General features: G+C 42.9%; 3 protein-coding genes, 2 long non-coding RNA genes and 1 pseudogene across 23 annotated transcripts; 2 read left to right on the top strand and 4 right to left on the bottom strand.

The window, feature by feature from the left end:
- Positions 1 to 57,050: 57,050 nt before the first annotated feature.
- Positions 57,051 to 65,976, bottom strand: LOC118967069 (uncharacterized). Its single transcript, XR_005053842.2, has 3 exons — positions 65,544 to 65,976; positions 61,959 to 62,107; positions 57,051 to 60,246 (listed from the first exon to the last, which is right to left on the bottom strand). It is a non-coding gene; the product is annotated as an uncharacterized lncRNA (long non-coding RNA).
- A 29,380-nt stretch (positions 65,977 to 95,356) lies between these two features.
- PTCH1 (patched 1) lies at positions 95,357 to 161,453 on the top strand. Of its 8 annotated transcripts, XM_036991166.2 has the most exons (25): positions 99,561 to 100,876; positions 102,616 to 103,631; positions 105,243 to 105,435; positions 122,839 to 123,028; positions 125,811 to 125,880; positions 125,984 to 126,075; positions 127,446 to 127,644; positions 127,942 to 128,063; positions 128,829 to 128,976; positions 129,762 to 129,893; positions 130,290 to 130,445; positions 131,073 to 131,171; positions 131,626 to 131,751; positions 137,174 to 137,292; positions 137,906 to 138,308; positions 138,711 to 139,020; positions 143,519 to 143,661; positions 145,586 to 145,769; positions 147,196 to 147,476; positions 149,148 to 149,285; positions 151,996 to 152,138; positions 155,369 to 155,468; positions 155,960 to 156,214; positions 157,685 to 158,195; positions 158,670 to 161,453. In XM_036991166.2, the coding sequence occupies exons 2-24, from the start codon at positions 103,434 to 103,436 to the stop codon at positions 158,192 to 158,194; spliced, it is 4,311 nt and encodes a 1,436-aa protein (XP_036847061.2). In that variant the 5' UTR covers positions 99,561 to 100,876; positions 102,616 to 103,433; the 3' UTR covers position 158,195; positions 158,670 to 161,453. The 8 variants fall into 8 exon arrangements, with proteins under 8 accessions (XP_036847062.2, XP_036847061.2, XP_073084880.1 ...); XM_036991167.2 differs by lacking the exons at positions 99,561 to 100,876; positions 102,616 to 103,631 and adding an exon at positions 95,357 to 95,455; XM_036991168.2 differs by lacking the exon at positions 99,561 to 100,876 and having other exon boundaries at positions 103,489 to 104,662.
- A 49,060-nt stretch (positions 161,454 to 210,513) lies between these two features.
- Positions 210,514 to 258,605, bottom strand: LOC108383416 (uncharacterized). Its single transcript, XM_073219977.1, has 7 exons — positions 258,500 to 258,605; positions 252,131 to 252,259; positions 251,613 to 251,903; positions 250,937 to 251,436; positions 217,640 to 217,997; positions 212,506 to 212,568; positions 210,514 to 212,403 (listed from the first exon to the last, which is right to left on the bottom strand). Exons 1-6 carry the CDS (start codon positions 258,603 to 258,605, stop codon positions 212,507 to 212,509), a joined length of 1,446 nt encoding a protein of 481 aa, XP_073076078.1. The 3' UTR covers positions 210,514 to 212,403; position 212,506.
- FANCC (FA complementation group C) lies at positions 251,233 to 570,682 on the top strand. 12 transcript variants are annotated; one of them, XM_073228776.1, is made up of 20 exons: positions 251,255 to 251,391; positions 367,767 to 367,816; positions 369,602 to 369,708; positions 377,544 to 377,610; positions 378,438 to 378,620; positions 394,144 to 394,337; positions 400,726 to 400,965; positions 402,987 to 403,071; positions 407,915 to 408,009; positions 503,221 to 503,334; positions 504,228 to 504,292; positions 515,310 to 515,474; positions 533,631 to 533,787; positions 542,871 to 542,923; positions 544,058 to 544,157; positions 558,828 to 558,903; positions 561,064 to 561,145; positions 563,247 to 563,421; positions 566,881 to 567,087; positions 570,175 to 570,682. In XM_073228776.1, exons 7-20 carry the CDS (start codon positions 400,801 to 400,803, stop codon positions 570,364 to 570,366), a joined length of 1,731 nt encoding a protein of 576 aa, XP_073084877.1. In that variant the 5' UTR covers positions 251,255 to 251,391; positions 367,767 to 367,816; positions 369,602 to 369,708; positions 377,544 to 377,610; positions 378,438 to 378,620; positions 394,144 to 394,337; positions 400,726 to 400,800; the 3' UTR covers positions 570,367 to 570,682. The 12 variants fall into 12 exon arrangements, with proteins under 12 accessions (XP_036847159.2, XP_073084877.1, XP_073084873.1 ...); XM_073228772.1 differs by having other exon boundaries at positions 394,144 to 394,346; XM_073228773.1 differs by lacking the exon at positions 369,602 to 369,708 and having other exon boundaries at positions 394,144 to 394,346.
- Positions 331,331 to 332,331, bottom strand: LOC108403419 (large ribosomal subunit protein eL21-like; annotated as a pseudogene).
- Positions 558,916 to 561,306, bottom strand: LOC140847723 (uncharacterized). Its single transcript, XR_012127792.1, has 3 exons — positions 561,144 to 561,306; positions 560,408 to 560,515; positions 558,916 to 560,299 (listed from the first exon to the last, which is right to left on the bottom strand). It is a non-coding gene; the product is annotated as an uncharacterized lncRNA (long non-coding RNA).
- Positions 570,683 to 576,716: the final 6,034 nt, after the last annotated feature.

Genomic DNA, 576,716 nt, shown 5'->3' with positions numbered 1-576,716 from the left:
CTGTCGGGTGTGGGGCCTGGCACCTGGCGTGTGTTCATGCCGACTTAACCTCTGCGCACACACTATGGCCCTACACGCAGCCATATTGGGGCTGTTGCACTCGTCCAGAGAGGAAATGAGAATTGAACCCATGCCCTGTCCCAGACTTGACTTAAAGCAGCAAGTAAAACTCGTCTTTCCGTCCTGAAAGTCACCCGGGACCAGTGCTGCAAAGGCCTTCTGCAGAGGAGGCAAGTCCCTCTTGCTGGTAAGGCAGGTCCACTGAGAAATGAACAAAGGGACATTCAGGGCAGAAGCTCATTGCCATCCCCAGGGCTTCCCCCAGAACAACTGGGAGACCAGAGGAAAGGGGCCTGTAGCTCTTTGGCAAGAGCCAGTCAGGCAAGAAGGCATGGCAGTCAACACACGTCCTGGGGGAGGCCACGCAGCGCTTACAGAGCCTGGCAGCCGGTGCCAGAGCTAACAACCACCCCCACCCCACACAGCCCATCTGGGCGAGCTTGAAAAAGTAAACTCGTTTCCTCTGGGTCCGGATGGCTGTGGCCCAAACATTCCGCACAGCCATACTGCTTCCCTCCTCTCAGATCCCTTCCAGAAAACCCACAGGTCTGTACGCACACTTCAGAGTAAATATGCGTAAATGCAGAATCCAAGCGGAGGTGGGGAGTGGGAAGGCCTCCGAGGTTCTCTGCGGGGACCCTGCCCACAGCTGTGCACCTCGCCCAGGACAGCCTCCCTGGACAGGCTCTGGTGGCAGCAGTTTCGAGAAGTGTGAGAGCTCATCACAATACCATACCTGCTTTGTGGCTCTCCGTTCAAAACGAGCACAGTTTTGAAGTCTGTAACTCAAGTTGTTTTTCCCCAAAGACATCTACAAACATCTGAACCCGGCTCAGAGGGTAAAAAAAGCCAGAGTTTCTTTTCAACTAAATTGGAAACCCTCCAACCCAAGACCTGACCCCACCCCTCAACTTTACCAAAGATTTTCCTTCCCACTAAGACAGCAAAAGCCCTAGACAGCTTCTGCTCTTGGCAAGCATATTCTTGCCCATTTTCCAAATCTGGCCATGTGTTGACCCCATGGATCACAGAGATGGAAAATGCCAGTCGGAACTCCGGAAGGTTGAGGAAGAGTGGACTGTTCTCTAGGACCACAGTTGGGAGCAGGGGAAAGGGAGTGGGGTTGGAGGACAAGGTAATTCACTGTGGCTGAACATGACACAGGTGGTGCCACTTGGCCAACAGGAAGAGAAAGCAGAGAGCAATACCTCTGCCAGGGACTTGGCAAAGGCTGAGTCTGAATCACCAAGCCATCACTTATTTTCTTCTCTCTACAAAATGGCCAAGGTATTAACTGCCATGTCATAAGGCTCAAGGTTATGGTAATGAATGCATGACTGAGGATGCCAGGACCTGGCACTGTACCCCTGAAGCATCACCCTCCCCAGGCTGGCAGCTGCTGAGGGCCCTCCTCCGCCTGGCAGGCTCCTTCCTCCATCTGTCCAGGCCCAGCTCACCCATCACCTCCTCCATGAAGAACCACACCCACCCAAGCACACCCCATCACCCCTTCTCTAGCCCCCAAGAGCAAAGGTCCCCAAAGCTTTCGGTTTCTATGCTCCCTAAAAGCAGTTTGAAAATTCATAACCATCTCAAACAATTTTAAGATGACATAAAAAAACCTTTTACTGTAAGTTGAAATAACTGCAGAGGATGTCATTTCCTGAGAATAGTAACTGTGAGCATTTTAAAACAAAACTATTGCATCACTCTTCTAAACATTGCCAATAGAAACTAAGTATTGGGGCAACACTGTACTCACCATTATCAATTTTTAAAACATATGAAAAGTCTTCCTTGTCGACTATGGTTCCATTTTCTCCTTGAACTCGTACTTCCATCCTATTTACTCCTTTTACATCTTAGCAATTGCCATATACTTTTACATTTGAAAGTTTTTCATATATGATCTTTGTATCATGCTTTCCTGCAACAAAAATGTAAACACGTTTTAATTTTAATGTCATCATCACTGTAAGTCTGTAAGCATAAAGCAGCTTTTTCCAGGCCAAGCTATCGTTTCAATAATCCCCATCAGAATACAATGAATCAAGACAATGTAAATACATTATAAGTTTTCACAAGTAATCACCTACCCCAAGGGTAAATTTTATGAAAAATTCACTTCTTTTTTAAAGAATTAAAATGCCACTTGTTTTTCAACTAATTGATGTGTTCAGGAATGAAAATTAACTATTGCTATAATGAGATGGGGTTCAGAATCACTTCGATTATTATTTTACATTTGTAAAACTTTGAGAAACCTTGTTCTCCCCAATACAAGATATGAATGAAAGGGGTTTTATGATGCCAAAAATTACACAACAACCTTTTAATAAAAGTTAATGGTGACCTATCATAGCGACCAAGTCAGTCTGGTCCTCCAATTTTGTCAAAAGAAAAGAATTAGAGGCTGTGAGACCTGAAAATGTATTTGTTACCCCGTTATTAATCATTCACTTTCCTAATTCTGGGAAATCTACCAAAAAAACTGTACCAAAACTTCTCAGATGACTGCTAATTAAACCTGCTACTCATTTACTTAGAGACCTCTTGTTTAAACTGAAAAGGTTGGGAAAATTTAAATACTTGTTATTTTAATACAACTTTGCTGATACAATATTTTTTTGCTTTTTAAATCGAAATATAATTCACTTACCATAAAATGCACCTTTTCCCTGTAGCATTTAGTGATGTTTAGTACGCAGCCATCCCTACTAATTCTAGAATGTTCTTATCACTCCAATTAAGAACATCCGTGCCCATTACTACTCACCACTCATTCCCACTCCTCCAGACAATATAATTTTTAATAAAATTCTTTTACTTCACCGTATACCTCAGATATGTGTTCAGCAAAAGCTTGGGTTTTCAGGTTTAGCTCTTTTGGTTTGTGGAAATATCTGCCATATAACCGTCTGGCAAAGCAGGTCCACATTGTCAGAGGAAGCAGCCAGACTGGATTTAATTTCAGTTAGAAAAAACCTGACTTCAGTTACAAATAGATGTGTCGATATGCACCCGTAGCCAACCAGCTTACATGCAATTTCTCATTCTCAGGCAAGACATCAATGTATAGGCAAATACTTGGTGGGCCCACGCTCCATCTCAGAAATCGGGGAGGCGCAGCACCCACCTGAATTAACTGCTCCAGGAGCGACACCTGCGCTGTTGCTCTTTGGTGCCCTTTACTTCGTGTTTGGGGATCTTTCTTTAGGAGGCATTATTTGACATTATTTAGAAGGCGGAAGAGAAGTTGTTGAACCAAAATCCTCAGCACTCTCACGGCCTCACTTGCCGAAACATCTGAAGGCAGAACACCCCAACGCGGGCCAGAACGCTTCTGTTCTGAGCACTGCATTTCACGCACAGCAGAACTGCGCACAGCACAGGGATAGACACAGAGCCGCACCGTGAGGATCCCCTCCCAGAAATCCCTGGCTGCCCATCTCGGGGAGTGAGGCCTGCAATGGCCTCCACTATCAGCCCGGCTTGAGGGAGCACAGCTACTCTGCCTTCCGGCTCAGCAAGGACCGCTCTGGGGGGGCAGTACTTGCCCCAGAGCTCTCCCAGGGTTGGCCAAGCCTTTGTCAGGCCTGTATCTCAGTCTCACTTCTGCTCAATCCTGCTTCCTCCACTTGCCTTTGGCAGGAGCCAATCTCTACTGAATAACTGGCACCTCAAACTCTTACTTCTGCTTCTGGAGAACTCAGCCCCTAACAGAAAGACACTAGGTTCTCTGTAGGTCAGTGGTGTCTGGTTACAGAAAGTTTGCCAACACCAATATGTTGCATCATAACTTCATTGCCCTGAAGACTTTTACACCCCTGTGCAAGGCCCCATGGTCAAACCCCGAATGAGTGAGGGATCCACACCTTCCTTTGGCCAAGTGAATGGGGAGCTGGGGAAGGTGATAGGTCTACCCATCACTGCCATTTTTCAATCAATGGGAAACTCAGGCATCTGATGTTGGTTCCCTTAAAACCAGCTGGGTCCACATACCCCCTGGAAAGTCTTGGATTCATGCTCCAATTCAAAACTCCTGCCTAGAGCAAGTCATCCATCCTATTAATCACACACTATTTTAATTGATCCATGTGAACGCCTGCCCTCTCCATCCCACGGGAGCTTCTTAAGGGAACAGACTGAAAGGAAGATGCCTGTTTTTATTACTTTGACTCTTTTGAAAGCTCAATGTTTCTTTAGATAGATAGCAGTTATCAGCTGGTTATCAAGTACAATTTTATTTAAGTGCAGTCAATAATGGAGAAATATTGGAGCACCTAATATTTCCCACATTAATTTGGGTATTTTCAAGTGAATTTTTAGTAAATAGATTACTTATATGAATATACAAAAGCTTTAGTCTTTAAGAGTTAATAAAATATGAATAAATTGCAATTTCAATTTATCTCAAACTCCTGGTAATTAATGGCATTTGTCTCTTTTTGTCAATTTTTAGCCCAAACTCAAGGTACTCTTAAAGTAAGATAATATTAAATAACAACAATAGCTACTGGTTATTGAGAGCTTACCATGCTCAGACACTCTGCTAAGTGCTTCTAACCTTTGTTGTTATTTACTCCTTGAAAGAATCCTATGACTCATATACTATGATTGTGCCTGCTGTACAGATGAGGGACCCAACCTCGGGGCACTCAAGACACTGCCTCAGGGCACGCCACCAGCAGAGGGTGGGATGCCCCAGGCTGTGGGCCTGCCTGCTGGGCCCAGCCCACAGGGGCTCTGCTCAGGCCCCGGATGCCCAGAGCCCTTCTCAGGCTCGCGGAACCCCAAAGGTGCATGCTGCTCCCACAGGCTGGAGAGGAACCTCGTCTTCAGCAGGTGACAAGAAGTAGTTTTCAGGAGCCACTGAAGCTGAGGCTCTCTCTAGGCACACCCATTTCTAGAAAGCAGAAAATTGTCTCCGAGCCCCCTGTCCTCTGTGACCTCTCAATGCTGGAGGCCAGGGCCCTTCTCTCCATGCCATCCATCTCAGAGGGCTCGCACTGCGGCATCTCCAGCCTGAACCTCCCCGTGAACTCCAGTCATATGCATCTACCAGCCCCTTGCTACATTTCTACCTGGGTGTTTAAAAGACTTCTCACACATAATATGTCCAAAAGGGGGCTCTGAGGGTCTACCCCACAAAAGTCCTGTCCCCTGGCAGCCTTAGTTCACAGTAATTTCATCTTCCTGTTCTCCTGGAAGAAAATTTGGATCATCTTGACTCCTATTTTCTTTTATACCTTACACAAAATCCACCAAGCCTGTCAGAATGCAAGCACAGCTCTGTCCAGGCCCAAGCCACCATCGCCTCTCCCTCAGTTACTGCAACGGCTTCTGTACACCTCCCTGTTTCTGTCCCCACCTCTCTTCTGTCTGTTCTCAACACCAGGCAATGACTGAATTAAGTCATCTTAAAGGCAAGTCACCCTCACCTTCAGGATGGGCCCCTGGAAACTATAATGGCTATGTGAGATGAGACCCCAATTTCCTGGCAAAGCTGTTTCACAGGCTCATAATCTATAAAGGAGGTGAGAGTAGTATTCTGCCAAAGGGCAGGCAGACCCTGGGCTACAGACCCAAGCACCTCTGCACCTCAGTCTCCCCATCCATGGGGTGAAAACAAACACAGAAAATGCCTACCTTGTGCTCTGGGAATCAATGGAACTAAGTCTATGAAAACACTGTGACTGTAACCTCCCCTGTTGTAGGGACACAGGTGCCCTGTCCCCTGTGCCTGCAAGGGGTGCTTCCTCCAACTGGAGTCCAGGGTACAGTTATCCCAGAAGCTCACCTAGGACCTCAGTGAGTGGCCTGACTTCACCACCCTAGTGTGTCCCCAGGGGTAAGGGCAGGAAAACCCATACAGCATGTTCCCCAGCTGAAAGGGAGCCATAAATCTCATGCACACACAGAAAGCTTCATCCAGACACCTTGGTCTCTTGTTTACTCTCCTGACAATCAATCCTGACAACACCCAGAGGCACTTCCTAGAGGTTCAAAGGGACTGTCTCCCACGGAAGGTACCGCCCAGCTCTCTGCTCCACTCACAGGTGGCCACTGATGAAGCAGCTCAGAGCCCAGGGTCTGCAGTGACTTCCCCCAACACAGCTCCCCACCCAGCCCAGCCCACTCACCCCCACCAAGCCCTACCAACAGGAGCAATATAGAACAGCCCAGCAGGGTGGTGTGCTTCAGTCCCCCAGTGGGCTACAGCTCTCCAATCACTCATGTCCCCTTTCCTGCCCAGTCTGCCCAGCCAGGCTGTGGGTGCAGGTGATGTCTTCTTCCTGCTGTAATCCACTCCCCTGGTGCCTTAGTGTGGCTACAGCTTTCAGGGCCTGCACCCACTGAGCCATCGCTTTCACTTGTCTGTCTTTCCAACATACCCAGATACCAGGAGTTCTCCAATCCTTCTCATTTAGGCTGGTGGCTTTCACAAGTAGAAGGTTTGGGGTTTCTATATAAAAGGTATTTAGGTTGGTAGCAACACAAATGGCATGCCAACAATTTCAGTTCTAAAACCAGTTCTCCTCTTTTGGGGGGCAACAGGGCCTATGAATTCAGACACTGCATGAGATGCCAGGCAGCCACCATGGCTCCCTTCCCATTAACTCTAGATGGGGAGCAATAAACACCTCCCCTTTTCCATGGGCATCTCCCCCTCAGTAAACAATGACAGGCCATGCAGAGAGGGGACCACCGCTCAGAGCCAAGGCCTGGCCAATAAAGAGGGAAGAGAGGAGATGTGTCAATGACCAAGGTCAGGACATGATCCTGGGAGGAGACTGTGGGGTCCCTGACTCCCCTACAAACCTGGTGGGGATTTCTTTTTCTCCTCTTCTGAAACTCATTCTTGGTAGCATCCAAGAGATGTGGACCAAACTCAGGGGCTTTGAAAGAGGAAACTGAGCAGAAAGCATCCCTGTTCTAATAATGAGTTTGCTTCCAGAATGGGGTCTCTTTTCAGAGATGGACAGATGGCCACCAAGAAAACAATGGTAACTGGACCAAAGCCAGTAGTGGGCAACCACGCCATGGTGGAAATTAAAACCCAGCAGCCAAGAACCCTGGCTCCAAGCTTAGACCTTCAGAGCAGCCTGCTTTCAGTCAAATTATACCGTAGAACAGGACCCAAATGAAATTCAAAAGAAAACGTTTTTAAAATCTTTTAAAGACTTTCCAGAGCATAAATTAATGGTCCATGATAAGAATGTATGGGGTGAAGGCAGCAACCTAATTAACTGTTGAAAACTCCTGCCTGCATGATTCTGAGAGATCATCTCTGGTGGAACCTGGCTGGATTTGTGCTCCCATCAGCTTGGAGAAGGGTGGAGTCCAGCCTTTTCCACCTTTGCTAATGCATTATAATCCATTTATACACAACGTTAAGGTGTTAGCAGCGGGAAACTTATGAAACTCGCTATGTCTTTGACCCATCTCCCTCTGCAAGCTGCAGTCACCACTTACAGCTTAAGAAAGGGCTGAGGCACATGGAGGCCCCTCTTGGTGGGGAAGTGGGGGTGGGTGGGTAGAGCGATGCATTCATAACAAAGCAGATCCCCCCTGAACCACAGTCCTAAAGACAAAGCAAGCAGGCAGAGAGAGTCTGTCTACTGGTCATGAGACTCTTCTCAGATCATAGAAAATGCCGGTGCAGCCATTTTGTGAACTCGAAAACACTCTTCAAAGCCCCGTTATTTTTGTTTTGGGGCTGTTAAAGGAGCTCTTCTGGAGCCTGAACCCTTGCAGTGTAAACACCTGACATTAAGTTTGATTACAAGGCATCCATTTCAGACATGCATCGCCAGTGAACACACGGCCAGCCCCACTGCACCACAACTGGCTACCCAGCCAGATAAGGAGCCGGGCCCCCACCCACAAAAGCCCGGGGTGACCTCAATAACTGACCACCGGAGTGACCCCACTTTTCCCTTTCTAAACTCTAATTCTTGCTCTTAGGTCTTAAATTCACCAATAAGGAGTGAACCTCTGAAACCCTAGAACCTTGGCCCTCATACAGGCAGAGCGCCAAGTCCCTGCTCTCTCTACACCCACAACCTCACTGCTTGCCCCTTGGGTGTGCCATATACCCCCCAGGGCTTGTGAGTAATAAACCCTGGTTTGCTCAAAGTTCCCCTGCACTCAGAGTACAAACCACAAGGGCTGGTCCAACCACAACATTGGCTCCGGCTGGGGACATGTCTATGGGGCTCACCACCGGTAGCACAGGCCCAGGTGGGAGCCGCAGACATTCCTGGCCCCTGGCATCCCTACTGATAGGCTGGGGCCCACAGGAAACAGCCCTTCGAGATAGGTTTGTTCTGCCAAGAAGAGCTCCCTCAGTATGACCACACCCTTCCAAGTCCATCTCAATTTGCTTTCCTTCAGGAAGTGTTTTAAGTTCCCCAAAGCTTCATTACCCTTTTCTGAATCCCCCACAGCCCTTTACATTTTCAATAGCATTTTCACTTTGTGTTGTGTGCCAGTCATTTGTGCGCGTGTTGAGCCCCATGAGGGTCTGTGTCTCTCCTCGATGTCATCAGGAATGCTGCTCAGTCATCAAACTGGACAATCACACCTAATATTCTCTGACAGCAAGAGAACCTTCTAGTATTTTTGGAGCTTGTTTTCCCAAAGGTGCCCATTTAGTACAAAAGGAATAGTGTATGTCCTGGGACAATATGTCTAAAGCATTTGGGAGGCCAGGGTATGTGCTAAGTTCCCTCCACACCAATGGCAAGACTGGAAAGCACTTTCTAGAGGTCCACTCCAATTACTTGAAAAGCCCCAGCATGATTTCTCCCTGGGAAATTTTTTTTTATATCGTTAATGTACAATTACAATTACTTGAACAACATTATGGTTACTAGACTCCCCCTATTATTAAGTCCCCCCCACATACCCAATTACAGTCACTGTCCATCAGCATAGTAAGATGCTACAGAATCATTACTTCTCTGTATATACTGCCTTTCCCATATCCATCCCTCCGCTACATTTTGTGTGCTAATTGTAATGTCCCGTTTTCTCCCTTATCCCTCCCTTCCCACCCATCTTCCCCAGTCCCTTTTCCCTTTGGTAACTGTTACTCAATTCTTGGGTTCTGTAAGTCTGCTGCTATTTTGTTCCTTCAGTTTTTCCTTTGTTCTTATACTCCACAAATGAGTGAAATCATTTGGTACTTGTCTCTCCCAGGGAAATTAAATAAAGAGGGCAATTTCAAATTGTGTTCATAGATATCTGTTAAGAAGGACTTGTTAATTAAATCACACATTTGCATTTCTGAAAGACTATGAGTCTATAATTTTTCCACTGCCTACATTTACATTGGAAAGGGGTCCTGTACCAGGAAGAAAGCTGCTAGTGGAGATATTTTTAACCTAAGAAATTAAAGGTAACCATCTGTTGAGCAGTCATCTTCCAGGTTGTCCACCTGGCAATGACAGAATGCCCTGGCCACAGACACATTATCTGGCTGGCAATGACAGCGTGCCCTTGTGGTGAGGGGTCTTTTACTATGCCCACCCAGCCTCTTGTTATCTCTTCTCACAGTGGCACCCATCCCAGTTTCCTTAGAATTATCCCCTGAGGAGAAGCAGGGTTTGCCACCCCAAAATATGTCTCTCTGGCCAAAGAGTATTTTGAACTAAAGGCAATCAAACCCCAGCAGATTCAGGAAAAGCCCATTATTTCCCCTTCCACTACCTACATTTACATTGGAAAGGGTCCTGTGCCAGGAAGAGAGATGTTAGTGGAGATATTTTTTTACCTCAGAGGCTTATCTGCATAACAGGGTGACCCTCGTTTTTTGAAACACCCCCTTGCCTTCCTGTGAATGGCCTTCCTCCCCTTTGCTCCCCTCCCTCCTCCCCCCTCCCTTAGCTCAGGATATTATACAGCTTCAATAATCTGGCTGCCTTTTGGTCTTATATGTTTATGGGGCTCCTATATGTACAAAATCAAATTTGTTATTCTCCTGTTAATCTATTTTATATCAATCTAATTATTAAACCAGCCAAAAAACCTAGAAGGGACAAAGGAAACAATTCTCCACCCCTCCATCCCCCAGTCCTCCCTCTGGCTCATGTGGGGTTTACCCCGGCCCCTGGCTGCAAGATCAGACTCATGACCGTAGCATGACCAGCATATTCCAAGCTTCCAGACACAGTGATTGGCGTGAGGGAGGCAAGATAGTCTACCTAAACCATCCGAGTTATAATAATCTGGGAATTAGCTTAAACAATTGGAAAACATGTCCTCTTGGGGTTGTTCAACTGGTAGAACTAAATCTAAATCTACTGGGTCCATCTTGGCCATCCCTGGAAAGAAGTCCATTTAGAGGAAATAGCATAAGAGATGGAGAAAGGTAGAGCTTCCTCAGGAATCAGTTTGAGCACCTGGATTGAATCACACCTGAAGTTCTGGGCTTTCCAGTTAGATAAGCCAGTAAAGGCCCTTTGCCATCCCTGGAAAGAAGTCCATTTAGAGGGAAATAGCATAAGAGATGGAGAAAAGTGGAGCTTCCTCAGGAATCAGTTTGAGTACCTGGATTGAATCACACCTGAAATTCTGGGCTTTCCAGTTAGATAAGCCAGTAAAGGCCCTTTTTGCTTACCTCTGACTGTGATTAAATTTATGTCACTTGCACCTCTGAGTCCCAACTAATGCAGTATCGATGATAACGTACAAGCAGCTGCCACTTATGGAGCACCTTCTATGCTCCAGGCAGGTTAAATACATATTATCTCTGAGCTTCCCAACCCTGGAAGATGGTCATTAGAAGACATATTTTTCTGGTGAGGAAACCGAGGCTCAGGTGAGTGGTGTGTCAAAGATCACACTATTAGTAAGTGACAAAGTGGGACTCACTGCCTCAAGAATCCATATTCTTGTCTCCACACCAGGCTGCCTCATCAAGGAAGGGACATCAGCTGCCTACTGGCAGTGGGGACAAAGATTCTTCCCAGGCATGACAGCTTCTCACCAATTAACCAGCGCTTTGACCATCCAACCCTCCTTGAACTTGCCAGTCACATCCGTTGGTCGCCATATCCTTTGCTATGTCATGTGACACCAATACCCAACAGGACAGTCTGGCCACTCCAGGGGGAAGGAAGGGAGCAAAGGTACGTGAGATCCAGGCTCCAACAGCCTGTCTGGCTGTGTGGTTTGGACTCTCAGCATATGAGGACTGAACCTCTAGTACATGGTCAAGGGAGAGGTGAGAATTTTACTCTGACCCCAGGCCCACTTGTCAGCTTGGGTCCTGTCCAGACACAGGAGTTGGACTCAGATATACTTTGTGCTTCAGTAGGCACCCAGCTGCCCAAGCTATGGGGACATATGAGTCAACCCTTGAGGACTTTGTCCTCTTCAGCAGGGAGATTATTTGGGTTTAGCAGAGATTAAGGAGAAGGGGGCCACAGTATCTGTTTCCTCCCATGGCTAATAAGTTGAGAAGGAATTCCCTTCAAGAAAGAATCTGCCCATTTTACAGACCACAGGTCTCCTGTTTCCCTGTGGCTCGGGCAGAGCCAGACCCATCTCCAAGCAATGGAAGCCCCTGCAGAATAGAAACCTGGCGGCCAGCGTCCCAGCCCGTGCTCACCCTTCCCTGCACAATGGCACCTCTTTCCTCCCTCATACAATTCAGATATGCTTAAAAAGATGCCTTAAGTCTTCACTGTTTACCATTCCCATATCAAAACTGATGGATCAAAGACACTCTAAATGGATGTAATGAAATAAGTAAAAAATCCCATGAGAAAAGGGGGCTGCCAACCCTGGGGAAAGGACTTCCCCACTTTACTGAGGCTGCACCTGACCGAAACCCACAGGGCAATGGGGACTTGGCGGCCCCTCCACCCGTTTTGCTTCGTACTCGAAGACTGAATTACCCAACCCAACAAGAAGCCTCCAGGCCTCAGTCATTCAGGGGACGGGCCACCCAAAGTTGTCAAAATGGCACCTCCCCCAGTGGTGGTCATGGCAGTTGGCTGCTTTTCTCTTCTGGTTATCATTTTTAATTGAGAGCTTAATGGCAAAAACAATGCACAGATCCACTCTGCTTTTAAAAATTCAAGCATTTGGATAAGGTTGACCGCCACCCCAACCCCCTCTAGCCAAAGATGGGGTAAGTCCCCATGTGCACATGGGTGTGCACATATGCACCCTCAAACTCTCCCAGGTCTCCTTGTCTCACGACGTGTCCCTATGTGAAAGGTATACTATCCATCTATTATTTGTTTCCCTCGCTCAGAAAAACGTGCTGGTGGCCCTGTGGTGTTGAGAGCCATTTCCACCTGCCGCCTGGCTTTCTGAGGCAGAGCCAGGCACAGCAAGACTGAGCTGCCTGAGCTCATCAACTCACTTTGTTCCTGCCCTTCTTTCTCTCCCTGGCTGGGTCTCTCCATCGGTGCTGCTTGAGCCTCAAGCAAGGGCCATGAGGAGTCCCGTGATAAAGGGACAGGCTGCTGTGGCCCGTGAGGGTTGTCCGGCAGCTGCAGTCATGTGAAAACCAGCCAGCCTCTCTGCCAGGTGGCCTGGGGTGAAGGAGGGTGCAGGGAGAGCACAGCCACGCCTCCAAATCCTTGTCCCTAGGGCTCACCCCTCCTGGAGAAGGTCCCTGAGGGTGGGGCCTCGCTGTGAAAGGCAGCCCAGAACAGGGAGGGGCAGTGGAGCTGAGAGCTGGCAGACAGGTGTGGGTGCTCTGGGCTCCACTGAGCCTCTTTCAGCCTCAGTTTCCATGTCTGGAAAATGTGGTTAATTCTAGCTACTGTGCAGGGCGCCTACTTATGCCCGGAGCTGAAGAGACTAGCCGCTCTCATGCTGCTGCCATGGACGGTGCATCTGCAGGGAGACTGAAGCGACTCCATTTGGGGGCCACCTCGTGAAACATCCAGGCCCTGAAAGAATTCGCAGTCAGTGCAGCGGGCGCCCAGAGTCACGGAAAGCTGGGGAGACCACCTGGTCGGCACCGAGACAGCGCAGTCCACCAGGCCACCACCAGGGAAGCCGCAGTCCGCGGCTGTGCAGTGCCCGCCGCCCCCACCCCGGGCTGCTGACCCGCCACGACGGGGCAACCACATAGGCCTTGGGCGCCGGCGTTTGCGCTGCTCTGAATCGTCGGAGCTCAGGTTCTCTGCCTGCGTGTCGTGCCACTGGGTTCCGGTTGCAGGGCGGGGAGTGGGAGGTGGTGGGGAACCTTGAGAGGACATGAACCGTGCGCCTAGGCTTGCCAGTTTAGAAGATAGCCCGAGCTTGGGTGAGGAGGCAGAGAGGCTCTCTTCCAGATATTTTTTAAATTAGTAGTAGGTTTTGGTTTGGGGCAGAGGGGCGTGGCGACACATCGCAGCGGTTCCGAAGCTGGCTTTGGAGATGGGAGCCGCAAGAGCTCGAACACAAACTTGCCCAGGTTTTCCTCCGAACCTCAGTGTCCTCGAATCTTACACCTCCTCATGCCGTGGCTGTGTCTGGCACATAGTTATTGGTTGATAAACAGACTGTATTTTTTTTTAATACAATGATCCCTGATTATTCAGGTAACATGCTTACACACAAGTTGGAAGAACAACAGATTTCTTTTTTTTAATTGAACTCTAGCGACGTATACATTGGTTTCAAGGTGTACATAACAGTGACTTGACATTTATATACATTACTAAATGTTCACCATGACAAGTATAGTTACCATCTGTCATCATGCCAAGTTATTATAATATTCTTGACTATATTCCCTATGCGATACTTTTCATCCCGGAGACTAATTTATCTTATAACTGGAAGTCTGTACCTCTTCCTCCCCTTCACCTTTTTGCCCAGCCCCATAGCCCCCTTCCTTATAGTAACCTCCAGTTTCGAACAACCAATTTCTTAAACCCCCTTTCCAGAGCTTTAATTTGAGTCAAATGAAGAAACAGAATGACCTAGCACTGTAGGTTTTCATGTTCCAAGACAAGAAGCACTGCCACAGAGCCAAGGATGCATTCCATCCAAACTGACATTATGCAAACTGTAAAGCATTTCAGGGTTAAACGAAAATCGCAAGGATGTGCCTTTGGTATGAAACATCTAGAATTGACGTGAGCAGTCACCTCACTGCCCTGCTACAGTCTCTGCTTGCGCATGGGAACGTGAGCAGTAGCTCACTCGAGGACCAGCCCACTGCACACATCTCGCTGTCTGCCCGAACCTACAAGAAATCGCTCTTGTCTCCATTTAAGAGAGGCAGCCTCGGGTGCTGACTCCTTGGCTGCAGCCCAAGCTCTCAGCCTCTATTTCAGGGTTCCTTACTGCACCTCGGTTCCATCGCTGTCTTCCCCAGTGTGTATTATCCTGCTTCACAGCACTGACACAGTCTTTCCTGCCAGGATGCGGAGGTGGTGAACAGACTCAGTGTCCAAAGGCCTGGCTCAGAGTCTGTAACTACACTTTGAGCACCAGTGAGTCATCATCTCAGCCTCCACATCTCAGTTTATAAAATGGGCAAAACCACACCCCACTGGGCAAATAACAGATTGCATACAAATTATAAACCGCTCCACAATGTAACCATGTATGTAAATTGTAAAAAGCCAACAAACAGAAGATTTGCCAAGTCCTTGGCAAGAAAAGAGATGAAAATTGGGCATCACGAAATGTCTTATCACACGTTTACTGGACCCACATAAAGTCTTGTACTAAAAAGTGTGATGCTTACAGATGTCAGTGGGGACCAGGCTGGAACACTGAGAGTGGCCCTGCTCACCAGGGGGCCCGGGGGGCCGGCAGTGCCACCTGTGTGCTTGTTAGAGATATCAGTTCCTGGGCCTCATTCCAGATCTAGTCAGTCAGACTCTCTGAGAGTGAGGTTCAGGAATTGCCATTAGCAAGACCTTAGAGTTTAAGAAGTGCTGGTTCATAGATGGCACTGCCTGCGATTGTTAGTCACAATCAAGATTATTAGCACGTTTAATATGGATGCAAAGAAGTGTGTAGGTTTAAACTTGGCTCAAGGTGAGGATGGCCTGTGACCACAGCAGCTGGGGGGCAGTCACTTGGGAAGCTGAGCTCTGAGTTTAGCTTGAGAGCAACTAGGGAGAAATTAGTGGTGGGACTAATGGGGGAGCAGGCTGGTCCAGGAGGCGTCTATGGCTAGGGCAGCTGCAGCTGGTCCCCCAGCCGATCACGCGTGGCTCAGTGTGACTGCAAGAATTAGGGGAGGTACTATCGGAAAAGCACCTGGCTAGTGCTCAGCTGGCCGTGTCATCTTCATCTCGGGCCTTACCACGCCTCCACACCTCCAGCACGGCCAGTGTCTGCGCACGGCGGTACTAGCCGATTTCTTCTCCCCTTCATGCGTATCCATGTTGGGAAAGAGGTCAGGAAAGGGCATTGGCATGTTTTAAAACAGGCCCTTTGATCATTCGCAGAAACGCCCATAGTCAATAGGAACCTCAGAGGGAAATTGGGGTCCTGTTTTGTGCCCTCTGGGCCTCTGCTAACATCGACCCAGTCATCAAAGGGATCACAGTGAAGCAACTGCAACCCAGACGAAACTGGTTTCTAGGATGAGAAGTGGTTCAGAGTGTATAGCAGCTCATTAAAAAAAAAAAGGCGTTTGCTAATGAGTACGGAAAATGCCAGTAAATGAGAGAGACTTACTCCATTATGATGGTCCCAGAGCTGCTCAAACCTAATTTTGCAACAGCAAGGAGAGAATAAAAGCATGGAAAACCGGTTGTCCTCGGCTCAGAGACAGGATAATCTTGGAGAAACATTTTACGGTGTATCGCTTGAAGAAAAGTGCATTAGTCTATCCTGAAAAAAACATTTGGTTGACCTTGAAAATAAAAGCATTCATGAGAAGTATGAGCAGAAGTTTTCATTATTCCTTAAGCCCTCGCTTCAGAGAGACAAAATATTCCACCCTCCATTGCAGCCCCACAATGCCAAGTTGCCAAGCAACTGATCTTTTATGGTGGATCGCCACAGAGACTGATGTAAACAAAATCATAAATCCCATTACCCTGCTAAATACTGGGTCTGGGCTAGAAAGGGAGAAAAAGAGCTGCTTTTTAGGTTAAAAGAGATCCTATGAAACAGTGAGTGGCAAGATTTTAGTCAGAGTAAATTGTCATGGGTGAGACTGTAATTAATGTAGCTCTTTCGCTCTTTCTCTCTTTCACTGGGCTACGGCCCCTGATGTTCCTGTATCAAGGAAAGCAGCCATAGTCGGAAGAGTCATTTCCACCTGCAAAATTAACCCCACTACGCCCAGGACCCAGGCTCAGCCCGCAAGACTGGTCGGTGTGTTTCCTCCCAGCCGGCCTCCAAGCAGCCCTTCCCCAACACCCGCTCATTTGGCGGCCAGGGGTCACAGGTGAGCAGCTCCTCACTGGAGGCTCTGGAAACACCAGTGTGTGCCCATCTCCCTCTCAGACACATTTGTGGAGTGTGACACTGGCAGAGGACCAGTGCGACTCTCCTGAGAGGTGGGCCGTGCTGGTGCCACGGGACTGGCTGGGGACAGGACCCAAAGGGCCAAGACATTTTATCCGAGTTACATAGTCAATGAGCAGAAAAAGGGAGTTGCAACTGTAAAGTGGAATTGAAGGCTCAGTGCGACCCCCACCCTTTTGTGCCCAAGGCCCTCTGCATGTGGAGACTTCTGCCACAAAGTGGGCGACAGATTCCCACCATGAGGTTCTTAGTCCCTGCTGAGGACACAGCTTGTGCTGTGGCTCCCATCACGACGACATGGAGCTCTTCAGCGGTGTGCTGTGGAGCCGGCTCCTGCGGGGTGGGATAAACTGGTCGCCATGCTGTAAATGCTCCCCTGAAGTCAGTTTCATCAAAAGGTATACACGGTGGGCCCTCGAGCTGTGCAAGCCACTCTGGGAGACACCAGTGCTCTTAACAGCGTCAGCACTCCAGGCCAGTCTCGGAGGATGGGCCTGAGATCTTGGTACTTTTATCAAGGCCAGGATTTGAGAACCACTGGGCTAGAAGCTTCAGACTCAGGGCCCTGCTGGCCTTTCAGTTTTGTCCTCTTAAGATAGTGCTGGGCCCCTGAAATAAGTCTGGTAAGCCAGTCACCTCGGAGCAAACGCAGGGCTTGGGGACAGCGCTGTCCACACCCCATGGCCACCCCCCAACACACACAGGGTAGGTTAGCGTGGGACCATATGCCCTGCCCTAGGGCCTCAGCCATCCCACTGCAGGGCCTGCGGCCCAAATGCCTACAGGATTGCATCATGCCAAGGAAATAAATGAAGCCGGATGGTAGTGCCATAGAATGAGTCATAAGAAATACATATTAGGTCATTCAGATGACCAAATATGTATTTCCCAGGTATTTCTGGTCTTCATCCAAAGTTCCTGAAAACACTGCAGAGTCTTAAAGATGAAATGGGTGTTTTGTCATATTGATGAGAGACTTTTGGGCCCCCGCCCAAGGGCAGAGGCCGGAGGCTGAACCCTTACCTTGAGGCCCGGACACCAGAGCAAGCTATGTCCCCTTGGTCCTGCCGCTCTAGGATAGCTGGATGGGAGTGAGGCCGTGGGGCAGAGGTGGGAGAGAGGTCCCTGTGTCCCCACGGAGAACACCGAAGGCGGTGTAGTACACCCTCAAAGTTATTCCAACCAAGAGACAAGAAGCCAATAATTCAGTCGGTTGTGACTATGCAGCGAAGCCCTCACAAAACCCATGAGAAGAGCTTAACGCCTGTCTAGAATCCTGCTTCTCAGTCAGAAAAAGTTTCTATGCCTGGGGAACCAGAATGCCTCCATGGGCCCCTGAGCCAGGCCCCAAACTCCTGGAGGACAGAAGCTCCTTTACTTGGGACCTTGCCCTGTGTCTCTCTTCATCTCTCTGTTAACTTATATCCTTTACAATATCCTTTATTAAAAGGATTTTCCTAAGTTCTGTGAGCTGCTCTGGCAAATTAATCAAACCTAAAGGGGGAGGTCGTGGGAACCTCCAACCTGCAGCCAGTAGGTCAGAAGCACAGGGAACTGCCTGGGGCTTGTGACTGGTGTCTGGAGTCAGGGTTGGAGGACAATCTAGGGGAGTCCTTCACCTGGGAAATCTGGTGCCACCAGCTCTAGGCAGCTAGCATCAGGACTGAGTTGAGTTCTCAGACACCCTGCTGGTTTTTGAGAATTGCTTGGGGTCTTAGGTGGGAAGAACCCCCCCCACCACATACTTACACACACTGGAATCGGGTCCAGGAACCCTAATGGAGTTACACTACTGTTACTGCTGGGTGTAATCTTGTTATTATTATATATGTATGTAGGGAAAGAGCGCACCTTGCAGGTAGACTCGGCTGGAGACCCGGGACACACAAGCCACACTGGAAGGAGTGGCAGCTGCTCGGTGAGGCCAGCTCGGCGGCGTGAGGAAGGGTGATGGCGAGTGCTGTCAGCTTCACCTCCAGACTCCTCAGATGGGACGCAGATGAGGATTTTTTTTTTAACTTTTTTGTTTTTTAATTACACTTACCAATGCTTATCACAAGATTATTACAAAACATAGAAATGGATAAAGGAAAAATAAAGGTCGTTCAAGATGCTACTAGTCAGATAATAAAATTCTTTTTTTTTTTTTTGAGAGGGCATCTCTCATATTTATTGATCAAATGGTTGTTAACAACAATAAAATTCTGTATAGGGGGTTCAATGCTCAATGCACAGTCATTAATCCATCTCAAGCCTAGTTTTCTTCAGTCTCCAATCTTCTGAAGCATAACGAACAAGTTCTTACATGGTGAACGAATTCTTACATAGTGAATAAATTCTTACATGGTGAACAGTAAAAGGGCATTCATCACAGAAACTTTCGGTTTTGATCACACATTATGAACTATAAACAGGTCAAATATGAATATTTGTTGATTTTTATACTTGATTTATATGTGGATCCCACATTTCTCCCTTTATTATTATTTTTATTTTTAATAAACTGCTGAAGTGGTAGGTAGATGCAAGATAAAGGTAGAAAACATAGTTTAGTGTTGTAAGAGAGCAATTGTAGATGATCAGGTGTGTGCCTGTAGACTATGTGCTAATCCGAGCTAGACAAGGGCAATAAAACATCCATGGATGCAGAAGCTTTCTCTCAACACAGGGGGGGGTGAGGTTCTAAGCTTCACCACTGTTGTTCCCCAATTTCTCACCTGCTGGCCCCCCTGCGACTGTGCCTGTCTTAGGTTGTTCCTCCCTTGAGGAATCTTACCCGTCTCTGGCTAACCAGTCATCTTCCGGGGCCATACAAGGAAATGTAAAATTGGTAAGTGAGAGAGAAGCCATATTGTTTGAAAAGCTTAGCTTTTTACTTCTTTGCAGATTTATGCCCTGTGGCTTCTATGCCTAGCACTTGTCTCGAGGTATCTTTACCACCTGGAGGAATTATGATACTTGGTCAATTCGATATGAGGCACGAATTCTATTTAAGGGTTGTAATTAGGAAGGAAGAAGAAAAGCTATAGAGGTAGCATATGGAAGAAAACATGGGAGGATTGATTATTTCTTTGATATATCTTCTTGTAGAGTACCTTAAGTATGTATAGGTTTTAAACTACTAACTTGCGCACACATATTAACATAATAGGAATACGGTGACATAAACAAAGCAAATCTATAATTACCAGCCATCTCCAGTGAAGCCAAGAAAACCATTTAGGCAACCTAGGCATTTGTGAAAATTAGTCTATGATATGATGGATATTGTCCAACTGTACTTGAACAGTCTGAGAGAAATCAGACAAATTAAAGCAACCCATTTCTGGGATCTGTTCACATCCCATATGTTCTTTTAACCATAGATAGTCTATAGTCATAAGATTTTGGAGCGCTACAACTTGCACCCCTCCCAACTCCTGGTTGAGTTCCAACAGTACAGATCCACTCAAATTCGTTGTCTCACTGTATGCACATGCCAGCCTAGACATCTCCCTCCTCATTCCTATGGCAAGTCCAGGAAACGTGGGGTGGACACAGCCACAACCGCAGCATCGCCCGGATCCCTGTGGAGGCTTTTTGATGCTCATCCCCCGGCACAAGTCCTCTAGAGAGTGCTGATGCCGGAAGCTCCTCCTCATATCGTATCTTAGTTCATTTTCTGGGTAGCCAAGCTAGGCCTTGATCTTCTGTATAGAAACAAACAGACCCTTTGCCTACACTTTGACATGCCCTCTATACCACTGTGTAGAACTCATTGGAGGTCAGCACACAGGAACTGATTTTTTTTAAATCTTTAATCTACACTTACATGAAGAATACTATGTTTACTATGCTCTCCCCTATATCAGGTCCCCCCTAAAAACCACCTTACGGTCACTGTCCATCAGCATAGCAAAATGTAGAATCGCTACTTGTCCTCTCTGTGTTGCACAGCCCTCCCTCCCCTTTCTCCCTCCCCCCTATGCATGCTAATCTTAATACCCCCCTTCTTCTTACCCCCCTTATCCCCCCCTGCCCACCCATCCTCCCCAGTTCCTTTCCCATTGGTACCTGTTAGTCCATTTTTGGGTTCTGTAATTCCACTGCTGCTTTGTTCCCTCAGTTTTTCCTTTGTTCTAATACTCCTCAGATGAGTGAAATCATTTGGTATTTCTCTTTCTCCACTTGGCTTATTTCACTGAGCATAATACTCTCCAGCTCCATCCATGTTGCTGCAAATGGTAGGATTTTTCCTCTTCTTATGGCTGAGTAGTATTCCCTTGTGTATATGTACCACATCTTCTTTATCCATTCATCTACCGATGGACATTTAGGTTGCTTCCAATTCTTGGCTATTGTAAATAGCGCTGCGATAAACATAGGGGTGCATCTGTCTTTCTCAAATTTGATTGCTGCGTTCTTAGGGTAAATTCCTAGGAGTGGAATTCCTGGGTCAAATGGTAGGTCTGTTTTGAGCATTTTGATGAACCTCCATACTGCTTTCCACAATGGTTGAACTAATTTACATTCCCACCAGCAATGTAGGAGGGTTCCCCTTACTCCACAGCCTCGCCAACATTTGTTGTTGTTTGTCTTTTGGATGGTAGCCATCCTTAGTGGTGTGAGGTGATACCTCATTGTAGTTTTAATTGCATTTTTCTGATAATTAGCAATGTGGAGGATCTTTTCATGTGTCTGTTGGCCACCTGTATTTCTTTTTTAGAGAACTGTCTGTTCAGTTCCTCTGCCCATTTTTTAATTGGGTCATTTGTTTTTTGTTTGTTGAGGCGTGTGAGCTCTTTATATATTCTGGACATCAAGCCTTTATCAGATCTGTCATTTTCAAGTATATTCTCCCATACTGTAGGGTTCCTTTTTGTTCTATTGATGGTGTCTTTTGCTGTACAGAAACTTTTCAGCTTAATGTAATCCCACTTGCTCATTTTTGCTGTTGTTTTCCTTGCCCGAGGAGATATGTTCAAGAGGTCACTCATGTTTATGTCTAAGAGGTTTTTGCCTATGTTTTTTCCAAGAGTTTAATGGTTTCATGACTTACATTCAGGTCTTTGATCCATTTTGAGTTTACCTTTGTATATGGGGTTAGACAAAGGTCCAGTTTCATTCTCCTACATGTAGCTGTCCAGTTTTGCCAGCACCATCTGTTGAAGAGACTGTCATTTTGCCATTGTATGTCCATGGCTCCTTTATCAAATATTAATTGACCATATATGTTTGGGTTAATTTCTGGGGTCTCTAATCTGTTCCACTGGTCTGTCGCCCTGTTCTTGTGCCAGTACCAAATTGTCTTGATTACTATGGCTTTGTAGTAGAGCTTGAAGTTGGGGAGTGAGATCCCCCCTACTTTATTCTTCTTTCTCAGGATTGCTTTGGCTATTCGGGGTCTTTGGTGTTTCCATATGAATTTTTGAATTCTTTGTTCCAATTCATTGAAGAATGTTGCTGCTAATTTGATAGGGATTGCATAAAATCTGTATATTGCTTTGGGCAGGATGGCCATTTTGATGATATTAATTCTTCCTAGCTATGAGCAGAGGATGAGTTTCCATTTGTTAGTGTCCCCTTTAATTTCTCTTAAGAGTGACTTGTAGTTTTCAGAGTAGAAGTCTTTCATTTCTTTGGTTAGGTTTATTCCTAGGTGTTTTATTCTTTTTGATGCAATGGTGAATGGAATTGTTTTCCTGATTTCTCTTTCTATTGGTTCATTGTTAGTGTATAGGAAAGCTACAGATTTCTGTGTGTTAATTTTGTATCCTGCAACTTTGCTGTATTCCGATATCAGTTCTAGTAGTTTTGGAGTGGAGTCTTTAGGGTTTTTTATATACAGTATCATATCATTTGCAAATAGTGACAGTTTAACTTCTTCTTTACCAATCTGGATTCCTTCTATTTCTTTGTTTTGTCTGATTGCCATGGCTAGGACCTCCAGTACTATGTTAAATAACAGTGGGAATAGTGGGCATCCCTGTCTGGTTCCCGATCTCAGAGGAAATGCTTTCAGCTTCTCGCTGTTCAGTATAATGCTGGCTGTGGGTTTATCATATATGGCCTTTATTATGTTGAGGTACTTGCCCTCTATTCCCGTTTTGCTGAGAGTTTTTATCATGAATGGATGTTGAATTTTGTCAAATGCTTTTTCAGCATCTATGGAGATGATCATGTGGTTTTTGTCTTTCTTTTTGTTGATGTGGTGGATGATGTTGATGGATTTTCGAATGTTGTACCATCCTTGCATCCCTGGCATGAATTCCACTTGGTCATGGTGTATGATCCTTTTGATATACTGTTGAATTGTGTTTGCTAATATTTTATTGAGTATTTTTGCATCTACATTCATCAGGGATATTGGTCTGTAATTTTCTTTTTTGGTGGGGTCTTTGCCTGGTTTTGGTATTAGGGTGATGTTGGCTTCATAGAATGAGTTTGAGAGTATTCCCTCCTCTTCTATTTTTTGGAACACATTAAAGAGAATGGGTATTATGTCTTCTCTGTGTGTCTGATAAAATTCCGAGGTAAATCCGTCCGGCCCCGGGGTTTTATTCTTGGGTAGGTTTTTGATTACCGTTTCAATTTCTTTGCTCGTAATTGGTTTGTTTAACTTTTGTGTTTCTTCCTTGGTCAGTCTTGGGAGGTTGTATTTTTCTAGGAAGTTGTCCATTTCTTCTAGGTTTTCCAGCTTGTTGGCATATAGGTTTTCATAGTAGTCTTTAATAATTCTTTGTATTTCTGTGGGGTCTGTCGTGATTTTTCCATTCTCATTTCTGATTATGTTGACTTGTGTTGATTCTCTTTTTCTCTTAATAAGTTTGGCTAGAGGCTTATCTATTTTGTTTATTTTCTCAAAGAACCAGCTCTTGGTTTCTTTGATTTTTGCTATTGTTTTATTCTTCTCAATTTTGTTTATTTCTTCTCTGATCTTTATTATGTCCCTCCTTCTGCTGACTTTAGGCCTCATTTGTTCTTCTTTTTCCAGTTTCGATAGTTGTGGTGTTAGACTATTCATTTGGGATTGTTCTTCCTTCTTCAGGTGTGCCTGGATCACTATATACTTTCCTCTTAAGACTGCTTTTGCTGCATCCCACAGAAGTTGGGGCTTTGTGTTTTTGTTGTCATTTGTTTCTATATATTCCTTGATCTCTATTTTGATTTGTTCATTGATCCATTGATTATTTAGAAGCATTTTGTTAAGCCTCCATGTGTTTGTGAGCCTTTTTGTTTTCTTTGGAGAATTTATTTGTACTTTCATACCTTTGTGGTCTGAAAAATTGGTTGGTAGAATTTCAATATTTTGGAATTTACTGAGGCTCTTTTTGTGAGCTAGTATGTGGTCTATTCTGGAGAATGTTCCATGTGCACTTGAGAAGAATGTATATCCTGTTGCTTTTGGATGTAGAGTTCTATAGATGTCTGTTAGGTCCATCTGTTCTAGTGTGTTGTTCAATGCCTGTGTGTCCTTACTTATTTTCTGCCCGGTGGATCTATCCTTTGGGGTGAGTGGTGTGTTGAAGTCTCCTAAGATGAATGCATTGCAGTCTATTTCCCTCTTTAGTTCTGTTAGTATTTGTTTCACAAATGCTGGTGCTCCTGTGTTGGGTGCATATATATTTAGAATGGTTATGTCCTCTTGTTGGACTGAGCCCTTTATCATTATGTAGTGTCCTTCTTTATCTCTTGTTACTTTCTTTGTTTTGAAGTCTAGTTTGTCTGATATTAGTACTGCAACCCCTGCTTTCTTCTCACTGTTGTTTGTCTGAAATATGTTTTTCCATCCTTTGACTTTTAGTCTGTGCTTGTCCTTGGGTTTGAGGTGAGTTTCTTGTAAGCAGCATATAGTTGGGTCTTGCTTTTTTATCCATTCTATTACTCTGTGTCTTTTGATTGGTGCATTAAGTCCATTTACATTTAGGGTGACCTTTGAGAGATATGTACTTATTGCCATTGCAGGCTTTAGATTCATGGTTACCAAAGGTTCAAGGTTAGCTTCTTTAGTATCTTACTGCCTAACTTAGCTCGCTTATTGAGCTGTTATATACACTGTCTGGAGATTCTTTTCTTCTCTCCCTTCTTATTCCTCCTCCTCCAGTCTTCATATGTTGTATGTTTTGTTCTGTGCTCTTTTTAGGAGTGCTCCCATCTAGAGCAGTCCCTGTAAGATGCCCTGTAGAGGTGGTTTGTGGGAAGCAAATTCCCTCAGCTTTTGCATGTCTGGGAATTGTTTAATCCCACCATCATATTTAAATGATAGTAGTGCTGGATACAGTATCCTTGGTTCAAGGCCCTTCTGTTTCATTGCATTAAATATATCATGCCATTCTCTTCTGGCCTGTAGGGTTTCTGTCGAGAAGTCTGATGTTAGCCTGATGGGTTTTCCTTCATAGGTGACCTTTTTCTCTCTAGCTGCCTTTAAAACTCTTTCCTTGTCCTTGATCCTTGCCATTTTAATTATTATGTGTCTTGGTGTTGTCCTCCTTGGGTCCTTTCTGTTGGGGATTCTGTGTATTTCCATGGTCTGTTCGATTATTTCCTCCCCCAGTTTGGGGAAGTTTTCAGCAATTATTTCTTCAAAGAGACTTTCTATCCCTTTTCCTCTTTCTTCTTCTTCTGCTACCCCTATAATACGAATATTTTTCCTTTTGGATTGGTCACATAGTTCTCTTAGTGTTGTTTCATTTCTGGAGATCCTTTTATCTCTCTGTATGTCAGCTTCTATACGTTCCTGTTCTCTGGTTTCTATTCCTTCAATGGCCTCTTGCATCTTATCCATTCTGCTTATAAATCCTTCCAGGGATTGTTTCACTTCTGTGATCTCCTTCCTGACATCTGTGATCTCCCTCCGGACTTCATCCCATTGCTCTTGCATTTTTCTCTGCATCTCATCCCATTGCTCTTGCATTTTTCTCTGCATCTCTGTCAACATGTTCATGATTTTTATTTTGAATTCTTTTTCAGGAGGACTGGTTAGGTCTGTCCCCTTCTCAGGTGTTGTCTCTGTGATCTTTGTCTGCCTGTAGTTTTGCCTTTTCATGGTGATAGAGATAGTTTGCAGAGCTGGTACGAGTGACAGCTGGAAGTGCTTTCCTTCTTGTTGGTTTGTGGCCTTCCTCTCCTGGGAGAATAGCAACCTCTAGTGGCTTATGCTTGGCAGCTGTGCGCAGACAGGGCTTCTGCTACCTGCCCGGTTGCAATGGGGTTTATATCCACTGTTGCTGTGGGTGTGGCCTGGCTGGGGCTGCTCCTCCAAAGTGGTGGAGCCCCGTTGGAGGGGGAGTGGCCGGGAGGCTATTTATCTCTGTAATGGGCCTCTGTGCTCCCTGTTGCCCAGGGGGTTAGAGTGCCCAGAGATCCCCAGATTCCCTGCCTCTGGGCTAAGTGTCCTGTCCTGCCCCTTTAAGCCTTCCAAAAAGCACTCCAAACCAAAACAACAACAGCAACAACGAAAGAGGGGGAAAAAAAAAAGGAAAAAAACGTGTGATTTTCTTTGTCCTCAGGCGCCGGTCTCAGGCACCTGCTCACCGGTCTTGCTGCCCTGTTCCCTAGTATTGGGGTCCCTGTCCCTTTAAGGCTTCCAAAAAGCACTCGCCAAAAAAAAAGAAAAAAACCCGCTCCGGTTTCTTTCCATCCACCGGGAGCCGGGGGGAGGGACGCTCCGGTCCCGCCGGGCCGGGGCTTGTATCTTACCCCCTTCATGAGGCACTGGGTTCTTGCAGGTGTGGATGTGGTCTAGATGTTGTCCTGCATCCTCTGATCTCTATTTTAGGAAGTTGTCTTTGATATATTTTCATAATTCTATGTGGTTTTGGGAGGAGAGTTCCTCTGCTCTACTTATGCCACCATCTTGGCTCCGCCCCCCCAGATGAGGATTTTTATGTGAACTTTTCTGGTTTCGGCAACCAATTCAAGTTTGAAAACTTGTGGGCCAAACAAAATTGTCCCATGGGCCAAATCCAGTCTAAGGGTCCTCTGCAGCCCCTTCATCTGGACCCCTAGGCCAAGCCTTCTGCCCCTTTGGGCTCTGAAGGAATAGCGCACCTCTTCGCTGTTCTCCGTGGGGACACAGGTGTTCTCCCTCTCTCCCACCCCTGCCCCATGGCCTCACTCCCATCCAGCTAACCTAGAGAGGCAGGACCAAGGGGACATAGCTTGCTCTGGTGTCTGGGCCTCAAGGTAAGGATTCCAGGCCTAGTGCTTATTGGGGAGGCAATTCCAAGAGTGGCTTGGGAGTGGGAAGACAGGAGGGAAGACAAAAGGATGCCTTTCCAGCCAGTTACCCCAGAGGGCAGTCCTGTGGGGAGCCCTGGAGGCGGTGTAGTGCACCCTCAAAGTTATCCCAACCAAGAGGCAAGAAGCTAGGCACTTATCAACTGTGCTGTCATCTGTCCTTAGCCAGGGCTGCTTCCAGAACATTGACTTGACACATTGGTGCTGGCCCTGAGCTCAAGCCAGGCATCTCCCACAGCCAGAAAGGGCTCTCCCAGGCATCTGCAGTGAGCAGCCTTGTGTGCATGGACAGGAGTGCCGAGGCCGTGTGGGTGGGAACACAATGACAAGGACATCTACTCTTAGTGCATGAGACAGAGACCAGGGAGCCAGGGTTCAGCAGAAGAGGTAAGATCAGCAGGGTCAGGGCCAACGCACAGCACAGCCCCCCTGGTCAGACTGACATATGGAGCACAACCTCTATTTCCTGTCCCTGTCCTCTGGCTGTGAGAGGGCCCCCAGGTGGGCCCAGGACAGAGGGATCCTGCAACAAGCCTGGCCCTGGGGAAGCCGTCAAGCAGCCATGTGAGTGTTTGAGCCTCACTCTGCTTGCACCCTTTGGACCCTCAGGCCCTGCACCCAGACTGCTCCAGCTGGGCTGCAGACCGCCACACGCTGGGCTGAGGGCCCCAGGCCCCCAGGAGAGCTTAAGAACCTGTGTTAGAGCAGGAGGAGACCTGCAAGGACCTCATGGGAGGGGAGACCTGGAGAGCAAATGGTGCTGCAGGAGGCCAACAGCCAGCAGGCCGGACTTGGGCGAAGGAGGGAGGGAAGAGGGCAGGCTGGCCACGTGCCAAGGCCCTTGGGGGACCCTCCAGCCAGAGCTGGCTCCAGGGAAACCCATGTCTCTCAGGCAAGGCCTCCAGACCCTCCATGCTGTGCTGAGTCTGTGACTGGGTTTCAGGGCCCAGCAGAGAGGGCCTTTGGTCCACCACACTCCCCATTTTCCTGTCTACAGAACACTGGGAGGGGCACTGGCTTCCCAACAGTCTAGGGCAGATGAGGGCCCACATTATTTTAATGAGTATAAATACAAACAATTACTATCTCTGAGGTGTGAGAGAGGTAATGATTTTTCCTTAACCTTGCCTGTGTTTGTTAATTCTCTCATGGTAGGAATTGATTACTTTTATAACTTATGGCGGGAGGCGTGTAACCCCTGCTCGCACCCCACATACATCCGCTTTTTGAGACATCTGCCTCCGCCAGCCCCTGCTGCTAACTGCCCTCTTCCCACCCTGAGTGCCAGTCCCCAGCCACCCACCACCATCGGCCTCCAAGTGGCTGACTGACCTGGTGGGAAAAGAGTGCCCCCTGCCTCCTGGGGACCAGCATGGGGGTGCCAGTAGGGCTCCTGAGCCTCCATGTAGTCAGGCCAAGATCACATGAGCCTGGGGCCCTTCCTGCTTCCCTCACCCACATTCTCCTCAGAGCTGAGTAGTAGATCTTGGGCACAAGGATTTTTGGCTTGGGCTTTGCTTCTGGGAAACTGAAGGTAGGACAGGATTGTTTTAACCCTTGCACAGACCCTAGTGAGGTATTATTCTCAGGCTTAGAGCCCTGTGCACCACTGTCCAGTTTATCTGTGCTGTGAAGCAATTGCCTTAATTTTCAGATTCCCAGGCTTGCTTCTTGAAATAAAGGGTTACTTACTTCAGAAGTGGTAAATTCAAATTTCCATGGAGAAGACAGCAAACGGCAATACATAAGGCCCACCTGGTGGGGACAGTTTGGCTGGAGAGCCATAGCTTCATTAAAAAGGGACCCACTGACCACGGTGTGGACTGGAATTCCCAGGCCATCCAAGTGCTTAGGGCATTCCCAAGCTCAGGTTTTTATGGGAAGCCTCCTGCTTTTTAACTGTTGGCTCAGAATTTTCTAAAAGCTTTATATGGGCCTAGCAGAACACATGTGTGACTGAGTTTGGCCTGAGGGCTGTCATTTCAAGTCCTTGGTTTTCTTGAACAAGTTAGGAAAAAGAAAAAGATCCTGCATTTATTTTCTGCACACTGATGAAGGGGCCATCCTTGGCCATTGTCTCCTGTTCTTACCCCAAACCTGACGAGAAGCCCTTGACAAGCAACCTTATGGGACTCTGAGGGCTGGGAGGGGAATTCACAACACAAACTCCATCTGAGCTTCTGAGGTGCTCCTTGGGGGACCTGCGGCCTCTGAAGGCTGCTATTTGAAGGTTACATATTTGTGTCTCCCACCTATGCTGAGATGCTTCTAGGTTGTTCTTATAGGAGAGAAACCAACTCATTCCAATCTCCTGACTATAAACTCAGGACATACTAACAAGCTCCCACACCATCTCCTTAAAATGCCTTTGAGAACAGACTTTCAAACTCTGCTTTTAAGCTGGGATTCTTTCATGGAAAAGGCCCCATTGCCTGTGAGGGTCCCTGGATAGAGGAAGCCACATGTTCCCCAAGGCAGCCCCCCACCTCCACTCCATGCCTGATGAGCACTTTGCCCAGAGTGGTCAAAACTGACTTCGGGGAGGGGATTTACCACTTCCATAGGCCCCAGTGGTACCATATAGTCAGCTGCTCTGTGAGAGCCCTGCCTTTGCTTGGTTTCACCCCGTTACATGCAGTTATGTCCCTCAGAGTTCAGAGACCACCCAGGCCCCTCCAGTTGTTTGGGCTGGTTTATTTGCTCCAACTCTGACCAAATGCTGCTGCCAGGAAAACAACCTAAGCCTCATCCCTTTGGCCCCTCCCACTTCCCATCCTCCATGCTAGGAGTCCATCACCAGCTCAGTGACAAATATGGAGCTGGGCACTAAGCTGGACTCTCATCTCCTTCCAGGTGTCACCCTCCAGCTCTGTGCCTGTGTACCCCAAGATGCCCAGCAACCTTGGAGGGTCAGAAGGAGAGGACAACACTCCACCCCTCTAAAGTTGGGGCCAGAGTTCAGGGGAAACACTGTCCAAGCCTGGATGGTATGGGGGTGCTCTCTGCTTTGGGGTGACAGCGTCTGTCTCCTCAGGTGTTTAGAGAATTACAAATGAACTGGAGCAGAGGAAGCGCTGGGCACAGGACCTGGCCCTTGGTTACTGGAGTGTCAGCATCGGGCTCCACACTGACCGCGGTGGTATTGGGTGGCCCAATTCACACCAGGCAGAGGCGACACCCGGGGGCATAACCAGAGCAGCCCATTCATTTGTTCCATGATTACTATGGAGCATCCTCCTCACTGCGAATATGACTTTTGAAGGAAGGCCTGGAAGAAGCAGAAAGGGAGCAAAGCTGTGTCCTGGGCAAGGACTGGTATTCGGGGCAGTGGGGCAGTGCGGAGATGCTGGGCTGAGAGCAAGGCCCATGGGCTCCACAAGAAACAAGGAGCCCAGCCGGCCGATGACAGGAGCAGGGGGAGAGCTGCACGGCCTCCTTGTTCACAGCAGAACTAGGAGCGAAACAGGAAGCCGAGGTGCCTCGACTCACATCCTAACAGCATGGTTCTGGCCACAGTTGAGAATAGGCTAAAGGGCGGGTTTAAGCCAGAAGGTCAGTTAGGAGGCCACTGAAAATTCCAGGGAGCTCTGGTGGCCAGCAAAGGGGCCCTGGTGGCAGTGAGAAGCGGTTGTATTCTGGATGTGCACTGAATGGTGTCTGCGTGACTTGCCAACAGATTGAGCATGGGGAATGAGCGAGAGGGAGAAGTCAGATGCCTCCTGGGCTCGGCCTGGGCAGTCACAGGGTGCAGCTGCTGCTCACTGCGATGGAAGGAGGCAGGGATTATTGGGGGTTGAATATTGGTTCAGTGCTGACACGTCTAGCAAGTGGTAACTACTATCCACATGGGTGAAGTCCCAGAGTTACTAGCTGTGTATAAGAGACTAGAGTCCAGGCGGTGCCCTGGCTGGAGAGAGAGAGATGTGCAGCACATGGGGAGCAAGATGGGGTCCTCGGCCGTGGAGCTGAGTGGGCTCATCCAGAGAGCAATGCAGACGGAGAAAAGTAGAGGCCCACGTGCAAAGGCCAAGTGCACTGTCATGGGGGAGCTTTAGGAGACCATTCAAACACAGTTCACAAAAGGAGTAACGCTTTCAACAAGCCCACAGCCAAAAAGCAAAGAGCCTCAAGTGAAGCAGCCCCGTGTGCTGGTGCTCAAGTGCTCACTTACTTTCCTGAAGAGAAAATCAGGCCTGAAGAATACACTGACAGTGTGCCTTCTTTTCTCAGTGTTTATTTCATAATTCCACCTCGGCTGTGAACTTCACAGCCCTGTTCATGGTGCTACACTTCATTCCCCGCAAGGCGAACTCCCCCACACAGCCTTGTGCAGCCTTGCGAGTCACCCACAAATCCCGTATCATCAGGCCTCGTGTGAGTTCCTGTGAGAAGAGCTCTGCTGGAGGTCCCCTTGGGTGAGCTGGAGATGCCTCAGAGCTCGTAGTGCTACAGGGACAGGGACATTCCTGTTTTCTTGAGCTGTGTTAACAGAATAAAGGGTATGAATTTAATGCATCTCTAATGGACAGTGTGATGGCTGATTTTATGTGCCACCTTGACTGGGCTGAGCGACTCAGACAGCTGATAAACATTATTTCTGGGTGTGTTTGAGAGGGTGATTCCAGAAGAGATGAGGGTTTGGATCTGCACACTAGTAAACAAGAACACCACTGTGGATAAAATGACAGTTCCTGGGGCCGGGATTCTCACCTGGCCCTGGTTGACTAGCTCACTGCATGCCTGTGGGCAATGCATGGCTGTTGACTATATAACAAGTTCCACCCAGTGCTCTGGGTGCAACACAGTGGCACGGCTGCAGGAGAGCAGAGCAGAGGCTGGAGTGGTGGCAGCACCGAGGACAGAGGCCCAGAGGATGGCTGTGTGGGACGCCTGTGCAGGCAGAGAGGCCCAGAGGACAGCTGTGTGGGACCGCTGTGCAAGCAGAGAGGCCCAGAAGATGGCTGTGTGGGACTGCTGTGCAGGCAGAGAGGCCCAGAGGATGGCTGTGTGGGACGACTGTGCAGGCAGAGAGGCCCAGAGGCAGAGACCGACTTGCCGCATGCAGACCTGCTCTGAGTGAATGGGATTCTAGTGACTGATCTGCCACCGTGGAAATAAAGTTGGCTATAACCCTTTCATCCCAAGAACGTTTTGCTGTCAATTTTGTTGGTCACATTGAATCCATAGCGAACTTGCCCTGGGCTGGAACCCATTGGCAAGACAACCACTAATACAGGTGGACATCATTCAGTCCATTGAGGGCCCAGACAGGACAGAAAGACAGGAAGGACTAATCTGTGCTCTGCTTGAGCTGGGACAGCCCTCGCTCCTGCCTTCGGACTTGGGCACTCCTGGTCCTCGGGCCTCCGGACTGGGACTGGTACTACACCTCGGGCTTTCCCCGGCCTCCAGCTGGCCTTAATAACCTATATATACACACCACTGGGTCTTGCCTTTCCAAAATTGACTAATACAGACTATATCCATTAGCTTTTGCAGGAAAACTGCTGCAAACCCCACAGACCAGTGGCAACCCCCAAGCACATGTCATGTCTTCCAGCTCACCCACCCACATCCGCTGGGCTCTGGACTGAGCCTCCCTCTAGGCTGCCAGTTTGGTGGCCTCTGCTCCTCACATTTCCTTTTCTTTGGGGACAAACAGGCTCTTCAGGCTCTTCTATTCTCATGACAACAATAGAAGCACAGGGAACAGACCTAATCACACAAGCACATTTCAAGTTTTTACTTGCGTCCTATCCACTAACATCCCACCTGCCAAGCAAGTCACACAGCCAAGCCTGACATCCCTGGGGCAGGAAAACATTCTCATCTAGTCAGAAGGAAGAGGACACAAATACCAGGAGGGGTAAAAAGTTGGGCACAATTCCACAATCTAATATACAGACTTCTGTTAGACTCTATTCTTTAGAGCAATTACCACTTCCCCAGCCAAGTGTCCCATTCATCTGTAGACTTGCTAAGGAAGCAGCCACAGACAGAACAGTCCTGGGAATTCTCAGAGTGGCTGCCACCAGCCTGACTTGCTAATGCACCAAGAACATTTATGAGATTGAATAAAGAGCAAAGGTTCCAGATGAGAAAGCTGGGTAAGAGAGGTAGGTGACTTTCTTATGTGAGCTGCATCTCCACTGTGTGCTGCAGAGGGGGCTGGACGATGTGAAGGGAAAGTCACTCAAGGTATCCTTTTCTGGTGCTTATTAGTATAATTTTTCTCACCCAGGTTTTACAAATAGAGGCCATAATGAAATTGGCCCTGGATGCTTCACACCCAAGTGTGTGCTGATTTGACCTTCTAACCACAGGATAAGCAAGACCCATTTACTCTGGCTCGTTCTGCGAATTCTTCCGGTTTCACAATTCAATCAAAGATAATAGTAAATGGAATGAGGGGCTGCTCATGGGAAAGCCAAATGCAAGGGGAAGCAAAAATAAGGGGAGTCAAAGACTTACATTTTATGTATGTCTTGAATCGATTTGGCAGCAAACCAGACAGAAAAATCCCTTCCCCTCTCTAGCTGGCATATTTCCACATCACAAAAGCATTGTGCGATCTGGTTTGCCCTGCAGCTTCCTCTCACAGAAGGCCCAGCCTGCCGGAAAGTCCACATGCAAAATGCAGTTTCAGACAGAGAGAGGTGTGCAGGAGAACTAGCTGGCGGCTTGCTTGCTGCTTCCAGGGACAGCCTATACCCCACTGAGGAGGCTCCCAGGAACTCACCTGTCAACAATCAGGGGAAACAGCAGTGTGCATATCAAGGCCTTTTCTCGGGTGTGATGGTTTACAGCATGTGATTTATGTTAGAGGAACCTGAGTTCAAATCCTGAAATTGCTACTTACTGTGTCATCTTGGGTCTGTTACTTAGCCTCTCCAAGCCTCCATTTTCTCATTTGTACAATGTAGGAAATAATGGTACCTGGTTACTGTAAAGGGCAGTAAGGTTGTGCTGAGGATGTGCAGACGGTGCCTGGGTGAGCGGCTGCCACTGGTTTGAGGTGGTTCTGAAGAAAGCTTTGTGTGATCACAGTCACCACTATCCAAGAAGCCCTCTAATTTCCAATCTCTCCTGCTTTTACTGGAACTAAAAATAATGAAACATGTATCCTCTTCATACAGTGTACAAGTGCTACATGCCACCCACCTGTGGAAATCTATCCAAATCTATGCAAAGAAAGCACACCTGAGGCTGTCAGGAATGGTGCACCTGCAGCCAGGTGGTGATACCCCAGGCTGAACACCATGCACCTAGGCAGGTAGGGCCCTCACTCTGAGCTCCCCACACACTTCAGAGGACTTCTCTGGCCCTTCTCTGGCCACTTCAGGCTCTGCCCCCCAAACGAGTGAGGGGACCACAGACTCAGGATTGGGTCCACCTGGAGGCCAGACTTCTCAGCTGCACCTCTGGTACCTGGGGCCCAGATTTTCCCACCCAAAGGGCCTGCAGGCCTGCCTCCAGGGTCTGTAGGGCCTGTTTCCTTGATCCATCACCCAAGGTGGCCTGTGCCTTTAGGATGTACATTTTAGACCCAAGGGCTAAGCAAGAGGCGGCTGTTTGCACTGGGTATAGACAGAGCTTGGAGGTGCCAGCTTTGTATTCATGTGCTAAGAGCCTTGCGTTGTGGAGCAGAGCTGGGTGTGAAGCAGCCAGGGGTTAGGTTGTGGGCTGAGGACTGGCTCTCCCCACTCAGGAACTCCCAGGAATCTAAGAAATCCCCATTCAAATCCAGCCTTCCAGGTCATTATGAAGAGTATTTACCACCATGTCAGGATAAGATATTTATTTAACAATCAGTTTATAAATTTTATAAATACAATGCATATTTAAATTTACAATGTTTGTAAATTGTAAATATTTAGACATCTGGTAGGTAGGCCACCATATGCACCATAGCCTGGAGCCCTTCAAATGTTAGGGGCAGGCCTGTCACCTAGAAAACCACTTGATTCAATGACAGCTGACTGACCTCTGACATTTCTCCATTTATTCACTTATAAATCTCTGGGACAGAATGCACAGTGAGCTCACCCAGACTACCAACACACAAGCCACCCAGGAACGTGGGGAGCAGTCACAGGGGGTGGCCCCATTTTGGCTCACTGATTCCAGTGAGAAAACATGCCAGGGAATCCCAGAGCTTGCAGCACACCCAACAGACAAGAACCCCATTAGGAGAGTGGCAGATTACATTTTCCAAAAGTGGGTGCAATGCTATTTCCCCTCCCCTTGAAGCAGGGCAGGGCTTCACACCTGCTCTGGCTGGGCAAGTGCCTGGATGTGATGTCACGTTCCCAGGCTAGATCATAAATGGTGACAGAGCATCACCAGGCTCTTTCCTCCTGGGGTCATGGCTCTTGGGAGCCAGAAGCTCCTACTGGAGAAGTCCCACTGCTCTGAAATTGACATGCTAGTGCAACCCCATGGAGAGACAATGTAGAGATAGAGAAAGATGCTCAAGGAAAAGACCCACCCTTAGAGAACCACCATGTAACCTAAGATAGAAGCCAGGGCCCAAACCACGGGGCCCAAAGTCAGATTTTCTGTATCTGCAGAGACTGGCTCAGAGACTGGCTGTGAAGCAGCTGCTTTATGTCCCTCAAAGGTAGCCGGGCATGTGAGCAGGGTGGTAAAGTCTATGCAAGTGATCTGTCCTCACTGTTGTCCATGGCAACTGCTTATGGTGACACCCAATTGCCGGCTGATAGGCAGCACTCTCTCAAATCTGGTACAAGGACCTGGCTTGGCTCCACTGCTCCTGAGCAGGCCGAGGGCCCGCAGTGTCAGCAGATTTCTCCAGGCACAGGCGAACACCACCAAGCCTTGGCCCCAGGCCAGGCCCCGACCAGAGGCTTCACACAAGGGTTGGCCTGCTGAGCTCTCAAAGCATCTCAGGCTTGGTCATGCGAGTCCCAGGGCCAGTCATGCGCAAAGGGGCCCCAGGTCAAAGTCCCGGCCCCTCCCAGATGTGGGGGAGGATGGAAGGAGCTACATCTGAAAAACTTGGCAAGGGCTTTCAGCACTCTCACAGTAAGTCAATAATGTGCAGCTCATAGCTTTTTGGGGGAAAATGAAAAAAATCCGTCTATATTTTGTTTCCTTTAAGCCACTTTTCACAGGGCACATCAGCTTGGCCATCACCCTGGCATTTCGAGAGAGGAGTCATGTGGCCTCAGGCAAAAAAATTCACGAATGCAAGTGCCCAGTGGGCCACATCAGTGTCAGCAGAGCTGGAAGGGGCCAGTGATGAGTCGGGACATGGACCCCTTCTGAAGGGGGTATGCCCAGCTGGGAGCTGCCAAGTGGGAATGTGAGCCCCTTTCACCAGCTCTTCACATTTTTTCCTCAAGCTGCCAGAAATTCAATTTTTGCATAAAAGCTCCCTTTAAAAACATTGGCCACCAAGAAGAAACAATGGGTGTCATGCTCAAATCCTGGGGCCTTGCCACTTCTGTGCGTGCAAGCTGACTTCCAACAGCTGCTTACTGTAGCTCTGTGCTTGAGGATTTCTCTGAAGCATTGGGAGGCCTCTGTGCCTATGTGCAGAGGCTGGAAGTGTCAGGGAACTGAGGCCCCTGGAGCAGCCGTCTGCAACTAACAGGACTCGAGCATATAAATGCCCCAGGTCCCTCCCGCCAGCCTGGGCTCCTTCTGAGGCCTGTGCCCTCCAGCCCTTCCCTGACTTCCCACAGGAGCAGCACCACCACTAATAAGTTTGTTCGTGGACCCTTGTCTTCTGACCCTTACCACTCTTGTGTCCCTACTCCTCTGCTGGCATTTTCTGGAACCACCCAGAAAGATGTGTGCACTTGAATGTTAAAACCAATTCAAGATATTTTAAATGCACAAGGCTACTGTATACAGTTGTACATCATGTCCCCTTTCTGAGGAACCCATGAAGGGGGATATGGAGGCTAATATCCCACCAAGCTCTGCCCCTTAACACCAGGCTGGGTGAGAACAGTGTCAGCAGAGGACTGGGCACCTTTCTGGAATCCATGCAAGATGTCACATGTACGTCCAGGAGCCCTAGAAGCGTGGTTGAGGCCCAATTTGGCTCCTGGGTCACCAGGCTATACCTGCTAATTTAGGGGATGGCAGAGGTGCTGCTCCCATGGAAGCTGACCCAACCCTCATCACCACATCCCATCCAGCTCCTGTCCCAGTGAGGTCAGGCACCTTCCAGATTCTATCTTTTCCACAGTCTCCAATCAAAATTCCATCAGATGAAGCTAGCAAATTAATTCCTTTACATGTAGGTTTATATGATGGATTGTAGGTAAAAGGATTGCCCAGTGCACGGGTATTTATGTTTTTTGGAAATGAAAAAGCCAACACAGAATCTTCCTATATTTATTCATATAGTAAATATTTATTGAGCACCAGGCCTTGCTCTATGCCCTTGGAAATACATGAGTGAACAAAGCAGATAAGGATCCCTCGTGTCACTTACTCTCTTGTTAGGGGAGACAGACAATAAACAAAGGGCACAATTTATTTTAAACAACTTTGCTGAGATATAACTCACATGCCAGAAAACATCCACTTAAAGGATACAATTCAGTGGCCCTTATTATATCCAAAGTTGGGCGACCATTATTCTTTTCACCTCACGAAGAACCCATTGACATGGCAGCATCTGTTTCCATTCCATCTGCCCCCTCACCTCAGCCTCTGGAAACCACCAATCTACTTTCCACCTCTATAGGTTCGCTGTTTCATAGAAATGGAATCATACAATGTGTGCTCTTTCGTGACTGGCTTCTTTCACCTAGCATAAAGTTATCAAGGTTCATCCATATTGTGGTATGTGGTATTCATTCCTTTTACTGCCAAATAATATTCCATTGTGTGCATATACCACATTTATTTACCCGTGCATCACGTGGTGGACATCTGGTTTGTTGCCACCTTCTGGTTGTCGTCAAGTGTTGCTGTTAACATTCACATATGAGTACTGCTGTAAGTACTCATTTTCAGTCCTTTTGCATATATCCCTAGGTGGACCAGTAATCCTATGCCTAACTTTTTGAGGAACAACTAAACTGTTTTCCACAGTGACTGCACCACTCTACATTTTCACCAGCATTGTATGAGAGTTCCTATTTCTTTACACCCTCACCAACACTTACTTTATTTTTTTAAAAGAGCATTTGATTATAGTCATATCAGTGGGGATGAAGTAAAATCCCACTGGATTTGAATTTACATTTCTAATAGCTAATAATGTTGAGCCTCTTTTCCTGTGCCTGTCAGCTATTTGTACATCTTTGGAGAAATGGCAGTTCATGACCTTGGACTTTTGTGTAATTCTACTGTTTGTTGTTTTGTTGTTCAGGTGTAAGAGTTCTTTATATATTCTGGATACTAAGCCCTTTTCAGACATACGATTTGCAAATATGTGCTGTACCACAACTAAATGGAAAACTCTGAGCACAAAGAAACTTCTTCCAGCACTCAACACTGGCATAATACCTCACGAGCAACTGGCACATGTGAATGACACATGTTGGAAGGTGATAATTCTCCAAAAGTAGAGGGACAAATTATAGGAGAAGAGTTAGGTTGACCGTCTCTGTGTTTTGGGTTCTCTGAAGTCAAATTTCAACTCCATCCCTTATCACCTGTGTGATACGGGGCAAATCACTCAGGCTCTCTGTGCCTCCAGCCCATGTATATAGACTGCAGGTGTGATGCCCATCCCCAGGACTGCTGAGTGGGTTAAATGCAATACTGTACAAAAAGGTACTGAGCACAATCTTTGGCATCTGGCGTGTCATAAGGGCTCAATCAAAGGTACCATTATCACTGCTGTCTTCATGAACATGAACTCTAATAACTGAAGGAATTTGTGCGGAATGAGGTGATTACATGAACTAGTGCATGAAAGGTCCTGTACAGGTGTACACAGTATACCTGGTTTATAGTAGGTGTTCAATAAATGGACTGTATCTTTATTACCACTAGTTTTATGCCACAAATTGTAATTCCTGAAGGACTTGCATGTGTGTATGCTCATTTATTCTGTTAAATCATCTCCATTCTTCAAAGAAATCCTCAGCACACCTCCCCCTGGTAGCCTTCCAGATTGGCCACATGCAGTTTCAGTGCCTTAAATGAAGCTTTACCTGTTGTTTACCTGGGCAAGCAGCAGTAGTCATGTTATGGACCTGTGCTCCCGGCTCCAAAGTTGGCTCACAGGCCTTTTCCTGGTTTGTCCTACTTCCCCCATCTAACTGTGGCACCTCAAGAGCTGGACTATATGTTCTGCTTTCACACAACCCCAGGACTGAGCAGTGTGTTCTGTACCCAGTCCTGAGCCACCTAAGCCACCTGCCATACAGCCCCAGACACAATAGAAATCATTTCAGTTGGCTGGCCAGATGGTGACCAGGCAAGGTGCAGAGGGGTACAAGGAGGGCAGGTGGCCAAGGAAGAGACAAAAGCTTACCCCCAGTAGGCAAAGGCAAGCTGCACATTGACATTCCATCTGCAGACAGTGGAGGGGCTGTGGGTCACGGCTGCCTCCATACCACACAGCTGTGCACCCGATGATGGAGATTTGCACACAGCTCTGGCACAGCCAGGTCACTCCACATGGCATGGTCACACCATGGTGAAGGGAGCATCCGTGGAGGAACATGAGCCAAAGGATAGGAAGGGCCTTGAATCAGCTGCACAGCTGTCAGGAGCTGTGTGACTTTGGGCAGTTAACTCAACCTCTCTGAGCTTCTTGGTTGTCATGACAGTTAACACAAATCACTTTCTGTGTACCAAACACTGTTTTTAGGGCTTGCGTGCATTACCTAATACCACCATAGCCCAAATGGCAGGTGTTATTATTATATCCATTTTGCTGATGAGGAAACTGGGGCAGAGGGAGGTGAGAAGCACACCCAGTATGGACACTTACCCCTTTCCTGCAACAGCTGTCAAAAGAACGGCAGTCCTCAGTGGGCACATCCTCAGGTGGGTAGTGACCATCCAGAAGTTTCAAACAACCACGTGAAATCCCTCTAAATCAGAATGCCATGAGTGCCACAGAAAGTGACCCTTTCTGGGGGAAGGGAGACAGTGTTGATAGAAACAAAGTCCCCTCTCTTCCACTTTGAGTGGAGACACCAATTATGGGCCTTGGAACCTGAGTTTGCCGTAGCAGGGCCTCCATGCCCTGCCCCCAGACCACTCCCTGCCTGAGGTGGCCTCTGAGCTCCAGCTATAAATAACCAGAAGGATTTGTAGGTCAAGAGCCCCAGAGTTGCAGGAGAAAGAAAGCCTTGGGCCACCCACCATGAGGTCCAGGCTGAGCCTGAGGACAGCCCATTGGGTGCCTGGGAACCCCCTGTTCAGAAGTGGTGCATAGATATGAATCTGGACACATACCCACTGTGGACCTAACTTCAAGCATTTGTCTGAGTTCTTTGGAGAAGCAGAATCAATGGGATACATAATAAGAGATTTCTTATAAGGAATTGAGTCACACAATTATGGAGGCTAACAAGTGCCAAGATCTGCAGGGTGAGTCAGCAAGCTGGAGACCCAGGAGAGCCAGGGGTGTAAATTTCAGACTAAAGACTGGAGGGCCAGACACCCAGAAAGAGCTAATGTTTCAGTTCAAGTTTAAAGGCTGGAGAAAATTGATGTTCCAGTTAGAAAGCTGTCAGGGAAAAAGCATTGTCTCTTCCTAAGGGGAAGGTCAACACTTCTGCTCTAGTCAGACCTTCAACTGATTGGATGTGGCCCACCCACATTAGCGAAGATGATCTACTTTGCTCAGTCTATCAATTTAAATGTTAATTTTATCCAAAAAGCCCCTCACAGATACACCTGGGTTAATGTTTGACTATATATCTGTGCACCCCATGACCCAGGCAAGTGGACACATAAAATTAACCATCATGCCTCACAAGTATTACTTGAGAATTAAATGAGACGCTATGTGTAAAAGTGATAAAAAAAAAAAAAAAGGCCTGGCAAAAGGTGATCAATAAATGGTATCTAAAAAGGAAAAGAGGAAGATTGAGAAGTGAATGACTCAGCTTCAGTTGCTAATAAGTAGATTTGGGGCTCAGGATTTGACATGGCCTTTAGTAGAAGCTTCACTTTACTTATTTGTTGCCAAGCACACAGCTTGGGGAGTCCTCCTGGACCAGGCAAATCTGTGCAGGAGACACCACACTTCCAGTATTTAGTACTAGAGGGCCATTAGAGCAGGGGTATCTGTTCATTAATCTCTATTTCAACCGGCATTTATTTGCCTGCCCAGCAATGTGCTAGAAGCTGACCCATTCACCTCCTGTAGTCTTCGAAGGGCTCAACATACAGGTTGCCATCATTCCCGCATGGCAGAGAGAGAAAGTGTGGCATGGGGATCTGGTACAGCTTGCTAGGATCTCTCTGCTAAGTGATAGTCAACATTTGCATTCGGATCTGCTTGCCACCAAATCCCTTCTGTGCCACGATGTCTACCTGGTTTCTAAGGACTTGGTGACAGCACCCCAGATTAGGGATAAATTGTCTTATCGTAAGAGACCATCCATAAACTCACTTGGATTGAAACCAAATAAATATGGCTGGCCTCAAGTTTTGGAAATTGCCACTTTGGAACCAACTCACTTGAGCAAACAGGGAAAACCTCAGTTATTTCAGTAAAAACTATTTCTTATTCTAGTCCACCATTGTCTCCTCTGAAGTTATGGGGGAAGGGAAGTTCCACCCGCTTCCTGTGAGCTTGCTCTATTCCAGGACCCGATGGACACATTGTGTCATTAATGGCTCCTGCACTGCCCTGTGCCCAGTAAGGACTCCCAGCCTCAGCACAGCCCTGCAAGGCAGTCCAAGGCCCGAGTGAGGAGACTGCTCTGCAGAGGAGGACCCAGCGGCCCCGGAGGTTACAATGGCCTATCCCAGGACAGAGGTGGACACAGGAGATCTTTGGGGGCAGTCTTAAAACTACAAAGCCTTTTAAGGAGATGAATCTTTCAGGGGAAGGGAACACAGATGGCCTGGCCCATGACAGCATCCTCCCACTGGCCTCCCCCTGCACCCCCCACCATCCGCACCCCACTGTGGCATAAAGGAGTCTCATTGGGGAGGTCTGTGTAGCCCACAGCACATCAAAAGAACCTGGGGTGGGTTTTAACATTTGGAATCTAAGATAAGAATCAAGGCAAATGCTGAATGCTGTTCTCTTCCTCTGGGGTCACTTCTATTTCCAGAGCCCTCCTGAGCCCAGAGAATGACCTCTAACTGCCTCCAGAGAGACCAGAGCAGGAGGGCAAGGGGTTTGGCAAAGGCTGCAAACCAGTTGCAGAAGTCCTGGGCTGCCTCCGGTCTCTCATGCAGCTCATGGGGCTAAGGTTCCTGTTGCCCCAGGAGGACCTCGGAGGATGATGAGCACAATATGAAACAGAGTTCACTCACCGCCCTTGGCAGGAGGGGGGGGGCTAGGTTGTGGGGGAACAGCAGCCAGGACTCTCACCCCAGGCTCTCTGAGGAGAGCAGGAGTCCCGGACTTTCATTTCTTTGCTCCATTTGGTGATGTTTTCTCCCAAATCATTCTGTTCAGCCCATCTTTAGCCACCAACTGGCAGAATCTACAAGACTGGTTCTCATGAGCTTTAGGAATCCAGCTTCCTAATTTTTTCCAATTCCAAATATAAAACGAACCAAAAAATCATTAAAATAATTTGAACTTCAAAGCCTTTAATTCCTAGTGGCCACAATGAAATTAAATAAGAATCAGTTTCTCTCTTCTCTCTCTCTCCCACTCCCTCCCTCTCCTTTTCTCTCTTTCCTTTTTCTCTCTTCTCTAAGGAGGGGGAAATAAATAAAAGCTGAAAGGACACAGGGCCCATGCAACTCCAGGAATGCTTGCACGAAGCTTCTTTAGCTTCTAACTAACATTGGTAACTGAGGATTAGCGAAGCAGCCTCTTGTAATTACCGCTGTTGCCCCATTTGTGGCTATCTCTGTGAGGCCAGTAAATCTTAAAATTACAGGCTGACCACCCCGGAGAACTGAGACAGAGTCAGAAGGCACTGCCCTGGGCGATTCCCTCCCCTCTGAGATGACTTGCTTGCCAGGGAGAAGGCCCCGCCTGGGAGTGACTCCCAGACCTCACTGCGGCTTGGAAGTAAATAAAGCCAGGGTGGGTGGCCCAGGACGCCCTGCACCCCCTGTGAGCAGAACTGGAGGCAGCTGACTTGGAGAGTCTCTGTCACACCTTCCATCCCCCCACCCCAGCCTGGATTCCTGTTTAGGGCCCCAGAGATGGACAAGAAGAGGACAGCCACAAGGAACTGTGAAGGGAAACAGAGAAACACCTTGACAAGGAGATTTTGCCTCTTGAAATACTGTTCCTCTCTATTGAGGAACAGAATGATTCCTGCAGGGGATGTCCAGCTTAACACAACATGTCATTTTGTATAAATGGAGCTCGAGATTTGCCTTGAGATTAAAGCATGATCTTGATCATGACTTTGAAATGAACATGTATAACAGGTCTTCCTAATATGTGCCTGTTCTAGGCCTTTGAGAAATGTCGAAGTATTTAAAATCAAGTAGCAGAGACTATCGAATGCTGTCCAGGATGACATCCTGGGCTCTCTTTGAAATGAGACTCTTGGCTGACATCCCACATCCACCCTCACAAAGACGAATATATCAGGAAGGACATTTGCCAAGTTCCTTAACAGGAGGCTGTTTCTGCTACCCTGACCCCACCATGGTGAGAAACCCCAAACACCACATTTAAATGCATCTAGACAGACAGGTCTGGGAGGTGTGACAGTGCCCCAGTGCCAAGAGCCTGTGTCTGTGCAGGGGAACCCTGGTGTTCCCTGCAACCCATGTGGATCTCACCATCTTGCCTTACATGACACATTTCATTCAGCCTCTTAAATTTGGCTATAGATACCTATGAAATATGTCTTACCACTTACTGCCTTGATCAATTCCGCTATTTATAAAAGTCAGCAGCATAGGTTTTTGCGGTTAATTAGTATAAATAACACATCTGGGTTTACACTGAAATAATATTCCCCGAGCTGTTTAGCACCTATCAAGGGCCTGCTCTCCAGATGTTTTGTCTTATCTAATCTTAGCTGGGGTCTGCCAGCCCCTTCACTGATCACCTTAATTTCCCACATATGTTCCTTTCAGCATCAACAGAAAAGGTACCATGGGGCTCTGGGTGGCTGTGTGTGTGTGTGTGTGTGTGTGTGTGTGTGTGTGTGTGGCAGGGCACGAATCTTTACCTTCTTCTGGAGAGACTCGTCCAAAGCCACAGAACCGAAAATCAAAAAACAAAAAAATCAAAATAATTTCTTCCAACTGTCCTTTCTGCTGCCCACTGAAGCGTGGAGGTCTGAGGAGCACCATTCAGCAATGGGTACGGTTGCATTTCCATTTCAGAGAAGGAGCGATCCATGGATCAAATTGGTTGCCACACTACATAAAACATTTTCTACACAGAAACAGAGGAATTACAATTCCTACACCCAGTTGAATAAAACAGAAAAAAAACTGACAGAAAAGAAAAAAGGAGAGGAGGGGAGAAGGGAGGGAAGGACTGCAGAGAGAGGGCGGAAGGTGGAAAGAATGGGAGGGGAGGTTGTGCAGTTAGTTTTGCAAAGAAGGTTGCATTTTTTTTGCTCCAGGAGCTGCTGGGACAGAAAGGGTGGGAGCTAAGAAGAGTTCACTCACCTCCCAGTGGTCAGTTTGGAACTGTTTACAGCGCAAGTGCCCTGAGGGAGCTTTGCTCTCTGCAGCCCAGACTTCAAAGTGCAGGCAGACGTTAACAAACTGGTCCCGCACCATTCCCACCCCAATCGCTGGGAGCCTGGGGTTACGATGGCAGCCTTCAATGGGGAAACTGAGAAAGAAGGGAGCCAGCAAAGAAACTGGGAATGTCCCCTGAGGTTCTGCCGTTGAGACCCACCGCTACTAGCAGCTTTAAGGTGCTGCCCTGCGTCAAGAGCCCGCTGCCTGCGTGCCCCAGTGTTTAAAGGAGACAGTTCTCCCAGTGAATAATAAAGTCTAGTGGTTTCCAGGTCCCTACCATTCAAGGCAGGCAGTCTCGGTGGCCCTCTTTGATACTGACCTTTAACAAATTCCTAAGGACTGGCAGCACCCAGGCCTGCTCTCCCTGCAACCCTGCAAGTATTTGCATCCACTCAATGCTTGGACTCCCTCTCGGATCCTGTGGAGAAAGGCTGCTGGAAACCCAGACACCCCGTGGAGGGGTCTGGTGCCAGGGCGTCTGGGGTCCCTCCCCCGGGAAGCAGGAAGCACACGCAGTCTTGTCACCCTAAAGTAGGATGGATGGCCCGGTAAGCCGATCCTTGCTAATGTAACCAGAGGTGCGATTTTATATAAATACATCCACGCAGACATTTCCCATCAGCACAGCACCTTTCCCCAAGGCCAGCTCTCTGCCTGCCTCTGCCCCTGCACTAGCCCAGAACCACTGGGTTAATGACATGCCTGGGTGGGGACCCCAGTGTCTTTGCAATGGCAAATAAGGGGCCCCCAAAGCCTCCCCTTTTTTCATTTATCATTTTCTATAATGTACCTATCACATCCCCTCTCCTCTCGTCTTTGCCAAACTAAACAGCCTGAGTCCTGCTAATCTCTCCTCAGATGGAGACCAGGGCCATAAATCTAATCACCGTGGAAAGAAGGCCTTCCCTGGCCCTGAGCGCAGCACATACTATGGAGCACACAGCAGACACTGCCACAGGCGCGGTATAAAATGCAGATGTTACAATAAAGCACCCCTTGTGAAGTTTCAGCTGTAAATTAGCCAACTTGCTAAGGAATCAAGGCCATTTAATTAGCTCATCGACCTGGCCCTTTCTCCCCTTTCTCCTTTGTTTCCATTGGCACATTATGTTTGAATGAAATCTCGGGTGGAAATTGGAAAAAGAGGACTTGGCTCTGGCTTTGCCAGGATGACATGAAATTAAATCCCATTAGCTTCTTGAATCCATTTTAAAGGTAAAAGTACATCATGACTTCAGTTAAACATGTTGCCTGTGTGCATTCCTTAAGTCATAGGATGCCTTCTTGGGACCCCAGACCCAATTTAACAACCCACCATGCCCTGGGGAAGGCTACCCGGCCAGCTTGTCCTCCCAGTCATCCAGGCATTGACAAGGGATGTCATGAGCTTATTCATGTCTTTTTCAACAAATACTAAATTTTCCTGGTGATCTGTTTTCAAAAAGTGAAAGGAGCCTCTTTAAAGAAGAGCAGCAGTGCGGCCTCCCGGAGTGCCCTTCAGGGACGCTAATCAGATCTTTAAGGAAGGCAACTGGGGAACAAGGCAGCCGAGTTCTCCCCTTTGCCACTCTCTTCTCCCAATCCTCTTCAAAAGAGCAGAGTAGCTCCAAGAGTCCGGAGGTATTGGAAAGAATAAATATTAAGACCTTTGCTACTTCTCACACTTTAAATGTCTGCCCTGGAGCAAAGAGCCGAGTCTGAGACCGGTTAGTGATCAGTTAGGCCCCCGCTCCAGTGCCCAGGAAGAAAATCAGCTGGCTCAGCTCTCCCCGGGTAGGGCCAGGCTAGAGCTGAGAAACTGCACTGTCCCCAGGGTCAGGTCCTGTCTGGCCTTCATCTTGGGCAGTAAATAGGCTGGGAGAGACCTAGGTGCCAAGTTAGTGGTGCCCCTTGCTTCTCCAACAAAGGTAAGGACCTGGAAAGCACCAGGAAATCCTCAGTTCTAAGAATAAGCCTGGGCCATCTTATCGAGCCATCAGTTGTACCCTAGACAAGTGATGGAAAATACTAACGTGCACATTTAAGACAAGCACATTTTTTAAAAAAGAGCTCACTTCTGTTGTGTTAGATGCAAAATTCACATAGATTTTGAGGGGGAAGGGGAACAATGCAGTGAATTTTGAGCTTGTGTCAAGCCACCTAAGAAGTCTCCAGCCTCCAGGACATAGTCCCTCCTCTGTATATCAAGCTTGAAAGCATCTTAGTGGGCCACAGCCCGGCCCCCAAGCACACGGAGGGGGATGGAGGGAGGCTGGAAGAACAGAAGTAATGCCAGTATTGCAGAGGTCAGGTTGGGGAGTAGCTGAATGCCCCAGGGAGCTTCTCTGAGGACCACAGGGCTCTGGATTGGAGCCCAGGTGTTCCAAGAACCATCCCTGGGAGGCCCAGGAGCCAGGACAGAGTATCAGGAGTCCAGACCCTTCTCATCATAGATCAGGGAACCTTCCTCCTTCCCTTAGTTTGAGCTCCTCCCAAGGTAAGAATCTAAGTATAAGTAGTTTATTTAGTAGGAGATTCAAGGAAACACAGGTAGAAATGGGGACGTGAGACAAGGTAGGACAGGCCACCAGTTAGACATGTGATGAATTATCAAGCAAGCTACCAATATGGACAGTTGGAGTTTGATCCTGCTGGGGCATTCTGGAAGATAGCATAGAACAGGTGACTTGACACCAGCTCCCTATGGTAACTGGTCGGGAGCTGCTGGGAGTAGTCATGGATTCCCAGCACATGGGCCTGTACTGAGCAGAGCTCACACCAGTGAACAGAGAGCCCCCAGGAAAAAGATCCAGGGCTGGAAGCCGGGAATCAGTATGTGCTGAGGGGCAGGATGGGGGGGACTGCAGGTGTGCGAAGCGCACGCAGCAATGGCTGTACCCTCAGTAGGGAGAGGTCTGGTCCTCCTCCTGGAGGGCTATGCTTCAGGTGTGGTGGCCACCTCAACCTTTGATAGCAGGATGCACTACCACCACTGAACGCTTCTACCAGGCAGTGTGTGTGCATCTCATCTGGTCCTTCCAGCAGACCTCTGGGCCAGCACTGTGGCTGCGGAGAAGGAGGTGGACCATCACTATCTGGCCAGCGTCTGCAGAGTCCTGCCCCTGAAAAGGCTGGGATTCCAACCTACAGCCGTGGTCTTAACTCTGCAGCGTGGTCAGTAGAGAATGCCTGTCCAGTCACGCCCTCTTGCCCACCCATGGCCCTGCCTCGATGCACAAAGAGGTTTTTGTAACATGTGATTGAGGCCTCCCACCTTGCCACAGCTTTTTTGGACCAAGGGATGGGAAGCTGACCTTTTGATGATCCAGGTTCCTGTGTGGCCTGCCTTGAAAAGATGAACTGGATAAATCATATTCTTATCCTGGGATTTGGAACTGGTAACTGGAGACCTGGTAGTTATCAATGAACTTGGCTGTGAGGGTGGAATGGAACTACATAGGAAGTGGCCATTCCTTGATTTTGCCTTCCCCACAGCCCTCTGGTCTCCTTGATTCTTCACTGCCTCTTACATTATTTTTAAAAAACACCATTCTCCATTATGCAACTGTGTCACTGTCAGTCAAGATGTCAAGATAGCCTGTCATCTGGCTGAAGAGGCCACTGACCTATGTTAGGATAACTGGACTCCTGCACCCTCCCAAGACCTTGACTCTGAGTGTAGTGGCTCTAGGATGGATGGCAGTTGAGATCAGCTCCCTTGAAGTGGCTGACCCGCCCCTCCTGCTGCTTAGGCCTCAGGAGTGCCTCTTCTGAGCCTGCACATCTGCCCTTCCTTTCATTCTATGCACTGCACTCAGCAATGTGGTCACTGTCCTTCTGTACCTCCTGTCATCTGCTGCTCCCTTACCCACGGCTCCAGTTGTCTAGTGTTGCTCAACAAGCCACTCCTAAGACTCAGCAGAGTAAGCAGCCATTTATGATTACCTCTCATGCTTCTGGGGGTTCATAGGATCAGCTGAATCGCACTCAAGGTTCCTCATACAGCTGAAGCTGAATTCTTTACCCAACTGTGTGGCTTCTTTACCCACCTGTGTGGTGCCTGGTCTGTGGTGGCTGGAACAGTAGGAGGCTGGTTACGTGTCCCTCACTCTCTCTACACACATCCTCTTCACATGGCTACTTGGGCTTCCTCACAACACGGTGGCGCGGAGTAGCCGGCCTGCCATGGCTGCTGATTTCTCCTGCAGTGCGTGTTCCCAGAGGCTCAGGCATACGTGCAAGGTATTGTCACTGTATCTATTTCTCAAAAGTCATCAGCCCACCCAGATTCCAGGGCACAGAGGAATAGACTCCGTCCCTCAGTGGGAGGATGGCGTGAGCATACAGGAAAGGAAGGAACTGGTGGGTGGGGGCCACCTGGAGTCAAACCACCACAAAGCCACTGGCTCTTTGCTTCAGGGGCTCACAGCTCCACCTGAGGACATTCTCCAGCTGGACGTGTGCTCTGCCTCCCTGTGGCAGGCAGAATCCAGACAGTCAGTGCTCCCAGGAGCGCTTCTTAATGACACATCCATGGGAGTCTAAATGTCCCGGCTCCCTCACACCTGTGTGGGTTAAACCAGAGGTGGAAAGTCGTTTCCCGGAGTGACAGACCCAACTGCTCAGCATGGAAACCTGCCTCTGGTCACAGCTGCAGTCCTCTACTCCTCCCCTGGGCTTCCTGGAATCTCACAAACACAGTTTGCACCCAAATCCTTTTCTCAGAGTCTGCTTCTGAGGGAACCTTCTGAACGCATACCCCATATTCTCCCCAGACATTCCTTTCTTTGGCAAGTTGACCCTAGTTGCTTCTTTCTGCTTACAGCCAGAGAACAATAGGTGATGGAATGTAGAAAGGGGCCAGAGAGAGGGTGTGGGGGCCATGGCGGCTGAGTGCCCGCCAGCATCATGCAGGGACACAGTGGTGAGAGAATGGGCAAGTGCACCCGCAGGGGAATGCCTCATGAGGGAGGCCCCACTGCAGCCCTGCTGCACTCCCCACCCTGAGTCCCACTCCCTACACAAGGTCTTGCCCTTGGAATAAGAATATGACTGAACCCCTTCCATGTAAGCAATTCCCAGGTTTGAAGGGCCAAGTAGAGCCAGTGAGTCCCATGGAAGTCTTCTCTTGCCCCCTCTTCCTCTTCCCTCAGGCCCATCCCCCATAGGGACTGGCCTCACTGTGCGCTCTGTGACTCAAACAGCAGACAGGAGCCCCTTTTGCCCCAGACTCTCCATTAACAAGGCTCAGGAGGATTAATAGAAACGAGGGCATGCGATTGCCATCCTAGCGTGTGTCGAAGGACAATAAAACTGAGAAAATTTGAATTTTGATGACTATATTGAGAGATTTACTGGGGGCTGCTGCAAGAGACTACAGGAACCCAGAGGACAGGCTGGGGGACATGGTGTGTCTGGGGACAAGAAGAGACAGTACCTGAGGGTTGGAGAGGGGCACAGACAGGGGAGTACAAAGGGGCCAAAGACCAGCTTCCCTACTTGGGGGGAGAGCAAGCCTCACCACTCTTACTTGGGGTCTCTGAGAAAACCATACTTCCCTTGGGAGTAAGGCACAATGTGTAGGACCTCTGGTCAGACTAGGTGGTACAGAATTGTGGGATATACAACCAGTGCTTTGATTCTACATAAGGTATTTCTATTTCTATTGGGGGATCCAAAAGATCTCTAAAAGCACAGGTGCTCCTTTTCCACACAGGAAAACATTGATTTGAAAACTGTAGGAAGCCTCTGTTCTGGAAATGACTTATCCAAATAACACCGTCAAAATGTGATGCTACGAATAACTAAGAATGATTAAGTAAGGACAGGAGGTATAAACCAGGATGTCCCAGGCAAGCAATGATGAGTTCCAAAGCCTCAGGTCATGTTCGGCTTTCTGCCTGGAAGGCATGTTTCACTGGCTAGTGCAAGCCTATGACTGTGATACCTAAGAAAAACTTGTAATTCCCACATTGCCCCCTTGCTGGATATGGAAAATGCCCTGGTCGTAGAACTAAAACACCTGTATTCAAGCCCAGCTCCGCCTCTTCCTAATTAGGAATACTTGAACAGATCTGTTAACCTCCATCTGTCCAATTTCTGCTTCTGTAAAATGGGAATGTTGTTGTGAAGATTAAGATGTATGAAAAAGTACTTTGCAGACTCCTGCCCAACAAATACGTGGTGGACGTGTTATTTGTCCATTCTGCGCTCATTCTGGACAACCTCAATGCATAAAAAGCTTAGACCTGATACAGTCTTCTGGAAAAGCTATGAAAAGAATTGCCCCATGTTTCCATTCTGGCCTCAGTCTGATTAAATTCTGTTCATTTCATGTTGAGGCATGTCCTATTTCAGGCCACCAGGCCCCTCCTTTCGAAGGCAGCTTTTGACCCTTGAACTTTTAGCACCTTCCTCCCTGGGGAGAAAGAACAGCTCCACATGTAAGGGAAAGCACATGTATGGTCCCTGACTTTCTGCCTGACGCCACTTAACTTCACCAAGAACAGGCAACGGGAGTAGCTTGTGTTCAGAACTTGGACGTCTTTGCCGCCAGCTTGAGGGGTGACATGGAAAAACTCACAGGGGCATGAGAAGAATAATATGGGGGCTTTCAACTGTAACAGAAGACCACACACATGGCCCCATGCGGATTGCACCCTGGACCATCTTCAAAAACATGGAAGTTGCGTTCTCTGCAGCCATGCGTAGGCCTGGGTTTAATTAAACGTAGGCCGCAAACGGGCTGGCAACACAATGCTGAAATGCTGTCAGTTTCTGTGGCCGACGTTTCCCATGGCCCGGCTTCCTGATAAGACAGCGTATGTGCCCAGTACAACCTGAATGCTTGGCAGATGGCTCCATCTGTTTTTCCATTATCCCAAATTTAGCAGGAAAACCCCAAGATATGTTTTGACACAGACGTGCTTTTCCCTTCCCGCATTTTGAAATGGCTGCGTTTGGAGGCTAATTAAACCCAGATGCTTCTGATTCATTTACACTTAACTCATCAACATGTTGTTTTGTAATAGCCATTTGAAGTCCAAGGCGCCTCTCTTGAGCCCTTTTTCCCTGAAAACCAGGAAGTTACAGTTTGCCAGCCAACAGCAGGATTCTCGTACCAAAAAGTTCAAATATGGTTCAAGACAATATCCTGTACCCAAGAGATTCCAAGGGTTAAGAATTGTCCTAAACCATCTCTGTCAAGTGCAGGGTATGACTCTGAATCTTCTGTTACAGTCCAAAGTTACTACCCAAACTCACTGCTCAGAATGGTGGAAAATAATTTATGAGAGAGAAAATTCATACTAGAATCACTGAGCCCAGCTGGGAAATTTAGTTTAAATGGCAACTGGGTAGCTTTTCTATCTTTTAAAGGAGAGTTTTTAGACATAAGTAGGATTTGTAACAGAAGGCTTCCTGCCAAACACTCCCCAGAATAAGTAGCCTCCATGTCATCTAGTTTTGCTGTCAGATCTTATGCTTCTTAAGAAATTATACGTAACTTGGACTTAAAGCAAAGATTCAAGTCCTGCTCTTTCAGTGTCACACGAGACCATTGCCTAATAAGCCCACGTAAGATCCACCTGATTTTTAGAGTTTGTAATCTTTGTTTCACTCACTATATTCTACTGATTGGAACCTAGACTCTGCAAAGTAAGATATCAAGTTGCAGAGTTGGAAATTACTTTTGTCCACTAGAAAAGCAAATAATTTCTGTCCAGGCAAAAAGATCATTCCCAAGGTGGCAGCTGTGTTGTGCTGTGGGACATTACAGTTCTCTGTGTAACTTAATTTCAGCATCTTTTTTCTTTGATTTGACTACAGACAGCCATCTTTCCTACCCTCCCTCAATCCTGCCCCACCTTCTGCTTGATTCTCTTATCAGCACATTAAATAAGTCTTTGATACATAATCGCTAAATAGGTGTTTGAGAGTCATTTAACACTTCTGAAAATTGTTCTTTGAAATTGCACAAGCCTCTAGCCAGCTTATCTGATGGAACTTTCCTCCTACTACTGCTCATTTAAGTTTTATAACTATATAAAGCCAATGGGCATTCAAATAGTTGAAAATTGAGTAGGTGCAACCCTAGAAAAGGCCCAAAAACTCAGCCCATTAAGGGTTTTGAACACCGAGCGAGTTTACACACCTGAGCTCTTTCGTCCACATCCACAAGTCTGGCAGGGAAGCTCACCCCATTTCCCAGGTGGAAAGAGTGAGGCAGGGACTGGTCAGGTGACTTGTCCAGAGTCACACAGCTTGGAAGTGGCAATACCCAGATTTGAACAGGGAGCCATCAATTCCAAACCCACATGTTCTTGTTCCTACACCCACCCACCCCTCCACTGTACAGTTCAAGGCTTCAAGGAGGGAGGCAGCAGAAACCCACAGAAGTGGAGAGATGTGGCAGGACCCAGGATGGAGAGCAAGGCAGGCAGGGCTTGTTCTGCAGAGAAGTGAATCAGCTCATGTTCACACTGCCATGAAGTACGCCAAAATTTCCCTGTCATAGGTCAGTGGCCCGGAATAAATGCTTTCAAAAAAGGCTTAGAACCCCAAATGCCAACCTAAACTACTTTTTTTACATTACATCAATAAGTACAAGCATAAAACCAGGGATTGATGAGGGGAAACATTTATACCCCTCCATCCATGAGTCCCTGTGGAGGAACTTCTATCAGCTTGACCCTAAGAGCCCCTGGCTGCAGAAGAGGAACCAAGCTTGCCTCGTGCGGCCCCTTTCTGTGCTGGGGCGGCAGCCTCCGGAGGTCTGAGTGCAGCTCTGCTCTCTGCCCTATAGCTCAGCGTAAGGCCAGGTGGCCAAGTTTCATTCCGGAGTGATGTGTAACGTCTAACCCATGACCTCCAATTGACAGTCTACCTTTATCAGGTGCAGAGCAGACACTTTGATCACCTGATTCCTGCATCTCTGACTCCAAACTCAGCCCAGGAGGAGAGCTGTGATTAACATTGCTAATACCCAACAGGTATAAATCTGGTGCTATAGAAATCCCATACAAATTAACACATGATATGTAAAAACTCTGCAGAAACAGTAGAATTCAAGGCAGCAAAACTAATCAATGTGATGTGATGAGTGGATTCTTTTGTTTCCTACACATGAAACCGCTGACAGTCTTGTGAATGTGACCCCCCGTGAGCCGTGCCAGCCTCCCTCCCACCCACCGCCGTTCTTCTCACTATACTGACTTGACGCTTTCCTTTCAAGGTCCGTCTCGGTGTCATCTGACTTCCCTGAGTACAAAGTTATCATCACACAGGAAGGCTGCCTCAATTCTTCCCCCATTAAGATAAAAGATATCTTTATCTGGCACTAACATAATGCTAAACCACAGCACAAAAAGGCCTTCATGTACATAGTAGTTTGGGGATTATAAAACGTTCATCCAGATCAGGGTTTCTCGGTTTTTTCCCATGATTATCCTCTCAGGGAGCTTCTGTAGACAATTTATTCCTAATCGCTTGCCATGAAATTTTAATACCACAGATACACCATGTATCTGTTTATGTATGTCTGTGCTTTACAGTTAGAAAGATTACAACTTTTTCACCACATGAGAACCAGTTTTTGCCTCGTTGGAAATACATGACCTAGATCATTGCTGCCCAATAGAAATATAATGAAGGCCATATATGTAATTTCTTTCTAGTAGCCACATTAAAAAAATAAAGATAAGCAAAATTAACTTTCGTTAATACTATCATTGCAGCAGGTTAAGTACAAACACTTACTAATGATTCTGTTGGTATTATTTTTTTCCTACTAAATCTTCATAATCCAGCATGTTCTTCCATTTACAGCGCGGCTCCATTCTGAGCAGCCACATTTCAAGTGCTCAGCAGCTCTGTGCAGCCAGCGGTTGCAGTGCTGGGCAGCATGGTCTGACACGATCCAGAATCAGACTACGTTAATAATTATAGCTTGCCTGAAAGCCAGGCTTATTCTCAGAGTCTGTGGACCGCAGACAATACGTCTGTGGACCTCCAGAAATCTATAGATCCCGGCTAGAGAAGCTCTGAGTTAGCTTCTTACGTAGTCAGATGATATATCCCATGGAAATTTACTGTCAGGATAAACAGGGAAGCGAGGAGGAACGAGAACCCATCTAGTCAAACCTCGTGGAGAAACGGAACCCTGCTCCTTGCCGGTCGGCACTCACAGCGGCTCTAGTGGGCAAGGGGTCTCTCAGGGCTGCCTCTCCTGATCAGCTCCTGAGCCCCCTCTATGTCCTGGTCCCTATTCTCCATACCTGCCCCCAGGCTTCTGCTGCCCCTCACTTCTCCCTCCTGTCCTCTCCGGGGTGTGTCTGCTTCTCCCACCCTCCACCAGCCACTTCGCTCTCCCTCTCCGTGTGCCTCCCACCGCTCTGCTCTGATGGGCTTGGGTTGGGGTCATCTCCCCAGCGTACGGCACCCCTTTGAAGTGAGTGTCCTCTCCGGCCCCTGGGGGAGGTCCCCTGCTCAGAGCCAGCTCCCAGAAGGAGGACAAAGCAGGGGAAGAGCCTGCCTACACTGCCCGCTCTGATGCCCCTGTCCTCGGAGCCCCCAGTGCCTCCTGGCTTTCCAGACCCGAAGCTCTCCCCAGTCTCACTTCGCCAGCTGCCCTGCAAGGAAAGAGAAGGGGGCAGAAGGAGAACACAAACAGCCACTTTAATCTTTCTAAATTGCCACTCAAAGCTGCACCTCCCTCCACAGTGGTCCCATGTTTTATGGTTGCAAGGACCCTACTTGCTCTGAGTGGGTAGAAGGAGGGAAGAGGAGGGAGCCGTGAGCTCTCTCTAGAAATGAGAGAACCTGCAGCCACCCTGCTTTGGATGGCATTAGAGAGGCATTTTGGTGGCATGCCCCCCTCCACACACACAGGCACTAGCCACCAATCCTTGTGCTTAGGCTGTCCCAAAGGCAGCTCGGTTTCTGTAGGACAGCCGTTCACAGCCAGGAGCCAGTCTGCTCTTCCCTCCCCAGGGGCTATTGGCAATGTCCAGACACACTTTTGAGTGTCACAGCTGGGGCTAAGCAGATACTGGCACCCAGCAAGTAGAGGCCAGGAGTTGCTAAATAGCCTGTGGTGCCCAGGACGCCCTCATAATGTTGAAAGTGCTGAGGCTGAGAAACCCTGTGCTTTAGGGAAAAATTTTTCTTTCCTATATTTTTTCCTCCCTAGGTCTGAAGGTAACAGAGAAGTGTGAAGGGGTGAAGCAACCTAGAAGCACGTTGGACAGGCTGAAAATCTCATGTCCACGGGAATGTCTGAAACATCTTTTTCTTATGTTATAGCAATGGGGGGAAGACATGGGTCATCAGGATGACTTAGGAAGGGAGAAGCATGTAAGCCCCCAGTGTCTGGGTGCCAAGCCCAGTCAGACAGATGCCATGACTTGTTTTTTTTTTTGTGTTTGTTTCTTGACTATTCCTCTATCCAGATGTAGAAAGGTCAGTCTGCTTCGGCCTAAAAGAACACCATCTTTCCTATCATATTCTGGATCTTATCGAAAGGTAAGAGCTTGCCTACAGCCTCAAACATGCCACAGAAGAAATGTAAAACATATTCAGGCTAAGAGATGGCCAGGGCATAGAAGCCCAGTAGTTTTGTCAAACTTCTGACCTGTCCACAGGGAACACATGGGCTCTCCTCCCGACAGGGCAGGTGAGCACACTGGGGCCAGCACAGCCTCGTCAGGCCAGAAGTCACTGATCCTGGTATTTCCCCATGGGCTCATCTCTGAGTAGGGCCTTCTAAGATGTTTTCAACACTCTGGGGAAGGCCTTGCAGTCATCTTTAATTCACAGGTGGGAAATCTAAGGCAGAGAGAGGTCACGTAAGTAGCCTGCTGCCTCACAGCTGTCTGACTTGATGTGACCGAACTTGACACTTGAGCACCAGGCCATGATGCTGATCAGCCTGGGGACCTCAGTCACTGGAGACTGGTACCTCCAGATTATTAAAGCAAAGCCATGCAAATGTGTTCACTGACTGAGCATCAGCCTGGAACCTTTGCACTGAGCCTTGGCTTGGCCCCGGGGAGAGCATGCGATGAGGTCCAACTCTCTCGGGCTGCTGTGCTTCATCCCCTCCTTCTCCCTCTCTCCACGTGCCTATGAAATGGCAAAATCCAGGTGCCACACCCAACCTGCATGACAGGATATAAATTTAAAGGCACAAGAAGGTGAGCTTGTTCCCAAAGACTCACACAGTAGTTTGAAGGAGTTATTGGAACTCGCAGTTGACCCCATCCCTGCCGTGTTGGCACGGGGAGGAACACAAGCATTTTATAAGCACGGCTGCAGGGGGAGAGGTGAGCTCACTTCCTGAAGGGAGTTCCTGTAGGGGGTGTCTGGGGGCGTCTGCTATGGGGGCATGTGTCTGCAGGGCCAGCCAGGCCTGGCTTTCAAACCTCTGAAACGGCCCACGGTATAACCAGGCATGAATATTGATTCAAATAAATTACGAATGTTTATAGACTCATTTATTTTATTCACACGCTCACTCCATGTAGTTAGCTGGGGACACAGCCATAGGGCCAGTCAGCTCTTGGATGCTGTAAAAATCAGTTGCTTTGAAATATTTGGTGGCCAAAAGGAAATCCAAGTCATTAGTCAAAATCAGAACCAAAATGACAGCAAATTGCTGTCAACTGGAGCGTTGGTGAGTCCAAGTCTGCGGGGTCAGACAGTGCCCAGTTCCCTGGGCTTTCAAGGACCCATGGAAGAGCAAACAGGGACAGCTCCAGGGCAGTCCAGCAATTATCATTTTAACAAATAGGGCCCTTTTCTAATATTCACATTCCTTTCGCATGGCCTCATGAAAACACAAACATTCACTCCATCCTCAAAAAATGCAGGCGCTCTGGGAGGAAAGAGTTACCCTCTCAGCCCTGGCCGTGTGGGGGACCCAGAGAAGGATGTCAGGTCCTGGGTGGTAAAGCTGATTGTTTCTGGCTCAGCTGACAAGCTAGACCACACTTCAGGGGCATTGTCATGCCCCGTTCCTGGGGCCACTCAGAAGGGGAAATTTCTTCTGCAAGAGACCCTTGGAGGCCCCCATCCAGAAGACCGGGCTTGCATGATTGGTGAGAGGGGCACAGAGTGACAGACCAGCCTACCTGCTCCCTGGTGGGAAGCAGGCTCACTGGGTAGACCTCAGGGTCTGCATATGACACAGGGGTCCCAGGGGCCCCTCCAAACAGGAGCCAAACTACAGTGGTCAGGGCCTGCCCTGCAGATGGAGACTTTTCCCCAGGAACCACATTTTGGAGAGGAAAAACAGGGGTTGCTGTTGCCCTATGTTTTGAGGACTGAAGTGCTCATACATTGTCTGATTTGTGGTTTCTCCTATCACTCCATTACCAACCCCAAAGGGAAATGGAATACATAATTCAGATTTCCTACATGTTAAAGCAAAACCTTATGTACTTCTTTACTGAAAGGTCACTGAAATTAACCTTAGCACTCTATATTTTTTTCTCTTACTGTTTCAGAAAATACTCTTACCCTGGAAATGTGCACTACAGGTTATGAATATTTAAATTAACACGAATTTACCTCAGTATTTTCTATGGGTTCTTTTTAAATATCATTGTCTGATCGAAACGAAAGTAAACTAGATAAAGTTTTGAGGACAGTAAACATAGATACAGGGGTTTTCACTTTATATTACATGTTCTACAATTTTTTAAAACAATGAGGTGGTTATGTAATATGAAAATGATTGTTTTTAAACAAAGGAAAAAGCAGCGATACATAAAATTTAAATACTTAAACACTTAGGGAAAATAAACAGTATTCCAAAGTTAGGAAGGAAGGGAGGAAAGTTTTAAAATTGTGTGACTATAATCCCCAAAGTACAGTTCTCAATAGTTTTTCCTGAAAGATCGGTCACTCTGGCATGTAACTCCTCTCAGAGTTAGGACTACAGGAGGCTCTGGGGTGCACCGCCCTGCTGCTGTTCACAGACGCAGCCCTGGTTTCCGTCGCTAAATACTAATGGAAAGGATCTGGACCTCTCTGGACACCGGGGGGGAAGGAAAGTGTCTAATGGAAAACTCAAGTGCTAATTGAAGAGAAAGTTGTAACTCTGAGCCAATTTAAGGGGGTAAAAATCAACACTGGGCTGCTTACATCAATGGAGTAGATACCGCTGATCACAGAACGGAGTGCAGCCAACAGGCATTTGAAGCCAAACGTCCAAGTAATGGATTTAAGTAAAATTATTCACCAAAACTCATTCGCAAACTATGCATTCAGTAGTGTTTCCTCTAATGGTACCTCCTAGCAAGACACTGTTTCCAAGCTTTACACGGAGAGATTCCGCATCTGCAGGTTAAGCGGGTGGTGGCCATCGTCCCTGCAGAGTACTCCATGCAGGAGGGGATGCACTTGTTCGTTAAGTTCTTTGAACATTTTTAACTTGGACTAATTGTTACAAGATTGATGGAAAGGCGTGAGTCTGACAGCAGGGTCCCTTTACGGTTTCACTCCTGCGTTAGCCTCCTGCCTCTGGACCTTCTGCCATCACACATCACAGTGGGCTGGTGTCTACATACATACACACACACATCCCATGTACCACATGCACATATGTACCACACTTACCACACATACACACTCTACACATACCCCACACATGCACACACATTACACATGCACACACATACCCCACACATGCACACACACATGCCCCTGTATGTCCTGGCTGCACAGGTAGCTGTGTGATCCTGTCAGGCTACCATCAGTAACTGAAGAGCCAATAAGCGCTTAACTTCCTCTGGGCCTCATTGTGGAGACGATTGTGCCCCGAGGTAGCCAAGTGTAACATCCTGAGTCACTTCCATGAGCACAACAAGACAGGGCCTCTCTCAGCTGTGAGGAGACAGGGCGGGGGGACGTTGTGAGTCACTGGGTTTACCAAAACAAAGTGGGCTGCATTCCACATGCTGGAAAGTGTGAGTGGCCCTGTTTTTACACTGTGCAAAAAGGGGCAGTAAACCTCAACAAAAAATGAGCACCCTTTCTGAGCATTTGTTAAAGCAAAATAAGTATTTTTTTAAGCAGAAGCAAGCTGTAATTTTCAATTTTTCTGGGAACTGCCCACAATTCCATCAGGAAGGTGAGAGTTAAGGCATGGTGCATACTACAAAGCTCTTAGGTAAGCTGGGATAGTTCTCCAGGATGTAGGGTCCTGGAGGAAAAAAACAGGTGGCAAACCATGCAGAGTAGGAGACCACGTATGTGGAGAGAGGACTTTACTCCAGCCACAGATACGTGTGCGAGTGTGCAGGAGAAGGACCTCAAGAACCCACTCCAAACCGCCAACAGTGTTCTACAAAAAATAACAGAAGAAGGGGAAAAGGAAGTTGGATTTACACACATAAGTAAGAACCACAAATGTCCCCAAAATGCCATACCTCAGTTGGCAGGACACGCTGGGTTTGGGGATTTTTTTAAGCTGAAAGGATGATTAGTAGAAAGCAAAAAGATGTAAAAGATTCCAAGAGCTGCATTTTAAGTCTCTTGTGGGTCCCCAAGCCCCATGCCACAGAGAGGAGCTCTGGGACCTGATGGCCACTGTGTCCCTGCAAGCAGAGAGGTGTGGGATCAGTGTGTCCAGGTTCCGACTCTGCCTCGGCCACTTCCTGCTGGGTGGTCTGAGTCACTGTCTTCACTCTCCAAGCCTTGGTTTCCCAGATTGTAGGATGGAGTCAAAATTGTCCTTAACCTCTGTGGGTAGAAAGAGTAACAGAAATCAACACCTCTGATGGCTGTAAGCTCTGATACAGGGTGGCTGTTCCAGAAACACTGGTTTTGTTATCAATGAACCCAGAATGCACAAGAAAACTCCCTTGGGCAGGATCACATTTCAAGCTCACAGATTCGCCCACAAGTCGTTGCAGAGCACTTCCCAAGTGCCAGACACTGCAGGCCTGCCGCCCCACCTTCTCCATCAAAGGACTTAGCAGCAGTCACAACACAGAGGAAAAGGACCTGGACCCTGAGAGGCAGAGTCCAGGCCAGACCTGGGGACAGGAGAGCAGGTCAGGCTTCCTGAGGAAGCAACACCCAAGACAGAAAAGGGCTCAAAGGGTGAGCACACATCCCAGAAAGAACTTGGGAGCAATAGAGGAACAGGTGCCTGGCAACGCAGCTAGGGCAGCAGGAGGCAGCGTAGGGCAGAGGCTAGCAAGGTGAGCAGAAGTAAAAGATCATTTACTCCAAATAAACCCTCCTGCCATCACATCACACCACACATGGGTTCTCCCAGCTGGGTTTAACGCAGCAGCCTGGTGCATGGCATGTGGAAAAAGTGGGGGGTGGTGGTCAGGGCACCTACACAGCAACAGAAAGGCAGGGCAAGGCAGGGCTGGGAGAAGCTTAAGCCCACAGATAAGGAAAAAGCCCAGAGTCCCCGAGCCTGTGTGCAAGCCCCAGGCAGGCAGGACAAGAGACCCCAAATGAGGGAGAACTGCCGCCACACTCTCCTTTGCAGACACCTGCAGGTCAAGGTCCCCCAGGCCTGATCTCAGCGGGTTTCTAAGGCAGCGCCCTCAGCTGGCCCTCGCTGTAGGGAAGCACCACAGTGATGGTGGAGCCGGGGAAGGGCTCCAGTTCCTTTCAACAGTGGACTTGGGGCACCTGGGTCAGAGGCCAGGGCCCCAGAGATCCTCCGGGGAGGATGTCGGCCCTGCTCTGGGGCAGCCAGGTGAGAGTGGAGGAGGGTGACGTCCTGGTCCAAAAATGAGGCTGGGTAAAGTGCAGAGGTGGGTCCACAGAACTTATCCCAAACTTCTCTGGGAATAGAGTAAGGCAATCAGTGTTTCTATCTTACCACTGTTTCCTTTTTGGCTGGATTGGAAAATTGTGGCTCACTGTCTAGTCTTCCTGTGTCACAAAGAAGGATCCATGGATTGATATGGATTCATACCAAAGTGGGTAACAGATTGAGGAATCCTGTGCCCAGCACCCCCACAGCCCTGAGGACTTTGAAGACTGAGGCAGCCCTGCGTTCCATCGCAGGACCCCATGCCAGCCCGCCCAAGGAGCAGCTGCCCCATGGAATGGCTGAGAGGGGTCCCAAGCTGCAGGGCCGCAGGAAGAGCAGACCGTGAAGCACAGCAGAAGCCACAGGGGCCAAAGCAAGCTGAAGCGACAAGAACCACATTCTGAGGAAGAAGACCATGTGAGCTGGATGGAGACAAGCTGGTTTTAAAGCACAAAGAAGAGGATGCAGACAGAAAAGGGGCTGACAGAGGCCAAGCAGCAGGGAAGGCAGATGCCCGGTTCTCCAGAGCTGCACCCCGGGTGCACCTAGGCCACCCACTGAAAGGCATGGGGTTCCACTCTCCTCACCTGCCCGAAGCTACCTGAAAGCCCCTGTTCCTGGGGTGCATGGGACAAACATATACCCGAGGGACTGGGCGGAGGTGGGCACTTACACCAACTCTCTGCTACTGATTTCTGAGGAGCTGAGTCAGCAGTGGTGCAAAGAATTCAGACATGGGGAACTTCCATCTGAATTTTATAAAGGCAGGCAGGCCATGGATTTCACCGCCTTGTGAACTTTGACTTTATATTGTGCAGGATTCTAGGAAAGAAAAATCAGACCAAAGGACAAGGTCCTACAAGCTAGAAATGGTTTACAAAGAATCATTTGTGGTAGATTAACTTAACACATTCGCTTTTCTAAAAGTGACATAGAAATTCAAAGAATTTCTGGTAGAATATGTTTCTATAAGAACTTTCTTCACCTTTGCTTCAGTGTGAAGTCATTCTTTAAAATACAGACTTTCAAATCCAATGCACCCTAAAAGGTGGTGAAATAGGTGCTACAAAATAAACCTTCTCATCCTCCCTTAAGTGTTACCTCTCCAAGTCTGACCTTCTCCAGTGGTAATATGTGACTTGTCTGCTTTCTGAAATTCCTCCTGCCAAACTACCACTACTTTCTGTTAGTAAGAGAACAAACTAAAAACATCTCCCCCAGAGAGCCCCAGCTACATTAGCATGGCAGTTTGTTAAAGATTCTCTTCTTTCTTCTCCTCTTTCTCCTCCGATTTCTCTTTCTTCTTTTTGAAGCAGCTTTCGTCAGCAGCTTATCTCCAGAAGCCGAGAAAGCTACCTATTAACTTTCAGCTATCTCCTATCCCCTGAACTCCCCGCTCCCCCAAGCAGGGAGCGGCTGCAAGTTGTTTGACCATTTTCAACAGGTCCCCAGGCATCCTGGCTATGCAACCCAGCCCTGATCCTGGTTTTTGCATCAAAGCTGCTGCAACTCTTTAGTGACATTGGTTTAGGGTAGGAGGATGTGTCAGAACTCAGAGCTCCTTAGAAGCTGAATGATGAGGAAGACATAGGAAAACAGGGACCTGGACTCCTCTCTTTTCCATCTCAGTAGCTTGGATCTTCACTGGTCTTACTCTTCTCTATGTTTCTAATCAGATCCAGGATTTCCATGGCCAGCCATGGGCCCAGCCTCAGAGCTGCAAGATGAGCCATTACACTTGATCAGGCTCCTGGTTCAAAAGCTTGAAGTGATCGGTTAGACATTCCCTGTCTATCTCAGGGAATGCAATTTCTGGGGCGGAATTGGGATATATAATGATACTGTCAAACTAGGTATCAGACTCAGCCTGGAGGACCGGTCATGAAAGTATTGGTATTTTCAACCCTCAAGATCTTTCCTGGTTGGTCTCCAGTTGAAACCAATCACTGTCCACGTAGTGTTCTCGTCATATCAGATGAAGGAATGCAAGCACCCCTTCAACAGTGCCTCCACAGTGTCAGCCCTGGGGGCTCCCAATCGATGGGTGTGACTCCGCAGCCATCTTGGATCCAAGAGTTTTTTAAATCTCTGTGTTTTCCATCTCTGGTATTTTTTACTGGTTCTTTCTTAGGATTTCCATCTCTCTGCTTATGTCTGTTCTTGCATGTTGTCTATTTTATCCATCTCTGGCATATTAACTAATCATAGCTGTTTTAAATCCCCAGTCTGATTATTACAACTCCATGGCTGGTCCTGAGGCTTGCTCTGCCTCTTCAAATTGTGTCTTTTGCCTTTTGCTGCACCTTGTCATTTTTTCTTGATAGCCAGACACGACTTCCTGGGTGAAAGGGGTGCTGTAAACAGGCCATTAGCGATGTGGTGGGCTGTGGTGGAAGGGGCAGCAACAATTAGGGGTCAGCCTTTTATGAGTCATGCCTCTGCACTGTGAACTTCATCAGAGTTTCTCAGTTCTTCTGCCCATCAGGTAGGACAGGATGACAACAGTGGGCTGGAGTTGGGTATTTCCTTCCTCCAGTTGGGTTTGGGGCTCTGGCAAATCTCAAAATGGTTCTTTTCCCCTGCCAGACAAGGGAATTTTTCTCTGATGCTGACTTTCAGAGTCTGGTCACTGCCTAGAGGGAAATCTCACAGAATTTGTGGAGGCCCCTGAGGCTGGGTCCCTGCAGAGACTTGTCCACATGGAGCCTCCAGAAATTTGTCAATTTCAGTTCCTGTTTTCCAACCTGGCATCGGTTCCCACAGCATTTCTGCCCCAGTGCGTTGGGACTCCCTGTATACACCCGTCCGTCTCTTACATCTTGGGAGCAGTTTGTCCTGTGTCCTCCTTTTTCTTACAGATCCCAGGAGACTTGTTGATTTTCTAGTCTGTTCAGCTTTTCCCTTGTTAAGATGGCATGAGGCTTTCAGCTCACCACAAGTGGAACTGGAAACAGAAAGTCCCACTTGTGTCCCCACCACCATCCCATGAAAGACTTGGAAGGCAGCAGTGAGCAATGGAAGGTGGCACTAGTGAGGGCAAGTGGGACCTTCCAGCAAGCATGAAGATGGAGGCGTTTGCTCTGTGGTAGCAGCAGCCAAGGGTCTCCTCTCGGGTCCCAGTAGCGCATGATCTGGTACTTGGCAGTGGGGCAGCGAGGTTTCTGCTAGAAAGGTCTCGTGGTGTGGGGGGCATTTCTTCTGGTGGCTTATTCTAGTATCCAAGCTCAGTTCCCTGGCCTTTTTAGAAATTCTGTTCTAATTGCTCAAACTAGCTGAGTGGATTCTGTTGTTTGCAATCAAGAAAGCCTGGCTACTGCAAGGTTTCCAGGGATAAGGCAGCAGGCAATGACCACACAATCAGTTCCTATATCTCTCCAGTGCTCCCAGGTGACCAGACAAGACTCCAGGGCACTTGAAAGATGATTCTGATGGGCCAACTGACAGACCTGAGCCTAATTTTTAAAACATACTAGATAGATTAATCTGAAAAGGTGAGAATTTCCTCACCAGCTGTAGACCAAAAACACTTTTGATGTTTTTGTGATCACATGAGTATATCTTGAAGAAACTGATCATGTCCTATATTTTATGTAGGAAGTCCACTTCAAATGGCCTCAAAATAGTTAAAATTCTTTTAAGAAAAAAAGACATTTGAAAGGAAAATGTTGTGTATTCCAGTTCATTAGTACAGAGTTTAAAGGAAGTCTTTTTTCTGCCACTTCTATGTTTCTGAATTACAATTTGTATTAGATTTTGACATAATATTTTGACATTTCATAATTCTACTCCTCAAAAAATAATTGGTAAGCAATTGCATTTGTTCTGAGAGCCGCATCTGGATCTCCTATCTGCCATATCAGGGCAGCCTGCCCTTATTTAAAGCCTGGAGGTTGATCTGGGTCTATAGGTTTATGTAATTAAAAGAACTCATTCACTAATTTATGCACAAAAACCCAGAAGCTCTGGATCCAGCATACAAATAGTGAATAAATAAGGATAATGGTGGAAGGGGATAAAAAGAAGTTTGTGAACAAAAACTAGGAGATTTATCTTAAGAGTGAATATAGATGTCAGAACTGCAGGAGCATGGGGGTGGAGTAGGCTTTAAGCACTATGAAAGGAATGTGGTGTCGATAAAAAAGATTTCCCCATCTTAGCAAGTGACAGCTCCTTTCACCCAGTTTCTGAAGCCAGAAACCTTGGAGTCATACTCCCCATTGTCCTTCCCTCACTCCTTATAGCTGCCCCATCCCCATACCTCTCGTTTCCACCTCCAGCCTGATTCTTGAATCCAGCCGTATCGTTCCAGGTCTGCTGGCAGCATCCTAGTCCAACCGAGTATCATCTCTGGCCTGGCAGTAGCCTCCTAACTGGCTTCCTTGCCTGACCTCCTACAAGCCATTCTCTCCGAGAAACTGGAGTCATCCTGTAGAAGGGGATGGCAGACCACACCCACCTCCACGCCACTCCAGGGCACTGCCTGCCTCGCCAGGCTTATCCCACTGCCATCATGCTTCTGCCAGTTCAGAAGCATGCCAAGCTCGCGTCTCCCTCAGAGCCCACCCAAGAGAGTGACTCTCCCTGGGATTCACTCAGGTCTGAGCTGTTGCTTTTCAAGCCAGGCTCTCTCTGACTTCTTCTCGGCACTTCAGCAAACCAGATGGTGCCAATCCACCCCACCACCTTCATTCTCTCCCAGCCCCAGTTCTTTTCCGATGAAACATCTTATAATCAGTAATTTTATACTTACTTGTGTCTGCCCTTGTTTATGTCTCTCCCCAACTAGACTTCAAGCTTCTCCAAAGTTAAGCTCTTCCCATTTTCATTCACCATTGTGCCCTAGGACCAAGCACTGTGCCTGGCACACAGCAGGTTCTTATATGCATATCCATTTTGATTTTCAGACAGATCAAGACGTTGTTTAGGATATTAATTCAAAGTATTAATTTAGCAGGAAGCAATAGAGGCAGTTTAGCAGGAAGCAATAAACTTAATTCAACAAAACTCCAGTTGAAAACAAATCTGATCAGAGCCTCCATAAACTGGGGAGAAAAAATTACAATGAATTGCATATGAACCTTGCTCTGTGGCTATTTACACCTACCAGGCTGTGAAGAGATAAAGGTTCTTAAAGTCGGACTTGGAGTAAGCAGCCCAGAACACCACTCGCAGAATCTGCTAAAGGAGATGAGCACACACAGCAATCCCACCCTTAATGTGTGAGCAACAGAAATGTGTGCAGCAATGCTCAAAGCAGCATTATTCAAAACAGCTCTGAACTGGAAGCAATCCGGCATCCACCACAGCAGACTAGATGCAGAAACTGTGGTTCAGTCATACAATGGAACACCTACAACCACAAGCAGGAACATGGATGAACTTCACTAACATTACCATGAGGAGGCAAAGAAAAAAATCCAGATGCCAAAACTACAAACTGTATGATTCCACTTCTGTAGAAATAAAAAAAAAAGTCTTACTTAAACTGTGGAATTTAGGGATACATCCTTAAATGTCTCCCAAAATGGAAATGCACCCGTCCTAAGGAAGAGCAAGGAAGCAATTGCCATAAGATCAGGGTAAGAGTTACCTTTGTTTTGGGGTGGGATGCAGGCCCTGGAAACTGCACTTTTAACAAAGAACCTGACAGATTCTAATGTAGTCCAAGCTTGAGGAAATAAACATTGACAACCTCATATCTGAGAAGAGCGTTAAGGGACCATCCAAAAGCTTACCCTGATCCCCAGTGTACTGCTTCGGCCTGATCAGCCCAGGGTCTTCAGTTTCATTCCTTCAAGCCATCCTCTGATCCAGGCATGGTGCCCATCGGTGGGGCACAGAGTTGCCAAGACAGCTCAGAACCCAGCAATGGTTTCATTGTCAGGCCGCTGTGTCTGGGGGGGTGGGGGTATCTCCCTGTGCACCAGGTGAAATCTCAACTGGGACCGGCAGGGTTCTTGACTTTGAATGAAAAAGAATTCTCAGGCAGGTCAAACGAGTGCAGGTTCGAAGGAATTCATTAGAGTGAGAGCAGCAGTGATTGGCAGCAGCCGTGCAGGCAGCAGAGCGTGAGGAGGAGCAGGGGGAGGAGAGGGAAGCTCGCTGGGCCTCAGCACAGGGCAGATCGCTCGCCAACCTAGCGTCCTGCTCTACCTCAGTTTAAACTTGGAAAAAAAGTGAGGGAGAAGCTCAGAATTGCATTACAGTGTGACTAGGTCAGGGCTGAGTGTCTCACAAGAAAACTGACCATTGCAAATCTTACCTACATTTGATCACTTTCCTTAGCATTTAACTGATTGGCTGCATGGCCATCACTGGGAGCATTGTTGGTTATCTGTCATGCGCCAAGGACCATCATTTCACAGTGTGGGATACAGGAAACTGGGCCCAGTCCTGACACAAGTATTAAACCAGCAAACACTCACATCCACTGTAACTGCACCCTGCTGAAAAGACTCCAGTTTTCTAGGAAGACACATGGCTAAATGCAAGCAGAGGGAACAAGCCAGCCTACCATCCCCTTGCCTTCTCAACAGTAGATTTCCCAGAGCTTTCTCTCTGGGCAGCACCTCCTGGGCCTCAGATTTCTCCCAGATGCCCTCCCCAACCCCTCACCCCCAGGGTGCTGTGCTTGACTGACCCCGATGCCAGGAGGCTGCAGCTCAGCTTCGCATGGCTCCATGCTGAGGTCACCATTGAGAACAGTCACCCGTTCATCAGACAGACTTTCCTCTTAAAGTCAGGCCCCATCCCTGAAACTACAGGCCCAAGAAGCTGTGTTGTATTGTGTTATGTTGTTTAAGGCCCCAGAGATCTGTGACATGTGCACATAGTGGGGTCTCCCCTTTTCCACTTTTTTGCTACTCTCCCCCTCGAAATCTATGAATTTTTGAGAAGCTACACGGAGGAATCCTCCAAGGGTGACTGAAACCAGACGTGTTTGGGGTGCATCTGGAATCCCTACCTTTCTTTTCCTGAACTCAGTGGGCAGCTGTGCCTGAAAGCCCCTGCTCTGGTGGTCCCACCTGCAGCCTGGAATCCCTTCCCCCTCCCCTCCCCTCCCCCACCCCAGCCCCCTCTCCCCCCTCCGTGTGCCCCTGGCCATGTTATTTCGAAGTCCTGTATTTTAACCTTCAGGCTTTTATCTACAGCCCCTTAAGCAAAGGGGGGCTGCTGGAAGGAGTGTGTTCTTACTCTGAGCTTTAAAGTCAGGGTGGGCTTTGGGGAAAATAATCAGGGGCACTTTCCTTCCCATTACTTATTGAATTTGGGAAGTCTGTGGAGGAAAAAGAATTACACGTATGCAGGCATAACCTCGTAACACATTTTCCAAGGATCTCAAATGAAAAAATGTTCATACACAAAATGGGAGGAACGACAGCTCTATGGGTGGTATCATGGAAAAAGCTTTGGGCCAGGAGAAGAGAGAAAAGGATTTTCATCTCATCTCTGCCAATAAATCGCTTGGGACCTTAAGCAAATGGCTTCGTCTTCAGTTTCCTCATTTCTGCAAGGAAGTATTTGGATTTACCAACAATTTCTTCCTGCTCAAAAATTCTACAAACTTATGGATGCACATTATTCATAAAGACTATGAATATATAAAGATTCATTATATATAAAGACTATGTGAGCAAAACCTTGACCCTAAGACTTGGCGGAGGTACCTGTCTCCAGTCACCCTGTCCCTCTCTGTCCCAGATGATATTCGATCTACAACAGTACCTGCTGGGCCAGAGTCCCCCCAACCCACCCCCTTCCATCCTTGAGGTGCAGCCAATCCAGGAGTCTTGCCTCTATCGCACGTGTATATGCACAGGTGCCCTCAATAATTAGCTTACTTCTTTCAGCTGCATCCTGGATTACAAAAAGAACAAACTGTACAATATGCCGTAACGTAGCAGGAACAGTCAGGGTTGAATGTAAATAAGTCTGGAAAATCCCGACCAGGGAGAAAAAAATTCAAGTCCCATCAAACTGTTAGAGTTCAGTCTCGAATTTAGCCCCAAATTCCTGGATGACAAAAAGAAAAAGGAAGCCCCCAGATCGGCAATTAGCACCTTGGAACAGAAGTTCACAAAGATACAACCCACGCTTTCAGGGATGTGTAACTCCTCTGTGCCCAATTTCCAAAAGGCATGTCTACAGGGCTCCTCATAGGAGAACAAAAATAACCCAGTGGAGTCCACACTCAGCGGTCATCCCACAGTGAAGTCAGTGGGAGGAAGCATCTGGCTTATCTTTGCAGTGCTTCTCACAAAACCTGCAACAGTCTGTCTGTGGCTACACAGCCAGGTGACAATCAACGCTATAGAGGAAAGGGGGCAGTGGAAGGGTACAGTGAGTGTGGGGTTGGCTGGGGTGCGTTTTTTGACGAATAGTTCAGGAATTTCTTGCTTATTAGATGGCCTATGAGGAGAGATGTGGAGGAAGTAAGAGTTAACCTCCTGGATTCCAGGGGACAAGCACTGCCAGCAGACAGAGCAGCAAGTGCAAAGGCCCTGGGATGGTTTAAGGGAAAAGAAAGAGGCCGCTGGGACTGGAGTCAGATAAGTGCAGGGAACAGTGATGGGAGATGGCATAGAGAGGAATAGGCCCAGGGACAGGGTGGAGGGAGGACTGCCTGAGGCCGGTAAGAATTTTGGCTTTCACTTTGGAGGCTTTTGGGCAGAGTGTGGCTGATGGACAGAGCCAGAAATAACCACTGCCACTTCTTCATTCTTCTCAATCATGCAGAAGCCACAAATAGAGAGCCAGAGCCCCTCCTCTGCCACTGATGGGTCTTCATCATCCAACCCGAACTTTTCTTAAGGTGTGCATAGCCCAGGGTGTGAACACCTCCTTAAATTTTGCCTTGCCCTCCGAATCTTGGCCCAAGGCCAGAGCCCCAAGGCGCCCAAGCTGGTGGCTTCCAATGCATCTTTGTCCCTTGTGGCTGGAGGGTTCTTCAGAGAGGTCCTGGGAGAAATGGCCAGCGGGCTCTCAGCACCCACCCGCCTGTGCCCGCTTTCCCCCTGTGTCTCCATTTATCCTTGAAAACTTCTGCTTGGGAGAGAGGACTACAGGGGCCCTCACCAGGCTGCCCCTCTTATCAGGGGTTATCAGAGGCCAATACAGGGAGCTGCGTGAAAGAAGCCTGTGGAGGAAGGTGAAACGTATCCTTCTAAAGTGTTTCAGTTGTGTGTGTAATAAGCTGGCAGGAATTTGGTTCATTGTAAAGGAAACATGATAGGAGAAAACGGGAACCTGTGAAATGATTGGAAGATGCTGGCATGTGACTATCCCAAGGTGGCCTCTGTGGGTGCTGTTCAGTCTGGATAGAGAGAAGGCTGGGAGGGGCACTTGGCCCTAGTGGGCACCACAACACTTCCTAGCTGTAATAATAAAAAAGGGTGAAGCTTGGTGATGCGGAGGAAGCATATTAAGTTGGGTAGTTGTCGGCAGCCTTAGCCAAGCCAAGAGCAAGGCGCCCCACTGACACCCCCATTAGTTTTCTCAGGTTCCTGTGACGAGTGCCACCTGTGTGGGTTAAACCAGCAAGGGTGCATTTCCCGCACAGTTTTGGAGGCCGGAGGTCTGACGCAGGGCGTCAGCAGGGCCCTGCTGCCTCCAGAGGCTCATGGGGAGAGCCCTTCCTGCCTGTCCCAGCTGCCGGCAGCTCCAGACATTCCTGGCTTGTGGTTCCAGCCTCTGCCTCCATCTTCACGAGGATTTCTCCTCCTTGCGTGTACCTTATAGGATCCCTTGGTCGTCGGATTCAGGGCCCACCTCCATCCAGAATGATCTCCTCTGCATGGCCTGCACTTCACTGTGTCCACAAAGACTGTTTTTTACAAATAAGGTGGCTTCCAGGGCATGCCTGGCATTGTTGGGGGCCATCGTTCACCCCACCCAAGGGGCACTTTGGGGACACTACCGACCCATAGTAAACAGAGGGTGTCATGGCCTCACTGCTGGGGACAGGCAGGGCTGCAGCCTTTTGGAGGCAGGAAGGGGCACCAATCCAGGGAGCCAGCAGCTAGAAGCCCAGGAGCAGGTGAGACCCGACCAGCAGCTCAAGGATGGAGCTGGCAGAGGGGAGGCAATGGCTGTGTAGCAGAGCAGTCTGGGACCCTGGCTGCGGATCACTACCACCTGGTAGTGATACATATGTGCTAAAAACTAATAGCAGCCGGGGCCCCTCCCTCAAAGTCTGATTTTATGGAGTTGTGTTGGTGCCAAAGCATCTGAGTTCTTTAAAAGCCCCTGGGGGGATTTTAACATGCAGCTAAGATGGAGAAACATGGGTAGCTGACAGAACCCAGGGGAGCCCACAGACCTGGGCTCTCCCCCTGGGCTCTGATGCTCACATCTCACATGGACAAGCATGCTCACATCTCCCAGGCACATGGCGGGTGTGGGCTCAGCAATAAAAGCCAGGAGTTCCTTTTACTGATGCTCAGCACCCATTCACGTGATTGTCTCAGCCCTGCTGCAGCTGCCAGGCTGGGTTGGAGACCTTCGGTGAAGACACACTATTCTGAATTTGCTGTCCACCTGCTTCTGTGCAAATAATCAGCCTCAGACATCATGAGCTGTTCACAGTATTAAAAGGTCTTAACAAGTAATCGTCCTGGGTCCTCAGCAGCGCTGCGGATCCATTTGATACTTCTGTCTAAGGACAGTTGTTCCTACAGAGCGTTCCCCCAATGTCTGCTACAGTTATTTTTTTCTTTTTTCAAGGCTTTTTAAAAATTGAAGTACAGTTGATAAACAATAGTATATTGATTTCAGGTATACAACACAGTGATTCAACAATTACATACACAATTCTAAATGCTCATCTGGGTACCATCTGTCAAAGATAAAGAAATTACAATTTTATTGACTATATTCCCTAAGCTGTACTTTCATCCCCGTGACTAATTTATTTCATAATTAGTAGTTTGTATCTCTTTATCCCCTTCACCTATTTCATCCATCCCCCACTCTCCCCCTTATGGCAACTACCAGTCTGTTCTCTGTGTTTATGAGTCTATTTCTGTTTTGTTTGTTTGTTCGTTCATTTGTTTTGGCTTTTAGATTCCACAAGTAAGTGAAATCATATGGTATTTGTATTTCTTTGTCTGACATATTTCTCTTAGCATAACACCCTCTAGGTCCACTCATGTTGTTACAAGTGGCAGGATTTCATTCTTTTTATGGCTGAGTAATATTCCATTGTGCATATGCACCACATTTTTATCCATTCATCTATCACTGGGCACTTAAGTCACTTCCATATCTTGGCTGTTGTAAATAATGCTGTGATAAACATAAGAGGGCATACATCTTTTTGAATTAATGATTCTTTTTCTTCGGGTAAATTCCTAGAAGTGGAGTTACAGGGTCAAATGGTATTTCTATTTTTAGTTTTCTGAGGAACCTCCATATTGCTTTCTACAATGGTTGAATTAATTTACCTTCCCACCAACAGTGTAGGAGGATTTGCCTTTCTCAACATCCTTGCCAGCATTTGTTGTTTCCTGTCTTTTGGATGGTGGCCATTCTGACTGGTGTGAGGTGGTATCTCACAGTGGCTTTGATTTGCATTTCCCTGACGGTTAGCGAGGTGGAGCGTCTTTTCATGTGCCTATTGGCCATCTGTGTGCCATCTTTAGAGACATGTTGTCTGCTAAGGACACTTGTTCCTACAGAGCGTTCCCCAATGTCTGCTGTGTGTGCATCTGAGGAGACCTGTGTCTTGTACAGCGTTCCTCAAATGTCAGCTACATTAAGGATCCACAGCTAAGAATCATGGGTCTCTATTTTCTCCCAGTATTCTGAGCACTGTCTCCTCTGGAGCCTGAGCTCTTCTCTGTGAGACAAACTCCTTCCCTTCTAGCTCTTTGAAAGGAGGGAGACACAGCTCCACACTGCTCTCTGTGTCACAGTGGTTACTCACTCCTAGGCCCTGGGGTTTTATCACCTGCCTGAAAGTGTTATGGGTGGCTGTATAATATGTTCAGATACTAAACTGAGTGCATTTTTCTCCTCGCTCCCCACTCAAGCAGCAGCTAGCTCTCTGTTCATCAGAGCTGTGCCCTGGCCCCTTAAAGGGAAGCTCAAACAGGGCACAGTCTCAAGCGTGCCCTCTATTCACCATAGAAAGCAGGCACGATGAGCAATTCCAGACTTCTCTGCTCCGAGGTGACCCACTGAGTGTGCCCAAGGAGGTCTCCTCATGGGAAGTGGCCCAGCCCTCTTATTTAGACATTATAAACACTAAATCTTAGCTGAAAAACTGAGCTGTTTTGGGAATGGGATAAATAACCTGTCAGGGACTGAGAACCAACTGATGATGAAAAACAAAGAATAAACAACATTCCTGTGGCTGAAGTAGGTTTTTCCGAGATTGGGATTGGCATAAGATTTAGGTGATTATTTTTCTATTCCAGAGGTCCACAGTGAAATCTTCAGGTTTTAAGATAATGCTAACCCCTCTTCAGATTGCAAGTATCCAAGACAGAAAACAAGCATCTTACACGTTACTGTGATGTGGCAGAAAAACTTTGGACCAGGAGCTAAGATAGCTGGCTTTCAGGGCTGCCTAAGCCATTAACTAGTTATGTGGCCTTGAGCAAGTTACAGAACTCTTCCAGGATCCATGTTTTCTCACCTGTAAATGAAGAAGTTGAGTTCCAGAATCATTAAATTGGCTTTCTACATAACCCATAATGCGAATCTGTTGGAGTGAACTAAAAATTAGAAAGGGACTGATATCTAGTTAAACTGTTCCCTGCACATATTCGTCCGACCCACCGTCACAGCTAAGAGGACCAACAAGCTCCAAAGTTTGATCCAGAAGGATACTGGGAGCCAAAGTGAAAATAGCATATCCCTAACACTCAACAGGCCGCCCACCGTCTGTCGTGCCACGGGGCTGCCCCCATGAAGTCCTGGCTTCATCTGCTGCTCTGTATACCTGCGCACATGCCCAGAGAGGTGCAGGAGCCGGAGAAGGTTCAGAGTGGAAAGTGCTGCCGTGAGTGAACAGCCGAAGGCAAAGAGCTCTTCAATCTGCCATGCTCTCTGCTCACGCTTCATCTTTGCAGCCCATCAGCAGAACTGTCAGTCTCTCAAACCATTGTCAGTCTCCCAGTCAGAAGGCACCTGTGTGGCCCCCAAGGCAGCGGTTGTGTGCAAACAGCCCAAAGCTCTAAGCTGAAAAAAGCGATTGTGCCCGCATGATGCTTAAACTGACTCAAAGAGACACTGAATTAGTTCACCCAGTCTAACTTTAGAACACCTTCAGTGTCCCCAACAGAAGCCCTGGGCACATTAGCTGTCTTCGTGGCTCCTACTTCTCCATCATCTGCTGAGGCATGGAGCATGCAGAGATGATAGGCATCAACTTATTACAAATGTGAAATATGTATTTGCTACATGCATACACACATATATTCTTCAGAGAAACAGAACTGAGATATATATATATGTGATAGATACGATATATTTATATATAAGGATATATATTATATGGTATATACCAGAATATATATATACATTTAGTGCATACATATCTCCTATTGGTTCTTTACGATGTCCTATGAGAACTCACTAATACACCAGTCTACCCTGAACTGATCCATTGTTGAATTCCTATGTCATAAGTTGTGGTTTCCTGGGAAAGATTTCTGGGACTCTATACATGTGGGCAAGAGCTTTGTGGGGAAGTCCCTGCAGGCATAACACCTGATTGTGTGAGGCAGAACAAGTTTAACTGTGGGGAATTCTGGAGTGGGCTGGCCCTTTAGAATTGTCCCAGATTTGGGCTTGTGGGCCAGGTGTTTGAAAACCATCCCCTCTCTCCACAGAGCAAGGGAGTAGCACGCACTGCACCAGGCAGCCCTCGCAGGCTGAGGTCAGTTCCCAGAGCGGGGCCTGTCTGTGGGCTGGCATCGGCCAGCATTCCTGGCACTGAGAGAACAGGTGCCCACCTTGCAGTGGGTTCTGGGCGGCACCCTACAGCATCCACTAATCATCAAGTGTTTGATTTTCACCAAATCAATTTGAAATTGGGGTATTTTTTTTAAACTAAATCAATCAAGACAAAAATCATCCTTTTTAGTCTATGGAGAGATGATCTCCAGCTGTTTAAGAGCTCAAGCAGGCAAATCTGACAAAGAAACAAAAAAGGAAATTCAGCCTTGCTGAGTGATGAAAGAATTCTGCAGCAATTGGCAAGAACACAGGGAAGTCAGTGTTTAGGTATTAAAACAAAACCTTGAAGGTGCTGAGAAACAAAACACTGGCATTCAAAATGGAGCCTCACACACACAGACAGGCAGGCTGATAGACTGACAGAAAGGCTGAGAGTTCTCAATGCAAACATCTTAAGTTACGGCAGCTCTTGGCTTATTTATTTTCTCCGTTAGGTATTGCATTCAAAGGACCTTCATGTGGTACACTGAAGATCAAAGTCCATTTTTTTCAAAGGAGGGGAAAAAAATCTGAAAGAGCTAACTATTCCAAATATACATATGTTCTGAGTTGTGAATATTTTCCATCCTTTGTTGTAGGAAAGTCATCTGAAGGCAGGAAAGAACTAGGTGATAGAATCAAGAGAGGACGCCAGATTCAGCACAACGTCAGCCTGTCTGTAAGCCAAAGCTTTCAGAATTTACAGTCATCAGTGACTCCCCTGCTTGCTATATCATTTGCTGTTATTACATTTCAGGCATTTGTAGAAGACAGTTTCCTTTAAAGAAAAACTACAGTATATTGAGGCATATGGATACCAAAGCGTTTTCATGGTGAATCTGCACTTTTTTCCGGCAGACAGGTGCTTTTCTCTGTAAAAAATCCTCTTTCCCCTCCTATTTCAAGTGTAGTTTAGAATAAGGACTCCTGTCACATTATCCTGGTGCTTCTCAGAAAAGAAAAATCATAGAATGTTCTTGAATTCCCCCAGCGGAAAAGTATTCTAAATAGTAGATGGTCAGCAACTCAGCTCAGCACACTGTCAGCTTTCTGAACGCCAGACACCGCGGCCATCACTAGGCTACGTGCATGACGCAGTTCCCACCTTCAAAGTGTGAGGAAGACAGGCAATTCCAGTGGTAGGCAGGAAACTCCAAGCCAGCATGTACAGGAATGTCACACGATGCCTTAGCAGCCCCTGCCTCATCCTAGGGATGGAGTTAGAGGGTGAGGGCAGGTTTTGGGGTGGGAATGGCACATAAGTCTAGCCTGAAAGGATGAGCAGGGGCAGGTTGGTGAAGAGTCCTGGGAAGGACCTTCCTGGCTGGGAGAATGGTCATTACAGACCACTCAGTATTGTTGTATATAATAAGGATGGCAACTAAGAAAGAAACAAATCCTACCATTTGCAGCAACATGGATGGAGTGGGAGGGTATTATGCCCAGTGAAATAAGCCAGGTAGAGGAAGACAAGTACCAAATGATTCCCCTCATTTCTGGAGTATAACAACGAAGCAAAACTGAAGGAACAAAATAGCAGCAGACTCACAGACTCCGAGAAGGGACTAGCGGTTACCAAAGGGGAGGGGTGGGAGAGGGTGGGTGGGGAGGGAGGGAGAAGGAGATTGTGGGATATCATGATTGGTGCACATGGTGTGTGGGGGTTCACAGAGAAGACAGTGTAGCACAGAGAAGACGAGTAGTGACTCTGTGGCATCTTACTATACTGATGGACAGTGATAGCATTGGGGTGTGGGGGGAACACAATAATATGGGTAAATGTAGCAACCACATTGCTTTCCATGTGAAACCTTCATAAGAGTGTATATCAATAATACCTTAATCAAAAAATTAAATAAATAAAATAAAGATGGCGGGGAGGGGCTGAACTGGAGAGGTGGGCAGAAGACAATTTCGGAGGGCTTTGAATGGCAGCTGAGCTTAAAGTTGTGAGAGAGGCATGGCCAGATATGCTTTTAGGCCAGTTGCTCTGGCAGCTGCATGGAGGCTGGATTAAAAGAAACAAGACCGAATTGGGGGGACCAGCAAGGTGGTTCTTACAGTGGCCCAGGCAAGAGGTGGTGAGAGCCAACCTCATCACACAGGAGCCCCTGAGAGCCAGATAGGGGACGAGGTTGAGAACTGTTTTAGAAGCAACAGGAGACCTGGGATCTGGCATGATTTAGGAGTGGAGGAGAGGGAGAACTTAAGTGTGGTCCTCAGTCTCTGTCTGGGTCAGACACCTGGGTGGATGGATGGATGCACAGACTATTGGACAGACATGAAGTTCAGGACAGCAAATACAGAAAAAAGGATGAGTTTGATTTTAAATATATTGAGTTTGAGGGACCCAAGAAATAGTTAAATGTCGATGTGTCTAAAACTCTGAAGAGAGTTCTGAGCTAGACATTGACTGGGGAGTCATTAGCACAATGAAGCATATCAAGGGTATGATGTGTTGTGTTTTGCCCACTGCTGTATGTCCTGCAGCTGCAGCAATGTACCCCTAAACCCCTGTTCGATGAGGAGCAGGTAGACTCATGGGAGTGACGGAACTGTCCAGGTAGGCAGGTAGGATAAGAAGCATCAAAGGACACACAGTCTCACAGAAAGAGACACCTTGCTGTGCATCTCCGTCGTTCTCATGCCACCCAGCACCAGCCCTCCATAGCTCATGTTCAGTAGAAATCACCAAATAATTTCCAGTGAAGGTGACACATCACAACCTCAGTACTTGCCTTCATGAAATCATCTCCAGATTAATAGGAGATAAGAAGAGCATTTTCTTAATCTCCTATGGTGGCAGGAAAAGTCCATCTTGTCCATCTTAGGTATTTTCAACTGATTTTTGTGGGCTAATGTGATGCTGTACAAGATGAGAAACACACGTGCACCTAACTTTCTTAAACTTCCAAAGAACAAACTCTACATATGAGAATAAAAAGGGGCGTGCTGGTCTCCAGGTTGGTATACTAGTACCAACTCAACATCTCTAGTTAGAAGAATCAAAGTGCCTTGGAACGACCGTATTGAAGAGCAAACATGTGACCTTCCCCCAGCTCTTGATGAACAGCACCAGCCCTCATGCAGAAACACAGGAGTCGTTGCTGGCCCCTCCCTTTCAGTGGTTTCCACAGCACCACCATCCCCAAGTCCCATCAGTGTCACAGCCTACAGACTTCTGGAATCTAGTTCCTCTCTCATCCCACTGCTCCACCCTACACCAGGGGCCTGCCATCTCTCCCCTGACTTGGGCTGCCGCCTGCTGATTCCCCATCCCTCCCTTTCATCTCTCTGCCCCACCCCCACATGTGTTTGATGCCAGTTGGAGTATTTTTGTCTGTTCAAAAGCTGACCACATTTCCCTCCTCCATGAAGCCCTTCATTGGCTTCCTGTAGCTGCCAGGATAAAGACAGATCTTCTTAAATGACCTGGAAGGCCTTTGTGACATGGCCTCCACCTCTCTCTGCAGTCTCATGTGGCCCAGTACCCCCTGTGCCACCTCCCTCCCACCCCAGGGTCTTTGCACTTACTATGCCCCCACCCGGAGCGCTGTTATCATCAGCCACCCACTCTGCAGCCCAGCCCATCCGGCCAGCCCCAGTCACCCTTCCTATCTCAGAGTAAACATTCCTTCCTCAGCTTAGGTCAGATTCCACAGCTGGGTGATTTCCTGGATCTCCACTGCTACCCCTCAGAGCTCGTATCACACTATATAATTATACAGACTCTTTACTGTATAATTATACATTCATTTGTATAATTAAATAGTATCTGTTTGCTGGACTGTACTTCTCATCTCTCATTTTGATCACTGTTGTTACCCCAGGGCCTAGGTCTGTGCCTGGCACAGAGCAGGTGCTTGGCTCCAGGGATGAATGCATGGATGAGCGTATGTATGCATTTTCCATCTATTTGAGTATTTGGAAGGTTCTGGAATTATTAATCAAAAAATATCACCTGGAACCTAAGTACTACCTGCTTTTGCTCCCACCTCTCGATCACCACACAAGATTAACAACACACCCATATATACACTCCTTCACAAATGTTTGTTGCTGATCCATCTGATTTAACTTCTCAAGTGCAACTGGCAAATTAGAAATATACCCATGTAAAAATGTTAGAGTCCTTCCCTTAGACATTCTTGCACTAAAAAAGGAATCAACTAGAAACTGCAATTCAAAAGCTGGTTCTTTCCATCCTTTACTGTAATGTGTAATACGAATGCTTTTTGAAACAAAAATAAAAATATTTTTCAAGAATTAATTTGAACAATCCATATAACTCTATGGAAAGTTAATCAGGACATTGCTGATTAAATATTATAGAATTTCAAAAGTGTTAGGCAAGCTTTGTAAATATATTTTACATAACTCATACTCATATTTTCATTAGCGTTTCATATGGCTGTTTCCTCCCCCATAGTGGGTGCAAGACTTGCTGATCGTTTTATTGCCAAGGCTTAGGCCCACACGCTCACCTGCCGCTAGCAAACACTCCTGGAAAAAGTAACTGCCGGCTTCAAAACTTTTGTTAAATATTTCCTCTTTTATCGAAAATAACTAGAAGGCATCCAGTTCAAAATAATGAATGCCCAGAGATTGGATCTCCAGTGTTTATAGGTATTATTGTTCCTCTTTGCTTCAAAAAAAATTTACTATCGTAAGTCACATAGAGAGCGTAGGTGTTCTTGCACTCCTGAGACTGAATGTGCTGAGAGCAGAACTTCTGCTGAAGGTCAAAAAATGGCGAACCAAACACCAGGAATGATGCTGCAGGAGAAACAGATCCGTGTCAGATGTGCTGTCTTCCTACTGTGGCGGCACTTGGAGAGTTGCCCTTTGGATCGATGGTGCTGATTAAGCAAAAAATTGTTTATGACTCACTTGGATAAAAGCACTCAAATCTTTCTGGTGAGAAGATTCCTTGCAGGAATTTCAGGACCTGGACTCATATAAATAGGCACGACTGAGTCCAACATTCATAATGAGAATTCCTTCCTCATGTTCAAAGTGATAGTCTCACTGTATATTTCCCCAGAAGTGGCTCCAAGGAAGAATTTGAGTGCAAATAGTTTATTTGGGAGAGTGGCAGGTGGGGAAGTGCAGCTGGGACAAAGGGAAAGGAAGGCGGCCAATAAAAGGTCCATTATCACAAACGTCACCCCTGTGGATAACTGGAACTCAGTCCCACTGGGGAACTCTGGAGCCAGGGTAAAGCCTAGCCCTCGGATCCATTCCAATCAAGAGTCGGGAGAGATGTGGTATTTATACACCAGTCAATCCTTGCTCAAAGGCTGCTTCCAGAGTTGCTCATTCTTTGGCTTCTCCAGCCGGGTGTGTGGGGGCAGCAGAGGAGGTCTGGTGGCCAGGGAAATCCGTCTGGCAAAGCCATGGAATAGCTGGCAGTTAGCAGTGGGGCCAACATGAGCTACAGCGGTCAGGATGAGATATGGCAGGGGCACCAGCAGCATCTGCAGGATGATGAATGTACAGAAGGAATTCACACCTATTGAGTGCTTGCTCTGCGTGGAGACCTTTACACTGGTGATTTCATGCTCCAGCTCATAACAGCCCTGGGACATAGGTGTTATTATTATGATTTTACAATCAAAGAGAGAGGGTAGTTAACTTCTCCAAGGTCATGTGCTAATGCACAGCACAACGTATTTGCCACCAAAGTCTAAGTTCTGAACCACTGCACTGCCCTGGACAGACTGTCCCTGCACCTCCGTGAATACATACATGCCTCTCACCCATTCCATGCACAGTGGAATTCACGCAAGACCAGCATATCCTTCCTCACTGCCGGCAGCATGCTCTTGGCCTTGATTGGCTCTTCCTCGTTGGCACTGAGAGCTGTGCCAATTATTCAACAGTCAGTTGACCAAACACAGGACAGCTCTGTGCAGAACAGCAGAGCTCCACGGGCTTTGGACCAAAACTTCCAAATGAACATTCTGCGTGGCCAAGTGCTCAGTGAGAAAGAAGGTCTAATGAGTCTCCACCGTGTATGACTGAGAGCAGCGCCTGAACCAGCTGAGTGGGAATACAATTACAAGGGGATCCTCCCAGGGCTCTGGGTCACAAAGTAACTGTTATCTGAAGTTGGAAAGGAGTTTCCTGAAATAGCTGGTAATTGTACAATGAATCACATCATAAAAGCTTGCTATCCCCCAGTCCCTGATCATGAGGACAAAACTAGACCAATTAGGGCATTGATCTAGACCATGAAATTATTTTCAAAGACTTTCCTTCCAACAGAGAAAAATCCACCTACCTAAAATAACTTCCCTTTAATAGACTGTCGTAGTAATAAAAGGGTTTATTTGATGGAACTTGCTGTGTATACTCAAAGTGAATTTGAACCAACCAAATTCCCATCTTCTGAGAAAGTATAGCAATGACATCCTACCTAGTCATGCATTAAAGTCACTGCATTTAAATTTTATCTGCAAAAACTGATTTATTGAAAGGCTACCTTTCTAGTATCTTAAGGTCCTCATGTTTTCTTTTATAACTGTTCAAAGAATCTCCCAAAATTCCTTGATTGGAAACCCCAATACTAAGTAAAAAAAAAAAAAAAAATCATTTGTCCCATAATCCCTTTTAAAGCTACAAAACTATTTAAAGATACTCAAGAGACAACTGTGCCAAACAAAGTCAAATGTTTAGGAAGAAAAGCAGAAGTTAGGAGTTCAGCTGACACAAATCTTCCAGGTTCTGCCTGATGCTGGTTAAGTATCTCTATCAGGCTGTCATCTACCACAATTTGCATTTCTGGAACCTAACAAAAGTGTGAGCACGGTACACTGTCTGAGACAAGTAATCGTAAGTGTACTGCTGTGCAAAGGCATCTGGGACAACCTGAAAATTAAATCACAGCTTGAAACATTAGGGTCTTCTGTGTTCCTGCTGATAAGGAAGGCCCTGCCATCACCTCTACCAGAGGGAATGTGGTTTCTTGTTCTTGTGACACAGACACTGTAAAAAAAAAGCCAATTTATAGTGGGATGGAAGGACATTTAAGGTCCCCCTGAGAGGGAACTACAAAAAGTGGCCTTGGGAATGATGGTTTTGTAAACCCAGCAATGGGGACTTCTGAGATTTCTGCAGGTCCACTTCTGAGATTTCTGTAAGCGAACACCATCTCCTTTTCTCTGAATCAGAGTGGGTTTCCTTTAGAGATGTGCTCTTCTGAAGACTGACTCAGAGGCACTGTAGTTCATACTCACATTTAAAGGATGCCCTTTCTCTGTGAAAACATTCTCATCCATAAGGTAATGAAATAGCTCTAACTGTGAGATGAACTAGATAGAGTTTACATTAAATGATAACTCCTGACTCACAAGACTCAGTCAGAATAAATGAATGAGTGCAGAGCATTTTTGTGGTTAGGGAAAACCAGAGGGATTGGCCTTGCCATGATCATTGTCACTATTTGATTATGAATTGTGCCTTCCAAATCACATCATCTGCTCCGAGCAGTGCAAATGTGGTGATAAAAGCCCTAGGCTATGCTTAAAATATGCTAAAAAATGAGAGACTCATATTTTTAAGGAAGGGTGAAGGTTAAGCTGCCATTCATATCAGATCTAAAGAAATGGGAATTCCCTGTCTTCAATCTCAGCAGATAAAGGATAATGCAAAAATAGAAACTATACATATTGATATGGAAAGGTATATTTTAAAAAATGTTTAAGTAGGAGATAGAACAGTACTTTGATACACTACCTTTCTTATAAAAGAAGGGACATATTTACATATAGGCTTTATTATATGCAAAATAATCTTTAAAGATACACAAAATCCCAAAATGATGGCTGCCACTGAAGAAGATAATGGAGGACTTGAAGCCGTGATAGAACAAAGACCTTACTGTTCATTCTTTACCCTTTTCTACTGTTTGGCTTTTTATCATGCACATGTATTTCTTCTTTTCAAGTACTAAATATTTGGAAGTCTATAGCCTGTTCAGAAAGCTGGGGCAGAGAAACAGAACAAGCAGTGATGGGCACTGATGGGAGAATGAAGCTTAAACCTGCAGGGAAACTCTGGCATGAAACACAAGCCTCCAAGTGGCTGATTACAAACTAGGGGTTCCTGCAACCCCTCTTCATTTGTTATAGTGGCTCACAGGACTCAGGACACTGCTTTGCTTACTATTTCTGGATCATTACAAAGGATACGAACAAACAGCCAGAGGAAGAGGCACAAGGTAGAGGCCTGGAAGGTTCTCATGTGGAAGAGCTTCTACCCCTGGACCTGGGTACTGGCCGGCACACGGATGGTCTGCCATGGCTCCCTGGCATGTCCACCAACCCAGAAGCTCCCCAAGCCCCAGTGTTTAGGAGTTTTGTGGGAATTCCATTGTGTGACTGAGCTCTACCTTTAGCCCCTCTCCCCTCCCTGGAGATGGGGAAGGGCCCTGGAAGTGCCAGGCCTCTGATCACATGGTCAGTTCCTGTGGCAACCAACCACCACCCTGAGGCTCTCTAGGTACCCCCAGGCTACCTCATTAGCATCAACTCAGGCATGACTAAAAGGGGCTCATGGTGGGACATTCCTCTTGCCCTTCGCACTCAGGAAAGCATGCTGGTTTAGCTCTTGGGCAGGCAACCCAGGGACAAAGCCCAAATGTGTGTTTCTTGTTATATCACAGGGTCACACACACAGATGCAGACCCTAGCAGCTGGGAGCCTAAAGAACACTTGGGTGAGTCTGACCAGGAAAAGGCACCGCAGCCTCTTCTGGGGCCACTGTAGTGAGCTGCCTGTCACTGAGTGTCTCTGGCAGGTACCCTCGGACTCATTCCTAACATTCCTCAGATATGACTCTCACCATGTAGAGCTCTGCTCATATTTTCCCAAGTTATTACAGGGGCTCTGTGCAAGGCAAGAGAAGGAATGAAGGGATCGGAAAACCATGACAGGTGAGGCCAGAGCAGGAGCAGCCCACGGCAGCTCCATGAGGTGTCCTGGCCCCCAGCGGGACACCCCCTGCCTGCCGAGTCCCTCTTTCCTTCAGCCCAGGCTGCCTCAGACGCCTCTTCAACATCGCATGACTGGCAGCCTCTCTCAGGCCACCAAAACTGGCTCAGAATTTCAACTATTGGCCATGTCTTTCCTGGAAGGTACAAACCTTTCAGCCAGATGAGGGAATGTTAGTAACATTTAAAAAATATGTTTTCTTTCTGAGCTCTGGTGTATGGTCTTGGGAAGAGAGGGAAAGCGGCAAGGAAGAGACCTGTATGAGCTTCCTGCTGTCACTGTGACAAACCACCACAAACTTGGTAGCTTAAAACAGCATGAATGGACTGCAATATAGTGAGTCATAAGAAATACATATATGGTCATTCATATAACCAAATATATATTTATATTCCCAGGTGTATCTGGTTTTCATCCATAGTTCCTGAAAACACTGCAGAGTCTTAAAGGTAATAAGGGTGTCTTGTCCTGTTGATGAGAGACTTTGGACCCGCACCCAAGGGCAGGGGCTGGAGGCTGAATCAGCCAATGGCCAGTGATTTAGTCAGTCATGACTATGCAGTGGAGCCCTCACAAAACCCCTGAGAAGAGCTTCTTCCTCTCTTGGATCCTGCTTCTTGGAGGGAGAGAACTTCTATGCTTGGGGCACCAGAACGCCTGCCTCCACGTGCCGCCGAGCCAGGCCCCAAGCTCCACGAGGACAGAAGCTCCTGTATTTGGGACCTTGCTCTGTGTGTCTCTTCATCCGGCTCTTAACTTGCATCCTTTATTAAACTGGTAAACCCAGTGTTTTCCTGAGTTCTGTGAGCCGCCCTAGCAAATGAATCGAACCTAACAGGGAGGTCGTGGGAACCCCCAATCTGCAACCAGTAGGTCAGAAGCACAGGGAACTTGCCTGGGGCTTGCAGCCCATGTGTGGAGTTGCGGGTGGAGGGCAGTCTTGTAGGATGGAGCCCTTAACCTGGGAATCTGGTGCTGTCTCCAGGCAGATAGCATCAGAATTGAGTTGAGATCTCGGAACCTTGCTGATGTTTGAGAATTGCTTGGCGTCACACGGGAGAAGACCCCCTCCCTGCTCACACACGCTGGAATCGGGTCTGGAACCCTAAAGTAGCTGGTGTGGAGTACAGTTGGTGTCAGTAGAGTGGGATTTGCTCAAAAGTATGCACATGATTCTGTTTGGCAAAGGAAGAGCACCGTGGAGATATGGCTGGTGGGTAAGGTAACACACATTCACCGGGGCCTTGGAAACCCCACCAAAGAATGTGGACACAGTGCCTAATGAAGTCTTTTGGGTAACAGAAAGGGAGCCATCGAAGGTGCTGTTTAATTTCTAGCTGGCCAACTTGTTCATGGAAAAGCCATTAATTGAGTCAGCCAAGCAGGTTGGGGAAGGAAGAGCTCGAGTCCAGCGGGAGGCAGTGGGCAGGACTGTGTGCAGTCCGAGGGACCCAGGAAGCACCATGTCCAGGAAGCAGCTGGACATAGGGGCTGAAGCTCAGGGTAAATGGCTGGGAAGGAGACTGGGCTACCAGTGGGCTCACTGCCCAACCTACAGGGTGAAAGTGGAGGTCCGCGCTGGGCCACCAGCCTTTCAGGAGTACGTGGAAGAACAGGAGCCAGCAGAGAACACTGGGGAGGAATAGCCAGAGAAGTGGAAAGGGACAAGAAATGGCCAAGAATCAAGAGAACAGAACTTTCCCCTCGGTGCTGCAACATATGCATGAGTTTGCCACCAAAGGGTGTCAGGAATGTCTCAGAGGATCAATCCACTGGTCCTCAGGGTGGCCCTGCTGGCCCCCAAAGCAGCCTCAGTGGGAAATGCTGGAGCAGAGAGGAATTGGGTCAGACCAGAGGTCTGCATCTCCCTCCATTTGCTGCTCCATCAAGACAGTGCAGGTGACCTTGGGGGTACCCTAGTTCAGTGCACTGTGAATACGTTTCCAGGGGAGGTCATGTTTGAGGTGCTCAAAGTATAACTGGTTGGTGTTGAGGGTGGGAGGCCAAAAACAGACTCTAGAAATCCCATATCTCTGCCTCACATATATTGACTGTGTCTCTTCTTTTTGCAACTGGTACGCTATTTTAATGACATCCATGTTGGCTCAGGGTGACTGCTCTAATCATATGCTATTATTTTGAAATGCCTGTTTTGAAAGAGTTCCATGATGTTGTGGGTTGAACTGTGTCCTCCAAATAAGATACCAAAGGCCTAACCCCCAGTGCCTCTGAATGTGACCTTATTTGGAAATAGGGTCATCGCAGATGTAAATACAATGAGGCCACCCTGGAGTAGGGTAGCCCCTGCTCCGATGTGGCTGGTGTCCTTATAAGAAGACAAGAGACACAGAGGCAGACCCCAGGGGGATGCCATGTGAGGAGGGGGCAGAGGCTGGAGGCTGCACCCGCCAGCCAAGGGCCACCAAGGGCTGTCAGCACCCCCAGGACCTGGGAGTGAGGCATGCAACAGACCACCCCTCAGGGCTCTCAGAAAGCAGCAACCCCACCAAGCCCTCGGTCTTGGATTTCTAACCTCCAGAATTATGAAAGAACAAGTTTCTGCTGTTTTAAACCACCTTCTGTGTGGCACTTCATTTTTTTTTATGACAACCCTAGGGAACACATGGAAAACTAGAAATCCATTTACATTATCATAAAACATTTCAATGTGATAGTTGTCAAAGCAAGAAGAGGAAATTTGTCTAAACTGGTTAATTATTTAATATGATTTCAAAAGGTGTAGATTTTTTCCATCTTTAGTTAGGTGTTATTTACAAATAAAATTAAAAGATATTTAAAGTGTACCTCATGGTGATTTGATAGCCGTATACATCATGAACAGATTCCTCCCCATCGAGTTCATTACCACATCCTTCACCACAGATTCATCTTTGTGTGCGTAAAGTAAGAACATTTAAATTCTCCCTCAGCAGATTGCAGTTACATGATATACGGTGCTATCAACTGCTATAGTCACCATGTTATACAAGAGCTCTTCAGACATGTTCATCTTACAGCTGAAAGTCTGTACCCTTTTACCAGCCTCTCCCTATTTCCCCCAACCCCCAGCCCTTGGTCAGCACCATTCTACTGTCTATTTCTATGAGGTCAGCTTTTTAAAATTTAGGTTCCATATATAAGTGATACCTTGCAGTGTTTGTAGTATTTATCTTTGGTTTATTTCAGTTAGCATAATGCCCTCAATGCCCATCCACGTTGCAAATGGCAAGACTTCCTTCTTTTTGAAGGCTGAATAATATTGCATTGTATAGACCACAGTTTCTCAACCCATTCCTCTGTTGACAGACACCTAAATTGATTCCACACCTTGACTATTGTGACTAAGGCCACAGTGGATGTAGGAGCAGTACAGAGAGCTTTGTTTCTTTGGAGTATATACCCAGAAGTGGGATTGCTGGGTCATAGGGTGGTTCTATCCTTAAGTCCTTGCAGAACCTCCATGATGTTATCCACAGCAGCTGCCGCAGTTGATGCTCCCACCATCCAAGGGCAACAGGGCTCCCTTTCTCCACATTGTCACCAGGTTTGTTGTCTCTTGCCTTTTTAATAGTAACCATCCTCACAGGGGTCAGGTGATATTCATTATGGGTTTGATTTGTATTTTGACAGGTATGCATTTTGAATGGTTTTAAATTTTTATCACCTGCTCATGAAAGTTTTAAATCAGGTAACTAGAAAGAATTTTTCAAGATCGTCAGTCATTTTAGGCATAAAAGCTGACACAGAAACTGATATTTTCGGAAGGAAGGAAGTTCAGGTTTCTCAATCAAAGACTTGAAAAGATTTTATTTGAAAGTTTCACACAAGTTTCATACTTAATATTTTCCCTAAATTTTTATTTATTTTTACTTTCCTTCTAATTTCATAATATAAAATGATGTAAAAGTTTCTGCCAACTCCCAACACACACAGGCACCTTGAAATCTCCTTCAGTTTACTCTATTGTGTAGTATGCTGTTACCATTCCACGTGTGCCGGGACAGAAAACACAAGGAGAGAGGCTATCAGGAAATGATTAGTGGGGCCAAGCAGAATTGCATGTCTGCAGAAAGGGAGACATGGAAATGGGTGAGCCACTCCGGGAGGGTGGGCTGGCAGCCTGTTTCAAATAATGAAGGTTAAAACAGAAGTGCTCACCTGGATAAGCCCATACGGGCTGCAATCTGTAAGCCGCCTCCTCCTCACTCCCTCCAGGCTAATGCTTGTTTGGAATCAAATAATTCTTAAGCAGCCTGTCTGTGGCTTTCCCCTTAGCAAAGTGACCTCTCCATAACATATCCTATCAACATGCGCATTAACAAGGGAAGAGAGTTAAGGTCACTATTTAATGGATTTTTACTATTACTCTTGTTTATAACACCCAGTGTTTGTGTAAATAAGTAGTATCACCTTATGCACAGAGAGCCACTGAAATCTCAGATTCAGTGGAAGGGTTGATTTATATAATTCAGATTTTTTAAACCTAGGTTTGTGCCCATAAAGTAACATTGTATTTTCACAATATTCCCTGACTTTAAACTTATAGTCTTATTCCTTTGGAAAAGGTTACATGGGTTTCTGGCCTATACCTTAGGGTGTTGTGTGGATACAGAGAAAGCGTGAAGGGGTAGCTAAGAAGGTAAACAGGCTGGGTCAGAAGCGGGGGCCAGTTCTAGGGACAGGACTTGCCTTGGCACCTGGGGGTCTCCCCTCCCCACCTCTTCCCCAGGAATGCCCCGTCTCTCTTCCCCTGACCTGGTCACCAGCCCCTCTTCCTTCCCTCCTGGTTCCTCCCCACCTCCTTGCCCTCTCAGGAGGCAGGGTTCGGGCACATGCCCCCTGTGCTCCCTGGCTCTTGCACCTGTCACGTTACCCTACAGTTCTTCCCACCCCACTAGGACACAAGTTTGTCTAGGACCAGGAAGCTGTCTTTTAAAAAAGTGTTTTCCTTATGAAATGATACAAAGGTGTACTTATCACCTGTGTACATTTAGGGGACAAAATAAAACGAATTCTTTTTGAAGCTGCCTGATCCCTTTGGCTCCTGCACCCCTAGAGGTAACTGCTTCCCTGATTCTTGAATGGGTTATTCATGCTCTCTTCTTTTCTTTGTTATGACCTGGTTGGCCTTTATATACCTGGAATTTACATATGCATGCTTATGAGACTTGCTTCTGACCTAGATGTTTCACTTCAGATAATATTTGTAAGATTCCCCATGTTGCTGTAAGGTAGCTGTGGCCCACTTATTTCCACCTCTCAGAATCCTTCGTGATGGGCCTTTTGGTCACGCCAAGTTTTGTGCCATTACAAACAGTGCCTCTGTGACTATTCTTGAACACACCTCCTGGACCTCTTAAGAGATACATGTGGGAGTAGGATTCAGCCTTTCCAGATAATGCCAAATTATTCTCCAAATGCCATTAGCCCAACTGACAGTCCAACCAGCAGTGCCCAGAATCTCCCATTGTCTCAGTCCTGCTCACACTTACTATGAGCGGACTTACAAATGTTGCCAATCTGACAGATCTGGAATGGTATCTCATGACATTTTGAAGGAAACGGCCCTTTCATTGCCCAATTCCCAGCACCTAATGGTTGCAGAAACTCACAAATCTGTTATTTGTTGAATGAGTAGCAATAATGCAAGATGACAAGTACCAGGAGAGAGAATCTGAGGAACTGTTTGTGACTTAGCTCTGTGTCTCCGAGGTCTTCAAGGATAGCTGCTCATCCAAATCATCCAGGTATCCTTTTATTGTCTTATTGACATTTTGTTAGGAACAACTTCAAACACAGCAAAGTTGGAAGGATTTTACAGTGAATACCCACACATAGATCCCACCATTAGCATTTTACTACACTTGTTTTAGGGGGATTCTTTTGAAAATTGTTAACCCCCAGGGCTGAGATTCTGATTCTATAGCTTTGGGATCAAGCAAAGAATCTATTTCTGTTTCTTTGTTTTTGCTTTTAAACTCCCAAAGCAGCTCTGATAAGCAGCCGGCTTTGAAAACCACTGCCTGAAGGAACTCCAGCAATAAAGAAAGAAGACAGATTTATGATTAGCCAGCAGTTCTCATCCTTGGGGGGCGGGTGTTATGTTAGAGGCCTAAAGCCCTTTTCTTAGACCACCAGCATGCCTTGGAAGTGTGTTGTCCAGGGTCCGTTTGGTGGAGGCATGGACAGGCTCCCAGGGGCTGGTAGGACAGGTCCTCAGCACTAGGAGCCAAGGACCCAGCTCCCATCTGTCCTGCTTCCTCCCTCCAAATGTCACAGGGAGAGAGGAGCTTGCCCTTCAGATCCAAGCCAGCTCCTTTCAATATTTGGGTGTTGTTATGGGCCAACCCATATCCCCCCAGAATTCACATACTGAATTTGGAGTTAGGGACTTTAAGGAGGTGATTAAGTTAAAATGAGGTCAGACGGTGAGCCCCAGTTCTATATGACTAATGTGTCCTTACTAGAAAAGGAAATTAGTACAGAAAGAGAACATGTGAAGACACAGCTCTCTACAAGCTGAGGACAGTGCCCCCAGAAGAAACCAGCCCTCACAGCACCTTGATATTGGACTTCCATCCTCCAGGACCGTGAGAAAACAACTTTCTGTTGTCATTTAATCCGCCAGCTGTTATGGCATCTAGGACACCCTAACACAGGAATGGAGGGGAAGGCACCAAGCCTGTGGTTGGATGGCAGGGCAGGTAGATCCTCCCGACTCTGCACAAAACAGGCCTCCGTGAATAACTGGGCAGAGTGTGGGACGAGTTGCCAGGGCCCCCAGTGCCCACCACATGGAAAGAAAACATATCCTTCCCAGGCCTGGTTCTTCAGAGAGGTCTGCCTCACAAGTGCAAGGAGTAGCGCTGTCTGTATAAATAAGGGGGTCATCAGAGCCATCGACAGGTCCTACCTGCCACTGAGTGGTCCCTAGGATACAACATGGTGACAGGGCTGGAGAAAGCTTCAGCCTGCCCCTCACACCCCAAACCTTCCCCCTAAAATCTCACCCACCTGAGCTTTGCTTCCTACAACCTCATCTACAGAGTGGAAATGCAATTTGACTCACACCTCTAAATCTGTAATAATGTAGCTGAAGCAAATGAAGTTCAGTTCTGCACCTTTTCCCACTGATCTTACCCAGGACAAATGAAGAATTCTGTGTAGCAACAATGCCAGTTGTAACCAGCATTTTCTGTCGGACAGAGGCTGGTTTTATATTTACTGCATTTTAAAAAATATCTTTTCAGTCCTCTCAGGTACAGTTAGAACCTGGTGATAATTTTTCTGACCGCTTGATGGCAATAAGCTGTTTCTCCCAGCCCTAACCTGCCACCATGACCATCATCACAACCAGCCTGGTCACCTGCCTCCGCAGGTTACAAATCTCCCTCGGCATGTCCTTCCTTCCCATATTCTTTACTGGCAAGGCTGTGCCCACTGGCCTCCCACAAGGGGAGTATCATCAGAGGGACAGCTATGTGTATATCAGTTGCAAGATTAAGCAACTTGGGTACTTCATATTTTTTGAGGTGGGGCTTCCAGAGGTCTCTCTCCGATTCTTCCTGTCCTGAGGTTGTCATCCTGCCTTTGAATACCACAGCACCTCTCCCCTCAGTGATGGCATCCCTCAGAACCTTTGACCTGTGACATTACAGGTCTGGCTCCACCCCTGTTTCTAAGATGTCTGTTTGGGTTTGTCTGTTCTGCAATCCTGCTTGCTTCTTGCTGTAGTTTAAACAATTCCCCTTTGACTGTTTCAAGGTATCTTACCATGGTAATTCAGTGGTTTGCTCAGGAAGGAGGGGGGTGAGGAGGATGATCCTTTTAGAACTGGAGTCCACACATTGAGCAAAATCGCTTTTCAGGAAAGCACAACCTGCCTGATGCAGCATCAAAGACTTGGCCACACCTCAGGGTGGGTGGCAGCAGGGGCATTTATCCTGAGGGCTCCTGAAATGTTGGCAAATGTTTCTTCCGAACTCTCAGTTATTCATTTGAAGTGTCCCAGCCGTGGAGGTTGCCATAGGGGAGGGATTGAGTGGAGATGCTCGGGCCCCACTTTTAGCAGAAGCCAGGGAAGAGGGAAGTGTGCGATGAAGAATGTGCATGCATGTGTGTGCAACTGTGTGTGTGTGACAAGGGTAACAGCCATACCTCAAGTAGCAACAGATACACAGAAAGACAAACAGAGCCAGGGATGACCTTGCCCATGAACACATCTGATCAGGGTCATGTGGTCTGCTGTCAGACCTGTCTCAAAAGGTCCTTCCTTTATCCCTTCCTCTGATGCCTGGTACGTCTCCACCTGGTCCCACCTCAAGGCCCTGAAGTCTCCAGCTTTAGAATTATCCTCGGGGTATGGAGCTAAAAGTCCAAGTTAGCTTACAACAGTATTGTCCGGTAGCCTCATCAGCCATTAACACCTTGATGCCAACTGGCTTATCAGACTGGGCGGGTGGGCGAGAGCTGAGCTCTGGTGCCTGGAAGCCTGTCAGCCATTGACCACCACCTTGCCAAGTGGCTTATCAGACCTGCCAGCTCTGGAGCTGGGATTGCAGGAAGGCATGAGGCACAGGCAACCTGAGAAGGGTAGAGGCAGCTGTTTGATGAGGAAGAGCCCACCCTGGTGGGGAGCCTGGGGGAAATGCCAGAAGGTAACAGCAGCACGTGGGGCTCCAGGCCCTGGAGCACATATACCTCGGAGCTGATGATTTAACATTTCTAGCATGTTAACAGCAGAGGGAAGAGAGGCACAGCACTGAGATAGTGTCAGAGGAAGGAAAAGGACAGGCTGCTCAGGAGAGGCTTGCCAATGAGCTCCTCTCCTTCCGGATCTCTTAGGTTCCAACACCAGAGGCTTTTCCCCTGGTTCACTCCATCACTGCTGCCCAACTCCAACCACTTATACTCAAACCAAGCTCCAACTGTAGAGCACCTGCCGGAAATGTGACATGATATTACCACATTCAGTCTTAACCTAAATGGAGGCATGTGCACAAAATCTGGGTAGCTGGGTAATCTCCCCTTCTGCTGTGAAGGAATCTCAAGTAGCTTCAGGGCTCCTGCCTATGGAGCCCCCTCCCCAAGACCCTGTACTTGTTCATTTTGTGTTTGTAACTTCAAATTCCTAAAGAAGCCCTCCCCCACAAACTGTACTGGTCCAGCCTCTCCAAACCTGTGTGGACCCTGATTGTGCCTTGGGCACACCTGAGGAGCATTAAGCCAAGTGTCCTTACACGAGGCTCTTCATTTTAATTAGGAAAAGCAAACTCCACATGTTCCTCTGGAATTTCCCCACGAAGCTAGCATGCATAACAACTTTATATTGTGGGCCATCTAAATGTTCCTTGCTGAGCTCTTTCTTCCTTCTCATCCCTCTCTCTCATATTGTTGACAACTCTATTTGGAGATGTAGTTACACCTTCCTCTTCCTCGCCCCAGCCCCATTTCTAGCATGCTGTGAATAGAGCCCTTTGATGTGACACTCAAATGTAGTGTTTCTGGGGAAAATGTTGACGGGTGTGTTTTTCAAATTACTATGGTTCTTAGGGTCCATGCTCAGCTAATATCTATTTTGAGACCATGTTTTTACTCAAGTCATTTGGTACAAAGTGACTTTCTGGACCAACCTAATTCACAGGGCTGGCCAGCATTCCGAAGATTAATTAATGCATCTCAAAGGCAAACACTCTGGAAACTTAGATGACCCTACTAAAGAATGGTATATCATCTTTTGGGGAGAGAGATAAATGTGGATCCCTACTTTTTTTGTTAATACACGTGTACATGCACACACATACACACACACACACACACACACACACACCTAATCATACCGTCTGCCCAGACCAGGTGAGAAAAAGCTGGCTCTACTTGAAGATCAGATAGCAAACTCTTGATAGTTTAAAGAAAATATCTTACTCTTTCCCCCACCCCTATCTATAATTCATCCTTACTAGTCATGTGGTCACTTACAGCAGCCCCTTTCCTCTGTGTGAAACAGTCTCTCCTGCAGGTCTGAGCAGATGAAATGTTAAACCTTTGAGGCAGGGTCTCTCCTGAACAGGACTTCCCCTTTAGGGCAAGAGGCTGAAGGCTGATCTGCAGGGCCCACAGCCCTTCAGTCTAACCCTGTCACCCAAGTTGGCCCGTTTGGGAAGGCAGCGTGGGTGGGACCATTTGGGTGGCATACCCCAAAAACCGCAGTAACTGGAAGTGGGGGGTAAAGGCAAATATCAATTAGTGATTCCTCAGCCAGCTACCAATCTTGGTTTCCAAGGGACTCCACCTTGGTTCCTCCAGCAGTAGCGGCTTCCCAGGGACCTCAGAGAGACACGACGTGCCCTGAGCGTTCCCAGGGGAGGCTTGTTATCTGCCCTGCCTCCCTGGCTGGCTGCCTCCCTGTCAGCCTGTGGGGCCCTTCCACCAAATGCTCCCAGCTTCCCTGGGCTTCCGTGGGAATGCAAGCGGGGCCGGGCTTTGAGAAATGTGGGCAGGCAGGGTGGCGGGGCTCTGCAGCGCCCCGCTTTCTCATAGGGCTGGGGATGCCGCAAGGCGCCCCCCGCTCCCCCAGCTGCGCCCCCGCTCCCGCGTATTCGAGCGGGCGGCCGGAGGTCGGCACGTCTAGTGTGTGGGGCGGGGGCGCACAGGTGGGCCGGCAAGGCGACGAGCGGAGCCCCCGCCCGCGCTGCACACACCCGCCGCGGGGCGGGGAGGGGCGGCGGGGCTCGCCGGAGCTCGCCGGCTGGGCACCTCCCAGGAAGGCGGGGAGGGGAGCGCCTGTTTACCCAGGAGGGCTGCGCTGATAGCACGTTCCTCGAGTTTACTTTGCTCTCCTCGAGTTTATTGTACAGGGGTAAAGTTTTCGGATCCGTCACGTGACCCTGACAGGTCCTGCCTGTGGCGCGGCGGACCACCCACGCCGAGGGCCATGGAACTGCTTAATAGAAACAGGCTTGTAATTGTGAGTCCGCGCCGCACTCCGCCGAGAGCCTGCGGCGGCCCCGCGCGCCGGGGCGCCTACCCTTTCCGTTCCCTTTGTGGAGACGGAGGAGAGGACGGAGACGAGGACGAACCCGGGGACAGGGGAGACAGAGAGACGCGCGGCGACCGGGCTACGCGGCGAGACGCGGCGGGGGCGCCGGGGGCGAGGGGCGGAGAGGCGTTGGTGTGAGCGCCGCGCCCCGCGTCCGCCCTTCGGACCGCGCGCCGGGCAGGGTGACGGCCGGCTATGGTGAGTGCAGCCCGCCGCCCCGCCACCTCGCCGCCTGCGCGCCCGGGGCGCGTGGCTGGGGCTTTCGCGGGAGGGGCGGCGGCCGGGGCGCGGGGCCGGGTGGGCTGCGCCGGCCCCGCGTCCTCCTGCTACTCGCCGCCTGCGCGCTCCGGGCCCCCTTCCCCGGCCTGCCAGCGGGCCGGGGGTCGGCCCGAGGGGCGCTCGCGGACGGCGTCGCCCGGGATCCTGTTCCCACGCCTGAAAGGGTCGCCACCTTGCCTTCCGCTCCTCGGCTCCCAAGGGAGGCAGGCAGCTGGTGCCGGGTGACAGCGCCCGGGGAGGCGCGGGCGGGGGCGCGCTCGGCCGGGCCTCCCGCCTGCGAACTGCGCGCGAGACCCGCGGGGGGCGGTGGGCGTCCGCCCTCACCCACTGCGGCGCGCGCGGCGGTGCCCCCCAGGGCCCGGAAGAACCACCTTCCCTAAGCCCGCAGCGCGGACAGGCCCCTCCCGCCGCCGACGGTGGGAAAAGGGCCAGGAGGGGCCCCGGAGGGAGGCGGCCACGTGAGGATTCTGCGCCCAGGAAACTGGGCGCTCTGGTGCCCAGCGCCCAGTGAAGAGGCGGGCGGTTGACCCAGGGCTGAGCGTGGCTGCAGGCAACCTGAGGTGGGCCGGGCCGACTCCAGCCCCTTAGACGTGGTGCCGACACTGGGCCCGCGGGACCTCCAGAGACTGTGCCCCTGGGGTGACATGTGCTGTGACTCCAGGTAGACATATTAACACCCCCTCCTAAGGTGTGGATGAGCCTTAAATCCAGAGTGTTCGGATCTCAATTACCACCACCTGAGAAGAACCATATGGCTTGTCTATGGAAGACACCCAAAAACCTCTTTTCCTTGACCTGGGAGGGAAGACCATCCTCTTCCTTTTCATTCCTCCTTCCTCCCTGGGGAAGGGAAATATAAAAGAACTAGACATAAATAATAAAGACACACAATTTGGGTGGCTCTAAATATTTAGGAACTGGATAACTGAGGTCTTGAACTACTACAATAGTCCTTTTTCATCATTCTGTGTGTGTTCGATTTTTTCTTTTCTTTCTTTTTTCTTTTTTGCTCCAGTACTTCAACATGCAATTAATTTGCCTCCACAAAGAAAGACAATGCTTTTGGGTGTCGTCCTTTGTCACTGTAACTTATTATTTCTGGGTGGTACCTCAGGATAAATTGTTGCCTCAGGTGCCTTGTGTACCCATGTTGTAAAACAAGGGGCTTTCAATTGTGAGTCTATGTGTGTTCCAGTTGTCACCCAGCTTCTTTCCACAAGGCTGTATTCCCCTTCCAGTCCCAAGATCTTTTTTAAAATGTTGACTCAAGGTGGACACCAATAGCCCATTCTCAGTTTGGGTATTAGCTTCACTTCACTCACTGTGAGTGAAGTGAGAAGTGTATCTAATTTTTTGGTTATAATCTAGTCGTAGTCTAACAAGCTATTTATATAGGAGTTAGCACCATTGGGAATTATAATTGTTGTGGGGGGAGGGAGATTTACAAATTGCCTCCAACTTTCCACAGATAGAAAAACTGATGAGGGAAATCAATATAGATCAAAATATCTTCCTTCCTGGTTTTTATCCCTCTCTCTCTCTCTCCCTCCCTTCCTCTCTCTCTCTCTCCCTCCCTTCCTCTCTCTCTCTCTCTCTCACACACACAAACACACACACATACCCACACCTTTTATTTTCTCCCGCCTCTACCACAGTGTATAAAGCCCTATTGAGACGTGTAGGCGTGATGTGTAAACCGGATTAGCAGTATGAAAGAAAGACACACAATAAGCTGGAATTGTTTTACTTCCCTTTCATTTCTCATGCCTATATCTCTAATAAATTTGTTGCTCCAGCAGTGGGTCAAAGGGATCATGTTGCTCAGCTTCTTTTTCATGCAAGACCCAATGACAGAGATCACTGAAATGAATGGCGTGCCTTCTGCCAAATGCAAAGCCTGATATTGATATAGATATATTAGTTGGGGAGATAGAAATGAGGCAAGAGAGAGATGGAGAAAAGAATGTTCACACTCTGGGTCTTTCCAGAATACATCTCTGTCCATTAGAGCAAAGTAATGTGGCTGAGAAGATAGAAGAGGGGGAAATCGATGTAAGGGTCAATTCTGTGTTTTCTTTCAAGTTCATTGTGAATATTTTCTCTGCAGTTGGTGACATTCCCAGCAAAAGAATACCAAAAGCTTTGGCACTACAAAGTCTAATTCCTCTTTTCAAGCTAATATTTGACCTGGAGTAATAAATGGGGCAGTTTCTGAGACCTTCTCAGGACATCTCCTCTCTGCCACCACCCCTCCTACCAAAGCGCACTGTAAGCTCAAAAAATGCCAGAGCTCCCGGATTTGCGCTGTAGACTCCTCATTTACTCCTTAATGGGAAGCTGCTCCCAATTCCACAAAAGGAGATCAGGGGTAATTAACAGCATTATTTTGACAAGTTGACTAGAGCTGTTCCCTTTCCTCCAGTTCTGGGAGTGGGAGGTGGTTGGGGTGGGGGGGGAGATAAGGAGGAAGCAGGAGGTGGAAGGGGAAGAGGGAGTCATGCTTAGGGGTTTTGCATTCTGTGGCTGCTGAATCTCCCCCTCCCAACCTGCCCCAACCTCCTTTTAGACTAATTTTCTACCATCACCTTTTAAGTAAATACAAACGCGCCAGTGAGAAAATAATAAGGTATTCTTAGGGAGCCGAATTGCAGTAGATGGCGGCATACTGGCTTGAACTGAGTCAAGATTCAACTCTTATACAGGGTACCTGCTTTGAACTGCTCAGACTCTGGGCCACCACTCACACCCTACACCCTGGGCTCCCCATCCGCAAAGAGCATATTATACTCTTACCTTTTCACCTTCTCACAGGAGTACTGTGGGATTTAATGGAATATTTGCAATTCTTTGCATTTGTGGAAGAGAGTAATAAGCTCAGTAGACAAAATTATAACATGTCCCCAAGGTCAAATAACTAGAATACATCTACCCCTTTATTCATATGTACTCTGTAAAAATCAGCTAAATGACATTCACTTGTAAAGACCCATTTAGGTAGATCTGAGAAAGGAGTGAAAAGTTAAAATCTCACTGGTTTCTCATGATTCCACCAAGCCCAGCTCTTTGAAATTGCTTATCATTGGAATGTCCAAACACAAAGGGCAGATGTTTTATTTCAGTGTCATCATTTGGATAATCAGATGTCATATTTGAGATGTGTGTGGCATGGCCAAGGATATTTGAAGTAATGGAGCAGAGAAGGGTGAAGGTATGAGGAAATCATAAATTTTAGGAGCTTAAGGAATCCACTTTAAAACTACAGACTCCGGTTGAAGTGTTGGATCATGACAGGGAGACTAAAATGACAATTGATGCATTGAGATGAGCTTTACTTGGAAAGGGGAAATGGAACACTCCAGCTGTTGCCCCAGAGATGGCCAGCAACTCCTGCTGGTTGAAAAGGCCCCAAGTTCTCACTTATTTGGTAACTCTCACCAGGGAAGCCACTCTGCCGAAGAGGCATTAAAAGGGCTGTCTTCCCAGCAGCCACCTTCCATGCCCGGCTCCTCCAGCCAATCTCATCTCAGGTCTACAGAATCCTTGTGGTTAGTGGAAGTTTAACAAACCCGGTGTGGCGCAGCGGTCCCCTGCACAGGGCATGCATATTAAAGCCGACAATGCTTACAAATGTAAATAAGGGCAGATTGATTAGGAACAACATTATTGCTGGGAATGTCGCACTCGCATGCATCAGCAATGAGGCAAATTGGGGGCAGCCTCAGCCCTGACCACCCAAGTTGAGCAGGCTTTTATTTTTACACTGGCTCCTCTTCCCTTTCTTAAAACGTTACAGAAACAAGGCCAATTAGATCCTCAAAGTAATTCATCTCTGTGTATGAAAAAAGCAGACCACAGGGGAAGTGCCGGTGGGGGTGGGGAGATTAAGAGCGCTTGTTAGGGCCCAGCCTGGGGATTGCGTCCGGGAACCGGTGGGTAGAGTTTACAGGCTAGGACAATTGTCTGAGATGCTGAAAAGTTAACCTATCAAACAGCAGGTGTGGGGGCTCAGGGTGGTGAAAGACCCCGAGATCAAGGTTCGAAACATTTCGGAATGAAGTCAAGCCGAAGAGATGGAGCCCGAGTGGGAAAGGCTTTGCCACTGAAATGGTGCGCTTGCAGCATTGTGTGGGTGTAGTAGGGAACCATTATGTGTACGCAGCCTGGAATTTCATTTTAGAATTCCATAATCAAGTAGCTATAAATAAAAGATTGGGATGACAAAAATTAATATTTGGTCTAAGACGTTATAAAGAAATTTGAAAAGATAAACATCGCAACCTGTATATGGCTCAGGGTTACATACAGATTGTATGTTGCCATACAGCTCGCCCCAAATAAATATAAAAAGACCCACGTGTAAAACTAGGGGCTCCACCTCTAAGTCTTTAAAAAATAATGTCCAGAGGCAAGCACCAAATGGTATGACCTAAAACTTCTGCAAGAACTGTTCAGTAAAGAAAGCTAGAATAATAAATCACCTATTTATGAAACATCATAAAGATCAGATGCCGCTCAAATATCACACTTGGGTCTGTGTTGAGCCCAGTGTTCCCGCGGTATTATTAATGTGGTGTCATTGAACTGTGCTCGCCTTCCCTTCTGGATTAGCGGTCCTTCCCACAGCAGCGCACAAAATCACGTGCTCCTGCGAAGTTTTGAGTTTTGAATTTCCGCGCTGGCCGGGACTCCGGCCCTCCCCCTGATCTCGCGAATACCCCCAGGCACTTTTATTCTCTTTGTCTTTCTTTATTCTACGGGACACCCTGCCGTTCCCAGGGCACCGCACTCGTTCTGCGGGCTCCGGATTCAGGGGGCAGGGCCTCCCAGGGAAACCAGGAAGGAGGAAAAGCTAGAGGGAAGGTGGCGAGGCTGGCTGAGTGGGGAGGAGAGAGATCCGGGAGGAGGAGTAAGAGGTGGAAGAGGAGGGAGGATGCAGAGGGGAGGAAAGGAAGGAGGGAGGGGAGTCGTCGCAGAGGAAGGAAGCGGGCTGGTAGGGCTGGCGGACAGGCCCCCCGAGGGAGCCGCGTGGGCCGCCCGGGTGGCCCGCGCTTCTCGCCACGACCGGCTGGGGTCCGGGACAGCGGGAGCCCGGCAGCTGAATGGGAAGGGCCCCCTGCGCTCAGCCATTGGCTAGCCGCGGGGAAGACGCGCGGGCATTGGGCAACGTAAGGGGGCCGGACCGCCTTCATGAATGTACTACGGCGCGTCCGGCACGTCCTCCGCGCCGGCGGGGCGCGAGGCTTCCAGGGCTAGCAGAGGCCGCGCCGGAGAAGTGGAGCCCGCCCGGCGCGAGTCGGGCGCAAAGAGTTCCCTACCTGCTCCGCCGAGCCGCGCGGCGCGGTAAGTCCGGCGCTGGGACGCGCGCGCGCGCCCGCCGGGCCCTGGGTCACGTGCCCGCGTGGACTCCGCCCTCTCCCCGCTCCTCCCCCTTTCCCTCCATCTGGGTTTCTTTCTCTCCTCTCCTCTCCTTTCTTCTTTTTTTTCAATGAACACACACCGTGTGCATCTTAAAGCCACAGTGCCCCATTTCACGGCTTCAGCGGGTTTCTTGCTGCCTCCGGTGCCTCTGCAGTTCAACCCGGTTTTTAAAAAGGGAAAAAGCAAATACTAAAATGAGGCAGAATCGAGGGTTTGTGGGTCTGGTCCCTGTCTCGGCGAGGAACTTAATAACTTGCACACGTAAGAAAAAAAATTCCACTCTCCAAAAAAGTTATTTTTAAATTAAAAGCGGATCTGTATAGACAACTTAATCTGTCTCTGGCCCCAGGATCCACCGCAGAGGGTGGTGTGTTTTCTTCCCCATCGGGAAGCGAATCACCGGGATGATGCCTCGGTGACACTGGTCGCAGTGTCTGGACAAGTCCTCGCAATCAGCCCACAATTTGTTTTGCAGGAATCTAACATCAAAGCCTTTATTCTACCTTACGTCACGCAATTATTAAATATAACAGAATGCGTACCAGTTTGGGGGTGGGGAACGTCTTAAAAAACACTTTACATAAACAAGGACATGCAGCTAATAAAAAAAGGGGGGGATATCCAAATGAATCCAAAAATAGGAAAACTTTTCTTTTTCAAGGAAATAATTCTGTTCGGACTGTTAAAAAGATTTTTTTCTCTTTTATATATACCACATGAAAGATTACAATAAAAACGTCTCTGCCTCCACGAGACTGCTTCGGTGTGTAGACTCCACGTTTATAAAACACTGACTCCTTCAAACCAGGATTGTGCTGCCTTGTTTTTTTCTTTTTCTTTCTTTTTATTTTTTTTTGGCGCGGGTTTGGGGGGGGGGGAAGGATTTTAAGAAAGGGTGGCTTTTCCCAACCTTCTTACTTTCCTCTTTAACTTTCCATTTTGTTTATCTTAATGCGAGGCGTTGTTCCCCGCAAGAGCCTAAGTCTTCTCTTTAGTTAGAAAAGAAATGAGAAAAAAAAATCTGGCACACACTGGCGCACTATCCGCCACCCTGTCATTATTGGTGCAGGCCTGGGAATTCATGCTGGACCTCCCAGTATTCGCTGCAGCTTGAGGCCAAGGTGCCTCTGAAAGGGTTTTCTTTGAGTAATTTCAGAAATTGTTTAAGCGCTTTAAAAAAATATTACATTTCCCCCGTGTCTATCGCGAGGCGAATGTTCGTGGATGTATGTGTGAGCGTTTGTGTGTGCGTGCGCGCGCAAAAGGCTTCTTACAAAAAGAAGACACTGAAAAGAAAAGGAGTAAGAAAGAAAGGAGGGGGGAGCATTCCTTAATGGAAGTATTGCATGCGAGAAGGTTGGCGCTCTCGGAGGCTCCCCCCGAAGCCGGGGATGCACACACTGGGGTTGCCTACCTGGGTGGTCTCTCTACTTTGGTGAGCTGTTGCTAAGCAGCTAATAATAGTCATGTTTGCTGAGTAATTTCTGCCCTCCGCGAGCCAATCGCGTCGCAGAAACCCAAGCCATCTGACAGCCCCGGGGGCGGGAGCTCCAGCCTTTTTCTCTTTCGCTCGATCTCTCCCCCTCCACCCCCTCCCCTCCTCTTTCTCCAAATGGAGAGAGTTCTTTTTTTTCTTCTTCCATCTCATCTATTGAATCAAGGAGCTGCTGCGGCCGCTGCCCGCTGCACACACACAGAGCGGAGTCCCCAGGTCCCGGGAGCGAGAGAGGCGCGCTGCACGGGGGCAGAATGGTCCAGCGGGTCGGAGAGGAGCCCAAGAAAGCAGAGTCCGGGACCAAGCAGCCACCGCGAGCCCAGCAGCCCGAGCCCGAGCAGCCTGAGCAGCAGCTTCAGGAACCGCCACCGCCAGCAGCAGAAGCCGCGGGAGCGGCGGCGGCGGCTCCCCCGGCCCGGCAGCGCTGAGACCCACCGGGCACCCACGGACCTCGCGGCGGCGACTCTGCGCTCGCCCTCCGCGGCCGCTCGGGAGCGCGGAGAGACGCCGAGGGAGCCCTCGAGGCCGGCGGGAGCGGCGGGGATTTGCTGGCGCTTTCTGCAGTGAAGGGGTCGCAGCGCGGGGCGGGGGGCGGCTAGGGGAAGTCGGGCACAGCGAGGAGCGCCCCGCCAGCGGCCGGAGGACAGGCTGGCTCAGCGCGCCGGCTCTAGACCTCCTGAGAACTGGATGTGGGCAGCGGCGGCCGCAGAGACCTCGGGACCCCCGCGATGTGGCAATGGAAGGCGCAGGGTCTGACTCCCCGGCAGCGGCCGCGGCCGCAGCGGCAGAGGCGCCCGCCCTGTGAGCAGCAGCGGCGGCGGCAAGTCTGTCCACCGGAGCCCCAGCCCGAGGAGCCGGCGACCAGCAGCGTCCTCGCGAGCCGAGCGCTCGGGCGCGCCGGGAGCCCGCAGCGGCGGCGGCCGCTCACCGGGCCGCCCGGGAAGCCTCGGTGGCCGCGGCTGCGGCGACGGCGGCGGCGGCAACATGGCCTCGGCTGGTAACGCCGCCGAGCCCCAGGACCGCGGCGGCGGCGGCGGCTGCAGCGGGATCCCGGGCAGGCAGGCCGGCGCTGGGAGGCGCAGACGGACCGGGGGGCTGCGCCGCAACGCGGCGCCGGACCGGGACTATCTGCACCGGCCCAGCTACTGCGATGCCGCCTTCGCTCTGGAGCAGATTTCCAAGGTGCATTTCAGACTCTCCTCTCCTCCCACTCTCTCTTCCCTCCTCTTCCTCTTTGGGATCGCCCCAGCCACACGCACGCACGCACACACACACGCACGCACGCACACACACACGCACGCACGCACTCGCACACACCTCTCCCGGAAAAGCGGCAGACAAGTGGGGATTGAAAAATTCAAACCCGCCCCCCGGTCCTGGGAGAAAAGGGCTGTCTGAGGTCCGCAGGGGGTGGAGGGCTTGCGCGCGCGCGCGCGGGCGCGCGTGTGTGTGTGTACACGCGCCCTCTCCGGCGTGCCTCTTCCGGAGTCCCGGAGAGCGGGCCACAGTGGACCACCTCGAGGGCGGCTGCCGCGCAGCACTGCCTCGTGCCCCCTGCCCCGGAGCCCCCTCCTCCCGCGCCCCTGCCCCTATTTGCAATCTAAACTACTGTAATGGTGCCACATTTCTAAACGTCGTGGAGGGGGAGGTGGAGTGGAGCGAGGCGGAGGGAGGAAGAGGGGAGGGAGCCGAAATAAAGGTGGTTTCCTTTTTTGGCAGCCGGTTATGCTTTTGTTGAGCATGAAATCTCTGCTGCCTTAAAAATTCTCCTTGTAAGAAGGCATCTCCCCTCTTCTTTTCCAGCGTTTGAGCCATTTCTTCCCAGAGACTGGGGGAAAGGGAAAGTTGTAAACAAATTGCCACCTTAAGTCCGCGATGCGGGTCTGCCTAGCAGCCGGGTTCATTGTGTTTACGAGGCTCGCTGAAATGTGTGGAATCCGGGGAAGGCGAGCACCCACACGGGTGCCCGCCGGGGAAACGCCGCTGCCGGGAGCAGCCAGCGCCCAGCCAGGACCCCCGCCTGCGACGGCCTGGGCCCTTCCCCGGTGCGCTCGGCTGTCCTTTACGTTTAACCAGAAAGGAAGGGCGAGGAGGGAAAGATCCCTGTGGCTGCCCTCTTCCGATCACAAATGTTGTCGTAAGTTGCAGATGGCTGCCCCACTTCCTAATTCAGCTCACACAGCGTGTCCCAACGCTATGGAAACACATCCCAAGTGAGTTCGGGCAACCGCGCTCACCACGGGGGTCCCCACTACCACCACGCCGGGCGGGCGGCATGCGAGAGCCCGCAGCACAGTGCTCGCGGGGCGCGCTCGGCCCCCATGCCCGTACCATGCCGGGCACCCCGAGAGAGTGGAGGACGGGGCAGGACGTGAGGGGAAGGGAGCCCTGGTTTGCTGGTTCTTAAATGTCGGGCTCCGTGGCAGGGCTTGCGCTGCCCCTCCCTTCCTAGGCCAGGTGAGAACAGCGCCTGTGTTGAGTGACCTCCGAGCCTCGGATTCCCCTTCCCCCTTGTATTTGCAGCCTCACCCCCAGCACCTTCAGGTCGCACTAGGGGACGCAGTGCAGGCCGCGCGCGGGGGCGACCCCACTGTCGCCGACGTGCCGCTCCCACGCCGCAGCCCGATTCTGATTTAGGACCAGGCCCCCTCAAGCCGCTCGCGTGCCCGCGTCCCGGCCCCCGGGGCACCCCCACCGGCGCCGCGGGATCCGCGGGCGGGTGCGCGCAAGCGGGCGTGGGCGCGCGGGCCGCGACTGCCCGGCGCTCACTCCTCCCTTCTGCTTCATCCTCAGGGGAAAGCTACTGGCCGGAAAGCGCCGCTGTGGCTGAGAGCGAAGTTTCAGAGACTCTTATTTAAACTGGGTTGTTACATTCAAAAAAACTGCGGCAAGTTCTTGGTTGTGGGCCTCCTCATATTTGGGGCCTTCGCTGTGGGATTAAAGGCAGCTAATCTCGAGACCAACGTGGAGGAGTTGTGGGTGGAAGGTAAGAGACCGCACGCCCGCCCCGGGCCCCTCGCCTTCCCTTCTGCCATCTGATGGAGATAGTGCCAGCGCACACCTAGACCCTCCGTGCGCCCGGCGCGAGCCCCCTGCCCACACCCGGGGGGACTGTTTATTGTTTGGGCACCTGGCCGCGGGCCAGGCCCTCCCGACAAAGGCCGCGCTGTAATCTCCTCGGGCGCTGCGCCGGGCTGGGTGTGGTGGGACCGCGGCGAGGGCGGGCCGGACCACTCCACGCGGCCGGGGGCTCGGGCCTGCCGCCGCCGCTCGCCTGCGCCGCGCCTTCCGGCTCCTGGCTCGGGTCCTCGGCTTCCCGGCTACCCCCCAAAACCCCCTCACCGCGTCCGAAGGGGAAGTGGGGGCGCAACGAGAAAGGCCACCCCTCCGTCGGCAGGGAGTGCGCGCGCCCCCGGCGGCAGCGGCCGGCGCGCTAGGGAGGCCGGGTGGGGGGGAGGGGGCGGGCGCCGTGCGGGCCTGCGGAGGAGGCGGCGTGTGTGGTCCTGTTTTTGGACAGCTTTCAACTCTGGGGGAAAAAACATTTGTCTCAAGGTACAAAAAAAAGGGGGTGTGGGGGAGGAAGGAGCTGGAAAAAAACCCAGTAAAGCAGGACTGGAACGCATGTTTGCAAAGTAGATTAATGTGTCCGCGCGGGTGGGGGCTTTTTTAATGTAATTATTCTGGGGGAAGGCTACGTTTTGCAGGGTGAAGGAAGAAATGTGTTTTAAGAACGGGGGTTTGGAGGGAGGGAGGGGCCCCAGGAGCTCTCCATGGGGCTCTGCCGGTCTTTTATGCACATTCCTCAGTTTGGGTGTTCTTGAGCCTTTTATGAAATGTAGTTGTAAATTTAAAATAGACCCCCACCCTCCGGAAACGTTTGACATTCTTTTGGTGACACCGGTTTCTTGTTTGGGGTTTCTTTTGCTTTTATTATTTTCTGTTGGTTGTTTTTTAATTCTTTTTGGAAATAGCAGTGTTGCTATTTTGGAAACATTTCTACCCCTAAACCCTGCCTGGGGTATCTCTTAAACAATGGGATGGGAGGAACGGATTGGGATTATTACCTGTGTATTTCGAACCAGAAGATATGGAGCATTCCCAGTGAAAGCTACCTAAGACAAAATTGGGAAGCCTAAATTACCTGAACAGTTGTGGCGAATGATCCCTTTCAGGATGCTGACCTTAGAGTATTTTCTTAATCTTGCCCTATCTGTGAAGATTCAGCGTTCAGTGTTTTGCAAGCCTGCGGTGGCGTCTTTGGTTGAGAAGTGACAATTAAAATAATAGCCCGAATAATTAAGACCAGAAAACATTCTTGCCTTAAGTAGGTTGGTAACTAATACAAGAGTGTTCTTTGGATTGAATCCATGGGGTAACAGTCTGCCCCACGGCAGCATGGCAGTGTGTCTGGTAGGTAAGAGAAGGGTGCTATTGATCTCATATGATGTCCTAGCTACAAGTTTACCAAGTGCCGCTAACGTGCCTAGCACTGTATTTGGTGCTGTGAGGGTCACAGAAGCCTGTGAGACACTCCCGTGCACAAACTCATTCGCTTAAAACTGCTACAACTGAACGGACTTGCACTAAATTTGAGCTCACAGCTGAAGTGGGCTGTGAAAGTTAAATGGAAAAACAGCAAGAAAACCCCCCTCCAAAAGCAAAAAAACAAAACACACACACACAAAAACACAACCCTCCATGGAGGTGGTAAGGCAGATTAGGGCAACCTGGACAGAGAGGAGAGGAAGGAGGAGGGAGTTGGAGGTGGTAGCTCAAAGAAGGGGTGAAGCAAAGGCCCAAGATGGGTGGGGCCCCTGGGGTAGTGGGAATAGAGTTTCCTCACTCAGGGGGCCTGGACAGAAGGACTGTGGTTTGGAAATAGAGTGACCGCTAGACTGTAGCTGCCAGGGCTCTAGGGCAGAACAAGAGATGAACAGAGGGGACTCCCAGCTCTGTGCCTATGTTCATTTTTTACACTTTGGTGCCGATGGTGACCAAATTTTTTTTGGTTTGAACAAGACTTTTAGTAGACCTTTAATAAGTTTAAAGAGAAGTGATGTGGCTTATTTTCTTAACGTTCTGTATTTCTAGAACCAACTGTGTTTCTGCATGACACACTTCATCTCAAGTCCTTTGGAGGAGAAACATGCTTAGCATATTGTCACCAGGCTCCAGCTTAGTTGAGCCTGAGTTGGAGAGCATCAGGGAATGGCACACCTGAGGCCAGACCCATACGTTTGGCCTCTGGGCTACTCTTCTTCCTGTTTCTGTTTTGGAGTTTGGGTGTGGCTAAATGTTATTTACTCCTTACTGTCACTTACTGAGCAAACTACCATTACCATCTATATATGTGTGTGTGTGTGTGTGTGTGTGTGTGTATATATATATATATATATATAATCAAACATGACTCAATAAAGTAGCTGTCTGTTATAACCTTTATTTTTATAACCTGATGGCTTCTGTAATGTTTTTATATATAATGGGAATTATTGTCCCATTTGAGAAACCCATGGGTCCTTGTTCACTTCATGTTCACTTTGTCTACTGATGACTTTAGTCAGCCAGGTGTTCTATGCCTTTTTGATTTTGTTTTGTCATTCATTTAGTCATTCATTCACTGTGTCCTAAATTCTTCCCCTGCAGAAGGAGCAACAGTCTCATAAATGCAGGTGAACCCAAACAGGGGAGCCACTGTACCATTTTATAATTTTGATTTAAATTCCAACTAGAGGTAAAAATGAAGAGGTCTTGTTTGTGAGCTAGTGAGTCTAGTGTTCACGTCAGCAGTAAGCAGTGTAAGCACTTGCTTTTGGGAGTAAGACTTACCTGCTATTCTAGACTATAGTGGAGTAAAATGAGTAGCAACTTGGAATTTAGGTTAATCTTGTACTGTCATCTCTTAGATAAATTATTCATCACTGTCAGCAAGAAGTCTGTTAGGTGGTGTTTTAGTGGAGACTGTAAATGTTCTGGGCATATAAAAGGGCGTTCACTCCACTAAACAAACCAAATGAATTGTGTTGCATATTTTCTTGGTTAAAAAGCAACAAAAGCAAAAAAAAAAAAGCAACAAAAGAGGGGAAAGCATAAGAGATTTTAAGGGGAAAGGAATTCTGAGGGTCAGTTTGGAAAAATGCTATTTCTCCTGTGATTAAAAAAATGACACACAAACACACATACAGGCCTACTATGGGTATCCTTGTATCTGCCAAAATGTTATCTTTTTAATATAGCCAGCAAATTAAAGGGATCCACTTGACAGGTTGTATTTTTTATTTGACTTTCATGCTTTGTGTGAGATGCCTGGGAAATGTGGCTTTATAAAGACAGTTTGAATACATGGGCCACAATGTGTAGACTAATAAAGCTAGATAAGGAAGATCCTCTCATATATTTTTTATGGCATTGGTGATAAGAATTCTTTGATTCTATTAAAAATAGTCACACAATGATTGCCTCTTCAGGAACTGTCAGTGTACATCAGACACTAGCTCGGGTCTTATGGTTATAGTATTTGCGATTCAAAAATGTCCAATCTAGCTCACTTGTGAGTGGAGTCATGAGGTTTGGTAAGAGTATGTGGAATAAGGTAGTGGACATCTGCTGTTACTAAAACACATGCTGGTGGCAGCAAGGTCGGGGAGAGGCTAATTGTCATTTAAAAATAAAATGTCCACTCAGCACTTGTTGCCAGTATGCCTGCTCTGTGCCAGGCACTGTGCAAGCTCCAGAGTGGTGTTGGTGAAATGCCACCGTCCTTGCCCACAGGGAACCTCCCCCCAGCAGGCACACAGACCAGTGGCTGGATGGCTGGATGGCAGGGCCGCCTTCCTGGACAACCCTGAGGGAGGAGGCCCGAGCCAGGCTCAGGAGCTAGAGAGGTGGGGTGGTAGCCTTCCATGCCCAAGGAACAGCATGGGCAGAGGCTCAGAGGACAGGGGTGTGGCCTCTGGGAGAACTCCCAGCAATCTTGCCTTTGGTTGGGACCTCAGGTTTGAGGTGGGGGAGCCTTGAGGCTTGGAGGGTCCAGCTGCATGACCAGAAGATCCCTGAGGTGGGCAGCATCTGCCAGCTCTTCCATTAGTGGTTCTGCTTGTTTCATGATTTGCATTGCACGTTTGGCCTCTCAAGGGGAGCCCCCTCTGGTCCTGGAGTGCTTTGCCTGGGCCTCACCCTTCTGATCACAGAAAGGAAATGCCTTATTTTTAATCTTGCCCGTTTCTCTGTTTTCTCTTCCTTTTTGCTTATCACTTTCATCCTCCCATCTCCCTCAATATCTACCCCCACTCCAACCCTCTTTCAGACACAGGTTTGTTGTCAGGACTCTCCAGTGACTGAAATGTCATTTATTGCTGAGCTTTTTTGTTTTGTTATTTTTCTCAAAGCTTGCTCAGCCCCTGGCCTCCTTTACTGCAGAGGGTTAACAGCCTTGAAATGAATGACTCGTTCTTGCCTTGTGTTGGTTTGTGATGTCTCGGGAGGCCAGCATCAGGGAGGAGGACAAAGTTGTGACTTTGATTTTGCTCTTTAGAGGAACATCCGTATTTTTATAATGTCTGCTTGATGTCTGCAAGTGCTTTAAATTTATACCTTGCTAGCAGCACCTTCAGTGTTCTTGGCCTGGACTCAGGCAGGCAGTTGTAGGAGATGACTGAGCTCCACCTCCTGTCAGTTCAGAGCAAGGCTTCTCACTGGGGCCCAATCCTTCTCTGCTGGGGGGTGTCCTAGGCATTGTAGGATGTCTGCCAGCACCCTGGCCCCCACCCACAGGAGGCCAGTAGCACTTTCCCAGTGTGATCATCAAAAATATTTCTAGGCTCTGCCAAAAGTGTGTGTGTTTGTGGGCGGGGTAGGGGGGTGGAATGCACAAAACCGGCCCAATGGAGAATCATTTCCTTAGTTAATAGATTCTGATTGGAAGACCCATCCATGCCATGTAGATGGGAAGCCTTAATGTGATGGAGATGGGGCTGCAAATGCATTTACCAGAGTGCAAATAAGTTTTTTGCTTAAGGAGATAGCTCTCCCACCCATGCCCTGCATTTACTGACCCAAGAAACTCATTTTTTGTGTGCTAGCAATTAAGCTTTTTACTTCTCTTAGAATTATGTTAAATATCAAATAGAAGGCACCGTGACAAGTTGAGAGTGGTGGGGACAGGGAGAAAGAAAAAGCTTATATCTGAATGCCTTTTTCCCCCTTTGGGTAACTTAATTTTGCAGAGAAATCTTGTTGCATTTCAATAGGCTGCAGGTTTTTAGCATGAAGATAACTGTGTAAAGCAATAAAAGACATCACTGGACTAGTTCATGTTGAAATAACAGCTCCTTTCAGAAGCCTGTGTAGGGCTTGAGCTCCTTGGTGGTCTTGTTCTCCAGATGTTGCTGTCACAAACCACTTTTCCCCAGGTGCCCTCCCGCAGCAGGACCAGAGGGACAGAGGCATGTCTGCCAGAAAGGCCATGTGGGCTCTGCTTTTACTGCTCTTTCCAAGGCTATTACCCATTTGTGACTTTCAGGGCTGTCAATTTGGGTGCATTTCACAAGGGACAGAAAGACAGAATGAAATGCAGCTCCTTGGTTCCCTATGCACTTAAAAATTATTCTTAAAAATTAAGAATACGTTATTAGGTAGTTATTGATTCAATTGTAATAATGGGCACACACTCACAGATGGAAGCAGGTATGGCGTTTCTTTCATACCTGGGGGAAAATGACTGAAAAATTAACACCCAACAATAATTGCTTTAAGAATATCACACAGCCTCAGTGCCCTCTCCCCAGGGCAACTGACCCTCTGAGTCCTCCACATCTGTCTCCTGCTGCCACTCTTGACCCTCCCACAAGTCTAGAAGCCAGGTTGGGAGATGGGGCGCCTCAGATACATGTAATGCCGCTTGGAGGCCTCAGAAGATGACAGCTTCCAGATGTATGAACCGCCGGATCCATTTGTTTGGATTATGCACCACAGCTGATGGCGAGATTAACGCTGGCTGATGGGCTAGGGGAGATTTGTCTGGTTTCCACAATGCCGTGTTTATATTTCATTGGGATTTCTCCTTGAGAGCTGACCTCCCCATGACCCCTGGAGCTGTGTCCACCCCACTTGGGCCGAGCCGCAAGTGGTCTGCCCTGGTCTCAGATTGGGGGCCACAGTTCTGCAGCAGAAGGGGCTGCCTTTCTGTCCATACCCCTTCATGCTGGCAATCTGTCTACCCAGATTTAGCCACTGAAGAGCAGTCTTTTCTAATGGGTGTGTGGGGAGGTTGACTTCAAAAGGGTTTTGTGTTTTGGGGTTTTATTTTTTTGGCTTTTAAAATAAATATGAAAATATTTTAAAATTATTTTCAAAGAGACCAGATGTAATAGGGGCCATTTTGCAGAAATACAGCATTTTAACTCAGCACAAAAAAAAGAAAGTTTAGGGAATTCCAGCTATGTGAGACATCCCTAAGCAGTCGCCGCCATACCCTCTGACTGTATTGCCATGATAGGCTCTCCTTTGCCCCTCACTGGCTGCCAGAACCTCTTCTCCTCCCCCGACCCCACACCTTCCTTCCACCCACCTACTAAGTGCCCAAATCACTTCCTCCCACTGGATCTCTGGAGTTACTGGTGTGAAGTCTGAAATGGTAGTAAATCTAGTTAATCATAAACTGACAGGTGGGAATTAGGAAGTGTATTATTTCAAACCAGCTGCGGGAGATAGATACTAGACACAGAATTGCTGTTTGCATCCTTGGGGTTCTTACCTCGCTGAGAGTTGGTTCCAAGACTGCTCTTCTACAGGGTCTTGTCAGCAGAAGCTGTGCCTCCCTGTTGAAAAATGCTGACATTTTTACTGACTTTCCAAGTAACCTTAGATCCGTGGACAAGCAGAGTGTGAAATGTGTCTTGGTCCCCTCTGCTTAATGTGCTGTGTGAACATGGAAGCATTGGGCCACTTATCACTTTGGAGATGGTGGGTGAAGTGCAAGCCACAGCACCCCGCCACAGGCTCTCTACTTCAGGCTTTCCGTAGACAGAATGCCCACCAGAGCCAAAGGAGCACGGAGCTTGGATTGACATGGGCACGGACAGATTATCCACACGTTGGCCCACAGTCCACAGCATCCGATGGCCACCCACAGGAGGGGCCCAGAGAGCACAGGGCTTTGCTCACGAAGGCACCAGTGGCAGTTCACGGGAAGGATGCTTGGGATTTTCTCAAAGGGAACCTTCCTTGGTTACACAGATGTCAGCAGGGTCATCGAAATATGAACACTTTTATTGCTTGTTCTCTGAATTTGGGTGCTTTATAATAACATATACTAGACTTTTTTTCTCTTAAATTGCATTTAAGGTTGTTTTTTTCTTTATAATATTGCAGTTTTTCTATGTGTATCTTTAGGTTTGACAGAAATAATCAGCTTTCTGAAACAGTAGTGTTCCCACTGACACACTGCTTGAGGGTTGCAAGGATTTTTAGGAGTTTGCTTTACAGAGAGATGCATCCTGTCTTCAGTACCTTCAACAGACTGTCCTGTTGTATTTCGGTTCAGAGCATAGTTGGAAAAACAGCTGTCATGTGTTAGGAAACTGTGTCATTGCTGGGCAGTCCAGTACCTGCTGATGAATGACAAGTCTAGTGTTGGAGAGATTTATAATATGGTGGCAGGACCTCATTTCTCATCCAGAAAAACGCAGGTGTGAGTTGGCCTAAGAAGTTCATGCTGCTTGTGGGTCCCAGAGCCCCACTGCCTAGGAAGGTGAGGCTAGTGAGAAGCGAGGCTCCATGCCATAGCACAGCTTTCTTTATTGTTGTTAGAATAACTGGAAAGAAAACAGTAGATTTCCCCAATTTATCCACCAGGATAGTTTTCAGTCACTGATGAAACATGTACAAAAGTAGGCAAAAGGAACACCTTCTGGAGCTGGACTTTGTTAAGTCAGTGTGTATGATTTTTTTCCCCCTTAAATCATTGCTTAAGGGCTTCTGGCCCCTAGCTCAGGAATCCTGCCCAAAAATGCCAGATGTATTACACAGTCAAGTACTGCAATGTAAACACTGCGCTGTGCCATGAGGCAGGGTGGTCCATCTCCTGTTGAAGAAGCGCGGGTAGCTGGGAGGGGCAGAGGGGAAAGGCCTCCGCTCGCCCTGAGCACAGTAGTGGTCCTGTCATCTGTTTTTGGCTGCGCCATCAAGATTTGGAAGTGCAGAAACCTGGATGAATTAGTACTTTGGACTGGCCCAGAAAATGACTTGTGTTGGGATGCCAAAGAGAGCAAGATGTGGCTTGGATAATGTTGCTTCACTGGGTCAGATAAGTTTATCAAATGTTAAACAGAATTGGGTGGGAAGCTGATAGGAAGAAAGCTTTTGTCTTCAGGGTAGCAGCTGTGAGCATCACACTTTGATCCCATCACTGTGAGAATTCAGTCGGAAGGTGAGTGACGCAAGGCTGGGAGAGGCCAGCTTCCTTCACGGCCACCCTTGCCTCCCAGTGTCTGAGAACGCCTGCTGGGTTGATGCACCTCTGGTGTGCAAACCGATTTATCACAACACTGCTCTGGTGTTTCATAGTGCTGGAGGGGAGCCCAACTTTGCAGCTTGTTCCCAGCTACTCCATTTAAGTAAAGAGTCTAATAATGATCCTTTGGAGGTCAAAAAGTAGCTGGGCACTTGGGGCCACCCCTTTGATAGAACATGCTTCGCAGTGCTGCAAGGCAGTTCAGGGACATGGCAGCCCAGATGTTATCTGTGCATCCAATAATCTAATGCCAAGCAAGTAGTCCTTAAATGGACTGAATTCAGTGTTTTAAAAAATGAATATAAGGGTATTTTGTGCATTAGGAAATAGGGTTTCAAGTTGAGTTTGGGTAATTGTTTTTTAAAAACCTGCAATAATATCTCCATTTAAGAAATCCATTCTTTAGCAATCTGAGAATATTGCTTTAAGAAACAGTGATGATAAAAACAGAAATTTTGAGTTTAAGGATAATGTATACTTCTTGATACACTCTCTCACACTTCCCCACCACTTTTTTTTCTTTTTTAAATTCTCCCGTCTTACCCACCCCTATTCCTTGCCTTCTTTTGCTCCTTTAGAGGGGAACCCAGAAAACTTCACAAAATTAGACATAAATATTATACAGTGTCTTTTTAAATAGAGCTGTCAAAGAGCGAAAATAACAGAAGAATTTTCCCTAGTTGCCTCAGAAATATTTCTCTCTTCTCACCTGATTTTTTCCCCATGAGGTTCATTCATTATTGTAGTAAGTTAAAAAAATGGTAACTTCAATTCCATCATTTTAGTCCACGCATAATCCAGAAAAATATCGCTCATGTTTATTTAATACCTTGCTTAATTGCAAACAGAGCTTGCAATTTGAGAGTCCTGGGATTAGGACTAAATATCTATTAACTGCTCTTTCTAGAGATTTGGGGAATAGGATGACCCTTTTTTTTTTCCTTTTTTTTTTTTAATAGGCTACAGTTTCACATGGCTCCTAAAAGAAATCTCTCTCCCTTTTTGTTCCCCACACCAATTGATTTATCATTTTGCTTGCAAGCAGATCCAGAATGTTAGGGCAAGAACACACTCACTTTTTTCTCGTAACTTTTTTGTTGCGGACCGAAACCAGTTGACTTGAATAAATTTTTCTGAGGCCTGAATGTAGCCAGCAACGTGGAAAAATCTTGCCATTCAGGGCTGTCTGAATGTACATTTCAGCCACACAGTAAGCCGCATTGGCAGGCACTGGACTGCCAAATACAACCATTTTTCGCAGCAGCGAGTTAGACAGGTGATTAGCATAATTAGCCCCGAACAGCTATACATATGGTAATGCTGAGTGTGTAAATGCCAGCTGCGGTGTAAAATTTATGTCAGGGGTCGGCAGGGCTGTGCGAAAGTATTGTGTTCCAGCTGCAGGTCAGGGCCGCCAAAGCTTACCTCCTTTTCTCTAGTTGGTGAATACGCCAAACAGAAGAGAAAGAAGTATAACAGATCCGGCTTTGATTGAACAGCTCGGTTCTGTGCAAGAGGGACCATTCTGTAAAACACGCACACATGCACACACTTGCAGAAACCCCATTACTTTCTCAGCAAATTGTGTTGACTGCGGGGTCCCCAGGAGTGGCGGCCAGGAGCAGGGTTTGAGTAGGAGGGGAATGGGCCAGATGATTTCCAGGGAGGAAAATTTTCAGTCACAAAATTTGTAAAAGGAGTCAGAATCCTTGCTTTTGTTTTTTTCCTAGACTCTTCCCCCACCCTGCCTCACACCATTCCCTCCACTATTCTTGCCCATGTGGTCTTCCTTCAGATTAAATGGAGGAATCCCCCCTGGATGAGCTGGTGTCTGTGCTTTAGAAGAATGGGATTCAGGAGACCGTGGTGGAGGTGTTGGCATTGAACATAATATAAGGCTCCAGCAGTGTGACTTCCTGCCCACACTGCTTGGCTGGTTTTAGCAAAGGGCTAGAAGTTTCTTTGTATTTTTCTGTGGCAGCTATGCTTACCACCACTTACCACCACTATCATGAGACCCACTAAATTCTTTTTGGTAAGAAAAGAGTAAACAGCCGGGAAGGGCTCCTTCCTTGGAAATGCCTGAGGCAGGAATTTATTCCTATGACAAGTTCATGCATTTTGTGCTTGATGTTGCCAACCCCCACCTTTTTCAGTTGGTGGCTGTGGGGAGTGTTGGTGGTGACAGAATACAATTCACACCACGCTGACCCGGTGATGAAACTTCCTCACAGCACCAGGGGGTCCTTATGCATCAGCCCCTAATCCAGCTAATCCTGATGGCAACAAAATCATGAGCGTGGCCCCCAGTGATGTGCATGTCCCTGCACATATGCAGAGGGAAGGAGGGGTGTGGGAGATAAATTGGACCTGCATGATGTTCCACAGGGGCCAGGGAGCCTGTGTGCAAAGGGGGGACTTGCATTGTCTTCTCCCAATGTGTGTGCTCAGTCGGGAGGCCAGTGAAAAGGGCACAGGCTGCGTAATGGCAAGAAGACTGTTCAGAGTGGAGAGGTGGTGATGTCAGCCCAATGGAAGCTGGGAAAAGGGGACTGGGCTTGATGCAGTGCACCAGCCTGAACACTGCAACAGAGAGCCCACGCCCACTGCCAGACAGACACTCGTTTTCATTGTTGGGTTATTTTCTGCTTTATTATTTTAGTGGAGACTTTGGAAGGCCTTAACTAGAAACTCAGAACTCCATATCAGCATGCTGTGCCTGGTCCCTACGTTCTGCTGCCTGGCTCAGCATGCCGCTGTATGTCAGCCTCCCAGGCTTGTTCGGCCCCTGCAGAAGGATGGGAGTAGGGTTTGCATCTGTCTATAGCTTGTGGCTTTTACACTTTCAGGTGAAATCATGGCAGACCTGGGATATTTCAGGGACAGAGCCTCATTCAGCCTGCCTCAGGCAGAGTTGACCACAGCCCCATTTGCCACGACAGCCAGCAGCCGGTGGAGAATAGGGCTCCCAACAGATGCAGTCACCCTGGAAGCTGGTGGCCCTACAGGAAGCACCAGGGTGGGAGCCATGGCAGGCAGCAGGTCCAGTGTGGGCTGAGTCCTGGGCTGACCTGATCGTGTCCGACAGGGCGCACGGACAGCTTCAGGGGAAGCCATTCAGAGGCAGCACCCCGGGCGGTAACAGATGGCTCCTCAAACAGCTGGTGTGGGGGCTCGAAACCTCCTGTTTCTGCTGAGCGACCCTCCTCATCGCCCTGCACTGCCTCTGAGGAGGTGTAAGGAGGTGTCCTGCTCTTGTCTTACTTCTATGCCTTTCATCTCACTGGGCTCACCTGTGATTCTAGCCTTTTCCCAGCCAGGCCAAAGTCCCACAGGGAGAAAAAGCAGCCCAGAAGCCTGAGCAGCAGCAGGCTAGTCATGAATAAAAGAGGGTAGGTGGAAGGGTGACTCAGACTCACAGCCCAGATTTCAGCCAATGTCCCAAATTACAGAATCTTCTTTTTTTCAGTTTAGGAAATGAGCCCATGCTAATAACTTTGCAGCTACACCCTGTTCGAGATTTGTACTTTTTTACTCTCACAGTAACAAATCACAACACTGAAAGAAGGACCTGACGGATGGAGCTAAAGGGGAAAAGAAATCTCTCTGGAGGCTGTTAGATGATTCACAGAATTAATCAAACGCAAATACTCTCTGTGCATATGCACAGACCCCATTTTCCTAATTGGACTCTGAGTGGGTACTTTTCAGGCTGAAAGGGTCATTTGTTTTGACTGATTGACTTTTCGAGGCCTCGGGGAGAATTAATATCTTACACAGATGACTGCCTGTTCCCAAGGCTCTGTGTCAAGGCTGTTCATTTATTCCTCTGACACACTGAGTGTGCGCATAGGGAGTACGGGCAGTGGGCGGTGCCGCCCTGAAAGGACTTGGACTTTGCTGGGAAAAACACTTTGGTTGGTCCCTCAGGTCATCTGTATGTGGATCATAATGAGATTTTCCTGAAAGCTTTTTGCATGAATGCTGCAGGCCTTGATTGAGTTCAGGGTGCAAGGCTGTGCCGAGGACATCTCTGGTCTACCCTGAATTGAGATAACATTGGCCCAGAGGTGCACACCCCTGGGAGACGGTCTCCCACCCATGCTGGCCCCTCTTCACCTTGGAAAACCATCCTTGGTTTGATTTGGGGAGGAAGGGATTAGCAGAGTTTGATCAAGACCATCTTTGAAGAAGTGATGCTTTCTATCCAGCTCTTTCAAATGATTGGCCTAAGCCTCAGATTTCTGGAGAAGGTGGTAGAATTTGCAGGTAGAGAGGCATAGGGCCTCTCCTTTTCTGTGTGCCCTCATCTCTCTTCCCCTCTAAAACAGGCCCCTCTGGGAACCAGAAGGAAAGTGGGGGCCTGTCCCCTGCTGCCCATGGGGCTCTAGTGAAAAAAAACTCTCTCTTCAGTGGCGGTGAAAAATCTGGGAGGCAAGGCTGTCCTTTAAAGAAAACACCAGTGCTTGTCCTGCATGATACTTTGCATTCTAAAAGCTCCAGTTGTGAGCTTAATACAGTCTGAAATGTGGAATTGACCTAGGCTCCTGTCCTCACCTAATGCTCAGAAGCCACAGGGCTCTCAAAAGGCGGGTGGACTCAGGGTTAAAGGGTGGGTTCTGTCTACCATCAGCTGGGTGATCTTGGGCAAGTCATCCAAACTTTGCAGTGACTTTTCCCCCTCTGAAAAATGAGGGTGATGGTACATGCCTTGTGATAGTGAATAAATGAACAGGTGCCTGCTCAGCTTCTAGGTAAAAGTTGGGGAAATTTCACATGTGTTGTCAGTCTTCACCCCACTCTATGAGGTTCCTAGTAGTATGTGTATCCCATTTAACAGGAAAGATTACTGCAGCTCATCTGTATCAGGGTCTTGTCCCAGATCTCAGTGCAGCAAGAGGTGGGGCTGGGATCTGGAACCCAGGTCTTCTGACCCTCATTCTTCCATGCAGTGCAGCTTGCCCCAACTTGATGGGGTGAGGGGAGCAAGCAAAATATTTATAAATACGTAAATAGTGCCTGTGACAGGGCTTTGCATATAAAAGTATATATTAGACTTTGCACACATGAGTACACAAGGCTGTTGTGTTCCTGGGATGATATTTCTCCTGAGCCTTGTTCAAGAAGATGGGCTGTCATTCTCTTATTAGAGCTGCTGCATTGTCAGAAGGAAAGGAATGTGAGAGGACTTCAGAATATGATGGGAGGGCAGATTATTTTTGCACTGAGCTTGCTTTCAATTCAGATCCCCACCAAGTAGCTTTCACTTTTTTTTGGTCACATGGAAGTATTTAATTATCTGCGTTCATTGTGGAAAACTTAGGAAATTGCGATAAGCCCCAAGCAGAGAAATGGGTGAATATTATCCATAAATCAGCACACAGCAGTAACGGCTGTTCACACCATTGTAGTGTACCTGCATCTACATTACAGATACTGGATCTTACAATTCATTCTGCATAGTGATCAGAAATGTCTATGCAGTATTTCATGAACATTAGGTTATTTTTTAAATAATAAGGAAGAACTTTGACCTTGAAAATGGCAAAGAAAAGAGCGAAAACCATTTCCCCAGAGCACACCTGTTCTTTGAATCACCTGACATGGGTTCTTTGGGGCTTCCTGAGAGCAGAGCTTCACCCTGGCGCACATGGTAAGGAAGACTAGCAAGATAAGGAACAGCTCTGGGCTACCCAGCTGGGGTTTAGGAGAGGCATTTGCTGGGGTAGCAAGTCAGGCAAGTCCATAAAATCGGTCTGCCCAGAGGGGTTTCTGTTTCTGGTAGGTAGGTGCAGAGCGCCATGGGTGGTATGAATGTCATGAAGCTTGTGACACAGCTGTACCTGAGCAGGGACTGAATCTACCATTGCAACGGTGTGGATGATGTAATTACGGCCTCACCAAGTTCCAGCCATGCTCACCTCCCTTCTCTCCTGGAGCAGTCCTAACCTAAGGGCTCTGAACTGCTGGTTCCTCCACCCAGAACACTGTTCCTCCAGCCTTTCAAAGTCAGTACAAACAATGCTTCCGCTTAGGTCTTCTTCCCTGGCAGCTCTGTCTGACGTGGCCTTCCTTTTCCCCACCACCCAGGAACTCACAAGTCTTCAGCATCTTCATTTCTCCCATGGTACTTGTTCTAACAAGCATGATTGTCTATTGCCTGTTTGCTTCACTGGCCAGCAAGCTTCTTGGAGCCAAGAACTTGCTGGTCTCACCCACCATAGCACTCCATTGCTTAGCATGTGACATGAACCCCCAAATGCTCACTGGCTAAATGAATTATATTACGACTACCTGTCAAATACAGTGAATGTCAACTAAGCTTTTTTTAAGTTACTGAATAGTTTTGCAACAACATTCATACTTGGTTAAAAATAAGATGACATGGTATGTAAAATACATCCATGTAACATGTCATGATAAATGGAATTCACAGTACTCAAGATTGGAGGGCAGTGTTGGGGTTTGAGGAAACTTGAGAATTAACGGTCTTCCAGCTGCTTGAGCTACTTAGGATGATCATCTTGGTTGAAACTGGTGTCACATTAGCAAAACACTCGTATTTGTCACTAGAACAAAGAGAAGGAAGAGCAAAAGGTTTTCAGTTTCAGAGACAGATACACACTTCTGTTAAAATATATGCACTTATTTCAATAGACATCTTTAAAACATCTGAAAAGGTGACGCTCTGGGGCCCTGAGGTACAGTTGGTAGCTTGCAGGCAGTAGCACCCTTTCTGAAAGCCCCTGGATGAAGACTCGGTCCACCATGAGGCTAGCCTGGAGGAGCGTCATGAGTTCTCGCCTTGCATGTGCTGTCCATGTTGTGTGCGCTCCTCTCGGGTCATCACCTCGATGGTCATAGTTACTGGCAGCTGCTCTGCTCAGGGCAGGTGGGCAGGGTCTGTAGTCCTATCTCGCTGTTGTTTGTTTGTTTTTACTTCATGGTTTTAATTCACCCAAAGTTTTAAGCTTCAGTAAAGGTAAAGGAAGTGTGACTTCATAGGCAGAATGAGAAATGATGTGCTATGCCAATGCTTGAGAAAGGCAGGTGGAAATAGAAAAGGTCTATATGTGTGGGCATTGATATCATACAGCCAGAAAAGATTGGGTTGAGCTTTTTTTCCAAATGGCTATTTGGAGCTCCTTGATGTGCAGCTCTGTAAGCTTTTCAGAAGTGATTGCTAGACTAATAACTGGCTTTTTAGACTACAGTAGCTTTTCTATCTTTAGAGAATGCTCACTGAACCTGTATCAGGTCACTAGCTAATTGCTGGAAATAATGCATGGGGTCTCCTGCCAAGAGGAGCCAGAGCCTGCCTGCAGGCAGCTTCAGCAGAGCTTCAGGAGAAGTTGGTGTGGCTGTGATGTAACTTAATCCTGTTACAAATTGTTCCCCACCCCCACCCCCACATTTGCCTCCTCCTCTCCCCTGCCACACCTACAGTGTGTTCCACTCACCACCTAATGGAGTTCCAGGTGGCCTTGGCCATCTGTGTGAACCTGTGCAGATGACCCTGCCAGTGTGCGAATCTGGGCTAGTTTCCTGATGAGGGCGTTATTTGCTTTTTGGCATGCCCCCTTGTTTATAAAATATGCCAAGAGAACTAAACAGCCCACCATTCCCAGTACTTATTTACTTGCACAAACCAAATGTTTATGTCCTTGAATACTAAACTTGAAAAAGGGTTTCTCCTCGTGGGAAAGCATATGATGATCTCTAAAGAATCTTTCTAAACTGTAGCTGAAGGCTTGCTTTTCAATAAACAGTCCAATGATCAGTGCCTTTGGAAACTATTCAGACTCCCATGCTGACCTTGAATTATGTGTGGTGGTGGTGGCGGGGCCAGGGGGGTGGGGAGGGTCTCTAGGATCCCCTCTTCGCTGCCCCTTCCCCTCCAGCCCCTTTCCCTTGACCGAATTGAATCAAAGCACCCTCTTGGGTTCTCCCTGGACTGCTCGGTCCCCACACACCTGGCCTTTTTGGGAAACGAAGCTCACTTCCTGCCACCCCTCCCACGCAGGTGCAGGATTTTGAGCTTGGCTTGTTCTAAAACCATAATTGAGATATACAACCTAGGACCTGAGGGAAGAATGCAGGACAAAAACACAGTTTGCAGTGCCAACCTGCCCCTTGCGCTTCAAGCCTGTCTACTGGAGAGCTGGCATAGGGGCAGGGGTTCTGGCTTCCACAGCTGGTCAGACTCACCTGGGCAGCTTTCTAAACAAGGGTTGCCTGCTCCCAGGCAGCTCAACCTGGCTCCTGTGTTTTCTGAACACTGCCCAGGTACGTCTGACAGAGCCAGGTCCCAGGACTCTACCGGCTAATACAGTTCTCACTCAAGTGGGATTTCCCAGTGTGCCTCTGATGGGAATCACGAGTTGTCTTCTGGCAAGTTTTGTGCTGGGCACACATTTGCCTCTTTTCCTTGTTTCTTTTTTGACAGGGGGATACATATCCTTGTTACCTTTGCCAGACCATTTAGAAGAAGAGTGTAAATTGAAGCCATTTATCTTGAAATGTACCATCAGGGCACATTGTTCATAACAAGTCAAAGAAACTGTATGGGGTATTCGGTCTCAGATTTCCTTCCTCTCCCCCTTTATTCCTATGGCATATTAGAAGGTGCACAAAGCAGGCATGCCTTAGGTTTGCGTGACAGGCAAGGGAGCCATTCACTGGTTCAGAGAGTACTTCCTGTGTTTGGTGAAGTTAACATTGCCAGTAATAACAATCAAGTGAATGTTAGCGCCCCAACGACAGCCCCACATTTTCATGAGCAGAGTTCCCTTGCCAGGGGTCCTGTGCCTCTCATGCGGTAACGATGCAAAGTTGCAGGGAAGTCCCTGTTCTAACAAACTTGTACGTGTTTGTCAGTTGGTGGACGCGTAAGTCGTGAATTAAATTATACGCGCCAGAAGATTGGAGAAGAAGCTATGTTCAATCCTCAGCTCATGATTCAGACCCCAAAGGAAGAAGATGCTGACGTCCTGACCACGGAGGCGCTGCGACAGCACCTGGACTCTGCGCTCCAGGCCAGCCGAGTCCACGTGTATATGTACAACAGGTAAAGCAGTGGGCAGAGGCTGCTGGGGGGCTTCTTCATTTTAGTAATTGAAGCTGCCTTGGAAACATGCCAGGAGTGTCAGTTCAGAGTCTTCTAATGATGATTTTTTTAACATCTTGATTTGTCTGTAGAGTTTGGTAATGTTACTTTATAATGTGCTTCCAGTAACCATCTTGGCACACACTATACCTGAGTGGACATTATCCTCTGAGCCTTTTGGGTGGCTATACACCCATTCGAAGACATTTCATTGCTTAAGATATTTTTGGAAGTTACATTTTGAATTGCCTTTAGTCAACTTAGAATGAGAAAAGGAAAGAAAAAGAAATTATGTCTGGATACTTTGTATTCACTACAGATGCTGATCATTGGTGTGTGCCATGAAGTGAACAGGGGATGAGCCACTGTGGTGAATTCCTGCTAAAGGGTGGGCAGAACAGGGCTGACTCACACACAGCTTTACAAGATATTCTGCTTCAGCATCACCAATTTAATGATGCTGTGAACATAGTAAAAGCATAGGAAGTGTTTTGGAACAAAACCATTCTTTTTCTTTTCTATCTACACTGAGTTATTTAGGACAGGGACCAGTCTTGTACATTCTTCCATCCTAGCAGTTAGATAAGGGCAGCCACTCAGATTAACCAACTGTCTGGATCAATTAGTTTAAACTGGATATTCTCTTCCAACTGCTGAGGTGACTGCCACTGAAACCAGTTCCCAGGGAACCACTGAGTTGGCATTTACCTAATCCTCTTCCTCTTCCCCCAGGCTTGCAAACACCTCTTAACTGAGTGGCTGGCAAGTATGACTTATGTATTTTTCACAGGAAAGGTGAGGAAGTGGCAGTGTAGACACCTTCAGTGGCCAGGGAGAATGAGGTGAGAGAATGGACTGAAATCTGTCCTTGGCTCTGCTGTCACCTCCAGTCACCACGGCCTCCGTTTGGTTGACTCCAAGACCCAGCTAGCTGGAGACAGAATTTGGGCCCCAGGCTGAGCTGGAACAGGTCCCAGATCTTGGGCATACCCTAGTCTCCTCATCTGTGAGCTGATTTATGACCATGTGTGTTCTGTAGCCTGCAGGGGACCCCAAGGACAAGAACAGCTGTACCTGTTCAAGTATGTACAAGGGGCCTTAGAGCACGTGAGGAAGCATCATAGTGGGGTTAGGCAGGCAGGGTTGACTGGACAGCACCCCTTTAACACACAGTCCTCCCGCCTGTAAGGGAAGCAGCCTCCAAGTTTGTAAGTGGAGGCCCCGTAGTAGCCTGCACAAGGGTGTCCCAGGGCCACTGAGCATGCCCCACGCATTCTTATCTAAGACCTACCATGAGGGGGCTTGTTACTTAAGCACCTAAGGAGATGTGAGCATCTGCCCAGTGAAATTACACTCTTAGGCTGAGATGCAACCAGAGAACATTCATGCATTGGAGCAAGCTTTAAAGAATACCTAGTTCAGTCCATCTCATTTTTTAGGTAAGTATTTGTCCAGGTTCAGACAGTTATTAAAGAGCAGAGGAAGATTTCAAGCCCCTTCTTTTGGCTGCAAGCCGGGTGGTTTTTCTAATGCACAGACATGCCCTTCTCAAGCAAGTGTAAATGAGTTCATCCATCAAGTGATATTGAGAATCTACTCATGCTAAACAGTCTGTGCTGAAGCTGAGTGGAATTAAAATGTAAGCATACACGTCTGTGGTGAGGGTGGGAGGATGGACAGATGGATGGATAACCTGGGCCCTGCTCTTGGGGGCTGGCAGTGCAGTTAGGGAAAGGACATGGGTACAGACCACAGGCAGCCCCGGGGGCTCCAGGTGCCAATCAGGAGATGCGACCTGCAGTGCCAAGGGTTTGTGAAAGGGATCATTTGCAGTAGCACTCACTAGTCCAAAGAAGCTTAGAGGGAAGGTTGCATTTCAGCAGGGCTCTGAGCCATGGGTGGGAAGGGTCCACAGGGAAAAGGACAAAGCCTAGACGGCTCCTCTGGGTGACCAGTGAACGAGACAAAAAGGAGACCAGAAAAAAAGAGCAGTTAGAGGGAGTTTTTATTTTTATTTTTTCTTCTCTTGGATTTCCCATCCCCACCCTTTCCAGATTTCCTCTTTTTTCGAGCTAGATTTAGTTAATATATTCAGAGACACTCTTCTGTAGATAACAGAACTCTGGTAATAGATGATAGATAATAGACATCATTGTTGATCAGTATATCTAACATCATTTCTATGGAACCAGACTGTAAAATAAAGTATGAAACCAATCTACCTCAAAAGTGTTGTTGACAGCATTCATGGTTAAGAGAGGAAAGTTCATTTTGAACACTGTTGTTAATAAGGTTTTTATCTGCCAGTAGAAAATGTCTGTAGTATTTTCCCTCCTGAATATATGTTAATACATTTAAGCCTTATTACTAATTAGTCCCCACTTTTTTTAATTTGTGATAATTCTACTCTGAATTATCTGCCCTAAAGTTGTTTCATTAATGTATGTAGAAAAGTAGATTTAATGGTGTAAACAAGATTATTGGGAGAACACTTAAGAAAACAAGACTTTTCAAATACTTTGGTGGCATTCATTTACATAAACACCCCACATGTTAATTACAGTTGCGTATCATCTATTCATTAAAGCAAGCTGTGGAGTCCCTTCTTGGCAAAAGCTCTGAGTTTTGACAGATACTTAAAAGTGATAGAAATTGTGGTTCTTTCTATATGTTCACTTCTTGTTTTCAACTGATATCCTTTATTACAATGAGAAATATTTGTTTCTGCTTTTTATTTTAACAGGCAATGGAAATTGGAACATTTGTGTTACAAATCTGGAGAACTTATTACAGAAACAGGTTACATGGATCAGGTATATTTTCTTTTTTTTTTTGCAAAACGGTTCTCAAAAATTCTCAAAAACCACCCCAATGCTCTGTGCCTAATGCATGGCCTATTCTTTTTAACTTGGACAGATCATAGAGTATTTATACCCTTGCTTAATTATTACACCTTTGGACTGCTTCTGGGAAGGGGCGAAGTTACAGTCAGGCACCGCCTACCTACTGTAAGTGTGTGATCTTTTTCTCTGATGTCTGGCTTTTAAATTCTAGAATTCTGATGTTACTCTATCATTGCTTATTCTGCTTCAGTTTTGAACAAGAAATAGAAACATTGAAATTCCATGTGCATTTTTTGAGTGAATAGTTGGGAGAGAGGGGACTTCAGCAGAGTGTTTTTCCTCTTTTCAAAAAAAAGGTTCTGTAGGCATCATTAAATTTCATTCACTTTTACCAGCCTATTTATATGCAAATAAAATGCAAATTATTTCAGAGTAGGTAGGATTTTTAACTCTTTAAGGTGGTTTGGTTTTGCAGACCAAGCAGTTACATGGGTTCAGCTTGTTTTTTAAGAAGAGAGTCTATTGTGGGAAGAATTAAATATTTTGAGTGAAAGTTGAAGACCTTCCTGTGAAGTAAAATGCTAGACCTTAACTTTGGATCACATTAATGACACTGAAGGGGGAAGTTGCTGTCTTTGAAGGTCATAGTAGGGGATGCGTCACAGGTTAGCAGTTGGATATTATAATACACCGCATCATCTAAGGCATAATTGTTAATCGGTGTGGACATTTTCAGTTAATTATGTAAGAGTGAGTGCCTGAGTTTTTGTTTCTGCCCTAGCTTGCCCATATCTGGAAAAGCAATTTGCAGGGGCCATACCCTGACCTTCAGTGTACAGTTTTAGATGGAAAATAAGGGGTTTTGTGTTTTCTGGTTGGGAGATTCTGAATAATGACTTCAGCCTGGTTAAGCAGCTACAGTGTGGTTTGAACCACATAACAGGCAGCCAAAAGCCTTTCTGGTCTGTCAACAGCACAAATTCAAAAGTGAGTGTGGAGGGAAGTGGCCTTGATGGCGGTGATGGCAGAGGCCGCTGGAGCTCACGGGGTTGACTGCCAGGCTGTCAGAGAGAGCTTAGAAGTATGGGATTATTAAAGGTAATGGAGATCAAATGTTTTGATGGATGGCATTTACACAGCATTTATTAGGCTGGCAAGTGCTGATTTGACATGGTGATTCCCTCTTTTTTTTCTTCTTTATTTTGCCCTTAATTTTGGATTTCAGTCTTCTGCTTAGGAGCACCCTTTGGCTAATTTTGGTTTTAGGTATTAAATACAGTGTTATTTGATGTCTTCATTAATTCACAAGCACTCTGCTCAGCATCTTCAGTCATGAACTGTTTTCCCAACTTAGGCTTACAGACAGATAAACTGCAAAGGAGCATTTGTTTTTCATGCCAGGGTCCCAGAATGGCAGCCTTACCAAACTGCCTCCTGCGTTCCAGATGTGATATTTGCCATATATGCCATCCTGTTATTTTGCTAAGAGCTTGGAAGCCTCCCTTCATTGTCTCGCTTCCTAATTTCTTTCACAGAGGTAAGCCTCCTTTGCAGTGGACAAACTTTGACCCTTTGGAATTCCTAGAAGAGTTAAAGAAAATAAACTACCAAGTGGACAGCTGGGAGGAAATGCTGAATAAGGCCGAAGTTGGTCATGGTTACATGGACCGGCCCTGCCTCAATCCGGCTGACCCAGACTGCCCCACCACGGCACCCAACAAAAATACCAGCAGAGTGAGTACAGACGCGGAGTCTTCTTGGGAGGGGTGCAGAGAAAACCCCAGGCGTCCTCCCTTTGGGGCTCTGCTATTTTCATTTTGAAGATTTCATTCCCAAAGAGTTTCTTTTTTGTCTGTGGAGCTGAGTTTGTTTATAGAGCTAGATTTTGCTGCACAATTTGCCATACGCCTCTCATTAGCCTTGTTATTAATGTTCTTCTGAGACAAACAAGCCCTTAATACACTGGATTTTAACAAGGCATGTGACCTGCCTACTAATTCCCATAATTATGTGGCTGCCTTTTTATTTCAGCCTCTTGATATGGCCCTGGTTTTGAATGGTGGGTGTCACGGATTATCCAGAAAGTATATGCACTGGCAGGAGGAGCTGATCGTGGGTGGCACAGTCAAGAACAGCAGCGGGCACCTTGTCAGGTAACCTGCCCCACAGAGGGAAACCCAAGCTGTCTGTCTGTCCTCAGAACCTGCTTTGCCTCTGACGTCTACAAGTGTATTTGTATTAATACTTAACTGTTAACCCTAGCCTGCCGTCTGGTGTAATAGAATATTAGGAGACATTAGCAGACCAAGCCGGCTCAAAAAAGCACCTCATAGGGAAGTTTTCTGAGCAGATCTGTCATTTCACCCAGACATGGTTAGTGACTGCAGGGTTTTAGGAGATCTGCCTGGTATTGTAGAAAATTGGGGCAAGTGTAAAGTAGGCAAGAGACACTGGTCAGAGCATGCAGCCCTCACTGACAGGAGCTAAAAAACTCCATTGCAAGCTGACCAGCAGCCGACAGCTACATAGGCACTGTCTGTGCTCTGTGGACCCCGCTCTGTCACATGCTGGGCACTCCGGCTGGGGTTTCTCCCCTGGGAAAGTGTCATCTGGGCTTTCTGTACAAGCGAGTGAGCAGTGCCCAGCTCACCAGCATATCTGGTCAAGCGATCTACTCCCCTAGCCTTCCTGTTTCATTGAATAGAAACTGAGAAAGGAAATTGCCTATTAATTTGATTTTGGGGTGTATCTGTAAAAGGTTTGTAAGGTTACACTTTTAATATGGTACATCAATCTATTAAATAAAATAACCAACCAGGACCCATTTTAATGGAAACACATGCTCGTGTGGAAGGACAGAAGGGCTGCAAGCGTGAGCTGCGTCAGGGGTGCTGACATGCCTTCTCACCCTGCCGCAGTGCCCACGCCTTGCAGACCATGTTTCAGTTAATGACCCCCAAGCAGATGTATGAACACTTCAAGGGGTATGAGTATGTCTCGCACATCAACTGGAATGAGGACAAGGCAGCGGCCATCCTGGAGGCCTGGCAGAGGATGTATGTGGAGGTAAACGGCTGGGTTCCCACACCCATCTCTGTATCGGGGTACAAGGCCGGAGTTACTACACGCTCCACTTGACCACTCTTTAAGACATCATTTTTCATTAGAGTTTACATTCAGAGCAGAGTGTAAATCTGTGGACTTGGTGGGATGAAGTCCTTTTTCCTCTCCTTGATATTGAGAGTCTCCGTATCTGGGTGGTGCTAATTCTAACAGGGATGCTCTGAAATGTTTTGAGTCACCCATTGTGATTCCAGAGCTAAGGCGTAACAGTGTTTAAAAAAACAGTTGGTTAGCAAGGAAAAGTGTCTGGAAAACATTAGCAAAGCATAGACTCTGTTCACAGCTGCAGTCCCCTGGTTAGGTCACGTGACCAAGCTGGCCTTTGTCCCAAGCCATGACCTCTGCCAAGCTGCAAGTGACCTTTTAAAAGTGGCCAGCCAGTGAAGGGGGAGGGGTGCCCTTAAGAATGCGTTGTTTGGCCTGGGGGGCGCCGGTTGGCCTGCAGATTGGGTAGAATTGTGGAGAGGAGGTGGGGGGGGGCAAGTAGAGCACTCGGAGGGCCCCTCAGTGACAGTGACTGTCTCAGGCCATGTCCACACTTGGTTAGCAGTAGCCTTCATTGTCCCAGACCCAGGGCCACTTAAGGTTAGTCTGAGTTCCAGCCCAAATCATGTAGAGCTGTTTTTAATGCATCAGAAGAAAGTGGAGGTTGGGGGTCAGGTGTGTCCCCCAAGGGTTATTGGAGCCTTAATTCCATGGGGGTCATTATCCTTGTGTTGTGACCACAGGTGGTGCATCAGAGCGTCACTCAGAACTCCACCCAGAGGGTGCTTTCCTTCACCACGACGACCCTGGATGACATCCTCAAGTCCTTCTCTGATGTCAGTGTCATCCGGGTGGCCAGCGGCTACTTACTGATGGTAACAATTCATTCCCTTCTGCTGTGCAGGGGGTGTTGTGGTGTAGTTTTTAGATTTCACCTTTCCATGACTGCTCCTGCTTTTTAACTGCTCTTAACACACGTGCATCCAAGACACAGAGCTCGGCTTCATGATGGTTTAAGAACATGGTTGTGTGAAGCGTTTTCCCATTTGCAGCTGGCCACATGGGGCCCTAGAGTTCCGTGCGATGTCTGTGATGTAGTTTTGTTGTTGGGCTTGGGAAGTTCTGCCTTCAGGCCCGGGGTGACGGGTGGGGGAAAACATTAGAATCCCTCCCCATTCTAATGTTTGGCTTTTGTTTTGTGTCTCCCTCCTCCCCTCCACCCCCTTTACCCCCACTGCCACCCCGTCCCGCCCCCCTCATTCTGCGTGCAGCTTGCCTATGCCTGTTTAACCATGCTGCGTTGGGACTGCGCCAAGTCCCAGGGTGCCGTGGGGCTGGCGGGCGTCCTCTTGGTGGCGCTGTCCGTGGCTGCAGGACTGGGCCTGTGCTCACTGATCGGGATTTCCTTTAACGCTGCAACAACTCAGGTACTAAAGAAGCCATCGTCCCCTGTTGCTCAACCAGCACCCCTGCCCAGGCTCAGCCCAGCTGGCCTCCTGTGTGTCCATGTCCCTGAAGGGTCATCCAGCCTGTTAAAGTGCCATGTGTCTAGGGGCGGGTCTGTCTCTATTTGGGCCACTCAGCAGTGGTCAGAAGGTCTGAACGGGCTTCCTGATAGTAGAAAAGCTTCCCTTGTCAGTGGAGCTGAGATCACCTCATGGAGCAGTGGTTCTCAGACTGTGTTGGAATCACCGGAGGGCTGCTGCGCCCGCGCCCGAGGTCCTAGTTCTTCGTCCAGGCTAGGGTGAGGAATGAGCCTCGCTAACCGCTTCTCAGCCATGCTGGTCTGAGGGTCGTGCTCTGAGAACCACTGCTTTAGATGAGTTACATTCCTTCTCATCAATGAACTTAAAGAAAAACCATTGTACATGGGGCTTAGAAAGAAAACGTACAAGATCTGCTGCGGGCTGTAACTGCTCGCCTTTGGGGTGTAACGAGTTCCTCATAAGTTTACGTAAGCTGACCTTTGGGGAGCGCTTGGGGTGGCGTTTCAAAGAGCTTCAGAGTTACTGGGACTGGACCTCACGCGCCTGACACACTCTGTCGTCCCTCAGGTTCTGCCATTTCTCGCTCTTGGTGTTGGCGTGGATGACGTTTTCCTCCTGGCACATGCGTTTAGTGAAACGGGACAGAATAAAAGAATCCCCTTTGAGGTAATAGAAAGCAGAAGAAGGAAGCTTCGGGGACAGGATCCTGTGTGCTGAACGGCTTGTCCTTTAATTTTTCTCCATCTTGCCCAGCACATGCATTAGTCCCAAGTCAGATGACATGTTAACTGGCTCTAAATAAGTCAAGTATGTTGAAAGAATCCCAGGACACTTATTCCAAAGCCCTTTTTTGCTTCTCTGGTGTTCTCTGTCACTGAAATCCTTCCTTGAGCTTTGTGCTTGGGATAGTTATGACCATGAGCAAAATCTGAGTACGTGGTCAGTCATGGGAGGCTTTTCAGTGCCCATGTCAGGGACAGAGCCCAGATGCCCCTCTCATGCCCTGACTTCATTATGAACCACCAGTTGTCTTACTCTGCCATGTGTTTGAACTGTCCATGTGACCCGCTCTCAGGGAACCTGCCCCGTGGTGCTCAACACTGTGGTTTCTCACCCGCAGGACAGGACCGGGGAGTGCCTCAAGCGCACGGGAGCCAGCGTGGCCCTCACATCCATCAGCAACGTCACAGCCTTCTTCATGGCTGCATTGATCCCCATCCCTGCTCTGCGGGCCTTCTCTCTCCAGGTGAGTGTCCGGCTGGGTCTGCGAGCGCCTGCCTGGATGCCAAGCGCCCACATCCGCATCTATGATGTGCCATGGTTCTGCTGCACTATGAAGTAGCCTGTTGGCATCTGCGCTGCATAAGCAATAACCCCCACACAGCCTCTGAGAACATCCCTGGGTCTTCCCTTCCTTTCAAGCCCTCTTGCCCAGATGCCTATGGCCTGGGTATGCCCGGGACCTGATGCCTTCGGGGGTCACCCTTTCCTTTAGAGTTAAACCATCATGGTACCAGGACCTCTGCTCAGATAGTCAGGAGTCCTTTGGATTCATCCACAGTGCAGCCAGCTCCTGCTTCTCATCCCCACTGAGGTTTTGTGCCAACTCCCCTCCCCTCAGTCTGGCATGTCACCCTCTCTGTCCCCGACAGCAGCCCCTGCACAAGGCAGTGCATAGGGCAGCCTTTGCTGGCCTTGCAGGTGACACGCAGTCTTCCCAGACCCAGCACGAGTGCAGTTCAGATGCCACAGTGTGAGGAGTGGCCATGCTCTGCCTGCGGGGGCTCATCGGTGGACCCCTTGCTTGCCACTGCTCCCAAACAGTCTGGTCTCTCCTCTTCTCTTTCCTTTTGGCCCCCTACTTCCTGCTCAGGCAGCCCAAGAAAATGCAGACTTCTTCGCCCTTACTTAGCAGAACAGTTGGCCCCTTCCAGACCAGACCCATGCACATGTAGAGGCCATCAAGATGTCCTTTCAACCAAGAGCCAGTTTATAGGAATTACAGGAATGGAGGGTGCCCAGACTAGGTTTGTGGCTGTGGCCTAGTCTGCTCCTGACCCCAAGCTCTGGAATTGCTCTTCAGCTGCTTGACACTCACAGGAGTCCCAACATCGTGGAGGGTCCAGCAGGTAAAGGCCGTGTGGCCAGCTGTGACACAGTCTTCCTAAGCCCAAAGCAGTCTACAGTTTTGACATCTTAAGGATATTGTTGACATTTTATAACTTAAATTCAAATTTTACAGCTTTAGCTGTTTTCTAAGACTGAAGGAGCAGTGGCTCTCCTTTATCTTCGTCTCTTCCCCCTTTACTATACGATCTATGATCATGAAGGGGCCACGGTTTTTTTTTATGCACTTATTCTTTTTTTTTTCTTTTGGTATCATTAATCTACAATTACATGAAGGACATTATGTTTACTAGGCTCCCCCCTTCACCAGGTCCCTCCCAGATCCCCATTCACAGTCACTCTCCATCAACATAGTAAGATGCTGTAAAATCACTACTTGTCACCAAGTTCACAGTCACTGTCCTTCAACATAGTAAGATGCTGTAGAATCACTACTTGTCTTCTCTGTGTTGTACAGCCCTTCCCGTGCCCCCCCAACACTATACATGCTAATCGTAATGGAAGGGGCCAGGGTTTTAAGGGAAACTACTTTGTAAACCTAATCTAACTTACTCATAATGCTTCCCTCCCTTGATCGCCAGGAGGTTCTAAGGATTGTGACAGATCATAACCTAGGTTTCTCTTTCTAGTTTGTCAAAATGGTGAACTCTTTTTAGTCTTCAGATTAGCATTTCATTTCACTAATTTCTGATGAGGATCTGAGCAACTAATCCTGCTGTGTTGAGGACACTAGACTCATTTTGTATTTAGTGTCACATTTTGATATAACATGAAAAAAGATTTTGTTTCAATCACCATGGCCACCAGCTCTCCCAAAGGAATAATACTAAGAACTAAAAAAATTAAAATCTTGTTTTTTTATTATATACAAAAGTTGAAAAAGAACAGTAAGTGAATAAATGAAATAGAGTTAAATCTGAAACTGGAAAATGAAAATACACATTGCCCACGAAATTATTAGTACAGCTAAAGTTCTACGAATGCCTTTTTGCACAGGCTTCCATCCGCACGGCAGCCCAATGCCCTGTCCACCTGCATACACAGCCGATTCTGGTATCGAGGGGTCGCCCTGGAGTCTTCAGCCACGGGGCCCTCTCTGACCACCCTCCACTGGTTGCCTTTTCCCACGCTGGTCCTTATCTGCGCTTCCTCACACTCCTTGTCTTCTGCCCCCTCTCTCTCCTTTCTCCTCTCTTCTATCAGTACACACTGATGACTCCTCAAGGCGTGCTCTCCTTTACTGATACCCCATGGTGTGGTGGTCTGGAAAGCTACATGAGTTTTCCTTATGCCTTTTAGAAAGGCCAGTACACTAAGTTCTCCCAAGGTAAGCCCCTTCTGGGGGCAAAGTGAATACTGTTGGTTTTGCATTTCTAGGCCAAGCCACAGGAGGGTCACTTTGGAAAATTACACCCACAGCTTCCAGGAGTCCTTATTCATTAATGAAGGGCTTTCCATGACCATGGCTCATTCTCTGGCAACAAACAAAACCAAGAAAAAAGAAAAGAAAGAAAAAGAAAAAAACACAAGAAAGGAAAGAGAATGTGCCACGATTCTTACAGTAATCAGCAGAAGTCTACACTGGATCCCTTTTAAATGTTTTGACATTCGAAATTGACCATTAAGTAGCGTCTCTTACCTTCAGTGAACTGTGTTGAGTTGTGACTCTGGGTATTAATTTGTGTTCACATTCTTAGGATGCTACAAATTAAGCATCAAAAAAAGAGAGACCCAAAGTGGTCCTGCCCAAGACCGAGCCCCTGTTCACTTAGGATTTTTCCCTATAGAACTTTTCCAATTTTGTAACCTTACCAAAATAAATAGAAGTTTTTTCCCAGAGGAACTTAGGCCTCCTTGTTGGTCTTCATCCATCTGTCCAGATGCCAGCTCTACACCAGGATGCAGCGGTACCATCTGTAATTCTTTGGGAACCGAGGCCCTGAGCTGGGTTTGCTTATCACTGAACGGTGTGTTCTTCAGTGAAAACTCCCAGAACAGAAGCTTATTGTTCCAATGGGAAGAGGGCTTAGACAAGGGCCCTCTAGGCAGGGTCTGCTCATCTCTGTGCTCTGCCAGCGTCTCAGCAGGGCCACCATAAAAGCCCTGTTGGGAGCAGGACATTTCCTTCAGCTCAGTAGGTAGGATCAATTAACAGTACAGGCCGTGTCCATCATGTCTTCAGATGCTCCAGCCGGGGCACTTCTCCCTTACTGACAAATCCTTGCCATTTGCTCTTCCTGTTCTGGTTACTTAAGTTGTGCTCTGTCCTATTTAGAACGTGTTCTCCCTGTCACGTCATGTGCCGTTTGACAGCACATTTAGGGGGGACCCCCCACAGCTTCCTCTGATGATGAGGCTGGTGTCCCACTTGTCCTCAGCCACTGTAGGAAGCTCAGTCCTTCCAGCCAGAGCACCTGGTCTGGGCAGATAGCTTATCCCCATCTCCGCCCTCATCCTCAGGGTCTTTTGTTCAGGCGCAGAGTCTCTGGTCAGCATCCCACTCCTGAATTCTAAACATGGGTGTAATAAAAAGAAACGCTGAAAGGCTTCCACCCCCAGGGAAGCCTCCCTTAGCATCAGACCCATTCCTCTAAGCGTCTCTGTGGTCTGAGGGGTCAGAAGGGGGCCAGGTCTAACATCCCCCCAGTCTGAGGGGTCAGGGGTAGCTGGGTCTAACTTCTCCCCAGCCTCAGTTGTGCTACGGGCTTTGACAATAAGCCTGCGCATGGACCGCATCTCCCCGGTAACCTCGGCAGGTGCCCTTCCTCTGCACCACAGGCTCTCTGTCAGGTGATAGTGGTATCTGTCCTGGTTGCTGTAGGAATGGACTGAATTGGGCATTCATTGCCTGGTTCCCCATCACTCTTCTTCTATCCTTCTCTTCCCCCAATAGAATTTGAAGCCCAGCAGTGCTGAGTGGCTTGTACCCGCAGTGTCCAGTGTCCCTTCCAGCAGGTGCAAGCCACTGGTCCCTCCCAGACACTGTCGGGTTTCCTCATGGTGCGCCCTTCCTCCCTGGACCTGTCTGAGTCCTTTTTGAATCTCCATCTCCCCTGGAATCCTGCCTTGACACCCTCCCAGCCCCATGGCATCCCCATGGGCACCCCACCCACGTCCTCTGCCCCCTGAGCCGCTCTGGTGCCCTGTGCACACTTGTATGACATGTGTCAGCCTGATGTGCCCCCATGGACAGGTCTGCCTGGGTCAGTCCTGAAGAGCTGGATTTTGTCTCATTTCTCTTTGTGTCTCTAGTATCCATCTCAGTGCCTCGATTTCTCTTTTTGACATACTTGTCTCACATAAGTTCTCGAGTCAGAATAGTGACTTGCTTCTTAACATAAGCCTGTCAGGCAGGTCTTTAAAGTACCTATGTACATCAGAGTGGTGAGTCCATAGGTTCCTAAATTTTGGATAGAAGAGGAATTTTTAAGGCAGACTCAGAAGAGACAGGTGAGGTAATTTTTTAGTTTTGTAGATTTACAGGGAATTAGTTACTGAAAGGCCAAGTCCTCCAGGCCTCAAGCTTGCTATTCCTCCTGGGGCAGAAATCCACAGATACTGTCCAGAGTTCTCTGTGAAGCTCTCTGATCTTGTTCAATACCAGTTACCAGATCATCTTTTCTCACCCTGAGATGTTCACCCAGTTTGGAAAAGCCTCCTCAGAGTGTTTAATTTTCAAAACAAGTTTCTGATGATCCCTTTCAAATGTTACTTAGCATTCCGGTTGCATTTGTTAGCGGGCAGCTCCTTGCATGTCTCTCTGAACGGGGAGCCCTTTCAACTGTCCCCTGTTGACTTTCCCCTATTAACAGCTCAATTGTGTAATTTTTACTGGGTCAGCAGGAGATTTGCCAAAAGCACTACAGAATCAGCCCCGTGTTTATTCTGGGTTATGGAGTGACTTCTGGGTCTGTACTTATTTATTCTGCATACGATAATCACACACAGGAATTTCTTTCTGCTTAACTCTCCTTGACCTCTTATGTTACTGTGCTCACACACCCCACAGGCGACTCCAGAGGCTGCTTGGAATGTGCCTATTAAAAACCTCAGGGGACGTGTTTGAAATTTTATTTCATGTTTTAAAGGTGACATTTCGATATACTCGATCCACATTATATATAAATTTTCTATGTATAAAATCAGGGCTGCATGAACTCTTAGAAATGTTATGAGAGGGAAATGTTTCTTTTTGTTTTAAATTAAAACATCTCATGTATATTTGTTCTGCCCTTGTGGATTTGGTTTGGTTAGGTTGCCAGCAAGGTGCTGTTAAAGTTCCTGTGTTTGTACCTTTTGGGTCCATGGAATTATCAGAAACAGAAAGGATTGGAATGGTGGGGGCCTATTACTGTCAAATGGGCTCTTAATGGTGGAAGAGAGGCAAAGTGATGAGAAACCCCAATGTCTATTTCAGGTTTAAACACTTGAGTAGAAAAGTGAATGGAAGCTGTTGCTTCAAGCATCTTTATTTTCAAAGCTGTCCTCTGACTGGGAGGAGACGCACTGGTGACCTCTCCATTTGTTTTTTCTCCTCCCAGGCGGCTGTAGTGGTGGTGTTCAATTTTGCTATGGTTCTGCTAATTTTCCCTGCAATTCTCAGCATGGATTTGTATCGACGTGAGGACAGGAGATTGGATATTTTCTGCTGTTTCACAAGGTACATTTTCTGTCTGCTGTGGCCTCTGTTTGCAGGGTACAGAATGGTGGTGTTGAGAGAGATCTTGAGTCTGTGGACTTGGAAGGTGATGGGGTTAACAGGGCTTTCTCCAGTGGAGTAGAGGCAGGGAAGACCATGGCCAGAGGATGCTTCCTGGGGCAACCCCAGGGTCGCTGGGGATCCCCTTGCCCTGACCAAGTATGGCCCCAAGGTGGCGAGGCATACAATCATTATCCCTATCATGAACCAATGGCTGATGGTTGGGAGTATATTGTATCTCTATGGATCGGGGCAGAGCAAAGGTTGAAAACCACCCACTGGGGAAAAAATATAGCCCTTTGGGTATTGTGTTGTGTTTTTAAGGCATTAAGCTTTGACCCTTCATCAGTATGTGACCTGAGTCAGCCAAACTCAGGATCAGCCATCATTTGGCCTCCTTTGACATAATAATGTCTGTGTCGAGACAGGTAAATCAGGTGAAATTTGTGGAGTTGACTGAAGTGACGTTTCTCTCTGAAATCAGAGCTGTGTGACATGGCTGTTATCACACATTGGCTACAAGGTGCCATCTCCCCGCCCTGGTTTACTACAGCAGCCTATTTACCCCTTTTAGCCCCTGTGTCAGCAGGGTGATCCAGGTTGAACCTCAGGCCTACACAGAGACTCAAGATAGCACCCACTACAGCCCCCCACCCCCCTACAGCAGCCACAGCTTCGCCCACGAAACCCAGATCACCATGCAATCCACGGTGCAGCTCCGCACAGAGTATGACCCGCACACGCACGTGTACTACACCACCGCGGAGCCGCGCTCCGAGATCTCTGTGCAGCCTGTCACCGTGACCCAGGACGCCCTCAGCTGCCAGAGCCCTGAGAGCGCCAGCTCCACGCGGGACCTGCTCTCCCAGTTCTCCGACTCCAGTCTCCACTGCCTGGAGCCCCGCTGCACCAAGTGGACACTCTCATCATTTGCCGAGAAACACTATGCTCCTTTCCTCCTGAAGCCAAGAGCCAAGGTAACCTGCCCAGCAGAAGATGCACTGTCTTCCAGGGGTCACAGAACTTATCAGATTGCTTCTTGGGGAGAGACATGTTTCAGGCCCCCTAAACGGTCAGGTCCATTCAGATCATGGAGCTGTTTTAGTGAGCTAGTGTTCTACAGGAGTGAATTTCTTTGTAACAAGTGGTACTATGACATTTGATAAACTCCTTAACATTTTGAACATTTTGTTCTTCATAAGCTTGTTTAAAAATGTAGTAACTGTGATTTTATGTTTTTCCCTCTGGGCAAATGACCCCTTCATGCTGCTTTGAGGGCTACTGTGGCACAAGAATAATCTACAGACTTAACCGCTTACCTTGCCAGGGGAGTTGGTTGGGTTCCTCTGGGTCTGAGCTCATGCCTCTGTCTGTTGCAGGTCGTGGTGATCTTCCTTTTCCTGGGCTTGCTGGGGGTCAGCCTTTATGGGACCACCCGAGTGCATGACGGGCTAGACCTGACAGACATCGTGCCTCGGGAAACCAGAGAACATGATTTTATTGCTGCACAGTTCAAATACTTTTCTTTCTACAACATGTATATAGTCACCCAAAAAGCAGACTACCCGAATATCCAGCACTTACTTTATGACCTTCACAGGAGTTTCAGTAATGTGAAGTATGTCATGTTAGAAGAAAATAAACAGCTTCCCAAAATGTGGCTGCATTACTTCAGAGACTGGCTCCAAGGTAAGGTGCTGCTCGGGGCATTCACCCTTTTGTAAGCGCTCACCATTCCGTCTTTGGTGTATTCAGCTTCCACAAGTTCCCTTTGTTCACTTTATTGAAGTGTTAGATTATAATGGAACATTGACATGTTTCATTGACTTCTAAGTGTTGCTTAAAATTCTTACATAGACGGTTTCTGGGACAGCCTCACAAATCTGGTTTTTACCTATAAGGCAATGCAGACAATTCAAGTGGGTAACACAGGAACTTCTGTAAGAATTTATGAGTGCACACTAGGAAATGAGCAAATATGTTATAAAATATGGAGCTGGGTGCTTCTAGTGTTTTTTTGTTTGTATTTTGTTTTTGGATAATGGCTAGTTTGGTGACCAAGTGAAATCAAAGTGTTGAATGGAATTTCCAGGCTGGCCCCACTGCCAAATGCTAGCTTAGTACAACCAGTAGATTTTGCAACATTGATGACTATCATTTAAAATTCCATGTTTTGACCCTATTTTGATTTGGCATATGAAGTAAACTTACAAATGCTTAACCACATCTCATAGGATTTCATAAATAACCAAATTCTGCTTTAAAATTCCTTTCTTAGTTTCTTGCCTTGCTCTTAGAAACATTTCTAGGAAATAGTAGTCAGTTGGAGAAAAAAAATGGTCTAAATTTGCTCCTAACTGCTGACTGAATATGCATGTATTCAGCAATTCCAAGAACATCTGGTCATTATTCTTTGTTGACACATGCAAAGTGAAGTGGAGAATCAAGATAATTATCCACACAATTCAAGCAAAAATGCTTTTACTGAAATGCCCAAATAATTACAGCCCCCAACATTTTTTGACTTAAGCTATCCAAATGATTGTCTTAATTTCCCACTTAATTAGGCTTGTTTAAACACAGATCTGAGTGCCTTTTTGGCCTTACGTCAATACACTTACATGTAAAGACCAAGCAGCCAATTTCCCTGTGAGTTTGCATGAAATGGTAAACAACTTGAATCTGATTGAAACATTTTCAATACATATTCTGGCCTTGACTTTGGTTCCTTGAATTTTGTTCATAGATAGATGTATAACCAAATTTGGCCACCTTTTTTTTTTTTTTTGAGGAAGGCAAGGAACTCCATGACATTAATATAATTTTTTAACATTCTCATGAGATTAACTTGAATTTGTTTCAAGTCTTATTTTTTACAGTGGTTTGGGAAGTAGTGTTTTTCAGATAATGAGTCCAAAGAGGACCAGACAGTTGAGTCTGCTTTTCATTTCTCCCCTATTGGCCAAAGACATGCAAATGACTTGCCACGAATGCCAGATATCCACAGTGCACTGCTCTGTATCTGAGCAAAGGCAGGTTATTGTAGAATAATTTCAGTGTCTTCAGCCAGCCCTTTGGACACTCAATATGGCATGTTAGGTAGGGCTTGGGAAGAGGGCAGGAGGTGTTGTCTCCAGGCAGTGTCAAAGGGCTAATAACCTTTTTACAGTGTATTGTAAATGAATGTGTGCTTTCATTCCTTTAAAGACCTCAAGCAGTCGGACTTGAAAATCTTTTTTAAAAGGTGCATTTGAATCACTGTTGGGTGCTAAGTGAACTGTACCCATGTAGTCCAGGTAACATCCATCCATGCTTCCAAGTCAGGGTCCCAGCCAGCCCTCGATATCTGACTCTTAGGTCTAGCAGAGCACCGAATACGAATGGCCCTATACTGGGACAGTTGGCTGCCTGGACATTTCTCGGTTCTGTTGAGTGGTTGACTGGATCTTTGAACATTTCTTCCACAGAAACAGTTATCCTTAAATCAGCTTTCCTTCAAAACATTTTGTGTGGTTATTAAGTGATGGGATGATCATTGGTTTTTAATGGAATGATCATTAAAAACCATGGCATCCCATTGGTCTTGATCAACATTCCAATAGTTTTTGGGGGTTTTTAGCTCATAAAAAATATAATGGTAATATGGAAATTATCCCACATGTCATCTTTAAATGCATGTGCAAACAGGTGAAATTGAAATAAAATCCAATATGCAACATATACAAGTAGTATTTGTTTATATTTCACAATAAAATTTAAGTAAACATTTTCTTTTTAGGGCCTCCTATCAAAGAAAAAGTGATGGTTGGGGTAATTATCTCAGAACTTTTCACTAGAAAGTAATTTTTTGTATAAAATATTTAAAATAGAGATTTTAGCAAAAAAGGTCATGTTTTGCTGTAAAATAAGTAAAAGGTCACAGATTTTCCCTTGAGTGTGCGCATGTTGGAATTTAAGATGCTGGCCAAGGGTTTGTCTCTTGTGTTCAAGGAAGTGCTTAGACCCGCTCATTGTACTTGAGTTTTTCAGTAATTAGTCAGAAAATAATATACTAATTATAAGGACTTAACTTTTCCATAAATCCAAGTAGAGTGAGTGGCATGAAAGGGCTGGCTGCCGCTGTATGAGGAGTTGGACTGAATTACCAGCAGGGTTGACCTCCCCCAAATGGGTCTTGCTTCCTTTGTTTCCCTTGAAGGTGTCCCCAGATTCTTAGTGTATAAATATCTTAAGCCTGCACTCAGATTTTGGGGACCCCCAGTTTGCCACCAGACATCGTCAGTGCCGAGGCTCACCCCGCTCATCTCCTTTGGCCCTCAGCAGCTCCTTCCCGGGGACAGTGGTGTGTTCAGGGTGATTCAGAGCTTCAGCGGCTCCACTCCTGCTGGAACCAGGCCGCCTGGGTCCAGATCTTAGCGCCAGCACTTGCCCTCAGGGGGCCTTCCTCAGGGGACTTCGCCTTTTTAAGCCTCTGTTTTCTCACCTGTGAAGTGGGACCCACCACGCCAACAGGGCTGTCGCATGAGGTGATTGCAGATTTCAGGGAGGGGTAATCAGTGCCAGCCCTGAGTCCCTGCTCCTTGGGGTTGGCAGGTCAGGAGAGAAAGGGTTAAAGCACCACCCGAGCCTGAGGGATGAAAATTCTGTTACAGGAAAACAGGCTGGGCCTCTCTTTCCTGGAGGCAGGTGGGCCGAGTGGGGGATGTTTTCCCTCTCCTGTTTATTTTTTTCACAAACAGAAAAAAGGCTTTAGGTCATAAAATAACATCTGCTGGGCCGGCCTGGTGCAGCCATGCTCACTCTGAGATGGTCAGTGGGAGCTGGAGCCACGCAGGTGGTCCTGCCTGCCGCCACACACTCCCCCCCACCAGCGGCCTCCTTCCCCCACTGAGCCCATGGCCTCATCCCCACATTGTTCCTATAAAAATAGTGCCACAGCAGCGTGGGGATGGAGGCACCGTTTAAGAGAGAGGCAGGGTCCTGTGCTCCCTTCCAACCCTGCTTCAAATCCCAAGCGCTTAGCCAGTTCGAGCACTAATAGAACCAGTGTTGGGGGGGTCTCCGAAGTTCCCCAAGGCGTGTCGTGAAATGAGCCCTCTCTCCTTACTGCCGCAGCCAACCCATGTGCAGGCTGTTCAAAAGATGTGGTTTCCTGAGCTGCTGGGGCTTGGGAGTTCTACTTGGGAGGTGGTTTGGGGGGAGCAGCACGAGGGAAAAGGGGCGGGAGTGCCAGAGGAGAGTGTGCACGCAGCCATAGCTCAGACCCTAAGGCCAGGTCACCAGGGCCCTGTTTTCTCTTCCAACACGCTTATCTCTTTACAGCTGTAGCCAAGCCATCAGGTCTGTAATGATGGTTTTGATTACAGAGGCCAAGCCCAGCTGTGTGTGGTGGGGCTGGCAGGCCCACCCCTCCCCCAGACCCAGAAAGCCCTTTTCCTTCCCTCCCACTTGAGGTTTGTCATCTGCTCTCACAGAGCCCCCCTTGTATTGGCCTGTGGCTTCCTGTTCTCAATCGGATCCAAATTTGCCCGGTGAGGCATTTCCCAGCGCGCACACATCGCCCCTCCCATCCCTCTCCTGCCCTTCACCCCCTCTCCCAAGGAAGGGTGGCAGTGAGGAGAGAATAGTCAGGAGTGAATAGGTGTTGGCTGTGATCTTTACACAGCCTGGCAGCTGATCCCACAGCTTGTATTAGCTGCACAAGTGGAACAGATGGAACAAATTGACAGAATCGTGTTCCCTCACCCTGGGCTCGAGAAGCTGCTGAGTTGCTGTTTGAAGTTGGGAGTTTGAATGTGTTTTTCTCCCTCGGAGTGGAATTCTGGTTGCATGGAAGACCCCGTGGCTTCATGTCCGACAGTGGCGTGAAACAGTCAAGAGTCCAGTGCGTCTTGCTCGCCACCAGCCTGAGCTCGCTCTCGCCTGGGAGAGAAGAGGGCACTGCTTTTTCCTTAATGTAAAGATTAAAACAAATGATTCCCCCTTCTGCCTTAGAAGCAGTGATGATTAGCAACCGTCACTTTACTCCTGAAAAATATAATCATATCACTTGAACTTGGAGTAGAATGGAGTGTCTGGGGTGATGTCACTTACTTCTCACCTCACTTGGTGTCAGCCTACTCCACGAGGACCAGGGTCATCCCAGTTAAGAATTGTAATGTATTACACACATATTTGCCTTTTCTAGGGCTACAGGATGCATTTGACAGTGACTGGGAAACTGGGAAAATCATGCCAAACAATTACAAAAATGGATCAGACGATGGGGTCCTTGCCTATAAACTCCTGGTGCAAACTGGCAGCCGCGATAAGCCCATCGACATCAGTCAGGTACTCTCACCGTCCCCACCTTGGGCATTCCGGGGGGCACTGCTGAGTGGACTTGGGGGCTGCCTGCCATGCCAAATCTGTGGTCTCTGGAGACCCCGAAGCATCAGGCTGGTTGGTGCTGATTCACTTCATCCCCCTGGCCATTGTGCGACCGCAGGCGAGCCAGAGTCTCGCCTTGCACATCTGACGGGAAATAGTCATGGGAGCACTAGTCATGGGGAAGTATAGTCGAGGCACCTCTGAGGTGTGAGAGATACTGTGTCCTCTGTTCACTTGCAAATTCTGGTGCCTGTTACCATGTTGGTCTTGGTGATACTGGAACTTGGAAAGTCAGTTTATTAGGCCGCGATCATTTGGGTGGGTGAATGGGTTAGGAGATGAAAGGTTTTGCTGCATTTCCTTCCTTTGGGCCACGCTGGCCTGGGAGGTGAGCAGGAGGACAGGCAGATTGCCCTGTCGAGGGCAAAGCAGACAATGCAAAGCCTCAAAATCCAAGCAGATTCCCCGTCCCTCTCACTCTCTTAAGTGTAAGAGCTGTTTTACTTGGTGATCATATTCTCCAACTGCTTGTGTATCTTCCCTGTGACACTGGAAGCTAGCACATCCCCTGGGGTTCCTCAGGCAGGCTGGGGGTGTTTGGACCCTTCCGATTTCAAACGAGTCCAGCACTACTACTGGCTCTCCCAGATCCAGTTCCCTCTGCTCTTTGTAGCTTAGTCACTTCACCTTCAAGCAGAAGACTGTCATGCTAATGATCTTCCTAGCAGCTCTGTTTATTGTCTCCTCTTTTCTGCTGGCATTAAAGGTGACAGATTTACAAAGTACATTGTTCAGAGTTGTTAGGGAGTGTGAACGCAGTGCTTTACAGCTGCACACCGCTGGCTGTCAGGTTTGACACGAATGTGGGCAGAGGAGCCCAAGAGATAGCAGGGGATGCCTGGGGGCTGGGCCCGGCGTCAGGCACCAAGGGCGCAGTGAAACAGTGTGACTGGGCCAGGCCCCAGGTGTCCCTTCCGCTGCCTGGGAGGGAGAGCAGTGTGCTGTGCACAGAGGCCATGGGCTGCGCTATGTAATTCCAGAGGCAGCTTGAAGACATGCAGTTGTTACATGTCCTATGGATTAATTGAATCCAGATCGCTGACATCCCACACTCCCTCTCATCCACTATCTTTCCTTCACTCTTTCTCTGTTAACTGCTGTCATGTGTTTTTCCTTTTGTTCAAAAAGACCAAAAGGGTTGGAACTGAGCCTGAATCTAAAGTAAACAGGAAGAAGGTGTGTGCATATGTATATGTCTCTGTCTTCACCTGCGCAAAGCCCACAGACCTACTTTCCAAGGAGCATGGTGTCGGCCACACGTGGGACACAGCATTCTAAATGTGGCCTCCTCTCTAGAAATAAGGTTGCCCAGAAAGGCCATGGCTCTGCCCCAGTCCCTCTACTTTCTGCAATGGGCACATGTGAAATACACAGGTCATAGGAGGCTAGTGTTAGCAAAATTTATACAGATGTTGTTTTATTTTTATAGCTCTCCTCCATTTACTGGGTGGCATTTCCTTCAGTGTTAACAGCAGAGGTTAACTGCACACAGACGTGTATGGGGATTCTTGCCAGGTTTTTCCCCCTTCCCCTCCTATAAATATGTTTCTCCAGATTGTTCATTCTCCGCCTTGGCTGCAGACGGTCCTTCAGCCTTCAGATTTAATTGGTTCAGTTGAGTCCTGGGCCATCTGCAGAACTGTGTGTGTGTTATAAACACGCCAATTATTGCATCCTCTGATAAGTGCATTTTGAAAGCAACCAAAGGTGTGTTGGGGTTTTCTACACTCCCAGGCAAAGGGCATGCTAGAATATTGTTACTGCTACTGGCGTCTCTTTGCCCCAAACCCCATTCTGAAAGGCCCCTATTCTTCCCATTTCACAGTTGACTAAACGGCGCCTGGTGGATACAGACGGCATCATTAATCCCAGTGCTTTCTACATCTACCTGACTGCTTGGGTGAGCAACGACCCCGTGGCTTACGCCGCCTCCCAGGCCAACATCAGGCCCCACCGTCCTGAGTGGGTCCACGATAAAGCTGACTACATGCCAGAAACCAGACTGAGAAGTAAGTAGGCCTCCATCAAAGGCCGGTGAGCACAGAGTCCTGCCCTGGTCTTACATGCTCAGTCAGGGCCCTCGTCCACTGATGCTACCCAGGGTTCAAAAGTGTAAACAGAACAATGTATTTCTTTTAGTTTAAAACTCTGGGAAATAGATGAGGGCGTGTAATGGAATACAACCCGTGCTCTATCACGTTGAGAAATAAGAGTCTCTAATCTCCGTTTTTAGACTTAACTCTAAAGACATCTACCAGGCATCTCTCTTTAATACCAGCTGTTCCATGTGAAAAGCTGGGGACACCTCCAGGTTGAGTGTTATTTTACTATTGCAAAGTTTTATCACTGGGGATTATATGTTTATCTTAACTTTGTCAACTCTGGTGTTGAAGGGATTTTTGGCAAGTTGGGTTGTTCCTATAAGCCACCAAGCACCTGTGTTCTGTCAGAGCTGTTTAAACCAGAGCAGAAAAGTCTGTATACAGAACCGTCCTCTTCCTTTCACCTCTCTGCCCTGACTTCGGAAGGTGGTTCTGTATGGATTTAATTTGCATTTATGTTAGAGATATTAGTAGCTTATACCTTGGACCAGAGGCTGAGGGAAAACGTGAGAAAGAAGAAGACGGGTCCCTTTGCAAACATGTCTGGAGAGCATGCGAGTTGTGCTTCCCTGTATCTAAACCCCAGAGCCTGGTGGCAGGCAGCCAAGGCTTGTCTTAATGAAAATTTATAGTTGAGATTATAATAGGGCAAATCATGTTTAGCAAGTCAACTGAATGACCCCAAAGGATCTGGAACACACAACGGCAGTAAGAAACGCTTGTTGTGGAAGGATTTCTTCCCCTGCTGCTGAAGACTTAGCATTGCATTAAAAAGAAGCATGGAAGGTTTAAGTGTGTTAGATCACTAAAAGGATAAGAGAGTTAAGCATCTTTCTCAGGCATGACTTTGGCATTATTTTGTTCTCCTATGCGATTGAGTAAAATAGTCTGAACTTAGTTTTACACTATCAGTTGAACAAAAAAATGTTCCCTCAATTGAATTCTGAAGTTTAGACCCATTACAAAAGTGGCTGCTTCTAGAAGATTAAATTCAAAGGTGAATAAATATACATGTCACAGGCTCCCCCTGCTCCCTGCAAAAAATCAAAGGTTGATAATGCTTAACATTTTTTTAAACCAAAGATTAGAATTGTAAAGTCCCAAACACTGCCAGGTATTGTCTGCCCTTCATGTTGAAAGAAGTGTGGTGAGTGGGCTTTCTTGGAGTTTATTCTCTGTTCACTGCAACTGGGGGGGATCCGGGGGCACACCTCTGTGTGGGCAATAGCGGGACTTGGTGCCATGTCCCCCATGCTGGCTTGCATCTGCTCGGCTCGCTCATGCTGCTAGGACTGCCTCACCCACAGGCTCTCTCTGTCGCCTCTCTGTCCAGTCCCAGCAGCAGAGCCCATCGAATATGCTCAGTTCCCTTTCTACCTCAATGGCTTGCGGGACACCTCGGACTTCGTGGAAGCAATCGAGAAGGTCCGAGCCGTCTGCAACAACTACACGAGCCTGGGGCTCCCCAGCTACCCCAATGGCTACCCCTTCCTCTTCTGGGAACAGTACATTGGTCTGCGCCACTGGCTCCTGCTGTCCATCAGCGTAGTGCTGGCCTGCACGTTCCTCGTGTGCGCCGTCTTCCTCCTGAACCCCTGGACTGCTGGGATCATTGTGAGTTTACTCTGAGGGTCTTTGTGAAAGTCAAATTCCTTTCAGCATAGCTCTTGCTGCAGCCGGCAAGTTTTGTTTATGTCTGGGCCTCTGGAGGAGGGTATAGATTGCATCACCCATACTATATTTATTCTGCCGGAGGTGGCTCGGTTCACAGTTAGGTAGAGACTTAATGGTCTTAACTCTCATGTCCCCTCTGCTACAGCTTTACACTTTCTGTGTGAAGATAGGGGAGTCTTCAGGCACACTTTCTATAGCAGTTCTAAGCATTCATTAGACAAACACCGTGAGCATTTATTAAATATGGACGTAACTAATTTTTTTTTCTCCAAGTGTTATTTTGTAAAACTACACCACAGACCTACTATGGAGAAGGTCCTTCTAAATGGAGGGATAATTAGAGAAGTTTGGACAATGACATATGGAGATAAACCTTCATAAGGGTTTGTGTGTTGTGTGTGTTTTAAGTTTGAGGGGAAATGATAAACTGGTACTGCTAACCATTTCTCCAAGTATAGTACTCTCAGATTTGAAGTAAGTTTCATATAGAGTCTAACAAAGTCGTGGCAGTGTTTAAATTCCATGAACTGTGGTATAGCCTTCAAAATGCCAAAATTATAAAAACAGACTGGGTCTTATTTCTGCTCCCCGAGTCTGTGCAGCAGGTATGTTAAAGGAAAATGTTTAGTCTGTCGGAGTTGCCAGGGTACTTAAGCCTTTGATGCCGCCCACCATTCATTAGCTTATTAACAGAAGGCCCAGGGAACTCTTACTGCTCTTGGTCTTCACCCTCCCGCCACTGTCCACCTCCATCCATGTAAAGTTTATCATTTTACTTGCAATTTTCTCCCTTTGGGCCCAAGAAACTCCATAGTCTACCTCAGAGCTTTTCTTTCTTACTGCAGATTTGTATAAGGCAGATGAAAGGCAAATAAAAGCTTTTCCTTGGACTTAACTGTTTGCCTTGTCCACGCTGGTTACTCCACATTCCTTCAAAGTGAAGGGCCAGTAACCTGACCCACATCAGCTGACGTAGAGCCCCCTTTCCCCAACTTAACTTGCTCCCGAGTCATCCTCACTTAACCCACAGGTTCTCAAAACAAAAGCAAAGCTACTTTTACATAGCAGAGAACTTCCATTCACCCCATCCTGTCTGCTTTCTTTAGAGTGGAGGGTAAGGCAAAAACTCTGAAGTTTCAGCTCTAACTTGAGATTATCTCTCGTGGTTAAGATCACAACTCAAGGAAACACCTTTTTTTAAACTGTGCTAAATCTGTAGCTGGTGATGAGTCCACGTCCATGAAATTCTTCATAAGTATCTCTGGCGGAATAGTTGGGAACTTTTTTTTTTTTTTTTGCTTTCTAGAGCAGATATATTGGAAAAACAATTTGCAGTAGATCCTAAACTTTGCCTTCATGTATCCCATACCTTGACCCAAAGCAGCTGCCCTAGGATTGTCCCCAAGCCTCCCTGCCCAGCAGGGAGACATCAAGTGGGACGTAGAGACAATTGGGCGAAGTTAAAGTAAGTTGGTGCCTTGGGTATTCGGGTCCCCTTGTTTCTTCGCTGTTGCTCTGCAGCAAGACCACATTGGAACTTTAACACCTCCCTGGTTTCCGGCCCCTGGAGGGTGCCTGTGCCCAGCCGCTCACCTGTGTGTCTTCCTCAAGGTGGCGGTGCTTGCACTGATGACGGTCGAGCTTTTCGGCATGATGGGCCTCATCGGCATCAAGCTGAGTGCTGTGCCCGTGGTCATCCTGGTTGCTTCTGTTGGCATCGGAGTGGAATTCACCGTTCACGTTGCTCTGGTACGTGGGGGAGAGTTTCCAGCTAAAGCTTTATGAGACAGCAACATACTTTCTTTAGCTCTTGGTGTCTCCAAGTCAGGAACCTTTTCATGTTCTCCAGCATCAAGGAACACACCTAATAGGTGTCACAGGGACAAAGGGCAAAGTCCGTTGGGCCGTGTCAGTGTCCGTGGGGTCCAGGAAGGATCCTGCTAATTTGGGGTGTCATGAGTGTCCCCATGGATGCTGTTGTCAGCTTTGTTCCTAAGACAGATGGGGGGTGTGCACAATGTAAAACACCACAGTAAAGGAGGGGGCGAGGTGAGGCCACACTCAGGCTTGGTGGGGTGGCACAACTGAGGGCGAGGCAAGTTGGCAGCCAGGAGATACCCTGGGGCCGGTGACCCGAGTGGAGGTGCTCAGCACTGAGGCGCCCACTTGCCACCCGAGTCCACCCGTCCTCCAGCTCTGTGGCAGCAGGAGTCAGAGGAGAGCTCCTGAGCAGAACATCCACCTCTCCTCCCATCCAATCCCAAGAATGCTGTTGGAGGAAGTTAGACTTCAGGAGGAGCCTTCATGCAAGAGGCAAGCCCATGGTATCCATTTACCAGAGAATGATTCAGAAGCCTACAACAGTGTGTAAGTGATATTCCATCTGACTTGGGCTTTTGCCCAAGTCTGTGGGGTTGTTGGTAGGCATTCAGGAAGGATTATTGACTGAATAAAACCAGCCTCTGGAAACCTAGCATTGGACTTGAATTGGATTACTTTTAGCCTTGCTTTGCAGCCTCTAGTGCTGATTTGGGCTCAACACATGATGTGCATGTCCACACGTGTGCTTTTGCCTGATTCTCTCTTAGTCCTTTGACATGGACCCTTCCTGGGCCATTTTTATGCCACATAGCAATTGTAAACCCTGTGTTTCAGAAGGAATGTTCTGTTGTCCCGTTTTTCCTCCAGTGTTTAATACAGAAACAGTATTCTCTAAATGCTAAGCCTACCCAAATTACTTTCCTTCTTTGAGCCTTGAGGAAGGGAGAGGATCTTTTAAAAAGAAGACCCCACCAGCCTATCTAGCTTTGAACACATAATTCTAATGTCATTTCTTCAGAAAAGAGAAACCATGTGTGTGGATTAAGAACCCACATGTCCTTGTATTCTGACACAAATGCAAGCAGTAGCATCCCAGAACAGATTTTCACAGTGGAGGCGTCGACTGCAGCCCTTAAGCTATAGCCACACCCACACCAGTTGAATAACCAGTTCCGGAGTGCCTCTGCTGCTCATGCAGGGTCCTGTTCTGGGAACTTGGCTTTGCCAGTGTAACCTCTGCTCGGTGCTTGCAGCCCAGGTCGTCTTCAGGGGCCTATGCACACAGGCTACAGGGTCCTTAACTTCACCAGGTTGCAGAAGCCTATTTAGTATGGTGGTTTCTGCTCTTAAAAGGTCAGTAAGGCGATAGAGTGAGGGTGGTGAAGAGGACTCCTTCCCTGGACATTTCCAGGGAATTGCTGGGGTCCTTCAGTTTGCTGTTTAGGCAACAGATGTCATGGGTGAGAGGAGAGCCCCCACCGATGCTCATGGCCCCGTGGCCCAGGTGCAGCACAGAGTAAGTGGTGTCGGGCCGTCTTGTCACCTCCCTCCGTCTCTGGCAGTGTACATGCACACAGTGTGCCTGCTTAGAGAGGAGTGTGAGCGTTTGGAGGCTTTACATACTTCTGCTCCACCTGCTGAGGGGGACAGCCTTGGTGCAACCTCCAGGGTCTGTGAGGATGGGGATGTCGCCTGCAGTGTGTTGGAGGCCTGGATGTTTTAGGAGCTGTGGCCCACTAGCTCTGAGTCCCACCTTCTCAGCATATCCCAAAGCGGCTGAACTTTGAGGCAGAGAGAGCTTGAGCCAGGCTCCTCCCTCCCTGTTTGTCCCACTGCAGGACCAGGCAGGGATGATGGTAAACAGCTCATGAAACAACGGGACCAGGCCAGGGGTGACAGTAACCGGCTCACAGTACGACAGGGTCCTTGGTCCCACTCTAAGCCAGCAGTCCAATGGGCTGGGATGAACTCCATAGTTGCCGCATGGCGTCATCCATGGCTTAGCAGAGCTTCCGGATGCACAGGAGGTGGGGACTGTGCCTACCTACACACTTAGAGCAGGCCTGGTTTGGATGTCATATCTTCCATGTCCTGCAATACCCCTGCGGTACTCAGATGTACAGCACACACATGAGTGAACACAGTGACAGGTCCTAACCTCAGTGCAGCCACGGGGGAATGTGGTTTTAGCACCTGGTCACACATGACACCAAGCCAAACCCATTTGGAAGTAAAACCTCAACCTTCCAAAAAACCAGGCAAACTGCTTTCACAGCAGGGCGTCTCCCACGTGAGTGGCATGAGAGACTGAGCTGGGGAGGAAACCCAGTGGTGAGTTGCACTGAAAAGAGGGGACATTTTGTTCATTTTTGTGTGGTCTGGGTCTGGTGTTCATTGTAAGCAAATGTGCTTTCTGTCTTCTCTTGTTGCTGTTTGACTTATATCAACACCAAACATGACAGTCGTAGCACGAACAGGCCACGTAGACTTAGCTCCTCGTCAGCCCCGATTAACATGCCAGGAGCTAACCAGGAGGCCTGGCAGGTCCTGTAGAAGGAGGCTGCACCGCTCGTGGCATAGAAGACAGACCTTGTTGGCCATCAAGCGCGGGTTTCTCATGTCCAAACTCCTTGCGCAGGCATTTCTCACGGCCATTGGCGACGAGAACCGCAGGGCCGTGCTCGCCCTGGAGCACATGTTCGCACCCGTGCTGGACGGGGCTGTCTCTACGCTGCTGGGAGTGCTGATGCTCGCCGGGTCCGAGTTTGACTTCATTGTCAGGTAAGCAGCCCTGAGAGAGGACGCACGTGTGAGGAATCATCACTGCCGACTGGCCCCTGCGGCTTTTCCTTGAGTGTCTGGGGGGTTGTGGCATGTATTCTCTGCAATTCTATTGGCTTTTTCTGCAGCTTCATCACTCTATAACTGGCAAATAAAAACCATACATGTTAAGGTCTGATGTTGTGATGTATGGATTCATTGTGAAATGCTTGCCACCAACCGTGACTCTACTTTCTTTGAGGTTATAACTGCAATGTGGTATACAGACAGACTCTCCTCCAAAGCCGTCTTGGGGGAAAAAGTGGAGAGTTTGGGACTAGAGGCAAAGGTACCTCCTCAGCTTGAAGCTCAAGGGACACCCGATCTCCAGTTTGGGTTTCGCAGGTCAGAAATAGAAGCACACTGTGGCTGTCAATTGACTGAATTTCACCTTCTCTTCATCACAACTGTGGGAAGGACAGATTGCAAGTACCTAAAATTGCCGCTTAGAATTTAGTCTTCTAGGAAGTGAAGGTGACATGCCCAGATCTCACATCCGAGTTCCTACTAGGACTTGGCAAGCATTTCATATGGGACTTAAGCATCGAGTTTTGGAAATCCAAGCCTAGTTTGGATACCACTCCTGGACCTCAGGACAAGCCATTTTTGATTAGTTTAATGAAAAATGTGACTGAAGTCTAAAAGGGAGACCAGGTTTTCCTTAGGAAAGACTTTGAGAAAGGCAGAACCCTTTTCTTCTCTGATCAGCCCCTGCAGCCTTATGAAGGAGCCACTCTTGGATGTGGCCCTGCTGCTTCGTGGACGGGCAAGGCCAGAATCATCAGCAGGCAGAGGAAAGTCCAGAATTAGTAAGGCAGAACTACAGGTGAGCAGTGACTGGATTGTTGGGGATATTGTAGGAATCTGGAGGGAGGTACCCCAAAGGAGAGGACATGACTCCGGTAGAAAATCGCAGCAGGCTTTCCCAGTGTGTGTCTGACAGGCCCTTCATTTCAGGTAAAAAGAAAAAGGTTTTAAGTTTCAGCCTATTTCTTACTAGAGAAGCAAGATCAGTGCACGGGGTCTGTGGCATGCCCCATGGGGCAGTTCACATCATGGACATTTAGCCTTCCTAGAATGAGCACCAGCATTTGCTCCTTGTAGCTTGGTTAGGGGTGGGTGAAGAGATGAAATGGCTTCTGCAGGGCCGACCAGGACATCTCAGACTGTAATGAGTGATTCTCTGTAAATGCAGGTCAGATTTTGGTAAGCAAGCAGAGTCTGCATGTCTAGCCAGCTGCCAGTGGATGCCACACTGCTGGTCCTCTCAACACAGACTATTGATCAACAAGCTAATTTCTACACTCTCGTGGGCCTATGCCAGATAGATACGTAACTAAATGCGACCAAGGTCTTGGTCTGGGTCTTAAAGCTCTTGACTTTGGCTTTTCCTGTATTTCTGCAGCATGCACATGCTTGGCATTAGTAGTTTATGGTATAAAAGCCCCATATCAGAGTTTCTTTTGTGTAATTTCTCACTCAACACAATGTTACAAGTACCTCATAAGTGCCATTTCACACAATAGCAGGTAATATCGACCCAGTCCCTCTCCATGTAGCTTATGGTCTGTGGTGGGGAGAGAAGTTCACAGCAGTGGGATCTCAGAGGATCTCACTCGGCCTTGTGGGGACGCTAAAGGAGCCACAGACAGAAAGGAAACAGCGTGAATTAGAGCAACCGATGGGGAAGCTGGATGGAGGCAGAATCCTGGCCCTCTCATCCAAGCTGTGGCTTCTTGTTCTCGCCCAGAGGTATCAGGGTTCTTGTTTCAAGCACTTAAAAGGGCTTCCCATTTTCTAGAACTGGATGGATTAACCTGATAAAGCCCTCACCGAGGTCGCCTGAATAAGCAGACACTGTATATACTTAGCCGTCCGAAATCTAAGTGGTCTGTTTATTCTGCAGTTAGATGGATGGGATGCAAATGTTTTAATGCCTGCTGCTGATACATGCGTCCACCTCAGGTCCCAGCAGTTTACATTAGTGCAGGACGCTGGCTGCTCAGTTCCTACTAATGCGGCTCTGAAGTTTCTAGTGTTTACAATAGCTGTGAGGTATTTGTATTTTTATAGGGTTTCTCTCTCCTTTCATCTGATGTCTAAACATGTATAGACATGGCAAAGTTTGGGGCCTGTTCCATTTTATGATCAAGAGAACCATCAACAGATAGATATCACACCCTCCCTCTTCCCAGAACGTCCTGAGCTCCCACCACCCCAGCCCACTGCCTGAATTGTCCCAGGCGTCCTCAGTCACAGAAAGGCAGGCTTGCGTGGAGCCCGCCTCTAGCTGTGTGCAGTGCCTGGGCTGCTGGCCCCGGCTGACACATTTACCTTGGTATTCATGAAGGGTCCCAGACCCCAGCCCTCAATGGTGGGAAAACAGGGCTCTGTGCTCTCTCCTCTTCTTCATGGTGCTGTGGCCTTTATGTTTGAATTGGCTGACGCAAAACAAGAGTATTCAGAGATGCTAAATTGTCCAACAAAAGATTGGCCTGCAGAGCAGGCCCGTCACTGTGGCCCACCCTCCCCTGCGAGTGCCTCGACAACCAGAGAATGGGCGGCGCTCCCTCTGCAGAAAGCCAGTTCCTGTGTTCTAAAAAGGTTGCAATTGGAGCTCTTTGGTAAAACTGGAACTCACAGAATCCTAGGCAAAAAGTTGTGACTAATGAAAGCCCAGGTAAAGCCTCACCTGATATGCCGGAGACTTAATTAGAGATTCTAGTGGATTAGCGGCCTGCAGACGTGGGCTGCTTTTCCTCCTGGGTGAAATTGTTTAAATTCTACACCCTTCACTTCATTTGTTTGCTTCTGCTGGGTTTTCGTGAGCAGGGCCCCTCGGCATTGTGTTTGTGCTTTCAGTCTGCACAGCCATTCAGTTTGCATCCCATATTTCTGTGTTTGTGTAACACATTAGTAGATAATATTCCATGCCAGGGGATTTCAGCAAATTAACAAACTCATGTTTTTTGCATCCCTTCCTGAACTGCCACTCTGGGCTGTGGAATGTAGTCCCCAAAGCCATAAGTTAAAGAACAACCACAGTGGCTCTTCTCAGGCTGAGCCTGAGCTGTGGTCTTGTAACCACCCCTGTGGGTCTGGGCTCTGATGTGCCGTGATACTGGGCATGGGAAGGACAGCCTTGTCCACCTTTGCCACAGCGAATGTTTCTGTTTCCCTCCATCTTCAAGGTATTTCTTTGCTGTCCTGGCGATCCTAACAACCCTGGGCGTCCTCAATGGGCTGGTCTTGCTCCCCGTCCTCTTGTCCCTGTTTGGACCATACCCTGAGGTCAGTGATTATGCCTGGCATGAGGTGCAACCCACGGGCCACCTGAATGCTTTTTTCCTGGTGTCACTCTTAGTTTAGATATTTAAGTATAACCACATTCCTGATTGTTTGCTCTTTCAGTAAACACATCAATAGCTATTATTGTTTTCTCTTTAATAGTTTTGGGAGATTTGGACTGGTTTGTTTTGTTTTTCTTAAACCAGGTGATTGGCAGCCTAAGCTAGATCCACGCAAAATGAGAATCTGGCCTAGAATAGCAGGGGAAAGGACACACCTGCCTTTCCAGTGCACAAGCACAGACAAGGGTGGCCCTTTTTGCTCCAGCTGCCAGACCTGATAGTCCCTGGGGTGACAGAGAGGAGAAGGTGAACACAGGCTGGTGGGAGATGGGGGTGGGGCAGAGACCCCTGAACACTACTGGGCATTGAACTTTTTTGTGTGTGAACAGGGAATGGATGATAACACTTGTAATGTGGCATCTCCTTAAATAGGTGTCTCCAGCCAACGGGCTGAACCGGCTGCCCACCCCATCCCCCGAGCCACCCCCCAGCGTGGTCCGGTTCGCCGTGCCCCCTGGTCACACCAGCAATGGGTCTGACTCCTCTGACTCCGAGTACAGTTCTCAGACAACAGTGTCAGGCATCAGTGAGGAGCTGCAGCACTATGAGGCCCAGCAGGGCACACGGGGTCCTGCCCACCAAGTGATCGTGGAGGCCACCGACAACCCAGTCTTCGCCCGCTCCACTGTAAGTCACTCCAGGGGCCCCTGCCTGCACCGAACAGCAAATCACAGAGAGAGAAGACGCAAAGACAAAGTCCTAGTTCAGTAGAATTGCCAGTGTGACTCTTCTTAAACTACAAAAATGCCAGTCTCACATGGCTGGGTCTCCCGCAGATTAGCAAAGCAGGGCCAGTAGTGGCGACTACACACAGCACCGCTGTGCATCTTGTTGGGGCCACAGGTAAAGCCTTGCCCTTTTTTTCTCTTTTTTAAGTTGTGTCGCTTTTGAGAATCATAGTTCAAAAAGTAGTGTTAATTTATTGCCGGCAGAAGTGATTTTCCCCCTCCCACCTCCCATGTCTGTTACTTTTACTTGTCTTGAGACCTTACCAGAAGGTTGTGTGGTTCCAAGGTCATATTCTAGGTGGTGGGAAGGAGCAGAGAAGGTTAGACTCTGGTCATCCGGGAAAACACGAGCAGCCTGGGGGTGCCTTCTGTAAAGCTGCTCTGTGCTCCCCAGGATGTCTTTAGGCCCCCACGCCTGGAGTACAGTGTGCAAACCCAAGGGAGGTCCTGAAACTCCCATTGCTCCAAGTCAGGGGCCTCCTGCTGTCCCTCCAGGAAGTGGGTCTTGCAGTCCCCAGCCAGAGCAGCCCTCCATGGAAGAGAGCAAGGCCAGCCCAGTAACCTAAATCCCCGCACCCCCCCCACCCCATGGTGACCCCCGCTGAGCTGCAGTGTGAATCTGGTTTTGTTCAGTGGGAGCCTAAAAATAGGTACAAGCTGGACGACTTTGAAGTTGGTCACGGTCCTTCTGATTGATGTGGCCACTGTGCCGCTCTGTGCTTTGTATAGAGACCCAGGAGCCAGACTCCTAGTGAGCAGATGGCAGCCCTGCCCGCAGAGCTTTCTGCGATGGTGGCAGTGCTAACTCTGCTCCCCAGTAGAGGAACCACTGGCCCCATGTGGCTCTGAGCACTTGAAATGTGGCTGGTGTGAGTAAGAAGCTGAATTTTGAATTTCAATTAGTTTAAATGTCAGTAGCTGCTGGCCCCTCGTGACTGCTGTGCTCAGCATTGTGGGTACAGTCGGCTCTGCTGTTGTCCTGCCTTGGGGCTGGCCAGGGCCAGGAGCTCCCAGCTCAGGGAGAGGAAGAGCTGGGGACCTGGCTGCTAGGCAGGGCGGGTGCTGGGCTGCAGGAGGCTGCGGCCACAGCCCAGCCTTTGTGGGCAGCTCCGTGTGTGTCCAGCCAGCTGTGGCGGAGAAGCCCAGATGGGGTCCAAGTAAGGCCTGCCTCTGCCACGTTGAGAGGTTCTCAAAAGGGAGGTTTTTCTTTTGTGGGTTGAGGCCCTGCTGGCTGCCCGGGCCTCTCCCAGCCATCTGTGGGCCGGCTGCGCACTTGGGTGGGAAGAGCTGTGTGTGGGTGGCCAGGCAGGAGCGGAGCCAGGGAGGGAAGGTTGGGAGCACCTGTACCAACCTGCCCCAAACTCCACAGGTGGTCCCTCCCAGAACCAGACGTCGGCCCCTCTGGAGCCCCCGGCAGCAGCCCCACCAGGACGCCAAGGCCCCTCCTGGGCGGCCAGGCCAGCAGCCCTGGAAGGAGTCGCCTGCAGGAGGCTCAAGGCCACCGCCCTATCGGCCACGCAGAGACGCCTTTGAGGTTTCGGCTGAAGGGCTCTCCCCTGGCAGCAGGGACCGTGCGGGCCCCCGGGGCACCCGTTCCCACCACGCCCAGCACCCAGCATTCGCCACCACGGGCTACTGCCAGCCAGTTACCACAGTGACAGCCTCGGCATCTGTGACGGTGGCTGTGCGCCCCCCACCCGCACACAGCTGGAGCCCCCAAGGGGTGCCCTGCCCCGAGGTCTGCGGCGCTGGTTGTGGGCCCTTTGAGGACCCACATGTGCCCTCTAGCATCCACTGCGGACGGAGGGGCTCCAAGGTGGAAGTCATAGAACTGCAGGACGTGGAGTGTGAGGAGCGGCCCCTGGGCAGCTGCAGCTGAGGTGGGTGTGGGCGGGGCCGCAGACAGCAAAGCTGGGAGTGCAGGGGGTGGGGGTGTTGGGGTGCGCCCTCCTGCAGCCCCAGCACGGGCATCTGGGCTGAACAGCGCATCCCACCTGGGCACTGTGCTGCTGTTAGCCTGCTGAGGCCCCATGGCTTCTCCAGGAGCTAGAGCTCACCTTTCAGCTGTTTCCCAGCCTCTAGTAAAGGGCTGGAACAGGTGTGTAACACATGGTTATAACGTGAGCTCCATCAAGGCGGGTCAGCCCCGATCAGCCCTGCATGTCCCTCATGCCCTGGGCGCCCATCATGCCCTGCCTGCCCCTCTTGCCCTGCCCGCCCCTCATGCCCTGAACGTCCCTCATGCCCTGCATGTACCCTCCTGATGTCTCCTGTGCATCGGGTTTGCCAGTTCCTGGCCTTACAAACACAAACTCGTGCATGTTGCTTAGTCTAACTTCTTCTTTTTCTTCTAGACGGTGAGTAAAATCTGAAGCAGAGGCCAAAGATTGGAAGCCCCCGCCCCCACCCCCGACCAGAACTGCTTGGAGGTCATGGATGGGCTGTGCCAGGAGAGCAGCTCACTGTTACTGTAACCAATTGTATTATTTTGTGAAATATTCCCATAAGTATTTAAGAGGTGTACACATATGTAACATAGGAAGGAACAGATGGGAAGGAGCGTGGTCTGCGCTCCCCACGCCTCGCCCCGGGTCCCTCCGGGCTTGTACATTGGTCTCTGTGCCACAACCAAGCTTAACTTCATCCTAAATTTCAGCATCTGTTGCTGCTGCTTAAATATTGTATAATTTACCTGTATAATTCTATGCAAATACTGCTTATGTAATAGGACTATTTTGTAAAGGTTTCTGTTTAAAGTATTTTAAGCTCGCATATCACAACCCTGTGGTAGTATGAAATGTTACTGTTAACTTCCAAACACGCTATGCGTGGTGAATTTGTCATTTAATGAGCAGATATGAAGGAAGCACGCAGCACCCGCAGCTGGTCCAGGTGTTGTTGCGATTCTTTTCGGCCGGGTGTGGACCCCAGAGTGCCACACTCATTTCTTCTGCTCTTGCTTCTCTCGCTGTCTGCGGCCCGTAGTGGGCTCTACCCTGGCCAGGGTGCAGCAGGCAATGTTTTGGTCTTACTCTGTGCTGGCGGAGGGCAAACCTAAACACCACCTTGTCCTTCGCCACACTTGCTTCAAGTCCAGGGCATCTCTTAAGGTCATTGGCCACCATCCAGACACCCCAGTCCGTGCCTCAAAGGAGGGAGACGTTCCTTCTTGTGGATCATTGTGGTGGATGTTGGACCCTTAGGGTAGACCTAACATCTGTTTATCTTTGTGGGTATTAAAGAATTAGTGACCATGCCTAGTGGTGAGTCCCAGCTGGGCCCCCAACATAGACTCTAACGTCTTCGTTGTATTTCCTTCCCACTACCCCCACCACCCCATGACGAACACACACAGACACACACACACATGAACACCACCCCCTAAAAGTTTGAGTGGGCTGGAAATCTTTTGGACACCATGACCTTGCTACAGGTAGAAAAACCTGTCAGTCTGAGCCCACCACAAACCCAGAGGTGATGTTTTGAGTCCCTATGATTTCTGTTCCCCCCTCTTCCTAAATTACATGGTTGGGGCTTTCTGGATCTGTTTGCATCTTCTTTAAAAGTAAATAGCCTCCAATACAGTGATGCAAGGTGAGAGGTCCTGTAGGATGTCAACTTCAGAAGGATGCTCCTCAGTGTGTTAATTATTAACATTATGGGTGCATACTGCCTAAATAAATGGTTTCCCTCTCACCATGGTAAGCGTTTTTTCAACATGACTTTCATTGAAGAGCAGGAAGGTGCTAATTCACCCCACTAAAGAGTGTATAAGGAGGCAGATCTCTCAACCAGGCATTATTTTTAAAGATTTGCTTCTGTATCAGTTCTGTCATCTTGCTTTGAAGTTTGGTCTTCCCCAGCTCTTAACCAGAGGACAGCAAGTGTTGGCGAAGCACTTGGTACCTGGACTGAGCCACTGTAGGAACACACATGGCAGCTCCCTTTATGCCCTCCTATTTCCTATTAATCCAAAGGCAGGGGACCCCCTGTCGTACCCAGCAGTGTAGTGACCTCAGACCCTAAAATTTGCCACAAAACTCTAAGATACTAATTGGAAACCACCTGTGGCCACCAGGTGAGTGTGTTACTATGCCAGGGGCCCTAATGGCCCCTCTGCTATTGTTTGGTGCCTCTCAGCCACACTGTTGGACTACCTAACCCTTAGCTCTGCTCAGAAAACTTACATCCTTGCTGGGTTCAGGAGTGAGATGAAGCAGAATGGCTCATGCGTGCCTCACTCCTGTCCTGAGCCCAGCTTATGTGGTGCGTGATGGCTTGCACAGCCCCAACTTTCTGTACACCATAGAACTTTCTCCAGTAGTCACGTTGGCAGGGGAGAACTCGGGGGCTGGCAAGCATCAAGAATCTCTCTCTCTTTAAAATAGTTGTATTTTGTCTGTCTTGTTTGTTCATTTGGATGTTTTAATTTTTTTTTTAAATCTTGGCAGATATTTATAATTTTGTATCATAAGAATTTTTTTCCTACAGTGTTTGTCATGCTGGTTTATAACAAAACAAACTGCAGGGATTTTATTTCTATTGGAGACACTATTACAGCTATGTTTTACCTTTGAACAGAACTTCTATTTGTATAGAGTGCTTACTAATGTTAAATAGGTCAGAGTATATAACATTTTCATTAAGGACTCACAGTAGGTCTTAGTGTAAGGCGTTTAAATAAATATTCAAACTGGGTCTCATTGTCTGCCAGTTTGGGCAGAAATGAGTTTGTGTCATTTCAGTTACAAAGATAAAAGTATGCCATATAATTTATTTATATGAAAATTTATTTTTGTAGTGTACATAGTAGTCATCAAGTCTTTTGACAGAAGTATATTTTTAAAGAATTTATATGTGATGAATCCATAATGTCTGGAACTTTGCTGAGACATGAGTAGGGCACACTTTTCATTGTAAAGGACAGCCAGGAAAAGGAAATGTTTAACAGTGTTGAGAGAGTGAAATTGAGTGAATATACACGCGGTTGTGAAATGTGTATTAGTTACCATTTGTGACCTAGTGTGGTTCTCATTTTAAACCTTGGAAGGCAAAAGTGTACAAACTCTCTAAATATTAATGTTCAAACACTGATAGAAACTCTAACATGAATAAAAAATAATATAACTTGTGGGTTATTTCTTTGTTTATAGAATGTTTTTTAATTAAAATATTTTACAAAGGCAGAATGTCAAACCATCATAAGCTTTGTTGCTTCATCTTACTGACCTTGTGAAATTCTCATTTTCTGTTCTACTTTGGGGAGGCATTGTTGACTTAAGAGTTCTGTGTTTTTATTCTCTGACACCAAGAAGTCCCTGAATTACCATTCAAAATGATCCCTTATGTCATTTCTTTTAACATCCTCCTGTTTTTATGTGATGATGAGTGGGGACATTTATAAAGACAAATTCAATGATTATTAAAGTGAATGAAGGTGTCAAGTATAGCTGTTAGTGTAGGACTAAGGGTGCCTGATACAGAATGTTTATATGATTATCCCTTATCTCATGGCCATGGAGAAAACACTGAGAATATCATCCCCATTTTGTAGCTGAAGGTGAGGCATGGTGGGAGAGAACTTGAGACTCAGATTTCTGTATGTGTGGGGAGGGGTCAGCAAGCTGCAACCACAGGCTGCCTCCTGTTTTTGTAAAGATGAACCAGAAGACAGACACCCATGTTCATAGATTGTCTGCTGCTTTTGACCTTTAAGGGCAGAGTTGAGCAGTTGCCATGCAGACATGTGGCCTGCAAAGCCTATTTACCATGGGCCCCTTGGAAAGTGCCCAGCCGTCTTATGACAGGGTTACCATAGGCCAATGACACTAAAGTGGGCCCCCAGATCAGCAGCACTGACATGCCCTGGAAGCTTGCTAAGCAGAATTTTCAGTGCCACCCAGACCTGAATCAGAACCTGGGATGAAGCACAGGAATCTGCTTTACGAGTTGCCCCGGGGGCTCTGGTGCATCAGCAGGGGCCATCCCTAAATTCCTTCCAGCTGAATGTGGCTGTGGTTCTGTAATTGGACTCGGGCTATACAGCCAGTGCAGGCCAGATCTGGAAACAACACAGATCCTGACTCCTCTGTGTGGTCTTTCCACAAAAACACATGTTCCTGTGTGGGAAGGCGTGGAGACTAACGAGCTCTGCACTTGTGTCTGGGAGTCCAGAGAGAGGAGTTCGCTATTCAGCGCTCAGTGGGCTGTAGGGCAGGGCCTCACTGGACCTCAGGCAGGGAAGGGAGAGCCACACCAGGCCAGGCTCTCTTCGCCCTTAACTGCTGGGATGATTCCAGGTAAACAGCTCATACTGGGCAAGTCACAGGAAACTTGAAACTTCTGTTCCTCATCTGTATATAAATTAAAGATGATGTGTTACAAGCCCCTCAAAGACTTCTTCTAAAGGTCAAAAGCAGTGGTGATTGTGATGGGGTCTGGACCAGAAGGGATAGTAAGAGTCCACGGAAAGACTCAGAGCAGCCTGTGGACCCCACAGTTCTGGCTCAGTCACTGGCTCAGCCTCTTAGAGCTCTTGGCCTTGTACACAATCGTGAGAACTGCTCTGGGAAGACTCTGGAGTTACTGAGCCCCTGTTCTGAGGCTTTCGAGTATATAGCACACTCACCAAGGAATGAGATGCCTGGGTGATGCAATGTCCCCTTAATGGATGCTTTACCTGGAAAATAACAATCACAAGTGTTAAGCAAGGTTTTCGGTCAGAACCTCATCTTCCTACCTCCTGGTATAATTAGTGATCTGCTCCAAAGCCCTTCAGTGGTGAATTTCATACATAGTGTTTGCTTGGTTCATTCAAAAGTCATGGGGACTATGTATTCCCTGAAACTGAGCATGGAAAATATTAACTGCCTTAATAAGAATTCACAAATTGAGAGATGCTTTCTTACAGACGTGTTTTATACCACCAAAATGACCACTACCTTCCGATTCCATACTCTTTATAAATTATTTATACCTAAGTAAGTTACCTTGGTTTTTCATGTTGCCCCAAGGAGAAGTTTTTAATCAGATCTGCGTCCCAAAATCCACCATATTTATTCAAGACTTAGGTAAGCATATGGCCCCATTTTTTTTTTTTTTTTGGCACGATGGGCATATTTAACAGCTTTGGGAATGCTGTGTGCTGCTAAATTTCGGGCAGCAGCCACATTGATGTAAAGGCAGGTGTTTCATTTTTTGGGAACTGGCAACTGACTTCCCAAAAGGAAAAGTGGAGATGGCCTATTAATCATCTGAAAAGAATATTTGCCAAGTTTTAATTACTTTTAATTAAGGCTCTGCTTAATAAGAACATGCCTCAAACACAAATCTGTTAACTCGTTCACATTGTCATGATGGAGGGCACTTTGGAAGCCATTTTCTGGATAGGTTCCCTGCTGGGAAATTGTAACAGCTGCCATCATAAGGACCTGGAAGGGACCTTCTGGTCTGCTGGGAACCTGGTGGAACTCAGGAAAGCAGAGAGGCCCAGAGCTCTCTGCTACAAAATGAAATGAGCAATAGTGATGACCCAACTTAAGATTGGCATGGCCACGGCATGTATGCTCTTAATGGCAGGGTGTTTGTATTATTGATTCATGCGTCCTCCTCAGGGAGTCTCTTTCTTAGGGCAAAGGGAAGGAAGCCTTCTGGCCGAGATGCTGTGAAGGTAACTGACCTCTGAGAGGACCCGCCCCCCCGGGTGCCGTCCCTCAGAAGGGCAAACACAGCCACAGCTTTCTCAGGCAGTTGAGCCCCTTCACTTCCTTTTTCCTGGACAGGCTCTTTGCTCATCTGCTTCCTATCCACGGGACTTGCGGCTGCGGGCATGTATGGGAGGGTGATGTATGCTACCAGCCAGGCCAACAATAAAGTCAGAAAAGAGTTCACACTAAAACAACCCCAGGAAAGAACGTCTGTCAACAGCCGCATCTTTGTACACAGTGGAAGGGGAGGGAGTTGGATAAGAGTCTGTTTTATTTTTATAAAGAAAAAAATCATGCGGATCAGGGAGCCATGGATGAGCAACTTATGACTGGAGTTATTATGTAACAATGAGGATTACAGCACCGAGCCCAAGTCAAGACGCTAAAGGAATACATTTGTAATTACAAAGGCCCAGCGGCAGCGGCAGGTGGGCTCTTCTGGAGAGCATCTCTGCAGCAAGAGGAGACGAGAGATGAAGCAGGAACAGGGAGAACCCGGAGGCTCTGTGCTGCGGACTGAGGGAGAGAACAGCTCTCTAGCCAAGGGCACGCGCTCAGCGTCCAGAAAGTGAGGCCAGTACTGTGGGCAACACCGGCAAATGAGCACAAGGTCTGAGAACAGATTGAGCGGAGAGAGTGCCAAGAGACAAAGGCCTCCTTCAAAACACCCACAGGGCTCCTGAGCAGTCAGCAGCCCCATGTGCTCCTATTGCGCCTGCTGAAGGGTCAGCCCGCACACGTGGCCCCCACCTGTCACGGATTCATGGAAGGAATCACAGTCCCTGTGAATCGTGAGAACTCGCGTACTCGGGCGAGGCCAAAGCTGTGAGCTCTTTGCCATCTTGCTGCCAAAAAATCTGGAGAACCGGTGTGGCATGCCTGGCATTAGCCAACACCTTCCGTAGTAGTCAAGGTAGATTTGGAACCTGGATCTAGTCCAGGCTGATGTTTTATTCTCTCTCAGGGCCGCAATTTCTCCCCATGTATTTTACGTGTTAATTCAACGGTACGGTGCCTGCGGTCTACACAACCGGAGCAGCAGCAAAGCTTCTGGGCCTCTTGGCACCGCAAACGCGTCAGGGCGCAGGGTCTGTCTGCGCAGAGGGCGAACAGCTGCATTGGGAAAGCAATTAGTAAATCTCCGAGTTACCCTTCTGATTACCTGTAAATTCCAAAGTGAATTGGCTGAAACGTTCCTCCTTAATGAGAAGCAATTAATCTGTGAAACCAGGTTTACATTTCCCAAGACAGTTGGCGTTTCGTGATTGAAATCTCGTAGAACAGTTGCTTATGGTGTGCAATGGCCTGTAATCATAAGGTTCACACCGTTAGGGTGGGGTTTTCAAAGTGGACGTGAGGCAAGATGCCTGAAGCCATGACTTATTCCTCCATTTCTAAGGACAGACCTGCATCCATGCAGCATGCCCTCAGGTGCTTGCCCGGATGCACCAGGAGCCTCTGGGGTCCTGGGCTGTCAACTTTGACCCCTTCCAAACTTCCCCCTCCCTCTGCTCATCTCTCTGCCCTGGGCAGGCTTGTCATCTGTCCCTAAGGCAGTCAAATCAGACTCCGCATCAGTGCCAAAGGTCCGTCCCGACTGTAGATGCCAGTGGTGGAGTCCTGGCCTGGGAAGCAGCACTAACACGAAACTACAATGTGCGGCTCGCTGTGTCAGAACGCAGGTTATCTCACCAAACAAACCCCGAAAGTGTAGTCTGCAGAGACTTCAAATGAGCAGGAAGGAATAGAAAAGGCGAGGAAGAGGTGGGAGTGGGGCGGAAAGGAACGGCGTGCACAGAGACGCGGACTCGCGCGGGTGCGCCGGCCAGGAGGGAGGGCCAAGCCTGTGCCAGGGGCGGCAACTGAGCCCGCAGTCACGGGGCCACGGTGGGCAGGCCTTGCCCTGGGCGAGCTCCATAGCCAGAGTAGGAGCCGGGTTCAAAGAAACAGCGCCTTCCTTTACAGGCTGCCTTTTTCCTCCATCTTCCTCCATTTTCCAAAATCTTAAGAGTGGCAGATGTATTCAGAGCAAGAGTCTGGAAACGACGGCGCACAGGCCAAATCCAGGCCCACGCCTGCTTTGGTGAGTAAAGTGTCACTGGACACAGGCATGTTCACCTGCTGACCTATTGTGTACGATTGTTTTCACACTCTGTTGGCAGAGGTGAGCAGTGGTGACGCAGACCGTAGCTCCTACAAAGCCTAAAACATTTACTAAATGGCCATTTTCAAAACAGTCTCGCTGCTGGACTGAGACTGTAATGCCTCCGTACCACACCAGGCACCACGCCACGGTGTGGGCAAGCGGTGCCTATTTTTCCTGTTTTTCAAACACACCAGGCGCTGTTTTGCCTCAGGTCATTTGTACTTACTCTTCTCTCCAGCTGTCCTGGACATTTGTCCCCAAGACAGACGCAAGGCTCACTCCCTCATTGAATTCCAGTCTTTGTTGAAATGTCACCCTCTCAGGGGGGGCCCTGCCTGACCACCCAGATTAAAGCCACAAACACAGTCCCCACCCCCGCCCAGCACATGCTACCTAATTTCCTCCTCAGTCTTTAAAACTGTAACACCTTCCATATTTTGCCCACTTACTGGTTTATTGTCTTTCTTACTCTCCTAGAATGTTAGGTCTTTGAGGACATGGGGCTCCAGCTACAGAGTTTACCATGTCCCTAAAGGCTACTGCAGTAGCTGCCACAGTTCTGAGTTAAACTACAGTCCTTGTTCAACAACAGACCCTACAAAGTCCCTCCTATAATTACTCCCACTTCACAGATGAGAAAACTAAGACCCTGCAAAGCTAAAGCCTTGCTAGACAGACCAGTGCAAGTGAGGAAGAGAGCTGACCAGGGACTCCTGAGCCTCGAGGCTTAAGCACTACTGATGGGAACTGTTTCCATTGCTCCCAGTTGGGTCACCCCGTGGAGAGTTATGAAGCAATGCACCCTATTGAGATCCAGGTGCCCCTCTGGATTCTGTCAGGATAAAAAGGCAAACGTGACCACAGTCACTGACATGACGAATCTTAAATTGATTTTTTTATAGCTCTCTATAAACATACCTGTAAGTGTAAAGACATATAAATGTGAGCATTTTCGTTGTATTTTGCTTTACTTTTTATTAGGCAGAAATTGCAAACACACAAATATAGCATAGAATCATGAGCCCCTATGTATCCATCATCCAGTTCCAATAATTGGTAACATTTCCCCAGTTCAGTTTCAGCTGTACCCCCACCTCCAGTGTTTAGTTGTTTGCCGGTGTATTTTAATACCAGTCCCAGACATCACCCATTTCATCTGCAGTACTTCAGTATGCATCTCTGAGAGGACGTGTTAAGCCTGACCACCCTGAAGAACTGAAGGTAATTCTTTCATATCCCATAATACCCAATTCATACTCAGATCCTCCTGACTGTCCCCCAAAATTACTGTATTTTTATTTTATCTTAATTTTTGATGCAAACATGTCTATAATTATTCAAAACAAAAAGCTGCAAAAATTATTTCTATTTTAAGAAGAAATACATTAGATAAATTTAGATGCACAACTAAATATTAAAATATGGAATATAACGCATCATTTTTTAAAAAGGAATAAATGAAGCAAAATGGGACTCAGAGGGATGAACAGATGAGGAAAGATGTCCTGGAGGGGGTGGCATTTCAATTCAGCCTTAAGGATAGGATTTCAGCAGCTAGAGATTGTGGGAAGGGCATTGTATAGAAGGAAGAGCCTGAGCTAAGTCACAGAGGATAAGACAGTGGGAGTGTGTCTGAAAAATGAGGGGCCCATTTGGTTGGAGCAGATGCCACCTGTGAGCCTCGGTTCTCAGAGTGTGAGCCAGGGATGAGGAGCTTCAGCATCACCTGGGAAATTGCTGGGGGTGTAAACTCACAGTACCCCAGCCCCACTGAGTCGGAATCTCTGGATGTGAGTCCCAGGAATCCACTTTAATAAGCTCTGTAGAGGATGCTAAGCTCCTGAAAGTTTATGAAGTCTATTCAGGGCACACTGGAAGAAGGGGACCTTGAAAACTAGCCTGAAGATGATGGCCTTCCTTGTTTGCTGAAGCTGGGAGGCCCTCTTGAGGACTGTGGAATAGGTACCTGATCATGCCTGTGTTTCAGAGCCAGGCAGGACACCGACAGGTGTGGAAACACCGCAGTGCAGCAGGAGGGTGGCAGGGAGCCTGTGGTGGTGGGAACAGAATTAAAGCTGCCTGTTGGGCATGTTCCCCAGCTTAGTCACTCTTGAGGCCCCCATAACCCACTTTCCTTCTGGAGGAACCATCCCTGACTCACAGGCATTCTGCTTCATGTGGAGTTGCCTCCCGCTGGGCCAGGGCTGAACATGTGACTCACACTGCCCAGGAAGAGCACACCTCCTGGCCACAGTGATGGGGTAGGGGCAGTCAAAACAGAACTGGGGAAGTGCTACCAATTGTTGGCACTGGGTGATGGATACATGGGGGTTCATGATTCTATGCTATATTTGTGTGTTTGTAATTTCTGCCTAATAAAAAAGTAAAGCAAAACACAACAAAAATGCTCATATTTATATATGTCTTTAAACTTATAGGTATGTTTATAGAAAGCTATAAAAAAATCAGTTTTAAAATTCTTCATGTCAGGGACTGTGGTCATGTTTGTCTTTTTATCCTGACAGAATCCAGATCAAAATCTGTTAGATGTTGTAAGGCTTTGTCTGAAACTTCCAAGAGCAGACATGAGAGGTGCTTTCCCACGGGAAATGTGCCTCCTTCTTGCATGTCGGGTAGGGGGTGTAGAGACCTTTCTGACAAGGAGCAATAGAGCAGAGGGCAGCGCCAAAGAAGGAAGTGGATGAAGTCAAGACTGGTTACATCATTGCAGCCCTGGATCAAGCTGTACCTAAAGCTGAACCTATTCCCCAAATTTTCAGTTCTGAAAGGCTTTCATGCTCAGGCAACTGGAACCAGGTTTTTTTGCATGCCAAACGGCCTAAAGTCAGCCAAGGCAGTGGCCTTGATGAGGGCACCACAGATTCACAGGGCATCAGCAGGCTTTGGGTTGTTGTTGAGAAGCGGGGAGACCAGGGAAGACAAAGGAGACTGTCAGTGCCACAGGCTGGATTCCCGGAGAAGCAGACTCCGAGGAGGCTTATGGGGGTGCTTCCAGGGTCCCCACCCACAGGAGAGGGGAATAAGGGACCCTGTGCAGAGATAACTTGAACTGCCATGCTGCCGGTGCCCTGGGGAGCTGAGGATGGCAAGGAGGCCAGGGCTTTACACCCACCTGCTGACCAGCCACCAGATGCAGGCTGCCACCAGGAGAGGGGCATGACCTAGGGGGAGGTGTGCGACCTCCAAGGAGGGATGGAGCTGAGCCATCAGCCACTAACAGTCCCACCGCTGGGGAGGAGCTCTGAATCTGGGGGTAACTGCCCAGCATTCCCAACAGGTTTCCTGCACTGGTGAGTGGCTGCAAGGGGACAGATGCCTACAACTGAAAGGAGGGAGTGAGGAGGAGTAGACGGAGGCATGAGCAGGATGAATTCACTCCTGAACTGGTGGCATTTAAATTGAGCAGATGTTTCCAGAGGTCCAGAAAGACATCAATCTTGGAATCATCAGAATAGAAACCGTAATTGTTGAGCACCTGTCAAGAAAGTGTAGATAGAGAGATATGAGGAAAGACGGAGCCTGAGGTGTCCCTACTTAGGGAGCAGAGAGACGGAAAGGAACTCATGAGGGGCTATGAGAAGCTGTGGAGGGGCTGGCAGAATCTGGGGTGTTGCAAATTCCAGGGTAATAGTGATCATGGCAAATGGTATAGACTTCTCAGTCTGTGCCAGGCTGAGAACATTTACTGTATCCATTCTTATGTTAAATCATTTCTGGATAGGGAACTTGAACAAGGGGATGATGGCCTATGAGTTGAATGAGGGTTCTTCAGTTGATGAGCAGTTGAATGAGGGAAAGAATATGGAATCTGGCCATAAGACAGGTGTACTTGGAGCATGTGTATTTGCTGACAAAAACATGAAAGTCATCAAAAAGGAGAGTGTATGTTTGCTGAATAAATTGTATCCCTGCTCTCTAGGTTCCTTTATTTTTTTTATTTTTTATTTTTTGAGAGGGCATCTCTCATATTTATTGATCATATGGTTGTTAACAACAATAAAATTCTATATAGGGGACTCAATGCACAATCATTAATCAACCCCAAGCCTAATTCTCAACAGTCTCCAATCTTCTGAAGCGTAACGAACAAGTTCTTACATGGTGGACAAATTCTTACATAGTAAATAAGTTCTTACATGGTGAACAGTGCAAGAGCAGTCATCACAGAAACTTTTGGTTTTGTTTTTTTTTTTTTGTAGATAATTATTTTTTATTGAAGGGTAGTTGACATACAGTATTACATTAGTTTCAGGTGTACAACACAATGACTCAACATTTATATACATGATCATTCTAGCTACCAGCTATCACCATACAAAGTTGTTACAATATTTTGACTATATTCCTTATGCTATACATTACATCCCGGTTACTTATTTATTTTACAATTGGAAGAGTCTTGATTACTTGATTACTTGATTACTTGATTACAAATTGTCTTGATTACTGTAGCTTTAGTAGTAGAGCTTGAAGTTGGAAAGTGAGATCCCCCCAGCTTTATTCTTCCTTCTGAGGATTGCTATGGCTATTCAGGGTCTCTTGTGGTTCCATATGAATTTTAGAACAATTTGCTCTAGTTCGTTGAAGAATGCTGTTGGTATTTTGATAGGGATTGCACTGAATCTGCAGGGCATCTCTCATATTTATTGATAAAATGGTTGTTAACAACAATAAAATTCTGTATAGGGGAGTCAGTGCTCAATGCACAATCATTAATCCACCCCAAGCCTTAATTTTCGTCAGTCTCCAATCTTCTGAAGCATAACAAACAAGTTCTTACATGGAGAACAAATTCTTACATAGTGAATAAGTTACATGGTGAACAGTACAAGGGCAGTCATCACAGAAACTGTCGGTTTTGATCACACATTATGAACTATAAACAATCAGGTCAAATGTGAATATTTGTTTGATTTTTATACTTGATTTATATGTGAATCCCACATTTCTCCCTTATTATTATTATTATTATTATTATTATTTTAAATAAAATGCTGAAGTGGTAGGTAGATGCAAGATAAAGGTAGAAAACATAGTTTAGTGCTGTAAGAGGGGAAATGTAGATGATTAGGTGTGTGCCTCTAGATTAAGTATTAATTCAAGCTAGACAAGGGCAACAAAACATTCACAGATGCAGAAGATTTCTCTCAAAACAGAGGGGGTGAGGTTCTAAGCCTCACCTCTGTTGATCCCCAATTTCTCACCTGATGGCCCCCCTGCAACTGTGCCTGTCTTAGGTTGTTCCTCCCTTGAGGAATCTTACCCATCTCTGGCTAACCAGTCATCTTCCTGGGCCATACAGGGAGATGTAAAGTTGGTAACTGAGAGAGAAGCAATATTGTTTGAAAAGGTTAGCTTTTTACTTCTTTGCAGATTTATGCCCTGTGGCTTCTATGCCCTGCATTTGTCTTGAGGTATTTTTACCACTGGGAAGAATTATGATACTCGGTAATTTCGATATGAGGCACGAATTCTACTTAAGGGTTGTAATTAGGAAAGGTTCCTTTATTTTTAATAGTTCATTGTTATATAATTCACCTACCATACAATCCCCCTATTTAAAGTATACAAATCAGTGGTTTCTCGTACATTCAAGGCTTTGCAACCATCAACACAGTCAACTTGAGAACACCTTTGCCACCATTGTATCTTTCTCATCTTCCCCATGCCCCAGCCCTAGGCAACAGTTAACCTACTTTCTGCTTTCTTCTGGATGTTTCATATGAATGGACTGGTGTGACTGGCACGCATCAGCTTTATTTTCCCACTCAAAATGTTTTATTAGTGAACTACCATAATAACTTTTTTATTGTATACATTCTTATTTTTTATTAAGGTATCATTGATATAGACTCTCATGAAGGTTTTACAAGAAAAACATTATGGTTACTACATTCACTGTTATTATCCAGTCCCTGCCCATACCCCAATGCAGTCACTGCCCATGAGTGTAGTAAGATGCCACAGAGTGCCTATTTGTCTTCTATGAGCTACACTGTTTTCCCCATGACCCCACACACACCATGTGCACTAATCATATACCCCTCAATCCCCTTCTCACTCCCTCCCCTCCTGCCCTTCCCCACCCCTCCCCTTTGGTAACCGCTAGTCCCTTCTTGGAGTCTGTGAGTCTGCTGCTATTTTGTTCCTTCAGTTTTGCTTTGTTGTTATACTCCACAAATGAGGGAAATCATTTGTTATTTGTCTTTTTCTGCCTGACTTATTTCACTGAGCATAATACCCTCTAGCTCCATCCATGTTGTTGCAAATGGTAGGATTTGCTTCTTCCTTATGGCTGAATAGTAGTCCATTGTGTATATGTACCACATCTTCTGTATCCATTCTTCTACTGATTGACACCTAGGTTGCTTCCATAACTTGGTATTGTAAATAGTGCTGCAATAAACATAGGGGTGCATATGTCTTTTTGAATATGAGAAGCTGTTTTCTTTGGGTAAATTCCTAGGAGTGGAATTCCTGGGTCAAATGATATTTCTACTTTTAATTTTTTGAGGAAACTCCATATTGCTTTCCACAATGGTTGAACTAGTTTACATTCCCACCAGCAGTGTAGGAGGGTTCCCCTTTCTCCACATCCTCACCAGCATTTGTTCCTAGTCCTTTCTATGCTGGCTATCCTAACTGGTGTGAGGTGATATCTCATCGTGGTTTTAATTTGCATTTCCCTGATAATTAGCAATGTGAGGCATCTTTTCTTGTGCCTGTTAGCCATCTGAATTTCTTCTTTGGAACAGTGTCTGTTCAGATCCTCCACCCTGAGGCATGTGAGCTCCTTATATATTTTGCCTGTTAACCCCCTTATCAGATATGTCACTTACAAATATATTCTCCCATACTGTAGGATGCCTTTTTGTTCTGCTGATGGTATCCTCTGCTGTACAGAAGATTTTTAGCTTGGTGTAGTGCCATTTGTTCATTTTTTATTTTGTTTCCCTTGCCCAAGGAGATGCATTCAGGAAAAAGTTGCTCGTGTTTATATTCAGGAGGTTTTTGCCTATGTTTTCTTTTAAGAGTTTTAGGTTTCCTGACTTACATTCAGGTCTTTGATCCATTTTGAGTTTACTTTTGTGTATGGGGTTAGACAATAATCCAGTTTCATTCTCTTGCAAGCTGTCCAGTTTTGCCAACACTAGTTGCTGAAGAGGCTGTCATTTCCCCATTGTATGTCCATGGCTCCTTTATCATATGTTAATTGACCGTATATGCTTCAGTTTATATCTGGGCTCTCTAGTCTGTTCCATTGGTCTATGGGTCTGTTCTTGTGCCAGTACCAAATTGTCTTGATTACTGTAGCTTTAGTAGTGGAGCTTGAAGTTGGAAAGTGAGATCCCTCCAGCTTTATTCTTCCTTCTCAGGATTGCTATGGCTATTCAGGGTCTCTTGTGGTTCCATATGAATTTTAGAACAATTTGCTCTAGTTCGTTGAAGAATGCTGTTGGTATTTTGATAGGGATTGCACTGAATCTGCAGATTGCTTTAGGCAGGATGGCCATTTTGACAATATTAATTCTTCCTATCCATGAGCACAGGATTTGTTTCCATTTATTGGTTTCTTCTTTAATTTCTCTCATGAGTGTCTTGTAGTTTTCAGGGTATAGGTCTTTTACTTGCTTGCTTAGGTTTATTCCTAGGTATTTCATTTTTTTGATGCAATTGTGAATGGAATTGTTTTCCTGATTTCTGTTTCTGATACTTCATCATTAGTATATAGGAATGCCACAGATTTCTGTGTATTAATTTTGTATCGTGCAACTTTGCTGCATTCTGATATTAGATCTAGTAGTTTTGGAGTAGATCTTTAGGGTTTTTTATGTACAATATCAAGTCATCTGCAAACAGTGACAGTTTATTTAACTTTTTCCTTGCTAATCTGGATGCCTTTTATTTCTTTGTGTTGTCTGATTTCCATGGCTAGGACCTCCAGTACTATGTTAAATAACAGTGGGGAGAGTGGGCATCCTTGTCTTGTTCCTGATCCTAAAGGAAAAGCTTTCAGCTTCTTGCTGTTAAGTATGATGTTGGCTGTGGGTTTGTCATATATGGCCTTTATTATGTTGAGGTACTTCCCCTCTATACTCATTTTGCTGAGAGTTTTTATCATGAATGGATGTTGAATTTTGTTGATTGCTTTTTCAGCGACTATGGAGATGATCATGTGATTTTTGTCCTTTTTGTTGATATGGTGAATGATGTTGATGGATTTTTGAATATTGTACCTCCTTGCATCCCAAGAATAAATCCTACTTGACCATGGTGGATGATCTTTTTTATGTATTTTTTAATTTGGTTGGCTAATATTTTGTTGAGGATTTTTGCATCTATGTTCATCAGGGATATTGGTCTGTAATTTTGTTTCTTTATGGTGTCTTTGCCTGCTTTTGGTATTAGAGTGATGCTGGCCTTGTAGAATGAGTTTGGAAGTATTCCCTCCTCTTCTACTTTTTGGAAAACTTTAAGGAGGATTGGTATTACTTCTTCACTAAATGTTTGATAAAATTCAGCAGTGAAACCATCTGGGGGAGGGGTTTTGTTCTTAGGTAGTTTTTTGATTACCAATTCAATTTCATTGCTCATAATTGGTCTGTTTAGATTTTGTTTCTTCCTGGGTCAGCCTTGAAAGGTTGTATTTTTCTAGAAAGTTGTCCATTTCTTCTAGGTTATCCAGTTTGTTAGCATATAGTTTTTCATAATATTCTCTAATAATTCTTCATATTTCTGTGCTATCTGTACTGATTTTTCCCTTTTCATTTCTGATTCTGATTATGTGGGTAGACTCTCTTTTTTCTTGATAAGTCTGGCTAGGGTTTTATCTAGTTTATTTATTTTCTTGAAGAACCAGCTCCTGCTGTCATTGATTCTTTCTATTATTTTATTCTTCTTGATTTTATTTATTTCTGCTCTAATCTTTATTATTTCCCTCCTTCTACTGACTTTGGGCCTCATTTGTTCTTCTTTTTCTAGTTTCACTAATTGTGAGTTTAGACTGTTCATATAGGATTGTGCTTCTTTCCTGAGGTAGGCCTGTATTGCAGTATATTTTCCTCTTAGCATGGCCTTGGCTGCGTCCCACAGATTTTGCAGTGTTGAATTATTGTTGTCATTTGTCTCCATATATTGCCTGATCTCTGTTTTTACTTGGTCATTCATTCATTGGTTATTTAGGAGCATGTTTTTAAGCCTCCATATGTTTGTGGGATTTTTCATTTTCTTTGTGTAATTCATTTCTAGTTTTATACCTTTGTGGTCTGAGAAACTTGTTGTTACAATTTCAATCTTTTTGAATTAACTGAGGCTCTTTTTGTGGCCTAGTATATGATCTATTCTTGAAAATGTTCCATGTGCACTTGAAAATAATGTGTATCCTGTTGCTTTTGGATGGAGTTTTCTGTAGATGTCCATTAGGTCCGTATGTTCTAATACGTTCTTCAGTGCCTCTGTGTCCTTACTTCTTTTCTGTCTGGTTGATCTATCCTTTGGAGTGAGTGGTGTGTTGAAGTCTCCTAAAATGAATGCATTGCATTCAAATCCCGCTTCAATTCTATTAGGATTTGTTTTACATATGTAGGTGATCCTGTGCTAGGTGCATAGATATTTATAATAGTTATATCCTCTTGTTGAACTGACCCCTTTACAATTATGTAATGTCTTCTTTGTCTCTTGTGACTTTCTTTGTTTTGAAGTCTATTTTGTTTGATACACGTACTGCAACTCCTGCTTTTTTCTTCCTATTAGTGGCATGAAATGTCTTTTTCCATCCCTTCACTTTTAGTCTGTGTATGTTTTGGGTTTGAAGAAAGTCTCTTGTATGCAGCATATTGATGGGTCTTGTTTTTTTTTTTATCCATTTAGTGACTCTATGTCTTTTGATTGGTGCATTCAGACCATTTACATTTGGGATGATTATCGATAGGTATGTACTTATTGCCATTGCAGGTTTTAGATTTGTGGTTACCAAAGGTTCAAGGGCAATTCCCTTACTCACTAACAGTCTAGTTTAACTCACTTAGTATGCTATTACAAAGACAACCTAAAGGTTCTTTTTTTCCCCTCCTTTTTCTTCCTCCTTCATTCTTTATATAATAGGTATCATATTCTATACTCTTTGTCTATCCCTCAATTGACTTTGGGGATAGTTGATTTCATTTGGCATCTATTTAGCAATTAACTGTTCTGCTTTCTTTACTGAAGCTTTATTTCCCCTGGTGACAGTTATTTAGCCTTAGGAACAGTTCCATCTATAGAAGTCCCTCCAAAATACACTGTAGAGATGGTTTGTGAGAGGTAAATTCTCTCAGCTTTTGCTTATCTGGAAATTGTTTAATTCCTCCTTCAAATTTAAATGATAATCTTGCTGTGTACAGTATTCTTGGCTCGAGGCCCTTCTGCTTCATTGCATTAAATATATCATGCCACTCCCTTCTGGCTTGTAATGTTTCTGCTGAGAAGTCTGATGATAGCCTGATGGGCTTTCCTTTGTATGTGATCTTTTTTCTCTCTCTGGCTGCTTTGAAAAGTGTGTCCTTATCCTTGATATTTGTCATTTTAATTATTATATATCTTGGTGTTGTCTTCCAAGGGTCCCTTGTGTTGGGAGATCTGTGCACCTCCATGGCCTGAGAGACTATCTACTTCCCAAGATTGGGGAAGTTTTCAGCAATTACCTCCTCAAAGACACTTTCTATCCCTTTTTCTCGCTCTTCTTCTGGTACCCCTATAATATGGGTATTGTTCCATTTGGATTGCTCACAGAGTTCTCTCAATATTCTTTCATTCTTAGAGATTTTTTTTTCTCTCTGTGCCTCAGCTTCTTTGTATTCCTCTTCTCTAATTTCTATTCCATTTACCGTCTTTTCTACAACATCTAGTCTGCTTTTAAATCTCTCCATTGTATGTTTCATTTCAGATATGGAATTTCTTAATCATTGAGTCTTCATCCTAAATTTGTCCCTGAGTTATTGAATATTTTTCTGTACCTCCAAGAGCATGTTTATGATTTTTATTTTGAACTCTCTTTTGAGAAGATTGGTGAGTTCAGTTTCACTTGGTCCTTTTTCTGGTGTTTGTGAGATTTTGGGTTGAACCAGGTTCCTTTGACATTTTGTATTTGTATGTGGTGCCCTCTAGTGCCTAGAGCCTCTAGTCTTTGGAGCTGCTCTGCCCTGAAGCAATGTCGGGGGTTGCAGGGGACCGGCGCTGGTGCCTGGGGGGAGGAAAGAGCTGTTTCCTGCTTCCCGGCTGCAGTGCCTTTCTACCCTGTCAGAACCAGTGGGCCAAGCACACAGGTGTAAGCATCTGTGTTTTGTATTTGTAGCTGCCATAGGCAGGGCCTCCCTCTGGCTGGCCTAATGCCAGGGCAGGGACTGCTGGTTTATGAGCTGGTGACAGCAGGCAGGGAGGAAGGCGCAGCTGACTGCATATCACAGTAGGGGGCCTTGGAGCTGAGTAACCAGCCAGGGTGATGGATCGCCTGAAGCTCTTGAAAAACCCCAGCCTTCTGGGTAGAGCACACCCAGACAACCTTGTCCACCTAACCCTTTTCCCGAGCAGCAAGCTCCATAAAATCCCCGCCTCTTCAGCAGCCTTCTTGCTGCTAGGAAGCATCTCAGACTGCCCACCTTTCCTTTGTCCCAGAGCAGCTGCATGTGGATCCCTGTCCTCCACAATGGTTGGATTCTCAGTCTCTCCAAGTATTCCACCTGTCTTAGCTTTCCAACCCCTCTAATCTCCAGAGCACCATGCAATGTAGGTTTGTGTTCCCAAAGCAGATGTCCAGGTTTGGGTGTTCATCAGTCATAGGCTTCCATTGCCTCCCACTCCGTTTCTCTTCCTCCCGCTGGTGAGCTGGGGTGGGGGAAGGGCTTGAGTTCCACTGGATCAAGGCTTTGTTATGTTACCCTGTTTCATGAGGTCCGCTCTGTTCTCCAGGTGTATGCAGTCTGGCACAGCATTCTTTCCTTTTGGTCTTTTAGGATTAGTTGTATTAACTATATTTTCATATTATATGTGGTTTTGGGAGGAGTTCTCTTTCTCACCTCTCTCGCTACCATCTTTAATCCTCACCATAAGAATTATTTTTTTAATGAGGACTTATTCCTTTTAAGGCCAACCAAGATTCACTGTCGACCTCACCATGTTGCTTATCACTGATCAGCTGATGGACATTTGGGTTGTTTCTATTTTTTGGTGATTATGAATAACACTGCCATAATCATTCATGTACCAGTTTTTGCATGGGCGTATTTTTTTATTTCTCTTGGGTATATACCTAGAAGCAGATTTGCTGCATCATGTGATAATCTACATTTAACTGTTTGAGGAGAGAGGTATACAGGGAAAGAGGGGGTGTATCCAATATGAAAAAAAAAGGTTAATAATAGAACCAAACAGAAGATTATCCTAAGGAATGACCTAACCTCTGAGATTCTAATTCTTTGGCACTGAAGAGATGCCCCTGTTTGGTTCTCAGAGTAGCCATCGGTTTAGCCATATCCCCAGAGCTTCCCATCACCTCCTGTTCTTGGATGTGGGAGAGGAAAGGAGGAACAGGTAGGTCTGTTGATCCCAGTAATGTATGTATTTTGCTTGCAAAGAGCATTATAAAGCTTATGATAAAGTTGGAGCTGGATTTGATTTAACCAGTATATATCCAAATCTTTTTGTGTTTCTTGTGGGAGATAAAGAGGGAACACATGATGTATAATGCTGTATATTGGATGACTCTTTAGCTTACTGTTAAGCTCAGGAAGCATTAAGCAGACCTAGACATTCAGAGGCAGAAAGGATCACTGTGAGCTGGCAGGGTTATTTTGGTAGTTCTGTGCAGGAAGGAACTAGTTTTGAGATGACCTGTCTAGCAGATTACCACTCTACCAATGGCCACCTTATGAATCAATGTCCAGAATGGGATGGGAGTGGGAGGAAATAGTGTTAAAAATAGAGTTGACATCAATGCCAGATACTGTGCCTTACATGCATTCACACTCTCAAATAACCCTTAGAGCAAACCTGGGGTGAGAGAATATGTCTCATTACATGACTGGACTAAGCTGAGTGTGTCAGTTTGGATTCAGTCAGAGAGGAAGAGCCAATAAAAGAGATTAGATAGATGATAATAGATAGGTAGTTAGGTAGGTAGATAGATAGATAGATAGATAGATAGATAGATAGATAGATAGATAGATAGACAGATGATAGGTAGGTAGATATGGATATATGGATTTATTACAAAAAAATTGGCTTATGCAATTGTAGGGGCTGGCTAAGAAAGTCCAAGGTCTCAGACAGGAAGGGAAGATCATGGTCAGGCTGGAAGCATGAGCTGAGCTTGTTCACAGGAAATAATCTCTAACCTCATGGAAAACCTGTACCCTCATTTAAAGGCCTTCCACCTGATAGTGTCAGCCTACACATAACCATCTCCTTTTTAACCAATTTACAGGTGATCGATGAGGGATTTTAATCACATTTGCAATATTCCTTCACAGCAGCACCTGTGTTGGTGCTTGACTGAATCCCCAGGCATTGTGTGCGTGCTCCACAGTGGCTGCTGCTTCCCTTCCAGCCTCCAGCTGGAAAGAGAATAACTGTGACCAGGAATGCAGCATGAAGAGAATGCTGGGGACTGTAGCTGAGCTGGCCAAGGAGACATGTCAGAGGCAACCCAGGGAAGTTAGTGACTTTGTTCATCAAGCAAAAAGAGGTTTGTTACAAAATGATGAATGAGTGAGAATAATAACCAAATTATTGAAAAGGCTGGAGTAAAAACTGTGGGCTCAGTTTTGCAAAGCAATGCCAGTGTCACAGAAGGAGACTTCCAAGAGGGTTTCTGCTTCTTTTTAGGTCAAGAAGCCACAAACTGGAAAGTTCTTGTCATCCCCTATACCCAGCCACCAACACCAGGCTTCCCTCAGGAAACACCAGAAGTGACACAAACGTGGCCCCAACATGCTACTGCTTTCTATTTCTCAGCATCAACAAAGGGGTGGGACATTGTCACATCCTCACCCTAGCGGCAAGGGAGTCTGGAAAATATTTTAGCCCCTCACATCTGAGATGTAAGATGTTGGGCCATGATCCACTAATATGCAAGGTCCCTCAGCCACTGGAGAGCAAAGCCAGGAGTCAAATGCAGGTCATACTCATAATCCCCCAGGACACTTCCTCCCATGATTCAGAATGGTCTTTCTTAACCTTTTCATATATGAGTCTCTTTCCTGTCTGGGACTTGTCTAGAAATATGTCTGGCCTGTACCACCTAAGGTTGCATTTACCTATTAGGCCCACAGTTCCCCTTGCTGTCATTGCTGCAGGATTTTCTGAAGCAGCTGCATCGGGGGAAATAAAACCAACCACCTGTGTTTCTAGCCCATCCACACTACCTCAGGCAGCATTGGAAGGCTGCAGCACACAGAGCTCTACTTTTTTTCCTGAGCCAGCCACTTCAAAATGCCTTTGCTTATGGCAGCTAGCAAAGCAGTTACGGGCAATTAAACCCAGCAGTCTTAGCAGTGCTTGGAATCATATGAAGAATTTGAGGCAGGGGAGGGAGCTTCTGGCAATAACAACAGGAAATATCTGCAATGAGAATCAAACCTTCCTTGGATGGTCTCTGTGTCCTAGTCACATCAGTTCTCCTCCCCAAATACCTAAATAAATGCCAGTGAACAAGCCTGGGTCAGCTTCTGGGCAGGTGCCCTGATTCAGCAGCACAACACTCAAAGGACGGTGACAGCCGCTGTGGGCAGTTCATGAATGAAGATAGACTTATGCATGAGTCAGGGCTTCTTCACAGCCATTAGGCACTTGGAAATAGATATTTTAGAGTCTCTAAAGACAACCTGATCAGCGATCTAGCAAACATCCCCAATATCCAAGTTCTGGGTAAGTGAATTTAACTCCAAAATTTGCAAATATAAACTAATGGATTTATATATAAATCCATTATTATATGCAAATATAAACTAATGACACAATTGTACAACTTTTTTCTAAGGAAGAATCCCTGTGAAGGATAACCTTTCACTCTATAATTTGTTTAAGGAATACCACACATACATATATTTGGCTGTACACATAAAAAAGGTCTGATCAGTGATACAGCAAAACCCATACCCATATTTATTTTTGACAATTTGATTATCTGGAAGATTTAAAAAATCCTGATGGGTCTGCAGAGACCATATGTTTACTGACATTGAAAAAAGTTCATGGCCTATTAATCAATTAAAAAGCAGATTACAAAAAAAGTAGGTATGTTGTAATCCTGTTTCTGAAAGAAAAGTGTCTTTATGTAAGAGCAGAAGGAAAGTCAGAGAGGGTATGCATTTATTATGGTATTCATACAAATAGTATTAAATATTATTTATTGATATTAATATAATAGTACTTAATAACTATTTTACATTATTACTCGATGTTGCTTTATTCATCATTTTATGTCGTTTCATTATATTATTGTTTTGAGTGATTTATATGTTGTATCTGTATTTTTTAATTACTCTTCGAAAAATAATCTTATGTTGCAAGAATCTTTTTTTAAAAAAAGCTTCTATTATCTTCCTCCCTCCTCGCTTTCCCTCCTCTTTCCCTCTCCCCCACCCTCCTTTCCTCCTTTTCCTTTTCAAACCGGCATTTTGCAAACTAGCTTTGCTTCAGGGATTTCTTATAAACAATGGCGATCACCATGCAGACGAGGAGCATTCTGGAAGGTCGTGTAACTGGCGGACTCAGACGTGCTCCGGGAGAAACGAAGGCCGCGCGGCCCTGGAGATGCAGCGAGGCAGGGCTGGGCCGGCCCCGCCGTCAGACAAAGGGGCCGCTGCTCTGGGGAGGCGCGCAGATGCCAGCGGACCGCCTTTGTGAGTCCCTTCATGTTAATTAACTTTGTTTGAGCTTTCCGTGGACTTGAAAGCTTTGGAGTGGTTTGTTTGTGTAAAATGCTTTGACTCCAAGGAGAGCCGCTTCAAGAGGGAAAAAAGGAGAAACAAAAAGAAAGAAAGGAATAATTTTTAAGTGGGTCTTTGCTTACTGGGAAATTTCTTCCCTTGGCTCCGTCCCTCCCCTCCCCCCTCAAGTTCTGACTCAACCATCAGAGAGAATTTTAATGGCCTTTTTCGTACCCCAAGAAATAAACCAGAACCAGATTTAGCTTCATGGCAGTGGGAACTGGCTTTGCCTCACCCAGTGAAGACAGGTGTGTGTGTGCGTGCGTGCGTGCGTGTGCGTGTGTGTGTGTGTGTCAGTCCAAGTATGAAGCCTTGGCCAAATTTATTCCAAGGTGTGTGTGTGTGTGTGTGTCAAAAAGTATGAAGCCTTGGCCTAATGCAGGTGAAAGTGAACAAATTTGTCCATCCAGAGTGTCAGCATCCAGGTGAGGACACAGGTGTCCCCGTTTCTCACTTTATGTGACTACACTGGATGTGAGAGCCTAAAAGAGGCCAAGCAAAGAGAGAAGGTGCCGCGAAGTGGAAAATCCAGCCGGCCCTCTAGTTTACAAACCTCGAATACAGGTAACAGTCCTTTGTGAATTATGGTTGTAACTTTACTAAGTGTCTTTCTTTATCTTATTTAATGCTTTTTGTCTTAAATTCAGTTTTGTTTTATATCACAACAATCCCTGAATTCTTATGATTTCCATTAGCCTGGTAAACCTTTGTCCTCCTCTTTATTTTTATTCTTTTTGAATCACTATGTTTCAGGAATATCTTTTGATCACAGCATGGAGTTACATTTTGCTATATAAGCTAACTCGGGGATCTTCTCATATTTAGGTGAGACAAACCTATTCACATTTAACTATATATATTTGGTCTCAACTCTGTCACATTATTGTATGTTATAACACAGTGTATACTGTATTTGCTTTCTTTCTCTATTTAGTATACCACTATATTAATTTTAAAGTTTCCTCTGGTATTTAATAACTGTTTGTTCTAGATATTATCTTTATGCTTAATATATTTTATAGCTCCCTTAACTCCGTGTTCTCTTAACCTCTTATCTGACCCATCAATGGTATCTCCTGACTCCTACTTATTACAGCAGGCAATAACTTACTCTGCTTTTGCTGTCTTTGTTCTGTCTTTTTCCATTTTTCAGTTGTATTCTTTTTATTTTGTCACAACATATAGCGTATATACATTTTCCACCATATCTGCTCCCTAGTTTTTCTCTGAGCTCTACAATGAGCTCTTTCAAGTGCTCACCATTGGTTATTTCACTGCAGTTTCTCTGTTACCACTTAGTGGATGGAATTTGTTGTCTAGTACATTCTCCAGGAAGGGCACCTGTGCAGTGTTCATGGTTTGGGTGGCTGAGATGGCGACAGCATCCTTGACTCGCTCTTCCCCTCCCTGAGTGTCATGGGAATGCTGCCCCACTGCTGCCTTATTTGTAGGGGGCTCTTGAGAAGTTGACACCATGCCTGACTTTCACCTGTAAGAAACTTGATTTTTTTTGCCTGGGGCTCTGATGATTTCTTTCCTTTGCCTTAAATTCTAATAGTTTTACTAAGATATGTCTTGGAGATAATTGTCTCATATCAATGTTCAAAATTGTGTGGTAGGCCTGCTCCAGATGTACACTGAAATTTTCTTTCACTTCCAGAAAGTTATCTTGGATTATAAATTTAAATACTAGTTCAAATACAACATTTTGTTTGCTTCTTCAGGAACTACAATTATTCATATGTTGGACCTTTTTGGTCTGCCTGCCATTTCAGCCATGTTTTTTGGACCTTTTTAACTTCTTTATCTCTTTTTCAGTCCCGTGGTTGTTTTCTTCAGTTCCCTCATTCAATTTTCATTGAAGTCTATTCCCCCCTGAGACTTGTAATTTATTCTTGATTTGAAATAATTGCATCATTTTCTTCAATATCTTTCTTGGGTTCAATCAGTTCATGTTGAGTTTCCTCTTGGTTTGCATCCAGCTCTATTCTTAATTTTTTTTTAATTTATGATTTTCAGATTAAAAATTAAATACATCTCCATGTATTTGCCTTAGGGTACTTAGTGCAGTTTGAAGGGTTGTGTTAAGATTTCTTCTGCTTTGTGAATGGTTTTCTGGAGGAGAATTTTCATCAGCTCAAAAGTTGTGATTAGCATTCTCCATTTTCTTCTTACAGTTGTTTCTTCAATCTCTAGCCATTTTGTGGGCAGGGTTCCTCACTAGAACGCTTCTTATGCCTGTGTACTCAAGTACAATCTCTTTAATAGATGATGTTGTAGTGGTGGTGGTAGAGGAAGGGGGTTGATTGGTGCAGTAACATGCTGACAAATGTTCAACAGCCAGATCTCCAGGGGGTAAAAAGTGGCCTGATTTATAGCATTTGCCAGTTTCCATGCTGTACATACTCCCTCCATGGCTGATTTCAAGCTCCAACAGGATACCACTGAACACAGAGTTGGGAAGAGATGCTATCAGTCCTTATGAGCCATTTTGTCTCCTGAACATCTTGTTCCCCTTTATTTCTGCATGATCTTTACTTCCTCCTCTTATTTCCTTCTTGCCTTCATGGCAACATCTTCAAGGATACAACCCCTTGTCTCTCTGATTCTTCCACTGAAGCTTCAATGTTTCCTCAAGGCTGCTGCTTCCAGGGCTACTCATTTGAAGGCCCTCTGCTATAGCTGGTGCTTCGAGCTACTAAGTCCCTGACATGTGTTCAGTATTTTGACTCCTATTTGACTTCTAGTACTATTGGACTTCTCTGGGGTAATTTTGCCTATGTTCCATCTGTATCCCTCACTTCCCTCTCTTATTTTTCAAGTCTCCCTCTCTCTGCTCTCAGCATCCACAGGCTTGCACTGGTGGTGGGACTCAACTGGAATTTCATAGTTATTTTGTGATTTACAGATAATTTGAATGTCATGGCATTCTCTGTGTAGTAATAATGCTGAAGGCCATGGATCATGTGTGGTTTCATTTGCACATTTTGGTTATTTTTATGTTTAGGACATACATGTACAAGGATAGAAAGAGGGAAATCTGGATTCAGGCAGCCATCACTACCTCCCAGACGTGAAGGTCCTTCTGCTTGACTTTTTATGACCAAATACATTGATTGTTTCAATGTCATATTCACATAGGATACACACTTTTCACTTTACACCACTTCAGGTGAGATATAGCCCCTTAGTCTAGGTCTGTTTGCCTAGTAAGGAAAGCATGGTTTTCATAAACAGTCAGAATAATTAATATGGTAAGTGGTAAATGTAATCCTTACAGCTCTGGGTCACTGGGGCTCAAGAGTTGACCCAAGCAAAACTCATCCAACTGTTCATGTCATGAACCAACTGGGCAGAAGTGCTTGGCTTTGGTGACATAGGTAGAGGGAGAAGAAGGGAAATATTTCAAAATGATAGTGATCTGAAGCTATTTTTAATTTTGGTGTAGAATAGAGTAGGGCAAGTCTTCAATTAAAAGCTGTTCAATGTACCTGTGGTTCTCAGGATTAATAAATGCATTTAAGTTCATTTGTAATTTAATCTTATCCTACATGTGAAGATTTATCCATCTTTGAGTTTACCACAATACCTAGCACAGATCCATGAGTAAAGTTGTTGAGCTGTTGATTTTATTTTGATTTTATATTTTGAAAGCTTTTATTTTATGCCACCATAGTCATAAAATAAGTTCCTCTTGGAACTTATTGTAGAGCTCAGAGAAAAACTAGGGAGCAGCAAAGCACATAGGCAACAACATACAGTCTACAGCACAGGCTATCCCTCTGTATGATAACACACCAGTTCAGTCAGTCAGTCAGTCAACAAACATATTTTGAGCACAGACTGTTCTAAGGATTATGGGAAGAAGAAATGAAACTGAGATAGTCTCTGCCATGGGGTAGCTGGATTCTCACCTCCTTGCTACCCTTCTGCCTCCAATTTCCATTTTAATTCTGGACATCTACTGTGTCTATATAACATTCAAGGGATTAAATGACAAATTGAAAGTCTAATTTGTTGTCTGTTTTTATATCTTCTGTCTGTATGTTTTGTGTTCAGATATTGAAACATCTTCTTTTATATATCTGATATTGGGGTAAGAAATATCCAAATTTGTCTTTATTCTCACTTTTCATTTCTCTGTTTTGAATGCACTACAGGCACAACCATAGTTTTACGGACATGGAGAAAAATTCAAGTTTCCTAACAGACTTAGAATGGATATGTCTACCAAATATATCGATACTGATGGAACTTGAATTTCATTTGAAAGAATTTGTTGAAAACTCCTAATATGCTGTTTTGATGGAAAGAGATTAACATGTATGCAAAAATATTTAAATATTTTTAAAGATCTTAGTTCAATATTGCTTTCTGGTAATGGAAAAAATAACAATTTGAATTCAAAATAACAGGACCTAGGGTCATTTAGTTTGATGAGGTAACATTCTAGATAGAAATTCTGAGACTGAAATAGAGCAAACAAATCAAATGTCCACCCAAGAGATTTTTAGATGTATATATACATGTAAAAACACCCCTCAGGTCCTCAACAATACGGTTTTCCTTGCAGACATTCTCTTGCACACATGATATAGGCATTCTTGGGAAGCAGCCTGCTTTGAAGCAATCCATCCTGCTTGGCTCCTTAGATCTTGTAATTTTTCTTTGCTTACGATACATTTACCAACATACTCCCTTAATTATACATGCCACAGCAAACCCTTATTATGTGGCTCCAGCTCCCTTCACTGACTGGGTGATGGAGACCCCATTTGATTTCCTAGCTTCACTGAAGTTGAGAAATGTTTCACGACCCCTCATCTTAAATGTACAGCTACAAAGCTGCCTCTTTTGGGTTGTCTTAAAAAGTTTATAAAGAAGGAAGATGATTAAAGCTGGAAGGAGTCCACTGGCTAGTGAGATTATGGATGATATTTTTTATACTTCTCTATATTTTCCAAATATTTTTCAGTGCATGTCTTTTTTCAAAACCACATGATCAAGATTTATTTTAAACACACAAACTAAAAACTGACAGGATATATATAACAAAATTATACAATTATGGGAGATGGAGTGATTTTTATATTCTTCATACTTTTAGCAGTTCTAAATATTATTTTTTAAATAGAAACACTTATATATAAACACTAGCCATGAAGTACTCCCCCCCCAAAAAACTCATTCTCTTTCTGGAAGTCGATAAGCATTATAAAGCAGTCTTAAATATTCTGATCTCTTAAGCATCTAGATTCCCATTGTTTTCATATTCTACTTCAGATAACTCTTCTTGCTAAATGTAAAGATTTAATTTAAGACCTTTTCAGCCTTCTTGACTGTTTTAATATTTCAACACACCTGACTATTCACTGCATCTCTGAGGTTTCTAAAAGCAAGCCTAGCCCTCCTTTCCTCCAAAACGCAGCCACACACCCATGCAAACACAAGTGTCACAGTGGTAATCTCTGGGTAATGAAAATATGATCTGGGTTTGCTTGGCTTATCTTTGCTTATCTATGTTTTGTAATTTTTTCAGTGTTGCTTCTATAATAATAAACAGGCTTTTGTTTTTAAATAATAAATTGATGCTCTAAATAACTGCCTCCCAGGCAAATAAATAAAACATTGCTCATATTCTTACCAACACTTGGAATTATCAGAAGTTTCCATTTCTGGGAATCTGGTAGGTACATAGTTGTGGGTACATACATAAATCCAGAGTGCTGTTAAATCGTATTTCCAGATTATTTTGAGACGGTCAGTGGGGTATTTGTCTAGCTCTGCACAAAATCTCTACTGTTGTAATTACTACATTAAAAAAAATCTTGATATCTGGTTGAGCAACTTCTCCAACCTTGGTTGAAATTGCATCATCCACTCTAGTAACCGTTAGCTACATGTGTTTATCGAGCCCTTGAAATGTAGCTGGTTCAAACTGAGCTGTGCTTTAAATGTAAAATAATCCTAAGTGTAAAAGACTTAGTCCCCAAAAGAATAAAAAATATTGGTGAATAATTGTTATATTGATTACATGTCGACATGATCACATTTTGAATATATTGTTAAAGTACATTATTAAATTAATCACACCTGTTTCTTTTTAGTTTTTTTAAAGTGGCTATTAGAAAATTCTAAATTACATTTATGGCTCACAGATCCATAAATCTGTGCATGTCTTTTTTCAAAACCACATGATCAAGATTTATTTTAAACACACAAACTAAAAACTGACAGGATATATACCAAAATTATACAATTATGGGAGATGGAGTGATTTTTATATTCTTCATACTTTTAGCATTTCTAAATATTATTTTTTAAATAGAAACACTTATATATAAACACTATCCATGAAGTACCAAAAAAAAAAATCATTCTCTTTCTGGAAGTCAGTAAGCGTTGTATACTCAGATCCAGCCACACGAGCATCCTTTCTGTTCTCTGAGCACTCCAGGCACGTTCCCACCTCAGAGCCTGGAATGCTCTACTTCTCTGTCTGCCACCCCCACACCATCACACACACTCCTACATGGTGCCTACATGGCTAGCTTTCTCATTTCTTCCAGTTGTCACCTTCTCTGTGCAATCTGCCCCAGCCATCTCATGTATAATGTCAAAACCAAGATTCAGTATTTCCTATTCCTCTTCCTTGCTTTAATTATTCTGGCACCTACCACTTTATAAGATACTTCCTGTGCTTATTTTTCTGTTTATTTTTCCCACTAGAATCTAGGTAAGGTCTACAAAGGCTAGTGTTTTGTCTGTCCGTCATTGCAGTCCCAAAGTCTAGAACAGTGCCAGACATGTAACAGGAGCCAAGAACTTTTGTCGGGAGATGAATGAATGATCATTAAATGAATAATACAAGCATCTTTGAACACGTTGACTCCATGAATTACCCCAATATATGTCATTGTTGTCTTATATTTTAACTCTACCTCATTAATTAAAAAGTAGACATTATTATTACGGCTTCTTCATAATTGACGTTCATTTACATTTGCCCACATTTTTACCACTTTCTTTGCTCTTCCTTCTTTTTTGCACTTTAGACCTGGGATCAGTTTCCTTCCACCTGAAGTATATCCCTTAAAATTAAAGTTAGTAAATGTCTGATGGTTACAAACTCCCTCAGTTCTTTTCCCTAAGAATGCTTTTATTTTTGGAAGATACTTCTTCTGGGTATGGAATTCTAGGAATAGTTACCTTCTCTCAGCACACTGAACACATCATTGCTCTGGCTTCTGGTTTCCATTATTGTTGAGGAACTTTCAATATAACCTCTAATCTGCTGAAGAATTGTCTGTATTCTCTGCTTCCTTATTTTTTAAGATTTGTTTTTCTGCATTTTCATTTTCATGTGACATGTGGATTTTTTTTAAATGTAGCATGTGTAGTAGGTTGAAAATTGGCTTCCTGAAAATATGTCCATGTATTATTCCCTGGAAGGTATGATGTTACTGGATTTGGAAAAAGAGTATTTGTGTATTTAGTTAAATAAAGGATCCTGAGATGAGAAAATGATCTGTATTATTAGGTGGGCCTTAAATGCCACAAGTTTCCCCATAAGAGAAAGGCAAAGACATTTGCCATATACACAGAGGGGTAAGCAATGTGATTACAGAGACAGACTGCAGTTATGTGTTAGCAAGCCAAAGAATACTGAGGAATTCTGGCAGCCATTAGAAGCTAGAAAAGGCAACAAATAATTATTTTCCAGAGTCACCAGAGGGAGTACAGCCCTGCCAACACCTTGATTTCAGACTTCAGGACTGCAGAACTGTGAGTGAATTAATTTCTGTTGCTGTTTTAAGCAACCACATTGGTGGCAATTTGTTACAGCAGCCACAGAAAACTAATACAGCATGCTTGGGGCTCAATGTGCCTCTCAAATATGTGACTTGATGTTTTTAGTCAGTTCTAGAAAATTCCTAGCTATCCCCTTTTCAAATATTACCTTTGCTATTTCTTTCTCTTCTCTCTTTTTAGAAGCCAAAAATATGTTCGATTTTTCCCACTATATCATACCTCATACCTGCTCTTCCATGTTTTCCACATTTTTTGTCTCTTTGTGCTAAGAAATTCTGGATAATTTCTTCTGTTAATAAATCTTTTTCTATTGATTTTAATGAAGCACTGTTTGACTCATTTCATATGTATACATGCTTGTCATATTTTATAGTTTCCTATTCCGTGCAAGTAAATAAGTTGACATCTGTAAGACCCTTTTAGCTGGATAACAGAGCTCCTAGACTAAAGGGTGCTTGCTTCTCCAGTAGCCTGATGTGTCCTAATAGCAGCAATTAAGTCTGGAGAGAATGAAATGTCTCAAAAAGAACTGTGGTGTGGCTTTTGCAATGGAGTGGACTGGAATCAAATACATGGAAACCTACATGTTTTCCTATTTATATTGGCAAAAGTGCTGCCAATATAAGAGAGGAGACTGATGCTACAGTCTTCACGTCCATTGCTGGTTATAAGATTTTAACTGGTATTTATTATTTCCCTTCCTTTACCCATTCCATGTTCCCTTTTAATTCAGGGCTTACCTCTCAGGTGGAGTGAACCAAATCTTTGCTAACAAGGACTGGAGCCCCCCGTCTCACTGCACAGCTCTACTGTGAGCTTCCACAAATTTTTACCACTAAACATAAAACGAGTAGGTGGGTCTTTGGAATTCCACTCATATTCCTTCCTATTTTTGTTATGTGACATAAACCCTATTCCCCTGGAGAATCAATCAGGATAAATCAACCCAGCCAATACTTAATCCAGAGTTTGCCTGATCTCTTAGAGGTATGAAGAGCCTCAAATAATCAGGATGAAAGTCATAGCTTCCAATTCAGGAATTGTGTGACCAATGGAAGCATTCCTGTGTTGGGTACTAAGATCTCTAAATTAAGACATCCCAGAATCACAGAGCCAATACACAAAAAATGTTGCAAGTATTAATAAGGAAAACGTTTTGTAAGTGTATGATTAAATGAATAATGAGAGGTGCCATAGCCTTTTCAACTCATTAATTCTGGCAGCGAGAGAAAGCACACTATTGGTCACTGATTCCACGGGTATGCTATACCCCCTAGGACAATATGCCAGCCTCACGAGGTGTTCTTGGAAACACCCCAAGTCTCCATTCAGCTATTTTGTCATGCTTCTGGGTATGTGAAAACTGAAACCCATTTTCACTTTTCCATTGCTTTACTTTTTTGTAGAGTGAGCTTCTCTGTCAAAAACATAAAGATGCATGTTCTGTGGAAGAAGCCCATAAATGGCACTGCTGGAAGAAGCATGGCGTGTAGACAAGTAAGTCCAAACCCCAAATATGCATCTGTGTAGGGTCATCCATTGTAACAGCTGTCCTGTTCTGGTGGGGATGTTGATAATGGGGTAAGGGTGCATGTGTGGAAACAAGGGGCACGTGGGAAATCTCTGTATCTTCTGCTCACCTTCGCTCAGAGCCTAAAACTTCTATAAAATGAAGTCTGTTTTTTAAAATGGGTAGGGGAGTAGCTACTGCATGACCCCTCCAGTGTAATCAGTCTAACACAGATGGCAGTATGTCCTCCAAGGTGTGAGGCCTTTGCAGAGCTTCAGGGATGGTCACTACCGCTGGCAGTCTGGGCACTTGGGAACTGTGGTAATCGGCATTGGCAAAGCAAAGTGACGTGGCTTCATCAGTCTACAATCTCCATTCCTACCATTGCAGCCACTTTTTAAAATAGCCCATTGAGCAAGCGATTGAAAGACTATGCTAAGAGACTAACTAATGTCCATAGGGCAGATCATTTGTCCACCTGCATGTTTGTGACCACCCCTGTGATAGGGGCGTCTGGGTGACCATTCACATGTGATACCAATATTCTCACACACTACTGCAAAGAAGTCCATTTGCAGTCATTTTCCCCAAGCCTCCTTGTCACCACTTCTCCAGTCTTGTTCCTTGTACGTCCCTGACCCTTTATCAAATGAATAGCCACTGCCAATGAAACAACACAGGTTCTTACTTCAACCTCACATCAGGAAAAGTGAACAATGAGCTGTATCAATTAAAGCTCAGAAAACGGAAAGGATTTTCCTCACCTATGTCTTGCTGACCCTTTGAGTCCACATTTGAGGAAACTTCCAGAGAAAACTTTCAGGACCTCTTCCAATTGCAAAGGCTGTCCTACCAAATCCAGAGCCCTTGGGAAGTGACCTTGAAAAGTTCAGGTTACCCAACATTCTAGTAAATCACTGTTGCTCCAAAGAGTGAGAACAGAGGAAATAGATGGGAGGAGATTAACAGTGAAATAGCATAAGAAACTTCCTCAGAACTGAAGGATACCAGTTTCTAGATGGAAAGGGATTCGCACTATAGATGAGGATTAACCCACACCAGCGCATATCACTGTGGAATTCAAAACAGCGAACAGAAGAGCACCTCCAATATTCCACAGAGTATTTCCTTTTAAATGCCATGATCTGGTAGATATGAAAAAAGCCTTTCAACTTCTCAATAATTCCACGGGAAACTAAAAATAATAGAACAGTGCCTCAAAATATCCAAAGGAAAATTATCTTCAATCTGAATTCTATGTACGATAAACTAGCAATAAAAATGGGAATGAAATAAAGACAAGTTCAGGCATTCCAGGTTTCAAAAATGTCCTCCACACCTTTTCTCAAGAGGCTATTGGAGGATGTCCTTCAATAAAATTATGAAGTAAACCAAGAAAGAGGAAGAAATGGGACATGGAAAACAGGAAATTCAACACAGTCGAGAAATGCAGGGAGTCTCCAGGACCCTTGTGAAGGGAGAAGACACTGTCACCAAGAGTAGCCAGTCCCAACAGAGAGCATGGCTCAAGGGACATCATGCCCTCTGCCGTGCCCCACCTGTTTCATGTCTTCAAACTTACACATGCACATTGTTTAAAAAGCCAAATAGTACTGAAAGGCATTAATAAAATACAGTTGTTCAGGCAATCATAAGGAACTCCACACAAAATGAATGAAACTCAAAAAGATTACGCTAACTGAAAGAAGACAGATCTCTAAAAACTTTTTATACAAAGTTCTAGAGTTGGCAAGACAAATCTAATTTATTGGGATAGAAGTCATATCAGTGGCTGCTTTGGGGAGGGGAGTCCCCAAGAAAACAATGGAGCAGGTAGATTCGTTCATGATGAAGCCTGAGGACTCTGCTTGTGGAAAGTTGTACCAAGGAGTTATTAAATTGTATGGGAATGAAAACTAAGAAGCAACAGAAAAAAGAAAGGCAATCACTAACTTCAGGAGGGAAAATGTAAAGAAGGTAGATCAGAGTACAATGCTCAGAGTGCTAAGAATAAAATTTACAGACAAAATGTAAACAATAAATATGAACTATTCCATAACTGGGGGGACAGAGGAGGGAAGGCCGAGAGGATGGCTGCTGTACTATAATATGAAGCCAGCCGATAAGAGATGGAACCAAAGAGATCAGGGTATATACTTTACTTAGCATTATGGAATGCTAGAAAAGTCACCTAAAAAGTTGGGAAGTAGTCACCCCTGGAGAAAGAATGGAGGAGGAGGAGAGCAAAACTACTAGGTTTTGGCACAAGCTGTTGAATACTATTCCTTTATAAATATTGGGCATGTACTGCATTGATAAAATATAAAAATCATTAGGGACTTTGCATTCTATTTATAAGCAATACGAGTCTTTTCCAACAACAGTTCAATATTCTAGGGAAATTTCTAGAGCAACTTGAAAAACAATCTGAAACAATTTACTAAGGTAATGTAGTCAAGAGATGCTACAGGACAGATACCAAAATTTGTCTATTCTCACTTGTTAACTTGTTTTCAGAAGTTCAGACTAAAAACAAGTGAACAAAAACACACTGAAAGAAGCTCAGCAGCCAAGGAGAGATTGGACCATTTACCCTGTGCTGTGAATGGGACAAGGAGCACCTCCCCAGAAGCCCTGTGCAGACTGCAAGATCCCCTGACCCCCAGAGTCCTAATTACTAGTTAATTAACGCAGCAGTTCCTCCAGTCTAAGATCATCTATTCTAAAGCCCACCATCAATTTAATAACGGTTATGGGCAGGTGGGGTGGGGAGTGCTTGGCAGTCACACTTTAACACGAATTACAAAATGCATCCCACTTCCAGAAATATTAGCATGTGAAGACTGTGCATCTCTAACTGAAGGAACCTTTAAGGTGCCGGCTTGTTTGGTCTTGTTCCACACGTCCCATCTTGGTCTGCTGGTTTCTGTACTTTGTACAGCTGCATCACCCAGAGTCCCCAGCATGACTGAGGCCCTGGTTCCCTCAGCTCTACTGAGTGCTGGTGGCCAACAGTTCTTAGCAGAGCCCTTCCCTAAGATTTGCCTTTGGCTCAGAAGGGCCACCTTTCCGGAGTTCCTGCTCTTTCCCTGACCAGCGCTGGGGCAGGGTAGGAAAGCCCTACCCGGCTGCTCAGCCTCTCCCTCCGCCCAGTCCTGCTGGCTTCCCTTCCATTCCCTTGCCAGGATACAGATCCTGAGGGCGCTCCCCTAGAAAACGGCACAATGCAAATCTCCTCGGAGTCCGCTTCCTAGGAACTCAGGTGGGACAAAGTGTAATTCCAGACTTAGGCCTCTCGCGTTGGGCGGAAGGTAGGAACGCTCCTGGTATTTATGGTTTGAGGCTGAGGCACCATCCCTCTCAGAGCGGGAGTAAAACCATCGCCCAGGAAGCCCTGACTCGCTGTCTCAGGCCTCGGGCTGCTGCCCTTCTGGGCCAAGCCCATCTCTAGCCTCCCCAGATGCGACTCAGACGGAGGCAGCGCTGTAGTCCTGGGAACACGGGGCTTCCGCAGATGGCTTACTGGCCCCAGCCTCTGTGCCCCGCTGTGTAGACTGAGCGTCAGCGCGAGCTGCTGGAGACCCTGTAGCACAGGCCTGGCCCGCTCAGGGGCCCACGGAACCTTCCTTCCCATTCCTGTGCACCGCCCCCTCCAGGTCCCCGTCCCCCAGGTGTCCACCTTCACCGCGTGCTCTTAACATCCCACCGGAGGACCGGGGGTGCGCGGGTCCCTGCGCTCAGCACTGCGCCTGCGTCTGCGGTGAGGGGCGGGGCCTCGCGACGCGGCAGGCCACGTGGGTGCGGCCTGGGATCCGCGCACCGCGGGGAAGAGGCCGCGTAGTTCGCGGAACCCGGGGCACTGCGGGGCCAGCGCTCAAGAGGCCTGCGGTTCCCATGGGAACTGGGGGACGTCGCGTGCGTCCCCTTTCTGAGTTCCGCTGGGAATGAGCGGGTGCAGAGTCTTCCCTCGGGGCAGAGGGCATTTTCTCCCCGCTCCTGCGCGCCGCCCGTGGCTCCCAGGGACCTACCAGCTCTCCGGGCTCCCCTGGCAGGCGGTTTGGGCCTTTCTTTCCGCACACAATTGACGCGGAGGACCTGAATCTGGGCTATTCAGAGGCCACATGGAACACTGTTTTTGTCACTCAGCTTCTAGAAACATGATCTTACGTAACAGGCAAAACCGAGCTGGCCTGTCCTCTCTCAGGGACACAGTTTGTGCTTCCCCCCGCGACACGGCGTTTTCTGTAACTTCTAGATTGAACATTTTAAATTATTTTTAACGGGGGCTCCTACAGACATTGAGTTCTTGTTCCTTCCCTCCCACCCCCCCACTAATGCTGAAAGGTTCAATTCTTCCATCTATCCATCAACAAATCGCATTGAATGACGGTGCTCAGTGACCCAGGATGCCACTGGAGACAAAACACACCATACATATTTTCTGGTCTCCCTGGAAAATTAGTGCAAACACTTTCATCGCTGCGAAGAAAGAAAGTAATCACAGAGAGGCGAAGATCTGCTTTGGTGGGTTTTTCCTAAGAGATTTCCCCCTCCTCCAAACAGTGAATTTTATACTGTTCTTTTTTGTCTGCAAATTAACCAGTTAACTAGAATCCCTGTGCGCCTGGCTCACTTTCTGTGGACCAAGGCCCTTCCTCCTCTCCGCTCAAAGATGTATGTTTTCCAGGATCCCAGTCCTTCCTTCCCAGTACTGTTTGGAATTCGTTTACCATTTCGCTCTTGTTAGAAGTGGCATTAAAACGTTGTCATTCACATTCTTATCCTGTCTGTCTCCCCTTTTTTAAACCCCATTTAAAGAATCCTCCTCGCTTTATGAATGGCCCTGTTTTTAATTCGGTGGAAACTGCTTGGGCTGCTCAGTCCTTTTTCTCGCTCCTGTCAAACTTCCCCTGTCATGCGGAGGTACATGTTAGTTCCCGAGCGAGGCTTTCTGGAGGGAGGCCAGACAGAACCAGGCGCCCAGCCTGGCCGCACCCTCGCGTCGGGCTGTGCATGCAGGCATGCCCGCAGTAGGTGGCAAGGACCACTGATTTCTTACTCACAGAAGTGGCGCCTGAACGCTTTCAGCTGAAAATGTGCACAGGGTGGCTGGCCTGTTTCAAACAGTTCCCATATGATGCAATGCAACTTGAAAAGGAAACTCGTTGAGATGAGTCACCCATTTAACACTAATAATTAGCATTTGGGGGATCTTGCTTGCAAAACCCAACGGAAGAATATTTTATTGATTCCTTAGGAGTTTTTACACTCTGGCTGGAGTCTCAGTAGAGGCAACATGTGAAAGACTGACATCCAGTTTCATTTGTGTGAGTGTGGAGCAGGGGAGATCGAGTTTAACAGTCCAAGAGCAAAGGACGTAGGGAATTCAGAAGATTTCAAATTTAGATAAGCAATTACGGCCAATGTCGGGATGCATTAATACAAGCATCATATCTCAAACAAAGGAGGTAATCCCATTGCACTCTCTGATGGTCAGGAGTACACTGATGGTTTGGAGTATTTTTTAAGTCATCGGTGATGAATTTTTAAATAAATATTAACAAACCAGAAAGCATCCAAGGAGGACGACCTGAAAAATGAAGGCCACAGAAACCATACAAAACAGTTTGACACTGACAAGGAGAACAAGGTTCTGAGTTAGACAGGATTGGGTTACAGTCCCAGCTCTATATTTCACTGGCTGTACCCTTAGACAAATACCTCACCTGGCCTCTGCATCATCATCTATAAAATGGGGACAATATAATGATACCATATCATGGGGTTATTCGGTGAATTAAACAAGATCATTGTGCACCTTGTGGCACACATGTGCTCGGTAACTATTATGTATTATTGTTAATATTGACAACAAAAACAGTTATTATGATACTATTTTATAGTTGCATAGCATTTTCAGTTTATACACTGAATTTACATCATTATTTTCTCTCATGTGCAGATTTAACGTGAATTAGACATTATTGTTCTCCTTTTCAGAAGCAGAGCTCTAATCTCTCCCAAGGGACCCTTTCCTTATGCTCAGCTGCCGAGCCCCAGTCACCTGGACCACCACTGTACAGTCCCTGAGGGCCCCGAGCTGCATGTTGGCACCCAGCAGTTGACTGGGGAAGCTGCCCTGTGCCTGAGGCAGGGGCTGTATACAGCCCTGGAGGGAGGGTCCCCGACAATAGATTTGACCAGTCTTTGCAATCACAAAGCCTCTACTCATCGTGGCCTTCTGGGAGCAGCTCTGAGTGACACGCTCTGTCCATAAGACCACTGTGCACTGCTGGCATGCCCATTGCCCTTGAGAATGGAGGCCCCAAGTGACTTAGCTTCTCTACACGTCAGTTCCTTCAGCAGAGAAATAGAGACCCAGTCCTGTTGCAGGCAGTTCATGAATCTAATGTGCAAGCACAGGAAAGTGCTTTGAAAAGTGAGAAGGCTCCTGCAACAGCATTGCTAAAATAATCTCAGAGCAGATGAAATGAGTGTTTAAGCACCAAAAACACTCTAAGTCAAGGCCACACTGACTATTGCAGACTGAGTAAGAGTCACTGGATGGATGTTCACGAGACATTCATAAACAGAATCACTGTTCTGCTCAGCAGCTTGCCTAGAGTGGAGGCCCCTGCCTTTCCAATGAGCCTGGAGCCTCCTGGCACAGCAGCCTGGCTCCCCAGGTCCTGCATAAGCCCAACCCCTCCACGCCAGTCCAGGTGGGGAATCTCTGGACGTCTCCCGCATCCTGGCCTTTCACGCTACCTCAGCCCTTTCCCACTTCTGCCTTAGCACCCTTATCACTTCTGGTCATCCTTCTGGCACCAGTCCTGACTCCCAGAAACCCTCCATCAGGCCAGTGCCCAGTCCCCAGGGCAGAGAGCAAACAGATTCAAATCCCAGTCTCTACCTTCACCTTACATGGCAGCTCAAGATCATGGCACCTCTGGAATTGAGGTCTGAGCCTTAAAGTGACCTCTCAGGGGAAAACTCATGACATTGGTCTCGGCACTGATTTCATGGAGATGACACCAAAAGCACAGGCAAGGAAAGCAAAAATGAACAAGCAGGACATGAGACTGAAAAGCTTCTGCAAAGCGAAGGACACCACCAAGAGAGAAAGGCAGCCTACACATGGGAGAAAGCATTGGCAAACTATGTATCTGATCAGAACTTTGGTTCAAAACAAAGAACTCTTGCAGCTCAATAGCAAAAAACCTAATAACCCAATTATAAAATGGGCAAAGGACTTGAATAGACATTTCTGCAGATAAGATATACAATGGCCAACAGGTATGTGAAAACATGCTGAACATCCCTAACCACAGTGAGGTGTCACCTTGCACTGTTGGTGGGAACACAACCTGCTGCACAGTTGTGGAAAACAGCACGGAGGCGTCTCAAAAAATTAAGCTACTATATGATCCGACCATCCTACATCTGGATATTTATCCAAAAGAAGTAAAATCAGGATCCTGATGAGATTACTCACACTGCCACGTTCATTCCCAATGGTCAGGGTGTGTAAACAGCCTACACGTCCATTGGTGGAGGAATGATAACACAAATGTGACACATACACGCAATAGAGTATTATTCAGCCTTCAAAAAATAAAGGAAATTCTGAGTGGATAAACCTAGGAATCACTCTCACTCAAATAAACCAGTTGCAGAAGGACAAATACTACAGGATTCCACTCACACAAGGGATCGAAAATAACAGAACTCATGGGAGCGAAGAGAACTGTGGTTGCTAGGGGTTGGGGGATGGGGTGGGAGTGGTGGAGATGTGAACTTGCTAATCAGCCAGTGTGAAACTTCAGTCCTGCAAGATGAATGCTTTCTAGAGACCTGTTGTTGGACAGCTGTGCCCGTAGACAATGACACTGTATGGTTCACTCCCAAACCTGTAAGAGGGTACTTGGCAGGTGAAGGGCTCTTAGCACAACAAAACAAATCAATAAAAACAAATACATGGTGAGGTCTAACCAACTGGGAAAGCATTACTTCTTTTAAGTTGGAGGATGAGTGTTTGTGTTTGTGTGTGTGTGTGAGTGTGTGTGTACATGTGAACCTACAAGACAGAGAGAAAGATGGTCTATGGATCAATTCAAATACACAAATGTCATTTCAGGTTGAGCGAGATTATACTAACACTCTGCTTTAGAACCAAGCATACAGTATAGCAATTCCAGGAATACAAGTAAAGGTAGTCAGAATTAATCCAATTTAAAAAAAAGTATTCTTTCCTTGTGCGTCCACTTTTGAAAGGAAACATCTCAAGATTAACAGCAGTCTCTCTACGTAATAAAGATATTTCTTCTCTGTTATTTTCCCTGCTGCATTTTCTAATTAAAAAAAAATGTTTGCAAGGAACTTGTCTTACTGAATAAGAAAACACCAGCAAGAGCTTGGGGCTGTTGCAACTGGTTCATGACAACGAGCATTGTAAATGCCCCAATTTCCAAAAGATGGAGATTTGGCAGAACCTGCTACTGTCCATCTAATATCCATTCTCTGCTTGTTCCTTACCATCAACCCACATCTTTGCCTGGGGCGGCCCTGTGCTCAGAAATCACTCACTTTCCTTCACACCTAGGGGTGGTCACACAATCCAGTTCTAATCAACAAGACATTAGCGGAACTCACGGACTGGGGCTTTAACTTTCTTCTTGCGTCAATTTTCTTCTGTCATGTCTGTAGCAGTAGGGGAAGTTTGTTCGAAGCATAAATTCAAGCATGTGTTCTGCCTAAGAAAACTTTAATGCAGAACTGAAGATTGTGAAAGCCAGTTGGTCAAATGCCTGGAAATAGCAGATAGACAGAAACCTTATTAAGGTGCAACACCCCTGAGCCCTCATAACAAAAATGTGGAACTGTGGTTAGATCCAAATTTAGGGGTCTTTTCAATTGATCTAGACAAAGCAGTGGTGGTGGAGCAAAGGAAGGGAGGCAAGTAAGGTGTGAGTCTTTTCCTTTCCTAAATTCAGTAATTCTGAATGTCACAAAGGTCCTTTGTTTAAGAGTACTGTGTGTTCCAAGCAATTCCTGGAATTCTTTAAATGGCTTCCATTTTCCTGGAGAAGTTTCTAATGATCTGCTTGGCTCTCTGCCTTTTAGCCTTCTAGTGGGGTCATTTACCCCCAGTTTGTAGGCTCGGCCCTGCTCCAGCCCTGTTCTCAGGCGGGGGAAAGGTACATCAAGCCATCTCTCCTTCTGTTTTCCTGGTTTACCTGGTTCGTCTGTGAAAAGGAAGGACTCCTGTTAGTATGGTAGAGATGAACATTTACTCCTGGGTAGAAGTCCAAAACAAAAGATGTATTTATTTTTCACAGCCTGTTTGTAAATATGAAACAAAGGTAAAATCTTTAAAAAAAATGTATTACAAAACACTTGCTAAGTGTCAGCTCTCCTAGGTGGTCAGGGTGCTTAACACACGGGCAGCGTCTGCTTCCAACTGGTCACAGGAGGCTTAGGGGATTGGTTAGGATTCACTCTAGTTTTCCAGGAAATGTCCCATTCAAAGGGAGAAAAAAATACTTAGAAAAATAACTCCACGAAGCCTTCCTTACACAACCCTTAATATACAGTCTCTTCCTTTAAAAGCGGCTACATTTCCACAGTATCTTATTTTTATTCAGATTGGTCAAAACTTGTGCTTCCTTTTTTTTAATTTAAGGAAAGCAATTTGATGAAATTTAACAGCCCTAATGAATTAAGCTGAGGAAAATGCAGAAGGCTTTAATAACAGCAAATCTATTGAAATGAAAGAGCCTATACATTGTTCTACTGACAGACTTACTAGCAGAGCAAACCAGATGTAGGTTGCCAAGGGAAGTTCAGCTTGTAAATTGTAAGAAAAGCGTATACTGCCGGGCTCCACTGGGCTCTGTTATTTCTTCATTAAAATGCACTGTCAATCAGGTTGAAAAGAAATGTCTAATTAACACCATAGGGCACCAAAAAATTTAGTGTCAGAAACTCAGCTGCGATCCACTTTTACAACTGTCTCTCTCTCAGGAGCTCCTTTCCTCCCTTTTAGCCCCCCACCAACAAGGGAGACCCTCCCCCACACCCTACTTGCTTATGATCAAAAGCGTCAGAGAAATTGCAAAATGTGTTGCGTTACACAATTCCCTCTTTATAGTTGCAAACCAGCTAGAGCGAAAGTTTTCAGCAGCTCCCCTTTTTTTTCTGCCCTGTATCCATGCAAGGACTCAAAAAGAATAGAACATAATGAAAAGCAATACGTTCCATCTTGAGATCTCCCTTCCAAGCTGTGGAAGAGTTCAGAGTTTGGCCTGGCTGAGTCTGGTCCTGGCTTCACCACCAAACGACATGTGTGACGTGGGGCATATCCCTTCATACTACTGAGCCGTACCTCCTGGCCCATAAAATTGGTAAGTGAAAAGGTCTCATCAGCCCACGTCTAATGAGACGGGTTCTAAAAGGAGTTCGTGATATTTAATGCACAACTATTATTAGCCCAGTGTCAGTGGAGTTGTGCAAGGGCCATGTGTTTGGTTACTAAGAGGCTGGGTGCATCCTGAGGCCTCCTGCGGGGTCACAGTCCCTCAGCTCCCCTCTGCTCACACCTTATTGAGCCCAGGGCCTGGGGAAGCTGAGCATGAACACAGGGCTTTGGGTTTGTGGGAACTTCTGGAAGGAGGGAATGTAAGATACTAATCAGAGACTCGATGGCTTAGACTCCAGTCCTCCCTCACTGCTTTGCCATCCAGGCCCCAAACACTGATGGTTTTTCCATCATGGTGCCTCTTCCCCTTTCCACATGTTCTTCCCATTCCCATCTCTCTCAGGATCCCACACTTACACTCCTGCCATGGAATTCCTGACTGATCTTTATGCCATCCTCTCCCCTCTAGTGCCTTCTGCACATGGCTACCTAATCAGTCCCAGTTAAACCCCACTTAACATGTGTCATTCTCACTGAAGATTTCAATGGTTCTATTGTGTCCATATACAAAGTCCCACTTTCTCCACCTGGTATTTAAGGCTCCCCGCAGTTACACCATTATCTGTGGGGCAGGCTCATTTCCCGTCACTTTTTAATTCTCCTTGGTCATTTTGGAGTCTCTTGTTCCCTACTTGTACTTCTAACAGCCTCATTTATTTCTTCAAAAATATTCCCCACGGTCCCTGCGCAGCCTGTGTGATCACTCTGACATTTGGCATCATCTCTGGTCTGGCTCAGCCATTGGTTTGCTGACTCTTACTCATGGTATCTTGTTTTTTCACATGTCCTCTGATTTTTAAAACATTTAAAAAATTTGTCACATTCTGTACAATTTTATCTAAAAGTACATTCTCTCAGGGAGAATTTTAGTGTGTCTCTGCCATGAATTTGGGGCATTATCAACCCTGGTTCACTTTGAACTAAATTCTTGGCTTAAAGTTGATGAAATCATGCAGGCAGTATGAATTTGGGCCCTGTGCCTCCATAAGGAGGTGGCCTGTGGTTGAGTTCTCAGGGATTTTTTTTGCCTCAGAGTTAAAACCAGAAGAGGGTGAATTTTCTTCCAGGGTCCTTTGAGGGGGCAGGTTTTTGTGTAGGTCTCCCAGTAAAGATGGGTCAGGTTTATGCAGGGTCTGTGATCTGACATCCTTTGTCCACGGTCTCCCTTGGGTAGCCTTTTAAAGCCAGGGCTCTAGGCACTCAGGGATGGACAGAGGCCCACAGGACACTGACTGGTTTCAGTGCTCATTACATCACTGCATCCATCCTGTTTTTGTTTTCTGGACTTCAATTGCCTTTTTATAATTTACCTACTCATTAAAAAAGACTTTAAAAAATAATCAAGCATTTTTAGGGCCTTTGCAAGGGAATGGTTTTTAGGACACCTAGTCTAGCATACTGCCATTACTTCTCTACAAGAACTCTTGGATCATCCAGCTAATCTTCATTTTTCAAGCCTGCTGTGCACATTGCAGATGCCTCTCCACAGCTCCTTGTGTCTGGTCTGTTTAGAAAGCCATATCCATCCTCCCTCCCTCCCACCATGGGGCTTGGTCAAGCATTCCTCTTCTTTTAAGAGCCCGGCAAGTCCCACTTCCTCCATACAGCCTTTTCTCACTACTTCTGCTTTCTCTGGTCACTCCTATTGTACATTGTTTGTGTTACCCCCTTGTCATTTACCTGGGCTGTAATGCTACTTCATCGTGTTATTTACCTTTGATGGTTACCAGTTATTCCTATATGTCAAGCCCAGAGCAAAGTATTTTTCACATATTATATCATTTGACCTCTTAAAATCTATAAGAGGCAACTGTAATCAGCACCTATTTTTAAACAATACTTTCTTTTTTTAGAGCAGTTTTACATTCACAGCAAAATTGAGATAAAGATGTAGAGATTTCCCATATATCCTGACTCCAACACGTGCATAGCCTCCCCCATTATCAATCTCTCTCCCCAGATGGTGCATTTGTGACAACTGATGAACCTACATGACATGCCATTGTCACCTGAAGTCTATAGTTTATATTAGGGTCACACCTAGTGTACATTCTATGGGTTTGGACAAATGTATAATGACACAACTCCATTATTACAGTATCATAGGGTATTTCTGCTGCCCTAGAAATCCTCTGCATTCCACATGTCCATCCCTCCTTCCCCCCAAGCCCCTGGCAATGACTGATGTTGTTACAGTCCCCATAGCTTTACTTTCTTCCATAGGCATGTAGTTGGAGTCATATAATATGTAGCCTTTTTAGACAGACTTCTTTCACTTAAAAATATGCATTTAACTTTGCTCCAGGGATTGACAGCTCATTTTGTTCTAGCACTGAATAATACCCCACTGTCTGGATGCACTTCAGAAATGTAAGACTTGAGGAAGTTCCCTCCAACCTTGAACCACCAAAAGGCACAGACTAAAGAAAAACAAAACAACCCAAAACCTGTCCCCTCTAGCCAAAGGACCAGAAAAATGATGACTTAACAACAGACATTTTTGGCAGCACCCCCACACTCTCAGCAAGGCTGAAGAAGGTTAATCTTCAGTCATGTCCCATGGAAGCAGGTGCTGCTCTGATTCATACACCATGTGTTATTGCCAAGAAGGCAGCTGATCTTCCATCCTCTGCACAAGAACCAGGTGGCAGTGATTCTATTCCACTGCCAGGATACTGTTTGAATATGCAAACAGGCTGCTGATCTTCCATCTTCCACCTGGCAGAACCAGGTTATATTCCAGTTCCCCTACAGAGAAGAGCCAGTGTGTTCTAGAAGCCAGTTGGACCTCCACCCCCACCCAGCAGTAGTGAGGTGGAGCAAGGTGAGAACCTGCCTCATTGACCTTCTGCTTCCCCAACCCCTGGCATCAATAGGGTCTTACAGGAGCTGAGATTCTGCACCCACCTCAACAACCCAGCGGTGTGAGTCAGCTGCGCACTCCCCACTCTACTGTGGCAGTAACTCCCAGCAGGGAGCTGGCCCTCTATTGAGGATTTTTAGACAGCCACTGTAAAACTTCAGCAAATAGTTGTAAAACCTCTTGACACAGATGAAAAACAGCAAAGTAATAGGTTATATTAAAAATTAATATTGATAGAACTGAAAAGTACAATAATCAAAATAAAATGCTAGTGAATGGGATCAACAACAGCAGAAATGACAGAGGATGGAATCAGCAAACTGGAAAACATACCAATAGAATTTATGCAATCTGAGTAAGAGGAAACACAGACTGAAAAGAAAAATGAACAAAGTCTGAGGCACCTGTGGAACAAGATCAAAATTGCTAATATTTGTGTCACCAGAGTCCCACAGGTGAGGAGAGACTGAAAAAAATACTTGAAGAAATAATGGCAGAAAACTCCCCAAATCTGATGAGCTATATAAGTCTAAAGATTCCAGAAGCTGAGTGACTCCCACATAGGACAAACCCAAAGAAATTCATGCCAAGACAGAGCATAATTAAATTTATGAAACCAAAAAACAAAGGGAAAATACTGGAAACAGAGAAAAATGAAGCATTACTTGGAGGGAAAAACCTGTGACAGCAGGTGTCAGAACCTGAACCCATAGAGGCCAGAAGGAGGTAGCACATGTTCTTCAAGTATTAAGAGAAAAGAACTTTCAGCCCAGAATTCTGCATCCAGTGAGAACAGCCTTCAAGAATGAAGAAAAAACCATGATAATCTAAGAAGAAGGAAAACTAAGAAAATTTGTTACTCGTGAACCTACTCTTAAAGAATGACCAGTGGAAATTCTCTAAACAGAGAGTAAATTATAACAGAAAACTCAGAATTCCTAATGAAAAATAAAAACATTAGACTGGGTAAAAATATAAGTAAAGGTAATAGTCTATGCTACTTCTCATGAATTTCTTGATTCACATTTGATGGTAGGAGCAAAAAATGTATCTCCATCTGATGTGGTGTTCCACATTCAGAGAAACTATTTTAAACACTTATTTTTTAGGAGGGGGAAGGGTAAAGGGACTTAAATGCAAGTAAGGATTATATACTCCATTTGAAAGGGTCAAACTTCAACACAGAAGATTGTGATGAATTATGTACATATATTGTAATATCAGAGCAACCACTAAGGAACTTCAAAAAGGCTATAAGTAAAACAAGATAGAATTAGTTTTAAAAAAGTTCAAGACCAGCAGAAAGGTAAGTAAGGAGAACCAGGAACAAGGAACAGAGCAAACAAACACCAGAAAGAAAATTCTAAGATGGCAGACTTAACCCCTAACACATCAATAATTACCAGTCTTAGACTGTTACGGATACTAGAATAAAATTCCAGAGACTGAGTAGCTTATAAACAACAGAAATTCATTGCTCACAATTCTAGGTTGTTCCAGCTCATGATGCTCAAATTCTAAGATAAGAGTGCTGGAATAGCCAGGCTAAGGCCCTCTTCCGGGTCGCAGGCTTCTAGTTTTATCTTCACATGGTGGAAAGAGGCTAGGGGGCTTTTTGGGGTCTCCTTTAGGAGGACATTAATGCCATTCTTGAGGACTCCACCCTCATGACCTTATCACTCCCAGAGGCCCACCAATACCACCACCTTTGGGGATGAGAATTTCAATGTATGAATTTGGGGGGAACACAAACATTCAGACTATAGCATTACCTTAAATATAAGTTATCAAAAAAGTCCAATTAAAAGATATTAGAAGAGCAAATAAAAATTGGAGCCAACAATATGCTGTCTACAAGGAACTCACTTCAAATACAACATAGGCCCAATGAAAGTAAAAAGATAAAAAAAAAAGATATACCATGCAAACATTAATGTTAAAAAATCAGATTGGCTATATTAATATTATAGTGGGTTTAGTGAAAAAACATACTATTGACAAAAAAAGACATTAGGATCAATCCACCAGGAAGACAGAACAACCCTAAAGGTGTGCACCTCAAACATCAGAACCTTAGCACATGAAGCAAAAGAGAAACAGAGGGAAGGGGAATAGAAATAACCAGATAGTTAGAGGCTTCAACATTCCACACTCAACAACTCACAGAAAATCAACAAGAATGTAGAAGAACTGAGCAACAGGATCTAATTGACTTACACAGAACATCCACCAATAACAGCAGAATACACATTTTTTTCAAGTGCATGTGAAATATTAATCACCAAGACAGACCACATCTTGTGCCATTCAGTAAGCCCCACCCAAGTTAAAAGAATCAAAAATCACACAGAGTATATTTTCTGGCAATAGCAGAATCAAATTAGAAATCAATATCTGAAAGACAACAGGAAAATCTCCAAACACTTGGAAATTAAACAACACACTTCTAACTAATCCATGGTTCAAAAGGAAGTTTCAAATGAAATATTTTTAAAATACACATAACTAAATGAAAACAAAAATCCAACATATCATAATTTCTGGAACACAGCCAAAGTAGTGGTGAGAGGGAAAATTATAGTATGAAAAATACAAAGGGAAATTGCTAATGTTGATATTAGAAAAGAGGAAAAGTCTCAAATCAATAATCTAAGTTCCTCTCTCAAAGGCACCAGAAAAAGAACAAAATAAGCTCACAGCCAGCAGAAGGAAGAAAATAATAAAGAAAAACGCAGAAATCAGTGAAATTGAAATCAGGAAAACAATAGAGAAAACCAATGAAACAAAAGCTGTTCCTTAAAAAAAAACCTTAACATTTATGTCTAGTAAGACTGATGTATTTATTTCCCAGGAGCTGTCATAACAAATTACCATAAAGTAGGTGGCTTAAAACAACAGAAATCCATTCTTTCACAGTTTGGGAGGCCAGAAGTCCAAAATCAAGGTTTTCAGAGGATGGCTTCCTGCTGGAGGCTCTGAGAAGAATGTGCACCTCTCTCCTAGCTTCCCAGGGTTGCCCGCAAGCTCTGGAGACCTTAGCTTATAGACACACAGCTGCAATCACTGCTTCCATAGTCACATCATCTGCCCCCTTTTCTTTTAAGTTTTACCTTTATTTTATTTTATTTTTTAGTTGCAGTATACTTGATATGTAAACATCATCTTCATCTCTGAGTATGTGTGTGTCTCAAATCTTTTCTAATGATTTTCATAAGTCATTGGATTTAGGGCCCAATGTAAATTCACAATAATCTTATCTCAAGATCCTTACCCTAATTAAATTTATAATTTAATTAACTTTATTCCCGAGTTCCAGGTGGACATAATCTGGGGGAGGAGTCACAACTCAACCCATTACAACTGACAAAGATAAAATGAGAAAACAAGTCCCCAGTAACAGGAATCAAACAGGATGTTAGCCTATTTTTTTCATTGTATTCTCTTATTATCTTTTTAATGGCTGCAGGATCTACAATGATATCCCCTGTCCATTCCTAGTTTCAATGGAGAATTCTACTAAACATTTAAAGAGTTAATACCAATTTACACAAACTCTTTCAGAAAATAGAGACTTTCAAATATGAGACTAGCCTGCTACCAAAACCAAGGACTGCCCCCCCAAAAAGAAAATTATGTACCAATCTCTCTCATGAACTTGCACACAAATGTCCTTAGCAAAATATCAGCACAACCAATGCAGTGATGAAAAAAATAGTTATATACCATGACCAACTAGGATTTGTTCCAGGTACGCAAGGCTGATGCAAATTTTGAAAAGAATCAGAGCAATCTACTATATCAAGAGGCTAAGGACTCCCACAAAATCATGACAATTTGGTATAGAAAAAGAATTTGACAAAATCCAATGCCCAGCCATGATAAAAACTCTCAGCAAGTTAGGAATAGAGGGAGCTTCCATGACTTGGTAAAGAACCTCTACCGAAAAGCTGCCACTAGCATCATAGGCTTTAGTGAAGCACATAACAGTCTCCCTCTAAGATCAAGAACAAGGCAAAGAGGTTAGTTCTCACCTCCCATTCAATAGGGTGCTGTAAATTCTAGCCACTGCAGTAAGGCAAGACAAGCAAATAAAAGGCATAGATTGGAAAGAAAAATAACTGTCCTTGTTTGTAGATGACGTGATTGACATGATTGTCTATGTAGAAAAATCTCAAGGTCTCTGCAAAAAATCTCCTAGAACTGATGAGTTCAGCAAGGTTGTAAGATGCAACAGGTACATATAAATATCAATCATATTTCTATATGCTAGTAATGAACATATGGAAATGATATTTAAAATGCAGTGCCACTTATAATTGCTACAAATAAAAGGAAATACTTAGGTATATGCTTAATAAGACATGTACAGGATTTGTAGGCTGGAAATTACAAAATGCCGATGAAAGAAATCAGAGGACCTAAATAGATGGACAGACATACTGTATTCATGAATTGGAAGACTCCGTATAGTAATGATGTCATTTCTCCCCAAATTAATCAATAGGTTTAATGAAATTCCTATCAAAATCCCCATTCTAGGCACAAGCCCTAGAATGCTAAAGCAGTCTTGATAAAGAGAATAAAATGGATGGAATCCCTCCATTTGAGGATCACTGTAGTAGAGCTACAGTAGGCCCAGGTGATATTGTCAAAGGCATCAACACATAGATGAATAGAACAGAAAAGAGACCAAGGCCACATGAACATGCTCAACTGACTTTTAAAAAAGGTAGAGCAGCAATTCAATGGAGGAAGGACAGCTTTCTCAGCAAATGATGCTGGAGCAAGGGGACATAGAACTAAACCTTGTAATTGGTACACAAATTAAACCTAAAATGACGTGGGAATCACATGTAGAACACGAAACCTTAAAACTCTGGGGAAAATATAGAAAATCTTTAGCATCTACAGCTAGGCATAGAGTTCTTAGACTTGGAGTAAAAAACACAGTACATTTGGACCTCCTCAAAATTAAAAGCTTTTTTCTGTGAAAGCCCATGTGAAGAACATGAAAAGACAGACTACAGGTCTGGAGAAAATATTTGCAAATCTCATATCTTGCAAGGCCTAATATCTAGATTATATCAAGAAATCTCAAAACCCAAGAGTTAAAAAAAAAATCCAATTAGAAAATGGTCAAAAGGCACAAATAGATATTTCACCAAAAAGGACATAGAGCAAATCAGCACAATGAAAAGATATTCAGCATCATTAATCATCAGAGAAATGCAAAAATTAAATCCACAGTGAAATATCATTGCTCACCTATTGGAATGGCTAAAATAAAAACAATGAGAGTGCCAAATGCTGGTAAGGATGTGGAGAAACTGAATCACTTGTACATTCCTGGTAGGATGTTTCTAGAGAAAACCGAACATGCCAGTACCAGATGACCCAGAGACCGCACCTTGGGGCATTTATCCCAGAGAAATGAGATATTATATTTACACAAAATCTGATGCATAAATATCCATAGAAGCTTTATGCATAATAGTCAATATATGAATGATTAAACAAACTTTGCTATGTCATATCATGAGCTCAGCAAATAAAAGGAGCTATTGCTAACATGCTATGTGCAACCACTTGGATGAATCTCGAGGGAATTAGCTGAGGGAGAAGAGCCAACCCCTAAAGGTCATATACTTTATTATTCCACTGATGTAACATTTTCGTAATGACAAAATGACATAAATGAAAAGCACATTGATGGTGATCAGGGCTCTGGGATGGGGCCTGGGGATGCGGGATGTGTGTGTGGCTATAAAAGAGCAATAGGAATACCCTTGTGATGAACTCTTCTGTATCCTGACTGTATCAATGTCAATACCTAGGTTGTGATATTGTGCATAGTTTTGAAAGGTGTTGTCCTTGTATTATTTATTACAACTACATATGAATCTATAATCATCTCAAAATTTAAAAACTTGGTTTTATTTTTAAAATATTTGTACACACACATACAGTAATAGGAGACAGAAATGTACACAGAGGAAAGAATGTGCTAAGTGGGGAATCAGAAAAGTTTCATGGATGATACAGCCTTTAGCCTGATTTTTACAAGGTGAGTGGAAATCCTCTGATGTACAAAGAAAGAGAAAAAGGGCATTGGAATTAATGGCAATATTACTCCCAGGTGAGTAGACAAATTTGTCCACAGAGGGGAAAAAAAAGAAGTTCAGGATGTATTACCTCTTTAACTGGTATTTCTGGTGGGGGCCTCCAAATGGAATCATCCAAGAGCAGGGTGGTCAGAAAGTCAATTTAGCTTAAACAAAACTGTGCCTGTTGTCCTCTACCTTAGTAAAATAAATTGACTTTAGTGCTGGTATGGAATTAGAAAATGTGGAGGTGGCTTCTGAATTATAATCAAGGTAATTATTTTGTTGATGAAAGCCTTTTTTTCTCAAATATCATCAGGAGCAAGGGGACATAGACATCATCAGGAAAAATAAATCAGTCAATGCTTTCATTTGAAGAGATTTCTGCAATAGTGTATTGATTATAGGGGGATGTTTCTGTGTTGTTTTTTTAGCAAAGTTGCAGTGCCATTAAGGGAATCTAGCCAATCTGCTCTTCCTGAATGCATCAAAAGGAAGGTCTGAGATTCCAGAACCACATCGTCATTTGGAAAAGCAAGTTAACACAAAGATAGGATTAAGGTAAGCAAATTAGCTTAATATCCACATTGGAATGCAAGCCTTCCAAACAGCGAATATTTCTGTGCTTATTGTTATCTCATCATATCACTTTCTAGAATGAATTAATCTGCCTAAAGAAGAGCCTCACTGACCACAAGGCTACCTGGAGATGTATTTAAGCCACAAAATCTGGTGGACACTCCAAAACGAATTCATGAGACTCCCCTCAGCATATCCAATTTTTAATGAATAAAGGAAATATTTTCATTGTTAGGTGTGAAATCTGCAAATGATTTCATCAACTTTGACTACATCTATCAGCAGCAATAATCTGAAGCTGGCAGGGAAGCAGACCTCAGCAGTGGGGCAAATGCAGTACTTTACACAGGGCTGGGGGCATAGCTTTAAATGCTATTCAATTAATTCTTTGTTTTTAGTCTTTAGTTTTTCTAGGATACTTCACTTCTCTCCAGACCCCAGGCTGAAGCTAACTTGATGAGTTTTATCAGGGCTGACTGGCCCTGGAAACATAGAAAAGGAAACCAGCCTCGTCTTTGGCCTCCATCTTTATCATCCAACAGTTTATTTTCCTCCTTCACCACCTGTCTCTAAGCTCGCCATGTTCTCCAGCTGCTCCTCACAATCTGCCTACCTTCTCCTAGAAATCTAAGTGGATTTGGCATGTCACCAGCCTGACCAGAGAAGAGTATCTAAAATGTGAATGAGTTGTAGATGAGCTTTGCTTTTAAGTCACCTTTGAGAAAATGTGTGGGCCTGGGAAAGTCATTTTCCAGTTGACTGGCTGATGATCGGATGCAGGTTGGTTCCCAGTTGTCACATAGCATAGTGGCAGGCTTCAAACAAGCACCTTCCAACTGCCAGAGGCTGTGCTGGGTACTGGGATAACAAGAACAGGATGTAATCCATGCCTTCAGGTAGCGTCAGGTCTGTGAAGAATACAGGGACCGAAGGGATAATTACAACACACAATTAGTTGCTCCACCTTAGAGTTTCCACTGCATTAAGTACAAACGTCTATTGGCACTTACCTCATACCAAGATTTCTTCAGCTCGTAACACAGCAGCAGGCATATAGCAGGTTTTCAAAATATCTGATGATATAATGCATAGATAAACAAATGAACAGGCAAAATATTATTGAAGTACCAATGTAGAGCATGGCAGAGGCAATCTGGCAGGAGGAAAAAGGAAGTCTTGTAATGATGGTGATTTGAGCTGAGGCTTAAAGCATGCCCAGCGTGGTATCTGACCTGGAAGGAGCCCATGGAGCCAGACAGGTGGAAGCCTCTATCCAACAAAGCGGAAGTCCAGATAGATAAGGAAGCATTTGGAGGCAAGCGTGTTCCAGTCAGAAGTACCTCCAGCACCTAGTTTCATGCCTGGGACGTGGTAGGAACACAAGAAGCACTTGTGGAATGGGTGAATAGATGAATGTAATAAACAGCATATATACAAAGTCACTAGTATTGTGGCAAAGTAGCCATGTTTGGGGAATGGTATATTTGGAAAATTATAAAATTATAAAATAGAGAAAAGGAAAGATGGTTAAAGCAAAAAGAATAGAAAATACAAGAAAAGTATAATGTAAGGAGCAGAGCTGCCTGGAGTTAGGGGAACTGGGCAGGGAGAAAAGGACATCTTTTAATGTGAGCATGAGAATGGTCCGGGAACCACAGAGTGGGAGGTCTGGTGTCTGTGAGGAGTGGACATAAGGATTGTATACCACCAGGGTCAAAAGAAATTTCCTACAACAGGTCTCTGGCTGGGAACAGGAGTACAGTAAACTATTAAGGAAAGACAGTCTCTCAAAGGATCATGGTCTGGAAGGAGCTGACGCATAAGGAAAATAAAGCTAAAAGTCAGGAAAAAATCAATTGTCTCTAAGTTGGGGCCAATCTGAGTGAACTTAATTAGACTGTGTTTTAGTTATCTGTTTCTGCATAGCAAGTTACCTCAGGAGTTAGTGGATCTAAACAACAATAAACGCTTTTTATGTCACACAGCAGCTGTGAGTCAGGAATTCAGTTTAGTGGTGGCTGTGGCTCAAGGTCTCTCATGAGGTGCCAGTGAAGATGTTCCCTGGGGCCACAGTCACCTGAATGCTTCCCTAGAGCCTGAGAGTAACTCAGTCATGTTTGGGGATTCACCCTACATGGAACTTTCCACACAGGTTCTTAAAGTCCTCAGGGCATGCAGAGTCCAGAAACAGACCCAGATATATATCTATATGTGTATCTGTATTTATCTATATCTACATCTACATCTATCTAGCTAGCCAGTTGACTTTAGCAAAAATGCAAAGGTAATTCCATGAATATGAGTTGTCTTGTCAACAAATGGTGCTGGAACAATTTATGTTAAAAAATTGAATTTGGTCACTATCTCATATATTTTTAAAAAACTAAAATGGATCACAGACCTAAATGTAAACCCTAAAACTATGAACCTTGTGTGAGAAAACATATGAGAAAACCTTTGAAACTTTAGGTTGATCAAAGCTTTTTTACAACAACAAAAATAATACGCTTTTCAAAATTAATGTTGGACTTCATCACATGAGGAACTTCTATTCTTCAAAAGGCACAGTGCCACAAAATGGGAAAAGTATTTGTAAGTTACATATTTGACAAAGGATTTGTATCCAGAAGATATAAAGAACTTCCTTGAAACTCAATAAGAAAACCCAGTTTTTGAAAACCACTAAAAGATTTGAACAGACCAGTAAAAATATTCAGATGGTAAACAAGCCCATGAAAAGATATTATCAGTCATCAAGAAAATGCAGTTTAAAACCATAGTGAGATACCAATATGTGCCTAATTAAAATGGTTAAAAGACCAACAGTACCAAGTGCTGGTGAAGAGCAACTGAAGCTCTCCTGCTCTCCTGCTGGGAATGTACACTGGTGCAACCATTTCAGAAAATAGTTGGCCATGGCTTAAAGAGTTAAGATGACACCTACCATAGGACCAAGACATTTGACTTCTAGGGATCATAAATCTAAATTTCTTGGGATTTATTCAAAGGAAATGAAAGTATTTGCTCATCAAAGGGCTGCCCACGAATGTACATAGCAAGTTTATTCCCAACAGCCCCAAACTGGAAACAATCCAAATATAAATGAGTAGGGGAATGCATAAAGAAATTGTGGCATGCGCATACCATGGACTACTATTCAGGAATAAAAAGACATGAACTATTGATATACTACAACAGGGATGAAGTTCAAAATAATTATGTTGAAGGTACACCCTCTATGATTCCATGTTATGAAATTCCAGGAAATTCAAACGAATCTGTAGTATCAAAAAGATATCAGTGGTTCCTTGGGGCTGGGGAGAGAAACAGGGATGTCCAGGAGGGAGGAGTGACCAAGGGGCTTTTCTGGAGTGAGGGGTATGTTCCTTATCTTGATTGTAGTAAGGCTTCACAATTATATACATGTGCAATTAGTTTAAGTCTATTATACCTCAATTAAGCTGTTAAAAAGAATGCAAGTTCTCAATTTACCCACTGTGTACCCTTTCCCAGAACTACAGAGGATGTACTCCACAAAAATAAGGGAGTAAACCAAGAAAGAAGACATGGAACCCCAGACACGGAATTCAATGCAGGGGAAAGAAAAAGGGAACCCCAGGATAATGGTGAAAAGTTATCTCAGCACCACGACTCTGCAGGAAATCTGGAGTGCAGCCAGTTGGACTATGACCAGGTCAGAAAGTGCTGGAGAGATTTTCTTCAAGATGAAACTGATAGAATGGCTAATATGTCCTAATATATTGATTTACTCAAGCTGAGCAGAGTCTGGAGATAACTTATAATAGGCACACAGAAAACTTAGCATGTGATGAAGTAAGAAAATTATTGACTCCAGGAAAAATAAAACATTGTGCAAGAGAATAATGTCTTCTACATGGCTCTGCTCTAAATTGTGCTTCCATTCAAGTTCATCATCATGAAAATGTCAACAGTGCATAGCAATCTAGCTAAATTATAGTGTAACTACATTAGTAGGATGAGGTTATGCGACATATATGTGCAGTAGGTTAAGTTGACCCAAGGAGTAAAATCTGCCTTGTCCATGCTGGAAACAATAGGTGATTTCTAAAATTGAAAAATCAAAGAGTCTCAACAGATTTAGATACATAGAGATAATTAGAGAAGGAGTAGCTAAAGGAATTGGAAATCATTGTTGCTGGGGAAGGAGGGACAAGAAATGGAGAGTGGGTGGTCTGGGAACTGCTGATGTAGGCAGCGACTTTACTGAACCATTTTACTCAAACTCCGTGTATATATAATTTTGATAAAATTAAGAACTAAATTAACATATATGGTGCAATAAAAAATCTCTCATTTAGCAGAGTGGTGATGGTTGTACAATATATAAATATGCTTAATGCCATTAAACTGTACACTCAAAAATGGTTAAAATGGTCAATTTTATGTTATGTATATTTTACCACAATAAAAAAAAACACATTTATTCTGAAACAACATGTGGATTATATGCAAGAATCTTCAATGAACGATGGATGACAAAGACTAGATGGGGCAAGAAGTGGAGGAAGGAAGTGGGGGGTAGCGGGGCTTTGAAGGTTCAGGGTGGAGGAAGCTGGGTAGGGGAGGAGATGCATGTGTGGGAACAGAGAATGACTGAGCCCCCTCTCCCGAGTCTTGGTACTAAGTATGCTTTCAGGGATCGTCGAAATGTTGAGTTCAGCTGGTTGAAAATGTACCTCCTACAATAGTTTTTTGGTGAGTGGGAAGCTATAGATCTCTTAGAAGGAATTAGTTTCATCTTCTTTCCCTATTGGGCGATGCTACACACTCACTGTTTGCTTCTCTCAACTTCAAGTCTTTGATCCGAACAGACACTCTGGTGGAGGCCTTCGTTCTTCAAATGTGCGCCCCTCCTTGGTGAAGCTGCTTTTCTTGCCAAGCATTTTCATGAGAATAATCTACCTCCCCTTATTCTGTGGTGATTTCACTTCAGTATCAAAGGGCAACCCCGGGTTTGGAGGTGGGGTGTACATTGGGTCTTCGCCATCCCTGCCCAATCAATCTGCATTTCACTCTTCAAGCCATGAAGATCTCGTGTATTTCCACTCCTCGGTGAAATCTTCCCTGACCATCCCAACTTCTGCACCACCTGCCTCATATATATTACAACCCAGAATGTTCTCTTGGTTCTTCAAATGTAGAAGCCATTATTGTCCAAAATAACTTATGGGTGTCCACCTGCAGGACCCCCTCAGCCACGCCTCGAATGGGAACACCATGGGTTTAATATTACATGCTTGTGATGGCACCAGGTACCAGGTCAAAGAAAAAAGTGTTAACCAACCTGTTAACACGACACAAATTATAAATTCTGCTTCTTTGTATGGGTGTCTGCCTCACACATCTACTTGTTATTTTTTTCTCTGGGTGTTTCATGCATCAATATAAAGAGAAAGAAATATAGGGATTGAGAGTGTTTTGTGTTTAAATGGTAACACCACACCCCTAAGTGACCCCAGGTGGTGGGCAGGGAAGAAACTTCTGGCCTGTGGTGTAAAAAGCAGGTTGATACTGGTTAGTTCATTCTATTTTAACATGGAGAGATGGTTATTCATATATGAATTATTAGCAACAGTTTGTCCCAGATGAAGTGGGTTCTGGGAAACTAACACAAGAGTAAATAACACCTGAAATATGAAACAGGAACACAGCACTTTAATATCCTTCAATATTTTTAGAATGGATACCAATTTTATTTAGGAATTGAAGCATACAAATTTTCTCCCTTTGTGTTTAAGAGCTTACTGAGTTTCAATTTAAATTTTACCAAAATCTGGCTCCTTCCAACTTGAACCAGTTCAAAGTAAGGTTTTTTTTCCTTGTTACTGTCAATGTATACAAATGCACTAAACACCAAAAAGCTCGCCAGGTGGGTTGTACCCACAGATACTTTTGAATTCTCACTCTTCATGCAAGAGAGATACAAGTGTGAAAACAAAATTGGCACATACGTCAAAAAGTAGTTATTCGAGAGAGACAAGGGCGCTAGTCAGAGGCGCGAATGCCAGTGGGGAGAGAAGATTCCCAAGCGCCTCCCGGCATCTGCACTGGGTGTTGAGGAGACTCATCCTCTGGCCCTGAGGCAGACAGCAAAATCCCTACCTGGGTGATTTCCCAGACTGACCCTGAAGCGGGTTTGCTCAGAGTGGAAGTTGCTCTGCAGCTTTCCGTCTAGTCTCCCCACCGAACGCTGTTTCCACACTGGCCAGATCCAAGCTAGCGAGTAACAAAGTGCGCCTTGTTGAGTATGATGTGAACACATTTCTGAGGGGCTCTGTGAGGTCCCCAGTTTGCCAGGCTGGCTAGCTGCCCAGGCATTTCCTCTCTGAGAGTCTGCAGAGGAAGAAGGCAGGGGCGGATGCCATGGGTAGAGGCATGGAGAGATTCTTGTGGCTCCAGGTGGGCGGCCAGGGATGCCAGGGAAGGTTAGCAAGCCTTGGAATTCTGGAGACCCTGGACTCTGCAGAAGGTTGAGGAAAGTATGTTTTCATTTAATTACTTTCAGAGGTATCAGTATATAGCTCCCCAAACCACTTTCCTATAGCTAATCAAGGGCACACATGCTGAGGCCCACTGAGCCGCAAACCAAGGCGCTGAGATCACAGAGGCATTTCTCTCTGGGCAGAAGTTCAGCAGATACAAAATTACTGAGAAAACACTGATGGATATGCAAATGAGCGGTATGGGGATTGTATGGGCTAGGATGCTTCTGGAAAGAGAAAGCCTGATTTAAACAGGCTTCAGTGATCAGAGAGATCTACGGGCTCATTGAACTGAGAGGTCTAGAAGCAGGGCTATGAAGTCCTGACCCAGAAGCTGTATTCCAGTTCTTCCCAACTCTCAAAGCCACTTGCTGCTTCCTCCAGAGCTTGGCTTCCCATGGTCCTGAGATGGCTGCCACCAGATTCCAGGGCCGCAGGCTTTTGTCTGCAGGAGAGAAAGTGACTTTGTCACACCATTCCACTAAATGTCCTGAGGACAGTGCTGACTGGCCTGTGGGTTTCGTGACCCTATGAAGCCCTCACTGTGGCCAGGAGACCGACTGCATTATCTGAATCAACCTCTATAGCCCAGGTCAACCACAGGGGTAGGAAATTGTTCAATTTATCAATAAATGTGTGTCTGTGAATGCTAGGGGCACAGGGTAGGGGGGCATCTGACTCTGCCCGAAAAGGGGATGGTGTGGGTGGGGAGAGGAGTCTAGGGGATGGTTTACCGAGAAGAGATGGCAGCAGGCACCACAGTGTGCAGAACCCTGAATGCCATGCTAAGAAAATTTGATCTTCAAACCAGAAGGAAAGAAGCTGTTCAAACAAACCCACATAAGCCTGACAGACTCAACCCTGTCAAAGCACAATTTTCACAAAGTCAAAGCATGGCTCTGTAAATATAGGATGAGTACATATCATAAACTTTATTCAGCTCATTAAATAATGAGGGATCTAGTAAGGGTATAAAGCTGGTTTGAAGAGCTTCCAAGAGACAAGCGCTTAAATAGCTCGTTAGGAAAGGCAGTTTGGGAAAGAGAGGTTAGAAGAACCTTATTCGGTTGGGTATAAAACATGACTGCTTTGGAGCAATGAAATCACAATCTTTGGGGTGACCTCTTCTACCTGAGAGAAATAACCGCATTTCTGCTGGACAGGATGAAAATCTGCAGGTTAATGCTTTGCTGCCTCAGGTCTGAGCCTTTAATTAATAGTAACCAGCAAAGTAAAACAACAGTACAGCCTCCTAGGCCCAGAGAACTAGATAATCCTTCAATGGGGCTGTTAATGCTTTAAACATGAAAAACACAGTTATCTTCTTGGCTTTATTTCCAAGTTTGTGATAATTTTTCTTCATACCAGAGCAAATCTGTTTAAAACAGTTTTGCAGTTCTTCAAACGGACTTGAGCATCAGAGTACTGTGAATCCTGCTAATTATAATCAATTTTAATTAGTTGTTAAAAAAAGAGACATTTTGACCCATCCTGGGATGGGAGGTGGTTGAATTCAGCCACCCTTCACTAGGAGAGGTCTCCTGCTACCGTCAGGCTGGGAAAGAGTCAGGCAAGAGAAGCCAGCGGAAGTGAGAAGCACCCACAGAGACGACTTGTCCCAGGGTTCTTCAGAGCACAGCTGGAGTGGAAATCAGGGCTTGTTTCAACACAGCCGGTCCAGGAGACATTAATTTTGAACCCATGCTAGGCTGCCATAGTCCCATTTCCTGGCCCCACTCTTGCCCATGAAGTGTTTTGGTTCAAAAGGAGACACATTCTATACACTCAATAATTAAGTATGGCCAAGCTAAGCCATGTTTAGACCCACATTTTTGGATAACAGATTTATTAATGGGCTGGTTGAGAGAATTGAACCATTTGGTGTTTGGAGAACTGGAAATGTTTAAAATAAATACTTGGCCTCCTTTCTCTCCGACCGCTGCGATATGTTCAGTTATTCTAAGGGATGAAATGTCCATATTGAAGGTTAGTTTAGTAGAAATTGCTTAATAGCTTTTCACTAAACATATAAGGCAAAACATTCAAATGCTAATACCCATTTGTATGAAATGGAAAGCATTTATTTCCAAAGCAGCTCACCGAGCTGTTTATTGTTGGAGTCTTAGATGTAATAGTTTCCATGCTACAGAGAACATACCCCACCCACACACCCCAAAACTAGGGTTGCTACATTTAGCAAATAAAAATACAATATGCCCAGCTACACCAGAATATTAGAAAAACAATGAATGATTTTTTTAGTGTGGCTGTACCCCATGCAATATTTGGGACATAGCTGTGGTAGGCTGAAAAGTGGTCCACAAAGGTGTCCATGTTCTAATCTCTGGAAGCTGTGACTATGTTACCTTACATAGCAAAAGGGACTTTGCAAATGTGACTTGATTAAGGCTCTTCAAACTGGGAGATTATCCTGGATTATCTGGATAGCCCAGAGCAATCGTGGGACCCTTATAAGAGGGAGGCAGGAGGGTCAGAGGCAGATTGGAGCATCCTACAGAGCTGACTGTAAAGATGGAAGAAAGGCCCAAAGAATCTGCAAGTGACTTTTAGAAACTGGACTAGACGATGAAGTGGATTCTCCTTTCAAGCCTCCACAAGGAACACAATCCTGCCGACACCTTGCTTGATTTTGGCGCCTGGAGACCCACTGGGATTGCGGACACACAAAACTGTAAGGTAATAAATTGTGTTGCCTTAAGCCACTAAGTTTGTGGTGATTTGTTATAGGAGCAATAGTAAACTCACTCAAGCCTTATAAATTATTTGTTGTGTATCTGACATTCAAATTAAGTAGCCTGCATTTCATCTGGCAACACTACCACCTAAAACATGGAAGCATGAAGCAATGAGGAGACAGATGGCGCCTTCGCACAGGAGACAGGGGACAACTGGCTGGGACGAATCACCACCATCAGGCCTGAGCCCTCCAGTGCTTGGAGGGGTTTGGCCAGATGATCACTATGGTTCCTTTGTGGGCCATGATTTCACTGAGAAATATTCTTTGGCCAGCACAATGTAAAACAAATAGATTTTAGTGTTCATAGTTCAGGACGGGTGTCTTCATTGGCTGAGTGCATTTGCATGTTTGCATCCTGTGATCTATCTCAGTAGCTCTCCTTTGACCAAGGCCCTGAGTCTGGACCACCCTCTGGGCCATCTGTGTGTCTGCTGGACCACAGGGTGCTCTGTTCTCACGCTTCTTTCTCTCTCCTTGCTGCCTGGTCACGCCTCCTAACACAGGCTGAGACAGTGCTAGTTGGCCTCTGTATCAGGATCTTACGCCGCTGTGACAAATTACTCCAAACCCAGCAGTTTAAACAACACATCTACCTTACAGTTCTGAAGGTCGGAACTTCAAGTAGGTCTCACAGGGCTAAAATCAAAGCGTCACAGGGAGGCATTCCTCCTGTAGGCTCTGGAGAATCTAGAATTTCCTTGCCTCTTCCAGCTCCCAGATGCTGCTTGCTTGCCCTGGCTCATGGCCCCACCTCACTTTGACTTCTGCTTCTGGTGTCATATCTGCTCTGACTCTGGCCCTCTGGCCTCCCTCTTCTAAGGACCCTGGGACTGCATCAGGCACACCAGTTAATGCAGGATGATCTCCCCATCTGAAGAGCCTTAACAACCTCTTCTGCAAAGTGCCTTTTGTGTGGGGTTCCAGCAATTCGGACGTGGATGTCTGGGGAGCTGCTGTTCTGCCGTCGCAGCCCCTTGGTCTCTAGTCTCTCCTGCTTCCTTTCCAGCAGGGCTATCGTTTCATTCAGGGTGACAACAGCCTGGCCAAAACAACGTGTTACCAAGTCTCCTCAAGCTGCAAGCGGTCCTGTGTCATAGTCTGTACAGTGAGATGATAGAGAAAGTAAAGCTGTGGCTTCCAGGAGGGCCACTGATTTCTTGATTAGAAAAGGCAGGTTCAGCTGGCACACACCCTTATCCCCTCCCATTAGCTCTTCCTCCTGCTAACGTCACAACAGAAGGTGATGTGACACCCAGAAACCACTGTATTGTGAGCACAAGAGTGAAAACCACATGTGACAGACGGCATAGCAAAAACAAATGATCTGAGGCCCCTGGTGTCACTGTGGAAATACCTGCGCAACCTAGTCTGCCAATCTCCAGACTCATTACCTAAGAAAAAGAACCTTTTAATTGTTGGCACCAAGGTCATCAGTTCATGCAACTGAACCAGGTTTAACAGACATCGGTTCTGTCTAAATCCTTGCTTCTCAGAGTGCTCCCGGGGCCAGCAGCAAGGATGTCACTGGGCAGCGTTTCAAAGCGCAGAATCCAGGGCCCTTCAGATCAGCAGAACCGGAGTGTGCATTTTAACAAGAAAGCTATGCACTTACACTTGCTGGGGTCCATCTGTATGCACTTCAGAGTTGGAGAAACACTGCTCAGGAGCTCAGAGGGGAGGGAACGAAACCACCCTAGGTTCTTTGACTCTAAGCTGGAAAACAGGTCTGTCTGGAAACGATGCTACCCTTGGGATTGACTGGGAGAAATTTCAAACCTTGGGAGGTGGGTGCAAAATTACATACACACAATCATTAAGTATGTTTCTCACCCACACACCAGTTCCTCTGATTCTACTCTTTCCTTGTTTCTGCTCTAAAGTTGGGTTTCATTACTAGTCAGTGTAAGACCCCCCATCTCTTTTATTCAAGCAAGACCAAACTTGTAAGGAGGTGAAGGGTGGGTGAAATCAGGAAAAGGAGGAGGATTACCTCTTCTTTTAAAAACTCTTGGTGGTTTGTTAATACACCTGAAATGTCTTTGGTGTGATCTGCAATCCAGATTAGGGAAGTGCAATAAAGGTAGAAATCCACAGAGAGGGAGATCCAAAAGACCTTCAACACACAGCATTTCTCATTTCTTTTTAATCTCTGAGTTTTCTCCCTTTAATATGGACCCTAAATTGCATACTAATTTATATCAGAATATTACAAAGAAACACAGAGTTTAAAGCACAGCCACCAGGTTTCCTGGCAATCAGAGGGAAAACATACAGAAGCAGATCTTCTGAATGAATTTGCTCTCTTGAAAACTGTTTTAGGAAGGTTTGTGGTTTTAAAATTTTAATTAATTTTTGAATAGGTAAATCCAAAAGGTACGAAAGAGTATAGAGTGAAGAACTCCCCCTCCTTCAGTCCCTCCCTTCAGCTGTCAAATTTCTGTCCCTTAAGTCAACCACTGTGATCCGTTTCTTGGGAATCCTACACATGGGAACTTTGCATGTTGGAAGACGCTAAAAAATGCGGCTAAAAACCAAGAATGGAGTGTAGATTGCTCTGAACTGTACTCATGGGCATACATTAAAATGAGTCTCTCATCATCTAATTGCTTTCTGTTAAGATCTTTCGCTGCATTTAGTTTTTCTATATCATAGATAAAATATTTGTCAAGAAAAATTAAGCATCTTGCCACCCAGTCATCCAGAGGATTGAGGAGATAGTGTTTACAAAACACTGAGAATCTCAGAGGAAGACTGAATAAACATTGTAACTCTCCCCTCATCCCTAGTCTGCCTCTGTACTCCCACCCCATGCAGCACCTTTTAAGGCAGAGAAACTAATGAGAAAGGGTTTTGATGTAAGGCAAGTCTGAGTGGACTGCTTTGAGGATTTTTGTTTGGTTTGCCTGACACTTCCCAACTCCTCTGTTCTTTAAGAAGCCTGGAATTTTTTCAGAACAAGAGATGCTTAATTGCATATGTTCATAGATGTGTGACTTATTTAATAATTCAAAAATTTAGGAAAAAAGGAAAAAGACTGTTTTCCTTTCTTTTTAAAAATATAGAATCATATTTTATATACTTTCTTCTTTCCTTTAGTAATAGGTCATGGGTGCCACTACTCTGAACAGGCGTCTCAGACACATGATTATTTGAAAATAAGAATGACTACCATGTTTAAATATACACATAAGAAGACTTGGTTCACCTGCATACAATCAGATCGGTATACGTTTTTGAGGGCCTACTACGTACTGAGAATAACATGGACACTGCGGAGATACCTAAGATGCTTTCCTGCCCAATACAAAACCTTCAGTGCTAAATGTGAAATTATAAGACTCCGAGGGAGGGGGTGGGGGAACTGCAGAGGTTTGGAAAGACTTTCTGACTCTGCCCTAGACCTTTTTGAGTGCACCAGTGGGCTTCCAGACCAGGGGTAGACTTTTCTAAGAAAGAAAAACACCTGTGCAAAGATTCTAAGAAAAAAATACAAAACCATCTCTGGCAAGGGATATAAAGATCATAAGCAGCTAAAGTAAATAGAAATTAATAGACGTTACTTCCTTTTAAAAGACGAGACCTTTAATTACAGCACTGCTAGGTAGAATGCTGAATGATGGTTTAAAGCATCTGATTGGCCAGTGCACAAAACAGTAATTGCCACAATGTTCCAAATTAAAGGGCATAGCCCATAAAGACAACATTACAAGTTTCTATTTCCTTCTCCTCAGTCTTAAACTATGGCTAATCTCCTAGGTCCAAGACAGTTCTAGCAATTAATGATTGGTTGAGGTTAATAGTTCGGACAAAGCCTTGGTTCACTGATCCTCCTCAGATGGTCATTAACCTCTAGAATCTAGTCATTAACCTCTAGAAACTGCTAAGTAGGATGCAAAAGAGCATTTGGCTGGTATTATTTAAAAGGCTGCAAAATTGTTTCATACACATATTTCAAGTGGAAGAAAATGTCCCTCTTCTATGTGCATACTAGTTTAAAGTTTCTTTGGGTTTTTATTTCTCTGATTTTCCTCCAATACAAAAGGAAAATTTGACACAAAAATGTCATGTGTGTAAGGTAGACTATTATTAAGGCCTGCCATCTTAAAATATTTTTATTGGCCCAAAGGAAAAGGACTGTATGATTCACTTTTAAAAAATGGAGGTGTTTGGTTCTGTTCCGAACATCTGAACGACCTTATTAAAGGCTATAAGGGGAGCAAAAATTGTCCTCTTCAGAATGACGCTGCATGTTTCCCATATTCTTAAAAGAACTGAGTATAAAGTATAGTTGAAACGTCACAAACACAGACAAGTTTGTTATTATAACCACAAATCATATTTTCACAATAATTTGTCCTGATGTAGAAATTTTCATTAGGAAAGGTATGAATTCTCGGTGGATTGTTTTGTTGCTCACTCTCGATTCAACACTTAATAGACTCTCCTCTGACTTTACATCCTGAGTCCAAAAAGCTTATTAAATGACACTTCAAAATTTCTTTCAGTGGTGGAAGCTTTGGTTAAGTGAAAAAGCCTGTTGGGATTTTTTTCCCTGTAGTGTCCTAATTAAGACTTCCTTATTACATCATGAGCATTAATCACCACATTACCCAGTAACAGATCAGACTTCCCCTATCTTTCAGATCCTCATTAATCTGCTATAAAGTTATAAGCCGCATCGATACGACCACATTCGGAACATTTCCCTGAAGCACAGTATATCCATTCCTGGCTGAAAAGCACAAAAGCCATATGTCTCCTCTGGACCAAAGGTGTCCCTGAAATGTCGGCTCTGACAGGGAGTGCACCTTCCCCATACCCTGCACACAGGATTCCTACAGAACATTTGCTTTGTTTAATGCTTTGTTTACAGTTTTAGCAGGAGAAAATTGAGGATCAGGTTTGTACCTTGCAGAAACTGAACCACGTAGTGTTGTCCAAGCTTGGCTGTTTTTCCGTTTAGAATGTGGGTCCACCCACACTTGACGAAGAATGCGACCTTCCTATAGGGTGATCACCCCGTTAAACGCAGGGAGTGCTACCAATCCCTTGCGATCCTAAACTGACCGATGTTTCCTGAACACAAATGTTCCCTGGATGAGAGGCTGTGAAAACGGCAGAGCGTCAAATTCGCCCGGCCACATACACATCGCTGACGGCGGCCCGTGCAGGTGCAGAGTCTAAGTGGTCATGCAAGAGCAGCAGGCATGGCAAAGGGAGGCTGTCCAGCTGTTTGCACTGTCTGTGGCTCTCTCATCCGTGCCTATCATTTTATGGGCTTTGGGAGTGGGGATTTTCTTCCAGAACATGGCATAAAGAAGTCTCTGAGTCTCTCAGCTTGCCTTAGAGTTGAATTCACTGCATTCGTGGCTGGTTTTGGAGGTTACATTTTACATTCTGATTTTCTGCAGAGCAGTATATAAACTTAAAGTTTGCCCTTTCTTAATAGAGGATGTAAAAATGAACAAGCAGTTAAGGTAAAGGCTATAACCATAAGGTATTTATCATAAGACTCATTTAAGAGAGTTTAGTAAATATAGATACTCTCAAGGAATTTTTAGAAAGCTAGAAAATACTCAGAAAAAAAGCATCAGAATCAATGAATATTTTGTTCAAAATGTCATATGGCTAAACAGAATTCAAAGGCAAGGAGAAAGAAGAGAAATATCAGTAAAGGCAGAGGTCTGTTAAAACAACGTAGTGATCATTTTTTAAAAGACTACATTTTAAAGATTAGAAATCATGGATTTACAAGCAGAGTAATATGGATATCAAATTTTTTCAGCAAAACAATCTAACCTTGGAATTTGGGGCCTCATTTCATTCTTAAATTCTTGAGATCATGGAAAGCCTGTACTATTTAGCGAGCTGTGATAAAAAGTACAGAAAAATGAAATGGGTCTGGAAATAAATGAGCAGCTTTTTCAGATAGGCATTTCTCAAAGTCTTTCATGATATTCGTGTACAGTACATGGAGAACGAAGGCCTGGGTTATGGTATGGCTCCGTGGATTTACAGTTGATTAAACCAAAGAGGTCAAAGAAGCAATGTGTCAATGTCCCATGGGAAGGAGGTCTTTACAGGAGAACTGTAGAGCTCTGTATTTGACCTTGCAACAGAGAAGTGTGCTTCTCAGATTTGTAGAGTATGTAAAACTCAGGATTCAAAAAGATCTTTACTGAATGTACAGATGACACTTTTCCTGGTGAGCATTTTGCAACGGATATAATTGTTGAATATGTTTGTACACCTGAAATGAATATAATGTCAACTATACTTCAATTAAAAAAATAAAGATTATACAGACAGAAATCAACCAAATGAAATTTAATACAAACAACCAAAAATAACAACCTGCATTAGGCCCAAAATTCCACTGTAAAAGTACACAGTCAGGCATAAGAAGTTTCTATGAGAAAATAGACACACACACATACAAACACACCCTCAGTGTTCTAATCGATTTTGGAGAGAAATTGCATTGAGTGTGAGCTGGTGAATGAACTAATTAATGAGATCTTCATTTATATGAACAGAAGGATGGCATCCAGATCAAGGGAAATAATCATCCCAATAGGCCCGTCTCTGGTCTGTCCACATCTGGAATTGCAATTCATGTGCCACCCTGGGGAGGCCAGGCTGGGCTGAAGGGTAATGGAGAACAGGCAGAGGTCAGCAATGAGGGAGGTGGAGGGGATGATGGGGGGATGCTAAGAGAGGCAGACTAATGAGAATCTAAGTCTTTCAAGCTCCAGAATTTCCTATAATGGGGGACCAGGCTTGTTTCTTCCAGAATGAAAGTGGAATGTTTGAGGGGCTGACATTTTAAAATAAAAGAAATTCACCATTGTGCACCCTCACAGCTCCAACACAGGTAAAAAAGTAACTTGGTGTAGTAAGGGGTTCCTTTGACAAATAAGGGCATGAAAAAGAGAAGAGAAATGATTGGCTGTTAAAAGAGGCGTAAGAGATTCATCAACCAAATGGACTATGTGGATCTTGTTAGATCTTGAGTCCAACTACCTGGTAATTCAGAGATTTTTTGAGATAATCAGAGAAATTATTTTTTAATAATAGCTTTATTGAGATATAACTCACATGCCATAAAATAAAATTCATCCTTTAAAAGTATATAATTCACGATTTTTAGTAGAGTCACAATATTGTACACCACTCACCACTGTTTAATTCTGGAGCATTTTTATCATCCCAGAAAGATATACCATAGTTATTAATAGTCACAGCCCCTCACCCTCACCCCAGCCCCTAGGAAGCATTAATCTATTTTCTGTGTCTGTGGATTTCCCTTTTCTGGACATTTCATATAAATGGAATCATACAATATGTGATTCTCTGTGTCTGGCTTCTTTGATTTAGCATAATGCTTTCAAGGTTCATCCACGTTGAAGCATTGAATCAGTACTTCATTCCTCTTTATGTGTGAATAATATTCCCTTGTGTGGCTACACCACATTTGTTTATCCATCATCAGTTGATGGATATTTGGGTTGTTCCACTTTTTGTCTATTATGAATAATGCTGTTGTGAACATTCACATGTAAGCTTTGTGTGGACATTTTCAGTTCTTTGGGGTATATACGTAGGAGTGGAATTTATGAGTGCTATGGTCACCCCATTTTAACATTTTGAGGAGCTACCAAGTTGTTTTTCTAAAGTAGCTGTACAGTTTATATCCCCACCAGTAACGTGTGAAGGTCCAACAGTCTCAATGTCCTCGGCGGCACTGACATCAGGCCTTTTGTATGGCAGCAATCCGAGTCAGTTTTTAAGTTACATTTCCTTAATGATTAACAACATTGAGAGTCTTTTAATGTGCTTATGGACATTTGTATATCCTCTTTAGAGAAACGTCCATGCAAATAATTTGCTGACTTTGATATTGGTTTATTTATCATTTTATTATTGAATTGTGAGAATTCTTCATATTTTCTGGATACAAGTCCCTCACAAATCATTACTTGTAAATATTTCCTCCCATTCTGTGGGTCATTTTTTTTTTCACTCTCTTGTTGGTATCATTTGAAACACAGTTTTAAGTTTTGATAAAGTCTAATTTATCTAATTTTTCCTTCTAGTACTTTTCCCTGTATTTCTATAACTGGATTTTAAAAATGACTTTTCCACCAATTAATTTAATGTGATTAAATATGTTATTGAAACTGTGAAACAACCACTTCATTGTGCCTATGAATGAGATGTTAAATGTGCTGCCATCGATATGATAAAGGTAGTCATCTTCAGTTTTTAAATGTACATTATCCATCAGTTCAATTATCACAGTGATTTAGTCAAGTCTGGAAGGGAATGGACCCCACTGGAAATCACTATGTAAGCAATAAAATATTCACATCGTTTGAAAATTCTTCCCCTTGCCCAAAATCTCACATAACAGTTATGCTCATGAGCAAGGAAAAACCATTATCGCTTCTGAAATCATCCTCCATTTAGTATTACCAGCCTGGGAAGGTCACCTGTTCTCCCTCATACCATCAGCCAGAAGAGCTAATTAGAATCTGGAGAAGGGAGAAAATGTGATTTGCAAAAAATGTATATTCATTAGGTTATTTGGAAAAAAAATCTTATTTTTATAACTTAAAGATACTGAAGGTAAAGGTTAACAAGTATCTCCAAGGCTGTTAAGTGAAATTTATCAGAAATGGCAAGGATTGGGAGAAATGGTGTTTTACATTTGCCCAAAAGAGACTTGAGTTTAAAATACTAGGAAGCAGTGTTCCAATGGAATAAATGATTAATTTACTGGGCCAGAACACAATGCTCCCACCCATCATTTAAAAGTATTGAAATGTCTTTCAAGAGTAGATATTTTTTATAAAGTATTGTAAAAATAAATATATATGAAGAAAAACTTGGTTTCATTTGATAATCTGTATCTCATATAAACCCATGATCTTTGGATCATATTATATAGAACTGTGAACTAAAAATTATGTAATACTTTACTGTATTAATCTTAATTAAATCAGTGATTCAACCTCATATAATGAGTGGTTTTTTTATAATTACTATAACTGACTGCTCTACCTTAACTTTGTTCTGTATCTAAGGCTGATACTTACTTTCACCAAACTGAAATTCACATAGATTGAAATCTTGTGATTATTTGTACTGTCCAAAGCTAGCTATTTTCTAGAAGAAATACAAGCTGTAAATTTTAATTACTTTTGAAAGAGTATGGGGAAATCCAAGAAACCACCTTCACAAGAAAAATGGAGATGTTTTTCTTTTATTTATACATAAGTATTATTTATATTGGACATAACACAAATCACTTCCTATTAAATATGGTGATTAATATATTTTAATTTTTGCTCCCTCCTGAAATCCCACTGAAATGCAGAAAAATAAATTAAACAGGCATAAACCCAGAAGAATAAAGAAAGCAGAATAAAGAAAGACAGCAGCAGAGGTGAGATCTTAACAAAACTCTGGAAGAAGCAAGCAAATCAGTGGATGTCTACAAACCGGAAGCTAAAATACCCACCAGCCAGGAAGGTTGAAGTGAGCAGGTTTGCACCACTAAACTCTGAGATGGTTCAGGAATTGAAAGTGCCGGTTGCTGGGTGCTTCAGAAGCGTGGATACAGAGTAGAGCTAAAAGCAGGAGGAATGTTGGTGTTTGTTAGAAGCAGACTCCCAAGCTGCTCTCCACTCTCTGCCCACCAATCAGACAGAGATTTGCCTTGCCCCTACACTGGCAGAAGATCAGACAGGTTGAACCATTTGGACTCTGACTGTGGGGATTCATGATCCAACTTACGGCAACGACAACGTTCTCTACTGAAAAACTCAAGTGAAAATATACACCCTGAGCTGGCAGCCCTGGAGCCCCCTGTGTTCTGCTCAGGTCCCCTGACATTGGTCCCCTAACCCAAGAGGCCAGGAGTGTGCTCCCAGACAGGAGCTAAGAGGAAAGCTAAGAGGATTCTTTTCTGCTGGGAAACTAACCAGCCCTCTCCTCCCAATCCTATAGATACTGGTATTTGGGGTTCAGTGCAAGAGAGGAAAGGTTGACGCCTATCACCACCCAGTGAGGCCCACCCATTGAGAAGTTCCACCCAGGTATATGGAATATAGTGCCTCAACCTTAAATATGAATAGACAAAGTTCATCATAAATTTGAAGAAATCTTTTAGTATGGAAAACAAAAACAAAAACTGAAAAAAGAAACTCGGACTATTCAAGAAGACTTCAAGATAAAGAAGATACTGCATCCATGATGAAACATTATAAACATGAAACATTTAGAAAACATGAAAAAGCTTTTGGAAATATATGATTGCAGAAATGTGAAATTCAAGACAATATTCAGAAAGTAAACATGAAGAAATATCCTAGTAATTAAAAGGAAAAAGACAATTAGACAGAAAATTGGAAGATGAATTATAAGAAAAATAGAGCATCATTCATTCATCCATCCACTGACTAACTGCTTTGTGCCAGAAATTGGCCTGTATATTCAGGATAGATCAGTAGGCAAACCAGGAGAAGATCCCTACCCTCAAGGACTTCACATGTTAGTTGGGGGAATCAGAAAATAAACAATCAACATAATAAATAAATAAATAAATTATATAATATGTTAGGAGACAATGGTTTGTTGAAAGAGAAAAAAAAAATAGAACAGGGTAAGGATATTGGACCTGCTGGGAGAACTTTTTGTTTCCATTTTAAATAAATGAACAGGGTATACCTCATTAGGAGGGAAGATTTTAGCAAAGACATAAAAGAGGCAAGAGGTAGAAGAAGCAACAGCTTGTGCAAAGGCCCTGAGGTGGGGACCTTCCACAGCAATTTTGAGGAAGAGCAGCAAGGCCTATCTATATGTTGGAGCCCAGGGGTCTTAGGGGGCTTAATGGGGATGATGTCAGATCAAGAGCAAGAATTCCATCTGCATGGGTCCTTGTGGGCCAAGCTACAAACTTTGACTTCTCTTTTGAGTCCAATAGAGTGTCACTGGACAGTGCTCAGCAGAAGAGTGCCAACTTTGGCTTTTGAAAGGACTACACGGCTGACAGGTGGAAGCAGAGAAATCCAAGATTAAGGCTTTGCAGTGATCCGGATGATAGACATGATCCCTGGGATCAGAGTAGCAGCAGCTGAGTAGTGCTTTTAGGGGAAGACACAGATGTCGATACATTTAAGAAATAGGTTGGGGTAAATAAACATGAATACAACTACTGCTGAACAAATATACTGTGTAACTTAAACTAGCAGAAGAAATCCCAAAGTATCTGATGGAAATCCAGAAAAGAGAAAAAATTAATGGATTCAAGAATACAGAATAGAAAATTTGACTTTGTTGATCTTGTTTTTATTTCTTACTAATCTGTATTTTCTGGGAAATAAAACCCCACATTTTTAAATTTTAAAGAGTTGCTTTTGTTCTAAGGGTCAGGCCCTGCTGTGACTCACTTTGGAAATCTGCACTTGGGCTCCTGGAGCCACCTCATCTGCCTAGAGTCCAATATAGAGAAGCAGAACTGGTGTTTGGGGAAGGAGGTGGCTAAAAGGAGAAAGGAGGTAGGGGCCCACCTGTGACTTTGCTTATTAACTGGTCCTTTTGACCTTCTCCTAGTTTCTCTCCCTGGCTCAGTGCCTCCCACAAACAAGGCAGATCCCCCAGAATAGGGGCCACATATTCATATATTTTCAGGGTCAGCCAGGTAACAGATGTGACAAGGTTAGAAATATTGATATTGAGTCATCTTATAACTTGGGAGTGTAAAGAAAACGCATGTGTTAGGGTGCTTACCCAGAATCAGGTCTTAAGATGAGCTTCTGTGTCTAAGTGATTAAGGAGGGTCCCCTAAAGGAACCAGGAAGGGGACAGAGAAAGGATAGGGATGGGGGACAAACCAAGCAAGGGTTCAATGTCACAGTCCGCACCTGCAGGTCTGGAACACTGGAGCCCAAGTTCAGTTTTCCAGAGAGTCACTTGCAGGCCTGACTCTTAGCACAAAAAACACAGAAGCCAGAAGTGGGGGCATCAGGACCTGGGTTGAGAGGTACAACAGGAGGTGGGGGGTGTACTGCCTTACTCATGTAATTTATTTTATTTTTAAATTTTTTTATTGTAGTTGATAAACAATACAGTATTGGTGTCAAACACACAACATGGTGATTCAACAGTTACACCCATTATTAAACCCTCACCCCACCAGTGCGATTACTCTCGATGGTACCATTGACTATATTCTCCATGCTGCACTTCATCCCCATGACCAACATACACTACGACTGAGATTTTGTGCCTCTTTATCCCCCTCCCCACCTTCATACAATTCTTTATTTTGATCCTACTTAGCCTGATCTTCTCATGAAGCCACACCCACTGGTTTATGGTGGGGCCAGGGGGTAGAGAAGGAGTTAAAACATCAACTCCATCTGGCTTAAAGATTTTAGTGTGCTCACTGAGCATACCAGTTGTTGCTCAGCCTTCTCAGGTAGAAATGTCTACTTTCTCAGTTACCTCCCATCCCTTGCTTCTCTTCTGAAATGGTAGCTTGAGCTATGGAGGTAGAGTGTGTCTCACACAACCCCTGCGAGGGCAGAGAGGGGCTGGCATCTCCAGCTCAGAGGTCCTTTGGCTCCTCCAGGCTCTGGGACCATGGCTCTAGCTCCTCTGCAGGTTGCTTGGGTGTTCTTCACCTCTGGTTTGGCCCCTCTCTCACAGTCTGGGGGGCTCCCCTCCTGATTTGGCATCACCTTGGCCTCTACTGCCTAGAGACCCCTGGGTATGTGGCCTGCTTTCCCTTCAGCCTTGGGCCCAGCAGTCACGGGTCCACTTAGTCCCACTCCCTGACCATCCATTCTCAACTCATCCACATTGCTGTGGGGAGCCCCAGAGGCAAAATATATTTTTTACTGCAGCAAAAAGCATATGACCTAAGATTTGTCATTTTAAGCATTTTACATGTACAATTCAGTAGCATTAATTTGATTCATGGTATTGTACAACCACCACTATTTCAAAAACCTTTTCAACATCCCACACAGAAACTCTTTGTTACTCTCTCCCACAGCCCCTGGTCTCCACTAATCTACTTTCTGTCTCTATGAATCTGGTTATTTTAGGTATTTCATGTAAGTGGAGTCATCCAATGTTTATTCTTTTGTGTGTCTGGCTTATTTCACTTATAATGTCCTCAAGGTTCATTCTGCTGTAGCCTGTATCCAAACCTCAACCATTTTTATGGCTGGACTGTATTCCAATTTATGGATATACCCCATTTTGTGTATCCATTCATCAGCTGATGGATGCTTGGGTCGTTTCCACCTTTTTGCTATTGTTAATAGTGCTGCTATGAACATTTATGTGCAAGTATGTGTTTGGGTCCCTTTAAAAGATTCTTTTGGATTTGTATCTAGGAGCAGAATGGCTGGGTCATGGTCATTCTATGTGTAGCTTTTTAAGGCACTGCTGAACTGTTTTCTACTTAGCTGAAGCATTTTATAGTCTTACCGACAATGCATGAGAATTCCGACTTCTCCACATCCTCACCAACATTCTTATTTTCTGTTTTATAATTCTTTCTTTATGATAGCCATCCTAGTAGGTATAAAGTGGTTTTGATTTTCATTTCCTTGTTGACTGATAATGTTGAACATTTTTCATCTGCTTGAGTATAGATCTTCTTTGGAGAAATGTCTGCTCGAGTATTTGCCCTCTTAAATTGTGTTGTCGGCCCTTTTGTAGAAGGCAGATTCTGAGAGGAGGGTGAGGACAAAAGGCCCTTGTGCCTTCAGTGTGGGCCTTATAGAATCTGTCCACCTCTCCGGAGAAGGGAGGCTGTGGTAGGAAATGCCCATATTCTGGACTGAATGTCTCTCATGCCTTTATGTTCTCTCAAGTTTCAGACAAAGTGGCACTTCTCTTACTTTTCCTACATTTTATCCTTCCATCATCAACAATGATAGGGAAATTCTATGAGTTCATTTTTCCTGGCCTAAGCTAGAGAAGTTGCCCCATTTTATTTTTCTTTGGGTATTTTGTATTTCTAATCTCTTACCACCCACTTAGAAGGATGCCTCTGGCTCTACGTTCAGGAAGGCAAAAGAGAAAGTCATGTTAATGATTTTCAGAATATTATTTCCATGACACATAAATGAATTAGGCCTGGCCTGTGTGTGTGTGTGTGTGTATATGTGTGTGATAGAATTAGCTGACAACTTCATCTAGGGCGCACTTCTCAAATTTTAATTTATGTCCAAATAGCCCAGGTATGTTACTGAACTGCAGATTCCTTTCAGGAGCCCTCTAACCAGCTCCCAGATGATGTCAATGCTGAAAGGACCACCAATCACACACTGATTAGCAAGGGTTGAAAGGTAAACATACATATTAACACTTTTCTGTGAAGGTGCCCTCACATAGTTACTGGGTCAAATGTGAGTTTAGCAAGCACTTTCCACACTTGAAAAAGGAAGAGATACTATTAGGATACCACAAATGCTCTCTACAGGGTGTCTAGCACAGGAGTCTCAAACTAAAGGGCTTATGAGGGTCAGGCTGGTGAGCCTCTGCCCGTCAATAGGGGATATGGCCCCTGCATGCCAGCTGAGGATCCCAGGCAGAAATGCTGGCCTGGGTTGCCCATATTGCCCAATTTTTAAAGAGAAGCTGGATGTGGAGGGTTTTTTGTGAAATCCTCTGGTTTCCAACTGCTTTCAATTTTTTTTTTCTCAAACACCCTTTAGCCTAAACAATACAAGTCTGTTGGCCAGATGCAAACTCCAGGGTGCTTGCTAACTCTTTCGGGTCCAACTTTTTGCTGGACTTTTGAGAGACATAAATTAAGAGGACCTGGTTTTGGCTATTAAGATGAATGTGACCTTATTGGGAGCTAAGATACATGCAGAAGAAATAGCCAGGAAGCAAGGCAAAGACATGTATCAGGAAATGTGAAATAAAAAAGAGATCTAAGCCATTTAGTGAGACCAAGGCCAAGCACACTGCTGATGCCATCCCCAAACTAGGTCCTATGCGTGGGAAATAGCCTACCTGTCTTACTGGGTTAATTAGTGCTGAGGGACAATGTGGTCATTATTGCTCAGTACCAACTTTGATAGTTAAGCAGGTAACTGTGATTTGAAGGAAATCTGGCTTAAGAAATAGATTCATGCAGCAGATATTAGTGCAATCTGTCATGAACACTGCAAGAAACAAAATTCTTTTGCAGAAAGGAAAAGGTTTTCTAAAAGTTATATACAATGCAATTGTCCTCAATACTGTGGGAACAACATACAAATGGTATTATGAATCATTATCTGAAAATGGAGTCATGAAAATTCATTTGAATAAACAGGTGGGGTATGGTAAGCTGACACCCTCAAAGGTGCTCACATCCCAGGTGAGCTGGCTCCCTCAAAGGTGTTCACGTGCCAAGCTCTGGAATTTGTGATTGTTACCTCATGTGGCTGAAAGGACTGTGCAGATGTGATTAAGTTAAGGATTTGGAGATGGGGAGATTACCCTGGAATATCTGGGTGGCATAATGTATCAGTCAAAGTCCAATAGGGAGAAAGTGGAGGAGGGGGGGGCCATGAGCCAAGGAATGCAGGCAGCCTCTGAGAGCTAGAAAAGACAAGGAAGCAGGTTCTAGGACCCCCAAGAAAGGACACAACCATACTGAAACTTGATTTTTGTCCTCTGAGACTATTTGGGACTTCTGACCTCCAGATATACAAGATAATAAATTTGCATTGTTTTTAGCCACTAAGTTTGTGGTAATTTATTATAGCAGCAGTAGGGAAGAGATGACAGGTAACAAAGAGATACATAAGGCATGAAGCATGAGAGCTTATGAAGTTTTAAGAGTCCCAAACATAAGCAAAGGGAAGTGGTTTTCTATTAATGAAACTCTGTCACTTCCAATCCTGAATTTTTTAAAGTTACAATGATTTCTTCTGGTACATTAAATTCTATTGGTTTACATGCAAAATGGGAGTGGTATTTTTATTATACTTACATGTGATGAGATTGTGTCACAGAAAATAAATCAAATGAGACAATAAATGTAATGTGCTTAGCAAAATGTCTGTCTTATAGTGGGTGCTCATTTGAAGTTGTTTTTTCAGCTTGCCCTTAAAGATCTTGGACACTGAGGAATAAAAGTGTAATATACACATATATACACAATATATATATATGTGGGTGTCATGTTTGAATTTGTTCCTTTGTCATGCAACAGTTTTTTTCCCTTAGCTTTATTGAGACATAACTGATATATAACATTGTGTAAGTTGAGATGATTAGACACACATATACCTACTGTGAGATGATTACCAAAATAGGGTTAGTTAACACCTCTACTACATTTTTTTTGCAAGAGCATTTCATATTTACTCTTAAAAATTGTTTTTACTATTAGAATTTTTTAAAGATATTATTGATATATACACTCTTATGAAGGTTTCACATGAAAAACAATGTAGTTACTGCATTCACCCACATTATTGAGTTCCCCCCCACTGTATCCCATTGCAGTCGCTGTCCATCAGTATAGTAAGATGCCACAGAGTCACTACTTGCCTTCTCTGTGTTACAGAGTATTCCCCATGATCTCCCCTCCACCCCAATACCATGTGAACTAATCATAATACCCCTCAATCCCCTTCTCCCTCTGTTCCCTTTGGTAACCACTAGTTTCTTCTTGGAGTCTGTGAGTCTGCTGCTGTTTTGTTCTTTCAGTTTTGCTTTGTTGTTTTACTCCACAAATGAAGGAAATCATTTGGCACTTGTCTTTCTCTGCCTGGCTTATTTCACTGAGCATAATACCCTCCAGGTCCACCCATGTTGCTGCAAATGGGAGGATTTGTTTCTTTTTTATGGCTGAACAGTACTCCATTGTATATATGTACCACCTCTTCTTTATCCATTCATCTACTGATGGACACTTAGGTTGCCTCCATATCTTGGCTATTGTAAAAAGTGCTGTGATAAACATAGGGGTGCAAATGTCTTTTTGATTCTGAGAAGTTGTATTCTTTGGGTAAATTCCTAGGAGTGGAATTACTGGGTCAAATGGTATTTCTACTTTTAGTTTTTTGAGGAACCTCCATATTGCTTTCCACAATGGTTGAACTAGTTCACATTCCTACCAGCAGTTTAGGAGGGTTCCTCTTTCTCCACATCCTCACCAGCATTTGTTGTTCTTAGTTCTTTTCGATGCTGGCCACCCTAACTGGTGTGAGGTGATATTTCATATGGTTTTAATTTGCATTTCCCTGATAATTAGCGGTGTTGGGTGTCTTTTCATGTGCCTGTTGGCCATCTGAATTTCTTTGGAGAAGTGTCTGCTCATATCCTCCACCCATTTTTTAATCAGTTTATTTGCCTTTTGTGTGTTGAGGCATGTGAGTTCTTTATATATGTTGGATGTTAACCCCTTGTCAGATATGTCATTTACAAATATATTCTCCCACATTGTAGGATGCCTTTTTGTTCTGCTGATGGTGTCCTTTGATATGCAGAAGCCTTTTAGCTTGATGTATTCCCATTCGTTCATTTTTTATTTTGTTTCCCTTGCCCAAGGAGATGCATTCAGGAAAAAGTTGCTCATGTTTATATTCAGGAGATTTTTGCCTACGTTGTCTGTCTTCTAAGAGTTTTATTGTTTCATGACTTACATTCAGGTCTTTGATCCATTTCGAGTTTACTTTTGTGTATGGGGTTAGACAATAATCCAGTTTCATTCTCTTGCATGTAGTTGCCCAATTTTGCCAACACCAGCTGTTGAAGAGGCTGTCATTTCCTCATTATATGTCCATGGCTCCTTTATCATATATTAATTGACCATATATGGTTGGGTTTACATTTGGACTCTCTAGTCTGTTCCATTAGTCTATGGGTCTGTTCTGGTGCCAGTACCAAATTGTCTTGATTACCGTGGCTTTGTAGTAGAGCTTGAAGTCAGGGTGCATAATCCCCCAAGGTTTATTCTTCCTTCTCAGGATTGCTTTGGCTATTCAGGGTCTTTTGTGGTTCCATGTGAATTTTAGAACTATTTGCTCTAGTTCATTTTGCTCTGTTGGTATTTTGATAGGGATTGCATTAAATCTATTGATTACTTTAGGCAGGATGGCCATTCTGACAATATAAATTCTTCCTATCCATCAGCATGGGATGTATTTACATTTATTGGTATATTCTTTAATTTTTCTCATGAGTGTCTTATAGTTTTCAGGGTGTAGGTTTTTCACTTCCTTAGTTAGGATTATTCCTAGGTATTTCATTCTTTTGATGCAATTGTGAATGGAATTGTTTTCCTGATTTCTCTTTCTGCTAGTTCTTCATTAGTGTATAGGAATGCAACAGATTTCTGTGTATTAACTTTGTATCCTGCAACTTTGCTAAATTCAGATATTAGATCTAGTAGTTTTAGAGTGGATTCTTTAGGGTTTTTTATGTACAATATCAAGTCATCTGCAAACAGTGACAGTTTAACTTCTTCTTTACCAATCTGGATGCCTTTTATTTCTTTGTGTTGTCTGATTTCCATGGCTAGGACATCCAGTAGTATGTTGAATAAAAGTGAGGAGAGTGCGCATCCTTGTCTTGTTCCTGATCTTAAAGGACAAGCTTTCAGCTTCTTGCTGTTAAGTATGATGTTGGCTGTGGGTTTGTCATATATGGCCTTTATTATGATGAGGTACTTGTCCTCTATACCCATTTTGTTGAGAGTATTTATCATGAATGGATGTTGAATTTTCTCTATTGCTTTTTTAGCATCTGTGGAGATGAATATCTGTTTTTTTGTCCTTACTTTGGTTGATGTGGTGGATGATGTTGATGGATTTTTGTATGTTGTACCATCCTTGCATCTCTGGAATAAATACTACTTGATCATGATGGATGATCTTTTTGATGTATTTTTAAATTTGGTTTGCTAATATTTTGTTGAGTATTTTTGCATTTATGTTCATCAGGGATATTGGTCTGTAATTTTGTATTTTGTGGTGTCTTTGCCTGGTTTTGGTGTTAGAGTGATGCTGGCCTTATAGAATAAGTCTGGAAGTAGTCCCTTCTTGTACTTTTTGGAAAACTTTAAGGAGAATGGGTATTATGTCTTCACTTAATGCTTGATAAAATTCAGCAGTGAAGCCATCTGGTCCAGGGGTTTTGGTCTTAGGTAGTTTTTTGATAACCAACTCAATTTCGTTGCTGGTAATTGGTCTGTTCAGATTTCCTGTTTCTTCCTGGCTGAGCCATGGAAGGCTGTATTTTTCTAGAAAGTTGTTCATTTCTTCTAGGTTATCCAGTTTGTTAGCATATAAATTTTCATAGTATTCTCTCATAATTTGTTGTATTTCTGTGCTGTCCATAGCGATTTTCCATTTCTCATTTCTGATTCTGTTTATGTGTGTAGACTCTCTTTTTTTCTTGATAAGTGTGGCTAGGGGTTTATCTATTTTGTTTATTTTCTTGAAGAACCAGCTCGTGCTTTCATTGAGTCTTCCTATTGTTTTATTCTTCTTGATTTTATTTATTTCTGCTGCAATCTTTATTATGCCCCTCCTTCTGCTGACTTTGGGCCTCATTTGTTCTTCTTTTTCTAGTTTTGCTAACTGTGAGTTTAGACTGTTCATATGGGATTGTTTTTCTTTCCTGAGGTAGGCCTGTATTGCAATATACTTCCCTCTTTGCACATCTCACAGATTTTGCGGTGTTGATTTTTTGTTGTCATTTGTCTCCATATATTGCTTGATCTCTGCTTTCATTTGGTCACTGATCCACTGGTTATTTAGGAGCATTTTATTAAGCCTCCATGTGTTTGTGGGATTTTTTATTTTCTTTGTGTAATTTATTTCCAGTTTCATACCTTTGTGGTCTGAGAAGCTGGTTGATACAATTTCAATCTTTTTGAATTTACTGAGACTCTTTTTGTGGCCTAGTATATGATCTGTTCTTGAAAATGTTCCATGTGCATATACACAATGGAATATTACTCAGCCATAAGAAAAAAACAGATCCTACCATTCGTAACAACATGGATGGAGCTAGAGGGTATTATGCTCAGTGAAATAAGCCAGGCGGAGAAAGACAAGTACCAAATGATTGCACTCATATGTGGACTATAAGAACAAAGGAAAACTGAAGGAACAAAACAGCAGCAGAATCACAGAACCCAAGAATGGACTAATAGTTACCAAAGGGAAAGGGACTGGGGACGATGGGTGGGAAGGGAGGGATAAGGGGGGAGTAAAAGAAAGAGGGCATTACGATTAGCATGTATAGTGCATGGGGGGCACAGGGAGGGCTGTGCAACACAGAGAAGACAAGTAGTGATTTTACAGCATCTTACTACTCAGATGGACAGTGACTGTGAAGGGGTATGTGGGGGCGACTTGGTGAAGGGGGGAACCTAGTAAACATAATGTTCATTCTGTAATTGTAGATTTATGATACCAAAATAAAAATAAAATAAAATAAATAAAATAAATAAAAAAATAAAATGTTCCATGTGCACTTGAGAAGAATGTGTATCCTATTGCTTTTGGATTGAGTGTTCTGTAGATGTCCATTAGGTCCATCTGTTCTAATACGATGGTCAGTGCTTCTGTCTCCTTACTTCTTTTCTGTCTGCTTGATCTGTCCTTTCATGTGAGTGGTGTGTTGAAGTCTCCTGAAATGAATGCATTCTATTCTATTTCCCCCTTTAATTCTATTAGTAGTTGTTTCACATATGTAGGTGATCCTGTGCTGGGTGCATAGATATTGATAATAGTTACATCCTCTTGTTGGACTGACCCCTTTATCATTATGTAATGTCCTTCTTTGTCTCTTGTGACTTTCTTTGTTTTGAAGTCTATTTTGTCTGATACAAGTACTACAACTCCTGCTTTTTTCTATTAGTTGCATGAAATATATTTTTCCTTCCCTTCACTTTCAGTCTGTGTATGTCTTTGGGTTTGCAGTCTCTTGTAGGCAGCATATAGATGGGTTATTTTTTTTTATCCATTCAGTGACTCTTATGATTGGTGCATTTAGACCATTACATTTAGGGTGATTATTGATAGGTATGTACTTATTGCCATCTCAGGCTTAGAGTTGTGGTTACTAAAGGTTCAAGGGTCACTTCCTTCCTATCTAACAGTCTAACTTAGCTCACTTAGTATGCTATTACAAACCTAATCTAAAGGTTCCTTTTTTCTACTCCTTTTTCTTCCCCCTCTATTCTTTATATATTAGGTGTCATATTCTGTACTTTTTGTCTATTCCTTGACTGACTTTGGGGGTAGTTGATTTAATTTTGCATCTGCTTAACAATTAATTGTACTTTCTTTACTGTGGTTTTATTTCCCCTGGTGACAGCTATTCTGCCTTAGGAACACTTCCATCTATACCAGTCCCTCCAAAATACACTGTAGAGGTGGTTTGTGGGAGGTGAATTCTCTCAGCTTTAACTGGAAATTGTTGAATCTCGTCTTCAAATTTAAATGATAATCTTGGTGTGTAGAGTATTCTTGGTTCGAGGCCCTTCTGCTTCATTGCATTAAATGTATGATGCCACTCCCTTCTGACCTGTAAGGTTTCTTTTGGTAAGTCTGATAATAGCCTGATGGATTTTCTTTTACATGTGATGTTTTTTCTCTCTTTTGCTGCTTGTAATAGTCATTCCTTTTCCTTGATCTTTGACATTTTTATTATTATATGTCTTGGCATTGCCTTTCTTGGGTCCCTTGTGTTGGGAGATCTGTGCACCATCATGGTCTGAGAGACTATCTCCTTCCACAGATTGGGGAATTTCTCAGCAGTTACCTCCTCAAAGACACTTTCTATCCCTTTTCCTCCCTCTTCTTCTTCTGGTACTCCTATAATGTGAATATTTTTCCATTTGGTTTGGTCACACAGTTCTCTCAATACTCTCTCATTCCTAGAGATCCTTTTCTCTCTCTGTGCCTCAGCTTCTTCGTATTCCTCCTAATTTCTATTCCATTACCATCTCCTTTACTGTATCTAATCTGCTTTTAAATCCTTCCATTGTGTTTCACTTCTGACACTGTATTATGTAATGATTGGTTCTCTGACTGGAATTTTTCCCCCTGAGTTGTTGAATATTTTTCTGTACATCCATGAGCTTGTTTATGATTTTTATTTCAAAATCTTTCAGGAAGATTGATTAGTTCAGTTTCACTTGGTCCTTTTCCTGGTGTTTGTGGAATGTTGGCTTGAACCAGGTTCCTTTGATGTTTCATATTTTTATGTGTTGCCCTCTAGTGCCCAGAAGCTCTAGTCTCTGGAGTTTCTCAGCCCCTGGAGCAATGTCGGGTTCATGGGAGAGTGGTGCTGTTGCCCTGTTCCATGAGATCTGTTCTCTTCTCCAGGTTTATGCAGTCTGGTGCAGCCTTCTTTCCCGTTGCTCTTTCAGGATTAGTTGTATTAATTATATTTTTGTATTATACGTGGTTTTGGGAGGAGGCTTCTGTCTCTCCTCTCACTCTGCCATCTTTAATCCTAGTCTCAGATTTACTCTTTTAGCAACTTTCAAGTATATAATGAAGTATTGTTAACTATAGTCTCTATGTCGTACATTAGCTCCTGAAACTTACTTATCTTATCCCTGGAAGTTTGTACCCTTTGCCCAACATCTCCCCATTCCCTCCAACTCAAAGTCGCAGCTAACTTGTCTTATTGGAAAATACTACGCAAATAAAAGGTCAATCTGAAACAGACACAAGAATGGGATTAAACTTATTTTTATGTACTTCATAGTTGCCAGACTTAATCAAATCAGAAATGTGCATAATTCCTTTTCACTCGGAATTTTTAAAGTGCTTATTCTTAGCAATTCTTTAATATTAATTTCATGCTAAATGAATCATTATGACATACTTACGAGGAAAATCATTTTTAAGCCATGTGCTTATTTAAAAATGTAACATTATTCTCTGGGGGCAATAAAAATGTGCTATGTTAGTTACAACACACCATGATTGGTAGGAATGCATGCTATAAATAGGAATGCATTTTTTACTGAACTAAGGCAAATCAGACTAAAACTGCCTTAACATTTTTTTTTTTTAAAACAGGGTGTTTCATTGCTCAATGGAAAAAGGGTAGATTTTTGTTTCCTGGGAACTCTGTGTCAGAGATTGCACAATGATAGAATTTTTTCTCCATTCTACAATGTTCACAGAATTTTAGTCAGTGGACAAATCAAAGACCTTCACTATTATTTGAGATAAGAATGTCTCCTGGCTTCCTGTCACTTGGTGTGATTTTTGTCCTCTGATACCCTCTTTCCCCTTTTGTTGAATGAAAGTTTATCTCATTTTGACAACTACATTTCTGTTGCTCTATGCTGCTGGAAGAGAAGATGTTGATTAATTAAAGAAAGATTTCTTTCACCAGACTCAGCCTCACAAGAGCAGAGAACTTGTTTTTCCTTTTCCTTTTCACCACTGTAACCCTACAATTGTGTCTCAGCTGAGTTCAGCTGCTTGTGACAGATCTAACACTAGTTGAAACAAAACAGACTTATTTTCCTTTATTGTAAAAGAAGTCCCAAGTTAAGCCAAGTAGATTGCTCCCATGATTATTGGGAACTCATAGTCCTACTTCTTTTGCTCAACCATCTCTACTCCACGACCATCATCCTTGTGGGTACCTTGTGGTCCAAGATAACAGGAACTCCAACCAGCTTGCCCTTACTAGGAATGAAGCAAGAGAAAGGAGGAAGAGCTTAAAAGCTCCCTGCTCTTGTCTTTCTACCTTCTAAGAAGACTTTCTGAAAGTCTCACCCAACAGCATCCAGTTAATCTCTCACTGACCACAACTTAGTTAAATGGCTACCTATAATAACAAGGAGTCTGGGAAATGAAGCCTTTTTTACTGGGAATATCACCATGCTACACAAAAGCAGTGTTATACTAACAAGCGGAGGAAGAGGTAAAATGAGATTGGTTAATAAAAACAATGTAGCCAGTTTTTCCATGAAACAAAACTTATTCAATTTACAAAACTCTTAAGATTTCCCTTCCCAAATTTTCTTTAAGTTAAAAATGTTTTTTAAAATTGTAATAAGAAGATTCCCTCCCCCCCACCACCCTGCCCTCCCCTCCCACACCAAAGTCTTTATTTGACCAAATAAAAATATTGTCAGCTTTGTTAGTTCTCTAATATGATTGACATTTTACTGGCCCAAGAAACATAAAATCTAGGGAACTTCTGGACTGTATAGGTGACCTGTAAGATTTCTCCCAAAATACAACACAGTCTTCAACACAGCCTGTACGCTTCACGACTTCCACTTGGGTATTAAGTTCGCTGAGCCAAAGTGCTAATGCCTGGGGACACAAAGAAGAGCTGCCACCTCCAGGTCCCCTTGGGGCTTGCTTTTGTGAGACAAAGGAAACCTCATTTAAATGGCATTGAGGGTCAGAAGGGGAGCTCTCACACCCTGTCACTAAGCATCAGTTGGAGACCCATACACGAGGAGCTGTACTTTGCATTCCTAACAGGAAGGAGCCTGTATTTTACTGTCCCATCAGGAGGAAAGTTTTCTCCTTGCCTGGCAACAAGCCAGCCAGAGTGTCTATCACAGCTCCATCAATGAGAAGCCACTGCACTTTGGATTCCCAGTTTACTCCAATGGACTTTTTCTTTATAACAACCCCTTCCAGTTTCTTCTCCTGTGTTCCCCAGACTTGCCTGTGGGATTGCTATACCTTGTATGTCCTGAACTGCATTCTCCACTTTTCCCAAATAAACCCATTTTTACTGGTAAAATACTGACAGGTTTTTTTTTTTTTTTAGTTAACATTGCAGTAAGGGAGAGAAACTCACTGAAGTCAGATAGGTAAAAGGGGTGGGGGAAATCTCATGGACAACTAAGACCAGAAAAATACACAGCCAGTTTCCCTTAAAATTGGGCTTAAAAATGGCAAGTTGGGAATGGAATTATTATTTCTTATGCAATAACATTGGCTTTCAACTTCTTTTGCTTTTTTCTGCCAACCAACTGTCCTTGTTACTTATATTCCTTCTTCCTCCAGTAACTGTGGTTGGCATGGGGGTTTGGCTCCTGTGGTGCACAAGTGGTACAGTCTCTGTGCTGCAACTCCAAATTCCCCAGCAACAGCTTGATTGGTTCTGTGAGGGTCAGGTTACCATTCCTGGTTCAAATAGCTGTGGTAGGGAGTGAGGCAATTGGTACAAACCTGACTTTCTAAAGAGCATTGTTTTGGCACAGTCCAAGGAGTTAGCATGTGAGGGGAGGGTGCTGTACACTGCAACAGTTACAATACAGTTCCCTCTCTGCATTAGTTTCCATCTCCAGCAGTCTTCTCTTTCATGACCTCAGGTGCATGTCCCCCAACAGTGTGACAGATCAAAGACCTTCACCATTACTTGCACCATTTCTTGAAGTATTTGGTGCACAAATATTGTTCTCATTGTTTTCTTCTCAAATTCAACATATATTTCTTCAGTCAGAATGTTTAAAGAAGAACACAACGTGATGATTAACTTGTACAAACTTGGGGTTCAATTGTCCCATCCCCTACTTCTACACTACGAAGAACTTGAGAAGGGGTTTGGTACCCAGCTTTGGGCAGGAGCAAGAGCATAGCAAGTGGGAAGCAGCACAAGTACTGGAGTCAATCTCCCTAGTTTGGAATGTGTAACACTACTAGTAGAGATGACCTGGGCAGCAGTTTCTGAGTCTGTGACACTGCAAGACTGCCTACCACAGATCATTCGCCTAGTGTCTGGGACTTAATAAACACTCACTAAATATTCACAGTTGGGATACCAGAGGCACATTCCAAAGACATGGATGAGAGTGTGTTAAGTGTTGGGGTGCCAAATAACAGGTGGAAACCAGGTGGGTGTCTTGCCTGAGGGGTTTAGCCCTGGGCAGGTTCACTCTGGATCCGATGAACCCAAATAATGACAATGGAACATTGGGGGGTAAAAAGGAGCTAATGCTAAGCTTTCTTCTCAAAGTGGTAGGCTGTGAGTGAGAATCCCATCTGCCTCTGTCTCTGCCCCAGGCTCCACCCTTGCCTCCAGCCTCTGCACCCCTCTCCTGCTCTTCTCTATACTCTATTCTTAGCACCAAGGGAGTTCTTTTTATAGCAATACTAGCAGTAATGTCTTATTGCCAACAGGCATACAAGTAGGCACCTGCACAGTGGACTAAGTATTACATCATTGCACGTATGTAATGGGTAGATTAGATTAGGATCAGATGAGGATTCTGGTCATGGAGTACCCATTTTCCCCACAGTGTGTGTCTGGACAATTCTGGATACAAGAGTCCTATGACTATGGCTAGAATCTGAGACAGTTATTCTATTTGTTTGCTGAATTTTGAAGGAAGAGTTGATAATGGCAGGCTAACTTAACAGAACACAGTTGTGCTGTTTTCCCTCTAGAATGTAAAGATCCTAACGGATAGGTTCTATTAGAACGAATTCTAATTACTTCCAAGGATGAAATAATTCCCACCTACACATGCCATTTTTTTAGGTCTAGATTAGGCCTGAATATGCTGTCCTTTTATATAAAGTTGAATATGCCCAGCAGCATTTCACTAATCCCTGAATTAGAAATGGAACTGCAATATGGCAAAACCTTGATTATTAACATGACAAAGACTAGAAGTGATTTTTCAGCAAACATGTAAAATGACCTGAGTACCAAAACAGGTATTTCCTTTAAATAAATAATTGCTTACTTGTTGGTTAATGCAAGTGTCTTGCCAATGGGTTTCAGCCCCAGGCAAGTTCACTATGGATTTAGTGTGAACAAAGAAAATGACAGCAAAACGTTCTTGGGGGGTGAAAGGGTTATACCAAACTTTATTTCCAGGTGGCACATCAGTCATTAGAATCCCATTCACTCAGAGCGGGTCTGTGTGCAGCAAGCCGGTCTCTGCCTCTGGGCCTCTGTCCTCGGTGCTGCCACCACTCCAGCCTCTGCTCTGCTCTCCTGCAGCCTTGCAGCCCTGCCACCATGTCACACCCAGAGCACTGGGCAGAGCACCTTTTATAGAGTCAACAGCCATGTATTGCCCACAGATGTGCAGTGAGCTAGTCAACCATGGCCAGGTGAGAATCCTGGCCACAGGAACTCTCATTTTATCCACACTCCACCCCTCCAGGATTCTCTCCTCTCAATCTATGTGCCCTTAGTCCTCTGCAATGGTCCTTGTGCAAGGAAGCTCGAAGATTGTTCTCTAGCCTCTCCAGCAAAAAGTTTTGCAGACATACAGGCCGGACTCGTGGCTCTGTCTCTGACCTCTCCCTCTTTCATCTTAATGGCTGGAACTGCTGCTCTGGTTTCAGTTGTTGCCATAGCTCCAGTAAGATCCTATTTGGCTTCCCGTCTAATTTCCTTCCATCTACTCCTGCCCACATCAAATCAACCCACATTTGAGTCCTCGTAACCCTCACAGAGCCCCTCAAATTCCTTCTGTGAGTAACAGGTCTTATTTCTTTCCCGGTTCTCATTGCTTCAGCTACTGTGTCACCTTACTTATGGGATGCCCTAAGTGAGGGGAAAGAATGGCCACTAGAGACCCAAAGAGGGATGTAGGAGCTGTTTGAAGTACAATATTTCTCATCCCAGTAGTGAAAATCTCTTCATCTGGGTTATAATTCTCTTAACTATAGATGGCATTTCTTATGCCTAGCTCTGGCAGCACCTTTTGGAGCTCAGCATATGTCTGTCATATAACAGGGGAGGATGGCAGATCACCCAGACTGGGCCACACAGCACGAAGTGTAGCCATAAGCCAATCAAGGAGGGAGTGACTCCCTGGGGTCTGATGTGCATTTTGTCATCGCTGCCTCAAGGCAGGCTGCACTGTCAGGGAAGACAGCTTTCCCATCTCTGATCCCAAAAGAAAAATCCCATCCACCCCTAAGTCCCACAGACGTAGGAGTGAAGCTGATATTGACTCCGAGGGTTTCCGCCTAAACCGGAAGCCCAAATCCACCAGCTCAGCCTGAGTATAGGGGCGGACCATAGAGTGCTCCACGACCCGGGGAGGGGGCTGCTCCTCTCCTTGGGGAACGTTCAGCTGCTGTGTCTTTATTTTCTTTACAACCACTGGGCGTGCTTTCAATACAGGAGGCGCCAGTGCCTCCAGCACCACCCCTCCATCCTTCTCCAGCTCCTTCAGTTCTGGGGCTGATGGCACCTTTCTCTCCCCTCCCCCAAGTGCCTCCTCTGCTACAACCTTTATCTTTTCTACTGTGCCTCACAGCAATGCTACCTTAGTCTTCCGAAGGTCTCTTACCTTCAGCTGAATGCTTCGCAGCTGATGTTCTCCTGCCACCTCTGCCTGTGCTTCCCTCAGGGGTTCGTCTTTTTTCTTGATGGCCTCTTCCTCCTTCAGAACACCTGGTAGCGCTGCCGTCTCATCTCCAATGGCACCTTGCTGCCGGCACTCTCGTGCTGCCTCCTCCCACATCCAGGCCATTTCCTTCCTCAGGGAATCCACAGAGGTTTGCAGCTCGCATTCTCGTGCCACCTCCTCCCGCACCAATACCATTTCCCTCCTCAGGGCATCCACAGAAGTCTGCAGCTCTCGCGTTCTTGTGCCGCCTCTTGCGTCAATGCCATTTCTCTCCTCAGGGAATCTACTGAAGTTTGCAGCTTGCCTTCTTGTGCCGCCATTCCTTGGGTCTCCCCTGTAGACCTTTTTAAGACTGTGAGAAGCAGCCAAGCCACCCCTACTGCCTCAGGAATCACCTCCACTTGCCTCCAGTCCTGGGGTGGGGCCCAGTCCTCTAGAAGGCAAGCCACCTCAGACCACAACCCATTGGGGGATGATCCACTGTCTCCCCATTCACAGGGGCAGCCCGCTGAAGCACCCCTCCCATAAGGGCAGCCTTTTTCCTTGGTCAACAAGGAACCCTGCCAACTTTGGCCAGTTGCCTTGTCAATTAGTTTCAGTCCCAGGCAAGTTCACTATGGATTCAGTGTGACCAAAGAAAATGACAGCAAAATGTTCTCGGGGGCAAAAGGGTTATACCCAACTTTATTTCCAGGTGGCAGGTCAGTCACTAGAATCCCATTCACTCAGAGCAAGCTGAATGCATGCAGCAAGCCGGTCTCTGCCTCTCTGCCCCTCTGTCCACACAGCTGTCCCACACAGTCGTCCTCTGGGCCTTGGTCCTCGGCGCTGTCACCACTCCAGCCTCTGCTCTGCTCTCCTGCAGCCTTGCAGCCCTGCCACCATGTTGCTCCCAGAGCACTGGGCGGAGCTCTTTTTATAGAGTCAACAGCCATGTATTGCCCACAGATGTGCAGTGAGCTAGTCAACCACAGCCAGGTGAGAATCCTGGCCATAGGAACTCTCACTTTATTCACAGCAAGAGTTAAGTATTAAGTTGTCACAAGAAACACAGTGCCATTCTTCTTATGACTAAGTTGCTGTGATGTGTCATTTATGCATGTATCTCTCTACAGGTTCTGCTTTGGATTTACCTACTCACCTATCCACACGAGAAACAGGCACTGCCTTCTCAGTTGGCAGGGAATAATTTTAAGAATGGATTTAACACCTGATTCCTAAATACAGCTGCAGATCCTGCCAATTTAGTTTCAAATTCTGGATGGGGTTTATCTCTTTAATTACAAAAAAATTGTTGCTACCACTAACGCACACACTAACTGTCACACAAACTACAATCTTGGTAAATTGTCCAATCTCCAAATTCACTTTATTCTTTAGTAAAATGGATATTCCTTCAACACGGAAGGCTAGGAAGTGTTTGCATATTTTTATTACATGCATACACCGCCTCGTAGTTTTTTTTAAAGTCCCCATGAAGTTGGTTTAAAGATTATGAAGCACTGAGTTAAACTTTTTTTTAATCTTAAGATTAGGTTCCTCAGATTATTATTTTTTCCATTTTAAACCTCTATGAGAAACCTTTGGGCATTACTAAGGTCAAGAATAATTAAAAAACCCGCCTGGGCAAGCTAACACTATGCCCATGAATGGCAATTTATAAAAAATGCTGCTTTCCGTGCAAACAGCTTAAATACACTGCTGACCTGACTTGGGGAGCGATGCCGCTTCTCGTGTGACCACAGTTAGAAAATCGTATTCTAGGCCCTGACAAAGACTTAGTTCTTTCAGAAAACTAACTTCCATTTTACCTCCTCTGCCTTTCCAACACGGTCTTCAGATAACTGGGCAACCACCCAATGAAGAAGCCCGGGTTTCTCCTCGCGGGTCCTTCCGGCCGGAGACCACGACTCCCGCACAGGCCCGGGGAAAACTAACGCAGCCGCACATTCCCGCGGGCCCGACTTCCGGCCGAGCAGCGCGAGGACCCGCCCCGCCCTCCATGAGTCCGTGATTGGTCGGAGCTTTCCCGCGATGCCGCGGCGGCGCGCTGAGCCTCCCGCTCGGCCCCAGATTGCACTGCGGGCACGTGCGCGCGCGCGCGCGGCCTCAATGCGGAGCGACCGCGGGAAAATTCCAAAAAGGTCAAAACAAAATAAAAAGGCAGTACGAGGCGAAGCCAAATTTTCAAGCCGCAGAACCCGGGCGGCGGTTCCCTTTCGGCCACTGCCCAAACTGCCGAAGCAGCTTCGGCGCGGACCACCCGGTAAGAGAGGCCGTAGAGCGCGAAGGCGGCCGCTGCCCGGGTGGTCTGGCCGACACGTCAGCCGGGCGTGCGGGTAGGGTCAGGGCGGGAAGACTTGCGAGAACGTCCGCCGCGCGCTGCGCCTCTAGGTGGGCGAGAGGGCCGGGGTCGTGTGCGGACCCGGGGGCGGCGGGTGGGGGCGTGGCCGAGCAGTGGGGAGGGGTGGGGATGAGGGGGCGTACTCGGGGCGGGGCCGGAGTGGTGGGGATGGCCAGAGCGGAGGGACGGGCCCGGGGCGGTGGGTAGGTTTTGGGGGCTGAGGGGCGAGGCCGGGTCCTGGGTAGGGCAAAGCGTGTGCCCGGGGCGGGGCCGTGGAGGTGGGTAGGGCGGGCTGAGGGGCGGGATGGGGCGTGTCCGGCGCGGGCCGGGCCCGGGGGTGGGGCTGGAGGCGGGGTCTCGCCGACGGATAGCCCAGAGTGGTGGGAGCTGGAAGTCGGGGCTTTGGCCGTTTTTGTTCCTGGAATTCCGGGCAGCTGTGTTTCGTACAAGGAGGGCAGCAGAGGTGAATTTCCTGGTTCCGGATCAGTCGGCGTGTGTAGAGCTCGCCGCCTGTGGCCCGTCCCCGCTACGACCGGCCGCGGGCTCTCCCCACCCCTGCGGCGCGGCTCTCACCCGCCGGGCTGCAGGCCTTCCATCCCGGGGAGGGGAGGAGGCTTCTTCTGGGCAAACTTCTACCCTCCACTCTGAACGCCACGCCCACTCTCGTCCAAAGCCCTGGGAGGTTTTCTTTTCTCTTGGGTGGTGGTCGTCGGTTGGCGTTTTTGTATGTTTTGTGTGGGTGCGTTTCCAACCACGAACCCTCTGTGGTCGGGTTGTATGCGCTGGCGGTCTGGAGGGGGCGAAACATTGGGAGGTTTTTAACCCTGATTAATTCGGGACCAGAATTTTAAGGGAAGAGGCCCAGGAATTTTCCAGCAAAGAGCTATAGGTGCCTGGGCTTTGTCGTGATCTGAAATTGCTGGAAAGCTCCCAGGCTCCTAGTTTCATTCTGGTCTGTGTCCCATTTAGTGCATCTTAAATGTGACTTACCATTTGATGGGCAGGGTGTTTTGGGGCCACCCAACTTAAGCTATTTATGGATGTCACTCTACCTTCAGTGATGTGCAGCTTGGAATATTTTCTCTACTCCCCTCAAGAAGGGAGGAAAGGTGGTCACAAATGATCGAATGCATACCAGGTCATTTATTACATGGGCATAGATAGAAAACATGTTCATTGGGACTTTATCCATTAAACAAATTAAATGGATGTTTCAATATAATGTACTGTGCCAGAGTTGCATCGAAATACACACTCATATATGTTACTTTTTACTTACACAAGAAAGACTGCACCAAAAAAGGATTTGCTTTTTCCTAATTATGTGAGAGGCCTCTTTCCCCCAGAGTAAATGTTAGATCCTGCTTCTTTAGAACGGGACTAATTATACTTGAGTATATTATACATTTTAACTCACTTTTTTCATTATTCAGTTATATTCCTCTTGATTTCCCGAAAAACATTTACTAAGGCTCCAGAAAAGAAAAGCCAGCTCTGTATTGGAATTTTCTGTTCTGTTCTCTAATAAAAAGCATTAGCTTGATTGATTGGCTGAATGTGGAAGATGTGTGTACATGAAACTATGTGTACGTTTTAAAACAAATGGTATTTTAAATCAGTTCCATGTTCCAGCAGGTAGTTCCAGTAACAATTATACAAATTTTGTCTTTATGAAAACCAGCCACAGGGAGGTCGGCTTGTGCAGTAGAAAGTTGGATTGATTACTGAGGCTGCAGAGTGCCAGGGAAATCTTACATGTATTGTGGCAGTTTCAAGTTGGTAGTGGTGGAGGCTCCAGATGCACCAAATGTGTTATAAAGTTTTAGGCTGGGGTGTGTATATTTTCTATCTTGTTTCTGGATCCTAAATGACTTTTGATAAGAAAGAATACCCACAGGACAAGTTCATTGAGTAATAGGGAAGGAGAAACATAAAAATCCATCAAAAGGTTTAAGATAACAATGTAAATCTTGAGCATTTTTATACTAAATATCAAACCTTTTTTTTTGGACTTAGTTTTTAAGAGACCTTGCAAAATTAGCTGGTCCATTTTCTTAGGATCATTATAAACTCTGCTAGATATAGAAATCGTTTCCCTGTTAAGAACTGTAGTATAGGAACATATATAATCTCCCTAATACCTTTCTATATTTTAAGAAGGTTGAGTTCATATGAAAATCACCTTTTTTGCAACTATATAGTATGTTTTCTAAAGAATTAAGTGCTTTTTTTTTTTTCAGTAGATTTTTGGAATTGTGTAGTGATCACCAAGATTCAGTTTTAGAACATTTGTATCACTTGTAACAAGTTTGCATATGCAAGTTCATAGTCAATCCTGGCTCTGGCTTTCAGACTCAGGCAACCATTGGTTTGCTTTCTGTTCCTATAGATTAGCTTCTTCTGGATGTTTCATATGAATGCATTCATTAAAGTAAGTGTTATCTATGTCAGCCTTCTTTCACTTAGCATAGTGGTTTTTTTTTTAGCATCATTAATATACACTTACATGAACAACATTGTGGTTACTAGATTTCCCCCATTATCAGGTCCCCCCCACATACCCCTTCACAGTCACTGTCCATCAGCATAGTAAGGTGCTGTAGAATCACTACTTGTCTTCTCTGTGCTATACTGTCTTCCCCATGCCCCAACCCCTACATTATGGTGCTAATTGTAATGCCCCTTTTTCCCCCTTATCCCTCCCTTCCCACCCATCCTCCCCAATCCCTTTCCCTTTAGTAACTGTTAGTCCATTCTTGGGTTCTGTGAGTCTGCTGCTGTATTGTTCCTTCAGTTTTTTCTTTCTTCTTATACTCCACAGATGAGTGAAGTCATTTGATACTTGTCTTTCTGCCTGGCTTATTTCACTGAGCATAATACCCTCTAGCTCCATACACGTTGTTGCAAATGGTAGGATTTGTTTTCTTCTTAAGGCTGAATAATATTCCATTATGTATATGTACCACATCTTCTTTATCCATTCATATACTGATGGACACTTAGGTTGCTTCTAGCATAATGTTTTGAAATCCATGTTGTAGCATGTATCAGTAGTTTGTTCCTGTTTATTGCTAAATAGTATCCCATTGTATCGATATACCACATTTTGTTTATCCATCATTGGTTGATGGACTCTTAAGTTGGTTCTAATTTTTGGCTATTATGAATAATGCTGCTGTGAGCATTTGTGTGCAAGTCTTTGGACATGTTTTCATTTTTCCTGTATAGATACACATGAGTGGAATTGATGGGTTGTATAGTAAGCTTGCGTTTAATTTTTAAGAAACTGCTGAACTATTTTCCAGTGTGGCTGTACTATTTTATATTCTCACAAGCAATGTGTGACAGTTCCAATTTTTCCATATCTTCACTTGTTATGTCTTTTTTTAGAGCCATCTTAGTAGGTGTGAGGTGTCTCATTGTGGTTTGATTTGCAGTTCTCTAGTAGCTAATGATGTTGAACATATTTTCATTATTAGCAATTCCCATGTCATTTTTGAAATATCTAATGAAATCTTTTGTCCAGTTTTTGATTGTGTCAACCTTCTAAAAGAGAAGGTAAGTTATTCATCCAGTAAAATTGACTTTGTTCAGGAATTGCAGAGGAATTCCAATTGAGGACAAGCAAACTATGGCAAAGCATAGGTAAGTCCCAAGACTGAAGGAGGAGTGTGTCCTTTTGTAGAGGAAAGTTGGAAGGGGTTGTTCTGAACAAAAGCTCACTGGAAGAAAATGACAGTTCAGAGTGCTGGTGGCTTTTCTTTGGCTGCAGGTGACTGAAAAGGTGGCCTCTCAGTGGTGGCAGGGGAGGGCAGCTTACTGTTGCTGGGTGGAGAGGAAACCTTCCTTCTTCCTGCTGGACTGTGCAAGTTGTGAGAAGTGGTACATGCACAAGAGCCTTCCTTTCATGGCTTTCTGACTTCAATTTTGAGTTAGGTTTCTGTAACACATTTTCAGTTTTCTGTCTTACTGGATTATAAGCATTTTTTGTGTACTCTGGATACAAGCCCATTATCAAATAATGTGTTCACCAAATAATTTCTCTATTACTTGTCTTGTCATTTTTTTTCATGATATCTTTTGAAATACAGAAGTTTTTAACTTTGAGGAAGTCTGTTTATTAATTTTTTTTCTTTTTTTGGACCAATACTTTAGATTTGTGATCAGTTTCCATTAACTTTTCTGTGTTGTTTCAGATATGGATTCAAATTCATCTTTTTATATGTGGCTATCCAGTTATCCCAGCTCGATATTTGTTGAAAGAACTGGCCTTTCCCCATTTAATTGTCTTGACACTTTTGCAGAAAATGAGTTGATGATAAATCATCTCTAGACTCTCATTTCTGTTTCAGTGATGGGGTGCTTAGTCTATGACCCGTACCATACCCTCTTTATTATGATGGCTTTACAGTAAATTTTGATATTGGGTAGTCTCAATCTTCCAATGTTTTAGTTCCTTTTGAAATTGTTTGGCTATTCTGGGTGCCTTACATTTCCATATAAAATTTGGTATCAATTTGTCATTTTTTTCCCGAAAAAGACTGCTATGATGGATTTTAATGGAATTGTCATTAATTCTAGATCAGTTTGGGGGAGAATTGCTATCTTAATATGAATACAGAATGTCTTTCCATTTGTTTGGATATTTAATTTCTCTCAGTTTTGTAATTTTCAGTGTACAAGTCTTGCTCTTCCTGTGTTAACTTTATTTCAAAGTGTTTCATTTTCATGTTATTGTGAAAAGTTTTTCAAATTTCATTTTTGGATTGCTTGTTGCCAGTGTATAAAAATACAGTTGATTTTTATATGTTGATCTTATATCCTGTAACTTTATTACTTCAAGCAGATTTTTTGTGAATTTCTTAGAATTTTTACATACACCATCATGTCAACTGTGCATATAGACAGTGCAGAGTTTTTTGATCTGAATGCTTTTATTTATTTTTTTCTTTTTCTGTGCCTAGAACCTCCAGTACGTTGCTGAGCAGAGGTGGGGAAAGTGGACATTCTTGACTTGTTCCTGATCTTAGAGGGAAAGCATTTAATCTCTTACCAACAGGTCTGATGTTAGCTTAAGTTTCTCATAAATGTTCTTTATCAGGTTGAAGAACTCTCCTGCTCCTAGACTGTGAAAGGTTCTTTCATGAATAAATGTTGGATTTTGTCAGATGCTATTATGCATCTTTTTAGATGACTATGGTTTTCTTTCTTTATTCTATTCGTGTAATTTGTTCTATTAATTGATTTTTTTAAATGTTATACTAACTGCATCCTGGGATAAATCCCACTTGGTGATGGTATATAATCCTTTTCATATGATACTGGGTTTGGTTTAGTAATATTTTATTTAGGATATTTGTGTCTATGTTCATGAGGGATATTGGTGGGTAATTTTTTTGTGTCTTTGGCTTTGGGCTTGTGGTAATATGGGCATCTTAGAATGAGTTGGGAAGTGTTCCCTGTTATATTTTCTAAAAGAGTTTGTGAGGGATTAATATTATTTCATCTTTAAATATTTGGTAGAATTAGCCTATGAACTTATCTGTTCCTGGATTTTTTCTTTATGAGAAAAATTTAAATTACAAATTCAGTTTCTTTACTTGCTGTAGATCTCTTTCAGTTTTCTATTTCTTCTCGAGTAGGTTTTGGTAATTTGTTTTTCCATTATCAAAATTGTGTAGTTTGTTGGCATAAAGTCATTCAGTTTTTCCTTAACATCCTCCTTACATTCTGTGGAGTGGGTAATTATGGCTCCTGTTTCATTTCTGATTTTGGTAATTTGTGTCTTCTTTTTTTCTTGATCAATGTAGCTAAAGGTTTGTCAGTTTTGTTGATTTTTTTATTCAAAGAATTAACTTTTTTTCCCATTCATTTTACTTGTTTTCTGTTTCATCAATTTCCACTCTAATCCTTATTATATCTTTACTTTTACTTGCGTTGGGTATAGTTTGCTCTTTTTTCCCTACTTTCTTAAGGGAGAAGCTTAAGTTATTGTTTTAAGACCTTTATTCTTTTCTAAAACAGCTGTTAAAAGCCTCAAAGTTCTCTTTAAGCTCTGCTTAAGTAGCATCTCACAAATTTTGATATGTTGTGTTTTTATTTTTAATTCAGTTTAAGATATTTTCTGTTTCTTCTGTGATGACCCATTGGCTACCATGTGAGATAGAGCTATCCTTGCAGGTGAACAAGTTTTTACCTTTTATCAAAATAAGCAGATACACAACCCCAAGACTCATCGTATCTAGTACTAACTACATTAATTTTTGAAATCAGCCACAGTCCCACTGAATATCTGTTGCCTAAAGTCTAAATTTTAAAGTTAGCTTTCAACAACTTGTGTATAAAATAAAAATGGAAAGGAGAGAGTAGAAAATTTGCTGACACATAAATAAATGGATCCATATAATAAGGAAATGCGCAGAACTATTATATTCCTTTTGTAGTTGGTCACAGGCCTTAATTGGCATCTATGGCTTCTTTCACTACCCATTCCAATGGCTGGAGTTTTCTATCTGGTGAATGATCAAACCTTAATTCCTGAAGGATCTGAACAGTGTAGCCTTCTCTTACTCTAATCCCCCTCAAAGCAGACAGCTTTACGTGTGAGTCTATAGATGGGTCAAATAGCACATGTGAATGTGGTATGTGTTCCTCCAAAATTAAAAAAGGTGACACTAGTGTTATGCATTTTGCATGTAAATACAGGGTGGAGTAACTTACATTTTCCCTTTTACAGGATATCTCAAGGGAGACCAGCTATCAATAAACTGTGGCTGTGGGCCAAGTCCAGAATGCTGCCTCTTTTTGTATGACTTGTGAATAAGAATGTTTATATTTTTATATGTTTGGGGGAAAAGAAGAAGCATATGTTACAGAGATCATATCTTGCCCAGAAGCCTAATATATCTGCTCTGTGAACCTTTACAGAAGTTTGCTAACTTCTGCTCCCAACTATTAAACCCTACTAACTTCATTGAGGATGGGGAGCCGTGAATTTGTGGGGTTCATCTTCACCCACTTGGAGACGTACCTTTTACTGGGGCATCTAAAGTACTTGCTAGGTCCAGCTTATTAGGTCCAATCAGCACAATGTTGTCCATGCCACAGACCAGCGTGATGTGATGATGACGTCTCATGATGACGTGATATGTGATGTGATGACATGATGATGTGACACGGTGACATGACGTGATGATGCGACGATGTGATGTGATGATATAATTGATGATATGGTGTAATGATGGGATGACATGATGATATGACGTGATGCAATGATGTGATGGCATGATGTGATCATGCCATGATGTGCTGATGTGATGACAGGATGTGATGTGATGATGTAATGACATGCGGATGTGATGTACCATGTCAGGAAGAGCACTACTAGGTTTGCAGCTGGAGCAGCCCTCTGGCACGTGTCTTACTTGAATGCTGGAATGGAAGTGTTCTTTTTTGAGTGGCATGGTATAGGGTGGGAATCCTGTAATGACAGCTGTTTGCTATCATGAGTGGAGCAGGATGGAGAGATGGGTCCACTGTGAAATCTGCCCTGTCTCTGGACCTGCCAGTTTCTTGAACCAATCTGTGTTAGTCAGATTTGATTGGTGTAGCAGAGACGTTTGCTGCTTACTAAATGTGTCACTCTAACAGTTTGCAGTTCAGTTGCAGCCAGGTAGGGCTATGTGATGGTTCCCGCCAGTGGGTTCTAAGCAGGTTACTTCCAGGTAGATGCACACCCTTCTGGTTCCCTCTCCTCCCTATAGTGGAGGTGTTTATGGGGGCCAGGGACCAAGAAGTGAGAGCATCATCCTGGATCCATGAGAGCAGACCCCTCTCATGCCTTCTACCTCCCCACACAAATTGAACATACAGTAAGGGCAAAAAGTCACCACACCATAACTTAGCTGGTGAAGAGTTGGGTTTCAGTTACTAGAAACCAAAAGCATGCTAGGTGATAGAGTATCACTTTATAGTTACTGGTGTATGTGGCGCACAAGGTGAATGAAGATTGAGCATTCTGATTAATTGTTGAGGCTTCTATTTCCCTAAAGGGATCATACTTAGTCCCAGCTTTCTGAACCAGGGGTGTCTAACTATGACCTTATTCAACATGGATTATGATGATTCCTTACCTATTGCTGCAATCAGAGTTTGTATTAAAAGGCTACTAGAATGTATGTTTGGACATTTCCAATTTTTGAGATTTACTTTCTGCTTTTATTTGAAGCTGTTAGCTGTGTATCAGTAATCATAGGATTTGAGAGTAACACTTTATTGAGAATTGTCCATGTAGCATGTATTAATAGTGGTATGACATTTCTCAAGTAGTATTTTCTGCAGTTTTTGTCATCCAGGAGAAAATCCTATTTCTGAGTCTGACTAGCACCATTAGATTTCTTAGTCATCACACTGAAAAGGTTGGTAAAACTACTGAAAAATTTGCTTGCTAAGTGTTTTGATGAATTGTAGCCAGCTTTAGCAGTAACAAACATGTTTTTATATGAGGTACTGTAAGAAGATAGATTTTATTTTAAAATTTAGTGCTCTAAGATAAGTTCAATGGAAAATATCTTGAATTTTGGTAGTGATACTTCTTAGAGATAGTGAAGGCTAGAAATTTATTTCACTATATGAAAGTTTCTGATATCTCTATTTAGTTCTGTAAGTGTGTGCTAGTCATATCTAATGTAGGCCTAACACTATACTAGGTCCTTTTAGATTTAAAATGATTTGTTTAGTTTTAAAATAATTTGAGTTTTTAAAGAAGTCTCTATTTTTGAGACAAAATGGTAAAAATGGGACAAGTCCTCTAAAACTATGCTTGATCAAAATAATCTTTGGTTACACTGTTTTGTGACCATAGTGGGTATGACTAGCTGACTATACATTAATTATTTTGAAAACCGCTTTAATTGAGGTACTGGTATACAGTGAGCTGCACGTGTGTCAAATCATATTGGACCCTGTAAGTATGAATACACCCTTGAAACCATCCCCACAATTAAGATAATGAGCACATATATTATCCCCCCAAATTTCCTAGTGCCCCTTGTCATCTTCCCTCCTGTTCTATTCCACCCTGTTTCCCATTCCCAGGCAATCACCTGTCTGGTTTCTGTCACTATCAATTAATTTGCATTTTCTAAAATTTTATTCAAATGAAGTCACTTTGTACTCATTTTTGTTCTTTTTTCACTTGGTACAGTTGTTTTGAGAATTGTCCATGTAGCATGTATTAATAGTTATTCCTTTTTATTGCTGAGTAGAATTTAATTGTTTTCATGTAACACAGTTTATCTTTTACCTTTTCATGGACATTTGGTTGGTTTCTGGTTTTGGTTGTTACTAATAATACTGCTGTGAATATTCATGTACAAATCTTTGTATGGACATAGGCTTTTATTTCTCTTGGGTAGAAATTTAGGAATGGAAGGATGAGGTTGTAGGGTAGGTGAAAGGTTAACTTCTTAAGAAATCGCTAAAATATTTTTGAAACTGGTTATACCATTTTATATTCCCATTAGCAGTATATGAGGGTTTCCAGTTACTTCACATCCTCATCAATGCTTGTTATGGTTAATGTTTTAATTTTAGGCATTCTAATGGGTGTGTAGTGATATCGCAATTCTAAATTACATTCGTCTATCACAAGTTTTTTGTCAGATACATGATTTGCAAATGTGTTCTTCTCAGTCTGTGGCTACCCTTTTCATTTTCATAATGATATCTTTTGAAGAGCAAGGTTTTAATTTTGATGTCAAGTTTATAGATTATTTTGCTTTAAAGTTTGTGCCCTTTGTGTCCTATTTAATAAATCTTTGCCTAACCCAAAGTTGCTAAGATTTATCTCCTACATTCTTTTTAGAGATTTTATGATTTTATTTCTTACATTTTAGGTCTGTGATCCATTTTGAGTTCATCTTTATTGTATTGTATGAGGAAAGTATTCAAGTTCATTTTTTAATATATAGCTTTCCAGTTTCAGCACTATTTCTTGAAAAAAAGTATTCTTTCCCTATTGAATTGCCTTGGCATTTTGTCAAAATCACACAATATATGTGTGGCTCTGTTTCTGAAATCTTTTATTCTTTTCCATTGATCCATAGGCATGTGCATATACATCTGTACATGTCTATAGGCCTTGATTACTATAGTCTTTTAATCAGTCTTGAACTAAAATGGTGTAAGTCCTCCAATCTTGTTCTTTTCAAAGTTGTTTGGCTATTCTAGGCTATTTGCATATACATTTTGGTATTAGTTTGTCCATGTCTTCAAACACCCTCCTGAGATTTTGATTGGGATTGCATTGAATCTGTAGATCACATTAGGAAAATTGATGGCTTAACAATACTGAGTTTTCATGTATTCTTTCTTTCATCATCAAGTATAATATTAGCTGTTGCTTTTTTTGTGGATGCCCTTTATTAGGCTCAGCAAGTTTCCCTCTATTCATAGTTTGATGAGAGATTTTATCATGAATGAATATTAATTTTTATGGCATGCTTGGATGTCCTATCCAGATTTCACTGTCTGCCTGTGCAACAGTTTTGGCATTGGTCTCCACAATTATAATATGTTTTGGAATCTATTCCCTACTGTCTATTATGTGGTTTGAGGTCATTATTTAGCATTTGGCATCCAATTCTGAGTAACAGGAATCTTTGAATTTTTGATGCCTAGATTCTTAATTGGCAGAGGTAACTTTATATATCTAGGTGTTCACTTAACAAATATTGAACAGTGTATTATCAAAGTAAGTGTCAGCTGTGGTGACAGACTCCTAAATCTCAGTGGCCTAACAATACAAGGGCTAATTCTTGCTGATGTCACAGCCCCCTATGCTGTATGTCTCTTCTGTAGTTTCCCTTGGTGCAGATTTCCTGCAGTCTCCAGGATGTGGGTTCCTTCCATTTTCTTGTCTGGACTGATTCAGAAGCCTTTATGTCCAACCTTGTATTAAGGGGAGAATGTAGAAGACTGCACAGGGTGTTTTAGGGACCAGACCTTGATGTAGTATACACACTTATGCTCATTCCTTTGGCTTTACTGCTAAGGAGCTGGGATATAGTCAGTTGCCCTCAGATGTGGAGAGCATTGTTAAACTCTGTGACCCACACCTATTATGTGTTAGGCACTGTGCTAGGAGGTGGGGATATAACGGTGAACAGAATAGACTTGGTTCCTGCTATGGCCGAGGTCATCTTCCAAGATGGACTGGGATAAGGCATGTCATAGTATCCTTGGGTATTTGGTAAAAGAAGAATTGCTTAGAGGCTTCCATTTGCCATTGGCCAGGTAATTTCTCTTGCTTGACAAAATTAAGGTAATGATTTGCATAAGAAAAAACCCAGGGGTTAGTTTCAAGATGGTGGCAAGATCTTGAACTCAGCCTCCTTTCACGGACACACCAAATCTACAGCTACAAACGAATCAGTTCCCTCTGAAAAAGACTTGAAAACTAGCTAAACAACTCCTCCATAACAAAGGATAAAAGGACCACACCAAGACAGGTAAGAAAGGCAGAGAGAGACAGTCTTGCGAAAAACTACTCCCAGTGTGGTGATCCACACAGTCAGGTGAGATCTCACAAATGAGCTCCCTGGGGAGTGAGGGATCCATGCTCCACATCAGGCACCCCAACCCTTGGGACATATGCTGGAGTGATGAGCCTCTAAAACATCTATTTCTGAAAACCAACAGGGCTTATGTCCAGGAGACCCAAAAGGCTGTGGGGAAGAGAAAGTCTGCTTTTAAAGGGCTTGTGCATAGGCTCATTAACCTCCAGAACCTAGTGTAAAAGCAGCAGTTAAAAAAGCACCCTGACAATACTTGAAGGAGAATCATTAGCTAATCCTAAAGTGTGTCCGCTGGAGGCACAGGGGTCTGTGGGACTTTTTCCAGGGATAGAGGTACTGGTGGTGCCATTTTTGTGCTCTCACACCACCTTGCTAGTGCTGGTGATGGCAGCACCATTATTGTACTTAAACCTTGTAATACTAAGCTCTCCCATTGCCCCACTGATGTCAGCAGGCTTGCCCTGACCCCATGTGCTCCCATGGTCCACTGCAGCCATAAGGTTTGCCCTAGCCTCCCCAGCAGCCCTGTTGAAGCTGGTGGGAATGTGCATTCTTTACAGGGGGCATCCCTTGAGTGCCTGGCTCATAGCCAGGGTACTGAATTGCTGGGCCCCCTGGGATGGAAACAACAAGAGACAGTTCTTAGAAGGCTACCTCCACAGCAGACTGAGACATACCCTCAGTCTTTCTGTGAAAAAGGTCCAATTACTTGTCCTGGAGCATCAGCCTTAGCTGCAGTCTTCAGGTTTGCCACACTTCTAGTGGCTGCCGAGGAGCCATCAGTGAACATAGGCCAGGGGATGCCATCTTTGCACTGTCCCTTGGCCTTGCTACATGGCTGATACCTCCCAGAAGGGAGCCCATACATGCATCTGGAGCCCTGATTCTTGCAATTGTGGCCATGGGGTCACCTCCGAGTTGTCTGTTCTGGAGGCTAGCAGGTATTACAATTGCACAGACTGTATGTATATATTTGCATGCTTCAAAAGCATCTGTCAGACAGTCTAGCTTCCAATCAGCCAGAAACTTGGTGCTGACTAGAACACTGACAGTGCTTGGCACAGCCTCAATAACTGGGACCTATCAAGAATAAATCAGGCTATTAAGACAGTCACACAGGTTTGAGAGACAATAAAAGGGCAAGGTTGAATAATAAGGTTCAGAGCCTGCATAAGACCACTTTTTCAAGACTAGGAGAGTCACCTCATACATAGAAACAGACAAGCAAAATGAAGAAACAGAGGAATATGTTCCAAATGAAAGGACCCCAGGAAAAAAAAAGCCTTAGTGAAATAGATGTAAGAAAGTTATTATGTGGATATAATATAAAGACTCAAAGTAATGGTCATAAATATGTTCACTGAACTCAGGAGAAGAATGGATGAACACAGTGAGAACTTCAAGAAAGGGACAGAAAAAATAAGAAAGTACCAAACAGAAGTCACAGAGCTGAAGAATATGATAATTGAACTGAAAAATACACAAGAGGGGTTCAACAGCTGACTAGATGAAGCAGAAGAACAGATCAGTGAACTGGAATATAGGGCAGTGGAACTCATCCAGAGCACCAAAAAGATAAAGTAATTAAAAAGGTGAGGTTAGCCTACAGGACAGAAGAGACAATATCAAATGGAATAACATTCACATGTTAGAGGTCTGAGAAAGAGATGAGAGACAAAAGGAGGCAGAAATCTTATTTGAAGAAATAATGGCTAAAACTTCCCTAACCTTCCCTAACCATGGATGGATGGAAGCAGACATCCATGTCCAGTAAGTCCACAGAGCTCCAAAAAAGATGAACCCAAAGAGATCCATACCAAGATATAATTAAAATGACAAAAGTCAAAGATTAAGAGAGAATCTTAAGAGCAGCAAGAGGAAAACAACTTGTTGCATACAAAAGAGCCCCATAAGACAAAGACCTCTTTTTTAAACAGAAACCTTGCAGGCCAGAAGGGAGTGACCTGATATATTCAAAGGGCTGGAAGGATAAAACTTCCAACCACAAATACTCAACCAGGTAAGGTTATCATTCAGAATTGAAAGAGATAAAAAGTTTTCCAGACAAGCAACTGCTAGAGGAGTTCATCACTGGTAAACTGGCCTTTATTAAAGAGACTATATTAAGCTAGAAAGAAAAGGCTGTAACTAGTAACAAGAAAACTTATGAAACTAAAACTCTCACTGGTAAAGGCAAATATATAGTAAAGGTAGCAGACTGACTACTCATAAACCTAGTTTGAAGGTTAAAAGACAGAAGTAAAATTAACTGTTATTACAATAATTGGTTAAGTGATACACAAAATTAAAAGATGTGGAATAGGACATTAAAGTATATACAACATTGTGGGGATGGAGTAAAAATGTAGTTTTTACAATGCATTCAAACTTAAGTTGCTATAAATTTAAAATAGACTGTGATATATATAAACTATTATATGTGAATCTCATTGTAGCCATAAAGCCAAAATCTATAATAGAGATAAAAAAGTAATGAGGAAAGAATCTAAACAAAGCACTAAAGGGAGTCATCAAACCACAAAGGGAGAAGAGCACAAGAGAAGAAGAAATAAACAGAGAACTTCAAAAACAGCCAGAAAACAGTTAACAAAATGGCAATAAGTACATACCATTCAATAATTACCTTAAATGTAAATGGACTAAATTCTCCCAATCAAAAGACATAGCATGCTGAATGTATAAAAAAACAAGACACCTATCTGTTACCTATAAGAGACTCATTTCACATTTAGGGACTGAAAGTGAATGGATGGAAAAAGATAGTGCGTGTAAATGGAAACAAAAAGCAGGTGTAACTGATACAACAGGCAAAATGGACTTTAAAACAGACTAATAAAAAGACAAAGAAGGGCATTACATAATGATAAAGGAGTCAATCCAACAAGAAGGTACATTTGTAAATATTTACATACCCAACATTTGAGCACCTAAAAATATAAAGCATATAATAACAGACCTAAAAGGAGAACTTGGCAGCAATACAATAATAGTAGGGTACTTTAATCCCTCATGTGCACCAGTAGATAGATCATCCAGATGAAAAATGAGTAAGGAAGCATTGGCATTAAATGATACATTAGATCAGATGGACTTAAGATATATACAGAATTTTCTAACCAATGGCAGCAGAATGCACATTCTTTTCAAGTGTACCTGGAACATTCCCCAGAATAGATGTATCTCAGGCCACAAGACAAGTCTTCATGAATTTGAGAACATTGAAATCATATCAGATATCTTCTCCATTCACAGTTATATAAAACAATAAGTAATTGCAAGAAGAAAACTAGAAAAAAAATACATGAAGATTTAATAATTACTCTTGAATAACAAATGGGTCAATCAATAAAGCAAAGAGGAAATAAAAATACCTTGAAACAAAGCAGAAGTAGAACATTTCAAAATCTATGGGATGCAGTAAAAAGCAGTTCTAAGAGAGTAGTTCACAGAGATACAGGCCTACCTCAAGAAACAAGAAAGACCTCAATAAAGAATCTAAATTTACATCTAAGCAAATACAGAAAGAACAAATGAAGCCTAAAGTTATGAGAAAGAATGAAATAATAAAGATTAGAGTGGAAATGAATGAAATAGAGATGTAAAAAACAACAGAAAAGATCAATGAACTAGTTCTTGGAAAAGATAAACAAAACTGACAGACTTTTAGCTAGACTAGTCAAGATAAAAATGGCTCAGATAAAATTAGAAATGAAAGAGAAGTTATAACTGACCACAGAAGTATAATGTAGACTATTATGAACAATTGTATGTCAACATATTGTATAATCTAGAAGAAATGAATAAATTCCTAGAAATAGCAATTTTATAATACTGAATTACAAAGAAATAGAAAATCTAAATAGATCATTTACAAGTAAGGAGATTGGATCAGTAATAAAAAAAACTCCCAACAAATGAAAGTCCAGGATCAGGCAGTTTCACTGGTGAATTCTATCAAATATTTGAAGATCATTTAATACCTGCCCCCCTCAAATCAAAAAATTGAACAGGAGAGAAAGTTCTGAAATTCACTTTATGAGACTAGCATTACCCTGATACCAAAATCAGAGAAGGACACTATACACACAAAAATTATAGTCCAATAACCCTGATGAACATAGATGCAAAACTCCTCAACAGGGTATTACCAACCTAAATCCAACACTATATTGAAATAATCCTCTACCACGATTAAGTGGGATTTAGTCCAGGGATGCAAGGTTGGTTCAACTCTGCAAAGCAGTCAGAATGATACACTAAGAAAATCAAGGGTAGAAATCATGTCATCTCAATAGATGTAGAAAAAGCATTTGATAAAATTTGATATTCATTTATTATAAAAGCTCTTGCCAGTGTAGGTATAGAGAGAACATACCTCAACAAAATAAAGGTCATATATGACAAACCTTCAGCTAATATCATACTCAACAGTGAATAGCTGAAAGCTTTTCTTTTAAGATAAGAAACAAGACAAGAATGCCCACTCTTACCAATTCTACACAATATAGTATTGGAAGTTCTAGCTACAGCAGTTAGGTAAAACAAAAAACAAAAAACATGCAAATTGGATAGGAAGAAGTAAAACTATTTATTTGCAGGTGACTTAATACTATATATAGAAAACCCTGAAGACTCCACCAAAAATCTGTTAGAGTAATAAGAAAACACTCCCATTTACAATTGAAACAAAATAAAATACCTAGAAATAAATTTAACTAAGGAGGTGAAGGACTTGTACACTGAAAACTATAAGACATTGATGAAAGAAATTGATGAAACACAAAGAAATGGAAAGATATTCCAAGTTCATGGATTTGAAGAATTGATATTGTTAAAAATGTCCTTAATTACCCAAAGCAATCTACCAATTCAGGGCAATCTCCATCAAAATTCCAATGTAATTTTTCACAGAACTAGAGTAAATAACTAGAAAGCCTGTAAGTAACCACAATAGACCCTTAATAGCTAAGACAGTCTTGAGAAAGGACAAAGTTGGAGGTTTCATGCTTCCTGGTATCAAACTATGCTACAAAACTATAGTAATCAAAACAGTATGGGAATGGCATAAAAACAGACACATCAATGGACCATAATAGCCCAGAAATAAATCCATGCATATATGGTTAATTAATTTAGGGCAAAGAAACCATGAATATACAATAGGGACAGCCATATGCAAAAGAGTAAAAGTAGACTACTATATTAAACCACAACCAAGAGTTAATTCAAAGTGGATTAAAGACTTGAATGTAATACCTGAAATCATAAAACTCCTAGAAGAAAACATCAGTAGTAAGCTCCTTGACACTGGTGATCACATTGAATTTTTGGATCTGATTTCAAAAGCAATGTCAACAAAAGCAAAGATAAACAATGGTACAACATCAACTAAACAGCTTCTGCACAGCAAAGGACACAACAAAATGAAAAGGCAGCCTACTGAATGGGAGAAAATATTTGCAAATCATACTTCTGATAAGGGATTAATATCCAAAATATATAAAGAATTCATGCAATTCAATAACAACAACAAAATTCAATTAAAAAATGGTCAGAGGATCTGAATATTTTTCCAGAGAAGACACATAGGTAGCCAACAGGCACATGAAAAGATGTTCAGCATTACTAATTATAAAGGAAATGCAAATCAAAAGCATAATGAGTTACTACATCACACCTATTAGAATGGCTTTTATGAAGAAGGCATAAAATAAATGTTGGCAAGGATGTGGAGAAAAGGGAACTTGGTGCATTATTGGTGGGAATGTAAATTAGTGCAGCTGCTATGGAAAACAATTAAAAATTAAAATAGTTAAATATCAAATAATTAAAACACTAAAATTTAAAATACAGCTTAATATATAAAGTAAAATACTAAAATAATTTAAAATTAAAATCACAAAATTTCAAATAGGACTACCATAGGATCCAGCTTTTCCATTTGTGGTTAGTTACCTGAAGAGAATGGAAACAGTAATTAGAAAAAATACATGCACCCTGTGCTTGTTACAGCAGTATTCATAATATTCATGATAAAGAAACTGCCCGTATGTGTCTGATAGATGAATGGATAAAGAAGAATAATTATACAATTGAATACTACTTAGCCATCAAAAAGAAAGAAATTTTGCCATTTGCAACAACAACACAGACCTTTGGGGTTTTATGATAAGTGAAATAAGACAAAAAAGACAAATACTGTATGATTTCAATTATATGTGGAATTTAAAAAACAAAACAGGAACAAACAAACATTCATAGAATGGATTGGTGGTTTTCAGAGGAGAAGGGGGCTATGGGGTGAGCAAACTGGTTGAAGGGGGCAGTTGTATAGTCACACATGGTAAGTAGGTTTATTGTGGTGATCATTTGTATTATCTGCAAAGATTGAATTGTGTTGTAGACCTTAAACATATATCAATTATACCTCAATTGAAAAAAATCCAGTTGAATACATTAACATGAATCATAGTATAATTGAATGAAGCATTAAAGAAGGTCACCTGTTTGGCCTTGTAATGGTGTTATAAATGACCTGTATAAAATAAACACGGTAGATAGCATAAATTAGAGACTTATTCTGCTTTCCATATATGCTTTGTGTGGCTGCATGGTGTTTTAATATTTTTTTGAGTCATTTACTGACATTTAAACACAATCTCACCTTTAAAGTCCATTATTTTCTGAATTCTTTTGTTGAAAGGCAATCTGGCAATACTGATTTGGACTTTGACAGCAGCTGCCAGGCGCCAGAAAAGTCCTGGCCGTCTTCCTGAGGTGTTGCCTTGTCTTCTAGTTGCCTCAAAGCCCACATGAGTACTTTACTCATTTAACTGGCCCATTGTGGACATTTGAGTTTATGACCTTTGTCTGAAGTAGTTTACTAATTTTTGAATCATTTTGAAATGCATTCACTTGTCAAAGCAACACTTAGGAAGAAAAATGGGTAGTTCTGAACAAATTTATCATATCTGTTGTAGAAATTACTACAATAATCTGTTGCCTGGTGAGTTCAAAGTTACACACTTATAAAAATAAAAGCTTATTACTATTTCTGAACAATAATGTACCTGATACCTTTTGGAAGTTAGAGTTTTTGTTCTACTGATTTTTAAAAAAATCCATTTATTTTATAAGGATGGATTTTTTACAACTTGGATTCTTTGTTCATTTCTAACATTACTTAGTCATAAGCCCTATTAAATGGGTTTTACAGCTTCCAGGTTATTTTCATATAGATTGTATGTGCTTTTTAAAGTAACCGTGTGTGCCAAATTAAGATAGGCATTTTTTTTTTAAAGAAAAATTCAGTGGAGCTTTTTCAAAAGAATTAATTTGGACCAGGATTGGGAGGTTCCTGAAAGATAGTCCCAAAAGAGGATAACTGCTGAAGAACTTCTGGAGTTTTTTCTATTTGTGTAACTTTTAAATGTCTCTTAATTATTATAACATGATAACCTTTTCAGGTACTACAAGAGCTGAGCATTCTGGTTACTCAGACTCCACTGATCTTAGCAGAAAACACTCACCTTCAATAATAACTTTTCTTTGAAATGTTTACAGAGAAAGAGACTTAGGTTAATGGCAAAGCTGTTGACTGTTATCCAGGAATGGATTCTTGTCTGGTGCTCTTTTCATTGCATCAGCAGCTCCATGTCCAAGGGTTGCTGCTGTTTCCTGTTGAAACGTTCTTAAGCAGGTCTGTGGCAGGCTTTCCTATTGTATCTTTCTACATGTAAATAGAGGCCATAGAAGAAATGTAATTTTTGAATACTGCTTAACTAGTTTCTGCTTGGGAACATGCCCTGAGACCCTCAGTGAATTCCAGCAAACAAATTAGATTCCACAGTGTATTTGATATGCATATCTTTTCCCCAAACAAAATTTGAATTCCACAAACTCAAATTGAGTCATTTTCTAAATGTTTGTATATGAATGGAAGTTTTTGCCCTATTCTTCTGTAAGCAATACCATAAAACTTCTGAAGGTCTCTGATGCACTCGTTTTATGAGGTTAATCCAAAACAAAACTTTTTTCTGACTAAACTTGTAACTATAGATACCATACTCATTTTCATTGATCAGTACAACATGTTTGTACCAACCAGATATAAAAATGTGTAAAGGAGTGCCCTGCTGTAAAAGCCTTATTATAGTTGTAAATACAAGTGCAGCTGTTACAAATCTAGCAAAACCTCAGATTAAACAATTTAAAGTTTACTGAAAATGGCATGCCAGACCCATTTTTCATAGTATAAGCACTCTGAGATATTCCTTTGAAATGAGTGGTGTTGTCATTAATATTAATGCCACTGAATTCAAGGTTGGGAAGTCATTTTCTTTTTCAAGTTTTATTTTCACTCTTAATTTTGAAATAAAATTTGCTTTTAACCTGAAGTATGGCATGTTTATTCACAGCCTGAAATAATTTGATCCTGTTGCTTTTGAATTGTGGGAATGCAAAAGTACAGTGTACCTATTTCTTTCTTTATGGTCTTTTAACTTAAATGAGTTTGTTAGAATTAAAATTTGGCAAACATTAGCTGTTAATGGAATCTAGTAGCATTGGTCAATTAAAAAGACATCCGAAATAGTTGATATTTTAGGAGTATATTAGTTTGATATTTCCGAATGCTGTGTTTCAGGGAAGAGCTTTATTCTAAGTGATTCTTGTGGTCTTGTCTTTCAGCTACACTAGGGTCAGATGAGCCTTCAGTATCTGCACCACTCCACTTTGGTTTTCTCCTCATTTTCCACTTAGTGGACAACTAGCAATACAGTATTTTCTCAAGTTAAATTTTGTGCTCTGTTTCCTATGAAATCTTGTGTGATTTTTGTTAAATGTAAGGGTATACAAGGGCCCTCTGGAAGCTGTTTGAATGAACTGGTCCAGATAGTTCTGGTGGAGCGTTGTTTTGGTTTGCTTTGCTTTTTTATTGGTTACTGTATTTTGAAGTCCCATTTGCCTATACTGAATTTCTTCACTGGACTTGCGGGAAAGCCTCTAAATTGGGTAAGAGAGCAGTTCAGTGACTATTGATAAACTTCCTGTCCTTGATTAAAAAGAGGCAACATTTATCAACAGAAGATAGTTGAGTCATTCATTTACATTTGTTCTTGAATTCCTGTTAAACATTTTTCTTGTGAGAAGAATTAAAACCAGCTATTGTCGCATGCCATGCTGTATGACCTAAGGTGGTAATTGGGAAGCACATAGCTGATGTGGTAACCCTTAATCCAGAAGATCTTTGGGCATAACTAGCAACATAGAGGATGGGTGTTAGCACAGTGAATGCCACTGTTGCTTTTACCCTCCCTCTTTTCTTTTTAATTTAAGAGTTTGTAGAGGTTTCTTTGAACTCTTGGCATTTACATGAAATTCTATATTTTGAGAAGGAAATATGCACAGATTTAAATAGCCCTTTCCTGTTTAAAAACTTCTTTACAACCATTCTAGGATGTTCCTTCATTATCATCCATTCTTCTAGCCTTTCTCTGATACTGTGTCTTCTGTTTATCTGCTCTCTTGGTTTACCCCCTGCTTTTGGTGGTGCACATCTTCTGGTGTCTTTTTTAAACAGTCAGAGGTAAATTATTTCTGGTCACTGCCTGTTGAGTGTGTTATTATTCTAGTAACACTTGATTGATGCTCATAGACGTGGACCACTAACATTCAAGGGTGTAGGGAGGAAAATTTCTGGGTAGATTGAAGGAGTGCTTTTCAGCTTTTAACCTTGCAGAAAGGTGAGGTAAAATGAAGCTGGACATGGAGAAGTGCCTGGGAATGTTATTTTTGCTAAGAGATTTAGAAAAGAACATTTTTATATTTTAAAAAAACCTGCTCTATATCTCTTGGAAAATAGTCACCTCAGTTAGAAACACATACATATAGAAAGAGTTAATGGTCATCTTAGAGTGATTGTGGTAATTGTAGGAAATAGACTTGATAAGGCCAGGGCTGGGAGGATTATGGGTTGGAGTGGAACCTGGGAAGATAAAAAATTTAGGAATATAAAGTTCTTTTACGATGGATAGTTGTTTGGTGATGTGAATTAAGATAGTGGATTGTCTGATTTTGGTGAGGGGATCCCTAGCACCACCCCAAGTTTGATGACTCACTTGAAAGACTAACAGAATTCAGCATATAGTTGTTCCTCTGGTTATGATTTATTTCAGGGGACCGGTACAAAGCAGCATCAACAAAGGGAAAAGGTGCATGGGACAAAGTGTGGAGGAAAGCAGGTGTGAGATTCTGAGTGCTCTCCCTATGGAGTGACACGGGGCAGTTCCCTCCAGCAGAATGGTGACAACATGTGTGAGCTGTCATCTATCACGGAAGCTCATTAAAGACTCAGTGCCCAACTGTTTTGGGGGGCTGGTCTTGTCCTCTGCCTAGCAGGTACCAAAATTCCAGACTGTCAGAAGGAAAGCTGATGTTCAGCATAAATCACATTGTTTATACAAACAGTTTAGGCACAGTGAGTTCCTCTTAGCAGTTAGGGAGTTGGGAGCACTCCCAGTATCAAAGTTCCAAGGCTCTAGCTGAGGGCCAGAGTTACCAGTGGTCCTTACAAGTAGTCCTTTCTAAGTCCTTATATCATAACTTTGGTCTGCAGTCATTTTAGAAGGTAAGAAGCCACTTTCTACAGCCAAAGCTTAAATTTTAATCTTTATAAATTAGAGAGACATCTGATGGCAGGGCAAAAACCTTACTCGGGTGTGAGCTGGTGGTGTGACAAGAGTAGGCAGAAAACTAAGCCTCTAGAAGATTGTGAATTAAGGGTGAGAAATAAAGCCCGTGGAATATTGGAACTCATGACTAGAAAGCTAGTTATGAGAGAGGGGAAGGCTGTGTGGTAGGGACTGAATTTGTTTCCCTCCTAGCCCTGTGCCCCACCTTGCCAAATTCCTGTGTTGAAGCCTTAATTTCCAGTGTGACTAGAGTTGGAGATAGGGCCTTTAGAGAGGTAATTAAGGTTAAATGAAATAGTAAGGGTGGGGTCCTAATCTGACAAGATTGGTGGCCCTATAAGTAGAGGAAGAGAGATCCATTCTCTTTCTCTGTGAACAAAGAAGGGGTCATGTGAGCACACAGAGAGATGGGGACCATCTACAAGCTAAGAAAAGGAATCTCACCAGGAACTGAATTGTCCAAAATGTAGATCTTGGATTTTTCAGCTTCTAAAACTAAGAAAAGAAACTTGTGGTGTGTATAAGCCAGGTGGTATATGATTTTTTTTTGGTATCGTTAATATAAAATCACAGGGGCAACACTGTGGTTACTAGATTCCCCCCCATTATTATCCAGTGCCCACCACATACCCAATTATAGTCACTGTCCATCAGTGTAGTAAGATGCTATAGAGTCACTACTTGTCTTCTCTGTGCTATACTGCCTTCCCTGTGCCACTCCCCGGCCCATGTTATGTGTGCTAATCGTAATGCCTCTTATTCATCTCCCTCCCTTCCAACCCACCCTCCCGAGTTGCTTTCCTTTCGGTAACTGTTAGCCCATTTCTTGCGTTCTGTGATTCTGCTGCTGTTTTGTTCCTTTAGTTTTTGCTTTATTCTTATGCTCCACAGATGAGTGAAATCATTTGGTACTTGTCTTTCGCTGCCTGGCTTATTTCACTGAGCATAATACCCTCTAGGTCCATCTATGTTGTTGCAAATGGTAAGATTTGTTTTCTTCTTATGACTGAATAATATTCTATTGTGTATATGTACCATATCTAACCATTCATCTACATGGACACTTAGGTTGCTTCCATTTCTTGGCTATTGTAAACAGTGCTGTGATAAACATAGGGGTTCATATGTCTTTTTCAAACTGGGCTGCTGCATTCTTAGGGTAAATTCCTAGAAGTGGAATTCCTGGGTCAAAATTGTATTTCTATTTTGAGCTTTGTGAGGAACCTCCATACTGCTTTCCACAATGGTCGAACTAGTTTACAAGCAGTGTAAGAGGGTTCCCCTTTCTCCACATCCTTGCCAGCATTTGTTGTTCCTAATCTTTTCTATGTTGGCCATCGTAACTGGTGTGAGGTGATATCTCATTGTGGTTTTAATTTGCATTTCCCTGATAATTAGTGATGTGGAGCATCTTTTCATGTGTCTGTTGGCCATCTGAATTTCTTCTTTGGAGAAGTGTCTCTTCATATCCTCTGCCTATTTTTTAATAGGGTTATTTGCTTTTTGGGTGTTGAGGCATGTGAGTTCTTTATATATTTTGGATGTTAAACCCTTGTCAGATATGTCATTTACAAATATATTCTCCCATACCATAGGATGCCTTTTTGTTCTGCTGATGGTGTCATTTGCTGTACAAAAACTTCTTAGCATGATGCAGTCCTATTTGTTCATTTTTTATTTTGCTTCCTTGCCCAAGGAGATGCGTTCAAGGAAAAAGTTGCTCGTGTTTATATTCAAGAGAGTTTTGCCTGTGTTTTCTTCTAAGAGTTTTATGGTTTCATGACTTACATTCAGGTCTTTGATCCATTTTGAGTTTACTTTTGTGTATGGGGTTAGACAATAATCCAGTTTCATTCTCTTGCATGTAGCTGTCCACTTTTGCCAACACCAGCTGTTGAAGAGGCTGTCATTTCCCCATTGTATATCCATGGCTCCTTTATTATATATTAATTGACTATGTATGCTTCGGTTTATATCTGGGCTCTAGTCTGTTCCATTGGTCTATGAGTCTTTTCTTGTGCCAGTACCAAATTGTCTTGATTACTGTGGCTTTGTAGTGGAGCTTGAAGTTGGGGAGCGTAATCCCCCCTTTATTCTTCCTTCTCATTCTCAGGATTTCTTTGGCTATTTGTGGTCTTTTGTGGTTCCATATGAATATTTTTTGAAAGTATTTGAAGATATTCTTTATTGCCTTTTCTTTAATTACAAAAGTAATTTTCAAACTCATTGTAAAAATCAAAAACATTACAGAAATCTGTAACAGTGAACAATTTGGCATGCAGTGTTCTAATTTTTTCTGTGTATAAATAACATACTAATAAGATTTTTATAGAAATAGGATATTACTATACATAATGTTCTCTAAGTGTGTATGTGTTTTTAATGTGATCACTTTAAGGAAGTGATAAGGTTCAGTGGGAAGAATATTGAGTCTGGTTTCAGGGTTTGAGTCCTGGCTCTGTAAATACACTAGTGGGATGACTAGTCATAGAGTAATATACTGGGTGATCCTCCGAAAATCACATCTTTCTAAGCTTCTGTTTCTTGGTCTCTCAAATGGGACTCATATTTGTCTTCCTTTTATTTTTTATTATTTTTATTTTGGTATCATTAATCTACAATTACATGAGGAACATTATGTTTACTAGACTCCCCCCTTCACCAAGTCCCCCCCACAAACCCCATTACAGTCACTGTCCATCAGCATAGTAAGATACTGCAGAATCACTACTTGTCTTCTCTGTATTACACAGCCCTCCCCATGCCACCCCCCCATATTATACATGCTAATCATAATGGCCCCTTTCTTTTTCCCCCTCTTATCCCTCCCTTCCCACCAATCCTCCCCAGTCCCTTTCCTTTTGGTAACTGTTAGTCTGTTCTTGGGTTCTGTGATTCTGCTGCTGTTTTGTTCCTTCAGATTTTTCTTTGTTCTTATACTCCACAGATGAGTGCAATCATTTGGTACTTGTCTTTCTCTGCCTGACTTATTTCACTGAGCATAATACCCTCTTGCTCCATCCATGTTGTTGCAAATGGTAGGATTTGTTTTCTTATGGCTGAATAATATTCCATTGTATACATGTACCACATCCTCTTTATCCATTCATCTACTGATGGACACTTAGGTTGCTTCCATTTCTCGGCTATTGTAAATAGTGCTATGATAAACATAGGGGTTCATATGTCTTTTTCAAACTGGGCTGCTGCATTCTTAGGATAAATTCCTAGAAGTGGAATTCCTGGGTCAAAATTGTATTTCTATTTTGAGCTTTGTGAGGAACCTCCATACTGCTTTCCACAATGGTTGAACTAGTTTACATTCCCACCAGCAGTGTAGGAGGGTTCCCCTTTCTCCACAACCTCGCCAACATCTGTTGTTGTTTGTCTTTTGGATGGTGGCAATCCTTACTGGTGTGAGGTGATATCTCATTGTGGTTTTAATTTGCATTTCTCTGATGACTAGCCATGTTGAGCATCTTTTCATGTGTCTGTTGGCCATCTGAATTTCTTCTTTGGAGAAGTGTCTGTTCAGCTCCTCTGCCCATATTTTAATTGAATTATTTGCTTTTTGTTTGTTGAGGTGTGTGAGCTCTTTATATATTTTGGATGTCATCTCTTTATCGGATCTAGCATTCATGAATATATTCAACCATGCTGTAGGAATCCTTTTTGTTCTAGTGGTGGTGTCCTCTGCTGTACAGAAACTTCGGCTTGATATAGTCCCACTTGTTCATTTTTGCTTTTGTTTCCCTTGCCTGGGGAGATATGTTCATGAAGAGGTCACTCATGTTTATGTCCAAGAGATTTTTGCCTATGTTTTTTTTAAAGAGTTTTATGGTTTCATGACTTACATTCAGGTCTTTGATCCATTTCGAATTTACTTTTGTGTGTGGGGTTAGACAATAATCCAGTTTCATTCTAATACATTTAGCTGTCCAGTTTTGCCAACACCAGCTGTTGAAGAGGCTGTCATTTTGCCATTGTATGTCCATGGCTCCTTTGTTGTATATTAATTGACCATATATGTTTGGGTTAATATCTGGACTCTCTATCCTGTTTCTCTGGTCTGTGGGTCTGTTCTTGTACCACTACCTAATTGTCTTGATTAATGTGGCTTTGTAGTAGAGCTTGAAGTTGGGGAGCGAGATCCTCCCCAGTTTATTCTTCCTTCTCAGGATTGCTTTGGCTTTTCGGGGTCTTTGGTGGTTCCATATGAATCTTAGAACTATTTGTTCCAGTTCGTTGAAGAATGCTGTTGGTATTTTGATAGGGATTGCATTGAATTTGTATATTGCTTTAAGCAGAATGGCCGTTTTGGCAATATTCTTCCTAGCTAGGAGTATGGGATGAGTTTCCATTTGTTAGTGTCCTCTTTAATTTCTCTTAAGAGTGTCTTGTAGTTTTCAGCGTATAGGTCTTTCTCTTCCTTGGTTAGGTTTATTCCTAGGTATTTTATTCTTCCTGTTGCAGTTGTGAATGGAATTGTTTTCCTGATTTCTCTTTCTATTAGTTCATTGTTAGTGTATAGGAAAGCCACAGATTTCTGTGTATTAATTTTGTATCCTGCAACTTTGCTGAATTCAGATATTAGTTCTAGTAGTTTTGAAGTATAGTCTTTAGGGTTTTTTATGTACAATACCACGTCATCTGCAAACAGTGACAGTTTAACTTCTTCTGTCTGGATGCCTTTTATTTCTTTGTGTTGTCTGATTGCTGTGGGTAGGACCTCCAGTACTATGTTGAATAACAGTAGGGAGAGTGGGCATCCCTGTCTTGTTCCTATCTTAGAGGAAAAGCTTTCAGCTTCACACTGTTAAATATAATGTTGGCTGTGGGTTTGTCATATATAGCCTTTATTATGTTGAGGTACTTGCCCTTTATACCCATTTTGTTTTTTTCATGAATGAATGTTTAATTTTGTCAAATTCTTTTTCAGCATCTATGGAGATGATCATGTGGTTTTTTTCCTTCCTTTTGTTAATGTGGTGAATGATGATGATGTATTTTCGAATGTTGTGTCATCCTAGGATCCCTGAGATGAATCCCACTTGGTGATGGTGTATGATCCTCTTGATGTATTTTTCAATTCGGTTTGTTAATATTTTGTTGAGTAGTTTTGCATCTATGTTCATCAGGGATATTGGTATGTAATTTTCTTTTTTTTGTGGGGTCTTTGCCTAGTTTTGGTATTAGAGTGATGCTGGCTTCATAGAATGAGTTTGGGAATATTCCCTCCTCTTCTATTTTTTGGAAAACTTTAAGGAGAATGGGTATTATGTCTTCTCTGTATGTCTGATAAAATTCTGCAGTAAATCCATCTGGCCTCAGGGTTTTGCTCTTGGGTAGTTTTTTGATGACCGATTCAATTTTGTTGCTGGTAATTGGTGTGTTTAGGTTTTCTGTTTCTTCCTTGGTCAGTCTTGGAACATTGTATTTTTCTAGGAAGTTGTCCCTTTTTTCTAGGTTTTCCATTTTGTTAGCATATAGATTCTCACAGTGTTCCCTAATGATTCTTTGTATTTCTGTGGGGTCCATTGTGATTTTTCCTTTCTCATTTCTGATTCTGTTGATGTGTGTTGATTCTCTTTTTCTTTTAGTAAGTCTGGCTAGGGGTTTATCTATTTTGTTTATTTTCTCAAAGAACCAGCTCTTGGTTTCATTTATTTTTTCTATTGTTTTATTCTTCTCAATTTTATTTATTTCTTCTCTGATCTTTATTATGTCCCCTTTTCTGCTGACTTTGGGCCTCATTTGTTCTTTTTCCAATTTTAATAATTGTGACTTTAGACTATTCATTTGAGATGGTTCTTCCTTCTTTAAATATGCCTGGATTGCTATATACTCTCCTCTTAGAACTGCTTTCACTGTGTTCCACAGAAGTTGGGGCTTTGTGTTGTTGTTGTCATTTGTTTCCATGTTGCTTGATCTCTATTTTAATTTGGTCACTGATCCACTGATTATTTAGGAGCATGTTGTTAAGCCTCCACGTGTCTGTGAGCCTTTTTGTTTTCTTTGTACAATTTATTTCTAGTTTTATACCTTTGTGGTCTGAAAAGTTGGTTGGTAGAATTTCAATCTTTGTGAATTTACTGAAGCTCTTTTTGTGGCCTAGTATGTGGTCTATTCTGGAAAATGTTCCATGTGCACTTGAGAAGAATGTGTATTCTGCTGCTTTTGGATGTAGAGTTCTGTAGATGTCTATTAGGTCCATCTGTTCTAGTGTGTTGTTCAGTGCCTCTGTGTCCTTACTTATCTTCTGTCTGGTGGATTGTCCTTTGGAGTGAGTAGTGTGTTGAAGTCTCTTAAAATGAATGCATTGCATTCTATTTCCTCCTTTCTGTTAGTATTTGTTTCACATATGTTGGTGCTCCTGTATTGGGTGCATGTATATTTATAATGGTTAGATCCTCTTGTTGGACTTACCCCTTTATCATTATGTAATGTTCTTCTTTATCTCTTGTTTCTATCTTTGTTCTGAAGTCTATTTTATCTGATACTAGTACTGCAACACCTGCTTTTTTCTCCCTGCTGTTTGCATGAAATATCTTTTTCCATCCGTTAACTTTTAGTCTGTATATGTCTTTGGGTTTGAGGTGAGTCTCATATAAGCAGCATATAGATGGGTCTTGCTTTTTAATCCATTCTATTACTCTGTGTCTTTTGATTGGTGCATTCAGTCCATTTACATTTAGGGTGATTATTGAAAGATACGTGCTTATTGCCATTGCAGGCTTTAGATTCATCATTACCAAAGGTTCAAGGGTAGCTTCTTTACTCTCTAACTGTCTAACTTACCTCGTTTATTAAGCTATTGTAAACACAGTCTGATTATTCTTTATTTCTCTCCCTTCTTATTCCTCCTCGTCCATTCTTTATATGTTAGGTGTTTTATTCTGTACCCTTTTGTGTTTCCTTTGACTGTTTTTGTGAGTAGTTTATTTTATTTTTTGCCTTTAGTTAGTATTTCATTGGTCTGCTTTCTTTTGTGTGATTTTATTTTCTCTGGTGACATCTATTTAGCCTTAGGAGTGCTTCCATCTAGAGCAGTCCCTTTAAAATATCCTGTCGCGGTGGTTTGTGGGAGGTAAATTCCTTCAACTTCTGCTTGTCTGGAAATTGTTTAATCCCTCCTTCATATTTAAATGATAATCATGCTGGATACAGTATTCTTGGTTCAAGGCCCTTCCATTTCATTGCATTAAATATATCATGCCATTCTCTTCTGGTCTGTCACATTTCTGTTGAGAAGTCTGATGATAGCCTGATGCATTTTCTTTTGTAGGTGACCTTTTTTTTCCCTCTGGCTGCCTTTAATACTCTGTCCTTGTCCTTGATCTTTGCCATTTTAATTATTATGTATCTGGGTGTTGTCCTACTTGGGTCCCTTGTGTTGGGAGATCTGTCAGCTTCCATGGTCTGAGAGACTATTTCCTCCCCCAGTTTGGGAAGTTTTCAGCAATTATTTCTTCAAAGACACTTTCTATCCCTATTTCTCTCTCTTTTTCTTCTGCTACCCCTATAATGCAGATATTGTTCCTTTTGGATTGGTCACACAGTTCTCTTAATATTCTTTCATTCCTGGAGATCCTTTTATCTCTCTCTGTCTCAGCTTCTCTGTGTTCCTGTTCTCTGATTTCTATTCCATTAATGGCCTCTTGCACCTCATCCTGTCTGCTCTTAAGTCCTTCCAGAGATTGTTTTATTTAAGTATTCTCCCTCCTAACTTGATCCTTTAGCTCTTGCATTTTTCTCTGCAGCTCTATCAGCATGGCTATGGCCTTTATTTTGAATTCTTTTTCAGGAAGATTGGTTAAATCTATCTGCCCAGGCTCGCTCTTGGGGGTTGTCTGGGTAATTCTGGAGTTGATCAAATTCTTCTGCCTTTTTATGGCAATAGAGGTAGTTGTAGGCAGTTGGCATGTGTGTCAGCTGGGAGAACAAAGTCCCTTCCTGCTTACTGGTTGCCTTGCCCTTCTCCGCTGCCTGTGCTGGTTACCCGCACACGGGGAGCAGCTTCTGGTTTTATTTCCTGAGCTGCTGTGGGTGGGGCAGCCATCGGGGTAGCCCAGAGCCCCATGGGGAGTGGCAGGCATGCCAGGTGTGCTCTCCTGCAAGAACGGCAACCCTTCATGCCCTGTCCCAGCTTCCTCTGTCTGTGCTGGGCCACCATGCACCGGCGGGGCCTCTAAGTCAGGCCCGTGCAGCTGCAGAGGAGGATCTGGGTGGGTGCTGTGGGCGTGGCCTCTCTCAGGCTTCTCCCCTGCTGTGGTGGGGCTGTGCAGGAGGGGTATAAATGGGAGGCTGTTTATCACCTTGAGGGGCTTCAGAGCTGTGCTGCGGCCCAGGGGGTTAGGGTGCCCGAAGTTCCCTGGGATTCCCAGTCTGCTGGGCCAAGTGTGCTGGGACGGTTCCATCCAGCTGTGAAGCCTCTGTCCCTTTAAGACTTTCAAAAAGCCCTTGCTTGTCTTTTGTCCCAGGGGCGCCAGCTGCAGGGACTGGCTTGCAGGTTTTACTGTTCCGTTTCCCTAATATCCAGCACACCATGCACTGTGTGTCTGCGCTCCCAGTGCAGATGGCTAGGGCTGGCTGTTTAGCAGTCCTGGGCCCCCTTTCCCTCCCTGCTCTAACTCCTTTCCTCCCCCTGGTGGGCTGGGGTTGGGGAGCGCTTGGGTCCCACCAGCTCGCGGATTGTATCTTACCCCCTTCGTGAAATGCTGAGTTCTCGCATATGTAGATGTAGCCTGACTGCTGTACTGTATCTTCTGGTCTCTCTTTTAGGAATAGTTGTATTTCTTGTATTTTCAAAGACATACATGGTTTTGGGAGGAGATTTCCACTGCCCTACTCATGCCGCCATCTTGGCTCCTCCTCCTCATTCCATATGAATTTTAGAAATTTATGCTCCTGTTCGTTGAAGAATGCTGTTGGAAATTTTATAGGAATTGCATGAATCTGTAAATTGCTTTAGGCAGGATGCCCATTCTGACAATATTAATTCTTCCTATCCATGAGCACAGGATGTGTTTCCATTTATCAGTATCTTCTTTAATTTCTCTCTTAAGTATCTTGTTATTTTCAGAGTATAGTTCTTTGACTTCCTTGGTTAGGTTTATTCCTAGGTATTTTATTCTTTTGGATGCAATTGTGAATAGAATTGTTTTCCTGATTACTCTTTCTGCTAGTTCATTGTTAGTGTATATACACAGATTTCTGTGTATTAACTTTGTATCCTACAGCTTTGCTAAATTCAGATATTAGATCTAGTAGTTTTTGAGTGGAATCTTTAGGGTTTTTTATGTACAATATGTCATCTGCAAACAGTGACAGTTTAACTTCTTCTTTACCAATCTGGATGCCTTTTATTTCTTTGTGTTGTCTGATTGCTGTGGCTATGACCTCCAGTATTATGTTCAATAAAAGTGGGGAGAGTGGGCATCCATGCCTTGTTCCCGATCTTAACAGAAAAGCTTTTGGCTTCTTGCTATTAAGTATGATGTTGGCTGTTGGTTTGTCATATATAGCCTTTCTTATGTTGAGGTACTTGCCCTCTATACCCATTTTGTTGAGAGTTTTTATCTGAATGGTTTTTGAATTTTGTCGTATGCGTTTTCAGCATCTATGGAGATGATAATGTGGTTTTTGTCCTTTTTGTTTATGTGGTGGATGATGTTGATGGATTTTCGAATGTTGTACCATCCTTGCATCCCTGGAATAAATTCTACTTTATAATTATGGATGATCTTTTTGATGTATTTTTGAATTTGGTTTGCTAATATTTTGTTGAGAATTTTTGCATCTATGTTCATCAGGGATATTGGTCTGTAATTTTCTTTCTTTGTGGTGTCTGCCTTGTTTTGGTATTAAAGTGATGCTTGCCTTGTAGAATGAGTTTGGGAGTATTCCCTCTTCTACTTTTTGGAAAACTTTAAGGAGGATGGGTATTACGTCTTCACTAAATGTTTGATAAAATTCATTAGTGAAACTGTCTGGTACAGGTGTTTTGTTCTTAGGTAGTTTTTTGATTACCAATTCAATTTCATTACTGGTAATTAGTCTATTTTCTGTTTCTTCCTGGTTGAGCCTTGGTAGGTTGTATTTTTCTAGAAAGTTGTCCATTTCCTCTAGGTTATCCAGTTTGTTGGCATATAATTTTTCTTAGTATTCTCTAATAATTCTTTGTATTTCTGTTGTGTCCATATTGATTTTTCCTTTCTCATTTCTGATTCTGTTTATGTGTGTAGACTCATTTTTTTTTCTTTATAAGTCTGGCTAGGGCTTTATCTATTTTGTCTATTTTCTTGAAGAACGAGCTCCTGTTTTCATTGATTCATTCTATTGTTTTATTCTTCTCGATTTTATTTATATCTATTCTAATCTTTTTTATGCCCCTCGTTCTAGTGACTTTGGGTCTCATTCGTTCTTCTTTTTCTAGTTTCGTTACTTGGGAGTTTAGACTGTTCATATGGGGTTATTCTTTTTTCCTGAGGTAGGCCGGTATTGCAGTGTACTTCCCTCTTAGCACGGCCTTCACTGCATCCCACAGATTTTGTGGTGTTGAATTGTTGTCATTTGTCTCCATATATTGCTTGATCTCTCTTTTGATTTGGTCATTGATCCATTGATTGTTTAGGAGCATGTTAAGCCTCCATGTGTTTGTGGGCTTTTTCATTTTCTTTGTGTAATTTATTTCTAGCTTCATGCATTTGTGGTCTAAGAAGCTCGTTGTTACAATTTCAGTCTTTTTGAATTTACAGAGGTTCTTTTTGTGACATAGTATATGATCTATTCTTGACAATGTTCCATGTGCACTTGAGAAGAATGTGTATCCTGTTGCTTTTGGATGGACTGTTCTGTAGATGTCCCTTAGGTCCATCTGTTCTAATACATTGTTCAGTGCCTCTGTGTCCTTACTTCTTTTCTGTCTGGTTGATCTGTCCTTTGGAGTGAGTAGTGTGTTGAAGTCTCCTGAATGAATGCATTTCATTCTATTTCCCCATTTAATTCTGTTAGAATTTGTTTCACATATGCAGGTGATCCTGTGTTGGGTACATTGATATTTATAATAGTTACATCCTCTTGTTGGACTGACCCCTTTATCATTTTGTAATGTCCTTCTTTGTCTCTTGTGACTTTCTTTATTTTGAAGTCTATTTTTTCTGATACACGTACTGTAACTCCTGCTTTTTTCTCCCTATTAGTTGCACGAAATATATTTTTCCATCCCTTTGCTTTCAGTCTGTGTATGTCTTTGGTTTTGAAGTGAGTCTCTTGTAGGGTCACTCTATATGAGTCTCATATAGACGGGTCTTTTTTTTTATCCATTCTGTGATTCTGTGTGTTTTGATTGGTGCATTCATACCATTTACATTTAGGGTAATTATCGATAGGTATGTACTTATTGCCATCGCAGGCTTAGAGTTGTGGTTACCAAAGTTTCAAGGGTCACTTCCTTACTATCTAGCAGTCTAACTTAACTCACTTAGTATGCTATTACAAATCCAATTTAAAGGTTCTTTTTTTCTGCTCCTTTTTCTTCCCCCTCCATTCTTTATATATTATATGTCATATTCTGTACTCTTTCTCTGTCCCTTGACTGACTTTGGGGGTAGTTGATTTAATTTTGCATCTGCTTAGCAATTAATTGTTGTACTTTCTTTACTGTGGTTTTATTTCCCGTGGTGACAGCCCTTCTGCCTTAGGAACACTTCCATCTATAGCATTCCCTCCAAAAAACACTGTAGAGGTGGTTTGTGGGAGGTAAATTCTCTCAGCTTTTGCTGAACTGGAAATTGTTTAATCCCTCCTTCAAATTTAAATGATAATGTTACTGGGTAGAGTATTCTTCATTTGAGGCCCTTCTACTCCATTGCATTATATATATCATACCACTCCCTTCTGGCCTGTAAGGTTTCTGTTGAGACATCTGATAATAGCCTAATGGATTTTCCTTTGCATGTGATCTTTTTCTCTTTCTAGGTGCTTTTAAAGTCTATTCTTATCCTTGATCTTTGCCATTTTAATTATTATATGTCTTGGTGTTGTCTTCCTTGGGTCCTTTGTGTTGGGAGATCGGTGCACCTCCATGGCCTGAAAGAGTATCTCCTTCTCCAGATTGGGGACGTTTTCAGCAATTACTTCCTCAAAGACACTTTCTATCCCTTTTCCTCTCTCTTCTTCTTCTGGTACTCCTATAATGTGAATATTGCTCTGTTTGGATTGGTCACACAGTTCTCTCAATATTCTTTCATTCTTAGAGATCCTTTTTTCTGTCTGTACCTCAGCTTCTTTTTATTCCTCTTCTCTAATTTCTATTCCATTTACTGTCTCTTCTACTGTATCTAATCTGCTTTTAAATCCCTACATTGTATGTTTCATTTCAGATATGGAATTCCTTAATCATTGAATCTCTGTCCTTAATTTGTCCCTGAGTTCTTGAATATTTTTCTGTATCTCCATGAGCATGTTAATTATTTTTATTTTGAACTCTCAGGATGATTAGTGTGTTCAGTTTCATTTGCCCTTTTTTCTGTTGTTTCTGAGATTTTTGTTTGAACCAGGTTCCTTTGACATTTCATATTTGTATGTGGCACGCTGTAGTGCCCAGAAGCTCTAGTCACTGGAGATGCTCACCCTCTGGAGTGATGTCTGTGGTTGAAGGCAAGTTGTGGTGTTGCCTTTGTGGAGGAAAGAGCTTTTTCCTGCTTCCTGCCTGCAGTGCCTATTTGTGCTGTCATAACTAGTGGACTGAGTACACAAGTCTAAGGCTCTGCACTTTGCATCTGTATCTGCCATAGGCGGGGCCTCCCTCTGACTGGCCTGATGCCAGGGCAGGGACTGCCGGTGTACAAGCCAGAGCCGGCAGGTCAGGAGGAAGTCACAGCGGGCTGTGTAGCACAGTGAGGGGCCTTGGATCTGAGTAGCCAGCCAGTGGGATGGAGCACCTGAAGCTCCTGAAAGTTCCCAATCTGCTGGGCAGAGAGTGCCCTGACAACCTTGTCCACCTATTTCTTCTCCCGCGCAGCAAGCGCCATGCAAACCCTGCCCCTTCAGCAGACTTCTTGCTGCTAGGAAGCCTCTCAAACCGCCCACCTTTCCTTTTTCCCAGAGCAGCCACATGTGGATCCCTGTCCTCCACAAACAGCTGGAATCTCAGTCTCTCCAAGTATTCCACCTGTCTTAGGTTTCCAACCCCTCTAATCTCCAGAGTACCATGCAATGTAGGTTTGTGCTCCCAAAGCAGATCTACAGGGCTGGTTGTTCAGCAGTCCTAGTCCTCCACTCCCTCCCCACTCTGTTTCTCTTCCTAGCCCTGGGTGGGCTGGGGTGGGGGAAGGGCTTGGATCTCACCAGATCAAGGCTTTGATATGTTACCCTGTTTCCCGAGGTCTGCTCTGTTCACCAGGTGTATGCAGTCTAGCACAGCGTTCTTTCCTGTTGCTCTTTTAGAATTATTTGTATTAACTGCATTTTTGTATTATATGTGGTTTTGGGAGGAGTTCTCTGTCTCACCTCTCATGCTGCCATCTTGAATATCCCAGGTGTATGGTTTTTTTTGTTATGGAAACTTGAGCAGACTAAGACAGGTTGAGATCAGAATAGAACCCCAGCTTCATCAAGGTGAACTCTGTGGAACAAGAGAATATTACTATGGTGCTGGGTTTTTGTTTTTGTTGTGTTTTGTGTGTGTTTTGTTAGTTTGTCTCACTTTTTATCTGTTCCCTTTTAAACTTGCTAGCTTGGTGAGTTGGCACAATTCATTAACCCAAGGTTCTGGATCTGTGCCATCTGTTATAACCAGTAGCCACATTTGATGATGTAAATTTAAATTAATTAAATTAAATAAAGTAAAGATTCAGTTCCTCAGTTACACTAGCCACATTCACATGTTTTGTAGCCAGCCTGTGGTTAGTTGTTGTGACCCTGACAGCATAAGTGTAATAGGGCATGTCCATCTTGCAGAAAGCCTTGCTAGGCAGCACTTCCCCATGTTGCCCTATACCTCCCTGTTTATTTTCTGTCTTGGTGGCCCTGAACTTTTCCAGGTTCCAGGCATATGTATGAATTCTAAAATTTTTAGTGGGCATCCTTAAAAGTTTTCAAAAAGTAACACTAAAAAATGAGTAATAGCTACAGGACATACTGTGAGAGTGGAGTGTGCCCGGTGAGCCTGTAACAATGCCTATGAACATCATGCCATCCGTTTGGTCACATTTTACATTTGTGCATTACGAGAGATGTTTTCTACCCCTGCTGGGCTTCTTATATGTTCATAGAACAAAGGATGTGTAGAAGCACGCACTTGCTCCCTGACTTGCTCCCTGCTTCTCTGTTTTACTCTGCCAGATGTTTGCGTCCTTCTGGAGGCAGGTTGGATATTAGCAACAGTAGTTAGTCTGTCCACTGATTAAAGTGAAGAACCACAGGCCAGTGGGAGGGCAGTGAAAGCCTTGTGCTGAATAGGTTGTTCAGTGGGATAATTGAGTGTCTTCCTAATGGGTTTCAGCCCCCGGCCAGTTCGCTATGGATCCAATGTGACCAAAGAAATTGACAGCAAAACGTTCTTTGGGGTGAAAGGGTTTATTACCTGGTTTGTTCTCCCAGTGGTAGTTCGAGCACTAGTGTCTCTGCCTCTGCCCAGAGCACTGGGCTGAGCTCTCTATATAGTGGAATAATAGCTTATTGCCAAAAGGTGTGGAAGCAGTAGCCTAGCACAGACCAGTTACATCATCAAGTGGTTTAAGTTCAGTGAGGATCCTGGCCATAGGAACCCCAACTTCCCCACATAGAGGTACAACCCTGGCCAGAGGCCAGTAGCCCCCCAGGCGCCTCCCCTCCCAGTCCTTGTCACCATGGGTGGGAACTGTTCTCAGGAAAACCCCAGACATCTCTGTGAAGAGAGTAGTATCTCACTCTGAAGCCAGCTGCAGTCCCAGGTAACTTGCCCATGGCCACCAAACCCGGGATGGATGTGCCTTCCCACCCTTTTCTCTACTGTAATGCAGATGGTCTCAGCCAGCAGGGGGAGCCGCCCTGTGTGTCCGCGTGAACAGTGCTCTTTGCACACTCCAAACATATTTAACAGGGTAAAGATTGAATGACCTGGAGGGGATACTTTATCTTTTATTTTAAGAGATTGTTGTTTTTATTTTAATTATATTGAAAAACGGTTAAATTTTTTCAAAAAGGGAAAAATCACTCCTAACATCAGCACTTAGTTTGGAATCACATCAAGACTTTTCCTGGGCTTGTGCAGACATAGTTTTACAAAAATGTTGTCATGCTGTTATACATATTTATCTGCAACATCTTCATTCAGCTTAAGAATTTAGGATGCACGTCTCTCTGAGTCAGGAATACTTTTTGTACAGTTTCTTAAAAAATGTGTGCTTTTTCTTTGTTATACCCACTTTAACCACTCTCCTTCATTTTAGCCTCTAGGTCTATTTTTTGTGTTACTAAAAAATAACAAAGAGAGGAACAAAGACTTAAATTTGGTGGCACCCAACACCAAATAATTCCAGATGTTTGCTTCTTCGTGTGTCTAGAAAAACCAGCCCTGCTGCTTGCTGTTCTCACTTTCGTGTCTCCACTTGGTTTTAACTGCAGTACCAGGTGTGTGTGCGTCCCTTGGTGGCAGCTGTAATATTCGTGCTGCTGGCTCTCCTTCCAGCCCCTAGTTGCTGCTCTGTGTCTTGACAGGGAATGGAAATGATGGTGGTCCTCTCATTGACTCAGGGGCACCCCACGTCAGCAATAATGGCATAGCAAGTACCAGGGTGGGATAATCACATGTCCCTGGACGGGGATTTAGCAGTGGAGCTGTAGCTTAGTGACCAAGTTAAACAGGAGATTGGATTTATTTCCTGTAGCCTTCTTTTTCTTGGTCATCTCATCTGATATTATTGCCTTAGTATTATCTTACTCCCTTTTATTCTCTTCGGTTTAAATTTTCCTATTAGTCATTTTACTTTGATCATCATTTCTTATCTTCTTCCTATTTCTGATTCCTCAGATTTCTCTTTTCCAAACAGCCTTATGCTAAATCAGATGTTCCTTCTGGTTGAATAATAATCTAGTTTGTCACTGGACAGGGGCAGTGGGTGAGGTGGGAAAGGCAGTGATAAATACACCACCTGCTCAGTATTTAATAGAAAACAAGATATTAAATAACCTATTCCTTTTTGATTCCTTGTCTTTGAGAGACCATCAATATCAATATTAAGTAGCTTTGGTGTACAAAGCCTTACCCAAAGGTGACTGCTAAGGCCCCACTTCCCAGGAGTCCAGGACTCAGCACAGGAGGTAGGACTGGCCCGTGTGGAAGGTGTGAGAGACACATGCCAGCAGAGGCAGATCAGCACGGCAGTAAGAAACTGCATCAGTGACACATGCATTCTGAGTGGGTGAGAGGCACAAATGGAGAGACTTTCAGGAGACAGATTTTGAGTATACTGAGATGATTTATGATGGTGATAAAAAGCCTATACTGTGAGTAACTTATTGGCAGAAAAGTTAAGTATTGACTAAGGGATAGAAGCTAGCTATTCTGGGCTCAGAACACAAGGTTCTATTCTCAGAAGATGGTTAGTATTGGTAACAGTTTCAGTAAGGATTGGACATCTTTTTACTATGAATGTAGGTATTTATTAAATCTAACCTCGCATCTATCTAACAAGAGAATAATTGTTAATGAAGTACTTCAAGGGACATACAGATGAATCATAGAATTTCTTAAAATAACATGTTTTTCAACTTTGGGGGAAATTCTAGTTGAAACTGGTAAAATTTCAAATTTTATTATTGCCCATTACAGATTATAGGGATTTTGATGTTATCCAGCTAAAAATTAAGTAGATTTTAGAAACAGGTTATTAATTGATCTCAGTTCTAGACATTTTTCTTGCTTTACAACAGTATCTTAAGTTTCAAATCAAGTCAAAAGTGGGGTAAATGGTGTGTGCATATAAGGTCAGACTAAAACTGTATTTTTTCCTGTCAACACTTGAATAGAAAAACATTAGAATTTTACTCAAAACCACATACATGTCCTACAGTATTTTTAAAGCCTGGAACCAAATCTGGAGAATCATTTTCTTTTATGCAACTTGAAGATCCATCTGATGACACTGTGCTGTCTTCATACAGCTTTTGGGTTGTGTTAATGGTACAGGATTTATTCTTACGTTTAAGTAACATATTGCTTGACTGCACAGATGGGATCAGTTTTGAATTGAAGAAAAAGAAAACGGGAACAACAAGATTCTGCTGATTTAGGGTCACTGATTTTATTCTGGATGACTGTAGTCCTCATAAAGTTGGCAGATGAACTTAGAAACTAGAGCCAAGAACAGCATGGGTGGGTGCTCCTCCTGTTCCTTACTCAGGTCTGCTACTTTTCCCCAGGAGAATTGGTGTGAGTTCTCCCTGGGTACAAGTTAACATAGCTATTTTCATGATTAAACTCCTCTTCCCCCTCTCCACCTCCTCAGTTAAGTGTCCACTGGTCAGTTAAGCCCTCCACCGCTCTCTTGTCCCTGTTGTCCTTGGCCTGGTCCTTTTTGCTCATCCCCCCCTGGGCTGTCTCACCCACTTCGACGGCTTCAATTACCTTCTCTGTTGAGGGTTCCCATGTCTATGTCTTCAGCTCAGATCTGTCTCCTAGCTTTCATACTCATGTAGTCCATTGCTTATTTGACATTTTCATTTGGATACTCCAAGTATCCTGTACTCAGTATGCCCTAAACTCAACTCATTTTTCTATCCAAGTTGTCCTTGCTCCTCTGGTACCTCTTTTAAGTTCACGATGGTAGCATGCACCTACTTTCCTAATCAGAAACCTGAGCACCTTCCTTTAATTCTTCGCTATTCCTTTTTCTCCATGTTCAAACTGACACTAAATATTGTGTATTCTGCCTCTTAAATGTATCTCATAGGTGCTTTTCTCCATCCCTTCTTGCCAGTAGATTAAGGCTCAATTACTAAAAGGGAGCCTCCCACCTCATAGTATGGCCTTCCTGTCTCTCCTTTCAGTCCATTTCCTAGGCTGCTTCTGTGAGATCTTTCCAAAACACAAGTTTGATTATATTGCTTTCTGCTAAAAAATTTTCAGTGGCTTCCCATAGCTCTTAGAATAAAATCTTAAGTCCTTACCATATCTTATAAGGTCCTTTCAAATCTGTGCACTACTTGCCTGAGCAAGGTGACAGCCTTGGCCACATTTACTTTTGTAGTCTGAAGTCCCTAACACTCTCATTCATGACACTTCCTTTTCTTAGAGAAGCAAGAACTTTTATTGTGGCATGTTGCCTGTTAGTAAATCCCCATCAGACCTCTGTGCCTCTCTTTCTAAAGAAATGTCATACCTCCCCGAGATCATTGTAGTAGTCTGCAAATTCCTTTGAGAAATCTCTATCTAGAAGTTATTCTTGATGCTTTTATTTTAATGTCTTCATTACAAATTGTAGAGAATCCATCTGACTCAAAATTATGGATATGATTAAATGTCACCATAGCCTGTCATTTTTCTCCAGAAGACATAATAAAAGAGTTAACATCTGTTCCCTTGAAGCCGTTGCCTAAGCATGCCAGCAGAGGCTGGCTGTATAGTGTGGATATTATGTCTCCCCTCTAAGAGAGTGAAAGTCTTGGGAAGAAAGGAGCAAAGGAAGAAATGTCACCAGTGGAGGGATAAAAGTGGTGATGCACAGAGATTCAGAGGCACCGGGAGAGTAATCCTTTGGCTGGCTTCTCTCTCTAGGTCTTTTTCTCTGGCATCTTCCCTGACACCCCAAGTGTGGGGTAAGTGCTTTGTTGAATATCCTATATCACAGAACACTTCTCACACTGCCCCATTAGTTTATGTGTTAAGTTCATTGACTTTGACTAATGTTCTCATTTGAAGTGAAAGTGACTTGGGGAGTTTTTTCAAGAAGATCGACTGGAGTCATGGGACATTTCTCCATTCCCAAAACCACTAATGCCACAAGGTGCCTGTGAACCAAATTACAATTTTGAAGTATTTCAGACATAACATTCTATAAGGTGTTTTGTGGGCGAGAGCCCAGTTCAGCTGTGAAGGTCCTGAGTGGGGATGCTGGGGTCAGCTTGATGGTCTTTGCTTTGATACACATGCCAGCTGTAAGGCCAGCTCAGTGTCGTCCCAACACATGACCTGTGCTTTGTTTGGTTAACTCAGTATACTCTACTTTCATTTTCTCTGCTTGCTTTCTTAACACCTGGATTCTGCCTGAAAGTTATTGCTCTTTTTAGCACTTAGCCTCTCTACCTCTCTTCCTGTGAGAATGGATGCTTTGTTTTAAGCCATGTGTTTTTCCTTAGGCTGTGTTGTTTCTGAGAGCACTTTTGTTTCTGTGCTCTGAGAAGTTTAATGTGCCTGAAATGTTACAATCCACTGTGGATATGTAATTTTCTAATTTATACTTTACTAAAACTCTTTTGGCAAATCCAAATGTATTACCTTGGATAAGAAAAAAATTGTCTTGAAGATATATGGATTTGATAAGACATCTAAAAGAACAATTAAGAAAAAGTATGTTTCTTTTCAAATACATTTTTTTCCCCACTTACTTTTCTATAGTTATCTTGTCATCCAAAAGACAAGGCATCTGGGGCCCTGTCTCTGCTATTTTCTCAGTGATGAAAATACAGTGAACAGCCTCCTGATGCATTAAATAAGTGTGTCTATATTGTGATCCTTATGTCATTTTAAATTGAAGTGTGACACAGAGGGGTTTTAATACAACATACAGTGGACTCTTGAAGTAGTTTTGACTATTTGCAATTAATCTAAAAATTCTATGACATACAGTAATTTGTAGTTTTTCTGACACTCATATTTGAGTAGTAGGTACCTGGAGACAGATTTTGGACATGGAGGCACTGACCTAGTAAGACTGATTGACCTCTCAGTCCGCCTCTTTGGGGCATCTTTGTTGTCTACCCATCATCAGAGCTTACACAATAGTCTTCGTGAAGTAATAAAACTGTTCTTAACTGGTTGCATAAAGAAAGCCAACTGCTAGTCCTGTTGATGAAAGAGAAGAGGAAAATGCCAAGATCTAAGAAAATGTTTTTTCAGTTTTAGATAAACTAAAGACTAGGATGTCTAGTTAAATTGTGGTTGTGAACTTCAGTGTAAATGTGTCCATGACAGTCATGCTGAACCTGCTTAGTGAGTACTCCAGCCAGTGTGAGAGGTGTTCATCAGGTGAACGGGAAAATACGGAAGTTGGGTAGGTAATTAGTTTGCACTCTGAGTCTATGAAGAAGCCCTACTCTTCATGGAAATATCATCCTAGAGGAAGCCAAGGGTATGGACAGAAAGTCTGCAACATCAGGTATCAAAAGCATTAGTTAATTCCTAAAATAACCTTTAGTGTGAGTAAAGTTTGACTCTGTCATTTTAATACATGATTTTCTTTGTGCAGTGTGAAGTGAATGTGACAGTCAACCAATCATAGTGCTAGGGGCATATTTCCTCTGGAGTTCTAGAAGGTAAAGATATTATAGACTGAAAATCTGCCGCACACAGATGTCAAAGATGGAAACAAAGACAATGATGGAGACTGAGTGAGCTGCATGTGATGTGCATGGCCCAGTGAAGCAGCCTAGTATTAAAAGTGCTGACTGACACTTTCGTCACTGATAAATGGGTGAATCGGAGCTGTAAGAAGAATGTCTGAGCAGTACATTTCTCGTTAGCCTTATGTAAAGGAAATTTATAAAAAACTGGAAAGGGAAAAAAGAGTTAATAAATATTTTTAAGAAAGCATCTACCACTTTGTGCTCCTTTAAGCTTTTAACATTTGATTTAAAACTGTCTTCCATGTCTTTTCCACTGTCTTGTTCCTGATATTATTGCTGATGGCCTGAGATAAGAAATACCTGCTCTTTTGTACATTTCATCCTGGGTGCAACTACAAAGCATGAGTAGGAATGTGAAGCATTGTTATTAGTCATTTAGAATCACTTTGGTACCTCTCAGTTCAATAAATAGATGATCTGTGCATCTATAGTAAATATGTTGTATAATACTGAGTTGATTTTAATGGCAGAATTTTAGATGACTAGGCTTTTACTTATTGAGGTTAAATTCACATAGTATACGTCACCATTTTAATCACTTTTAAAATGTATGATTCAATAGCACTGTGTTCACATTGTTGTGCAACCATTATCACTATCTAATTCCAGAATATTTTCATTACCCCAAAAAGAAACCCTTTACCCATTGAGCTCTCATTCTCTCTTCTCTCCTTATCCTTCCCTCCACTTCAGCCCTCACAGTTGCTAATCTGCTTCTGTCCCTATGGACTGGACATTCTGACATTTATGTAAGTGGAATCATGCAATATGTGGCTTTTTGTACTTTCTTTCACCTAATGTTTTTAAGGTACACCCATATTGTAGCTTAATTAGAATTTTATTCATTTTTATGGTTACATAATATTCCATTGTATAGAGATACCACATTTTATCCATTCTTCAGTTGATGGATATTTGGCTTGCCTCCACTTTTTGCTATTGTGAATAATGCTGCTGCTGTGTGTAAGTTTCTGTTTGAATGCCTGTTTTTTATTTTCTTGGGTCTTTACCTAGGAATAGAACTGCTGGGTCATACAGTAATTCTATATTTAACTTTGTGAGGAACTGCTAAACTGTTTTCCAGTGGTTGAGCCATTTTATATTCTTGACATCAACGTGTGAGTCTGAGTTTTTTCACTGTACACCAACACTTGCTGTTTTCTTTTTATCATTGATTTTACAAATGTTTTGATTGGTACAATTACAGTTGGAAGTAGTCATTTCAATCTTTCAGTTACGTTTTGCTTTATAATATACTTTAGTGATATTGACAAAGGTCTCAACATATTTTTTATATTAAGTCTTATATTTAGGAAATATTTAAGTTTTAATGTAGAGATTCATAACAAGATTTTAAACTTTTTTTGAATATGTTCTTTGAGTAGTAATCTAGTATTTCTGCTATTTTTTTGAATTCCTTTATAACTTTCTCAACTTCTTGCAAAATGGATACTTAACTCATTAATTTAAAAAATTTTGTTATGGTAAAATATACATAACATACACCATTTTAAAGAGTACAGTCCAGTGGCATTAAGTGCATTCACATTGTTGTGTAACCATAACCACCATCCATCTCAAAACTTTCATCTCCCTCAGCTGAAATTCTCTACTGACAAAACAGTAACTCTCCATTATGCCCTCCCACAGCCCTCGCAACCGCCATTCAACTTCCATTCTCTATGAATTTGTCTATTCTAGGTAACTCATGTGAGCAGAATCATATAATAATTGTCCTTATGTGTCTGGTTTGTTTCACTTAGCATGATGTCTTTGTGACATGTGTCAGAATTTTATTCCTTTTAATGGCTGAGTACATCCCATATACCACATTTTGTGTGTACATTCGTTTGATGATGGACATTTGGGTTGTTGACACCTTTAGCTCTTATGAATGATGCTGCAGTAAACATGAGTATACACGTTCCAGTCCCTGTTGTCAGTTCTTTCATCTGTTTACCCAGAGGTGAAACTGCTGGATCATGCGGTAATTCTATGTGTAATATTTTGGGGAACATCGTACCGTTGTCCACAGTGGCTGTACCATTTTGTCTTCTCACCAGCAATGTCCATGGGTTCCAGTTTCCCTACAGCTTCATTAGTGTTTGTTGTTTTCTGTTTTGTTTGTTCTGACGACAGCCATCTTAATGGGTGTGAACTGTATCTCACTAGAGGTTTTGATTTTCTTCCCTAATGTCTAGTGATGTTGAATGTCTTCATGTGCTTACGGGCCATTCATATGTTCTGTTGTGGTGATGCTATTCAAGTCTTGTGCCATGTTTTAACTAGGGTTTTGTTGTTATTGTTAAGTTATAAGAGTTCTTCATGTACTCTGGATAGTAGCTCATCACATATGTGATTTCCAAATATTTTTTTCTCATTCTATGTGTTGTCTTTTTACTTTGTTGATGGTGTCCTTTAATGCACAAGTTTTTCATTTTTGTGAAGGCCAATTTCTTTATTTTTTTCTTTTGTTACCTGTACTTTTGTTGTGATAGCTGAAAGGCCCCCACCAGTAAGATGGCGAACTTCTGGCTTCTCTTCGGGGTCCTCAGTTCCTGCTGGCGCCACCTGAAGCCCAATCACCTCTTGCCCCACTCCCAATCCCAGCACCTAGCCAATAGCCAACAGCCCCGTAGAAGTAACACCACAATCACCCCATGCCCCTTCCTATATAACCCAGCACCTTTCCCTAATAAAGCGGAATTCTCTGGTGAATTGCTGCTGTGTGTTGCTCCTTTCCTTTCATTGGTGCCGAAACCCGGGAGACGGGACACCCCAACTGGGCCCCGTCTTCCCCCCGACACCCGCAGCAGCTTGCCCTCGTCCTCTTTTTCCGGCGCTGGCTCATCACACTCACCACTCCTCCCTGGCCTTTAGGTAAGTTTTCCCCCAGAGTGGGCCACTCTTCCCCGAGCTATCGCAGTGCCAATGATCATGATCGTTTGGCAAGTCTCTGACGCTCAGGGACGAGGAGGGAACTCTCCCCGCCTCCGGCCTTCATGGCTACAGCAAACCCTCGCCCCCTCCAACAGCCATAAATCGCCGCCTCCAGCCTTCACGGCTGCAGCAGACCCTCAGGCCCCCCTCCCAACAGCCATAAATTGCCGCCTCCGGCCTTCACGGCTGCTGCAGACCCTCAGGCCCCCCTCCAACAGCCATAAATTGCCACCTCAGGCCTTCATGGCTGCAGCAGACCCTCAAGCCCCCCTCCCAACAGCCATAAATTGCCGCCTCCAGCCTTCACAGCTGCTGCAGACCCTCAGGCCCCCCCTCCAACAGCCATAAACCCCGCCTCAGGCCTTCATGGCTGCAGCAGACCCTCAGGCCCGTCCTCCAACAGCCATACACGAGGTAACTCTTTGTGGATGAGAACACTTCCTTTTCCCCCTTCGTCCTTCCGTTCTGTCTGCCGAAATCTGTTCCGTCCGCCGAAAATTCCTAGCGCTAGGTACCTCGTGACTCCCGGCACTCTGCCTTCTTAGGGTAGTCTGGGTGACGACTCACACTTCCTAAGAAACTCCGACTTGTATACGAGTTTCCGCAGACCACCAAGGATCATCAGGGACGCCCTTTGTCTCCTTGCCGTCTGCCTCCAGTCCGAGGATTTCCGTTTGTCTTCCCCTGTTTGTCTCCTTTTCGGTCCTTTAACCATGGGAGCCTCCTCATCCCTCCCTGAAAGTTCACCTCTTGAATGCCTGCTTAAGCATCTGGCTACCCTCTCCCTGACACCTGATATAAAACCAAAACTTCTCCGTAAATACTGCTCCCAAGATTGGCCGACATATCCCAAGATTGGCTGACATACCCCCTAGACAATAACAACCAATGGCCCACAGGGGAAACTCTTGATCCTAACATCACTCGCGGTCTCTTTAACTACTGCCAGTGCCTGAAAAAATGGAAGGAGATTCCCTATATGGAAGCTTTCCGCCTCCTCCTCCCCCCGCCCCCTCAAGTTCTCCTAGCCTGCAAGCCGCCGCCCCGGCAGAAGCCTCCTGTTCACTCCCTTCCTCTTCTTCTCCTACAACAGCCTTTCTTCCTTCTGCCCCCACCATCTCCTCCCCCATCTCACCTCCTCTGCCTTTGTCCCCTGTGGATTAAGCCTGAGCCTTTCAGCCCCCCTTTAACTAAGTCCCGGGGGTCTCCTCCGTCTTTGCCCTCATCACCTGTTTCTCCCCTGTTAGAGACCGCCTTTGTCTTCTCACATATTTGTAAGCAGGATAAGAAAGCACCTTCCCCGAACGCAGCATGAGAAAGCACAAGCTTGAGAACAACCAGTGCAGTCCTTCGAAGTTATCTGTCCACAAAAAATATCTTGTCCTCGAAGATGAGCCAAGACTGCTCACTCTGAAAATATGGAGACCTTGAAGATGTGTAGAAACACCGCCCCTGCTTCTAGCTATGCCCTTCCCCTACTCACCGATGTAGCAAGAATGGAAAACAAAGAACATTCTGTTTATTCATTCCATAAGTAACTAACAGGAGCCCTGCTGTAGCTCAGTTGGCAAAGCATGGGACTCTTAACCTCAGAGTTGTGAGTTTAAGCCCAACTTAAGTGGCAGAGGTAAGCAGCTGGGCTGCTGGCTGGCGGCGCGTGAGAGCGTCAGCCCTCCCAGTTCTTTCTTTCTTTCTTTATTTTCTTCGCCCCCCTTCCGCACTTCAGGACCTGCTCGACTAGGCGCGGCTGGACCGCATCACTCCCCCACAGACTGAGCCAGAACCCTTCAGTCCCCCTCAGACTCGGTCCCGAAGACCTCCCAAAATTATCGCCCCCCCCTCTGGGACGTAGCTTAGACAGACTCACTCAAGCCCTATTACAGTATACCAGCCTAGACCCAGAAACGCCTGACAGAAGACATGTCCTTATGACATACTTCCTAGCTCAAAGCTACCCCGACATTAAAGCTAAACTCAAAAAGTTAGAACAGGGCCCTGCTACCCCACAGACTGAGATCCTAACAGTGGCCTTTAAAGTCTTCCAAGACCGATAGGAGGAGAGAGAACGCTGTAAACAAAAGGCTGATCAGACAAATTTCCAAATGTTAGCCCAGCTGATAAAACCACAACCTGGGCGCCCTTCTACAAACAAGCGCCCCCCAGTAGCTTGTTTCAAGTGCGGACAAGAACGACATTCGTCAAGGGCATGCCCCTCCCCCAGATCTCCTACCACCCCATGCCCCAGATGCCACAAAAAGGGCCACTGGGGGTCTGATTGCCCAGCCACCCGAAGGGGAGGCTGGACGAACAACCCCCATCCTAAGCCTGCCGTAGTGGGGCTGTCAGAAGAAGACTGACGGGGCCCGGGGGCTTCTCGCCCGACCATTTCCATCACCAAACAGGAGCCCAGTGTTACTTTAATAGTAGATGGTCGCCCCATCTCCTACCTCCTAGATACAGGAGCCATCTTCTCAGTCTTGCGAGAATACTGGGGCCCTACCACACCTACCATTACTCCTGTAGTCGGGGTAGAAAGTAAACAGATTTTCCATTAAAACCCCCCACCCCCTTTTATTCACAATCCAAGACAATCCCATACCTTTCTCCCACTCCTTCCTAGTTATGCCCCAATGTCCCATCCCTTTACTAAGACGGGACATCCTTTCCCTCCTCCACGTTTCCATAACTATATCCACTCCCACAGCCCCCAGTACTCCCTTTCTGATGGCCCTCATAGCCGATGACCCCCCTCTAACAATGAAAGCTCCGGTTCTGCCCTCATACACTCTATAAATCCCAAAGTTTGAGACATTACAAGCCCCTCCATAGCTCTATGTCCTCCTGCCTCTATCAAATTACGTGACCCCCTCTCAGTATATCTGTCAGGCCCAATATCCCCTTAGTACTTCAGCCCTCATAAGCCTCCAACCCATCATTCAAGATCTCTTAAACAAAAATTACCTCAGACCCATTCACTCCCCGTTTAATACCCCCATATTAGCTGTTAAAAAAACCAACGGATCTTTCCACCTCGTCCAAGACCTTTGCCTCATAAACATGGCTGTTGTCCCTATTCATCCCTTAGTTCCAAATCCATACACCTTTTTATCGCAGATCCCTGCCTCAGCATCCCACTTCTCAGTCCTAAATCTCAAGGACGCATTTTTCTATCCCTCTGGACCCTTCCTCCCAAGATTTTTTCATCTTCACCTGGACGGACCCATACACAAAACACTCACTCAGACAGTTTTGCCACAAGGCTTCCGAGATAGTCCCCATATTTTTAGACAGGTCCTAGCTCAGGACCTCAAACAGTTTAATCATGATCATTCCAAGTCCACCTTATTACAATACGTGGACGATCTTCTACTCTGCAGTCCCTCATGAGAACAGTCTCGTCTTGGCACTGCCTCTCTACTTAACCTTTTAGCTTCCAGAGGTTACCGAGTATCCCCCGTCAAAGCTCAAATCTCTTCCCTTTCTGTCACTTACCTCAGATTCCTCCTATCTCAACAAAGAAAGTCCATTACCTTAGACAGAAAATGGCTCCTTTCTGACCTGTCCGTTCCCAAAACCAAGACAGAAATCCTTTCCTTTCTAAGCCTGGCTGAGTATTTTAGAGCGTGGATCCCTAACCTCTCCCTGTTAGCAAGACCCCTATACGACCTCAGCAAGGGCCCCCCTGAAGAACCATTATCCTCCTCACCCCGACACTCTTTCATTAAGCTCCGTCAAGCCCTTGTAGAAGCCCCAGCTCTCCATCTTCCTGATTTGTCGAAACCCTTCTCATTACACATTCATGAGAGGTCCAGTCAAGCTCTAGGAGTCCTAGGACAATATTATGGCCCATCCTTTGCCCCAGTAGCTTATCTCTCCAAGCAATTAGACCCCACAGTTCGGGGATGGGCACCCTGCCTACGGGCATTAGCCGCTAGACAGCTCTTGCAGAAAGAAGCTCATAAACTGACATTCAGGGTGCCCCTTACTATTCTGTCCCCACATCACCTAAAAGATCTCTTAACCTACAAAAGTTTACAGATTCTCCCTCCCTCCAGACTCCTGACCTTACTGTCCTCTTTCCTCCAAAATCCTGTTCACCCCCTTTGCCATCCATACCTGAATCATGACTTTTTCCTCCTTTACTGCTCTCTCGCTTTTTTTCCTCATTCCTGTTGTCTTCCCCGCCACCCCAGCCTCCTTTGTATGGCGATTCAAAGTCAGACAGACTTACACACAGCATCAAACAAAAGTTACTGCCCTCATTGCCACACCAGACTGCCCTCTGAAAGGCTGCTCTGAGCCTTTATACCTCCACTTTCCTCCCTCCACCGAAGTGTTCACTAGGAGCTACCCTTATTCTCCCTACCTCTGCTTCCTCTATGACCAAAGACAAGCCTATTGCAGGCAATGGCCAGACACCTACAGGAGATGTCCCTACTAGTCTTACGCCATTCACTACATGGGTAACTCCCAGTACCCACAGTATTACTCCTCCAACCGTTTCATGAAATATCCCAATGGCTCATTCTCCTTATCAATCCCAGATCCCTGGGACTCTCGATGGGCTGCTGGAGTCACAGCCTCAGTTTACTATGGGGGGTCCTTGACCCCCCCACGGTACCCTTCATATCTCTCGAAAGTATGTTCCCTCTCATTCCCACATCTCTCAAGTTGCATCAGATATCAGACATTCTGAAAAAGTCATTATCCAAACTCTTGACGGCGCCTCTTCATCTTCTTATTCCTCCTACTCTTGGTTACAGCTCATTCAAGACACCACCATCTTTCTCAACCACACCCTTAACACCGCCAATTGTTTCTTGTGTGCATCACTATAGTGCCCACTGCTGGCCGCCGTGCCCCTTATTATTTCCAACTACTCCTTCCATGCAGAAGGACAACCCCTCTGCCCCCTGGCAGACATACCCCTATGAGAACCAGAATACGCAGATAATCCCACCATCCACCACTGTGTAAACCCAACTCCACCCCCCTCCAGCATACTTCACTGCCTCTCTATCTACACCCCTACCTCTGGCTCTAAGACTTTTATGCAACCGGGACACTTCTTTTGGTGTAATGGCAGTCTTTTCAACTCACTGCCTCCCAACTCCAATACACCCTGCATTCTCGTCACCCTAATCCCACAGCTTACACTTTACAGCATGATAGAATTTCTTGAGCTCCAACCTCCCTTGCCCTCACGCACAAAAAGGGCTGCTTTCCTTCCCATCATGGTTGGTATCTCTTTGACCACCTCAGCCATTGAGGCAGGGTTTTCGGGGGAGGCCTTGAGTCACTCTCTATGGGCAATTAAAGATCTCAACGCCAAACTTGAGGGAGCCCTGACATCCACTGCTGATTCCCTAGCCTCTCTCCAAAGACAGGTCACTTCGCTAGCTAAAGTCACCCTTCAAAACCAGCGGGCCTTAGATCTGCTTACAGCCGAGAAGGGCAGCACCTGCATCTTCCTTCAAGAGGAGTGCTGCTATTACATCAACGAATCCAGCATTGTGGAAACTGACATTACCAAACTCACTGACCTTGCCTCCAGCCTCCACTCTGCTTCCAATTCCAACCCATTCTCTTCAGTACTAACAAACCCCCTCCTTACCTGGGTCTGGCCCATTGCAGGCCCCATAATAATCATTCTTCTCGCCTGCCTCTTCTTACCCTGTATAATAAAGTTCATCAAATCCCAAGTCGGAAAAATCTCTAATCAAGCTTTCAACCAGCTTTTACTCAGGAACTACCAGCTTCTGGCCACAGAAGATCCCTCACCCTCATGTAACCTCCTCACCACACGCTGAGATGGACCCCTCTGTCCGCTAGAAACTGTTCCTGGAAACAATGGCCGCAGACGCCTGGCTCCTGACACCCATATCCTCTTGGCATCATTGGAATCAACAGGTCCTCGAGCTATAGTTACAGGGAACCTTCATTGATTTCCAACCTGAAGAAGTCCACATCTACCCATCCTTACTGTGAGGAGTCCTATCAACCCTTTCCTCCCAATCCTCAAGCCCTCACTCCCTTCTCTGCCCCCATTCAGCAGGAAGCAGTCAGAGAGAAAGCAACGTCCACAACCCCATAGAGGAGAAAGGGGGGAATGAAGGGCCCCCACCAGTCAGATGGCGAACTTCCGGCTTCTCTTGCAGGGGGGGGAGTCCTCAGTTCCCGCCGGCGCCACCTGAAGCCCAATCACCTCTCTCCCCCCTCCCAATCCCAGCACCTAGCCAATAGCCACCAGCCCTGTAGAAGTAACACCACAATCACCCCATGCCCCTTCCTATATAACCCAGCACCTTTCCCTAATAAAGCAGAATTCTCCGGTGAATTGCTGCTGTGTGTCGCTCCTTTCCTTTCAATAGCCAAAAAATCACTGCCAAATCCAATGTCATGAAGCTTTTTCCCTTTTTGCTTTGAAGAATTTTATAGTTTGAGCTCTTATATTAAGGTCTTTGATCCATTTGGAGTTAATTTTGTATGTGTCATAAGGTTAGTCTACATTAGTTTTGAAGACTTTTAAAGAATACACACATTTACAACTGTAAATGCTTTAATTACATCTCCTTATTTTGGATGCAGAACTATTCCATTTTTGGAGTTGTGTTAGTCTTTGCTTTATGTAGTTTGATAATAGATTATTTGGTGTATACAAATTTAAAACTATAACATCTTCGTGAATTGAATTTTATCACTATTAAGTGCCGTTTCTTTCTCTAGTAATGGTTTTGCCATAAAAGTCATTTTATTTAATAGAAATAGCTACACCAGCTTTCTTTTTGTTAACCTTTGTAGCCAATTCAGCCTTTTTTTTATCCTTAAGTTTTAATTGTCACTCTGATAAACACTATATGTTTGGATTTTAACCATCACATCTGGTCATCTTTTTTAAACTAGATCATTCAATTTATTTACATTTCATGTGACCACTGGTACTGTTAGATTCTAGTCTCCCTTTTATTTCCTTTCTTCTTTTAGTTCCAATTATTCTGTGTTCCATTTTCTTTCCTTTCTTGAATTCCTTTTGATTGATTATTTTAAAAAATAATTCCACAGTTTATTTCTATTAGTTTCAAATTATATACTCTGTATCTGTTCTTTTAACAGTTACCCTAGAAATTGTAACATAGATATTTGACTTATAAAAGTCTGAAACTACCTTTCCTTTTCTCTTGGACAATATAAAGATTTTAGAACAATTCAACTCCTTATTGTGCTATTGCTGTTGTGAGTTTCCTGCATTAAATACTTAATTGGTTTTTTCTTTGTTCTCTCTCACTCCTACCTTCCAGCTTCCTCCTCGGTTAATTGTCTTCTACTTGAGGGACATTCCTCAGAATTTCTTAGCTGGTTTGTTGGTGAACTCTCCCACTTTTTAAATGATCCATTTGGAGTTAATTTTGTATGTGTCATAAGGTTAGTCTACATTAGTTTTGACTTTTAAAAAATACACACATTTACAACTGTAAATGCTTTAATTACATCTCTTTATTTTGGATGGATGCAGAACTATTCCACTTTTTATTGCATCTTAAAAAATATTTTTGCTGAGTATATGGTTCTGCTTCAGTAGTTTCATTCAGAGCATTGGGACTCTGCCTGCTTTTAGGATTTCCCCTTTGCCTTTTGTTTTCTGCACTTTTACTATTTATTTTGTTTCTGAGTAGTGTGTTTTGTACCATTTCCCAGACTATCCTCTTGGGCTGAGCTCGTTACCAATCCTGGTAGTTGGCTTAATAGCTCTTCCTTTACTAACTTCCTTCTCTTCCCTGTATCACATTTCCATTTCCCTAACAGTATTTACCTTACAAATAAATAAACTACTTCTACTCAAATCCTTTTCTTCAGTTCTGCTTCTGGGCAACTGAAAATAAGGCTTTTATCTTCTTGGGATTAATGAGGCTTCTAAGATCTGTGGATTAATGTGTGTGTTGGTGATAGGAAAATACACTTTGAAGATGTTCTATTTCCCTAATGGCAAAAGATTTGCAAATCTGTGGATCAAGATAAAGCACACATGAACCCAGGCAGAAGTATAGCCTTCTCACATCTCCCCAAAAATTCCTAAATGGTAGATCTACCATGAATGTCAAGCCCCCTTATCAGTTCTTATGAGGTTGTATACATTTTTGGTCATATACATCCCCTTCTCTCCTGCCCCCCACACCCAGTGCTTGAATCTGGAACCCAGTGATGTACCTGCCCATTTAGTAGGTAGAAGTAACAGCTGCATAGCAATCCCCAAACATCTTCAGAGTTTACTGTGAGGTTGGACACACATGAAGACCAGTTTTCTGGTGGCATTCTCTCTCAGCAGGCATAAGCTTCATAAGCAGTCTGAGCTCCTTTCTGAAATGTGTGTGCTGCAGTTAAGGTTAAAATTAAAGAAAAAATTTTTAACTTGAAAGAACAATAGAGATCTGTGAATATTGGAATTTATATAAACTTTGTGGAGAAGAATGGTTTACAAATTTTAACATGATCATAAGCTATAACTGTAGGCATTAATGTGTAAACTTACTCACCTGTGAGATACCAGTGTGAAAAACAACTGCCTTTTCATGGTATGCTCTCTAGTGTGCTCACAGGTATTTCTTAAAGGTTCAGTTGTGCAGTATTTAGATTCTGACCCCAGCTGATGGATATGCAAACCCAGTGATTGTATGATAACTATAACTCCTAATTCATGCACCCCTCACTGGCAGGAGACAGACAGTGCTGTATATAAGAATTATATCTGCTTCTAAACATTTACTTCACAAGGTAAATTTAAAGGTTCAGAAAATTTTTAAAAAGCTGAACCCTGTGTAGTATCTCCAAGAAACTGTAGGAGACACACTAATAAATATAAAAGGAGATACCATAGATTAAAATGAAACTGAGAGTAACAGAAAACAGTGAAGAAAGAGAAGTGTGATTAGAAGTAAGAAAAGAGTGAAGTGCTATCTATTTCATCAGGTAGAAGCACTGGATGCAGAAACTCTATACAAGATGAAAGAGCACAGAAAATATGTCATGGCAAGACCTTTTTAATGTTAAAATATCAGGGACCTGAGTTAAATACACTGAGTCCATGTGTTAAGTGCTCTGTTACCTGTTAGGAGAACATGTACAAGGAAATCATTTAAAACATAAAACCACAGACCTGTGTGGAAGTACAGCTTGCCAATGGACTTTGTGTCATGCATGCTAAGATTAAGTCTCAACCTTGAAATAGTCCAGTGGTTTTCAAGTACTTGTGCAGAAAAATAAGACACCAACATCTTACTTGTAACTATTAAGAGCTGCTGGAAGAAATAGTTGTTACACTAGCCATAGCAAGTTGAATGTTCTTCTACACATGGTATTAGCAAAGACAGATCACCATATATAAAAAAGACATAATCAACTTCCATGATGAAATTGCAAATAAAACCCTACTTTACAAATTACTCTTTCTTGCTGAAATGTTAGCCTGTGTTTTAGAGAAAGCAAAAATGGTTTTAGATAAAAATCAGTTCTCTGTCCTGTTCGTTAATATTAAATAGCATATGTTTTACTTTTTATGTCAGATATCCCTGTGCTAAATAACAGATTATTAGGAACTGGGAGCACAAATGTCTGCAGCTGAGAAACCAAATCTCAGAGCCCTTAAAAGAAATGAATTGAACTTGGAAGATTGTGGAAACTTGCCAGCTAGAAAAATTGATTTTACCAGTGTATATACAGTGGTTTAAAAAAAAAACTATACCAAATCCTGTATTTTAGATATCTATCCTGAATTTTTGTATGACAAGGGGAGTAGAAATAAATTTTAATTTTGGGGGAAAAAGTATATCACAGATATGCAGCTCCTGTCTAGAACTGCTTGCCTTTTTGTTGTTGACAGAAAAGAATAATTTCTGGTTTAACTCCTTGAAGGCTATTTGAAAATTAGGCATTTTGGAAATTAGGCAACTTCATGTGAAGTAGTGGGTGGTAAGGTGGTCACATGGAAGATTCAGTTCATCCAGCATCATCAGATTGATCTGACAGATGGAATTTTTTTAACTGTGTGGAAAACATTTTGCTCCCTTTATCCTTTGGCAGAGGTGGACATTGTGGTTTCCCTACAGAAGTTTGGATTTGAAAATAGAAACAGCAGACAGAGAGATTGCCTCTGACAGCTGGAAGGACCCCCTGAGAATTGTAGAGTGAGACTGTAGACACTGATGATGTGGGATGGGATGGGATCGTTAGACGTGAGAGAGGGATTAAGCAATGTGGATGTAAGTGAGGAAGGCAGATGCTCAAAATAAAATGATAGTTCCTCCCTAAGAAAAGAAACCAATGATTTTAGTTTAAGGTCCCTGAAAAATTTTGTTTAAGATATGGCTGAAAACAAACAAAAGTTACTCTTCATATTCACCCTTCATTGCCTTTTGTGACATGTCATCAGTGATCTGTGATGTGGGTCAGTGTGTGGTTGGTTTCTCAGTGAATGGCTGTGTCTCATCACACGTGTGACCTTGGGCAAGAGATTTCACCTCTCTTTGCCTCAGTTTCCTCATTTATATGTGGAGTCAGGGGATTCATTGGGATATATCTAAAGTGCTTAAAATTGTCTGTGGCATAGAATAAGCACTATGTAAGTGTTAGCTGCTAAAATAATTATCATCATGATCGTCCTCATATTTCCATTGACTGAGAAATCCTCTTGAGGAGCAAGCTGTTTGCTTCCTCTACTAACCTTAGTACATTAGAGTATTTCTTTTAGAGATGTATCAGGAATAAATTGCTTAGGATTGAAGGTGACATATGATATGTCCATGTTACCTTTGAAAAATTAATTTTTGAAAAATACTGGTAACTGTGGATGATTTCTATTTTCTTAGCATTTTTCCAGATTAAAACATGAGTCAATAGATGTCACATAAAAACATATAGCCACCTGAGGCTATTTTTTGTAGGGGCAAAGAACTATACGCACCCCACTGATTCCTGAGGGTATTAGTATCTTACAAAGTTGTAGAGTAATTCTTAAATATCACCCAAATTTTAGGATGCTCTTTTAAAAAGAGAGAATTGTGTAATTGCTTTGAAAAAAAAAAAAAGATTTCCATCATGAATAGAGAAAGCAGGTTTTGGCACTGAAAATTCCTCTGTGATTTTAGCAACTTCCATTTGTTTTAGTATATTCATTTCACTGAAATAAGAGATTCCTGTATTTTTTCCACAACCCTAAGGATAGCATGAGAAACGGAAGTCCTAATCTTTCTAGCCCTGGGTATTTCTCATCTTCAGTTATACTGCTCATAATAAGGTGCTAGAGGCAGTGATGGTTGGGAGCTGTGTTTGTTTTTGTGGTGTTGTGTTTAAGCTATGCAACTGGCTGGGTTTTTTGTTTTGGTTGTTTTGTTTTCTTCTCCAGTATTGCCATGTATGCAACAAATACTCTTTCCCTGTGAAGAGCAAGGTGGAATATCGATGAGAGTTAAGATTTTTGTATTTTACTGCTAAAGTTACTATTTTAGGACTCCTAGAAATAATAGCAAACATAATCTACATATTTAGAGCTGGCTCAAGGGTGGCACAGCGGTGTCCAGGTGAAGGTGTATTGACTGATGGATCAGTGAGTCACATCTGGATGTAATGGCATTCAGAGGAAGCAACACCTCTCTCACTTCCCTTCTCAGGAGCCAGGAACCTTGTCTGGAGCCCCATCCCCCATGTGTCCTCTGGTTTCCCTGGCTAGGATGGGGTCACCGACAAGGGGTGTGGTGGTATCCTGACGCCTCACATGGAATTGGCAGTACACCCCGAAACTGCACACTGAACACCACCATGTTAACAATAGTTATTTCTATGTAGTGCTGTCTTTTCTTTTCTTTATTATACTTTCCTATGATAAGCATATATTATCTTTATAACCAGTGCCCTGGTCTTTGTGTTTATAACCAAAACACCCAGCCCATGTGAGGCAGTGTACACCTCCACTTGGACACCACTGTGCCGTCATTGAGCCAGGTCTAAATATGGATACTTTGTTTGTTATTATTTCTAGGAGTCCTAAAATAGTAACTTGAGCAGTTAAGTACAAATACTCATCTAGTTGTGAGTATAAAAGAAAATGGCAACCATATTGTACATGGTGTCTTATAGTCTTAACTTCTGCAGTCTAACACAAGCATTATTTCATGCCATGAAATCATGTTCTTCTAAAACAATGTTCTTCTAAAATAGTGGTTCGTTGTGATCCTTTATATGGCTATATTACAAATTAATTAATTGCTTGTTGTTAGAGATTTAGATCGCCCTTTTTACTTTCATAAATACTGAGTGAGCATGCTTTTATCAGTCACTGTGTACTGTTACTTCCTTAGGCTCCGGTTACTTCCTTACTCTAAATTCCTCAAAGTGGACGATGAGTAAAAGGGCATAAATCCTTTCAAAGCTTCTGATAATGTCCCTGGTTACCCTGTAGAAGCCTTGTCCCAGCCCCCCACAAACCTTTGTGTGAGTGGCTAGTAACTGTTTTTGCCAGCACTGGGAATTTTTAATTGCTAATTTTGCAGACAGAAGTGGCATGCATTTGTTTTACACTGCTTTTTTTTATTATAGTTTTATTGAATACTTTTTCATTTAGTCAGTAGATACCTGGTGAATAAAGAATAAATATGTGTTTCTAGATCTGTAGAGTATTTGTGTCCTTTACATTATTTTTATTTTTACTTTTTTATTAAAATAAAGAACATGAAGTATGTTAACGGTTAAGTGTAAAACTCTCTAGAATCATGACATTCTATTTTAAATTTGTTTTTCCAAATATTAGTTTACTTATTTTGTAATACAATAATTTTAAATTATAAGATCCTGGAGTCTACTGTGGTTGGGTGAGTTATTTCATCATAATTATATCTTCCCTGGAGCTTCTAATTACATATAGATGTCATGTTTGATGCTGACTGAAGAAATAAATAGTTTCTTTCCAGATTCCTTTGCTATTTACTTAGTAAATGTTTGTGACTCTTCCTCACACTTTTGCTTTGGCAGCATACATTTTATTTATCTTTACTTCCCCCCAGGTATCAAAATCTTTTTTCCCCTATATAGAAGAAATTTTAAAGTATTTTCTTTTTATTCTTTTTCCTTTATTCCTTGGCTCAGATTCTTCCTTTTTTTTAAGTGTGTGCATGTCTGTGTGTGTTTGTAGGAGTCTGAGAGCTCTGGTAAATATTTTCCTGTTATTTATTAACAGTACAGCTACTGTCCATTGTTAACATTTATGTCATTTAATCTTCTTTATCATTCCCCCTTCCTTCTAGAAAGAGATGAAGTATTTTGGGCCACACAGCTAATAGCAGTAGAAGTAGGGTTGGAACCTTTTGCCCGTAATGTGGTTGGATCTCTCATTATAAATGTGCTGTGTTTTGTCTTGCACATAAAAAGAGGCTGAACTGAAGTTGCCAAGTTATGTTGAGAAATTGACAGTTATTTAAATTTGGTTTTTGCTTTCAAGTACTCTTCTTCCAATTATTTGCAGCTGGAAAATTAAAAGACCTCAAATGCAGTTTAATATAACCAATAAGAACCATACCACTTTCACAGTCATTTTTGTTGTAAACTGGTATTCATACAACCCATGACTTGACAGCTGACCAAACTGTCTTAAATTACCTTATTTTGAATGTAGCAGAAACTGGCTTAGCAAAATCTTGAAACATCTGACTAGTGTTTGTGGCAGAGTGAAGCGAAGGACTTGGGAACTTTCAGCTCTGGGGCGTGGCCTTTCTGGGACATTGGTGCTCTCTCTCACTCTCTCACGAGCAGTTCTATCGGCAGGCATTTAGGCTTACCAGGGGAGATTATTTCTACCTAGTGGAGAAATCTTGGAGAAAAAGCCATCAGCTTCTTTTTATGAGAAACAGTAATTAATGATAATGGCTAACAATATTTGAGTGCTTATGATGACCCAGGTGCAAGTCTAAATGCTTTCTGTATATTAATACATTTTGATTCACAGTAATTCTGTGTACCCATTCCATAGATGCAAAAACTGAGGGATGGAGAGGTTACAAAATTTTCCAAGGTCACAGGGCTCATATATGGCAGAGTCGGGATTCAGACCTTGGCAGTCTGCCTCCAGAGTCAGCCTCCTTAATCACTATGCTATACTGACGTTTATTGGCTGAAAAGACAGGCATCGGTGACTATCAAAAATAGCTGTTCATGCTTTTGGAAAAGGTTTGACTCTGCAGCCCCAGATAGTGAAGTGATTGCCATTCATTAAACTTTGAACTCGTTTAAAATGAGTTCCATTTATTTAAATTCTTAACTCACATAAAGTGAGTTAGTCATCTTGTGCCTAGTATTTGGTGGTACACAGTGAGTAAATCATACTCGTTTGTGTTTATACAAATTTAGGTAAGCTTGCATTTCTAATAAACAAAGTGGTCTAGAAAGACGGTGTTAAAGCAAAACTCTGGGGAGTGGGTTCAGAGTCAAAGTAACAGTAACAGACTGATCAAGTAATTTGGTTAATGCTCTTTACTAAGTAGTGTAGACCATGTCTTATTGGTCCTATACTCCATCTCTTGTAAGTGAATAGTCCAGATTAACTGTTTTGGAATCACCCAGGCAGGCAGAACTGGTCTTTGGCATCTTCTCGTCTCACCTGGTGCTGGCACCTTGCTCTTTTCTGCCTTTCCCCATTATCAGGTGGGGTGCAGGGCCTAGCCATCTTTATTCACTGCTAACAAGTCCCTCCTAAGATAACTATATTAATGTCTAAGAGTATGGTACATCCTCTCAGGACATTCACATTTAATACAAAATCAAAGGCCCGGCTACAGGGTTACTTCTGAGATTTGCCTCGGTGGCTCACGAGCCTCAGATTTCTCCTCATCCTGTCTCTCCTCCAACAGCCTGTCTGTTTTGTTGCCAGGTCTGGGCTCACAAAGGAGTCTTGGGTGGCCCAGTTTACTACCAGTGATACAACTAATAATGATAAAGGTTAATTGTCAATGGTGAAGTGATTCTCTGTGGAGCCTCAGTTTGATCGCACTTCCCTCTTCTTCTCATTGTGGAGAGGTTGTGAATAAATGAAACATGGTTTATCATCTTTGGAAATTTAATACTAGCCTGTGTCCTATACTAGGCCATCCTCACTGTCTCTCATCGAAACTACTGAGGTTGGTGATTTGAAGGTTAAACTGGTTCCAACCCAGTTTTTGGAAATGGGTGATTGTACAGTTTTTGCCTGTTTGGAAGGCTATCACTTAAAGTGGCCCTTGATCAGATAATAATTGGTCAGTTTCAATAATTGCTTCTCCACATGTTCTTAAGGCAGTGGTGTGTGGTGGAGTCAGCACTGGGCTGAATGCAGGTCATTAGTAACATTGCTTAGCATCCTTAGCAGGCCTGGGAGAGAATATGGGGTTAGGGTCATAAGTAACATGTGAAGAGTAGGGGGATGTGGCAAAAGAAATATATCCCTGTTCTTCATCTTTAGCATCTCCTGTTATATCTTTGGGTTTAGAATTGGAGCCTTTTCTTTCAAAATGGTGAAGACCAGTCTACCAGGACAAGGACATGGTGAAACTGTCAGCCTGGGTTTTCAGACTGGCAAGGAGATAGGTTTTGTGGTACATGCTGTGTGTGTGTGTGTGTGAAGGGCGGAGTTTACAATTTTGAAATCTACTGCAAGGACAGAAAATCCATCTTGAGAAATGTGGGTGGTGGCCAGAGGAAGAAGAGCCCTCAGAAAGGCTGACTTACAAGGACTAAGTGATGTCCATGAAGCCAGGGGAGGAGAACATGTTTAGGGCAAGTACTGAAAACAACAGTCAATGCTGCAGAGAAGGCAAATGAGCTAAAGCCTGAACAATTAATACCAGACTCAGTTCTGACACTCTGTCCCTCTAGATAGCTTCAGATCCCACAGATTAGGGGCTCAGTCCCAGAAGACTTCCCCTCTCCCTCCCTAGTTAGACACACTCACAAGTCCAGGTTGTCACCCACGCTTCTGACCTACCAGCTATAAATTGATGGTTCCCCTAACTCCCTTCTTGGGTTCCATCAATTTGCTAGAGTCGCTCACAGGACTCAGGAAAACACTTTACTTACTAGATTACAGGATTATTGCAAAGAATATTAAAGGAAATGAAGGAACAGCTAGATGAAGAGATATGTACAGCGAGGTCTGGAAGGGTCCTGAGCACAGGAGCATCTTTCCCTGTGGAGTTGTGACGTATCACTGTCCTAACACATGGATGCATTCTTTTTCACCAACCTGGGAACTCTCCTAAGCCCTGCAGTTCAGGGATTTTATGGAGACTTCATTATGAAGGCATGATTGATTAAATATTGGTCATTGGTGACTGATTCAGCCTCTAGTTCCTCTCCCCTCCTTGGAAGTGGGGTGGATAGGCTGGAAGTCCCAACCCATCAGTCATGGTTGGTCCCCCTGGGAACCAGCCTCTATCCTTAGGGGCTTTTCAAATCATTAATATAAACTCAGGTGTGGTTGAAAGGGTCTTGTTAGAAGTAACAGGACATCCATTTCACCTTATTCTGAAGCTATTTCAGTAACTGAGAACTGGAGACCAAATATTCAAACAGAAGATGCTCCCTATCACTGAAGAAATTCCAAGAGTTTGGGATTTTTGTGAGCCAGGAACCTTGGATAAAGACCAAACTATGTTATTTCTTACTATACATGACAACATCACAGCGTCCTTCTACAAAGTGGGAAAAAAATGATGGGAAAGGGAGGAAAAGAGAGGCCTTGACCTCAGGTGCTCTTAAGGAATTTTTAGGAAAGAGAATGATGCCATAGACTAAATATTTGTGTCCCCGGCCCCTCAAACCCCCATCAGATTCAAATGTTGAAGCCTGATCCCCAAAATGATGGTATTTGAAGGTGGCGCTTTTGGGAGGTGGTTAGGTCATGAGAGGGGGGCCCTCATGAACGGGATTAGTGCCATACAAAAGGCCCTAGAGAGCCCCCTTGCTCCTTCCCGTAAGTGAGTACACAGCAGAAAGACAGCTGTCCGTAAATCAGGGACCTGGTGCCTGCTCAACATGGGATCTTCAGCGCCTTATTCCTGGGTCCCAGCCTCCACAACTGTGAGAACAAATTTCTGTTATGTGTAATTCACCCACTTTGTGGTATTTTTTTATAGCAGTCTGAATGGCCTGAGAGTACATACATATGAAAGTTGAAGGTCTGGAAACTGATCTTAAAACTTACTGTGCATGTATTTCCCTAGTGGTATGCGTACCTCCAGGGGAAGGCCGGTAGTATGGACTAATGGCGGGAAGCATGGCTGAGGGAAACCTGTGTCAGTGCCCTCCTCCTTTCAGTGAGTCTGTTCCTGCTGCTCTGCTGCATGTGGCTCCCGAATGTCCTTGTGTCATTCCAGGTGTGGCTGGGTCAGTGACTGACACAGGGTCTGAGTATCCTCACCTGTGAACTGGAGGGTTTCAGTGTAGACCATGCCTTAAGTTGTTTCTGGTTTAAAATATATGATTTTATGATCAAATTGTGCAGGCCACTGTTGAAATTGGGTAATGTATACATTACCCAATTGAGATCATTTTCATCTCATTTCCTTTTTTAATGAAAGGTAAAGCTGGTTAGTTTTTTCCTCCCATACTCTGATGTTACAAATGACTACTTGATTGTTTGAACTCTTTGGAATAACTTTTGTACTCTGCTTTTAAAAAATATTGGCAAAAAGGTCATTTTTCAAAATACTGAAAATTAAATTATATTCCTTATCCAAAAGATTTGCTGACAGATACACTATATTTCATTTGCTGTTGGTATACCACATATTTAGCTGTTGGTTGTGGGTGACACTGTTAGAGAACTGATGTTTCTGCTTCATGATAATCCAGGTTCACAGGTCTGTGTCCAATTTATGTGGTAGTGACTATCATTTCTTAAATTTAAGACTCCCTCTCTTCTCTATTACCTACACGTACAATGAAAGAAACTAGATTTTGAGTCAGGATCAAGGGAAAAAACCTAAAGAGAAAAAAATTCATATTCCTTAAATAGAGAGGAAAAAAATGTTTTGCTATCTGGGAGAAAGTGAAAGAAAATTAAAAAACTCATTTTGAGTAAGGGAGAATGAGACAATGACTGGTAAATATTTACTGAATAACCTGAAGCATTTTGTAGAGAAACCTTCCTTTTTTATTCTTATATAAGGTTTAGGTATGCAGCTTTATGATTTGATATCTGTATATACGTCAAAGTGATCATAACCACAGTCTTAGTTACCATTCATCACCTTAGAGGTGACCCCCCTTTACCCATTTCACCCCTTCTTCAATCCCCTTTCTCATTGGTAACTGGTCTATTATATCTGTGAGTTTGTTTTTGTTTTATTTTGCTTGCTCTTTTGTTTTGTTTTTTAGGTCCACGTATGAGTGAAATTATGTTTATTTGTTTTTCTCCATCTGACATTTTGCTTAGCATAATATTCTCAAGGTCCATCCATGTTGTCACAAATGGCAAGATTACATTCTTTTCTTTTTTATGGCTGTGTAATATTCCATTGTATAAATATGCCACATCTTTATCTGTTCATCTACTGATGAATACTTAGGTATTTCCATATCTTGGCTATTGTATATAATGCTTATAATTAACATTGGGGTACATATGTTTGTTTTGAATTAGTGTTTTCATATTCTTTAGATAAATACCCAGAAGGGGAATGGTTCAGTCATATGGTAGTTCTATTCTTAATTTTTTGATTAATATCCATACTGTTTTTTGACTGCACCAATTTACAATCCCATCAGCAGTGTAGGAGGGTTCCCTTTTCTCTACATCCTCTCCAACACTTGGTATTTATTGTCTTTTATACAATAATTGGTGTTATTACCTGTTATTCTAAAAGGTGTTAAGTGATAGGTCATTGTGGCTTTAGATTTTTCCAAATTACTATTGATGTTGACCATCTTTTCATGAGCCTGTTGGCTATCTGTATATCTTTGGAGAAATGTCTATCCAGATCCTTTGCTCATTATTTAATCAGGTTGTTACTTATTTTTTTTATTGACTTGTATGAGTTCCTTATATATTTGGGTTATTAACCACTTATTGGATATATGGTTTCCAAATATTTTATTCCATTCAATAGGTTGCCTTTTTGTTTTGATGGTGGTTTACTTTGCTGTGCAGAAGCTTTTTAGTTGATGTCGTCCCTTTTCTGTTTGTTTTTGTTTCCCTTGCCTTTGGAGTTGGAGCCACAAAACTTGCTAAGACTGGTGTCAAGGAAATTACTTTCTGTGTTTTCTTCTAGGAATTATATGGTTTTGGGTCTTACAATTAAGTGTTTAATCATTTTGAGTTAGTTTTTTTATAATGGTGTAAGATAGTGATCTAGTTTCATTCTTTTGACTGTAGTTGTCCAGTTTTCCCAGTAGCATTTATTGCAGACTGTCCTTTCTCAATTGTATGTGCTTGGGTCCTTTGTCATAGATTAATTGTCCATACATGTGTGGGTTTATTTCTGAGCTCTCAATTCTGTTCTGTTGATCCTGTATGTTGGTGTTTGTACCATTCCCATACTGTTTTACGTATACTGATTAATATTGAAGTCAAGGTATGTGATAACTCCAGCTTTGTTGTTCTCTCTCAGGATTACTTTGGCTATTTGGGTTCTTTTGTGGTTCTGTACGAATTTAAAAATTATGTATTCTAGTTCTGTGAAGTGTGCCAGTGGAATTTTGATAGATACTGATTGAATTTGTAGATTGCTTTGGAAAGTATGGACATTTTAACAATATTAATTCTTCCAGTCCATGTGCATGGAATATCTTTCCATTTGTTTGTGCCTTCTTCAGTTTCTTTCATCAGTGTCTTATAGTTTTTAGTGTAGGGGTATTTCACCTCCTTGTTTACATTTATTGTTAGGTTATTTTATTCTCTTTGATGCAGTGGTAAACAGGAATGATTTCTTCATTTCCATTCGTGATTCTTCATTATTTGTGTGTAGAAGCACAACAGATTTTTGCATATTGATTTTGTATCTGTCAACTTTACTGAATTAGTTTATTCTAATCTAATTTGGATGCCTTTTCTTTCTTTTTATTACCTTATTGCTGAGTCTAGTACGTATAGTACTATGTTGAATAAAAGTGACCAGACTGGCATCCTTGTCTTGTTCCTGATCTTAGAGGAAAAGTTTTGAGCTTTTCTCTGTTGAGTATTATGTGAGCTATAGAATTGTCATATATGCTATTTATTATATTGAGATACACTATCATAAATTGATGTTGAAATTTTTTTGTGCGTGTATTGAAATGATCATATGACTTTTTTTCTCTCATTGTGTTAATGTAATACATCATGTTGATTGATTTGAAGATGTTTAACCATACTTGCATCCCTGGGAATGACTCCTACTTGATTGTGGTGTGTAATTCTTTTAATGTATTATTGGATTAGGTTTCCTGATATTTGTTGAGGAATTTTGCATCTATGTCCATTAATGGTATTGGCCTGTAACTTCATTTGTGGTGGCCTTGTTTGGTTTTGGTATCAGGGTAATACTGGCTTTGTAAAATGTGTTTGAAAGCTCTCCTTCCTCTTAAAGTTTTCGGAAGAATTTGAGAAGGATAGGTGTGAACTCTTTTTTTTTGATGTTTGGTGGGATTTGCCAGTGAAACTGTCTGGTTCTGAATTTTTACTTGTTGGGAGGTTTTTGATTTACTGTTTCTGTCTTACTGGTAAACAGTTTATTCAGATTTTCTGTTTCCTCATGATTCAGTCTTAGAAGAGTCTAAGAATTTATCCATTTCTAGGAATTTATCCTTTTCTTCTAGGTTGTGCAGTTTGTTGGTGTATAATTGTTCTTAGTATTCTCTTGTTAGCCTTTGTATTTTTGTGATATCGGTTGTAACTCTTCTTTCACTTCTGATGTTATTTGATTCCTTTCTCTCTTTGTCTTGGTTAGCCTAGTGAGGGTTTTGTCCATTTGTTTATTTTTTCAAAGAAACGGCTCTTCATTTTTTGATCCTTTCTAATTTTTTGGCTTCCTTTCATTTATTTCTGCTTTGACCTCTCATTTCCTTCCCACTAGTTTTGGACTTAGTTATTCTTTTTCTTCTTCCTTTAGCTATAAAATGAGATTGTTTATTTCAGATTTTTATTGTTTCTTGAAATAGGCCTGTATTGGTATGAATTTTTCTCTTAGAACTGCTTTTGCTGTATCCCATAGATTTTTTATTTTTTTATTTTTACTTTATTTTTATTTTAGTTTATTTTTTTTTTTGAGAGGGCATCTCTCATATTTATTGATCAAATGGTTGTTAACAACAATAAAATTCAGTATAGGGGGGTCAACGCTCAATGTACAATCATTAATCTATCTCAAGCCTAATTCTCGTCAGTCTCCAATCTTCTGAAGCATAATGAACAAGTTCTTACATGGTGAACGAATTCTTACATAGTGAATAAATTCTTACATGGTGAACAGTACAAGGGCATTCATCACAGAAACTTTCGGTTTTGATCATGCATTATGACCTATAAACAATCAGGTCAAATATGAATATTCGTTTGATTTTTGTACTTGATTTATATGTTGATCCCACATTTCTCCTATTATTATTATTATTTTTATTTTTAATAAAATGCTGAAGTGGTAGGTAGATGCAAGATAAAGGTAGAAAACATAGTTTAGTGCTGTAAGAGGGCAAATGTAGATGATCAGATGATCAGGTGTGTGCCTATGGACTAAGTATTAATCCAGGCTAGACAAGGGCAGCAAGACATCCACGGATGCAGAAGATTTCTCTCAAAGCAGCGGGGGTGAGGTTCTGAGCCTCACCTCTGTTGATCCCCAAATTCTCACCTGATGGCCCCCCTGCGACTGTGCCTGTCTTAGGTTGTTCCTCCCTTGAGGAATCTTACCCGTCTCTGGCTAACCAGTCATCTTCCGGGGCCATACAGGGAAATGTAAAGTTGGTAAGTGAGAGAGAAGCCATATTGTTTGCAAAGGTTAGCTTTTTACTTCTTTGCAGATTTATACCCTGTGGCTTCTATGCTCAGCACTTGTCTCGAGGTATCTTTACCACCTGGAGGAGTTATGATACTCGGTAAATTCGATATGAGGCACGAATTCTATTTAAGGGTTGTAATTAGGAAGGAAGAAGAAAAGCTATAGATGTAGCATATGAAGGAAACATGGGAGGATTGATTATTTCTTTGACATATCTTCTTGTATAGTACCTTAAGTATGTATAGGTTTTAAACTACTAACTAATTTGCACACACATATTAATATAATAGGAATACGGTGACATAAACAAAGCAAATCTATAATTACCATCCATCTCCAGTGAAGCCAAGAAAACCATTTAGGCACCTTAGGCATTTGTGAAAATTTATCTATGATATGATGGATATTGTCCAACTGTACTTGAACCATCAGACAAATTAAAGCAGCCCATTTCTGGGATCTGTTCACATCCCATATGTTCTTTTAACCATAGATAGTCTATAGTCATGAGATTTTGGAGTGCTACAACTAGCACCCCTCCCAACTCCTGGTTGAGTTCCAACAGTACAGATCCGGTCAAATTCGTTGTCTCACTGTATGCACATGCCAGCCTAGACATCTCCCTCCTCATTCCTATGGCAAGTCCAGGAGACGGTGGGCTGGATGCAGCCACAACCGCAGCATCGTCCGGATACCTGTGAAGGCTTTTTGATGATCATCCCCTGGCACAAGTCCTCCAGAGAGTGCTGATGCCGGAAGCTCCTCCTCATATCGTATCTTAGTTCATTTTCTGGGTATCCAAGCTAGGCCTTGATCTTCTGCATAGAAACAAACAGACCCTTTGCCCACACTTTGACATGCCCTCTATACCACTGTGCAGAACTCATTGGAGGTCAGCACACAGTAACTGCTTTTTTTTTTTTTCTTAATTAAGAGAAAGGGGGGATATCAGAAAAGAGTACCTCCATAGCTGATCATCTGACACCCTTTAAGTGATCAACATTAAGGATGTTTAAAGCATGCGTTGATCTTTGATTTACCAATAGTTTTATCCTATCAAGGAGTAATCCCCCTTTTCTTTCTTTCTTTTATTTTTTTTAATCTTTAACCTACACTTACATGAAGAATACTATGTTTACTATGCTCTCCCCTATATCAGGTCCCCCCTAAAAACCACATTACGGTTACTGTCCATCAGCTTAGCAAAATGTTGTAGAATCACTACTTGTCCTCTTTGTGTTGTGCAGCCCACCCTCCCCTTTCTCCTTCCCCACCCATGCATGCTAATCTTAATACCCCCTTCTTCTTCCCCCTCCGTATCCCTCCCTGCCCACCCATCCTCCCCAGTTCCTTTCCCTTTGGTACCTGTTAGTCCATTTTTGGGTTCTGTAATTCTGCTGCTGTTTTGTTCCTTCAGTTTTTCCTTTGTTCTTATACTCCTCAGATGAGTGAAATCATTTGGTATTTCTCTTTCACCGCTTGGCTTATTTCACTGAGCATAATACTCTCCAGCTCCATCCATGTTGCTGCAAATGGTAGGATTTTCCCTCTTCTTATGGCTGAGTAGTATTCCATTGTGTATATGTACCACATCTTTATCCATTCATCTACCGATGGACATTTAGGTTGCTTCCAAGTCTTGGCTATTGTAAATAGTGCTGCGATAAACATAGGGGTGCATCTGTCTTTCTCAAACTTGATTGCTGCGTTCTTAGGGTAAATTCCTAGGAGTGGAATTCCTGGGTCAAATGGTAGGTCTGTTTTGAGCATTTTGATGCACCTCCATACTGCTTTCCACAATGGTTGAACTAATTTACATTCCCACCAGCAGTGTAGGAGGGTTCCCCTTTCTCCACAGCCTCGCCAACATTTGTTGTTGTTTGTCTTTTGGATGGCAGCTATCCTTACTGGTGTGAGGTGATACCTCATTGTAGTTTTAATTTGCATTTCTCTGATAATTAGCGATGTGGAGCATCTTTTCATGTGTCTCTTGGCCATCTGTATTTCTTTTTTGGAGAACTGTCTGTTCAGTTCCTCTGACCATTTTTTAATTGGGTTATTTGTTTTTTGTTTGTTGAGGCGTGTGAGCTCTTTATATATTCTGGACGTCAAGCCCTTATCGGATGTGTCATTTTCAAATATATTCTCCCATACTGTAGGGTTCCTTTTTGTTGTATTGATGGTGTCTTTTGCTGTACAGAAGCTTTTCAGCTTAATGTAGTCCCACTTGCTCATTTTTGCTGTTGTTTTCCTTGCCTGGGGAGATATGTTCAAGAAGAGGTCACTCATGTTTATGTCTAAGAGGTTTTTGCCTATGTTTTTTTCCAAGAGTTTAATGGTTTCATGACTTACATTCAGGTCTTTGATCCATTTTGAGTTTACCTTTGTATATGGGGTTAGACAATGGTCCAGTTTCTTTCTCCTACATGTAGCTGTCCAGTTTTGCCAGCACCATCTGTTGAAGAGACTGTCATTTTGCCATTGTATGTCCATGGCTCCTTTATCAAATATTAATTGACCATATATGTTTGGGTTAATTTCTGGGGTCTCTAATCTGTTCCACTGGTCTGTGGCTCTGTTCTTGTGCCAGTACCAAATTGTCTTGATTACTATGGCTTTGTAGTAGAGCTTGAAGTTGGGGAGTGAGATCCCCCCTACTTTATTCTTCTTTTTTAGGATTGCTTTGGCTATTCGGGGTCTTTGGTGTTTCCATATGAAATTTTGAATTCTTTGTTCCAATTCATTGAAGAATGTTGCTGGTAATTTGAGAGGGATTGCATCAAATCTGTATATTGCTTTGGGCAGGATGGCCATTTTGACGATATTAATTCTTCCTAGCCATGAGCATGGAATGAGTTTCCATTTATTAGTGTCCCCTTTAATTTCTCTTAAGAGTGACTTGTAGTTTTCAGAGTATAAGTCTTTCACTTCTTTGGTTAGGTTTATTCCTAGGTATTTTATTCTTTTTGATGCAATGGTGAATGGAATTGTTTTCCTGATTTCTCTTTCTATTGATTCGTTGTTAGTGTATAGGAAAGCTACAGATTTCTGTGTGTTAATTTTGTATCCTGCAACTTTGCTGTATTCCGATATCAGTTCTAGTAGTTTTGGAGTGGAGTCTTTAGGGTTTTTTATGTACAGTATTATATCATCTGCAAATAGTGACAGTTTAACTTCTTCTTTACCAATCTGGATTCCTTGTATTTCTTTGTTTTGTCTGATTGCCGTGGCTAGGACCTCCAGTACTATGTTAAATAACAGTGGGGAGAGTGGGCATCCCTGTCTGGTTCCCGATCTCAGAGGAAATGCTTTCAGCTTCTTGCTGTTCAGTATAATGCTGGCTGTGGGTTTATCATATATGGCCTTTATTATGTTGAGGCACTTGCCCTCTATTCCCATTTTGCTGACAGTTTTTATCATGAATGGATGTTGAATTTTGTCAAATGCTTTTTCAGCATCTATGGAGATGATCATGTGGTTTTTGTCTTTCTTTTTGTTGATGTGGTGGATGATGTTGATGGATTTTCGAATGTTGTACCATCCTTGCATCCCTGGGATGAACCCCACTTGGTCATGGTGTATGATCCTTTTGATATACTGTTGAATTCTGTTTGCTAATATTTTATTGAGTATTTTTGCATCTACATTCATCAGGGATATTGGTCTGTAATTTTCTTTTTTGGTGGTGTCTTTGCCTGGTTTTGGTATTAGGGTGATGTTGGCCTCATAGAATGAGTTTGGGAGTATTCCCTCTTCTTCTATTTTGTGGAACACTTTAAGGAGAATGGGTATTATGTCTTCTCTGTGTGTCTGATAAAATTCCGAGGTAAATCTGTCCGGCCCCGGGGTTTTGTTCTTGGGTATTTTTTTGATTACTGTTTCAATTTCTTTGCTCGTAATTGGTTTGTTTAACTTTTGTGTTTCTTCCTTTGTCAGTCTTGGGAGGTTGTATTTTTCTAGGAAGTTGTCCATTTCTTCTAGGTTTTCCAGCTTGTTGGCATATAGGTTTTCATAGTAGTCTTTAATAATTCTTTGTATTTCTGTGGAGTCTGTCGTGATTTTTCCATTCTTATTTCTGATTCTGTTGATTTGTGTTGACTCTCTTTTTCTCTTAATAAGTTGGGCTAGAGGCTTATCTATTTTGTTTATTTTCTCGAAGAACCAGCTCTTGGTTTCGTTGATTTTTGCTATTGTTTTATTCTTCTCAATTTTGTTTATTTCTTCTCTGATCTTTATTATGTCCCTCCTTCTGCTGACTTTAAGCCTCATTTGTTCTTCTTTTTCCAGTTTTAATAATTGTGATGTTAGACTATTCATTTGGGATTGTTCTTCCTTCTTCAAGTGTGCCTGGATTGCTATATACTTTCCTCTTAAGACTGCTTTCACTGCACCCCACAGAAGTTGGGGCTTAGTGTTGTTGTTGTCATTTGTTTCTATATATTCCTTGATCTCTATTTTGATTTGTTCATTGATCCATTGATTATTTAGTAGCATGTTGTTAAGCCTCCATGTGTTTGTGAGCCTTTTTGTTTTCTTTGTAGAATTTATTTGTACTTTCATACCTTTGTGGTCTGAAAAATTGGTTGGTAGAATTTCAATATTTTGGAATTTACTGAGGCTCTTTTTGTGAGCTAGTATGTGGTCTATTCTGGAGAATGTTCCATGTTCACTTGAGAAGATTGTATATACTGTTGCTTTTGGATGTAGACTTCTATAGATGTCTATTAGGTCCATCTGTTCTAGTGTGTTGTTCAGTGCCTGTGTGTTTTTACTTTTTTCTTCCCGGTGGATCTATCCTTTGGGGTGAGTGGTGTGTTGAAGTCTCCTACAATGAATGCATTGCAGTCTATTTCCCTCTTTAGTTCTGTTAGTATTCGCTTCACATATGCTGGTGCTCCTGTATTGGGTGCATATGTATTTAGAATGGTTATATCCTCTTGTTGGACTGAGCCCTTTATCATTATGTAGTATCCTTCTTTATCTCTTGTTACTTTCTTTGTTTTGAAGTGTATTTTGTCTGATATTAGTACTGCAACCCCTGCTTTCTTCTCACTGTTGTTTGCCTGAAATATGTTTTTCCATCCCTTGACTTTTAGTCTATGCTTATCTTTGGGTTTAAGGTGAGTTTCTTGTAAGCAGCATATAGATGGGTCTTGCTTTTTTATCCATTCTATTACTCTATGTCTTTTGATTGGTGCATTAAGTCCATTTACATTTAGGGTGACTATTGAGAGATATGTACTTATTGCCATTGCAGGCTTTAGATTCGTGGTCACCAAAGGTTCAAGGTTAGCTTCTTTAGTATCTTACTGCCTAACTTAGCTTGCTTATTGAGCTGTTATATACACTGTCTGGAGATTCTTTTCTTCTCTCCCTTCTTATTCCTCCTCCTCCATTCTTCATATGTTGTGTGTTTTGTTCTGTGCTCTTTTTAGGGGTGCTCCCATCTAGAGCAGTCCCTGTAGGATGCCCTGTAGAGGTGGTTTGTGGGAAGCAAATTCCCTCAGCTTTTGCTTGTCTGGGAATTGTTTAATCCCGCCATCATATTTAAATGATAGTCGTGCTGGATACAGTAACCTTGGTTCAAGGCCCTTCTGTTTCATTGCATTACGTATATCATGCCATTCTCTTCTGGCCTGTAGGGTTTCTGTTGAGAAGTCTGATGTTAGCCTGATGGGTTTTCCTTTATAGGTGACCTTTTTCTCTCTAGCTGCCTTCAAAACTCTTTCCTTGTCCTTGATCCTTGCCATTTTAATTACTATGTGTCTTGGTGTTGTCCTCCTTGGTTCCTGTCTGTTGGGAGTTCTGTGTAATTCCATGGTCTGTTCGATTATTTCCTCCCCCAGTTTGGGGAAGTTTTCAGCAATTATTTCTTCAAAGAGACTTTCTATCCCTTTTCCTCTTTCTTCTTCTTCTGGTATCCCTATAATACGAATATTATTCCTTTTGGTTTGGTCACATATTTCTCTTAGTGTTGTTTCATTCCTGGAGATCCTTTTATCTCACTCTATATCAGCTTCTATACGTTCCTGTTCTCTGGCTTCTATTCCTTCAATGGCCTCTTGCATCTTATCCATTCTGCTTATAAATCCTTCCAGGGATTGTTTCACTTCTGTGATCTCCTTCCTGGCATCTGTGATCTCCTTCCGGACTTCGTCCCACTGCTCTTGCATTTTTCTCTGTATCTCATCCCACTGCTCTTGCATTTTTCTCTGCATCTCATCCCACTGCTCTTGCATTTTTCTCTGCATCTCTGTCAGCATGTTCATGATTTTTATTTTGAATTCTTTTTCAGGAGGACTAGTTAGGTCTGTCTCCCTCTCAGGTGTTGTCTCTGTGATCTTTGTCTGCCTGTAGTTTTGCCTTTTCATGGTGATAGAGATAGTTTGCAGAGCTGGTACAAGTGACCGCTGGAAGAGCTTCCCTTCTTGTTGGTTTGTGGCCTTCTCCTGGGAGAATAGCGACCTCTAGTGGCTTGTGCTGGGCAGCTGTGAGCAGACAGGGCTTCTGCTTCCTGCCCAGTTGCTATGGGGTTTATCTCCGCTGTTGCTGTGGGCTTGGCCTGGCTGGGGCTGTTCCTCCAAAATGGTGGAGCCCTGTTGGAGGGGGAGCGGCCGGGAGGCTATTTATCTCCATAAGGGGCCTCTGTGCTCCCTGCTGCCCAGGGGGTTAGAGTGCCCAGAGATCCCCCGATTCCCTGCCTCTGGTCTACGTGACCTGTCCTGCCCCTTTAAGACTTCCAAAAAGCACTCTCCAAACCAAAACAACAACAGCAACAATGAGAGAGGGAACAGAAAGAAAAAAAAAGGAAAAAACACACGATTTTTTTTTTGTCTTCAGGTGCCCGTCCCAGGCACCCGCTCACTGGTCCTCCTGCCCTGTCTCCCTAGCACCAGGGTCCCTGTCCTTTCAAGGCTTCCAAAAAGCACCCACCCACCGGTCCCGCAGGGAAAGAACGCTCGATATTCTTTGTCTTCAGGCGCTGGTCCCAGGCACCCACTCACCAGTCCCACCGCCCTGCCTCCCTAGCTGCAGGGTCCCTGTCCATTTTAGGCTTCCAAAAAGCACTTGCAAAAAAGAGGAAAAAAAAAGGGGAAAAACACGCGATTTCGTCTGTCCCGAAGTGCCGGTCTCAGGCATCCACCCACCGGTCCCGCAGGGAAAAACGCGGGATATTCTTTGTCCTCAGGCGCCAGTCCCAGGCACCCGCTCACCAGTCCCGTCGCCCTGCCTCCGTAGCACCGGGGTCCCTGTCCCTTCAAGGCTTCCAAAAAGCGCTCACCAAAAAGAGGAAGAAAAAGGGGAAAAACGCGCGATTTCCTCCATCCTCAGGCGCTGGTCTCAGGCACTCGCCTGCCGGTTCCGCAGGAGAAACGTGGGATATTCTTTGTCCTCAGGCGCCGGTCCCAGGCAACTGCTCACCGGTCCTGCCACCCTGCCTCCCTAGCTGCTGGGGCCTGTCCCTTTAAGGCTTCCAAATAGCACTCGCCAAAACAAAACCGCTCTGGTTTCTTTCCACCCGCCGGGAGCCGGGGGGAGGGGCGCTCGGGTCCCGCCGGGCCGGGGCTTGTTTCTTACCCCCTTCGCAAGGCGCTGGGTTCTTGCAGGTGTGGATGTGGTCTGGATGTTGTCCTGTGTCCTGTGTTCTCTATTTTAGGAAGATTTTTCTTTGTTATATTTTCATAGCTCTATGTGTTTTTGGGAGGAGATTTCCACTGCTCTACTCACGCTGCCATCCTGGCTCCGCCCCCCCATGGATTTTGATATGTCATATTTGTTTTCATTTGTCTCTAGGTATTAAAAATTTTTTTCTCCTGATTTCTTTGATGATTGGTTGTTCAGTAGCATGTTACTTAATCTCCATGTGTTTGTGGTTTTTTTCCACTTTCTTCTTGTACTTAATTCTAATTTCATACCACTTGGTCAGAAAAGATGCTTGATATGATTTCAGTTTTCTTGAATTTTTTGAGATTTGTTTTGTGGACCAAAATGAGATCTATCCTGGAAGTGTTTCATGTGCACTTCAGAAGAATGTATATACTGCTTCTTTAATTCTGTATATATTGTCCGTCTTATCTATTTTATCATTTAAGGCCATCAATCCTTACTGATTATCTGGATGAACTATTTTCATTGATGAAAGTGGTGTATTATTCTCCTACTATTATTGTATTCTTTCAATTTCTCCCTTTATGACTGTTAAAATTTGTTTTATGTATTTTGGTGTTCTTATATTGGATGCATACATACTTATAAATGTCGTATCATCTTGCTGGATTGATCCCCTTTATCATTATGTAGTGCTTTTTTGTTTTTTATTACAGTCTTTGTTTTAAAGTCTTTTGTGTTTGATTTGACTGTATCCACTCTAGTTTTTTTTTCATTTCCACTTGCATGGAAATCTGTTTCCATCCCTTCATGTCTGTTTGTCCTTCTGAAATGAGTCTTCTGTAGGCAGCATATCGGCGGGGTTTGTTTTTGAAGTCCATTCAGCTACTCTGTCTTTTGATTGGCAAACTTGTCCCTGTAAAGTAATCATTGATAACTATATATTTATTGCCATGTGTTCTTGTTTTCTGGCTGTTTTTGCAGCTCTTCTCTGGTCCTTTCTTTCTCTCTTCCTTTGTAGTTTCATGGTTTTCTGTGGGATGTTATGTTTAGATTTCTTTCTCATTTAATTTTTTTAATTTACTCTAAGTTTTTTCCTTGTGGTTACCATGAAGTTCACATAAAATATCCTATGTAAATAGGAGTCTGTTTTAAGTTGATAGCAACTCAATTTTAAATACATACCAAAATTTTACATTTTTGCCTCCATTATGTTTTATAATTTGTATTACACGTTTTACATCTTATTTTATTCTTCCCTTATCTAATTATTGTAATTTTAGTTCAGTTTACTACTTTTGTCTTTTAACCTTCATGTTTGCTTTGTGATTGATCCACTGTCTGATATATATTTATCTTTCCCATTGAGAATTTTACTTTCTTATGTTTTCTTATCAATTAGTGTCATTTCTTTCCATCTTAAAAAGTCCCTTTAACATTTCTCCTAGAGCCATTTTAGTGGTGATGAACTCTTTTAGTGTTTGCTTGTCTGGAAAACTCTATCTTTCCTTAAAGTCCAGATGATAACTTTGCCTGGTAGAGTATTTTTGGTTAGAAATTTTATACTTCCAGCACTTTGAATATGTAATTCAAATGACTATGCCACTCCCTTCTGGTCTGTAAACTTTCTGCTGCAAAATTTGCTGATAGCCTTATGGGGTTTCCCTTTTATGTAACAAGTTGTTTTTCTCTTGCTGCTTTTAGTTAATCCTTAATTTTACCCATTTTAATTATAATGTGTCTTGGTGGAGATCTCTTTGGGTTCCTCTTATTTGGAATTCTGGGCTCCCTGGATTTGGATTTCTGATTCCTTTCCTGGACTAGGGAAGTTTTTAGCCATTATTCAGGTACTTTATTTTCAAAAATTATTAGAAAAAGATAAAGAATAATTATATCTTCAAATAATTATATCTTCAAAAAAATTTCTGTCTCTTTAGTATTCTTATAATGCAGATGTTACTCTACTTGGTGTCCCAATGGTTTCTTAAGGTATGTTCACTTTTCTTAATTGTCTTTTCATTTTGCTTCTCTGTCTGGCTGAGTTTCATTGCTTTGTCTTCCAGCTCACTGATTTGTTCTGCTTTATCCAATTTGTTATTGAACCCATCTAGTATGTTCAGCTCAGTTATAACTTCTGTTTGGTACTCTCTGTTTTCTGTCTCTTGGTTGAAGTTTTCACTGCGTTCATCCTGAGTTCAGTGAGCACCTTTATGACCATTACTTTGAACTCATTGTCAGATGGATTGCTTATCTCCATTTAGTTTTTTTTCCCTGAGATTCTGTGGTGTTCTTTCATTTGGACCATATTTCTCTGTGTCCTCCTTTTGCCTCTGTTATTGTTTCTAGGTAGTAGGTAATTCAACTGCCTCTCAGTCTTGAAGGGACAGCCTTATGTAGGAGATGTTCTGTGGGGCCAAGAAGCACAATCTTATTTAGTCACCAAAGCCAGGTGCTCAAGGAGTATCTCCTTTGTGGACTGTGTGCTCCCCTCCTGTTGTGATCGGCTGTGGTTATGGTATGTTGGTGGGCAGGGCTGGCCCCCAGCCCAGCTGTGGAGGGTGTCTGCAACTGCCACTGGTGGGCAAGCTTCTCAGTAGGGCACTACCACTGTCACTATCAGATCAGAGGGAGACTTCCAGTGAGTCTACAGCCCCTGCCCTGCCCCCAGCACTGGTATTAGTAAGAAAGACTGAGATCCTAAAAATGGCTCCTGGGAGTGTCTCAGTGCCTGGGAAGAGTCACCACTATTTCCTTTCTTTCTGGCAGATACTTCATTGTTAGTAAATGGGTCTATTGTGGCTATGGTCTATGCACTTTTCAAATTGATTTTTGGGTTGCATGAGTCTGTGTGTAAGCCTTTTAAGAGTGGGTTTTCCATTCCCCACACTTTTATAGTTTTCCTGAACATAATTCCTGTTGATTTTCAAAGCCTGGTGCTTTGAGGATTCATTTCCTGCACAGGATCTAAGGTGGATGTACCTGTTGTGGAACTTGAATCCCTCACTCCTCAGGGAAAGATTCCCTGCCTTTGATGTCCATCCTAATTGTGATTTACAGCAGCTAGGGTGTGGTTTTTACCCTGGCCAGTCCATACTGTGCCTCATTTTCCTGTCATGATGCTATCCTTTTATCCTTTGTTATGGAGGCTCTGTTCATGCGATTATCAGGCCCCCATCAGAGGGAATTATTTCACATATATTTGTAGATTTGTTGTGTCCAGCAGAGGAGGTGAATTCAGAATCTTGCTGTGTCACCATATTATACCTAACTTGAGAAACCATTTATTGTTGGAGCATTTTTAAATTGGAAACTGTGTACATAGGCAGTTTTCTGTTACCTGTGTAGGGGAAGCATCTTTTTATAAATCACTTGAGAGGTTTCTGTTCCAGTAAAGTGCCAGGACCAACTGTGCTTCTCCTTTACAGCTGATTTGTATTTTGATCAAAATTGAGTCATTTATTTGTCAGTTTTGGGTTGTCCATAAAAAAAATACAGAGCCAGTTGGTGCTGATCATTGCTTATCAGTGTGCATTTTGTGTACTAATCTGTATGTTTTCCATTGTTTCTGTAATAGATTACCATAAACTTAGTGGTAGGAAACAACACAAATTTCTTTTTTTCACACCTTTAGAGAGGAGAAATCTGAAATCAGTTTCACAGCTAAAGTCAAGGTGCTGGCACCTGCATAATACAGAATAACACCTCCATCTCAAGATCCTTAACCTCACATACATACAAAATCTCTTTTGCCATGTAAGCAAATATTCACCGGTTCTGGGAATGAGGACATCTTTCTTTGTCCTGTTGTTCTCAATCATTTCTCTTAGGCTATTTTTATATGGTTTAATTGCATGGGTAAATGATAACCACCTTAATTTTCATGGAGCAGTTTGGAGGTGTTTTAAAAAAGTGAATACAATAAAAACAAACATAATTCAGAAAACAATCGACTTTTGGTCCAGCGCTGGGTTGCAGGTTTTCCATCTGACTCTGGATTTCAGAGAAATAATATTGAGGATTAGTTCTTGGTACTTAATTGTGTCAGTCCAAACTATGGTGATTTTGAGGTTTCTTTAAGCATTTGGGAAAGTTATGATTCAACCTATTTTAGGGTGAGCCCAGGATTTTAACTGAGAGAATGAATCAAGTCCCTATATTTAAGCTTGAACAGGCCCATGATTTGGTCCTGGAATACCTAATTTTGATCTCACAGAGTTAAAACTCTAGGAAAACTTGGGATTGCTCTATATTGCCTAGAATCCTTTGATATTAATAGCAAACTGAACCAAAAATGTTTCTTTCTTTAGGAGAGTCATTAAAGTAAAGAAAAAGCTTCATCTTTCTGTTACATCTTTCTGTTACACTACTGTAAACCCTTAAGCCATGAGAGGTAAAGTTAATTATTTAGGGCATTGTTTCTTAAACTGATATTCTACACACTATTCTTCCATGGTTCTAAAAATGGCTTTATTGATATATGATTCATATACCGTAAGTACCTCCTTTTATTTATTTATTATTATTATTTTGTTTACAGTCCAGAGATCTTTTCTTTCTTTATTTTTTACACCCATCAAGCCATGAATTCACAGGGAATGGGTCCCAGCAGCTCAGGCTCCTTTCCATTTGTTCTCACAAAGTGTGCTTCTCTGGGTGGAGCGGGCTGGCGCTTCAGTTGAACCCAAGTTCCTTTCTCTTTGGCTTCCTTCTTTTTCTGATCATTTTCCTTCACATGCTTCAGAAAGCTATCTCGGCTCTTAGAGTGCTTAATATGCTCAATACGTATATTAATTCTCTTTGCAAGGATCTTGCCCTTTACTTGTTTGTTTGAATTACCTACTACCTAGAAACAATAACAGAGGCAAAAGGAGGACACAGAGAAATATGGTCCAAATGAAAGAACACCACAGAATCTCAGGGAAAAAAACTAATGCCAACAGCATGCTGGGTAACATTGTAGACTTGTCCAGTTTTGCCATGGTAACATTTGTGGGGCATTCCTTTTTGAACAGTGCCCATTCCCTTGATGTCTACTATATCACCTTTCTTTTAGATTCGCATGTATGTGGCCAAAGAAACAACTCTGTGTTTTCTAAAAGGTCTAGAAAACATATAGTGGGTGCCTCTCCTCTTTCCCTTTGTGTTGGTCATTTTGGTGGTTTACTGGAAGATGGCGGTTCCGGCCGAAGAGAGCAGTACCTCTTTTTAAAACATCTAATTTAGTGTAGTTTAGTTTATTCACAGAGGTGGACAGACATCACCACAACATTATTTTGGAGAATTTTCATCACCCTAGAAAGGAATTCCATATTCATTAGTTGTCACTCCCCATCTCCCTCTCCCAGCCCTGGGCCACCACCAATATACTTTCTATTTTATGAATTTGTCTATTCTGGACATTTCCTATCAGTGGGATCATATAATATGTGCTCTTTTACAACTGGCTACTTTCACTTAGAATAATGTTTTTAGTATTCATCCTTGTAGAATGTATCAGCATTTCTTTCCATTTTATGGCTGAATACCATTGTGTGGATATACCACATTTCTTCTATCCATTTACCAATTGATGGGATTCTATTTTTCACCTATTTTAACTAATTTTATGAACATTTGTGTGCATTTTTTAGTGTGAATGCGTGTTTTCAATTCTGTGTGGTGTATCCATAGTAGGGAATTCCTGGGTCATGTGCTAAATAACTGTTTGCCTTTTTGAGGAATTGCCAGACTCTTCCAAAGTATTGTAACATTTCATGTTCCTATCAGCAGCATGTGAAGTGAAGGTTCTGATTCCTTCACATCCTTGGCAACACTTGTTATTATCTGACATTTTGAAATTAACCATGGGTTTTTCATTTCCATTTCCCTGTTGAGTAATGATATGTAGCATCTTTCCACGTGCTTATTGGCCATTTGTACATCTTTCTTAGGGAAATATCTATTCAGAGCCTTTGCACATCTTAAACTTGGGTTACTTATTTTTTTATTATTGAGCTTTTCTTTGTATATTCTCTGTACAAGTCCTTGTCAGACATGATCTGCAAATATTTTCTCCCATTCTTATGTTGTCTTTTCAATTTTTTGTGGCATCCTTTGAAGCAGAAAGGTTTTTAATTTTTATGAAGACCAATATATGTTTTCTTTTGTTTTTTTTCCTGCCTTTGGTGACTCATTTAAGAAACCATTGCCAAATCCAATATCATGAAAATTTACATCTATAGTTTATTCTAAGTTTTTTATAGTTTTAGTTTTACATTTAGGTCTTTGATCCATTTTGAGTTGGTTTTTACATGCAATGTGAAATAAGGGGCCAACTTCATTCTTTTGTATGTGGCTATCAGTTGTCCCAGGATGTTTGTTGAAAAGGTTGTTATTTCTTCTGAATAGTCTTGGCGTACTTGTTGAAATTTGGTTGACCATGGATGTATGGGTTTACTTCTAGACTGTCAGTTATATCCCATTGATTTATATGACTACCAATGTGCCATTACCACACTGTCTTGTTGCTTTGCACTAAGTTTTGCAATAGGGAGTGTGACTCTTCCAGTCTCTTACAGATTTTCAATGGTACTTTATCTGTTCTAGGTCCCTTCAAATTTCATGTGAATTTTTGAATCAGCTTGTCAAGTTTTACAAAGAAGATAGTTGGGATTCTGATAAGGATTGCATTGAATCTGTAGATCAGTGTTTAAAATATTACCACCTTAACAATGTTGTCTTCTGGTCCATGAATATGGGATATTTTCCCAATTAGATGATCTTTAATTTCTTTTACAATATTTTGTAATTTTCTGAGTATAAATCTTATACATATTTGATTAAATTTATTCCTAACTTTTTATTCTTTTTGATGCTATTATAAATGGAATTGTTTTTGTGATGTGATTTTGGGGTTGTCATTGACCTTTGTATATAAATCTTGTATTCTGCAACCTTGATAATTCATTTACTAGCTCTAATAGTTATTCTTTTGTGGATTCCTTAAGATTTTGTATGTATGAGATCATATAATGTACAAATAAAGATAGTTTTATTTCTTCCATTCCCATCTGCATACCTTTTATTTATTTCTTGTCTATTTGGACTAGGTAGAACCTCTAGTACTATGTTGCATAGAAGTGGCCAGGGTGAACATCCTTACCTATTCCTGATCTCAGGGGGAAGCAGCCAGTCTTGCACAAATAAGTATGATGTCAGTTGTGGTTTTTTTGCGTATGTCCCCTATAAGGTTGAGGAAATTCCTTCTATTCCTAGTTTTTTAAATTGTTTTTATCATGAAAGGATGTTGGATTGCATCACTTTTTTTTCTGCATCTGTTAAGATGATGATGTGATTTTTACTTTTCTATCGCTACAGTGTTTTACATGAATTGATTTTCAGAAGTTAAACCAATCTTAAATTCCTAGGATAAATCTTTGTGGTCATGGTGTACAATTCTTCCCATATGCTGCAGGATTCATTTTGCTAGTATTTGGGTGAGGATTTTTGTGCCCATACTCATAAAACATAATAGTCTGTAGTTTGCATTTTTTTCCCTTGTGATATCTTTTTCTTGTTTTGTTGTCTGAGTCTTACTGGCCTCAATAAAATGAGTTGGAAGTATTGCTCCTTTAATATTTTTGTGAAAGAGTTTATGAATAATTACTGTTAATTTTTCAGTAGAGTTCAGTGGTAAAGTCATGAGGGCCTGGGTATTCTTTGGGGGTAGTTTTTTGATAACTAATTTTATCTCCTCACTTATTATTTGGTAGTTTGTGTCTTTATAGGAATGTGTCCATTTCATTTATCTAATTTGCTGGTGCATTTTATATATATATATATATATATGCATATATTCATAGTGTTCCTTTTGACTCCCTTATTTCCATAAGGTTCATAGTAATACCCCTTCCTTTGTCTTTGGTTCTAGTAATTTGAGTCTTATCTCTTCTTTCCCCTTGTTCAGTCCAGCTACAGATTTGCCAATTTTGTTGGTATTTTTAAAGAACCAACTGCTGCGTTTGTTGATTTTCTCTATTGTTTTTCTATTCTCTATTTCATTTTCTTCTCTAGCTTAGTTATTTCCTTATTTCTTCTTCCTTTAGGTTTAGTTTGATCTCTTATTAGTGGTATAAACTGGAAGAGTAGATTATTAATTTGAGCTCTTCTGACTTTCTTAAGATAGGCAAATAGTTATAGCTACAGATATCCCTCTAAGCTCTGCTGTAGCTGTCTCCCATAAGTTTTGCTGTGTTGCATTTGTTTTCATTCATCACAAAGCATTTTTTTCTTCCATTTTTAAAAATTTTGCTATCATTAATCTACAATTACATGAGGAACATTATGTTTACTAGACTCCCCCATTACCAAGTCCCTCCCACATACAAAGTATTTTTAAATTTCCTTTTTGATTACTTGTCCCATTGGTTACTTAGTAATATGTTGTTCAATTTCCACATATTTGTGAATTTCCCTGCAATTTTCCCATTACTGATCTCTAATTTCATTCTCTCATGGTCAGAGAACATTCTATATATTGTCTGTCCACTTAAATACAAGTTCTTTTAAAAACGTACGTATCCTAACATGTTCTATCTTGTAGAATGTTCCATGTGACCTTGTAGATTCAGCGATTGGCAGAGATGTCCATAGATGTCTGTTAGGTCTGGCTGGCTTATGGTATTGTTGAATCTTGTGGATCTTATATCTAGTTATTCTATTCATTATTGAAAGTGGGATTTTGAAATCTTCAGCTTTTAACATTAAAGTGTCTGTTCCTCATTTCACTTCTGTCATGTATTTGGTATGCTTGTTAGGGGCACATATGTTTATAATTGTTTAATTTTCTTCATGGGCTGATCCTTTTATAATTATAAGTATCTCTCATTATATCCCTAGTAACAGTTTTTGTTTTAAAGTATATTTTCATGTTACCACTATAACCATGCCTTCTTGTTTTTTCATGTTTTCACAATATGTCTTTTTCCATCCTTTTACTTCCAGTCAGTTTGATCTATGAATCTAGAGTATTTCTCCTATAGACTACATGTAAATTATATTTTCTAAAATACACTCTGATGATTCCAGGTAGGACTGGAAAAAGATGGTAGTGTGAGAAGTGAGGCAGAAACCTCCTCCCAAAACCACATATAACATGAAAACACAGCAAATACAACTAATCCTGAAAGAGCGACCCAAAGACTGCAGAACAGACTGCCTACATCTGGGGAAAAGAAGACCTCATGGAAAAGGGTAAAGTAGCAAAGCTATGATCCGGCAGGACCCAAGCCCTCCCCCACCCCAGCTCACAGTGGGAGGAAAAGAAAGAGAGCAAGGAGTAGAAGCCCATAAATATTAAACACCTAGCCATGGAGATCTGCTCCAGGAGCACAAACCCACATTACATAGTGCTCTGGAGATTAGTGGGTTTGGAAAGCAAAGACAGCAGAATACTTGGAGAGACTGATATTCCAGCTACTTCTAGAGAACAGGTACCCATGGCAGGGTGCTCCGGGAAAAAATAAAAGTGGGCACTTTGAAAGACTTCCCAGAAGCAAAAGAGTGTTAAAGGGACAGGCATTACACAGAGCTTGCTGCTCAGGTGAAAGGACAGGTGGACAAAATCATCCTGGCACACTCAACCCAGCAAGTTGGGAACTTTCAGGAGCTTCACACTCTCCATCCCCTTGACGGGCAACACAGCCCTGAGGCCCCACACCGTGATATACAGCCTACTGCTCCTTCCACCCAGTGGCACCAGTCTGCACACCTGCTGCCCATACCATCATGCCAGGCCAGCCACAGGGTGGCCCCACCTATGGCAGCTACAGGGGCATAACACAGAGACTCTTCCCTGCATGCTTGGCCCACTGGCCCTGGCAGTGGAGGCAGTCACTGCAGTTGGGAAACAGGAAAGAGCACTTTTCACTCAGCAGGTGTTGGCGCCACATGCCTGCGACCCCCACCATTGCTCCAGGTGCTGGGCAGCTCCAGAGAGTACATAGAGCTTCTGGGCACTAGGGGGTGCCTCCTACACGAAGTTAATATTCCATAGGAATCACTAGAAAAATGAAACAGCAAAAAAATTTTGTGTAAACAAGAACCCAACAAACACCAGAAAAAGGGCTAAGTGAAGCTGAAATCAATGATCTCCTTGACAAAGATTTCAAAATAAAAATCATGAACATGCTCATGGAGCTACAGAAAAATATTCAAGATCGCAGGGAAGACTTTCAAGAAAGAGAAACTTTGAAAAATACAGTATCTGAAATGAAATGTACAATGGGGAGATTTAAAAGTAGATTAGAATAGCTAGAGGAGATGGCAAATGAAATAAAAATTAGAGAACAGGAAAACAAAAAAGCTGAGAAACAGAAAAAAGGATCTCAAGGAATGAAATAATAATAAGAGAACTGTGTGATTTTAAAGTTGAACAATGTGTACTGATGTAGAAGTCTGGCCCCATGCATCATATCATGTTGATCATGTCCGAACAAGTTGCAGGTGTGTCTCTTTTGACGATTAGAAAACCCTGACTTTGTTCAGGGCATCCTGTTATATTCACACTGTTATCTCCTTGGCTTCTTCCTTTGTTTTCAGTCTTGTAATATTTTTATTACATTAAATTTTTCTTCATATTGAAAAAAAAAGAGAACTGTGTGACCAATCCAAACAGAACAATATTTACATTATAGGGGTAGAAGAAGAAGAACAGAGAAAAAGGCATTGAAAGTGTCTTTGAAGAAATAATTGCTGAAAATTCTCCAAATTTGGGGAAGGAAAGAGTCTCTCAGGTCATGGAAGCGCACAGATCTGCCAACAAAAGGCATGCTAGGAAGGCAACACAAAGACATATAATAATTAAAATAGCAAAGATCAAGGACAAGGACAGGGTTTTAAAAGCAGCCAGAGACAGAAAAAGATCACCTACAAGGGAAAGCCCAACAGGTTATCAGCAGATTTCTCAGCAGAAACCTTACAGGACAGAAGGGAGGGCATAATACATTTAATGCAATGAAACAGAAGGGCCTCAAACCAAGAATACTCTGCCTGGGAAGATTATCATTTAAATTTGAAAGAGGGATTAAACAATTTCCAGACAAGCAAAAGTTGAGGGAATTTACCTCCCACAAATGTACAGTGTATTTTACAGTATCTCTACAGTGTATTTCAAAGGGACTACTGTAAATGAAAGTGCCCCTAAGGCTAAATAGCTGTCACCAAGAAAATAAGCCATGGTAAAGGAAGTAGATGAAATAATTTAAGCAAATGCGAAATTAAATCAAAGTCAGTCAAGGGATACACAAATTACAGAATATGACACCTAATGTATAAAGAATGGAGGAGGAAGAAAATGGAGAAAAAAAAGAACCTATAGATTGTGTTTGAAATAGCATAATAAATGAGTTAAGTGAGACTGTTAGATAGTAAAGAAGTTGCCCTTCAACCTTTGGTAACCACAAGTAAAGCCTACAATGGCAGTAAGTACATATTTATTGATAATCACCCTAAATGTAAATGGGCTGAATGCACCAATCAAAAGACATAGAGTTACTGAATGGATAAAAAAAAAAAGACCGTCTATGTGATGCCTACAAGAGACTCACTTCAAATCCAAAAACATACACAGACTTAAAGTGAAGGGATGGAAAATGATATTTCATGCAAATGACAGGGAGGAAACACGAGTTGCATTATTTGTATCAGACAAAATAGACTTCAAAACAAAGAAAGTAGTGAGACTAAGAAGGACATTACATAATGATAAAGATGTCATTCCAACAAGAGGATATAACCATTATAAACATCAATGCACCCAACACAGGAGTACCTACATATGTGAAACAAATACTAACAGAATTAAAGGGGGAAATAGAATGCAATGCATTCATTGTAGGAGACTTGAACACACCATTCACTCCAAAGGACAGATCAACCAGACAGAAAAGAAGTAAGGAGGCAGAGGCACTGAACAATGCATTAGAACAGATGGACCAAACAGACATCTACAGAACACTCCACCCAAAAGCAGCAAGATACACATTCTTCTCAAGTGCACATGGAATGTTCTCCAGAATAGATCACATACTAGGCTACAAAAAGAGCTTCAGTAAATTCAAAAATATTTAAATTGTACCAACCAGCTTCTCAGACCACAAAGGTATGAAACTAGAAATAAATTCTGCTAAGAAAACAAAAAAGCTCACAAACACATGGAGGCTTAACAACATGCTCCTGAATAATCAGTGGATCAATGACCAAATAAAAACAGAGATCAAGCAATATATGGAGACACATGAAAACAACACCCCAAAACCTGTGGGATGCAGCAAAAGCAGTTCTAAGAGGGAAGTATATAGCAATACAGGCTTACCTCAAGAAAGAAGAACAATCCCAAATGAACAGTCCAAACTCACAATTAATGAAACTAGAAAAAGAAGAGCAAATGAGGCCCAAGGTAAGTAGGAGGGACATAAGAAAATTAGAGCAGAAATAAATAAAATTGAAAAGAATATAACAATAGAAAGAATAAATGAAACCAGGAGCTGGTTCTCTGAGAAAAGAAACAAAATAGATAAACCCCTAGCCAGACTTATCAAGAAGAAAAGAGAGTCTAAACACATAACAGAATCATAAATGAGAAATGAAAAATCAATAGGGACACCACAGAAATACAAAGAATTATTAGAGAATATTATGAAAAATTATGTCAACAAATTGGATAACTTAGAAGAAATGGACAACTTTCTAGAAAAATACAACCTTCCAAGGCGCAGCCAAGAAGACATAGAAAATCTGAACAAAACAATTACCAGCAATGAAATTGAACTGGTAATGAAAAAAATACCTAAGAACAAAACCTGTGGTCCAGATGGCTTCACTGCTGAATTTATCAATCATTTAGCGAAGACCTAATACCTGTCTTCCAAAAAGTAGGAGATGAGGGAATACTTCCAAACTCATTCTGTGAGGCCAGCATCACTAATATCAAAAACAGGCAGATGCCACAAAAAGAAAATTACAGACCAATATCCCTTATGAACATAGATGCAAAAATACTCAGCAAAATCTTATTAGCCAACCAAATTCAAAATACATCAAAAAGATCATCCATCATGATCAAGTAGGATTTATTCCAGGGATGCAAGAATGGTACAGTGTTCGAAAATCCATCAACATCATACACCACAAGAAAGGACTAAAATCACATGATCATCTCAATAGATGCTGAAAAAGCATTTGATAAAATAGAACATCCATTCATGATAAAAATTTTCAACAAAATGGGTATAGAGAGCACATACCTCAACATAATAAAAGTGGTATACAACAAACCCACAGCCAACATCATACTTAGCAGCGAAAAGCTGAAAGCTTTTTTTCTTCTAAGATTGAGAACTAGACAAGGATGCCCACTCTCCCAACTTTTATTCAACAATATAATGGAGGTCCAAGCCACGGCAATCAGACAGCACAAAGAAATAGAAGGCATCCAGATTGGTAAGGAAGAAGATAAACTGTCACTGTTTGCAGATGACATGATGTACATAAAAAAACCTAAAGAATCCAACAAAAACCTACTAGAACTAATAACTGAATTCACCAATGTTTCAGGATACAAAATCAATACACAGAAATCTGTTCCATTCCTATATACTAATGATGAACTAGCAGAAAGAGAAATTAGGAAAACAACTCCATTTACAATTACATCAAAAATTATAAAATACCTAGGAATAAACCTAACCAAGGAGGTGAAAGACTTATACTCTGAAAAGTACAAGACACTCATGAGAGAAGTAAAGACGACACCTATAAATGGAAATACACCCTGTTCTCATGGATTGGGAGAAATATTGTCAAAATGGCCATCCTGCTAAAGCAATCTACAGATTCAGTGCAGTCCCTATCAAAATACAAACTGCATTCTTCAATGAACTAGAACAAATAATTCTAAAATTCATATGAAATCACAAAAGACCCTCTATAACCAAAGCAATCCTGAGAAGGAAGAACAAAGCCTGGGAATTATGCTCCCTGACATCAAGCTCTACTGCAAAGCCACAGTAATCAAAACAATTTGGTTTTCATACAAGAATAAATTCATAGATCAATAGAATAGACTAGAGAGCCCAGATATAAAGCCAGGCATATATGGTCAATTAATATACCAAAAAGGAGCCATGGATATACAATGGGGAAATGACAGCCTCTTCAACAGCTAGTGTTGGCAAAACTGGACAGCTATATGTATGAGATTGAAACTGGATTATTGTGTAATTTCATAGATAAATGTAAACTCTAAATGGATCAAAGACCTGAATATAAGTTATAAAGCCATAAAACTCTTAGAATAAAGCATAGGCAAAAATCTCTTCAATATAAACATGAGCAATTTTTCCAGAACACATATCCTCAGGCAAGGGAAACAAAGCAAAAATGAACAGATGGAACTCCACCAAACTAAAAAGTTTCTGTACAGCAAAGGACTCCATCAGCAGAACAAAAAGCAATCCTACAGTATATGTTCATAAAAGACTTATCCAATAAGGGTTTAACATCCAAAATATATAAAGAAGTCACATGCCTAAACACATAAAACAAATAACCTAATTAAAAAATGGGCAGAGGATTTAAACAGACAGTTCTCCAAAGAATAACTTTGCCCAATAGGCACATGAAAAGATCACTAAACATCAGGAAATGAAAATTAAAACCACAGTGAGATATCACCTCATACCAGTTAGTATGTCCAACATCCAAGGAACAACAAATGCTGGTGAGGATGTGGAGAAAGAGGAACCCTCCTACACTGTTGGTGGGAATGTAAATTGGTACAACCATTGTGGAAAGTAATATGGAGGTTCCCACAAAAACGAAAAATAAAAATATCATTTGACCCAGTAATTCCACTCCCAGGAATTTACCCAAAGAAAACAATATCCCTGATTCTAAAAGACATATGCATGCCTTTGTTTATGACAGCACTATTTGCAGTAGCCAAGATATGGAGGCAACGTAAGTGTCCATCAATAGATGAATGGATAAAGAAGAGATGCGAAATATATACAGTGGAGTATTATTCAGCCATAAGAAGAAAACATACTACCATTTGCAACAACATGGATGGAGCTAGAGGGTATTACTTTCTGTGAAATATGCCAGGAGGAGAAAGACAAGTACCAAATGATTTCACTTATTTGTTGGGTATAACTACAAACAAAACTGAAGGAACAAAAGAGCAGCAGACTCACAGACTCCACGAAGGAATTAGCAGTTACCAAAGGGAAGGGGTTGAGAAGGGTAGATGGGGAGGGAGGAACAAGTGGATTGAAGGGCATTATGATTAGCACACCTGCTGGGGGCGGTCATGGGGAAGGCAATACAACGTGGAGAAGATAAGTAGTTACTCTATAGCATCTTACTACACTAATGGACAGTCACTGCAATGGGGTTTCAGGGAGGGACTTGATAATATGGGTCAATGGAGTAACCATAATGTTGCTCATATGAAACCTTCATAAGATTGTATATGAGTGATACGTTAATTTAAAAGAATTAAAAAACAAGTAAATGTGATAAAAAATAATATTCCTCATATGAAAGAATCACTGAGTCCTTAGAAAGATATTGCTGATAATTCAGCAATTCACAGTATACTTGTAGCATTTTCAGAGACTGGATGTCATATAAAGTTTAAATATCTGAACAGATTAGGTTTATATAGCAGTAGAGCTTCACATGTACATTTCTGCCACTTTTCCTAGGGTGTTTTCCAGTAGTTGTCTCTTCTACTATAAAGAAAATTTTGCATATAATGAAAAGCAAGTTTTCTTCAAATCGAATAAAATTTAAATTTAAATTAATTATAAATTCTAAATATTTAAAATTTCACCCACTTTATAGACAGCATTCCTTATAACTTATAAGCGGTACATATATATTCATCTGTTTTTTAGAAAAATAATTGCATCACTCTTCTGTTATGAATAGTAAAACATACTTATAGCATGTAGTTAACAACTATTGAATAAGTTCTGCTAAAATGCTAATTTTGCTTGATATGAAAATTTTCTTTTGCTTAGGAAACATTTAGTATGTTTACAAATGCAGTGAAGGTTCAGTTGTAGTCGATAAAGTGATCAAATGTAGTAAGGTAGTAAACAAATTTACGTTCCAGTCACTCAACAAGGATGAAGTTTCTTTAATTAACAAACAGCCCTTCTCCTGGTGCTGCATTACGATCTATTTCTTTATTTTTATTTCTTTATTTTATTTATTTAGAAAAATTTTGATATCATTAATGTACAATTCCTTGAATAACATTATGGTTGCTGGACTCCCCCTATTGTCAAGCGCATACCCCATTACAGTCCCTGGCGATCAGCGTAGTAAGATGCTATAGAATCACTACTTCTCTGTGTTGTGCAGCCCTTCCCGTGACCGACCCCCACATTATGCATGCTAATTGTAATGCCCCTTTTTCACCCTTTTCCCTCCCTTCCCACCCGTCCTCCCAGGACTCTTTCCCTTCGGTAACTATTAGTCCATTCTTGGGTTCTGTGAGTCTGCTGCTGTTTTGTTCCTTTAGTTTCTGCTTTGTTCTTATGCTCCACAAATCAGTGAATTCATTTGATAGTTGTCTTTCTCCGCCTGGCTTATTTCACTGACCATAATACCCTCTAGCTCCATCCATGTTGTTGCAAATGGTAGGATTTGTTTTCCGCATACGGCTGAATAATATTCCATTGTGTATATGTACCACCTCTTCTTTATCCATTCATCTACTGATGGACACTTAGGTTGCATCCATTTCATGGCTATTGTAAATAGTGCTGCGATGAACATATGGGTGCATATGTCTTTTTCAAACTGGGAATCTGCATTCTTAGGGTAAATTCCTGGGAGTGGAATTCCTGAGTCAAATGGTATTTCTATTTTGAGTTTTTTGAGGAACCTCCATACTGCTTTCCACAATGGTTTAACTAGTTTACATTCCCACAAGCAGTGTAGGAAGGTTCCCCTTGCTCCACATCCTCGCCAACATTTGTTGCTGTTTGTCTTTTGGATGTGGGTGATCCTAACTGGTGTGAGGTGATATCTCATTGTGGTTTTAATTTGCATTTCTCTAATGATTAGCGATGTGGAGCATCTTTTCATGTGCCTGTTGGCCATGTGAATTTGTTCTTTGGGAAGTGTCTGTTTAGATTCTCTGCCCATTTTTTAATTGGATTATTTGCCTTTTGTTTGTTCAGGTGTGTGAGCTCTTTATATAATTTGGATGTTAACCCCTTATCACATATGTCATTTATGAATATATTCTCCCATACTGTAGATGTCTTTTTGTTCTACTGATGGTATCCTTTGCTGTACAGAAGCTTTTTAGTTTGTTATAGTCCCACTTGTTCAGTTTTGCTTTTGCTTCCCTTGCCTGGGGAAATATGTTCATGAAGAAGTTGCTTATGTTTATATCTAAGAGATTTTTTTTTGAGAGGGCATCCATATTTATTGATCAAATGGTTGTTAACAACAATAAAATTATGTATAGGGGACTTAGTGCTCAATGTACAATCATTAATCCACCCCAAGCCTAATTCTTTTCAGTCTCCAATCTTCTGAAGCATAATGAACAAGTTCTTACATGGTGAACAAATTCTTACATAGTGAATAAGTTCTTGCATGGGGAACAGTACAAGGGCAGTCATCACAGAAACTTTCGGTTTTGATCACGCATTATGAACTATAAACAATCAGGTCAAATATGAATATTTGTTTGATTTTTATACTTGATTTATCCGTGGATACCACATTTCTCCCTTTATTATTATTATTTTTCTTTTTAAAATGCTGAAGCGGTAGGTAGATGCAAGATAAAGGTAGAAAACATAGTTAGTGTTGTAAGAGAGCAAATGTAGATGATCAGGTGTGTGCCTATAGGCTAAGTGTTAATCCAAGCTAGACAAGGGCATTAAAACATCCACGGATGCAGGAGATTTATCTCAAAACAGGGGTGGGGGTGAGGTTCTAAGCCTCACCACTGTTGATCCCCAATATCTCACCTGATGGTCCCCCTGCAACTGTGCCTGTCTTAGGTTGTTCCTCCCTTGAGGAATCTTACCCGTCTCTGGGTAACCAGTCATCTTCCGGGCCATAAAGGGAGATGTAAAGTTGGTAAGTGAGAGAGAAGCCATATTGTTTGAAAAGCTAGCTTTTTACTTCTTTGCAGATGTATGCCCTGTGGCTTCTATGCCCAGCATTTGTCTTGAGGTATCTTTACCACTTGGAGGAATTATGATACTCGGTAAATTTGATATGAGGTACGAATTCTATTTAAGGGTTGTAATTAGGAAGGAAGAAGAAAAGCTATAGAGGTAGCAGACAGAAGAAAACATGGGAGGATTGATTATTTCTTTGACATATCTTCTTGTAGAGTAACTTAAGCATGTATTGGTTTTAAACAACTAATTAAATTGCGCACACACATTACCATAATAGCAATACAGTTACATAACCAAAGCAGATCTATAATTACCAGCCATCTCCAGTGAAACCAAGAAAACCAGGTAGGCATCCTAGGCATTTCTGAAAATTTGTCTATGATATGATGGATATTGTCCAACTGTACTTGAACAGTCTGAGAGAAATCAGACAAATTAAAACTACCCATTCCTGGGGACTGTTCACATCCCATATGTTCTTTTAACAGTAGATAGTCTGTAGTTGTAAGATTTTGGAGCGCTACAACTTGCACTTCTCCTAATTCTTGGTGGAGTTCCAACAGTATAGATCCAGTCAAATTTGTTGTTTTACAGAAAGCACAGGCCAGCTTAGATATCTCCTTCTTCATTCCAATGGCAAGTCCAGGAACTGGTGGGATCGATGCAGCTACAACTGCAGCATCGCCTGGATCTTTGTTGAGGTTTTTTGATGATCATCTTCTGGTATGACTCTTGCAGAGAGTGCTGATGTTGGAAGTTCTTCTTCATATCGTATCTTAGTTCATCTCCTGGGTAGCCAAATTAGGCTTTGATCCTCTGTATAAACACAAACAGCCCTTTGCCCACACTTTGATATGCTCTTTATACCACTGTGTCGAACTCATTGGAGGTCACCACACAGGAACTGCTTTTTTTTTTTAAGAGAAAGAAATATTATTAGAAAAGTGTACCTCCATAGCCAATGATCTGACACCCTTTAACTGATCAAAATTAAGGATATTTAAAGCATGCATTAATCGTTGATTTACAGTTAGTTTTATCCTATCAGGGAGTAATCCCCCTTTTCTTTCTTTTTTTTTGTTATCATTAATCTACACTTACATGAAGAATATTATGTTTACTAGGCTCTCCCCTATACCAGGTCCCCCCTAAAAACCACTTTACCGTCACTGTCCATCAGCATAGCAAAATGTTGTAGAATCAGTACTTGTCTTCTCTGTGTTGTAAAGCCCTCCCCTTTCTCCCTCCCTGCCTATGCATGCTAATCTTAATACCCACCTTCTTCTTCCCCCCCCCATCCTTCCCTACCCTCCTATCCTCCCCAGTCCCTTTCCTTTTGGTACCTGTTAGTCCATTTTTGGGTTCTGTGATTCCGCTGCTGTTTTGTTCCTTCAGTTTTTCCTTTGTTCTTATACTCCACATATGAGTGAAATCATTTGCATTTCTCTTTCTCCGCTTGGCTTATTTCACTGAGCATACCGTCCCGCTCCATCCATATTGCTGCAAATGGTAGGATTTGCCCTCTTCTTATGGCTGAGTACTATTCCATTGTGTATATGTACCACATCTTCTTTATCCATTCATCTACCGATGGACATTTAGGTTGCTTCCAATTCTTGGCTATTGTAAATAGTGCTGCAATAAACATAGGGGTGCATCTGTCTTTCTCAAACTTGATTGCTGCATTCTTAGGGTAAATTCCTAGAAGTGGAATTCCTGGGTCAAATGGTAGGTCTGTTTTGAGCATTTTGATGAACATCCATACTGCTTTCCAAAATGGTTGAACTAATTTACATTCCCACCAGCAGTGTAGGAGGGTTCCCCTTTCTCCACAGCCTCACCAACATTTGTTGTTGTTTGTCTTTTGGATGGCAGCCATCCTTACTGGTGTGAGGTGATATCTCATTGTAGTTTTAATTTGCATTTCTCTGATAATTTGCGATGTGGAGCATCTTTTCATGTGTCTGTTGGCCATCTGTATTTCTTTTTTGGAGAACTGTTCAGTTCTTCTGCCCATTTTTTAATTGGATTATTTGTGTTTTGTTTGTTGAGGCATGTGAGCTCTTTATATATTTTGGACGTGAAGCCTTTATCGGATGTGTCATTTACAAATATATTCTCCCATACTGTAGGGTTCCTTTTTGTTCTATTGATGGTGTCTTTTGCTATAAAGAAGCTTTTCAGCTTAATATAGTTCCAGTTCTTCATTTTTGCTGTTGTTTTCCTTGCCCGGGGAGATATGTTCAAGAAGAGGTCACTCATGTTTATGTCTAAAAGGTTTTTGCCTATGTTTTTTTCGAAGAGTTTTATGGTTTCATGACTTACATTCAGGTCTTTGATCCATTTTGAATTTACTTTTGTGTATGGGGTTAGACAATGGTCCAGTTTCATTTTCCTACATGTAGCTGTCCAGTTTTGCCAGCACCATCTGTTGAAGAGACTGTCATTTCACCATTGTATGTCCATGGCTCCTTTATCAAATATTAATTGACCATATATGTTTGGGTTAATGTCTGGAGTCTCTAATCTGTTCCACTGGTCTGTGGCTCTGTTCTTGTGCCAGTACCAAATTGTCTTGATTACTGTGGCTTTGTAGTAGAGCTTGAAGTTGGGGAGTGAGATCCCCCCTACTTTATTCTTCTTTCTCAGGATTGCTTTGGCTATTCAGGGTCTTTGGTGTTTCCATATGAATTTTTGAATTATTTGTTCCAGTTCATTGATGAATGTTGCTGGTAATTTGATAGGGATTCCATCAAATCTGTATATTGCTTTGGGCAGGATAGCCATTTTGACAATATTAATTCTTCCTAGCCACAAACATGGGATGAGTTTCCATCTGTTTGTGTCCCCTTTAATTTCTCTTAAGAGTTTCTTGTACTTTTCAGTGTATAGTTCTTTCACCTCTTTCATTAGGTTTATTCCTAGGTATTTTATACTTTTTGATGCAATTATGAATGGAATTGTTTTCCTGGTTTCTCTTTCTATTGATTCATTGTTAGTGTATAGGAAAGCTGCAGATTTCTGTGTGTTAATTTTGTATCCTGCAACTTTGGTGTAGTTCCGATATCAGTTCTAGTAGTTTTGTGGTGGAGTCTTTAGGGTTTTTTTATGTACAATATCATGTCATCTGCAAATAGTGACAGTTTAACTTCTTCTTTACCAATCTGGATTCCTTGTATTTCTTTGTTTTGTCTGATTGCTGTGGCTAGGACCTCCAGTACTATATTAAATAACAGTGGGGAGAGTGGGCATCCCTCTCTAGTTCCCAATCTCAGAGGAAAAGCTTTCAGCTTCTTGCTGTTCAGTATAATGTTGGCTGTGGGTTTATGATATATGGCCTTTATTATGTTGAGGTACTTGCCCTCTATTCCTATTTTGTTGAGAGTTTTTATCATGAATGGATGTTGAATTTTGTCAAATGCTTTTTCAGCATCTATGGAGATGATCATGTGGTGTTTTTCTTTCTTTTTGTTGATGTGGTGGATGATGTTGATGGACTTTCGAATGTTGTACCATGCTTGCATCGCTGGGATGATTCCCACTTGGGCATGGTGTATGATCCTTTTGATTTGCTGTTGAATTCTGTTTGCAAAGATTTTATTGAGTATGTTTGCATCTACATTCATGAGAGATATTGGTCTGTAATTTTCTTTTTTGGTGGGGTCTTTGCCTCGTTTTCATATTATGGTGATGTTGGCTTCATAGAATGAGTTTGGGAGTATTCCCTCCTCTTCTATTTTTTTGGAAAACTTTAAGGAGAATGGGTATTATGTCTTCTCTGTGTGTCTGATAAAATTCCGAGGTAAATCCATCTGCCCCCAGGGTTTTGTTCTTGGGTATTTTTTTGATTACCGTTTCATTTTCTTTGCTTGTAATTGGTTTGTTTAAAGTTTGTGTTTCTTCCTTGGTCAGTCTTGGAAGGTTGTATTTTTCTAGGAAGTTGTCCATTTCTTCTAGGTTTTCCAGCTTGTTGGCATATAGGTTTTCATAGTAGTCTTTAATAATTCTTTGTATTTCCTTGGAGCCTGTCATGATTTTTCCATTCTCATTTCTGATTCTGTTGATTTGTGTTGATGCTCTTTTTCTCTTAATTAGTTTGGCTAGAGGTTTATCTATTTTGTTTATTTTCTCAAAGAACCAGCTTTTTGGTTTTATTGATTTTTGCTATTGTTTTATTCTTCTCAATTTTGTTTATTTCTTCTCTGATCTTTATTATGTCCCTCCTTCTGCTGACTTTAGGCCTCATTTGTTCTTTTTCCAGTTTCGATAATTGTGATGTTAGACTATTCATTTGTGATTGTTCTTCCTTCTTCAGGTGTGCCTGGATTGCTATATACTTTCGTCTTAAGACTACTTTCTCTGTGTCCCACAGAAGTTGGGGCTTTGTGTTGTTGTTGTCATTTGTTTCTATATATTCCTTGATCTCTATTTTGATTTGTTCCTTGATCCATTGATTATTTAGTAGCATGTTGTTAAGCCTCCATGTGTTTGTGAGCCTTTTTGTTTTCTTTGGAGAATTTATTTCTAGTTTTATACCTTTGTGGTCTGAAAAATTGGTTGGTAGAATTTCAGTATTTTGGAATTTACTGAGGCTCTTTTTGTGAGCTAGTATGTGGTCTATTCTGGAGAATGTTCCATGTGCACTTGAGAAGAATGTATATCCTGTTGCTTTTGGATGTAGACTTCTATAGATGTCTATTAGGTCCATCTGTTCTAGTGTGTTTTTCAGTGCCTCTGTGTCCTTACTTATTTTCTGCACAGTGGATCTATCCTTTGGGGTGTGTTGTGTGTTGATGCCTCCTACAATGAATGCATTGCAGTCTATTTCCCCCTTTAGTTCTGTTAGTTTTTGTTTCACATATGCTGGTACTCCTGTTTTGGGTGCATATATATTTAGAATGGTTATATCCTCTTGTTGGACTGAGCCCTTTATCATTACGTAGTGTCCTTCTTTGTCTCTGGTACTTTCTTTGTTGTGAAGTCTATTTTGTCTGGTATTAGTACTGCAACCCCTGCTTTCTTCTCTCTGTTGTTTGCCTGAAATATGTTTTTCCGTTCCTTGACTTTTAGTCTGTGCATGTCTTTGGGTTTGAGGTGAGTGTCTTGTAAGCAGGATGTAGATGGGTCTTGGTTTTTTATCCATTCTGTTACTCTGTGTCTTTTGATTGGTGCATTAAGTCCATTTACATTTAGGGTGACTATTGAGAGATATGTACTTATTGCCATTGCAGGGTTTAAATTTGTGTTTACCAAAGGTTCAGGGTTAGCCTCTTTAGTATCTTACTGCCTAAGTTAGCTCGCTTATTGAGCTGTTATATACACTGTCTGGAGATTCTTTTCTTCTCTCCCTTCTTATTCCTCCTCCTTCATTCTTCATATGTTGTGTGTTTTGTTCTGTGCTCTTTTTAGGAGTGCTCCCATCTAGAGCAGTCCCTGTAAGATGCCCTGTAGAGGTGGTTTGTGGGAAGCAAATTCCCTCAGCTTTTGCTTGTCTGGGAATTGTTTAATCCCACCATCATATTTAAATGATAGTCGTGCTGGATACAGTATCCTTGGTTCAAGGCCCTTTTCTTTCATTGTATTAAATATATCATGCCTTTCTCTTCTGGCCTGTAAGGTTTCTGTTGAGAAGTCTGATGATAGCCTGATGGGTTTTCCTTTATAGTTGACCTTTTTCTCTCTAGCTGCATTTAAAACTCCTTCCTTGTCCTTGATCCTTGCCATTTTAATTATTATGTGTCTGGGTGTTTCCTCCTTTGATCCTTTCTGTTGGGGGTTCTGTGTATTTCCGTCATCTGTTTGATTATTTCCTCTCCTAGTTGGGGAAGTTTTCAGCAATTATTTCTACAAAGACACTTTCTATCCCTTTTCCTCTCTCTTCTTCTTCTGGTACCCCTATAATGCGTATATTGTTCCTTTTGGATTGGTCACATAGTTCTCTTAGTATTGTTCGTTCCTGGAGATCCTTTTATCTCTCTCTATGTCAGCTTCTGTATGTTCCTGTTCTCTGGTTTCTATTCCTTCAATGGCCTCTTGCATCTTATCCATTTTGCTTATAAATCCTTCCAGGGTTTGTTTCACTTCTGTAATCTCCTTCCTGGCATCTGTGATCTCCCTCTGTACTTTATCCCATTGCTCTTGCATTTTTCACTTCATCTTCATTAGCATGTTTATGATTTTTATTTTGAATTCTTTTTCAGGACGACTGTTTAGGTCTGTCTCCTTCTCAAGTGTTGAGTGTGTGATCTTTGTCTGCCTGTAGTTTTGCCTTTTCATGGTGATAGAGATAGTTTGCAGAGCTGGTACGAGTGACAGCTGGAAGAGCTTTCCTTCTTGTTGGTTTGTGGCCTTCCTCTCCTGGGAAAATAGCGACCTCTAGTGGCTTGGGCTGGGCAGCTGCATGCAGACAGGGCTTCTGCTTCATGCCCGGCTGCTATGGAGTTTATCTCCACTATAGCCTTGGACTTGGCCTGACTTGGGTTGCTGCTCCAAAATGGTGGAACCCCGTTGGAGGGGGAGCGGCCGGGAGGGTATTTATCTCCGTAATGGGCCTCTGTGCTGCCTGCTGCCCAGGGGATTAGAGTGCCCAGAGATCCCCAGATTCCCTGCCTCTGGACTAAGTGTCCCACCCTGCCCCTTTAAGACTTCCAAAAAGCACTCGCCAAACCACAACAACAACAACAACAACAACAACAAAATTAAATAAATAATTTTTTTTAAAAAAGAAAAATGCATGATTTTCTTTGTCCTCAGGCGCTTGTCTCAGGCACCCGCTCACCAGTCTTGCTGCCCTGTTTCCCTAGTATTGAGGTCCCTGTCCCTTTAAGACCTCCAAAATCAGTCCCCCCCCCCCAGAAAAAAGGAATAAAAAGAAAAAGGCTGCTCCCGTTTCTTTGTTCTGTGGCGTCGGGCTCAGGCACCCACTCACCGGTTCTGCTGCCCTGTTTCCCTAGTATCCAGTACCCCACGCATTCACTCTGTGTGCGCTCTGGTGCGGATGGTTGGGGCTTGGTGTTCAGCAGTCCTGGGCTCCCTCTCCCTCCCCGCCAACTCCTCTCCTCCCACTGTGTGCTGCTGGGAGGGGTGCTGGGTTTCGCCTGGCCGGTGCTTGTATCTTACCCCCTTCGCAAGACGCTGTGTTCTCGCAGGTGTGGATGTTCTGGATGTTGTCCTGTGTCCTCTGGTCTCTATTTTAGGAAGAGTTGTTTTTGTTATATTTTCATAGATATATGTGGTTTTGGGAGGAGATTTCCGCTGTTCTACTCACGCCACCATCTTCCTATTATTGTATCTAAGAGATTTTTGCCTATGTTTTTTTCTTAGAGTTTTATGGTTTCATGACTTACATTCAGGTCTTTTATCCATTTTGAGTTTACTTTTGTGTATGGGAGTAGACAGTAATCCAACTTCATTCTCTTACATGTAGCTGTCTAGTTTTGCCAACACCAGCTGTTGAAGAGGTTGTCATTTCCGAATTGTATGTTCATGCCTCCTTTATCATATATTAATTGACCGTATATGCTTGAGTTTATATCTGGGCTCTCTATTCTGTTCCACTGGTCTATGGGTGTGTTCTTGTGTCAGTACCAAATTGTCTTGATTACTGTGGCTTTGTAGTTGAGTTTGAAGTCAGAGAGCATAATTCCCCCAGTTGTGTTATTCCTTCTCAGGATTGGTTTGGGTATTCAGAGTCTTTTGTGTTTCCATATGAATTTTAGAACTATTTGCTCTAGTTCATTGAAGGATGCTGTAGGTATTTTAATAGGTAATGCATTGAATATATACATTGTTTTAGGCAGGATGGCCATTTTGACAATATTAGTTCTTCCCCAGGAGCATGGGACGAGTTTCCATGTGTTAGTGTCCTCTTTAATTTCTCTTGAGTGTCTTGTAGTTTTCAGGGTATAAGTTTCAGTTCCTTGGTTAGGTTTATTCCTAGGTATTTTATTCTTTTTGGTGCAATTGTGAATGGAATTGTTTTCCTGATTTCTCTTTCTGCCAGTTCATCATTTGGGTATAGGAATGAATCAGATTTCTGTGTATTAATTTTGTATCCCACAACTTTGCCCAATTCAGATATGAGATCTAGTAGTTTTCAAGGGAATTCTTTAGGGTTTTTTATGTACAATATCATGTCATCTGCAAATAGTGACAGTTTGACTTCTTCTTTACCAATCTGGATTCCTTGTATTTCTTTGTTTTGTCTAATTGCCATGGCCAGGACCTCCAGTACTATGTTAAATAACAGTAGGGAGAGTGGCCATCCCTGTCTTGTTCCCAATCTCAGAGGAAAAGCTTTCAGCTTCTCGCTGTTCAATATAATGTTGGGGTGGGTTTATCATATGTGGCCTTTTTTATGTTGAGGTACTTGCCCTCTATTCCCATTTTGTTGATAGTTTTTATCATGAATGGATGTTGAATTTTGTCGAATGCTTTTTCAGCATGTATGGAGATGTATATGTGGTTTTTGTCTTTTGTGTTGATTTAGTGAATGATGTTGATGGATTTTGGAGTGTTCTACCATTCTTTCTTCCCTGGGATGAATCCCGCTTGATCATGGTGGATGGTATTTTTTCTGTATTTTTGAATTCGGTTTGCTAATATTTTGTTGTGTATTTTTTACAACTATGTTCATCAGGGATATTGGTCCGTAATTTTGGGTTTTTTTTGGGTCTTTGCCTGGTTTTGGTATTAAAGTGATGTTGGCCTCATAGAAAGAGTTTGGGAGTATTTCCTCCTATTCTGCTTTTTTAAAAACTTTATGGAGTATGGGTATTAGGTCTTCAATAAATGTTTCATAAATTCAGCAGTGAAAGCAACTGGTCCAGGTGTTTTGTTCTTAGGTAGTTTTTTGGTTACCAGCTCAATTTCTTTGCTGGTAATTAGTCTATTCAGATTTTCTATTTCTTCCTGGGTTAACCTTGGAATGTTGTATTTTTCTAGAACATTGTCCATTTCTTGTAGGTTATCCAGTTTGTTACCATATAATTTTTCATAGTATTCTCTCATAATTCTTTGTATTTCTGTGGTGTCCTTATTGATTTTTCATTCTCATTTCTGATTCTGTTTATGCATGTAGACTCTCTTTTTTTCTTGGTAAGTGTGGCTAGGGATTTATTTATTTTGTTTATTTTCTCAGAGAACCAGCTCTGGCTTTCATTGATTCTTTCTATTGTTTTATTCTTCTGTTTTATTTATTTCTGCTTTAATCTTTATTATGTCCCAACTTCTGCTGACTTTGGGCCTCATTTTTTCTTCCTTTCTAGTTTCATTAATTTTGAGTTTAGAGTGTTCATTTGGGATTGTTCTTTGTTAAGTTAGGCCCGTATTGCAGTGTGTTTCTCTCTTAGCACGGCCTTCATTGCATCCCACACATTTTGTGTTTTTGAATTATTGTTGTCGTTTGTCTCCATATATTGCTTGTTCTCTGATTTTATTTGGTCATTAATCCATTGATTATTTAGGAGCATGTTATTAAGCCTCCATGTGTTTGTGGACTTTTTGTTTTATTTGTGTAATTTATTTCTAGTTTCTTACCTTGGTTGTCCGAGAAGCTGGTTGGTACAATTTCAATCTTTTTGAATTTACCGAGACTCTTTTTGTGGCCTAGTATATGATCTATTCTTGACGGTGTTCCATGTGCACTTGAGAAGAATGTGTATCCTGTTGCTTTTGGACGGAGTGTTCTGTGGATCTCCATTAGGTCCATGTGTTCTAATACGTTGTTCAGTGCCTCTGTCTCTTTACTTATTTTCTGTCTGGTGGATCTGTCCTTTGGAGTGAGTGGTGTGTTGAAGTCTCCTAAAATGAATGCATTGCATTCTAATTCCCCGTTTAGTTCTGTTAGTATTTGTTTCACATATGTAGGTGATCCTCTCGTGTGTGCATAGGTATTTATAAAAGTTATATCCTCTTGTTGGACTGACCCCTTTATCATTATGTAATGTCTTTCTTTGTCTCTTGTTATATTCTTTGTTTTGGAGTCTATTTTGTCTGATACAAGTACTCTATCTCCTGCTTTTTTCTACCTGTTAGTTGCATAGATACCTTTTTCCATCCCTTTACTTTCAGTCTGTGTATGTTTTTGGATTTGAAGTGAGTCTCTTATAGGCAGCATATAGACAGGTCTTGTTTTTTATCCATTCAGTGACTCCATGTCTTTTAATTGGTCCATTCATGCCGTTTGCATTTAGGTTCATTATCAATATGTACTTACTACCATTGCAAGCTTTAGATTCATGGTTACCAAAGGTTCAAGGGTAATTAATTCTCTTAAAAATTTAACAGTCTCATTTAACTCACTTAGTGTGCTATTAGAAATACAATCTAAGAGTTTTTTTTCTTCCTCCTCCATTGTTTGTATGTTATGAATCATATTCTGTACTCTTTGTCTATCCACTGGGTGACATCTATTTAGCCTTAGGAATGCTTCCATCTATAGGAGTCCCTCTAAAATGGTCTGTAGAGGTGGTTTGTGGGAGGTAAATTCTCTCAAATTTTTCTTATCTGAAAATTGTTTAATCCCTCCTTCAAATTTAAATCATAACCTTGCTGGGTATAGTATTGTTGGTTCAAGGCCCTTCTGCTTCATTACATTAAACATATCATTCCACTCCCTTCTGGCCTGTAAGGTTTCTGTTGAGAAGTCTGATGATAGCCTGATCAGTTTTCCTTTGTAATGTGATCTTTTTTTCTCTCTCTAGGTGCTTTTAAAAGTCTATCTTTATCCTTGATCTTTGTCATTTTAATTATTATATTTCTTGGTGTTGTCTTCCTTTGGTCCCTTGTGTTGGGATATCTGTGCACCTCCATGTCCTGAGCGACTATCTCCTTCCCCAGATTTGGGAAGTTTCCAGCAATTACCTCCTCAGTGACACTTTCTATCCCTTTTTCTCTCTCTTCTTCTTCTTGTACCCCTATAACATGAATAGTGTTCCATTTGGATTTCTCACACAGTGTTCTCAATACTGTTTCATTCTCAGAGATTCTTTTTTCTCTCTGTGCCTCAACTTCTTTGTAGTCCTCTTCTCTAATTTCTATTGCATTTACTGTCTCTTCTACTACATCTAATCTGCTTTTAAATCCCTCCATTGTATGTTTCATTTCAGATATGGAATTTCTTAATGATTGAATCTCTGACTTAAATTTGTTCCTGAGTTCTTGAACATTTTTCTGTACCTCCATAAGAATGTTTATGATTTTTATTTTGAACTCTTTCAGGCAGATTTGTGAGTTCAGTTTCATTTGACCTTTTTTCTGGGGTTTGTGAGATTTTGGTCTGAACCATGTTCTTTTGATGTTTCACATTTCTGTGGTGCCCACTAGTATGCAGAAACTGCAGTCTCTGGAGTGGCTCAGCCCCTAGAGTGAGGTTAGGGGTCACTGAGGAGCAGAGTTGGTGCCTGGGGGGAGGAAAGATCTGTTTCCTGATTCCCATCTGTGGTGTCTGTCTCCAGTGTCATAGCCAGCGGGCCAAGCTCACACATTTAAGCCTCTGTGCTTTGTCTCTAGCTGTTGTAGTCGGGTCCTCCCTCTGGCTGGCCTGATCCCAGCACAGTGACTGCCAGTTTGCGATCTGGTGCTGGCAGGCCAGGAGGAAGGCGCAGCAGGATGATGCGTGTATCACCGTAGGAGGCCTTGGAGTTGAGTAGGCAGCCAGGGGGATGGAGCATCTGAAGCTCCTCAAAGTTCCCAACCAGCTGGGCAGAGCGCACCCAGACAACGTTGTCCAGCTCTCACTTCTCCCATGCAGCAAGCTCTGTGCAAACCCCAACCCTTCAGCAGCCCTCTTGCTGCTAGGAAGCCTCTCAGACCGCCTGCCTTTTCTTTGTCCCAGAGCAGTCGGGTGTGGATCCCCTCTTCCACAAATGGCCAGAATCTGTCTCTCAAACACTTCACCAGTCCGAGCTCCCCAACCTCCAGAGCACAACACAGTGTAGGTTTCTGCTCACAAAGCAGATCTCCAGGCCTGGATGTTCAGCAGTTCTAGGCTTCCACCCCCTCCCCCACTCCATTTCTCTTCCTCCTGCCAGTGAGCTGGGGTGGTTGAAGGGCTCGGGTCCCGCCGGATTAAGGCTTTGGTCCCTTACCCTGTTCCATGAGGTCTGCTCCGTTCGTGAGGTCTGTATGCAGTCTGGTTCAGCCTTCTTTCCTGTTGCTGTTTTAGGGTTAGTTGTATCAATCAACTACATTTTATACTATTTGTTGTTTTGGGAGGAGTTCTCCATCTCACCTCTCACACTGTCATCTTGAATCTCCTGGATTACTATCTAGTAGTGATATAACTGTTTCTTCACAACAAGGTATATTAAAAAATCTAAACTGAAAAAAAAAACAGTCTGATAATCTCTACCTTTTGGTTGGGTTGTTTATTCCACTCACATTGGTATATTACTGATATAACTGGATTTATGTCTGCCATTCTACTTGTTTCTATGTTTCTTGTCTTTTGTTCCTGTCTGTTTTTCCTTTACTGTGTTCTTTTGCATTGAGTATATTCTAATATAGCCTTTTAATTTCTTTAATGATGATTTCACTATATCTGAGTACTTTTTTTTAATGGTTACTCTAGGGTTTACCATGTGTATCTTAACCTATCAGAAGCAGCTTCAGGTTTATACTAGATTAATTCCAGTGGTGTGCAGAAACATTAATCCTTTGTAGCTCTATCCCCTGCCTTTTTGTGTTCTGTTTATTGTATCATTCAGTGTTACAAGCCCAACAATATATTGTCATAGAGATTACTTTGCCATACACAGTCATCTCCAGAGTCCAACCCAGTTTTGTTCTCAGTCCTTGCACATATCCTACATTTCTATATGTTGTAGGCTCAATGATACAGTATATTTACAGCATACAATTGATTAATTTTGTCAGTTATGGAAAGAAAGAAAAGTATGCATTTATAATTACTGGTGTTTTATTGTGTAGATTCAAAGTATCTTCTGGTTACTTGCTTTCAGTCTGAGGAACTTACTATAGTATTTTTTGTAAGATAGGTCTTCTAAGAAATTCTCTCCATTTTTGTTTATCCAAAGAAATCTTTTTTCATCTTCATTTTTGAAAATAGCTTTGCCAGATAGGAGATTCATGTTTGGCAGTTTTTCCTTTGAGCATTTGGAATGTGTTATCTGCTGTCTTCTAGCCTCTGTTGTTTCTGCTGATAAATCCACTGTCAATCTTATTGGGGTCCCTTTGTAAGTAATGGGTCATTTTCTCTTGTTGCTTTCCAGATTTTCTCCTATCCTTGACTTTTAAAATTTTTATTCTGGTTTGTCTATTTGTGAATTTCTTTGCAGTTATTCTACTTGGTGTTTATTGATCTTCCTGGATTTTTTTTCCTAGTGAATCTGAGAAGGTTTAACCATTATGTAAATGATTTTTCTCTTCTTTCTCTCTACACTCGCCTCTGGCACTCCCAGTACGAGAATGTTCATGCATTTACAAGTGTCCCAAATTTCTCTGAGGCTCTCTTCATTTTTCTTAATTCTTTTTCTCTCTTATTTGGCTTGATAGCTATCTTTCTGTCTTTAAACTTGCTTGTTCTTCTTTGTCAGTTCACATCTAACATTGAGCCATTCTAGTGAAGTTTTCTTTCCCTCTTATTGTATCAACTCCAGAATTTCCATTTGGTCATTTTTATAATTTCTGTCTGTTACTGATATTCTCTGTTTAATTGTCATCATCATACTTCTTGTTACTTCTTTAATTATTTCTTTAGTTCTGATAACATTTATAATGGTTTCCTTAGAATCTTTTTCTGATAACCAATATCTCATTGCTCTAACACACAGTTTTTCTTGCCTGCCTTTTTTCTGGTGTATGGGTCATACTTTCCTGTTTGTTTGCATGCCTCATACTTTTCTTTTTTTGAAGTTGGACCTGTTAGATAATATGCTGTAGCAACCCTGGACACTGGTCATCTCCCCCCGTCCAGGGCTTGTTATGTTGTTTGCTTGTTTATTTCTTTAGTAACTGGCTGGTCTGTTTCCCTGCCCACCATGTTAAACCTCTGCTGCAGTCCCCTTGGTGGACCTGTAGTCATCCTTGGAGGACAGTGATGCTGGTAGGGCTCTTTTACTTTTTCTCTAACCACACCCAACTATTGAGCTCTGCTAATTGCTGGATAATTGCTCTCTGGGATATAAATTGCTCTACAAATGAACCCCAATTATTTGTGGTTCTTTTGAAGGAATAGTTTCTGAGGTCAGTGTTTGGTATTTGTTCCAACCGCAGGAAGGTTTCTCCAGGCTTACTCCCAGTTCTCTCCTGCAAACTAGCTGATGTGCAGTTTAGCCTGTATCTTGAATCTTCTCCTACTTGCCTTTCACCGCATTCTCCACTGTTTTGAGAACACACTTAGGCTTGAACTTCAGTAGACTCTATTGCAGATGAAGTCAGTTCCTTTGGGTAGAAATTAGAAGCTTTCTGTTATGGACTGCTTCCCCTTTCAGGCTAAATCTTGAGCCAGGGCTCTGGAGCTGGGCTGGTGACAATGACAAGCTTCTCTCTGAGTGACATTCTTGCTCTAGGTGAGCACTTGGTGGGGATGTAACAGCCTGAGTTCTACTCAGCTGCCCTCCTGGTGTGGAATCACGGAGGAAGGAGTTTCAGGCCCCATTATTCTCAGTGTGCCACACCGAGTTAGAGCTGTCACTCCACAAGTCGGCGCTGGTGGAAGAAGGGAGGCCCTACCTCTCATTTATTCTGCTCTGGAACTTAGCCTAGGGATAGGCAGCTGGAGGAAAGCTGAGGAAAGCTGGAGTCCTGCTCCTTCCTCCCTTCCAGAAGGAAGAAAGCCCTCTGGCTTGTAGCCGCAGTGATAGGGAGGCCTTTGGCTATAGGAGTATGGAGTGGATTTTTGCTGAACTGGGAAGTAGGGAGTGGCCTTTGTTCAAATACCACAGACTTTCTCCTATCTTACCAAATTTTCATAGATTTCCTTGAGTAGGTATTTTTTTCATTTGCTGTTTCCCCACAGGACCACTTCCAGAAGCTTCAAATGATGGTTGTTTTAGTAGTTTTTGCCAGTTGCTCTGGGGAGCCAATAAGAATGTCTCACGCTGTCTGCTAAAGGATCCTCTTCTGTAGGTTTCTAAGAAGTGTAAAGTGATAGACTCAAAAGACGTTTGGGGAATGCTCTCTGGTGTTCCAGAGTGTCTTCCACTTACTCTTTTATATTACTCAGTATATTTTGGTATCATTTCTTGTATAATACATTTCCTCTGCTAGAGCAGAGTTTCCTAAAACTTTTTGACTCCGTTCCACAATAAGAAATATACTTTATATCCTATTTAGAACACAGATACTTTTTTTTTTTTACATAAGTTTCAGCGAACAGCACTCTTTCTGTATATGGTGTACTGTATTTTCTACCTTCATTTAAAAAAGTGTTTGGTTGCTATCAATTGAATTGATTTACAACTTGCAATTTGGAAAACTCTACAGGAGGGCTTCTTGAGGCAAAGGACTACCTGAAGCTGACCTTTGTCACTCCTCTCTGGCAGTGTGCCTGGCACACGGTGTGCTTTGGAACCTCAGTTTGGTGGAGTCCCTAGAAATATGTCTCAGAACAAGTGCTTGGAGGATGTTTCTTAGATGAATGAAAATATGGCTTCGTAAGTTTCTTTTTCCAATGAAAATGAAGGGTAAAACCCAGGAAATACCATGTAAACCTTTTGTACTTTCATTGGATCTTTCTCCCCAAAGGCTTAAAGGAGGAAATCTGTCCTATAGGGAAAAACATAAAAACAAAGAAAATGTTGACAAAGTTATGTTACTCTCAAAACTCAATTGTAATTAACCAAATGTTACAATTATTCTTTTTAAGCTAATGTAAATTTTTCAACATCTTTACCCACAATTAGTAAGTAAAATAACTCATATTCTTTCTTAATTTTATTTATTTGTTTTTGAGATCTCACCCAAATGGATGTGGTGAAACCTTTTGAGGATTGCCGGACCAAATACGGTTCTTAGGGTTTGACAGGGAATGAGCAGGTAGCTCTTTATCAAGACTTGGGTGAGGTACAGGCATATGGATTCCAGCCGTTACCTGAGATCTCCTTGCCCCTAAATGAGTGGTCTTGAAGATGAGGCAGGGAAGGTAAGAGAAGGACCAGGCTCTGTGCAGGAAGAGGAGCATCTGTTAGAGGAAAGGTTAAAACAGCCCGTGGAATTAATGCTGGAGGCCCTATGGCACTGTTAACATACCCTACATCCTAAGTTGGGATGAAAATGTCTTTGAGAACAAACAAACCCAGCAACAAAAACCTCGTGTCTTTGATATGGGAGGGGGTCTCCCTATGAAAACCTTAGTAGATGTCGGAAATGCATATTATCTTGGTACTTTTCAGGGGAGGTCCAATAAAAGCTTTTGGATTTAATTTCCTGGTGGTTGAGTTCACTTACTAGACTTGGAAGCAGATAATACCTCATAGTACAACACGAATTCTCTCTGTCTGGAGAAAGCAGGCATCTGGCTGTGTGAATCCATGAAGTTGTAATTCAGGGAACTATCTTCACTATATAGGGTGTAAGGGCTGCGGCTGCTGCCATGTGCAGCAGAGACCATTCTTCCCTTTTTCTCTCTGCTCCTATTTCTGATCCTTACACCCAGAGTGTCCAGTGTCTCTGCTCCTGTCACCATGGCCTTTTTAAATAGACTTTTTAAAGAGCAGTTTTAGGTTCACAACAAAACTGAGTGGAAAATACAGTTCTTGTGTATCCAACCCCAGTGCACAGCCTTGTCACTATCACATCCCCCAGCAGAGTGACACATTTGTTACAGACAATGAACCTGCAGTAACACATTGTGATCACCCAGAGTCTATCACTTACCTTCGGGCTCAGTCATGATGTGGGTACATCAGATGTGTGATGACGGGTACCATGTGTAACAATACACACCCACCATTTTAGACAGAGGGGTTTCACTACCCAAAATTCTTTGTGCCCTGTTCATCCTCCCCTCAACCTCTGTCAGCCTTTTATTTTCATTTTTAAAATTATGCAAGGAATCACTTCTGATTCCACTCCTGTCTGAGCTGTTGGACTGAACTTTGGCTATAATGTAGTTAAGAGAATTTCTACTTACGTAAGGACTGCTGATATCTTTCCTTTATTTCTTTCCTCCCTTCCTTTCTCAAGTAATGGCAAGTCTGTTCTTTCATTTTCTAAGGTTTCTTTGATGGTCTGCTAAATGGAGATACTTCTGGACAAATGATAAAATCTGGTAATACAGCCCTAAGCAGTAGTTTTGCTCTAGACCCATAGAGCTAGAAGAAAATTTTAAAATAGTTCCTGTTCTCTGTTTACGGATTGTGGTCACCTCTTCCACAGAACAAAAATGGCATAATCTTCCTGGAGAGACTTAACTAAAAGATCTATATACCTCCTGAGTTCCTTAATGTGCATGCCATTCATTTCCTCTTTGTTGCACCCTTTTTTGAAGCATCTGTTCAGGCCTTACTACCTGCCCACTGCCAGTCTTTGCAGGATTGGCAGTTTCTGTGGTGGAAAACAATCTAGAGACTTCACTGGTTGAATTGAGCTGATTAAATTCTCTTCCTTGAGAATAGGGACCTTGAGGTACTGAGTTAATTAGATGATGAGGAATCATTGGGCTGGAAAGGTCATACAGAGTTGTGACCAGTTCTGAACTGTACTAAAAAAGTTATGTACAGGCCAGGAAAACAAAAAAGCTGTGAGTCAGCGGAGGAAGCTAGTCTTTGGAGAGAAACTACGAAGTGGAGCAAATGTGGGACCCATGAGAGAGGGTGTCAGGGGCTTCTTGTCACTGTTCTCCCTTTGTCCCTCTAGTTTATAGTGCCAATAAAATCTAGTATAACAGAGTCTAACATAATTAAAGTGTTGAAACTCTTCAGTTATAAGACACACAAAAAGATAGAAAAACCAGGGTCTGATTATCAACACAAAATGAATGTATGTGGAGTAGCCTTTAGTCAATGTTTTCTTCACCTGTAGGCATTTGCTAACTCATTCACCACCCTTCCCTTTTCTAGGCTAGAGTACCTGTATCATTTCATCTTTTCTCAAAAAAGTAAAAGTTTCAACAGTTTTCTGCTCCCTTAGTCGTGTTTTCCTCCACTACTATGTATGACCTCCACTAGTATGACCTCAGGTGGAACAATGGAGGAGGTGCCGGGGACCTGAGTTTTCCCTTGGTGGGACTCTAACCACAGAGATGATCTAAGGAAGGCACTTCACCCCTCTGCACCCATTATCTCTTCTGGGAAGGAAAAGCGTTGAGCTGGATCACTGATTTACAACCAGTAGCTCCTGCACTCTTTAAAGGTAACAGTTGCAGGTGTGGGCCTTAGGACATGGACATATATTTTGGGGGCCTGCCACGTAACTTATTACTACAGATGACATGGCATGTTAGAACCAATTTAAAAAGTCTTTTTTGTTCCATATGGTATTCTTGACAAGAAAGTGCTATGTCGAGTGAACTAGGGAGTCTGGGCTTCATCTGAAACCATCATGGTGAATTATTATCTTACAGTGATGTACTGAGTGTACTGTTTGATGAAAAGGTCATACAGGGAGGGAAAAAAAAAAATCAGTGTCCAGAAAGTGGTTTATCTTTAAGAGACCTTATGGCGAGAAGTCATCCCCGCTCTTCCTTCCACACTTTGTCCTAAAGCGGCTGCCTTGTGGTTGAGGTGGCTTCCAGCAGTGACTGGAGTGCGTTTCCCTCTTCACCTGCTGCATCTCCTTTTTCCAGGAGCTGCGTGAGAGAGAGCGTCCAGCGTGGTGAGGAAGTGACGTTTGGGACCAGAGAACTGCTGGCTGTGGGGCGTCCTGTGTAGGCTATGGAGCAGCTTCCCTGGCCTCCACCCACTGGGTGCCAGCAGCCTCCTCTCCCCAAGTCGTGACAACCCAAAATATCTTCGTTGTCAAAGGCCCCTATGAGTCAGGGTTGTCTCTGAGAACTATGGTGGCTTTAACCCAATCAGAGTTCATTCATCTCTTCCCCAAATCTGCTGGCTGGGAAATTTTCAGGTTTTGTTAAGACGGAGGAAGGAAGGAAATGGGTGCTGGAGAGGTGACTGTAAATGTCTACTACACCTGAGAATAATGAGGACCAAGATTGGGTCAAAAGTAGCATGCTAACAGTATTTTTGCTGGCCTCCTTTTGGCATTTTCTAACAGGCCTTTCATTTCATACTGGGCAACCAAAACCCAGTATTACGCTTTAAAAAAAAATTCTACAGGGACTGTGAGTCCCTACTTGGGTTTTTTTCCTGCTTTATTTAGGTCAATCAGTCAGTTGCTGTTTATCTTAGAATGTACCTCTGAATAATTTCATTCCTTTTCAACAGGTCTCTTCCCTGAGGTTCTCCCGTTCAGTTGGGTTACTGTCCCTGTGACACCCGGTCTTGGTGCACCTTATACAGGGCTTTGGAGACATGTGTGTAGCCTAACTATGCACTTAGCATAGTCATTTATGCACCAGACTGTGACTGGAATTTTTCTACAGCATTGGTTTTTTTATACCCATGAAGTAATTGAAATAGAACACAGGCACATTTATTGTTTCAAAGCTTTTATGAGTTCCAAATGAACAAATTTGTACTTTTATAGGCATCAGATAATTGGTATTTTGGGGATACATGTTGTTTCTTCCTTGACTGTGCCATGTGGAGGATCTCCCCTCTGTTTTAATGTGAGTGATCTGGCTGTACTGGGCACCCCAACTGGTCCTGGAGGAGAGGGCGCATGAGATTTTGAATAAACACAAGCTGCTGCTTTTGCATCATGACTGAAGCACAGCAGAGGTTACATGTATAGTGGCTCATAAATAGAGTGGCCTCCTACCTCAGCCCCCCCAACCAGTAAAACAGAACAGAGCTAAATGGCATACAGGCTAGAATTCATGTGGATTGTTCAAGTGATTCTGTGTTAGGGTTTTTGTCATTGATAGTACCTTGATGCCTCACACAAGCCATGAAGGGCTCTAGAAAGAACCAAATTTTTGCCGTGGCTTCAGTTGTATTCTGTATGTACCCAGGTTACAAAAACAATCAGTTCTACCCTGATGTTTCTTATAATAACTCGTAAATAGTTTTTCCTTACTTACTTTCTTCTTCACTAATAAGTCATTTACAAAACTGGCCAGCTACATCTAAGAGAATGAAACTGGATCACTGTCTAACCCCATACACAAAAGTAAACTCAAAATGGATCAAAGACCTGAATGTAAGTCATAAAACCATAAAACTCTTAGACGAAAACATAGGCAAAAATCTCTTGGACATAAACATGAGCAACTTCTTCATGAACATATCTCCCCAAGCAAGGGAAACAAAAGCAAAAATGAACAAGTGGGACTATATCAAGCTGAAAAGCTTCTGTACAGCAAAGGACACCATCAGTAGAATAAAAAGGCATCCTACAGTATTGGAGAATATATTCATAAATGACAGATCCGATAAAGGGTTGACATGCAAAATATACAAAGAGCTCATGCATCTCAACAAACAAAAAGCAAATAATCCAATTAAAAAATGGGCAGAGGATCTGAACAGACACTTCTTCAAAGAAATTCAGATGGCCAACAGACACATGAAAAGATGCTGCACTTCTCACATCAGAGAAATGCAAATTAAAACCACAATGAGATACCACTTCACACCAGTTAGGATGGCCACCATCCAAAAGACAAACAACAGCAAATGTTGGCGAGTATGTGGAGAAACGGGAACCCACCTACACTGCTGGTGGAAAGGTAAATTAGTTCAGCCATTGTGGAAAGCAGTATGGAGGTTCCTCAAAAAACTAAAAATAGAAATACCATTTGACCCGGGAATTCCACTCCTAGGAATTTACCCTAAGAATGCAGGAGCCCAGTTTGAAAAAGACATATGCAGCCCTGTTTATCGTAGCACTATTTACAATAGCCAAGAAATGGAAGCAACCTAAGTGTCCATCAGTAGATGAATGGATAAAGAAGAGGTGGTACATATACACAATGGAATATTATTCAGCCATAAGAAAACTAATCCTACCATTTGCAACAACATGGATGGAGCTAGAGGGTATTATGCTCAGTGAAATAAACCAGGCAGAGAAAGACAAGTACCAAATAATTTCCCTCATCTGTGGAGCATAAAAACAAAGAAAAAACTGAAGGAACAAAACAGCAGCAGACTCACAGAAGCCAGGAATGGACTAACAGTCCATTTGAAGGGAAAGAGACTGGGGAGGATGGGTGGGAAGGGAGGGATAAGGGGGGAAAAAGAGGCATTACGATTAGCACATATAATGTGGTAGAGGGGCACTGGGAGGGTTGTACAACACAGAGAACACAAGTAGTGATTCTGTAGCATCTTACTACGCTGATGGACAGTGACTGTAATGGGATATGTGGTGGGGACTTGATAATGGGGAGTCTAGTAACCATAATTTTGCTCATGTAATTGTACGTTAATGTTACCAAAATAAAAAAAAATTTTATATAAACAATTATGTTTCAAAATTAATTTTTGTGCATGTATGGCAATCCAGTTGTTACAGCACTGTATGTTCAAAACCCTCTCCTCTCCCCACTGACAAATCTTTGTCTTTTTGTTGAAACTCTTGTCCAAATCTGCGTGGACCTCATATGCTTTTTCATTGATACATCTATTTTATCATCAGTATTACACTCTCTTGATTACTGTAGCTCTGTAATAAATTTTGTTGTCAGGTATTATTAAAAAAAATGTAATTTGGCCTCTAGAAGCTCTATGTTCATTTTAAGCTCCTTCAGGAGAGGGGACTTTTCTAATCATCTTTTAGTGGATTTGAAAATGTACAATCCCCCAATATTAGTACTTTTAGCTTTAGAGGGCTACTTTACACATATCCTCCCCAGACCCATTAGAACTACTCACTTCTCCCCTTGAATTTTCTTTGCCCCTGGAAAACAGGTAGGGCAGAGATCTAGCAAAGCAGTGTTCAGTCAGGTAGCGGAAGCTGGATAGGAGGGAAGGAGGACATTAGCAGCAGTAAAGACTCATTTGCTGTGGCTGTTAAAGTAAAAACGGGGAGCACGGAGGAGGTGTGCCGTTCCTTTTTCAGGAGGTCTTGGCAAAGGCACTCATTCTAAAAGAGAAAGAGACAGCCAGTTAGGGTGAAATAGCTTGAAGCCATGTTTTTCTGAAGCCAAGGTAAGCAGTTGGGTAGAGGTAGGTATATAGCCATTTTTCAACAAATGGGCTGAATTGTCCCCTGGAACTATTTCAGTAGGTGGTGCTCTTGTGTCGTAACAGAACAGTTCAGAGAGCGGTTCTGTGGCTGTGGTGGCTGGTTCTATGGCATGTGTCCATATGGATCCCCTGGAGTGGTTGCCAGGTGCACCAGCTGGAGAGCATCATACAGGTAGTTTTGATGAGAGGTTTTTCTCTCTGGAAATGAGGCGGTTTTAGTCTTCCCCTAGCTTCCCTGAGCTCTGCTTTTCAGGGGAACTTAACTAAGGGGCTTACTTAACAACCTTTTAAAAACTTTGTGGCTCTAGTCTTTATCTGAATAACCGTGATGTGTTTTGTGTTGCCAATTTTCTGTGACCATTTTCTATTGTAAATAGATCATCTGTGATCCTCCAAATCAAGTTCTTTTCCAGATAACTCAGGCTGTCATTCTTGTTTATGTTTTCTTTTCCTTTAGCTTCAGAGAAGATGTGATAGAATGAAATGAATGTATGGAGAGAAGTATGGGTAAGTGGTAAAGGAATATAGAGGAAAAGCATTGAGTTCAAATAACAGCTAGTCGTAACTCTAGTCAGGTCCTTGTCTCACTTCTTTTGATTTGGGAGTCACAGTCCTGCCCTGATGAGCCGGGAGCCTGCTAATGCCCATGTTTGTGCTGCTGACAGTAGTGTAGTGGGCAAGGAAGAGAAATTTAACCCAGTCTGAGTATCCGTTCCAGGCAGGACAAATCTGAAATGTTTACAGCTCAGTTTTTTCAGGAAGTTTCTTTGGGTTGTTGCTAAAGAGAAAGACATTTACTTTACCTTGTACTCACCAGCTAGCTGATAAGGCAGAGGCAGAATGCTTGTGGGGCTCTGCATCAGCCTGGGTGTGCTGTTCCGGGTGGCTTATTCCCCTGTGGTCTTTGCAGGCTGCTGGGTGCCAGTGACCTCTGCTGGCCTGGACTGCAGTGCCAGCAACCAGCCTTCCAGGCTTTGTGACCTGGCAGGACCAGTGCACGTTCAGGGTGCACGCTTGGGATTGCATGCTTGGTGCATGCTCAGGATTGCACATTCAGGGAGCATGCTTAGGATTGCACGCTCAGTACACGCTCAGGATTGAGTGGTCAGGATTGCATGCTCGGTGCACACTCAGGATTGCATGTTCAGAGTGCATGCTCGGTGCTCTCTGGTAGCTTTGAGATTTTCTTTTTTAATTAATACTTATGTTTGTGTGTATTTGTTTATTGGTTTAATTACCTGCTTATTTATTTAAGTTATCTTTCTCAGTATTAAGAATGTACTTTTAACCTGAGAACTCATGTATTTCTTGAACATTCTTAGCTTTTATCACTTTAAATATTGCTTCTCTTCCATCTCTTCCTTTTCTTCTGCTGTAACATTTCCTATGTATTTGTGGAGCCAACCTTCAGGTTTCTTAACTGCTGTCATAGTTTTCTTCTTTTCCTTATAGGCTGAGTGAGATCCTTAGTACAATCTTCAGATTTACCAGCTCTTTCTTCAGTTCTTCCCAGTTAAAGTATGTGTGTGCTGATTTTTTAGTTTAATGACTATATTCTTCATACATAATTTCCAGTTGGTTCTTTTTAAACTATCTGTTGTTTTAATTCTGCCTTTTTGTTTTGTAGTTTCTTATTTTTCAAGTCGCTTTTAAAAAGCATCTTAAACACACATATTTTGCTGGGTTGTTTTATAATGTTGACTTCTTCTGACCTGAATTGGTGGCGGGTTCGTTGACTCTTTTGCCTTTATTGATATTAAATTTCTTCATGTACTTTAAGAACTTTGCTTGAATGACGATGTAAATGAAATTTTTTTTTCCATTGTTCACTCATTTCTACCTCTTTCTTCTCTGCTCACTTTTCCCTGTTTAATAGTTTTGTCTCTGAGCCCCAGTCTAGAACCACAGTGCAGCTTGTTAGTTGGGCCCTTGCCGGCTGCTTTATCAAATTCCTGGTGGCTGGCTGGCCTGTGTCCACCCTTTCCCCTAGACCACATCTGAGACCAGGAGCTGTCAGCCATCCCTCAGGAGTGGGGAAGCCCTCCCATGCTGAGCACCTTGATTTCAGGCAGCGATGCTTGGTTAGACTTTGTCCTTTGTGGGTTGTGTTTAGCTTCAGAACCTCATGGGGCTCACTCATACTTATAGTTTCTCTGTCTATTTTTGGATCCTGAACTTAGGAACCTCAAGCTTTAACTTGACTTACTAGCTCTTTGTGTTTTTGCCCCATATCTGTTTCATAGAAATGTTTTTTATTATTTTTGAGCTTGCTTTTTGTTTTTTTCTGTTTAGGTTTCCTCTCATTGCTGTGTGTTTGGAGTAGAGAGGATCCATCAAAGTGAATTTACTGTGCCATCTTAACTGGAAGTCATGTGGGCTGAAGGTTTAAAGGAAATAAAGTGAGATACTTGGTTTTCAATAGTACTAAAGGCTAACCACAAAAATGCTTTTCTGTGTGAGTTCAGTGACCCATGGGACACAGTTATTTAAACTCCTCCTTCAGAGGCTTACAGCCCCAAAAAACAGGTGGGATTTATTAGGGTGCCATGGTTCTCTACAAGGATTTCACTTGTATTTTTCATTTGATGGTAATTTTAAAAATTCAGTTATTTCCAAAAACCAAAATGCCCTCAGTTCCACCTACACAGTGTCTTAGACATCAGAGGTTCAGTTTTGTTTGTGTCAGTGCGCAGTACTGCATGTGGATGCTGAGAAACAAGAGGTGGGAGTGCAGACACCAGCTGTGAGCTAGCTGAGAGGGGCTGCTGCACCATGGTTCCAAACGAGGGAAGTGGTGGGTGAATGGTGCCAGCCCAGCATGTGGTGGGACCAGCAGGCGCAGCAGGAGTGAGTCTCACCTGACTAGGTCAAGGAGGCTGAATTCATTGTCAGTGAAACGTATTCACTTTGTGGATTTCTTAGATGGGTGTTTAATCGTGCATTTAAAATATTGTAGCTGTATAAGAACTGCAAGCATAGTACTTTTACTGGTTTTACATTTCTTTGAGGGCTCCCGAACCCAAATCCAATGTGCATGTTTGATGGACGGGGTCTCCAGCAGGGTGTCTGGGCATTCAGCTTGGTTCTCTCATGGTCTACCCAAAGGCAGTGCCAGATTCCCCTGGGTGAGGGCTCCATCCTTCAGGACTGCCCTCTGCTCCGTTCCACAGTGTCACCCATGCTTCTGACTAGCTGGCTGCAGGAGGGAGGTTCCAACGACTTGCTCATTAGGTTTAATCAGTTTGCTAGAGCAGCTCACAGAACTCAGGAAAACTCTTTTTTTTTTAAGATAATTATTTTTTATTGAAGGGTAGTTGACACACAGTATTACATTAGTTTCAGGTGTACAATACAGTGATTGAACATTTATATACATGATAATTCTAGGTACCAGCTATCACCATACCAAGTTGTTACAATATTTTGACTATATTCCTTATGCTATACATTACATCCCGGTTACTTATTTATTTTACAATTGGAAGTGTGTACTTTTTTTTTTTTTTTGAGGGCATCTCTCCTATTTTTTTGATCAAATGGTTGTTAACAACAATAAAATTCTGTATAGGGGACTCAATGCTCAATGTATAATCATTAATCCACCCCAAGCCTAATTTTCATCAGTCTCCAATCTTCTGAAGCATAACGAACAAGTTCTTACGGGGAGAACAAATTCTTACATAGTGAATAAGTTACATGGTGAATAGTACAAGGGTAGTCATCACAGAAACTTTCGGTTTTGATCATGCATTATAAACTATAAACAGTCAGTTCAAATATGAATATTCGTTTGATTTTTATACTTGATTTATATGTGGATACCACATTTCTCTCCTTATTATTATTATTTTTAATAAAATGCTGAAGTGGTAGGTAGATGCAAGATAAAGGTAGAAAACAGTTTAGTGTTGTAAGAGAGCAAATGTAGATGATCAGGTGTGTGCCTGTAGACTATGTGTTAATCCAAGCTAGACAAGGGCAATAAAACATCCACGGATGCAGCAGATTTCTCTCAGAACAGGGGTGGGGGGAGGTTCTAAGCCTCACCTCTGTTGATCCCCTATTTCTCACCTGATGGCCCCTCTGCGACTGTGCCTGTCTTAGGTTGTTCCTCCCTTGAGGAATCTTACCCGTCTCTGGCTAACCAGTTATCTTCCGGGGCCATACAGGGAAATGTAAAGTTGGTAAGTGAGAGAGAAGCCTTATTGTTTGAAGAGGTTAGTTTTTTACTTCTTTGCATATTTATGCCCTGTGGCTTCTATGCCCAGCATTTGTCTCGAGGTATCTTTACCACTTGGAAGAATTGTGATACACGGTAAATTCGATATGAGGCACGAATTCTATTTATGGGTTGTAATTAGGAAGGAAGAAGAAAAGCTATAGAAGTAGAAGGCGGAAGAAAACATGGGAAGATTGATTATTTCTTTGACTTATCTTCTTGTAGAGTAACTTAAGCATGTATAGGTTTTAAACAACTAATTAAATTGCGCACACACACATTACCATAATAGGAATATAGTTACATAACCAAAGCATACCTATAATTACCAGCCATCTCCAGTGAAACCAAGAAAACCATTTAGGCACCTTAGGCATTTGTGAAAACTTATCTATGATATGGTGGATATTGTCCAACTGAACTTGAACAGTCTGAGAGAAATCAGACAAGTTAAAACAACCCATTCCTGGGGACTGTTCACATCCCATATGTTCTTTTAACAGTAAATAGTCTGTAGTTGTAAGATTTTGGAGCACTACAGTTTGCACCTCTCCTAATTCTTGGTTGAGTTCCAACAGTGTAGATCCAGTCAAATTTGTTGTTTTACTGTATGCACAGGCTAGCTTAGATATCTCCTTCTTCATTCCCATGGCAAGTACAGGAACTGGTGGGATGAGTGCATCTACTCCTGTAGCAGCGCGTGGATCTTTGTTGGGGTTTTTTGATGATCATCTTCTGGCATGAGTCTTCCAGAGAGTGGTGATGTTGGAAGTTCTTTTTCATATCGTATCTTAGTTCATTTTCAGGGTAGCCAAATTAGGCTTTGATCCTCTGTATAAGCAGAAACAAACCCTTTGCCTACACTTTTATATGCCCTTTATACCATTGTGTAGAACTCATTGGAGGTCACCACAGAGGAACTGCTTTTTTTTTTTTTTTTTAATCTTAATCTACACTTACATGATGAATATTATGTTTACTAGGCTCTCCCCTATATCAGGTCCCCCCTATAAACCCCATTACAATCACTGTCCATCAGCATAGCAAAGTGTTGTACAGTCACTACTTGTCTTCTCTGTGTTGTACAGCCCTCCCCTTTCTCCAACACCCCCATGCATGCTAATCTTAATACCCCCCTTCTTCTTCCCCCCCCTTATCCCTCCCTACCCACCCATCCTCCCCAGTCCGTTTCCCTTTGGTACCTGTTTGTCCATTCTTGAGTTCGGTGATTTTGCTGCTATTTCATTCCTTCAGTTTTTCCTTTGTTCTTATACTCCACAGATGAGTGAAATCATTTGGTATTTCTCTTTCTCCGCTTGGCTTATTTTGCTGAGCATAATACCCTCCAGCTCCATCCATGTTGCTGCAAATGGTAGGATTTGCCCTTTTCTTATGGCTGAGTAGTATTCCATTGTGTATATGTACCACATCTTCTTTATCCATTCATCTATCGATGGACATTTAGGTTGCTTCCAATTCTTGGCTATTGTAAATAGTGCTGCGATAAACATAGGGGTGCATCTGTCTTTCTCAAACTTGGTTGCTGCATTCCTAGGGTAAATTCCTAGGAGTGGAATTCCTGGGTCAAATGGTAAGTCTGTTTTGAGCATTTTGATGTACCTCCATACTGCTTTCCACAATGGTTGAACTAATTTATATTCCCACCTGCAGTGTAGGAGGGTTCCCCTTTCTCCACAGCCTCACCAACATTTGTTGTCGTTTGTCTTTTGGACGGCAGCCATCCTTACTGTTGTGAGGTGATATCTCATTGTAGTTTTAATTTGCATTTTTCTGATAATTAGCGATGTGGAGCATCTTTTCATGTGTCTGTTGGCCATATGTATTTCTTTTTTAGAGAACTGTCTGTTCAGTTCCTCTGCCCATTTTTTATTTGGGTTATTTGTTTTCTGTTTGTTGAGGCGTGTGAGCTCTTTATATATTCTGGATGTCAAGCCTTTATCGGATCTGTCATTTTCAAATATATTCTCCCATACTGTAGGGTTCCTTTTTGTTCTAATGATGGTGTCTTTTGCTGTACAGAAGCTTTTCAGCTTAATATAGTCCCACTTGTTCATTTTTGCTGTTGTTTTCCTTGCCCGGGGAGATATGTTCAAGAAGAGGTCACTCATGTTTATGTCTAAGAGGTTTTTGCCTATGTTTTTTTCCAAGAGTTTAATGGTTTCATGACTTATATTCAGGTGTTTGATTCATTTTGAGTTTACTTTTGTATATGGGGTTAGGCAATGGTCCAGTTTCATTCTCCTTCATGTAGCTGTCCAGTTTTGCCAGCACCATCTGTTGAAGAGACTGTCATTTTGCTATTGTTGTCCATGGCTCCTTTATCAAATATTAATTGACCATATATGTCTGGGTTAATGTCTGGATTCTCTAGTCTGTTCCATTGGTCTGTGGCTCTGTTCTTGTGCCAGTACCAAATTGTCTTGATTACTATGGCTTTATAGTAGAGCTTGAAGTTGGGGAGTGAGATCCCCCCTACTTTATTCTTCTTTCTCAGGATTGCTTTGGCTATTTGGGGTCTTTGGTGTTTCCATGTGAATTTTTGAATTATTTGTTCCAGTTAATTGAAGAATGTTGCTGGTAGTTTCATAGGGATTGCATCAAATCTGTATATTGCTTTAGGCAGGATGGCCATTTTGACGATATTAATTCTTCCTAGCCACGAGCATGGGATGAGTTTCCATCTGTTAGTGTCCCCTTTAATTTCTCTTAAGAGTTTGTTGTAGTTTTCAGAGTATAAGTCTTTCACGTAGGTTTATTCCTAGGTATTTTTTTTTTTTGATGCAATTGTGAATGGAGTAGTTTTCCTGATTTCTCTTTCTATTGGTTCATTGTTAGTGTATAGGAAAGCCACAGATTTCTGTGTGTTGATTTTCTATCCTGCAACTTTGCTGTATTCCGATATCAGTTCTAGTAGTTTTGTGGTGGAGTCTTTAGGGTTTTTTATGTACAATATCATGTCATCTGCAAATAGTGACAGTTTAACTTCTTCTTTACCAATATGGATTCCTTGTATTTCTTTGTTTTGTCTAATTGCTGTGGCTAGTACCTCCAGTACTATATTAAATAACAGTGGGGAGAGTGGGCATCCCTGTCTAGTGCCCGGTCTCAGAGGAAAAGCTTTCAGCTTCTCGCTGTTCAATATAATGTTGGGTGTGGGTTTATCATATATGGCCTTTATTATGTTGAGGTACTTGCCCTCTATTCCCGTTTTGCTGAGAGTTTTTATCATGAATGGATGTTGAACTTTGTCAAATGCTTTTTCAGCATCTATGGAGATGATCATGTGATTTTTGTCTTTCTTTTTGTTGATGTGGTGGATGATGTTGATGGACTTTCGAATGTTGTACCATCCTTGCATCCCTGGGATGAATCCCACTTGGTCATGGTGTACGATCTTTTAGATGTATTTTTGAATTCGGTTTGCTAATATTTTGTTGAGTATTTTTGCATCTACGTTCATCAGGGATATTGGTCTGTAGTTTCCTTTTTTGGTGGGGTCTTTGCCTGGTTTTGGTATTAGGGTGATGTTTGCTTCATAGAATGAGTTTGCGTGTATTCCCTCCTCTTCTATTTTTTGGAAAACTTTAAGGAGAATGGGTATTATGTCTTCCCTGTATGTCTGATAAAATTCTGAGGTGAATCCATGTGGCCCGGGGGTTTTGTTCTTTGGTAGTTTTTTGATTACCGTTTCAATTTCTTTGCTGGTAATTGGTCTGTTTAGATTTTCTGTTTCTTTCTGGGTCAGTCTTGGAAAGTTGTATTTTTCTAGGAAGTTGTCCATTTCTCCTAGGTTTCCAAGCTTGTTAGCATATAGGTTTTCATAGTACTCACTAATAATTCTTTGTAGTTCTGTGGGGTCCGTCGTGATTTTTCCTTTCTCGTTTCTGATACTGTTTGACTCTCTTTTCCTCTTTATAAGTCTGGCTAGAGGCTTATCTATTTTGTTTATTTTCTCGAAGAACCTGCTCTTGGTTTCATTGATTTTTGCTATTGTTTTATTCTTCTCAATTTTATTTATTTCTTCTCTGATCTTTATTATGTCCCTCCTTCTGACCTTAGGCCTCATTTGTTCTTCTTTTTCCAATTTCCATAATTGTGACATTAGACCATTTATTTGGGATTGTTCTTCCTTTTTTAAATATGCTTGGATTGCTATATACTTTCCTCTTAAGACTGCTTTTGCTGTGTCCCACAGTAGTTGGGGCTTAGTGTTGTTGTTGTCGTTTGTTTCCATATATTGCTGGATCTCCATTTTAATTTGGTCATTGATCCATTGATTATTTAGGAGCGTGTTGTTAAGCCTCCATGTGTTTGTGAGTCTTTTTGCTTTCTTTGTACAGTTTATTTCTAGTTTTATGCCTTTGTGGTCTGAAAAGTTGGTTGGTAGGATTTCAGTCTTTTGGAATTTACTGATGCTCTTTTTGTGGCCTAGTATGTGGTCTATTCTGGAGAATGTTCCATGTGCACTTGAGAAGAATGTGTATCCTGTTGCTTTTGGATGTAGAGTTCTGTAGATGTCTATTAGGTCCATCTTTTCTAGTGTGTTGTTCAGTGCCTCTGTGTCCTTACTTATTTTCTGTCTTGTGGATCTGTCCTATGGAGTGAGTGGTGTGTTGAAGTCTCCTAGAATGAATGCATCACATTCTATTTCCTCCTTTAGTTCTGTTAGTATTTGTTTCAGGTATGTTGGTGCTCCTGTATTGGGTGCATATATATTTATAATGGTTATATCCTCTTGTTGGACTGAGCCCTTTATCATTATATAATATCCTTCTTGTCTTTTGTTACTTTCTTTATTTTGAAGTCTGTTTTGTCTGATACCAGAATTGCAACACCTGCTTTCTTCTCTCTGTTGTCTGCATGAAATATCTTTTTCCATCCCTTGACTTTAAGTCTGTGCATGTCTTTGGGTTTGAGGTGAGTCTCTTGTAAGCAGCATATGGATGGATCTTGTTTTTTTATCCACTCTATTATTCTGTGTCTTTTGATTGGTGCATTCAGTCCATTTACATTTAGGGTGATTATTGAGAGGTATGAACTTATTGCCATTGCAGGCTTTAAGTTTGTGGTTACCAAAGGTTCCGGGTTACATTCTTTACTATCTTACTGTCTAACCTAACTCACTTACTGAGCTTTTATAAATGCGGTCTGATGATTCTTTATTTCTCTCCCTTCTTATTCCTCCTCCTCCCTTCTTCATATGTTGAGTGTTATGTTCTGTGCTCTTTTTAGGAGTGCTCCCATCTAGAGCAGTCCCTGTAGGATGCCCTGTAGAGGTGGTTTGTGGGAGGCAAATTCCCTCAACTTTTGCTTGTCTGGGAATTGTTTAATCCCTCCTTCATATTTAAATGATATTCATGCTGGATACAGTAGTCTTGGTTTGAGGCCCTCCTGTTTCATTGCATTAAGTATACCATGCCATTCTCTTCTGGCCTGTAGGGTTTCTGTTGAGAAGTCTGATGATAGCCTGATGGGTTTTCCTTTGTAGGTAAACTTTTTTTTCTCTCTTGCTGCCTTTAATACTTTGTCCTTGTCTTTGATCTTTGCCATTTTAATTATTATGTGTCTTGGTGTTGCCCTCCTTGGATCCCTTGTCATGGGAGTTCTGTGTACCTCTGTGGTCTGAGAGGCTATTTCTTCCCCTCTTTTGGGGAAGTTTTCGGCAATTATTTCTTCAAAGACACTTTCTATCCCTTTTTCTCTCTTCTTCTTCTGGTACCCCTATAATGCGTATATTGTTCCTTTTCAATTGGTCACTCAGCTCTCCTAGAATTCTTTCATTCCTGGAGATCCTTTTATCTCTCTCTGCATTAGCTTCTCTGCGTTCCTGTTCTCTGTTTTCTAGTCCCTTAATGGTCTCTTGCATCTTGTCCATTCTGTTGTGAAGTCCTTCCAGAGCTTGTTTTATTTCTGTATTCTCCTTCCTTAGTTCTTGCATATTTCTCTGCAAGTCCATCAGCATGGTTATGACTTTTGTTTTGAATTCTTTTTCAGGAAGACTGGCTAAATCTATCTCCCCAGGTTCCTTCTCAGGAGAAGATGTAGCAGATGCCGAAGCTGTGTGCGTTATTCTTGTCTGGATCATATTTTGCCTTTTCATGTTGACAGGTGCTATTGACTGTCAGCTGGGAGGGACAAACTTTTCACTTGCTACTGGCCTTTCTTTACTGGGAAAACTGCGACCCCTAGTGGCTTGTGTTGGGTTATTGCGTGTAGACTGGGTCTTTGTGTCTTGCCTGGCCGATATGGAGAAAACTTCCTTTCTGAGGTGGCGGGGCCTGCCTTTGGCTGCTTCTCTGCTTTTGCAGCGCCCGGAGGGGTAATGGACGGGGGGGGGGTTGTTTGGCTGTTTACCTCCGTGAGGGGTCTTAGAGCTGTTGCCCAGGGGGTTAGTGCGCCCGGTTTTCCCTGTAATTTCCAGCCACTGGACTGTGACCTTTGTTGTTTCCATCCAGCTGTTATGTCCCTGTCCCTTTAAGACTTTCAAGAAGCACTCGCTTTTCTTTGTCACCGGGGCATCAGTTTCGGAACCTGCTCAGAGATCTTGCTGCCCTATTTCTCTAGTTTTTAGCCCTCCATGCATGCACTGTGTCTGCGCTCTGGTGCGGGTGGCTGGGGCTGGGTGTTTAGCAGTCCTGGCCTCCCCCTCCCTCCTGCCGGGAGCTGGGGGGAGGCGTGCTCGGGTCCCGCCGGGCCGGGGCTTGTATCTTATCCCTTTCACCAAGCGCTGGGCTCTTGCACGAGTGGATGTAGTCTGGCTTTTGTCCTGTGTCTTCTGGTCTCTCTTTTAGGATTAGTTGTATTTGTTGTATTTTCAAAAATATATATGTTTTTGGGAGGAGATTCCCACTGTCCTACTCATGCTGCCATGTTGGCTCCGCCCTCCAGGAAAACTCTTACAGTTATCGATTTAATGAAGGATCTCATTAAGGATACAAGCCAACAGCCAGATGAAGAGATACACAGGTCAAGGTCCTGAATAAAGGGGCATCCGTCTTTGTGGAGCTTGGAGCCTGGCTCAGAGGCATGTGGAAGCATCTGGTTCCCCAAGTATAGAAGCTTTCTGAACAGGTAAATAATAAAAAAGGTTCCAAATGCTGTTCTCGTGGGTTTTTATGATTTACTAGTCCTGTGGCGCTAGTGTTACAGCTCAGTGGCATTAAGCCATTGGCCAGTGGCTGATTCAGCCTCCAGCCCCCTTCCCACTCCCTTCCTGGGAGCCTGGGGGAAGGAGTGCTCATGCTCCCCCCTCTACTCAGAGTTGGTCCTCCTGGCAACTAGACCCTGAAAATCCAAGTGACCTTCCTGAGTGACAAGACATCCATTTCACTTCTGTGGCTCTGCAGTGTTTCCAGGAACTGTGGATAGAGAACAAATATATCTGAGAAATATATTTGGTGACCTGACTGACCAATTATCTATGTCTTATAAATCATTTTATCACATGTTTGGTTTATTTAACAGAACAAAGATGATTTTAGACAACCCTGGAAGCTCACAACAGTTTTTTCTTATGGTTTGAGAAACAGGGACCAACTTGCCTTTCTCAGGCGGTATGGCAGCACTGCGTGTTTGATTTTGAGGTTTTGCCTGGCTCACTTCTGCTCAACTTCATGATCTTGCTTAGCTCTGTGTCATTTCTGACACAACTAAAGCATCTGACACCCCCGTGCTGGGTGACACTCCCGCCACAGCCCATGGTCCCACAAGGGCTCATGTTTTGTCTGTTCATGGAGCCTGGTTTACTCAGCCACAGGTTGCTTGAGAGCAAGGAGTACTGTCATCTTTCTATTTGCAATGTTTTTCAGAGTTTCTGCCATAAAGCAGGCACCCAGTAAATGTGTGGGTCTTTTTATTTTTTATTATTTAATAATAAATTATGAAGAGAACCACAGGTAGAAAGAGGCAGAAATAACTTGGAGCCACATCACCAGTGACAAGAGGATCTGTAATATTTTACTATCTAACGTTTTCCTTCATCCATTTTTCTAACTGGTCTCACTAAAAGTCCATAGTCTTGCTGTCAGATAAGTGAGTTGACAACAAGAATGTAAGGAAAGTTAATTATTTATAAGGCAATGCATTACATTTTACCAGAATGTATTCTAATTTCTGACTGTGTCTAACAGAATGTTTGTGGGTAGACCAGTGTTTTGGGGCCAGTGCCAGCTCTTTGGTGCTCTGATGGAGACAAGGTCAAGGGTATCTGTCTTAGCAGCTCTGAGCCCAGCACTGTCGTGAAGGGGTGCTGACAGTGAGAAGCTGGGTCCTGGTGCAGCTCTTGTTCCCACGTGGCTGGGAATATGGATGGGAGAACGGAGTTCGGTAACTCCTGAGATAGTTGTCTGCTAGATTAAACTTCTCAGTTCTTTGCAGAGTTGTCAGAAGAGCATGTATACTCTCACCTGGATTGCTGTGGCCTCCTTTGATTCCTTAGACCCAGGTTTTGTTTATACCTGAGGTTTGTCTGAAATTATCTGCAAATGTCAAGTCTGTGGTTTTGGTTAGACTTTCAGAGGCAAAACACTGCAGACTCAACAGAAAAACCAGCTCCTCCAAGGGGAGCTTCCTTACAGACTCATTCTTTTTAAGGGGGGAAATCTATCCCTTGTTTCTTTAAAAATAGGCACTTTCTGTGGGAACAAGAATATTTTAATGTGACTTTTTAAAAAAAAGCCACAAACACAGGGACAAATTGACCCGTCTTTCTGAAAATAATGAAGCAAAGAAACATTGCTGGTCAGTAAATAAAAAATAATTGGTATCAGGCTTTCGGAAAGAAAGAGGAAGAATGTTGTCAAGCTTAAGCATTGTTGAACATGAATTTCTTAATTTCATGCTTGATTATATTTCTGGAGGTTTTAAATATTTTCTGACAAGGTCCCTAGTTGATGACATTGATTAGAGGCTAGGTATTTGTCTCTTTTTCTTTTTCCATAAATAGTATGATTTGTAGGATTCTGTCCATAAATCTCTGGTGTTTATTTCATGTGAGAAGTGACTTCAGTGAAAAGAAAATAGTGCTTTTTGTTACTACATTGCCGCTTGGAGTAGGTTATGGTCTGGCTGGCCGCTTGACCACCTTCACCCTGCCAGTGGGCAGGCCCAGGTCCGCCTTTCTGCTCTGCCGTGAGCAGTGTGTTTGCTGGTCCTCTCAGACTTAGGTGCTCTTGGGTCCCAAGGTGACTACTGCCATTCTTGGTACTACAGGAAGAGCGTAGTGTTTAATATGGAAAAACATGAATTTATTTAACATAGAGACAAACACAGAAAACCTCCAGCCAAAGCTCAGTTCTCATAGTCCAGAGATGCGTAACATTGACCCTTCTTACAGCTGTAAGAGCACTTGGAAATACCCTGGCTGGTCTATATCAGCCATTGTCAGAATGTGGCTTGGGAACTTTTGGGCATCCCTGAGATCCTTTTGGGAGGGTCACAAGGGCAAAAGTACTTTCATAATAATGCTAAGAGATTCTTGCATTTTCACTGATTCTCTCACTGATGCTGCGGAGTGGAGCTGGCAAGAGCTTACACAGTACATGGTGGTGTCACCACTCTGGCAACTAAGGGAGTGTGTATTCTCTGGTCTAAAATTTTTCTCATTTTTAATTTCTAATGTGATAAATATTGATAAATATAACCCATATAAGCAGAAACACTGAGGAATGTTCCCAGTAGTATTTAGGAGTGTGAAGGGATCCTGAGAACACAATGTTTAAGGGGCACTGGTCTGCATTAATTAAGGTGCTCCCCTGGCACTGGAGGGGATCTAGCCTCCTACAGACACTCAGCTCTGTGATTCCACAGAGCCAACTGTTAGTTAACAAAGCAGCCTCAGAGCCTAGGCTTTCAAGTGGGCAGCCTGCAGTGCCTGCAGGGCTGTTCTGGGGCATGGGCCTTGAAGGGGAGGAGGCCATGGGGGGATGCAGTGGTACCCCCCGCCTGGCCTCTGCTTTGACTGGAACTGCTCTAGCTCTGTCCTTTTTTCCTTTTCTTTTGTAAATTATACATGCCATACAATCTGCCCTTTTACCCATTTTTCCAGTCTCCAGCTCAGTGGCATTAAGCAGTCATGTTGTTGTGTGGCTACCACCGCCTCCATCTTCAGAGGATTTTCATCTCCCCACCAAAGCTCTGTTCACATTCAGGACTAATGCTTCACTTGCCCACCTCGGCCCCTGGCAACCACCGTTCTGCTTCGCCTCAGAAAGTTTCATTAATCTGGGTATCGCCTCAAAGAGGGTCACACAGTGTTTGCCTTTTTGTGTCTGGTCTATTTCTTTTAGCATAATGTTTTCAAAGTTTATCCATGTATGTATAAGAATTTCCATGCTTTTTTTTTTTGGTATCATTAATCTACAATTACATGAGAATTTCTGTACTTTTTAAGGCTGAATAATATTCCATGGTACATATATTCATTTTGTTTATTCATTCATCTGTCAATGGCCTTTTGGGTTGTTTTCACCTTTTGGCTGTGTGGGTAATGCTGCTCTGAACATGGGTGTGCACATGATCTTTTGAGTCCCTACTTTTCATTCTTTGGCATATATGTGAAATGGAGTTGCTGGGTCATATGATGATTCAGTATTTAATAATTTGAGGAACCACTGTGTTGTTTTCCACAGCCTTCTTCCCAGCAGTGCACAGGGTTCCCGTTTCTCCAAATCCTCACCAGCACAGGTGTTACTGTGTGTTCTAATAGCTGTCCTGATGGTATAAAATAGTATGTCATGTGAGTGTGCTTGGCATTTCCCTAATGATTAGTGATGTTGAGCATCTCATGTGTTTATTGGCATTTGTGTGTCTTTGGAGCGATGTTTACTCAAGTCCTTTTCCCATTAAAAAAAAATTGGATTGTTTGTCTTTTTGTCATTGAGTTGAAGGTATCCTTTATATATTCTGGACCTCAGTCCCTTATCAGATATATGATATGTACAGGTCTGTCCATTTTGTATGTTGAACTTTTACAAGGTTTCATTGTAGTAAATGATTTTTTCAACAAAAAGCTTTAAAGCCTATACTGTTGTTGCCAGTGTTGTCAACTTTTGTTGCCCTAGATGTTTACACACTGCTCTGTAGAAGGGTGGATGTCAGGACCACAGTAACTATGTCAGTGCTCGCAATTAATGTATAACTGCTTCGCAGTTTCTCACATTACTCAAAATGTAGCCCTGACTGCTCTTAGGGCATATATGGCCTTATAGATTTGCTATGGGAGAAAACAATGATGACTAACACTAAATGCTTTTTTAAAACTATTTTTCTTTTGCATTTGTAGTAACTGTAGACTTTTACAGAACTTTAAAGGTACCATATTCCTCCTCCTATCAGCTGAGAAGGAATTGTCTTCAGACTTTTCAGAAAATCTAAAAAAGGTTGAATTCCAAGGTATCTCTAGACAGCCATTTGAGATACAAAAGTGTCTTTCAACAGCAATGCTAATGGAGGACCAGAAAGTTGCAGGTTAAATTATGGAATGGATTTTTCCATCCTGAAATCTAGTAAATTAGGAGAGGGAAATAATGCCACATAATGTTAAATGAGAGGTTGAATTGCTGGCTCATGCTATCACCAGTCACTGGTCCCAGCATCGTGGTAGACCAGACCTCCCACGTGGCTGTGCTGGGGCCTGCCTGCTGTGCTCTTTGAGAAGTTGGGGCCGCTTACATGCTTAGGCATTGACATGGAGCTTTAGAAACTTGCCTTGCTTTCTGAAAGATAGTTTGAGAAGTGCTGGTCGAGGGGCTGTCCTTGCCAGGCTCTTAGACTCCTTGATTTCTAAATTAAGGGGAATGGTTTTGTTTGTGTTTTAAGGAATTGGGATACTTGGCCTCAGTTGTTGCTTCCCTCTTCATCGGCATTCTTCAGACATTGCTCATGTGTTTTAGTGCTTGTATTTCCTTCTTCCACTCTCAGGAATTGTGCTTTGTAGACTCCATATTTGTTGTGAAGCATATTTCCAGGTAGTTGTTGAGTGTGTCCTTTTTCCAAAGAACAGAAATCACCAAAATGGAAAAACTTTTAGCCCTCAAGTATTATCTTTTTCTCACCTGCTGTATTTTGAGTGAAAGCCATGTTATGTTGGCAACTTGGACTATGAACCCAATGAACAATGATGTATCTTTGTACCACTGTGATTTGTGTTCATAAAGTAGTACTTAGCAAGCAACAACATAGCTTTCAAGCAATTTATAAATGAGAGAAAAAGGATGAATGCCATGATCCTAAGCTAACACCATTTGGAACCAGCCGCCGTTCAGTGTCTGAGCTCTCCCAGCCCCTGGGGCCCGTTTCCTTGCCACTCTGCCTCCCGCCTGTACCTCCTGCTTCTGAGCAGCAGGCAGCAGCACATGGACGAGCATGCGGAGACCCTTCACCAGGCAGTCCTTTGCACTTGGGTGTCCAGGTCTCTCTGATCAGGGACTTTTACTCAGTCCCCTCTACATAGGAATTTCTGAAGGTCATTTTATTTTACCCTGGAAATGCGTACTGAGAGGACTAACGGCACTTGTTGTTTTCAGTCAGTAGGTGTGGAGAAGGTGAAATCATGGTTTTGATTCCTTAGAACTGGGTAAATGTGCTAACGTAGAAATATTCAAGAAATGGAAAATGGGGATTTCCTGCCAACTTTCCATGCCATTTGCTTTTGCTACTTTAGTAAACACAGTTTGTGCATAAAATATTTGTTAAAATTCTGAGTTTTACGGAAATAATGTCACTCAACATCCACCTTTTATACTTTTAAATAAAAGAGGCTAAACAATATTTCTCTAGATGCTTCTATGAAATGAATATAGAATGGGCATCCATGTAAAGGTGTATATACTAAGCACAATCATGAGAAAGTTGAGGATTTACATTTGGAGCAAGACCAAGGATTTCAGTATCCACCAAAAGGTTTATAGTCAGGTCTCAATTTTCTAGTAAGTATGTACATTAACTGGGATAAAAAATTAGTGCATTTATGAAAAAAATTGGAATTACCACGAATCTGAAGAATCATCATCCCATTTTATAAGGCATGCCGTTTGGTTTAGCTGCTCGGATGCTGCCTCATTTTGTCTCCTGACCACGGCCCACCTCATCCGTCTGCCAGTTATCCTCTCCTGAGTGCTGAATGGGCTGTCTCTCCCTCAGGGCAAAGCAGTAGCCATACATAGCTAACGTAAGTGTGATTTTCTCCTCCCTAGAGCTAGACTGGGAAAATGGAGGTGTTATTTGAGGGATGGGGGTTGGAGGAACAGGAAGCAAACACTAGGCCAGTTCTGATAGTTTCGGCATTTTCAGAGAACCCAGATAAAAAATAGAAAATGCTTTCAGACTATTTCAGCAATTTAAAACCTATTATTTGAAGTCATCAAGTGCTTTTTTATGTTTTGATTAGTATTTATTAAGCTATAATACTTTTTCTTTATTATCTTATCTCTGTAGTGATGTCTATATGGTAAATGTGTATCTAGAAGTTAAAGAATTTTTCTTTTGTAATTGTGGAAAGTAGCACATACAGAAAATCACATAAACATGATTTACACTTTAATCAGTTATTAACTGATTCAATGTTAATACATGTTACTGCCATTCAGGTCAAGAATAGAATATTGCCTGCATCTTGACAGCCATTCTCACTTATCCTCCCAGTAGTACTGCTTCCCTTCCTCTAAAGATTATAGATTTCCTGACTTTTTTAGGGTTATCACCAGTTTACATATTTGTTTTTGAAATTTATGAAAATGAATCATATGTATTCTTATGGATAGGTTTATTTTTTCTCAGCATTATGACTGAAAATTCATCTCTACACCTGAAGTGGTAGTTCCTATATTTTCGTTGCTGCATAGTATTCCTTTGTATGAGTATATCATATTTATTTATTATACTCTTGATCGGCAGGTGAGTTGTTTTCAGTTTGGGTCTATTATGAATAATGCTGCCTTGAACATTCTGCTAGTGTATGTAAACAGCAAGCTTGGAGTATTCTTTGAGGGAAAGTTTGTAATTTGTGGATTTTTGTCTGATTATTCTATAAGTTCTATAAGTGTGAAAATTTCCCACTAGGGAACAGTTTGTGAAAAAAGATGATGGAGTAGGAAGGCAAAGTATAAACCTCCTGCCACACACACACAACCCCCTCCAACGAAGCAACTACAGCAAATACAGTTAACCCTGAAAATGTCCTGAAGGCTGCAGAAGAGACCACCTACACCTGGTGAAGAAGAAAAGAACACACAGAGAAGGGTAAAGTGGCAGAGCCACCACCGATTGGGACCCAAGCCCTTCCCCCATCCCAGCCCACAAGCAGGAGGAAGAGGAACAGAGCAGGGAGAGGAATAGGTGCCCAGGAACTCTGCACACCTTGTCCTGGAGACCTGCTCTGGGAACACAAGTCCATGTGCATTGGGCGTTAGTGATTAATAGGGCTGGACATCAGGGAGAGCTGGACAGCTTTGGGAGGCTGAGGCTCCAGCTGCTTGTGAAGGACAGGCACACTCCGCTGGTCCTGCTAAGACCCAACACTGAGGTGGCAGTTTGAAAGATTTGCTAGCAGCAGGAGGGGAGCCAAAGGGGCCAGGCTGGGACGGAGCTCTCTTCCCAGGAGAAAGGGCAGTTGGATGATGCTTCCTCAGCCCTCCTTTTGCCCAACAGGTCAGGCAGTCTCAGGAGCCCCAGATGCTCCATCCCCCTCACTGGCAGCTCAGCCCCAAGGTGCCTCCCTGTGCACTGCCAACACACCAGCCCACTCAGCCCAGCAGCATCAAATTTGGCTGTCTGGGATCCAGAGGGATGCTTTCCTGGCATTCTGGGGCCTGTCTTAGTCCAATTACAGAGTCTCCTGCAGGAACCAGCTCCTGGAGTTCATTCCTCCTCCTGATGACCCAGCCCAGTGCCACACACACTCACTTGCTGCTTACACCATGTGACCACATGACTCGCCACCCCTGGGTGTCTGCCTCAGAGCCACACGACTGCCTCACCCACCCCCCTAGCCCAGCAATGCTGTGATTGCTGAAGGGAAAGCAGAGGTCACCCTACCCACAAAGATCCAAGCAGGAGCCTGTGCTCTGATCACAAAGGGCCTGCTGAGGAAAACAGCCATCCACTACGACTGAGATAGGCCACTGCTGGCAGACAGAGAGGAAGGCAGCCCCACCCATAACCTTCCAGCACAACTGGGGGTCCACCACAAAGGAGAACCAGGCACTGAAGAGGAAAGAGTCCTGAGCTTCTGGGCACCAGAGGATGCCTTCTTCATAAAGCCATTACTGTTTAGACCAAGAAGCATAGCAGATCCATCTAATACAAAGGAAGAAACACAAAAACCCCGACAAAATGAGGAGTCAGAGGAATGTGTTCCAAACAGAACTGCAGGACAAGACACCAGAAAGAGGGCTAAATGGAACAGACATCACCAGTCTTCTTGATAAAGATTTCAAAGTAACAGTCAAATATGCTCACTGATCTGCAGAAAAGTATTGAAGATCTCAAGGAGGACTTGAACAAAGAGAGAGAAGACCTGAAAAAGAGACACTTAGAGCTGAAGAATACAGTAACTGAAATGAAACATAGAATGGTGGGAGTGAATAATAGATTGCTGCAAGTAGAGGAGACAACGAGATGGAAATTAGAGAACAGGAACACAAGAAGCTGAGGAACAGAGAGAAAAAAATCTATAGGAATGAGAGAATGCTAAGAGAGCTGTATGACAAATCCAAGCAAAACAATATTTGCATAATAGGGGTACCAGAAGGAGAAGAGAGACAAAGAGAAAGTCTCTTTGAGGAAATAATTGTTGAAAATTGCCCCATGGTGGGGAAGGAAATAGGCACTCAGGTTATAGAAGCACAGAGAGCCCCTAAAAAAAGGACCCCCAGGAAGACACCTCTAAGACATAATAATTAAAGTGACAAAGGATGAGGAGAAGATATTGAAAGTAGCCAGAGAGAGAAAAAAGATTACTTATAAGGGAAATGCCAGCAGGCTACCAGCAGACTTCTTAGCAGAAACTTTATAGGCCAGAAAGAAGTGGCATGAAATATTTAGTGTATTGAAACAGAAGGACCTTCATCCAAGAATCCTCTACCCAGCAAGATTATCATTCAAATTTGAAGCAGGGATTAAACAATTCCCAGATAAATGAAGAGTCAAAGAACTTATAACTACTAAACCAGCATTCCAGGATATGTTAAAGGGGTTGTCTAGATGGAAATGTTCCTAAGGCTAATAGTTTTCACCGTGAAAATTAATCCACAGAAAAGGTAATAGACTAATTACTTACCAAGCAAGTATGAAATTAAAAGTAGTAAAACCAACTATATGCAGATTATGACATCTAATACATAAAGTATGGAGGAGGAAGAAAAAAAAGTAGTAGTTTTAGATTATGTTTGAAATAGAGCAATCATCAACTTAATATTGAATCTTATAGTAACCACAAACCTAAAGCCTATATAATAGACAAACAAAATATTGAAAAAGAGAAATCCAATCATAATACTAAAGAAAACATCAAATAATGAGAAGAGTATAAGAGAAGAAGAAAGGAACAGAGAGGAGCTATAAAAACAAACAGAAAACAGTTAATAAAATGGCAATAAGTACATACCTATCAGTAATTACCTTAAATGTAAATAGAGTGAATGCATCAATCAAAAGACAGAGTGGCAGAAGAAAGAAACAAGACCCATCTATATGCTGCCTACAAGACACTAATTTCAGACCCAAAGTAATACACAGACTGAAAGTGAAGGGATGGACAAAGATACTTCATGCAAACAGTAGGCAGAAAAAAGCAGGAGGAACAGTACTTATATCAAATAAAATAGATTTCAAAACAATGAAAGTAAAAGCCACAAAGAACTTTGTGTCAGTCCAGCAAGAGGATATAACCATTATAAATATCTATGCACCCAACATAGGAGCACCTAAATGCATAAAACAAATACTAACAGAATTAAAAGAGGAAATAGATAAGAAAACAGAGTCACTGAACAATACATTAGAACACATGGACTTAACAGATATGTACAAAACATTCCACCCAAAAGAAGGAGGATACATATTTTTTTCAAGTACTCCTGGAATGTTCTCTAGAATAGTTCACTTATTAGGCCATGAAAGAGTCTCAGTAAATTCAAAAAGATTGAAATTGTATCAAGCAACTTCTCAGGCCACAATGGTATGAAATTAGATAAATTACACAAAGAAAACAAAAGTACCTGCAAACACATGGAGGCTTAACAACATGCTTCTAAATAGTCAATGGATCAATGATCATATTAAAATAGAGATCAAGCAATACATGGAAACAAATGAAAACAAAAATACAAGAATTCAAAATTTGTGGTACTCTGTAAAAGCAGTTCTAAGAAGGAAGTATGTGGCAATACAAACCACCAACCTCAAGAAATAAGAACAATCCCTAATAAAAAGATGAAACTCAAAATTAAAGAAACTAGAAAAAGGAGAGCAAATGAAACTAAAGTTAGTAAGAGAGAAATAATAAAGATCAGAGCAGAAATAAAAATAGAGAAGAATAAAACAATAGAAAAAATCAACAAAACCAAGAGCTGGTTCTTTGAGAAAATAAATAAAATAGACAAGCCCATACACAAATTTATAAAGAAAGAAAAAGTACATAAATAAAATCAGAAATGAAAATGGAATAGTCAAAACAGATACCACATAAATACAAAGAATTATCAGAGAATTTTATGAAAAATTATATGCCAATAAATTAAATAATAAACCTAGAAAAAATGAACAAATTCCTAGAAAAATACAAGCTTCCAAGATTGACCTAGGAAGAAACAAAATCCGAACAGACCTCTTACTAGTAATGAAATTGAATTTGTAATTTCAACAAACAAAAGTCCAGGATCAGACGACTTCACAGCTTAATTTTACCAATCATTTAAAGAAGAGCTAAAACCCATTCTTCTTAAAGTATTCCAGAATGTAGAAGAGGAAGGAATACTTTCAAACTCATTCTGTGAGGCCAGCACCACTCTAATACCAAAACCAGACAAAGACACTACGAAAAATTTTAGACCAATATCCCTGATGAAAAAATCCTCAACAAAATATTAGCAAACTGAATTCAAAAATACATCAAAAAGATCATGCATCACAAGCAAGTGGAATTTATTGCAGGGATGCAAGGATGGTACAATATTTGAAAATCAATCAATGTAATATGCTACATTAACAAGGAGGAGGATAAAAACTGCATGATCATCTCAATAGATGCTAAAAGAGCATTTCACAAAATTCAACATCCATTCATGATAAAAATTCTCAACAAAATTGGTATAGAGGGCAAGTACCTCAATAAAGGCCATATGTAACAAACTCACAGCTATCCTCATACTTAACAGCAAAAAGCTGAATGCCTTTGTCTAAGATTGGGAACAAGACAAGGATGCCCACTCTCCTCACTTTTATTCAACATAGTTCTGGAGGTCGTAGCCATGGCAATCAGATAACACAAAGAAATAAAAGGCATCCAGATTGGCAAGGAAGAAGTTAAACTGTCCCTGTTTGCAGATGACATGATATTGTACATAAAAAACCCTAAAGAATCCACTCCAAAACTACTAGATCTAATATCTGAATTCAGCAAAGTTGCAGGATACAAAATTAATACACAGAAATCTGTTGCATTCCTATATACTAACAATGAACTAGCAGAGAAAGCAAGAAAACAATTCCATTCACAATTGTATAAAAAAGAAAAAAAATACCTAGGAATAAACTGAACCAAGGTGGTGAAAAACCTGTACTCTGATCTGAAAACTGTAAGATTCTCATGAGAAAAGTTAATGATACCAATAAATGGAACTCTATCCCATGTTCATGGTTTGAAAGAACTAATATTGTCAAAATGGCCATCTTGCCCAAAGCAATGTACAGATTCAATGCACTTCCTATCAAAATACCAACAGCATTTTTCAGTGAAACAACAAATAATCCTAAAATTCACATGGAATCATTAAAAACTCCAAATAGTCAAAGCAGTCCTGAGAAAGAAGAACAAAGCTGAGGGAAATTATACTCCCTGACTTCAAGCTATACTACAAAGCTACTGTAGTCAAAACAGTATGATACTGGCACAAGAACAGAACCATAGATCAATGGAACAAAATAGAGAACACAGATAAAAATCCACATGTATGTGGTCAATTAACATATGGTAAAGGAGCCATGAATATACAGTGGGAAGAGGATAGCTTCCTCAAAAACTAAGCAGCTACATGCCAGAGAATGAAACTGGATTACTGTCTAACCCCATATACAAAAGTAAACTCGAAATGGATCAAAGATCTGAATGTAAGATATGAAACCATAACACTCTTAGAAGAAAATATAGGCAGAAATCTCTTGAACATAAGCATGAACAATTTTTTTCTGGACACATCTCCCTGGGCAAGGGAGAAAAAATAAAAAATGAGCAAGTGGGACTACATCAAACTAAAGAGCATCTGCATAGCAAAAGACACCATCAACAGAATAAAAAGGCATCCTACAGTATGGAAGAATATATTCATAAACAGTTTATCTAGTAAGGGTTAACATCCCAAAACTCATATGCCTGAACACCAAAATAAAAACAACCTGATTAAAAGCTGGACAGAGGACCTGAACAGACATTTCTCCAAAGAAGAAATACAGATGACCAACAGGCACAAGAAAAGATGCTCCACATTGCTAATCATCAGGGAAATGCAAATCAAAACCATAATGAGATATCACCTCAAACCAGTTAGAATGGCCACTCTGCAAAAGACAAGAAATAATAAGTGTTGGCAAGGATGTGGAAAAAAGGGAACCCTCCTACACTGGGAACATAAATTGGTATGGCCACTGTGGAAAGCACTATAAAGGTTCCTCAAAAAGTAAAAATAGAAATAGCATTCGACCAGTAATTCCACTTCTAGGAATTTATACCTGATGGAAATTTGTTTATTCAAAAAGTTATATGAACCCCTATGTTTATTGCTGCTTTATTTACAATAGCCAAAGTATGGAACCAACCTAAGTGTCCATCAGTCAATGAATGGATGAAGAAGTGGTCTGTATACACAATGGAATATTATTCAGCCAGGAAAAAAGAAAGAAATCCTGCCATTTGCAGCAACATGGATGGATCTAGAGGGTATTATGCTCAGTGAAGTAAGCCAGGCATAGAACAACAAATACCATATGATTTCACTTGTTTGTGGAATCTAAAAATGAAGCAAAAAAAGAATGAACAAAACAGCAGTAGACTCATAGACAGTGAGATGTGACTGGTGGTTATCACTGGGGAGGGATTAAAGTGGGTGGATGAGGAGGGTAAGGGGGATAAAAGGGCACAAAATTTCTTAATCATAATATAATTTGGGCACGGTGATAGTAGTACACCATGGAGAATATAGTTGGTGATTCTGCATCATCTTCCTATGTTGACAGATAGTAACTGCATTAGAGGGGTTATAGATTTAATTATATTGGTAACTGTTGAACCATTGTGTTGTATACTTGAAACCAGTATAAGATTGTATATCAACAATATTTCAATTAAAAAAATTTCCCACTATGATTAAAATTAATTATTTCTCCTTGTAGTTATATCAGTTGCTGTGCTTTGAGTCTTATAGTTTGTTTTACATTTCTATCTTATTAGGTGCTTGAAAATTTAGAATAGTTTCATCTTCCTGGTGAATTGAACATTTTATCATTTACCTCTAATACATCTTTATCTCTTTACATCTGGTAATACTTTTTGCCCCGAAGTATATTTGAATTGGTACTGTTTATTATTTGATTCCTTTGGTTAGTTTTACATGGTAATTCTTTCCCCTTTTTCTCTATTCTTTTAGTCTCTCTGTATCCCTATATTCTTATGTGTTAAGATGTGTCTTTTGTAACAGCATATAGTTTTTTAAATTAAAAACTTAGAATATTTGGTTTTTACTTGGAGAATTTAATTCATCTACATATTATATAATTACTGATATATTTGAGTTTAAATTTACCATCCTACTGTGTCTTTTTTTGGTCTATTCTGTATTCCTTTTTCTCTCCAAACTTCCCCTTTTGGGGGTTGCTTTTTATTATAAATTTTTCTCCTGATAATTTAGAAATTATATACTGCCTTTGAATTTTCTGTTAATGGATATCTTAGAAATCATATATGCATTCTTGAATTACTAAAGTCTAATGTTAACACTTTCATCCTCCCTTTTCCTGGAAAATGCAGGGACTTTAGAATTGTTTAACTGTGGCTTATATACTGTTGTTTTTATATTTTAATTTCTGCATGTATTTAGAACTTCAGTGATACTATTCTTATATCATAAATATGAATTAAAATTTTCCCATCTGCCATTTTTGATGTTATTCATTTCTTCTCACATCTCCAGACTTGCATCTGAGATCATTTTCCATCTGCCTAAAGAGCATCTTTATAGCAGGTTTACTATAAGCTTTTTGTAATCTTGATTCTTGAAGAGTATGTTAACTGGATATAGTAACTTAGCTGGCCCTTTTGTCCTTTCATCATATTGAAGATATGTTTTCTGGCCATCTTGCTGTATTTTCATGTATATTATCCATGTCTCTGTGTTTTCCTGTTGTTTTTACTTTCCATGTTGAATTCTGAGTAGTTTCTTCTGATGTATCCTCCAAGTTCACTATTGTCAACTTGGTCTAATCAGCTATTAAACCCGTCTGTTGAATTCTTAACTTCATTTATATTGTTTTATAGTTCTGGAATTTCTATTGTATTCTTTTTCATCTAGAGAGTCATTTTTATAGTTTTCACTTCCTTAGTGAAATTTTGGCCTTTATCTTCATAAAGGACCTTCTTACTTACTTTATGATTTTTATATAGCTTCTAAACTGTCTGAAATACCTCTGCTTTTTCCCTTTGCTTCTTGTCCATTATTTTTGTGTTCATGTTCATGTGTTCTTTTTCTTCCTGTGTGCTTGGCTGTCCTTAATTATAATTTTTGTTGTATTTGAAGAGTTATTTTTAGAAATTATTAGAAACCTAATATGATGTTCTCTTCCTCCAGAGAGGATTTTGTTTGCATCTCCCAGATACTTGACGGCACTGACAGCCTGGGACCGCCTTAATTTCATTTCATTTTCAGTTAGGCTGAAGTCTCTGTGCAGGCTGGTTTACTTCTGGGTCACCATCCTCTTAGGGTGCATCTTCCTGGGTCCCACCCTAGTGTGGGTGGTTTGCTAGGACTCCCCTTGGCAGTGGGCCGTCAAAAGAGCAGCTTTGCCTTTTAACCACTCCTTCAGGATCAGAAATGCCTCCCTAGGCCTGCTACCCTCTGTGCCAAGATCATTCTCTGATAATTCCACACTGTCTTTCAGATTGTTTCATAATTTTTGAATAATGTTTTTATATTTCATGTAGTTTATAGAACAACTTTAAGCAGGAAGGATGTCTCACTTATACAGTCTATCATTATCTGAAGTAGCACTGATACTGGATATAACCTTAACTAAGTATGTTTACACTGAGTATATTTTGTACCATACTTCTGCTTACTTCACTTATCCTGGTTAATCAAGAAAACTTACTGTAGACTTTCACTTCCAGCCGTTTTAGAGTGGCTAAAAGAGCCATGTTTTGAAGACACTGAAGAACTGCAAAGGAACTCAGGACTCAAGGGTTATGAACCTGAGTGAAGAAAGCTCAGAGCACTGAGCAGACACTCCACAGCTACTCTTCACTCTGAGGCATTTGCCATTTCTTGAGAAGCTGGGGGAGACCAAGACCCTGAGCTACAAAAGGTCAGAGAGGTTAGTAAAACTTGGCAATTTGTGGGGTTGTAGAGACATGCATTGGAATTCCAAAGGAAAAGATTTTTTGTTAATCAGACTACCTAAAAATGTAAAACTTCTGTACATCAAGAAATATCATAAAAGCATGAGAATGCCTAAAATTAGAAAATCACTATTTTCAACCCCTAATAGATCTAAAATGATCACCAGTAGATTTTAAAACCTTTAGGGAAAAAGTTGATGGTAAACTTTATAATGCATGGATTAGTTGATAATATCTGAAACTACTGATCAGTTTCAGCATTGTGAGACACCCAAACATCACCTGCCTTTGATTTGAATCAGTGCCCCCATCACACCACAGTGAGGTACTCTCATGGAAGGATTAGCCCTGAATCTAATGAAACCTACAGATCCAGCTCTCAGTTTGTAAACAACATACAGGGGATGGCAAATGTGAAAGAGCAGCACATGAATGCATTTAGCCAAATGCACAAGTGTAAGAGAATCTATAGGTCAGATGTGTTGGTTTTTCAAGGGATAAGTGATATAAAAAGGTTTTTAAAAAGGGCAGGGTAATTGTTATTTTAAGGGAGACTTATTTTTATATTATTTTGTTACAGGTTAAGGGAGAAATATTGATATTTACCATATGCAATGTGCATATCTTGTTTGTATCCTAATATTAACAGCCCAAATATAAAAGGAAAGTTTTAAGAAATTTGATCCTAGATGGGCTACTAGATGACATTATGTTGGCTTTATTGGGTATGAAAGAGATATTTTAGTTAAGTTTCTTCCTTTTTAAAGTCCTTATAAAAAGATACAAATCAAAGTATATAGGGTAGAGTGATACTGTAATTTGCTTTAAAAATGGAAAAATTTGATACTTGTTTGAACTAGATACTGGGTACATAGGGGTTCATTTGGCTGTTTTGTCTACTTTTTTGCTTATTTAAAAATACTCATTAAAACAGTTACTAAAAAAATCATAAACAAAATTTTTCTTGTATCACATAGCCTATGCTAAGTGAGACTGTCATAAGTCCCTCTCCCTGTCGAAAGTCATCTCTTGAATGATGTCAGCTAGAGAGGCAGAGCATTTTATTAGCTTAGCTTTTTCCTAGCTAGTAGATGTGTGTATTCCCCCACTTAAGGAGGCACACCTCACCCACAGTGTCACTAGTCTATATGGAGAGGCAGAGGGCAGTTCTTTGGGGTAAAAGTCAGGTGCATATACATTAAAAGGAGAAGAAAAGGGTGCTAGGCAGGCAGAAGCCACAGATACCACCACGGTTCACTTGTTGGTAGCTCAGCACATTCAAGCCTACTGCTTTCCATCTACAGCATTTTTAAAACACTTCCAACTAACATAATTAGATTTCCCTCAAAAAGGGAGATAATCCAAAGTAATGCCTGGTTAAAGTGTCTAGTCCAGGAGTTCTGGATGTCAGTTCCTCTTCCCATCTGTTATAGTCTATAAATTATAAACTTTAGAAAATTTATCTACTAATAATATATTCTGTATGTTCAGTAGTAGTGAGAGGAAAAAATGAAAGCAAAGGGAATTTTAAAAAATTACATGACATAGCAAGATGTATACAGTTAGCATCCAATATTTCACTCCTGCGTTCTGACCAAGTGGGTGAAAATGTGCACATGGTGCAGTGCCAGGTGATGGTGCAATGCCAGGCGATGGTGGTGTGTGGGGTGTGCATTTGGGGTACTGGGCATGCAATGGTGTGGTACTGCTGAGCACACCTGACTTTGTGGATTGGAAGATGGTCTAGTCACTGAGGCCTGCCATAGGCTCTCCCTGAATTTGGATCTCCACACAGGCTTTCAGTAGCATGGATTCCCTGGGTCATGTGAGCTGGTGAGCAGAGCACTTCACCACAGACCCTGTGCAGTGATTCTTGCTCCAGGCTCTGCCTCTATTTTCTCATCACCCAGCAGCAGGAAAGTGGTCTGAAACCCATGCAGTGTATGTTGCCTTCAGAATCCCAGATAGATCAGCCCAGCATTTTGCCTTTTGGCAGGTATGAGGTATAGCTGTTTGCAAAAAAATAATAAATTTTTTGTTTATTATTAATCTTGAGTCAGTAATTAGTATACATGGCATTAAACTGAGAAAGTGCAGAAAGTTGTACAATAAAACCTACGTTCTTTCCTGTGCTTACTATCCAGCTCCCCAGTTCTCCTTAGTGGGGCAACCACAGGTTCTAGTTTCTTTTGTATCCTCATTTAGAGGGTGTTCAAAGGGAATGGACCTTTGGATCCTAAGAAACTTCCTAAAGTGCCAGGTCCTGTGTGTTCAGGGGATTTCTAGCCCACTGTCAGAGCACATGCAGGACAACCAGATGTTCCTGTTCTCCAGGTCCTAGGAGCCTGACCCCTTCAGCATGGTAAAACAGTGTAATATCTTGTGTCCTGAGTTAGTATCTTTGAGGAAGGTCAAAGTGAAATGTTTTCTCATGTCCCCAGTTTATCCCAGTGAAGGACTGCTTTTCCAGCTTCATAACTGCAATGTAGTGCCAAGGGTGGTATTAATTGGCTTCAGCTGGGACCCACACCAGACGTGCAGCTAGAATTGGAGCCATCACTTGATTCAGTTCAGGATAGCCTAATACTATTGACTAAAACTCTTTGGCCCTTCATTTGGGGAAGTGGGGTTCTCTACAAATCACCAGAGGTAGAGCATTATTTTTTTGATAGTCCAGTGACTTTTCACTTGGCCATTCCTACTAGAGGAGTGTAAGAAGTCAGGGGTCCTGACTGCAGACGATTCATCATTGATCTGTATTACCTTCTTATCCCATGGACTTCTGGTTCCATTTCCCTAATAGGAACACAAGCTTCACTTGTATATAATTTCCCTGCCTTGGCTCAGTAACCAGTTCTAAGCTCCCCTCATTTCTCCAAAGGTCTGTTGTCTACAACCCACTATCAGGTACCAGTTTGTAACAGATACTGTATCAAGTACCAGTTTATATTGGCTACTGTATCAGGTATGTATTTGTATCAGATACTGTATCAGTATATATGAGACTGATTCAGTTTGTGGTTTTCAGTTGAAAAATCACAGAAGCCAATAGTGGCTAATTTAAGCTATAAAAAAGAAAATAATATTGGAAGGCCCCTGGGTAGCTGACAGAATTCAGGAAAAGCCAAACCTGGGTGGAGGACATGACAGGGAAGCTCCAGGGATCTAGACCAACAGGATCTTTGAATGCCTTAGATCCATCCCTACAGCAATCTACACAAAATCCAGATTCCCAGATGAGTCTGGTTTGCCTGACTTGAATCATCATCCCATCCCTTACTTGATGGCACAAGGCCCCTTGATTAATAGACTCACCAAGACTTGGGGAATGGAGGAGAGGAGGTACTGTGGGTAAAATTGCAATATTACTAGAATCTCTCACCTGGCTTTAGTGCATCTCCATATCAGTAGGTGTTTCCAAGGGGTGAAGAGAAGTAGTCCTTCTCCACATCAATAGGTAATTTACAAGGGCGAACAGGGCTTATCTGGACCTGAAAGGTTGAGTGGAGTTTTGCTGCGGCTGGGTCGAGAGAGAGCGGGACAACTGCTTGTAAGAAGTAAACGGGTTTCTTAAACTTAATTTCTTCCTTTGACTGATTTCAGTTTCAAAGGTATTTTGCCCCGGGATTTTTACCTGGAGTTACAGGTACTTTCCTAAGGAAAAGCAACAACCAAAAGAAGGGAGGAGGAATGCTCAACAGGTAAACCAACAGATGCCCATTCCAGAGATTCCCATCAGGTCAGCATCTCTCAGTAGGGATAAATGCCCATTAAAAGGAGGGAGGCCTTTTTCTTTGGGGGCTGCTGTTCTTAAGTGTGGCATTATGTTGGCATCCCTGGCTCCTACTGTGGCCTGGACTAGACAGTGGTCAGCTAGGGAGAGGTAATGCGAGAGGTGGGAGCATGTGCCAGAGCTGTATTTTGTGGGACCTCAGAGACTCAGGTCTCAGACTAAATACCAGTAGCACCTCACCCCCAAGCCCTCACCCACTTCACAGGCTGCGATAGAGTACCAGGGCCAGGACCACTGTGCTGCATGACCCCAGAGCTTTTTCCATTTAAAACAATCAGATTCATTTCCATTGGTAAGCAAAAGGGTGTTTGTACTTTTGTTATAATAAAATAACATTTCTTTTCTATCAAAAAGTTCTTCAATTTAGTGTCCCCAGATATCCAAACTAATCTGCATCTAGAGCCATATAAACATATAAGAAATACATCAGTTTGTTTCTTCAGTTTATTTCTTTGTTTAAGGACACAAACTTTAGAGCTGGACTCTGAATTCAAATCCAACTGTTGTAGCTCTGCCATTTACTAGCAGTTACTTCCTTTCGGCTTTTACAGAGTCTCATTTTTGGCAATTAAGTAATCTCTCTGTGCCTGTGTAAAATGAGCATAATTAATAGTACCCATTTCACAGGATTGTTGTGAGGATTAAATTAACTAGTGTGCATAATGCATTTGAATGCATCGCCAAGAGCATAGTAATTGTATGTATGTAAAAGCTACTATTACTGTATTTATAAAATGGGATATAATAATTTTTACATAGATAACATAAAAATGCCTTTAAAAATGTCTTTTTGTGGGAGTTTGTGGATAAAATGAAGGTTCCTGTGGCCAGGATTCTCACCTGGCTCTGGTTGGCAAGCTCACTATACACGTGTGGACAATGAGTTGTTATTGACTTTATATAGAGAGCCCTGCCCAGTGCTTTGGATAACTTGCTGGCATGGCTGCAAGGCTGCAGGAGAGTAGAGCAGAAGCTGGAGTGGTGACAGAACTGGAGACAGACCCAGAGGACAGCTGTGTGGGCAGAGGGGCCCAGAGGCCGAGATTGGCTTCCTGCATGCAGACTTGCTCTGAGTGGACGGGGTTTTAGTGATTGACCTGCCACTGTGGAAATAAAGTTGGGTATAACCTTTTCACCCCAAGAACATTCTACTGTCATTTTTTTTGTCACATTGAATCCATAGTGAACTTGCCCAGGGCTGGAACCCACTGGGAAAATAGTGTTACCTTTTAAAAGTTAAATTGCTCTCTCTCAAAAAATGTTATGACATTCAGCTCAGAGCTATACTTTGAAAAATGTCAGTGAATTATTCACTCCTTCATTTAGCATTTATTGTGTTTGCTGGGCATGTGCTAAATTCTAGGAGATCATGAATTTACATGCAGCGGAGTGAGCAGATAAATGCCCAGTGTAGTTACTGGTGGGATGAGAGCTGTGGAGGAATCAGCTGAAAGGCCTGGCCTGAAGGCAGGGAAAGTTTGCTGTGTTACACGACAGAGTAGAAGAGGGGCAGGGCTTGGGTGTGCAGGCTGGGGAGGGGCACCGTGGGTGGTGGGGGGCTGGGGAGGAGCTGCATGTGTCCAGGGCTTTGGAGAGAAGTGCTGGTCTTGTCTTCAGGGAGCTAGGATTCTTTCCAAGGAGGTGGTGGGGTAGTTCAAGCCAGAGTTTGCTGGGTCTGATTTACATCTGGGAAAGTGGCTTTTGTTGACTATGTAGGGAATGAATTGACAGGAGCAGGTGGGACCAGTTAGAAGACTCTAGGGAGTAAGTAGACGGGATGGGATGGTGACAGTGGAGACGGAAAGAAGTGGATGGAGTTGAGGCACGTGCTCACTGTGTAATTCTGCTCTTCTGTTTCACATGTGGTTCAGGTGTGGTAAGGCAAGTTGATGAGTTCTTATTTTTGGTCATTTAGGGCTTGTATACCTCCTCAGTAATTGGAGTTTATCATATTTTATTAAAATATTCTTGTGAATGAATTGAGATCAAACATACACAGCAGTCTTTAATTAAACAGATTGTTCAAATTGGTACATGTGGAATGAATTCTTTTTTTTCTAAGAAGTGAAGAAAACTGAGAAGAAAATTCATTAGACAGTAATGCATAGAGATTTTTTTTTAACACCTAAATGAGAAGTCAGAAATGCATATAAAATGTTAGAACCTCAAAAACATTTCTTAGACACAGACTATTATTAAACACCCATGGATGTTTTTGATTTCCCATTTTGTTAAAATAGTCAAATGAACTTCATAGTCAGAACATTTTAAAACAGCTCAATCTTAAAAAGACGATATACAGTATTATCTTTTTTTTTTTTGTGCATAATTAGCATGTGCCTGCAGAGGTGCAGTGATTTCTAGTGTAATGATACTACTCACAGTAAAAAGGGAAGATGGTAAGAATTGGAGCCACAGCTGGGTGACACATTTCAGGTGATTCAGAGATGACTCCTCAGAAGGAGATTATCTTAGTCCCTTGCAATCACCCTCTCTGCCGTGGATTTGAAGGCATGATAAATGATGCTTTTAAAAGGTTTCCCTTTTTCTTTTTCTTATAGATTGACGTGCGCCCAGTTTCCTTCAGTGTTTGGCAGGCCTCTGGGAAGGTACAGCATCTTTGTTCTTTCTTGGAGATGGCTCAAGATGCGGTCAGCCTTTCTTCTGACTACCAGTTTTGGATGTGGAAGCTCTCAGTGTGGGACCAGGCCTCCACACTGGAAGCCCAGCAGGACACCTGCCTCCATCTGCCTAGGTTCCAAGAGTTCCTGAGGCAGATGTATGAAGCCTTGAAAGAGATGGTATGTAGTGGGCCACAATAACGAAGTTACTTTGTGACATCGGGGACTCTACCAGATTCCACAAAGCCTGGCTGCTATCCAGGGTCAGGGACAGGGGGATATTCCTAATGTACCGATGTACTGAGAAGACAGATTACCTGTAAGTAACAGAGAGAGGAGGTGGTTTCCTGGTCTCTGATTTATTATGGCTTCAGTCTTTTCTTCTGATTAGTTATATTGTCACATGGGACTTCATGACCAAACATGATGTTAACACCTTGTCAGGTAATATTTAGGGTTCTTTTAAAGGCCTTTGCATCTCTTAGATATTGAAGAGTTTGCTGAAATGCTACCCTTTCCTATGTCCTGTTCTAAAGTGGGCTCTCCTAAGAGATGATGAATACTAAGATCTCTTATAAATACTTTTGGTGGTCTTTTCTGGTGAATATTATGATTCTGAGTATCTTCATTATTATACAATTTATTGTGTTCAAAACTTGATGTATTTTCATTTTGACATAAGATTTCTTATTTCTACTGCAATGGATATTTTTATGCATGTTTCCATATTATGAAAATATTTGTTTTATATTTTTTAATTTTAAAATGAAAAGCAAAATTGTCATTTAACATAGGTGTTCTTGTGTTAAACTTTTTCCCCTTAAAGAATTAAGGAATTTGGAGAATAATTCATGTTGATGATATAAGTATGTCTTTTTAGAAGCAATAATACCATCCATATGAACAACCAAAATGCTCTTTTTTTATTGAAGCATAGTTGATATACAATCTTATACTGATTTCAAGTATACAACACAGTTAACTGCATTATTAAATCCTCACCCCAACTAGTGCAGTTAATGTGGAAAGAAGGGAACCCTCCTATGCTGTTGGTGGAAATGTCAATTGGTGCAACCACTGTGGAAAGCAGAATGGAGGCTCCTCAAAAAACTAACAGTAGAAATACCGTGTGACCCAGTAACTCCACTTCTAGTAATTTACCTGAATAAAACAATCTCGATTTGAAAAGGTATATGCACCACTATGTTTATTGCCACATTATTTGCCATAGCCAAGATATGGAGGCAACCAAAGTGTCTGTCAGTAGATGAATGGATAAAGAAGAGGTGGTACATGTACACAATGGACTATTATTCAGTCCAAATGCCAACTTAAAAAATTTTTTTTATATTAAGACTTCTGTGCCTTGACCTTAAAGTAGTCCCAGGAAATCTAGGATTGGCCTTGATGCTGAGATGAATGTGAGTTTATTGCTGTGGCAGTAGGAAATGCTTACTGTTTGAGCTCACATGCACTTTCTTTCAGCGTGGTCTTGCTTTGAACTTTGTTGGAAGGTAAAGAAGTGGGAAAGGGCCAATTGTACAACAGCATGTATATTTTTAACCTCAAGCTGTTTTCTACTTGGTTGAGCTTTTTTGTCTCAGATTTTAAGTTGTTGTGTGGTGAGTATGACCTATTTAGCATGCAGTGGTCAAAACAGCAGTAAACACAGATACATGTCTTCATGCTTTGGCTGCTTTTCTTTCTTTTTACAACATCTAGAGTTCTGGACCTAAACCATCTTTGAAAGAGCCTCACTGAAGCTGAGTTAGGAAACTCTCTGATTATGTTAGAATAAAAAAATAGAATGTTGTTATGGAATTATAGCTAGTAATCACCAAAAAAATTTTTTCCCAGTATATGCATCTATGTTATTTTTAAATAAGTCCTTTCCTCAAAGTTTCTTATTATAAATAAGGCCTTTCCTGAGTAAAATAAAGTAAACTTTGTAACAGTATTGATTTTACCTCAGTGTGCCATATAACTTAGTTTTGGTGTCCTGGTAAAAGGATGCAGCAAGGTGGTTGCTGGTTAAACTTTATTTGAATTACTTACCTAAAGCTCTTCTCTAATATTTTTTCCTACTTTCCTAAAATACATATAAACAATAGGCATTTAAGCTGTCAACCTGTAGTATCAGCCCAGTCTTTCTGAGTTGCGAAGTGTCCTCTTACTGACCAAAACATAATTTTCTTTTACAGGATTCACATACTATCATGGAAAGATTCCCCACAGTTGGTCAACTGTTGGCAAAAACCTGCTGGAATCCTTTTATCTTGGCATATGGTAAGAATCCCAAGCATGTTTTCTCAAAATAACAAACATCTAATAATTCTAACGTTCTCATTGTTTAACAAAATACATTGTTTTAAATTATAAACCTTTCTCCTGTTTTTCATGAAACAGCTTATCAAATGTATTCGTTGTTCCATTACAAAGATGGCATCCTTTATTCTTGTCCATATATGTTTGTATATGTCTATATAAATAAACACACATATGCATATACACACAGTTCTGTAGGAAAATAGAACTTGTGTTATAGGGCAGAGCTTCCAGATGATTAGCATAGCTTCATTTTTAATTCAGTGCAAAATGGCTGTATAACAATGAAATAATTTGTTACATATTAACACACTGTTTTGCATGTGTAAAATCATTTTTGAGAATCCATATCCTCTCATGGCTCTGCCATTCTTTAGGGGTGACATTTTGGTTTTACTCAAAGTTAAGAGGAGTCTGTGGGCCCTTTGGGGAGATGTTCCTTCCCTGACCTCCTGACTCCTACCTGTCCTGCCTCATTTCCTGTTTAATCCTTAGGGACTATACCGCCTGCAGTGTAGCCAGGTCAGATTACTAACAGCCTGAGGTCACAGACGCGGGCCTGGGATGTGCAACTCCTTTGCCTAGAACTCTGTGCTCAGCTCTTGTCCTTACAAACCTTCAAAATAGCTGTGCTGGGGCTGCATTAGGAGCCTCTCTTAGTGTCTCCATTGCCACCAGTGTCTCCCTGCATTACAACACTTTCTACACTGTTTATAGTTGGTCTGCCTGTCTGAGGCCCTGGAAGACTGCTCTACCCCCACCCTCACCTCTCTCCCCCTTTTCCACATATGTCCTCTTTCCCCCTGAGTTGACTCTTCCTCCTCCCACCCTGTCAGCTTGTTCAAGTTCTTGATCTAAAACGCAAAGCCATCACTGTATTTGCCTACCAGGACTACACTTCCCTTCCCTAAAGTAATACAGTTCATTCAGCCCAGTGTTTCTCAGACATCTCTGACCAGAAGTATGCGTGCTGTAATGTCTATGTGTATGTATGTATGCATACATATGCATATACTTCTACACACGCACATTTCATGAAAGAATGTTCATTTTTATTTTGCACAACCCATATTCACTGTACTATTTTAAAACTAATCTTCATGACCCAGAGCTAATTTCACAACCAGAGCTAATTTGGATCATGACCAAAAGTCTCAAAATCAAAATCATTGAGCTTGGCCATTGATACTGATGGCAGGCTTGAAAGGACAAGAGCCGAATATCTCCCAGTTAAAGGCACCACCCGTTGTTAAGTACTGCATGGATTCAATGACTGATTTTTAGGAAGAAAAAAGAAATACTGTGCCCTTTAAGCGTATGTGGTAGGTGTAAGACATATCCCTAATTCAGAAATGTTAAGATGTAGTAAGTTGGTATTGTGGAATAGTAGTCAAATGAGAGGCATTGTTCATTTTATGCTGGGCACTGTCTTCTGTGGATTGTGGATCTAACTGAGTTCTTGATGAGAGTCTTGCAAGATAGTAATTAAGGATTAGAGTAAATAAGTTGCTTTCCCCACAGCATTGGTAAGAGCCGGGGTCCCGCCCCTCTAAAGCCTGCATTGCTGTGATGCTCTTCCTGTAATCACGCCATTGTGGTTGAAGTGTTCCAGACCTGTCTTTACCACTAGCCAGCTTCATGTGAATGTATATATTCACCTGATAGAGAATTACTAGTTTTTTCATATGCCAGATCTAGGAAAACATGGCTCAAAACTTCTGCCCCCTGGAAGCTTCTAGTCAGAGATAAAAGAGACCTAAGCTGATCAGCCTGACTCAAAGTAGTGGTTCCTATTGTGGAGCTCTGAACAAAGAGCCGAAGGGAAGGAGGGTTTCCCAGGGGAGGGCATGCCGGGCTGGTTCTTGGAGGACAGTAGACGAGATGGGGTTCCCTAAGACAAGTCAGCAGACTCGCCAGGTCTCAGATTCCTTATTTGCAAAAGTGAGAGGCTGAGCTGATTTACCCCGATCGCCTTAGACTCGTGTCTGCCTGTGATCTCCCCTTACCTATTTCCCTTGACAATCAGGAACATTTTCCACCTCTCTGTTTCCTGTGTGTGTCACCTTTAGAGCTGTCCATTAGATTTCAGTCACCTGTTGAGGTGTGCCTTCACTTCTGTGCTCCTGGAGGGACTGACTGACAGGCACAGATCATGAGTAATCAGATCATGCCTATGCCACCCCTGTAGTTTCACTGTCTTCCAGGGAAGGCTCTTTCCTTACTGCTTTATAATATCAAAATTACTTATAAGTACAGTAAAAGGAGGAAGTTTCCATCCAGGAAGGCTGTAACATTTGTTTTACTTAATATTAGGTGAGAACAGGATCAGAAACAGGGATAATGAGGTAGGAGAGAGGATTTGGAAGCAAGAACACAGCACAAAGAGAAGATAAAAATAGGTTGTAATAGGGAGGGAGAGATGCTGTTACTGTGTGGCATCCTTGGCCATTGTTTGTGGCTTTGCCCTCCTGGCTGAGCAGGGGAGCTGTAGCCTCACCCCCTCACTGTTAGCTGTATAACCTGATCACTTAGAACAATAAATATTTATTTGAAAACATTCTGCCTTCATACTTCTAAAATTATGGAATTAATTTAGCTCATATTTATAATTTCAGTTTAAGATATCAAGTAAAATATTAGGTGGCAAATGCACATTGGTGGATTCCTGTTGTCTCACTATTGGGTCAGCCCCAGGCAAGTTCACTGTGGACTCAGTGAGACCGAGGGATGACAGTAGGATGGTCCTGGGGTGAAAGGGTTTATTACCTGGCTTGTTCTCCCCATGATAGGTCGAGCACTAGAACTCCTTCTGTAATCCTCCTTGTCTCTGCCTCCACTCAGAGCACTGGACCAAGCTCTCTATATAGTGCAATAATAGCTTATTGCCTGTGGGTGTGGAAACGGTAGCCTAGCAGCAGGCCAGTTCCATCATCAAGTAGTTTAGGGTCAGGTGAGGGTCCTGCCTATAGGAACCTTCACTTTATCCACACCTGTCCCTTCCACTTATTCTTAGAATCCAAATTTGCACCAACATGTATGAATGACTGCCCCCATCTCACTGAAAGGCCCTGTAGGATGCTCCGTCCTATCCTTGGGGGTGTGGGAGCGTGCCTGCAGGGAGGAAAGGAGAGCCTGATGGTTGCCAGCCCCTCAGGAGCGCTGACGACACTCAGAATAACAAGGCACGGCTTGAGTCTGTAGACCCCTAAAGCAGAGGAAGCTCCTCAGCAGTATGCTTCTGTGTGCTTCTGTGTGGGAACTCTGGGCAAGGAAAGGCACCTCCTAAAGGCTAAGTGACAGTTTCTCTGGCTCTTCTTTTTTTTTTTTAAATAATACACTTATTGATCTAAATGTGCAGAATCATTCACCAGCTGGAGGAAACTTACACCTTTTGGATTTTTTTAGATTAAGTTTCATAAAGTAACATTTTCTTTCTTTTTCTCCTTCTCTCTCACCCTCCTCTCTTAGCAGTGAGTTCTGGTTTTTGGAAATTTTCCCTTCAGGTTGCATTCTTTTTAATGGCGGAAGCTGCTTGCATAAGACAATCATGGGGTGCATCTTTCACTCTTGTGAAGACACTTAGAATCTCTTCTAATATTAAAGCATAGGAAGTACAACAGCCACATTTTTTTATCAGTAGCATTGGTTCAATTTGAAGAAGCCTAGAATCTGCAGAGGTTAATTTATATAATTGAAATAAACAAATCTCAGGCAAGCCAGTGATGTATTTGAGCTCATAAAAACTAGGAAAAAAGTCAATGTCAGAGTAAGTCCTGATCAAGTTTGTTCAGAGATGTTAGTTATTGGGAAAGCCTAAGCAGATGTTTATGAGGAGAACATGGCTTTAAAACGTGCTGTCAGCATCCTTTCGTGTGGTTGAAATGCAGAGGTAGCTTGCTGTGGTTTGCAGGTTCCTTACTTCTTTGTAACATGGGCCTTGGAAATGCTGTGCCTGCAAGATTGCAGGGATAGGAAGGTGAAGGGCATCGGCAGTTCTCGGAGGACTGAATACAGCTGCTGAGTCTCCTCAGCTTCCCCTCCTGCCTTGGGCTAAAGCCCACAGCTGCAGGGCTCTAGTTCAGGTACCGACACCTTCAGTTTTCAGGCCTCATTTTTGCTTCAGTCATAATATAAAACCTCCAAGTAGAATGTACGTATTTACCAAAAGAAAAAAAAGGAAATGGCTCACCAATAGATGTTCTTGCCAAATAAAAGATTTCAGTGTTCAGCATTTACATCACATATTTGATAAAGTTTTAAATTTTTTGGTTAAGAATTAGGTTTCTGTTTTATCTATTTCATCCAAACTATTTGGTACTCAACAGAACATATTTAAAACACTCCTTTTGTTAAATTTGTTTTTGATAAGTGAGTGTATTTTTGGCAAATTAGAAAATTTAAAGAGTAAGTCAGAAATATTGACTACTGCCTGTCACAGGTATGTTGCCTTAAGAAGGGTGACATTGCAAATGGTTTGCAATGTGAAACAGAGATTTTAAGGAAAGCCTGCCTGGTTCTTCTGTTTCTTTCCGTCATTCCCTTTTGGCTTTAAAACTTGCTGTTGTACAGAAAGGGAACCAGCCACAGGAGGGCTAAGCTCCCATGATTCCAAATCCACAGGAACAGAATCCTCACAAAGTTGAGTTTCACACCTGGTACTGGATGCTTACCTGTGAACTTAGTAGTTTGAGATTTTCCTGAAAAAATACATGTATTTCTTTTAACTATATTGTTTACAACATTTCTATTTGGATTACCTATCCTTCTATCTATCAAAACCTGCTCATTTCTGCCCTCCTTGCAGATGAAAGCCAGCAAATTCTCACGTGGTGCCTTTGTTGTCTGATGAGTAAAGAGCCACAGGATTCCGGAGAACCAAGACTTAACTCCTGGATGCGGGTATGAGTCCCTCTCCCCCAGCGTTTCCCATTAAATTGATTGTTTATAGGCACAGCTTTGCCAGCTGGTTCTGTGATGGTTTAGAAACTTTTTCAAACACACTTAGGTTATCCTGCCAGGTGGAAGGCTCTTCAAGAGATGCCATTTTTGTTTGTGAACTCCATAAGATAACTGGGCTTGGGTGCATTTCCCCATGTCTGTGAGACCTCAGGTGTGGCTTTGAATACTTTTCAAATACTAGTTACTTGCAGCTAATTAAAAGAATGTACTCTGTTCCTTGAGCCATTGCTCTCCTTCAAAAAGCTGTTTTTCCCTACTAACCTGGTTTAAAACTTAAATAATTCTCCTCCAGGTATACTTCTCTGCCTCTCTTGGGACCTAGTCTGTAAAAAGCAGAATCCGAAAGTCCCCTGGGAGCAGCAGTCCTTCCTTTGTCTCCCAAGGTTGGTCCCCCACCAGTGCACAGATGAGCAACTGGTACTACTAGCTGGCTGCTCATGCTGTCAGACTAGTTACAGGCTGTGCAGGTCTAGATAGCTGACAGCTTCCTGCATTCCCCGGTGTTCTGCTTTCTCTTTCAGGGCAGCACAAGCCAGAGAACATTGTAAGGCCAAGCTACGGCTGCCCTCAGCACCAGCACATGTGCTGTTCTTTTCTCTTACCCCCTCTGTCCTGCTGCAGTAACCCCGAGGACTGGCTGGTGCCTGTCAGGCTCCACTTAGCATGCATGTGGTTCAGATTACTGTTTAGCAATATGAAGTTACCCACCTGGAGTAATACGTATGGTTTTGTCTACCAACCTGGTGATGTCATTCCACTCACTGCTTTTTACTGTTCCTTTGTTTTATGCAAAGGTGCTCACAGAGATGACGAAGACAGTATTTGTACTTTACTGTTAGGTGAAAGAATTACTGAAGGGACAACAGAAGTGAAAAGAATTGGATGAGGGCAGGAAAGAGGGCAGAATTTCATTGGAAGGAAATTTATGTAAAGAGCTGAAGAGAGGAACTGATGAATAGAATCAGGGAAGAAAGGGTATGAAAAACAAAGTTATAGAAACACTAACATATATAGTCTTTGATTTTTTAAATTGTTGCTTTTGTTGAGTATCTGGTATTTTAATGATCATTTAAGATGTGTTTTTGTATTGGCCAGCTCACTAATCCTGAAATAGGCCATTTTATAAAGGGTTTTTGGGGTGATTGGGTTAACTTTCTTCATTTAACTCATGACTGTATGAGCCTAAATTTAAATTTCTAGCCTTGTACTTTATCCTGTGGTTTTCTCTTATGTAATGCCATGTCCACTTATCAATAGGTACTTACTAAGTATAGCATAGGGACATAAAGTTAAAACTTAAATTGCTTCTTCCAGGGTAACCAGATCATTCCAAGCTGATGTGGCTGGTGCCTGGCAGAGCTGTTCTTAGGTGTGATGGTGACAGAGTAGGGACACCTACTCAGACCAGACCTGGTGGTTTGGACGTGTTTCCTGGAGGAAGGGATGTGTCAGCTGAATTTTACAGGGTTACTGGAAGAGGAGGGACAGAGTTAAAGGAAGGATATTCCTGTGAGCAGAAAGCATCAGGTGAGAAAACAACTTAGTATTAAGGGAAATGCACGTGCTCATGTGGGCCTGAGCTTGGGGTTCTCTGGGGTCAGTGATGAAGCACAAAGCCTTGGGTATGATTCTAAGAATTTTTTATTTGATCTTGAAGGCAGTGGGGAAGCCACCAAAGTATTTTAAACAGAGAAATCATATGACCAGGTGTGTATTTTAGAAATAGAGCAGTAAAAAGAAGTTGAAGGGGGGCAAGGATGGCGTTCTGATGCTATTGGAGTGACAAAGGTGAGAAATCCTGCAGCTAGGTTTAGGGTACAGTGAGTTAGGGGTCCCCAGGACCTCATGGCAGCTAAAGTGCAGATGTTCTTGGTTGTAGGTAGAGGGAACACACTGCTCTCATGAGAGTGAGCTGGTTTGCATTTAACAAGATGACAGTCCTCAGAGTCTGAGGACATTGGAAGCCGTGGGTGAGGGTGACTTCACCTGACAGAGTACCTAGTGTGGGAGGGGTAAGAGCCTAGGAACAACCTTGGGAGACAATGGCATTTAAGGAGTGGGAGGAGAAGTCAGCTACACTGCAGACTGGAAGCTGGGTTGGAGAAGCGGGAGAACAGCGGCAGCAGGTACTTGTCCCACCCACGGGTGGGATGATTTTAAAATTGTTTTTCATCCATTGACATCCATTTACACTTACATATCAGATCTTCTGATGCTAAATTTTCAGTGGAAATTCTTGACCTGTATTTAGATTTCATAAAATTTGCAGTTAAAAAAGTAGGTTCAGAAGAACAAGCCCAAATGAATAGTCTGAAGTCACAATTATTGAAACTGGAAAAAGAATAACAAATGAGGCCCAAAGTTAGCAGAAGGAGGGACATAATAAAGATCAGAGAAGAATAAAGCAATAGAAAAAATCAGTGAAAACAAGAGCTGATTCTTTGAAAAAATAAACAAATAGATAAACCCCTAGCCAGACTTATTAAGAGAAAAAGAGAATCTATATACATAAACAGAATCAGAAATGAGAAAGGAAAAGTCCCTATGGACACCACAGAAATACAAGGAATTATTAGAGAATACTATGAAAATATATGCTAACAACCTGGGTAACCTAGAATAAATGGACAACTTTCTAGAAAAATACAACCTTCCAAGCCTGACCAAGGAAGAAACAGAAAATCTAAACAGACCAATTACCAGCAATGAAATTGAAGTGGTAATCAAAAAACTACCCAAGAACAAAACCCCCAGGCCAGACGGATTCACATCTGAATTTTATCAGACATATAGAGAAGACATAATACCCATTCTCCTTAAAGTTTTCCAAAAAATAGAAGAGGAGGGAATACTCCCAAACACATTCTATGGAGCCAGCATCACTCTAGTACCAAAACTAGTCAAAGACCCCACAAGAAAAGGAAACTACAGACCAATATCCCTGATGAATATAGATGCAGAAATACTCCACAAAATATTAGCAAACCAAATTCAGAAATACATCAAGAGGATCATACACCATGATCAAGTGTGATTCATCTCAAGGATGCAAGGATGGTACAACATTCGAAAATCCATCAACATCATCCATCACATAAACAAAAAGAAGGACAAAAACCACATGATCATCTCCATAGATGCGGAAAAAGCATTCAACAAAATTCAATATCCATTCATGATAAAAACTCTCAACAAAATGGGTATAGAGGGCAAGTACCTCAACATAATAAAGGCCATATATGACAAACCCAAAGCCAACATCATACTTAACAGGAGAAGCTGAAAGCTCTTCACCCAAGATCGGAAACAAGACAGAGATGCCCACTCTCCCCACTTTTATTCAACATAGTACTGGAGGTGCTAGCCATGGCAATCAGACAAAATAAAGAAATAAAAGGCATCCAGATTGGTAAGGAAGAACTCAAACTGTCACTATTTGCAGATGACATGATATTGTACATAACAAGCCCTAAAGACTCCACTCCAAAATTACTAGAACTAATATCTGAATTCAGCAATGTTACAGGATACAAAATTAATACACAGAAATCTGTGACTTTCCTATATACTAACGATGAACTAGCAGAAAGAGAAATCAAGAAAACAATTCCATTCACAATTACACCAAAAAGAATAAAATATCTAGGAATAAACCTAACCAAGGAAGTGAAAGACCTATATCCTGAAAACTACAAGACCCTCAAGAGAAATTAAAGAGGACTCTAATAAATGGAAATTCATCCCATGCTCTTGGGTAAGAAGAATTAATATTGTCAAAAAGCCATCCTGCCTAAAGCAATCTACAGATTCAATGCGATCCCTATCAAAACACCAACAGTATTCTTCAACAAACTGGAACAAATAGTCCTAAAATTCATATAGAACCATAAAAGACTCCAAATAGCCAAAGCAATCCTGAGAAGGAAGAATAAAGCAGGGGGGATCTCACTCCCCAACTTCAAGCTCTACCACAAAGCCACAGTAATCAAGACAGTTTGGTGCTGGCACAAGAACAGAGCCACAGATCAGTGGAACAGTATAGAGACAGAGACCCCAGATATTAACCCAAACATATATGGTCAATTAATGTATGATAAAGGAGCCATGGGCATACAGTGGGGAAATGACTGTCTCTTCAACAGATGGTGCTTCCAAAACTGGACAGCTACATGTAAGAGAATGAAACTGGATCACTGTCTAACCCCATACACAAAAGGAAACTCAAAATGGATCAAAGACCTGAATGTAAGTCATGAAACCATAAAACTCTTAGAAAAAAGCATAGGCAAAAATCTCTTGGACATAAACACGAGCAACTTCTTCATGAACATATCTCCCCAGGCAAGGGAAACAAAAGCAAAAATGAACAAGTGGGACTGTATCAAGCTCAAAAGCTTCTGTACAGCAAAGGACACCATCAATAGTACGAAAAGGTACCCTACAGTATGGGAGAATATATTCACAAATGACAGATCCGATAAAGGGTTGACATCCAAAATATATAAAGAGCTCACGTACCTCAACAAACAAAAAGCAAATAATCCAATAAAAAATGGGCAGAGGAGCTGAACAGACAGTTCTCTAAAGAAGAAATTCAGATGGCCAACAGACAAATGAAAAGATGCTCCACATCACTTGTCATCAGAGAAATGCAAATTAAAACCACAATGAGATATCACCACACACCAGTAAGGATCGCCATCATCGAAAAGACAATCAACAACAAATGTTGGTGAGGTTGTGGAGAAAGGGGAACCCTCCTGCACTGCTGGTGGGAATGTAAATTAGTTCAACCATTGTGGAAAGCAGTATGGAGGTTCCTCAAAATGCTCAAAATACACTTACCATTTGACCCAGGAATTACACTTCTAGGAATTTACCCTAAGAATGCAGCACTCCAGGTTGAAAAAGACAGATGCACCCCTATGTTTATCATTGCACTATTTACAATAGCCAAGATATCGAAGTAACCTAAATGTCCATCAGTAGATGAATGGATAAAGATGTGGTACATATACACAATGGAATATTATTCAGCCATAAGAAGAAAACAAATCCTACCATTTGCAACAACATGGATGGAGCTAGAGGGTATTATGTTCAGTGAAATAAGCCAAGCAGAGAAAGAGAAATACCAAATGATTTCACTCATCTTTGGAGTATAAGAAAAAAGAAAAAATTGAAGGAACAAAACAGCAGCAGACTCACAGAACCCAGGAATGGACTAACAGTTACCGAAGGGAAAGGGACTGGGGAGGATGGGTGGGAAGGGAGGGATAAGGGAGAAAAAGGGGCATTACAATTAGCATGTATAATATAGTGGAGGGTAAGGGGAGACACGGGGAAGGCACCATAACACAGAGAAGACAAGTAGTGATTCTATAGCATCTTACTAAGCTGATGGACAGTGACTGTAATGAGATATGTGGTGGGGACTTGATAATGAGGGGAATCTGGTAACCATAATGTTGCTCATGTAATTGTACGTTAATAATGCCAAAATATAAAAATAAAAAGAAAAGAAAAAGTAGGTTCACATACCTGAACTGTTCCCAAGAAACTTAAAACTCAATCTCCTGTCAGCTTTTAAATTTAAATTTTTTTGTACTCACTGCATTTGAAGCACTTAATAGCCATATGGCTAGTGGTCCACGTATTAGATGGGGCAGCTACAATGCATAAAGCAAGATAAACAGTGTAATGTGCAACTTGTATTTAGCTACTAGGAGGAATGATCTTGGGAATTGGGAGGAAGTAGCCAGATTGCTACAGATTAAGGTACAATTGGGAGGTGAGGAAGCGTGATGATAAACTCTGATTACTTTTATTTATTTATTTATTTGTTTGTTTGTTTGTTTATTTATTAATTTATTACTTATGTTTAGTAGGCTCTCCCCTACCCCAACTCCCCCTGACAAACCCCATTACAGTCACTGTCCATCAGCATAGTAAGATGTTGTAGAATCACTACTTGTCTTCTCTGTGTTGCACCGCCCTCCCCTTTCTCCCACCCCCCACATTATACATACTAATCATAATACCCCCTTTCTTCTTCCCCGCCCTTATCCTTCCCTACCCTTCCATTCTCCCCAGTCTCTTTCCCTTTGGTAACTGTTAGTCCATTCTTGGGTTCTGTGATTCTGCTGCTTTGTTACTTCAGTTTTTCTTTTGTTCTTACACTCCACAGATGAATGAAATCATTTGGTATTTGTTTTTCTCTGCTTGGCTTATTTCACTGAGCATAACACCCTCTAGCTCCATCCATGTTGTTGCAAATGGTAGGATTTGTTTTCTTTTTATGGCTGAATAATATTCCGTTGTGTATATGTACCACATCTTCTTTATCCATTCATCTACTGATGGACACTTAGGTTGCTTCCATTTCTTGGCTGTTGTAAATAGTGCTGCGATAAACATAGGGGTGCATCTGTCTTTTTCAACCTGGAGTGCTGCATTCTTAGGGTAAATTCCTAGAAGTGGAATTCCTGGGTCAAATGGTAAGTGTATTTTGAGCATTTTGAGGAACCTCCATACTGCTTTCCACAATGGTTGAACTAATTTACATTCCCACCAGCAGTGGGAGAGTTCCCCTTTCTCTGCAACCTCGCCAACATTTGCTGTTGTTTGTCTTTTGGATGGTGGCCATCCTTAGTGGTGTGAGGTGATATCTCATTGTGGTTTTAATTTGCATTTCTCTGATAACTAGCAATGTGGAACATCTTTTCATGTGTCTGTTGGCCATCTGAATTTCTTCTTTGGAGAACTGTCCAGCTCCTCTGCCCATTTTTTAATTGGATTATTTGCTTTTTGTTTGTTGAGGAGTGTGAGCTCTTTATATATTTTGGATGTCAAGGCTTTATCGGATCTGTCATTTATGAAGCTATTCTCCCATACTGTAGGATACCTTTTTCTTCTATTGATGGTGTCCTTTGCTGTACAGAAGCTTTTCAGCTTGATATAGTCCCACTTGTTTATTTTTGTTTTTGTTTTCCTTGCCCGGGGAAATATATTCATGAAGAAGTCACTAATGTTCACATCCAAGAGATTTTTCCCTTTGTTTTTTTCTAAGAGTTTTATGGTTTCATGACTTACATTCAGGTCTTTGCTCCATTTTGAATTTACTTTTGTATATGGTATTAGACAGTGATCCAGTTTCATTCTCTTACATGTAGCTGTCCAGTTCTGCTCTGATTACTTTTTGAAGAAACCTGGCAATGAAGGAGGGAGAGAGGAGGTTGTAGCTAGATCAGATCATAGGACTGGGTTTATTAAAATAGAGAAAGTCCTAAATATGCTTTACTCTAAGAAGGAAATGCTAATAGGGAAGGGTTGGGGATGGAGGGGATTGGGAGAATGATTTCCCTCCTAACTGTGGAGGCAAATCCTGAGACTACTAACTGACAAAAAGATGTGTAGGAATAATATTAACTGTCTAACTTGTAGGAGCCTAAAGCTAATTATACCTATCATAAGTCAGGACCTACAGCATCGTTAATGTTGGCTATAAATGGAACAAGACAGAGATAGTTGTTGGGTTATGATGAATCAACTGTACATGTATTAGGTATACTTTCTCTTAGAAGTGGTATTTTCTTCATAAAAGTTTCACAGTGACATTGCACATTAGGCATGTGTAACTTGTCATCCAGTATTCTTCTGAAAACTAAATAAAAGTCATATTTAATATTTGTTAATTCAGTCAGTGAGCACTGACCTAGCACCTGCTATATGCCAGTCTTCTAGTTGTGGCAGTAAAATCTTGGGTCGTTCTGTGTTCCTGTAGCATCGCCAAGTGTGACTGAACCAACCCGAGTCAGAAACCAAGATTTTATTCTATAAATTCTAAACTTCAGTAAAGACTCAAATTAATTACTAAATTTCAAAATGTTGGACTGAGTTTTCTGAGTTGTATTTTTAGAACAGAGATAAAATAGAAATTCTCTTTGATGCTGGCCATATGTTAGCATATATAATAATATGTTATGCTGGAAATACATTAATAACATTTTTTTTTTGAGTTTTACTGGTAAACTCAAATGTACTGTCAAATAACCACCTTAATGGCTATTCTACACATTTTACAGACTATTGAAGTCACAGGTCTCTTTCTGGACATTTTGCTTCTTGACAAACTGAATTTTACTGGTGAATCCATTGAACAGATACTGTCTGAGCATTTACTGTTTCCTGGGCCCTGTGCCAAGCTGAGGGTACAGGCGTGGATCTGAAGAGTCTGTTCTCAGAGTCTATAATCCAAAGGGAATGTCTCAGGACTGCCAACATAGGCAGTAACTGTCTTCTCTGGGCAGGACCATACCGCTGCCATTTTTTGTTCTGATGTGAAGAAAAACAACAAAATACCAGGAGGAGAGATCAGTCAAAAGGTCTTTATTTGGCCTTCACTCCCTTTCCAAACGCAGTGCTGAGCACTACCCAGATGCTCTGTGTTGGGTTAGTCCTTTGCCTCGTTCTTTAAAAAAAGAAAACCCTTTTAAATTACAAAAGGTAACAAACATACAGAAAAGTGCATGAAGCATGAATGCCAAGCTTAACAACTTGTTGCAAAATAAACACCCCTGTACCTGCCTCCAGGTCAGGAACTAGAACATTGCCTCCTAGAGGCACCCTGCCCTATACAGCCCCTTCTTGCTCATAGGCTCCTAGACCCCTGTAGTGATGACCGCCAGCCTTTTATTTACATTGCTTTAATTACCCAGTTGGTCTGCTGTTTTAACTGCATGTATATTCTTCTGTGTTGGGTTTTGTTCAGTATTATGTTTGTAGGGACATGGTTCTGGGTGGACTTTGCTGTAGTTAGTTCACTTTCTTTGCTGTACAGTACCCCATGTTTATTAATGTATTGTAGTTTATCCTTTCTGCCTTCCACAGAAATGTTTCCAGTTTGGGGGAATTAGGAACAAAGCTGCTATAACATTCTCTCACACGTGTCCAGGGCCCAAGTTTGAATATCATCCAGAAGCAGGATTCAAGGTTATGGGACATGCATGTCTTGAACTTTAGCTCATGCTAAGTTGTCTTGCACAGTGGTGGCACCAGTTAAAAGTCCTGTGATCCACGTGTGAGAGTTCCATAGCCTCCCTGTCACTTGGCGTGGTCAGACTTTCAGAGTTGTTGTTCTGGCAAGGTGCATGTGGTCGTATGTAATATGATTTTAATCCATTTGTTTGTGCTCATTATGGCACCTTTTAAATTCTTTGTGGCTATTTTTTCTACTCTCTGGTTTGTATTTCCTCATTGTCTTCTAAGGAAGACACTTATAATTGCATTGTAGTTAAATTTATCAATCTTTCCTTTTGTGGGTAATAACTTATAAAGCAGACTACCCTTCCCTGACATGTATGGGCCTCACCCAATCAGCTGAAGGCCTGAATAGAACAAAAAGGCTGACTCTCCCATGAGGGTATCTCTGTATTGGAACCTCATAAATTATTATTCTTGAGTGAATCCCAATTGATGTTTTGTTGTTTTTAATGTAACACAGCACTGTCAGGGCATCCTACAGAGTGTCCTGAAATCCTAGAAAAGCAGTGGCCTCAGATATGATGGTACTTGTGCAGTGCACGACAGGCAGGGGCTGCAGAGACACTGAGGTAGGTTTGGTGCCAGCAGAGCTGCCCCGGGACTGACCAGCCGAGGATGGATGCTGATACTCTGGGGACATGCTTATGTTTACCCTGTTGGTAATCTCTTCTCTTATTTGTTTTTGTGCTGTTTGGGGTTTAAAAATGCTAGCCTGGCCCAGCTGGGTATGGAAACCTAGGGAAAATTATTGTCCAAGTTGAATGATAGTCCAAAAGGAAAAATAACATATTTCCTGAGGGTGTCAGTGAAAGACAGCAGAGATAAAGTGGGATTCAGGGACAAGGCTAGGGCTGGAGGGTCTTCCTCTGTAGCTCCACTCTGGCAGAACACTGGCCATCCTACCCAAGGGCTGTCTCTCTGGTTTTATTTTACTGTTTAAGTAACACAGTATTGATATATGTTCCCACCTTACTCTATTTGCCCGACTTTTTGAAACCTCAAGTATTTTTTTTTAAAGATTAATTGGTAATTGATTTTTTATATTCACGTGTAATGGGTAGTTATTCATTGCTTTCCCAGAACCCATTTCCCTCCTTCCCTGCCTCCCTCCAGGACCCTGGTTTCCAGCTCTGCACTGTGTATACATCATCTCGGTGAGAGTTAGCCTCCCGGGGCTGGGGATGTGTCCTGCCCGACTTAACTGGCACAGCCCTCCCATTTCCCTGGCCACAGTCATTGGTTTATCCTTTCTGCCTTCCACAGAAAGGCGAACACTGGAGACAGTGCTGCAGCCTCTGTTTGAATGACTGGGGAAGTGGATTTGGTCTTTGCTGCTGAACATGCATTAGGCACAGAGTCCCTGAAGGTACTCGGTCACTACGGGACCGTGAGAGCAGAGCCTGCCTGGGAATGGCCTTAGTCCTGAGGAAACATAGCTGCGAAAGAGAAAGAGGGCCATGTTCACCACTGTTTGGGCCCTGGACCAAGCCTCTTTGGGACTTAAATGCTCGAACACATTCCCTTTTCTGTTGAAGCCAATTTGGTTTAGAGTTTCTTACCTTTTTTTTTTTTTTCTAGCAACCAACCACATTCTAATAGAGACAACAGACTTGTTTGGGGACTTCTTAAGCTGTTTCCTTGAAGGGTTTGAGACTCAGATATACATGGACACAAGTGCAAAAAGAAAGAAAAATCTTATTTATTTAAAGGATACTATGAATAAAAAGGTGAACTTCAAATGGTTATAGTTTCTTAAAAATTTGCTTTAATTCCTATTTGATTGATAGTTGTTTTCCCACCACCACTCACCGTGGTAGATGTGTTTTAAAGAAGGCATCCTCGGAGAGGGATGTCATGAAATGCCCCTGATTTTTGTCCCTAAAATCTAAAGTCCATCATTGTCCATGAACAGAAGTGCCTCCTTGGGAGCTTAGGACCCAGCACCATAGCCCTGGGACCCACGAGGAGTCTCGCCCACCTGTGAGTCTGGTAATAGGCGGACGGATGCTGACTGGGGCCGTGCAGCTCCCACCCCTCAGCTGAGGCACCTGGGAAATGCTGACTGGGTCAGGTGCCATGGATTCAGGAGCCTTGTAGGAGTGTGTCTTTTACAGAAAAATTACAGCACTCTGTTGAAGCAAAAATACAAATTTGGACTCACTGGAGCTGGGGTTATTTGCTTTATTGGCTCAGTAAGAAAGGAGAAGGTGCAGCCAATGCCCCCGTGATATACTCGGATTTCATGGGCCTGCTGGATGGGCCACGAGCAGACCGTGGCCACTGGGAATAACAGGACATGACTGGCTTTGCAGGTGGTCAGTTTGGCCTGAGTAGTGGGACTAGGGTCCCCCTCACCTCACACCAACCTCTGCAACAGCAGACTGAGGGGGCAGAACCCAGTAATGGGACATCAGTACAGATCTTACCAAGAGACTGGCCTGCAAGCGACACCTTTATCCCACGGACAGCTTACCATATAACAAAGGACTGGCCATATGAATTTCTTTAAAAGTACCCCTTTCTTTGATTTTCATCACCATGAAAATCCCTCTTTCAGTCACTTATGAGCTGTATACTTCTTTATTCTCCACATTTGGAATTTTCACATATTGTGATTTTAATTTGATGAATCCTTATTTTTAAAAAGCTTCTTTGCAATCACCTTTGAAAAGCTTAGATATTTACTTTGAAAAACTAAGACATAACTTATATATTTTATGTAAATACTGCCTGTGGACCATCTCAGAAAAATAAAGCACAAGGAAAAACTTACGTTCTAAAAATAGTATTTGTTAAGACTTGCAGAATTCACAAGTGTAGACTTAAAATTGAATATCATAAAAAAGTTAGATTGTTTAAATGGGGTGAAGTTAACCAAAAAAAAAAAAATGTCCTCATGTTAAACAGTTAAGCACTAGCCATGAGCCATGATGGTCTTTTGTCCACCCAAACTTCTTGCTCATTAAACTGGCCTTGACCTGTGAAATCACTCACTTGCATGAAGGGCATCTGGACTCCATACTAGGTGATATCTGGCCTGTTCTGACTAGCAGCACAACATACACACATGTGTGACTGTACGCAGGCCATCTGGGGCATGGGACCCTGCTACACTGCACAGGGCTCTTACTCTGCCCTCCCAGCTGCCAGAGACAGCAGTGGGTGGAATTATTTTCATTATGGCCTTAAAATACCTGCATTAATTTTTGAATTGAATACCTATGACATCTTTCTTAACTATCATTAAGGAAGCAACTATTTCTGCAGCATTTGTCCACTTACCAGACATTAACTTCCGGAGAAGTGGGCTTTGTCTGTTTTGTTCAGCATATTTCTAGCCCACACCAGGCACAAAATAAAAAGCTGCAGAATGGATAAAATGAATTAAAATTTAATAATTCAGAATTTTGTCCTTTCCTAAAATGCAGATTACCCAGACTTTATATTATGATTTATTTGAGATTAGTCTATTACAGGATCAAATATGGAAGAGCCATTAAGGAAGTATAAATTGAGTGTGTGTGCATGCGTGCTAGTAAGACTTAGGTTTACATCTCCAGGTCAAACCTGTTGTCTGGGCTCCACACTCATAACTATCCAATATCTCCACTTTGATGTCCGTGAGTGTGTTACACTAAACACGTCCAAAATGAATTCCTGTCTTTTCCCCAAAACTTGTTCTTCCTTCTGGCTTCCTTAATGCAGTTGAAAGCATCCTTTATCCTTCCAGTTTTCCAGGTCAAAACCCTGAAACCCATGGCTACTTTTTGCCTTTTATGTCACAAATCTGTCAGCTCTGTCAATGATGTGTATCCAGGATCTGATTACACCAATCTCACTGCTTCTACCTCCGTCCAAGCCACCAGCACCTGTCACTGGTCCATCTCAGTATACCTCATCTTGCTTCCTCCTGTCACTCTTGCTTTCCTACAGTCACAGTCCAAATGTGCTTTCTAAGGATTAAAACCTTCCAGTAGTTCTCCTACTGAGGAGGTCTGGATTTGGTTCAGAGGCACTCCGTGACCTGGCCCCATGTGACCTTACTGATCTTCCCGCATTTTCTCACTTCACTTCAGCCACACTAGCCCCCTTGCCATTCCTTCTGTGTACCCAGCAGCCTGCTCCCTAGAGGTCATGCACCTGTTTCCCAGCTCCTCAGTGAGCCACATCTGCTCAAATGTCACCTTGTCTGAGAGGCCTCCCTCATCATCCTCTCTCAGGCATTCACTCTCCTTATTCTGACTTATCTTCTTAGTGCTGATCCCCAGACACACTGGGTTTCTTGGTCTTCTTGGTAGATGATAAAACCTGGTAGTGGTGGTAGGATTTCTACTTGGAAAGAAGAGAATGAACGTAGAGAAGGTTGGATATGGTAAAGAAAAAGATGATTATTCATGTTAGTCTGGGAGATGATATGGAAAGAAATAGGAATTAAGATTAGAAAAAGTTTGGAAAGAATTTTAGAGGGCCATGAATGCCAACTTAGGAGTTTGTTCATCATTTAGCAGTATAGACCAATGGGAGGAGCTACTGAAGGTATTTTAACCATGGCTTGGGGAGAGGGGCACCATCACAGTTAGCATGCCTCCTTGCCTTCTCCCTTCCTCTCTAGTCCTTTCTTAGGCTTCCTTCCTTCATTTACTCCATAAATAAATCCTGAGTGCCTACTATGTACAAGCAGATGTTGGGGGTTATGAAGATCTTGCCTTCAAAGATCAAGTAGTGTTATTACAGTGTAATGAGTGAAGGGGGAGAGCAGTGTGTAGAAGGTACTATGGTCCCCCAGAAAAGAGGGATCCCCCAGAGATGATGTCATAGGTTGCTGAGAGGAGCTTGGGGGGTTGTCAGGTTGGTCAGGAAGGCTTTCCCAAAATGACATCCAAGCTTGTGTGATGATGTACAGGTTCCAGGCAAGCAGAGGCCCAGGGCTCATGTGGGACTGGAGAACTGAAAGTGGTTTGAGGTGCATACAGGAAAGGAGAGGAAAAGCTAGTAAAGGTCTTCCTGCTAATGACAGTAAGAGTGGGCTGTCCCATTTATCATATACTAGCTGTGCATGAGGGTTAGACAGGGCCAGATCCTGATGGACCAAATGGCCCATCCTAAAGAATTTACTTGACTTGGAAGGAAAGGGTTTTAATTGGTGGGGTTTAAATGGGGGCTGGCAGGGGCCATCAGGTGAGAAATTGGGGATCAACAGAAGTGAGGCTTAGAACCTCACCCCCCATTTTGAGAGAAATCTTCTGTATCCGTGGATGTTTTGTTGCCCTTGTCTAGCTTGGATTGACACTTAGTCTATAGGCACAGACCTGATCATCTACATTTGCCCTCTTATAGCACTAAATTATGTTTTCTACCTTTATCTTGCATCTACCTGCCACTTCAGCATTTTATTTAAAAAAAAAAATAATAATAAGGGAGAAATGTGGGGTTCACATATAAATCAAGTATAAAAATCAAATGAATATTCATATTTGACCTGATTGTTTATAGTTCATGATGCGTGATCAAAACCGAAAGTTTCTGTGATGATTGATTGCTCTTGCACTGTTCACCATGTAAGAATTTATTCACTATGTAAGAATTTGTTCACCATGTAAGAACTTGTTCGTTATGCTTCAGAAGATTGGAGACTGTTGAGACTTAGGCTTGGGGTTGATTAATGATTGTGCATTGAGTGCCCTATACAGAATTTTACTGTTGTTAACAACCATTTGATCAATAAATATGAGAGATGCCCTCGCAAAAAATAAAAAAAATAAAAAATAAATGGGGGCTGGCAGGGGGCACTTACGTAAATATAGATAATGGCTTCAGTGCTGCCAAGTACATTTCAGAGAACAGGAGGGCAGGACTTGGTACTTATTGGTTGTTAGGGGAAGGATAGAGGAGCACTTAGGGTTAAAGTTGAGGTTTTGGGGGACAAATTAACAATACTTTCCTCTTCCCTGAGTTAGGAACCAGATGAGATTTGCGATATCTGGAGATAGGCAGTTGGAAATCAGATCATCTGTCCCCTAACTCTTAAAACAGATCCAGGAATGTAGCTTATGCCTGGTTCAGCTGGTCCCCTGTACAGGTGGTGGACAAATCAGCCAGTCACAACTAAGCTGAACCACCATAGGCCTGACTGGCCTGGCCTGAACCTGCCTCGCTAAGCATGGTGCACAGTAAGCCAGGACGCATCCTTTCTACAGGTAAGGCAAGTCAGAAAGATGGGGCGGAATGACAGTGCTGGGCATTTTCAGTCTTCAGTCACACTGACCGACGTGGTCAGCCCTTCTCCAGAAGAGAAGAGAGTAAGGGCATTGAGAGATGATGTCATACGTTGGACTGTCAGGCAAGCTGACTGTGAGATGGAGATCTGTGTGCAGGAGAGCTTGAGGAGTGGCAGCCCTGGAGGGGAAGGCAGGGGCATACAGAGGGAGAAGGAACGTCTGCTGTGCCTACCAGGAAAGGTGAGAAACCCTTCGGGGCTTTCCTGCTTTGGGACAGGAGGGCTGGGCCTTTATATTCTGAATCCATCTGCCATTGGGACGTGGGCAAGGCAGAAACAGCTGAGCAGTTGTGACATCACAGCACTCTTCATAGGCACGAAAGTGATTCCTTCTCTGCTTTTCTCTCCTGGGGGGTGAAGGGGATGTTCTGTCTTCTCTGAAAGCATGAAGAAGGGGCACTTTGCTTCCTTAGCAGTAAGAGAGGACTTCTGGGTTCCAAGTCGAAATGTAAGGGGACGCAGTGGCAGGCTCCCTGAAATAGGCCAAGTGAGAGGCACAGAGCAGGGGTGGAGGGAGGTCAGCCCAGCAGCTGTGCCAGCATCCTCTTCTGTGCCAGCTTCCAGGACAGTGGCATGTAGACACCCTGGCTTCTCTCACTGTCCTCACTGCCTTTGGGCATCCCCTTTACATCCTGGGGACATTCCCAGGAATACAAAGCAGACTGAATCCTCTTCCTTTCCTCTTTCTGTCTGTTACTGAATAGGGCTGGCTGGGAACAGGCAACTGAGAAACCGACCAGGTGGAAAATTTCCTTGTCGTTTTGTAGATATGTCTTCCCTAGGCTTTGGAAACCGCTAAAGCTGTCTGCCCCACTGTGTTAGGGCCATGGGGTCTGGTTGTAGGCTCCCAGTTCAGCAAGTACTTAGGTAAACCCATGAAATGACATCTGCCTTACTAAATATCATGTTTTTATTTAGTCTGATAAGGTTTTGTCAGCATTTCATAGTTTTGCAGTGTAAGTATGATATTTAGCATTTTGTAGGGTTCTGGAAACTGAAAATCACTGCCATTCTCATTCCCAAGTATTTCAAGTCTAATGTGATCAGCAGTTCATTCCACACATGAAGTCTAATTGTGAGTGTTTTTGTGTGTTTATATATTCACGTTCTGGGGGCATGGTAATTGGCTTCTGAGTCATTAAATGTGAATACACTGAACTTATATTAAACTTCCCAGGATGAAAATTTGCTTCCTCTGAAGGGGCAAAATGAGATACTGTTTGTGTTCTTAGCTAGGTTTTTCTTTTTTTTATTTCATTTAGATGGAGTTCTGCTTATTATAACTCTAAATTGTATCAGATTGTTTTTTAGTAAGTTGCCACTGCTCAAGTAGGCCTGATCAAGACATTTATTGCCAATTAGAAACAGGATGTTTGAGATGTTTAGTGATGTTCTCCGGATGACCTGTTTTATGTTTTCTGTTTATTTTGTTTTATTTTTGTTTTATGATCATGTTGGCTTTTCCATTAAACTATAACTATAATTGCATTGACTTAGTTAATAGAACATTAGCCAGATACCCTTCTTGAACTCCCAGCCCTCTCCTCATTCCAGCCCCGACCCCCAGTTCTCCTTGTGCCCCAAACTCCGTCTGGAGTGAAGGAAATTTTTAGATGTGTGCCTTACAGATGAAAGTTTCTAAGGCACAGGCTCACTGTATTTCACTCAGAATTGCCTGGATAATGTTCTTGGGGGTCGTTTAGTGCTAAATCCCTGTGAGAAGTGAATCCAAACAGCAATATCTGTGGTAGAGGGCATTTCTTAGCGAACAGCCACCAGCAAGGGCCGTGTGAGTGCCTGCACACCATGCGGCAGTGCAAGCCCTGCATCTGTTTGAAGCTCGGTTGTTTCCCAGACCACGTGTGCCTTTCTGTAGGGGACTGACACCCATCCCTTCCAGCATCTAGGCGTTTTAAGTCTGTAACTCTAACTGGCTTACTCTTTCTGACCTAGAGATTGTTATACTTTATCTTAGTTTGACTGTTATTCCTGTCAGATATGGTTCTGTTTAATATTGACAAGATTGGAGTTTCTATAAAATAGCAGCATGGCAAAAGAACCAGGCATATTTAAACCCATAAATCCTGATTTCCAGGGTTTTTTTTAAAGCTTTGTGGTTTAAATAATCTTTTACTCTATGGTAGACATAAGTAGTACTTATAAAAATTCTGGCCTTCAGCAGGCTTTCATAGTTCAGCTGGAATTGAGAAATAACCTCAGATGAAAATCCAGATCTGTTCTGGCTCTGTTAGTGAGATCTTTTCTAAATTACCTACCCTCATTTCCATATCTAAAAAATAAGGATAACAAACAGTATATGATTCCACCTACATGAAGTATCTAACATGGTCAAATTAATGGAAACAAAGTAGAACAGGCTGGGGGAGCAGAGAAGGGATTTGTGCAATGGGTGTAGAGTTTCAGTTTTGCAGGAAGAAAAAGTTCTGGTAATCTGTTGCACAACAATGTGAATGAATAATGCTTAACACTACTGAATGGTATAACTGAAAATGGTTACGATGGTACATTTTATGTATGTGCTTCTATCACAATTGGATAGCGTTACTCTTGAGGGCTTAGTATGTGCCCTAGATGCATTATCTCACTAAATATTCACAGCTCCATGAAGGTAGGTATTATTACCCTGTTTTATAAATGAGAGATCTTAGAATCTGAGAAGTAACTTACTATCCAGTAAATGTCAGGTCATTTTGGATCTAAGTGTGGCTCTAAAGCCACTCAAAAAACATACTGCCACCAGCTAAACTTAAGCCAGCCTCTCTGTTGATTTTTAACTCTGCAGTCTGTGGTTCTGTGATTCTCAGATGCCCCAGGGACCCTGCAGAGACACTTCAAGTGAGAAAAAATGTTTCAGTGTTCAGGTGTTGAGAGACTAACACCTTCACAATTTATAGTGAATAAAAGTTGCCATAGTAGGTTTAGTCTGTGGTGCATTGGCACCACGTGCAGTTTATGGGAGGCCGAGATCTTACTCAGAAGAGTTAAGGTGTTAATACTGATTCTACTCTGGAAAGGCTTAGTAGAGACTGAGAAGGGCTTTCACCTTTTCATTATATTTTTCCTGCTTTTCAAGTTTTTAGTAACAAGTATAACTTCTGTTTTGGGTTGAATTGTGTTCTTGCAAATTCATATATTGCAGTACTAATCCCCCCTTAGAACATGACTCTATTTGTAAATAGGATAATTGCAGATGTAATTAGCTAAGATGAGGTCAGCTGGAGTAGGGTGAGTCCCTAATAAAAAGGAAAAATCTGACACAGACCCCACACCCAGGGAGAAGCCATGTGAAGATGAAGCAGAGATGGGGGTGCTCTGACAAGCTGAGGAGCACCAGGGATTGTCAGGAAACAGTGAGAAGCCAGGGAGAGGCAAGAAACAGATTCCCCGTCACAGCCTTAAAAGGAGCCAGGCCTGCCCACACCTTGACCTCAGACCTCTGGCCTCCAGGCTGTGAGACAGTACATTTCTGTGGTTTGAGCCCCTCAGTTCGGGGTGCCTGTTGCATCAGCCCAGAGTGCTAATGTATAAGCTCTAAAATGAGAAAGAAAAAAAGATGGGAAAAAAAAACTAGCCATTGCTCCTGGGAGTTCATCCTTAGCAGTATTCAGATTAAGAACGGGTCTCTATCCATGCTGTTCATTATAACGACTTTTATAATTGGAATTAAAGAAAAGCAAGCCAACTGTCTAGGCAGTATAAATAACCAAATTATAGCAAATATGCCTGATGAAATATTATGTTGTCATTTTGTGTAGCTTATGAAATAACATAAAAAATGTGGGTAATATAAATAATAAGTTGGATGCAAAATTGTTTATACAAAATGATAACAGTTGTTCAAAATGTATATGCATTGACTAAGATTAGAAGGGAGCACAGAAACGAAAAGGCTTTGTTAGGATGGTGGGATCTGGGTGGACCTCTTCTTTTAATGTTTCTTTTAATTTTTTCCTTTTATTGTGTAGAATTCTGATAATGTATTATTGTGGTTTTAATATCTTTTAAAAAGCAACTTTATTGAGGCAGTTTATACATGCAATAAAATTACTCTTTTAAAGTCCACACTTTGGTAGTTTAGACAGATGTTAATACTGCTGCGATCAAGAAATTTCTATCATCACAAAAAGTTCTTTATTGCCCTTTCACAATCAGGGCCTTCCTCATCTGATCATCTGTTTCTGTCACCATAGCTTCACTTTTTGCTTTTCTATAAACTGGCTTCTCTTCATTCAGCATGTTTCTGAGATTTATCCATGCCTGTTTGAGTAGTAGATTCCTTTTCATTATTGAGGGGTCCCTTGGATCAGTATAGCAGTCTGCTTATCCGTTCATCTGTTAGTAGTGATTTAGATTGTTCCTAGTTTTTGGCTATTTTGAGCGAGCTGTCGTGAACATAGTTACACAGGTTTTGTGTAGTGCCATTTTCATCTCTCTTGGATGATGCTCAAGACTAGGATTGCTGGACTGTGATGAGCTGCACTCAGCACTGTGGTGGACGCCAAGTAGTTCCATTGTTATCAGCGATGTCTGGGAGTCCCATAGCTTCGCATTCTGACCCGCACTAACACGGGGAGCCTGTTCTTTTCATGTCATTCTGACAGGTGTGTAACAGTCTCTGTTTGTGGTTTTAATATGAATTTCCCTGACTATCTGATGTTAAACATCTCTTCACCTGATTAAATTTTCTTTTGTGAACTCCATTCAAATATTTTGCCCATTTTTTAAAAATTGCCTTCCTATTAAGTAAGAATTAAGATAAAGAGGTTTATTTTTTCCCCAGTTGATACCTGATTATTCCAGCCATGTTTATTATCAGTTTCTCCAAAAATGCTTGAGAGGATTTTGTTTGGAATTTCTAGATCAATTTGGGGAGAAGTAACATCTTACCAGTACTGAGCATTCCAATTCATATGTATAATATACTGTCCATGTATTTGGTCGCTCTTTAATTTCTGTCATCAGTGTTTCGTAGTTTATAGTATACATTTCTTGCATGTATTTTGTTAAATTTACATCTATACATTTTATTTGTGGATGTTTATTACTTACTTCATTTTCCAGTCTTTTGTGGCCAGTATATAGAAATACACTTTTATCAAGTGAATGTGGGTCCTTGCTAACCTTACCAGCCTTTTGTAGATTCTTTAGACTTTTGTACACAGCTAGCCATGTTTTAAGTTTGACTTCCCCATCTGTATGCCTTTAATTTTTTTTCTTGCTTAATCAAACTGGCTAAAGTCTTCAATTCAATAATGTTGAATACATACTGTGAAAGTGACACCTGATATGTTTCCTGACCTTACAGGAAACACATTCAGCCTTTCATCTTAGCATGACTTTAACAGTGGGTTTTTCATAGGTGCCTTTCATAAAGTTGAAGAAATTCCCTTCTATTTATAATTTTTTGAAACTTTTTACTATAAATGAATGTTGAATATTTTTGTATAATGTGTACACATTTACATAGATTTACAGTTTGTTACGCTTTTGTCATTTAACTTCTACACAGGAATTAAATGGATTCATATAGCTTGGTTGCAATAATCCATGGCCCTGTATTCACCCGTATGTTAACTTTACTGGAGAACTTGTTGTTTTCTATGGTTTTGCGTTTATATATATTGAGCTTTCATTTCAATGTGAAGGACACCCTTTAGCATTTCTTATAGCAGGTCTGGTACATTCCCTCAGCTTTTGTTTCTGGGAAGAGTCTTAATTTGTCCATCATTTTTGAAGGATATTTTTGCCAAATGTAGTGATCTTTCTTGGCAGGTTTTTTTTTCTCGAGCACTTTGAATATATCATCCATTTCCTTCTGGCATGTAATGTTTCTGCTGAGTAACCCACTGATAATCTTATGGGAGCTACCTTATTTGTGACAAGTTGCTTTCTTCTTGCTTCTTTCAAGATTCTCTCTTTGTATTTGACTTCTGGAAATTGATTATGGTATGTCCTATTTGGATCCCTTTTGCTTCATCCTAGTTGGAGTCCTTTGAGCTTCTTGAATTTGGATGTCCAATTTCTTCCTCAGACTTGGGAAGTGTTTGGCCATTGTTTCTTCCCATTTCTCACACTCTGCTCCTTTTGGGGCTCCCATAATTCTTATATTGGCGTACTTGATTCCTGAATCCCTTAGGCTTTCTTCATTTTTATTCATTCTTTTTCTTTTTGTTCCTCCAACTCAATCATTCCAAGTGACCAATTTTTAAGTTCACTGAGTCTTTATTCTGCTTGTTTGAATCTGCTACTGAATCCCTCTAGTGAATGTTTTCAACTTTTGTATTTTCTAGGTCTTAAGTTTCTGTTTGGTATTTTAAAAAATACTTTCTATCACTTTATTGATATTCTCATTTTGTTCATATACAATTTTTCTGATTTCCTTTAGTTCTCTGTACATGTTTTTCTTTAGCTCCTTGAGGATGTTAAGACAGTTCTTATATGTCTTTGTCTAGTAAGTCCAAAGCTTGTATTTCCTTAGGGTCAGTCTTGAGTTTTATATTGTTCCTTTGAATGGCCATGTTTATATTTTTCTTTGTATACCCTGTTATACTTGTTGAAAATTTGTCGTTTGAAAAACAGCCACCTCCCTGTCTTGATAGATTTGCTCTGTGTGGGTGAAGACTTTCACACGTTTGTGACATGAAAGTTTAAGGACTTTTTAGTCCTTTTCTGGATGCATTTTCTCTGGGCCTGTACATTTTCTTTTTCCAACTCTTTTGTATACATGGCTCCTTTGAAATGTCTTAATTTTTCTATGAGCCCCCCTCCTGCTTCTTTACAAGGCCTTGGATGTCCTATTCTTTTCCTCTACCTATAACTATACCCCTATATGTCTACAGGTCTCCAGTCCCCTGTAGTTTTTACATACTGCAGCACTTACCACTGCCTTCTGTGGATTCCAAACTGAAATCCAAACCATGGTATCATTTTTGTCCAAAGTCTAAGTCAGACAATATAGAAAGTAGCCCACGGATAGGCTAGAATATTGCAAACAAATTCCACTTCCTTCCTGCTGTCATGAGGTAGAGAACTAGAAACTGGACCAATTCCTTCTGAGTTGCGCAAGGAAGAGGGTAGGCCGAGGACAGGCAAAAAATGCCATGAAATTTCATACTGTTTTGAGTTTAGCTTTTTCTTGATTGGGTATTTGCTTGGTTGCAGCAAATGCATGACTACTTTTCAGAGCTCCCACAAAGATGTTTTAGTTAGTCTGTAGTTGTTTACTTGATATTTCCTTGGGGGTTTGAGGGCCTGATACTAGCTAGTCAGACATTTTGCTGACATTACTCCATCAAATGTTAAATATTTTTTAATGTGTTTTTATGCCTCTACTGAGATGATCATACAATTTTTTTCTTTATATTATTAATGCTAGTATGAATTGCATTTATTGATTTTGAATTGTTAATTCCATCTCTCATTATTGGGATAAACCCCACTTAGTGATATAGTGTTATCCTTTTACATATTGCTGCCTTCTACTTGCTAAAATTTTAAGGATTTTGCATCTCTGTTCATGAGGAGGACTGGTCTGTAGTTTGCTTACAATGTCTTCATTGGTTTTGATATCAGGGCAATTCACTTTTATTTTTCTAAGTGTATGTAGGAATAGGATTTTTTCTTGCTTAAATGTTTAATTAATATCACTAATGAAACTATCTGGTCCTGACATTTCATTTGTGGGGAAGTTTTAAAATTATGGGTTCAATTTATTTAATTGATGAATTACTTCTTCTTGTGTCAGTTTTGGTAATTTTTTTCTTTTAAGGAATCTATCCATCCCTTCTCTGTTGGCATAACATTCTTTTATAATGCTTTTTTATATCTGTAGGAATATGTAAGGATGTTCTCAATTTCATTTGTAATATTAGAACTTGCATCTTCCTATTATTTCCCATGAAATTAGAGTTTAACAAATTTACTACATTTTTTAAAAGAACCAGGCTTTTACTTATTTAGAAATTTGTTTTTTAATTTCCAGATATGTGTGCATTTTCCAGATACCTGTTAGTGATGTACAGTTTAATTCTTTTGTGCCTGAGAAAATAGTTGTACTATTTCAGTCCTTTTTAATTCTTGGAGACTTGTTTTGTGGCTTTGAATTGGTCTGTCATAATGACTATGCCTTGTAAACTTGAAAATATCATTTGGTGGAGTATTCTATAGATACCAGCTGGGTCAAGGTAGTTGATAGTTGTTGAAGACTTGAAGGGCCAGGGATTTTTTTCCTCCTTGTGTGCTAATAAATTAACCAGCCAGTGTTCAGTGCCTGCTGGCAGAAGACATGGAACACCTGAGTGAGTGGCAGAGAGCCACACTACAGCTCAGCAAACAGTGAGACTTTGATGTTTCGCTTTCCCTGTGTCTCCCATGTCCTCTGAGGGACAGGCAAAGTCACAGCTGAGGAACCTTCAGCTTGGAGTGCTCAAATCTTTTATAAGAAGCTGCAGACAAACCTCCTTTTATCCTGGAGTGAGACACATAATGGCCAATAACTAAGACTGCCCTTTCCTTCTGATTAGGACCCTACCTCTCTATCTTCCCAAAACTGTTCTCTATAGAAGCATCCTTGGAAAGATAGTTTGGCACAAATGCATTCAGTGCCTCTGCTTATAAAACATATAGAGATGCAAGAGACTCACAGAGAATTGTCTCCCAGTAATACTGTTCTTCAAGTCTCCTTAGCCTTAATGATTCTCTATTTTCTATCAGTTACTAGGAGATGATATTGAAGTCTCTAATTGTAATTATCAGTTATGCATTTCTATTTTTCAATTATGTCATTTTTTTGTTTGGTTTATTTTGAAGCTGTGTTTTTGAGTGCCAGCACATTGAGAACTGGTGTGTTCTTCTTGATGAATCAACTCTTCAATTGTTAATGAAATGTCTCTTTTTTTCCTGGTAATGCCTTTTGTTCTGAAGTTTACTTGTCTGATATTAAAAAGAAAAACAAAAAAACACCCTAGCTTTCTTTTGATCAGTGTTTACCTTGGTACATCTTTTTCCATCCTATAGCTTTTAACCTCCTTGTGTCTTTCTATTGAAAGTGTGTTTCTTGCAGGTTTTTATCCACTCTGATTGCTGCTGCCTTTCACTTAGTGTTCGAATATTTCTACTTAATGTAATTTTTGATATGCTGGGTTTAAATCTTTTGTATCAGTGTTACTATGTAATGAGCCATACCAAAAGTAGTAGCAAACAATAATAATCTTATTAATGTCTTTTTGGATCCTGTCAGTCAGGAACTCAGAAGGGATATATTAGGGATGACTTGCTCTGCTCTTCAGTGTCAGGGGCCCCAGTGGAGAGAATGGAAGGCTGACAGTGACTGATGAATCAGTGCTGGGCTCATCTCAGGGTTCACTCACTCCTTTCATGGTCATGGTGAAGGCAGTCAACTGATACCTCGGTTAGGGCAGTTGGTTAGAATCCAGCTACACATGGTTCTGTTGGGGGCTTTTTGGCTTCCTCACAGCACGGAATAGGTTCCAGGAAAATATCTCTAGAAGAATCAGGTAGAGAAGCTACCCAGTCTTCATAACCTGCACTCAGAAACCAGAGTATCACTTCCATTGCCCTCTTTAAGCAGGAGCAGTGACAAGCCCCCATTCATATTCTAGGGAAGAAGACAGAAACCCCACCCTCAATGTGAAGAGTATCAGAGATACTGAGGGCCATGTTTAAGTCAGACTGCCACATCTAACATATTGTTTTTTGTTTTCCATTTTTCTCATTTGTTCTTTTTTTCCCTATATTCCTAGATTTTTTTTTGGTATTATTAATGTACAATTACATGAACAACATTATGGTTACTATATTCCTCCTATTATCAAGTGCCCACCACATGCCCAATTACGGTCACTATCCATCAGCGTTGTAAGATGCTATAGAATCACCACTTGTCTTCTCTGTGTTATACTGCTAATCGTAATACTCCATTTCCCCTTTATCCCTCCCTTCCCACCCATCTTCCCCAGTCCCTTTCCCTTTGGTAAGTGTTAGTCCATTCTTGGGTTCTGTGAGTCTGCTGCTGTTTTGTTCCTTCAGTTTTTGCTTTGTTCTTATAATCCACAGATGAGTGAAATCATTTGATACTTGTCTTTCTCTGCCTGGCTTGTTTCACTGAGCATAATACCCTCTAGCTCCATCCATGTTGTTGCAAATGGTAGGAATTGTTTTCTTCTTATGGCTGAATAATATTCCATTGTGTATATGTACCACATCTTCTTTATCCATTCATCTACTGATGGACACTTAGGTTGCTTCCATTTCTTGGCTATCATGAATAGTGCTGCGATAAACACAGGGGTGCATATGTCTTTTTCAAACTGGGCTGCTGCATTCTTAGGGTAAATTCCTAGGAGTGGAATTCCTGGGTCAAATGGTATTTCTATTTTGAGTTTTTTGAGGAACCACCATACTGCTTTCCACAATGGTTGAGCTCATTTACATTCCCACCAGCAGTGTATGAGATTTCCCCTTTCTCCACATCCTCACCAACATTTGTTGTTGCTTGCCTTTGGAGGGTGGCCATCCTTACTGGTGTGAAGTGATATCTCATTGTGGTTTTAATTGGCATTTCTCTGATGATTAGTGATGTGGAGCATCTTTTCATGTGCCTGTTGGCCATGTGAATTTTTTCTTTGGAGGAGTGTCTGTTCCAATCCTCTGCCCACTTTTAATTGGATTATTTGCTTTTTGTTTGTTGAGGTGTGTGAGCTCTTTATATATTTTGGATGTCAACCCCTTATCAGATAAGCCATTTATGAATATATTCACCCATACTGTAGGATGTCTTTTTGTTCTACTGATGGTGTTCTTTGCTGTACCGAAGGCTTTTTGTTTAATATAGTCCCACTTGTTCATTTTTGCTTTTGTTTCCCTTGCCCAGGGAGACATGTTCATGAAGAAGTTGCTCATGTTTATGTCTAAGAGATTTTTGCCTATGTTTTTTTCTAAGAGTTTTATAGTTTCTTGACTTACATTCAGGTCTTTGATCCATTTTAAGTTTACTTTTGTGTACGGGAGTAAACAATAATCCAGTTTCATTCTCTTACATGTAGCTGTCCAGTTTTGCCAACACCAGCTGTTGAAGAGTCTGTCATTTCCCCACTGTATATCCATGGCTCCTTTATCGTGTATTAATTGACCATATATTCTAGGGTTTATATCTTGGCTCTCTATTCTGTTCCATTGGTCTATGGGTCTGTTTTTGTGCCAGTACCAAATTGTCTTGATTACTGTGACTTTGTAGTAGAGCTTGAAGTTATAATTCCCCCACTTTATTATTCCTTCTCAGGATTTCTTTGGTTATTCAAGGTCTTTTGTGTTTCCATATGAATTTTAGAACTATTTGCTCTAGTTCATTGAAGAATGCTATTGGTATTTTGATAGGGATTGCACTGAATCTGTAGATTGCTTTTAGCAGTATGGCTATTTTGACAATATTAATTCTTCCTATCCATGAGCATGGGATGTGTTTCCATTTATATTCCTAGGTTTTTAAAAAGATATTTTTACTGTTTCATTTCCTCTTCACTACTAGCTTACTAAATGTAACTTTTTATTTTATTTTGTGGAGGTTCCTCTAGCCCACACTGTCCAATGGAAATATAATGTGAGCCATAGTTGTGTGTTCCCTATGTAAGTTAAATTTTCCAGTAGCCACATTAAAAAGTTAAAATGGAGGAGGCAAAATTAATTATAAAATCAATTATTTTTATAAATTAATTATAAAATCAGTATTAAAAAATAAAATACCTCATCTTTTCTCCATACTAGGTCTTTGAAATTAAGTGTATAGTTTAAATTTACCACAAATGTCAATTCAGACAAGTCACATTTCAAGCTCCCATTTGCCACATGTGTGTACTGTCTACTGTATTGGACTACAGAGCTCTAGAATTTATAATATTTATATTTAGTATCATGTGAGTACCTATATTATTTGCATATATTTTTATTATATTAGAATATTTTACATCCGTTTATATCTGTTTCCCCTCTCCCAGCTTGTATTTATTTTTGTACATTTTACTTCTGAAAATTTTACAAACCCACAATATATTGTTATTAGTTTTCCTTTAAATAGTCACTTATTTTTTAACAGAAGTGAAAAGTAGGGAGAAAATCTTTCCTGTCCATGCATGTATTTGCCATGTCAGCCTTTTCAGGTCTTTCTGTCAATGTACATTCCCATTTGGTGTTATTTTCCTTGCTCTCTGAGAACGTCTCTTAATATTGTGTAGAGTGCATGTTTGCTACTGAAAACTCTTCAGCTTTTGTTTGTCTGAGAAAGGCCTCATTTCATCTTTAGCCTGGAATGACGTTTTCAGTGGATCTAGAATTCTGTTTGAAAGAGGTAATTCCACTGATTTCTGGCTTACATAGTCTCTTAGAAGGCTCCTGTTCTTACTTTTGTTCATCTGTGTCTTCCCCCGACTCCTGCCAGTTCCTTTAAGATTTGGGTTTTTTTTAATCCCAGATTTTCAGAAAATTGTTTATGGTGTGTTTTGGAGTGGTTTTCTTTTATATTCTTGCTATTTGGGGTCTTTTTATCTTCCTGTTTTTGTGCATTTGTAGTTTTCATCAAATTTGGAAATAGCTGTCATTTCTTTAGTTATTCTGCTCTTCCCCCCATTTCCAGGGTACCAGTGACATATGTTATCCTACTCGATACTTTCCCAGAGGTCATTGAGGTTCTTGTTGTGTGTGTTCTCCATCTGCTCCACTTGGGTAGCTTCAGCTACCATGTCCTTTAGATCTTTTAGTGGCCTTTCTTTTGCAATGTTCATCTGCTTTAATTTCATTCAGTGTAGTTTTCAGGTTCCGACATTGTGTTCTTTATCTCTGAAGTTGAGTTTCTTAATTTTTTTTTTACTATCTATTTTTCTCCTTATTTTATGTGTAATTTTCTTTAAGTACTTGTAAGATATACAAACATCTGTTAAAAGTCTTCTCTGTCATTTTTGGCCTCTTAGACTGATTTTCTCTTCGGTTATGGGTCATACTTTGCTGCTTCTGGGCATATCTACTAACTTTATTTGATGCCAGATATTGTGACCATTACATTGTTGAATCTTTTGGTTATGTTGTCTTTTTTAGGTTAATTTTCTCTTGGCAGACATTTATGTTTCTTGAAGACTAGTCCACCCTTTCCGTTGTTGATTTTAGACTTTGCTGGGGCAGGTCTGTTGCAGCCTTCATCCAGGGCTGATTTCATTCTACTACTAAAATGAGAGCCTCTACTGATTGCCTGGCCACAGAATTCCACTGTCTCCAATTTTGTAAAATATCTGGGACTGTCTTACCTTGTTGTGCCCTGGCAGTTATTTTTTGCCCAACTTTCTACTGTATACATGTATGGATTGTTATTTAATGAAAGAATTACAGTCACCATGTTGATTTCTGGTTTTTATCTGGTTCCCTTCTTTTTCCTCAAATTCCAGCTACCTTTGTCTCTCCACCTCCAGTTTGTCTCCTTACCTCAGTTAGATATCTGTGCTTTGCTCCATGATCAGAAAGTGTGTCTGTGCAGAAAGCCAGGCTGATCAAGGACTTGCCTTGCTGGTTTTCCTCCTTCCAAGATCTAATCTGATAGTCTGGGGCCTGCCTACTAAGTGTTGGAAAGCATTTTGTCCAGTTTTCTAGTTTTATGTAAGAGTTGTATAAATGCAATAGCTGGCTAGGATTAGTATCCTAAAAACAACTGAAGTCCTTTAAAAACAAATTAATAAGGCTTCTAGAAATTTCCAAGTCAGTTTTACAGATTAGCATATATGTTAATATGCTACTTGCCCTCTGTATAAGTAACATCTTCAGATTATAAAGCTCTATTGTAACTTGTCCCATCAGCGTATAATTTGTAAGAGTTTACGGAATGTACATGAAATATTCTGTAATAATTATCATTTGTTAATATTATTAATTTTTTTCAAAAGTGTTGGGTATCTAGATCAGATGTAGTAAGAATTGTACTACTGCTTAAGACTGAGTGTTTTGGAATGGTTGTGAACAGGCTCTGCAACCCAACTTCTTGGGTTCAAATCCTGGTCTAACACTTACTAGCTTGTGTTACCTTAGGCAAGTCACAGAACTCAGAATTACAATTCCCCATGTGCAAAGGGAAGCTAGTTTTACCATCACATAGTATTGTTGGAAGTAGTAAGTGATTATCCATATATGCTGTATGTGAATGTGTGTGTGTGTGTGTGTGTGTGTGTGTGAAGCTTTCTGAGCAGTGTTTGATGTTAAATGCTCAATAAATATGATTTATTGTCATTGTTCTGTCATCAGGGAACCGAATTTCTGATTAGATTAAGGTTCATTACTCTAAACCTCAAAAAACTTTTTCTTTAACCATTTTAATTGAGACATCCCTGTTTTTTTAACCATCTAATTATAGAATTTAAAGAGTGAAAAATAACACTGATATCTATCATTCAGTATTAGCAATAGTATATTATTATGTTCAAACTCAGTCATATAATTCTCCTCCCTGACAGTCTATTCTCTCTCTTATCTCAAATTTTCTATTTATTGTTGCCTTGCTTTTTAAAAACTAGTTTGGCTACATATTGATTTAGTCATAAAACAAGATACACTTTAATTTTTCATGTTTTCTGAATCGCATGTAAACACAGTGGTGAGTGTCCTGCTGCTTGCTGGAATGGTTCCCTTGAGACTCACCTGTGTCAGTACCGGCAGCTGTAGTGCCTCATTCTCATTGCTATATAATATTTTTCTCCATTGTTTCTGCTGTTACAAACAATATAGCTCTGAATATTTCTGTACATGTCTCTTGGTGTGTAGATACTAGAGTTTTTCTGGGTATGTGTTTAGAAACAGAAATTTCAGGTGGTCATTTCAGCGGCTGCCAGTGGGAGCAGGCCAGGGTGGAAGAGAGTTGTTGAAGTAGGCTGGCAGAGGGTTGGGGTTTTGAACAAGGTTACCAGGTGATGAAGGGAAACAGGTGTATGCCAGGTTTCGTTTGGACAGATAATCACTGGCATTGCTGTTGGACTTCTTGGGGTGAGGAAGAAGGAACTTCAGGGACTACTCGCAGGGTTTTAAATGGAGGTGCTGTTTACTGAGATGGGGACTGCTTCCAGCAGATAAGACATTTTATTTTACTTTAACTCATGCATGGTTATTTCTTCTTTTTCCTTCATTTTTTCTTTTTTAGTCTTAATTTCTCATGAGCTAACATTGCTAATATGAGTGTGCTTTCCAGTAGAATGCACTGTTCGCTTTCCTGTAAGCTGCTTTAGACCTGTAAACATCACCAAGAACTAAGAGGTTTCCACATACATATAATGACACTGAGTAAGGACACAAAAGGCTTCCTCAGGGATATCCTGAGATTTGGACTTAATATCTTGTGATTATGTCCAGTTCTGAGCTGTGCTGGTGGAAGTTGTTAGATAGCTAGGTTTCAGGTATTAAGGGTGATCCTAGTAAGGTCTTTTGCTCATATTTAACTAAGTTAGGTGCAGTAACATTTGGATGTAAAGATCATAATTTTTACGTCAAGGAAAAGTAAAAATAAGGAAACTGCTGCTCTGGCAGCTCTGGCTGAAGCTCTGGCTTTGAACCTTGGCCTTGCCACTGATGAGCTATGTATTAGTTTACAATTGCACCTGTAACAAATTTCCACAAATTCAATTGCTTAAACAGGACATTTTTATCTGCTATTCCGGAAGTCAGAGGTCTAGGTGGGTCTCCCTGAACTTAAATGAGGTGTCAGCAGAGCTGTGCTCTTTTTAGAGACCATAGAGGAGAATCCATTTCCTGGCCTTTGCAGCTCCCAGCAGCCACCCCTTGTTGAGCCATCCTCAGAGTCAACAAGTCCTCAAACTGCCATCTCTCTGGTTCTCTCTTTTCTGTCTCCTATTTCTGCCTTTAAGGACCCTTATGCTTATACTGAGCCCACCTGGATAATCCAGGGTGACCTCCCATTCTTAAAGTCAGCTGAGTAGCAATTTAAATTCCAGTAGGAATTTGAATTCCCCTTTGCATTTGAAGTAACATAGTTACAGCTCCAGGGAATAGAACATGTGTGCACACACATGCACAACTAGGGCAGACTCAGTGCTCACTGGCCAGTCACACAGACACCTTGAATAGGTTTCTTATCTATGAAGTTGTAATGATAATAACATCACCATTCACCTCCAGATTTAGGTGAATAGTTTTTTTAGAGGACTTTAAAAAATATAAACAATCTTCAAATGTTGCAGGCTTTATTTTTGTGGCAGTTTATACTGAAACAAGTCTATAATACAGGAAGACACTTAAAGACTCATCATCATCTTTAATCATTTATCTAATGTACCGATAAATGAGGCACTTTAAAATTCAGGAGTTTGTATCAATTTTAGTATATTCTTTACAGTGTGTAAAATAAGGTATTTAAAATACGTATTGCAAGGCTGTAATCCCCATTTCATTTTTAAGCTAACTAGGCTTGAGACAGTAATTTTGCAGACCCAAGACCTGTGGCTCTGTTGAAAACTCATTAAATTTGAAATTGTATCAGATTTATAAAAAAAAAGAAAACAGCCTTCATATAAGATGGCAGTGGTGTAGTAAGGGATACACACATACACACACACACACACATGGGTGACTTTTCTCTTAAAAGGTTTGTGGATTACGAAAAGAGCCTCAGTAAATTAAAAAGACTGAAATTCTACCAACCAATGTCTCAGATCACAAAGGTATAAAACTAGAAATAAATTATACAAAGAAAACAAAAAGGCTCACAAACACATGGAAGCTTAACAGCATGCTCATAAATTATCAGTGGATCAATGTCTAAGTAAAAAGAGATCAAGCAATATATGGAGACAAATGAAAACAACAGCACAATGCCCCAACATCTGTGGGACACAGTGAAGGCACTTCTAAGAGGAAAGTATATAGCCATCCAGGCCTATTTAAAGAAGGAAGAACAATCCCAAATGAATAGTCTAAATTCACAATTATTGAAACTGGAAAAAGAAGAACAAATGAGACCCAAGGTCAGCAGAAGGAGGGACATAATAAAGATCAGAGAAGAAATAAATAAAATAGAGAAGAATAAAATAATAGAAAAAATTAATGAAACCAAGAGCTGATCATTTGAGAAGATAAACAAAATAAACCCCTAGCCAGACTTATTAAGAGAAAAAGAGAATCTACACACATAAACAGAATCAGAAATGAGAAAGGAAAAATCCCTATGGACACCACAGAAATACAAAGAATTATTAGAGAATACTATGAAAATCTATATGCTAACAACCTAGATAACCTAGAAGAAATGGACAACTTTCTAGAAAAATACAACCTTCCAAGACTGACCAAGGAAGAAACAGAAAATCTGAACAAACCAATTACCAGCAACAAAATTGAATTGGTAATCAAAAAACAACCCAAGAACAAAACCCCTGGACCAGATGGATTCAATCGGACATTTAGAGAAGACATACTACCCATTTTCCTTGAAGTTTTCTAAAAAACAGAAGAGGAGGGAATACTTCCAAACACATTCTATGAAGACCATAGCACTTCAGTACCAAAACCAGGCAAAGATCCCACAAAAAGAGAAAACTACAGACCAATATCCCTGATGAACGAAGATGCAAAAATACTCAACAAAACATTAGGAAACCGAATTTAAAAATACATAAAGAGGATCATACACCATGATCAAATGGGATTTGTCTCAGGGATGCAAGGATGGTACATTTGAAAATCCATCAACATCATCCACCACATCAACAAAATGAAGGACAAAAACCACATGATCATCTCCATAGATGCTGACAAAGCATTCAACAAAATTCAACATCCATTCATGATAAAAACTCTCAAAAAATGGATATAGAGGGTAAGTACCTCAACATAATAAAGGTCATATATGACAAACCCACAGCCAACTTTATACTGAACAGCAAAAATCTGAAAGCTTTTCCCCTAAGATCAGGAGCAAGACAAGGATGCCCATTTCCCCACTTTTATTCAACATAGTACTGGAGGTCCTAGCCACAGCAATCAGACAAAGCAAAGAAATAAAAGACACCAAGATTGGTAAGAAAGAAGTCAAATTGCCACTGTTTGCCGGTGACATGATATTATACATAAAAAACCCTAAAGAATCCACTCCAAAACTACTAGAACTAATACCTGAATTCAGCAAAGTTGCAGGATACAACGTTAATACACAGAAATCTGTTGCATTCCTACACACTAATGAACTAGCAGAAATAGAAATCAGGAAAACAATTCCATTCACAAATGCATCAAAAAGAATAAAATACCTAGGAATAAACCTAACCAAGGAAGTGAAAGACCTATACCCTGGAAACTACAAGGAACTCTTAAGAGAAATAAAAGAGGACACTAATAAATGGAAATTTATCCCATGCCCTCGGCTAGGAAGAATTAATATTGTCAAAATGGCCATCCTGCCTAAAGCAATCTACAGATTCAGTGCAATCCTTATCAAAATACCAACAGTATTCTTCAACAAACTGAAAAAAATAGTTCTAAATTCATATGGAACCACAAAAGACCTTGAATAGCCAAAGCAATCCTGAGAAGGAGGAATAAAGCAGGGGGAACTATACTCTGAGACTTCAAGCTCTACTACAAAGCCACAGTAATCAAGACAATTTAGTACTGGCACAAGAACAGACCCATAGACCAATGGAACAGAATAGAGAGTCCAAATATTAACTCAAGCATATATGATCAATTAATATAGGATAAAGGAGCCATGGATATACAATGAAGAAATGACAGCCTCTTCAACAGCTGATGTTGGCAAAACTGGAGAGCTACATGTAAGAGAATGAAACTGGATTATTGTCTAATCCCACACACAAAAGTAAACTCAAAATGGATCATGGCAATGTAAGTCATGAGACAATAAAATTCTTAGAAAAAAACATAGGCAAAAATCTCTTGGACATAAACATGAGCAACTTCTTCATAAACGTATGTGCCCAGGCATGGAAAACAAAAGCAAAAATGAACAGGTGGGACTATATCAAACTAAAGGGGTTCTGTACATCAAAGGACACCATCAGTAGAACAAAAAGACATCCTACAGTATAGGAGAATATATTCATAAATGACATAAGGGATTGAATCCAAAATATATCAAGAGCTCATGCACCTCAACAAACAAAAAGCAAATAATCCAATTAAAAATGGGCAGAGGATCTGAACAGAGACTTCTCCAAAGAGGAAATTCACATGGCCAACAGGCACATGAAAAGATGCTCCACATCCCTAATCATCAGATGAATGCCAATTAAAACCACAATGAGATATCACCTCACACCAGTTAGGATGGCCACCCTCCAAAGACAAATAACAACAAATGTTGGCGAGGATGTGGAGAAAGGGGAAACCTCCTACACTGCTGGTGGGAATGTAAGCTAGTTCAACCATTGTGGAAAGCAGTATGGAGGTTCCTCAAAAAAACTCAAAATAGAAATACCATTTGACCCAGGAATTCCACTCCTAGGAATTTACCCTAAGAATGCAGCACTCCAGGTTGAAAAAGACAGATTCACCCCTATGTTTATCGTAGCACTATTTACAATAGCCAAGAAATGGAAGCAACCTAAGTGTCCATCAGTAGATGAATGGATAAAGAAGATGTGGTACATATACACAATGGAATATTATTCAACCATAAGAATAAAACAAATCCTACCATTTGCAACAACATGGATGGAGCTAGAGGGTATTATGCTCAGTGAAATAAGCCAGGTAGAGAAAGACAAGTATAAAATAATTTCTCTCATCTGTGGATTATAAGAAGAAGAAAGCAAAAACTGAAGGAACAAAACAGCAGCGGACTCACAGAACCCAGGAATGGACTAACAGTTACCAAAGAGGAAGGGACTGGGGAAGATGGGTGGGAAGGGAGGGATAAGGGGGCAAAGGGGGCATTATGATTAGCACACATAATGTAGTGGGGGGGCATCGGGCAGGCAGTATAACACAGAGAAGACAAGTAGTGATTCTATAGCATCTTACTACACTGATGGACAGTGACTGTAATGGGGTATGTGGTAGGGACTTGATTATGGGGGGAGTCTGATAACCATAATGTTGCTCATGTAATTGTACATTAATGATATGAAAATAAAAATAATAAAAATTTTTAAAAAGGCTTGTGGATTAGCAGAAGTCATTTGAAGAATTTAATACTTTCCTGTCTCTTTTCTTCTCCCTGAATTCCTGAAAAGTTTATTAGGAGATGGAAATTAAGAGGCAGAGCAACCTGCTGCAGCCAGAGCCATTCATGTCATACTTATAAACAAATTCTAATCTCTATTGGTAACATTTTAAAATAAACATCAAAAATGAACTATCATTCTAAGGCTTTTAACTACAGTGCATAACTTTATAAACTAAAATATATATATGTATGTTTGTTTTTACCCTTCCTTGAAACAAAGTAAAAATTGTTAAATTGAGGGAGGCGGAGCCAGGATGGCGGCATGAGTAGAGCAGTGGAAATCTCCTCCCAAAAACACATACAGCTATGAAAATATAACAAAGAAAAATCTTCCTAAAATAGAGACCACAGGACACAGGACAACACCAGACCACATCCACACCTGCGCCTTGCGAAGGGGGTAAGATACAAGCCCCGGCCCGGCGGGACCCGAGCGCCCCTCCCCCCGGCTTCTGGCGGGTGGAAAGAAACCGGAGCAGTTTTTTTTTTTGGCGAGTGCTTTTTGGAAGCCTTAAAGGGACGGGCCCCCGTTGCTAGGGAGGCAGGGCGGCGGGACTGGTGAGCGGGTGCCTGGGACCAGCGCCTGAGGACAAAGAATATCCCACGTTTTTCCCTGCGGGACCGGTGGGCGGGTGCCTGAGACAGGCACTTGAGGACAGAGGATATCATGCGTTTTTCCCCTTTTTTTTCTCTCTCTTTTTTGCGAGTGCTTTTTGGAAGCCTTAAAGGGACAGGGACCACGGTGCTAGGGAGGCAGGGTGGTGGGACTGGTAAGTGGGTGCCTGGGACCAGCGCCTGAGGACAAAGAATATCGAGCGTTCTTTCCCTGCGGGACCGGTGGGTGGGTGCTTTTTGGAAGCCTTAAAAGGACAGGGACCCTGGTGCTAGGGAGACAGGGCAGGAGGACCAGTGAGCAGGTGCCTGGGACCGGCACCTGAGGACAAAAAAAAAAATCGCATGTTTTTTCCTTTTTTTTTCTTTCTGTTCCCTCTCTCATTGTTGCTGTTGTTGTCTTCGTTTGGAGAGTGCTTTCTGGAAGTCTTAAAGGGGCAGGACAGGTCACTGAGACCAGAGGCAGGGAATCTGGGGATCTCTGGGCACTCTAACCCCCTGGGCAGCAGGGAGCACAGAGGCCCCTTACGGAGATAAATAGCCTCCCGGCCGCTCCCCCTCCAATGGGGCTCCACCATTTTGGAAGAACAGTCCCAGCCAGGCCAAGCCCACAGCAACAGCGGAGATAAACCCCATAGCAACTGGGCAGGAAGCAGAAGCCCTGTCTGCGCACAGCTGCCCAGCACAAGCCACTAGAGGTCGCTATTCTCCCAGGAGAAGGCCACAAACCAACAAGAAGGGAAGCTCTTCCAGCGGTCACTTGTACCAGCTCTGCAAACTATCTCTATCACCATGAAAAGGCAAAACTACAGGCAGACAAAGATCACAGAGACAACACCTGAGAGGGAGACAGACCTAACTAGTCCTCCTGAAAAAGAATTCAAAATAAAAATCATGAACATGCTGACAGAGATGCAGAGAAAAATGCAAGAGCAGTGGGATGAGATGCAGAGAAAAATGCAAGAGCAGTGGGATGAAGTCCGGAAGGAGATCACAGAAGTGAAACAATCCCTGGAAGGATTTATAAGCAGAATGGATAAGATGCAAGAGGCCATTGAAGGAATAGAAGCCAGAGAACAGGAACGTATAGAAGCTGACATAGAGAGAGATAAAAGGATCTCCAGGAATGAAACAACACTAAGAGAAATATGTGACCAAACCAAAAGGAATAATATTCGTATTATAGGGATACCAGAAGAAGAAGAAAGAGGAAAAGGGATAGAAAGTCTCTTTGAAGAAATAATTGCTGAAAACTTCCCCAAACTGGGGGAGGAAATAATCGAACAGACCATGGAATTACACAGAACCCCCAACAGAAAGGATCCAAGGAGGACAACACCAAGACACATAGTAATTAAAATGGCAAGGATCAAGGACAAGGAAAGAGTTTTAAAGGCAGCTAGAGAGAAAAAGGTCACCTATAAAGGAAAATCCATCAGGCTAACATGAGACTTCTCGACAGAAACCCTACAGGCCAGAAGAGAATGGCATGATATACTTAATGCAATGAAACAGAAAGGCCTTGAACCAAGGATACTGTATCCAGCACGACTATCATTTAAATATGATGGCGGGATTAAACAATTCCCAGACAAGCAAAAGCTGAGGGAATTTGCATCCCACAAACCACCTCTACAGGGCATCCTACAGAGACTGCTCTAGATGGGAGCACCCCTAAAAAGAGCACAGAACAAAACACACAACATATGAAGAATGGAGGAGGAGGAATAAGAAGGGAGAGAAGAAAAGAATCTCCAGACAGTGTATATAACAGCTCAAAAAGCGAGCTAAGTTAGGCAGTAAGATACTAAAGAAGCTAACCTTGAACCTTTGGTAACCACGAAACTAAAGCCTGCAATGGCAATAAGTACATATCTCTCAATAGTCACCCTAAATGTAAATGGAATTAATGCACAAATCAAAAGACATAGAGTAATAGAATGGATAAAAAAGCAAGACCCATCTATATGCTGCTTACAAGAAACTCACCTTAAACCCAAAGATAAGCATAGACTAAAAGTCAAGGGATGGAAAAACATATTTCAGGCAAACAACAGTGAGAAGAAAGCAGGGGTTGAAGTACTAATATCAGACAAAATAGACTTCAAAACAAAGAAAGTAACAAGAGATAAAGAAGGATACTACATAATGATAAAGGGCTCAGTCCAACAAGAGGATATAACCATTCTAAATATATACGCGCCCAATACAGGAGCACCAGCATATGTGAAGCAAATACTAACAGAACTAAAGAGGGAAATAGACTGCAATGCATTCATTTTAGGAGACTTCAACACACCACTCACCCCAAAGGATAGATCCACTGGGCAGAAAATAAGTAAAGACACACAGTCACTGAACAACACACTAGAACAGATGGACCTAATAGACATCTATAGAACTCTACATCCAAAAGCAACAGGATATACATTCTTCCCAAGTGCGCATGGAACATTCTCCAGAATAGACCACATACTAGCTCACAAAAAGAGCCTCAGTAAATTCCAAAATATTGAAATTCTACCAACCAATTTTTCAGACCACAAAGGTATGAAAGTACAAATAAATTCTACAAAGAAAACAAAAAGGCTCACAAACACATGGAGGCTTAACAACATGCTACTAAATAATCAATGGATCAATGAACAAATCAAAATAGAGATCAAAGAATATATAGAAACAAATGACAACAACAACACTAAGCCCCAACTTCTGTGGGATGCAGCGAAAGCAGTCTTAAGAGGAAAGTATATAGCAATCCAGGCACACTTGAAGAAGGAAGAACAATCCCAAATGAATAGTCTAACATCACAATTATTAAAACTGGAAAAAGAAGAACAAATGAGGCCTAAAGTCAGCAGAAGGAGGGACATAATAAAGATCAGAGAAGAAATAAACAAAATTGAGAAGAATAAAACAATAGCAAAAATCAACGAAACCAAGAGCTGGTTCTTTGAGAAAATAAACAAAATAGATAAGCCTCTAGCCCAACTTATTAAGAGAAAAAGAGAGTCAACACAAATCAACATAATCAGAAATGAGAATGGAAAAATCACGACAGACTCCACAGAAATACAAAGAATTATTAAAGACTACTATGAAAACCTATATGCCAACAAGCTGGAAAACCTAGAAGAAATGGACAACTTCCTAGAAAAATACAACCTCCCAAGACTGACCAAGGAAGAAACACAAAAGTTAAACAAACCAATTACAAGCAAAGAAATTGAAACAGTAATCAAAAAACTACCCAAGAACAAAACCCCGGGGCCGGACGGATTTACCTCGGAATTTTATCAGACACACAGAGAAGACATAATACCCATTCTCGTTAAAGTGTTCCACAAAATAGAAGAAGAGGGAATACTCCCAAACTCATTCTATGAAGCCAACATCACCCTAATACCAAAACCAGGCAAAGACCCCACCAAAAAAGAAAATTACAGACCAATATCCCTAATGAATGTAGATGCAAAAATACTCAATAAAATATTAGCAAACAGAATTCAACAGTATATCAAAAGGATCATACACCATGACCAAGTGGGGTTCATCCCAGGGATGCAAGGATGGTACAACATTCGAAAATCCATCAACATCATCCACCACATCAACAAAAAGAAAGACAAAAACCACATGATCATCTCCATAGATGCTGAAAAAGCATTTGACAAAATTCAACATCCATTCATGATAAAAACTCTCAGCAAAATGGATATAGAGGGCAAGTACCTCAACATAATAAAGGCCATATATGATAAACCCACAGCCAGCATTATACTGAACAGCGAGAAGCTGAAAGCATTTCCACTGAGATCGGGAACCAGACAGGGATGCCCACTCTCCCCACTGTTATTTAACATAGTACTGGAGGTCCTAGCCACAGCAATCAGACAAAACAAAGAAATATAAGGAATCCAGATTGGTAAAGAAGAAGTTAAACTGTCACTATTTGCAGATGATATGATACTGTACATAAAAAACCCTAAAGACTCCACTCCAAAACTACTAGAACTGATATCGGAATACGGCAAAGTTGCAGGATACAAAATTAACACACAGAAATCTGTAGCTTTCCTATACACTAACAACGAATCAATAGAAAGACAAATTAGGAAAACAACTCCATTCACCATTGCATCAAAAAGAATAAAATACCTAGGAATAAACCTAACCAAAGAAGTGAAAGACTTATACTCTGAAAACTACAAGTCACTCTTAAGAGAAATTAAAGGGGACACTAATAAATGGAAACTCATCCCATGCTCATGGCTAGGAAGAATTAATATCGTCAAAATGGCCATCCTTCCCAAAGCAATATACAGATTTGATGCAATCCCTCTCAAATTACCAGCAACATTCTTCAATGAATTGGAAAAAATAATTCAAAAATTCATATGGAAACACCAAAGACCCCGAATAGCCAAAGCAATCCTGAAAAAGTAGAATAAAGTAGGGGGGATCTCACTCCCCAACTTCAAGCTCTACTACAAAGCCATAGTAATCAAGACAATTTGGTACTGGCACAAGAACAGAGCCACAGACCAGTGGAACAGATTAGAGACCCCAGAAATTAACCCAAACATATATGGTCAATTAATATTTGATAAAGGAGCCATGGACATACAATGGCAAAATGACAGTCTCTTCAACAGATGGTGCTGGCAAAACTGGACAGCTACATGTAGGAGAATGAAACTGGACCATTGTCTAACCCCATATACAAAGGTAAACTCAAAATGGATCAAAGACCTGAATGTAAGTCATGAAACCATTAAACTCTTGGAAAAAAACATAGGCAAAAACCTCTTAGACATAAACATGAGTGATCTCTTCTTGAACATATCTCCCCGGGCAAGGAAAACAACAGCAAAAATGAGCAAGTGGGACTACATTAAGCTGAAAAGCTTCTGTACAGCGAAAGACACCATCAATAGAACAAAAAGGAACCCTACAGTATGGGAGAATATATTTGAAAATGACAGAACCGATAAAGGCTTGACGTCCAGAATATATAAAGAGCTCACACGCCTGAACAAACAAAAAACAAATAACCCAATTAAAAAATGGGCAGAGGAACTGAACAGACAGTTCTCCAAAAAAGAAATACAGATGGCCAAGAGACACATGAAAAGATGCTCCACATCGCTAATTATCAGAGAAATGCAAATTAAAACTACAATGAGGTATCACCTCACACCAGTAAGGATAGCTGCCATCCAAAAGACAAACAAGAACAAATGTTGGCGACGCTGTGGAGAAAGGGGAACCCTCCTGCACTGCTGGTGGGAATGTAAATTAGTTCAACCATTGTGGAAAGCAGTATGGAGGTTCATCAAAATGCTCAGAACAGACCTACCATTTGACCCGGGAATTCCACTCCTAGGAATTTACCCTAAGAACGCAGCAATCAAGTTTGAGAAAGACAGATGCACCCCTATGTTTATCGCAGCACTATTTACAATAGCCAAGAAATGGAAGCAACCTAAATGTCCATCGGTAGATGAATGGATAAAGAAGATGTGGTACATATACACAATGGAATACTACTCAGCCATAAGAAGTGGAAAAATCCAACCATTTGAAGCAATATGGATGGAGCTGGAGAGTATTATGCTCAGTGAAATAAGCCAAGAGGAGAAAGAGAAATACCAAATGATTTCACTCATCTGAGGAGTATAGGAACAAAGGAAAAACTGAAGGAACAAAACAGCAGTGGAATTACAGAACCCAAAAATGGACTAACAGGTACCAAAGGGAAAGGAACTGTGGAGGATGGGTGGGCAGGGAGGGGTGGGGGGGGGGAGAAGAAGAGGGTATTAAGATTAGCATGCATGGGGGGGAGGGAGAAAGGGGAGGGTGGGCTGCACAACACAGAGAGGACAAGTAGTGACTCTACAACATTTTGCTAAGCTGATGGACAGTAACCGTAATGTGGTTGTTATGGGGTACCTGATATAGGGGAGAGCATAGTAAACATAGTATTCTTCTTGGAGGTGTAGATTAAAAATTAAAAAAAAAAAAAAAAGAAAGAAAGAAAGAAAGAAAGAAAAGGGCGATTACTCCTTGACAGGATAAAACTATTGGTAAATCAAAGATCAACACATGCTTTAAATATCCTTAATGTTGATCACTTAAAGGGTGTCAGATGATCAGCTATGGAGGTACTCTTTTCTGATAATATTCCCTTCTCTTAATTAAAAAAAAAAAAAAGCAGTTACTGTGTGCTGACCTCCAATGAGTTCTGCACAGTGGTATAGAGGGCATGTCAAAGTGTGGGCAAAGGGTCTGTTTGTTTCTATGCAGAAGATCAAGTCCTCGCTTGGCTACACAGAAAATGAACTAAGATACGATATGAGGAGGAGCTTCCGGCATCAGCACTCTCTAGAGGACTTGTGCCGGGAGATGATCATCAAAAAGCCTCCACAGGTATCCGGACGATGCTGCGGTTGTGGCTGCATCCAGCCCACCGTCTCCTGGACTTGCCATAGGAATGAGGAGGGTGATGTCTAGGCTGGCATGTGCATACAGTGAGACAACGAATTTGACCGGATCTGTACTGTTGGAACTCAACCAGGAGTTGGGAGGGGTGCAAGTTGTAGCACTCCAAAATCTCATGACTATAGACTATCTATGGTTAAAAGAACATATGGGATGTGAACAGATCCCAGAAATGGGCTGCTTTAATTTGTCTGATGGTTCAAGTACAGTTGGACAATATCCATCATATCATAGATAAATTTTCACAAATGCCTAGGGTGCCTAAATGGTTTTCTTGGCTTCACTGGAGATGGATGGTAATTATAGATTTGCTTTGTTTATGTCACCGTATTCCTATTATGTTAATATGTGTGTGCAAATTAATTAGTAGTTTAAAACCTATACATACTTTAGGTACTATACAAGAAGATATGTCAAAGAAATAATCAATCCTCCCATGTTTCCTTTATATGCTACATCTATAGCTTTTCTTCTTCCTTCCTAATTACAACCCTTAAATAGAATTCGTGCCTCATATCGAATTTACCGAGTATCATAATTCCTCCAGGTGGTAAAGACACCTTGAGACAAGTGCTGGGCATAGAAGCCACAGGGCATAAATCTGCAAAGAAGTAAAAAGCTAACCTTTGCAAACAATATGGCTTCTCTCTCACTTACCAACTTTACATTTCCCTGTATGGCCCCGGAAGATGACTGGTTAGCCAGAGACGGGTAAGATTCCTCAAGGGAGGAACAACCTAAGACAGGCACAGTCGCAGGGGAGCCATCAGGTGAGAATTTGGGGATCAACAGAGGTGAGGCTCAGAACCTCACCCCCTCTGCTTTGAGAGAAATCTTCTGCATCCGTGTATGTCTTGCTGCCCTTGTCTAGCCTGGATTAATACTTAGTCCATAGGCACACACCTGATCATCTGATCATCTACATTTGCCCTCTTACAGCACTAAACTATGTTTTCTACCTTTATCTTGCATCTACCTACCACTTCAGCATTTTATTAAAAATAATAATAATAATAATAATAATAGGAGAAATGTGGGATCAACATATAAATCAAGTACAAAAATCAAACGAATATTCATATTTGACCTGATTGTTTATAGGTCATAATGCATGATCAAAACCGATAGTTTCTGTGATGACTGCCCTTGTACTGTTCACCATGTAAGAATTTATTCACTATGTAAGAATTCGTTCACCATGTAAGAACGTGTTCGTTATGCTTCAGAAGATTGGAGACTGACGAGAATTAGGCTTGAGATGGATTAATGATTGTACATTGAGCGTTGACCCCCCTATACTGAATTTTATTGTTGTTAACAACCATTTGATCAATAAATATGAGAGATGCCCTCTCAAAAAAGAAAAATTGTTAAATTGAGCCTCTTCACATTAAGCTGCTTGCTTCATCGTTGTAAGGTCAGTTTACGGTTCTCACAGCTTTGTGTTGTTTTTATCTCCGTCATCTTTGCCACTGGTAAAGTGTATGATGAGGTAGATGGGTGGGCAGCAGGAGGGGTGTAACGCTGAGAGAGAGACTCTCAGGATGGCCCTTCTGCCTGCGCCAACAGTGAGTGGTGCCATCTGCTATCACAGGGTCAGGGTAGGAGGGAGATGGAAAATGCTGTCTCCGGTGACTAGCACAGTTCAGAGCTGGTTTTCTCAGTCTTAGTCTTGTGGTTTTAGGGATTTTATGGCTTTTTGAGGTATGTTTAGGAAAGAAGGATCCTTATTCCTTGCTAACCTATGCAAATAATCTTTAAGGACTTTGATCACTGGGAAGAGAGAATGAAGACTGTCATCTGTCCTCCAGATGAAAGGCGTGTGTTGGCAGGGGCGTTCCAGAGATGGGGCACGATTTTTGGTTGCTTTGATTTCATGCTTCTAGAAGGGATCTTTTTAAAAATTCTTATGGGTTATTTTGTTTTCTTTTATTCTTTTTGGTTTCTTTCCTTTTTAGTGACAGCAGGCATGGCTGCTGGCTGTGTGACTCGCTCATGCAGCCCTCCCAAGGCAGGGTTTCTGATGTGGACAGGTTTAGGTGAAGGTTTGGAGGTCTCCCTTTCCAGACTGTGGGCCTGGTCTGCCTGCTGTTTGCTGGTGGAGATGACTTGTCCTCTCTAAAAAAAGGCTTTTTAAAAAGACTTTGTGTTATCTTGGCTCCTACAGAGAACACCTGTGATGCCAAGGTGACATTTTCCCTGGTATGGTGGGAAGGTGGGGCCAGGGTGCTGGGGGCCAGTGTTTGGCTGTGCTCCCATCCATTCAGTTCACATTGTGGTCTGAATGCCTGTTCTGGGTGTGCTTGAAGGGTCCCCACCAGTAAGATGGCAAACTTCCGGTTTCTCTTCGGTGGGGGGGGGAGGGGTCCTCAGTTCCCGCTGGCGCCACCTGAAGCCCAATCACCTCTCGCCCCCCTCCCAATCCCAGCACCTAGCCAACAGCCAACAGCCCCATAGAAGTGACACCTCAGTCAATTCATGCCCCTTCCTATATAACCCAGCACCTTTCCCTAATAAAGCGGAACTCTCCGGTGAATTGCTGCTGTGTGTCGCTCCTTTCCTTTCAGTGCTGACTGACTCTTACACACCCCCTGGGATGGTGCTCCTTGAAAAGTGTCTTTAAAGCCACATTACTGTTGTGAACAAATTCTTGCTTTTATCAAATCAAACTTGATTGCATATGCTTTTACTGTCTTTATCCAGCTTTTTTCTTCAGCAAAATAAAATGTTTAACAATTAAATTCTATGAGAATGGAAAGTAAGTTTTTGATAGGAAACAAAAGTTTGGGGGTAAACTGACCTACAGAACTTTGTAACTGCTGTATTCCTTGGTATTCTGCTGTGTATTTAATCACTAGACAAAAGTAAGGGTGAATTGTTCCTTGCTCTATGTTTAATCTACATCTAGCTACTTACTAAGGTGTTTAACTTGAGCTATTATCTTCTTTAAGAGGATTGAAAGGGAATTTGGAGTGGCATATCTGTTCTCATTGTAGCATTAGATGTATGGCAAGTTAAACCATTTTTATGAAAGTTCGAAGTGTAATATTAAAAGTATCCAGTTTTCTAGCCATTTGAGCACATTAGAAATAACTTGCTATTCGTGTTCAGTGGTTTTCTTGTTAGGCAATGTAGGGGAGTTACCACAACACATGGAACAGATTATAAAAAGACTGCAAATTTAATAATTACAACATGGCGCAGACCGCGCTGGCAGACCCTGTCGTGCAGCACCCTCTTTCATCATGGGGCCTCCCAGAGTGTGGGTGGTCACAGTCCGCAGGCGTCCCAGGCAGCCCCGTCCCCTTGTGAGAAGGACTGGGAAGCAGAGCACAAGTAAACAGCATTCCACAGGCTTTTCAGGATTTCCATTTTGAGAAAGTGTGGCATTTCCTTCAAGCTTTTTCTCTGGGTTTTCCTTCCCCAGTCACTGCCTCTAAGCTTTTGTTGTGTAATCTTCTTGCTTTTATCAGATCAAACTTGATTGCATACACTTCTACTGTCTTTGCCCAGCTTTTTTCTTCAGCAAAATAAAATGTTTAACACTTAAATTCTATTTCAGCACTAAAGCTGAAAATGACCAGCAGTATATTGTGATCATTACAAGTTAGGAACTCCTTGTAGTAAGCACCGATAAATTGAATTTAATCAATTTATTTTCTTATTTCACTTTTCAAAACATTTAACTTCTGCCCCATGTTTCCTTTCATGTTTGTTTGACAGAATGGAAATTTAATCTTCTCCTTTAAATATGTCCTTGCTAACCTAATTTATCCTTGAGCAATCTATTTTCCGTTTTCATAATCTTTTATTGCCCTAGTCTTTAACTTTTATGGATATTGATGAAAGAAGCAAGTGATAGAATACGAAGTTCCTAGTTTTTGTATATTTACAAGAATTATGGAGTTTATTAAAGGTTTTGGTCAAGTTCTTTAGGGAGGAGTTATTTTAAATGATAAATGTGTACAAATGGTGATACAGTATCTGAACCTTTAACATTTTCTCCCTGAAAGAGTGATTTCTAAAAAAAAAAGAGTTGGAAAAATATAGATATGTTAATAAAACAGCAGTGAATATCACAAATGTGTATCTCTGCCTCCTCACCTGTGTTGATTTCCTTAGAGAGAATACTGTCTTATTGCTTAAAATCAGACAGGCTGTTCCTAGTCTCAGTATTCAAAGTTACAGACTTGCTCTTTTGAGTATTCATATACAAAATTATGGACTGTTCCTTATCAGTTTTTTAAATAAAACATGCCATTTTAGTTGATATTTTATATTAGTACATGTAATTAATATAAAGGAGATGTGTAGAAATAGTTTGCAAACTTGTATGTCATAAGGTATAGTCTCTAATAAAGTCATACTATACTGTACCTTTTTCCCATAAGCTGCTTATAAATTGCCAACAAGTATAATTTGTAATGACATTGTCCAAAGCAGGTTAAAGAGAAAATAATTATACATCTTAGAAGGAATAACTTCCTTTTAAAGTCATACCTGTAAAAAAAAAAAAAAACCACTGTTATGTGTAGATTTTTGGATAATTTTATTGTTGCTCATGAAAGCATTCAAAAAACCCTTAGTCATTTTCATTTATGATAAAGCTAATCTGATTCTCTGTTCTGATGCTACTTGCCAAGCTTTAGATCACAACAGCTTAATTTAAGAAAAAATTGCTGGCCTAATCCCCTTTGGTATTTTGAAGCTATTTTGGGCACCCTTTGTTCTATGGTACGTTACAGCCTGTTTATGGGGAGCCACTGGGTGTTTGATGTGGGACCCTCTGGCAGAGAGGATTGGAACTTGAGTCTGGGTGCAACTGGGACAAGTTAAGGATGCTGAATTTAACTTCTAGAATTGTCTTTCATCTATAAATTGGAGGATTACATTTAATTTTAAACGGAGTAGGGGTGAGGCAGGTTGGTTTTGGTTTTAGAAATTACCGTTTGGAGTTCAGTAACCATGTCAAAGGCAGAGATGTTGACATTGCTAATTTTAATAGGTCTGGTCAACATATATTTATGACTGAGTGTTCAGTCTTCCTTTTCCTGAGCTTCATGATGGGTCTCAGAATTTGCCTTGAGACACCAGGGTAAACCCTCCTTCACAGAGAATGAGCCTTCGAGTCCTGAATGCCGCATTTCAGGCTCACATGGTTCCCACACAGTGGGCTGTAGGAAGCACAGTGGAGGTTCAGCCAGTTTCTATTCACAGACATGCTCTTAGAACATTTCCCCAGCTACCAATATCTAATTAGGCTGGTAATGTCTTCCTGATAGGGACTCTAGGTTTATATAAATGTAGCCCTTTGAACTCCCTTTTATAAAAATGATACCTAGTAATATATGAGATAGAAGTAATATGAAGACTATAGCACTGAATGTTTTATTTCTGTGATTTCTCGAACAAAATTAAAGCACGAATATGTTGCATGAATTTGGGTTACTATGCTTGAATTTAATTTCCTTTCCTGGCCTTTGGTCTATAAAGAACACATTAACAGACTCCGGTGTCTACAGTCCTGTATTCCCCTCACTCCTCCCTAACATTCATCACTGTGTTTTGGGTTGTTGATCAGCAGCTCTCCAAGTGTGGTTTGAGGACCTTGGGGTCCCTAGGACCCTTTCAGGGGATCTCCCATATCCTTCTTACATCTGTGTATCTTTGTGATGATGGGTTTTCTTAATAAATTGAACCAAACAACATACCACAAACAGCCTGAGAGCAGCAGCAGATACAAGAACACAGCTGCCTTCTGTTAAGCCACACATTAAAGAGATTTGTAAAAAAAATGTAAAATTGTGCCACTTAAAATTTTTGGTTTTGGAAGATAGAATTTTTTTCATAAGTAATGTTTTGTTCACATGTAAAGGGTTTGTTATCGCTGGTGAATTAATAGATAATATTGTTAAACTTTCTGAGGTCTAATTACAATAGAGTAAATATTGATAAAACCTGTATACAAAATCTCTTTGGAGTCCTTAGATCAGAAAATTTAAGAACTGTTCTTATACATATTAGAGCTATTGCTGTGGTTCTCAGATCAGTCTTCCACTGGCTTCTCTGAGAGTTTGATCCAAGTGAACCTATAAAATGTATGATTAGCCCATAGTCATGAGGTTTTAATTAACGGTCTTCTTTGCATTTTCAGAATGTTTTCACAATGATGTGTTTTTTTATAAATGAAGTATCTATCAAACCAGGCTGCCAGTATTCTCTTCTAAATTTAAGATGGAGCCATAAGTTACATAGTTATGACCCTTTTACTTATTTAACTGATTTCTTTGTAGTTGGACATAATCTGCACCAATCTGCATTTAATACATAGCCTTTAGCAAACAACTAAAAACATCTATTTTCGTATACTGCCATCTTTTATTGATGATTCCATGGCAATCATAGAATTCACAGCAGTTTAAATAAGCATAGAATACATTGTTCTTATGTGTACTTGGGGTGTTTCTAGCCACATTTGCCTCAGTTACCCAATATTTTTCATTTTTCAATTGATTTCTGCATTTGGGAATGAAGAAGAGAAAGAAACTGGCCAAAACAACCATTATTTTTGCCTTTTTTCTTACTTTAAATCTTCTGTTTTTAATTTGTCTTGCTTTGTAACTAATCCTGTAGAATGAGTTTACTTCTGACTTGGAAGGAGCTAGCAGCCCTGAGTAGTAGGCTTCTGTATTGGAAATGGAGTATGAAGGTCTCTTCTGGCTCCTTTGCCTCTGTGTAGAACTCTTTAATCTTTAGATCAAGTGATTGTGTATCTTCTCAGCATCTCCAGAAATAGAAAGTATTTGTCAACAGCTCATGGCAGTGTTGATTCCCTAACCGTGTAGTGACTTCTGACCTGTGTGATGTCTGACTTGTGTGACTTCTGACCTGTGCTGAGAAAATGAGAAAGCTGGCTCTTTGTCAAGGTGGGCCTTTATGCCTAGACATCACACCTCCTCTGGGGGTTTCCCTGTTGTCCTCACAGCCAGCAGTGACCTGTGTCTCCTAGTTAGTCTCCAGTCACATGGATGGGGAGAAAGCCTTCTTCCTTCTCTGAGCTTATTATAGCAATTGTATGTACTTGGCTTTAAATTTACTGTGCTGTTTGTTGAGTTTTGCCAAGTACCTAATTGATTTTCTCAGTTTTCTTTAAATATTCTAGTAGTCAAGCCATCTGCCTTCTGTATTAGATGGGCACAGCCACAGATGCTTCCCTAAGTAGGCCAAGTGCAGGTGTGTATCTTATCACAGGAAGTAATGCAACGTTGCTAGTTTGAGATTTGTAGTATAGTAAGAGACTTGGTTTCTGGAATCTTTTTAAACTTGGAAACCTTCTAAACCTGCTATTACCTATCATTTAAAATGGGATCTACATCTGTCAAAGTAGGTGGCCTTGGTAGGTGGTCTTGGCTGGTAGCAGCGTGTGGTATTTCTTATGTATAAAGGAACAAATTTAAATCACTAGGTGCTAAACCAGCAGATTTCACTAGGATTAGTTAAGAACTGTGTTAGTTCTTGTTATGTGGTGGCATAAATGTTTTTCTTCCTAGGTTTCGTTTATGCAGGTTCTGTGTCTGTTCCTTCATCCTTCTCTTTTTATTTTTTTTCTCAATGAAAAAGGAAACATCAGTTTGGTGAGTGGATTGCTTTGAAGAAAATGCAGAGGGAGGGAGAGCACTGGCCGGGGCCTGGGGTCCCTGCGGCGAGGGAGCAGGCGTGGCTTTGGGGCGGGCCAGGACTTCAGGTCTTTGTTGTTGTTTTTCTTCGTTTGCAGGCGTTTTGTTAGTGACTCTTTGGATGGAGCTTCAAGCCTTGGAACAACTCTATGAGAAAGTTGTGTGGTCTTAGCCCCAGGAGCAGCAGTTCACTTCTCCTGTACTAATTGCACAGAGGGTAACTGGGCTGGAATTGATGAGTGACTAGTAGTGCAAGGGGCATGTGTGTATTACATGTAGGCTTTTCTTCTTGATTTGTGTAAAAATAACCCTTAATGCAATGAACACTTGCCTGTTGCTTAAAAAGGAATCGAATCAGTGGTTCTAAAATGCTTAATACTGCGTTGTTAAAAGCTTTCAGAAGTGGCCTATCTTTTGTTAATCGTATTTCTAACTACATAGTACCAGACTGCACTGTGTGGATTCACTTCTTGCTGTGAGAGGTACTGCAGGTTGCAGTTGGGCATCTTAGGTGAAAGGGTCTGAAAGCCCATTTTGATTCTGTCTGAATGAGATGAACACATGGCTGTGTTCAAAAGTGAGAGAGGTCTGTTCTTGGGGCAAGTGCATATCTTCAGTCTAGAAAAGGTGCCATTTACTCCTTAAGTTATTTATTTTTTAAGAAAAAGTGATCTGGATGCTCCACATTGCTAATCATCAGAGAAATGCAAATTAAAACCACAATGAGATATCACCTCATACCAGTTAGGATGGCCACCTTCCAAAAGACAAACAACAACAAATGTTGGAGAGTATGTGAAGAAAGGGGAACCCTCCTACACTACTGGTAGGAATGAAAGCTAGTTCAACCATTGTGGAAAGCAGTATGGAGGTTCCTCAAAAAGCTCAAAATAGAAATACCATTTGACCCAGGAATTCCACTCCTAGGAATTTACCCTAAGAATGCAGCAGCCCAGTTTGAAAAAGACAGATGCACCCCTACATTTATGGCAGCACTATTCACAGTAGCCAAGAAATGGAAGCAACCTAAGTGTCCATCAGTAGATGAATGGATAAAGAAGAGGTGGTACATATACACAATGGAATACTATTCAGCCATAAGAAGAAAACAAATCCTACCATTTGCAACAACATGGATGGAGCTAGAGAGTATTATGCTCAGGGAAATTAGCCAGGTGGAGAAAGACAAGTATCAAATGATTTCAGTCAGCTGTGGATTATAAGAACAAAGCAAAAACTGAAGGAACAAAACAGCAGCAGACTCACAGAACCCAAGAATGGACTAACAGTTATCAAAGGGAAAGGGACTGGGGAGGATGAGTGGGTAGGGAGGAAAAAGGGGGACAAAGGGGCACTACGATTAGCACACATAATATAGTGGGGTGGGCATGGGGAAGGAAGTATAACACAGAGAAGACAAGTAGTGATTCTGATGCTGGGTTTCTTGTTCGTGGAGTCAAAGAATGAACTTAGCAAACAGTCAAGGGAGGAGAGCCAGGGAGTCTTTTATTGAGAGATACAGTGAGAGGACAGAGCTCCTGGCTCACACCAGGAGGGGACAAGAGAGCCCACAGTGGTGCATTGTCTAGGGGTTTTACAGGCAGTTGAGGATTTTTGGGAACCAGATAAAAGGCTTAGGGGTGTGGACTTAAGTGGTTCCTGAATATTAAAAATTAACTGAACACAAGAAATTTACTGCTTTGATATGTCCCTGAGATACTGGCATCTTGTTTGAGGAACATATCAAAAAGCCGCCTGCCCAGCCCCCAAGGTGGGCTAAGGTATTGTCTGTTTGCTAAAGTGTAAGTTAATAATCTTACTTCTTAAACTTCCTGGGTGTTAAAATGCAATCTTATCTTTAAGGTGGAATCCTTCCTGCCTTTTAATATGTTGTTCATAGCTGGGTCTGCATGCTAAATTAGTTGCCCAGTTTGCAAATCACTCCATCAGATTTGAAGGAGGAAAGACAGCCCATAGACATGGGCCTTTTAGAATGTTAAAGTGAATCTTACACATGATTACAAATGATTAGCAGAATAAAAACATGTGCAATTAAAGATGGCAGCATGAGAGGTGAGACAGAGGCTTCCTCCTAAAACCGCATATAATACAAAAATACAATTAATACAACAAACTCTGAAACAGCAACAGGAAAGAGGACTGCGCCAGACTGCATACACCTGGAGAAAAGAGCAGACCTCCCCGAACAGGGTAATGTAGCAAAGCTGTGGCCCGGCAGAACCCAAGCCCTTCCCCCACCCCAGCTCACTGGCAGGAGGAAGAGAAACAGAACAGAGGAGGGAGTGGAGGCCTGGGACTGCTGAATACCTAACTCTGGAGATCTGCTCTAGGAGAACAAATCTACATTTCATGGTGCTTTCATGATACTCTCATGATTACAGGGTTGGAAAGCTAAGACAGGCAGAATTCCTGGAGAGACTGAGATTCCAGCCACTTATGGAAAGAAGGGACCCATATTAAGCTGCTCTGGGACAAAAGCTTATACCTGTGTGCTCGGCCCACTGGTTCAGGCGGTGGAAACAGGCATAGCAGCAGCGAGTAAGAAACAGCTCTTTCCTCCCCCCAGGCACCAATCCCACTCCCCTGCGACCCCCGACATTGCTTCAGGGGCTGAGCAGCTCCAGAGAGTAGAGTTTCTGGACACTACAAGGCGCCATATACAAATATGAAATGCCAAAGGAACCTGGTCCAGAGTAAAATTATTAATACAACTCCCAAGAAAGATTTAAATGACATGGACCTGATGACTCTTCCTGAAAGGGAGTTCAAAATAAAAATCATTAACATGCTAGTGGAGGTACAGAAAGATATTCAAGAATTCAGGAATGAATTCAGGTCAGAGATCCAATCATTGAAGAGCACGATGGAGGGTATTAAAAGCAGGTTGGATGCAGTGGAGGAGACAATAAGTGAAACAGAAACTAGTGAAATAGAACTAGGAATACAAAGAAGCTGAAGCACAGAGAGAAAAAAGGATCTCTAAGAATGAAAGAATATTGAGAGAACTGTGTGACCAATCCAAATGGAACAATATTTGCATTATAGGGATATCAGAAGAAGAAGAAAGAGAGAAAGGGATAGAAAGTGTCTTTGAGGAGGTAATTGCTGAAAACTTCCCCAATCTGAGGAAGGAGACAGTCACTCGGGCCATGGAGGTGCACAGATCTCCCAACACAAGGGACCCAAGGAAGACAACACCAAGACATATAGTAATTAAAATGGCAAAGATCAAGGATAAGGACAGACTGTTAAAAGCAGCCAGAGGCAGAAATAAGATCACATACAAAGGAAAGCCCATCAGGCTAACATCAGACTTCTCAGCAGAAACCTTACAGGCCAGAAGGGAATGGCATGATGTATTTAATGCCATGAAGCAAAAGGACCTGGAACCAAGATTACTTTATCTGGCAAGATTATCATTTAAATTTGAAGAAGGGATTAAACAGTTTCCAGATAAGCAAAAGCTGAGAGAATTTACCTCCCACACACCATCTCTATAGTCTATATTGGAGGGACTGCTATAGATGGAAGTGTTCCTAAGGTTTAATAGCTGTCACCAGAGGTAATAAAACTACAGTAAAGCAAGTAGAACAGCTAATTACTAAGCAAATGCAAAATTAAATTAACTATCCTCAAAGTCAATCGAGGGATAGACAAACAGTACAGAATATGATACGTAATATATAAAGAATGGAGGAGGACTGTTATTTAACATAGTACTGGAGGTCCTAGCCACGGCAATCAGACAAAACAAAGAAATACAAGGAATCCAGATTGGTAAAGAAGAAGTTAAACTGTCACTATTTGCAGATGATATGATACTGTACATAAAGAACCCTAAAGACTCCACTCCAAAACTACTAGAACTGATATCAGAATACAGCAAAGTTGCAGGATACAAAATTAACACAACAGAAATCTGTAGCTTTCCTATACACTAACAATGAACCAATAGAAAGAGAAATCAGGAAAACAATTCCATTCACCATTGCATCAAAAAGAATAAAATACCTAGGAATAAACCTAACCAAAGAAGTGAAAGACATATACTCTGAAAACTACAAGTCACTCTTAAGAGAAATTAAAGGGGACACTAATAAATGGAAACTCATCCCATGCTCATGGCTAGGAAGAATTAATATCGTCAAAATGGCCATCCTGCCCAAAGCAATATACAGATTTGATGCAATCCCTCTCAAATTACCAGCAACATTCTTCAATGAATTGGAAAAAATAATTCAAAAATTCATATGGAAACACCAAAGACCCCGAATAGCCAAAACAATCCTGAAAAAGAATAATAAAGTAGGGGGATCTCACTCCCCAACTTCAAGCTCTACTGCAAAGCCATAGTAATCAAGACAATTTGGTACTGGCACAAGAACAGAGCCACAGACCAGTGGAACAGATTAGAGACCCCAGAAATTAACCCAAACATATATGGTCAATTAATATTTGATAAAGGAGCCATGGACATACAATGGCAAAATGACAGTCTCTTCAACAGATGGTGCTGGCAAAACTGGACAGCTACATGTAGGAGAATGAAACTGGACCATTGTCTAACCCCATATACAAAGGTAAACTCAAAATGGATCAAAGACCTGAATGTAAGTCACGAAACCATTAAACTCTTGGAAAAAAACATAGGCAAAAACCTCTTAGACATAAACATGAGTGACCTCTTCTTGAACATATCTCCCCGGGCAAGGAAAACAACAGCAAAAATGAGCAAGTGGGACTACATTAAGCTGAAAAGCTTCTGTACAGCGAAAGACACCATCAATAGAACAAAAAGGAACCCTACAGTATGGGAGAATATATTTGAAAATGACAGATCTGATAAAAGGCTTTTATATATCCAGAATATATAAAGAGCTCACACGCCTCAACAAACAAAAAACAAATAACCCAATTAAAAAATGGGCAGAGGAACTGAACAGACAGTTCTCCAAAAAAGAAATACAGATGGCCAAGAGACACATGAAAAGATGCTCCACGTCGCTAATTATCAGAGAAATGCAAATTAAAACTACAATGAGGTATCGCCTCACACCAGTAAGGATAGCTGCCATCCAAAAGACAAACAAGAACAAATGTTGGCGACGCTGTGGAGAAAGGGGAACCCTCCTGCACTGCTGGTGGGAATGTAAATTAATTCAACCATTGTGGAAAACAGTATGGAGGTTCATCAAAATGCTCAAAACAGACCTACCATTTGACCCAGGAATTCCACTCCTAGGAATTTACCCTAAGAACGCAGCAATCAAGTTTGAGAAAGACAGATGCACCCCTATGTTAATCGCAGCACTATTTACAATAGCCAAGAAATGGAAGCAACCTAAATGTCCATCGGTAGATGAATGGATAAAGAAGATGTGGTACATATACACAATGGAATACTACTCAGCCATAAGAAGTGGAAAAATCCAACCATTTGCAGCAACATGGATGGAGTTGGAGAATATTATGCTCAGTGAAATAAGCCAAGCGGAGAAAGAGAAATACCAAATGATTTCACTCTTCTGAGGAGTATAAGAACAAAGGAAAAACTGAAGGAACAAAACAGCAGCGGAATTACAGAACCCAAAAATGGACTAACAGGTACCAAAGGGAAAGGAACTGGGGAGGATGGGTGGGCAGGGAGGGATGGGGGGGGAAGAAGAAAGGGGTATTAAGATTAGCATGGATGTGGGGGGAGGTAGAAAGTGGAGGGTGGGCTGTACAACACAGAGAGGACAAGTAGTGATTCTACAACATTTTGCTAAGCTGATGGACAGTAACCGTAATGTGGTTTTTAGGGGGGACCTGATATAGCGGAGAGCATAGTGAAGATAGTATTCTTCATGTAAGTGTAGATTAAAGATTAAAAAAAAGAAAGAAAGAAAGAAAGAAAGAAAAGGGCGATTACTCCTTGATAGGATAAAACTATTGGTAAATCAAAGATCAATGCATGCTTTAAATATCCTTAATGTTGATCACTTAAAGGGTGCCAGATGATCAGCTATGGAGGTACTCTTTTCTGATAATATTCCCTTCTCTTAATTAAAAAAAAAAAAAAAAAAGCAGTTACCGTGTGCTGACCTCCAATGAGTTCTGCACAGTGGTATAGAGGGCATGTCAAAGTGTGGGCAAAGGGTCTGTTTGTTTCTATGCAGAAGATCAAGGCCTAGCTTGGCTACCCAGAAAATGAACTAAGATACGATATGAGGAGGAGCTTCCGGCATCAGCACTCTCTAGAGGACTCGTGCCGGAGGATGATCATCAAAAAGCCTCCACAGGGATCTGGACGATGCTGTGGTTGTGGCTGCAACCACCCCACCGTTTCCTGGACTTGCCATAGGAATGAGGAGGGTGATGTCTAGGCTGGCATGTGCATACAGTGAGACAACAAATTCGACTGGATCTGTACTGTTGGAACTCAACCAGGAGTTGGGAGGGGTGCAAGTTGTAGCACTCCCAAAATCTTACGATTATAGACTATCTACAGTTAAAAGAACATATGGGATGTGAACAGATCCCAGAAATGGGTTGCTTTAATTTGTCTGATTTCTCTAAGACTGTTCAGGTACAGTTGGACAATATCCATCATATCATAGACAAATTTTCACAAATGCCTAGGGTGCCTAAATGGTTTTCTTGGCTTCACTGGAGATGGATGGTAATTATAGATTTGCTTTGTTTATGTCACCGTATTCCTATTATGTTAATATGTGAGCACAAGTTAGTTAGTAGTTTAAAACCTATACATACTTAAGGTACTCTACAAGAAGATATGTCAAAGAAATAATCAATCCTCCCATGTTTTCTTCCATATGCTACATCTATAGCTTTTCTTCTTCCTTCCTAATTACAACCCTTAAATAGAATTCATGCCTCATATCGAATTTACCGAGTATCATAATTCCTCCAGGTGGTAAAGACACCTTGAGACAAGTGCTGGGCATAGAAGCCACAGGGCATAAATCTGCAAAGAAGTAAAAAGCTAAGCTTTTCAAACAATATGGCTTCTCTCTCACTTACCAACTTTACATTTCCCTGTATGGCCCCAGAAGATGACTGGTTAGCCAGAGATGGGTAAGATTCCTCAAGGGAGGAACAACCTAAGACAGGCACAGTCGCAGGGGGGCCATCAGGTGAGAAATTGGGGATCAGTGGAGGTGAGGCTCAGAACCTCACACCCCTGTTTTGAGAGAAATCTTCTGCATCCATGGATGTTTTGCTGCCCTTGTCTAGCTTGGATTAATACTTAGTCCATAGGCACACACCTGATTATCTACATTTGCCCTCTTATAGCACTAAACTATGTTTTCTACCTTTATCTTGCATCTACCTACCACTTCAGCATTTTATTAAAAATAAAAATAATAATAATAATAAAGGGAGAAATGTGGGATCCACATATAAATGAAGTATAAAAATCAAATCAATATTCATATTTGACCTGATTGTTTATAGTTCATAATGCGTGATCAAAACCGAAAGTTTCTATGATGAATGCCCTTGTACTGTTCACCATGTAAGAATTTATTCACTATGTAAGATTTCGTTCACCATGTAAGAACTTGTTTGTTATGCTTCAGAAGATTGGAGACTGATGAGAATTAGGCTTGAGATGGATTAATGATTGTGCATTGAGCATTGAACCCCCCTATACAGAATTTTGTTGTTGTTAACAACCGTTTGATCAATAAATATGAGAGATGCCCTCTCAAAAATAAAAAAAAATTAAAAAAAAGAATGGAGGAAGAAGAAAAAGAGAAAAAGAAAAGAACCTTAAGATTGTGTTTGTAATACCATATTAAGTGAGTTAAGTTAGACTCAAGGAAGTTAACCTTGAACCTTTGGTAACCACAAATCTAAAGTCTGTGATGGCAATAAGTACATACCTATCGATAATCACCCTAAATGTAAATGAACTGAATGCACCAATCAGAAGACATAGAGTCACTGAATGGATAAAAAGACAAGACCCATCTATATGCTGCCTATAAGAGACTCACTTTAAACCCAAAAACTTACACAGACTAAAAGTAAAGGAATGGAAAAAGATATTTCATGCAACTAATAGAAAAAAGCAGGAGTTGCAGTACTTGTATCAGTCAAAATAGACTTCAAAACAAAGAAATTCACAAGAGACAAAGAAGGACATTACATAATGATAAAGGGGGTAAATCCAACATGAAGATACAACCATTATAAATATCTATGCTCCCAACACAGGAGCACCTACATATGTGAAACAAATACTAACTGAATTAAAAGGGGAAATAGAATGCAATGCACTCATTCTAGGGGAGTTCAACACTCTACTCACTCTGAAGGACAGATCGACCAGACAGAAAAGTAAGGAGCCAGAGGCACTGAATAACACATTAGAACAGATGGACCTAACAGACATCTACAAAACTCTACACCCAAAAGTAACAGAATACACATTCTTCTCAAATGCACATGAAACATTTTCAAGAACAGATCATATACAAGGCCACAAAAAGAGTCTCAGTAAATTCAAAAAGATTGAAATTCTACCAACCAGTTTCTCAGACCACTAAAGTATGAAACTAGAAATAAACTATGCAAAGAAAATGAAAAATCCCACAAACACATGGAGGCTTCACAACATGCTCCGAAATAACCAATGGATCAATGACCAAATAAAAACAGAGATCAAGCAATATATGGAGACAAATGACAACAATAATTCATCACCGAAAAATCTGCGGGACGCAGCCAAGTCTGTGCTAAGAGGAAAGTATATTGCAATACAGGCCTACCTCAGGTAAGAAGAACATTCCCATATAAGCAGTATAAACTCACAATTAATGAAACTAGAAAAAGAATAACAAATGAGGCCCAAAGTCAGTAGAAGGAGGGACATAGTAAAGATTAGAGCAGAAATAAATAAAATCCAAAAGAATAAAACAATCAAAAGAATCAATGAAAGCAAGAGCTGGTTCTTCGAGAAAATAAACAAAATAGATAAACCCCTAGCCAGACTTATCAAGAAAAAAAGAAAGAGAGTTTACTCACATAAACAGAATCAGAAATGAGGAAGGAAAAATCACTACAGACACCACAGAAATACAAAGAATTATGAGAGAGAGAATACTATGAAAAATTATGTGCCAACAAACTGGATAATCTAGAAGAAATGGACAATGTTCTAGAAAAATACAACCTTCCAAGGCTGGCCAAGGAAGAAACAGAAAATCTGAACAGACCAATTAACAGCAACAAAATTGAATGGGTAATCAAAAAACTACCTAAGAACAAAACCCCTGGACCAGATGGGTTCATCGCTGAATTTTATCAATCATTTATTGAAGACCTAATACGCATCCTCCTTAAAGTTTTTGAAAAAGTAGAAGAGGGAATACTTCCAAAATCATTCTATGAGGCCAGCATCACTCTAATTCCAAAACCAGACAAAGACACCACAAAAAAAGAAAATTACAGACCAATATCCCTGATGAACATAGATGCAAAAATACTCTACAAAATGTTAGCAAACTAAATTCAAAAGTACATCAAAAAGTTCATCCATTATGATCAAGTAGGATTTATCCCAGGGTTGCAAGGATGGTACAACATTCATAAATCCATCAACATCATCGACCACTTCAAAAAAAGAACAAAAACCACATGATCATTTCCATAGATGCTGAAAAAGCATTCAACAAAATTCAACATCCATTCATTATAAAAACTCTCAACAAAATTGGTATAGAGGACAAGTACCTCAACATAATGAAGGCCATATATGACAAACCCACAGCCAACATCATACTTAACAGTGAGAAGCTGAAAGCTTTTCCTTTAAGATCAGGAACAAGACAAGGATGCCCATTTTCCCCACTTCTATTCAACAAGTTCTGGAGGTCCTAGCCATGGCAATTAGACAACACAAAGAAATGAGAAGCATCCAGATTGGCAAGGAAGAAGTTAAACTGTCCCTGTTTGCAGAAGACATGTTGCTGTAAATAAAAAACCCTAAAGAATCCACTCCAAAACTACTAGATCTAATATCTGAATTCAGCAAAGTTGCAGGATACAAAATTAATATGCAGTAATCTGTGGCATTCCTATACACTAACAATGACCTAGCAGAGAGAGAAATCAGGAAAACAATTCCATTTACAATTGCATCAAAAAGAATAAAACACCTAGGAACAAACCTAACCAAGGAAGAGAAAGACCTATACCCTGAAAACTACAAGACACTCTTAGGAGAAATTAAAGAAGATATCAATAAATGAAAACATCCCATGCTCATGGATGGGAAGAATTAATATTGTCAAAATGGCCATCCTGCCTAAAGCAATCTATAGATTCAGTGCAATTCCTATCAAAATACCAACAGCATTCTTCAACAAACTAGAGAAAATCGTTCAAAAATTCATATGGAACCACAAAAGACCCCAAATAGCCAAAGCAATTCTGGGAAGTAAGAATAAAGCTGGGGGTATTATGCTCCCCAACTTCAAGCTCTACTACAAAGCCACAGTAATCAAGACAATTTGGTACTGGCACAAGAACAGACCCATAGACCAATGGAACAGACTAGAGAGCCCTGATATAAACCCAACCATATATGGTCAATTAATATACGATAAAGGAGCCATGGATATACAATGGAGAAATGACAGTCTCTTCAACAGCTGCTGTTGGCAAAAGTGGACAGCTACATGCAAGAGAATGAAACTGGATTATTGTTTAACCCCATACACCAACATAAACTCAAAATGGATCAAAGACTTGAATGTAACTCATGACACCATAAAACTCTCAGAAGACAACATAGCCAAATATCTCCTGAATATAAGCAGGAGCAACTTCCTGAACACACCTCCTCAGGCAAGGGAAACAAAAGCAAAAATGAACTCATGGGACTACATCAATCTTAAAAGTTTCTGTACTGCAAAGGGCACTGTCAACAGAACAAAAAGGCATCCTACAGAATGGGAGAATATATTTGTAAATGACATGTCCGACAAGGGGTTAACATCCAAAATATATAAAGAACTTACATGCCTCAACACCCAAAAAGCAAATAACCTGATTAAAAAATGGGCAGAGGATATGAAGAGACAGTTCTCCAAAGAAGAAATTCAGATTTCCAACAGACACATGAAAAGATGCTCCTCATCACTAATCATCTGAGAAATGCAAATTAAAACCACAATGAGATATCACCTCACACCAGTTAGGATGGCCAACATCCAAAAGACAAACAACAACAAATGCTGGCGAGGATGCAGAGAAAGGGGAACCCTCCTACATTTCTGGTGGGAATGTAAGCTAGTTCAACCACTGTGGAAAGTAGTATAGAGGTTCCTCAAAAACCTAAAAATAGAAATACCATTTGACCCGGGAATCCTACTTCTTGGAATTTACCCAAAGAATACAACTTCTCAGATTCAAAAAGACATATGCACCCCTATGTTTATTGCAGCACTTTTTCCAATAGCCAAGAATTGGAAGCAACCTAAGTGTCCATCAGTAGATGAATGGGTAAAGAAGAGGTGGTACATATACACAATGGCATACTATTCAGCCATAAGAAAGAAACAAATCCTACCATTTGAAACAACATGGATGGAGCTGGAGGACATTATGCTCAGTGAAATAAGTCAGGTGGAGAAAGACAAATGTCAAATGATTTCCCTCATTTGTGGAGTATAGCAGTGAAGCAAAACTGAAGGAAGAAAATAGCAGCAGACTCACAGACTCCAAGAATGAATTAGTGGTTACCAAAGGGGAGGGGTGTTGGAGGGAGGGAAGGGAGGGAGGGAGAAGGTGATTGAAGGGTGTTATGTGTAGTACACATGGTGTGGGGGATCACGGTGAGAACAGTGTAGCACAGAGAAGGCACATAGTGGATCTGTAGCATCTTGCTGCACTGATGGACCGTGACTGTATTGGGGTATGGGTGGGGACTTGATAAAGTGGGTAAATATAGTAACCACATTGTTTATTTATGTGAAACCTTCATAAGAGTGTATGTCAACCATACCTTAATAAAAATTTAAAAAAACATGTGCTACTCTTCTTTATCTGGGGAATATTAACTGATCTCACTGAGGAATGACCCTAGAGCTTAATGTTTAACACAGAGTTTTAGTAAGGAGTTTCCTTGCATGTTGTTACATTGCTCTGACTGCAAATATCCTGCCTTTCTTTTTCTGGAGGCCCTCAGCCTATTCTGTCTAAGCTCACGGTCCCTGTCTCAAGTCTATAGCATGTTACTATGCTGATGGACAGTGACTGTAACGGGGTATGTGGTGGGGACTTGATAATGGGGGGAATCTAGTAACCATTATGTTGCTCATGTAATTGTAGACTAATGATACCAAAATTTTAAAAAAGAAAAGCAAAAGTGATCTGCTATTTGTATGTGATTTGCTTATCTAATCCATGTAAGTTGCTTGAGGAAGAGTAAATTTCTAATGAAAACAATTATTTTAATACTTCAGATTTTGATGATGTTTTGTAGATTTCAAAACAATTCATATGTTTTTTAATTCTCATAGCCTTGTGATATCACAGGGCACATAGAGCGATCCCCATGTTACAGATGAGACGAGACAAATGAAGGTTTGCCTGAAGCCCCGGCCAAGTTTGGTGAGTGAAGGTTCTCCACTAAACAGCTTGCTACTCCTCTCAGAAAGTGGGATGCCCATGCTGGCTTTCAGTTAGACCTCCTCTGTATTTTAAACAGGGACATATGGACATTTGACTTACTGCTTACAAAGTGTTACATGCTCAGAAAGTGTCTTTTCTCATTTAATTCCCTTCAACAACTTGGCTGTTTTGTTGGTAAGAAAATTAAGGTGCAGAGAGATAAAGTAGCTTTCCTAAGACTATATAGCCACTAAGTGCTGGGTACCAATATGAACCCAGGAATTTTACTCTAAGGTTCAGGATTCCTAACTGCTACACTACATTAGCTCCTAGTGGTGTTTCATTTGCAACCATTTTCAAACACCAAATTGCTCACTGGTATTTCTAGTAGCATCTGTTTGCATTTGTCTGCAGTTTTGAAGATTTGTCAGTGAAAATTTAGAAATAGAGGTTTTATCTTCTAGATTTACACCGAAAGAAAGGAAAAAACATTTTTAGCATTTAATATTATTACCAGTCACCATACTACCTGGAGCAGATAGATACCAGCTAGTAGAAAACATCTTAAAAATGAGATGTTTACTAAGAAAGAAAGGGGACTCACATGAGCTGTGAAAACTTCTTACCTCATCGATGTCCTCTGTCATGTATGTGGGTTCTTATAAAACTCTGAGGGGGAAGTAAAGTTTGGAAGCATCTCATCATAACATGAGCATCGTTGCACCAAGATGACACGCGCCTGTGAGACCCCTGGAAGGCATTCGTTGCTGTGAGTGCTCATCTGGGGATGGAAAGCAGAGGCCTCTGATCGGGTTTCTTCTGCTCTTCCACTGCATTCACCCAACGGACTGCTTGGTGTCTCAGGCCCACCTATGCTGGGCTGAAGGTACTGGGGTGCCCAGCTGACTGTGGCTCTCCCCCGTACAGTGTGTTGTCCAGGGCCAGACTGCTGCAGCCATGTCCTCTCAGACCAGGGCCCTGTGCCTGTGAGAATGGGGGCCCAATAAGATCATGGCAAACAGACAGAAGTGGTCTTGGCTGGAGCAGCACCTGAGGAGGGACTAGGGATTCAGTGGGTGAGGAGGAGGAGGAAGGGGATTCAGGAAGTGGGCAGCATGTAGGGGGAGGGAACATGCCAAGTTGAGGGCCTGAAGGAGGCACTGAGGGCTGTGGGGTACCAGGGGAGGGGTGGGTGTAGAGGCCGGCCCTGGGAAAGCTTGTGTGTATCTAAGGAGCAGTAGGAAGGCAGGGAAGGGACTTTAAGGGGTGTGGGGACTTGGAAAGTATAGGACAGATTGTTTAAGGACATGGTACATGGGTTAGGGTTAGGGTTTTCAACACTTTCAGACCCAACACTGGTTTTTTAAAACATATTCTAAAATGCCCTATTATCTATCCTGAAGTGAAATTATAACTACTCTTTTTAAAAGACTCAATATATTGCCTTTACTACAACATAAAGAAAAAGGAAAGGTAATTTTAATAAAATAGTGTACATTTCAAAATGTAAGTGCTTAGATGTTACAACCCTAGAAGACAAGCTGATGTGAGCCTCTGCTCGTAGGTTCTCTGGACATGTGACCACTGATGCAGGAGGGTGATGAATGACGAGGCAAGTTCCGTGAGTGGTCTTGCCTCTTGGGAATCATTTTCCAAAATGATAGACAGCTCCTGATCAATACAGCAGGCTACACCCTGGGAGGCAAGGAAATTGTGTTTTGGGATAAGCTAGACGATGTCAGAACATGCAAAAAGTGCTTTTTATTTGTGTTTAAAATCAATTTAGGCTCTATGAGCAGGTCTTACATACAAAAGTACAGTGGGCATCTTAAAGGTGTGGCACTTCTAGTCTGCCCTGACTAGTAGGTGACTGTAGAGCCTTATGTATTTTTTTTAAGTGAGTTTGGCTTCATTGGGAACCACTGTTCTGCTCTCCAGCCTTTCACTGCCCAAATCTATGTCCTTTAATGCCAGTCCATGTGGGGGCATTTTAGATATTCCATCATCACTTGCTGCTGCTGGGCCGTGAAGCACATCTCACTCCTGTGAGTGGGTACTCTGGGTGCCACCGGTGCATCTCTGGCTACTAAGCTGCAGCCATTGCTTCTGGTGTGGAGCTATGTGCCCATTTGAGGGTCTGCATTTCAAGTCTCAGATTATATTCTTGACTATAGGTCATTTCTGTTGCTGTGGTGGCCCCTTCCCTAAGGGCTCCTGGAAATTGGTCATGTCCTCTTGACTACAACTTCTGGGTCCTGTGGGAACCTCTGCTTTGCCCCACCATCGGAAAGACCCTCTGCATGTCCTTCAGGTTGGAGCATGTTCCGATCTGAGGCATCGCATCTTGGCCTCTGTCTGGCAGCTCAGCGTTGACTCTAGGTTCCGCAGCAGCAAAGCTCTCCTGGCCCTGGCACCACCGGTTTTCCTCACAAGGCAGCCCAGCACTTACAGCACCAAGAAGCCATGCTTCCTGCAGAGACTGTAAGCCCTGCATAAAACCAGCTCACGCTGCACAGAGAAAGCTGTCCAAACCCATGAGCGTGATTAGCATGCACTTCTCTTTCCTTTTTCCTATATTGGGCTTTTATTTTTTATTTTATTTTATCTTATTTATTTATTTGTTTGTTTGTTTGTTTGCTTATTTATCTACCAAAAGATCATTTTTCTTTTTATTAAGGTTCACATGAAAAACATTGTGGTTACAACATTCACCTATGTTATCAAATCCTCCCCACAATCCCATTGCAGTCACAGTCCATCAGTGCAGTAAGATGCCACAGAGTCACTACCTGTCTTCTCTGTGCAACACTCTCTTCCTCATGACCCCCCACCACACCATGTGTACCAATCATAATACCTCTCAATTCCCTTCTCCCTCCCTCCTACCCAGCCCCCCTACTCCTACCCTTTGGTAACTGCTAGTCCCTTCTTGGAGGCTGGGAGTCTGCTGCTGTTTTGTTCCTTCAGCTTTGCTTTGTTGTTATACTACACAAATGAGTGAATAATTTGGTACTTGTCTTTCTCTGCCTGGCTTATTTCACTGAGCATAATACCCTCTAGCTCCGTGATGTTCTTGCAAATGGTCGCATTTGTTTTCTTCTTATGGCTGAATAATATTCCATTGTGTATAAATACCACATCTTTATCCATTCATCTACTGATGGACACTTAGGTTGCTTCCATATCTTGGCTATTGTAAACAGTGCTGTGATAGACATAGGGGTGCATATGTCTTTTTGAATCTAGGATCTTGTTTTCTTTGGGTAAATCATGTTCTTTTGACGTTTCATATTTGTAAAAATAACTTGATGTAAGTGGTGCCCTCTAGTGCCCAGAAGCTCTACTCTCTGGAGCTGCTCAGCCCCTGGAGCAATGGCAGAGGTCGCAGGCAAGCAGCGCTGGTGCCTGCTGGGAGGAAAGAGCTCTTTCCTGCTTCCCAGCCACAGTGCTTGCCTCCACTTTCAGGGCCAGAGAGCTGAGTGCACAGGGAGCTGCCTCTTTGGTACACCCTTGTAGCTGCTGTAGGCGGGGCCGCTCTCTGGCTGGCCTGGTGCAGTGGTGGGCTTAGCTGGTTTGTGAGCTGGTGCTGGCTGGGAGAAGGAGCAGCAGGCCACGTATTGCTGTGGGGGACCTTGGAGCTGTGTTGCCAGCCAGGGGATGGAATGCCTGAAGCTCCTGAAAGTTCCCAACCTGCTGGGTAGAGTGTGCCAGGACAATTTTGTCCACCTGTCCTTCCTCCTGAGCAGCAAGTTCTGTGCAATCCTTGCCCTTTTAGCAGCCCTCTCACTGTTAGGAAGTCTTTCAGACTGCCTGCCTTTCTTTTATCTCAGAGCGGCCAGTTGTGGGTACTTGTTCTCCAGAAGTGACTGGAATCTCAGTCTCTCCAAGTGTTCCACCTGCCTTAGCTTTCCAACCCCACTAATCTCATGAGCACCATGTAAAGTAGGTTCATGCTCCCAGAGCAGATCTCGAAGGCTGGGTGTTCAGCAGTTCTAGGCCTCCACCCCTTCCCCCTCCATTTCTCTCCCTCCTGCCTCTGAACTGGGTCGGGGAAGGGTTTGGGTCTCTCTGGATCACTGCTTTGTTACTTTACCCTTTTCCGTGAGGTCGGCTCTTTTTCCCAGGTGTAGGCAGTTTGCTGCAGCCTTCTTTCCTGTTGCTCTTTTAGATTTAGTTGTATTTGCTCTATTTTCTTATTTATGCAGTGTTGGGAGGAGGTTTCTGTCTCACCTCTCATGCCACCATCTTTAAGCCCTTCCTATATTGGGCTTTTATCTGGAGTATCTTGGACCCTGGAGTTTGTGGATGGGCTTGAGGCCCAGTAAACTCCATGAAGTTGGATAGGTTGGATTAAAGTGTTGATGGCCTGGGTCACTTTCTTGGAGAGCTCACAGCCTTCCTCAGGTACTCAGATCAGATCATGAGGAATCTGTCTCTGGCAACTGCAAACTCAAAAATCAGATGAACCCTCCTCAGGAAGAGAAACTCTGGACAATATATTAAAAATATGCTTGCAGGCAAGTGAAAGCCCATAAAACAGTAATGACGTAACACGTCAGGATCCAAGTAAGGAGCTAGGCCACGGTGGGTGAGCCCAATGTTTGGGGCTGGGGCTGTCTCCCCATTCCAGAGGGGGCAGCCTTACAAGGAGTAAGGTTCTGAGACAGCACTGCAGGACTAAGAGGATAGGAATTAGGATCCATGGCCTACTGATGAGCAAGTCCTAGGGTCACTTCAGGTTAGGATCCTGACAGCATGCACTAGGAGTCAGTGACCGGGAGTAGACAGCTCCTCACCAGAAGGGTGGCTTAGCCTCAGACCATCTCTGTCACTGCAGCTGGATTAAGGTGATCCTGCATTGCTGGTGCATCAGGTCTGGCAGAAGCCTCTTTGGAAATCGCTAATATTATATGCCTGTTGGTAGATTGTTTCTACCAACAGTTTTGCAAATGTAGTGTTTGTCACAAGCTAAAAACAACTAGGCACACAGAGAGCCAAGACAGCCAAACTGAATCAGAAGAAACAGCAGAGAACAAAGCTGACGCCTGCGGGCACAGGTGCAGCATTGTGACACAAACTCACGTGTCTCCTATAGAGACTCCAGAGACAGAGCCGCACAGGCGGGCTTCCTGCTTCTTGACGATGGTTCCAGGAGGAATTTCGGCAGATGGTGCTGGTAAATCAGACATCAACCTAAATCTTCCAACTCACATAAAAATTAATTCAAAATGCATTAGGGACTTCAATGTAAAATGTAAAATTATAAAACTCTTAGGGAGAAAAAATAGGAAGTTTTTAGAACCTGGAAGTAGGCAATGATTTCTTAGACTTGATACCTAAGTATCTAAAAAAATAGGGTACACAGAAGGAAAAATGGATCATTTGGGCCTCATAAAAATTAAAAATTTTTGTTCTATGGAGGCCCTTGTGAAGAGGTTGGACAGACTTGCTATGAACTGGGAGAAAATGTTTGTAAATGCCATGACAAAGGACTGATATCTCGGTGTCTCAAAACTCAACAGTAAAAACACAGGTCATCCAGTTAGAGAATGGGCAAAAGATGAGCAGACATTTCATGAAAAAGGTGACAAATAAGCACATGAAAAGATGTTTGGTCTCATTAGCCATCAGGGAAATGCCAAAAATAGAATCTCAGTGACATGTGGCCGCACACCTCTCAGAATGGCTCAGGGACCGGATGCTGGTGAGGGTGTGGAGGGATTGACGGCTTGTGCATTCCTGCAGGAAGGTGGCTGCAGAGGCAGTTTGGCGCCTTGCTCCCATCACTTTGGAGCCAGCGCTGGCTGTTAGACTGACAGCTGCCTCCTTTGGAAGCAGTGGGAGCAGGAAGAATGTAACGGTGCCTTCAAACGCTGCAGTGGGGGCAAGACTGTCGTTCTTTCAAGGATGAGTCATTTTAAGGCAAACAATAGTGGAAGAATTTATCACAGTGACCCACTCTAAAGGAAATACTAAACTGTTCTTCAGGCAAAAGGAGAATGACTAAAATAATCCTCGACCCCAAAAATATAAGAAACCAGTCCTGTTTTCCTACTCTGCTTGGGCCAGGGAGTATTGGCCCTGGATGCATATCAAAATCATCAGAGGATTTTTTAAAAAGCAATCTCCATGTCCTTCTTCCGTCAGTTTGATGTGAGGCTTGGGATCTAATGATTGCAGTGGCCAGCACTGGATGTGGGACGTCGGGATGTTAGACTGGAGTAGCATAGAGAGGGAGCAGGGTCAGGACTGCAGAAGGAGAAGAAAAGGGCTAACATTGAGCAAGTTGGTCTCCCTTTCCCCGTGCCTCCACCTTCGTACTCTGTGGTTCCTCCTCAGAGCAGCGTGCGTTTAGTCTGGGGGACCCCCTCCACATTTTGGCTCCTCTGTGCCTGTCAGAGTGAGTCCCGTCCATTCCACCTGTGGGGTAGAGCCCCTTTCATCCTTCCTCTGCAGTCCTTTGCTGTCACTGCTGTTCAGGCGCATCATCTGTGCAGCGGCGGGCTGTCGTCTCTGCACCCAGCATCTCCCTCCTCTTCCTCTGTCTGGCTCAGTGTTGCGTCCCTGTCATCATAAAGCTGCTGCCCACAGAAATGTTTGCCCTGCTCCTCACTGTCTACGAAATAAAGCCCGAGTGTAATGCTTTAAAAAATACAGATCAAGTCAAGTTACTCTCCTACTAACTGTCCTTTAGTTTCATCCTGTTGCGTGGAAGCAACATCCATAGTCCTATTGCCACAGCTTGCAGGCCACTGTGTGAGTGGAGCCCTGCTCCATCCGCGTCTCCATCTCCCAACATTCGACCTCCGCTTACCACGGCCTGCTACCCTGACCTCAGGTCTTCTCTGCAGCACTTCCTTTCTTGCCTTCTATCTGAACCTGCTGATCACTTGCATGGAGTACTGCTCCTTCCTTCTCACCCAGGCCGGGGGCCCCTGCTTGGAGCTGCCTTCCCTCACTTGCCTACAGTAAATCCATTCTTTCTTCTCGGCTTTTCTCTAATCACCGCATCCTGTTATCATCTGTGATCATGTTACCTGGCTGACCTCTTTATTTATTGACGCCCTCTTCCCCCACTCAACTGGGACCCACCTCCCTGAGCACAGCACCCCAAACATCTTGTTGACTGCTGTACCTCCAAAGGGTCCCATGTAGGTGCTCAATAAATATCCTTTGGTTCACTTTAAATATAAATACATTATGATGAAGTTTTTTTAGTAAAGTGACTCTCTAACATAAGAATCTTTTTATTCCATTAATTTATCAAGATATGAATGTATGGCTTTACTGAAATTCTGCATACTTCCTTTCTGACATGTAACCTTTGGATGAATGGAGCCTGGGGAATGTGGTGGAAAACAAAACTAGGAAAAGACTGATACCTGGGGGAAAAGAGACTGGAAATAGAATAATGTAATTACTGCAAGAACCACGAATCTTTACCTTGTGAGCATAGCTGTGTCTCTCTGAAATTTCCTTAACAACCTTTATTTATAATCCTGTAGATAAATAGGATTGCACCTATAATTATTAGTAATAAAAAAACTCCAGACAAATTAAAAGAACTTTTTGTTTAATGGGCATGTCAGAACGGGTTATATTAACAACTTAGATTTGTATGATGTTCTACAGTTTACACATAACTGCATTTAACAACACTGTGAAAAATACTACATCTTCACTTCGAAAATGAGAAAAGTGAGGCTGTAAATGTTAAGAAACATTTAGAGAGCTGGCTGAGTTAGGAAACTAGGACTTAAGGCTTTGAACTTGCAGTCCAGCTTCTGTTTCATTACTGGCTTCCCATCACTGGGGTGTCAACTGACAGGATCTGTGGCAGGAGCAGGCAGGGGGTCAGCAGACTTGGTTGTTTGCAGATCTGGGTGTAAGAAAGGTGTCTGCTGCCAGGTGAGTGGTCTATACCGTATGATGTCTTCCTAGTGCTTTCTTTGGTGTTCTCTGCCCCTCCTATTGTGAGCACCAGGAGATGCACTTATCCTGCTGGCTTTGGCTGAACCACAGTGTAACTGAGCTTCAGGTTTTTACATCCTAGGTGCTCAACCCATTGTCTCCTGGATCTCCATTTTTGAATAGGAAACCAGTCTCATCAAAACTCACAGAATTTCTCACAGTACCGATAGTCTTGCCCCTGGGAGAGCTACATCCTGGCACTCCTTCCTTTTGCTATGTCGTGGACAGTGGACCTTGGCGGAGTAGGCAAGAATAGAAAGAGGGAAACCCGTTAGGAGGTTGTGACAGCATGTAAGTGAGAGATCCCGTGGCTGGGATCAGAGTGGCAGCAATGGAGCTGGGGATGAGGAGGCCGCCTGAGCAGAGGGCATTTGAGGTGTGATTGGCAGGACTTGCTGATAGATTGGAATTGAAGGTGAGTCAAAGGTAACATCTCAAATTTTGACTGTAGCAACCATGTGGATGGTGGCATTTACTCAGGTGATACGGATGAAAAGGTCATTTGGGGAAGATTGGAATAACAGTCCTACATGTGTTAAATATGAGATATCTATTCCACAGTCACAGATACCATATGTGAATGTGCAGCATAGGAGAGGGAGCAGGGCTGGAGGTAGGGGAGAAGGGCTGGAGGAAGGGGGAATGGGGCTGCAGGTGTAATTTTGGATGTGTTGCCGTCACTCTGTTGGAGTGACATACCTCCTCACGACTTCCTGCCCCCAGATTTGGTTCTGATGTGAATACCGCAGCCATACTGAAGTGTGCCAAGGCTAATTGCTCACATAATGGGGCTTCTGGAGAAAGCAAGACCAGCTTCCAGCTGTTGGAGAAACACTTGAGGGAGCAGGAAGGACTGGCTATGGTGGGCAGAGGATGGAGCATGGGCGGGCATTGCCACGCGTGGGCTGGGCCTTGCTAGGCTTACGCTTTGCACAGGGGTCCCAGGAGCGAGCACCTGGGCCTTTCTGTCAGCTTCTTTGTTGCTTGCCCAGATGAAGGGCAGAGGAAGAAGGGGTGCAGTAGGACTTGAAAGCCATCAGCATTCAGACATCAAAAGTACATGTATGCTCTGTAACAGAAGACTTTAGCAATAAGCAGTGTCTCAGGTCAAGGAACCCAGGACATTCCAGGGGTTCACTGAGCTCTGAGGACTCGGCATTTGAAAATCAGGTTGAGGAGAAGGTACCACCAAGTTAGCCTGGGTGAGGGCAAGCGTGAGTGTACTGCGCACCCGTGAAGTGCACATGCTCTGAGCGGGCAGAGCCAGGGACACCACACGCCTGTGTGCACAGCTCCGTGGCCAGCATGGCAGCCCAGGGAGGAGAGTCCACTAGGGTCCCGCTGCAGGTGTGGCCAGCCGGGGTGGAGGCGGACCCACGGCTTTACATTGGAGGCCTGGTCGGTGAATCCATGGGGCAGGAGCCACATGAGAAAAGAATGGGCAGTAGTAGAGAAGGCAAGCTGACGACTGCTAGGAGACTGCAGTCGGGCGCGCACGCACGGGCAGTAGGGCACAGGGGCGCCGGCTCCAGGGTGACACATCTTGGGCTCGTCTGCTCTCTGGCACATCCAGCATCATGCTGAGCAGAGTGGGTCTGTGGTCAGTCCTGGCGGGGAGGACGCGAAGGTGGACAGTGCCGCCCCAGGAGCCGGGCTGCCACTTCCTACAGAGCAGCAGGGCGGGCAGACAGCGGGAGTCATGTAGGTAAGTTTGTAAACAGGCTGGTGATGACTTCCTGAGAGCTCTTCTTCCTAATTGCTGTTTCTTCCTCTGCGGTGAGGCGCCGTGCTGTGATGAGAGAGAAGAGTGAAATAATTGCAGGGAGTGGAGGGGGCCGCAAGGCAGTGCCAAGGCCCTTGGAGGACTGCGGTCATGCAGTGGGAGCCAGGCAGTGCAGGTGTCTCAGCATGTCAGTTGTGTGGGCCTGGAGGCCAGAAGACAGAGCTAGATCCTCAGGTCGGGTTTTCCACAGCGAGTGCCGTAGTACCGTGCAGGGGTCAGGCAGGGAGCTGAGGGTGCTTGGGAAGGAGTGACCCTTCAGGCTTGGAAAGTGTATTCCACAGGACCTGCCCCTAGTAAGCGGAAAGCATACATTTCGTGGTCTGTCTACCTATGTCTTTCTGTATTTCAAGATTATAGATATATTTTACCACCAGTTTTGAATCATTCATACTGCCTGTCTTCTAAAGCCTTTTGGTTTTCGTTTTTGGAAAACCAGTTCTGTTGCCCCCACGCGCCACCTCCCCTCCCCCCAGAAGTAATGAGTGAGCAAGCAAGAGGCTCTGTAAGCAACAGTAAAAGTTGTAGACTTTGTTATGATTGGACCTGTGTTTGGAAATTCTATGAACTGTGCTATGTCAGCATCCTTCCCGTGGAACAGGCTATGTAAACAGTGGGTGTTGGGCGTTCTGTGAATGAGCAGCCTTCCTTCTCTTACAGACTGAACCTCTGCAGTGCTCCAGATTTCTGAGTGTAGATTTCATAGTAAAAAGGGCTCTAAAAATACCAGGCCAGTTAGGTTTTATTACAGATCATTTCATTTACACTGTAATGGGACATAGAAATTTTAAAAAGAAAAACAAAACATTGAAAGGATTTTGGAGGAAAAACTACAGAAATCTGTCTGTAGTAATTTGTTTTGGCTATGAATGTGAAAGAAGAAAGACATGGGAAAAACAGTATCATCTTTTAAGTGAAAGAATTGGTACATTCATGTTGAAAGGACTTGAATAATAGCATAATAACATACAAATACTGTGCTGTTGTAAGAGAATATTCATATACCAAGTTTTGAACTAAAAAAAATTCTCCTTATGAATTTGAATTTAAATCTCATTCATAAGCTTATTTGTTATATTAGTTTTAAACATTATAAAGGCATATCATACCATAATTTTGAGTATCCAAAGTGAAATAAGGAAAGGATTAGGGTGGATTAAACTTTAGGTCAAGCGGCAAGAGCCAACAGGTCATACAGGGAAGGATTATTAGTTGGTGGATTCAGAGTGGACTACAAAGTATGAGAGACAGGAAACTGCACGGAGCAGAGGTTAGTAAGAATCTGTAGAGAAAACAGACCCAAACACTTAATTATTTCAGACTGCCAGGTAACAGCTTTAGAGATTTATTGACTATGGAGGTTTAGAGGGTTATTGACTATGAAGATTTAAAGGTGTGGACAAGAATAATAAGTAAAAGAAAAACTAATGTTTTACCTTTCACTGGGCAGCAGCTTCTGCTCCTGGGACCCTCTGACCTCCATGGGACTGAGCAGGGAGAGTTCTGGGCCTGTGGGTCCTCCCAATGAATCCTTTCTCCCAAAACAAAGACAGCAGTCAGGGATGGTGTTTTGAATATGAAGTCATGATAGGAGGCAGGAGTAAGAGCCAATGGGCATTTTTTATGGACAGGATTGCATGAAAGATATTGGCTTTCATGCGCCCTGAAGCCATGGCCTCCATGATGTGGCTCATGCCTTCCTGGGAGACAGAACTTAGGGAGAAAGGCAAGATGATGTCTCTGATTGGGAAAAAATGAAGCTCTTTGGGATGAGCAACTGTTCATGTTTGATTTGTAGCAAACAGAATTATTAAACAGTGCATCCAAGACCTGTCTCTCTTCTCCTGATGAGGGTAGCTTCTCAAAGACACTAGGTCAACCCTGCCACTGAATGAACCATGGGCATCAACATTCATTTAGCACCTGAGCCAGATCTCTAGCTGTGCAATTTGCATACACCATTTCTTTCAGTTTTTCTACCCTTGAGAGGTAGCATTTTCTCCATTTCAAAGATCATTTAGAAACTGAAGCTTAAAGCCCACTGCTCAGCAGAACTGCTGGTTGGACCCAAGTGCCTGACCCCAGGCCCTGGGATGTGCCCACTCTGACTGATAAGGAGTCATGTAGGTGAGTTTGTAAACAGGCTGGTGATGACTTCCTGAGAGCTTTTCTTCCTAATTGCTGTTTCTTCCTCTGCAGTGAGGCGCCTTGCTGTGATGAGAGAGAAGAGCGAAATAATTGCAGGGAGTGGAGGGGGCCATGAGGCAGTGCTGAGGCCCTTGGAGGACATAGAGTGCTCTTGCTGGCATCAGGGCTATTTGGATCACTGTGTTAGTAGATTTCAGACCAGAGGAACGATTAGCTCCAGCAAAGTTAGGGAGGCAATACAGTGACCTGAATTTTCTCTGTTCTCTCAGTTTGCCCCAGGGCATAGGAGATGAATGCACATCATGGTTAGATATACAGGTTTGGGCTGGGCAGGTGCTTGTGCTCGTGTGGTAACTTTACAACCTTACAGCACAGTGAAGTGGGAGGCAGATTCCAGGGCTCCACACCCAGAAGGTTTGAGTCAGTGGACTACCTACCTGGTAATGACTCGTATGATTCAGGTCGACATACCTCCATATCATACCAAGAGAAACACTGAGGGAGGTGACCCAGTTTTCACATAAGACTCCTTCTAGGTCTCTTACATGGCTTACTTGATTATAGCAAACCAAGAGATGATACCCTCACTGTCAAGTAAGTCTACAAGGGACCAGACATGTGTGATGTCAGAGCACAAGAGGTGGACCTTTACCATAATAACAAGAGAGAGAAGGTGAAAAGTACCCAGAACCCAGAGGTCACTTTCTCATTATATTCCATTCTTACCCAGACTGAGACTTGAGACATAGCAGACAATGACCAGGGATTGATCATTGATTGATGACCATGCTGGAGATTTCCCATGTATACGCTTCACTCAATTTTGTAGCAATCTTATGAAATGAATTTTATCATCTACATTTTATAGAGGAGGGAACTGAGGAGGCCTAACACTTAAAAAAACTTACCCAAAGTTCATGTAACTAGGATTCAAATCAAGTTCTGTTTAACTTAAAAGTTCTGTGACCTTTCTTCAGTTTTTTCCTTTTTTTAATTACACAAATAGTACATTAATACAGTCTCACAACAAAAATAAACCCAAACATAGCAGCCTTCCCCCAACCTCATGTCCCTATTCCACAGCAACAGTAATTTGTGGTATCAGTTGACTCTAGAGGTGGCCCCGACTTATGGCAGTTAAGCTTATAATTTTTTGACTTTACAATGGCTCAAAAGCTTCGGTAGAAACTGAACTTCAAGTTTTGGGTTTTGATCTTTCCCCAGGTTAGCAGGATGCAGTATGATACCCATGGGGTGGGTGCTGCAGCCCCGTCAGCCAAGGGTAAGCGACCGATGCCCTGACAGCCTTTCTGTACCCTCACAGCCACTCTGGTTTTCTCTTTCAGTACGATAGTCAGTAAATAACATGAGCCATTCGACACTTTATATTAAAATAGACTTTGTGTTAGACGGCTTTTCCTACCTTTGGCCAAGGTAAGCGTCTGAGCACATTTAGGGTAGGCTAGGCTATGATCTGATGTTCCATAGGTCAGTGTATTTTTTATGTAAGTTATTTCAACTTACAGTGGGCTTGTTGGGATATAACCCCATCATAAATTGGGGAGGATTTGTAGATCCTTCTGATCTTCTTTGCATTTATATGTGAAAATTTGTTTTATGTTTTCACACAAATGAAATTATACTGCATGTATTTATTCAGCAACTTACTTTATTCACATAATCCTAACCCCTGGATTTATATCAGTCACAAAAGTCTCCTATACATTGTCGATATTCATCTTATGCCAGAGACAAGAGCAATATTCAAAAAGTGTAATCCAGACTAATTTTAAAAAGCAGGTATGTGTTTAAACCACAGCTGCTTAGCAAGGACGGTTTTGCTCTTGAGGGGATTTGGCAATGTCTGGGGACATTCTTGTTGTCACAGCTTGGAGGGGGGTTGCTACTGGCGTCTACTGGGTAAAGGTCAAGAATGCACAGGACAGCTCCCCAAAACAATTATCAGGCCCCCCAAAACAATTATAAATGCCAATAGTGCCAAGCCTAAGAAAACTTATTCATGTACGGGTTTGCAGCAGTGCCATGAAGGGACTTGATCACTACATAGTTGTCAGCACTCACATTTACTTAGAAGGATGATGAATAATAAAACCACTTGTTTTTTAAAAGGTAGGATTTCAGATTTTCTGAGGAAAAAAACTGTTTTACTCTGCCTTCTTCCCTGATTTGAAATCATATGTGAACTTTTATACCTCTCAGTGTGTGGCTTATAAAAAGGGTGAAATACTCTGTGCCTAACTCAGTTGAATTCGCTTCCCTTCTTGAACCGTACTTTTCTGTAATGGAGGAAAGTGTTATATATGGTTAGCTTTCCTTCAGCAGTAAATTTTTCACTAAATTAAACTCTGTCCACTTAGGCTTAAGTAGTTACTGATTCCGTAAAATCAGAAGTCATTTAACAGTCTAAAAATTGGGTTGAAATAAAGGAGTGATGGTAGTTGCAGATCTTTTAGGCTGAACCTCTTATGCCCCAATTAAGACTAAGAAGCAAGACTTAACTGTTGGAATCAAGCTATAGGGCCCCAGGTTGGGAATCAGGCATTGTCTGTCCTCCGTGGCATTGCTTAGGTTGATTTACTCCCACTGCCGCTTCTGTTTGAAGGGAATTGGTATGTCCTCAGTACGGCCTCTTTTTATTCCTGAAGAAGTCTAACCATTCAGGTGCATTATCACAAGTATTTGTGATGAAAATAACGAGGATTTTTTTCTCTCAAAATGATTTTAAATTGATTTAAACATGTCAGAAAGAAACTCATACTTTAGGCGTCCTTTCCTCACGTTTGATTACAGGTCATTCCAGTGCATACTTAGCACCAGCTAAGTATGCTAGTTACATCTTGAAATATCTTTTAATTCTTAATTGATAGAAATAACAGAGAAATACAGAAAGCTTAGAAACATTTTTTATCTTACAGAATTCTACACAGCTTTTCGGGCAATTTGTACCTTGTTACTTCTATAGCTTTAGCACCAGCACCGAGCTTACATGATATCTCATAGTATGAGTGAGCATGGTCTTCCTTATAATTTTAAGTACTAAGGATTTGAGATTTTAGAAGCATTAGTGGTACTTTTGCATCCCAGCCATGGTGATTCCTCTCTGGAGAATCTCAGTGCTGTGGTGCTTCAAACTAACAGTCACAGAATAATTGTTGAGATGGGGTGAAATTCTTACTTTGCTTGACCCATCTGTGCCTCTGAGCCTTCATCTAGGAAGAGTGTGAGGAGCTGTGTTTTGCCCTGTGTATCCCTGGCAACATCTTGTTTAATGTGCCTGTTTTTGACCTTCACAGAATGAGCTGCACTGTGTTTTCTTCTTTCCCTTAGCATGTGCTATGCTGGGCGCCTTCCTTTCCTATGTAAATATTAGAAAAGCTTCTGAAGTTCCACCAGAAAACTTACTTAGGATTATTAATGGTACTGCATTGAGTCTATGTGACAGAGAACTGCAAACTTTTTGACACTGAACCTTTTCATGTGAGACTACAGGGTATCTCCATTTTATGGAGACTTTAATATATGTTTTCTAAGGCATTTTTATGGACTCAACTTTGTTTCATCGGCAGTGCCCTGGGCATTGCTGGCCGCTTTTACTTCACAGATGGCAGCTTTTACAGTGAAGCAACATTTTCAGGTGGTGCTTATGTGTTGGTCTAGTTTATAGACTGTCTTTGTTGCTAGGGGTGAAAACAGTGATTTAAGATTGTGTTGTTAAGAATATTAGTCAATTTTCACAATAGTATGTAGTTTAAAAAGTATAAATCACTTGTGGGTAATTTAATTCATTTGGGAATTTTAATATTATGTAAGTAAACAAATGATTCCAGGATAATAAAACAAATGTTTTATTAGATGTTTATATAAAATGCCATGGGAACATAAAAAAAGATGATAAACTGAGCATTTGGGCAAAGGTATTTTGTACAATAAAAGAATCTGCCGAATTAAATCAGATGGTGGGGTGAGAAGTGAGGCAGAAACCTCCTCCCAAAACCACATACAACATGAAAACACAGCAAATACAACTAATCCTGAAAGAGTGACCCAAAAGAAGACTACAACAGCCTCATCTGAGAAAGAGAGAAGACCTCCTGGAAGAGGGTAAAGTAGCAAAGCCTCAATCTAGCGGGAACCAAGCCCTCCACCCACCCAGCTCACCAGTGGAAGGAAGAGAAATGGAGCAAGGAGGGAGTAGAAGCCCAGGACTGCTAAACACTCAGCCCTGGAGATCTCTGGGAATAGGAACCTAGATTGCATGGTACTCTAGATATTAGAGGGGTTGGAAAGCTAAGACAGGCAGAATATTCACAGAGACTGAGATTCCAGCCACATGTGGAGAACAGCTACCCACAACCAGCCACTCTGGGACAAAAGAAAAGCAGGCACTTTGAAAGACTTCCCAACAGCAAGAGGAGTGCTGGGGCAGGATTACACAGCGCTTGCTGCTCAGGAGAAAGGACAGGTGGACAAAATCATTCCAGTGCACTCAGCCAAGTAGGTTAGGAACTTTCAGGAGCTTCAGGCACTCTGTCTCCCTGGCTGGAAACACAGCACAGAGGCTCTCCACTGCTATATGCAGCCTGCTGCTCCTTCCTCCCTGATGGTACAGATCTGCTTACATGCTGCACCCACCATCACTCCAGGGCTGGGCAGCTCCAAAGAGTAGACCTTTTGGGCACTAGAGGGCAATGCCTACATGAAGTTGTTATTCCATGGTAATCATTAGAATATGAAACCACCAAGAACCTGGTACAAACCAACATCCCTCAAACACCAGAAAGAGGGTGAAGTGAAATTGAAATCACCAATCTTCCTGAAAACGATTTCAAAATGAAAATAATAAACAAGCTCACGGAACTGCAGAAAAATATTCAAGACCTCAGGGAGGACTTCAAGAAGAGATAGAAACCTTGAAAAATACAGTATCTGAAATGAAACATACAATGGAGGGATTTAAAAGTAGATTAGATGCAGTAGAAGAGATGATAAATGAAATAGATATTAGAGAACAGGAATACAAAGAAGCTGAGGCACAGAGGGTAAAAAGGATCTCTAGGAGTGAAATAATAATAAGAGAACAGTGAGACAAATCCAAACGGAGCAATATTTGCATTACAAGGGTACCAGAAGATGAAGAGAGAGAAAAAGGGATAGAAAGTGTCTTTGAGGAAGTAATTGATGAAAACTTCCCCAATCTGGGGAAGGAGATAGTCGCTCAGGCCATGGAGGTTCACATACCTCCCAACACAAGGAACCCAAGGAAGACAACACTAAGACATATAATAATTAAAATGGCAAAGATCAAGGACAAGGAGAGAGTATTAAAAGAACCCAGAAAGAAAAAACAGTTCACATACAAAGGAAAACCCATCAGCCTATCATCAGACTTCTCAACAGAAACCTTACAGGCCAGAATGGAGTGGCATGATATATTTAATGCAATGGAACAGAAGGACCTTGAACCAAGAATACACAACCCAGTAAGATTATTGTTTAAATTTGAAGAAGGGATAAACAATTTCCAGAGAAGCAAAAGTTGATAAAATTTACATCCCACAAACCATCTCTACAGTGTATTTTGGAGAAACTGCTATAGATGGAAGTGTTCCTAAGGCTAAATAGCTGTCGCCAGAGAAAATAAAACCACAATAAAGGAAGTAGACCAATTAATTAATCAAATGCAAAATTAAATTAATTACCTACAAAATCAGTCAAGGGATACACAAAGACTACAGAGTATAACACCTAATATATAAAGAATGGAGGGGGGAAAAAAGAACTTTCAGACTGTGTTTGAAATAGCATACTGAGTTAAGTTAGACCATTAGATAGTAAAGAAGCTGCCCTTGAATTTAAAGCCTGCAATGCCAATAAGTACATATCTATCAATAATTTCCCTAAATGTAAATGGGCTGTATGTGCCAATCAAAAGACACAGAGTTACAAAATAGATAAAAAAAAAAAAAAAACAAGACCCATCTATATGCTGCCTAAAGAGACTGACTTCAGACCCAAAGACATACACAGACTAAAAGTGAAGGATGGAAAAAGATAATTTCATGCAACAAAGTGGAAGAAAAAGGCAGGAGTTGCAGTACTTGTACCAGACAAAATAGACTTCAAAACAAATAAATTAACAAGAGACAAAAAAGGATATTACATAATGATAAAGGGGTCAGCCCAACAAGAGGATATAAACATTATAAATATCTATGCATCCAACATAGTAGCACCTAAGTACATGAAGCAGATACTAACAGAATTAAATGGGGAAATACAATGCAATGCATTCATTGTAGGAGACTTGAACACAGCACTCACTCCAAAGAAAGATTAACCAGACAGAAAATATGTAAGGAGACAGAGGCACTGAACAACACATTAGAACTGAAGGGACTAACAAGACATCTATAGAGCACTCCACCCAAAAGCAGTAGGATATACACATTCTTCTCAAGTGCTCATGGAACTTTTCCCAGAATAGATCACGTACTAGGCCACAAAAAGAACCTCAGTAAATTTAGAAGAATTGAAATTATACCAACCAACTTCTCAGACCACAAAGATAGGAAAATGCAAATAAATTATGCAAAGAAAAAAATGCCCACAAACACATGGAGGCTTAACAACATGCTCCTAAATAATCAATGGATCAATGACCAAATAAAAACAAAGCAAGCGATATGTGGAGACAAATGAAAACAACAACTCAACACCCCAATATCTGTGGGATGTAGTGAAGGCTGTTCCAAGAGGAAAGGACATAGCAATACAGGCCTACCTCAAGAAAGAAGAACCATTCCAAATGAACAGTTTAAAATAAGAATTAATGTAATTAGAAAAACAAGAACAAATGAGGCCCAAAGTCAGTAGAAGGTGGGACGTAATAAAAATCAGAGCAGAAATAAATGAAATTGGGAAGAATAAAACAATAGAAAGAATCAATGAAATCAGGAGCTGGTTCTTCAAGAAAATAAGCAAAATAAATAGACCCTTAGCCAGATTTATCAAGAAGAAAAGAGAATGTACACACATAAACAGAATCAGAAATGAGGAAGGAAAAATCACTACAGACAACACAAAAACATGAAGAATTACTAAAGAATGCTATGAAAATCATATGCCAAAAAATTGGGCAATCTAGAAGAAATACCCCCAGAAAGAAATAGAAAATCTGAACAAACCAGTTACCAACAATGAAATTGACTTGGTAATCAAAAAACTACCTAAGTACAAAACTCCTGGACCAGATGGCTTCACTGCTGAATTTATCAGTCATTTAGAGAAGACCTAGTAGCTATCCTCCTTAAAAGTTTTCCAAAAAGCGGAGGAAATACTTCCAAACTCATTCATTCTATGAGGCCAGCATTACTTTAGTACCAAAACCAGGCAATGACACCACAAAAAGAAAATTACCGACTGATATCCCTGATGAACATAGATTCAAAAATGCTCAGCAAAATATTAGCAAACTGAATACAAAAATAATCAAAGAAATCATCCATCATTATAAAGTGAGATTTATTTATTCAGGGGATTCAAAAACACATCAACATCATATACCACAACAACAAAAAGAAGGACAAAACTCCCACGATCATCTCAATAGTTGCTTAAAAAGCATCCAACAAAATTCAACAGCCATTCATAATAAAAACTCAACAAAATGGGTATAGAGGGGGCGCCGTTCGGCTCCGCCCCTTCCAGTCGACCTCAGAGGCGGGGCGGCGATGGCAGTGCGCCCACCTTTCCCGGCCGAGGGGCGGTAGTTGGTTATGCATCAGCAGCTCCCCAGGGCCTGCCCGGAGCCAGCCCCGTCAGCGGCGCCCTCCCACTCCAGGGCACCTCTTGGGTGGGGGCTGCTGTGGTGCGGGTCGCAGACCTCAGGTGCAGCTGACCAGGGCCCAAGAAGAGCCTGACCGAGTCGAGGCCCAGCACGAAGCCCTGACCCACCCGTCGGGCTCAGGCCAATCTCTAGCCATCAGAGTCACGCTACTTGCTGGAGGCCCGGAGCTCCGTGTCCCCCCAAGCCCCGGGCCTCTTGCGGGAATGTTCAAAAATGAGTACCAGGGAGGTGCATTTGTTGAAATCTTTAGTGCTCAGGGGAAAAAGCCTGGAGCAAAATGGAAGATCCTTGGCACTCCATCTGTGATTTGTAAAGAGTTTGATAAAGAAGTTAAAAGCTTTGTGTTTGTCCTGGAAGGCAACAGTCAAACAAATAAAATTCAGTTACCAAAGAAGAATAAGCAAATTCTTGGCCTGATCCAGAGGTTTCTTGTACTTCAGATTTACATACCCTGGGACAAGACTTCTCCACTGAATTGCTGTAAGATATACAGAACTTCCTTAAAAGTTTTATGTGTATTTGACATTTGATCAATTGAAGCAATACAAATAGTCATTGATTACAAGTAGCAGCTTTTGCATTAAAGAGCAGAAACTTCTCAATTTGACATGAAGTACTTAAACTAATTTAATCATATTTCTTAGATATCACTGTGTCTGGCATTTCCCTAGGGAAAGAGAGCAAATTTTGTCTGCTTTAGAAAATATCAAGGGTTATGAATTTGACAAAAAACAGCTTATAACTCGAAGAAATAAGTAATCCAAAAGTTGAGAATTGGGTTCAAATGAAGGGTGATGCTATGGTTTGTGCTTGTCTGCTATTGATAACTATGATGGGTTTAAAATTGATCAAAATACCTCACTTTAATGTAATTTAGCTTAAAAATATTGGTCTTCCTGTTTATATAAGATGGCTTGGAACCTATTTGTTTTAAATGGCCTTGCTACGAACAGATTGTTTAGCAAAAATGAGAATTACAGCTCTTATTCATTTGAGCTGTCTGTTGTCTGAGATGACTCTGAGAATGAAAATAATGACTTGCACACTCACAGAGAATGGAATATCATTTAAGATTTTAAGAAATTTGTATACTTCTAACAACACATTACATTTAAGGTATGCTATTTTCTAATTTTCTTTTGTGATTAATAGCTGTCCAAGGTGTAAGCTTAGCCTTGTATTTTTCCCTGATGGAACAAATGACTTATCCTATTAATGAAGGTGACATGTACTTGTTGCACTGGGGCAAGATGAAGGAAGAGCTTTCTTAACAAAATGGGAATAACGTTAAAAAAAATGGGTATAGAGAGCACATACCTCAACATAATAAAAGCCATATATGACAAACCCAAAGCCAACATCATTCTTAACAGCAAAAAGCGGAAAGCTTTTCTTCTAAGATCAGGAGCAAGACAAGGATGCCCACTCTCCCCACTTTTATTCGACATAGTACTGGAGGTCCTAGCCATAGCAATCACACAAAACAAAGAAATAAAAGGCATCCCAATTGGTAAGGAAAAGTCAAACTGTCACTATTTGCAGATGACATGATATTGTACATAAAAAACCCTAAAGAATCCACTAAAAACCTACTAGAACTAATAACTGAATTCAGCATTGCAGGATATAAAATTAATACACAGAAATCTGTTGCATTCCTGTACACTAACAATAAACTAGCAGAAAGAGAAATCAGGAAAGCAATTCCATTCACAATTGCATCATAAAGAATAAAATACCTAGAAATAAACTTAACCAAGGAAATGAAAGACCTATACCCTGAAAACTACAAGACACTTATGAGGGACATTAAAGATGATACCAATAAATGGAAATACATCCCATGCTCATGGATAGGAAGAATTAATATTGTCAAAATAGCCATACTGCCTAAAGCAATCTACAGATTCAATGCAATCCCTATCAAAATTCCAACAGCATTCTTCAACAAACTAAAACAAATAGTTCTAAAATTCATATGCAACCACAAAAGACCCTGAATAGCCAAAGTATTCCTGAGAAGGAAGAATAAAGCTGGGGGGATCTCACTTTCCAACTTCAAGTTCTGCTGCAAAGCCACAGTAATCAGGACAATTTGGTACTGGCACAAGAACAGACCCATAGATCAATGGAACAGAATAGAGAAACCAAATATAAACACAAGGATATACAGTCAATTAACATGATAAAGGAGCCACGGATATACAATGGGGAAATGACAGCCTCTTCAACAACTGGTATTGGCAAAACTGGACAGCTACATGTAAGAGAATGAAACTGGATTATTGTCTAACTCCATACACAAAAGTAAACTCAAAATGGATCGAAGACCTGAATTTAAGTCACAAAACCATAAAACTCTTAGAAGAAAACATAGGCAAAAATCTCTTGAAAATAAACATGAGCAACTTTTTCCTAAACACATCTGCTTGGGCAAGGGTAACAAAAGCTAAAATGAACAAATGGGACTACATCAAACTAAAAAGCTTCTGTACAGCAAAGGACACCATCAGCAGAACAGAAAGGCATCCTACAGTATGGGAGAATATATTCATAAATGACATATCTTATAAGAGGTTATCATCCAAAATATATAAAGAATTCACACACCTCAACACCCAAAAAGGAATTAACCCAATTAAAAAAATGTGTGGAGGATATGAATAGACACTTCTCCAAAAAAGAAATTCAGATGGCCAACAGGCACATGAAAAAATACTCCACATTGCTAATTATCAGGGAAATGCAAATTAAAACCACAATGAGATATCACCTCATACCAGTTAGAATGGCCAACATCAAAAAGACAAGGAGCAACAAATGCTGGCAAGGATGTGGAGAAAGAGGAACCCTTCTTCACTGCTGGTGGGAATGTAAATTAGTTCAACCATTGTGGAAAGCAATATGGAGGATCCTCAAAAAACTAAAAATAGAAATACCAATTGACCTGGGAATTCTACTCCTAGGAATTTACTCAGAGTAAACAAGATCCCAGATTCAAAAAGATATATGCATCCCTGTGTTTATCGCATCACTATTTACAATAGTCAAAATATGGAAGCAACCTAAGTGTCCATCAGTAGATGAAAGGATAAAGAAGATGTGGTGCATATACACAATGGAATATTATTCAGCCATAAGAAGAAAACAAACCCTACCATTTGCAACAATATGGATGGAGCTAGACGGGATTATACTCAGTGAAATAAGCCAGGTGGAGAAAGATAAGTACCAAATGATTTCACTCATTTGTGGAGTATAAGAACAAAGAAAAACTGAAGGAACAAATAGCAGCCAACTCACAGACTCCAAGAATGGACTAGTAGTTACCAAAGGGAATAGGGTACAGAGAGCTGGTGGGGAAGGAAGGAGAAGATCATTCAGTGGCATTATGATTAGCACACACAATGTAGGGGGGGCATGGGAAAAGGCAGTACAGCATGGAGAAGAGAAGTGTTGACTCTATAGCATCTCACTATACTGATGGACACTGACTGCAGTGTGGGAGGGGTGTGAGGGGACTCTATAATGTGGGTGAATGTATTAACCTCAATGTTGCTCATGTGAAACCTTCATAACATTGTATATCAATGATATCTTAATGAAAATCAAATTTTTAAAAATCTGCAAAGTATTCAAAATGGCAGCATTTCCTCTGGCCAAGGACTGCACGGTCCAGATGCTTCTGTGGAAGCTTGAGAGGATTGAAGATTAAACATGTGTTGTGCCTGGAAGAATAAGTTTTTTGGCTAAAAATAATTGAGTTAATTGGACTGAACTTCCAGAAACTTTCATTTGCTCTTCAAGGTTGCAGGAAACAGGGTTTTAAAAACTTGTAATTATACTTTTCACTTAAGTACAGCCAAGTCGGATTTGTAACTTTGCATCACTTCTCTTAGCAAGCCTGGTCCTCACTGTTGCCCCAGCCCTGGCTGGGAGCTCTAGGAACTGTGCACCCAGAGGTTGCCATAGCTTAGCACTGAAGCAGCCCATTTCTCAATGGAATTATATTCGCGTCATTGTGCCAGATTCCATTCATTGCCACCAAATCAAGTAAAACTCTTTGAAGTGAAAGAACCCAGCAATGCTCTGTTTTTTCCACTCTTCTGTGGGCATTTTATGGACTGAAAGTTAGGAAAGCAGATTGTGAAAAGGAAAATGTATCGTTTTATGCTCTAATGAGGTTACAAAGGAATCCTGCAGTAATTAAGTTGTTCAGATACTGTACTTGAACAATCCATTCTTCTGAGTTTGATTCAGCTCATGTTTACTGAATACCAATTGTGTGAAATGCCAAGGATTAGTTAGCAGTTGCTCTATGGAATATAAAGATTGACAGACAATCCCTTCCTTGGAGAGCCTGTGGGCTATCAAGTAGAATGAGGAAAGATGACCACAGGGCAAGGCAGAGCTCAGTAGGCACTTTGAGAGAAATACAAATAGGACACCATGGCATTTTCAGAGGAATGGGATTGCATCTTGTTGGGAACAGGAAGTCTTGGAGACAGAGATTTTGAAAGATAAATGCAATTTGGGCATCTAGAGATGGGTGGGGGAGAAAGAAACAGAATGGCGGTGGGGAAGAGCAGGATATACTTGGTGACCAGCATGGGAGTCTGATGTCACCAAATCACACATCAGGAGAAAGACTGGGAGCAGTAAGTCCGGCCAGGTGGATGCACCAGGTAGGGGTCTGTGTGCCTAGGAATCCAGTAAAGACTTGGAGTGGCAGGGTGACAGGAACATCTACCAGGTCTTTGCTCGACCTCCATGGCCCCTTTCCCACCTCCTCCTCTGCCCCTGTCCAGTTATTTCTCTGTGTAACCCAGCCAACATCATCACCTTCCCTTTCTCTTTCCCTTGTTCCTTCCCCTCACTTTCTCTCCTCCCCTAGCTGTCAGAAGCAGCTCAGAAGTCATCATATTTGGAAGCATGCTGAAACCCCACAGCCGGAATTAATCATTACTTGCCCTGTTCCCACAGTGATTGTCTCACTCCCTCATTGTAGCACTTACTGCATTCTGTCAGCAGTGTTTCCATCTCCATGCCCTGCATCAGATATAGGGGCTTCTTATCCCATTAGCCTTTGTAGAGTGTCTTGGGTACAGGGCACAGTATGTTTGTTGAATGAATGAATCAGGGATCCTTCTTAACAAACAGTTTTTATTTATATTATGTATAGAGAAGAGATGCATGGAAACCAAAGTGATGGAAGTTCTCAAAAGACTTTAATGATCAGATGAAGAAATTGTTTGAAGAAGCATAAAATACGTGCTGTGTCTCAATTCCCGAATACCGACCACAGCTTGGCTCTCAGCGCTTTCCCTGAGCAGGAGCCACAGCCTTCCTTTCATAGCCCACCATGCGCCAAACCACAGCCTGGTTGCTTCAGCTTTCCTGACTGCCTTTGCATGCTGCCTTCTGCAGGATGGAGCAGATACATACAGGGCGTGAGGACAGGAGAGAACACCTGAACACAAGGGCCGTGGGTTTGCCTGTTTATTTAAAGATTCTCTCCTTGAAAAGTTCACCTTCATGCTATAAGCATTTTTTAAATGGCTTTCAAACATTAGCAGAGTTCTTAGAACTCCTACGTGAATCAGAATTGGGCTTCAAGTGTTTTGTGCACAGCTGTGTTTGTTCAGCATTTTCTACCCTTGCAGGATTTCAGGTCACAAGTCAGGGTGAGGATTTACACATTTTCTTTTTCCCCTTTAACTCAGACCTGTTCATTTATACGCACATCTTTTTTGTACATACTCAGAAACCCAGTTCCTCTTCAGTGACATGAGAGGCTTGAAGCAGAGGACCTCTGGGATCGCTTTGTCAGCATTTAAAAAGACTCTCTTATCTTATGACCGTAGGGACCGCCTTCTGTCCCTGGACAGTGCCTGCAGATCTTCAGTGGCTTGGGTTTAGACTCTAGCCACTAGGTGGCAGTAAAAAAAAATCATTCTTTGCAATGAGAAGGGCTTATCGATCTTTACGTTTACTTTTGAAGAGGGACTTGGAGGTCTGAAGTTTGAGGTGCTTGTTTTGAAGTTCTGTAACCTTAGGTGGCCTCAGTATGTTGTTTCTTAGGACCTGTGCCTGTGGCCCTCCATGGCGGTTTGTGTTAGGGAGTGACGGAGACAGCAGATGCAAGTTACAGCATGTAACTTCACTTTACAACACATTTCTTATGATAAAACAGTAAGACATGGCAATTGTAGAAACTTGGGAAATACAGGTATAAAGAAGAAACTTTAAATTACTCTTAGAAATAGTCTATTTGTTACATTTCTTCCTGGCATTTTTTGTACATACAAAATTGAAATCATATTGAACCTATAGGTTTACACCTTCCTTTTCAAGTTAGTGTTACATTGCCTTTTTCTGCCATGAAATATCTCTTCACACTGTTGGATGAACCATGAAGAGTCCAACTGGCTCAATGTTGTGGGTACTTGGTTTGCATCTGGTGTTTCACTGTTGTGAATAATGCTCCCATGAACCTAAATCTTGCCTTAGGATATATTCCTGGAAATTTATTTACTGGGTAAAGGGATATGAATTTCAAAGCTTTGGCTGCATATCACCAAGTGACTCCAAGAAAGACTTTACAGATCTGTCCTCCCAGGAGAGAGAGAGAGAGAGAGTGTGTGTGTGTGTGTGTGTGTGTGTGTCAACAGGGCACTAACTGTAGAAACTTGGGAAATACAGGTAGTTTAAAGAAGAAATTTAAAATTACTCCTAGAAATAATCTATTTGTTATGTTTCTTCCTAGCATGAGAAGCTGGTGTGGGGGAATAATCTTTATGGCATCTGAGTTTTAAAAAATCAGTTTCTAACTATATCATTTTGGAAATTTAGGCCAAGAAAAGTCTGCCAATTCAGTTATTTTCATTTTTCCAAGACCTGAAGTATAACAGTCAGCTTGTATTATGCAAGTATTATGAATACTATCTGGGGAACTATTTATGGCTATTTTAAACATAACTCAGGAGTTATTTACAATCAGTGGTCACACCCTCTGAATTTAGTGAATATCCTGGTTTGGTTTTGTTTAACTTTCATTGGCTCAGCTACCAGAGTAATTTATGCAGTTTGGGGAAGCTAGCCTCCATGCATTGGTCCAAGGCCCAGGACATGAGGGTTTTTGGGAAGCTCTATTTTCCCGGGGAAAGCCTTGGCATGGTTTTGCTTAAGATACACAATCTTAACAGACCCTTACCCATTATAACCTTGAAATCATTTTCTTCCTATTGGATATAAACCACATTACTTTTCATCCCAGCTGGGCCTGTAGTGCGCTGTGCTTTCTTTTTTTAAGGGTCAATCACCTGTGAATTATAATGATAGCAGCTACCTGTTTATAGATGCCTTAATCAAAACTGCTTAATTGGATTTTATTAAAAACAGAATTCAAAGGGTTTTAAGTGAGATACTTTGGAAAACTTAATATAGTACTGGGGGCTGCAGAACCTCAGGCTAGGTGTTGCCACTTTGCACAGGAGTATGGGCTTCACCGTAGGGTATTGAGAGCCTCAAAGGGGCCAAGCTGAGGACTAGTCATGTTCCCATTGTTATTCTAAAGCTTCTGGCTACCTTCTGGAGAGCAGATATAGAGAGGAGGATCCCTATCAGGTTTGGCCAGAGAGTAAGTAACCAGCCTTGGCGCATTATTTAAACTTAGCGTGTCTTAGTTTCCTCGTGTCTAATAGATTCAGTAATAGTACCCATACCACAGTCTGTGGATTAAATGAGTTGCTGTTTGTCATGTGCTTAGAACAGCTTCCAGAATGTACGTGCTGGAATTGTTTGTTAAATGGAATGCCAGAAGTCTGACGGCAGAGGTGAGGCACTTCAGCACCGCCCTTCCTCCATCTAGCATCAGTTTGGCCTCCTCTCTGAAAACCCAGATGGCCTCTGGGCTCGGAGCCCTTGGCCTCCTCTCATTTGTAAACCAAGCCAGGCCTTCTCCCTCCCTGTGTGGCTGGCTGGTGTGGGTGCCTCGCATGGATGTGGCCCATGGCTGGTCAGACCTGGCTGGGCTTTCCTTCCCCAGAACACCACGCAGGACTCCGGTCCCAGCTCCCCCTGCCAAGGGACCTGCCACAGGGAACAGGGAGGCTCCTTCAGTACACACTCCCCAGAGGGTGACACACTGGCCACCATTTACTGCCCTGCCTCTACTGACCGTGACTACTTGCTGTCACCAAGACTGCACATGTGTTTGAAAATAACTCAGAGGTGAACTCCTGGGCTGTTGTCAGTTCTTGATTGCTTTCTGTTTATAAAGAACAGTTTTGAACCCAAAAGAAAGGCAAATAATATCCAAGTGGCTTCCATCCAGCCTTTTCTTCACTTTAGTAAGGAACCTTTTAATTATAGCTTATAAAAAGTTCACTTTGATTCTGTAAATTTCCTGATTTTCTTGCTCCCCAGTGGATGCATTTTTTTTTGGTATCATTAATCTGCAATTACCTGAAGAACATTATGTTTACTAGGCTACCCCCTTCACCAAGTCCTCCCCACAAACCCCATTACAGTCACTGTCCATCAGCGTAGTAAGATGCTGCAGAATCCCTACTTGTCTTCTCTGTGTTGTACAGCCCTCCCCGTGACCCCCCTGCCAATTACACATGCTAATTGTAATGCCCCCTTTCTTTTTCCCGCCCTTATCCCTCCCTTCCCACCCATCCTCCTCAGTTCCTTTCCCTTTGGTAACTGTTAGTCCATTCTTGGGTTCTGTAATTTTGCTGCTGTTTTGTTCCTTCAGTTTTTCTTTGTTCTTAAACTCCACATATGAGTGAAATCACTTGGTACTTGTCTCTCTCCACCTGGCTTATTTCACTGAGCACAATACCCTCTAGCTCCATCCATGTTGTTGCAAATGGTAGGATTTGTCTTCTTCTTATGGCTGAATAATATTCCATTATGTACATGTACCACCTCTTCTTTATCCATTCATCTACTGATGGACATTTAGGTTGCTTCCATTTCTTGGCTATAGTAAATAGTGCTGCAGTAAACATAGGGGTGCGTCTGTCTTTTTTAAACTGGGCTACTGCATTCTTAGGGTAAATTCCTAAAAGTAGAGTTCCTGGGTCAAATGGTATTTCTATTTTGAGCATTTTGAGAAATCTCCCTACTGATTTCCACAATGGTTGAACTAATTTACTTTCCCACCAGCAGTGTAGGAGGGTTCCCCTTTCTCTGCAACCTCACCAACATTTGTTGTTGTTTGTCTTTTGGATGGTTGCGATTCTAACTGGGGTGAGGTGATATCTCATTGTGGTTTTAATTTGCATTTCTCTGATGATTAGCAATGTGGAGCATCTTTTCATGTGTCTGTTGGCCAACTGAATTTCTTCTTTACAGAACTGTCTAGTCAGCTCCTCTGCCCATTTTTTAATTGGATTATTTGCTTTTTGTTTGTTGAGGTGCGTGAGCTCTTTATATATTTTGGATGTCAGCCCTTTAACAGATCTGTCATTTATGAATATATTCTCCCATACTGTAGGATACCTTTTTGTTCTATTGATGGTGTCCTTTGCTGTACAGAAGCTTTTCAGCTTGATATAGTCCTACTTGTTAATTTTTGCTTTTGTTTCCCTTGCCTGGGGAGATATGTTCATGACGAAGTCGCTTATGTTTATGTCTAAGAGATATTTGCCTCTGTTTTTTTCTAAGATTTTTATGGTTTCGTGACTTACATTCAGGTCTTTGATCCATTTCAAATTTACTTTTGTGTATGGGGTTAGACAGTGATCCAGTTTCATTCTCTTACATGTAGCTGTCCAGTTTTGCCAGCACCATCTGTTGAAGAGACTGTCATTTCCCCATTGTATGTCCATGACTCCTTTATCTAATATTAATTGACCATATATGTTTGGGTTAATGTTTGGAGTCTCTATTCTGTTCCACTGGTCTGTGGCTCTGTTCTTGTGCCAGTACCAAACTGTCTTGATTACTACCAATGGATGCATTTTTGTAAATCACATTATACATGTTGTTGGGTTTTTAAACTTTTTAAACATCTACCAAGTAGTAATATATCAAAACAACTCTGTTAACTTGATACGAACTTTCCTAATTTGAAAACAGTAGGTGGGATCTGTTGTGGGGCCGGCAGGTTTCTACCTCTATTAGTAGTGCTGCCAGGAGTTCTGCTTTGAGGATAGGGAGTCAGGTCTGAACTCAAGGATGGAAAGAGCCATGGTCTACACAACAGGGTGCACACCAGATCTAGGGCAGGTTTCCTCAGGCGGAGGGACTAGGGTGGAAATGTGGTGGGAATGGAAGAAGTGGCACAGGAAGCGTCTTCAGTGTTTCCATCACTTTACTGAGTTTGATGCTGGATGAAATTCATCATACTATTTTATATTTTTGAGTGTGTGCGGTAGTTATGATAAAGTTGAAACTAGGGCCATGGTGGATTAGTGATACCCACCTGGTGGTGGTGTGCCTGTTGTGGGCCCACACCTGACAGAGCTGTTGGAACCTCTTCCCAGATTCGACTGCCCCCTTGAGTATTTATGGGTGAGCTTGGGCACACATATGCCCTCACACAGGTACCTACAGGTGAACTCACACACATACTTATGTGTACCTACGTTATCTTGTAATGAATACTCACAAAATACAGTTCAGGACTTTAAAAATAAATGAAGCATGACCACTTCCTAGTGAACATACTAAAAACTACTGGGTTGTACACTTGAAAGGGGTGAATTTTATAGTATCAATTATGTCTCAAAATTAAAGGTGTTGTTAAAAAAATTAAATGTTTCCAGAGCAATACTTTTTCAAAAAGTAAATGTTTTTCTGATTGTTAAGTAGTACATAAACATATAGGGAACTGGAAAATGTACTAAAGTTAAAAGAAGAAAGAAACTACATATGTACAATAGCATCATCCCAGAGACTGTTAACATTTGGTCTTATTTTCTTTATTCCCATGTATGGATTATTTTTATACTGATGAGATTATTTCTGTGTTTTAAATTTTGCATCTTTCTTCATTTGACATTATAATATAACCATTTAAAATGCTTTAATAAATTCTTTACAAGCATCTTAATGGCTTACGGTGAGCCACTGTGTGAGGGTATAATAATAGATAAACAATTCCCTGCTGAGGGACATATTCACCATGAGAAATAACATCGTAGTGGATGCCTTTGAGCATAATCCCCACTGTCATACTTGGGTTTATTTCCTTAAATATATGCCAGATACATTAAAAATTTTGAATGCTTTTAAAACCTTTAATATGTATTTTCAAGTTGCATTCTATAAGGCAGGCGTCTATCAGCCTATAAGGCATCTCTGTGGAGGTGGCAAACCTCCGGGTGGCATGGCGATGGCAGTCCATGCATGGGGTGGCTGTGGCCGTGGCCATGGTGCACCCGCCCATCCCTGTGGGGGCCTGTGTGGGTCACAGCGGCGCTGGTGTATGTATGTGCATCTACACTCTCCTCCGAGCTTACGCAAACTGTCAGGCTGGCATTTGGTGTTCAAAAATCTTTCTTCCATTAAGAGAAAAATGATATGCTGAAGTTTACACTTCCCCTTTTTGATTATGAGGATGACCGTTTACCCATGTGTTTCTTGGTCATTTGCATTTTCTCCAATGAATCTGTTCAGACTCATTTTTTACACTTTTGGTGTTTGTTGTACCATATTTTTACATTAATTTGATTACATATGATTTGTGTATTTGTGTATTACAAATTATTTATTGTTAATATTATTCCTAGTTTGTGCTTGTGTTATTGTCTAAAAACCACAATGTTTTACTTTTGTTTAGAACTACCAATGATTTGCTTCCTCAGTTTTCAGTTTAGAAAATTCTTTCCCATTCACACCTGTGAAAAGTACTTGTATTTTCTTCTTGTTTATTTTTTTGTTTCAATTTTATATTGATTTCTTTTATTTACATTAAATTCAATTATATTTTGATGAATAACATAAGCTGAAGATCTAATTTTTTTCAGGTTTCTCAGCATCATTTTTTGCAGAATCTTACCTTTCTCTAGAAATCTGTGGTGTGTGCTTGTCATGTATTAAACCATCTATTTTGATAAAAATATTTTGATGAGTTTGAAAACAAAGGTCACATTCTTAATATAGTTAAAGCACTGTTCATTTATTATAGACTTTTATTTCATTGTTAACATCTGTTTAAATTTACTTATTTTTAATGTAATAATTTTAATGGTAACTAGTTTCTTCTTTATAGCTTGAACCAAAGTGAACTGGATACTCAAACAAATTAAGCTTACTCATTTCATAGAGATCGCCCCATTTACAAATGACCTGGACTCTAGGCATTATATGTAGCAGGTACTTGCATTCACTTTTAAGAACTTTCTGTTTGTTTCTAAGGGGTTGTTATGTCACATACTGACAGCCTGCAGAGTTGATATGAAAGAAGCTGGTCTTTTTGCTCAAGATCTTGGGTTTGCACCTGCAGATTACTATCCTGGTTTGCTTAAAAATGTGAGTAATTTTAATTTACTAATACTGAAATTTTCATTGCTTAATGTACCATCAGCAAAAAGGGTAATATTTCACTCATCTGGAAGAGGTGTTTAACTTTTCTATGTTTATGTCTTCCTACCTGGGGTGGATTTTTGGCCATGTAAGGAAGAAATGTGAAACAGCAGATTATGAGGAAGAAGAAGGAGACCTGAAGAGATTCTAAATCAACCAATCTCTCTAGTCTCTTAACACATCTCATTTATTCTCTCAAAGATTTTTGGGAGAAGAAGTTTTCTTAACCAATGTAAACACACCTATTGCTGTTGGACGAAGTTTACGTTTAAAATAACCTGACAAAAATTGTATGTTAAAGCAAAAATTTCAATTAAAAATGTTGTAAATAGTATTATATATTACATCTTAGTATTAAAGCTGTGTTTTTTTCTGCCTTAAATTTTAGCTAACTTCAAGAAATTTAAATTTATGATGTTAATATGGCTTTTCTAAAAAATGTTAAATGTTAAGAGATTTTTTAATATTAGTTAACTATTCTGGTTTTGGAAGCTTATATATGAATAGCATTTTTTAAAATAACTAAATTAAGAGAGAAAAAACTAATTATAATGTGGCTTTATTTTTAATGGGTTTGGTTTTAATTCCTAGGAAATTAATGACCTATTTTTCATTGGCTTAAATAGGAATGCAGAATAATAGACATTAAACATAAAATCTAAGCTATTAGTAAAAGTGACTTGGCACTGCTCTCCTTTCACTTTGACAAAGTAAAACAAGGAGCGGATGGTTTGGGGAAGGTGGGGAATCTCAATGGAAATACCACTCACACCAAGAAGAACAGAGCTGATGTAATCCTGTTTGCAGTATGTTAACCTGCAACTGATTTTGTTTTACAGATGGTTTTATCATTAGTGTCTGAACTCAGAGAGAATCATCTTAATGGATATAACACTCAAAGGCGGTAGGTGTTAAACTAAACATCCCCCTTCTCAAGTTTCAAAATGTATCAGTTCAGTTATGAGAGAAAAATTTTGTAATTCTTAGGAAATGTGTGTTCATAGTTATGGGTATATTCTATGCGGAGAGATTACTTTAGTGAAATCCATGGCAAATTGGTGTGTTTTATCAAACTGTTTTTAATTACTATTTCCAGCTCACTTAGGATAAGAAGTCATGTACCAACTCTTGCACACCCATTGAGTGAAAAGTCCTACACATGCAGGAGGGAACACAAAATGCAAGAAGCACCCAGTTCAGTGTGTGTGTGTATAATTTGCGCATGCCACAATTAGCATATTTATGAGGTAGTAGATGCTTTATGTGCACATATGACCTATTGTAAGAAACATGATACTCCAAATTCTAGACTAAACAAATAGATTCAGACAAATTAAAAGGCAGTTAATCACATTACAAAATGTTTCTTCACTATGTGAAAGAATTCAAAGTTGTTTTCAACAGTGAGCATTTCTTTTTCATAAATCATTAACTAGGAGAGCCAGAGAACAAGAGATTTTGTGATTTTTTTTCTTGTAAAACTATTGTCATTTAAAGCTGTATGAGAAGTGGTCTTTGCTCTCAGCCTTTAGGAATCCTTTGCATCCAACCTTTAAAGTAAACTGTAAAACTCTTAGATAAAAACACTGGAGAAAATCTTCAGAACATTGGCTTTGGGAGTGACTTTTTTAGATATGGTACCAAAAGCACAAACAACAAAGAAAAAGTAGACTGAAGGCCAATAAATAGGACTTCATTAAAATTAAGAACTTTAATGAATGAATTAATGAAACTAGAAAAGGAAGAACAAATGAGGCCCAATGTCAGTAGAAGGAGGGACATATTAAAGATTAAAGCAGAAATAAATAAAATTGAGAAGAATAAAACAATAGAAAGAATCAATGAAAGCAGGAGTGGGTTCTTCAAAAAAATAAACAAAATAGATAAACCCCTAGCCACACTTATCAAGAAAAAAAGAGAGTCTACACACATGAACAGAATCAGAAATGAGAAAGGAAAAATGACCACAGACAGCACAGAAATACAAAGAATTATGAGAGAATACTATGAAAAATTATATGGTAACAAACTAGATAACCTAGAAGAAATGGACAACTTTCTAGAAAAATACAACCTTCTAAAGCTGACCCAGGAAGAAACAAAAAACCTGAATAGACCAATTACCAACAAAGAAATTGAATTGTAGTCAAAAAACTACCGAAGAACAAAACCGCCAGACCAGGTAGTTTCACTGCTGAATTTTATCAAACATTTAATGAAGACCTAATAACCATCCTCCTTAAAGTTTTCCAAAAGTAGAAGAGGAGGGAATATTCCCAAACTAATTTTATGAGGCCAACATCACTCTAATACCAAAACCAGGCAAAGCCACCACAAAAAAAAGAAAATTACAGACCAATATCCCTGATGAACATAGATGTAAAAATACTCAACAAAATACTAGCAAACCGAATTCAAAAATACATCAAAAAGATCATCCATCATGATCAAGTGGGATTTATCCCAGGGATGCGAGGATGGTACAACATTCGACAATCCATCAACATCATCCACTACTACATTAACAAAAAGGACAAAAACCACATGATCATCTCCATAGATACTGAAAAACCATTCAACAAAATTCAACATCCATTCATGATAAAAACTCTCAACAAAATGGGTATAGAGGGCAAGTACCTCAACATCATAAAGGCCATATATGACAAACCCACAGCCAACATCATACTTAACAGTGAGAAGCTGAAAGCTTTTCCTTTAAGATCAGGAACAAGACAAGGATGCCCACTCTCCGCACTTTTATTCAACATACTTCCGGAGGTCCACGGCAATCAGACAACACAAAGAAATAAAAGGCATCCAGATTGGCAAGGAAGAAGTCAAACTGTTCCTGTTTGCTGATGACCTGATATTGTACATAAAAAACCCTAAAAGAAACCATTTGAAAACTATTAGATCTAATATCTGAATTCAGCAATGTTGCGGGATACAAAATTAATACACAGAAATCTGTTGCTTTCCTATATACTAATGAAGAACTAGCAGAAAGAGAAATCAGGAAAACACTTCCATTCACAATACCATCAAAAAGAATAAAATACCTAGGAATAAACCTAACCAAGGAAGTGAAAGACCTATACCCTGAAAACTACAAGACACTCAAGAGAAATTAAAGAGGACACTAACACATGGAAATTCATCCCATGCTCTTGGGGAAGAACTAATATTGTCAAAATGGCCATCCTGCCTAAAGCAATGTATATATTCAATGCATTACCTATTAAAATACCTACAGCATTCTTCAATGAACTAGAGCAAATAGTTCTAAAATTCATATGGAAACACAAAAGACTCTGAATACCCAAACCAATCCTGAGAAGGAAGAACATAGCTGGGGGAATTACGTTCTCTGACTTCAAGCTCAACTACAAAGCCACAGTAATCAAGACAATTTGGTACTGGCACAAGAACACACCCAAAGACCAGTGGAACAGAATAGAGAGCACAGATATAAACTCAAGCATATACGGTCAATTAATATATGATAAAGGAAAACTATAAGACAAGAGAAATTAAAGAGAACACTAACAAATGGAAATTCATCCCATGCTCCTGGCTAGGAAGAATTAATATCATCAAAATGGCCATCCTGCCCAAAGCAATATACAGATTTGATGCAATCTCTATCAAATTACAAACAGCATTCTTCAACGAACTGGAACAAATAGTTCTAAAATTCATATAGAACCACCAAAGACCCCGAATAGCCAAACCAATCCTGAGAAGGAAGAATAAAGTGGGGAGGATCTCGCTCCCCAACTTCAAGCTCTACTACAAAGCCTCAGTAATCAAGACAGTTTGGTACTGACACAAGAACAGAGCCACAGACCAGTGGAACAGAATAGAGACTCCAAACATTAACCCAAACATATGTGGTCAATTAATATTCAATAAAGGAGCCATAGACATACAATGGGGAAATGACAGTCTCTTCAACAGATGGTGCTGGCAAAACTGGACAGCTACATATAAGAGAATGAAACTGGATTACTGTCTAACCCCATACACAAAAGTAAATTTGAAATGGATCAAAGACCTGAATGTAAGTCATGAAACCATAAAACTCTTAGAAAAAAACATAGGCAAATATCTCTCAGACATAAACATGAGTGACTTCTCCATGAACATATCTCCCCAGGCAAGGGAAACAAAAGCAAAAATGAACAAGTGGGACTATATCAAGCCGAAAAGCTTCTGTACAGCAAAGGACACCATCAATAGAACAAAAAGGTATCCTATAGTATGGGAGAATATATTCATAAATGACAGATCTGATAAAGGGCTGACATCCAAAATATATAAAGAGCTCACATGCCTCAACAAACAAAAATCAAATAATCCAATTAAAAAATGGCAGAGGAGCTGACTAGACAGTTCTCTAAAGAAGAAATTCAGATGGCCAACAGACACATGAAAAGATGCTCCACATTGGCTTATCATCAGAGAAATGCAAATTAAAACCACAATGAGATATCACCTCACCCCAGTTAGGATCACCACCATCCAAAAGACAAACAACATCAGATGTTGGCTAGGTTGTGGAAAAAGGAGAACCCTCCTACACTGCTGGTGGGAATGTAAATTAGTTCAACCATGTGGAAAGCACTATGGAGATTCCTCAAAATGCTCAAAATAGAAATACCATTTGACCCAGGAATTCCACTTGTAGGAATTTACCCTAAGAATGTCCCAGTCCAGTTTGAAAAAGACAGATGCACCCCTATGTTTATTGCTGCACTATTTACAATAGCCAAGAAATGGAAGCAACCTAAGTGTCCATCAGTAGATGAATGGATAAAGAAGATGTGGTACATATACACAATGGAATATTATTCACCCATAAGAAGAAGACAAATCCTACCATTTGCAACAACATGGATGGAGCTAGAGGGTATTATGCTCAATGAAATAAGCCAGTCAGAGAGAGACAACTACCAAATGATTTCACTCATATGTGGAGTATAAGAACAAAGAAAAACTGAAGGAACAAATCAGCAGCACAATCACAGAACCCAAGAATGGATTAACAGTTACCAAAGGGAAAGGGACTGAGGAGGATGGGTGGGAAGGGAGGGATAAGGGCGGGGAAAAAGAAAGGGGGGCATTACGATTAGCATGTGTAATGTTGGGGTGGGGGGATGCGGAGGGCTGTATAACACAGAGAAGATGAGTAGGGATTCTGCAGCTGATGGACAGTGACTGTAATGGCGTTTGTGGGGGTACTTGGTGAAGGGGGGAGCCTAATAAACATAATGTTCTTCATGTAATTAATTGTAGATTAATGATACCAAAAAAATTATTGATAAAATTGACAAGCCCTTAGAAAATTTTCTAAGAAAAACAAGTTTCAGCTAACAAATATCAGAAATGAAAGAGGAGACAGTATAACTGATGCCACAGAAGTAAAAAGACTCATATAAAACTACTATCAACAGTTATATTACATGAACATGGAAGAAATGGATTAATTTTTTAATAAATACACAACCTACCATGTCTGAATAATAAATTTAAAAACCTGAAAAGATCTGTAACTACTAAGGAGACTAAATCAGTAATCAAAAATCTGCCAACACAGAAAATACCAGGACCAGATGGTGTCACTGGAGAGTTCTGCCAAACATTTAAAGAATTCACATGAATCCCTCTCAGGTTCTTTAAAAAAACTGAAGAGGACACAGCACTCCAAAACTCATTTTACAAGGCCAGTGCTACTGTATGCCAAAATCAGATAAAGATTCTCTAAGAAAAGTATAGATGAATGTTCCTAAAGAATATTGGTACAGAAATCCTCAATTAAATCTAGCGAACTAAACTCCACATATTAAAGGGATGCAGCATGACCAAGTGGGATTTATTCCTCATGTGTACCCATAAGTCACCATATGAAAGTCAGTCAGTGTGTTATACCATATTAACAGTGATGGACCAAACTACATGATAATTTCAACTGATGCAGAAAAACTGTTAAATTCAGCCCCTCTTTCTTGATAAGAACATTCAGCAAACAAGCAATAGAAGGAAACCACCTCAACAAAATATAGAATATATGTAGAGAGTCCACAGCTAACATCATACTCAATGATGAATGACTGAAAGATTTCCTTCCAAAATCAGGAACAAATCAAGGATGTCCTCTCTTACCACTTCTTTTCAACACAGTACTGAAAGTCTTAGCCAGAGCAATTTAGCAAAACAAAGGCATCCAAATTTAAAAGAAATGAGGTTGTCTGTTTATAGATGATATGTATATGTAGAAAATTCCAAAGATTCCACAGAAAAATTGTTGTAAGTAATAGATGAATTCAGTAAAGTGGCAGGATACAAATCAACACTCAAATATAAGTTGTATGTGTATAGACTATCAATAACAAGAAAACAGGAATTTTTTTTAAATCCCACCTACAATAGCATCAAAAGAACAAAATACTTAGGAAAAACTTGAAAAGTTGAAAGACTTCTGCAGTGCAAACTGTAAAACACTGAAAGAAATTAAATACCACACAGATAAATGGAAAGGCATTGCATATTCATGGATTGGAAGAGTTAATAGTGTTAAAATGTCCACGTTACCCAAATCAATCTGTAGATAGCAGTGCAATCTTACCAAAATCCAAATGGCATTTTTCTTTTGCAGAAATAGTAAAAACAATCCTAAAATTCATATAGAATATCAAAGGATCCCAAATTGCCAAAACTATCTTGAAAAGAAAACTAAACCTGGGAGACTCTCATGCACAGATTTTAAAGCATATTATAAAGCTACAGTTGTTAAAACAGTTTGATACTGGCCTAAGGCCAGATACATAAACTCATGGAACAGAATAGCAAGGAGGCTGCAAAAAGACATCCATAATATGTTATTTCTTAAAGAAAATTTTAGAACACTCAAAAAAATACATTCATATAAAGGAAAAGTGTTAAAACTGGCAGAAAGAATCTACACCAACTTCAGGGGAGTGCTAAGTCCTGGGTCCAGGAGGAGGAAATAGGGTGAGGAACAGTGTGTCAGCTGTAATTGAGACATTTTATTTCTTTAAAACATCAAATAGAAATACTTAATAAAATGTTAGCATTATAAAATCTGGGCAGTTGGTACATAGTTGTTACAGTAATTCTCTGTGTTTTTCCATATGTCATAAGTATTTTATAATTAAACTTTTAAAAACTAGAATAGCGGTGCCCTATGAGATGCTGAAAATGGAAAGATAATATTCATAATAAAGCAGTTATTTCCTGCTTCAGGGTCTCATTTCCAAAATAGCAGGTGTACTTCATGAAAATAGAATCATCTTTACTTGGCCTTAGATTGCTTAATATTTATTCCTCTCTGCAGTTGTTTTTTTTCTTTTGTTTATATATTCATGTATTTTATACATTCTTTGATTATATTGGTCTATTAAGATGCTTTCCTCAGAATTATCTGTGCTTTTCTTTTTCTCATGCTTGGATGGGAGAAGAGAGCTGCTCAAAAGTATCTAATTCCACTACAATCAGGAGAGCTGCTGGCAGATACTAGCTGGCTCACTGTGTATAGCAAAAAACTTCATTCATGCCAGATTGGGCCATTTTGTAGGGCAGGTTTGTTCCCAAATTCAGGACTATATTTTCATTAAGGATGTTTGTTTTCAAAAACAGTATGGCAGACCATGGGGACAAGCCGAGTCCACTGAAGGCCATCCCACAGGCAGGTGCATGGCAGGTGCAGCGAGGATGAAAGGGTGATTCACTTCGTTAGTTGTTTAGGGCAGTCTTCATCAAATCAAATCTGTGGTATAATTAGGAAAATTTTTAACCAAATTTACCAAGAATATGAGATGCCTGTGCTGGTAGAATGTCTTCCGGTCTCTGACACACCTCATATATTCCTCATTTGCTCTACTGAATGATGCTTCCTGTGGAGTCTTTCTCCATCTTTATTTTTTAAAGAAAGAACTTTAGAATTCAACAAGATACATTTCTTGCAGGTATTTTTCTGAAATATGTTGAGTTTTTAGGGAAATTCAATCTCTTGGATTAAGTTCACTTACACTTGTCAGAAGATTGAATTTAAGAAGCAATTTGATGCCCAACATACTTTTTGAGTCTCTTTATGAGCTTTAAAAGTCCTACTAAAACCTACAAACAGGAAGTTCTGTTCTTCATCCATGAAGGAAACCGGATTCCTTAAAGCTTGTGTGAGACTCAGACCTCAAAGCCCACAATTCTCCAGTGAATTACAAGTTCAACCAAGTGTGTTTTCTTGTGTCAGGTAGAAACTGATTTCCTGAGAGCAGATAATGGAAGGACTGTAGGGTAACCTCTGACAGCTGGCAAGCCTGCTGGCGCCCTTATAGCTGTTGCTGTTGTAAATTTCATTAATAAGTATTAATAAAATATGTATCCTAATGTGTTACTTTCTCCTAATGTATCATAATGTATTACTGTCAACCTGGGGTTACCTGTACATCTCAAGATTTAAAAACCAAAAAAGGGGTATCAGAATACAACATAGCAGCAAAACTACTTTCTGGTTCACTTGAATCCAGGTTTCCATTGTTTGTGAAACGAGTTTTATCATTACTTTCCTCCCACTACTGCGACATGCAGCCGCTGGAGCCTCTCAAACCCTGTAGAAACAATGCTACACTGTTTCTTTCTCTTTTTTTTTAACAGATGGCATCTGTACGTTTTTTCATTTTTCACAACTTGAGTGCTAAAGTTCATTTCGAAAGACTTGTGGAAAATGTAGAAATTAATCTCATAACTCCAATGCATAAATTGTCAAAGAAACAAAAAAATAAGAAAATCTGTTTAGTTTTCTTTTGCATTATTTTTAGAGGCCTGATAAATGGTCTTGCCATAGTGTTTCAAATAGAGTCTCACTTGCCACCAAGTAGAATCAACAAATCCGTGACAGGGTGTTTACATTCTCTCGTTCTTTGCTGCAAATGGTCTAGAAGGAGCGGCCTTTGCACTTCTGAGAATCACCCTTTATTGTGCAGCTCTGTGCTTGCTGCAGGTAGTTTGAAAGCTTCCATACGACCACGTGGGAAGGATGCTTCCCACATTATTTGGTTCCTGTTGAGCCTCCTGTCATTGAATTCCTGGGCAGAAATCACCTGGTGCTGCTCTGGCAGTCAGTTGGGACTGAAGCTTAATGTGATGCAGTCCAGGAAGTGCACACTTGACAAGTTTCAGACCAAAAGAGGAAGCCATGAAGGCCAGGGGCATTTTGAAACCGTTCCTGCTGCACTTTGGTAGAACCAAGAGCCACCTAAGTCTAACAGGACAAGAGGAGGACATTGTGGAGAAGTAGGTACCATATGGCTGCCAACCCCCAGCTGTTCTGGGGGCTCCCTAATGCTGAGAATGTAATTTATTGGTGACCCAACCAAACTACACTGTGGCAAGTACTGGGCCGGCTACAGTAAATAGCATTCGTGGAGAGGCTAATGGGGAATCCCAAATTCCAGAAAGAGCAAATCAAAGCAATAAAAAAAATGACCAGATATTCACTAAAATGACTTCTGGTGAATTAATACATATTTTTAGATGTCTCTGTTTTAATTTCAAACATGATGAAAAGTAATAGTTACAGCCTCATAAACAAAGCTCTTTAAAGTTCTCAGTAATTTTTACCAGCTTATGGGTATTCTGAAACAAATTTAAAAAGTCTAAAAACTGCTGTCTGTAGTGAAAATCACAATGAACTTGCCCTATTCATTCACATATAACTAACTCCACACTGGCTTTGTAGTGCCTGATTCTTAAATATAAGTGGACTAGCAATGGTCACCAGGTATTTAAGGACATCATTTTAAGCATATAATATGGGGAAAATAGCTATCAATACAAATAAAGAAGAAAGATTATTGAAATAATAGAAAGTCTCAATATCAGTACCTCCGTAAAAGTAAAAGGTTCTAGTGTAGCCATTAAACAAGAACAGGATGCTACTTAGTCTTTTTTCAAAAAAAGAACATCCAGAGGATTAAAAAAATAGTACTCAGAAATTAATAATGTGAGAGTGGTAATGAAAAACATCAAAAAAGTATCAGAATACGAAACTGAACAATTCCTTCAAAATCCAGAGCAAAAGACGAAGAGATGAAAAGTAAGAAAGAAAAGCTAAGGCTGAGAGCTGTTTAAGAAGTTCAGTGTCCAAAGAAATTATAGTTTCCAGAAGGTGAGATCAGAGAAAAGATTGGGTAGGAAGTCCTCAAGGAGGTAATCCAAGAGAACGTCCATGATTTAAGACCCACCGAGTACCCAGTACAATAAATAAACATAAATCTATACCAAGACATGTTGTTGTGAAATTTCAAAGAGGCTATCCAGGGAGTGAAAACAGGACATATATAAAGAATTGAGGTTCATAATAGCATGGGTCTTCTCAGGAGCAACACTGGAAGCTAGACCACAGTAGAACCACACCTTCACAATTCCATAGGGAAATTACCAGAATTCTGTACTCAGCCAAAGTACAACATAAAATGAATGAAACAATAAAGAAGTAGAGTCCAGGAGAGAAGTGAAGGAAATCCCCAGAACAGAGATCTCAAGATAGTAATTGTGCAGAGATTATGCATAACATATCCAGATTATGATTATATGTGAAAATACCTGGAAAAAGATCTAAAAGCAAAAATCCCAAACTTTCATTTTATTAATTTCTGGTTCAGTTATTCACTTAACATCTGTTTCTTGAGCATGTAGTTTGTGTAAGGAGTTGTCCCTAATGCTAGGAATAAAGCTGTGAGCAAGGTAGAAGTACCTGCCCATATAAAGCTGATATCCTAACAGGAAGAGTCAGGCCATGAACTGTAAAGTAGATGCACAATAGATCAGCTGATGAAAGGTACACTGGGGAGAAGCACACCGGGAAGTACATGGGGAGGGGAGGTCTTGCTGTGTTAAACTCTGCTGTCCAGTGGAGCATTCTGCAGTAACGGACAAGTCCTCTGAATTTGCAGTGTCCAGCACTGTAAGCCACTAGCTGTGGAACACTTAACATGGAGTGCAACTGGAGAGTGGAACTGTAGATTTCGTTTAAATTAAAATCACCACATGTGGCTGATCGCTGCTGTATTATTGGTCATTGCGTTTATAGGGATGAACAGGAAATCGTCTGCATAAAGCAACATTTGAGCTGAAACCTACATGAAATGAAGAAAGTAGTCGTGGTTCCAGGCAGAATGACAACAGGACCTTATCTGGAGTAGTTAGAAGCCAGGAAGGCCAGAACAAGCGAGGCAGTGAGTGGAAGAAGATGAAGCCAGAGGGACAGTGGGCCTCACTGCGGAGGGTGTTGGTGGCTGTTGTAAGGCTGCTTAGTTTTCTGTGTGAAGGGGAAGCTATCACAAAGCTTTGAACACACAAGTGAAGTGATCTGAGTTTTTAAAGGGCTTCCAGATGGTCCTGATGATAAACAGTGGGGTGAGGGCAAAGCAGGAGGAAGCCTGGAGGTGGTGATGAAGTAGGGGGTCATGATGGAAAGTAGAGAAATAGAGGAACTGACAGCACTGACTGCTGCATCAGAGAGGGCATGACAGAAAGGGGAGGGATCAAGGACAGACCTCAAGGGCTTTGGCCTGAGCAAGTGAGATGGGGGCCATAGCAGGAAGAGAGCATTTGGGGAGGGAATTCTAGAGCTCTGCTTGGGGCATGGTAAGTTGGAGGTACTTGGAGATACTTACGCCAGAGTCCTGACAATGAATGATGTTAAAACGGAAACTGCTGCTAAAATGGGGTTTCTTTCTAAGACATTTGAGTAAGAAGCACTCACGATGGTAGCAGGGGAGCCTTCCTTATGTGAGAGGCAAAGCAAGTGGCCTGTCAGCCTTTTCAGTATGAAGACTTTATGTCTCTGTGTAGCTGTAAGGTTTGGGTAACTAGTTCTTACTGTATTTATTCCACAGAATGGCCCCTGAGCAGGTGAGGTCCCTGTCACGAGTTTGTATACCACTGGTGACCCTGCCGGATTTCGAACCCCTGGTGGCGGCTCTGCTCACCTACCATGGACATGAACCTCGGGAAGTGCTCTGGCCTGAGTTCTTTGACGCTGTGAACGAGGCCTTTTTGTTGTAAGTGATGTCCATTTACCTTATCACCCACCCACGTTCTTCCTCTTCTTAAGAATACTTCCCCACGCTGGAAATGCAGTTTTCAAACTTGTGTTCTCAGTACCACTTAATGCTCTTAAAGGTTATTGAGGATCCCAATGAGCTTTTAAAAAAAGGGTGTGTTATATTGAGCAGTATTTACCATATTTGAAATTAAAACAAGTTTTTAAAATATTAATTACTTAATTTGAAAATAACAATGTTAATTATGTGTTAACAAAATAGCACATTTTTGTGAAAAACAATGATCTTTTCCAAGGAAAGTTGTCAGGAGTGGCATTGTTTTACATTTTTGCAAATCTGATTGTCTGACTTATAAGAAGACAGCTGGGTTCTCATATATGTTTCTGCATTCAGTCTGGTGTGGTATGTTGTTTTGACTCAATAGGAAGAAAACCTAGCCTCACACAGATGTGAAGTTAGAAAAGACAGGAGTATTTTAATAGCTACCTCAGATAATTGTGGATACTTGCTTTGGATACTTACCTCACCAGAATTTGAATATGGTAGTATTGTAAAGGAGTCTGAAGCTGTGCCAATGGGCTCTCCATACTGTTACATGAAAATCTATTGGTCTGTCTAGTACTTTAAATAGCGTCTTTAGCACCAGCAGGATTTTGTAGCCTCATGCACTGTTCACTTGGAAACTATTGGTTCATTAAGTTACCGAGATCTTGCAAACACTGGCATGTTTCATTGCACAGTACCCAAATTTAAATGCATTACTGTCACCATTGATCTCATCAGAAACATCAGGTGTTGGGAAACTGTTGAACTCGCACGGCAGAAACACATTTTCCAAGATTCTACGATCTGCCCGAAAACTGAAATGTATCATTGGCAACAAACACTGTCGGTTGTTTCCTTAAGGTCCTAGGGTCACTTTGGTGATTCTGGAGAAAGGATGTGCCAAACTCAGTTTTGAATAACCCATTGGTCTGTGAAGCACTCTTTCAGGTTATTTTCTACTGTAAACAGTAGCAGGCTGACCTCATAGCTCAAACAGTTGCTCAAGTGCTTTTCCTCTAGACCTGTGGCCTTATGTTCCAGATGCTTGCTTTCCTTTCCATCTTGCAGATTTTCATGAAAAATATTCTCAAGAGTAAAATTCAGTGAAATTCACATTTTATGCTGCTTCATCAGTGCAGTGCCATGTGAAATGGGCAGTGTGATGAACATGAGTTTGTGGTATGAGAATCAGTGGCCCCTGTCGCTGCTCTGACCGCGCTGGGCACAATAGGCTTAGCTGCTTTGGCCTTTGTACTCCGAGCACAAATGTCAACACAGTTGTTGTATGGAACAGCATGAGATTAAACAGTTATTCAGCATGACATCGTTCTGTGCTACCAAGTTCCCTTAGACAACTGCCCTCAGTTGGTGCTGATCCCAAATGAATACGAGCAGCACAGCTAGTCCGGCCATGCCCAGAGAGCAGAGGTATGGTTCTGCCGGCAAGCTGTTTATTTACCTCACTACGTTTGAATTATTTAATTCCTTTTTTTAAACTCTGGTCTCAAATTGATGCTTCAGTGAACTACATATAATAGCATTTGGAAACATTCTGCTGACTGAGACACACTAAGGTAAATGATTAATATCCACCCAGCCAAGGGGAAAATAACTCCTCATACTTGCCCCTCATTTCCAGGGCAGCCCACCCGCTTCAGGGGAGTAGGTGTCTCCAGAGATGTGCTGGTTCGTCTTTTCCCAGTGCACCACTTGGGGGATGAGAAAGCGAGTCTTTTAGTTCTCCTTCATAGAGCCAAAGTTTGCATTTTTTTTTTATTAATCCATCTCAAGCCTAATTCTCGTCAGTCTCCAATCTTCTGAAGCATAACGAACAAGTTCTTACATGGTGAACGAATTCTTACAGAGTGAATAAATTCTTACATGGTGAACAGTACAAGGGCATTCATCACAGAAACTTTCGGTTTTGATCATGCAATATGACCTATAAACCATCAGGTCAAATATGAATATTCATTTGATTTTTGTACTTGATTTATATGTTGATCCCACATTTCTCCTATTATTATTATTATTTTTATTTTTAATAAAATGCTGAAGTGGTAGGTAGATGCAAGATAAAGGTAGAAAACATAGTTTAGTGCTGTAAGAAGGCAAATGTAGATGATCAGATGATCAGGTGTGTGCCTATGGACTAAGTATTAATCCAGGCTAGACAAGGGCAGCAAGACATCCACGGATGCAGAAGATTTCTCTCAAAGCAGGGGGGGTGAGGTTCTGAGCCTCACCTCTGTTGATCCCCAAATTCTCACCTGATGGCCCCCCTGCGACTGTGCCTGTCTTAGGTTGTTCCTCCCTTGAGGAATCTTACCCGTCTCTGGCTAACCAGTCATCTTCCGGGGCCATACAGGGAAATGTAAAGTTGGTAAGTGAGAGAGAAGCCATATTGTTTGCAAAGGTTAGCTTTTTACTTCTTTGCAGATTTATGCCCTGTGGCTTCTATGCCCAGCACTTGTCTCGAGGTATCTTTACCACCTGGAGGAATTATGATACTCGGTAAATTCGATATGAGGCACGAATTCTATTTAAGGTTTGTAATTAGGAAGGAAGAAGAAAAGCTATAGATGTAGCATATGAAGGAAACTTGGGAGGATTGATTATTTCTTTGACATATCTTCTTGTATAGTACCTTAAGTATGTACAGGTTTTAAACTACTAACTAATTTGCACACACATATTAACATAATAGGAATACGGTGACATAAACAAAGCAAATCTATAATTACCAGCCATCTCCAGTGAAGCCAAGAAAACCATTTAGGCACCCTAGGCATTTGTGAAAATTTATCTATGATATGATGGATATTTTCGAACTGTACTTGAACCATCAGACAAATTAAAGCAGCCCATTTCTGGGATCTGTTCACATCCCATATGTTCTTTTAACCATAGATAGTCTATAGTCATGAGATTTTGGGGTGCTACAACTTGCACCCCTCCCAACTCCTGGTTGAGTTCCAACAGTACAGATCCAGTCAAATTCGTTGTCTCACTGTATGCACATGCCAGCCTAGACATCTCCCTCCTCCTTCTTATGGCAAGTCCAGGAGACGGTGGGCTGGATGCAGCCACAACCGCAGCATCGTCCGGATCCCTGTGGAGGCTTTTTGATGATCATCCCCCGGCACGAGTCCTCCAGAGAGTGCTGATGCCGGAAGCTCCTCCTCATATCGTATCTTAGTTCATTTTCTGGGTATCCAAGCTAGGCCTTGATCTTCTGCCTAGAAACAAACAGACCCTTTGCCCACACTTTGACATGCCCTCTATACCACTGTGCAGAACTCATTGGAGGTCAGCACACAGTAACTGCTTTTTTTTTTTTTTTTTTTTTTAATTAAGAGAAAGGAATATTATCAGAAAAGAGTACCTCCATAGCTGATCATCTGACACCCTTTAAGTGATCAACATTAAGGATATTTAAAGCATGCGTTGATCTTTGATTTACCAATAGTTTTATCCTGTTAAGGAGTAATCCCCCTTTTCTTTCTTTCTTTCTTTTTTTTTTTAAATTTTTAATCTACACTTACCTGAAGAATACTATGTTTACTATGCTCTCCCCTATATCAGGTCCCCCCTAACAACCACATTACGGTTACTGTCCATCAGCTTAGCAAAATGTGGTAGAGTCACTACTTGTCCTCTCTGTGTTGTGCAGCCCACCCTCCCCTTTCTCCCTCCCCCCCATGCATGCTAATCTTAATACCCCCCTTCTTCTTCCCCCCCCTTATGCATTTTTAAATATAAGAAAATGTGTTATAAATGAACTTTATTTTTAAGTAGTCATTAAATTTTGAAAGTATCTAAAAATATTCTATATTGTAAAATACAGATATATTTATATCTAAAATACATTTGATAAAATTTAGAAAAGTTTTCAAAAATTTTAAAGGTATTTCTGTAAAATAAAACAACAAAGTGTACTCACTTCTTACTAAGTTTTCATGTGGGCACAAGAGAAAATGCCAAACTTCTTATTCACTTATTTATTTATGTTTTACTTTTTCAGCTTGAGATGTAATTGATATATAATGTTTTATAAGTTTAAGATGTACAAGGAGTTGATCTAATACACTTTGATAATTGCAAATGATTACCACCTTGACACTAGCTAATATATCTATCACGTCATACAGTTACCCTTTCTTTTTCGTGTTAAACAAGATTGCACCTCTTAGCAACTTTCAAGTATGTAAAACAATATTATTAACTGTCGTCACCGTGCTGTCCATTAGGTCCCCAGAACATATTCATCTTAAGCTGGAAGTGTGTTCTTTGGCCAACCATCTCCCAGTCCCTGTTAGCAGTCATTCTAGTCTCTGTTTCTGTGCGCTCAGCTTTTATAGATCCCACACTCAGTGATATACACTATCTGTTTCTCTGCTCTGTCTGACTTATGTCACTGAGCATAATGCCTTCCAGGCCCATCCATGTTGTCTGTCACAGTGGCAGTTTCTTTCTTTCTAATGGCTGAATAATATTCGTGTGTGTGTGTGTGTGTATCTCGTATCTTCTTTATCCATTGATGAACACTTAGGTTATTTCCTTATCTTGACTTTTGTGAATAATGCTGCAGTAAACACGGGAGTGAAGGTATCTTTTCAATATCCTGTTTTCATTTCATTTGGTCAGATGCCCAGAAGTGCTATTACTGGATCGCATGGTAGTTCCAGTTTTAATTTTTTTAGGAGCCTTCATACTCATTTCCATAGTGGCTGCAACAATTAATATTTCCACTAACAGTGCACAAGTGTTCCCTTTTCTCCACATCATCAACAACAAAATACTAATTCTTGTTAGGTTTTTGTAGATATTCTTTATCAATTTTAGGGAGTTCCCCTGTATTCCTAATTTGCTGAGGGCTTTTGTATTTGAATGGGTTTGGATTTTATCAAATGCGCCTCCTGAATTTATTGATAGGATTACATGAATTTTCCCTTTTTTAGTTTGTTGATATAGTTGATTAAATTACCTGGTTTTCAAAAATTGAACCACCCATGCATACCTGGGACAAATTCCACTTGGTCATGGAATACAATTCTCCTTATTGTGGATTTGGTTAGCTAATATTTTTTGAGGACTTTTAAATCTCTGTTCATGAGAGATACTAGTCTCTAAGTTTTCTTTTCTTAATGTCCTTGTCTGTTTTTGGTATTAGTATAATTCTGGCCTTGTAGTGTAAGGAAGAATTTCCTCTCCTTCTATTCTGTGAACAAAATTGTAGAGAATGGTGTTATTTCTTCCATAAACATTTAGTAGAATTCACCAGCAAATTCCACTAATTCATGTTCTTTTTTGAAAGGTTATTAATTGTTCATTCAATTTCTTTATAAATACAAGCCTACTCAGTCTATTTCTTCTTCTGTGAGTTTTGTTAAATTGTGTCTCTCAAGGAATTTTGTCCATTTCATTTAGGTTATCAGATTTGTCCTCAGCGAGTTGTTATAGTGTTCTTTTATTATCCTTTTAATGCCCATAGGGTTTATATTTGATGTCTTCTTTTTAATTTCTGACATTAGTAATTTATGTCCTCCTTTTGTCTTAGCCTAGTTAGAGGCTTATTGATTTTATTGATCTTTTCTAGTAACCAGCTTTTGGCTTCATTGATTTTTCTCTGTTGATTTCCTGTTCTCAATTTCATTGATTTCTGCTCTGTTTCTTAACTATTTCTTTTCTTCTTCCTCTTACTTTAATTTGTTCTTTTCCTAATTTCCTGTGGTGGAAAGTTAGGTGATTGATTTTAGGTCTTTTTTTCTTTTCTTTTATGCATTCAATGCTATGAATTTCCCTTTAACCGCTGCTTCCATTGCATCCTGCAAACTTTGTTGTGTTTTCATTTTCATTTAGGTTAAAACAACTTTAAATTTTTCTTGAGGTTTCTCTTTGGTCTGTGTGTCACTTAGAAGTTTGTTGTTGAATCCCCATATCATTTGGGATTTTTCAAGTTATCTTTCTGTTACTGATATCTAGTTTATCATTCCACTGTGTTCTGAGAGCAGACATTGTAGGATTTCTGCTTTTTTAAATTTGTTAAGGTGTGTTGTATAGCCCAGAATATGGGCAATCTTGGCGTATATTCCATATAAGCTTGAAAAGAGTGTGTATTCTGCTGTGGCTGGACGAAGTAGTCTATAAATGTCAATCCAGTTGATTGATGGTTTGGTTGAGTTCAGCTGTGTTCTTACAGATTTCTGCCTGCTGGGTCAGTCCATTTCTGATAGAGGGATACTGAATTCTCCAACTCTAATAGTGGATTCATCTGTTTCTTTGTAATTCTATTAGTTTTTTCCTCCCATAATTTGATACTCTGCTGTTAGGCACTTACAAATTAAGGATTATTATATCTTTTTGGGAATTGACCCCTTTATCAATATGTACAGTTGACCCTTTAACAACTGGGTTTGAATGAGTCCACTTATATGTGGATTTTTTCCACTAAATATATTGAAAAAATTTTTGGAGATTTGCAACAATTTGCAGAAACTTGCAGATGAACTATTTAGCCTAGAAATGTTGAAAAAATTAAGAAAAAGGAATGCCATGAATATATAAAATATATGTAAATTCTAGTCTGCTTTATCACTTACTATCATAAAATCAGTAGTAGGCTATTAGTAGTTAAGTCTTGGGAAGTCAGAAATTGTATGCAGATTTTAGACTGCACAGAGAGAGGGTCAGAACCCGTAACCCCTGTGATGTTCAAGGGTCAACTAAAATAAGCTTTATGCCTGATAACATGCCTTTTTTAAAATTCTGCTTTCTCTGGAATGAACATAGCTATTTCTGCTTTCTTTTGATTAGTGTTAATTACTTTTCTCCATCCCTTTAGTTTTTATGTATAATCTTTATATTTATGGTAGGTTTCTTGTAGACAAGATATAGTTGGGTCTACTTATTGATCAACTCTGTCAGTCTGTCTTTTAGTTGGTACATTTAGAACGTTGACTTGAATTGTTAGTTCAAAGTGATTATTGATATAGCTGAATTAGTATCTGTTATATTCATTAGTATTTTACATTTGTTGTCCTTACTCTGTGTTGCTCTTTTTATCTTCTGCTCTTTTTCTGCCTTCTGTGGTTTTGTCTATTTCATGAGGCCATTTAGTCTCCTTTCTCAGCATATGTTATGCTTTTTTTAGCCTTTTTTAGTGATTGCCATAGAGTTTTGCAATATACATTTACAACTAACCCAAATCCACTTTCAGATATCACTGTACCTCTTCACAGCTGGTGTGAGTACAATAACAAAGTCTTCCTAACTCCTCTTTACTGTCTTTTGTATCATCACCTCATTCATCCCACTTATGTACAGGCACACATAAGCATAAGTATATGCATAAATATATAATTGAATGCATTACTGCTTTAATATTTTGAGAAAACACTTACCTAGTACATCAATTAAGAATAGGAAAAATTAAAGTTTTTATTTTGCCTCCAGTTATTCCTCCTTTGATTCTCTTGATGTAAATATGAGTTGCTGATGTGTACTACTTTCCTTCTCTCTAAAGAACTTCTTTTTAATATTTCTTGCAAACAGGTCTACTGGCAACAAAATCCCTCAATTTTTGTTTGTCTGAGAAAGTCTTTATTTCTCTTTCACTTTTGAGAGGTAATTTTGCAGGGTACAGCATTTTGGATGGTGGGTTTTTTCCTCCAATGTTTTAAATATTTCATTCCATTTGCTTCTTGCTTGCATGGTTTCTGAGAAGTTGAATGTAATCTTTATTCCTCTACAGGTAAAACATTTAACCTCACACTTGCTTTTTTCAAGGTTTTTTTTCTTTATCTTTGATTTTTAAAACTTTATCATTCAAATGTCCTTCATATTTATCATTCAAATATCATTAAAATTTGATCTTTTAAAAATGTGTTCAAATGACCTGCTTAGGTGCAGTGTTCCAGCGTTTACCCTGCTCGGTACTCTGAGCATCCCAGACCTGTGGTTTGGCATCTGACATTAATTTGGAGAGATTCTCATTCGTTATCATTTCAAGTATCCCTTCTGTTCCTTCCTCTCCTCTCCCTGGTACACCCATTATGTGTGTGTTACACCTTCTGTCATTGTCCCATGTTCTTTGAATGTGCCCTTCTGTGTTTTCATTCTCTGTTCTCTTTGCTCTTTGGTTTTCGAGGTTCCCACTCATACAGCCTAAAGGTCAGGGATTCTGTCCTTGGCCAGTCTACAGGGAAGCCCAGCAAAGGCGTTCTTCATGTCTGTTAAAGGTGTTTTTGTCTCCAGTATTTGTTACTGGTCCTCTCTTAGGACGACCCTCTTTCTGCTCACATTGCCCATTTGTTCTTGTACATTGTCTGCTTTATCTATGAGAGACCCCAGTGTGGCAATCACAGCTGTTCTGGATTCCCAGTCTGCTAATTCCAAAATCTCTTCCATGTCTAGTTCTGATTCTTGTTCTGTCCAAATTCTGTTTTTTTTCTGTATCGTATGTCTCCTGATTTTATTCTTGATGGCTGGACTGCTATAAATAGGCTTTCTATAATGGAACTGCTGTAAATAGAAAGCACTGTAAATAGGCTTTTTGGGAGTGTGGTGGTGTGTGTAAGGGAGGGAAAGTGTTCTGTAGTCTTACAATTAGGTCTCCATCTTTTGTGAGCTTGTGCTTCTGCACAGTGAACTTCACAAGAGTTTCTTAGTTTTTCCTCACTCTTGGGTGGGACAGGATGCCCAGAGCTGGCTGGAACTGGTTATGGTCCTTTCCCAGGCCTCTTAGGCTCTGATAAGGCCCCCATAGGTTAGGCTCTGGTGAGCTAGTTTCCCTTGAGGGCAGGCCTTGTTAGGAAGGAAGGAGCACTCTGGTGTATTTTCAATAGATCCTTCTCCCCTCTTCCTGCCTCAGAGTAGGAGTGAATTTTTCTCCAGTATTTCTTATGAGAAGCTGGTCGAGCTCTTGGAGGTAAATCTCACAGTATTGTAGGGGACCTTCCATTACTGGGTCCCCCTGGAGTTACAACTCTCAGAGTTGTCCACACTAAACCTCCAGCCATTCACAGTTAGAGCTCAGGTGTTCCTACCCAGTGCTGTTTGCCATGGTGGTTTCCATTTGTGGGTCTCCTCTTAGGTAAGCCGTGATTCCCTGTATTTGCTTATCTGCCTCTCCAGTCTCGGGAGCCAAGCTTTGTCCTGTGTTCCCCTCTCTTAAGGATGCAAGAAGAGTTGTTGATCTTTCAGTTTGTTCTGATTTTATTTGTATTGACAGAGTGGTGACTTCTAGCTCCTTCCATGCAGGACAGGAAACCAGAAGTCTCTATAATGCTGCATTTTAAGAAGCATAACTACAATACCATTATTATGTCTAAAAACTGGCACTAATTCCTTATCATCATCACATAGTTAGTCAGAGAGTAAATTCTATTGATTGTCTCATATTTGTTTTATAGTCACTTTGTTGGAATCAGAGTCCAGAGCCCACACATTGCATCTGGCTCATGGGCTCAGAGGTCCCCTTCAGTCTGCAGGCTCCTGGTCCCTTTGGTCTTGGAATGTGTCTGCTGAAGTGCTGTGGTTGCTCCCCCACTTGGCACACAGGGCATTCCAGTGCCTTAAACATCACAAAGGTTGTCCCCACTGCAGTCACATATGCAGTTTCTAATGACACGCACCTGTTCTGTTGGCTTATGTTCTGTTTCTTTGGTCATATACCCATGCGCCAGCACCATTCAGCTCTAGTGGTAAGTGTCTTTCTGATAATGCTTAACATAAAATAGGGCTGTTGCCCCTCATTTCTCTTCCTTTTCAGGATTTTTCTGGCAATTCTTGCTTGTTTTATCTTTCAAATAAACTGTGAACATAATTTGTCCATCTCTGGGAAAGACACCTAATGTTATTTGGGAGGCTCATGTTCAATGCATGGATTAACTGAGGAAGAACTGACATCTCTGTGAGGTGAAGGCTCTCTGTCCGCCTGTCCAAGAACACCTCTGTCTTTCCACTTGTTCCCGTTTGCGTCTGTGATCTTAAAGGAGCATACTATGTATTTTCCACATTGAGGTTTCCTTATGCCTAAGTTTTTATTGTATTTCAGGTTTTGTTTGGAGTTCTTGGCTGCAACTGTAGGTCTTCTGCATATCTTCAAATTGGTTTTATTATATCTGTATTGGGAATGTGAACAGCCTCAGAACCACCATGCTTTCAGTCAGTTCAGAGAATAGTTACCAGATAATTTGCCATTTTTCACATATCATGCTTAAAAATTAGAATATGTCTTTTAATTTCTTTGTACACAAAATGCTACAACCCTGGAATTTAAGGTAGGATTTAGAAAGAGAAATAGAAGATTAAATCATTTGATGTTTTAAAAAAAGGTCAAAACATAATTTTCATTCTTCAAAATATGAAGTCTTTTTTTCTACTTACTCTAAACCTCTATCAGAATTTACCCAGTAAGTCTGAATTTCCTGAGGAGTCTGACTGGTTTTTTGTTATTTAGGTACCGTACGGGAAAACGTCTATGCAGTGGGGTCAGTGTGCCTCACATGTAGTTGCCCTTGACGTCACCTATCTGAGTGCACATGTCAGGTCCTCAGGGCTTACACTACAACTCTTACTTCTCACATTGCAAAGCAAGTGTCCTAAGTGCTTACTTTTATGTAAAATGTCCTTTGCCTCTCACCTTGGCAGCTCTATTCCTGATTGATTTGGTAACAGTTTCATCGAAGAATGTGGTCTTGGCAACTAGTATTTCCAGTCTCGCTTTCTCAATAAGAATTGAATTAAGGGAGACGGGTGGACACCCCTCAGCTTCCTCTGTGAAGCCCTGCACAGCTGTTTCAGAATTACTGATGAAGAGACTTGTGTGGGGAAGGGCCGTGCCTCCTCGCTGCAGTGTAGCCGGAGAGCAAAGGCTGCTGTCCCCCTAGCAGACTGGGGCTCCTCTGTGTTTACTTCACTTGGGAGAGCAAGTTCACCCTCAGCAGCTATTAAATTCATTTGGTTTAGGAAATATGTCTGCTGATGCTTAGGAGACACACTGTCTGGAAATCTGGGTGGTCTTCAGCTTGTCTAGGTCCTATTGCTTCAGCTCAGCAAGTCCCCCAGGCAGTGGTGTTAGGCTTGGAACCTTCCCATGGATGCCTTCCCGTGGATGGAGCGGCCCAGCCACATGTTGGGACAGGGGCTGCTTCCATCAGTCAGTGCCAGTGACCACCCCCTTCCACCAGCCCTGTGACCTGCTTCCCAGGTGTGCTGCATGGCCATTGAGAAGCCACAGGCTTGTTTGTGTGGTATGCCCTGCCCTGTGTTCAGCCTTCCAACTGCCTGCTGACCGCATGCACCATTGGCTGGGTTCCTTGGGTCTTGGCTTCTGAGCACAGTCATGTGTTTTCAGAAATGTCTGCCTCTTGTTTTCAACAGCAGGTGTTTGCCCCTCCCTGCGGTTCAGATGACCTGGAGGAACTCCTTGATTTCTGGACCTAAATGTCAAATCTGACTTGTCAAGTCTGCCCTGGGGTCGTCTTCACAGCAGGCTATAGATGATACGAAGCCCTCCTGGAGGGCTGCTGAAATCCTTTCATTAGTTTGCAGCATCGAAGTAATTCAGCATGACATGCCTCGGAGGTAAACCTAAATCCTTTGCTTCAGAAATACTGAGAAATTTGATGACTGGATGGGGAATTTTCCTACATACCAGTATGAGTAAGCCAATGAACAAATGAAAGAGAGAAGTCATGACTGGCAGACCAGCCAACCTCATGAGGGACTGAGCATTAAATAGGGTGACCATGAAACGCTTAGGAGTTTAAAGGGGTGCCTTTTATGGTTTGTGGGATAATAGACATAAACCTGTCCCAGGCACACTGGGATGTATTTAAATGGGCCCAATGCCTGTCATATGTTGCACCCAGAATAACCCTCGATAGCTGTTAGCATGTTGCTCTGATTATTGTTATTGACTTTAAGAATTATATTATTCTTTATAATTTTTATTAGGTTTTCTCAAGTTTATATCTTTTCCTCCTAATGAAAATGTTCTGAACTAAGGGCAAGATGTAAGCTAAATTCCTACTAATGAAAGAGCTAATACAGCCTCCGAAGATGCTTAAGGAAAAAAAAGAAGCTATAAGGAAAGGCTGACCTTCAACCAAGCTTCTAGTTTTTTCAGCTCAGTTAAGAAAATCAGGCTTTAAATGTTGTCAGGTAGCATCGGTGAATGTCTACATGAGGAAGGCCCAGGACAGAACAGTAACAAAGAGGTAGATACAACTGTCCACTTACGGAGACTTCTGGACATGCTCTTCTTTTTGCCTCTTCTTTTTGCCTTGAGATGATATGGCTGCAGAATTAGTCATAGGGAAAGTTTACTTTTCAATATAAACCTGCTGGCACCGCTTTGTAATAGCCCAGTATGTTTGGGTCAGCCATTTCCTTTGGTTGGTGTAGCTCTTTGAGAAGTGACTTTTCTGTATGGAAGTGGAAATGTTGGCCCAGTTTACTCAAATTTGATGTGCTTCTTAGCTCAGGCTTTCATTGGAAATACACCTGTGGGATGTATTCTTTCCAGTTCCTCGGAATTAAACAGTTCTCCAGAAAAGTTGGTCCCAATTTTGGTGGGGTTCTAAGCAGCCTGAACAGCCCCGATCTCTTTCTGGGTTGGAAAGATGGAACACAGCCTGCATTTGTCTCTAGTGAAGGAGCCCTTTCCTGTCCTCCACCTCTCAGCTGAAGAGCACATTCCCCACTGACTCTTACTACCCTCATCAGGAACCTTTCTTGCAAAGAATTACATTACACATTCTGGATTTTTATTATAGCTATAAAAAACATTTGGAATCAAAATTATTTAATGAGCAGCTGGACCATTTTCTTTACCCACTACCTCTTTTTGGAGAGCACGTGGTTAAGAACCAAACGGAGTGTTTGGGGGAAACAGAGTACAGCTTTCTAAATGTCAAGGGGGCATCTGTCTGCAAGAGTCTAGGAGCAGGGAGGTGTTGGACAGGGCGGAGTGTCTGTGCAGGCCTCTCCTGCTTTGTATCAGAAACTGTTAGGAGATTCAGATGTTCTACGTGAAAGCACCTGTGGGGATTTTAAAGGAAAAATTTCCTCAGTATTTTAAAGGAGAAAAGTGTAATGATTACACAGAAGTCCCATGTGCCCTGTCTCATTTTCCTAAAACATAGCTATAATGCAGAAAACTTCCCATAATTATTAGGTAGGGATTTGGGAGAATTTTAGCTTCTTTTGTTTTCCTCAAATTCATCATCTTACTCAGTAACTAGACTAGATGGATGGAAGAAGTATTTAGTCAGACTGGAAAAAGGATACAACTCTAGCATTTCTGCGACTAATGCATGCTGAATACAAGGAAACGTTTTAGTGTTCCTGAAAACATTTTTTTTTTTCATTTTCTTTTTCTTTGCCTTTAGTCTCTTCACAGTTTCCACAACATGTATATTTATATTATCAGGCCAGTGCAATACAGATGTATGTAGAGAAAATGTTAATTATCCCATCACTCACCAGTACTTGTGGTAACCATACCTTTGACTCTTGTAAACATACAGAAATCTATACAAAACAATTTATTTTCTTGCTTTAAGTAACATAAAAAAAGCATCATACCATACACATGACTCTGGAAGAGTTTTTTAACCAACATGTCTTAATATCCCTTGAGGGATTTAGTTGCAGTTCATTTGTATAAAATAGGAACATATTCCCTGATAGGATAGGACCTTAATTTATTCAGTTATTTGCCAACTGATGCATTCAAATTTTTTCTAATTTCCTCTGTATAATATTACTGCAGTAAATATCTCCAGCTGATACTTTTATTTCTGCCAGACAGACTTACAAAAGTATGGTTCTAACCGAAATGCACAAGGACATGTATTTTACAGTCAGTCTGGTTGGACCCACAACTTCACCAGGTGGGCAGAGCCATCCCTGCCCCACCTCTGAACATCTGTCCTAGACTCACTTATCTTCGGATCCTGTCACTCCTCTGAACATCTGCTCAAAGGATGGTAAGGTGACATCTCCTTGGTGTTCAGTTTACCTTTCTTTCCCATTCAGAGGAATGTTCTTCTTGACCGCTTACACCTCTTATTTTGTGATTTGCTTTCATGATTTCCACCTGCTTTTATTGAGATATGATTGACATAATGTAATTTGCCTCTATTCTTCAGAACCAACCTGGTACACATTTAGAACATTGTGTATAATATGAATGGGTTGTTCCAACTAAATGCTGTTATATGAGTATATTAAGATCATCCAAGATTGATTATACAAAGTCTTTGAGCTTCAGAGCAAAACAGATTTCTTTGTTAATAGATGATTCAAACATAAAACATGGTCCATAAACTTAATCATTCACAGCAAGTAGTAGAGTGTACTGAGTCAAGGGTAATTAAAGACAGTTGTTAACATCCAGATTTTTCAAACTGTGTCTGAGGATAGAACAAAAACATCACATACTTGGTGACTTGAATATAGAGCTTAAGCATCTCATGAATTTGTAACTGTGTGATACCTTTTAATTTGGATATTCATTGGACCTACCATTTTACACCAGCTCCTCTTACACTGTTTGTATTTGTCTTCTGCTCATTCTGGCAACTCCACCTTGGAGCCACTGGGCACCCCTTGGCCACTGACCTAGTGACGAAAATCACATTGTGTGCACACAGCCGCTCAGAGGCCTTGAGGATGGGGCCACCTCTGAAGAGCTTCCACTGCAGTGAGAGTCTTCTGATGATGAACCTGCTTATCTCATGAGGATCCTGAAAACACACCTGAAAAGGTGTGAGGCAAGAAGGTCAAAAGACATCCCCTGCCTTTGGGGAAGGGAGGAGCCACTGAGCAGCCAGCTGTCCCCTTGCACCTCAGCACTTCCCACCATGGGCCTTCTGGCTCCATGGGAGGCTGCGGACACCCTCCCCCACTCCCGGGGGATGTTCTAGGCCCTCTAGAAAGCTGCGGAAATCCCTTTGGAGGGGTCCCTTTTAGTGGCTAGAACTGGCTGGCAGCCTGGACTTTGAAAAGGGAGTAAATGCAGGATCCAGGCTCACCAGGGAAAGCTCTCTGCTCCCCTGGGCTCAGGCCCCATCTGCTGAGTGGCATCCTGCTGAGGGGAGAGGCTGACAACCAGCTTCAGTCCCCCCAGGGCCAAATCATAGCTGGGAGGCCTTGGTCTTCTCTGACCTCAATTGCCTTGTCTCTAAAATCAGTACCATAAGGGTACCTGTTTTGCAAGGTTGCTGTGAGGATTAAGGCACAAGCAAACTGCTGTGAAACCCTCCAGGTAATTCCTTAACAAAGGCAGGTCCTGGCCCTCCAGCCTGTAGGCTCCTCTGCCTGCGGCCATGAGTAGTCAGCCCCACTGTCCTGAAGCACCACCTTCCCAGAGCTCTGGTGCCAGCTGCCCTGTGTGGCCTCCTGGCATCACTCCCGTCCCCACGGCCCTCCCAGCACCTGTCTATGGGACCGGCTGCCATCCATCTCCTCTGCTCCCTGACTCTGCCTTCAGTTCCCAGCTTGCCGTCAGAACAGTGGCAGAACCATGCTGGTGGTTCCCCCACCTGCCGCATCTCAGCAGTGCCCTCACAGCCCGGCTTCCTTCTCTTCCTTGGTGGCCTTGTTCTCTGCCTATGTGTCTGCTGCCTTCTCTTCTCTGCAGCTGCCCATCCTGCCCCCCTGCCCTGGGTCCTCGGTCCTGGGCCGCCCCCTGCCCACTCATGCCTCCCTGAGAGCACTCCTCCATCCAGGTGTGCTCCCTCCTGGCTGAGGGCTCGCTGGCCTGTACCTCTAGCCCAGGCCTCTCCCAGAACTCCCAGCATGGATAGGCAAGGCCCTGTTTCACAGCTCTGCCTCAGACATTCCAAATGTGTGCACCCCAGACTAAGCACTTAGCAAATCCTTCACAGATCTGCTTATCTTCCCTTCTTTCCACCTGAGGAAATAGTCTCTCCTTCCAGCTCATTAAGAAACCTGCCACAGCCTCGATTCCTACCTCACCCGCACCACCTCTTGTCTGGTTTGCTGTTTCCCTTGGTATTACTGCTAGACACCTGCCAGCTTCTTACTCCTGCACTACCATCCCAGACTCCTGGCCTTCCCGTACTCAGCTCTCCAGGTTGCAGGCCCAGTGATCTTAGAAGTGCCCACCATGTCCTGGCACATCCAGAATAACCACACAGAATAGACTCCCCAGCCCGCACCTGCCTGTGGTACCACACAGCCTCGCCGCAAGCCGGCTCTTCTTTGCTCTCTGGGGCTTCTCTCTGCTGACCTTGCTCCTTCTGTTTCAAGGCCAATACAACTGCTGTTCCCTCCCCTGGAATGCTCTTCCTGTTACTCCTTGCCCAGCCCATCTCTACTCAGCTGCAGAGGCGGTCCCCAGCCACCCATCTAAATCGGGCCCCTGTTACTATCCTTTACCTCGGCCTGTCCTTTCCCTCACTGCCCTTACCATGGTTCAGGGTGGGCATGCTTTGTGTATGTGGGGGAGGGTTCTGTGTGGTGGGGGGAGTGTGCACACGTGTGTGTGTCTGTCCCACTGGGCCCTGGACTGCGAAGGGTTCAGAGCAGGTTTGTTTTGTTCCCAAATGTCTGGCCTGCGCCTGGCACATGGGTGCCACATGGGAAGTGGTTGGTCATCTTCTAGGAGGGAGGAGCACCAGCTCCCACCATAGTGGTGCCCCAGCAGAGAATGCCTGCTGTGTGACCCCCAGACATGCCAGGTGGTGGGGTGAGGCACCATGACAAGTTCTTTGCCAGGCTGGAGCATGGGGAAGGGGTCCTGCAAGACTTCTCAGAAGAGCTGAAGCTCAGGGTGAGAATGTGAGATCAGGTCAGGGCTGTCTCTCTGTCTCCCTCCCCTGCCCAGCTGCCTCCTCCGGCGACAGTCCCCCAGCTCCTCGGCTTTGTTTAGTCTGGCTTGAGTCAATCCACAAGGTCTATAGCAGCTTTCCTGAGGGGAAGAGAAGGAGAAGCCACTGGAAATTGGTGCCCTGTGTCTCCCACCCATTTATTTCCTGCCCTGTGCCCGTTCCTAGGCTTTCTGCTAGCTCCTGCTGAGAAACATCCCAGAAGTGCTGGTGAAGGGAAAGATGCTGAAGGGGTGGGTAACGGGGATCCCTCATTGCCCCAGCTTTGCTTCTCATATTAAAAGCAGTAAACGTCGTCGGCAGAGCCTGGAAGCACTGGTGTCCGTGATGCTGCAGGTGGAAGGGCAGGAGGACTTGGAGAGCAGCGTGGGGAGAATGAGTCCCCCAGACCAGGACCGGCCCAGCATCCGTAGGGAGGGCCCCCTGGGGACAGCCGCTGCTGCCCCAGAGCCACCACGGTGGCTCAGGGTCAGACCCATGTCCCATCCTGCTCCCCGCAAAGAAGCTGTCAAGTCTTTAGTGCACAGACTGGACACGGGAGGGGCCTGCGGGTACCTTTCCTGTAGTTGCACGAGTGTTGGGGTCTGTGAGTATCACCATGTGGGTCAACCAGGCCATAATACCACATACGAAGTGATTACTGCAGGGAAATATTTTTAATATCTTAACTCAAACAGATTTACAAATACAGTTACTAAATGGGTGCCAAGAGCCGCGCTCATCACTGTATGTGCGTCCCTGCCTTCCATCCCCCGACAGCCCTGGGTGTCCCTCCGCAGGTGCTGCACTGAGGGTTAGGGGCTGAGTGACCCCCCGGCACAGACACAGGGCTGACCCCATACCGTACAGCACGGGGATGCACTTTCAAACATAACAATTTCTTAAATCAGGGACTGCATTTACTTGGATATTTCAAGGCCTTTTTCCATCTCATTTTACCACTCTTCCATCTCTGTGTGTTTATCATTTTTGGTAATATGTTTAATCCTTGTCCATTTTGTTAAGGATGTGTTTATCCTGTTTTTCTTTGAGTATTTCTCTAATTTCTTAACTTGAGTTGAAGTGGAAGCATATTTTCAACACTCTTTTGCAACTGGATTCTTGGTAAATGTTCACGGATATTATAAATATTAGCTTCTAGCATGGCCACGATGAGGAGAATTTGTCACTGCATCCTAACTCACGTGGTCTTTCTTCAATAACCCACTTTTGACTATTTAAAATTTTGGTTATTTCCTGCTGAAAGGAAGAAGATTTCTCTGCCCACATCAGCTGTTGTCTGCCTCTGGCTCCGGCACCTTCCCAGCCTCGAGAAGGCAGTGCTGCACCTTTTTGAAAAGCTGATCTCCAATGAGAGAAATTTTCTGAGGAGGATGGAATGCCTGGTGAAAGAGTCACTGCTGGTACGTGCTGGTATTTGTTTTGACAAGGGAAAAATCCTTCAATTCTTCCATCTCTTCAATCAAACAAAAGAGAGGGGACACAAGAGAGCAATTGACACCTCTTAAAATAATTGTGTATTGACATTTGATTTTAAAACTCACCTCATGTGGTGGCTTTTCTGCCTGCTTGGAGCACGCATCATAAACAGGGAGAGAGCTGAGATTTACCTGATTATTGCACTCTTTGTATTACACCCAAAGAATTGATAGTAAGGCAGACTTTCAAAAATAATATTTATTTACACATGTAAAGTAAGTTTTGAAAAATGAGGATCGTATGAATGAGGGGGAATAAAACAAAACCCGAGAAAAATGGTTAAAACAACTAAGAATTCTGCAAGCTTTCTTCTGGAGTAAGGCCACCTGCCTCGAACCACCCCTCCCCACCTGCCACCACCCCTTGTCTTTGGGGCTCCAAGGGCCGATGTGGCCGTGTTGTCTGCTCCAGTGTCAGGCCTGCAGGGCTCACAGGCAGTGCTCAGAAACCAACCAGTCGGGATGTTTTTCCTTTGTGGGAGGCGCTCTGTGGAATTTATGTGCATTTTTGTAAGACTGGGAATACAGACTCATGCACCCTGAGTAAACAACTCAGAAACTACAGGAGGCGCACACGCCCTGGGCGTCTGTCTTACAGGAACCTCAGTGGCTCTCACTTGTTTTCTCATTAGCTTTCATGACCTGGGGGAGACAAGGTACAGAGAGTTTCTCCCTGTTGTACAGATGGAGAAAATTAACTCAGAGAGAGGTGATGGACTGTCGGCTCCTAAGTTGGTGTCTTGGAAACTGGACAGAAGAGAGTGTCCAGCCTTCCTGCTGAGCTGAGCCTTGGGAGGTGTGACACTGTGAGGCTGAGTCCACACAGCCCCCACCTGCCCAACAGCTTCTGTTGGTTTAATTCAGTTGGAACCTCCTGTTTTCTTTCTTTCTCTTTTGCACTGGAGGCTGTAAGGGAATCTAATGACACCAGCTGCCTTCTTCATACGTCATTTCTCGGTGTGGGTCCAGATCCCCCACCAGCTCACGTGAGTGGTCACTGTCCCACGTGCCTCTCCCCCACTTCACAGCCTCCTCTCTGCTTTCCTGTTCTGGGGCCTCCCAGCTGACTCAATAGTGCCCCTGTCGCCAGGAGCCATCGTACTTTCACCTCCACGTTAGGTGGCGCAAACTGACCCCAGCTGGTGCAGAAGTTTGGAATGTTTGATAGGAAAAAGGAGGAAGGAAGACAGGTGTGAACACTGAGAGAGCACAAAGAGGGTTTTTTTTTAGGAAAATTACATTTGACCTCCTACTCAAAAGGACTGCACATTAAGGTGAGAAATTAGACTGCAGCTTATAAAAAAATAATGACAGTAAAACTTAAAATAAACAAAGGCTTTTAACACCCCCCACTACCACTGGCAGCCCACTCCAAGCATTACCTTTATCAAATCTCTTTATTTCTAACTTAAATATAATACTGTACTTTAATTTTCTATAGTCCCTTTTCAGTGGTAAAATACAGTGACTGAGCTCTTCCCTTGTTTCCAAGGTCCTCGTTAAGGCTTTTCCAGTCTGCTCCCTGGAATGAAATCCCAGTCCCGCTGGCTTTTCTCATTTGGTTTGATTCTGCAGCCTTTCACTGGTGCTCACCACTCTCCTATGAGCCTCTCCCGTGTTCTTTATAACTGCAGCCTCAGACCTGAGCAGCCTTGGGTGAGCTCAGGGCCCTGCTCGTGTGAGGGATAGAAGCGGGTGCTCCCCAAGCACCACGTTGTGTGACCTTCAGGCGCCCCTGTGGTTTACAGTAACCTCCCTGGGCAAACAGCATCAAAGTCAGTTGATTTAAAAACTGTCTATCAGGATCATATGCATGGAGATTTAGAGTTTCCATTATGGTTAAAAGGGAATCCAAGCAGGTGTCATTTGGTCTCATTTCCTGTGGCACTGGCAGGATGTGACCTCTCTGTGCCTTACGATTCAAGGAAGTAATTATGGCTCAGAGCCGGAGGCCCCTGACTGGCATGGGCTTTTCTGCTCGGGCATCCTGGGCCTGTGGTGCCAGAAAACCGAGCAGGCTGGAAAGAGCCTGTGGCATGCCTGAGTGATTAGGAGGGTAACCTGAAGAGCCTTCTCGCTAACTGCATCATCTGACCCATTTATCATGGCCACTGTCCCAGCGCCACAACAGGGCCGCACAGAAGCATCAGAGATCTTGGAGCCTCAGACAGCATGGGGCTGCTGTGTTTTCCTCCAGAAGAAACTTGATGCCTATTACATTAGAGCTGGATTCTGACAATAATTAAAGTGTGATGGTCTGCGTAACTTGTATTTTATATGGAGCACTGTTAATTATATTTCCGTCTCTTGGGACTAGCCAGAATTAGCTCTGGAAACTCTATAGTTACTAAGATGTTGCTAAAACAAAAGATAAAATTGTGGTATAGGTTGTATGAAGTGAAATGATCTCCCCAAATGTTCTTTGACCTCTCAGAGACTCAGAGGCCTGGTATTTTCCCTTAAGACTAAATAATAAGATGCTAATCTAATATCACCTCAATTATAAATGCATTTATATATATATGCATTTATAATATATACACACATACACATACATACACAACACACATGTATACCTACATATATGTGTGTGTGTGTATATATATGTTTTTTACCTCTAAAATAAAACTAAGTTTTCAAAAATGCTTTTTCACCTGTGAGATTCACCCTGTGGCTCCCGCAGTCTGGACTGTCCCCTGGCCCAAGGCCCCCTCAGCATCTGGAGGCTCCTAAGTAAATTGTGGTATTAACCTCAGTGTGTCATTTACTATGGAAGCAGACACATTTCAAAAAAGATGGTCTGTGTTTCCCTTGACAGAGCAGTACAGCCATAACCCAGATATTCAGACCTACCTTAAAAACAAATGTCACCAGAGGCGGTGGAAGCCATTTGCTGATTATGCAGCTTTTTGACACTTGGTTTCTAGGCCCGCCCTGAATCATAAGTGTTGTGCTCTCCAGTTACAGTTCTACTTGTGCAACCCAGAAAGCTATTGTTTACATTCCACATTTGGATGAAAAGTACTGGCTGGGTGGTAGGTAGCACTGTACTTAGCTGCCCTGCTGCATGCCAGGGCCAGGATGTCCCCTAGTTCCTACGCCCTCCCATTTGCTCCTTCACTGGCTGACCTCACATGCCACCTGCGTCTGCAGCTGGGTCCAGAGGAACTGCTCTCTGGTGTTCAGGGGCAGATCTGCCCGCAAAGGAGCAGGAAACAGAGGACGGAGAGGGGACAAGAGGCCAGCTTGGTTTTCGTTTTTGTTTGCTCAGATTTTAAATCAGAAAATACTCCTCATATTCTCTCCTACCTGAAAGTCTTCTTAGCTCAATTAAAATAGTTCTTCATCTTGTCAAGTATACCTCAGTAAAGGTGGGGGGGAAATGAGCTGTTGATCTAGTGAGGAGAGCTTAAGAGTGAAAAAAAGACGCTTCAGCACCCCCCTTGACTTCCCTGACGTGAGATGGGATGCGTTCGTTCTTGTCTCCATTCTTCAGATAGCAGTCGTAGCCTCTTCAAAAGAAAGAAACTTCCTTTTGCACAAAATTCCAAACACAATTCACTTTCAATTAAAAATTATACTGATGAATTAACTGCACATCATGGATGATGTTAGTTTTCTGTGCTTGAATAACTTCTTAATAATGTTCTAGGATTTTCTCTTCCTGAGTCTTCATTAGCAGTCTTGTATGCATTCCTTTTTTGAGCTCTTTAACGTGAGGCATGAATCAGCCTGGCAGAACAGGGAGCGTGGCGTAAGGTTGACAAGCAGGTGCGCTTGAACGGTAGTTGCATTTCCAGCCTTGACCCCAGGGGGGCGGCAGATCCCCCGGCACTGTCTCCAGAAAGGCCCAGATCACAAGTTGTTCTCACTACTGGGGACGCGAGCTTTGCAACCGTCAGGGTTGAATGCAGGGAGGAAAAAGCGGGCAGTAGTCGCCCTGGAGGGGCCAGGGCCTCGCAGATGCTAAGCGAGAGGCAGCAGGGAGCTGAGGCTGTGCCTTCCCACTCCCTGGCAGAGGCCCCTGGCAACGAGAGAAGGGCTGCAAGTCTGGGGATTTCGTTCAGCATCCAGAGCCCGCATCCCTCTGTCTTAACGCTCTCCGAGGCTGCAGAGAACACAAAAGTACATTTGGTGCTTGTTAAGTTTTTTTTCTAAGCCCAGAAATGACAGATTTATCACTAATTAAACAATAATTGCATTACGGAGCACTGAAAAAAATTGCTTGTAGTATAAACAACATCTGGTAAAGATTACAAAGAAAGGAATAAGTTTTCCAAGCTCACATTTGTTGAACCTTTTGTTTTGAAACAAAATAGATACTAAGATGTAAAAGGGATACTTACAGTCTTACATTTAGTACTTTGAAAGTAGAAAAGAAAAAAATAGCATAATAAAAATTTTATTTTTTAAGGTGCCTTATTTTATATGATAGATGTGAAGGCTTTAAACAAGTAAATTTTTTTTAAGCCAAATTGTTTTTAAATTCAATAAAGTTTACTATTGAAATGAACTCATCCTTTTTCTTAAAGAAGAAAGTGACTTTTTGCTGATTGTAGTCATCCTTTAATTTAGAGACATGTTAACACCAGGGCCTGTCCGGGACTGGGGTAGTCGGCTGTGGTGGAGCAGGATGGCCGACTGCCAGGGAGGCTACACGGAGTACTTCTCCTCGGCCTTGTGTTACAGAAGACAGTTTCTGAGTGAAATATTTGAGCCCTATTAAATAGACTATGAGAGAGAATCCATTCCAGGCATACTCAGCGTCAGCCTCTTACCTCTCACCTGTAATTTCCCTGTTTATTTTTTAGGAAAAAAAACCATGAAGGGTGATAAATGAAAAAGGCATGAGAATTTTTGTTTCTTCATTGCCTTTTTATTTTTTGTAAGAAGCAGTCGCTTTTAGTGGTGAATTACCTACAATCACAGAATTTCTGGTTTGCATTCTGTTTCTCTCCCTCTTCTGATACGCTCTCTTTTATGCACACACAGAATCAGAAAGTGATAGAATAAAGGAAAGATTTCTTCCTGAGAATTCTGTTTTTACATGTTCTCAGGCCTCTTTTAAGTGGCAAGTGGCTTGTAGTAATCACTGTTGAACTGGGATGAAAGTAACAGATTAGACGTCGAGGACAGAGAGCCAGCATCCTTGTTTTTGTGCGGTCCGTGGTGTGGAGTGACACCTGGCCCTCCCTCCCCTCTCCCTGAGCATTCAGGCTGCAGGAACGTGGCCAGTGCACATTTCTTCTGTGCTGACCTGTTCTGTCAAGGGACGGGAGATAGAGAATGTGTCTCTGGGTGGCTGTGGGTGATGCGAAGGGGACGCACACCCAGCAGAATGATCTGGTCTATAAGGAAAGGAAGCCAGAGCCTGGAGTGCTGCATCATCATCTTGGGTTTATCCTCTGACATTTGGCGAAAGGGCTTGGGGTACATGAGGGGACGCAGGCAGGGCAAACTCATTATGGATGGACTCCTGGTGACAGTTTCCCTAGACTTGAAATGATCTACATGGAAATCATTAGGCCAGATGAAGTAGCTAGGAGTTTGGGAAGGAACAGATTTTGGTAGGATGGAGAAAAACAGACCAATAGATGCAACCAAAGAAAGGTTTTCTGTTCTTTCCACATTTTTATAGGGAAGATTATTGCCTGGATTGTAGTGCTTCAGACCTGGGCTCCAGAGCTCTGGACCAAAGTGGCCTGTGGTGTGTTAGTTTAGGTCCCATATTTCAAATAAAACAGGACACAGAAGAGTTACATGTTTGCCTCTTCCCTCACAAGTATGCTGTAAAGATTTAAAAGGGAAATTTATAGCTTCCAAAGAAGCATAAATTAAGACTTTAATTCTATTTGGAGGATTCCCTTGATAAGAAAAGCAGCTTACATTTGCTTTGTGATTCACTGTCACTGGGACACACGCCTAGCCTGTGAGCACTCTGGGCTCCTTGAGGGGACTCACTGACCCTGCAATTATGTGCTTGGGGTGGAAAGAGTCTCACTTCAGAAGCCATCAGCAAAGGCTTTGGATGAGAAAGAGCTGCCCACAGCTCTGGATGGTGAGGGAAACTTGTTTCCAAATCACGGTCTCTGCCATTGCTGGTTTCTTGGGTTCCCCTGCGGCCTGGCATCTCACCTGTTTTTTGTTTGTTTGTTTGTTTTTGTTATTTGTTTTTGGGGGGGATCAATTTTTTTTTTGGTATCAATCTACAATTACATGAGGAACATTATGTTTACTAGGCTCCTCCTATCACCAAGTCCCCCCACAGCCCTCATTACAGTCACTGTACATCAGCGTAGTAAGATGCTATAGAATCATTACTTGTCTTCTCTGTGTTGCACAGCCCTCCCCGTGCCCCACCCCCATATTATACATGCTGATCGTAAGGCCCCCTTTCTTTCCACCCCCCTTATCCCTCCCTTCCCACCCATCCTCCCAGTCCCTTTCCCTTTGGTAACTGTTAGTCCATTCTTGGGTTCTGTGATTCTGCTGCTGTTTTGTTCCTTCAGTTTTTTCTTTGTTCTTATACTCCACATATGAGTGAAATCATTTGGTACTTGTCTTTCTTCGCCTGGCTTATTTCACTGAACATAATACCCTCTAGCTCCATCCATGTTATTGCAAATGGTAAGATTTGTTTTCTTCTTATGGCTGAATGATATGGCAGAATAATATTCCATTGTGTGTATATACCACATCTTCTTTATCCATTCATCTACTGATGAACACTTAGGTTGCTTCCATTTCTTGACTATTGTAAATAGTGCTGTGATAAACATAGGGGTGCATCTATCTTTTTCAAATTGGGCTTCTGCATTTTTAGGGTAAATTCCTAGAAGTGGAATTCCTGGGTCAAATGGTATTTCTATTTTGAGCTTTTTGAGGAACCTCCATACTGCTTTCCACAATGGTTGAATTAATTTACATTCCCACTAGCAGTGTATGAGGGTTCCCCTTTCTCCACAACCTCACCAACATTTGTTATTGTTTCTCTTGAATGGCATCTCACCTGTTTTAAAAGCTAAAGTGGGTTGTGGAAGCAGTTGGAGAGGTACCCAGGGCCTGAAATGTGTGGATAAAAAGACATCTGAGAGTCATCAGCATGCAGAGCACAGGCCGAGTCCACAGAGTCTGGAAACATTTAAAACACTGGACTGAGCTCTTCTGCTAGAAAATATTGCAGAAAGAAAAGTATGTCCAGCTCTTGTCCTCTCTGTATGAACTGCATTGGAATGTTCTTGTCCCCCCTTGATTTTTTTCACGGAAGCTCCTCTTCCACACTCGGATCATCCTTTTCTTTGCCATTTGGAAATACCTGTAACAGTAGTGAATAATCTTCAGCTCTTATCAAATTCAGATGATATGGAGCAGTTAGACCATTCAGAGCAGAAGCACTTGTTCTCTTGTACCATCCGCTGGTCGCTTTCTGCTCTGCAGGTCTGCCTGCTCAGGGCCTGTGTTAGTTTGGCCTTAAAACACTCATTCAAGAGGCGTACTCTTTACATATGAGACTTTGAAAAACTGTCCTGGCAGATTTGATGAATCACATTTCTTTAAGACATATTTAGTTTGCATTTTCCTTCTCATTTGATTTTTCTATTAAGAATACATAGAAACTTTTACTGGCATATATCCAGTGACCTCCATAACTGCTGTTATTTACGGTGAGGTTAAGAAACATGGAGATTAACTGATTTATCTGAGACCAAAGCCAGGACACAACTTGCCTCTTTTCTGTTGAACCCAGGCTCTGTCAAATTACTTCCTTGGGTACATAATGAATTCATCTATGAAAAATGTTAGTTGGTTTCTTTTAGGTAAAAATGCACAGCAGTGAAGGATTACAGAGTGTGACACTACATGAAGAACAGATATTCTTAACTTGCGAATCACAAATCCTCTCTCCAAGTGATTAAAAGGAAGTCATCCCATCATTTTAACAAGTGGCAGTCGGGTGTGAACGCCAGGCGGCACATGGTTGGTGATAACTACCTCAGGGCCCAGCACAGACCCACACAGGGAGTCTGCAGGGGGCAGGGGGGCTCTGTCTTAAGTGTGGTCCAGAAAACCTGAGAGGCAAAGCACATCCTTTTTTCTTTTCTCTTGTCAAAGGGACTATGAAAAAATGTTTTACAAAGCTAGTCATATCAGGTGTGATATGCCTCAACAGTTTCCTCATAGTGCCTAATCCTCTAACATTCGGATGCTGTTGTAAACTACCTGTTTTAGAACATGGATGGCACTTTCGTCTGGCTTAATCTCATGCATTGAGCCCTGGCCAAAAAGATACGGTGCCTGCGTCAGGCCCACTGAAGTCCCACCCAAGCCATGGTAAGTTGGCTTCTGCAGATTTAAGCCATCAGTGCCTGTTCCAGAAATATTCACCAAGTAAATGATCACTCTCATCATTCAAGGTGATGGTATCTTTTTTTTTTTTCATTAATCCCTTTTCATTCTGACGTAAGCTGCCAACGTCGTAGTGCAAAAAGTGTGGTAATAATCCGTACAACACGGACAGAGCCCAGTCCAGTCCAGAGACCATGCTTGCCTCAGTAATGACTCTGAGTTACCAGTAAGGAGTAGAACACAGACGCAGACCTGACCTTAAGCGCTTGTAGGCCCCGTGAGGAGGTCAGACACATGGGCGCGTAGGTAAGGCCGGCACCACGGGCCCTGCCTTCCGCAGTGGGCTGGAGGGAAGTCCTTCAGCTCCCATCACGGGCCCTGGCTCTCCCTTTGGATCATACGGGTTACTGCAGCAGGTGAGGGACGCACAGGAGCCTGCGAGGAAGTAGTGCTCGCCGTACCCCTGGCCCCAGAGAACCTGTTTACATCTGTCCTCGAGGCCTTTTCTGTGCGCTTTTTTCCTGTGGTTCTCGTGTCTGATCCAAAGGAACTGCCCGTTTCCTAGAAACCAGTGCTCCGGACTGCTTGTTGCCTCATAATAGCAGGTTGTCTTTGTTGAATTGCTTCTGACACATTTCTTTCTGATGATCTTCCCTCCACAGCCTGCAGCAGCCTGTCACCCTGCCATATTCAGAGTCATCGATGAGATGTTCAGGTAAAGGGTTTCTGCTAGTAATTGATCTAAAAATGCTTGGTTTTCGAGTATGAATGGAAGTCCTGTGGTCATCTGCCTGTACCACGCGGTATCCCCGGGAGCTTTCTGGTGAAACCCAAATGTCAGTGTATATTTAAAAGCCAATGCCTAAGAATCAAAATAACCTTTCTTTTTTTAACCTTTTAAAATTCTAATAATGGTAGAAAAACAATTGAATCAGATATTAAATCATAAAGTTTTTATGTAGGATTTTTCTCAGCTCAAAACAAAGGGTAGCAGTTACTCCCTTCACCACATGAGGGCTGACCAATCTTCTTAAAGGGCTTTAAAGCTAAGGAAAACCACGAAAATAAATAAATAATGCCCTTCGTAACAAAGCTCCTTTGAAAGGCAGAGTCAGCGCATGTGGTCTCCCCTAGTTTTTGTCTGTGCTTCTTGGGAAAGGCAGGCGGGTCATGGCTGGTAGTCGGGGAGACCGGGCCCCTCTTAGTCACGAGTCACTGGGCTTTCCAACCTCCTCCGTGGGCACTGGGGCAGCCAGGGGTCCTCCCTCTCCCCACCCCCAGCCCCTGGCGCTCAGCAGCCGAGGCTCCAGGCAGACGGCATCCACCAGGGCCAGGAATCCTGACAAGAGCAAATAACCGGCACTTACCAGCTTTAGGTGAAATGAACACAAATAAGTCAAGATAAAAAGTAGCTTTTTATTTTAAGCTAGCAGTTTGAGTTGATTTTTTGCTTGTTTGTTTAAACGTAAAAAAAAGTTAGTCACACAAAAATGCATGGGAACCAAAGCAGGTACGCATAGGCTCTCCCAGCACTTTGCCGGGTAGGTTTGGCCACTTACGCCGGGCAGTTTTCTCCACTCAGAAAAGTGAAAGGCCTGCTGATGTTGTGGGTCAGGCTGTACAGAGAGTTCCGGCCTCTGTGGAAGGGGTGTGCAGTGCTGAGTAATTTAACCACCAAAAGAGGGAGCTCTGCAGTACTGAGAGCGGGTGGAAGATTCTGCTTCCACACAAGGACTGAAATCCAACAGGCCAAGGGCTGCTGAAGCTTGGGACGCAGAGAGAGGTCCCCCTCTTCCTTCTGCAGCCCCGGCTCAGTCGGCGTCTCGTGCTCCGCCTCTGTGTTGCTCAGGTGTGTACTCCTGGACACTGACGGCGCCCCGGACATGCTCGCTGCCATCCAGGTGTTTACACGGTGCTTTGTGGACGCTCTGGAAAGAGAAAACAAGCAGGTTTGTTACACTGCACGTCTTTCATTCCCCCCAGAAAAAAAAGACTGTTGAGGATATTTGACGAATCAAAAAAAAGCTCTCTGTTTTCACTGATTTGGGTAGACTGTTGGCTCATGAAGAGAGCTCCCAAATGAGGGCCCAGCATAGGGAAGAGGCGTTTTAATTGAAAGTGAACTGAAGTAGTTCCTGCCTGCACCGTGCCCCAGAAGTCTTCCCAACTGTCGCAGGGAACTGTCCTGCACCGAGGGGTGGCTTTTGGCTTTTCCAGGCCCTGTGTTGTACCCAGCGATGGGCACCCTGTAGTGTCCACGGCATGTGCTGAGAAGCAGTTTCCACTAGTTACAGAGCAGTACTCGGCGTTCTTAGTCATTAGAGGTCCAGGCCCCTACCGACCAAATGTGGACTGATTCCGGGAGGTACCGTGCGTAGAAGGAAAGATCTGCGTCACTGTAGAGGAGGAGTGTGGAGTGGCAGGGGCCCAGCAGGCAGGGTACAGTCAGTAAGCAAGAAGCCATGAGCCCCGCAGGCAGGCAGCTTGCCCAGCAGGGCCAGGAGGGCAGCGGCCACCTCGGGCTGCAAACCAGTCAGAGGAGTCCCAGGACACAGGCAGCTTCTCTGCCGGACCTCCTCTGCCCCACGTCTCAGCTGGCCTGCGCTTCAGCAGCTTCCAGGGCAGCCTGCCGTCCCTTGTGATGCTGGCTGCAGTGTGACCTGAGAGGCTCACCGCATCTAAAATCCTGGGCGCTGCTGTGCCAAGAGCCCTTGGGTTTTAGCACACTCCTGCTTGAAAGGCAATGGTAAATATTTGTGATGTCTTTTCCCTGTCCCCTCTTTCCCTGGGGGGTTAGCTGGAAGGCAGAAAATGGGGTTATTAGTGGAATTCGGGAGGAGAGCTGCTGAAAGGCATAGTTGGCCCCCACACTTACTTTGAGGCATAACTATAAATATCTTAATCCTCCCATGTACATTCTTCGTGTTCCTGGTTAGGAACCAACCTGTGGAAAACCTCCCTTTGGCTCCGGAAACACACCGAGGTTGGGGCGGAGGACCCGGTCACAGAAGCGTTCTCTTTACTGTTGGCCTAAGTCTGTTTCTGGGACCAGCTCGTTCCTGAGCCCTGGCTTGAGCACTTGGGTCTTGGCTGGGGTTGCAGTCATTCTGTGTATTTTTAGTTTTATCCTTTTTTTTTACTGAGGTATAATGGACATATATTCGTTTCAGGTGTACAGCATGATTCAGTATTTATATATATTGCAAAATAATCACCAAATAAGTCTAGTTAATATCCATCACCCCCTCAGCTATAAAAAATTTTTTTCTTGTGATGAAAACTGCAGCTTTCAAATATACAAAGTACAGTGTGATAACTGCAGCACCAGGCATATGTCATATGCCCAGGACTTATTTTATAACTGGAAGCATGTGCATCTTGCCTCCTTCTCCCACTTCACCTGCCCCAGCCCTGGCAGCCACCAACCTGTTCTCTTTATTAGCTTGTTATTTTTTTCTTTAAGATTCTACAGAAAGGTGAGATCATATCATATTTGTCTTTGACTGACTTACCTCATGTAGCATAATGTCTTTGAGGCCCATCCATGTTCTTGCAAATGACACAATTTCATTTTTTTAAAGGTTTAGTCATATTCTGTTGTGTACCTAACACACACACTTTCATTAGCCATTCGTCCATCAGTGGGCTCTTAGGCTGTCCTGTCGTGGCTGTTGTGAAGAATGCTGCAGTGGACATGTGGTGCAGAGATCTTCTCATGTCCTTCAGATAAACACCCAGCAGTAGAATTCCTGGATCATATGGTAGTTCTTTTTAAAATTTTCTGAGGAAGTTAAATCCATGCTCTCTTCCATAGTGGCTGCACCAATCTATATTCCCACCAGCAGGGTTCCCTTTTCTCCACATCCTCATCAACATTTGTTATTCTTGCCTTTTTTATAATAGCCATTCTAACAGGTGTGAGGTGACATCTCTGTGTGGTTTTGACCTGCATCTGGTGAGGTTGAGCATCTTTTCAGTGCTTGTTGGGCATTTGTATGTCTTCTTGCCCACCTTCTCATTGAATTGTTTGGGCTTTTTTTGTTGAGTTGTATGAGTTTTTTATATATTTTGGATATTAGCCCCTTATCAGATACATCATTTGCAAACATTTTCTCCCATTCAGTAGGCTGCCTTTGCATTTTGCTGAGGGTGTCCTTTGCTGTGCAGAGGCTGTTTAGTTAACTGGTTTATCTTTGCTTTTGGGGTCAGAGCCAAAAAACTATGGCCAAAACCTATGACAAGGAGCTCACTGCCTATGTTTTCTTTCAGGAGTTTTATGGTTTCAGGTCTAAAATTCAAGTCTTTAATCCATTTAGAGTTAATTTTTGTGTGTGCTGTAAGATAGTGACCAGTTTCATTCTTTTGCATGTGGCTGTTCAGTTTTCCCAAAACCATTTGTTGAAGAGCTGTCCTTTCCCCATTCTGGCTTCTTTGTCATAAATTAATTGATCATTCGTGGGTGGGTTTACTTCTGGGCTCTCTGTTCTGTTGATCTGTGTATCTGTTTTCACACCAATTTCATGCTGTTTGGATTACTATAACTTTGGAATAATGTTTGAAATCAGGAGCATGTTGGCACCAGCTTTGTTCTTCCTTCTCAAGATTGCTTGGCCATTAGGGGTCTTTTGTGATTCCATATGAATTTTAAGATTCATCATCCTATTTCTGTCACTTTAAATTTGGAATAGCACCCTGCCCAGGCTACGTGTGTCTGGTGGTACAGAGGGGCACGCCGACACCAGTGGAAGGAGGTCAGGGATGCAAAGAGAAACAGGAATTCCTTATCCTCACCTTGGGCTCAGGATAAGAGGGCAGTAACCTCTTCTCTCTGCAGATGCCTTCATATGAATGTGTACATCATTTCTCTTCCCAGAGCTGATTGCCTGCCTTTCTAATTAATGGGCATCCCCTCCTTCTTGAGTGCCTGCTTCTAAATTAATCATAATCCTTGTGCATGATACCCTGTGTCCTCTGTGGTCCATGGATACCCTCTTTTATTCACCTAATTCATTCACTCATGTGTTCATTCTGAATGAGTATCTAAGTACCCCACATTCAAAGAAGACCTGGACCCATAGGATGTCTCCATGTGGTCCTCCTCTCTATCCTATCTGCACTGCAGGAAACAAACAGCAAACAGGAGTAGGTCACTGCATGCCGTCTTCTGTGCCTTGCTTTCCCACTCCGCGTGTGGCTCCCACCAAGGGCGTGGCTCCCGTGCTCTGTGTGGGGGTGCTGGGCTGTCCCTGCGCACATTCCATTGGGATGGTGGTTGTGGGTGGGCGTGTCATCACCTGCCAGGTCGTGGGCACTTGAGTTATTTCCAGATCTTTTTTCTTTTAAGAACGAAGCTGCTCTTAGCACTCTGGGATGCGTCCTTGGGAGCAACAGTGCTGGTTGGTTACCAGCTGTGCAAAGGTTCACCTCCTCGATGCAGCCACATTATTCTCATCTGTGGGTGTACCAATTCTCACTCCTTCCAGCTGTTTATGAGAGACCCTATTAATCCACATTCTTTCCCATAGTCAGAAATGTTTATCTTCAGTGCTTCTCACTCTCTTTTTATCCTTTCCTCTCTCCCTTGTATTTGGAGAGCACAACACAGCTCCATCCATTTGCCCAGAAAGACTGGGAGCTGCTTTTTCTGAACTTGCACAGCGGCTCAGAACACACAGCAAATCTGTTCAGGTGCTGGCTCAGTAATTGACAGTCTGATGATGAACTAGACTGAATCTCTTACAGATAGTTATAGACTCTGAGCAAAATATTTTTACAAACTGTTTGAAGCCACTGGGGAGCAACTTAAAAAGCAGGCAGAAACTAGAGGGGAGTCAACCCTTGAAAAAGGATACCAGATAAGGGACTTTTCTCTATTTCCCCTTAGAGTTCTTATGAAATAAGTGGGAGGGACACTGAGTGGGGTCCGGCGCCAGAACTTGGCACAGTTTGATTAATTTGCAGCTTAAAAAGACAGAGACATGAGCTGTCAGAGAAGCAAAACTTCATGGGACAAGAGAAAACTAATATCAAAGATAGTAAACCTACTTACATCAACAAATACATTGATTCCAAAACTGAATGAAACTTGACTAAATACAGCAATAAAAAGGCACAAATGTCAGACTGCATTAAAAACCAAGACCCTATATTCTGTTTTTAAGACACTCATACCAGTTTTAAAGACACAGATGGATTAAAGTAAAAGGAGGAAAGAGTTATGTTCTGTAGTAAGCAGCAGGAAAGCTGGCCTGGCTCTCCAGCAGCAGATGGAGTAGACAGGCAACCAGAGGTAAGGGGGGCATTTATAATGACAGAATGCTTGGGACATCAGGAGAAATACCAGTTACAATTGCGTATGTGCTTAATATCAGAGTTCTGAGATGTGACACAAAACTTGACATGCAGAAAGAAACATAGACAAAACCAGTCATATATAAATTACTTAGGAGTAAATTTAACAAAGGGGGTGTAAGACCTCTACACTGGAAACTACAAAGCACTGCCAAAAGAAAATAAAGAAAACTTAACTATATGAAGACAGAAACAATATTCTTGAATTGTTAAGATGCCTGTTCTGCCCAGATTGGTCTGTTGCTTCAGTGTGTTCCCAGTCAGAATCCTAGCAGGCTCTTCAGAAAAGAAATTGATAAGCTGATTCTAAAACTTAGATGGAAATACAAAGCACCAAAAATAGCCAGAACACCCCGAAAACTACAAGACATTCTTAAGAGAAATTAAAGAGGACACTAACAAATGGAAACTCATCCCATGCTCCTGGCTAGGAAGAATTAATATCATCAAAATGGCCATACTGCCCAAAGCAATATACAGATTCGATGCAATCCCTATCAAATTACCAACAGCATTCTTCAACAAACTGGAACAAATTGTTCTAAAATTCATAAGGAACCACCAAAGACCGCGAATAGCCAAAGCAATCCTGAGAAGGAAGAATAAAGTGGTGGGGATCTCGCTCCCCAACTTCAAGCTCTACTACAAAGCCATAGTGATCAAGACAATTTGGTACTGGCACAAGAACAGAGCCACAGACCAGTAGAACAGATTAGAGAACATTAACCCAAACATATATAGTCAATTAATATACGATAAAGGAGCCATAGACATACAGTGGGGAAATGACAGTCTCTTCAACAGATGGTGCTGGCAAAACTGGACAGCTACATGTAAGAGAATGAAACTGGATCATTGTCTAACCCAAACACAAAAGTAAATTTGAAATGGATCAAAGACTGGAATGTAAGCCATGAAACCATAAAACTCTTAGAAAAAAACAGACAAAAATCTCTTGGACATAAACATGAGCAACTTCTTCATGAACATATCTCCCCGGACACAGGCAACAAAAGTAAAAATGAACAAGTGGGACTATATCAAGCTGAAAAGCTTCTGTATAGCAAAGGACACCATCAATAGAACAAAAAGGTACCCTACAGTATGGGAGAATATATTCACAAATGACAGATCCAATAAAGGGTTGACATCCAAAAGAGCTCAATAAAGAGCTCACATACCTCAACAAACAAAAAGCAAATAATCCAATTAAAAAAATGGGCGGAGGAGCTGAACAGACAGTTCTCCAAAGAAGAAATTCAGATGGCCAACAGACACATGAAAAGATGCCCCACATCGCTAGTCATCAGAGAAATGCAAATTAAAACCACAATGAGATATCACCTCACACCAGTAAGGATGGCCACCATCCAAAAGATAACAACAAATGTTGGCGAGGTTGTGGAGAAAGGAGAACCCTCCTACACTGCTGGTGGGAATGTAAATTAGTTCAACCATTGTTGAAAGCAGTATGGAGGTTCCTCAAAAAGCTCAAAATAGACATACCATTTGACCCAGGAATTCCACTTCTAGGATTTTACCCTAAGAATGCAGCATCCCAATTTGAAAAAGACAGATGCACCCCTATGTTTATCGCAGCACTATTTACAATAGCCAAGAAATGGAAGCAACCTAAATGTCCATCAGTAGATGAATGGATAAAGAAGATGTGGTACATATACACAATGGAATATTATTCAGCCATAAGAAGAAAACAAATCCTACCATTTGCAACAACATGGATGGAGCTAGAGGGGATTATGCTCAGTGAAATAAGCCAGGTGGAGAAAGACAAGTATCAAGTGATTTCACTCATATGTGGAGTATAAGAACAAAGAAAAACTGAAGGAACAAAACAGCAGCAGAATCACAGAACCCAAGAATGGACTAACAGTTACCAAAGGGAAAGGGACTGGGGAGGATGGGTGGGATTGGAGGGAGAAGGGGGGCAAAGAAGAAAGGGGGCATTACGATTAGCATGTATGGTGTGGGTGGGGCACGGGGAGGGCTGTGCAACACGGAGAAGACAAGTAGTGATTCTATAGCATCTTACAAAACGCTGATGGACAGTGACTAATGGGGTATGTGGGTGGGACGTGGTGAAGGGGGGTGTCTAGTAAACATAATGTTCCTCATGTAATTGTAGATTAATGATACAAAATTTTTTTTAAATGGCCAGAACGGTTTTGGAAAACAAAAACAAAAACAAACCCACCCAGACCAGAAGATTCACACTGCCTGATTCCAAGATGGTGAGGTTCTGGCGAGAGGGGAGATGGCTGGGTGAGTGGGATGGGGTTGGGTCCAGAAGTACATCCAGAGAGTATGAGTGTATGTGCTCACCTAATGTTTGACGGATGCCAGGCAAGTCAGTGGGGAAAGGTAGTTCTCAACAGATGCTGCCACAACAGCTGATACACATGCAGGAGAAAACGAACCTCTGTCTTACAACACAGAAAAATTAGTTTCAGATGGAACATAGACTTACAAGATAAATACTAAAAGTAGAGTGAATGAATGAACAAAATGCTCCTAGAAGAAAACCTACAAGAAGATCTTTTTTATGTTGGGATAACCTAAAATTCTTAGAAGAGATGCAAAAAAGCACTAAAAGCACTAACCATATGTGAAAATGGATAAACTTGGCTTCATCCGAATTAAAACCTTCTGTTCTAACAGACATTGTTAAGAATAGGAAAAAGCGAGCCACCAACTGATAGAAAATATTTTCAGTACATATATCTGACAAAAAACTTGGATCCAGAAAATATAAAGATTTCTTACAACTCTAAAAACAACTGTGCTGTTATTCAAGTATTACACAATTTTATGAAGGTTTCAAATGAGCAACATTGTGGTTACATTCACCCATATTATTAAGTCTCCACACACACCCATTAGAATCACTGTCCATCAGTATAGTGAGATGCTAGAGTCACTACTTGTTTTCTCTGTGCTATACTGCCTTCCCTGTGACCCCCTGTATTGTGTGTGCTAGTCATAATGCCCCTCAATCCCCTTCTCCCTTCCTCCCCAGCCACTCTTCCCACCCCTCCCCTTTGGTAACTGCTAGTCCCTTCTTGGAGTCTGTGAGTCTGCTGCTGTTTTCTTCCTTCAGTTCTGCTTCATTGTTATACTCCACAGGTGAATGAAATTATTTGGTACTTGTCTTTCTCCACCTGACTTATTTCACTGAGCATAATCCCCTCTAGCTCCATCCATGTTGTTGTAAATGGTAGGATTTGTTTTCTTCTTATGGCTGAATAATATTCCATTGTGTATATGTACCACCTCTTCTTTATCCATTCATCTACTAATGGACACTTAGGTTGCTTCCATATCTTGGCTGTTGTAAATAGTGCTGCGATAAACAGGTGCATATGTCTTTATGAATCAGGGATCTTGTTTTCTGAAGGTAAATTCCTAGAAGTGAAATTACTGGGTCAAATGGTTTTTCTATTTTTAGTTTTTTGAGGAACCTTCATATTGCTTTCCACAGTGGTTGCACCGATTTACATTCCCACTAACAGGACAGGAGGGTTCCCCTTTTTCTGCATCCTTGCCAGCATTTATTGTTTCTTGGATGTTGGCCATCCCAACTGGTGTGAGGTGGGATCTCATTTGTGCTTTTAATTTTTATTTCTCTGGTAACAAGCGATGTGGAGCATCTTTTCATGTACCTGTTGGCCATTTAAATTTCTTTTTTGGAGAAGTGTGTATCTAGATCCTCCACCCATTTTTTAATCAGATTATTTGTTTTTTGGGTGTTGAAGCATGTGAGTCCTTTATATATTTTAGATGTTAACCCCTTATTGGATGAGTCATTTACAAATATATTCTCCTATACTGTAGGATGTCTTTTTGTTCTGCTGATGGTGTCCTTTGCTGTACAGAAGTGTTTTAGTTTGATGTAGTCCCATGTGTTCATTTTTACTTTTGTTTCCCTGGTCAAGGAGTTATGTCCAGGAAAAAGTTGCCCATGTTTATATTCAAGAGATTTTTGCCTATGTTTTCTTCTAAGAGTTTTACGGTTTCATGACTTACATTCAGGTCTTTGATCTATTTTGAGTTTACTTTTGTGTATGGGGTTAGACAATGATCCAGTTTCATTCTCTTACATGTAGCTGTCCAGTTTTGCCAACACCAGTTGTTGAAGAGGCTGTCGTTTCCCCATTATATGTTCATGGTTCTTTTATCATATGTTAATTGGTCATATATAGTGTGGGTTTATATCAGGGCTTTCTATTCTGTTCCACTGATCTATGGGTCTGTTCTTGTGCCAGCCAAATTGTTTTGATCACTGTAGCTTTGTAGTAGAGCTTGAAGTCAAGGGAGCATAATCCCCCCAGCTTTGTTCTTCCTTCTCAGGATTGCTTTGGCTACTCAGGGTCTTTTATGGTTCCATATGAATTTTAGAACTATTTATTATAGCTCGTTGAAGAATGCTGTTGGTATTTCGATAGGGATTGCATTGAATCTGTAGATTGCTTTATGCAGGATGGCCATTTTGACAATATTAATTCTTCCTAGCCAAGAGCATGGGATGTATTTCCATTTATTGGTGTCATCTTTATTTCTTTCATGAGTGTCTTGTACTTTTCAGAGTATAAGTCTTTCACCTCCTTGGTTAGGTTTATTCCTAGGTATTTTATAATTTTTTATGTAATTGTAAATGGAGTTGTTTTCCTGATTTCTCTTTGTGCTAGCTCATCATTACTATATAGGAATGCAACAGATTTCTGTGTACTGATTTTGTATCCTGCAACATTGATGAATTCAGTCATTATTAGTTCTAGTGGTTTTTGCTGGATTCTTTAGGGTTTCTATGTACAATATCATGTCATCTGCAAACAGTGACTTCTTCCTTACCAATCTGGATGCCTTTTATTTCCTTGTATTGTCTGATTGCCATGGCTAGGACCTCCAGTACTATGTTGAATAAAAGTGGGGAGAGTGGGCATCCTTGTCTTGTTCCTGATCTTACAGGAAAAGCTTTCAGATTTTTGCTGTTAACTATGATGTTGGCTGTGGGTTTGTTGTATATAGCTTTTATTATGTTGAAGTACTTGCCCTCTATACCTACTTTGTTGAGAGTTTTTATCTAGAATGAATGTTGAATTTTGTCAAATGCTTTTTCAGCATCTTTGGAAATGATCATGTGATTTTTGTCCTTTTTGTTGATGTGGTGAATGATGGTAATAGATTTCTGAATATGTACCATCCTTGTATCCATGGAATAAATACCAGTTGATCATGATGGATGATCTTTTTGATGTATTTTTTAAATCAGTTTGCTAATATTTTGTTGAAGACTTTTGCATCTGTATTAATCAGCGATATTGGTTTGTAATTTTCTTTTTTTATGGTATCTTTGCCTGGTTTTGGTATTACAGTGATGCTGGCCTCATAGAATGAGTTGGAAGTATTCCCTCCTCTTCTACTTTTTGGAAAATTTTATGGAGGATGGGTACTAGGTCTTCACTAAATTTTTGATAAAATTCAGTGGTTAAGCCATCTGGTCCAGGGGTTTTGTTCTTAGGTAGATTTTTGATTACCAGTTTGGTTTAATTGCTGGTAATTGGTCTGTTCAGTTTTGTGCTTCTTCCTGGGTCAGGCTTGGAAGGATCTATTTTTCTAGAAAGTTGTCCATTTCTTCTAGGTTATCTATAATTTGTTGGCATATAATTTTTCATAGTACTCTGTCATAATTTTTTTATTTCTGTGGTATCTGTAGTGATTTTTCCTTTCTCATTTCTGATTCTGTTTATGTGTGTACACTCTTTTTTTTCTTGATAAGTCTGGCTAGGGGTTTATCTATTTTTTAAATTTTCTCAAAGACCCAGCTCCTGGTTTCATTGATTCTTTCTATTGTTTTATTCTTCTCAATTTTAATTTATTTCTGCTGTTACCCTTATTATGTCCTTACTTCTACTGACTTTGGGCCTCATTTGTTCTTTTTCTAGTTTCATTAATTGTGAGTTTAGACTATTTGGGATTGTTGTTCTTTCTTGAGATAAGCCTATATTGCTATATACTTTCCTCTTAGAACTGCCTTTGCTACATCCCACAGATTTTGGGATGTTAAGTTGTTGTTTTCACTTGTCTCCATATATTGCTTGATCTCTGTTTTTATTGGGTCATTGATCCATTTAGGAGCATGTTGTTAAGCCTCCATGTGTTTGTGGACTTCTCTTTCTTTGCATATTTTATTTCTACTTTCCTACCTCTGTGGTCTGAGAAGCTGGTTGGTACAATTTCAATCCTTCTGAATTTACTGAGGTCTTTTTGTGGCCTAGTATGTGATCTATTCTGGAAAAAGTCCCATGTGCACTTGAGAAAAATGTGTATCCTGCTACTGTTGGGTGGAGTGTTTTATAGTTATCTTGTTAGGCCCATCAGTTCTAATGTGTTGTTCAGTGCCTCTGTCTCCTTACATATTTTCTGTCTGGTTAATCTTTCTTTGGAGTAAGTGGTGTGTTGAAGTCTCTTACAGTGAATGCATTGCATTCTATTTCCCCCTTTAATTCTGTTAGTATCTGCTTCATGTACTTAGCTGCTCCTATGTTGGATGCATAGATATTTATAATGGTTATATCCTCTTGTTGGACTGACTCCTTTATCATTATGTAATGTCCTTCTTTGTCTCTTCTTACTTTCTTTGTTTTGAAGTCTATTTTGTCTGGCACAAGTACTGCAACCCCTGCTTTTCTTCTCTCAATTAGTTGCATGAAGTATCTTTTTCCATCCCTTCACTTTTAGTCTCTGTATGTCTTTGGGGTTGAAATGAGTCTCTTGTAGGCAGCATACAGACGGGTTCTGTTTTTTTAACCGTTCTGCATCTCTGTCTTTTGATTGGTGCATTCAGTCCATTTACACTAAGGTTGATTATTGATAGATATGTACTTATTGCCATTGCAGGCTTTAGATTTTTGGTTACCAAAGGTTCAATGGTAGCTTGTTTACTATCTAACAGTCTAACTTGCTTATCACACTATTTCAAACACAATCTAATGGTTCTTTTTTTTCCTCCCTCTTTCTTCCTCCTCCATTCTTTATATATTAGGTGTCCTATGCTGCAGTTTTTGTGTATCCCTTGACTGACTTTGTAGGTAACTGATTTAATTTTTACTTGCTTGGTAATTAATTGGTCTACATCCTTTACTGTGATTTTATATTCTCTGGTGACAGCTGTTTAGCTTTAGGGGCACTTTCATTTATAGCAGTCCCTTTAATCCTGTTGTGCTGGCTTAGAGTTGGTGAATTCCTTAAACTTTTGTTTATCTGAAAATTGTTTAATCCCTGCTTCAAATTTAAATGATAATCTTGCCAGATAGAGTATTCTTGGTTCAAGGCCCTTCTGTTTCATTGCATTAAATATATCATGACACTCCCTTCAGGCCTGTAAGGTTTCTGCTGAGAAATATGCTGATAGCCTAATGGGCTTTCCTTTATAAGGGAGCTTTTTTATCTGTCTGGCTGCTTTTAATACTCTCTCCTTGTCCTCGATCTTTGCCATTTTAATTATTATATGTCTTTGTGGTATCTTCCTACGGTTCCTTGTGTTGGGAGATCTGTGCACTTTCATCGCCTGAGAGAATATTTTCTTCCCCATATTGGGGAAGTTTTCAGCAATTATTTCTTCAAAGACACTTTCAATCCCTTTTTCTCTTCTTCTGGTACCCCTATAATGCGAATATTGTTCCGTTTGGTCACACAGTTCTTTTTTTATTCTTTCATTCCTAGAGATCCTTTTTTCTCTGTGCGTCAGCTTCATTGTTTTCCTGTTCTCAAATCTCCACCACTACCTCATCAAATCTACTTTTAAATCCCTCTGTTGTATGTTTCATTTCAGGTACTTTATTTTTCAAGGTTTCTATCTCTTTCTTGAAGTTCTTGAGATCATGAAAATTTTTCTGTAGCTCTGTGAGCCTGTTTATGACCTTTATTCTGAAATCTTTATCAAGAAGATTGGTGATTTCAGTTTCACTGAGACCTCTTTCTGGCATTTTTTTCTTGTAATTTTGCTTGGACCAAATTCCTTTGCTGTTTCATTTTTTTAGTGTTTTCTGTGGAATAACAGCTTTGTGTAGGTGGCACCCTGTAGTGCTTAGAAGCTCTATTCTCTGGAATTGCACCTGAAGCAATGGCAGGGGTACAGGCGAGCAGTGCCAGTGCCTGTCAGGAGGAAAGAGGTCTTTCCTGCTTCCTGGCTGTAGTGCCTGCCTCCCCTGCTAGGGTCAGTGGGCTGAGTGTGCAGCAAGGAGCCGCTGTGCTATGCCCCTGTTGCTGCCATAGGCAGTTCTGCCCTGTCACTGGCCTGGTGTGATGATGGGGCAGCAGGTTTGTGAGCTGGTGTCAGCTGGGAGGAAGGAATGGCTGTCTGTGTATCACAGTGGGAGGCCTTAGGGCTGCATTGCCAGCCAGGGGGATGGAGCACACGAGGCTCCTGGAAGTTCCAAACTTGCTGGGCTGAGTGCACTGGGACAATTTTGTCCACCTATCGTTTTTCCTGAGCAGCAAGCTCTGTGCAATCCTTGCCCCTTTAACAGCCCTTTCACTGTTTGGAAGTCTTTCCAAGCACCCACCTTTTTTGGTCCTGGAGCAGCTGGTTGTGGGTACCTGTTCTTGTAAGTGGCTGGGATCTCAGTCTCTCTGAGTATTCCTCCCATTTTTGCTTTCCAACCCCACCAATCTCTCAAGCACCATGTAATGTGGGTTTGTGCTCCTGGAACAGATCTCCAGGGGTGGGTTATTTAGCAGTCCTGCTCTGATTCTCTTTCCCCTGCCTGTGAGCTGGAGTGGAGGGAGGGCCTGGTTCCTGCTGGATCGTGCCTTTGCTATTTTACCCACTTCCGTGAGCTCTGCTCTTTTCTCCAGATGTAAGAAGTCTGTTGTTGTTTTCAGGTCACTCTTTCAGGATTAGTTGTATTTGGTGTATTTTTGCACTATATGTGGTTTTGGGAAGAGGTTTCTGCCCCACTTCTCATGCTGCCATCTCTTTTCCTCTCCACAACTCAGTTTTTATAAATGGGAAGAAATACTTAAATGCACACTTCAAAAAAATATATATATAAGTTGATAATAAACACATGAAAATTGATCAACATCAGTTGTCCTCAGGAAAATGCACAGTAAAGCCCTAAGAGGTACCATTGCACACCTATTAGAATGGCTAAAATTAGTAAGAGTGACACACTCAAATGCCTGCAAGGCAGGGAGAAAGTGGAATTCCCCTAAATTGCTGGTGGGGTGTGAAATGGTCCAGCCACTTTGGAAAGCTCTGTGGCAGGTTTGGTAATGTAAACAGGATCTGCTGTGACCCAGTAATTCCACCCCTATGTTTTACCTGAAACGAAAGCACATATTCTCAGAAAGATACAAATATGAGCATTAATTGCAGCTTTATTCATAATGGCCCCAAACTAGAGATGACCTGTATACTCATCAACAGGAGAATGAGTAAACATATTATGACATATTTATACAGTAACTCTTTCTAAGAATGAACTACTCTACACAGTAACATAGATGAATCTCAAACAGGTTGAGCCAAAGAAGCCAGACAGAAAAGAATAGACAGTCCATGATTCTATTCATATGAAATTTAAGAATAAGGAAAATTAATCCTTCTTGTTAAAATCAAAATATTGGTTGCCAGGGTGGGGTAGAGCCACAAGAAAACTTCTTGGAATGACAGAAATTTTCTGTCTTGATTAGGATGGTGGTCACATGGATTTCCACATTCACCTAGACTTACCAAGTCATACATTGAAAGCCTGTTCACATCACCTTTTCTAGATTTTACCTCAGTTTTTTTAAAAAGTACTTCAAAGCTTCTGTGCCATTTCAGGGCACAGCCAACACTCTGGCCCTCAAGGCACCATGAGCCATTTTTGTTTCATGCTTCTTTGTCGGTAAAAACCGTGCTGAAATACCAACGCCTCATAGCTGCCTTGGAAAAGCTGACTTACACAGAAAATGCGTGACTGTGTTCACAGGAGGTGAAGGACTACCATGAACACACAGGAGCATAACTTCATACTTCATTTTTTTTTGTAAGTCTCAGGGGTGACTTTAAAAAGGCTCATTTTCCTGGAACATATCTACAAGGTGACTGGAAACATCTCTTTTTTAAAAAATAAATGTTTGAGAAAACATTCATCATGTTTTTACTAGTGGGTCTTTTGGGGCAGATGATGAAAGATTTTGTGTTTTCTTAACACACCATCCAGTCCTAACATTGATGTGTTTTTTTTATTCTATGGTAGGTGAAGTTTGCCCTCAAGACCTACTTCCCTTACGCTCCTCCATCTCTCATCACGGTGCTGCTCCAACGTCCAAAAGGTGCGTGGAGGTTGATTCTGCCTGAAACAAAACCATCTCTGTGCAAGAGCACTCTGTGAGATCATAGCCCTTCCCTCCCAGTTCCCTATCCACAGAACTACGGGCATGGGATTGGCCCTTTCTGACCTCCTGAAGCTCTCAGGATCTCACAGTTATGACCACTTACCAAGAGAAGGAGAAACAAAACAATGGCCTGGAGTCAGGTTTCCATAACCCAGATGCCGGGAGTAGGCTAAGACTTGGCTGCATTAGAATATGACAGTACATCTATTTGTATTTCATTCTTCCTACTCCATCCCCTTACTGTAGAAGAAAAGATAAAACAATGAAGGATGCCCAGGAAGTTTAGGGGAATTTGTCCTAACCAAGCAAAGGGAAGACTTTTGAAAGAACTTGGTTAAGTGTGTTAGGCCACAGCTGCCCTGCATTCTATCCTTAATTCAATCGGTGGTGACCCCTTAGCATGCCTGTGAGCCTGTCTAGGAGACAGAGAATAAAGATATCTTTCCCCTCTGCAGCCTGAGATGGGAGGGGTGGCAGCCCGGCCCAGGGCAGAGACTCTGGGCTCCAGAGGAGGCACTGTGGGGGAGGGGAGGAGAGGGTGCAAGAACCAGGGTGCCTTTATGCCGCGGTTTGCCTGCCTCTTTCCTGAGACACTCACTGACTCCTTCGAGGAAAGCAGATGATTCATAGTTGCAGAGCATTTCATAAAACCCAGATTCCTCTTCCTTTTCCTAAAAGATGTAGGTTCTCACGCAGAGTGATCCATCTGACACCGTCCCCTCAGATGCTCTGCTGAGATCTCGTCAGCGGTTTTATGGGACTTCACCTGTGGGCATCCAACCGAGATTTAATGTGGGTAGAAAGGCAGTTGTTCACTTTTTGGGGTGCACGAACAGCTCATGCTGGTCTGCAGAGCCAAAGGTCAGCTACAGGAGAGGCTGTGAGAGCCAGAGCATTAGTTGTTAAATCCATGAACAAAAGCCTGAGGTGTATATGGGTGGAGACCCAGCAAATCTTTGCCTTTTGTGACCATCTTAGCTTTAGTCCAAAAACCAGTATGTAAATTTTAGCAAAAGTATAAGAACTCTGATGCTGGTGCCTAGAACCATGTTCTGCAAATTACTTTGGAAAAAATGAATGCTATATTCTCAAATTGAGGGCTTTTTTTTTTTTTTGAGAGGGCATCTCTCATATTTATTGATCAAATGGTTGTTAACAACAATAAAATTCTGTATAGGGGGATCAATGCTCAATGCACAATCATTAATCCATCTCAAGCCTAATTCTCGTCAGTCTCCAATCTTCTGAAGCATAACGAACAAGTAAATTGAGGGCTTTTTAATAGTAGAATCCTCTCTTCATCAGAAAGTGGTTTTGTGGCCATGGGAAGGTCCTGTGGGCATAAAAAGATGGGTCACTGGCAGCCCTGACTCTCCAGGAGCTATAGGCAGAGGGGATATCAAATAAGTAAACAATTAATACAAAGGAGAAAAAAAAATACCTTGAAAGGCTGCATATCACAGTTGTGGGGTTCAGAGGAGGGAGCCAATCTGTGATTCTCACTGTCACGGTGGTGGGGCTGCACTGGCTCTCCTGTCACTTCAGTCATCTTTCTCATGGATTTAATCACAGACCTTTTTCAGATGTTTAGAACTGCAGATACATGCTCAGATGTGTTTAAAACCACGGGAATTTATGAAACTGGAGACTCTTTTTATATGATATCCATGTATTTTTTTTTGGCCTTTTTCTTCATTATAAACCCGAAATCATATTATGAATTCATCACAGTCGTAGATGAACAGTGGAGCAGCCTATTCCTAATTCCTAGTTGACTCTGATTAGTGTCTCCATAGTTTGCAATCACCAACACGAGACAGGGTGGCAGACAAGGAAGAGCCGGGCACCTGCAGCAGAGCGTCGCTGTGCCCCAGGGAGGCAGCCGGCACCTGAGCTCCCAGGCCCTCATTCAAGGCGGCCCTGGCAGGCCTTCCCTGTCCACCCTGGACAGGGACCCTGGCCGAGAACAGCATGAGAGGTGGAATGGGTCTCGTGGACCAGGACAAGGCCTCTTCCCCAAACTCTCCTGGCACCGTGGGGAGGGCTCCTGATGGGTCTGGCGTTGCTTCAGCCCCTCTGCTCTCTCCCCACCCACAGACATCCCACGAGGGCTGTGGCACCGGCCCCTGGAACGTATTTCTGGAATGCTCAGAGAGATAGCTGAGGACCAGACTCACGGGTAAGCGAGCGCTGGCGACTCTGTGGTGTGCTTCATGGGCAGCTTCTCTTGATCCTTAGCTTCCAACAGGAAGGCGCAGCTGGGCTGTGACCACGTCCAAAAAGGTGACAACCTGCCAAGCAAGAGGTGGGAGACAGAACTTGGGCAGCCCAGAGCAAGCAGGTAGGTGCCCATGAGGATGTGTGTGTAAATCCACGTGTAGATGCAGGTCCAGACGCACCTGTAAACGCCTTGTGTGGGGACTCTGGGTAATGGTGGTGCTAGGCTTATATAACAGCGTAATAGAAACAGCACAGACCCTAGACAACAGCAGTGCCCACCTGCTGTCCCCGCCCCCCTGTGCCAGCTGAAATGAGAAGGCCCCTCCAGGCCCTTGGTCCTCTCTGCCTGTCCTTTCTCTAGGGAAGGACATTCCAACTTCTCTTGCATAGGAGGTCAAAATAACTCTTTTTTCTCCTCCTCCTAATAAATACTTGTCTACACTTAGAAAATCTATCCTAACATAAGAATAATTTCTACATGATGTTAGGTGTTCCCTCTTTGAAGAAGCAGTCACATTTACACTTTGCTGATTCTTTGTATTATGACACCCTTAGCTTCCTCTGAACCCCCTGCTTTTAGAGTATAAATATCCTATTCATTGTCTGTACTGGCCTGCTGAGACCATTTGTTCCTTCTGACTTGTTTCCCTCCTGAAGTTCTCTGTCATCTCCTCACTGCGCCATCACAGACAATGGCTGGTGGTGCTGCTTGGGGTCGCTCATGCATTCTGGGCACCAATCGCCCACCCCCAACATTCTCACCGGCAGAAGAGACGAGCAAGGATCAGGGTTGTGGCCGTGGTAACATGCCAGCCCATGCCCACTGCTTCTTGTGGGAGAGCAGGTCCGAGACCAGCCACACGGCACTAGGCGACCCAGTCCAGCCCACCCCAGACTGTGGTTGGGGGCTGGGAGCAGGTTGGCACTTTCTCCACCAGCCACACAGGGCTGGCTGCCTTGCACACTGGGAAAGGGGGACCAGGCCCATTTCAGCCAGGCAGGCTGTAAGCCGGGATGCAGGTGTCATGGCCACCTGGGGGCAGCAAGCATGGGCAAGCCTGCTGCTCAGCTCACCTGTCCTGAGGCCCGCAGGGGAGAAACAACATAGCCTATCATAGCCTCTTGTGGAGACGAGCAGATGAGAGTGATACCCGCCTTCCTTTCTCTCCATTGTTCTGTGAGCTGGACTTCAGGGAGCTGCTGAAGAGGGAGTGGCCACCAGGGGAGGTGGGGCAGTGCCTGGACACTATGGCTTCCACCCCAAGCAGGGGAAAGTAGGCCCAGACCCACCAAGGGGTGAGAACTCCCCCATCCAGGGGCCTCCCCAGTTCCAAAGGAAAGCTCTGGTCTAGCTCAGTTTCGGGCTGGCCCTGCTGCCCTTGCCAGGGGAGCTGTGAGCCCCTGAGACTGACTGACAGGTGCATAGTCCTCACCTTGAGCAGGTTCCACCCTGTAAATAATATTGGTGCTTCCAGGTCCCAGGGTGACAAAAGGATGCTTCTGACAGCACTGTCATACATGTGAGGACAGGAAAGAATAGTTTCTAGCTCAATCAAAATTCATAATTGCCAAAATTGCCACCAGAACCTTGTGTTTCACGAGAAAGGAAATAGCATGTTTCTGCATGCCTGCGTCCCTGTTGGGTCTCTCTCCAGACCCCAGAGAGCCCCTCAGCCCTCGCCCTGCTGCAGCTTGGGTGTCTCGCCACCCAGCAGTCCAGCCCTGCCACCACGCTCCTGCAGGGCCTAATCACACACCATTCCTGTTGGTCATGGGCCAAAACTGTGCTGTCCTAGACCTGGACTCACTCAGGGTCCCTGCACGGACAGGTTTAAATGTCTGACTTCCTCAGGACACGTGGAAGAGAGGCCTGTGAGGGTCCCAAGATGGGCTCAGAGTGACACTGTGAGCTATTTGCTGAGAGTACCTTGTGCTCCTTGTGAGCTGTACCTAGTGGGTCAGACCAGGAGAAGCCCACCTTTTGCCAGCTCTGCAGGGCCTTTAAGAACCAAAAGGAAGAATACATTTGCACTGCTGCCCTGTGTTTGATTCTGTTCCAGGTCCTGTGGAGGCCCCTTTGAATGCTGGTTTTTGTTCACTCACTTTGGAGAATGGGCTGAAATCACGGCTGAGCAGTTACTGATGTCAGAAGCTGGACCCCCTGAGGCCCTGCTGTGGCTCTTGGTGTTCAGCTACAGCCCACCCGACCGGAGTCAGCAGAGAGCGCAGACCATGGTGGGTGCAGGACCCTCTGCATGCAGCATGCAGGGTCCGTCTCTTGTGAGCTGGAAGACCCCGCAGGAAGGAGCCTGCAGTGGGTCCAGCTGCTCCTTATCCCCGGGCTCCTGGGCGCTGAGGTCACTGTGGTCATGCAGCCATCAGCCCAGACGAGTGGGTGCAGCTGAGCCTGTGGAGATATTACCCTGCCTCACGCAGGTGGCCATCCCTCTGCTGCCTGGGAGGTGCTGCAGGACTGAGCACACACAGCTCTCCCAAGGCCATGTTAGCTCTTCTTCCCGGGCTGTGCCTGGGCCCAGTTGCAGAGCCTGACCACCTGCTGAGGAGCTCTGCCCTCTGGCTCAGTGGCCTGGCAGCATCGGCTTCCGTTCTGACCCACTGCTTTCTTGGGTCATCAACAGAGCCTCAGTTACCTGCTATGTTTAGAACTCTTGCTAAAGTAACCACATGCTGGTAACCCCCTAGTGTCTGAAACAGGACTTAGTCATTTCCAAAATAGAGCAACTGAGTACAGGCTCTGTGAGGAAGAGATTTTTTCATTGTGGGTGTAATAATTACAGGGAGCAACGCGTTCATGAAAGGCATTGGTGCCTCCTTTACAAGCTTGTTTGCTGGTTTTTAAAACCTGCCCTGCCCGCAGTTTGTGCTGATTTCAGTAGCTAACAGCAGCAGGCTGCTTGATGTAGAGAACACAGCTTCCTGTTGCCTGACGCTGTGTTTGAAACAAGTGGGTCCAGTACACATACTGCTGCGCTTTACTTATTTTAAATGGGATTGTGTGGCAGGGGAATGAAACAGTCCTAGATTTTAGAAAGTTGAAATTTGGTGATAATTTATTTTGAATCAAAAATAGAACATTTTTTAGAAATTATCATAATCCACACATGTATTTGACAATTGCTATCTGATTAAAAAGAATGCCTTATATTTCTCTCTTAAAACAGCACATTACACTGAGTAAGGAAAATCCTAATTTGTTTTCATCTTAGTTTTTTAATAATTAAAATATATATGGCACTGATGATTTCCAAAGCCCATTTATATGCACTTTATGTTTGATTCTGTATCAGCTAATGTTGGTAGGCTACATGTTAAATTTCATCAAATTGATCACAGAAACCCACAGGCATTCACTTTTGAAGTACAGATGAATTTTCCTTTAAAATTTAATTTCTAGAAAATTCTGCATTGGCACATGCTAGTGTTAACTTGGCCTTTCTGTTTGAATAAAACCTATGCATAGTTCCCACTCTGGGGATTGTTAGGCACCCTGGATGAAACTGGATTCGCGCAGAGCGCCTGACACCAGGACGTCGTCTCCTGAGCTGCTCTCGGGCAGCGTCTGTCTTGCAGTCGGGAGCCATGCTTCACATGTGATCCCAACACCCCTTGGTGCCCAGCTGCTGGCGGCGGTGTGGTGACAGCCAGGGTGTGAGCGGGGCTGTTCATGCCCCTAGTTTAACTAGGCAGGCATCTTGATCTCCTGGTTCTGAGAGCTTTCATCCCCTGATGGTCTGTGGGTGACTTGGAAACAGACTGAACTGCCTTTGAAAGCATGATTATTTTGTAATTTGACTGAGCTTGGTAGTATCTGTACCTTCACCTTAAAATGTGTAATTAAATCATACTTTATCATGCAGCCCTGATCCTGCAGTGTGGCTGGTCATGCTTAAGGTTCAAGACTGGGGGAGCTGGTAGCCCCTGGCCCTGCCTGGGGCATGGACTCCACACAAAGACCCACCCTTCGCTCTGCAAACCATGGTCTCTGCCAGCCACAGCTCATCGCCTTCTGCTAGCTTTGAATTAACTATGATAAAAATGTCTGTTTGTACACCCTTAGGGATTAGGCAAGGTTCATACTCTTTGCCCCTGTGGTTCCACTTCTAGGACTTAAAGAATTGGAAATATCCTGAACTTGCAATAGTTAGGATGTTAGATAAGTAGAACTTTATGTATATTTTAACCATGGAACAGCATTCCACTATGAACAGTGCTCCCAAAGAATCAGGCTGTAGCAGGGCAGACCGCTTCCAGTGCCTGTGGGAACTGTTTTAAGGTATGAGGGCTGTGCTCTGGGTGTTGTGTTCATTGCACACAGAACAAACATGAAAGGGATGGAAACCTGGTTTGAGTCTCTGCAGATGGTGGAGTTACAGGGCATTTTCATTTTCTTTTTAATCTTTCAAATTTTGTACAGTGAGCATATATGTTTTCATAATGCAGGATAAAAATAATAGTTGGAAAAGAATGCTTACATCTTTCTCCTGAAAAAAACAGAAAGCATTTTATAGTTACTGGCACGTCAGGGAGAAGCTTGTGGACACTGAAGGCATTTGAAGGGAAAGACACTCTGGGATGAAGCACAAGGAAGACGGCCGCATCTCAGAGTTCTGGACAGGGCGGGGAATCCAGGGCCCGTTAGGCAGGGTCCGAGGGCGGCGCTTTGGGAGCCGGGCCCAGACACCCTTATGGGCAGGCTGGGTCCCAGGAGGATGGGGGGCCCTCCTGTGAGGCGCTGCCTGCCTCGGTGGAGGGGCCCCACCCTGCCGTTTCTCACGGTCCTGGGCCATGCTCGGAGCCCACCCAGCTCTCCTCAGGCGCTGCTGGCCTGGGGGACAGACTTCACTGAGCTGGGCCTGAGCTTCCAGGAAAAAAACGCCTCAACACAAAAGCCATAAAATTGGTCATGGGAAATCAGAATAGACCTAAGCATTCTTCCAAAAATGACGGCACATAGGTGCTCATGACGTCCATGTGGCATTCAGGGCCTATGACTTTAAGTTTTTGCTTTGTTTACCAAGTTACAACTGTACCATTCTTATAATGAGCAGAAGTCTCAGCACGAAATAAATGTTTTTTTATGCAAAAACAACCCCCACACACCTATAACAGTTACTATTATTATGTCGATTCCACAGACCTGTGACCTCTGCTTGATCTTTAAACCTGTATGAAGAGACGGTCCCAGTGTCTAAAACAAAACTGTGTGTGTGTGCGGGTGTTTGTGCGCACGCTTGCCCCCACACAGCTTGCTGGAAGCAAAAGGAAAACTTCCCTCTTATCAGAAGGGCTCAGCGGAGGTCCGGCCACACAGGACTTTAACTGATCTGTGCCTGTGACTTCAAGAGGCCTTTTGTTCTTTTCCCACAATATGAAAATTGGACTACATTCTGCTGAAGACTTTTCTCCATTTCCTTTCATACTAATGAAGGTCAATTCCTGGCACAATGCCCTGGCTTCTTAGTGAGCAAGACAAAAGAAAGTCAAGAAATTTCCATCACGCCCATTTGGGTTTGAGTGGAGTGCTATGTAAACGCAGACAGGGCCACTCTGCCCCCCCACCGGTGCCAGCCCTCTCCTCCAGGGGGCTTGCTCTGGGGTCCCCAGTACGTCCAAGAACATGCGTGTCCTGACCCCTCCTAGTCTCTCACCTTTGACATCATACTCCCTTCCCAGGTGGAGGTGAAGGCAGTGCTGGGCCGCCTCACGACACTGCTCAGAAGTCCAACCTTCTCGGCCAGGGATGTGCAGGCAGCAGCTGGAGCACAGGGAGCCACGGCCACCAGGCCACCCGCATGTCAGCGGCTCATCAGGCATCTCCTCCTCAACTTCCTGCTCTGGGCTCCCGGGGGCCACGCAGTCGCCCGCGAAGTCATTACCCTGGTCAGTCTCCCTGTTCCCAGCATCCTTGTTCTCATTCACATTCCAGGTGACAGGTGGGTCACTCACCCGAGGGCCTGGCCTTCGAAGAGAGCATGCACCAGGTTCCAGACAGGGACAGACAGCCCGTGGGGCTGATGGCAGAACTGTTGTGTCACCAGGGAAGATGGAGGCTCAGAGGAGGGAGCTGCATCTCCTGGGGCCCACAGGAAAAGGAGGCCCTGCCTCCCCATGTCCTCCTGGTTGCACTGGTGTCACAGCACACACCTCTTCTCCTCATGAGAGAAACAAGACCGCAGTGAAACTGTGTCACTGCAGTTCAAAAGTTTCATTTAATTTTAAAATGTGTTTGCTAACTATGAATGAATTCTTTCCTGATGCCCCACTAACACGAGGGGTAAAGAATGAATGGCCCCAGTCAAGAGTGAGTACCACTCACGACACTGTCATGACCTCTCAGATAATGTCACCAAGGACGCTGGCAACAGAAAGAAACTGAAACTGGACTTTGTCAAACTGTAAAACTTTGGTGCATCAAAAGACAAGATAAGAGGCTGAAAAGACAGCTCACAGAATGGGAGGAAAATATGGAAATCATGTATCTGATAAGAGCTTAGTACCCAGAATACATAGGAAGTACTTAACTCAACAGTAACAAAAACCCAGTCCAAAAATGGGCACATCTGCAGACATTTCTCCAAGGAAGCTGTTCACATGGCCAGTGGACACACGAAGGCATGCTGCCCAACCCCAACCCGCCCCAGGAGGCTGACGATTAGACACAGATCACTCCTGCTGGGGAGGATGCAGAGAGCCTGGGGCCTCAGAAAGGTAAATGTGGACTTACTGTGTGTCCAGCATCCAACCTCAAAGCAGGGCCTCAAGCAGACACTGGTCCCTGTCTCCATAGTGGCTGCATTCACAATAGGAAGAGGGTGGAAGCCACCCAAATGTCCATCAACAGACATGAACTGTGCGCACAATGGAGCATCTTCTGCCTTCAAAGTGCATCAGGCCTATCATGGCCACACCAGGAGTGAACCTTGAGGCCAGGCCTGCCTGGCCTGGGAGCAGGAGGGAGTGGAGGGGGGGCGCTAGATGCTGGAAGTGTCTGGTAGGACGGCCTTGCCTGTAGCCGTCAGGCCCTGGGCTCAGCTTCCTTGTGAACTCTGAGAAGCCTGAGCAGAGCCAGCATGCTGGCCTGGCTGCTGACCTTGTCTCCTGGCTCTGGAGGCCTGCGCGTGCTCTGGGCTGGGGAGCGCAGAGGCTTGTATCCAAGCCCCTCTGTTCATGGCTTTCCATGCCTCTTCTGAGCGGGCCCCCGTGCAGCCAGCCCTGCCTTTCTGAGGGGCTGCAGGTGCCCAACCTGCCAGCCTCCCCAGATCGCCCTGCATCCTGGCCCCTGTGGGAGGTGGCTCCTCACAAACCACACCTTGGGCTCTGCACACAGGCCCAGGGGTCAGTTCCTGTGGGCTTCGGGTTTCTGAGAGTTCCCCCTGAGCTCATTCCTCAGCACGCCTGCTCCTTCCTGCCTGCTGCTCCGCCTCAGCCCCGGGGCCCGCTCCGCTCACTTTCCTCCTTTACCCTCCACATCCCCCTCCCCTCTGCACCGCTCCAGGGCAACCTAGTCAGTGTCTGGGCTCCTTCTGCCTCCGAGGCTCAGCTCCTGCCTCTCTTGTGGTCTCCTGTCTTCTGCTGTGGGCCCACAGAGTGACAGCCCAAGTCAGCTGGAACCCGAAATACAGGGCTCACGTCTGTAGTTGTTGAACTCAACATGAATTTAACCCCATGCTCACGCACCTGGGCCAAGCCCCTATGTGGCTGCAGTGAGCCAGGTTTTTCTCTATGACTAGAGACCTTGAATGGGACTGTGGGAGTGGAGTTGGCTTGGAAGGGAGCTTGGGGTCAATGAGGCGACCTCCAGTCTTCCAGGATGACCGTGCTGCCCTGCACCCTGCACGGCAGGGCCCCTGGACTCCCTGGGCTGTGGAGCAAGAAGCTGTGTCCCCCACCCAGATCTGGGTAGTAAATACCCCCCTTAAGGAATCTGAGAGAGGCTCATGTTCCATCATAAAGAACACAGGCTGCATCTGACAGAGGTCATCTCCAGGGCCTGGGACTTCTGAGTGAAAACCAAGCAACGACACAGCAGGAGCCACAGTGAACCACCAGGCTGGCCGCGGAGCCCCTCAGCTTGGACGGTTGAGGAGAGCCCATGTCTGTGCCACCCAGTGCCCTGCACTACCCATGCTGCAAGACGTCTGCCCAGACCGGAGGTTGCAGGGCTGACCTAGGACTGAAGGGCATCTCGGGCTGTGGCACTACCCTGGATGAACTGGGGTGGTTGGCCACCCCACCAGGGGCCCCAGTGTGGACATGGAGGGAAGCTGGCTTTGGCCACTGTGGCCACGTAGGTACTAACTCAGGACTTGGTAGAACCCAACTCAGAAACAAACACGTAGATCACTCTCACAGCAGGCCCCTTAATGTGCTCAGGTCTAGTAAGCCACAGTAAATTCTTCATGCATTGAACAGATTGCGCCCGCCCCTTGCAGCTGTACTGAAACACTTAGGAAATCACCTGTGGGCACCAATGGACGCCTGGGGTGCACTGAGCAGGGCAAACACTCCTGTGCTTCCTGCTGCCCTTGAGGAGCAGGTGGTAAAGGCTGGGATGCCTATTATAAAACAAGTGGGCCCAGGCTGCTAGCCTGGAAATTCCATTCGAAGCTGTGTGAGAGCAGGGGGCGTTTTGCAGTTCTTGTATTCATACCAGCCTGCGCATGAGGCTCGCCAGCCTTAGCTCCTCACAGCGAACAAGCCCGCAGCTAGGCGGACATTCCAGGAGTCTCGGTGTGTGTCTGTAGGTGTGGGGTGTCTCAGGCTGATCTTTCATCGGGCAGTGATCCCTGCTCACTGGAGGCCCACCTCTGAGAACAGATTTGCTGTGCTTATCTCCTTGAAAACAAAACAACGGCTTTTTGGAGCCCAGGGGATGCGGCTGCTTGTCGGGGACAGGGTGGTTATGGCTGGTCTGCTGGGCAGAGCCTCTGGGGGTGTTGTAATCCGCCTTCTTCTGTCTCACTGCAGATGGCTCCAACTGAGGAGATAACACACGAAATCGCTGGCTTTCTTGACCAAACTGTATGCAGGTGGGACCGTGTTTGTATGGAAGCCCCACAGCCAAGACAGCTGGCCACGGAGCTCCTGAGAGAGCTGCACTCACAGGGCCACCTCAGGCCTGTGGAAATGCAGCCACCATGGGGGGCGCAGGCTTGCTGAGGCCATGAGACTAAAGCCCAGCACGGATGCTGTGGTGCTGGGCCACCCCTCGGCAGCAGGCACATGGGCCAGCCCTCCTGTGGGAGAGCATTGCCCGGCAAGGTGCCCGGTTCCTGTGCTGACTCAGTTTCTTCAAATTTGCTCCACTCTGACTGCGCCTGAGGAGCTCCTCTGCCCCTGGGGACGGCTGACGGGGTGGAGGACGTACATGTCCTGGAGATGTTCGAAGAGGTTATGTGTCAGCTATCTTGTTAACTGACATGGGACCTGGGAACTTCTAATAAAGAAATGGTTACCCCGAGGTTAGTATTTCACATCAGTTGTTTTAGGTTTATTCTTGTACTGATTATGTGCCCTTTCTGTGGTCTGTCAGTGAAAACCTTCATGTCCGTGTTGATTTATGTATGATTAGTCTCTGATGCCCTCAGTCTTGATTCCTGTTTGCGGGATGAGTAAAGCCTGTTGGATCAGAGGCTGAGATATTAGGGGAACTGGGATATGGATCTGCCTGCAGATCTGGAAAATTCCAGGAACTTCTGACCTGCACCTTCCTTCTGAACAAGGTTACAATATGAACGGCACAGTATTAAAACACTGTCAACTGCTAGCACATAAAAGTGCTTCATGAAAATGTACTGTAGTTGAAAACAGTTGAGGGCATTTCATGATGTTGCAGAAGCTGGGACCAACCTCTTTGGATAGGAGGGGCCCTGTCTGGCAGCACTGAGCCCCGGCAGCAGCTGCCTCGGATGGTGCGTCCACAGACAGTGCCAACCACGGAAACGATGGCGACCCACTCAGGCTGTTGACACTCTGTCTCTGGAAGATCCCTCCCTGTCCTGACCTTTCTGCAGCCCATCTGTGGTCTCCCTAGTCCTCCCAGGCTGTGGATGCCTGGTCAGCACTGACCAGGCCCTCTGGTCAGCAGAACTCTCCTCCCTCCCAGTGAGTTCCAGCTGCCCGAGGGGCATTTCTGCCCATGACATGAACCTTACTGTCCACGAAGACTGTGGGGCAGCAGGCTTGTTTACTGGCCTTCTTCCCTCCCCTTGCCCTTGTCCACCTCAACAAAGGTGCAGACAAGGGAGAAGGGCTCCAGCTGGGAAACAGGGAAGTGACACGGGGTGTGGGGATGCTCCTCAAACACAGGGGAGGGACCAGGGAGCTGCTCCCCAAACACCGAGAAGGGGCTGGGGTTGGGGGGTGCAGCCCATTCTGGCTCCTCCAGGAGGGTCACTGCTGTTCCGTTCACTCTGCGAGGGGTATGCAATCTCCCAAGTGCGGGCTGGTGCCCAGTGGAGGGTGGCAAGCAGCTCTCCCCTCGGAAATCAGCGATGCCAGCTGCCTTGCGCTGCCTCAGCTCCTGAGAACGTCTATACCCGGCTGCCAGTAGAGAATCCCAGTCAAGGAAAGAGTCAGGGCTGAAAAGCATCACCTCCTCTTCCAGCCTTGGGTTTGAGACTTAGATTCTTTCAGGTTTTTGAAGTAGTTCCAAGAAGTAGGAGTCTAGCTAGGAATGGCCTCTGGAGACAGGGAGGCCTGGGGCCCATGGACAGTGAAGGCCCTCGGCCCGTCGGAAGGTGGGAAGCACCAAGGCCAGAGGCCAAGCCTAGGTCTCCCGAGTGGAGTCTCCCCACCGTCATTGTCTGCCAGGCACACGCTTCCAGCTCCACCCAGCAGAAAGCCGATGAAGAGCCTTAAACAAGGATGACACCTGAGGCTTCAGACACAGAAAACCCAGAAGGCCAGCCAAGCCAGCCGCTCCACAACGCCACGGCTTGGGGGTAGCCTCAGGAAGGTCTGGCCTTTCTCCTCCAAGTTGCAAGAAGGTTGCCAAGCCCAGGCTTTCCTGACAGCATCCAAGGAGGAGGAGGACGACCCCGGGTTCTCCCGTGTCTCCTCAGCCCCACCAGGCCTGCCCTGATGTCACCGGCAGAACCCGGCCCAGCAGGATAGGCTGCTGCCCCCCTGAGCTCTGGCCAGAGACAGGTTTGTCAGAGCACTAGTGAGGCCTGAGCTTCAGGGCTTGGCACTGCCCACCCCCTTCCCTTTGGGTGGCTCTGGGTGGCGGTGGCACTTGTAGGGTCCGGCTGTGGGAATCTGACACGGCTTCCCGTCGCTTTCGAGCACAGTCAGCCGTGGCCATCTAGGGAACGATTTGTGGCCAAGCGTGTGGGCCTGGGGCAGAGGTATGGGCCCAGCAGCTGTGTCCCCCCCGAAGAGCACAGTGGACAGGAGAAATGAAGTGGGAAGTGGGAGGTGCCCTTCCTAGACCTAGGGCTTGGGGCTGCAATGAACCTGACAGGTTTTCAGAGATCTGACAAGAACTCTAAAATTTTACATTACCAACAGCAAGCTGTGAAGCTGAGAGAATCTAAGATCTCAGTAATGAAGTTTTGATAAAGCATACTGGAGAAAACACTGAACTACCCCTCTCTATAGAAAACACGGAAAATCCAGGACCTAAGGAGAGATGGTCAGGGCACAGAGCCTAGAACCATGGGAGAAAGTTCTAGTGAGCGTCTGTTACTACAGACGGCGCTACTCACCCAGCCTCTGTGCCGTTTGTGGGATTTGTTACCTTTTTAAAATTTGTAATTTGTTTTGTATTTTTCCACTCTAAATACAAAGTTATACTGCAGCTAATTTTGTCTTCACTCAGAGTTCTAATCTCAGAAAAATCTTCCCTGCACACCCCAGTTATGTTAGCTTCAGGTGCACAAAATCTACACAGATCTGCCCCTGGAGAAGACTAGTCAATTACAGTTTTTCCTCCAGGTTTGGGAATCTTTGTCACCAGACCCTAAAAACTGGGCCCCCCACCACCACGGGAGCAGTGAGAGCAGGGAGGTGTCAGCAGGGGTGACCTTGTGCAGAAGTCCGCACAGGACTATTGACTCCCCAAAACTTTACTAAAAGCCGGCTGTTGACCAAGAAGCCTTCCCGATGACACAGTGCATATGTATGTATACTGTATTCTTCCAATGGCAGCTAAAGAAAACGTTTTTTCAAATGTCTCAAATCAGAAAATTTCTCTGGTATTTTGAAAAAGTCCATGTATATGTGGACCCAAACAGTGCAAACCATGTTCAAGAGTCTATAGTACGTTCTGTACGCCAGGCAAATATCACCACTTGGTCTAATGGCTCAGTTCGCCCAGGGACGGTGTGTCACCATGGTGACCTGAGGACCCCGGCCCACCTGGCTTTACTGCAGTTCCCTGACGGTCCCTCTGCATCTGACATGGGCCATGGGCCACACATGCCATCCAGACAGCAAGCGCACAGGGCTCCCATCTGAGGCACCCTGACCTGGGCAGCCCTGTGCTGGCTCTGCCTTCTCCCCTCGGCCTCATTTCTCAGGGGTGCCGGGAGAGAAACGGGAGCGTCCAGAGGGCAGGAGAATGCCACATTTCTGTCGGAGAGGGGTCACAAACAGGGACTTGAACAGGGCAGGGGAGAGGCGCAGCTAGAATGCAGGGGGAACCGAAGCATGCCGTGCCCTCGCCCCGGGGTGGTGCAGAACAAAGGCGTGTGCTTCCTCACTGGACAAGGACTCCGGACTGATTTTGCTTCCAGGGAAAAAATTTATTCTATGTTCTTCTCCCCTTGTCTTTCTCTTCCTTGCTCTCAACTCACCACCAGCAGTTCTGGTAACGGGTTTCTTTCCTCTGCCTGACAACAGCTATCACATGGAGGCAGCGGACTTTGTCTAACATATTACTGTAAGGTGATCACCACCAGGCCATTTTACTCCCAAAGAAGCAAAATTATTAAGACCAAAAAGATTGTGTGTGTGTGTGTGTGTGTGTGTGTGTGTGTGTGTGTGTGTGTGTTAGAGCCTTCTCACATTCAGTTCCATGAGAGAGAGAGAGAGAGAGTGTGTGTGTGTGTGTGTGTGAGCCTTCTCAAATTCAGTTCCATGATTTTAGACCATGGGTCCACATCATATCCCTCGCACACAGACTTGTAAGTACTGACTGACAATCATAGTATCTGACTGTACCTGGTGTTTGGGGAGGGAACTTGTATATTTGGATACTGGAGGCTTCCCACTTAACTTTTCTATAAGGGTAGAAAGCCTCATAAATCGATATTGAAAATCTCATTGGCCCCTGGTGTTTCTCACAAAATGATCAGCGTAGGTCAGCTAGGATTCTTTGTTGCAAGCAACAGAAGTGGACACAGTATTGAAAGTAAAGGGGAATCAATCAAAAAGGCATTTAAAAGCACACACAACTGCCAGGCAGACAAGGCTTAGTGCCAGCCTGCCCCACAGTGCCCCAGCCGGCCTCAGACCGGCCTGGTCAGCAACTCACTGCCGCCACCCCGTCCTGCAGCAGAGAGCCTGCCGCCTGCTCCCTCAGCCTCCGGGCAGAAGGGCCCCTACACCCTTTGACATGCCGGCCAGTCTTGGCTGGCGCACCTGCACTGGAGCTGAAAGGGGAGCTGGGAGAGAAGAGTCTGACTGGTTTGGCTCCTGTTACAGGATACCTGGGCCACCGCCTGCGGTGTCTCCACATCCGGGAGGGGTCAGAACCCGGGCAGCTGGAGAGAATGAAGGTGTCTGCACCACTGTGTGTCACTGTGTGGCTCCTCTAGAGCATTTGAGAAGGTTCAGTCCCCTGAAACGGCCTAGCACTCGGCAAGGAAAGGTAGGGGGCCCTTGGCAGAAGGCCAGTTTGCAGGCAGCTAAGGCTGGGTTTCTCCAGCATGGAGCTATTAGCACCGCAGACCAGCCGAGTCTCTGGAGAGCTGTCGTGTGCACTGTGCAGGATTTGGCAGCACCCCTGGCCTCGCCCCACTGTGTGCCAGTTCAGGAGTGGCAGCCAAAGTTTCTGCAGGAACTGCTAGTGTCCTGGAGAAAAGTCCTGGGGGCCCCCATCCCCACCCCCATAAGAATGACCACCTTAACTGGCGGCCCTTCTCTTGGAAGAGACACAGAGACAGAAATCAGACTACATAGGACCCTCGCAAAATAACTAGATATTCTGATTTCAAAATTTATATGGAAAACTAAACAAGAACAGCCAGGAATGTTGGGAAAGTATCAGAGTGCGTGTGTCTGAAATGTTAAGAGTACAGTGAATGTACCACATGTGGGCACATACCTGAAGTTCGTCATCATGGCAGGCTGGGGGGACGGCCCCTCCTCAAGGCTCCAGCCCAGTCAGCTCAGCTCTCCCCTCACCGCCCATCCCTCCGCCATCCCTGACACCTGCCCCTGCTGGTGGAACGTTCTGGGGCTTCTCCTTAGCCTGATCCTGAGCTCTTCCCGGTGGGTACTCCCTGGCTCCGTCCCTGGGCCTCTGCCTGCGTCCCCTCCCTCAGCTGGGCTTTCACATGCTGCGTCTGCAGAGGGCTACAGGTCTGAATACCCCGCTGCCTGTCAGGCACGGGTCGACCATTGCAGCCAGCTCAGCCCCTGCCCCCAGCTCACCTCCCCACATCAGGTGATGACAGGTCCATCTTACCAGTGGCCATTCTCTCACCCCTACATCCAGCCCATTAGGATATGCCAGATGGGACCCCTCGTGCCCTCTAACACCCCATCACCTGCCTGGTCTCTGCTGCTGTCTCAGCAGTACCTTCCCAGCATCGTTGTCACACAGCTGTTCAAAATGCTCCAAATCTCCCCTATTCACTCACCTAAAACAACACTCCTCAGGTGGCTTTCATGGCCCCTTTTCCTCTCTGATCTCATCTCCTAGATTCTCTACACCCACCTACCTCCCAGCTCCAGCCAGATGCGTCCCTGGCAGCGACTCAAACAAGTGGTTCATTCCAACCCCAGGGCCTTTGCACAGGCTGTCCTGGCTGCCCCTGTGCCTGCTCACATGTCACCACCTCCACAAGGCCGCCTGACTCTGACGGTGGCCTCCACTCTCCACCCCTTACCTGCATTACCTGGGCTTTGTCCCTAACCCACAACATCTAATCTATGGACGGGTTATGCCTACCCTTCACTCACTGTCTCCATTACAAGAGCCTGGAATGCTGCAGGCACACAATAGTTGCCCAGGGGGGATTTGCTCAATTACTCTGTATGGGGACTTTGTTTATGATATAGGCATTTTGATCAACAGGGAAAGAATGTGCTGGGAAACCGAGTGGAGCTGCACTTCTTAAATGAACAGAAGCATTAAAACCAAGTGTCCAGCCCTCTTTGCTTACCAAATGTCAATCTCTGGAGGTCTGCTCCTGGGGCTGGGGTTTTCTGCAGAGAAGCCTCCAGCAGTTTGCTTGGTTAGGAGAGGGGTGATGGGATGGTAGAAAGACTGCTGACACTCTGGGAACATAGTCTATTACTTGGATAATTTAAAAAATTTATAAAATCAGGACTTAAACTAC

The sequence above is a fragment of the Manis javanica genome, chromosome 2 (genome assembly GCF_040802235.1).
Source record: "Manis javanica isolate MJ-LG chromosome 2, MJ_LKY, whole genome shotgun sequence".
NCBI classification, from domain to species: domain Eukaryota; kingdom Metazoa; phylum Chordata; class Mammalia; order Pholidota; family Manidae; genus Manis; species Manis javanica.
This window is presented reverse-complemented; position numbering and strand designations above follow the sequence as displayed.

Coding starts and splice junctions, on each gene's coding strand:
- FANCC (XM_036991264.2), top strand. CDS start 400,801: ATGGCTCAAGATGCGGTCAGCCTTTCTTCTGACTACCAGTTTTGGATG. Junction 408,010..503,220: donor GACTTAACTCCTGGATGCGG/GTATGAGTCCCT, acceptor TTTGTTTCTAAG/GGGTTGTTATGTCACATACT. Junction 542,924..544,057: donor GTCATCGATGAGATGTTCAG/GTAAAGGGTTTC, acceptor TGTGTTGCTCAG/GTGTGTACTCCTGGACACTG.
- PTCH1 (XM_036991166.2), top strand. CDS start 103,434: ATGGCCTCGGCTGGTAACGCCGCCGAGCCCCAGGACCGCGGCGGCGGC. Junction 131,172..131,625: donor ATAAAAGAATCCCCTTTGAG/GTAATAGAAAGC, acceptor TCTCACCCGCAG/GACAGGACCGGGGAGTGCCT. Junction 139,021..143,518: donor CTTCAGAGACTGGCTCCAAG/GTAAGGTGCTGC, acceptor TGCCTTTTCTAG/GGCTACAGGATGCATTTGAC.
- LOC108383416 (XM_073219977.1), bottom strand. CDS start 258,605: ATGAGACGTCATCATCACATCACGCTGGTCTGTGGCATGGACAACATT. Junction 251,437..251,612: donor CCACTCCGGCCCCGCCCCGA/GTACGCCCCCTC, acceptor CGTGTCGGCCAG/ACCACCCGGGCAGCGGCCGC. Junction 217,998..250,936: donor GTGTTGGAAAGGCAGAGGAG/GTAAAATGGAAG, acceptor AACCTTCTGCAG/AGTCCAGGGTCTCCAGAATT.